Raw genomic sequence first — 540,498 nt, 5'->3', positions numbered from 1 at the left:
ACTTACACTAGTCCTTTAAACCATACAAGATGCTGAGTGCACTTTCATACCGCGTATCTGTTCAATATCAGTGACGTATTTGACACGTGTATCTTGTGGGCGACTTTTGTTCTGCACCGTCCATAGGTATGGTATAAGAGTAATGAAAAGAGAAGACTGTAGTTTATATGGTAAGTGCCTAAACTGCAGGCAACTGGGTATAAGCATATGGTCTGGGACTACCGACCACCCCCTCCCTGTCTTGTGCACCACCATCATCAACCCTTAAAGCAATTAGACATGAAAGGAGTTTTCTTTGGAAGGCAGGGGTTCTCACGACCCCCCGGCCGTATTTATTAAAACATGAAAACAAATTAAAAATTGTTGAAATAAACATTATTTACACAAGCATTATTATGCAAAATTCTGACATTAGATTTACAAGCAATGTAGACAGGTATCAAAGGGCTAACCTTAACAAATGTCTAATACAGCGTGTTTCCTAACCGAATCTAACATCCCATGTATGAATTTTGCATACCTAGCATTTTTGGGCCTACGGCAAGGTCGCTCACCGGTGTCAGATCCTTATTACCCAGCTACACCCTCGCCCATGCGCAGAGGGCCTGTTTACTGGGAGAGTACTTCCCCCCCTCCCGGTTACACCGTTACTCCATGAACTCCATTAATCAAAAGGGGGGGTCCTTTCACTCTGCGCCATTTAATGACGTCATAGTGTACGTGCGGGGTGGCTAACCAGCCCAAAGAAAGCGTGACTCCCTCCCCCGCACCCATGCAACCAAGCGGATATCCCGCCCCTGGGGTTCTAGGAGAGACCATTGGCCCCTCCCCCTGGGCGACTCCATTCTAGAATGGTGACGCCCCCTAAAGACCTTAAATTGACTGCTCACCGATCATGACCTTACCGCCTAACCAAGGACTACAATAAATACGACAATTATGGCACCTGTGAACGGGAAAAAAGCCTAAGGAAAAAACAAGTACACCAAACTTTAATGCACACAAGATTGCACGTTCAATACTACAGCCTGTAAACGGGAAAAAGACCTAAGGATAGAATTCACACCAACAATATTTACAATGAAAAATTGCACCATAATCGGTAAGGCCAACCAACACACAAACCAAGATTCAGCTTCAGGGGCTGGTGGGTGGGAAAATTATTCAGCCCCTTGGTGAGGGCACGGAGCGGGCCTGGAGAGCGGGAGGTAAGAGGAAGCCTCCCGCGCTCTCCCGGCCTTTTAACACTGCTGGGGGCATGGAGGCAGACCAGTTCCCACTGGTTTGCCCCCCCAGGCTCCTCCCCTTTGACCCGGCAGCAATCCGATTGCTTCCTAGTCAAACGCGGGAGCCGGCACCAATTAGTGGTGGGGCGCGCCTGCCGCGTCATCAAGACGCGGCAAAGGGGCACGCCCCACCGCCGAGGATGCAGGGGAAGGGGAGGCCGGTACCTCGCCATACGTACAAGGGGGATGAGCGGCCCCCCCTTTCCTTATGGTCTGGGACTACCGACCACCCCCTCCCTGTCTTCTGCACCACCATCATCAACCCTTAAAGCAATTAGACATGCAAGGAGTTTTCTTTGGAAGGCAGGGGGTCTCACGACCTCCGGCCGTATTTATTAAAACATGAAAACAAATTAAAAATTGTTGAAATAAACATTATTTATACAAGCATTATAATGCAAAATTATGACATTAGATTTACAAGCAATGTAGACAGGTATCAAAGGGCTAACCTTAACAAATGTCTAATACAGAGTGTTTCCTAACCGAATCTAACATCCTACGTATGAATTTTGCATACCTAGCATTTTTGGGCCTATGGCAAGGTCGCTAACTGGTGTCAGATCCTTATTACCCAGCTACGCCCTCACGTATGAGTGCGCATGCGCAGAGGTCCCGTTTACGGGAAGAGTACTCCCCCCCCCTCCCGGTTACCCCGTACGCTCCATGAACTCCATTAATCAAAAGGGGGGCCCTTTCACTCTGCGCCCTTTGATGACGTCATAGTGTACGTGCGGGTTGGCTAACCAGCCCAAAGAAAGCGTGACTCCCTCCCCGCACCCATGCAACCAAGCGGATATCCCACCCCTGGAGTTCTAGGAGAGACCATTGGCCCCTGCCCCTGGGAGACCCCATTCTAGAATGGTGACGCCCCCTAAGGACCTTAAATTGACTGCTCACCGATCATGACCTTACCACCACAGGCCAGCATAGTTGACCGACTATCTGGCCCCCCAAACCTCCTACTCTGAAAGGTCATGACTACCTAGAAAAACCTCCCAGCCATGCCAAAATATTCTTTATCAGTAATGTGTTGCCTGCCCCAGTCAGGTGGACCCGATCCTGTAAGTAGAAATGTTCCCCCCAGATGCACCCATGTGGAATATTCTGCATTTGAGATGATCAAAATAACTTCTCTATCTTATTGTTGATCCTCTTTACTGAGTGATTCAATACCATGACAGAGTCCCCACCCCTCCATTGCAGCCTAGGAATCATCTAAGACCACACTATGGTGCAGCCTGGGCGTAATTTTGCTAGCCATCCCGCTACAGAGATTATCTCTTCCATCAGGACCCTCCTGCCCAGTTTTACCAAATCGTTGCCACCCACGTGCAAGATAACCACTGGGGGCGGTGGTGTGTGTCTGTCGTGCTATTCTGTAAAGAACACCCTAAACTGGCTGAGGCAAAGCCCCCCCTCCCATGGAAGAAAACCTTCCTGTTCCGCCCTCTGTCTAAAGTCGCCTGAAAAGAAAACAGGTTTAGCGCGCTTAACGTACGAGTGACCAACCACCCATACCACTTGTGTCTCCTTCCTGTGTTCTTGAGTCCACCGTGATGAAGATGCTTGCTGTTGATGACCCGGTGATAGTTTCCATCCTGCGTGACAGGCCCGAGACACTGAAATACAAACAAACCACACAACAGGTGTCAGCATAACTTACTTGTTACCTCACAACACGTGCAGCCGCACATAACGTTTATAACAGTTGGAAGACCATCTCCCAATCCTCTTTACCCTGTTAGCATGCAACCCTCTCGCAGTTGCTTCGGTGGCCGCTCCTATCCTGAATGAATGCGTCCCAAAAACCTTAGGATTTAGACCCGCCTTGCCAATTGCCAACACTCTTTGGAACTGAAACCTGGTCAATGGGGTACAGTCTGCATGCATTAACAATGCTCCCTCTGCTGCGCCTACTCGTCGCTCGATAAAGGACTCTACATGGAACACTGGGCAGCAAGGATTGGTCCTAGCCCGGTGAAGTACCAAACTATCCCTGCGGGCCTCCTGATCTGTTTTTGATTTAAGGATTGTAATCAACAGCGTATTGGCCACTATCTTTGTGTGTTCGAACCGGAGACCCCCTAGCATGTCCAGCTTGCTGCTAGCCACCAATTTGCTTACCCGTAATGCCCCATAAAAGGCCAATGAAAAGGCGGCTCTGAATAATAGTACCTCCCCTGAGGAGCTACAAATGTCAGACAAGGCATCCAATAATGCTGCAAGCCGCTCAAAACCTATTGGTTGTCTGGAATCAGTGGTAGTTGCTTGCAGGGGCCGCCACCCTCTCAGTGCCTTCCGTACTATGAAACTGTTTGTGGGATCTTTGGCCCGTTTTAGCTGCGCAAAGAAAGAAACGGCCACCTTGTGTCTGCTAGCTGTCGCTGTTGAGCGCCCTTCTTTATGTAATGTGTCCATGTACTGGGTAAAATTCCCCTACTGATCCCACTTCTCCGCCCAGCCCTGTCCCAAAAAGAAACAATAAGACATAAACGCCCCTTCGTAAGCTGTCCTGTTCCTGGGGGCTAGGCTAGCTGCCACGAGGTTCTGTAGCTGGGGGCACCAATTTGCCAGAGTGTTGTTGGGAAGTATGCCAGTGTTGCCTCTGCAGATGGTAGATGTTCCCTGAATACCTTAAATGGAGAGAGTGTGTCAGCTACGTTATTGAGAACCCCTGGGACATGTTTGGCCCTAAGCTGTACATTCAACTTCATGCATATCAGCACAATCTCCTTCAGGAGGCGGAGTATAAACTTACACCGTGCCGATTGATACATTCAACTACGGTCATGTTATCAGACCAGAAGATCACAGATTGATTACACAAAAGTTCAGGCCAAACTGTTAAGGCAACCCATATTGGAAATAGCTCCAAAAAGCCGATGTGTGTTGTCAAGCCGCTTTCTTCCCACCAAGCCGGCCACTGTTGTGCAACCCACTTGTTTCCAAGTATGGCGCCAAACCCCACACTGCCTGCAGCGTCAGTCCATAGACCTAACTCAGCCGACGTAGTGGGGGGACCGCACAACACCACTCTGCCATTGAAATCCTCCAGGAATGCCATCCATATACGCATGTCCTGACGAACCTCGGCCGACAATCTAGTGTGATTGTGTTTTTCCCGCTGGCCCGTCATGGCCTGTGAGATTGAGCAGGAAAAAGGGCGTGCCATGTGTATTACTCTTAGTGCAAAATTCAGCTGACCCACAGTCTGTTGTAGCTGCTGTAGCGTCACTTTCTCTTTTACTAAACATTGTTGTAGAGCTGCTCTGAATTTCCTGATTTTTTCTGCGGGTAACTTGAAACAACCTTCTACTGAGTCCAATTATATGCCTAAAAATCCCAAGGATGTTACTGGCCCCACTGTTTTTCCAGGTGCTAGCGGGACCCCAAAAGCCCGCATGAGCACGCAAAATTCCTGCAATGCCCACGCACACTCCTGTGAGCCCGCTGAGCCCAGAAAAAGAAAGTCGTCCAGGTAATGCATGACATGATGGTGTCCTGTTGTATTCTTAAAAACACATTCCAGAAAGGAACTGAATGTCTCAAAGTATGCACATGAAACAGAGCAACCCATGGGCATACACATATCGATATAGAATTTGCCCTCAAATGAAAAACCTAACAAATACTGATCTAAGGGATGCACTGCAGCAGCCGAAAAGCAGATTCAATGTCTGATTTAGCCATCAGGGCCCCAGGCCCAAGAGACCTCAACATACCCACTGCCTGATCAAAGGACGCATACTTAACACTACAAATGTCTTCGTTGATAGCGTAATTTAATGATGCGCCCCAGGCGCTGAAAGGTTGTGGATGATTCTGTACTCGCCCTTTTCTTTCTTTGGGACCACCCCAAGGGGTGAGCAAACAAAATTAGGTACAGGAATGTCAGTGAAGGGACCCGCTATCATACCGAGGCGCAGCTCTTTCTCTATTTTTGTTGCCACTACTACTGGGTTGTGCCTAACTGACAGTTGATTCCTACATTCTGGCGTCCCGGTATAACCCACCGCTGGGATCCTAAAGCCATGTGAGAAACCTTCCTGCAGCATCCTCTCAGAGGCATGGTCTGGGTTCCTGTTCAGCCAAGGAATCATAGCCATAACGTCAATGGGTGAATGAGCAATCTGCCGGCCTCCCCCCCCTAGTCCTGTTTCCTTCTTCCCCTGTTTCCAGAGGCGTTACCTTTTGAGCGGCATGTTGTTTCTGGGTGGGAAGGATGTCCACATATGTAACATGCGTGCTTGAACTTACAAGTGCCCGCTGTCCTTTTGCATGTACGTTTGTTAAATCCCAACCCACCCCTTTTTGCTCCCCACTGCCTCTGGCCTTAACGGCCGCGTCACCCCCATGTACTGGCCGAAAGGGCTGCTGGGGTTAGGAGGGATAGCCTTTGTTCCAGTTTGGCCCTCACTCAGTGTTTGCCCGCCTGAAAACTGGCCGTACCATGAGATAGAATCGACTCTATCCTAGGATAATGATTGGTCAAACTCTTTTGCTTTCCTGAAGGCCATGTCATACTCCTTCCACCCATCCCCTCCATGCTTGTCACTGAAAGTTGTAATTCTACTCTGGTAACATGCCATTTCTGCCTGCAAATTCGGGGAACGCTCGGCTGTGATCGCCATAAACACAGAAAAGGCTCTAATCCAATTAATCAGTGTTTCCTCTACCCTGAATTTTGCTAGTTGGGCCCGCCATTCGCTAGGAAACATCCGGTCCTTCTGCGACTTAGCATACTCCATCTCCCTGTTATCAACTAGCAATGAAAACATATTAACATATTTGCTGGCCCAAATCAACTCCATCACTCCTTGTGTAACATGCTGGGCCAGGTTTTCCCTCCTGGAGGGTATTGTACCTTCCCCTAGTACAGGTAATGCCACCTCCTTACCACTTTCAGTGACTCGCGTTGGTTCAACACTCTTATCTTTTCCAGCGTCGCTACCCGAACCTGTTGCTTGAGGAGAAATCGGTGTGCTTGGCACCCCCCCGCCACCCCTGGCCATCATGATCTTAGCTACCATTTTCTGTGCCTCTGCGGAGGGATCTTCCCCAGCCTCCCTGGCACCCACCGAGGAAGGTAACTTCCCCCTAATCCCCAGCCAGGGGAGTACTGCTGCTATCTGTGCTGCCAGCTCAGGGGGCACCTGACCAACCCCCGGAGGTGCCCTAACTGGGGTGGGTGATCCCAGGTCGCGTACCGGAGTAGGAGCCGGGTTCACCACTGGCACCATTGGAATTACCACTGGGACCACCAAGGGCGCTATGTTTGGGGCTGGCAGTGGTGTGGCCAGAGCCGGTGTTACAGGTAAACTTATCGGGGTTAGTGGAGTAGGTATGGGTGCTACCGGTGGTGTGGAACCTCCGTCAGGGACCATCCCAGGTGACCCCCCTACTACTCGTGGCTTGGGGCCCCAACCATTACCCCTCTTGGCTATGCCCCGCCTAGGCAAAGCATCCAACTCCCCCCTGGGCTGCGGGGGAACTATAACTCGCTTGGGTCTCCCTGATGGCCCTGCCTGCTCATCAAACCCCTGTCTGAGCTCTGCCACATTCTTCCCCAACTGATCCACTTTCCCCAGTCTCCTGTCCATAGTTGACATCTTGCGCATCATGCCCTGCAGCATAAGCTTCATGCGGGAACGTTTAGCGCCACGACCACTAGACATTCCCCTTTTCTTTGCGACAGGTAAAGCACCCAACTTAGATCCCACACATATGCGCACGATGTGCTCTTGTACCTGTACAAAGTTGGAGGCACACAGGCTGGCCGTAAGCACCACGCAACTGTGACTTCGCCACACCAGCTAGCCTGAGTGTTTAGGCGAGCACACTCAAGCCCGGAGGCCTGACAGAAGCAGTGAAATGCAGGCCTGCCTGTGTCCTCGGATAGCGTTGTCCACCGCACCACTCTCCGTCAGCTCAGTCTGCAGTGCTCCCACTGAAGTTCTACGATGAAAAGATGATCAGCATATAGTACTGCCACTGAACTCTCCAATCTTACAACTTTATCCACGTCCCTTTTTCATGCGAATCAATGCCACAACGTCAGCCTGAGAACACATGCAAGACTCGTGCTTGTTACCAAGTTCACTTAGCCAGTTCCATCCAGCACCCTCCCTTTCCTTAGAAACAGTGCCACCAACAACCAGCGTAATCCCACATCAACTGGCACTCAGGCTGTTCCTATTAACAGATACCTATGCACTGTATTGTTCACATTAGCCTTGATCCTCTCTCAGATAAGAAGCAGTCACTATGGTTCGCCTACAATATTGCATAATTTTCCATTTAACACTGTCTGCAATAAGTGGCAGCAACTACGGTTCGCATAGCACGGCGTAAAATAGCACCCCAAAAATCTCTAATGATACCAAAATGATCCCTTTATCATCCTATGTACTAACCATGCACGGCCCTGCTTCGCTTTCCAACAACCCAGCTCTGCCCGTCCAGTTCACGGCCCACGCTCCTCCTTCAAAGCGGACCCTGTCTCCTGAAACCAGTGAATCCACGATAACCTCAGTGTTGGCGAATGAAAATTGCCCCCACAGTGCGCCACTCGTGTCAGGTCACGTGCCCCTTCTTACCGATTAATAAAGCGGATCCAGAACTCGAGCTTCGAGAGGGAAACTTAACCGCCGGCCTGAATCGTCCAACTCCGCTCGTGAAAGCTGATGTTGTGCTGCCGGCTCCCGCTCCCTTCGCTGATTGCTCTGTCCCCAGCATGCAATTGCGTGGTTACGGACTGTTGCTACTGTGCGATCCTGCAATACAAAAGGCAAAAAATGATTCAGCCCCTTGGTGGGGGCATGGAGCGGGCCTGGAGAGCCCCGGGGCAAGGTGGAGCCTCCCACTCTCTCCCGGCCTTTTAACACTGCTGGAGGCATGGGGGCAGACCAGTTCCCACTGGTTCGCCACCCCGGGCTTCTCCCCTTTGACCCGGAAGCAATCCAATTGCTTCCGGGTCAAACGCGGGAGCCGGCACCAATCGGGGATGGGGCGCGCCTTTGCCGCGTCATCAAGACGCGGCAAAGGGGCACACCCCACCGCCGAGGATGCAGGGGAAGGGGAGGCCGGTGCCCGGCCATACGTGCGAGGGGGGCGAGCGACCCCCCCTTTCCTTTTGAGCACGAAATCCCGCCAGGGTGTAATGGAACGAGTACCAGTGTGTTGAAGCATAGCAGGAGTTACTTTAAACATTATGCTAAAAATCTGAGATTCTAAATGCGACTAAACAACCAAGTAATAATTATTGGTATAAGGGCAGGATCTCTTATGCCCTGGAGACTGCTCGCGATTATAAGTACTGCTGTACATGTATGTTTAAATCTGAAGTCAGTTCAGTTCAGTTCAAATTTCTTTATTCGGCACTCAGAAAGATACCATAAAAGTACATATTAAATTTTGTTTAAAAAATATTTAAAAAACACATTAAAATAATTTTAAAAAGAGAGCTTAAGGACATTACATTCATATCAAGGAATTTCTAATAATAGTTTCTGGTTACGGGGCATTACAGTTATTTGCTTCTCTTGTGTTCCTTAGCCTCATCGCCACCTTAATAAAACTTATTGTGCAAAGCAATGTATATGGATCCGAGGTTTCTTGTAAAAACAGTAAAGCTGCTTTTGCCTGTCTGATTTTGGCTCTTCTAAGGATCCCTACTAGAAATTTTCGTCTGGGGGCTGAATAAAAAGAACATAACAAAACAAAGTGAAGGGTATCCTACGGAGACCTACTGTCGCAACCGCAGGTACCCTTCGACTCCACTAGTAGAGTAAATCCAGAGGGGACTGAGAGTAGGTGATGTAACATATTCAGTCTGAAACAGGTCATATAAAATCTATCTTGTGCATTGTACATCACGGCAAGGTACGGTTCCATTCCATAAGACTTTTTTAACAGGCTGTACACATGAACTGTAGTTTTATGTTTTTCTGTAACAGCCCTAATCGTGGATCTCCATTCACCATATAGTTTTTTAACCAACGACTTATTCTGGGCATTTAGGGTTTCTGGTGCGGTAAAAAAGTTTTTGCAGCTGATTGCCTCCAGGGAGTCTTTTATGTACTTTATCCAGGGGATATGGCCCCCTCTGTCCCGGTTCAGGCAGTCTTTGATAATTTGCCTGCTAAGGCCAGCCTCTGAGTTGGTCCAAATTTTAATCCAGGGTAAAAGCGGCCTGATCTTTATTCGGTCTTCAATATAGGGCTCTCCCAGTTCTTCATGTGTGATGTAGGATGGAGTACTTTGTGGCACTTTCAATAGCCTTTTAAAGAACTTGTTTTCCTCCACCTGAATCTGGTGCGAATGCTTGTTTATAAAACCCCACACTTCTGACCCATAGGCTGCTTTAGCACAGCATATGGACCTATACAGGTTAAGTACTTATTCCGGCGACCATCTGCCCAGTCTTCTTCCATAGCCCATTATGGCCCCTGTTGATGCCACCAGTTTTGCTGCGTGTTTTTCCAGCAGAGATCTGAAGTCTAATTGTTCATCAAAAAGGACGCCTAAATACGAAAAGGACTGGACCTGGCCTATTTTATAAGAACCTATCTTATATACAAATTTCTTTTTTGCACTTGCTCCAACTGTCATCACGTAGGATTTTTTCCAGATTGGCTGACAGGTCAAGTGTGGCCATAAAGTTGACAAATCCATCAATCAGCTTCTGGAGGCCCCCGCGGTGTTCTAGCTAACAACACCGCGTCGTCCGCATAAAGTAGGACAGGCACTGGGCGATCACCTATTTGGGGAGAATCCACTCTCAGTTTGGATAGCTCTTTGTCCAAGTTATTGATATACAGAGAGAATAAAAAAGGCGCTAAAATGCAGCCTTGCCGCACTCCACTTGTACATGAGAATGGTTCCGTCTTACTTCCACCTTGGTTGTATCGGACCGTTGCTGATGTGTTCCTGTGTAAGGCCTTCAGGGTGTCGACTAGCTCTTGTTCCACCCCCAAGCTTATCTTCAATGACCACAGTTTTTCTTACGCCAGCGAAGGCCGCTGAGAGGTCCATAAACCCTAGATGAATTGCCCCCTTACTGGCGATGGTGTACTTAGCCGTCAAAAGGTATAAGTTCAGGCACTGATCGGTAGTTGATCTTCCCTCCCTGAACCCATATTGTACATCTGTGAGTATTTGGTTGTCCTCTGCCCAATCATGGAGGCGGTTTAGGATAGCACGACCCAACACCTTCGCCGGCACATCAATAAGGGATATAGGACGATAGCATTGCGGGTCATCCCGATTCCCTTTTTTGTAGATTGGAGCAATTGTCGCTGAGGACCAAGAGCGGGGCAACCCTGCCACAGTTGCCTCGTTCAAGACCCTCGTGAGAATGGGAGCCCACAAAGCTATATTACTCAGATAGAGATCAGGGGGTATACCGTCAGGTCCTGGTGCTTTATTTTTAGTTAACCCTAGGATCAATTTTACTTCTGCCAGGGAAAAATCTAGTTGTGCAGGCAGATTTGACCTCTGTCCTTCATCATGAGTTATATGCCCTGTATGATTATACAGGCTCTGGAAATGGTTATGCCATTGTTCTGGTAAGATGGTGTTCAGTATTTGTGGTCCACTAGGGTCCTGAAAGCATGGTTTATTTATGACTTTCCAGAACCCAGCCATGTCTCCCCTTTCTGCCGCCTCCCTTAAGTCCTCCCAAGCTTGTGTTTGAAGGTTTTCCTTACGGGATTTCAGGGCCTTTTTATATTTCAGTCTAAAATTAGCTATTCTCGAGTTATCCCTAGGGCGCTGTTTAAGGCTGTGTTTAAGATCTTTATGTGCCTTAATACAGTCTTGATCAAACCAACGGGATGTGGTGTCTATTTTACCTCTTTTTGGGGTCTTTAATAGGCCATCTACCAAACGTGCTATTTCTTCAAATGCACTGACCACCACCACTCCCTCATTTCTTTGATCAACGCATGTGTTTGTGGCATTTCGCCCTGCTGTTACGAGGCTCCTATAGAATTTATCACTATCTATCTTAGCCCACCTGAGCCTCCTCCCCTGGTCTACCGCCTTTTCTATTACATCTGCACTACTTGATTGTTTCTTGCAGTCTAGGCATTTTAGTGTTACAACCAGGGGGTTATGGTCACTAAAGATGCTGGTCTTGATTGCCATGCTACCAATCCAATCTTTAAGTGCAGTGGACACCATAATAAAATCTATATATGAATGGCAGCCTCTGCCCTTAAAAGTTGGGTTGGGTTCCCCACTGTTGCCCAGTTCTATCAAATCCATTGTATGCACCAAATTATGCTTTTTCATGACTTTATCAATTTCCCACCCATCTGCATAGTGAATAAAGTGTGGTCCTTTTACCACAGTGCACCGTGACCAGTCCTTGTTTAATGGTCTCAAATTCTCACATAGGTGACAATTGAAAATCTCCTGTAAGGATGACGCGCGAGGAACCTGTTACTTTATTTAATGTAAAATGCACGTCTAGGCGGGAATCCAGTTCTTTTATTACGCTTCCCCTGCTGGTTGTACCCACGGCATTATACCAATTTACTACTGTGATGTTGGTCCCTTTAGTGTGAGAACCTATCGCCTGCATATTTTTTGAGTCCCAGTTATAATTAGACCATACCCCTTGTATGCGGAGGTCTAGATATATTAATAGTCCTCCAGTTGCTCTCCCTGATACGGATCTTACAGCAGGGAATGAAAAACATTTAAACCCTCTATGGCATACTGATTAGGATCAACCACCCAGGATTCCTGCAGGCATATAATTTGGAATTCAGTAATATACTGTCTCCACTCCTGACAATTAAATGTGGTTGCTAAGCCTGCTATATTCCAGGATATAATTCTGAGACCATCCTGAATGACTGTTATATTTGCTCCATCCACTAATGAACATGTTTTCCCCTCCTTCCCAACTATTATGTTGTCAATTGGTGCAATTGTGTCTTGTGCATTTGGGCTTTGTAGCTCCGTGACATTCTTCTTACTGGCCCCCATTCTACTACTTTCTTCTGGGATGGTAGATATAGTGTTTCCCTTCTGTGAGAGCCCTTCCCCGAGTGGTCCCCCATCAGGTTGTAGTTTACAGTTTGTATCGGAGATGAGTCAGTCCACCTCATACAGTACACAGAACCTATTCCAGTGAGCATACAGTGAAGTAGTTGGGACATATGGAGGAATGCCCTGCCAGGAAGCCTGCCATTGTTGCATTCTATTCAGGGCACCATAATGACGGTAAGCCCTACTTGGATGAGTCCTGTTTGTATGTAGTGGTCTTTGGGGTGTGATAGGGTAGAAATACGATAGGTACAGCGGATGTATTTGAGTGTTAGTATTACTCGTCTGGGCATTACATATGTAATTCACTGCAGCAGTATCCCTGAAATTTATTGTAATGATGTCTCCTGCTATCGTTTTAACTCCTTTCCCAATCCATTCCCCTCTTCTGACGGCTAATATTTCCCCAGAAATATTTGGGGGTAACGATCTATTCACCCTTAACCACTGCACACATTTGTTTTTTAGCTCAAAATGGTTTTCTCTTTTCCCTTCTTTCAGAGGAGGAACCCCTGTTAATACTACAACAAAGGGTAGAGCTTCAGGGGAAGGTTAATTGTGTGGAAACGAGCTGTTTTCTCCTGTATGCTTTTAGGCAGGGTATTTTTGGGCAAGTTATTTGTCTCCTTCGGGTTATGATCTATATTTCCGTTAGCGGCTCTAAGATTTCCCTCTCCCTGATTAGCCTGTGTATGGAGGGTAGTGGCGGTTGAGCCAGCTGGTATGGGAGCTCTAGTATTTTTTGAGGTGGTAGTTTGTATCCCCATCTTGGTATTTTTTATTGGGGGATTGGCTGCGGGTACTACCTTGTCCTTATGTGTGTTATTTACTATTGCCCCTTCCTGGCCAACGTGGACTAAAGATACCGGTGAAGCAACCGGCTTTGAAGTACCTACACCCCTGTTGTTTATTATAGAGGTTAGTCTGTCGATCTTAGACATCAGGGGTTTTATGTGAGGAATAATAGATTCTTCCAGTCCTGCCTTTAAATCGGCTACCATGTTTGCCACCCAACAGGGTATGCCTGGTGTAATATTGGGGACTGGTGTCAGTAGATTGTGATTTACCGTCTGATTTTTCCCTTTCCTTATGTTGTTTACTAGAGTATCTTTTGTACTTCTCAGGCCTATGTTGCTTCGTCTCGCCTTTTCTGGAGCGAGGAAGTGATTTGAATCTGTCGGAATGTCCTTGACAGCTCTGGGAGTCTCTGTGGATGCCTGTGCGCAGGGAAGCTCCGCATAAGAGGACGTTAAGCAAAAGCTTATGTCTGGAGCGTCTGTTGCAACCACTGAAAGATCATCTCCTAGATCTTGGATGGTTATGGTCGGTGGTAATGAGAGCCTTCTTTCAGTGTTAACTATGGCCGTGGCTACTGCCCCTATGGTTTGTTGCAACATTTTGTCTATTGCTGTCAATGTAGGGAGGGGCTGTAGTGGATCAGCCTTTTGTCTGGTGTTTGATCGTAGCGTGGGCATCCTGGTGTTTTTAGCCACCTTCCTCATTTTTATGTAGATGGTGCTTGAACAGTTTAAGGGATATTTTCCCCACCAAACAAAAAGAAAAACTGGAAGGTGTCTTTTCTGACAGAAAAATAATCCTGATACAATGTTATAAGCGTACTAAACAAATACCTTTAGTAGGGGTGTTCCCCTCACTGCTGTCCGTTAAACGGTGCTTAGGGGGGTGGCCCAGCCCAGCCTCCTCTGGCCACAGAGGGCCCGCCCTTTGCCCGGGCTTAGCCCGGCTAGTCCCGCGCGCGTCCCGCGACGCGGAGGAAGCAACGATGATTTTGGCGCCTCCGGGCGCGGCAGTGGGCGTGGGTAGGCGGGACTGAGTCACCAGCAATTCTGGGAAGCTACAGACACAGTCACCACACGCCGGCAGTGCGATAACAAGCAGCGTCTGAGGGGTCTCAAGGAGTCTCAAGTGCTGCAGGGCTCCTACCGCTCAGCCTCGGTAAGATGCAGACAGCAAAGAGCTCCCGCTCCACCAAGGGAGCAACGATGATTTTGGCGCCTCCGGGCGCAGCAGTGGGCGTGGGTAGGCGGGACCGAGTCACCAGCAATTCTGGGAACTGTAGTCACCCCGCTCTGCGGCCGCTTGATGGAGACTGGCGGCGGCGGGGGGGAGCTACAGACACAGTCACCACGCGCCGGCAGCGCGATAACAAGCAGCGTCTGAGGGGTCTCAAGGAGTCTCAAGTGCGGCAGGGCTCCTACCGCTCAGCCTCGGTAAGATGCAGACAGCAAAGGGCTCCCAAGACGCGGCAAAGGGGCACACCCCACCGCCGAGGATGCAGGGGAAGGGGAGGCCGGTGCCCAGCCATACGTGCGAGGGGGGCGAGCGACCCCCCCTTTCCTTTTGAGCACGAAAGCCCGCCAGGGTGTAATGGAACGAGTACCAGTGTGTTGAAGCATAGCAGGAGTTACTTTAAACATTATGCTAAAAATCTGAGATTCTAAATGCGACTAAACAACCAAGTAATAATTATTGGTATAAGGGCAGGATCTCTTATGCCCTGGAGACTGCTCGTGATTATAAGTTCTGCTGTACATGTATGTTTAAATCTGAAGTTAAATACAAGCAACAAAAAACTAAAGGAGCCCTGACTCACTGCATTGTGGATTATACATAAATGGTGAAAAATGAATGTAAACGCAACTCCCTTGCTGAAACGTCTTAACCCCGAAGAATGGAAGCGAAGTGCAGGATGAAGGTGTATTCTCCTTTAAGGAGCTGCTATTTCGAATCTGGCCTCTGATAGGCAGTACAACACCATTTGTAAGGATTAGGGTTTAGGGTGGGGGGACCGACGGGTATGGGTAGTGTGCTCCTGCACGTTTACTTTACTGTAAGTGAGGTTCCTCCTCGGCCCCCAGTTCTGTCAGACTGTGGCTCCAAGATTCCAGGATCTCACAGATGTTCATAAACTTTAAACTGAAAGGGGAGGGGGAGGGAGGCGGAAGGGTGGCGGCCCCTCTGCTTCACAGGAGCTATTGCGCCCTGCTTTACGTCCCTTCATGAATGCTGCTCTGTACTTGACTATTCCACAGCCCGGGTGTCGTTTAAAATGCTCATGCTTTTAATTATTACAACTTAAGTCCTCACGTTTCACGTCACCTGTGTTCAAGCAGCCTGACCGTGTTCTTAGGTGTCACTTCTGTATTCTTATCTCAGTAAGTGCCCGCGTGCGGCCATCTAACATTACACACGGACACTATTCCAGTCATCAGATCTTACCGTATTACCCTGCTCGGGTGGAAGGGGGGCGCCCCAGGCTTCTAAACTCGCCTCCCTGCTCTGTATATCTTCAATGCTGTCTGTGCGCCCCGCCCTAGCTAATAACCTTTCCTGCTGCTCAAACCTGTACTGAATCGCTAATGTAAACAAGGTCAGTGACTTCATTTTCAGAAAAAAGGGGTGATTGACTTAGTGTTCTTCCACATGCTGATAGACAAAAGGCCGATACTACCTGCCTCTTCCACCCTGCCATTGTTCGGGCTTGGAAACACACATCCGACCTCGATTCCCACGAGGGAGGGCAACTATTATCAATCTAGATGGGCATCCGGATGGCTTGCAAGACAACCTGCACCTGCAGGGTGAGTCTTCCTGGCTTTTACTCTTCTCACGGTGTAGTGCACAGTCAATCAACACAAAAGGGAAGGCTAGCAAGCAAATAGTAAACGGAAGAGGTGCGAGCCCTAAAACATTCATGTAGGTAGCCTATTTGTGTCAAGCTTCAGTGAAACACTAACATTTTACACGCTGGGAAATTCTTCTAATAGCTTCCTGGTGACACAGAGACATACATGGACGCTAAAGTTGACAACTAACCAAAAACTATTCTTCGCAAATTTCTACATCTTCCTATGATTCAAAATATCGATAAATACGTGCCACTCCAGAGTACTGTCCTAGAATCTGTTATCAGGTTTGAACGGAAACAGAAAAGGGACTGTCTGAGATAATCTTCCTGCAATACATATATTGCCCGTAAATATGCTCCTTCTCACATCTAACTTTATACTACTTCTGCTCATAAAATAACATCATTAGGGCACAACAGGGCCCTTTTTAGGTCGAGCATTCTAGACCTCTTGTATATACTTTAGTATATACTTATATATGTATGTACTTTGTGGGCTCTGGAGATCAGCCCTAGGACTTGTCTGCTTCCGCTTAGGGACTTTCTTTTCTGTTCAACTGCCTCTATTTAACTATCTTGATAGAAAACGACCAGTAAAGGTCAGTAAAATACCTGAATTGCTTTCTACTGAGAGACTTTCTTTTTTACATTTTTCTGGCAACTCCCTCTAATTCACTTTCTTGATAGAAAACGACCAGCAGAGGTCAGTAAAATACCAGAATCACTTTACCATGACGTATATTTCAGGCCATAGACATTGTCTTCCACGAGCACCCGTAGACAATAATATTTTTCAAATCTTGTATTTTCAGTGATATGACCATTGGAGGCCCTAATTTTATATTAAGAACAGTGCTTTGAACTATACCATTTCCCGCTGAAAGGCAATATTTCTCTCCATGTGTTCCCATACCTGGTGTCTCACGCAGTTTGGTGCTTACTTTACCTCCATGTTGAAGAACAGTAGATGTTTCAGCATCCAGGCTAATGTGCTGCATAGCTAAATACATATAAGGTCCCAAAGGCGAGACCGGTTGCATTGCAAATGCTTGTTCTGGCTTGCGACCAGCAGTTTTGAGCTAATTTTTTACCATGACAATTGAGTTGAGGCCACTATGCGGACTTTGTCTCATTGTGTTGAATATATACAAGAATACTTACATTTGACAGACAGATATCTACATTTAATAGCAAGATATGCAGTGTCATATCATTCAAGTTAAAGGTTTGTAACAACATTTGGGTTATCTGCATGTGAAAAGTAAAGGGACTTAAGCGACCAGTCAGCGTAAAAATTGGTCCTCTATAATAGTGAGTGTGACCAGGACATTTACAGGGATCTTTGAGCCCTTACTCTATTACTTGCCACAGGGAGTAGCTGAGCAACTGTGTACATATTATAAGGTCTACGATCAAACACTGGCATCATACAGGTGTTCTGAGAGTCATATTCTGGTCTTGACAAAGATGGTTTAATTGGAATATTAGCATAGAAACGCATCAATGCTTTGGTACATAATCCGTGTAGTGGCTGAACCTACAGGTATAGTATTTACAACTTATCAGGGTCCAGGTCCAAGGTGTTTTTAACACAGATGTGTGTTTTTTATGACCAATTGTACTGTCTCTTTTTGTGTACTCTCTGTGTTTTTATTATTTGTTTCCTGATGAGTTGTTTATAGATGCATTGGTAACTTCTTCTCAGCCACGACTAACTAGTACTTAGTCAAATCTATGTATGAATTTGAAACTCACGTAATTTCTATGTGAAATTATTTTTATCTTTTTTTTAACAGTCAATCCTTCTTGATATGTTTTTAATGTATTTAATAAAAGATAGATACATTTTCTACTTCTTGTGTTCTGGTTTTGTGTTTGCAACTAGACACCCTTGCATTAAGCTGACGTGGGAATAAGTGGTTTGGGGACTCTCTGTGAGTGGTAAATTTAATTTAGCAGACCAAAGGAAGCCTTGTTTTTAATTGGTGATTTGAACCCCATTCCTTTGGTTACAAGGGGTCTCTCTCTGTTTATCTTGATTAGTTTGAATGATGCATAGAGGCGTAACCAAATAACTGATCAGCTTGCACCTAAATCGAATTATCTAGGTCATTCAGAACAGTGAATAATGCTATGAATTGTTATGCCACATTTTCATGTAGAACGCCACTTCAGCCCGGTGGAGACTTTGGACACCAAGTACCAGCACTCTAAGCAACATGGAGCGTGCTCCTGGTATGCCCTGCGCCAGGAAGATGATTTAAAGCCACACTTGACTATCACAGCGCAGGACGCAACTGTAGCCCGGGTGGGGCTTTGGACACTAAGTAGCAGCACTCTTAAGCTGCAGAAAGGCCGCTCCAGTCACGCTCAGTGCTAGAAAGGCTCTCTTAAGTCCTGCATCACTCCTACATACATGCCAATAGACCTGATTCAGATGTGAGAATCCCAATTTATGAAGCTAAAATAGGTTTCATTCTTGCTGTCTCCCACCTGAAATTGCCTCGTCTTCAATGGAAGTCAATTGGAGAAATACATTATCTCAACTACTTTTTTTAGAATCTCCCACTTTCCTCTTCCAAAATGTTGGCATGTATGCTTCTGAAATGTGGGATGCAGGCATTTCCAGATGGGGCCCAGGATCCTTATCACATGAAATAATTATGTTTTTTTTTTTAACGCCTTAGGGGATACATTGTGCCATTTAGACCTGTGCCCTTGATCAGTTGGCATTAACCTGTCCCTGCATAGATGAGGAGTTAGGTTAGCTTCCTTTTTCTGCGTCCAAATTAGGGAATTGTGTTATTACTAACTATAGAATTATAAGTCCGAAGCTGATGATAGGTGAATCCCCGAAACCGGTCCTAGGATGATTGTTTGAAGTCCAGGGAGAACATGGGCTGGCAGTTCGGGCTGGCAGTTCGGGCTGGATTGTTCCACAGGGTCAAAACTGATTTGCATATGGCTGGTTTCAAACTGGAATGGCATGGTGAGCAAAGCACAATTGATGTAGGCCCATATCTCTGTACTGGGGTGAATGTATGACATTATTCTACAATCTGTCCATCAATTGTTCTTTTTTGCACTTTTAGAAAGTGGGCATTTTCTTGCTTAATCATTCTGTGCCTCTGCCTGTCTGTAGAATCCCCATCTGGGTTAGGATGACAATAGGAATCTTGTGCATTGACTCTAGAAAGGTACACAAAGAGAGGTAAGGTGTGCCTTGCATATCCTAATCGGCCATCGCCAGGCTGCCTAGCAGTAAGGAACCAATGGATCACCTCCCTTGCCAGCAAGAAATCGATGCATAGTAAGGAACTGACATATCACTTTGCATTCCCTCGACACAGTCACACCAAGGGAGCTGAGGTGTGCCTTGCACATCCTGATGGGCCATCACCAGGGCCTTCCTGAGCTAGAGTAGTGGAGTTGTCACTGCTACTTAATAGGACAGTGTCTGTCTTCCCACAAAGTTGTAGCCCCCCACCCATGTAGTGTGTCTTGCGCCAGGCCAGGAAAAGGCAGAGTCTTGTGCACTTTAAAGACTTCCCTTTGATGTTTGCCTTCTTCAAAGGTAGAATGGGGTATAAGTACTGGACCTCTAATGTGGGTCCGGTTGCACAAGATGAATCCATGTGTACTGTGTTGAACTGCTCAAAATATCTGCGTTTTATTGTATGGACAAGCCAATACTTCCCGCACAGCGGAGCATGTACATTATATGATGGCCCACTGTATGATGTCTATCTGATTGGAATTGTTTTGTTGTTTAATAAAAATACTTTAAAAAAAAGTATTGGACCTCTGACACCCAGAATCAGAGCACTTCTGGTCTGAGGACATTTTGCCAGGAAGAAGAGATGGATGACGTAGGAAGAACTGACATACTGCCTGTTGCTACGTGTGCTGGCCTGCTGCTTGCTTCTTCTGTCCTGGTAGTTAAAGGACTGGGCTTTCCTTACTGTATCCTGCTGCCAAGGTTCTCCAAGGACTTGAGTGTGCTTGCCTCCTGTTAAGAAGTCTCAGGGCCATCAAAGACTTCACCTACCAGTGCCGGGTCTCTTCTGCTGCAAGTCCTGACTTGCCCAGTGGTGCCAAATCCAGTTCCTGGGCCTTTGGAAGTAGAATCTGGTGAACTGAAGGGAGAAAATCCACGGGTCGACTCCCAGCAGCTGTTTATATCGACGCATCTGCTGTAGTGTTTGCAGAGCCCAACGTTGATGAAGTAAGGTTTTCCTATTTTCAATTGAGCGTACCACTCTCTCTTGGTCCTCCGATGGATCTTGCCTTGTGCCAAGAAGGGTTGGATATAAGGGAGCCATCAGTAATGCAATGAGGACCAGGAATTGGATAGCTGAACTACAAACTTGAAATTAAGCTCATATAAATTACTCCTAATACAATGCTAAAAAGGTAACGAATTACCACAGCAAGCCCAAATCGCCTGAAGAAACGTAAGCGTGCCAAAGTCATACACATAATAGCTCAGTTAAGGCAATACAGAATAACAACATTCAAATTTGATGCTCAGTAATCTCTCTATTAGGATCATTTTCGATCATTGATTAACGGGATTAAAAATACACATTCATTTGGATCGAAATTATTAAGATAGCTGAGATGATATGGAGATATTTAGTATAATTTATCAAGAGTTAAGTACATTTTAATGCATCAACACATTTCCAGAGTCAAAGTAAATATACCAAGGCTCAGGAGTTCAGGAAGGGACATGGAATATGCCAGTTCAAGCAGTATCCCAGAAAGGAAGAGACCACCAGACACATATGCATATGAATCAGTTTGTAAAGGAAGCCAGGTGACTCTGCATCAGGCAAGTCAAAGATGCAATGGAAGTTCCCCAAATCTCTGTCAGCAATAGTGAGGGAATAACTGGCAATTCGTCCAACACTCGCAGTGTATCCACCAATTCATCAGCTAGTCAGTTTTGTACAGTGGTTTCTGAATGAAGTCTGAATGAATGCTGCTTTTAAAGGTGGTTGGCATACGAGAGGTCCATTAGAAGTAGGTGTGTAACACCTCCAGGTCCAGCCCTTGCTATGTAGGAGCTTTTAGATCCTTTGGAATTCTCCTGATGGTAGTAATTTATTAAAAATTGATCTGGCCTTTATGACTGTAGAAGTAGATTCATGAATGTTCTTGAAAATATGTGAAAGGAGCACACATCAGCAAAGATCTGGCAATGCTGATAGACATAATTCGCTTATTTGTTGGTTCAATGAGCATAGTTTCGGATCTATGTTGAGTTGGCTTTGGATCAGTTGATATAATTATTTTGTTAGCTTCCATTTCCTTTAGGAAGTAGGTCTCACGATCTTTGGCTTTTTGAACCAAGTGTTCTGAAATTGAATTGTAGAGTTTTGATGAGTGATTAATAGCTAGGAAGTAGTCTGGTTGTTGAAATTTGGTGAATATTGTGAAACTGTCAAACGAGTTGATGGCATCTACCATTTATTGATACTATTGAAGTTGATTGTCTTTTTTAATGGTTGCCACTTCAATTCTCTATTGTCGATATCATGTTTTTTTCCATCTTGGTTAAGTGATTTTTCCCAGCTTCCATTTGAGCCTTCTGATTTTCTTTTTTTGCGTTTTTATGTTTGGATTGAACCAACCCACTTTCTGTTACGCATAGTTTTGTCTTGAGGCTCTAGCGGGTGTTATTATATCTAAGATCTAGGTGAGCCACTAGTTGTTAATTGGTTGGCAGAAACAAATGGGTTCAGTGAGAGTGTAGCTTAGCATTTTCCCTGAAATGTGATAATACTGAAAGTCAAAGTCTTCCATGAGCTGTCAATGGAGCTGGAATGTGGCACTGTTAGTGGTGGTGGCAATTTGAAATTAAATAAGATGAAGTGGTAGTCATTCCATGCAAGACGTTGCATTTCTTTGATTGAGATAGGGCATTAAGAATATGTCTTGTGCATCAAGGTAATTAAGTAGGCTTGCAGTCTTGTGAATATCTTATTTGTCACACCAGATGTTGAGGTCACCAAGGATGCACAGATTAGGCTGGTTAAATGTGATGCGTTATTCTACAAAGCCACAATGCATCTTCCTTCTATGCCTACAGTGGTGTTGATGTTTTGCAAAATCCCAATTAGTTACTCAAGGCTAGCTATCTAAATAAATGTTTGTGCCTTCACCCTGTGACTGTGTGCTGTATTATCTCTGCTACTGTGCTGATATTGGTTGAGCCAATATAACTATATCTTAAGAAGAGGGATGACACCTTACTGGTACAGCCAGTTATAATACAGATGTGTCCTATGCTGCAACCCGGGCTTCTCATCATTAGTGTCCTCCTGAATGTTGCAGGGGAGCATGAGGACTTTCTGATACTATTAGGACCGACCCCCTTGTGTGTCTCATTCTGCCCAGCTTAGTCCAATTGCCTGCTGACAGGGGTATACTATAACCTTGTCAGTCTCTGTCCTCTAATATTTTATGTGTTTCAACATGCAGAACTGCTAATGTGTGGAGGCGAACAGCAGATTTAAAGGAAGGAGATAGTGAAAGTTGCAATGGTGAACAGCGAAGTAGTCGAAACTCACAGTCTGATTGCATTTCATCATTTTTTATGGTAGTTATTAGTGAGTCTTTGTACACCACAGTATGGCCTCCTTTGCTCTTTTTGTTAGGTGTATTCGTATACGTTGTTAAGATTCCATTGGGGATGGCTTCATATGATATGCCTCAAACATTGTGTCCCATCCACATTTGTGTGCTAAAGAGGATGGCTGGCCTGAAATACTTTAGCATGCCTAGCAGGTAGAATTGGTTTTTCATTAAGGCCCTAAAAATGATTAAGATGCATTACAACAGCTTTTGTGGCTGACCAGAAGGTCATTTTTTTCATATCTGATTATTTGTTATTGTGATAGTTGAACTGGGTGTATGGGCTGTGGGGGCTTAGTGGATGGATTGTGATTCTGGGGCTTTGACCTTTTATGAGCATAGTGATATGAAGGCCTCTCTACCAGTAAGATTTAGTATTTTTGTAGCATGTCTTTGTGATGCTCATGCTGACCCTCAAATGTTTGCTCAACATTACAGAAGCTCATGCGGTAGATGTTCCAGCAGCGCATCCCATCATTATATAGTTTTCTGTTCTGTCTGCTGGTTGGCAGTTGGAGCATTTGACTTTCCCAACCTTGTCCTATGAAGTGTTGGCTGGTCCATGGTATATTGGTGACTCCAGTGCCTGTTCTTGTCAGGACTTTTAATGGGATGTGTAGGTACTCTTTTGGGTACTTTTCTTTTCAGAAATGTGTAGTAGATAAAGTTGGGATTTGAAAGGGTAACGTGGGAGAAGGATGCATAGTAAGAGTCCAAGGCTTGTTCTTAGAGAAGATGGGGAGTTAAGAAACAGAATCATAATAGAGCATTGATGGTGAAGGGGAATGGTAGAGTTTTTGAATGATAGTGTGAGATACCTTAATGCAGTAAGAGGTTTGGAATGGTTTATGTAGTGGTTGGTGCCCATTATGGCAAGGGGTGTGTATTAGAGTCAAAAGTGCAAAATTGTTAGTACAGCGATTGTTGTGAATTTAATGTACAATTGAAGCAACAGCTTCTGAAGAAGTGAATAAGAAATAAGGCTGAAATGGAGTGATAGGGAGTGGGGCGAGGTAGTGGGCTTTTGTTAAAGTGGGTAAAGGAAAAGTGAGTTTGAGTAGTTAATATGAAATCTGGTAATGGAGGGATTTTGGGAAAGTTCAGGATGATGGAATGCAATAAAGGTATTTAGGGGAATGCTGAAGAGAGGGACTGTGATAAAGGGCAACAAGAATAGAACAGCATCATAAACATTACTTTTTGCTTGTGTATTTGAGTAGCACAATTTTCTAATGGTAAATATTCTTTCAGATGAGTGTGCAATAAGTCTGATTAAACAGATTAATTAGTACTTGACTTATTTAGTTCAGATTTTATGCCTACACTGGTTTGAATAATAAGGGTTGATTCACAAAGGTAAACTTACACTTTTGTGTAATTTTAATATTTTTTTTCACAAAATATGAGTTTAACACATGAAAAGATAGGCTTCTCCTATTGTTTTATGTGCAGAGTTCCCCGCCCAAACTGAAGAGTCTCCACAGTCGTAAAATTAATACTAGTAAAATTAAACTCGTAGTTTCTGAATCCCAAAAAAATAGTAAACTTACACAAAAGTATAAGTTCATCTTTGTGAATCAGGCCCTAAGTCTGTTTCTCCTGTTCCTGTTGCATATACCAGATAATTGTAATGCTCAAGTATAATACTATGAGCAGATGAAATAGTAAGGATGAGTAATGTGGGCAGTCACAGAACAATCCTGGGCAGACACATTTTTAATTATAGAATAGCCCCCGAATCTCCAAGGAAAGTCACTATTGCCCAGATGCATCAACCTTTTTAGGAAGTGCAAACGGTGCGATTCGCAAAAATCGGCCTTTTGCACTTCCTAAATTGGTTTCTGGGATGCATCAAGCATTTTTTGAAAATCGCTTTTTTTTGCGAGTTCCAAAAATGCGATTGCATTTAAGGATTCGCAAATTTGCGATTCCTTAAATGCAATGCATCATCCTCAAAACATTTGCGATTTTACAAATTGCAAATGCAAATTACCACGAAGTTGAACTTCGTGGTAATTTGCAAAAATGTTTAAAAACGCATAAAAATGCATTTTTTAAACGTGTACGTTACAGACACACATGTCCTTAGGACATGTGTGTATGTAACTCACATGTAAAAGTGCATTTCATGGGTGCAGGGGGGGGGTCCTTTGGACCCCCCTCTCCACCCTTGAAAGGCTTTGTTGCATTCCGATTCCAAATTGCGAATTCGCAATTCCCATTCATTCCTATGGGCATTTCAGCCCATAGGAATGAATGGGAATTGCGAATTCGCTATTTGGAACTCGCAATTTTATTGGAATTCGGTAAAAATCGCGATTTTTACCGAATCTCAATAAAATAGCGAAATTAATGATGCATTGCCATTTGCGATTCCTTATTTGCGATTCCTTATTTTTCGCAAATAAGGAATCGCAAATGACAAAGTTGATGCATCTAGGGGTATGAGCGGTGCACATTGTAGGCTAGTGATTGACTGTTAGAGTAATATTCTGATGAAGTGAAAGAAACTGAGTAGCATCAGATAACCAGGCATGTGGTAAGCATGCAGATAAGGCTGGCTTCACCATTCATGCCTTGTGTTTGTGCAATTGTGTTTGTGTTTAACTATTCGCGAGTGTGTGTGAGTGCGCGTGGTCACATGCAGAGTAAGGCTGCAACAGCAATGAACTAGCAGATATTCCATCACGATTTCAAGTTTCAAATATTGGCTTTCCATTATAATATGTCCAGAATATTAACTACTGTAATACCTTGAAGTTATGTATATGTATTACCTACTGGCGGTCGCCAGTAGGTAGTTATAGTTACAACCGGGTTTCCATAGGAAAACATTTTTTTGATTTGCTCATAACTTTGGCGTTGTTTTACTAATCTTTATGAAAATTTCCAATAAGTTGCACATTTTAGGTCAGCTCCTATCTTGAAAGTTCAGGGGTGAATCATCAACCGGGAGCTGAGAAAAAAGGGGGATCTCAAAACGCGTTTTCCCCATGTTCATTTCCATAGGAAATTTTGCAACGAGCTACAGCGCGCACTGCTGAATTACCCCAAATTTGGCAGAAAGGTAGAGCTTTGTTCAGAAAGCGACCTTTTTTTAAATGGTGTAAATCCGTTCAGTAGTTTTTGAGAAATTTAAAAAATAAGAGTCAGAAAATCAATTTCCCATAGGAAACTTTGTGCAAGGCTACAGCTGAAACTACTGAACGGAATGACCCCAAACTTGGCACAAAGGTAGTGCATGCATGAGTCAGAAAGCGACCTTTTTATTAAATGGTGTAAATCCGTTCAGTAGTTGCTGAGAAATTAGAAAAGTAAAAGTTTCAATATCTGGGCGGAGCCTAAGTCCCATGCACAAGCTTCACTGTGATTGGCTGCCAACACTCCAAACCAGGAAGTTTTGGCAGACATCTTGTGGCTCGGTAGAAGCGAGTCGCTGGAAAACAGAGAAAAAAAGGCAGAAAACAAGAGAAGGGGGCAGAGTAGAAACACCCTGACCCCCTAGGTCTGGTCAAGGGGTCTCAGAAGGGCCCTCAGGGCCCCAAAATTAAAAAATAAAAACAAATTGGCATACTTCGCGCTGGAGTCGTGGGTTCCCGTGCTTTATTTTAATGAGGCCCCTGGGTGGGTAGGTCCTGGGGGCATTTCTTAAAAAATATTAGCGGGGCCTCGCGGGGGCTGCGGGTGCCCACTGGGGTCCCTGCTGTCTCGGGGCTTCACTCATGTTGGGAGGGAGTTGCACGCCCCCACTCCTAGAGCTCTCCATCTGCTTATAACTTTGGCGTCATTTGATGATTCTTTATGAAATTTTCCAAAAAGTTTCTCTTTTTTGATCAGCTCCTATCTTGAAAGTTTGGGTTGATTGATCAAGGGGAGGCTGAGAAAAAGGGGGGGGGTGAAAACGTGTTTTCTCAATGGATTCTCCATAGGAAAGTTTAGACAAGGCTACATATAAAACTGCTGAACGGAATTACGCCAAATATGGCAGGGAGAAAGGTCTTGGTCCAGAAAGCGCAGTTTTGGTGAAATGGTGTCAACCCGTTCAGTAGTTTTTGAGATATTAAAGGGAAATATATACATATATATGTGGTCAGTACCTTACTCCCAAGCACAAGCTTGCCTCTGATTGGCTGCTAACTCTTCAAAGCAGGAAGTGTCCTCTGATTGGCTTCTAACACTTAAATACCAGGAAGTGTTAGAAGCCATTTTGTGCCTCCCATCGAGTGAAAATATAAAAGAAAGGTTAATATAGCGTAGCTCTGTGTAATGATGATTTGGACGCAGTAAAGGTTTAAGATTTATCAGCAATAAAGGAGAAACAGGTGAGCGCCAGGCAGCACGACTTCAACTCCAGGACACTAGTAGGAGGATAACCCTTTCACGCTCTGTGTGACCAACATCACCACTTATGAGATATGCCTTTAGAAGCCAGTACGTCGACTCGCAGCTGTCTACCTTTGCGAGCTAGTACGCTGCTGTGCCTGAACCTCTCTGAGCTATTATGCTGCTGTACCTTTGGGAGCGGACGGATCATAGTTCTGCCTCTGTGAGTCAAGCGGACAGGCCACAGTTGTCCCTCTGCGAGCCTGGGTACGAACTGTTCATAAGTCTCACTATATGAGCATTGAAAAGCCATTTTGTGATTCAGTCCGTCAGCTGGCATCTGTCCGCTGCATTTTTGAAAACATACTGGAGCTCTGTCTGTGAGAGATATCCCTTTCAGGCTGCCTCTTCCCACATCGATTTAGAAAAGGGGGTGGTGATGAACAGAGTGTCTGAGTTAAGCAGACCACTCTTACCCAGTCCAAAGATCAGGGCTTCCCACATCGGAAGGTAACGCACCCTCTTCCCACATCACCAGCATATTGTCAATAACCTTCTTGGGCCCGCAAGTCTCCCTCTGCAAACCACGGGTGGGCTCGTAGCTCTTCCGTTGCAACTTCTTGGGCCCGTACTTTTATGAGCCAGCCCGCCGGCTTGCAGGTCTCTGAGAAGAGATGCAATGGAGGCAATGATGATGCAGGTCGGACACCCAACACTACTCCGACATCCCCCAGCAGCAGCTGCTTGTCCGCCATCCCCGCTCACCCCCCAAAAACAAATGTGACAGAAACATTTTTAAATGTGGAGCCTAACAAATTGGCTGGTGTTGCAGTTTTAATAAAAAAGATGCTTGTGAGGTTGGACAAATAAGAATCTTAGTCAAGTATGAATTTACATATAAAACGTTTTATTAAAACAAAACAACAACAAATAACACTGTTTGTGTAAAATATTTTATTAAAAGAAAACAACAACAAATAAAACTATGTACAGCCATGGCGTGTCATCCCTCGACAATTCGTGAATCACAGCCTGCAAGACAAAAAGAAAAATAAGATGGTGCGTTATGCGTCCAGCAAAGGAGAGAGAAAAAGAGGAAGACTGAGATACAAGGAAGATAGAAAGAGAGAAACAGTGTGAGAGAGAGAAAGAGTGAGAGAGAGAGGAAGAGATAGAGCGAAAGAGAAAGAGAGAGAGGAAGACAGAAAGAAAGAGTAAGTCAGAGAAAGAGAGAAAAAGTGAGAGAGAGAAAGAGAGAGATACAAAGAAGAGAGAAAGAGAGAAACGTTGTAGGAGAGAAGAGAGAGAGCGAAAGAGAGAGAGAGGAAGAGAGAGAGAGAGAAAGAGAGGAAGAAAGAGAGAAAGAGTGAGAGAGAGGATGAGAGAAAGAGTGAAACAGTGTGAGAGAGAGGAAGAGTGAGAGGGAGAGAGGGGGAGAAAGAGTGAGAGAGAGGAAGGGAGTGAGAGGGAGGAAGAGAGAAAGATTAAGAAAGAAAGAAAGAAAGAAAGAAAGAGTGAGATACAAGGAAGAGAGAAAGAAACAATGTGAGAGAGAGGAAGACAGAGAGAGAGAGAGAGGAAGTGGGAGAAAGAAAGAATGAGAGGAAGAGACAGAGCAACAGAGAAAGTGTGCGAGAGAGAGAAAGGAAGAGATGGAGGGGGTGTTGACAGTGGAGAAAATCTTCGCAGCTCACCTTTCTGCCACCGATGTGTGCCCAACCACGTGCCGGGACATTCTGCACCCTCAAGTTTAGTTATCTGAAAGATAGTATAGAATTAGTAATTGCAGATTATATACAACTGCACATGCGTAATTCTCTGTTTCGGCTTTGTGCACCCATGCTGCTGCATCCCATCCACTTCCACTGCCCAGAGGTGTCTAACAGCCGCTGCACACCCAGGGCCATATTATCAAAAAGCGGCACAACGATCCAGCTTCTGTGTCATCTGCGTATTATCCAAAAATCCATCTCCATTGACCAGGGGCTTCCTCTGCAATATATAATTGTCCTGATGATGGTCTGATAGACAAGTGCAAGAAAGACCGAAACGTCGATTCTGTCATCATCTCCAAAGCATTTTACTTCTTCATGAGTAACTTTTGTACATTGTTGAACTCAGTTATTCTTTCCAATTTTTAGGAGCTGATGACCTGTCATGAACTGATTATCTGATTTGTCCATAGATCTGTTCATGATAATTATTGCTTACATCGAATTGTTTGCTGTATCCCCTTAATTTTCCTTGACTGAACTAATACAAATATATTTTCATATAAATAGGATTCTCCGTGTGCTTCTCCAATTACTTTGTTTTTCTGATTTTTCATTCATTGTTAAGTACTTTGACATTGATTGTGGTTATCCTATGTATACATTTGAGGTAGATTGTTGACAACTAACCTCCAATATTTACTCGTAAAAACAACTGAAGTATTCGATAAACAAAATCCCTTGTAGCTATCCTCTACCCTATATTGTTCACTGCCCAAGCCTACAAGGGTCTATTGGGTTACCCAAAATTCTTTGCTAGCAGTAAGGTAGGGGCACCAGATGTGAAATAATACAGAGAAGATTCTATCATAAAGGGTGCGTGAGTTGTGATGCACTGAGGTAGGGGCATCAGAAGCATTCAGCGTGTGCAGAACCAGTGATGATACGTGGTCCGGGCAGGCCGCACTGGGAGCAATGTCTCTTGCCTAGTGGACTGCATCATCTGTAATCGTGACTCAAACAAAAGATGAAACCCATGAAATACATTGTCGAAACATGTAGGATTCCGGCACGATATTGTTAGAAATTAGCATTTAAAATACCATAGAAATCACTCCACTCTTGGCTCCGGCGATGCTTTTCTCTTGCTTGATCCTGGTTGTGTGGTTTCCATATCTTTTTGTGTCGGTCCTTGTAGGTATCTGCCCAGCTCTCTAGGATCTTTGAAGACATGCATTCTTCCCTTGTTGGTAATCTTGAATTTCGTGGCGACAACAAATGAGAACAAGATATTTTCTTTTCTTAGTTTGTTTCTCCGGGCCTGGAACCCCTTTCTTATGTCCACTGTAGTTTTTGAGTAGTCCTGAGTGAGTATTATCTTGTGACCGTTCCACTGCATGTTTTGATTTTTCCTTGCCACTCCAAAGATATCTTCTGTGTGTTGTGAGTGCAATGGTTTGCAAATAATTGCGTTCTATTTGATGCTTTGAAGGCTGGGACCCTGTATGCCTTGTCTAGCTCAAAAGGTTGGTCCAGTGTGACGTTAGTGAGTTTGGGGATCAGCTCCTTGATGAGGGCCATGCAGGACCCTGTTTTGTTTTCCTCTCCCTCAGGGACACCCAGGATTCTTATATGACCCCTTCTGCTGAGATCATCCAGCTCCGCCGTCTGTCTCAGTAGTGTTGCAGAGGTCCTTGTCAGGGCATCTATGGCCTTGTTAGTATGTTGGTCTCCATCCTTTAAGTCGCTAACTCTCTGCTCCATCACTGACAGCCTGTTGTTTGCCGCGTGGATGTCAGCCCTGACTGCCGCAAGCTCTAGTTGTATTGCATCCGTGGTCTGTTTTGTTGATTTGGCTAGGTCGTGTACATCGGCTAGTTTTGCTAGGATCATGTCAAGTTTGTAGGTCATATATGCTCTTTGCTTGATGGGTGAGTCCGTGAGGGAGTCCCCCCTGTTCTTTTTCTGCTGCTGTTGGATTTTCCCCTCATTCCCGGCCATAGTCGGCAGACCTCTCTTCGCTTGTATTAGTATAAATCTTCTGTCCTCCTTCTGCGCAGTGGGACGATTCTTTTGCCCCTTGGATGTCATGGCTTGTGCTTCTTTGTTGATCCCGAGCAGATCCTCTCGAAACGAAGCTTTAGTTATATGCTTTGTATATGTTGTTTGCTCCTCTTTTACATATGGTCCCTACTGGTTCTTTTTCCCTTCTTGCTGGTCACGTTGCTTTTGTGCTGACCTAGTTGACTTTGTAGATGCCACCTTTCTTACTCGGCTTTGCTTAGAGCATGGTTGAATGCCCCAGGTTTGTAGGGGGCCTGACTCTTGTGTGCTTTTAGGCTTTCGGGTTTGATTCTGCTGGGTGCCCAAAATTCTTCGCTCTGCGCCCTTGAGGGTGCTTCTGCATTTAGCGCTTGCTTTTAAAGTTCACTGCACCTTTGTTTCTGTTTTTGCCGTTGTTTATGTTGTGTGGTACGTTGGAGCACTTGATGTTACCACGGGCTATGTCCAAGCTAACACACTTCCTCTGACCGCCCTTGTTATGCTGCTTTTGGTTTTGTGCTGAAAAAACAAACCAATGGCCAATACTGGAGTTGTTTCAAACTAATCTAGTAATGACCTTTATGAATCAAGCATAACGGTCCGTTTGGCGTCACTAGTTAAATTTGTATTTTCTTCACTAGTTGAGCATTGCAATTTTAAATCATGTCAAAGATACTATATGCATGTACAAACAATTATAAAGTTAGACATATCAAACGGGCAATTTTATACATATTTACAATTTATACACATCCTACCAACAACATTCATACTTCACTAAGACAACTATACATAAACAAAACAATGAGGCCCGCTGTCAACAAAAGTCTTAAGTGATGGAGCCTATAAATGGTATTATTTTCTTGGTTCAAACTATTTACATATATATATATTGAACACTAATTCCTATTTTAAAGACAAACATGGAACTTGTAAATATTCGAGGTTGACAAAGAGTCCAGTCAAGTCAGTTCAGGTCGACGCGTTTCAAACCCCTGATGGCGGGGTTCTCATCAGGACCAACATTTTCTACAACAAAGACCAAACACATATTAAAAAATCAGCTCAGACTATTTCAGATCTATATGTAAATGCCACCAGTCGGCAATACCACCATACCCTGTAAATACGAACAGTGGCCCAGTTCGTTTTGGGTAGAAAACTTTCAATATCCGTGGTCACACTAGACAAAAAGAACCACAACATAACATAAACCACAATGTGACATAGTTTATAATGTGAGTCTGTTTTTGAAATTTAATAGGGCAATGATGCACTCACCTCCATAGTCGATAGAGGCAAAATACCTATTAAAACATAAATAAACGGTGTATCAGGGATTTTGAAAAGCCGGAAGTCAGAGACAGTGAAGCCATAAGGGATTGGATAATTGCAAAATTCCTACCGGGCTCTGTGGGGCTGCAAAATTGTGAGCCCGTGTGTTTTCTTATTTGGCTGCGTGTGAAATAAACCTGGAAAGGGGGAAACGAGTTGTGAGCTGCTAAAAAGCAAACGAGCGATGTGGGATGAAATGCTGTTGAAGGGGGATTCTTACCTTCATTACGTTCGCCGGTCGCGTAAAATAGGAATTAGTGTTCAATATATATAGTTGTAAATAGTTTGAACCAAGAAAATAATACCATTTATAGGCTCCATCACTTAAGACTTTTGTTGGCAATGGGCCTCATTGTTTTGTTTATGTATAGTTGTGTGAGTGAAGTATGAATGTTGTTGGTAGGATGTGTATAAATTGTAAATATGTATAAAATTGCCGGTTTGATATGTCTAACTTTATAATTGTTTGTACATGCATATAGTATCTTTGACATGATTTAAAATTGCAATGCTCAACTAGTGAAGAAAATAAAAATGTAACTAGTGACACAAAACGGACCGTTATGCTTGATTCATGAAGGTCATTACTAGATTAGTTTGAAACCACTCCAGTATTGGCCATTGTTTTGTTTTTTCAGTTGTATTTGGATTAGCCTTACTGGACACAGCCAGGACCCAGTGTTGTTTTTTGGTTTTGTGCTGGCACTCAGGATCGCTGACAGCAAAGACTGCACTCGGGCCTTCGCACCTCGTACCACATGCGGGGGTGGCTTCCGCTTTAATTAGCATGAACAGCGCTGAACCCCCGCATCACTGCTTTATTTGCTTTTGTCTGCCCGCCCGCACTACCTCAAGCGCTCCTTTTTGTTTTGTTCCTTGTTGTGACTCACCCCTTTTCTTAAAATGGCGGCCCCCAGCGGTGTATGTGGTTGCGGTTTTGGTTTCGTTCCAGCGCTGGGTGGTTCGTGTTGTGCTGCCGCTCGCGACTCTCAGGAGTTCAGGGAGGGTTACGCGGGTTTTACTGTGCAGGCGGCGTTGGGCTGCAGGTCTGTTTTTCTTTAATACCGTTTCTCCCTTTTTGCCAGATTGCTTTACCTGCTCTTCTTTGTTTGGTGCTGCTTCCCCTTTCCTAAGATGGCAGCCCCCTGTCCTAGTTGCGGTTTTGCTTTCCTTTCTTCATTGCGGGGTACCCTCCTCGACTCCGTGGGTGTAACGGGGGGGGCGGCAGCGGGGGTAGCGATTATTGAACTGACCTTGTTTGCCAAAGTTTCTTGCGTGGCCAGTGCACTCAGTTTCTTGCTGTGATAAAGTCGGCTGACTTTGCGTTCAGTGGGCTGGCGCCATGTTTGGATTGCAGAGTTCTGAGCCAGGGGCAGATTTCGGTGTTTTTCTCCTCACTTCCTTAGCGAGCCGCGTCTCTTCATTGCTAATCCTCTTCTCTACAGATTTTGCTTGTTAGGACGGTAGTTTTTCTGTGTCCCTGGTTGCTGATTGCGCGCTTTATTACTTGGCTCTCTCAGGGAGATGCGGAGCTCCGGATTCAGGTAAGCTGCCACATTGCCGTCCAAGCCACCAAGCCTACAGGTGGGGCGCAGGAGACAAAGCCTCAACCAGGACAGCAACCACATCTACCTCAGTTCAAAAACCCACCTCAGCCCTAAACGAATACAACAAAGCTACCTCAAGACAATGCGTCAGGACACATTAGAAATCTTCCCGCTCGCAAGACATTGTAGGGTGTGCTCACAAGGACAAGCAGTATGCCACAAGACGAAGAGAACGAGAGACTATAATCTGTTTACTTGTGTATCCTTTTGCTTTCATTTGCAGTTAGCGATAGGACCACGGGGGGCTTATTAAGGAGGGGGAGAGAAATTGGGGGGAGCACTATGCAAGACTAGAAAAGTACATAGTAACTGTGAAACCAGTTGATTGTGTTACAAAAATAGTAAATAGGAGAATCCTATGAGTTTCCGACCAGTATACAAACATAATATTGTCAGGGAGGGCAGAATGAGGATATTGCCGTCGCACGTCCAGCGTGCAAAGTATTGGGATGGGGAGGGAAGGGGGAATGAGGGTTGGGAGGGAGGGAGGGGGAGTTCCGTGGCCGTCTGTCTTGTTCATCTAGTTTGTCTTGTCTGCACTATCTGTCTCACTTATCTACTATAACACATTCCATTCTCTCTACCCCTATCTACACCCTGCTAGCTTCATGCCCGCATAAAAGCAGGAACACTGGGAAAAGGTCTGACTGAGGTGAGACAGGTCAGAACCAACATGATGAAACATAGGGAGAGCCCACTGCTTCCACAGAAAACACTAGCAAAACAAAAGGGCAAGAGCAAAACACCCCAGAGGGGGGAGAGGGAGAGGAACCACAACGCGCACACACTATAAGTTATGACACAGATTAACAGTTCCTCTCTGTTAGCAAATCTGAAGATAGTCTCCCTCTATGTGAAGGGCCTCAACCACCCAGTCAAAAGGAAAAAGATCCTAGGCTACCTAGCTAAGACCAAAGGGGATGTCATATTGTTGCAAGAAACCAAGCTATCCCTTGAGGACGCAGCAAGAGTCAGGGCAAGATGGATAGGACAGGTAGCCTGCGCACCGGCGATAGGGAAGAAATGAGGAGTGATCACGCGGATAAATAAAAACTCATGGATAACCATTGAAGACCAATAACACGATGACGCAGGGAGGCTACTAATAACGCAACTGAAAAGAGGGGTGAATCCATCCAGGTAGTGAACATATACGCCCCAAACACAGATGACACCGCATACTGGGAGGGAGTCTCGAGGAGACTGGAAGCAAGTCCCCAAAACAACATGATGGTGCTGGCAGGTGACTTTAACTTAGCACTAGACTACACCCTGGATAGACAATCGCAGGCCCACGCCCTCCCTCCAGCCTCACACAACATTCTAAAGAACATGTGCAACAGATTTAACCTGAAGGACCCATGGCGACTACAACACCCGACACCAGAGATTACACCTTTTACTCCAACCCGCATAACTCCTACAGTAGAATAGACTAAATCCTAATCTCAGGCTCACACACCCACTTAATAGAACACTTGGAAATAGCAGCTAGAACAATCTCAGATCACCAATGCATCAGCTTACAACTGGCGGGGAGACACGACGAGAACCTCACCCGCAGGTGGAGGTTTAACAATGAAGTTATGGCAAACCAAGAAGACAAGATCAGAATAGAGCAAGCCATTAACGACTATATTAGACATAACGACATGCCAGGCATGGACCCCAAGACTCTGTGGGATGCGCTTAAAGAGACAGTCAGAGGGACACTAATAGATATCAAGGCCAAACGGAATAAGAAAGCTAAGATACACCTAGACCAACTAGAAAAAGATATAAAAAACCTAGAGGCAAACCACATCAAAGACACAAGGAATTCTAACGCCCTAAAAGAGCTGACGAAAAAAAAATACGAATACAACGAAATCCTGAGTGAAAGGGCTGGGCTGTGGATAAACAAATACAAAGAGATTAACCTATGCAAGGCCAACAAGGCAGGGAAAATCTTAGCGTCGTACCTGAAATACAAACAAAGACAACACATCATCTCATCCATCACTGACTCACATAACAACACACACACTCAGCACAAGGACATCATACGTACGTTCTGTGAGTTCTACCAGGAATTCTACAAAAGGGATGAAACAGTAGACCAGGACAGTTGCACCGGATACCTGGACAGACGAAACCTTCCTAAAATAACAAACTAACAAACTAGGAAGCACTGACACTAGGACAGGAGATAAGTGCAGCTGAAATTGAGATGGCTATTAAGTTTCTTAAAGACAACAAGGCACCGGGCCCAGACGGAAACACAGCCCCCTTCTATAAAAGTTTTCGAACACACCTACTCCCAATTATGAAAAAGGTTTTCAACCACTGCAAGGGGGTGGGAGCAGTGTCAAAGTCCATGACGGAAGCAAATATAATAGTTATCCCTAAAGAAGGTAAGGACACACAACGGCCCCAAAACTACAGTCCCATCTCACTCATCAACATAGACTGCAAAATCTATGCCAAGATCCTAGCTATAAGGCTCAACACAGTACTCCCTCAACTGATAAGCAATTCACAAGTAGGATTCTTAAGGATACGTATGTCACATGATAACACAAGATTCCTGTGCCATGTTCTCGAACAGTCCTCCAAATCTGACAAACTAGCTGTGGCAATCACACTAGACGCAGAAAAAGCATTTGACAGAGTGTCCTGGCACTTCCTAGAACAGTGCATGCGAGCGTACAATCTGGGAGATAAGTATACGCGGAAAGTGATGGCACTGTACGCCACCCCAGTGCGAAGATAGCTAACAACGGGGCAGTCTCAGAACAATTTACCCTTCAGCGAGGGACAAGGCAGGGATGTCCCCTTTCCCCCACGCTGTTTTTACTGCCCTTGGAACCGCTGATCAGAGATATTGTAGCCAATAGAGAAATTAGGGAGGTCTCCATCAACGAGGCCACAGCCAAACTAACAGCTTATACGGACGACATTCTCATAGTCACAGAGAACCCCAAGTCCTCTATCACTGCCCTCATGGAAACCATTGATAAATACTCAACCCATTCCGGCTATAAACTAAACAGAGACAAATCGGAATGTATGCCACTGAACATCCACACCACCAGAGAGGTACTAGACAACTCAGGACTAGCCTGGCAACCCAGGTTCATCAAGTATCTAGGGATTCAATTCAGCAAAAAGCTCAAAACCGCACCAGACCAAAATGAGAAACTAACCCTAGAAAAGATAAAAAAGCTCCTGGAGTCCTGGTCACCCAAATTCATAACATGGTGGGGGAGGATAGACACAATTAAGATGATGATCACCCCGGTGATCAACTCCCTGGTGGGAATTCTTCCACTTCCACTCACAGACGAATTCCACTAAAAAACAGACAAGATGATTAACAAGTTCCTATGGCAAGACAAGAAGCCGAGGATAAGCCTGAAAAAATTAAGACGGAATAAGAAACTAGGTGGTCTAAACTTGGCAGATTTCAGAACATTCCAGACTGCCATTATAGCGAGACAGGGAGTCTACTGGATCCTGCCCAACCAGGTTTACACGCCAGTCTGGCTTATGATTGAGAAAGCCATACTCAACAATCTCGAGCCAATAACACTCCTCACCGCACACAGACACAAAACTATCGCCCTATATTTAAAAACACTAGATATGCCCTGCTTAAGGTAGACCAAAAACTGGAATACAGCATTACAAATTCTAACTGTGAATCTCTGTGGGCAAACTCAAAGATAAACTGTAGGGGAAAACCCCTAGCCATAGACTCATGGAAAAGATTAGGGATCTCATACCCAGCCCAGCTGGAAGAAGGGGGAAGCCCCTACACCTTCAACATGCTAAAAAATGACATAACGTACCAGATATAGAACTCGACAACTTCCTAAAAATCAGAACAGCCCTAACCAAATCAAAAATAACAAGACACAAACCCTCAATTATCCAGTATAAGAAGAATCTGAACAAAGTGGGCCACCAGGTGTCCCATATATACAAATTACTCTGCCCCAGCTCCTCCAAGCTCAACAAGAAGACAACCAGTTACTGGGAATCACATCTAGACATCGCACTCAGCGAGTAAGAAAGACACACTCTCTGGTTGTCCCCATTGAAAAATATGATCTCCCCGGTGTTAACTCAGACAAAATTCTGGCTTCTGCGGAAGACCTACTTGACCCCGGTTCGCTTATCGGCCCTGGGTCTGAGGGAAAACGACCGCTGCTGGAATTGTGACAGAGACCAGGGGGACCTGGCACACCTCATCTTCCACTGCAAAAAGGTGAAAAAAAATTGGAAAAAAATAGTCACCTTCATAAACAAAGCCTTAGGGTGCACACTTAAAGAAGAGTTTGCCTCACTCACCACCGCATTTATAACATCTGACCTTGACACGCAACATGACTGCACTGCTGATGACGTCACATATTACATCATTCATGACTTCGATTTAGGTTTATAACTGTATTTGATAGTGTTCTATTGATCTTTGTCAGCATGTATATCTATAGGTAAGTGTTTAGATGTAGGTGTAGATGTAGGAATCACTGAATGAGTTTTTAGAAACTTGTATTGGTGTGTCAATGGTTTCAAATATGGTACTCCATATTTTATAATAAGTGTTGAAAGGTTATGCTAGTGTATGATGAGGTGTATCAGATTGTCACATGGATGATGTCATCAGTGATGTCATCAGTGATGTCACTGACCATGTCATGAATGATGTAATATGTGACATCATCAGAAGTGGATTGCGGGCGTGTGAGTTATAGTTAGTACAACTAACTATAACGGAGGAATTTCAATGGTTTTGTATGAGTGAAATGTCCAGCTAACTATAACCCCTCTGAAACCTATGGTTTTTTCAGTGAATTTCTAGGGTTTTTTAAATGTTAATTCCTAACTATAACATGCCTGAAACCAATGTTTTTTTTGTGAATTTCAAAGGTTTTTTAAATACTAATTCCTAACTATAACATGTCTAAAACCTATGGTTTTTTCAGTGAATTTCAAAGGTTTTTTAAATGCTGATTCCTAACTATAACATGTCTGAAACTTATGTTTTTTTCAGTGAATTTCAAAGGTTTTTTAAATGCCAAATTTTAAATATAATACATTTTATATTTGCTTTTTGGTACTGATTTTCTAATTTTTTTTAACAATTTATTTTTACATATTTTATTTTTTAATTACATTATATATTTTTAATATAAATGGAAAAAAATGTTTTTTTAAATATTGAAACTGTTTTTTATTTGTTTTATAATTAAAAAAAATGTATTATATTATTTACTTTATTTTAATTTTATTTTTTTCCAATTTTTTTTTGTAGTCGCACACCAAAAGCATACCTTTCTCGATCACTGCACGGAACATAGCTGCCATTTTAGGATTGTTGTCTAGGATCCACATAGGATGTGCGATGGGTGCGTATTTTCCTGCGGGATTGATAAGCGATCGGTACGCGACTCCAGGATCATACGCGACACATACGTATTACTTTACGTGACGCTCGATCGATTGCGCGTGACGTCATATACATGATCGACGCAGTGGGTGCGCGATTCCGCGATTTTTTTTTATATCTAAAATGATAAATATATGTATTTAATATACATATTAGGTCCAGACATTATCTAAGATAATCATAAAATAATATACTTTTACTTTTAATAAACATATTAGTTTTAAATGCAATTTTGTGAAGTCACTTTGGGTGCGGGCTACGTGTGCGCACGGTGCGCGGACCCCATGTGACCTGAAAAAAAAGATTTGATTGGTTCATAACATTTCCTATTTTAACTATTGAAGGACCCCACCCATTTCAATCATTCTTCTTAGACCTTCTTTGGAGGAACATCTGAGAGCTCAGAAGAACCTTTTATGCTCATTGCACACCTGCTATTGCTTTCCATTCTGAAGCAATGGCTTCTGGACAGCAGCAACAATCAGAATCTGAACACTCATCTGATGATGGATTTGTTCCAGAACCTCCACGCCCTGAGAGGTATTGTTTGGAAAAAAAGTTTGTTTCCTGAAGGACAGAAAAAAGTCAATGCGACTAAAGTAACCTGTTTGATCTGCAAAAAAGTCCTGTCAAGAGGTTACCCCACCAAAAAGTACTCTTGCGGGACATAACTAGCATTCTACACTCAGTGCTTGGACTAGTCACCACTTACATGTTCGCCTCTACTTTTGTCGCCTGCTGACCTTTGGGTTGCCTGGGATCCTACTCGTTCGCAACCAAGCCACTCTCTGCTTCAATTAGGTCCGTCCTTCACTGGCTGACGCTCCCACTTAAGGGCATGCGCCCACATTGAGATCTGCGCCACCTGAGCTACATTCCACCCTAATTTCTTGGACGCCAGTATCGTTTGCCCCAAAGACGGCCCCCTGGGCGGATTGCGCTATTTTAAGGCTCCCTGATTTTCCATCCTTTCATCCTGTGGACTGGGCAGACGGACACTCTGGTTCTGTCTTGCTACTATCCTGGACTCTGCCCTGTAGCTGCTGCTGCTTCCTGAATTGGATGAAGGGCATCCTCTAGGTGTACAGTTGGCAGTCATCTTCCATCCTTTGTCCCTCTGTGGTGGTGGTGCCATTGGTGCCGACTCATTCCGCATCTTTTGCGGTGCCTTCCGCGATGGGAAAGAAAGATCCCAAACAAAGTAAATTGGCATTTGAAAAATCCACCGCTCCGGCTTTGGATGCTCCTCCTGTCATGTCTGGCGCAGCTTCGGGCCTTGAGGCCCCTGGAGATCCTGCCTCCCTTGCATCCTCCATGTTGGCTGAGATGAGGGCCGGTTTCAAGGCGCTAGATAGCCTTTTTGATGACCTAGATAAGAAGCTGGCTGACATGGGCACCAAAATTCAAATGCACGACCGTCGCCTGGATTTTGTAGAGGCGAGAGTTTCCAACATTGAAGATAGTGCCTCAACATCGCTGAAAAGACTGGAGCGGGTAGAGAAGCTTCTTAAGCCAGTTGCTATCAAAAACGAGGACTTGGAATCGCGTAGCCGCCGCAATAACGTTTGCATACTTGGCATTCCGGAGACAACGTCTACCGGACGGATGGACACCTTTGTGGAGCAACTACTGGCAGACCTATTTGGCAGGGAGAATTTCGCACAGAGATTTCTTGTTGAACGCACTCACAGATCCTTGGGCCCGTGTCCTCACCCAGGCCTCTCCCCTAGACCCATCATAGCAAGGCTCCTGAACTTCAGGGACAGAGATACTGCTTTGAGATCAGCCCGCAACATGGGAGATGTCCAATGGCAGGGCAACAAATTGACCTTCTTGCCTGACTTTACCATTGTGGAGGTGAGGCGGAAGTTCCAGGGGGTCAAGGCGACCCTGAGGAATTTAGGGCTAATATATGGAATGTTGTATCCGGCGAGGCTGAGGGTTGACATTGATGGAAGACCGCGCATTTTTGATTCTCCTACGGAGGCTAAGGAATTCTGTCACAACTACAAAAAGAATTCTTCCGGATCCCCAGCTCCGCCTGCCCGGTCTCCTCCTCCGCAAGATGGCCCGCAGGACAGCGTTAAACTCTTCTCCCAACACGGGACTGGCTGACGGGTTCGCTATTCGATTTACTTATTGATGGTGCATTTGTCACATTTCATCGGTTTTGTTTGATTGGCTCCTAAACATTTACCTATGTATCCTTTAATTGCCCGGTCGGCATGGCGTTGCCAGGCCCTATGGTGTATACCACTATGTCTTTGGTTGCTTTGTTCTTGCAGCTTATTGCTGTTGTTGGATTTTTAATCTGTATCCTTGATTTACTGTACAAATGTTTTGTATTACTAGACTGGGATTGCCACTGGTGGGGTTCTCAGAGGCTGGGTGTGGTGGGGGTTAGTTCTTATGTTCAGTCCTTATGGTTTTTGCATAGTATGCATTGTGGCACTAGTGGGCAGTGAATCACGCTCACATCTTCTACAGCTAACACAAAAATATACTTTTCATGGTTAGTTTAGGACAGCAGCCCGGTCCTTTCGGGCTTTCTTTAATGTCATGGAATGTCAGGGGTTTAAATAACATCAGAAAACATAGAGAGGTATTGAATTATATTTCCAGACACCACATAGACATAGTGTTTCTCCAGGAAACACACCTTACTGGAAAGGATCACACCACTCTGGCTTTAAATTGGTCTCATAGGTATTTCTCTAACTTTAGCCGCTACGCTAGAGGAGTGGCAATTTTAATACATAAACGCATCCCGTTTGCGTTATATAAAACCATTGTGGATCCTGAGGGACGCATATTAATCGTTTCAGGGTCACTGATGGGACACAGGGTTTCGTTGGTTGGAATTTACGGCCCTAATACTGACTCCCCGTCCTTCTTAGAAGACCTCCAGGTCAAACTCTTGTCGTTTGACCCTGGGCTTTTAATTTGGGGGGGGGGGATTTTAATTTGCTTTTGGATCCGACCAAGGATAGCACCTCTCTCTCACCTGATACCAAACCCCGTTCCCAACAACCCCTCAGAGACATATGCACGCACTTCTCCTTAGTTGATGTCGAAAGACACTTACACTCCCCCCTCCCAGACTTCACACATTATTCGGGGTATCATGGTACGTGGACCAGAATTGATTATTGGTTGGTTTCCCCGGATGTGGCTGGGTGGCTGGACCATGTACTTACCCGTCCCCGTACCCTGTCGATCACTCTCCTGTCATTCCCTGGCTGAACATCCCTAAACCGGGTGGCTATGAGCGGCAATGGCGTTTCCCCGGGAGCGCGTTGCTGGACCAAGTTTTTTGCGAGGAGTTGAGAGTTGCAATCGAGGATTATTTTGAACTCAATACTGGGTTGGTGGATTCCTGGTCTGTCCTTTGGGAGGGGTTTAAGGCCTACATCAGGGGGGTGTGTATCTCCAAGCGCGCCGGGGTACTCCAGGATCTTTGCTCGACTCTAGACCGGGTGGAGAATGAGATTGCCGCGTTGGATCGTGATCTGATTACATCGTCCTCTGCTGAGGGGGAGTCAAAATGCCTATCGCTGCTGCTTGAGTTTAGAGAAGCGGCAGAACGCGAAATGCTTTTCCTTACTAAACAACACTCTGCGCAGCGTTATGGCGAAGGTGAGAGGCCTGAGAGAATTTATGCACATACCTTACGCCCCCCACGCGACTATGCATATATGACCACAATTACTGGATCGCAGGATACCTTGCTGTACACCTCCACTGACATCCGTGATCAATTCCTAGACCAATGTAAAACACTGTACAACTCCAGACTGGGTGGAAGCCTGCAGGAACAGGGAGAATATTGATCTGAAATAGCAATGGTCTACCTTGAAAGATATATGCAGGATTTCCTTGCTGTCTCTATCTCACAAGATAGCATTATTGAAGCCATTGACGCACTTCGTGGCTCCTCAGCTCCGGGACTGGACGGCTTCTCAGCCGATTTTTACAAGGAGTACAAACATATTCTGGTCCCCAGATTGATTGAGGTTTATGCGGTATCCCTTGAGATGGGCACGCTCCCACCTACGTTTAGAGAAGTGGTAATTCTTCTTCTTCCCAAGCCTGGAAAAGACCCTGTTCTCTGTAGTTCCTACAGGCCACTATCGCTTTTAAACTCCGACTATAAAATTTTGGCTAAAGTCATCGCCATACGACTGTCGTTACTGATGTAATCCATTATTGCTCCAGGGCAATCAGGTTGTGTCCCGCATAGGTCCACCTCACTCAATCTGTGTACCCTGTTTGCCATGCTGCATAGATGCCACCCTGACACACGGGTGGCCGCCGTCTTGTTGGATGCTTAAAAAGCGTTTGAATTATTCAATTATGAGACGCATGGGTATGCCGGAATGTTTTGTCTCTACTGTGGCGCTGTTATACACTAGGCCCACTGCCAGACTACGCTTAAATGGCACTCTCTCTGAGCCCTTCGCACTATCGTGCGGCACCAGGCAGGGCTGCCCGCTTTCCCCGTTATTACTCATATAAGCTATGGACCCTTTAGTCGGTCATTTCCAAGAAAAGCACTTACACCGCGGACTTCAGTTCCGCACAGGCCTTTCCTGGTTTCGCCTTATGCAGACGATACTGTGCTGCACGTTCAGAACGCTCGGCCAACCTGGAACCTCTGATTCTTGAAATCATTAGATTTGGTAAATTCTCCAGTCTCTACATTAATTGGCATAAGTCGATCATCTTCCCTCTTAATGCTGGCACTGCTGTCTGGCCTTGTGCGTTTCCACTAACATGGTGCAGCGACGCAGTGAAATATCTTGGGGTCTTTATTCATCTGGATACTGACACCGTGGTTAGATTGAACTATGGCAGGGCTGTTGGGGATCTGGATTCGCAGATTTTAAAATGGCAGTGCCTATGGCCGGTAGAGTGGCAATCATTAAAATGATCGTCCTTACTCGCTTTTTATATTTGTTTAACAACATCCCAATCCCCTCATCAACACTTTTTTTAAACAGTTGCAGTAGTTGTTGTTGTGCCTAGTCTGGGCTGACAAGACTCCTCGGGTCCGCTGGCAGGCGATGGTGCTTCCGTACGAGAGAGGGGGGTTTGGAGTCCCTGATTTCTGTTTATATTATTTAATAGCACAGTGCTGTTATGCTCACGTCTGGTTTCATCCCGATGCTTGAATCTTGTACTCTAAATCAGAGGCCGACCTTGTACTCCCTCGTCCACTTTCCACTGTCTTACCTACGGGTTTCCCCCGGGACCCCCATAATATTCAAACAGTTTCCACCACTTGCTGGGCATGGGATGGGCTGTGCAGGTTGCTTGGTCTGGAGCGACTTTATTCTCCATCTTTACCCCTCTCTAATCCCTCTTGGCTTACAATCACAGGAGAAGTTCTGGTCCAGCGCATATTGAGGAAGTTTGGTATACAAATGGTTGGGGATCTATTTCCCGACGGTCATGTGTTTTCTGTGTCTGAGGAAGCCCGCTTTTCTGATTGCTCTTTTGTGGACACTTTTGTGCTAAAACGCATACATTCCATGCTCCGTGCAACATTTCCTTCATTTTCAATGGCACCGGAGCCTACTTGGTGTCTAAGCTATACAAATAATGGGGCGCCCTCAGACCGATATCTGATTCCAGGGTGAGAGAAGCTTGGGAAGCTGACGTGGGCGGACCTATCACTGATGATCAATGGGAGTGGTGTTGTAGAGCCACTAAAGAAGTTTCTCTAAATAGCAGACACAAATTGCTCCACTTTACATTTCTTCGCAGAATGTATCTTACACCCGCCCGCTCCCACAGGAAAGACCATACTAGACCTCATCACTGTCCTAAATGTTTAGCCCCCTTTGCGGACTTTGCACACTTAGCTTGGACCTGCCCTAAGATACATCAATACTGGACCTCGATAAATCTTAAGTTAGGAGAAATCCTTGCTATGCAGCTGCAGCCTATTCTAGAGATTGCATTGTTAGGGTATATTGCTAACTTCCCCAAAAAGATCAGGAAAATGGCGGCCCTTGGCTTCCTATTAGCTAAGTGCAAAATTGCATTGTTATGGGGAAGCAAGAGGGTTCCCACCTCTCAGGCATGGCTCCGTAGTCTCGCTTATTGCAACACAAACAGTGAGGAGTACTCCACCCTGGTCCCCAGTTCTTCCCGTCCTACAGATATTTAGGGGCCATATAGTACTTACAAAGCTGGAAAACGAGCGGTGCAGGTGTCTCCACTGGCTAGCGGAATTGTGCCCACAGGTGTTGGTTAAATCTCTGTGTGTTGGAGGGGCTGGACGTTTGTATTTTTGTGTATATCCTGCTGGAGCGAATGTGTTTTCATCATGACGGCCTGTTATTTATGTCGATTGGTGTCTCTCATTATTCCCACTGTATTGTACATTCTCATGATCTTGGACATTCCTGCATGATGTTGTACCCTTGACAATGCCATATTATACCTCTTTCATTGTAATATTGCATATAACTCTGTTTTGTGATCAACCTATTGTACATGATTATTTGTCCATATTGTTGTGGACTGCGCCATGGTGGCCACTCTTTTTTGTTCTTTCGCAAAACTGGGAAAAATAAAAGTAAAAATAAAAAACACACACACACAGCAACACCTATAGAATGCCCCTTCAACGCAAAGTGGTGTGTATGATGAGGCTATATTTACCTGGAAAAGAAAAGATACACAAAGTGCCTTTTCCTCTCCTTGTATATATGAAAGAGTGTCTTGCGCCATCACTATGTTACAAAAAGTGACATATTGTTGGCACAGGATGCTTCTAAATTTGCCCCATAAGTGCTTAGGTATTGGCAGACTGTTACAATAAGAACATATTGCTAATTCATTGTTTGAAAAAGGGTATGAGAGTGACAGGAGGTAAGCACAGATAAATATATCTCCAAAGATGCTCAAAGAAGAAATATTGAAATGATTCCACTTCTTCAATAGGTACAATGGGAAATGTTATGAACAATCAAATCTTTTTTTTTCAGGTTACATGGTATCCTATGACAGAGTGATTTAAAAACTACATATGTATAAACTAGGTATTTTGAACGACTGTATTATTACTTTGTAGCTTTAAATTGACTTGTACTGGGGTTAGTGGCTAGGTCAATCCTTAACTATATGACTAATAAGTAGAGTAATTTCAGTAGTGCAAACAGAGACCAACATAAATTTATAAGTACTTCGGTTTTCACAAAGTTATAGGACATGTTTATAGAGTGGTGAAGGGAAGGGATGGGGCCTGATGTGACATGTGCAAACACTCTCTGTGATGTGTTTTAAGTTGAGGAATTTGGGGGCCCATTAGGATGACGGGGTACAAAGTCCCATCGTACAAAGTGACTGCCCGCCATAAGGGTGGGGGTCCTGTGCCTGCAATTAGGATGCGCCGGCCACAGTGGTGGGCGCATCCAGCATTCCTGATATTGTGGAGGGTGGTGCACTGAGCACCGCCCGCCACAATGCCAGGAAGGCATGCTGTGCACATTCATGCACAACATGGCAGGCACCGCGTGGTGCCTGCCATTTTGTGCATGGAACTGCTCCGGGGTACCATAGGTACCCCCCATGTGCACCCCCCACCACCCGGAGTCCCTGGGGGCCCGCATCGGGCCCCCAAAGCAGACTCTGCCCGCCATCCTAATGGGGCCCTTAGTCTCTTTTAATCCTGAAAGTCCCTGGGTCCTACTAGCCCACCATGTCTCTCTATTGAACACCATACAGCTGCGTTCCAGAGTGGTGGTCCGAAGCCATGTCCCATTTTATACCTCTCTGCAATGCAACCTTCAGGCACTTTCTGCACATATCTGGTGGGTTAGTTGGCCCCCAGTGACACTCAGTATTCAAGGTAACTTTATCCCGTAACTTAAAAGACCCACAGAGCATCTTTCCACACAAATCTACTCCGTCCATCCCCCCTTTCTTCACCAGTGTGCAAACACAGCCCATTGTGCATATTAATACTTAGTTAATCTTACCTTCACAGTAATAGAAATAAAAAACGCTATACATTTTTTTCAGTTGTTTTTTATACTTTAAGTTTCTGAAAATTTCATATTTTAGAATTCAGATCTGTGAAAGACAAGAAAAAATACAGTTATAATATATTCAAATTCAAAAGACTTTATTCGGTTATATCATATAAATAACCATAATAGGTCATAAAATCACAGCATATAAAACCTTCAGAATCATTACACAATTGACTCAAATAAAAATAAAAACAAACAGATAAGCGTCAATGGCTCAATACAAGTAACAAGAATTAAATTATTATAGAATTTTGAGTATAAATAATATATATTATTATATTTTTTACAACACAGCATAATTTTAACATTTTATAAATTATGTTCTTTGCCTTTTTTGCTGTTCTCAGAATGTATTGAATTTCACTAGAAACAGTGAATCACCGCACACCTAATCGGCCCCCTATGTATGAACATTCCACAAAAACTACATCCTCAATAACAAACCATATAATACAAATAGCACATGTGTAAAATGCTTCCTTCTAAGAAAAATTTCTTACTTGAATATGAAAGAACTCAAATATTAATACAATGAACAATTATTTTTAATGTTCATACACTGTAAATAATGCTCTTTAAAAATAAATGCTGAAAGAATGTGCAAGAAAAAGTCCTTAATTAACATATATATTTTTCATCTAGGCCAAATAGTATTCTTGAAATTCTTTATATTGAAATTGTCCAATAGTAATCGTATTAAAGCATATTAATAAATTCCTCAGAGGCCGAATTATGTTCCTAAAACTTTGGCTTTAAAAATATTAGGTAGGAATTAGGTAATTCGCTAGGCAAACGTTGTTTAAAAACCAACTAAGCATCATTACAATATGTCCATCCTTTATCAAATTTTAAATAGGCAGTGTAATGACTAGATGTTGTAGAAGGACCATCTTGGAAAATTATTGCTACTGCTCCAAAAGTTCTTCGTGATTTTGATAGTTGACTTGCTACAAAATCTTTCATTAAAGTTTCCAATCAGCTGTACAACGTTGCATCATTAAAATCATATATTGTCCATGTCTTTCAATAAATAATGTTGATAACATTTCTGATTTGCATTGGCTACACTCCATGTTCTGATTTGCTGCTTTAACTAGTTTGTTGAAAGACACTGATTTACAGTCTGGTAATGTCAAATATATAAATATTTCAGTGTCTATGTTAGTGCTACATGAAAATATACACTTTTCACATTGATGTTCCCATTTATAACAAAGGCCAAAAAGATTTTCAATTTCTATGCCTTCACTTTCCAATACGGTAAGCATACACATTAGAAATTCCTGAGCGTCTTGTTGGATATTCTGTGTAAATTGTGCAGAACTGGAACATATAACATTGGGCTAACATTGAAGTCCCAGTTCCTCGGGGTGTCGGGCACCTGCTTCGGCATCCTTAGGATGCTGCGGAGGTTCCTCCCCCTGCTGTCTGAGGAACACAGGAAACTGACAGTGCAGGCTCTGATCGGGTCCAGGTTGGATTACTCTAACATTCTCTACCTGGGCCTGCCAGAATACTTGCTGCAGCGGCTCCAGGTAGTGCAGAACGCTGCCGCGAGAGCAATCTTTGGACTAAATAGACGGGCCAGTGCATCGGGCCTGTTGAAAACCTTGCATTGGCTCCCTGTCCGGAAACGGATCGCCTTCAAGGCTCTGACTCTGGCATATAAAGCTCTCCACGCGGTGGGAGCAAAGTATCTTCAGAAGAGACTGGTTTTCTATCAGCCAACCCGTTCTTTGAGGTCGGAATCCTTGTTTTTGGCGGCTGTCCCGCGTGTGAAGAGAGCTCGCCAGGGAGGCCGCTCTTTTGGATTACTGGCGCCACAGTTGTGGAACTCTCTGCCGGTCACTCTGCGGGGAGCTACCAACCTACTGGCTTTTAGAAAAGGCCTTAAAACCTGGCTGTTCACCCAGTAGCCTATTTTTTTTTTCTGGTATATATTTGTCTGGCATTTCTGTCCTTTCTTTTAACGATGTTATGTTATTGTGTTGCAGCCTCCTTTTCCAAAAAAGCGCCGGGACACTCTTTTTGAGTAGCCGTGCGCTATACAAAAGAATAAATAACATAACATAACATATCAAGAAGATTACGAATATCAGAAACACTTTGCATTTTACTTTTAGCAGTTCTCAATTTTTCATAAACAGAATGCAACAAGGAACAAAATCTTTTTTCCTGATTCTCCAGAATTTGCTGTTGCAAACTTTTAAGAAAAAAAACATCCAACCAGGCCCTAGCTATACCTAATCTATACACTGCCATAGCTACAAACATAAATTTCCGCTGGGAGGTGTCGACATCTGGACTGATCCCTAATAGTATCCAGATTGGTGCAAGTGTTATTTGAATGCCTATTGATCTATCAAAAAATAACTCTATATCTCTAATAAAAACATGCAGTTGAGGACAGGTAGCAAAGATATGTACAATATCTGCTTCTGGAAAATTACACCGCGGACAGCAAATCCCAGAGGTACCACCCCATTTTGCTATCCTAGCTGGGGTAAAATATAGAGAATATAGTGTTTTGTAGAGCTGTGCCTGCAAAGGGGCTGAACAGAGAATTGTACGACCCAAGTCTAATGACTCCTAATACCAGTGTGTTTCAACACTCAATTTCTCAGCCCATTTAGTACTGTATTTACCTATGTCATCTGGTTTCCCTGCTGCTAAGCTTGCATAGAAACTAGGGATCGTACAGTCACCCCCTTTCCCTATTTTGTCCAGGATTTCGTTACTGCCAAACCCTGCAGGCCCTCCCTGTTTCGTATTCAAAAAGCTCCTAACCTGTAGGTGTTTAAAAAAACTCCTAATGTTTATACTGTATTTATTTATTAATTCTGTGAACTGTACCACCCCATCCGAGTCCATAATATCACCAATCTGTATTATCCCTTTATCAGCCCAGTATGCCATAGTTGAATCCGCGAAGACTACCTCTGGGAAGGATCTATTTCTATACAACATCGTATATCTATTATATCTACATAGACCAATTTTTTTCAAAAAGGCAGTCCAGATCTTGATAGCAGCACTAACCGTCTTGAACCACGTCCTCTTATAATATACAAAATCCGTGCAATTTAGAAAACAGTTTTCCACCTCTACCCCAAAAACAGCTGCATACACCACTGTGGAATTATTAGTAACCTTTTGATCTAGACCACCGCCTCCAATCAAACCCTGCATATATTGTAAAGCCGCCGCCCAATAGTGAAGTAGTGTGGCTCACTGGTTAGAGGCGGCAGACCCGAGAGCAGAGGACGGCCCGGGACCAGGGTTCGATTCCCGGCGCGGCAGGTTTCTGGACCAGGGTCAGCGGACTCGATAATTCTCTCGCCTCGGTGCCCACTCTGATCAGCGATCACACTCTGCAACTCTGGGCATTAGCTTGCCTCATCTTCACTAACGGCCCCACCAGACCGCTGGGGATGCCTGGTCTCACCCTGGAGATACCCATTAAGGGACCATCTCTCAGGGAAGCCAGGAAGGGTTTCGCAGCGGTTGAAGCGCCTTGGGACCCTACGGGTAAGTAGTGCGCTATATAAATGCCAATACATTTACATTTACATTACATATAACCTAAAATCCGGGGCACACCACCAACCTCTATCTCTGGGGAGGGAGATAAACCTATTTGCCCTCTGTGTTTTGCCGTGAGCCCAGATAAATCTATTCAGAATTGCCTCTAATGCATTAAACCACCTAGCCTCAAAATATAAAGGAATAGCTCTAAAAAAATTAAGAAATTGAGGCAAAACCAACATCTTAATGACATTGGTGCACCCCACAATGGATAGATATAGATTATTCATTCTCTCTAGGTCTACCCTTACTCTAGCCATTAGAGGAGCCATATTATTCTCCACCACCTTATCCAGATCTGCCAAGATCTCAACCCCCAAATACACTGCAGAACTAGTGACCCGTGTGTCACTGCCGCATGTGTGGGTATTTTTCACTATCTGGGTCTTAGTTCTATTAAGTCTGTATCCTGAGACCTGCCCGAAATGCTGAGCTTCGGCTTCCACCTCCCTGATAGCTATAGTCGGGTTGGATGGTAAAATAGCCACATCGTCCACATAAGCCAGTGTTTTTACCTCCCTGCCATTTATCCTTAGTGGTGGGATATCAGGATTAGCTTCAAGGTTACGCAGCAATAGGTTCAGATATAGTGAGAACAGCAGGGGAGAGGAAGGACAGCCTTATCTAGTCCCCCTGAAGATCTTGACCGCCGTTGAATACCCCCTATTAACCCTGATCCTAGCTGTTGGCTCTTTAGACAAGGTCTGGATAGCCTTTATGTAGCCTTCCCCTATACCACACCACCTCATTGCTGTCCACAGATAATCCCAGGAGACCCTATCAAATGCCTTCTCTGCGTCTAAGAACAAGGCTGCCATAGGGTCTCCTGGGACTCCTGCCGCATCAAACATTGTGACTACCTGTCTGACATGCTGAGTAGTACCTTTGCCAGGAATAAAACCATGCTGTGATGAGCTTACCGAGCTCTTGATGATTCTAGCTAGCCTTTTCGCTAAGATTTTAGAGAAAATGTTTGCGTTGGCATTCATTAATGTAATTGGCCTATATGACCCCGGTGCCAACGGGGTTTCCCTTTATTTAATATTACTATGATTTCCCCCCCCATGAATTAGGAATCGATTCCCCCTGCTGGGCCTGCTTCATGATGTTAAATATATCCGAAACCAACACTCCTAGAAATACTTTATAAAATTCTACCGGGATCTGATCCGGGCCAGCAGCCTTACCCGAAGGGAGGCTGCCCAGAGCTGAGAAGAGTTCCTCTAGCTGAATTGGTAAATCTAGAGTAACCTTCTCTTCCTCGGGCAAGCTCGGGGGTTGGATGTCTCTAAGGTACCTCGCTGTATCTAATGACCCCTTTTCACTATCTGGAGTATATAGGTCTGTAAAGAATTGCCTAAACACTTCTCTCACCTTATCTGGTTCAGAAACAGAATTGCTCTGCCCATCAGTGATCTCCTTAATGTCAGATGAGGCTAGTCTTTGTCTAGTACGGATGGCTAATATATGGCCCACTCTCTCACTTAGCTCATATGCAGTTTCCTTCTTAGTAAGATAATTCTCCGCGGCTTTCTTGGCGATACATTCTAAAGCTTCTGCTTTACGCGGCACAATTTTAAGTAAGTGTTGCTCCAACGGGAGTTGCTGCTGGATATCTAAGGTTAACTTTAACCGCCTTAAGCAGACTTTTACTCAATTCCTCTGCCCTTGCTTTTTCCCTCTTCTGCTTATGCAATGCAAAACTCAGTGTCTCTCCCCTGATTCCAGCTTTAAAAGCAACCCATGCCATCCCTGGGGATGATGCCCTTCTATCTTAATCCATACCTCCATATATTTAAAGTATGCCTCATCCTTCAATAATGCTCTCTCAAAGGTCCACTGCGTATCCCGTCTTTGTGCCTGACCTAGTTTAATCGTTAAGACCAATGTGCTATGGTCTGAAATAACCTGAGGCTGTCTTTCGATCTGGGAGCCAGGAACCAGAGAGCTGGATATTAAGAAGTAATCCAACCTGACCATAACTTTGTAGGGAGCCGAAAAGAATGTGATACCATCTATATATGGGTGTATCTTAATCCATGGATCTACCAAGGAATTATGCTGTACCATGTCAGACAGTGCTCTATACGTTTTCTTCTTCTTCCCTGAGTAGTGCCCCCCTACTTGTGTAAATTAACTAGCGAGGTCATGAATATTAAAGTCATTGCAACAGACGATTGGCTCAGGCCACTGAGCCAGCTCTGTGTCTAATAATTGATAAATATCGGGTCATCCTCCGTAGAGCTATAGATTGTAGCCAGCATGAGCTTCTCTCCTCTATAAGTTATTTCCAACAGCACCCACTTACCCCACTGATCTTCCTTCTTCCTATTAACGACCACGTCCCTGCTTCTACCCAACACTGCTACTCCTCTGGTTCTTGACCCCTGCTTGGTGTTTGCCTATAGTGAGAACCCCAGCTGCTCCAAGAGGTACCCCTTCGCCCCCTCTATGTGCGTTTCTTGTAAGCAGACCAGGTCTAAACAAAGTAATTTAAGAAGTGCAGCAACTCTAACTCTATTGTTCACATCATTGAGCCCACAGATGTTAATTGACGCCATTCTGCATGTCATTAAAATACATCAAATGTCTTGCCTTCGAGTAGGAACGACTCATTAAACATAACAAAATGAAAAAAAAAGGCAATTATACTGTATTGTGTGTACTGTGAAAGCTGTGAAAACTGTGAGCGCTCCCCCTTCCCGACCCCCCCATTCAACCCCCTTCCCCCCCACTGTAACTCCCCCCTACCCCCCTACCCCCCCTACGGGCAAATAGGTCATGCATGACCTATGTGTGATGGCTGTTGAGTGCAGTAGTCGCAGCCCCCCTCCTCCCGTTAACGCTCCAGTAATCTTCATTCTCCTGATCTCGCTTAGAGTATAACAAGCCAGATACCATACATCTGAACCATACTCTAGTTATCCACCCCTCTTCTCGGTCAACTCATTAATGTACTGCTGTGCCACCAACTCAGAGGTAAACATCCTGACTTCCCGCTCACAATAATCTTGAGCCTTGCTGGATAAAGTAGATATGCCTCGTGTCCCAAGTTTTGTGTGGGTGAAATCAACTGTCTAAGCCTCCACCTCCTCTCCACTGTGGCATGGCAAAAATCTGGACGCGTGAAGAAGGTAACCCATTCAAATGTACGTCTTGCCTCTGGTCTCACCTTGTCCATGATGTCCGGCCTAGCCAAGAAGTTACCAATATATACCAGGATTGCTCAGGGTTTTGAGTCTCGTGCAGCCCCATAGTTCTGCCTCTGGACCAGCGGAAATTGGTGCGCCCTCTGAACTTTGCTCTCCCAGTTCCAATATGTGACATCTGGAAATGCCCCCTTTAATAGCTTCATTACATATGCCCTTGTGTCCTGGCCTTCCAGTCCCTCTGCCACCCCTAGAAGCCTTATATTGTTTCGCCGCTGACGATTTTCAAAATCTTCAAGCTTCCATTGTATATCAGCGAACATTTTCTCTTGCACATCTTTAAATTCCTGCCACCGGCTAGCATCATCTTCTAGCCTACCAGTCCGTTCTTCCACATTGGAAACCCTATCTGCCATCTGTTCATAAAGCTTGTTCATTTTCCTCATGGAGCTCTGCATTTTTTTTGCCGTCAGTTTGGCTCACCGACTCTCTGATAGAGCCTCAGATTGCATCTGCTTTAGGGTCGTATATACCAGGTCCAATGAAGTGGCTTGAGGCGAACTCCCCCTTTCTCCCCCTCCGTTTGCAGGTCCCCGTCAGCTTCCTCGTGGTATAGAAGAGAGGTTGCCAAATAGTCCCAGCATAATTTCGTATTTTAGCTTTGTGTTGGTGGGGTATTTGAGGGGTTTGATTTAGGTTTAGATTTTTTACGTATTTTCTGGAGGTTCTTATGACCTGGCGGGGATTTCTGAACCGACGACTTTGCTGCAGATTCAGAGTCCGTGCTTATAGACAGGCTCTCATCTCCCTCCTCACTTGAGAGATAAGAGTCAGAGTCTTCATTTAAAGAAAAAAAACAGTCACCTTCAGGAGTTCCAGGGACCCCCCTCTGTCAACAACTGGGGTATTTCTGTAATTCCCCTCCTCCAAAACGGTCTCGCCAGTTACCCCTTTTATCAACTGATCATTACCCACTGAATGTGGTTCTTTCAAGGGATCACCAATTACACCCTCCGAGTGATTTGCCTGAATTTTATAACTGCTCAGTGCGATACCAGCCCCCTTACTTGATTTTTGCTGCCCGAAGCCTTGAGGGTTTTCAGCCACCACAGTCCCGTAGTTCTCCACCATCGGAGCCTCCGTTGCTTGAGCTGGCGTCCCGGCAGTTTGCTTGTTCTGCCCCCTGCTCCTGCCGCGATTGTTGCCCGGCAACCGTTTTCCCGGCATCTCCAGCTGGCGATGCCTCGTGACCTGTCAGAGCCTCCGGGGGTGTCAGAGAAAACGATTCTTTCAATGTTGGTTGGCCTAGTGCTGGATCGCCGGGGGCTTGGACATTCTCGCTGTCTGCTTAGCTGAGGCACTGACGTTAGCGCTGTCCTTGCCGATGTCCCTGATATTTTCCTTCATGTTGTGCTGCTCACCCGCGCTGCCTCCGCCGCCATTGCCACGAGACTCCGGTAACTTTCAAAGATTTCTTCTCTGCTGGGCAGAAGTCCGCGATGCTGCAGCTGCTGGAACGTCCTTGTCTCCGCTCGGTGGTGGTGGGCGCTTCGGAGGGCCCGCATCTTTCAGCTGCCTAACGCCCTTCGGTGCCATCGGTCTGCTGTTTCTGGGGTGATGAAGCCTCCAAAGGGGAAAATGCTGAAGCCGTTCCCTGAATGCTACGTTAATTTTGCGCAGCCAGTAAAACAGACCGGACTCATGGACGAGGTAAGAGGGTACGATTAATCCAATCATTCCGTTTACAACATCTCAGAGGTCAGGTTTATCTCTTGGGAGGAGAGTGAGCTTGCTGTGACTATCCTCTGCAATCAGTCAGTGGCCATCTTGCCTTCCTGATGCAGGATATTGATTTTTCTAATGAATCTAATTTTGTTTTCAATTTTTCTGTCAAAACAATAGTGATTCCTTCATGCTCTATTTTATCAACGGCTTCCATTTGTATTATCTCTTAATTTTCTAGCTTCAAAAGTTGTTAATTGAATATAGAACACTTGCGCAGTGTTGACATTAAGCAGATTATAGATTTTTCAAAGTAACCCTAGAGAGGTCGGACCTGATCTGAAAGGTAAACCCTTTGCCAGCCAAGGATTTTTGCTTTAAGGCCAAATTGAGGATATGTTCTTTCAGTGAGTAGGTATGGAAATTTACGAGAATCTTTCTAGGTCTAGACCTTTGGGGATTCCTTCTGAAGGGATCCCTGTGTATACGCTGGATATCAGTAGCCAATTCCTCAGTAGATTGGTCCAAACATAATGCCTCCTTCAAAAGTGAAATTACAAATTGTTTGATGTCTGAGCCATCATTCTCCTTCGGAATATTGAGGATACGTAAGTTACTACGTCTGGCATTGTTCTCCAACGTTTCCATCCTCTCTGCCAAGGCAAGATCCTCTTTCCTAAGCTTAATAATATCCTCTTTAGCTTGGTCTAGGTGTATAGACAGACCTGCTACCGTTTCTTCCAAAGCCCCCATTCTCGCAGTGAGGCCATCAATGTTATTATCCAGGTTCTCACAAAAGTTTCTGATCTCCATCTGATTTGCCATGGACTCCTCAAAACCCTTTTTAATGTCCATAGATAAAGAAGCAAACATTAGTTGTAGAGAAGCGGCCGTAATGCTTGTGTTAGTATCTTCTGTAGTGAAGCAGGGAGGTATAATCATATCTCCCTGTTGTGCAGCCCCTCACATACTCTGCAGCTCCTTTTTCCCCCTGTCTGCGCCCACTTCAGCCCCAGTAGACGCAGGGGCAGCAATAGCAGAAATAACAGTGATAGCAGAGATAGCAGTGATAGCAGTAGGGGCTTCACCATCAGCCCTACTAAGCTATTCCATCAATGGGGGTGGCTGTGAAGCTGACTGTAAGTGAGCCATTTCTAATGCCAAGTCCAAGGGTGATATACTGCCTTCAACAGCCTCTGTATCTCTGACATGCGATAATTCCATTAGACAGGGCAATGGAAAATCAGGTAGCTGTGGGGAGAGTATCTCCGAATCAGATGAAATAGATGAAGAACTTGGGGGACCCAATACAGGTACAAATGTAACAGATGTACCAGATACAGCACGGTCCTCTGAAAGATATAATATTTGTGGCACAACTTTAAAATACGACCACAATGATGGTGTAATTTTTGACCCAAGATTAAGCACTGTTTTCAGATTCTTAGCAGCCTTACACCCTTTAGTACCTTTGGAGCGGTTTGCCTTAACTTCTTTGCACAGATACGAAGAGGTCTTCTTTTTTACAGGACAAGAATCAGGGTTCAGGTTAACACATACAGAGTCTGCTTTACAGATCCGACCAACACCCCGGGCTGCTCCGATATTACCAGCACCTCTGCCCTCTTTCTTTTCATACCCGTGCTTACCTTTCTGCCGTGGTTGGGGTGTTGCAGATGGTAAAATAAGAATTTCTGAGTCAGCACCCTTACTACCCTGCGTTGAAGCCCCCTCTGACAAAGCCTCCTCTACCGCCACTGCCACTTCCGTAGATGCCTGAGATCCAGTGGAGCTACAGGAGTCGTGCAGGAGACTTCGAAGTCTTCTGCCTCTCCTAAGCTCCAGGGCGGCCAAAGACCAAAGCCGTAGACCCGACGGGGCCGTTGGCTGTGCCAAAAATTTCACAGAGATTCCACTGCCTCTGGCTGCGAGCGCTTGGATGAGGCTGCAATCTCCTGAACACCCTGAAAGCACATAGAGAGAGAAAACAGACGTCTTCGGGAGAAGAGAAAAAACATGGTGAGTTGCTACAAATATCAACACGGGTTTTGTTCATCGAATGCCCTCTCTTTTAGAAGTAGCCTTCTTAATTCAAGGAGCTCCTACATCCCTTTAGCATTCTGCAGTCACCCTGAAAACGTCGGGAAACTAGAGAAGAGCCTTTAGCAGGAGCTCAGGCTCGGAGCACAGCGGCAGCTCAGCAGGCTGCCGCCATGTTTCCCCCATCCATCACCTTTATTCCAATCATTTAGTTTACAACATCTCAGAGGTCAGGTTTCTCTCTTGGGAGGAGAGTGAGCTTGCTGCGACAATCCTCCTGCAATCAGTCAGCGGCCATCTTGCCTTCCTGATGCCGGATATTGATTTTTCTAATGAATCTAATTTTGTTTTCAATTTTTCTGTCAAAATAATAGTGATTCCTTCATGCTCTATTTTATCAATGGCTTCCATTTGTATTATTTCTTCATTTTCTAGCTTCAAAATATATATAGAACACTCGCACAGTGTTGGCATTAAGCAGATTATACATTTATTGTCTGCAATTTTCATATATATTTTCTCAGGAAACAAATTGGAAAGTAATCGAGTCTGCAAAGCTTGTTTGCCATGTTCTGTCAGTACTCCAATTCTTATATCTTGAAGAATAGCTCCATAATCAACATATTTTGCCTGTCGCATATTTGTAATGAGTTCTTTGTATTCAAAATATGACCAGATATGAACGTTTCCAACACTACCCAAAGACTTTCTGGTGTCTTCATGCACAAGTGTTTTAAATACTGGTTGTCCTTTTACGGAAGTAAGTTGCAGTAGATCCCAAAAACTATGACGTTTTCCTCCAAATAAGACATTGTACTCTGTTTTAAGAATTTGCTGCATTCTTAAATGCACAAAAGTAAGCATTACATTTGGGACCATGCTTACCTCATCAATAATCAGAAGTTTCATTTTCTTTAGCACTCTAGAAACTTCATAACAAGCTTCTCAAGATAGCTTGTGATATTCCAATTTGTTTTCATGCTCCACAGGTAGCATAAGTAAACAATGCAATGTAATTTCTTTAATGTTGTGTGCTGCCAACCCAGTTGGAGCAGTTACATCACAAGACACATGTGAGTCCGTTTTTTTCTGCAGATAACTGGTGATTACTTCAATTAAAACATTTTTCCTGTTCCAGCTTGTTCACTCACATACATTCGGGTCGGTTGAAATGATGTGCATGTGCATTCTTTATTTTCATGAAGAAATCCATGATCAATCTGTTGTCTCACTTGCTAATATATTTCTTTCTGTTCAACATTTAGTTGTTCTTCCAAGTTGGCCAAGTCCATAATATCTTCTTGAGCTAGATGCATTGCTGTTTCCACCTCATTCATGGCGATTACTGCTTCATTTTCAACAATTGGTTGTCCTAGTGGATCTTGACTCAGTGGAGCAGAACTTTGACTGTCTTGAGAACTGTCTCTAGCAATTTCAGCAGCAATAGTAGCTACTTGATCAATTTCATCGTTCAACATTTTCACATAATTCGCAAAAACAGTACATTCTATGGTATCTTTACAGGCATTGAAGGAATCTTCATAGCTCTGAAAATCTTCAAGTAATTCCAATTCTGAACACCACGGTTAGAACAGTTACAAAAGTGCTAAATAGTAAAATTCCCTTTTATCAGGAGTGTCGCAACTCAGTTTCCTGTGATTAGTTAAATTTCCTTTACTTTGTTTAACCAAACATCCTTCGGAACCAATCACTGCATATTTCCATCATTGATATTTTCTGTAGTATTCCATTTAAAAGTGTAGTTTTGCAGCACTTCATAGAGACTTATGTTCTCAAGATGATGACTTCTATTTGGATAATATGTGTCCAACATATTTGTTTTAAAAATATCTGTACTTTCCGGATCTTTTTCTCCTAAATATTTGATTTCTTGTACATATTTAAGTACTTGATTTCTCATTGCAGCAAGACCTAGACTCACCCAAATGATTCTTCAAGATCTGGAGTATAAATTTGCAGATGATAGCCGATCTGAGCATTCATACTCTCCAATTTCTCGATGGGATAACATCTTTAAACTGAAATTGTATCATTTCCTACTTAGACTCTTCTTGTGAGAAATCTCTTCCCCCATTTCTTTCAATTCCGTCTTTTATGATTTTGTAATGTAGGATGTTACATACCGAGCGACAGCAATGGAATTATCTGCTACGTACTGAATATCCATGTTAGCATTCCACATAGAGAGAATAACCGGATTGTAATAATTTATGTATTTTGATTCTTCACATCTTCTCAAATTCTAGGTATTGTTTGGAGACTTTCTAGTGATGGTATGTCTCATAGCTGACATAAAACTGTTTACTCTTCCTTTGGATACTACAAAACATGGAAATCCAAAACGACATTTGGTATAAAACTTTTTCTTAGACTTGTACTTTTGTCTACAGTATTTTCCACATCGATGGCTTTGGAATCAAAAGACTTGTTGTCTTAAGTTGTTTTCTACTGTGCTTTTGGATATGGCACATTTGGCATATTCTTCAATGAAAGACAAAACAGTATCATCGGAATCAGTTCCGAATTTGGGGGCATCCTTGATCCATATCAGCATATGTATATGAGGAGCACCTCGAGCTTGATACTCCTTTCCCCAAAAGAAATCCACAACTTCTCCAAGAGGAGGATTCTTTTTATTGCAGATAAAATACATCAAAGCTTCAAATCTATGATTGAAATACCTGCATACATAAACAGGATCCAAAGAGCACAATTCTCCAGGTGTCCTGTATTCAATATTTTTTATATTCGAATTTGCCTCTTGAAGAAATTCAAGTAAATAATCCCAAGCGTATTCAGCACAGTTTAGGGTAAGGAACCACGTAGGAGTTCCTAAGTTCCTTAGCATTCATTTAAGTTCTCCATGACGACGGTACCAATACTCATTAGTGCCACCCTGACATGCCATCAGATTAATCAGCTGAGATTCTAAATGATAATCTTTCTGATGTACTTTATCCATAAATTCCTTTGCAGAAACATTTTGAAAATGTACTCTTGTTTTTAATATGTGATTGACTGCATATGAAAGTCCAGTCAAGTCACTCTCAAACAAAAGATGAAATATATGTGGGATATATTGTCGAAATCTTGGATCTTCTGCATACAGTCTTGTTGTCCGATATTAAGATGCAGGAATCTACATAGGTCGTTCATCATATTGTCCACCTTTTCCTGTTGGAAACAATTGCGGAAAACAACAAGTTTCCAAGCTTTTTTCCCATACACTCATGGGACTTCCCTTTGCTTTTTTCATTTGGAATAACTCAATAGTTGTCACGATCACGCATTGGTTCAAACTGCAATTCCCAGCAATGCGGGAGTCAGAAATACTACTCCCATGCTCCTCCGCAATTCGCACGCAACTTCGCGAGAGGAAGCATAAAGAGGAAGCCATGCCCGAGCTCGGTGTCGGAAATTCCAGCCTGTCCAGTTCTGCCTTATACTTCTAAAGGATCCTTTCTTGGTGCGGTAAGGGTGCTCTGCACCAGGAGCATTTGCCGCTTGTGCCCTGATTTCCTGGTTTGGTGTTTTGGCAAGGTTTGCCAAGCACGCTGTTTTTGTATTTACTTTCGGTGGCCTATTCTCCATTTGGGAACTTGACCCGGTCGGTATTGCTGGCCGACGGAGAAGTGGATGTTTTGAGATCCACAGTTGCTCCTTCTTTTCTTTTGTTTGTTATGTTTAGAAAAGGTTTCTTACCTTTTCTGATGCCCGGGGTTAAAGGAGCAGTGAATTGCAAAGAACAATCCTAGTTTATTTCGAAGTGCTCCTCACTAATTCTCGAATACCTTTCAGTATAAGATTCATTATACTACCACAGATTCTATTGCCACGAGTGTTGCTAACTACGGGGCAATTCAGTTGCATAGACCTTATTCTTATTTCTTGAAAAAAAGTGTGGACAGAGAAGTGTGTATAGGATGTGTGGTGTTGTAATCACAATGTCTCTGGCTCCCTTTATTAACAGGGGTTCCACATGAGTGGTAGTGGTCTACACTCTATCCCTGTGACCTGATAAAGGAATGAGTCATGGGTATGTTCGATACTTCATTATAGTACCATTGCTTTCCCTTCTATGAACCTAAATGTGGTGTTGTTGTATGTTCATGTTTGTTTTGTATTTAAGCAGCTACACCCCTATACAATCCTCAACACTGCCAAACATATCTGCCTCTCCACTGATTCGTATTTTACTTTTCAGGTATTTAGAGTAAATGATATACATAGCACAAATTCAGGAATTGTTGGTAGAAACTAGAGTATTAAGGTATTCATCTTGTACCCTCTCTTTGTGTCTTTCAGATCTCCCTCCCTGCTGTTCCCTTCCTTTCCTTCCCCCCAACATACCCTTCTTCCCCCACTTGATCCTTCCAATGTACTGTGCCATCACGGCAATCCAGACATTGGTTAGATCTAGAGGTGGACCATAATACATCAAACCGATCCTGAGGACAGCCCGTATAACAGAATTCCCGACCCAAGAATTTTGTCCTCCCGGTCGTGTTGAACAGTTATGGCCACTTTAGATGATGTTATATCTGTATTGGCCAACCTTCAGGTGGAATTGGCTGCTTTTAGGCAAGAGACAGCGGATCTAAGAGCTAGGATAGATGGTCTCCAACGTAAACCGTTTGATGTTGGTGCATCGGCTCCCTCCACTTCGGTGGTAGTGGAGATGCCTGTGTCTATTCCTTTAGCCTCACCAGAACGTTTTCATGGGGACACTGGCATGGTTCAGGTGTTCTTGACCCAAGTAGCGCTCCTTTTCTTTTGCAAACCTAAATCATTCCCTACCAACCAAGCCAAAGTGGCTTTTCTGATTTCTTATTTAGCAGGTAATGCAGCACAATGGGCAGTGCCTTTAGTTAATCGCAATGATCCTCTTATACATGATTGGGAAGCCTTTCAAACTGAGTTTCTGAGAGTGTTTGACAGAAGGGCTGACTCTTACACAGCGGACCGTGAATGGCTGGAGTTGCGTCAGGGTAGCAAAGATTAGGCTGTCTATTTGAACGCTTTTAGAAGGTTAGTGGCTGAAACCAATTGGCCCGAATGTAAACAAGCCTCTCTGTTTTACCAAGGATTGAGGGATGAGCTTAAGGACTCATTACAAAGAACCCAGGGGTCTAAAACGGAGGATTCCAAGAAAACTCAAGAAAATGGTCTAGCGAGCCTACCTACGTGCCTCAAAAACCAAAAGACAAAGTAGTCAAATAATCAAAGCAGAACATGTAACACAGAACACAGGACCAACAGTGAAAGTGAGTGAAACCCATAAGTGTCTCTTGGATTCCCATCAAACTCTTTTAATGATCAATTTTATCACTTGGTTATCCAACAGGGAGGCTGTGTCTCTAGATCATTGAGACGAAATGCCCTTCCCATAGGCAGAGTTGGGTTCCGACCCTCAGTCACTCCTAGGCCATGTGATCAAGATGGGGATGGGACTAAGTGCAGTGCAAAAAAATCATAAGTGGTGAATTAAAATAGGATACAGGGTCAAAAAGGAAGGAATTTTTATTTAGGCTTGCCCTTTTCCTAATTAAAAACAAGAACAGTGCAAAAAATGCGGTTTGGAACAAATAACCGCTTGTGGGCCAACATGTTTCAGCCTTCAGGGATAGTGGCCCCAGGCTTTCTTCAGGGCCTCTGTTCTAAATATTAATGCTACTGCAAGTGCTATCTTAGACAAAACTGTAACTAACTCAAAATACTTTCAAAGGATATATTCAACCGGAACTTGATTACTGTTCCTCCGTGTCAAATGGTGTGTCTTTCATCTAGAATAAACATAACAAACAACACATGCTGGACACCATGTTCTGATTGGAGCGTCCTACTCTAAGTGCATAAATTTACAATCAACAAAAAATCTGAGAACTGTTCACTCACCCAGATTGACCGGGGACTGGACCTCACCTCTCCTGGACCAGGCTCAGGGATATATGAGGCCCCGCTCTGTGGAGGTAAGGAATCATGAGCCCAATACAAGCAGAAGGACTCTATTCGCTTCTTCTCTGTCTTGTAACTTACTAAGCTCACATGTCGTTTCCCTACTTCCAAGTATACCCATTATCCTTGCTTACAGCGCCAAAACCGGCTCAACTCTCAATAGGGAAACCCCAATGGCTACTGATTCAGAAGGGACTCAATTAGTGTATTAGAAATCTTTTTTATACTCTTCTATGCCATTATTAAATATGAAGCTGTGTGAATATGAAAAAGAAGCTTCAAAAACTACGAAAAGCCCAGGGAAGTCCGTTACATAACAAAACGCCACCCTTACCTGTCCGTCGTTGACTCTGGCGGATCCTGAGTCAGGGGGAGGCAACGAACGGTTCAGGGAGGGCTTATTTGTAGGTGGCTCACTAGTCTCTGAGGCCAATCATTGGACTGGTCTGTTCGTCTTGAATGGACTATAAGAATATTCAAAAATATATTATTCCATTGTTTAAAGAACGCCAAGATAGCTTAGAAAACTTCTTTTAGACATCGGTGGCTCCGTTATGAAACGGAGCAGTCTGTAGACAATCATGATCCTTCTTGCGTAGTCTCGCGTGATTTCCGGACTACAAGATGACATCATATGTTGAGAACAAGTAGTTCCCCGTGTACAAGGTAAAGATACTGATGTCCGTAGTACACACTTACTCACACAATGATTAGTATTTTAAAAATACACAAGCAAAACTAAACTCATGTCCTTGATGGTAACGATCATATATAAAATATCATCGCTTATTTAAATGCATGCGTTTGAAAGGCTGTGAATCAACTTTATACAGGCTTAACAGACAGAGAAACAGGCAAAATAAAGCAAAACCTTCAACTGACTTTATTGAAGGTTGGAAAGATTACAAGTTCGCAGAAGGGCTCTAATACCCAGTGTCACTGTGCGTCTATCGAAGGACGTAAGAACTCACAGAAAATAATTTTCACACTAGTGAGTTCAACTAAACGGACTTGTTTCAAATCAGGATAGAAGGGACAGGCTATGATAAAGAATAACTTTAAAGTATATATGGCGCCAAAGTACAAGTGTCTGTGCTTCAGGAAACAAATTTTTGAACAGGAGTACAGTCAAAAAACTGTAGAGTAATGTACACATGGGAGCGTAATCCTTTTGGAGTTGTTAACCAAATAGCCGACCTGTCTGCCCTCGCCCTGAACTTAAGAAGGGGGGATGTAATACTTTTAGCAGAATCCAAGGGGCAACAGATGTTATAATTGGCGGTCATACACGAAAGGCATCTAACTCTCTCTCAGCATATCTATAGTACATTAATTCACTACATCTTTTCCCTGTATTTCGAGGACTATATCTCTGAACCAGTGTCTAGCAATGTCCCAGACTGGTCCATGGTATTTCATCATTAAGCCCACGACTGTCAGTGGATAATTTATATATCCACTTTTGTTCTTTAGTGAATAAAAATTTGGATGCATCACCAACATAGGAAGGGATATATGGCTTTTCCAAGACCGTCCACTTAAAGTCTGATTCATTATGGTTATGATCCAGAAAGTGTTTAGTCAGTTTAGAGACATTCTTTTTACATCTGAAGGAGATCTTGTGTTGAGAGTTGACAGCCAGTTGACAGCCAATTAGCATGCAGCTCGTGATCGGGAGGGTGCGCGCAGGGTGCGCATACGGTGCGCGGATCCACTGCAGCCATAGATATATATGTTATTTTAATTTTGATTTTCTCAGCAACTACTGAACGGATTTACACCATTTACCAAAAGGCACGAGTCTGAACCAAGAGCTACCTCTTTGCCAAATTTGGTATAATTCCGTTCAGCAGTTCGGGCTGCAGCTGCGACTAAAGGTTCCTATGGGAAATTGCATGGGGAAAACACATTTTTGGACCCCCATTTTTCTCAACCATGCTTGATGAATCACCCTGAGACTTTCAGTATAGGAGCGGACTGGAGCAGGCCATACGTTTTGAAATTTTCGCGAAGATTCGTCAACTAGCGCCAAAGTTATTCCAGATAGAATTTTGCGGATTTCCTATGGATAATAGGTCCTAACTATAACTACCTACTGGCGACCGCGAGTAGGTAATATCTTGTAGGTACATATATATGTATTTAATAATACTATTTTGTCAGTGCATCCTGTCAGCATGTTATACCAAGGCTTTACTTTGCTTAACCCCTTCAGTGCTGCGCAAATTCCGCTGCGGTGCTGAAGGTTCTAAAGAACCTATGGACTCATGACGGAACGGTTCCGTCATGAGCACAGGCCAACCGACGCTCATGACGGAACCGTTCCGTCATGAGCACCGAAGGGGTTAAAACTAAAATGCTTGAAAAGGTGTAATTTTTTAAGCATTCTTTGTCACCCCGTCTTTAGAGACGATTACACTCTATTAAAAAAAATACCCTGCAATAGTGTCAATCCTGTGCTGTGGGAACAAAGGCAAACCCTCAGGCAAGGAAATGCCCAAGATATACAAAACACAATAGTCATGACAGGGGAAGCAGCAGATCAGTGTCGCCCGAACATCAGCTTCAAGTACAAGTTTTCCCGACTCTGTCGTCACAACAGTCTAAAACTATGTTTACTGTTCTGAGGTTAGGGTACGTTAAATATTTAATGAAAGAGGCCTTCTAGGACAGCCATAAACAACAGAAGTATCAGTACGATCACACACAATCAGTTTTGCCACACCTGTGAAGAACACTAATTAATATATTGAACTTACTGTGGATATTGTTTTCTGAAATTTTATCGGAGTTTGGATACCCAAGAAACATTCCTAGATTTGTTCCAGCATTTTAGCTGGTGTTTCTTTAGGTATAAATTCTGTACTTTGGGCTAAGGATTATTTCTGAATGTATTGCTCAATGCACACCCAAAAGACACTGTTTTCCTAAGGGCTCAGTACAGAAGCCAGCAGCTCTCTAACGTGTTACAGAGGAACAAAAGCCCCAGTTCCTTTTGTAATAGAACTCATCATATTACAGACAGCACATTAGAAGTGTAATACAATACTAATGCACCAGTTGCCATGTTCACCTTTTCTTCTTGAGGTTTTCCCATACATAGATAAGCAGATTTCGTTTAGAAATTAGTCAACCTGTAGTTATCTATTATTTGCTAATAATGCATAATAAATAAAAAACATTACCGAAAATGGAATAACTTATTAGCACATGTTAATTTATTGATAACAGAAGACACATAAGATTACATGCAAGGTACTAGAAAAAGCGCGTGCTGAATCTTTTATATTCCATACTTAAACAAAATACTCCATGATAAAAATAAAAGTATGGTTTTTCTAAGTGCTGGAAAGGCCACCGGGAGAATGACTCAAGACTTAGGGCCTCAGGCGTGTTTGGTGACTTGACAATATCATATGACCTGGGAAGGGCAGCATAGAAACAAGGGCATCTTTCCACTTGTGCGTGCATTGCCCCCCCCTTATCAGCTTCAGACCAGAGTATCTAAGAGCGCGCTGCATGAAGTGAAGACGTTACAAGGTAAGAGGGCATTTTAGGGTTTATGGGCAGAGGCAAAAACACAAGATCTTTTACGAAATCAACTGTATTTGTGCATATTTTTAATTCAAACTAATCCTGAAAAATAATTGAACTAAGTTAAATTGTCTCGAAGTGTTGTGTAATTTAGAATGTATTCGTAACTTACAGAAACGCAGTTTTACTTTTGTCAAAAACTGAATGGAAGCAGTGCTGGAATGCAGGGGGACCAAACCAATCCGGCCGCTGTCGTTCAGCCAGATCTGGGATCCGCCTGGTCCCCGTGAAATATGCTGAATTGATCCCGGTCTAATTTGTCAACAACATCTACACACAATCCAGCAGTGCCCACACTTTGTGTCCTTTCTGTTCGGAGAAGTAACGTGCAGGCGGCGAGGCATTTTTTCATGTATTTACTCTATCAGCTGGGATCAAAACAAAGGGCAAATTTAAATGGGCATCAGCCCTCCTTTTGTTTGAGTATGATGCTAGCTTGGGAGCCATCTAGAGCCTAACGCCTAGAGGCCAATGCACTGGGCAAACAAAGGCACACAGCCACAGGTTGTTATTATTTCACATGCACTTAAGAGAAACTATGATTTGGAGGAAGGTTATTGACTTTATGCAACCCTTATGTGTTAGAGATATGCATGTACTGTAAGAATGCCACATGTATCGGTATGTACGAGTACTTACGCGAATAGCAATTTAAAGAGCACTTGCTATTTTTTTATGTAATACTTTTATAGCACAACTTCAACTGAAGGGTGCTAGTGCTTTTCATCTCATGCACACGTTATACATTGACAATAATTCGTACAAGTGTGTAAATCAATGTACAGGATGTTACATTAGACAAAGAGGATTTCAAGGTGTAGGAATCGCACATTATCTTTACTAGTAGGAATTATATACGAAGATTTTATGGCTGGTAGAAAGTCAGGCTTTAAAACGTGACGCAGTGCTTGTTGTCTTTATTACTACCCAAAGAAACACTTTTTAGCACCCTAAAATAACGGAATGAGGAAAAAACAATAAGGTTGCTTTTTGCATGCAGGGCATTGATGCTGGTTCATAGCTCACGGCCATATATTAGAAGATTACAATTTAGGAACTTCAAGTAATAATAGGATCTCTGTGCCAAAAGCCTTGATACACGTACCCATCTACATGACATTATAATCTGTCATCTGCATGTCACAGGATGTGCTTTGCAGGAGACACATTAACCCTCTATGCAAACAAAACACAGTTCTCTCCATCTTTAACCATCAGGCCATTATTATTCTTTCGCAAGCTTTACTGGGCACACAAAGGCAATTGTTAAATTTGGCAGATTTTAATCATCAACCTAAAAACATTCATGTCCTCATCACCACTACCATGACGATGATGCCATCAGTGAACCAAGAGAAAAAATGTATTTTGTCCCCTATATGTTACCTAGGCTGTTCCTATAGATGGAGTAACATTATAAATCTTGCTTTTGGGCATCACGCACCCTGATCGCATGTATTCCAAGGTGCTCTCATGTAAAGATGAAGGAAAGGGAGACACAGTGAGAAAAGTAAATGCTAGGATCACACAATGTGGTCAAGTGGAAGTCGGGATTGATGCAATCCAGACGCAATATGGTTATCTAACTCTTTTTCCATTTTAGATCACATCTTAATGCCTTGCATTTAATTCTTTGAGGGGCTAAGTATTGCACTGTATTAAGGACAACAAGGCTATGTATGTTTCATAGGGACTGGTGGTGGTAGTGTTTGGGTAGAAGAAAACCAAAGCCCGCATCTTCGGTCAGCACATTGAGGCCATTTGCTCCACATACCTGAAAGGCTTTAATCATTGCCATCTGTCCTTGAAGTAATCGATTCACCAACTCCACACCATCTAACTATTCATTCATCAAGCTAGGCATCTATCCATTCAATGGTGCGACAAGGTTGGAAAATGACAAATGTGTTTTAGTACGCACCCGTTTGCATTTTTTCAAACATTTCTGAAGGGGAGGACCCCAGCCCCAAACCCTCCTTGCAGTGGTCAGGCTCACTCGCTGCACTTGCTCGCAACATGCAGTATGGGAGATGGTCAGACAACATTTGCCAGGGTTGCTTTTGGTTCTCAGTCCGATCCTGGATCTGTTTGAGATATTTAGATTGCTGTCAGTGAGGACATGTTGGGTTCCGATTATTTAAAAAAGGTATGAGTTATGTAAAATACAATCACAATCGTTGTTCAACTGTAAACACCATTTACTGTGTGTATTATAACATTGAGGTGAAGGTAAAGTTATGTATGTGTGCATTAGTTTGAGACATAATTGGAAAGATCTGATAAATTACAATCCCTTGGCTGCCATTCTAACTCTAGCTGTGGGTACCCCTTTATAACTTCTCTAAAAGCATATCTATGAACTAGAAGGCATGTTTTTTTTGTGTGTGTACTTATGTGCTTTCATGGATGTACAAACAGTGCTATGCCATTGCAGTGAATAACTTCTTCTCATGGAACAATTTGAATCATATGTCCCTTGTAATGCGAACCCCTCGTTAATTTTGCTGTGGCCAGAATCCCATCTTTGTTCCTCAGAATTGTTTACAGAAAACCTAACTGAAGGTGAATACCTATAACTGCAGATTCCTCATCTTAGAGCACTCCCCAAGTGCCAGACTGGATCCTGAAACATTTCTTAACATTGCTCTGGCGTGTCGCTATGTGGTGCCGTTTGGCTCTGCATTAGCTTCATTCCCACCCAGAGGTGATGGAGCAGAGCCACATATAAGCACAAAACCTGCACATCAGTTCCTTTCTTTCCTTGCATTCCAATGAGGATCTTGAGCTACCTCCCAGTTTCGTTGGCCTTCAGATGACTTCTAAAAATGGGTTTCAATGTGCTAGTGTTCTAGGTAACAACGTCCCCACCGAAAACTACAGGCTTCATACCATGCCGCAACTGTAGTAAACAGACGTTGATCACAGGCCCGCACAAGGTGTGTCTCAGGTGTCTGGGATTAGACCACAACTCAAAGTCATGCAACAAATGTGCCCTCATGCACCCGAAGGTGATTTAGGACCAGTAGCAGAGTTGTATGTCGTGGGATACACATTTTCGGTGAATAGGCAGACTCTGATCTGGAGCACAAAAGTAGAGTCCCTGTGCACTACTTGAGTCCTTTGACCTCTGTCAAGCAGTTTCCACACCAATTCAAAAAGTTCACAGGCTGTTCCAGTGGGCTGGTTTATAGGCACAGACAGCCGTCCCCAATCTTTTCAAAGCCATGGATGTGGGTCTTGCAGGCAACGTGCAGGCTAAAATGGGCATCAGAGCTCCCATTCCTCTTCTACAGCTGAAACAGCCACCAAACCAATTTAACTAGGCCTTAGAGATGCATACCCATCCAATGGGGCAAGGATTCATTTCTTCCCAGAGTTGTGATCATTACGTATCATTCAACATCGCTGTGCCCTGCTGTTTCCTTTTGCCCCAACAAATATTCCCCCCACTAGAGAGTGAATTTCAGAGGATTCCTGTACATTCTGCTGCAGGAAGTGCGTCTGTTACTCACCAAGGGCACTATCAAGTGGATACTGTACTCAGAAAAAAGAGAGGTCTTTTACTCTCCCTATTTCTTTGTGCAAAAGAAAGTCAGGGCTTCAGGCCTATTTTGAACCTTCAGTGCCCACATGTCTTCTGGCTGAAGAACAAGTTCAAAATGCTCATGCTGGCCCATAGCCTGTCTTTCCTGGACCAAGACAACTGCATGATGTCATTTGACCTGCAGGACGCATATTTGTATATACCCATCCTGCGGTCTTACAGACATTATCTGTGGTTCTGTGGTTCAAAGTAGGCAGGAACATTTTCAGCCTGCTAGGCTCCCCTTTGCCCTCACCAGTGCCTCTCGGGAGCTCACTAAAGTGATGACATTGATCACTGCCCGCCTTCGGAGGTAGGAGAAACCAGTTTTCCCTTATCTTGATGACTGGGTGTTGAAGGCCACAGTAATTTGTAGACCACCTCCAGATGATGGCATTCATCTGCGATTACAGGAGTTCATTATCAATGAGCTGAAGTCACAACTGACTCCTTTGCAACAGATTATTACTTGTGTGCCACATTCCCTTTTCTTCATTAAAACCTTAAATTGTTATCATTATATTGACCTGAAATGTAGAAAAGTTGAAATTTTTTAATGTACACTAGCTTTCTGCTGTATGAATTAAGATGAATGAATTAGTTTACATGGGGCCTTCTTTTTTAATGAAATGAATTTTCTAATATCATTATCATTAAAAAGTATGTCTATTTTGTAAAAATATCCAGATATAGTTGGTTCTCCTTTCACTAATGTTGATATGTTATCAGTTGTTGAAATCATAATAATGTTTATAATATTCTTGCCTTAAGTCTGTACACTAGATTCCATCGTGGGGGGTTCCATTCATTGGCGCAATCCTGGACATAGGGCAGTTCAGGTCCTTGCCACACCACAATGAATCTAGGACAATCATACTCTGATCATAATGTTTGAGCCTCAATTCTGGATCTTAGTGAGAGGAGTGCTGAGGCTTATTGGATTCTTCGCCTCCTGCATCCTCCTTGTGAGCAACACAAGGTGGCATATGCGGGCTCTGCAGTGGATTCTGAGGTTCCAATGGGCTCAGCATCAAGGTAATCTGATCTGTAGTGGTGGCTGCTCAAATGCACATGGTTCAATCGCAGGCCACTCTCCCATCCCCATTCCTCTTTCTCTCCCCGTCTGGGTGACGGATGGATTCTCGCTGCATTGGGAAGGTCATCTGGGCAAGGTGGAGTCAGAGGACTCTGGTTTCCGACAGAAGCCAGGCTTCATGTCAGTTGTTTGGAGTTGCAGGTCAATAGTCTGATTCTGAAGGCCTTCCTGCCATCCATGAAGGGGAAACTGGTGCAGGTTCTCATGGACAACACCTCTGCCTAATGATACTGCAACATGCTAAATGGAGAGGGATCCTGTGCCAGGAGGGTCTGTGCATCTGGAGTAGTTAGGAGCTCCAGGGCATTTCCCTGATAGCAGAATACCTTGCAGGATCCCTGAAGGCCAGAGCATACGGGTTGAGCAGGAGGCATCTGGCAGATCACAAGTGGTGTCTTCATCCTTAGGTAGCACGAGGCATCTTGCAATAGTGGGGAGAACCCTGCCTAGATTACCACTGCTGTCAAGAACGCAGAGTGCAAAGGCTTTGCATGTTGGAGTTTTCATAAGAACCATTGCCAGGAGATGAGTCCTGGCTGGAAGGGAATACAGGACTCCTGTACTCATTCACGTCCCTACCTCTCTGTCTTCAAGTTCTAAAAAAGATCAAGAATGACTGGGCCATTGTCCTCCTGGGGTACCCAGAACTTCTGGTCATGAGCCTCTGTCCTCCAATCAGGCTTCCATTTCAGCAACAGAGCAGGGTCCTCCTTCTGAATCTGCATCATTGAAACCTATATGCATGGAGATTGACTGTTAGCAACTGTTAGCAACTGACTGCATTTGATCCGCCAGCTGACGTGGCCCCTGTCATTCTTGCAGCCAGGTGTCCTTTCACCTAATCCGTTTATGTTGGTTGTTGGCAAAACATTGTGGTCTGGTGTGGCACTAGTGATACTGATCCTTTACAAGCACAAGTATGAGACATTCTTTTGTTTGCTTTATTTTTGACTCAGCAAGGCAGTGCAGTGGGCACTATTAAAGGCTTCCGTTAGCAGACGCCAAACCAAAATGGTTGGTTTGGTTTGCTCCGAATGACCCAGTCACTTAGCAAGAAAAGCATTGTGGTCCAGGTTTTTCAGTGGACAGCACTGAACATGCCAAGACCTTTAAGACAACAATAACCAAGGGAAACATGAAACTAAAAGCTGCAGCATGCCTTTACCGTTGACTGAAAACTGTTGACTAAAGAAATTCTCATGAAATGAGGCCAGGATTATTTACAGTTTTTGCCATGCTAGCCACTCAGGAGTTGCACAAAATTGACAGTATAATAAGAGCAAGAAAGAAGGTGTGATGGTACTGCTCTCTAGCTAAACAACAGACATTCTACTCTGTTAGGCTGAAGAGCAGAGGCACGGTGAGTGAATTATTCCTAGGTAATTGGGAGGAGATGGCTGTTCTTGGAAGATGTCATTGACAGCTTAGGTGTAGGAGGCGTGGCTAGAATGGAAACTGGATCTTTCCTCTATTCCTAAGGGGAAAAGAACATAGAGTGTGATTGTCAAATTTCCAGTAATGGTTATTGTGGTATGAGCTCTAACAGCATGTACTATCTGCAAACATTTCAAATTAATTGATACAGAATTTTACATACAATGTGCAGCTTCTGAGATAATCTCACTTGGCCAATGTTTGATTTTCATGTTGTACCAACTTTTAACTACTAGCTTGTACATTCTTTCTCATGCCTAGTTTTCAACCAACGAAGGAACTACCTATATAAATAAATGTATACTGTGCTTGAAATTTAAATGAGATCTGAATGCGATTTAGACTCCATGTGTGTTCTAGTTTATTTTATTATACTAGGAGGGTTCCAAATACCACAATGCACTGTGGGCTGGAACACGCTTACACATAAAATCTGTCAATCAACCTCACCTAACAGCTTTTACATCATTAATACTCTGGCCAGTCTGCTCATTTGAGCTCCACATGTAAGCGTTCTATTCTGCAATTTGGCGCACAAGATAAATGTGTTTGTATGACTTTTCAAGGTGTTATCATATCAGTTAATGTTGTTTTATTTCTGAGTGAAATGTTACGACTAATTTACAATCTTCTCTTTTAAAATCTTTTCCTTCAGATATTTACCTATAGATTTGAGCAGTAGTGCTAGATTTTTAAAGCATTATAACATAGCATTAGAGCCCCCCAAAGCAGGCTCTATCGGTCATTAAAGGCCCACTCCCTTGTTAATGGCTTGAGACGAAGACCTTTAAGGGAGCAGGCCGTCATGGCTAGTAGAGGCCACTACGGAGGGATCTAAGGCTATTAGAACATTCCACCCCTAGAGGGCAGAATGTTCTAATTTGTAAAACAAAGGCCTCACGGAGCCCAAGTGGGACTGAAATTCCCTCGGCTCTGTAAGGCTCTGTTTACAGCAATAGTTGTGAACAAACATTGGAACTCTGGACCTCCGGGCTTCTACCTGCTATTAGAAGCCCGGGGCACTCCAGTGTTTTCAATGGAGTTCCCAACGTTCCAATGTTCAAACCCTGCAATCCATGTTGTAATAAACTTCAAAACTTATACTATAATGTTTTCAGTGCACTGTGTGGCATCTACGAGATTGATAATTCAGGTATCTGAGCAGGAATGATTGTTTTACCAGGAGTGATGCAAATACACCTTAGTGTCATTAATTTCTAAAAAGAATGCAGATCCACATTAGTCTTGTTTACTGAATGACATTACAATTCCCCAGTGTTTTGTGAATTATTTATGTGTATGTGTGTGTTCTGTTGTGCAATAATATTTCTGTGCCAGCCAGTGTTAAAGCTCCCTGTAATTTCATTATTGAAACATTAGCACTGGAGTTGAAGTGAAGAAAAATTTTAGTTAATGAGAGAAAGTTATATTTAGGAGCTAAGGAGCTAAAGAGACAAGCATTAGAAATGCAATTGGGCTCGGATTTATTTGAGTTTGAGCTAATGGCATTGTAAATGCCAATGTCTTTTCGCCATGTGTTATGGAGTGTGTGCATGTGGTGTGTAGTGGAATTATGTGGGTTGGATTGTAATTTTACCAATGGTGGCATGCTGTGTTTTATATGAATATGTTTAAAAGTAAAGTGTACCATACTGCGATTGCTTGGTGGAAAAGTGCACTGCCGGCTGGAGCTGTGTGTGCCTGGTGGAAGGGTGCACTGACGGCTGGTGGGTGTGTGCTTGGTAAAAGCATGCACAGATGGCTGATGGTTGTTGGTGTTTGTGCATGGTAAAAGCATTCATTGACGGCTGGGGTGTGTTGTTCTGTGTGTTGTTTTCTGTGTACTGGTGAGTGTGTGGCGGTGAGTCTGTGGGGGTGAGCCTGGGGAGTGAGTGTGGTGGTGAGTGTGTTGTGTTGAGTTGTGGAATTTGACTAAAAAAGGCTCCCTTTTCCCCTGGTGTCCCATCATGCACCCTATCCACCCTGACATCGACCAGGCAAGCCGATCCTCCTACTTCAAGCACAAATCCCGTTGTACCCCCTCTTGCCTGCTCTCTTTCTCATAAAACTGACACATGCAAAGAATAATGACCAGCTACTATGTAACCTACGGATTTCCGTCCCGTTCAATATTTTCCTTTAGACCAGAATGGAGTCAGTCAGATGGTTGACTCGGAAAACCCCCCCTCCCTAACTCTGTCACCGAACGAGCAGCTCTCGCTCATCAATGATTTTCTAGTTTACGAGGACAGCCACGGGTTGGGTTAACAACCATGGCAAAACATAATCAAGCACACGAGACAGCCACGAAGAATAGTTTACTACAGCCCATTCTCCTTCTTCCCAGCTGCACACACATACCATTGTGAGACATCACCGCCTTTGTGTACGAAGTAAAGAACACACAATGCCTCGTCCTCTTTACCTTTCTGACAGAAATGACCCTGTGACAATGCCTTGATTCTCTGTCCTCCGATACTAGCAACTCTGTAACTTGTCACCACAATCGCCCCGATGCAATATGTTTGTCTATGTGTAAATGCTATTCAGGTTATTCTTTAAACGAGAACAAGTATGCTATGTCTTCTGTATGACTACATCATGAAATGATTGAATCAAGTTTAAGGGAAACTCCTTCTTTCTGATTGTACTTGTATTGTATAAAAGTGCTGATATGTTTCAAGCAATGTAGACTACTCCTGAACCCGCTTGGTGAAGGAGCTCTCCCTTAACTCGAGTTCTGGAATAAAACCCTTTCAACTCGAAGACCACGGACTCTGCTCCTCATTTTTTGCATTACCATTTTCTTGGGTAATTATAGAAATTCCGAACGGCGTAAATAATTAGTTTTTTTATTTACCACATTAATTGGCGCCTGAACAGGGATGCTCCCTCTTCCCTACGCGCCGGCGATGTAAGTCGGGTCCTTGTCCCTTCCATACTTTCGACGGGCTTCAAGTGCACAACAGCGGGGTGTTCCCGCTAACTCCTTCGAGACGAGGAGGAGGCAGACTGCGACTGATCATCCACACGAGTCGGTGAAGAAGATAGCGGAGCGTCCCAACCCAGAGCCCGACCAGTGAGAGCGCCGAGTCCGAGGTCTTTGGAGCCCCGAATTCCTGCGCAAGCGTCAAGAGTCCGATGACCAGGTCTTCAAGTTTTGCTTCTTGGTGAGTACCACTGGGATAGTATAAAGACGGGTTCCATTTTTTGGAAAACGGTAAAGACGAGTCTCATTCGTGAGACCCGGTAAGGTTGCACTATACTCTAGTGTATAAAGTGTTTGTTTTGTTTTTGTATATTCCAAGTCTTTTTAAAACCGTAATTTGTTGAGTTTAAGAATGCCTCTGTTTTCCAAATTACGTACAATAGGCACCAAAAGGAATCTGTTAGAGAAACCAGTTAAAGTCCCGCCTAGAGATACACCTGGATATTTCATGTATAACAAACATGGATTGAGTGCCATATTATTTCTAGACCTTTGGGTAGACTATACCGAGAAATTAGAAATGGCGTATAAGTGGCCTGCCACAGGTACATGGGAGGAAGAGTTATGGAAAAGAAAGGCGAGGCCCTCACAGACAGAAGCCATTGAGTTATGGCGTAAGGAAGCACATAGGAGGGCCAAGAAAGAACTAGGGAAAGTCGAGAAAAGTAAGAGAATGTCAGAGCAGGCTAAAGAAAAGCAATTACAGGAAGAAGGTGAGAAAGTCCTAGCTGAACAGGTAGAGAGAGAGAAAAACGCTCTTGTTTCCGGTATTCATCCCGTTTTGTCTGAAGGAATTGTAGTAGAACACTCCAAGTCCCCAGTGAAAGTAATTCCCACTGCTCCCAAAAATTTCCTCCCTGCCTATCTGTCCGAACCACCCCCCGCTTATGTAAACATGCCTAGAACACGCCCGTCTACACGTGCTCCTGAACTAGTAGCCGGCGGTTCCACCTCTGATTTAGGAGTGTCCGGGAACGGGGCTGAGGATAAAGACGATGTCCCGCCTCTTGAGTGTCCTTACGACCCCGAACCCGGTAATGGCCCAATGGCCACGATATCAGAGAGATTAAGACTAGCCGTGGGTCAACTCCAAAAGGTCCCTGATATAACGAAGCATTTGGATAGAGTTTACGAATTCATACGGACAGGTGAAGGTCCGGATACTCTGGTCCAGGTCATGAAAAACAGAAAAGTCCCCATCAGAGGACTGCTCCTGCGGTTCATCATAAATTGTCTGATCCGGGAACTAGACCCGGGTAATGGAAGCGTAGACTCTGAGTTAATAGACCTTAGTGATCAGATACACAGAGGAGCACATGATCTGGGACATCAGATCGACAAAATAACTAAAAGACTGGTTAAGAAAATTGTCACTATTCACTCTGAGAAAGTCACACAGGAGGACGACTCAGAGGAAGATGAGGGTCCGACACTAGATAGAATGAACTTCCTGGGTGTAGCGCGACATTGTCCTGGCCCCAAGTGGCGAACCCCGCGAGTGTCCCAGAAAATTAAAAGGTTAGATCCTTCTTCGGAAGATCTTTTTCAGTCCACAGAAAGAGCCCTAGATGAATGGATGGACAATGAGCCTCCCCTTACACAGCAAGAAAAAGAATTGGCCCGGTCTGCCACCCATTGGATATCACAGCATCGGGTATATGGCCCAGATATAATAGCGCAAATGTTTCTGGCTCTCCCCCGAGCCGAACAACGACTAGCAGGTATTTATATGGTCCAACACCTGGCTACCTTACACGAGAATAACTTCCACCGACCAGACAAACTATACAAATTGTTACAGGAAGTAGTGACAGATAGATGGAGGTCTCGGGGACCGGAATTGATCAACACCATTCTGGATCTGCGCCTCCGTTTCCTCCAACTTACTTTAGCCTCATCAGATCATGAACCTTACAGTATAGGCCAATATCCTTTACGAGAAGTCCACCCCATACCCCAGCCAGATGGTACACTGCAACGAATACATGTGTATACTCCCCTAACCAAGTTAGAGATAATGGAAATGAAAAAGATGGTGCCCTCTCACGAAAAAGATCCCGGAGGATTCCATAGAGAGTTGAAAGACATTCTCCAAATGGGTAGTTTTACATATCCAGATATAATAATACTCCTTAAAGTAATTCTACCTACAGGCATATTTGACAAATTGAAGGAAAAGGATTGGGAGGTGGGTGGTAAAAAGATCACGTGGACTGCCCTAGAACAAGAAGAGACAGACAGAAAACCAGGTGAAGGTCTAGGTGAGTGCGTAAGAGAACTGCCCAGTCTCCTCATACAGGTCTTGCCTCTGTTATTGATTCCCTCTGGGTATAAAATCAAACATTTAGATAGAGACATTAAAACTGGAGGGGGTCTTGCTATTATACATAAAGATTGCATAAAAGCGACTATTAGTGAACAACATATGCACCCACAGCTAGAAACAATGATTTTTAAACTTACACTTACTAACCACATCACCTGGAAAGGTGCTCTGGTCTATCGACCCCCAGGACCCAACCCTAAATTTGCACTTACTTTGCAGGAAATTTTAGCCCCTCACATTAAATCCAAAGAGGACTTTCTTCTTTTGGGTGATTTTAATATACATGTAGACTTACCCACACTTTCCGAATCCACTGACCTTTCTAACTTAGGTCTAGAATTACAAAACCAAGGTCCCACTCATAGAGGAGGACATATGCTGGATTTACTTTTCTCTAATTGTGCCAAAGTCATCTGCTCCCCAGCAAAAGAAATGTCATGGACAGACCACTCAATGTTAGAATTTTTATTAGTAACTCCACTAAGTACTGCAAAGAGTGTCTCTCTTCCCCCCATCTGGCGACGACAATGGCACAAAGTCACTGTTAATAAAATCCAGGAATTCTGGAAAGATCCGGAAATTTTGGCAACAGACACAGCCGATACGGCTTTAGCTAAACTTAACATTTCTATTAAGCAAGCCATCGACATTGTAGCCCCCTTAAAAAAGCATAAACAGTATCCTGTGTCCAAACAAGATAGCTGGTATACCTACGAATTGAGAGCAGAAAAGCAAAACTGTAGGCGAGCTGAGAAAGCTTGGAGGAAAAGGAAAACCGAGAGTAGCAGAGCAGTTTTCTTAGGCGCTCAATCAAAGTACTACAAGAACATTAAACTTGCCAGAAAACAGCACATAACGCTACAGATATCACAAGCAGGCAATTGCTCTAAGGAGCTTTTTAATATCCTGCAGAATTTTATTAAACCGACCGCATGTGAGAGCTCAGAGGACTTCTCACAAGATCTATGTGATGAAGTTTCGACATTTTTTGAGGATAAAATAAATAACATCTATGAAAAAATAGTAGCAGCCAACAGCGCTATAAATAAAACTACCAATGGTCATCCTCTGACCCCGGCAATAAACAACAATAAAATACTTCTATCATCCTTTCCTCCAATTACTAATACAGAGCTCCTCTCCCTTTGCAGCCAAATTAAATCAGGGTCGCCAAGTGACCTTATTCCCGCCAAGATGATTGGCCCCATGATCTCCCTCCTGGGACCTCCCATATTAGATATGGTGAACATCTCACTAACAAAAGGTCAGGTTCCAGCAGACTGGAAAAAGGCGGTGGTGAACCCGATTAGAAAAAAGGCATCTTCCCCATGGACAGACCTCTCCAATTTACGACCTATCTCCCTCCTACCCTACCTGGGCAAGGTTACGGAGAGGCACGTGAACACCTATCTTTCTCAACATCTTGAGGCGACGGACGGCCTGGACTATTCGCAATCAGGGTTCAGGCCAAACCACAGCACAGAATCAGCCCTTCAGACGGTGACCAACAACATCAAAATGGCACTGGATGATGGCAGCTCAATGATTCTGGTGCTGTTGGACCTTTCCGCCGCTTTTGATACGGTGTCTCACACGGTGCTCCTCAACCGCTTAGGCGAGGTGGGTGTAGAGGGAGAGGCTCTGGCATGGATGAAGAGCTTTTTGACTGGTCGTTATCAAGAAGTTAGGCTGGGCTCCCACAAATCCACTCTCAGGGAGCTCAATAAGGGAGTGCCACAAGGCTCGTGCTTGAGTCCTACACTCTTTAATGTGTATGTGGCCCCCTTAGCCAACTTAGCAAGATCTTTCAGCTTCACCCCGGTGTCGTATGCCGACGACACCCAACTCCTTTTTCCCTTCAAAAACCTTACACCTGCAATAAAAAGATCTTTTGCAGATGGGATGAGAGCCATTGCAGAGTGGATGTCATCAAACTGTCTGCAGTGTAATGTAGGGAAGACGGAGGTCATGTGTTTTGGGCAAGCGGCGACACACTGGGCATCCGACTGGTGGCCCTTAGAGCTGGGCCCTGTCCCTATTCCCAAGAGTACAGTCAGGAATTTGGGAGTGCTTTTTGATCAGCAACTTACTTTCAAAGGCCACGTTAATCAAGTTGCTGGAACCTGCTTTCGGGCTATTGGTATGTTAAGACGTGTCTTCCCCTACATACCGGACCATCACAGAAAAACGCTTGTACAGGCTCTTGTCATCAGCAGGGTTGATTACTGCAATGGTTTGCTCCTTGGAGCTAACGAGGAGCAACTCAGTAAACTACAGGTAATCCAAAATACAGCTGCAAGGATTATCCTGAATGCCCCTCCAAGGACACCCTCATGTCCCCTGCTGATGAGACTCCACTGGCTTCCAGTGAGGAAACGAGTCCAGTTTAAAACTCTATGTACTATCCATAAGAGTATGATACGGGAGGGCCCAAAATACATGACCAAAATCTTCCAGCCCTACACTCCAGGGCGCCTTTTGCGCTCCAGTCATCAGCAGTTACTGCAAGTACCCAGAGTAAAAAAGACCAGACAAGGCGGCCGTGCACTAGCCCATGCTGGACCAATACTCTGGAATTCTCTGCCCCCGGAATTAAGATCTCTCTCTAGTCACCTGACTTTCCGGAAAATTTTAAAAACCTATCTGTACCCTAGCAAATAATGCCCTGTAGCTTTCTACCTTCAGTTTGGACACACAATTGAAATCAGAACTCTCTTTGCTGCAGCAATAGCGCGGAGATACCCCTTCGGGGGTCTAGTCTGGCGCTTTATAAGAATATAAAATAAAAATAAATTGACAACGAAAAAGGAAGATTGGGATGCCATTTCTGCCTGTAAACAAAAGCCAGACGAGGACACAGGTGATTATTACACCAGATTAGAGAAATGTTTCTCTATAAATAGTGGACTCGCACATAGTAGCGAGGCATATCCTCATCTTTTTGTGTCCAAATTGGTGGACAACGCCTTACCCCCCATCAGAAATAGAGTGTTGAAAATTGAGAGTACCTGGCAAGCAAATAGTCCTTCACAAATGTTGCAGATGTTACAGTACCACCACAACAGAATAAGGGAAGAACAGGAACAGGAAAAGAAAAGAGTAAAAGACACAAAAATGAAGGTACTGGTTGCACAGACGGCACCAGTAAATGCGGGCCCCAAAGGTAATGTGGGGGCCAATAAAAGTACTTGCAACTACTGCAAGCAGCAGGGCCATTTTGTGAAAGAATGCCCAGTTCTGAAACATAACATAGCGACAGGAAAGACGAAAGAACGCCCACACACTCCTAGACCAGGTAACACTCAGCAGCCCCAAACCATTACGCCGCCACAGGTTCAAACGCCCGCTACTGCTGCCACACAGATGTACCAGTACGCACTGTCAGATTACCCCGAGTTTGAACCATGTGCATGAGACAGCCTTGAGAGAGAAAGTGACTTGCCTCTTATTCCAGTTCCAGTAGATCAGAAAGGTCCATATGTACAAGCTCACTTACTGGGACAAGACAGAAAATTCCTCATAGACACGGGGGTGAGTAGGACTACCATAAGTCATAAGGAAGTCCCAGAGGTTCCGCTCTCTGGCTCACATATATATCTCTGGGCTTTTCAGGAAAACCGATCATAAGCAAAGTATCTGAACAAGTCTTTTTCGGAGTAGGCCCTCTGACATGTACTACTGATTTGGTCCTTACAGAAACGTGCCCAGAGAATTTACTAGGAATCAAGACGCTCAAAGAACTAGGAGCAGTAATATGCTGTTCACAGGAAGGAGTAAAATTGTTCCTACGAGATTTCAAAGGACATTTCACAGTCAAAGAATTCGACCCCAGACTAAATGACATCCCACAACATTTGTGGGCAAAAAGCTCGACTGATGTCGGATACATGGACATCACCCCACATCAAGTCATGCTCAAGGAGGGTGTAGTCCTACCTCGTATACGACAATATAAGATTCCACCCGAGGCTGAAAAAGCCTTACTAAAAATAATCCAAGAACTCATAGAACATGGAGTGGTGATAGAGACGGATTCAAATGTTTGCAATTCTCCAGTTCTTCCAGTCCTCAAAAGGACTGACCCTCAGGCACCCCCGGTCTACCGACTGGTGGTTGATCTCCGTGAACTGAACAAATGTGTGATCCCACAATATCCAGTGGTCCCAGATATTTCCTCACTATTGACTGCCATAGACCCCGAAGCTGCATTTTTCACAGTCATTGACTTGAAGAATGCGTTTTTCAGCATTCCTATACACCCCGACAGTCAATATCTTTTTGGATTCAGTTTAAAGGGACGAAGTTTCAGGTTCACTAGAGCTCCCCAAGGCTATACAGAAAGTCCAAGCATCTACAGCCAAGCACTAAAAAGACAACTTGATAGTATCAATATGCCCGACAACACAGCGTTGATACAGTATGTAGATGACATCCTCGTCACTGCAAGGACAGAACCAGAATGTGAAAAAGCATCTCTCACAGTTCTACATTTCCTGACAGACAAAGGTCACAAGGTGTCTCCCTTAAAAGTACTGTTCTGCGCACAGCAAGTGGCTTACTTAGGACATTTGCTGTCCAAAGAGGGTAGGCAACTAACACAAGAACGAATCCAACTGATTTCGACAATTTCACAGCCAAAGTCACAGAAAGAAGTCCGTGCATTCATTGGTCTCACTTCATATTGCAGACAATGGATCCCTCAGTATGCCCACATAGTCAAGCCACTCATACAGTTAACCACAGTGGAAGCAGCCACTCATACAACTCTCCCTTGGACATCAGAACACTCCAGAGCATTTGAAGCTCTGAGACTAGCTCTGTGTCAAGCACCAGTTTTGGCCACCCCGAACTACAGCAAGCATTTTACCCTGTTCGTGACAGAACGTGACGGAACAGCACTATCCGTCCTCACACAAGACCAAGCAGGAAGAAATAGACCTTGTGCTTACTTTTCTAGCACATTGGACCCCGTAGCACAAGCTTTGCCTGCATGTCTGAAATCCGTTGCGGCTACAGCCCTGGCCATAAGACAAAGCAATTCAATAGTGTTAGGACATCCCCTGATAGTACAAGTGCCACATGCCGTGGAAGTCCTCCTGAACAGAACACAGACACAACACCTGACTGTAGCAAGACTGACAGGATACGAACTAACGCTCTTTCAGCCACACATAGAGATCAGACGATGCAACGTATTGAATCCCGCTACCCTTTTGCCCTCAAGCTCAGATGACACGACGCAACATGACTGTGTGGAGATGATCGATGTAGTGACAAAACCAAGACAGGACCTAACAGATATTGCACTCCCAGATCCTGATGTAACACTTTATGTGGATGGGTCATGCATGAGGACAAGTGCTGGAGAGTTAGTGGCAGCCTATGCAGTAACAACGGACTGTAAAGTTATAGAGACCCAAAGAATTGACATCCTGTCAGCCCAAGCAGCAGAGCTCATCGCTCTGACACAGGCCTGCATATGGGCAAAACAATTGAAAGTGAACATCTATACCGATTCCCAATACGCATTCGATGTAGTTCACAATTTCGGAGTGTTATGGCGAGAAAGAGGTTTCCTTACCTCACATGGGGCCAAAATACAGCATGGTCCCCTGATTCAAGCCCTACTAGATGCCATACACCTACCTACAGCCATAGCTATTCTGAAGTGCAAAGCACATACCAAAGCTACAGACACCATATCTAAAGGAAATGACTTAGCAGACCAGACTGCTAAACTGACAGCCCAGAATCCAGTGAATACATCAGACTCCCAGTTACCCACACAGACTGCCACTATGATAGTGAGGGACCCCTTGAAAGATGTGCTAGACATACAGACACATGCCACCACAGATGAAATAAAGAAATGGACTGAACAAGGAGGGGTCCAGACTGATCAGGGTTGGATGACCAAAGCCAGAACAGTGTGGTTTCTCCCTGACTCCATGGTACAAGTCATAATTGACACGGTCCATAGCCCCGCCCACCTAGGCGAGAAAGGTATGCTGGATAGTTTACGGAACATCTGGTTTAACAAACACCTAAGAGCTGCAGCCAAACAAAAAGTAAAAACTTGCATGATATGTTGCCAATTTAATCCTGGTAAAGGTGTATCAGTAGAACAAGGTGGATTCCAGCCTCCTGATCATCCTTTCGAAGTCCTCCAAATGGATTATATCCAGATGGACAGATGCAGAGGGTACAAATATGTGCTAGTGGTAGTGTGTCATTAGAGAAAGAACAAACGTCCGGGTTCGTAGGACAGGATGTTGTCTTTTGGTGTGGAACCAATGGGTATCACTTTTGTGAACTAGGGTGTTTTTTACCCTGGGGAAGGCAAAATATATACACACTTATTTGGACAAGTTCAATATACATTGAAAAAAGTTCTCCTAAATAAAACTGTTTTTGTTTAAAATAATTTTGGGAAAGTTGCACATACGTGGGTTTAGTAAAATAGGCCTGGAACAGTGATAATGTCATGGGCTATTAATTCAGATATATGAAATCAAACTAGTATATTCACTTGTTAAGTGCAGACACATATGGGAAATTTTTTAGATTAAAAGCATATCAACACAAACGTTTGGTCACAATATATAAATTTTATTACACATTGCACAATATGAAAACACATTAAAAACATTTATCCATAAATATGATCATCACAATGTTAAAAATCACAGAATCAAAAGGTCGACGCGGCGTTTCGGCTTTTTTCTAGTATGCCTTCATCAGGACTGATTCTAGACAATTAAAATCATAAAACACAAAGTTACCAAACGAGTAAAATACATAAAATACATTTTTTGCGTGAGCACTCTTCCATCTTAACCCCCTTAATTTAGGATAATCAGTTTTTTTCTCTAATTTACACACATATATTCAGTACGTTCCATTGAGCATTGTTTCTTTTGTGCAATTCCCCAACAGTGCAATTGACAGATTTTTTATACTACTCTCTCTTTTTGCCTTCCCCTTGGACCTGTGTACCCTTATATTAGGGACCCCCAGTGATTCCGCTACCAAAAAAGAAGTACCTCCCATGAATCAGGTGCGTACCTTGTTGATCCAAATGGATTTGTTATCCATGTGGTTTGAACTTTTTAGTTCTACCAGGAGTCCTTTATGATGATATGGACCTTGGTGCTTTGCTTAACGATTATTCGCAAGGTTGCTCTGTCTCTTAAATAAAGACATACAGATACTTAATAAGTACTGTGTTTGATCATTTTCTGACACATGCTTGAATTATTTATAATGAAAAACCTTTTTCATACCGAAGTCGTGGGTGAGTTAAATTTCCACTCCTTCAACTTTTGCTTGTATGCCCAGTGGTAAGAGATTTAATTCCCTCTTTTAATCTGCCTGTGGGTATAAAGGTACAGATGTATATATCCCTTTTTTTTTTTTTTTTTTTTTTTTTTTTACCAAACACAAGTGTTTCTATATCATTGCTTATCTGTAAGTGGACACATACCTTGATGGGGCTCTATCTTTGCCGTGTCTTTTACTGCCAGGAGGAGCCACCGTTCTGTGTATTAGGTGCTGTGCTCCCTGTGGGGTTAGTATTGGTATTAATAAATATATTACTTTATATTCTACTTGCTCTCCCTTTAAGTTGTTGTACATTTCCTTCTATTGCCACTCACCGTGGGAGCTGGAGGGTTGATTTTGAACCACAACCTCTTTCAATTAGGTAAAGGTAAGTTTCGCTGACATCTTCTTCTGTCATTAGTTGATATCTGTGGGAATTATATTTTCAGCATTAGAATCTTATTTGCTAAAAGTGTTCTATTCCTTAAACTCTAAATTTTAAAAGGATTCTAAGCCTTTTTGCTGCTCAGGCTTTTACTCTAAGTTCAGGCATTTTTCACTTTGTGAATTTAGACCTTTAATGTTATGTCCTATCGCTGGGTCTAATCTTAAAATTTTATTTGAGCATTAAGTCTCTAGAGCACTATTCGCGCCTCTTACCAGTATGTTAGCAGTCGGCCTCCCTGCTCCTTCCTTTCTGGCAGTTCCTCCCTGTGTTCACCGCACGGCGTTCTGTTGAAATGAACAGACCGGGTAATGCGGTAACTTAAATAGTGGTTCTTAATTGATTTGGCGCCCAAAACTTGTCGTTTTGATTGGATGGTTTTCATTGGCAAACCTTCACTTTCTAAGTGAACGCGGTGACTATGGCGACCGCGTTGACGGGAGCGTGGACGCGTTGCCATGGTAACGTTTGTTGCTTCGGCGTTTACGTTGCCATGCTAACGTTGTTGCTTCGGCGGCGTATAAATTTCCCCGCAGTTCATTTACTCCACGGGCCTTGTATATATAAAGGGCATTTTTATAAATAGAGCGTGATCATTACAAGAGCGCCTATGTTACGTTTTCGAATTGCATGATTTTTTGTTTTATATTTAGTCGGCGGATTATTATTTTTGGTAGCACTCTCTCCATTGGCTGTCTACGTATTCTGAGGCCATCTGCTATTGGTTAAAATTGCAACCGGACGCATGTTACTTGCTGTATTGCCGCGTTGCTCTGGAGATGATGAAACTACATTTTAAAAGCGCCCCAAATCACCGTCTCACGTGACGCTTTTCTTTGTTATAGACAAGCCTACCTGATGTTACTATAAACACTTACCTTGGGATTGGGATTTGCAAAGCGGGAGACATCATTTTTTGGTCACCCACTATAGGGCTGAAACCCGCTATGTGGCACCTGGTTAAAGTGACCGAATTTAAACACATTATTCATTTTAGATGACAGGATTACTTTGTACATTGTTTATGAGGGGCTTTGTAAAACGAATACCGCTTATTGTTATCTTGTGTACTGGATTAATCTTGGAAACGGATACATTAAGATCTGGGAGATACTTAATTAAATAAGTTGTGCTCTTAGTTCAGAATTATTTTCTCCCAATCCTCTCTCGAGTTCAGACCACATCTTACACTATTAAAAGAAGACATGTAAAATTGCTCCCTCCTTTTCCTCTTATTATCCAGGTTTCCTCCTCTTTTGGTTCCTGTGATTTTCTCTAATCCGCACCATTTGAGGTCCTCAATTTGGTGCCCTGCGTCCCTCCAGTGTTCGGTGAGGGGTGCCCCTAATTTGTTTGTCCTTATGGCTGACCTATGCTCATTCAAGCGTAGTCTAACTTCTCTGGACGTTTCCCCTATGTAGGATTTCTGGCAAGGACATTGGATCAAATATATGATATTTTTTGTCCTACAGTTCATGAAGCTTTTTATATTCACTGATCTATCATTAACTGTCACTGTTTTGCCTTTGATAATACTCGTGCAGTTACCACACCCTGAGCAGGGGAATGTTCCTGTTGGCATAGGGGTATCATCAATGGTGCGCTGACTGTTTGTGCTCCTTTCTCTATACGTATGTACCAGGCAATTCCTGATGGTTTTGTTTCTTCTATATGAGAAAATAGGCCTGGGAATCGGAATCTGGGTCTTGTCTTTTATTAAGTGCCAGTTCCTGTTTATGATGTTTTTTACTCTATGGCTCACTTGTGAAAAATTAGTAACAAACATGATGGGATCTTGGGGATCTTGGGTCTTTTCTTTGGGTAGAAACAGATTGTCCCTATTAAAATATTTGGCCCTCTTGTACGCATGTCTGATCATTTTTTGGGGGTAACCCCTATCTAGGAACTTCTCCTTAAGGTTAGCTGCGTGTTTTTCATAATCCCTCATTGACGTGCAATTCCTTTTGAGCCTCAAGAATTGGCCAAAAGGGATGTTATTTTTCTGTGAGGCAGGATGATTGCTTTGGAAATGCAACATTGTGTTTCTATCCGTGGGTTTTGTGTACAATTCCACAGTTAGGTGGCCGTCAGTGTGTTTTATTATAATGTCCAAAAACTCTACATATTCTTTATTAATATGTGAGGTGAACGTCAGATTGGGATCTCCAAGGTTTAACCAACGGAGAAATTCATCCAGTGTTTCTTCCTCTCCTGTCCAGATGAAGAAAATATCGTCTATGTACCTTCCCCATTCTGAGATATTCTCATAGAAGGGGGCAACAGGATTGTGGATATGTGTGTCCTCAAATCTAGAGACGTACAGACATGCCAGACTGGGGGCACAGGTGGCCCCCATGCTGGTCCCCTTGATTTGCCTGAAAAGGTTATCTTGAAAGAGAAATATGTTGTTCTTTAAGATTAATGTGATACATTCCAAGATGAAAAATTGGTGATGTTCAGTTAAATCTTGTTGGGTACCTAAAATTTCTTCCATAATCTCAATGGTGCTATCCTGCGGAATGTTCGTATATAGCACTTCTATATCCAAAGTCACTAGTACCTGTGTGTCTGGATTAAACGTAAGGCCCTCGATTTTCTGGATCATATGAGTGGTGTCCTTGATGTATGCTCTCTGTTTTTGGACTATAGGCTGTAGGAATACTTCAACATACTTACTTAAAGGTTCTGTAAGGGACCCTATGCATGAGACTATGGGCCTCATCGGTGGATCTTTTAGGTCTTTGTGGACCTTGGGGAGGCCATAAAGAGCTGGAATTAGAGGATCTGAATTCATCATAAATCTAAACTCATCATCACATATTATAGTGTCCTCTTTGGCCTGTCTAAGCATCCTTCCTATTTCTTCTAGTGGTAGTGTGTACACTGACACAATGGACTGAAGCATACCCTGTCCCAGACTATGGTGCCCAGACAACCGCTAAGCAATTAGTGAGAGAATTCTTCCCCAGGTACGGGTTACCAAGGGTCATTTATTTGGACAATGGACAGCCTTTCTCCTCCAAATTAATGGAGGCTGTTTCTCTTTTATTGGGATATTCCTGGAGATTCCATTGTGTCCGACACCCTCAGGCAGCTGGCCTAGTCGAGCGGCACAACCAGACTTTGAAAACAAAACTAGCCAAAGTATGTGCAGAAAAAGGGATAGACTGGGTCACTGCCCTCCCGGTCGCTCTCTTTTATATGCGAATGGTGGCACATTCCCGGACGGGACTGTCCCCTTTCGAAATAACATTCGGGAGACCTCCTAACATCTGGGGTGTCCCTTCTCCTAGAAAACTGACTGACATTGATTCTAATATGTTGACAGATTACCTGGCTTCCTTGATGTCTGCACTCCAATCTTGTCGTTCACAGGTTACAGCAGCATTTCCAGACCACACCACGCCTGGAGAACACAACATCAGGCCCGGCGACTGGATTTTGGTCCGAAATTTCGATCGTGCCAGCCCCCTGGAGAAGAGATGGACAGCTCCTAAGCTGGTCCTCCTGACCATGAGGACCGCCGTCAAAGTAGAAGGACGCAAAGGATGGCTCCACGCTAGCCACTGTCGGAAATTTTTTGGACCTACACCCACAGACACTGCCCTGTCCAGCGGCTATAAACGCCCCGGAGATACTTTCACCACTTCCAGAACTCACTCCTCAACAGGAATACAGATTGCGGCTGCGATCTCACCAAAAACAGACTAAAGACATTGCACCTGATCATAACGCACAGGTGGCTGGGAGATGTTTTGATCTCGTGTCCAGAGACATCTTGATATTAAATCCATAGACATCATGAGGAGAAATGACGCGGTGCGTCAATGGAAAAAGACTAATTATGTAAAATTACTGCATAGCAGGTTCTCGATCTTTCTATTTACAATGTTACTTGTTTGCTGTGTAGCAGCCTGTCTGGGATGGATCTTATGTACAGTTTTCCCTCCGCATTCTTCCACACTTGTAAAGAATACCACTATGCATTCCCATGTTGATCTTCCCCCACACCTCGAGGACAGAAGGAAGGAATTTATAAATAATACATTCATTTCCACCCTCCATAAACACCAGCTCATAGTCAACAAGACCAACTGTTGGTTTGTGCCACATTCCGTGCATAAGGGAATGCCCTTTTTCTCCCTCCCATTTGGTTATTCAGGATCCGCCTATGCCTTAGCCATGATATTCTCTGCCTCAGTCAGAAACATTCCCCCGACCAAATTGAAAAACGAAAGTAATTGGAACGAGGTAAAGACCAAAATAGTAAGGGCTGTTTCCAAAATGGTTGATCTCACTGTGACCTGGGGGAGGGCTGAAGACCATGAAAACATTAGTTACTCTCAGTTCCATGACATTGCTTCCTTCAGGGAAATGTTTTCCGTCGATCAAAGACGGACAGATCAAGGAGGTTGGGTAGTACCGCAAAACGGCCGGTTTTGCATAAGGGGGAAAGGAAAAGGGGAAGTAATGGGGAACAGCGAGTGTGATAGGACATACACACTGCCTGCTCCCGATTTTCCGACCATAGTAACTGCCCCAAACACCTATTTCATTTGTGGACCCCATGCGCGCACTTGGTTGCCTCAAGGCTGGTCTGGAAAATGCTACCTCGCATTCCTTTTACCACCGACTTACACAGCCCCTGCCAATTACCACCTAATTGACCCTCTGACCCAAGTTAGAAGACAACGAAGGGGGGTCATAGATGCGGAAGATACTGCAGGACAAGAAGCTGGAGACTTTTTTAAAGGTTTTCTCCCTTTCTGGGGACCTATGGCAAATAGTCGCCACATCCGGCAACTAACTCGTGTAGTTCAGGCCGCCATAGATGAAACAGTTGGCGCCTTAAATAACATTACAGCTGAGGTCGCTGCAGATAGACTCATGACACTGCAGCACCGTATAGTTTTGGATGTCCTGTTAGCCGACCGTTGTGGTGTGTGTAAGGTAATAGGGTCCAGTTGTTTATTTATTCCAGACAACGCCCCATCAGTTTATTCTGCTATATCCCGCCTCCATGTACTATCCGATAAATTGGATATGGACACTGGCACATGGTCCCTGACCGGTTGGTTGTGGGACCTCCTGTCCACCTGGGGGTGGAAGGCACTGACAGTCCTGGGCCTCGTTTTTGCCACTATCTTCACCTGTTGCCTCTGTGTCCAGTGTGGCCCCGCCCTTTGCGGACTGTGTGCCACTTCCTGTACTCCTCGTCCACGAAACAGAGGAAAGAAAAATGAAATGATCATGTTACAGGAGCAAGTATACAACCTGATGAATATAGAAATTGATTAAGAATTTCTGTAATAGGGTTTCTATGGGACAAGGAGGGAATGTGGAATTTGACTAAAAAAGGCTCCCTTGTCCCCTGGCGTCCCATCATGCACCCTATCCACCCTGACATCGACCAGGCAAGCCGATCCTCCTACTTCAAGCACAAATCCCGTTGTACCCCCTCTTGCCTGCTCTCTTTCTCATAAAACTGACACATGCAAAGAATAATGACCAGCTACCAAGTAACCTACGGATTTTCGTCCCGTTCCATATTTTCCTTTAGACCAGAACGGAGTCAGTCAGATGGTTGACTCGGAAAACCCCCCCTCCCTAACTCTGTCACCGAACGAGCAGCTCTGGCTCATCAATGATTTTCTAGTTTACGAGGACAGCCACGGGTTGGGTTAACAACCAAGGGAAAACATAATCAAGCACACGAGACAGCCACGAAGAAGAATAGTTTACTACAGCCCATTCTCCTTCTTCCCAGCTGCACACACATACCATTGTGAGACATCACCGCCTTTGTGTACGAAGTAAAGAACGCACAATGCCTCGTCCTCTTTACCTTTCTGACAGAAATGACCCTGTGACAATGCCTCGATTCTCTGTCCTCAGATACTAGCAACTCTGTAACGTGTCACCACAATCGCCCCGATGCAATATGTTTGTCTATGTGTAAATGCTATTCAGGTTATTCTTTAAACGAGAACAAGTATGCTATGTCTTCTGTATGACTACATCATGAAATGATTGAATCAAGTCTAAGGGAAACTCCTTCTTTCTGATTGTACTCGTATTGTATAAAAGTGCTGATATGTTTCAAGCAAAGTAGACTACTCCTGAACCCGCTTGGTGAAGGAGCTCTCCATAAACTCGAGTTCTGGAATAAAACCCTTTCAACTCGAAGACCACGGACTCTGCTCCTCATTTTTTGCATTACCATTTTCTTGGGTAATTATAGAAATTCCGAATGGCGTAAATATTTAGTTTTTTTATTTACCACAGAGTGGTGACGATTGTGTGGTGTTGAGAGACTGAGGTGTGTGGTTTCTGTGTGCGTTATGTGTGTGTGGTGTGTGTGTGGTGTATGGGTCTATGGTGTGTGTGTGTGGTATGTGTGTGTGGTGTATGTGTGTGTGGTGTTTTATGCACAATCACACACTGCCCCTACACATTCACACACTGCTCACCCGCACACTCCCAATGTCACCCTGCATAGTCACACACTGTTTATTCTGCACCTGCACTCCCGCCACTCTGCACTCACCGCCACTCTGCACTCACCGCCACTCTGCACTCACCGCCACTCTGCAGTCACCGCCACTCTGCACTCACCGCCACTCTGCACTCACCGCCACTCTGCACTCACCGCCACTCTGCACTCACTGACAATCTGCAGTCACCACCACTCTGCACTCACCACCACTCTGCACTCACCGCCACTCTGCACTCACCGCCACTCTGCACTCACCGCCACTCTGCAGTCACCGCCACTCTGCAGGCACCACCACTCTGCACTCACCGCCACTCTGCAGTCACCGTCACTCTGCAGTCATCGCCACTCTGAAGTCACCGCCACTCTGCACTCACCGCCACTCTGCACTCACCGCCACTCTGCACTCACCGCCACTCTGCAGTCACGCCACTCTGCACTCACTGCCACTCTGCACTCACCGCCACTCTGCAGTCACCGCCACTCTGCAGTCACCGCCACTCTGCAGTCACCGCCACTCTGCAGTCACCGCCACTCTGCACTCACCGCCACTCTGCACTCACCGCCACTCTGCAGTCACTGCCACTCTGCACTCACCGCCACTCTGCACTCACCGCCACTCTGCAGTCACCACCACTCTGCAGTCACCGCCACTCTGCACTCACCGCCACTCTGCACTCACTGCCACTCTGCACTCACCGCCACTCTGCAGTCACCGCCACTCTGCAGTCACCGCCACTCCGCAGTCACCGCAACTCTGCACTCACCGCCACTCTGCACTCACCGCCACTCTGCACTCACCGCCACTCAGATTTCATATTGCCGAATTGTTAATAAGAATGTGAATGTGAACTAATAATAATGATAAGGTATAAAACGCATAGTCAAGCAAACACATTGGCACCAAGGGCATGCTAATACCTCACGAACACAACTAGAAAAGTTTACTTTCAGGAAATTGTGCTACGAGGCCAACGGAGGAGTTGGTTGTGTTACACAAAAGTACCAAGGACATCTGGTTTGTTAACATTAGCAGAGCCGAGAGCGCACCATGGCATAATATTAATCGCTAACAGTCATCTCTTTTTTAACTAAAACACGCGAACGCACCCGAGCTTCTCATTGCTTGAAATTCGTAATGTAGACGCGCGCCTGACAAACGCACTGCTCAATGGTGAACGCGCGCACACCATCTGTAATGCATTACACGGGCACCCTGACAGCTCCTAATTAAAAGTAATGGACTGCAGTGCGCGAAACCGCACAGAATATGCCAAAAATGGCGGACGAAAAATAAATAGCCCTATCGCATCCCGACTATTAAAAACACACCACCGCGACGACCAATCACCATTCAGATAATAAAGAAACGCACTGAAAATGCACGAGCAAAGAAAAATGTATCCAGCACGAACGCGAAACCCGCTACAATACGGCTCGCAGCTCCTCCCCACTTCGTGGTGACGTCGCTGAGCCCGTAAAAAGGAGTGAAGGCCACAGCTGTAGTCTTGATACAAGAGACCCATAAAATGCCTTTATACAGGTGGATCCTGAGTAGCCCTTGCCTTTTTAGCAGTGCACATTGCCTTTCCCAGGCTTACCCTGAGAGAGGTCCCATGTTCAAGGAATCATTAAAATGTCTTCCAGTGAACCACACTTCCTTCCTCAGTATGAGTGCAGCAGGTTGAACCTTGGACAACGAGCTAACTAGTGCCAAAGTGGACCTCCAGGAATCCATATTTTGTAGTAATGGAGTTTTTTTCTATTTCCGATTGCGACAAACTCCAGTCAAAAAGGACTGAAAGAAAACGAAGGTGGTGATTGGGAATAGTCAAAGATATACAATTTATATTAATTAATGTAGACGGGAATAGTTTTCGTATCAATATGTAGCAAAGTCACATTTAAGTATTCCCTAAACTCAAATGGGAAGATGTGTGAAAGATTCTCAACATGCATTCCTGAAATGTGTGTGGTAGTAAATGGTGGGGTAGGAGTAGTTTACTACTAATGTTCTTTATTTTAAGGATGGGCTGTCTAATTTGTATACCAAGTCACAATGTGTTGTTTTCATAATGAAATAAGTCATAACCTTCCATTCCGCCGAGGATGAACCTAAAATTAGGCCATCATTAAAAGTGGATTCTTAAAACTACAGACTGGTACAGTGAGCCCCCGTTGCCCTTCGGTAATACAGATCCCTGGTAACTCCATAGCCCTGTTGTTTTTCTTCTAGACATTTTGACGGCTGAAAGGTGTTCAATCAAGGGAGGAAATATAAATAATCTGGGAAATCCAAATTTCCTAGTAATTCCTCATTTCCAGGAGGTGACATATTAAACCCAGTAACTCTGTCGCCAACCAGAGTTACCAATGTCCCAGTTAAAAGGGTTTTGTTGCTTAATAACACAATGAGGCATATTCTCAAAGAGCTATCGCCGAGTTAACGGCACTTTATCGCAGCCAAAGTCACAATAAAGTTATCACCCCATTCACAAGCTGGTGCTACCAGTCCATAGCACCAGTATACCTGTGATAGCAGCCGCAAAAAACATTGCCACAGACGACCCCGGCAACTATCGCTAATGAGATGCACAGTAGATGTTCCCGTGCAAAAATCAGCAACAACACCACTCCGCAACATTCTCAACGACCAGCTAGATCAGCGATAAGAACACAAACCATGCGATAAGGCACGTTAGCAGCAAGAAACTAACACCTCCTGTGACCTGGTGCAAAGTCGGACCACAGCCTGCACCACAAAAGGGAGCCCAGCCCAGAGCCACACCCGGAGGGCAACAGATGCCATGGAGCCACTGATCATGCAACTCGGAGCCCCAACAGGACCACAACACCCACCGGCACCCTCCCCAGGACCCCCCCAAAACCCCCCGCCCAGGCACAGACATCCAACATCAACTACACAGAATCATGTACCAAAAAGTCCACCTGATGTCGCACAATCACATCTGGTGACATGCATGTGTCGTCACAAAAATGAGCATCACACATTCGCCTTCAAATCAACAAATGAAACTTTATTCAAATAAACACAGAACAGAAAAGAAGACACATGGCGGCTCCCCTCGTGATAATCCGTAGGTCACAGCCTGCAAGACAAAAATCATGATGAGCAGGTGTATCCTGCGCACATCAAGGGACAGAGGGAGAGCGAAGGAGAGAGGGAGACACAGAGAGAGAGAAAGAGAGGGAGAGAGTGATAGATGGAAAGAGAGGGGGCGAGAGTGATAGATTGACAGAGAGGGGGAGAGAGTGATAGATGGACAGAGAGGGGGAGAGAGTGATAGACAGACAGAGCAGGGGAGAGAGTGATAGACGGACAGAGCAGGGGAGAGATTGATAGACAGACAGAGAGGGGGAGAAAGTGATAGACAGACAAAGAGGGGGAGAGAGTGATAGAAGGACAGAAAGGGAGATACAGTGATAGACGGACAGAGTGGAGGAGAGAGTGATAGACGAGCATGGGAGAGAGTGATAGACGGACAGAGAGTGGGAAAAAGACACTAAGAAAAGAAGAGAGGGACATGTAGAGAGAGTGCCAACACTGTGCACCCAGGCCACACTACTCACCTGGTGCCACCGGCGTGTCTTAAACCACATGCCGGTATGTAGTGCAGTTCACCAGGTCCCACATCTGAAACATCTGTCATCTGAAACAGAGTCCAGATACATGAATGGCAAAGTACATACAATTGCACATGACATCATCACCTGTCAGCCCCTGTGCACCCAGGCAGTTGCACCCCAGCCCCTCCCACCGCCCAGCGGAGCATGCCCGCCCCAATGCATCCAGGAAGCTGCACCCCAGCTCCTCCCGCCACCCAGCATTGCATGCCCGCCCCTGCGCACCCTGGCAGCTGCACCCCAGCCCCTGCTGCCGCCCAGCAGTACATGCCCGCCCCTGTGCACCCAGGCCTCTCTGCTCACCTTCCGCCACCGGCATGCAGAAAAGAGGGCCGTCCATGTGCCGGTGCAAGCACCAAGCCCGGGGCCCACAGACAGGGCACCCTCAACATCATGCATCCCCGCTCCCCAGGCCACCAGGTCTGCCATTTCGTGCTGGGTCTTGATTTCTCCATGGCAGAGGACATACTAGTGCACAGGGCATCATCCCAGGCTACACACCCGCTCAGCCCTTGAGGTGCCACTAACTCTGACCAGTGAGGCCGTGCCACATGGCGGTAGGCCCCCGCTGTCTGATGGCTCATGCCTACACTGCGGTCCAGCAGGGCACATAAAACCGGAGCTGTCTAGACCGCCGGGACGGTGCATCATCGCAGGCTGCACACCCGCTCAGCACTTATGGTGCCCCTACCTCAGTGCACCGAAAGTCACCGTCCCGTGGCGGTGTGCCTGTGCCAGCTGCAGTGCATCCGGTGCCACCAAGTCTGTGCCCTAAAAGTCATGGACCCTCTATGATTGGGTATTGTGGTGCGGACACCATCATGTCACCTCCGGGCTCGCGGAATGTGATGTCATAGGCCCCTGAGCCCCCATGCCCACATGCACACCACACGGATACACCCCGAGAGAGGTCGGAAATGGCATCAAGCACGTGCGCCCGGTCCTTTTTATTGCCCGGGTTACATGTCCTGTGATGCATGTGCTGGATGGATGTGGTGTGGGTGTATACAAGCCGTGAGGGAGTGACTATGGCATGCTGACAACTAGACCTGTGACCAGAAGATCATTACAGGGAAGTCCTGGCACATATAGCATTGTCGCCCCCCCCCCCCTGTGAGCGTAAGCGTAGTGGGCTGGACTGGCGTATGCCAGTCCAGCGTAAGGGTTTGTACAAAGACCCCGAGGCTCTGGGAGTGGTACCGTACGGGGCTGGACATGGATGTAACTAATGCGTGTGTCGCTGTTGTGGTGTCGGCGCCACCCGGACAACATTCGGCAATGTGTCACCCTGTGACCCAAGTCCAACGACATGAGCCACATGGACATAAGAGGAATTCACTGACCCTACATTCATCTATGCTACCACACATTACAGACCATAGAAACTAAACATCTGTGTGATTCAGAATGTTTAATGCACATTCAGTGGAGTGTTGCATCTGGAGCAGTACAGGGCCTGGACACCACACATGACGATGTCACCCCGTGGAGGGCCAGCCAGAGTCCTTTAGAGAATGACAAGTCCAAAGGAAGGGGAAGAGTACAGTCCGTAATCTGATTGCTGTGTCATTGGCGATCAAACAGAATATGGCAGTTCATGTTGGGGTCCAAGATGAGTGTCGCAGGGTGCATTGGGGGATGATGCGGAGGACAGTACCAAGCTGAAACCGGCCAAATGGCGGAGATGAATGCTACTGCGTCCTTCTTACTACGAAGGAGGTGTCATCCGCATCTTCATTCTCTGCTGTTCTATGTGCCTCATGTGTGGGTGGAGGTGTTCTGTCTCCTGCACTGTGTGGCGGTGACACCTCAGGGGCCGGGGGTGGAATGCCAGCCGCACTGTGTGGCACTGACACTTCAGGGGGCGGAGATGTGGATGTAGTGGTAGCAGCAGCATGCATCAGCGCCAGGCCTTGTGGAAGCAATGCCATGAGGATGGTTTTGAGGTCATTGAGGAACCCAGCAACCACTTGCTCCATGGTCTCCATTAACCTCTGCATGTGTCCCAACTCCCGGGTGACATTGTTAGAGCCAGTCTGTCTGGACAGTTGTTCTAACCTCTGAGTCAGGGCTCCAGCAATGTCAGCCATGGTCCATTGGAGAGCATGGAGCGGACTGTGGGTGTCTGTTAGGCACCATTAGTGGTCCCTGATGGGACTTAGACACCCACGTATGGCATCTAGTTTGTCTGCCATGCTGTCGAAGCCCACCGCACCTGTTCAGCCAGCTGCTCCTGGCACCCCAACACACGGTGTTGGAAGGCCATGTGTTCTTTGTGGGGGTCCTGGGAGGCAGCCGTGGTGGTGGGTGCTACCTGCTGTGTGGTCTGTGCAGGGGTGGGGTATCCTTGATGCAGCTGGGCTGCCCTGCTCCTGGAGGTGTGTGTTGCGGAGGCTGTCAATAAACTCTTGGAGGGCGTCGGAGTCGAAGCTGTGGTGGTCCTCTTCGTCCTCAGAGAAGAGAGGATCGGGCTGCTCTGCAGGAGGTGTTGATTCTCCCTCTGCAATGTGAAGGAGAGATGCAGTTTAACAATGGGTTCACATGTATGTTATAGCACTGTCCATGTTTACATACAGACTGAATGACTGTGTACATCGTGGCTGTTTGGGAGGAGCTGCCTATTTGAGGGGTGACAGTGGACAGCTCTGACTTTGCTGCCCCTTCTCTATTCCATGTGATGTGCCTTTGGCTTCTGTGCTTATGCAGTGCTGAGATGTTGCATACTTGGGTACATTGGTCTCTTGGTGGGAGCTGGGGCATGGTAGGTCCGCAGGTGTGCTCTACTCAGTTGTACATGTGTGCCATTGTGCCCATCTCGCCCCGTCCCCCCAGTCCCTGGTCGTTACTCACCCTGGTGCTGTTGGGTCCGGTCATGTTGAGCAGTGTCCGGTCCCCGAACTCCTGCCACCGTCTCCCCACTGATGACTGTGGACACCATTTCCTCCATATCATCCAGCTCCTCCTGTGGCGCTGGACTCCCACCTCCAGTCTGCATTGCTGCCTTCAGGTTGTTGGCGAGTTTCTGCTTGGTTTTGTGCTTGACATCATTCCAGCGCCTCTTGACCACTTCCTTGTCCTCTTCAGCACTCCCACTGCATTCACTTTGTCCACGATTGACTGCCATAGTCCATTTTTGGTTGCCAATGACACAGTGGAGGTGACAAACAGTTGTTGATGGTGTTCGACCACCTCCATTCTCAGGATCCTGTTTTACTGCGGACTGAAGTGCTTCTTCCTACTCTTCTTCTCATTGACCTTCCCTGACCCGAGGTCCTAGGCAGGTCCTCCGGGGGGGGCTCCGTTCTTGCTCTGGCACCATCCACTGTGCTTCGCAGTTGTTTGGCATTTGCTTGTCTGTTTTTTCTACTTTTATGGTGATTTTTCCCGCCTGACGTGTGTGAATTGCAGGCCTGTAGCGGGTTTTCGCTGATTTTTGTGCACGATTGGCCCCATCACAAGATTTTTTGCGTTTACCTTTCGCATTTTTGTGGCGTGGTGTTGGTTTTAACGTGGACATTTGATGCCTTATCTGGTGATTATCGCGCGGGGCCGCCGTGTTGAGAATGCTTCGTTATCAAGGCGTAATTTCCCGACGATAGACTGCGATGTTGGAAGTTGCATTAGGTTACTTTTGCAAAGGTTATCACACGTTCTTGAGAATATGGCTCTCTGTGTAGATTCTGCAGTAAAGTTTTTGACTGTTTTGCAGTAGAAAATAAGATAGTTGGAGCCAAAAAACAGGTAAAGTGGGGACAGTCTTCTCTCCAGTGGCGTAACAAAACTCAAGGGGCTCCCCTACAAAGTACATGGATAGCCCCCCTTCCGGCTCACTCAGAGCTCTCTCTCGCCTGTTAGTACCTCACAGTATAAACTGGTAGAGGCTCTCTACACCTCTACTTCTGAAGCTGGTTGCATTTATATAATTTGGCACTAAAATATATAAGTATAAGGAGCGCTACAAATGCAATGTGGCGAAGACATGCAGGGTTTTCTGGACATGAGCATTTGTATCAATAACGAAAGCAAATCCGATTTGCACTGTTTTTATGTGCCTATTAATCATCAAAGCAACCTGCTCTAGGTGTAGTTTAATTCCCAGCTAGTGAGAATTGCCACTGCTAAATACAAACAGGAAAATGGCAAAGCAAAAAAAATCTGTATCTGTTATCCCACATTATTCGTGTCTAATTTCTACCACTAAGGTGCTGATCAGGTGCCATAAACACTCCGGAGACCTGGCACAATATTATTTGTTCCAGGATATTTTTGCATTAACTCTGATCTGGAAATTGTTGATAGGCGTGCCCACTATTTGATGTGGAACACAATACAAAAAGGCAACAGGGAACAGTAATGAAAAACAGCTTATGTATTATTTAGATGTGTTATTCACTGGAGACTAACAAAATAATGAACAAACAATTGTGATAAGGTGATCCCACTAGTTTACAGAAAAAGGAGAGGCGATGAGGTGATGAAATAATACATTATAGGAATGAGGACATCCACTGAGAGCCCGTTAACATACACTAACAGGCGGCATGAAATTAAAGAAACTCGAGGCACCCACCTTAGTGCACAATAACAAAGGAGTGCTCGATTACAAAAAAGAGCTTGTTGTTAGGAGAGCGAAGAAGCCCCATTTCATTTTGAACGGTTTCTTTAATAACAGTAACTATCTACTGTGAGAAATTGGGCTGTTGGTTGACTAGGGTGTGAGCCCTAGTCAGACAACAGCCACAATCCCTAGCAGAGTGAACCAAAATGCTTCATAAGAATCGGGACTCTTGGCATGGATTTGAGAAGGTAAAACTTCATCTGGCTTAATCTGGTGACTGTAGCCAACCTGTGCTCTATCACGGTCGGTCGGAATGTGTGACTTGGACTGGTCCAGCATGGCCATAGTCAACGTTTTGTATTTTTTGATGCTATTTTCACTAAAATCTTTAATGTTTCATACCTCCAGTTAAACTGATTGGATTTTTCTTGTCTTGGTGTCAAATACATTTTAAAAATGTACTCTATTTTTCTAAATTGGGAGTGTTCTTGTGTTTCTCTTTCACTTTATTACTGTTTGTATGCTGCATAAATACTTAAAACAGTGCATCTAAGTTAAGCCTGATTGGTTTTGTGGCAAGCTATATAGGGTTAAGCACAGGTTAACTTTTGTAGTTGTCCTTGACAAGGTGAGTGGTTGTTGCTTGACAAGTATTTTGACTCCACTCAATCAAAAACCCAATTTCATATACTCCTTTTCGTCACACAATTTTTCCAAAACTCTCATCTTTATACTCCCTTTACCCACTCAAAATGTGTTCTTTTTTCTCCCCTTATCTCACTCCTACAACAGCTCCATTTAATACTGTAAGTTCTGTCCACGATTCTTCTGCCTCATGGGTCTATCAAAAATTCACTGAACTGTATGTTCATTTGAAACCAAACGTTGGCACTGCCAATAAGTTTTACTTTATGTGCTGCAGATGCAGGCAGAGGCATACCACTCACCTGGGCAGTACCTTTTTCCTCCGTGTACTGGGAATAAGAACAAGGACCAACAACAAGCACCTGTCTTCTCTGGTATGATGGAACATGGGCAGAACCAAGAATGCATGAAAACGGGAATTAAGCATGTGAGAGGGCATGTAGGGCTGAATGAGAGAGTGGACACACTTAGGACAAGAGCCAACAAGTGCCCCATGCACCATGCATAGTCATAAACAAAATCTGTTTATTAAGTGGTAACCTGCGGAGGATTTCCAACTGCGATTTAGCAGAAGTGCACTGAGGTAAATTAAAAACCAAAGATGGCAGCTGTATTTTGCACAGCTTGAATGCAACATATGAAATATTTAGGTAAGTCTAGCAAGACTGCATTTCAATAACCCAAACCTTCTCCCTACATCTTAGGGGCACCAATGAATTCCCCTTACGCTCTTCAAAGGGAGTAAATTGTACCAGAGAGCTTTTTGACGTGTGGGTAGAAGGTCAGATCAGCATTGATAGTCACAGCAACATTTTCGTCATAATAGCAGGGTCTGGGGTAGACCAAAAGCCACTGAATACTGAATGGAGGTTGAGTTCGAAGGATGACGCCCTAGAACCAACAACTCTGTTTTATCTGCGTTCAACTTCAGGTTTTTGGTCCTCAAACATGCCACTGAAGCTAGACAGGCAAAGGTTTAAGGACAAAATCACAGTTTCTACTACTTTGTACTATCAGAATTAAATAGCAACAGCGTTGAAAAATAAACCGGTAACTCAAAGGGAATGATCTAAAACAACCAAAGGGGTTACATAAAGGATACTGAACTCTACAAAGTGCACAATACTTCTTAATAAATCAATGCACAGTTTTATGTCATTTAAAAGAAAAGTTAAGTAAATTCAAACACAACTGCAAATAAAATTACATTATAAATGGACACAATGAAAAGGAGATCTCTCAAGCATCACCTGAACTAGAAATCTGTCAGTAGGTCTCAGTGTTAAACAATGTGGTGTTCATGAAGGAGTTTACAACAGGAAGTTCTACCTATTGCAATTGTCACAGAGTTCTCAGTTCACAATTTTTTGCATTCACAGTGCAAACCCCCTTCCTAGCGCACTTGTCAAAATAGTTCACAGTATTACATTTTGCTACCAGTGTCCTGAAGCAGAACAGTCCAAGGCTGACCCAGGAAGGAGTTGTGGGCTAGCAACTCAGACAAATAACGCACAATAAATACATTTCCAACAATTGCCTTTTCTATAAAAAATAAAAAGTTATTTAATGCACATACAACTAACTACTATACTCAAAATGATAATATTTAAATTTTTTCAGGTTGAATTCCAAATTGCAAGTACTCCTTTAGGGGCCTCATAGGTCAACTAGGGTGCACATCACATCCCCTAAATAATTATCACACAGGCAAATAACCTGGTACATCTAGTCTGTTACCATTATCTGTATGGTACCAACTGACAATTTGTGCTTCAGCACGCTCTAATCCTAAAAACAAGCAATAGTCTTATATGGGACTACTTGAAATCATGAGACTTTCCACAATCAAAAAGTTTAAGTCTACTGTCTCTGTCAAGTCTTTTGCTGTGTAAATAAAGGAGGCCTACAGCATTTGTCACATTTAATGATCAATAAAGCAACCTTATGCCTTTACATGAACTTAAACATGGCCATGTGGTCTCTACCTAAACTATACATTAACATGAATATTAATTCTCATTCTGGAAACAACATGCGTTCACGATGTCCACACCTGAAAAGGGATGAATATGCACTTATCCTTTCCTATTGTATTTGTCACAGAGTTGACAATGTAAAACCCATTCCTAATTTGTTAGTCAAATAGCTCAAAATACAGTCTCTTCCTCTGCTGTCTGTCATGAAGTTCACAATGTAAACCCCCTTTCTATTGCATGTGGGAGACTTCACAATGTAAAAGCCCTTCCTATTGTATTTGTCAGAAGGTTCACAATGTAAACCCCCTTCTCTTTATGTTTGGCTAGAGGTTTATAACGTAAAATTCTGTCTTGTGTATTTGTCATAGAATTCACAATGTTTCATAAAAACCAGATCAGACTTGTGACATCTGACAAAACGTTTCCCAATGAACCAATCAGACTTATAGTCTTTATCATTGGTTGGTCACCATTCTAAACTCAGATCTTTCGTAGTGAGCAAACTGTGCAATATAAGCAATCTTTCTCAGCAGAAGCACACAATTTCTACACATTTAAATCCAGAAAGACACGTGGGCAGAGCCAAAGTCCCTCTCTCAGCAGTACTTCCTCTATCTCTTTTTCCAAGAAGTTGCTTTATTTTGGTGCTTTTTTAAGGTTTATATAGCGTAAACTTGTCTCACGGGGAGAGTAAAGGCCTTATTTCGAGTTTGGCGGACTAGATACTCCAACACATGTGACGGATATCCTGTTCGCTGTATTGCAGGTGACGTGGGCTATACTGCACTTGTAATATAGCAGACAAGACATTGAGAGAGCGCAATTTGAATAAAACGTATATCCGAGCCATATTTACAAGCATATCGTATAAACGTAGGAATGAAATATATACTGTAACGTGAAGTTAACACCTATAGCATATAATTAACCGATGTAATCAAAGTAATATAGGAAATATAACTGTATTTACTCTTGAACATGCATTAGATTTAGAAGGCCCGTATACGTAGTGGGCTAATGTAGAAATGTGTAGAAATGCTTATGAACTGAAGAACGTGCAAGGTAGAATTCATGTACGTGTGTAACTTTAAATGGGGAAACGGCGAGAGATGTAACATGGAGAAATGTGCAGAGAGCATACATAACGGTGTAACGAATGAAAATATAAAGTTATATTCTATATAATTTGTATTCTATGTAGAATGTATTCACTTAAGCAAACGATTTACTAAATGCGATTATATATAAATGTGTGTTAAAGGTTATACTGTGTAGAAAGCTTCTTGTAGGAATGTTAGAAGGGTTTAGGTCATATGTGATTTTAACCTAACTGACCAAGAGTTCGCAGGAGTGTAGTCCGCTGTATGTAATTTAGTGGACTCACAGGAGTCGTGAATAGCCTTGATCTGAATGTGCGAGACAAGAGTCAAAGGTCTTGCTAGATTTAAGGTGACAATGCTGGACGAAGTTTATGGCCTAAACGTGATAAGAGACGCTTGGAATTTGAGTCTTGTTTAGAAACGACCGTTCACAGGACCAACTAAGGTTACGAATACAGCCGTAAAGAACTAAAGGTCTGTTGAGGTGATAGACTTTGCTCCGAAAGTGTCAAATGAAATGTCGAATGAAGTCACCAGCAAGAAGACGAAGATGGCGTCTAAGGAGAAGGGTCAACTTAACGGACGACGCGAAGAGATGAAGCCATGGAAAGAGCAAAGAATGAGATCATGGGGAAAGTACGTGGTGGGCGTCAAAGGGGCGTTCCACCCATACTGTGATTGTGTATTTTAGGGACAGCACCCCGGGGAGAAGATAGCGAAGGCGAAGAGCTCAGAGCACAGATGGTTTGATAGCAAGTGAGGAGCGAGCGCTGAGAGAGATCAGAGCGCAAGAGAGCAGTAGGCCGAGGACCCTTAGAGAGCGGATGGGTAGGCAGAGAGGGTACTGCTTCTCGACATAAGTTACCATTAGGGGTTAAGAGAGTTTGAACTTCTTTGGAAGTCAAACTGCTGACACCTTTTTAGGTAAGGAACTTGCGAAGTAGGGATGTCACATAGTACAGAGTAGGGACAGAATTAACTTGTCTATTTTTTTTGTAGATGACGCAACAGGACCACATTGTATCTATGCTTTAATCTGCAGATTTGAAACAGAATTGGAACGGATTTGGAATTTATTTTAACTGTATTCTTTTTGTATACTTATTGAAACTTATCCTGAGAGGATTGTATATGCACTTAATTCTGATTTTATATAAAACTTTTAAAACTTCATCAGTTGTAAGTGGTCCTTCAGAGTTGCGTCAGTTTATGGGGTTTATCTAACCTATGCGGGGTTTGTCTTTTACTCAATGACAGAAAATAACCGATCCAAATTTGACGAATGAGATAAGTTATCAAATTGATCATAAAGGGTATTAAAATCTCATTCCCCGCAACATCCAGCAAGTTTGGGACAGATTATCCCACCCACTAAACTCTAAATACGGCTTTAAGTGATGTTCTTTCCAAATCTGGGATTGTAACCTAGGTTCCAATTTCCATGGACGGCAGCTCCACCTTCTAGGCCACATCTGTGCTCCATCAATCCACTTCTACATCCCCTCCCCATGATATTATTTTTTTAAGACAGTTGGGAGCAACACACAAAAAGTCACCCAACTATTACTATATACTTCCCCTAACAAAAGTCTAGACCTATTAGTTTTGCCATTTCCTTTTTTAGAAAAGCGGATCCTATTGGCTTTGCCAATGTTTGTTCTATTTTTTCCTGCTGACTACTGCCTTTTAGGTAAAGCCTTCGTTGTGTCAATAAAATAATTGGCCTACCAGCAGAATATATTGAAGTGAGTGAATACATTATGGGCAGTGTATAATTTGAGCAGATGGCATTCGGTGCTCGGCACCAGCATTTAATTCTTAGCACCTACTCTAGTGACACTGTACCACATGGTGGCGCTCTCTGTCGAATTTTGAAATGAGCACAACAACTGTGTTCAATAAGTTAATATACATTATAAATGAATAATACCTGCCGCTCAGGCTATTACTATAGCTTTGGGTGACCTTGTACAGTCTGAATTGCCACACATTTAGGAGTGCAGTGGTTGATATTTGTGTTGGTACTATCACTGGAAGGGGCAGTGGGTGGTGTAGGCTGCAGTGGCTTCCTCAGGAGGGTCCAGGCACCTACTTTTGGACAAATTATGCCCTGATTATTTCACAGACAGATGTTTAATGTGAAACCACGGCAACAGTGCGCATACATTTGGTATTAGCACCAACACCGAATCCCAAATGAAACATGTTTGGCATGTGTCTATCTGCTTTGATAAAGTATACATTGTTATGGGAACGTATTGCATTGAGCGAGGAAATCTAAAATAAAAGAACATCGTAGTTCCCAATTTGTGAATGAACCACGGCCACACAACTTTGTGTTGAGATTTCATCAAGCACCACTATAATTAGCCTGTATGACTGTAGCCTATGCTAATTTAGTACAAATTGTACTCATATTCACTAATCATGGAATGATGAAAAGCTGAGCTAGCCCTGTTAGGTTTCTAATATGTGTATGAGTGCAGTCACCACATAAGCACAATACCTAATTGCTATGCCAATGTTTGTTGCATAATCAGGTCACACATACTGCATCTAAAGTGCACTACAGGACCATGAACACATTTTATTTCTATTGATGCACCAAGGACTAAGAGCCTGATTCACAGTTGTATTGTAACTGAAAATCCTTTGGCTTGATTCGCTAATTTATAGTGTAACAAAGCCCAGAAGCAGAGTTGCTGCACTGCGTTGGGCTAGGAAGAGAGCGCAGGGTAGTCTCATACTAAGATATGGTATGGTTGCTCTTTTTCCCATCGATACTTAGTATACGTTGGAACTGGAATGGTACCCTTCCAGTACAAAATACTATGACTAGACATACTCTAAAACTTCCCCACATTATAAGAGTGTTGTAAAGTGCAGCACACATGCAGGAAATGTTAGGAGAAATAAAACCAGTTCTCTGAGGAGAAATAAAAATAGTTCTCTTTGTTAGCACCAGTCGCGGCTGGCATGGCTTGCAAGTAGCGGGGCGGAAGCGGGTGTGGGGGAGCGGGAGTCGTGCGGGGTGGAGGGATCGGAAATAAAAAAAATTAAAAATCTCACCTCGAGGCCTGCAGGAACAGGTACAGACAGACAGGCTCCCTCCCCTAAGCCAATCACAAAGCTGCAATGCAACATTGTGATTGGTCTGAGCGCCGTGACACAGTGCTCAGCCAGGGGCTGGAGGGGTGACCATGTTCTCCATGCAGGCTGTAATACAGCCTGCATGGAGAACAGGGAAGTGCGCATGACTAGTTGGGGGGGCCGAGAGGGTTGACCAAACAGTCTTTGTGCACTTACAAGTGGGCAAACCACTACTCCCCTACTCAGAGAGCAGAGCAGCCCCGCCCACCTGCCCGCCACACAGCAGCAGGACAATAAACATAAAATGACAATAACTCCAAGTTATTGTCATTTTATGTTTCTCATAACGGCGGAGCACCCCTGGTTAGCACAAGCCTAGAGGAGGCATTAATTTGTGATGCGAAGTCCTTCCTATCACAGTTAGTAGATAGGGCTTCACATCACAACCCCTGAGGGGTTTCTTGGGAATTAGCATGTACCTCCTACGAATGAGTATTGCACTCAAATTAGCACAAATCAGTATTTGAGTTATTTTTAAGGCTACTTTCTAGCACAAAAACAAGTTTTGCACAGGAAAGTAAATATTAAAACAACACTTTATGCAAGTTTGCATCACTTTTGCAGTTCACCCTTGCTCCAAAAAAAACAATATGGACAAATATGATTGAGAGTTTGTAGTTCATGAGAAAACACATCTTGTTTACCAAATTGGAGAATTGAAGAAATTCCTGTTATAGCTCTCAAATGAGCCCAACTACTTTGTCAACACTTTCACCCATTTCTAGCCACTTTTTTGGCTTTGTGCTGGCACAAAAATTGTTGATATATCTATTCCTTTAGATTATTGTAGGAAGTGCAAGATCTGGTGATAAATTCACAAGATCATTGGGAAGAAATTGTCAGATTCTCTTCCAGGTTTGCATTTTCTATGCAAACTGAAAGATTTTCCTTAACAACCCAACTCAAAATCAGGCACTAAGGGCCCGATGTAGGTAATTCCTATTTACCTACTCTTAAATACCGAATCATACCGATTCGATATTTAAGAGTAGGTAAATAGGAAGGGGGCAGATGTAGGTAATTCTTATTTTAGAATTACTGAATCTGTAAGATTCGGTATTTACCGATTCGGTAAATACCGAATCGGTATTTCCTTTTGATTCCTATGGGTCTTGAAGCCCATAGGAATCAATGGGAAATACCGATTTGGTATTTACCGAATCGGTAAATACCGAATCCTGCAAGGGTGAACGGAGTGTCACTTTGACACCCTGTAGCACCCCAATTCCAGGCTTGTGTGCCATGTGGCACACATACATGCCCTAAGGGCATGTCTGTGTTTCACATGGCACAGGTGTACATGCACAGATGTGCATGTACACCTGAATTTGGTATTTTAACACTCAATTGTGGCCTAGATGTAGGTAATAGCAAATTACCGAATGGTAAATACCAAATTTTACCGAAACTGTAAATATACCGATTCTGTAAATAAAATGCCCCCTACATACCAAATCCCAAATACCGGTCGGTAACGGCCGAAATCGCCGTTACCGGCCGGTAATTGGCGACCTACATCTGGCCCTGTATTGGGTGATAAAATACCGAATTCTGAAGGCCTGTAGCACTGTAAACAGTGCTACCTACATCTGGGATTTATCGAATCGGTAACATTACCGATTCGGTAGTTTACAGAATCGGTAAATATACCGATTCGGTAAATTTACCGATTCTGTAAAATAATGGCCCCTACATCTTAATCACCAAATACCGGTCGGTTACCGGTCGGTAACGTCCGAATTCGGCCGTTACCGACCGGTATTTGGTGACCTACATCGGGCCCTAAGTCTTTGCAGTGTAGATGAACATCAATGTTAGCTCATTCAGCTGCCATTCTGGGACCTGATAGTCTCTGCTGGGGTTTATAGAAGGCTGAATACTTATTTCACTTACATCTTTGCTTGAGTCTAGTGGTTTGTGGGCACCGCAGGGCGGATTGCGAGCCCGAGGAGCAGGGAGCGAAAAGTGGTGTGGGAAGTCTGGAGCCCAGGCAACTAAGCAGAGTTTAAACCACGCAGGTCATCAACAAATGCCTGCAGCCAGATACCTGGAGTGGAGAGTGCCGAACTGGAGGGTGAAGTTAATGGGGCAGGCATAGGCAGTCTGTTGCCATTTTTAGTGGCGAGGGCCTTCGTGGAAGGTGCCTTAGAAGGTGGGAGGGTCCAGAGGTGCTCAAGCTACAGGTGTTAGCACCGAACGATTGGCAAAAATCAGGTATTAAACCAAACACCCCCAACTTACTGTTTGCACCCTCAAAATCCTGATGGGCCTTGACAGGGCGGATAGACCGTTGCCACTGTGTTGTGAACGGAGCAAGTATAAAAAGCCCAGGTCACACAGATATATATAAAAATCATCAACTATCAGGAGAAGTTGAAGATGTTTCCAAAGCCTTTATTTTATCAATTAAGGGGTTAGTACGGTTTTTCATCTTTATTCCAGTTAGTTCAAATTACAGAAATCGAGAAAAATGTAATTAGTGACAAATCAAATCAAACAGAGTGTTTCATAAAGGAATTTTGTCACTAAACTAGCCTATTAGAGAACCCATGCTATGGGTTCTATTAGAGAACCCATAGCATTGATCAAGAAAAGGCAGTATGAAGGAGGGTTATGTCACTGTCAGCAGTAGTTTCCTGCAACGAGAAGCAAGGGAGAGACAATATGGCGTCAGTGTGAGCAGACTGGTCGGAGGACGCTCTGTGAGCCCGGACCTGGTTGGATCTGAGTCGAGATTTTACTGCATCCCAATGGGGGAGTGTGGCCTCTAGAGCTCCTAATACCTTGCATAGCCGCTTTTGTGACCACCTTTCCTCCTTGCTCTATCTCGTTTTGCTCGAGTGCTCGTGAAGAGAAGAGAGGAGAGAGGGGGGAGAGGAGAGGAGTTTCCCCCGCAGTGTGGCCAGCGCAGGGGAGCCAAGCAGGGGAGCTTGGCGGTTCGCTTGGTGGTTCGTTTGGCTGTGATGCTATTTACGGCGGCTGTCTAGTACGATTGTGGTGGAGCAGAAATTTCTTTCTTGTGACACTAACCTGGATTGGCACTTGTCTCTCTGCCTGTCTCTGCCACCCCGTTGGGGGCATCGGCTGAACCTGTGGGGAAGCGGTGTTGTGGTGCAGATACTAGCAGTGACGTGCGGCACAGCATACTCGCGCAATCTGGTTTTGCACCGCTCCTCGGCTTTCCTGGCTTCCTTTGCTGGTTTCCTGTTTTCCATGTTTCCATCACTACCTGGCCTCCGGTGATGACGGCATCTTTGGCAGATGTCCAAGCGATCCGCAAGCACGATTAGCCGCTGAGACGTTGAGACGCTGGCGGTGGGAGGAAGAAACCCAGGTATTGACTCTCCACGGCCGCCTTTGCTAAATAGTAGCTAAACATTAAATATTATGAAAACAAGGAACTGGGGTAACTAGGATAATAAGGTTGACATTGATTAACGATTGTCTGCCGGTTGACTGCTGGTTACCGAATGCACTGAAAACATTGTTTGAGTTGCTCTGTTTGAATTGAGCTATTTTATTGCTTCGGTCGGGAGGAAAGAAAGAAGAGCAAGAAGTTCAGAGAATTGCAGGAATTACTAATGGAGCGTGGGTTATCATCGCTATCATCGTTAAGTATTAATAACTGCTATTAACTGCTAAGCTACAGTCTAAGGAGGTAGCAGGAGATTGCTGGGCATAACATAGGCGCAACCTGATAGGAGTGAAAGGGAGAAAGAAAGGATTTTTTTTTTGATTGAGCCACGCTGGAGGGGGGTGGATATACCCCAGCAATTTCTGTGCAAGAGACTCCTGCAATAGAGACGATCCCTCAGAGTCTGAATAGCGCTCACTTAGAGAGAGTTAGTAATAGAGGGGAAGAGAGGTGGAATTGGGGACAAAGCAGGCCAGCTAGTAACCCAGCAAGTATAGAGACCGGAGGGCCCCTTGACATTTTTAACAGCCCCAAAGCTCTCAAAAATCTGAAAAAACTCAAACCCACTAGAAACATTGAACCTCGTATAGCCTGTACTACCTACCATGACAGTACTGGTTACCTGCTTACGTTTCTCCTGCTCCTAAATTAAAATCGAGTGTTAAAAATTTGTTCCACGCAACCATGAAGGCGAAAAGGTGGGTCTTGAAAATACAAGTCAAAGCAGGTATACATCTACATCTACAGCTGGCCCATACTTGACCCCTAGAGAGCGACCTACACAAAATGGCCACAGTAACGGGAGTAGAGGGGCCAACTGGAAGGCCGGTTACGACAACTATGCCCTGCAAAATAGCTGACCGACCTCACGACTCCCCTGATTCCCCTGCAGATATGGAGCAAGAGAAAGATCAAGATAACAATATAGATATAGATATTGACCAGCTCGGAGAGAGGGATCAAAGGGATCAAAGCCACTTGAATACTCAAGTTGAACAAGAAATTGCAGGGAACGCTACAGTGGAACAAACTACAAATAAACCCCCTAAGGCAGCGAAGGAAACTAACCGAAGGCCAGAAACTAGAGCAAATAAAGCCAAAGAGGGTAATCTGAGTGAAGGTAAAAATGACATAAGTTGCACTGAAAGGTTTTCGGCAAAGGAATCCAATAAAACTAAGGGGGGTAAGAAAACAGACAAAACCCAGTAACAGAAGATGGAAAGAGAATCTGACAAGGTAAAGGAGAGAGCAAAACGAAAAAATAAAAACCAGGAAAAAAATAAGGGGTGCGATGATGAGATGGACAAAGATAGTGAGAACTTGCTGGAGAAAAAAGCAAGGAAACTACAGACGATAAAAAACTTGAAAGCAACTGCTAAGGGCGCTGGGCAGCAATTAGAATCTCAGCCAAGGATCTCAAATATATTTAGCCCTATCGCTAAAGATAATCAAGAGAAAATAAATCAGCAGTATCGCTTTCCGTCGATTCCAGAAGACAAAAGGAATCAGAATGATCGGCAAGATCTACAAAGACAAAGTATGGGTTATACTTCCGATACAAACACTGTTCAAAAAATTGCAGGAGTTGGCACTGATTTAGCGAAGGAAATAATGCTGGAAAAGTCCTGCGCACAATTAAATACTCTTACAGGGAGAGAATCTCCGCCCCCACCATTAATTCAAAATTCGAGGACTAATCATCTCTCATCTGATACACAGAAATCATCCCCAAAAAGGGAGCTGCCTTTGGAATCCGTAACATCAAGTGGAGAATTTGGCTCAGATATCTACGAGACAGGTGTGTCTATTTCTAGCGTAACAAGCAGCTCAAACGAGGAGGATGAAAAAGAGGAGGAAGGAGAGGATGTCGAAGTTGTTGAGAGGAGCGCAGCATACCAATTATCAACAACAATTGTGGAGGCCTCGAACACTACAGTATTGGGAGTGCCTCGGGCATTCATCCAAGATGTCCACCCCAAAGAAGAGGGGAAAAAAAAAGATGACTGGGGAAAAAGAAGAATAAGACATAGAAGGCACTGTCAATCAACTGGCGAAGAGACCACAGACCCCGGAGGCAACTTAGAGCATGGCAAACATAGGAATAGCCGATCAAGAGAACCAAGAGAACAACAACGTCATCGTGAGCAGCAAAAAAGCTGTCCACTGCCAAAGGAAAAGGGTTCCGATATGATAAACACAAGGGAGCCCTCCTTCAGCAAAGTCTTATATTCAATCAAGCATTTCCACAAAGACGTTAAGAAGGACAGCAAGAGGAATCATGATGCTATCCAGGAACTCCGAGGAGTGGTGGAAAAAGTTGACCAAGCATGTTCGGAAATATCCAACAGAATGGCCTCTGTAGAGTCTCGCACTGAAAACTTAGAATCAGACTTTAGCAAACTTTAGAAACAAGGGGCAGAACATGATGGAGTAATCAAGGACCTGATGCAAAAAGTCGAAGACTTGGAGAACAGAGGCAGGAGGAATAATCTGCGTTTCCTAGGCATTCCCGAAGGTGTTGAGGGGGATGACCCGAAGGATATATGGTCAACTTGGTAAAGGCAGCCTTTCCTGAGCTTGAAGGTTGGGATATGAACACAGAACTTCAACGTGCACATCGTTTCCTCTTGTCACTCCCGAAACGCAGCCAGAAACCAGCGCAGTATCCTAGAGCAATGCTGGTTTATATAGGGAACTTTAGACTAAGAGAAGCCATCTATGACATTGCAAGGCCCTCAAGGAAGAAGGAATTCAAGGACTTTTCTTTTTTTGTGCGCCCACATTTTGCTCATATGACTGTAGAAGGTCGATGGAGGATGAGGCAGTTGATTACTCCTTTCGAGCAAAAGGGTGCAAAGATATTTCTCCAAAACCCAGCAAGACTAAAAATAATCTATAAAGGTGCCACTAAAACCTTTAGTAGTGAAGTGCAGGCAGAAGCTTATCTGAACGAAATCGGGGGAAATAATCATCAGGACGCCGGTAAACAGTAAAAGTCCTGAAAACACTTTTCTAAAGAAGAAATAGACAGCAACAACTTAAAATGCAGGACATAATTTTCACATGTCAGTAAAATAAGTACATATTGACTAGAATTCTTATTGCAAGTCAGAGGCTCTATTTACATTGTAAGGCAGAGATTTTGTTCTTAAGCGATGCAGGGAATACATTTATATGATTCCGGGCCACAGGGCCTCTCTGACACGGACTGCCCTAACTGACAACCACACCTGGGAACTTGTACCCAGGGTGTCTCTTTGGGGAGGGGGAGGTGGGAGGGGGGAGCACAGTGAGGGTAGGGCACGGGGTGTGGGTAAGGAGGGGACAGTAGGGGTGGGATGGGAAGGGAGGGGGAAGGGCAGAAATGTTGCACAAGGATTCGATGTTTGGAAATCGGCACTACAAGCTTGGGTAGGGAAAAGAACACAGGATATACAGCAAAGTACAGATAAAATAGATGACTATCAGCTTGGGGATGTAAGCAACAAAGCTATATGGCATGTAGAATAGCCTCAATAAATGTATGTGGGCTCAATGAACAAATAAAGAGGTTTAAGGTAGCAGCACTACTCAGAACATTGCACGTTGATTTGGTTTGTTTGCAAGAGACCCATATAGAGGGCACCAATGCCCACCTATTGGGCCAACTAGGGTTCGAAGTTATGGCAAAATCAAATCAAGGGACCAAAACTAGAGGGGTGGCTGTGCTGGGCAGGAGTAGGGATACAATTATAAGAAGGAAGAAAGAAGATCAATGGGGTAGGTGGGTGCTGACCGAGATAGCCTTTAAGGGGGAGATATTCACCTTAGCTACAATATACGGATCTACAGAGGACGACCCAGATGTATTCCAGTATCTGGATGGGGAATTAGCACAATGGCCTGAGCCAATTGTATGTTGTGGCGATTTCAATCTGCATGACCCAACCAGTTCATTCTTGCAGCTAGGCTCACAATATCGAGGCAGGAAAAGGAAGGTGTATAGGGCACTGTATGATATGGCGACCCACAACTCATTGGAAGATCCCTGGATAAAATGGCACCCAAACTTAGATGGTAGCACTTTCTTCTCATCACCTCACCAGGTGCTGGTCAGACTTGATTACTTTTTAATCTCAAATAGATTAATCGGCGAATCAAAAATTGAAAAACAACCCCGAATTATATCCGATCACAGCCCATTGGTTTTGACAATAAAATTAGGGAACTTTAATAAAAAAGAGGTGGGATGGACTTTTGAAAGGTCGCTGCTGCAAGATAACATATATAGGGAGTATATGACAAAATGGATCAAGGATTTCTGGGATATAAATAGAGGGACAGCACCCCCAGGGATAGTTTGGGATGCTTTTAAGGCTGCTGTTAGAGGGGAGACGTTAAGCTTTGTATTGTCCGCACAAAAAAAAGAGAAACAGAAGACGGAAGAAATACGGCTAAATCTACTAAAGGCTGAAGAAGAACTAGTAGTAGCTATTCAACAACAGGTCGCGATAGAACAAAATATACTTAAACTAATATCGCTGAGAACAGATGCTCTGGAAGGGGTTGCCCAAAAAATGGTTGAGAAATATATGGCGAATAGGGAGAACGCACATGAGCTCAGTGAAAGGGTGGGACATATCTTAGCCGTGCGGACCAGGAAGAGAGTAGCAACAGCAGACGTTAAAGAAATAGCCGATACACAAGGAAACTTGCTAACAGAGTCAGGACAGATAAGGGAGGTTTTTAAACAGTTTTACACAGATCTCTACTCCTTAGACATTACAGTAAGTACGGAAGAGGTAGAAACATATCTGAGCGAGGTGCCTCCCTCTGTACTCTCCACAATGGAAAAGGAGGAGTTAGATGCTGGACTCCGGGTAGAGGAACTAGTTACTGCTCTTGGCAGTTTGCCCTCTGGGAAGGCAGCAGGGCCGGACCAGATCCCGGTGGAATTCTTTAAAACTTTTCAAACAGCGATTATAGGGGACATGTTTAACATCATGGCAATGGCACAAAAGGGTGAATCCGTCTCGGAGTCCTGGGGTGCAGCCAATATAATCGTAATACCAAAAAAAGGTAAATCAATAACCGAACCAGGTTCATACCGCCCAATTACCCTGTTGAATGCTGACGTCAAGGTTTACTCAAAGATGTTAGCTAAAAGATTAGCAGGGTTGATCGAGGGATTAGTCCGTCCTTCCCAGCATGGGTTCATCCCAGGTAAAGAAACCACACAGCATGTTAGGCAGGTTATTACCATGTTTGATGCAGCAGGTACCCTAGGAGACCCCATGGCAGCGCTGTTTCTAGATGCAGAGAAAGCATTTGATAGGGTCTCCTGGGGATACCTATGGTCAGCCATGAGGTGAAATGGAATCGGGGAGGGTTTCATTAAGGCCATACAGACCTTGTATATCAATCCAATGGCTAAGATTAGGGTCAATAGGGGATACTCTGCAGCAGTCAAGATATGTAGAGGGACCAGACAGGGTTGTCCATCATCCCCCCTGTTGTTTGCGCTATACCTGGATCCCTATCTGCGCAGGCTGGAACAGAATCCACAGATTGTTTCGATGAATATAAACGGCTGTGCAATAAAAACTCTTGCGTATGCGGATGACGTCGCTATTTTGACACCTAACCCCTCCACTGCCATTAGGGAAATCGAGGCAGAGGCGGAACGCTTTGGTCAAATCTCTGGATATAAATTGAACAAACCCAAGACACGGATCGTTGAAAATAGCTATTCAGGGTGTAATGACGCTAGGGTAGTTGGTTCAGCCATGTACTTGGGGGTGGCTATATCATCAAACCTGGATAGGGTGGTAGAGATAAACATGGCTCCTCTGATGACAAGAGTAAAGATAGATCTAATAAGGATGAATAATTTACACCTTTCACTGATGGGTTGCACTAACGTCATTAAGATGTTGATTCTCCCCAAATTTCTTTACTTTTTTAGATCGATTCCTTTATTCATTGAGAATAGTTGGTTTAATACATTAGAGACATTATGCAACAGATTAATCTGGGCCCATGGAAAGACGTGTAGTGCATATAAATATATGACGCTCCCAAGAGAAAGGGGGGGTGGGGTGCACCGGACTTCAGGTTATACTATATGGCAGCTGCTCTACAGTACATGCAGGGGTTAATAGGAGGAAATGGCCTGGATGAAAGAGTTAATAACCTGTCTACGAAAGTGTATGCAACGGTCCTAGGGACAGATGCGGGAAACTGCTTTTTAAACTGTATTGATTATGGCTACTTTAAAAGAACAAGGTTCAAGATGGTCTCAACTGCTGTTAAGATATGGACTGCCTTTTTGAAAAGAAGTAAAATTGGGAGTATAACAGATACACTAGACTCTTTAGAAACAGGTCGTTTCCTCATGCAATCTTTGCAGATGAAGCAATGTTTGAATGGACAAACAGTGGGATTACCCAGATCGGGGACTTATTTGATATAGAGGGGATCGTACAGTTCGCAGATTTAAGAACTAAATATGGTATTAACAATAGAGATTTTTTCAAGTATCTCCAGGTTAGGAGTTTTTTTAATGATAAAGCAGGGGGGGTCTGTGGGAGTAGGTAGGAATGAGATACTGGAAAAAATTAGACTTTTGGGGGATCGCACCATCAGGTCTTTCTATGCCTGTTTGATTAAAGGGAAAACTGATGACTTAGGAAAGGTGGGCAATAAATGGGCGGAAAAACTTAACGTGGACACTGGGTGGTTTAAAAAATCATTGGACCTGGGCCGTATTATACTGTGCTCATCCCACATGCAGTCACAACACTACAAAACTATGTATTCACTGTATCATACCCCTGCCAAGATAGCCAAATGGGGAGGGAGCACGGGTATAAATTGTCCCCGATGCAACGCTAGTGAAGCAGATAGTATCCACATTTTCGCTAAATGCCCTCAATTACACACGCTAATAAGGGACATCGACGGTTTTCTAGATAGATCCCTGGGGATTCAAATCAATCTTAGCCCAGCTAGAATAATCTTAGGTTTGGGATTGGAAGGGGCTGACACACATCAGGAATTTATGTTTGTGGCAATGTCAGTATATAGATTGACCCTAGCAAGGGCTTGGCTTGACAAAAACCCACCGACACTGCAAACCTGGCTGGCTAATCTCTTGAATGCGTATAATATGGAGAAGAATATCTATGCACGAAAAGGGAAAAGGGGAAGGACATTAGGCCTAAGAATATGGCAACCCATAAGTATTTGGAAGGAAGGAATTGGGTCTCAGGTAGACCCAAGAAGGGCTTAAGCTTTAACAGTGGTTAACTAAGAAAGTTATAAACACTGTTTGTGGAAATGTGTAACGAAAAGCTTGTATATCTTGTAAAAATAGTTTATTTAGCTATGAAGCATGAAGTATTGATGCTGGAAAATTCTATAATGTATAAAGTGTGTGCAACATGGAAAAAATAAATATAATAAAAAAAAAATTTTTTTTTAAAAAAAGAGAAGCAAGGAATGGGGTTTAGGGTGGTGTCTTCAACATCCGCTGCTTCTCCTCCCAATTCCCACAGAAAATATTCACACTGGTACATAGTAAATTCAATGTTGCAAATATGGAAACATAGAGGAAAGTTCTCATGAACCTTCTTACCTACGTTATTAGCTGCTTTCAATGTCCCAATGTGAATATAAAGTGCTAAAAAGTTTAATTAAACAAATCTCGACAATGTCCTGGTTAAGCATACATAAAATGTACCTAAATTATTCTTCATTCTGACAGTCTATTCATTATAAATCCAAAGCAAAATTAGTTGTGAAGGCAGGAGGATCTAATGTGGCGTGATGTAGCAAAAGAACATAATCTCGAAGTCAGCACATTCTCTAGTAGGATGCTGGTGCTAGGCAACATATTCTAAATAAATGTCTAATGAGCTGTGTGCAAGAGTCCAAAGTGAAAAAAAAATAGTTTGGGCCTAGTTACAGACTCACGTTAGAAATGATAGCTTACTACATTTCCTTTTCTTTCACTTTATTTGTTCTTATATGTTTAAAGCAAGCACATTACCCCTCCGTGTGATTTGCTTATGAATACTTTTAGCAGAGTTTAAATGCATTCTAAAGAAATTCTTACACGTTTAACCCATTTACAGATGTGGTAAATACATTTACCTAGACATTTTTCCGTATAATTATCATTACAAGACAGCTCATTCAAATGAGAGGCAGAGTCCGTGGTATCTGAGTCATACGGGCTTTAATGGCATTATCCTTAAGGATGGAGCATCATGTTCCGTCACCTCTAAGGTTCAGGAAGGGACAGTCAACATTTTATTAACATTACACATTATATATAGTAAAACCTTACAATTGAATCCAATACAGTAGGCGTAACAGGTGAAAAGAGTGAGATAAGAACACATGTGCGTAAGAGGAGGCGTGAAAAAGAGGCGTACACATGGGCGTGCACTGTTCATGTCAGAGAAACGTCACAAGAATCGTCACATGTGGGTGGATGCATAAGGAAAAGTTGCAGAATCAGCAGAAACCTATGACCGGCATGCGCACGCAACTAGCATGACGTGTAACTGGGGGCTTTGACTTTAGCACTAGTGGATGAGACTGGTGTCTGGAGTGTCAGGGCAACCTGTACCTATAACATATCTAGTATCTTATGTTTGGAGGATGTAGTGTCTGAAGTAAAAGGTCTCTCGGGCAGGAGCCATCCCCTACTGAAAGCTAGTGCGTGCATACGTGTCTGGGTGCAACGTGCGGAGCAATGGGCCTACCATGGTAACGGAGCCAGTAAATCACTTGCAAGGAGGACAGAAAAAGGCCGGGACCTTTACTCTGCAGCCGGGAATATGTTTAACTATTTCACTAGACTGGAATGTGTTTTCGAGGAGGCTGAACTGATAACTTGAAGGCAAAACATGAACTTGGCAGGCAGTCCAGGCCGAGCCGGGCACCGCTGCGCTGGCAGGAAGTAAGGCAGAGGTCAGGGATGCATCTCCATGCTGCAGCTTTCAGAAGCAGAGACAGAAGTGGTTCGAAGTCAGAAATCAGGGCCTAGCTCGGCAGAGCCAGGAAAACCAAAAAGTGTACCATGTAAAGACGTTGGCATGGCATGTTTAGAAACTGAATTATCGATCCATTCAAGGTGGATCTGGTAGAGGACATGTTAACGTTGGACGCAAATGTATTTACGTCGTCATATTCGGTCATGGAGGGAAATTACATGTACTTTAAGCACGTACATGGAAACGTTGGGGTACACGTTAGGGGACATACTTGACCATAAAAATGTCAATTACCTCATTCCCTCCTTGTCCCCTACGTTCCCTTCAGGATATATCTATTTTCATGAGACCATCTATCTGTTCATATAACATCATCTGCTCATCTTTTCTCAGACGGGAACTGGAACGTGAACTTGGATGTGGAATGCAAGCTGTGGCACACAAGCCGCAAATCGCTGGCCCACACTGTAGGCACAGACAACAACTGAATACTATGAGCAGTGCGATTCCTAGGAATGACAATAACTTCCATTCCCAGGCTGATATTACACTCCAGAGCCAACTGGACCAAGTCCAGGAGCCTGGGTTCTGGTGTAGCTGATGAGCTATTTCATGAAGCCTGGTTATTGCTTTGTATACTGATGGTGCATTATTAGGAATAAACACACAACAACTGGATCCGATGACTCTACAAGCCCCGCCCCTATCAACCAGGATGACGTCAAGGACAAGGCGGTTCTGAAGAACAACAAGTCTCATAGCAGACTGCTCTTCTGTTAAGTTACCTAGGGCAGAAGTAGTCTCATTCACTACGGCTTCAAGGATTCTGGTCAATTTGCGTATAAGTTTACTATTTGAGACAGTGCCTAAATAAGGGAAGAATCCCTTATTGAAGTCTGTGTATTGTTCCCATGTAGTTTCAGTCTGATCGACTATTGAGAGACCTCTCCTTTGTCTAACGTGAATAAGGCGGGAATTCCTGTGATAATCAGATGGGGCCAGAAAAACAGGTGGCAATAGAAACGCAATAAAACAAGTACCATCCCAGTCTGGAGGTAAACGTATATAAGCTGTCTGACCACAAATAAAATATGAATGTCGAGAAGCTTTGAAAGTAGACTTGCCTTTATCACTGAATTCGACAACAGTATCACAATCACTGTGTCCTAGATGCACTGAACCACTCTTTCTGACGCATAATACACCTTTTACTGGTAAGACTGATATTGATGGCAAGCCTGTATTAGTCTCGGACCGAACATTCAGAATCATGAGGTTAAGTGAAAAATTACCTAATCCATACACTTCGTTTTCAAGATCGGTCCCTGTCATTTGTGGAAGACCTTCCTCGTCTGGGAAACATGCTTTGTTCATAACTGTGTTCAGGTTACCCCATATCCAATTGCCCTGGGAAACTCTGGATTCAGTGTCTAAAGAGGAAATCAAACTAAACCATGCACCACAGGAACCATTATGCGTAAACGGATAAGGAAAGAGGGGCAGAGCTCCCTTGTAGTTCTGATAGGGAGGGAGTCGGCCACATATCCAACAATTAGTGGCATTGCTGGTCTGGTGAGAATGGTGTAACATACGGATGAACGTATTGTTGCGCATCGCTAAACGATAGGAAAGTTCATGTGGGGGCAGTTCACTAATCGTGTGCTCTGCAGTGTCATTAGAAAAAGAATGTGCAATAGGAAAGAACATATGTAACATCCAACTCGTGCAGACTATCGTAAGACTCAGGAAAAACATAATAATTAACGTTAGAACACAATGACTTTGAAGATTTTTACAATACTTCTGTTTCTTGATCTCCTGTCTATCTCTCTCACTAGTGGGGTCTATCTTATACATGTCAGGAACCTGTCTAACCGCTTCACCCAGGATGGGACTTACACAATTAAACTGTCTGACTTACTAGACCTCAATTTTGTACGATACTCCTCTTGGGGAGTTTTCTCTAGCAGGGGAAGTTTAGTATCTGTCTCTGGAAGTGGGCAGTCCTTAAAGGGAGAGTCTGGCAACAGTCCGTTAATTTTTTTAACATGGCTCGAATGCAGCCATCCTTTCCTCCCCTCTACTTTAACTGCAGTCCTTGTAGATAACAAAACCAATTTCGGCTGCTTCCATCTGGGTTCCAGCTGACTCTTCCGATCGAAGTTCCTCACGAGGATCAGATCTCCTGGGCGGACTTCATGTGGCTTTACTTGGGTGTTGTCCGGAAAGGCAGCCGCGACCTGTGAACGACAAGATTGTAGTGCAGACATCAATGCAGTCAAGTAATCTGTCAGCATACAACTGTCAACATCTGTGATTTTACGGGGCATAGGCGTCCCCCACATATTAGGAGGCCTACCAAAGACCACCTCATACGGGGATATCCCTGTCCTGGAATGAGCTACCATTCGCATGTAAAAGAGTGCAACTGGCAAGGCAACTATCCAATCTACACCTTTCTCGGCACATATTTTGGCTAAACGTGTTTTCAGGGTCTGATTATGTCTCTCAACGAGACCTGCGGCTTCAGGATGTCGGACACAATGGAACTTCCACTGGTAACCTAACAGGAGTGACACCTGCTTCATAAGCTCGGACGAGAATGGCTGTCCATTATCAGAGTACACGACACGGGGCAAACCGTACCGCGGGAAGAACTCACGTACCAGCTGTTTGGCAGTGGTTACAGCAGTGTAATCAGGAACTGGATATGCTTCTGTCCATCGGGAAAGAGCACATACGACTACGAGGACATACTTAAATCCTCGACATCTGTCCATCTGGATATAATCCATCTGGAGAACTTCAAAAGGATGGTCAGGAGGATGAAATCCACCCTGTTCCACGGGGACACCTTTTCCTGGATTGAACTGACAACAGATCATGCAAGTACGCACTTTCTGTTTTGCGGCTGCTCGTAAATGTTTGTTGTACCGAAGATTCTGTAAACTGTCTAACATGGCTTTTTCTCCTAAGTGTGCTGGACTATGTGCTGTGTTAATTATAACTAGAACCATAGAGTCGGGGAGGAACCATGAGGCCCTTCCCTTCGTCATCCATCCCTGATCTGTTCGGATCCCTCCTTGTTCAGTCCATTTCTTGATTTCGTCTGGAGTGGCATGTGTCTGTATGTCGAGTACATCTAGAAGGGGATCCTTAACTGTCAGGCAATGTGTCAGTGTAATCGAGTTAGTCTTTGTCATGTTAGTCGGAATATCTATCTGAGCTGTGAGTTTGGCTGTACGATCTGCCAGGCCGTTACCCTGGGAAATAGAGTCGGTGACTTTAGTATGTGCTTTACATTTCATAATGGCTATGGCTGTCGGCAAGTGTATTGCTTCCAACAGAGCTTGAATGAGGGGACCATGCTGGATCTTGGTACCGTGAGAAGTTAAGAAACCTCTCTCTTTCCAAAGAACTCCGAAGTCGTGAACGACTCCGAATGCATACTGTGAGTCTGTGTATATGTTAACTCTCTTGTTCTTGGCTAGTATACATGCTTGAGTCAGAGCAATGAGCTCTGCAGCTTGAGCAGATAGTGTGTCAATACGGTGTGTTTCTATGACTTCAGTTTCAGTGGTCACTGCATAGGCGGCCACTAATTCTCCTGCACTTGTTCTCATACATGAACCATCCACATAAAGTGTCAGGTCTGGATCGGTCAATGCAATATCTGTCAAGTCTTGTTGGGGCTTCGTCACTGTATTAATGACTTCTACACAGTCGTGTGGTGCTGGATCGGCTGTACTCGAGGGTAACAATGTGGCAGGATTGAGTATGTTTCAGCGTCTGATTTCTATGTGTGGCTGGAACAGTGTCAATTCATAACCTGTCAGTCGTGCTATGGTCAAGTGTTGAGTCTGTGTACGGTTCAGAAGAACTTCTACGGAATGTGGAACCTGTACTGTCAAAGGATGTCCTAACACTATTGAGTCGCTTTGTCTGATAGCTAGAGCTGTTGCTGCAACTGATTTCAAGCACGCAGGCAGAGCCTGGGCTACTGGATCCAATGTACTAGAAAAATAAGCACAAGGCTTGTCGTGTCCTGCTTGATCTTGTGTGAGAACGGACAACGCTGTGCCATCGCGTTCAGTGACAAAAAGTGTAAAAGGTTTGCTATAACATGGTGTCGCTAAAACTGGTGCTTGACATAAGGCTTTCTTCAAGTCATTAAAAGCTTGTGCTGGTTCCTGAGTCCAAGGGAGGACAGTCGAAGTCGCTGCCTCCTGTGTTGTCAATTGTATGAGTGGCTTGACTAGAAATGCATACTGGGGAATCCATTGTCTGCAGTACGAAGTGAGGCCAATAAAAGCCCTTACTTCCTTTTGTGTCCTGGGTTGTGGCAGATGTGCAATTAACTGAATACGGTCTGGTGTCAACTGTCTACCCCTCTTGGACAGCAAGTGCCCAAGGTATACCACTTGCTGGGCACAGAAATGGAGTTTCGAAGGGGATACTTTGTGCCCCTTTTCGGCCAGAAAATACAAGACTGTCAGTGACGCGCGCTCGCAGTCACGTTCGGTCCGTGCTGTGATCAGTAGATCATCAACATACTGTAGTAGAGCAGTGTCAGTAGGCATGTGAATACTGTCTAGTTGTCTTTTTAATGCTTGGCTGTAAATACTCGGACTTTCCGTGAACCCTTGAGGTGCACGTGCAAATTTAAAGCTTCGGCCATTTAAACAGAATCCGAATAGGTATTGGCTATCGGGATGAATGGGGACGCTGAAGAAGGTGTTCTTGAGATCAATTACAGTAAAGAACGCTGCTTCGGAATCAATGGCAGTCAATAGTGATGAAATATCTGGGACCACTGGATACTGTGGTACTATGCATTTATTAAGTTCACGAAGATCGATCACCAGTCGATAGACTGGAGGTGCATTTGGGTCAGTTCCTTTAAGAATCGGAATAATAGGAGAATTACATACATTGGAGTCGGTTTCTACAACTACTCCTTGGGTAATGAGCTCGTCAATAATTTTCAGTAAGGCTGCTACAGCCTCAGGGGGCAATTTGCATTGTCGGATTCGGGGCAGTACAACACCTTGCTTGAGTGTAACACGATAAGGAGTAATGTGCATACAACCTACATCAGTTGGACCTTGCGCCCATAAATGTTGTGGAACATCTTTCAATCTGACATCAAAATCTCTCAAAACATAATGGCCCTTGAAATCACGAAGGAATATTCTCACTCCTTCTGGGGAACAACATATAACAGCTCCTAGAGCTTTCAGGGTTTTAATACCAAGTAAGTTTTCAGGACACAATTTTGTAAGCAATAAATCTGTAGTACGGGACAATGGACCAACTGCAAGGGGAACTGGCTGTGATACTTCGTTAACAATAGGCTTTCCTGAAAATCCAAGGGAAACATTCTGTGAGCCTGAGAGGGGTGCCCCTGGGACCTCGTCATGACTGATGGTAGTTCTGCTCGCCCCCGTGTCAATCAAAAATTTTCTGTCTTTCCCTAATACCTGACTATGTACATAGGGACCATCTTGATCTACAGGAACCTCGATAAGGGGCAAGCCAACCTCCCTCTCTAGGCTGTTTCAGGTGTACTGCTGATAATCTGGATAATCGGATTGTGCATACTGGTACATTTGCTGTGTGACGTGTTGTGTCGCGGCAATGGGTTGTGGTTGCGGTACCGCTACTGTCTGTTGCTGTACATTCTGTGGAGGTTGCGTGTTCTGTTGAACATGTTCTGTTCTAGGCGGACGTGGTCTTTCTTTCGTTTTGCCTGTAGCAATATTGTGTCTGAGAATGGCACATTCACTTATAAAATGACCTGGCTGCTTGCAATAATTGCAATTCCCTTTAACAGGACCTGCGGAATGACTAGTCTGTGTGTTCTGCGCATTACCCCTCTTCTGACCATCTGTTGGAACAGACTGGGCAACTAGTACTTTCATTTTTGTGTCTTTCATACGTCTCTGTTCATGATCGTGTTCCTCTCTGATTCTGTTCTGGTGATACTGTAACATCTGTAACATTTGGGAAGGCGTATTAGCTTGCCATGTACTTTCGACTTTCAATACTCTGTTTTTAACCTGTGGTAAGGAATTCTTGACTAGTTTGGTCACAAAAAGATGTGGGAATGACTCGCTACTTGTTTTCAGGCCACTATTAATAATAAAACATTTCTCGAATCTTGAATAAAAATCACTAGTGTCTTCGTCTTGTTTCTGTTTGCAGGCTGAGATCGCATCCCAGTCTTCCTTTTTAACTGTCAATAATCTAGGCAAAACCTGTACTAACAATCCTGGCAATGCTTTAGTTTTGTCCCCAAGACCTAAACCTGGGGTACGTGTCTTTTCTTCGTCTTCTAATTCAGTCCAAACAATCTTTTTATCCCCCACCTCCCATTCCTTTTCTTTCAGTTTTTTGTAAATCCCTGCTGGCAATAATACTTTTAACATTTTAAGAATGTCAGAATACGTGTAATCGCCCATAAGCAACATGTCTTTTAATTCACGGTGGAAACCTGCAGGATCTTTATCGTGACAAGGTACAATTTTCTTAATTTCCAGTAATTCCATTTTAGTCAAAGGAGTGTATACGAATACGCGTTCAAGCGTATCATCTGGCTTTCTGATTGGATGTACTTCTCGTAAGGGGTTCTGTCTATCTAGGTGATATGGCTGTCTTACTGGGGGTGGAACGGAAACAAAACGTGGATTCAGGAAAGTTCTGTATTTGTGACGTTGTTCTAGAATGATATCAATTAAATCGGTACCTAGGCCTCTCCATCTTCTCAGGAGTAAGTCTTGCAATAAATTATACAATGGGCCTGGATCAGATTGCTGATTTTCATACAGAGTAATGAGATGTTGGGTCATGTATATACCAGCTAGTCGCTGTTCTTCTGGAGTAAGACTCAAAAACGTTTGCACTACTAAATCATCTTTATATATACTGTCATCCCCGGCCCATTGGACTGCTGACCGGGCTAGTACCTGATCACGTAAGGTAGTGAGTTCATGATAACCTATTCTTTCTTTCAGTATTTTATCAGTGACTTGGAATATATGTTCAAGAGAACATTGCTCTGGTATCGGGGAAAGGAAACGTTTCTTGTTTTCTAAACGAATGGGTCTGTCAAAAGGTCTGTCAAAAGAATACTGTTTAGGGAGTTTCACTCTACCTACGTACGCTATTTTATCCTCAATCTCTACTGGAGTCTCTGCTTCTTCCTCCTCCTCCGAGGATTCATTCTTGTCTGACTCGGCTTCCCTTTCAGCCCTCTGTCTGGTATGTATTGCTACTATTTCTTTACGGATTTTTCTGGACATGGCATCTATACAATTCTGTTTATCATGTTTACATTCTGCAATATTTTGACTCCATTTTGTCAGTACATTCATCTCTTCCTTAACAACACCTGTCTGATCTTGTTCCCTTATCAAACAATTAATCAAGAATCGTAATAGTAAACCTTGTGTCTCAACTTTCTGATATGCCATGGCCTCACGAATACATTCTGGCCTCTCCCCCGTTCTAATAAAATGATATATGTTGTCTAGATGTTCTTGCATTTCTGGTAATGACATCAGATAATCTGTAACACGTCGTAGACGCAACGAGGCTAACATCATGTCTCCTGTCTTGCCAGGTACTGGATCATATCTACAATCCGTAAGATACTGTTTAAGTTTTTCATGGGGCATCGCTTTCGGAGTACGCTGTGTCGCTAATTCTCTCATTGTCATTCGGTGTAACTGTGGCGGAGTGTGAGGGTAGCCTGCTACGGCACCTCCTGAAGCAGAACCATGAGCATGACCTGACGTCATGGCGGGAGGGAAAAGTACATGTAACGGGGACTGACTCTGGGTTGCATCTGTCGCAAAAGGATTGTGAGGACCAATAGCAGGGGGACCAGTAGCAGCAGCAACAGAAGGGGAAGTGACAGCAGGTGCAGGAAGTGAATCTTGGCGTGGAGGGGTCGTGGCTTGATCTACCGGAACATGCTGCGGTACATTATTAACAGGTTGTACGGGTGCATTTGTATATGCGGGGGCTACGTCATCTAAATAGGAAGAAAGGAAAATGTCTGCTGCGGTCTTTTTGTGACGTACTTTAGTCGGAACCAATGGAGGTGGCAGGTTACGGGGTACTTCCGGGGTTGCCTTAGGCAGGCCCTCGGCCAGGACTGGATACATGCCTGAAATGAGTGCATTACTTTGGCGGTCTAATTGTTCTGATCTGACCTGTTCTCCTACTTCTAGTAGCTCGTTTTCTCTGGCTTTTTCGGATTCTTCCCTACTTCTCTCGGCTTTTCTGATTGCTTTTTCTGTTCTTCTATGTGATTCTTTACGCCACAATTCTATGGCATCTTTCTGCGATTGTCTGGCTTTCTTTTTCCATAACGCTTCTTCTACTCTCATGATGCATTCGGCATCCCATGTCCCTGAGACAGGCCATCTAAACTTCTCTTCCAGATTCTTGGTGTAGTCCACCCATAAGTCTAAATACAACACAGCATCTAAGCCATGTTTGTGGTACATAAAATATCCTGGAGTGTCCCTAGGCGGGACAGGAACTGCTTCTTCAAGTATCCCTTTCCTAGTACCTATCTGACGTAATTTTGAAAACAACTGCATTTCTGGAATGATTCGGACGCGAACACAATAAACACAATAAATAAACAGTAAACAATCATTCATACCACAACATCAAATCACATTAAAACTTGTCGGGCTGAAATAACCTGGAACACAGAAAACACAGAAAAACTCTCGAGATAAAACTGAATAACTAGATGCACTGCTAAACAGTACAGACCGGTCTCATAAGAGACACGTCGGACCGTATCCACCTAAGTGAACACGTCAGGACCAGAATTGTGTACCCAACTCTGTCTTTACCGAGCACAAATTAATGAACCCGTCTAGATGCGTTCCCAACAACGGTACTCACCGGGAAGCAAGAAACTGAAGGCCTCGGAAACTGGACTGGACTCTGGACTGGACTGGACTGCTACGACATCGGACTGGCACGCATCACGCTACCACGCATGCGCTTCGGAACAGGTGGGCCTCCGGACACCTCGGACCTTGCTCTCTCGACTAGGGCTCTGGTCGGGATCCTCCGCATTCCTCACCGCCTCGTCTGGACGCCGGACCGCAGTCTCCGTCTCCCTCGTGGACCCGAGGGAAGATAGCGGGAAACCCCGCAAACGTGCACGGTTTCCGTCGGGGATGTAGAAGGGGTCGAAAGCCGCGTGACTTCACCGGCGAGTGGGGAAGGGGGGAGTCCCTGTTCGGGCGCCAAATTATGTGGTAAATAAATTTACCTAGACATTTTTCCGTATAATTATCATTACAAGACAGCTCATTCAAATGAGAGGCAGAGTCCGTGGTATCTGAGTCATACGGGCTTTAATGGCATTATCCTTAAGGATGGAGCATCATGTTCCGTCACCTCTAAGGTTCAGGAAGGGACAGTCAACGTTTTATTAACATTACACATTATATATAGTAAAACCTTACAATTGAATCCAATACAGTAGGCGTAACAGGTGAAAAGAGTGAGATAAGAACACATGTGCGTAAGAGGAGGCGTGAAAAAGAGGCGTACACATGGGCGTGCACTGTTCATGTCAGAGAAACGTCACAAGAATCGTCACATGTGGGCGGATGCATAAGGAAAAGTTGCAGAATCAGCAGAAACCTATGACCGGCATGCGCGCGCAACTAGCATGACGTGTAACTGGGGGCTTTGACTTTAGCACTAGTGGAGGAGACTGGTGTCTGGAGTGTCAGGGCAACCTGTACCTATAACATATCTAGTATCTTATGTTTGGAGGATGTAGTGTCTGAAGTAAAAGGTCTCTCGGGCAGGGGCCATCCCCTACTGAAAGCTAGTGCGTGCATACGTGTATGGGTGCAACGTGCGGAGCAATGGGCCTACCATGGTAACGGAGCCAGTAAATCACTTGCAAGGAGGACAGAAAAAGGCCGGGCCCTTTACTCTGCAGCCGGGAATATGTTTAACTATTTCACTAGACTGGAATGTGTTTTCGAGGAGGCTGAACTGATAACTTGAAGGCAAAACATGAACTTGGCAGGCAGTCCAGGCCGAGCCGGGCACCGCTGCGCTGGCAGGAAGTAAGGCAGAGGTCAGGGATGCATCTCCATGCTGCAGCTTTCAGAAGCAGAGACAGAAGTGGTTTGAAGTCAGAAATCAGGGCCTAGCTCGGCAGAGCCAGGAAAACCAAAAAGTGTACCATGTAAAGACGTTGGCATGGCATGTTTAGAAACTGAATTATCGATCCATTCAAGGTGGATCTGGTAGAGGACATGTTAACGTTGGACGCAAACGTATTTGCGTCGTCATATTCGGTCATGGAGGGAAATTACATCTACTTTAAGCCCGTACATGGAAACGTTGGGGTACACGTTAGGGGACATACTCGACCATAAAAATTTCAATTACCTCACAGAGGTGCCAATTCTGCCTTGGTGCGGCGGGTTTAATGAGTGGGCGGCCGCGTCGGCCAACAGACGTGCGCAGCACTACGAAGGTAGCGCGCCCAATGGCCGTTGGCAGACAGAATCATGCAGAGGGTTAAAGCAGTCACATTTTCTTACCTGTTATTTTTTTCTATGCATAATTATTTCAGCAAAGTTTTAAATACATTCTAAGGTGAAATTCTAATATGGTATGCAAGTCGATATTTGATTTTAAAATGCATTTCTCACACAGGTGCGGGACGTTTTGCCATCACCTATGATACTCTGCCCCTTAGACATGCTAGCCCCTCGCTGCAGCCCCTTCTCAGCCCGTGCCAGTGGTTGAGTTTCTCTGTCTCACCTGCATCAACAGCGGAGGCTCCCGGTGAATTGATGTAGGAGGCTTTAAGCCTGGGCAGGGGCTGGTTTGGTGTGCGATGGGGAGCTGGGCAGGTTTGGTGTATGGTGGGGGATGAAGGGAGTAGGCATGGCCTTGGGTCTGATTTCTTGAAGTTAGTGGGCACATCTCGCAGATAACCTTCAGTGCAGCTTGGTGGAATCCCCCATACTTTTCTCCAAAATCGTGGCAGATAACGCTGAGCAAAAGAGGACGTTTTAGAGGTATTGAAGAGTTGGAATTAGTCATCAAAGTTCCACTGATATTATCCATGGGGGGCCCCATTATCGTAGATCGGAGTACCACGCGAAACCCAATACTAAGAGAGTATCTATAGGAGTCAGGAAGGGCAGTAGAGCTTCGGGGTTAGGAGCAATCGGCAGCCTAGCGAGTGGGAACAGGCTGAACCAGTTTATAGTATTACAATCTTGACCCAGGTCTAATAATAAGAATCGTACAAATTGTCTTGGTGGGGGCGTGTCTTCAAGATACTCCATCTGACAAGACAGCTTCTTTGTAACCTCCATTTCTTAACGTATAGCAGTGAGTGGTGGATAAATGATGACCAGAAAGCTTCAGTATGGAAGGATGATTGATGCTAGGGCTTGTAAGAAAACAAGGTTGAATCCACTGAGAAATAAAACTCTTCAAATTAATGCTTCGAAAGGCTTCAACTCAAATCTTGCTTTTTTTCCAAAAAATTGGAGGGGGCTCAACAGTATACCCGTCCAGTGTTGGCCCAATAAGCTGTGGAGATATTAAGCGGTAAAGGGGAGGAAATAAGTCCTCTCATAAGATCTAAGGCAGGTAATGCCACAGGAATAGAGACTCTTTCCGAAAACATTCAAGTGGTGGCACAAGTGGAGGGAGAGCTGAATGTCCCGCATCCGGATTTGACCCCACCAGATATCGAGATTGAAGCTGTAAATACATCTGGTCTACGGCACAGCATAGAGAAATTACCTCAAAACCCTCCTCCGTGGCACAAACGTAAAGGCTGAAACGTCTTTGTAGTAACCCAATGGAGAATTCTTCTATAGCATCGCCAATATCTAGAACCCCTGAACTTAATCTGGATGCATCGGGTAAATTGCCTGGGGAGTATGCTAAATACTCAGAGTCCATGCATTGTTTAGAGACTTCAATCCTCAATTTTGTCACTAATGGCGAAATCAGCTTGAGTCCTGATCCTGGAGAAATGTTTTTTTCAATTTGTGGGGGGGATTCCACTATTGGTGCATTGAACAAGTCTGACATAGGAAAAAAATCTAATATTTTTTTTTTAAATGTCTAACATTTGACTTAAGGCAAATGGCTCCAAATACACTGGGATCAAATCCCAAAAACCCTTTTTAACTTTTCTCATTTACTCTTACACATGGTTGTAATTCACATATGCATGTCGTGAACTGTCGATATAACTCTGCAGTACTCATTAAAACTGATGAATTTTTCTTGTTCTCCTATTCCTATGTTTGAGTGTGTCTACCTGTGCAAATCTACACTAAAATAAATTTTTTGGGTGCACTCTCCCACAGTTACCACTAAACTTACGACAAGTAATTGCAAGTGTAATGCATATGTTCAGGCATGTGTCAGAAATGTACTGAAATGTACTTGTGAATATCCACAAATGTTCAGCTACTCTTCTAATATTCTCCTGGGAGAACCAACTGACCAAAAGTCAAAATTATAGCCCTCATGAATCTTAATCATTCCAGAGGTGAGAATAATGGGGTCACGATATTTTGGAAACTATCTTGTGGGAATCTGATTTACTTAGCTGATTTGTGCATGCTTTTGCTTTTCCCCAGTATTCAACATAAAGACATCAGTTTCTTGCAGCAGGTAAAATCTCCGGGTGGAGTACCATGGAGCCGTGGATTTCTCACTGTGCTCAACTGCTAAAATGAGTACTAACTCAGAGAAACCAAGATCGTAATTGCCAGTGCACTTAATGCATGATTCTTAAGGCAGCATTTACAGTCCCACTTGTTGTTTCCCCGTAACCTCACTCCATAAAGTTACAAATGCCCCAGGTACCACTAACTCTGAGTGCAGAGGTCACAGGTAGGCTACAGGTGACTTCGTAATTTTATGTATTGATAACTTTTAACGGTTTTATACGTTGAAACCGAATAAAGTTGATTGATTGATTTATTGATTGATTGATTGACTTCCTAATGAGGTCCTTATTGAGTATCTTCAAACAACAAACTAATGATTATTAGTAGGACGGTTTCATTATCTACAGTACTATTTAAAAAAAACTTTGGAATTCCTTATGTTTATTTTTTCATGATATTGGAGTTTTACAGGAAGCATGTTCCAAAAAGATACATACCCTCTTCAAAATTAAGCTTAAATCTAGGGTAGGCTGGGGAAAGAATACCAAGTGGCAGCAATCCCTGTCAAGAATAGCAACATGACGTAGTGATTTAATTGCTCACTGACAAAATGCTCACTGCTAACTCGTGGTGTGACCTGATGGTTATGACTTTCAATCAAGGCAATGCCAACTCCTTCCGAGATTGGTAAATTGAGTGACCTTGCAGAGGGTAATATCTTTTGCACCTGATATCTACAGCGCTCAGAAATAGCTGACGTATAGAGTGCTACATGAAAGGCAAGTTATTATGATCTAAAAAGGATTTCACTGAGGCTCCTCCACTAATGCCCCCTATGCTGCAGTGAAATGGAAATAAGCTATATGACACAATGTAAAACCTTTCAAGGCATAGAAAGTCTGTATTTTTATCTGCTTGACATACCTAATTCTGAAGTCACAATAACGTTGCCATGTTTAGTGTTGTACAATTGCTGCTGAAATGGAGCTGATGGAACAAGTGACCAGTCCTGGGAAACAAATAAAGATAGTCCCCATTGTCTAGTATTTTTGGAAGAATTGACAACAGCCTCCCTGGAATTGATATGCAGAGTTTCTTGTTACTTGTTCCCATTCAATGGATAGTCCCATTTTTATGCTCCTGACACACTAGGGGCCATATTTACCATTGTTTCACGCAACGTAGCATGAGATGCAAATTTGCTGTGCTGCGTTGAGTGAAATAGAGAGAACAGACCAGCCATATCTATCAAGAAATGCCGTACTTATACTCCCTCCAAGTGCTGGGACACAGTGTGCTGCCTATCGCCAACGCAAACACACTAGCACCATGCTGCAAGGGTGCCTGTGTTACAGGCATGATTGTTTTAGTGCACAAAGGTGTAATTTCCTCTTTCTATGTGTTTCAGAATGCATCACACATAGAAAGAGAAAGTAACAAGGTGAAACAAAGATATTTCTCCTCTCTACACCTTTCTTAATCTGTAGTAGACATTAGTTAATGGCGCAATCCCAGGTTTACTATTCTGCGGGTGGATGCAATGGAATGCCCATGCTCGACCCATGAAACGCTTACCTTTACGAAATGTAACGCACTACAGTGAAAGCCTTTGCACTGCGGTACATTTCTTTACAAAGTCACTCAAAGAGGCACAAAGCGCCCCTTGCACAGCTTTGTAACTCTTATTGAAGCCTTTGCATTGTTCTTGTGTCACCTTGTGCAACACAGAAGGCAACACAAAAGCTTAGTAAATCTGGGCCTAGATTTACATTGTGAATTTTTGAGGCTGTCTGTGTTTCCGTTTTTGATCAAGGGTCATATCAAACGATGGGATAAGTTAACCCCTATAGGCAAACCATTTGATCTTGAATAAATAAAAAGCAGATAAAGCGGCCTGCTTTTCAGAAGAGTGTCCTGGCACTAGTTCTCAAAAAGAAAGCTACTAATCTGAAAGACTGGATTTACACGCTGAACACCCAAGGCTTTAACTGTTTGCAAAATTGGTTGTGATCAGTAAATTTTGATTGCATCCGGCAGAGAATCCTAGCATTTGACAGACAGATAAGAGGATGAGTGGCTGCCAATCATAGCTTTTTTGAACTTACAGAAAACTTAGAGGTGACTACCTTTGGCTAAAGAGTAACCAGCTTCTCAACAGGGACTGGACCTGTGGCACAATAGGCTCTATCACAAAAAAGAAAAGTGCCGCAAACACATCATTTTGCCACAGAAACCCTGTTGCAGCGCTCTGAGAAGAGACTCACACACTACAGTGGGGAGACCTAAGAAGAGATGGTCTGCCATTTTCAGCCTTTGTTACATAGCCCAAGAGCCCCAGGTGCAGAGAATTCCGACGATGCAACCTTGATGTTATTAATGCCTGAATTTCCATCTTGCAGGCATCTGAAGGAAGAAAGGGACAATTTTTTAAAGACATTTTTAATGAAAAAAACAGACAGACACAGTTTCAGAAATCTGTGCAGTAAATGATAAGTAGTTGTTGATTAAGACTTCCAAATTGAGCGCACAACCCATTGGAACTGAAGCCTCCTCTCAGCCTGGGTAACCACCAAGGACTGTCCGTAACAGCAAACTAAACCCTCTAAACCTTTCAATTGGCTGGGCTAAAACACTTATGTCATAGTCCTACAGAGTCCTTCAGAAGCCAAAAGGGTCAGTCATAGCTAACTCACATGACACTACATCATTCCCTGTATATATTAATCATTTTTAAATGTTTAAAAGTATATACAGTCACAACTCTTTGATGTGTATTCATGGTGCTCTGATTACTTGTCCTGATCAAGTCTTTAGAAACTGGGAACTAGCTGTAGAAGTGTCTATGATCTGCTTAAATGCAGGAGCAACAGCAGTCAGGGAGTCTTCACTTGTCCTTTTGGAACCAGTCTCTCTGGTGACATCAATACCTCATGAACATTGAGCCACATGTCACAAATGTGTTGAGTCTTGCGTAATGGACTTCCCAAGACGTTTGGGCAGTCACATGTGTCCTTTGGTGGTCACGGCATGGAATGGCTGAGCATTAAAGGGCGCATCAGGCTTTTGTTTTCTCAACTGACGAACAAGCACTTGATCTCTGTTAGAACTGGGGGTCTCTAGTTGGCAGAGGTAGGTACCACTTTCCAAATAGGGACCCTTGCATCTAGTCAGGGTAAGGAGGAAACACTCTTTAGATAACCTCTTCTCACCCCCTTGGTAGCTTGGCACAAGCAGTCAGACTTATCCAACAGCAATGTGTAAAGTATTTGTACCAACACTCACAGTAACACTGTGAAAACACCACAAACTGGCTCCACAACAGTTTAGAAAAATAAAAGTATTCAATCTAAACTACACAAGACCAAACATCCAACATACACATTTCAAGAATATGGTTGCGAAAGAGTTATTAAGGGTGCGATAAAATAATCCACAGTTGCGTGAAAAGTTCACAGTTGCGTCACATTTTGCCAACAGTACCTTTTAAAAGCGACAAAGTTCCAAAGCAGAAGCTGGTGCAGTGGAAAACAAGTGATGCGTTGCTCCTGTGACTCTGGGGAGGCCATGCGACAACCCCGCTGCAGCAGCGGGCGTGTTGCTACGAATCGGTCTGTATGGGGAGGATGGCGGACTTGTATGTATTCCAGTGCGTAGGTACCGCAGGAAGTTCTCTCACAAAGGCACGATGCAATGATCTTTGGTGTTGCGACGATCTCCGGGGCGACGATGCGCGGACCAGCGGTGATCTCTCTCTTCCAGCTCCTCGATGCGATGGCTTCTGTGACGACACTCGCAGCGACGTGATGTGGTCCGCAAGCAAGCGGTGCGGCGATCTCACCCAGTGACGGCAGGCTCTGCGACGACACTTGCAGCGATGGTAATCTTCCCGCACCCTAGTGGTGCGTACCTCAAACGAAGGATGCCACGGCTCTGGCAGCGGCAACAGGCGCTTTGACGATCTCGGCCTTCGTAGCTGTGGGAATTTCCTCGCACTGTTGGGGATGCGCTCCGCAAGCGAGCGATGTGACTAAACTTGCAGAAATGCTTTAAAAACTTGGTTTCCAGCTTCCCAACACAGGTGCAACTTCTAGAGGCACCACACATGGGCCACGCACTCCAGGAAGGACAGAACTCTCTCAGTAGATTTCAGGGAAGCTGGGGGTGAAGTCCTTTGAGCCACCTCTTCTCAGGCCCTTGGAGATTCCTTCAAGACAGGGGACATAGCACAAAGCAAAGTCCTTTCCCTCTCCTTGGCAGCAAAGCAACAGCAGGTCAGTCCAGCAGAGCAACAGCAGGACAGTCTTCCTTCTTTAGTTTCAGCTTTCTCCTTGGCAGAGGTTCCTTCTTGATTCCAGGATGATCTAATTTTCTGTTGTCAGGGGTCCTGTACTTATACCCCTAAAAGTCTTTGTTCTCTTTGTGCAAGTGGGCCCTGAGCCCGGTCTGAACCAGTTCTGGGTGTTCCTTGAGAACTTTGTTTTCCTGGCTTCTCCTTTCCTTTCAGAGTGAGGGGCAGAGTCGTCAGCCGCCCAGCAAGAGGAGGAGCCAGCATTGTGGAAGGCAGGCACAGCCCTAATTTGGCCCTGGTGCTAGCTCCACCCACCACTCAAGTTGCAAATGCAGTCATTCAGTCCAGGGCTGACCCAGCTAGCCTCCTGGGGGCTACCCAGCCTCTGTCACTCCCAAACCAGGCAGTTAATTCACAAACAGGCCAAGGCACACAGAAAGGTCAGACAAGAGAACAGCAACTTTGTAAAAGTGTTGCTCTCAAACACAGGAGTTAAAAAACAGATTTCCTAAAAGATGTGTTATTAAATTCTGAGTTCAGGGATATCAGACGTTTATGTCCTACCTTGCTCCTATGGGAAGATATGCTGGTAGCCACTGTAGCCAGCATCCCCCATGATAGCCTATTGGACAAGATAGCCTTACAATAGTGAAAAACTAAAATGGCTGTAATTCACTACCAGAGTATGTCACCTGCACAAGTACATGCTCTACCTTTCACATGCACTGCACCCTGCCTAGGGGGGTACCCTGGGCCTTCCATAGGGGTGACTAATGTGCACAGAAAGGGAAGGGTGAGGCCTGGTCAGTGGGGACACTGACCACGAGGACATGGCAGTTCACAGACTGCACACAGGCACTGCGATGGCAGGCCTAAGACACCATTTAAGGGCTACTCATGTGGGTGTCACAATCAGTGCTGCAGGCCCACTAGTATCATTCGTCATCACCAGCCCTGGCACACCCAGTGCACTTTACTAGGGACTTCTTGGTGATACAAATATGTCAATTATGTGTATCCAATCCCAATAACAATTTACACAGGGAGCACTTACACTCTGATACTGATCAGCAGTGGCAGAGTGTCCAAAGCATCTAAACCAGCAGAAACAAAATCCAGCATAGCATCAAAAATACAGGCGGTAGAGGCAAAAAGATAGGGGGAAACCACGCCAAGGATGCCAGGTCTAACAATCTCCCTTAGTGAAAACAATGCCTTTTGCTTGTTGTTGCTTGTCTGCATAGACCTTCATTGCCATTTTACAAACCAAGTATTTGGTATGTATTTTTTCCTCTATACTTGTACTTCTGTTGGTCCATTGAGGTACCTGTGGTTGAGTGAGGTGTGGAACAGTAAGCTTGCAATGTAAAATTCAACACAGTTTTATGGGTGAGCTTTTCAACATAGCACACTAAACAGCTTTCTTTGATGTACTCATGAAAAGTTACACAAGGTCATTGGGCTGTGGGCATAGTGGCACACCTCTATGGCCTTACTGATGCTACCCATTAGATGATTTAGAAAGTCTCTGAACTCTCAACTGTGGTCTAATTTCAGACTTTAAAATTGCACAAACACCCCTTGTCTTAAAGATGCCGTCTAATCTATCAATGACTCTTTCTTGAGTGATAGACGAAATATTTTTCATCAACGGAAAACTAAAGTATTTCTCAACAACCACCATCAAGTGGTGTCAATTGTCAAGATGACTGAAGAAGTCAATGGGAATTCTTTCTCATTCATGCTTCAGCCATTCTGAAATGTTCTAGGTGTGTTGAACAGTTTTCAATTATAGGTGGTTGCATAGGTGACAGGCCTTTAACTCTCTTTCGACTCGCATCAAGATGAAGAAATCATCCAAGCTATTTTTGTGCCAACTATTTCACAATTTCCTTCGTGGACTACTTCAATTATCTTTTGTCGTAAGCTTTCCGGAAAGACAATTCTCAAACCTCTCAGGAAAATGCCATCACAAGTACAGACAGTTCATCTTTAACATTTTTAAACTTCTAATAATAATAATAAATTAAATGCATTGGTAATTATGAAATGATCATGTTTGTTAAGATATATTTTAAGTGTGTGTGTGATTAGTTTGTAGCAGAGCAGGGTGGGAAGGTAATTAAGTTATAATTAATTACTAATACTACTTATTAATTATTCATTTTAATTTATTTATTCATACTTTTGTAAACATATTTTTGTGTAATGTTTTCATTGTGCATTGTTGTGTAGGGAGTAAAATACAGTGGGAAGATATATAAGAAATAATACATTAAAAATAATGTATTAATTTATTACAAATTATTTTATTTATTACTTAATATGCTAATTGTGTTATACTTTTTTAAATTTCAATTACTTTTTAATTGTTGGGTGTGATGTGGGTGGGAATAAAGTGTGGTATTTTAATTACATTAATAATATTTGTTTGAGTTGATAATAATGATTACAAATTGTAATAATAATGTAATTTGTTTAATTGTTAAAATTTAGACATTTAATTTTTATATTTAGAATGTTATATTTTTGGTTATTTTAAAGAGTTGTTAAAATATGTTATTTCTTTGAAGTGAACTACTCCCTCTCTACTGTTGTGCAGACTGGAGTGGGAATTGTAAATTTTACCCCTCCGGAGCCAAACGCTTTCCCTACTGTTGCATAGATAGAGTGGAAATAGTATATTTTAGCAAACACAATAAGGTGATGGACAGAGCACTGAAAAGTTTCAGACACTCACCACCATATAACTATCAGATCTGGGTTAAATCCATCATTGTTCTTTTGCTCACTTCTCCACCCCAGTTCAGACCCAGCTATATGCAAATCAGTCTTGAACCTGTTCCTCTTTGGAACAATCCATCCAGAACTTCCAAGTCAGGTAATGCCGGGACCGGAAACAAATATTCTGAGACTGATTTTGGGGTAACACCCCATATCAGCCAGCCTAGATTAAACACAGTGGCAAAGTGAGCAAGGGATCCACGTCTGTGCATACCTTCCATCTTAAGGTGAACAAGCAAACACAAGAAGCGGATGGATGGAGTGCTGAAACTTTTCAGACACTCACCGCAGCCACCTTGAGATCTGAGGGTGAATGTCTGTTTGATACTGTCTGCTGTCCATTAAAACCAGCCGCATCCGTAACTGTAAGGCCCTGTGAGGTGCTGGCCCCAGGGTCATCTTGGACAATCTGTGCAACCTCATTCTTGGTCTCCATTGGAGACCTTCACTTTCATGGAGACCTCTGGCATTGTTCTGAGCCACTACCAAGCAACTTTCATGGTGTACCACTTCATGTATTGGACAGCTCAGAGAGCATAACCACGTGCTTCTTCTTGGGTCTCTTCGCTTGCCGCTGAGGTCAGAGAGCTCTTCATATTGAGGCTCTGGTAAGTGACACTACAGTATGCGTTATTATCAATTTTCCCTCAGCTCACGCTTTTATTTATTCTACTTGTCCTTGATTATGGCAGTCTTCAACGCTTCTTTTCTGTATCTGTTTGCATCCACCTTCATCATTATCACTCCACGTGATGTACAGCTTTACGCTGGGTATTTGTGTGGTACCTCTCTTTACAGCCTTACTAGCTTGTTCTTGGCCAATGATTTGTAAACTTCTCAATGAGACTTTTCTTATCTTCAAATGCTTTACACTGGATTGAGTTGTGCTTTGACTCCACATATGCCAAATGTTGATTCTGAACTTTGACTCAGGCACACATTGCCTGCACAAGCAGTTTGCTGGAACTACGACAAACTCTCTGGTATAGCACTGTCGATCTTCACATTACTTACCCCATATCTGATGCCAGTTGTAGGTTCCTCCCCAGCCTAGGTACCTGCCAAAGACTACCCCACACACGGACCTTGGTATTACACATCTTTATTCGTCTGCTTTAAAACCACAAAATTAACATTCTAAACCTGCATTGAATTAACTAGGTTCACAGGACAGATAGTTGCAGACCTGCTAATCCTGGGTCTGTAAACTCCAGACTGCTCTGGGCAACTCACAAAAAGACTGTTAGCGCCACAAGAGCCCAAGTCCACCAATGAAACATGGACCAGACTCTAAGTTTGTTGGTTTCAAATGTCACACAACATCATCCTTTTTTTTCTAAATCCTATTTTTTCAGAGGAAGAGACAAGCAGAAGTGTTTCATAATTCACGTTCTTTCTCTTACCTTCACTGGTACGCACGGAAATACTTTTTAACAAGCCTGATACCAGACCTAATAAAATTGCATTCTATTTGGTTTCCCAGGCTTTTTTATCAAGAACTTTCCTCACTAACAATCTCTTTTTCATCACTACATCACTACTGTATTAACCAGTGGTTCACCTCCGGGTGGAGGAAGCACACAAATTAACCCAATGATGATGCTGTCACATAGCTAAAAACCAAAGAAAGGCAGAGAATTGAGATATACTGCCATTCGAGCCTTAGTACGTGAATGAGGGTTTTTTATCAGTACCGGAACGAACAATAACAAAACCCTGGTTACTCAGGACAAGTGATCCTTCCCCACTTTGATTTTTTGATAATGAACAAGGAATCTGAAAGAATCACAAATTCTTCCTTCTCCCTCTTTTGACTCAATTCCTTAATTTGGTAACATCAGCCCTTATTTATGACTCTACATTTCATAGTAGCACCTAATGTCTATTTTAACAATTTATTTTTTTATTCTAATGCATCTAGGCCATTTTTACTGTTTGGGTGACCTGGAATTGCACAAACTGAAACATTTGTAGGAGTGTGATGTTTAGTACCTAGCATTTATACTGGTAGTAGCGCAATGGCATGTCTAGTTTGCAGTGCAAGCTGCATTGGTCTTTTGAGGAATACTTACACTTATTTACAAATTACACACTGAAGCCACAGGGGTAGTTGCCTCTCTGGGTCAGACAATCAACATATACACTGGCTCAGACTGGAGTTGAGATCCTGCTCTTCTGTGCGTGTACTGTCCAAAGTGCATTCATTTAACGTAATATGTATCCGAGGTAGAACCTTCAGATGGCACAGCTCAAAAACAGTAAACAGGGTTTGCTTCTTTCTCTTTCCATACTGACCTGCCTAAAATCCATGCACTAGCCAGTTAAATAAATGTACTTTGGACAGTCGAGGTGTATAAAAACATACGTTTCATCCTACCTTGAGCCAGTGAAACTGCTCATGATAAAACTCCCTATATATCCATGTTGTCTGCAGTACGTACATTTACTCAGATTTTTCGTGTTGATGTATGTGCTGCAATGGAGTTCCAAAAGTCGTATAATTCAGCCCCATAAGTTTTAGCTACTGTGCATCTCAGTAAAACGTGTGGGTAGGGGTCTTTAATAGTTATTCACATGATTCTGGCTGAATAGAAAACATTTCAGAGTATAACATTGTGCCAAAATCCTTCACCTTTCTAAAATAGGCTTACATATAAAAGAAATATTAATGCACAGTCTAGATTGGTGACAAATTATATTAAAACGGCGCAAAGGGAAAATGAAATCCAAAATCAGAAACAATTGCGGCTTGTCTGTCCTACACCCGTTTTATGCATACGTAATGCTACTTGGATACTATAACGGTCCGCCTGTGCCCAATAAACACTCGGACACGTAGTTACATTTTTGGACTTTATTTCCCAAGTGCCGGGAATGCAACTTTTCGCTCGCTCTTTCTGCGGCATACAAAATGGCCGCCTTACGCTCCCGGTGTGCCTCGGGCGCACGCACAAACAACTAGAGGGCATCACCACATATCTCCCCCTCTTTGGCATTACACAAAACATATATGAAAACAATGCAAGTTTGATGGAGTAGTCCTTAGGGTTCCAATAAATGTCAAAGGGTATAAGTACTAAACAGTCTTACTTGATTTCCATGTCATAGTCCTCAAATCTCTTTGGCATCTTAATTAGCCTGCCCAACCTGGTACGTGCTCTCCCCGGGCTGCCTTCTGTTCGTGGGTCACAGACTAGTGGCCCTGCTCCTACCTTCACCTTTACTCGCTGCCCTCTCACCATTCCTTTGGTACCAGGACTACGAGGCATGGGTTGGTTGGTAGATACCCCACCTTCACAATCCTCCGGAGTGTACAGTTCTCCGTTATCCCGAGCGGGATTGGTGGTTTCTTGCAGGTTCTCTCCAGCGCCTGTGCCGTTTCCGGTTCCTCACTTCCCTCCAGGGTGGGTGATCTCCAAACTTCTGGGTCTTCCCACTTCATGACTCTGCTGCACCTTGCCATCCTATCTTGCGACCATACCTTTCCGTCTCTCAGTAAGACCGATCTGGTATAAGGCTCCACAACTTGCAGAGGAGGGCTAAATTTGCTGTCTCCCTTCTTTTTCAACACTGCCTGTTTCACTCTTACCCACTCGCCCTTTTCTAAGGGCACTTCCTTGACATTACAACGTTTGTTGTAGTATTCAGAGTATAAGGCTTGTGCCCTGTCCATGTTGCGACGCACAACTGCCGGAGACCATTTGCTTTGGATGATCAGTTGTTTCCACGCCAGATTGTCCTTCGTGAAGGGGTCTCGTCCTCTGAGTATTTTGAACAGGCAATAACCAGTGTTGGCTGGGGTGATGCAATATGCCCATAGCATTCGTTGTAGTTCCTTCTCCGTAGCTTGTCCTGCACTTATTGCTGCTTGCACCGAGCCCATAATTACCCTGTTGAACCTCTCTGCTAGTCCGTTTCCCGCCGGATGGTACACAGGAGTGTGTTTGAGTTCTATTCCGTTACAGTCCATGAATGCATTCCATTTAGCTGAAATCAACTGCGGTCCATTGTCACAGGTAATTACCTTTGGGATCCCTTCTCTCAGGAATGTGGAGGTGAGGAATGAAAGTACTGCTTCTGTGTCAGCCACTTCACATATGTCCGCTTCTGGCCGCTTGGTGTACCTGTCCAACAAGACAATCGCGTATTTGGGAACCCCGTTTGTGTCCAGTATGGGGCCCAAGATGTCCACGGAAAGCATTTCCCATGGACTGGAGGAGCAGGTGAACCTTCCTAGTGGCGGGCGTAGTAGGACTTGTGCCTTGTCTGCCCGGCAGCAACTTTCGCACATCCTGACATGTTTTTCTACTTGGTTATCCATGGCCGGCCACCAGTACGCTTGCTTCGCCCTGGCTTTTGTCTTTATTATCCCGAGATGCCCTTCGTGTAGGATGGCCAGGAGATGATCTACCAAGGGTTGTGGGGGTACCACTTTGTCCCCTCTGAGTAGAAATACTGGATTGTCCCTGATGGCTAACTCTTCCCTGACTTCCCAGAACTTCCTCAACTGGCTGTCTAGGTGCTTCTTGTCTGGCCACCCTTGCGTCACATAGGTCTTTACTGTTTTCAGAGTTTCATCATTGTTGTACACTTCCTCCCATTCCTGAATACTAATCACTCCTTCTGAGTGCCACCATGTAGTCTTTCACTCTGAGGGTTCCTGCTCTGCTGCAGGATCCATTGCGGCCGCTTGGCTCAAGAAATCAGCCACTTTGTTTTTCGCCCCAGGAATATACTCCACTTCGTAGACATAATCGACTAGTCTCAGGGTCATCTTTGCTATGCGGGGGGTCGCGGGTGCATGCCCGCTAGAGGTCAGGACTCTCACCAGCGGCTTGTGGTCCGTGCGGAGTAGGAAACTAGAACGCCACAAGAACTGCCAGACTGCAGCCAACATTTCCTTTTCAATCACGCTAAATTTCTCCTCGTTGGGTGCTAAGGACCTTGAGGCAAAGCTGTTTGTGGTGACTTCTCCTTCCTGGGATCTCTGCATTAACATCGCTTCTAGCCCCTTGTCACTTGCATCAGTGGTCAGTATGGATAGGGCCGCTTGGTCAAATCCTTTAAGGGGGATGGCAGCAAAGATGTCCTGTTTTAGAAGATCAAATTCTGTTTGCTCCTCGTTTGCCCATTTGAAAGTGTTCTTTTCCTTCAGGAGTTGTGTCAGGTGGGACGAATTTGCTGTAAAACTCTGCCATGCCTAAGAATGAGCGGACATCTTCCTTCTTCTTTGGTGTCGGCGCTTCTTTGATAGCTGTCACGTTGGCACTTTTCGGTTCTATCCCCTTTTCGCTGATCTCGTGGCCTAAGTATCTCACGGATCTGACTCCAAATTTGCATTTCTCCCATTGAGTCTATTTTGTGCAAGTATGGTCAAAACCGTATGTAGTTTGACATCATGGTCACTTTTTGACTTGCCTATGACGAGAATGTTGTCCTGGAAGTATTGCACACCCTCTACCTTTTGAAATAATCTGTTCATGAGTTTTGGGAATACTGCGGTGGCGGGTGCTAACCCAAACAGCATCCTAAGGAATTTGTAACAGCCGAAAGGTGTGATGAACGACGTTAGGTGATTGCATGAAGGGTGCAGGGCGATTTGATGGTACGCTGAGGTGAGGTCCACCGTGGAGAACCACTTTACTCACTTTGTTTTGGCTAGCATTTCGTTTATCCGGGGTAGCAGGAAATTGTCTACCATGATGTTCCTGTTGAGTTCCCTCAAATCCACACACAAGCGTACTATCCCTTTGGGTTTCTGTACGACCACTAACGGAGCGAGCCATTCCGCACTTTCAATGGCTTCTATGACTCTGTTTTTTTCCAGGCATTGGAGCTCTTCCTGCAATGCTTCCCTGCTCCTGAAGGGAATATTGCAAACCTTGTGGCTCACTGGTTGCGCTCCCGCCTTAAGGCATATTTTGTGTGTGAATTTCGTCATCTGCCAGATCGTCCCTTTGAAGAACTATTCTTTCTTCCACGCGTCTTCTTTGTACGCCTGTACTGTATTCGTCATCAACACTTGGGTGATCCCTCCTGGGTTGAGCTCGATCCCTAGGGCTCCTTGATCCATCCATCCTAGGACCGAAGGCCCATTCTCTGCGACGTAGTTTTACTTCTGCTGTTCTTCCCTTGAACTCAAACCTCAGTGAACGTGACCGGGTGTATGTCTGTTGGGAGTAAGTCCGTGCCCGCTCTAGGTTTGAAGTCTCTCTCCCATACGGTTCGCTGGATTATGGTATACGTGGGAGCCCAAATTTGCCACCATGTTGACCTGTACTCCCCCGATTTCAATTTGTAACGCTGGCTTCCTGGATCTGGTGCAGTTCACTCCGAGAACTTGGTCGTCTATGCACAAGACTCCATCCTCTTCATCTTCTCCTTCTAGTGTTTCTTCATCTCCGTCCAACTCCTGGGCAACATACTTCACTTCCGTCCTCCTGTGCTTGCGCCTGCACACCTTTTTAAAGTGCCCCATTATTCCGCAGAAGGAGCATTTTGCTCTCAACGCCGGGCATCCTTTGACGTTCCTTGCATGTGATTGGCTACCGCATTTGTAGCAGTTGTTTCTGCTTTCTCCCTTCGGTCTTTGGGTCCTCGTGGGTCTCTGGGGGTATTTCTTCTGATAACTTGTGTTTGGCGGTGTTGGCTGCTGGGTCAATTCATCTCTGTTCTTGTCTGTTACTTTGCACACTGACGTTTTGTTGACGCTCTCCCTTTTAGCTGCTTCTGCACACCTCTTTGACTGTTCCGCCTTCTTTACGAGTGCCACAACTTCTTTGAGAGGACGTCTCCATTTACCCACAGCTTCTCTTGAATCGCTGTATTGGCGGTGTGCATTATGATCTGATCCCTGATGAGTTCATCATGCAGTGTGCCAAATTTACATGTCGCAGCTAACTTCTGCAGCGCCGCTATATATTCATCTATCCATACTCCGCTGCCTTATTTCCTTTTAAAGAAATTGCATCTGTCTATTGCTATGCACACTCCTGGGCGGTAATGGGAGTCCAGGTCCTCCAGCACGAGTTGGAACTCATCTGTGTCGTTTAGGAGTCTGGTCTTCTTTACTAAGTTGTCGTACACTCTGATGCCCTCTGGACCTAGCAGTTGTGCAGTTTTATTTTCTTCCTCCTCGAACTGGAGAATTCACCTTCTCCCTCTTCTTCTAGAGCGGACAAGTAGTTAAGGAAGTACCGCTTCCAGTCTTCCCACGGCATTGCCAGCTCTCCCTGCCTGCGTGTGTGCAGGGCTCCCTTCCCTGTCACGGGATGCAACTTGGAGCTTCAGCGCTGTGCTCTTTAGGGGTAGAGATTGGTCGCTGTGATCCTCCCCTGGTGAACCCCAAGGTGTGCTTTTGTGTCCCTGGGTGCCTAGTTGCATCTTGCTTACTCACTGCGATAGGGGTCTCTGCTTCGGCGGTGTATTGACCCCGTGTAGGTCTCCAGAGGCGTGACTGCTGACCTGTGCCTGGCTCCTATTTTCTATTGTCCTCAGGCTTCAGGGTGTCCCCATGGTGTCTCTGACATTGTTTAGTTGCAGGCACTTCCCCTGTTTCCTCAGTTGCTGCAGGCGCCCCCGTTGAGGAAAGTCACCGCTGTTGTAATGCGCTCGGGGACGCTGGAAAGTGCCCCCCTGCCTCGTGGTGCAGGTCGCTCCTCTGCCGCGCTCGGGTGAGATTTTTTTATTTTTTTTGTTAATATTTCGGTGGGTTCTTGGTGCGTGCCACTCAGAAGGCGTTCGCGGTGTCCCACAGCCTCGTTGCCAGTTTATAACGATCCGCCTGTGCCCAATAAACACACAAACACGTTGTAGTTATATTTTTGGACTTTATTTCCCGAGCGCAGGGAATGCGACTTTTCGCTCGCTCTTTCTTCGGCATACAAAATGGCCGCCTTACGCTCCCGGCGTGCCTCGGGCGCACGCACAAACAACTAGAGCGCATCACCCCAGATACTAACAGTAGAAGTCTGGCTCCATCTGCTGGGCAGAATGATAATTGTTTTTCCTGACACCCAACGTAGTTCTAAACAGCTGGACATTTACCAAACTCATCATGTCTTTTTACAATCCAGTTTCAGACCGGACTAGGGAACCTAACGCAGCCCCGCAAAATTGTTCAAACTGCCACGCTCTAGCTCTCTCTTTCCATCCATCCATCCATCATCTCTCTCCTCTTTCTCACTGATCTCTCCTTTTCATTCCTCTCTAACCCTTTCCCTTCCTCTCTTACACCCATGTGCTTGCGAAAATGAATCTCGGGCAATGGAGAAAGGGACAGAGGCACTAGTAGCCACAATTTGCATGTAAAACAGGGCTTCACTGACCTGAGCCCATTGGGGAACTGCCCGATGCAACAAAAGACCAGTACGGTCATGTGTGCATGGTGCAACAAGAAATGACAAAATCAACAATTCTGGGGGTTTTCTAAGTGAAAGTGTTTATTCATAATTGGAGAGGGTGAAGTTGTGTGCATGGCTGCGTTAGAGAATGAGAGAATGGGTCAATGGTTGGACTGAAGATTGATTATGTGAGAGAGTAAGTGCATAGCAGAATGGATAAATGGGTAAGTTAGTGTGTGGATGCATATCTGGATGATTGGATCAGTGCATAGATGGGCCAAAGGTTTAACAGTAGTACAAACGGGCAGGGATGAACACAGGATGGCCAAAGAATAGTATTAATTCAGAGCGTGTTCATCGATGACAGAAACAACAGTCCCAAGCAGGGTTCAATTGGGGTTAAAAATTGGCCTGGGCACGCTAAAAAGTGGCCCACATTTGCATATTGCTTTTCCGCAAACCGCTGACTTGCCGAAATTTTATAAAAGGTGGGAGGGTTAAAAAAAATACACAGATCAGTTTACACTGGTGAAACACACCTGGAAACAAGTGAGGCCACTTTCGCTCAGGCCCCCTGCTAATAATGCATATATTAATGGGCCGGCCCAGCAAGAGAAAGGGAGTGAGACCTCTGCTGTTGATAAATGGACGATTATCTACCTCCATAAAGGCCACACAAGCACCCACTGGGCCGCTGGCAGCATCTAACAAAGCAGGAACCACCGAGATTGCCCCCACCCTCCCACAGGCTGCTCAAAAAAAGCAGTTTAATCGAGTGCTAGCGTTACCAATCTGACGCTGCCTGTTGGGCACTTTTTAGGTCGAACATTCTAGAACTCTTTTATATACTTTAGTCTATATTTATATGTTAGTATATACTTATTTCTGTATGTAGTTTGTGGGCTCTGGAGATCAGCCCTAGGACTTGTTCTTCTTCTGTTTAGGGACTTTTATTTCTGTACAACTGCCTCTATTTAACTGTCTTAATAAAAAAGGATCAGTAGAGGTCAGTAAAATACCAGAACTACTTTCTGCTGAGGGACTTTCTTTTCTTAAATATTTCTGGCAACTGCCTCTATTTAACTTTCTTAAGAGAAAACGACCAGCAGAGGTCAGTAAAATACCACAATCACTTTAGCGTTCTCTAGATTCTAATCCATAGAAATTGTCTATGGAGCACCCTTAGACAATAATGTTTTTTCAAATCTTTTATTTTCAGTGATATGACCACCGAAAGCCCTGATTTTATATTAAAACAGAGCTATGGACTACACCATTTCCTACTAAAAGACAATATTTCTCTTAGTGTGTTCCCATACCTGGTGTGTCATGCACTTTGGTGCTTACATTCCACCATGTTAAAGAACAGTAGATGTTTCAGCACCCAGGCTAATGTGCTGCATAGCTAAGTACATATAAGGTCCCAAAGGCGAGACCGGTTGCATTGCAAATGCTTGTTAGAAATAAGGACTAGTTGGCAGAGATATGCACCCTGTCGAAGTAGGGACCACAACTCTAGTCAGGGTTGGCTAGATACACACTCAGAGCTAACCTATGCTCACCCTCTGGTAGCTTAGCACAGAGCAGTCAGCCCTATCTAAAGAGGCAATGTAAAGTATTTGTGCAACACACACAAACACACACATCCAGTAAAAAATGAGAACGCCATAAAAATACTCCACACAGGTCTAGAAAAATATGTTATCATTTTTTAAGTTTGATTTATTGAGAAATAAAGGGAAAAGGAAGGGAAGGGGAAGGAAAGAGAAGAATTACAATAATAATTTATAATAATAAAAATAAAAAGAGAGCAAAATGACAAAATCCAATGAGTAAAAGTCAAGATATGATTTTTTAAAGAATAGAAAGAGTTCTAACGCTTAGAAGCAATAAGCGCCAATGGGGTATTATCTGGTTGTATTGGACTGGGGCAAAGTCAAGCAGAGGAGCAATGCATCGATCTTCTCCATACAGTGGTGTTTATAGGTTGGTTCCAATGTGGTGATTCCTGACAATGTGGCGGTTTTGAGTACGATGCAGCAATTTTACTCCTGCAACAGGGTTGATGCGCCATTTCTGCTCCAAGCAGACTGGAGATGCATTGGTTTCTCTGGTGCAAGTATCTGGGTCCACTTCCAGTGAACCAGGCACAGGAGCAAGGGTAGATACCTCGATATTCCTGAACCTCAAGCAATCAGAGCAATGCCAGCAAGTCCTTGGAGATCACTTCAGTTGCAAAGTAGAGCCCAGCTCTCCTGCAGGCACACAGAGCAGTAAGAGCAGAGTAATGTCCACTTTCTAAAAGTGGAGTTTCTAAAATACTAATATTAAATCCAACTTTTCCAGCAAAGCGGATTTATCATTACCACTTTAAAGATATGAAACATGATACAGTTACTCCTTTCTAATCAGGAATTACACGTTAAAAGTGTATTAAGGAATTCCCCCTGTTAACCTATGAGAGGAGTATGCATAACTGTAGCGAAAAACAAAGTAGGTGTTTTTCACTACAAGGACCTGCGAAACTTAAAAGTACATGTCCTACCTTTTCCTTACCCAGCACTTTGCTCAATGGGCTACTTAGGTACTACCTTAGGCGTGATGTATGTGTGATGAAAGGGGAGTTCAAGGCTTGGCAAAGGGTGTTAAGTTTCAAGGCAAAGTGGCAGTGACACTGCACACACAGGCTCTGCGGTGGCAGGCCTGGGAAATGTTTAGAAGGCTACTTGTGTGGTTGGCACAAGTAGGTGCTGCTTTTCCACTAGTAGCAGTTATATTACAGGCCTTTGGTCTATGCTATACCACTTTACAAGCGACTTACAAATAAGTGTAATATGCCAATTGTGTATACATCAATGTTACCATGTTAAGGGAAGAGGCACATGCATTTTAGCACTAGTTCGCCGTGGAGAAGTGTTCGACCAACAAAAAGAATTAGCAAAAAGAGGAGGTAAGCAGGCAAAAAGTTTAGGTAAGGCCGCCCTAATGCTGACAGGTCAAACAGCACTATATCCAAACTTATAAGAAAAATGTAATTGTGGGTGTGGAAAATGGTACACTGTCAAAGGCTACAATAGCACCCTTCCATTGATTTGCAATATTCGTGCAGACATCATGCAAAAATAGAAGTAGGTACCTTTCCAATATTAATGCTTGTGTTGTTTATGTGAACAATACACAGCTTATGAATGTTTTATTTTAAAAATGTATAATATTAATGTAAGAATGTACTTTAAAATAATTAGAACCTGATTTAAGAGTTTGGTGCATGGGTTATTCCGTCACAGATGTGACGGAAACCCCCCGCAGTATTACAAGTGCCATAAGAGTTAATGGACTTGTATTGATGCAGACCTTTGTGTCACCTTTGTGACAGAGTACTGTTGTGTCACATGTAATTCCACGAGCATATTCTCGTGCAATTCCACATGTACTTTTCCCCTAGCTACCGGGGTATTCTAGATTGTAAGGACTGCAGTGCAGGGAGCCGGTGTAGCAGAGAAGGTGTTGTGCTGTTTCTTCCGTTACTTTGGTGTTTCCAGCAATAAACTATTCAACTTAAAATGATTGGATTGTCATTACTTAACAAGTACCCTACCTGTTAAACTTCAAATTAGGTCCTTAGCGTACACAAAGAATGAATATAAATGTCAGTAGGTAGGCAGCAGTAACACTATGACGTTTGGAATCTGCCAGGCAGATGGGAAGTAGATTCACGGCTCTGCAAAGCCATAAGGGATCATTTTAGTTTCTCTTTTTTCATCCTGTGTTGGGGCTCCAGCAGTGGCTAGTGTGTGCAGCCTTTCTTGCATGTGTCCGGGTGTAAATTGCAACCACTTGTGTGGTGGCCTCCTACCGAGCCCAAAGTAAAAGGGGCACAGAAGGCACAACAGAATTCAAGTGAACAGCGAGGGAACAAAGTAGCATCAGACTCGAGGCGCACCTTAACATGTGCATCTCTCTATATGCGGAAGAATACTGCTAGTCTACTGATGGAATCGCTTTATACCAGTGAAGAAACAAAACCCCATTTGTCATGACTGACAACATCAGTCATCAGTTGGTGAATGGTGCTAATCAACATGAGAACAGTACTTAAAACAACCTAAGGCAGTGGGAGAAGGGGGTAACTTGTGTACATCTCTTTATCAATTGTGCTAGGTCTTTGATGTAAACCTGGCTCTAACCAGACCTGCATTGGATCATTTTATTATTTTGAAAAAATGCTTTGTTGGAAAGTTGAATAAAAAAATGTATTCAGATGTCTCTGACTTTGACTTTGTCTAAATAGACACATCATATGTTCAATTTATGATCGCGATGTACATATGTACAACTTGCTAAAGTGCACATATTTCTGATAAGTGTTGATATTCTAGTCACAATAATTGTATATATATATATATATATATATATATATATATATATATATATATATATATATATATATATATATATATATATATGAGAGAAAACAATCCTGCTTCAATGAAGAAGAGGCACGTACACGAGGCATGCATGGATCAGGCTTCTTTATTGATGTTTGGGTCTCCCACGACCCTGCAGTAAAAGAGAGACGCGTTTCGCCTGCGCAGCAGGCTTTGTCAATCTAATTGGCGCCATAACATTATAGGTATATATAGAGAGAGAGCCCTCCTCCCTCCTTCAGGTATACATAGACATAAAGGATAGACTGCATGGTTGCCATTATAAACAGAAGACATACTGGCCTTCAACATATGCATACCTTGCAAAGTGCACGACATTCAAAATAACTGCATATTGCACTACAGGCAAATAATGTCCACAATAAAACATGAACGAATTCATAACATATGAGCCAAAAAACAATTATATACAAGAGTCTGTTTAGCCTGAAAGTCATGAGGGCATGCCGAGGAGTTGTCAAAGTGAAACACCATACTGGCGCCAAATGCTCTCAAAATGAGTTGCCTTCCAGATAAAAAATCTACTGTGTACAGAAAGATTTAGAAACTGCGTGAATATATATATATATATATATATATATATATATATATATATATATATATATATATATATATATATATATATATACTCATAATTTAGCTTTGATTTAAAGTGCAAATGTTTACAAGTGATTTCTAATAATTGTGGAAAGAGCAGAAGTATTGATTATTTGTGGTGAGGGGGTGAAAACGGGGATTACAGGTCCATCACTTTATTGGACCACTTGCAAAAATATTTGCTAGACAGCTTTTAGACAAACCTTTGGGATGACTGATTGAGACAAAGATCCTATCACCTTACCAAGCTTTTTCGGTCTGCTTTGATTTGTTGGAAGTATTTTGGGCTAAAAATAGCCACTGTATCTGCTATTCATTGACCTCAGAGCTGCATTTGACCTTGTCCCTAGGAATAAACTTTGGGGCTCCCTCAAGGCAATGGGCATACCAGCATAGATATATTAGATACTATGATGAGGCTTCACAAACATAACTCTGCCCAAGCTAACAGACTTCCTCGCTGTCATACGAGGTGAGGGACAGGAGTATGTCCTGATTGTAACATTATTTTCCTTATAAATAGAGCTATTGAATTTTTAAATAACTGAGTTCATTATGGTCCTATGTTGGACAGATACCTCGTTCCTGCGCGTTTATTTGCCTATGGTACTCTTATTATATCTCATATCCCAATGGGTTTACATTTTGTGACTTGAGGGGCCTAGAGACCAATATAAACAAATTTACCTTAATGACTCTGAGACCTCAAAAGTCTTTTAGAAGAGGTATGAGTAGAGTTAAGCTGGGTACTGCCAACAAGTTAAAATACTTGAAGATTATAGGTGATAATTATCTTTAGTGTCAACAGCAATTAGTAAAATGATTAGAGCCCCAACCACCAAATGTGGGTTTCTGATGATGAAGGTATTTAGAGCATAGACAGATACTGCTGCTCTCAAAAGAGCAGAAATCTGTAAGGGGGTTAACGCAATAAATCTGTCTAGGAGGGAGTCTTTTATTTTAGATCAATACTGCATTTACCACAAAGTTCTCCCACTACACCCCTCTATTCTGATTTTGGTTTGAAGAAAACATGGGGCCTAGTAGTCCTCTGACTTTAATGTATTGAGTAATATTGTGATCTACCCCTGAGTTATCCTGGTATAGAGAAGATCTGAAGAGACTTTAAGAATAGATAAGGGTCATACCCTTCCATGGCTATTTCATGTTAAATCATGGATAGAGATTTTGGGGTTTCAAACCGTTTGGCTCAACCCATTAAAGTAGTGACCAGAAACCTAGTCAGTGTAAGCTAGGTACACACTAAAAGAGAGGCTGTTCTCATCCTGTGGTAGCTTGGCACAGAGCAGGCATGCTTATCTAAAGAGGCATTATGTAAAGTATTTGTGCAACACACTCACACAGCAATACAATTAAAACACTACAAAAAATACTCCACACAGGGTTATTCACGATGGAGGACAAGACTCACGCAGGTCCCACTGACAAAGTACCTTCAATGGAGTAAGCATTGATGCTGAAGACTCAATGTGAAAAGCACAGGAGGCAATGCATCGTCGTCGATCCCCTGGATGCACATGATGTGTTGGTCCCAATCCACGCAGTCGGACATGGCTTCGATGTCAAACCCTTTTAAGATGCAGGCACTGCATCATCATCGAAATTTGCAGTTGGGTCCCGTGTCGTTCTCTAGCCGTGCAGGAATGTCCCCAAATCAGCTTGATGTTGAATGGCACTGTGTCAGATCAAATCAGTGCAAAGTGGTCACAGCATTGATTTTTAAGCAAAACAGCTGCAGAACCGCCTTCTAAGGTCCAGGGCTGGATTAGTACCTCGGGCAGGATAGGACTCACAGTTGGCAGAGTCCATCAGTAGTAGCAGGGTTATACAAACTCTTTGATGGCCCTGAGACTTCATAAATAGGGGGCAACAAGTTCTTGGAGTCACTCTGGGTTCAAGTGAGATGGGTCCAGTCATTGTCCTCAGCAGGGCAGAGATCAACAGGTGGAAGGGAAGCTCAGCAGAAAGAAGTTCCTTCAGATCAGCAGTCACCCAAAGTGGCAATCCTTGTAGCACAGCAGTCTTTCCTCCTGGCAGAGTTCTTAACAGGTCCAGTAGTGTACTGTCTTGATAGAGTAAGAGCCCTAGTAGTTATGCTCAAATGTGCCTTTGAAGTGGGAGATGACTTTAAAGCAGACCCTTGAAGTGCACATGTCTCCTTTCACCCAATCCCTGTCTGCTAGGCTATCTGCAGGGGGTAATCAGCCCTTTGTGTGGGACACAGGGAACTGCCTATTAAGGTGTAAGTGCTAGCCCCCCTCCTACCCCCTACACAGGGAGAGCTAGCAGAATGTAGATGCGTTGAGATGAGTTCTCTGTTACACCCACCCTTCCTGTGTTTGTGACTATCTAGAGGGAATGCAGAAAGTTTGTCTGTCACCAATTCCCGACGTGCACAAGGCGCAGTAAGAACAGTGCAGTAAGAACAGAGAAATGCTCACTTTCTAAAAGTGAAAGGCATAACTGGGGTTAGGCCCAAAAGATTTGAGTCAGGCAGGGCCATATAATTTGAACAAAACAAGGGGGAACCTGACATCTTCTCAACTTTGAGGCTGACTCTTTATAGTAATGGTCAAACACCAATTAATTTGGCTTGATCTGGTTACTAATTTAACCTAGTCATTCATTCATATTTTGTACTTTTTTCACAAATAATTCAAATGTTTGAAAAGAATAACACTAATTCCTTCCAAAGACATACACAATAACAATTAACAAATTCATGTAATATCAATATTCATAAACAAACATTAAACATGAGACATCACTACATAAAACAAATGGCTGACATATCCTTGCACTATTTCTTATTTATCAACAAGAACCTGGAGGCTGCCAAATATTCTGTCTATCCTTAATAAAACACAGGGAACAGTAAATACAAACAGAGGGTAATAGTTTTCCTTTCATTTCCCTCAACTTGAATTGATTATGTGATTCAAAGTTCCCCGGTGTCTCTAAATGCCAACGCATTTCGAGTCCCAGGCAAGGAGTACTGGGGCTCTCATCAGGGCTTCCATTTTGTTAAATGGGAGGTGGTACAGGCCTCTTCTTGATTGGGGGAGCCCCTTCATCTTCAAGGTGGAGGGGACTGAGATGTGTGCTTCACTGTGCTTCCTCCACCTGAGCGGTGGGGTTGGCAAAGGTGGACACACCACTTTTCCTGCCTACGTGTTTCCACCGATTCTCCGACCCAAAGTGGGGGACAGATTCAGTGGGGACCAATTGCTGATAGCTGCAAAAGGCTGGCGGTAGCTAACAGAGTCGGGATTCCTTTGAAGCTTCTCCTTCATGGACCCTGTCCATCCTAGGGGAGGAGCATGCCACCCCTGCCCAGGATGGGCTTTGTTTCAGGACCCAGAGAGTAGAGGCTCTCTACCAGGGGTCCAGAAATATGTCTGGTGGTTGCAGATGGCTGGCAGCCAATCAGGTGCAACACCAGGTCCGACTGTTTTTCAGGGGGCATCTCTAAGATGCCCTCTGAGTGCATTTTACATCAATCCCACACTGGCATTTGCGTGGGTTTAAAGTACTGAGACGTTTGTTATCAAACGTCCCAGTTTTCAGTAGGGCCATTCTGGGGCTGTGGAGTTCATAATGACAAATTCACAGCCCCCATATTAAAAATGGCTTCACTCCACCTGCAAAGCCTGTGAATGGCACACACACTGTAGAGGCATAGTGCTCATTCAGATATGCCCTTACAAAGGTATATGATGCACCTTGCCTTCAGGCCTGTAAGGCCTGCTAAACTGGTAACTTACCCATGCCTCCGGCAGTGTTGGGGTGCCATTTTGACTCTTCAATTTAGTCTGCACCAGAACATGCAGCCTGCAGTGGCAGTATGGGTGTTCAGGTGAGGGGTCCCTGAGGGTGACATAATACATGATGCAGCCCTCAGAGGCCCTCTGTTTTCACAAGGCCCTTGGTACCAGGGGTATCGTTTACAAGGGGCGTACAGATGGCTCAGAGGTATGCCAATTGTGGAGACAAAGGTTTTGGGAAAGAACACAGGCCCTGGGAATCTAATTGCCAGGGACCCAGGGCATACTCAGTCAAGGAGGCATCAGGTATCTGGCAAATTGTTAGGGGGTTATATTGCAAAACAGGGCACTTTCCTAGACTGGGTATATGGTATACCACTTAACAAGGGAATTACCAGAACAGCAAATATGCCAATCAGGTATATTCCAATGTCATCATGTTTAGTGAAGAGTACATACACATTAGCACTAGTGCTCTGAAACCTAACGCCAACAAAAAGAATCAGCAAAACGTGGAGGCAAAAGGAAAAAACTCTGGAATTAGACCTCGAGACAGGGCTAACACTGCAATTTCCAAGATTGTCTGACCTTTTTCAATTACTATATATTTCCTTTTTGGCATCCTTGTACCTTTCACCATAAACATGGAGCACCATTTGATTCCAGAATGCATCTAGAATCCTTCACAGCTTTGATAGCCATTGCATCTAGATTCCAGATCCAAATATTTCCCCTCACAAAACATTCCACTCTACCAAACCACTCACTGAGTCTATGCTTATAAGCCAAAAAGATTATTGCAACATCATGCTAAATGGTCTCAGTAAACATTGATGTCCTTTTTGTAATATGTATACAATACAATTTCCCACATCACCAAACCACCCCCACACCACTTGACAGGCAGGCTACTTATCTGCTTATTTGCAGACAGGTGAGGCTTCTTACTTCTGATTTGAATATGAACCATGGTCTGTCTCTGCCCTGTATAGCTGACAATTATTCTTCTACTGTTATTCTACTTTATCTCCACATGAACCTAACCTCTACCTTGCCTCTGAGGCAAAGGGCTCAAGTGTCGATCCCTATGTCCACTCTCTCCATCTAGTCAGACCCAAGCAATATACTGCTTTCCTGGTTGAATCCTTTTCTTGCTCCTGAGGTTTAACCCAAAACCTGAATAAATGTGAGGCCAACTCATGGCCATATGGTAGTCATCTTTCATAACCTACAAGAGGGATTTAGGTTTAAATGCTCCTCTTCCAGGCATTCTATGGTTAAGGTATATTGTCCTGTCCACCACCTTATAATATGTCACCCAAAAACTGCAGTACTGTTATATGCATCATTACCTGGTTACAATGTAAAGTGTTTCCATTTTGAAATGCTAATCTCTGAAAACAAATACACATTTGAAATACATGCCTACTCATTAACCTGAAGTATCGTATTTGGAAACGTGCGCCCAAAGTGCATCGCAGGAATCCCCGACATCTACAATTTGCACAACTTTTTACTCATGTTTTAGCAAACCTGTATGTGAAAAAGACAGGGCTAAAGGTTTTCTTTGTGAACAAGACCCTTTGAGGCAGTAACTTTGTGTTGATACATAAAACCATCATATAAAGAACTTGGTGAAGTGATAATGTCCAATCCGAAGTTAAAATGTATCTAAATTGAACGTATCAAGAGAATCGAGAACATGGGCAAATGAGTGGACATTTTATGTGTAGGGGGTCTTCCTGACACTTAGTACGAACACCATTTTCGTCACTGTTCCACCCCGCCGTGCCAAATAACTCTCAGAATACGAGTATGTTGTCCAAGGCATAGCCTCTTTATTCGCACCAAACCAGGTAAATCACCTCAAACCAACATGAGGGTAACAGTATCCAACTTGGACATATATAAAATTATTCCCAACATCACACTTTAGCGGCACCAACATGTCAAAGGCAGTAAGGAAATTAGGCACGAAATTACACTTGAACTTGGCCGGCACTTTAACTTGGCTGTACACTTGAACTTAGCCGTACATTTGAACTTGGCCGTACACTTATTTATTATATATTTATTTGAATGGTTGTATATAGTGCTGGCTAAACCCGGGGGTATCAGAGTGCTTTACATGAACATAGGCAAACGAAGAAAAACTGTTGAACAGGATACCAAATAAAGCAAGCGAATACATCACATTATAAAAATAAGCACAGTGAGGAGTACGGGTAAAAAACGTGCTATTTCAAACAATGTAGAGGAAAAGAAACATAAACATAATATTCATGGGTGTAGAAAGTCAGTGTCTGAGAAGGGAGGAATGTTATGAGCAGTGGTTGAGTGCAAAGATGGTAAGGAAAGAAACTGACAAAATCGAAGCAGGGGGACGAAGAAAGCTCAGTCCATATGGGGATTAAGGCCCCCAAGTGGAGAAGGTGGAGTTTGAGATCTTTTTTAAATTTGACGAAGGTGGGTTGCAGTGCAGGTCCAGTGGGAGGGAATTCCAGATGCTCAGAGCATTCCCAGAGAAGGAGCGAGATTCGGTGGATTTCTTTTTTAGAAGTGGGGGGACTAGGAGGAGCAAATTGGAGCTTTTCATCAGTCTGGTGCAGCCGGCCTTTTTGAATTTGTTTGTTAAGTTTAGCAGGGTTTGTTGGTGAAGGTCTTTGTGCATGATGCAGGCGGTCTTGTAGAAATGTCTTCCTTCAATAGGGAACTATTTAAGGGCTTTCAGGGCTGGGGAGATGTGGCCAAATATTTTACAATCCATGATGAGCCTGGCTGCCAGGTTGAGAACTGCTCTAAGTGGGTCCAGGTGAACTTTGGGGGTTCCTGTTAGGATAGCGTTGCCATAGTCTTATCGAGAGAGGACTAAAGATTGGACAACTGATTTGAAGTTGTCAGAGGGAATGAAGGGCTTGATTTTTTTGAGGTGACGGAGAGTGTATAGATCTCCTTGGGTGAGTTGTTTATGTGGTCTTTAAGGTCAAGCTTTTGATCAAGCGTGAAAACTAGGGATTTCGCCGAATCAGATAGGGAGAGTACAGTTGAGGGCATTCAGGTCAGTGATCCAGCTTTGGAAGGGGAGTCGATTGTTTTTAGGTGAGAAGAGAATAATTTCAGTTGTTTTAAGGTTTAATTTAAGATGATTAGCATAGAACCAGGATTGGATCTTATTCAAGGTATTGATTAAGTGGAGAATTTCAGAGTGTGATTTATTTGTGTAATAGATTTGGGTGTCGTCGGCATAAAGGTGGTAGTTGATTCCCACTTGTTTCAGGATGAGGGTGAGGTGTTCCATAAAGATGTTGAAGAGGGAGGAGGAAAGGATAGAGCCTTGAGGTACGCCCAAGGACACAGTCATCGGGTTAGAGAGGCAGGATTTTATTTTGATTTGTTGTGTTCTGTGTTGGTGGAAAGAAGTGAACCATTTGAGGACCACACCCTTAAAGCGAGATTGAAGCGAGTTAAGTAAGGAGGCATGATTGACTGTGTCAAATGATGCCGAGAGGTCAAGGAGAATGTGAAGGCACGCTTCAAAATTGTTAAAGGATTTGTGGATGTTGTCAACAATGTTCAGCATTGCGGTTTCCGTTCTGCAGATTTTCCTAAAGCCAGAATGAAGGGAGTCAAGTAGGTTAAAATTACTTATGTGATTGTTCATTTGGAACAAAGCACAATTTTCCAGGGCTTTAGAAAGAAGTGGGAGGTTAGAGATTGGTCGGGGTTTGTTAGGATCGTTAGGGTCTGCAGTGATGTTTTTAGGAATGGGTGTGGTTTGTCCAAGTTGGAGGGAGTTGGGGACACATACAGAGGTGAGGGAGGTATTAATGATCTTGGTTCAATAGGGGGTGATGATATGGTTGAGGTTGTGAACTAGGGACGAAGGTAGAGGTTCTTTGGTATGGGAAGATGTTTTAAGTTTGGCTATAATAGTATAGACTTCGAGCTCAGTCATGGGGCGGAAGTTGTGCCAGGAGGCGTTATTTTTTAGTTGTAGGGTAGGAGGTATAGAAGCGGGTGAGGTTTGAATGGGTAGGTGGTTGGAAGAATGAGATGGAAGGGGTGTTGCAACCCAAGAGGTAGTGTAGAAGACAGTGTTGCAGGTAAATTGGGGGTGAGCGGGTCCTGGGTTTGAAGGAAGGATTGATCAATTTTAGCAATTTTTTCCGAGAAGAAGCTGGCAATTTCCTCACATCTCGAGATTGACGCCTACATCTCTAGGGGGGAGCGAAGATGTTTGTTTTCTAACAATGTTAAAAAGTTCTCTAGGCCTGTTTTTGGCCCTATCAAGTTGAGCACAGAAAAAGGATGCCTTATTATTCCTATAGGTGGATCTAGCAGTTCTGAGGAGGGCAAGGTGAGAGGGAGAAGGGTGTTGTCTCCAAGTTCTTTCTGCCAGTCTAAGCTGACGTCTTTCGTTATTCAGTTCGGGATTGAACCATGATTTGGATTGGATTTTTCTTTGTTGTTTAAGTTTAAGGGGGGCAACTTGGTCTAGGACCTCTTATTGAAATGGTTAGTGAGCTTGGTAGCATTTTGAGAGTGTAGGGTGAGATGAGGTTGAGTAGTTTATCCTCAATTACACCTGACCGTACACTTGAACTTGGCCGTCTCGGCCCACCAAGCACCCACTCTGCTGCATACATTGTGCCAGCTGGCCCCAACGCGCTTCAGTAAACAGTTGCACTACTTGAAATCCAGGGCATCGCATAGTGCACCGGCCCACCAGGGGTTCCTGCACAAAGGCAGCCTCCCCAAGGTTCTACTGAGTCCATAGGTTGCGGGTTAGGGTAGTAGCTTGCAGAACCACCAGCAGGTCAGTCCCCCCTCTCCTTCTACCCTCTGCACACATCATTCCTACCCCCTCCTGGGGTCCATCCAGATGCTGAACCTCCATTGTTGTGCGTCCCCCTTTGTTGTTAACTGTCAGTGCTCCGTCGCAGGGTGAGAAGCTCCTTGGCGCACTCGCCCTCCCCCCTGCCACTGACTGTGCTCCCCAATAGCCCCCAGTATAGTCTGGATACAGAGCTCCTGCCCTTTTACCGACCTACGCACCTCAGCCTGATGGAACCGCTCCCTTTTCCTTAGCTGGAGCACATTGTGCCGGACTGTGCCCACTGTGAAACCTGCTAAGATTCTTTTGATTGAATGGTTGTAGCTTCTTTACAGATTCGTTCATGGCCTTAACCAGTACCCCCCAGCCCATACCGCCTGTGGTATCACTTCCGACCACAATAGTGAGGTTATCTGTAAGTATTGTCCAAACCTAGACATGGCTGCCAACAAGGCCTCCCTTACCCCTTGCCTGCCTAGCCATGGTGGGAAAAACCCTGCAGCCCCCTTTGCTTCCACCGGATGGGACCCTTGGAATTGCTGCTTCCTTCTGTGAATGAAGGAATGCCCCCACCAACATACGTGTACTAGGCTGCGTACCTCAACTGGGGTGCCCCGTCGACCGTCCAACTGCAATTTTGGGAGGCGGATTACCCCATACATCCCTATTTACCGCTAGAAATTTCCATGCCTATTCCTGTCTTGGGTGTGCCTGACACCCATCACAGAAACCAAGGAGCCAATCTAAGGGATGATAGCCCTTACTATCGGCCCTCCTTCATAGTGTCTCCACCTTGGGTAAACAGATCTGTATGCATTCAGCATCACCTTTGCAAGGAAAGTCTCAATTTGCCTTGCATGAAGACAATGTAAACTGTACATACTCAAGGGATCGGACCAACACAAGAGATGCTCAGAAACAATTAAGTAAGGAATAGGGAAGTGAGATGAAAGATATAGCCAACCTCAGGCGCCGGCGGAGTACCCATGGCCCACTCTCTGTTACTTGTGTTGCACCATCCGTTCTTACTAATGACTGCCGACACTTAAAAGGAAAATCAAAACTCTGCATATAAATATTTGGCAATTAAGTAACACTACCCCAATGTTGAGTGATTTCTTAGCAATTCCCCACATTGCTTGTGGATTATGACACAAATAAATCTCTACTCGTTATTGGGATGAGCTTTTAAAATGCATTTCCTTTCCAAGGCCCACTCCATGTTAATTGCGTTGTACACCATCAGTCCTCCATAAAGGCTGCTGACCCTTACAAGGAAAAGAGAAACTCTGCATATGAATACTTGGCAATTAAGTAAAGTGACCCTAAAATTGATTGATTTCTTAGCAATTCCCCACATTGCCTGTGGATCATGCCACAAACAAATCTCTACACTTTATTGGGGTGTTCCTTAAGCAGGCAAGCTCCTTAGAGCAAAGCCAGGAATCCTCCTGGGTGCTAATGTGCTCAAGCACAGTAGCATAACAGAACATATAGCCATAGATTGCAACATCCCTACTAGCACTCTGGGGTATTGTACTGCATCGGGGTGCGTCGGTACCCCCTGGGGAGGTGACCTAGTCATAGGCTTCCCATCTTGCGATACTGTGTCAGAATGCTGAAACAATGAATGCAGTTGCAATGCCCAGCACCTTTCTAGAAGTCCCCGGGCCAACTGCGGAAAATTGGACACAGTGGGTAAAATGTTTTGAGAAACATTTTGAGGCAATTGATGGAACTGAATACAATCCTACAAGAAAGCAGGCAATGATGTACAATTGTTTGGGGGCAGAAGGAAAGAGGTTATTCAACCACATAACTCCAATTGAAAAGGAGAAAGGAGATGAAGAATGGGATGTATTTAAGGAAGCCCAATTGAGAATGAAATACTGTTTTGATACCACAATGAGTGTGATAATGGAGAGATATAACTTCTACTATAGGTACCAAGCACCAGGTGAGGCGATTGAGTCTCACCTCGCAACATTAAGAATATTAGCTACAACATGTGCATTCAAAGATGCAGACGAGATTACATGGGATCAGGTGGTGATGCGTACCACGTGCATGAAGGCGCAAGAGAAGTTATTATGCCACAAGAATCCTAACCGAAAAAGTGGTATCTACTATCAAAAGCATGGAGAATCAGACAAAGGTGCTAAATTGCTGAGTAAACCAGACAACCAACAAGTGAGCATCAATCTTGTGTGGAAGGAGAAGGAGTCCGCATCCAATAGACCACGCAAGAATTTCACTTGGCCTAAAACCCCCACTACTTATGTTGGAAAGCCGAACTGTTATCGTTTGAGGGTCCAATGCGCATGTAGCAACTAGTAAAGAGTGTCCTGCGAGGGGAAGGATCTGTCAAGGACGCAGAAAAATGGGACATTTCCTTAAGGTTTACAGAACTTCGCATTCTAAAAGATTTACATGGTAAATGAGTCAAAGTCTGAAGACTCAGATGACAGTGAACTACTGGAGACCTTGGTGCTGCTGGTCGCCATTATCAACGGTGAAGATGCGCGAACCCAGCCCAGGTGTGATGTTGGTGTGAATGATGAAGATGTTGATTCGTTGGTGGATACTGGGTCAAGAATTAAAATTCTGTCTAAGGACATGTTATGTTATGTTACGAACTTTTGTATTGCGCACAGCTGCCCCAGCTAAGGGGCGTCCTGGCGCATGGCAAGTAGAAAGCAACACCTACAGAGAACATAACAGAAAAGGAAACAAAGGCAACTTATTCAAACAGAAAAGTTTTTAAAGCTTTACGAAAAGCTAAAAGATCGGCGAGCAACCGCATCTCAACAGGAAGAGAATTCCAAAGCTCGGCCGTTCTAACCCGGAAAGAGCGGCCGCCGACCCGACACAGCCTGTATCGGGGAATCACCGTAAGAGCTTGACCCAAAGATCTCAGGGACCGGGTAGGCACATACCAAGCCAAAAGGTTCACAAGAATTTGAGGACTTCCACCCCTCAGAATCTTGAACACCAGACACAGCACTTTGAACTGGATTCTTGCCCTGATGGGAAGCCAGTGCAGAGATCTCAAAGTGCCAGAGACGGAACAGGTTCGAGGTAAGCCAACAATGGCTCTCGCGAGGGGAGGAGCCAAGATGGCGGCGGAGACGGACGTGTAATCGCCCGGCTCCCCGAGCCTGCTCCGCTAATAATCTATCCTGACTACTATCCTGCCACAGAGTTGCCGCGAAGGGACGAGGGAGGCGCGCTGTCGCTGGTGGCGTTTCTCCGGTGTCCTTACCTGCCAGATTGCTGGTTGTAACGGCGTGTTTCCCCGACGACCGGTGCCGAGCCCTGGATCAGTGCCCCGGGTCGATGTGCCCAGCTGGAGACGGCCGTAGCTCCTTGGATCCCGCCGACGGGTGGTGTGCCGGCTGTTCCCCGCTACGATTCATCGCCAGTCAAGGTGCCCATACCGCTCCCTCCTGAGGAAGCGCTAATCGACCGGCTGTGGGTTTTCATCGCTTCTTCCCCCCAGAGCGGCGCTGAGGTGAGCCGCGCTGCTTTGTACTTGTTGGGCGGAAATGGCCGCTGCAGCTCGCCATTGCTTCGTGCCTGGACGGGTCTCCACGACGGGACCTGCATGATTCATTGTACGCTAATAAGGGGAGCTCAGGACTTGTATGTGATCACACCCCAGCTGCCTATCGTGGGATCCACCCGTACGAGCAGATACCCCTTTGTTTGTGGTCAATATGGCGGTCTTCTCCTCTGCATCACGGATGGGCTCCGTCTCTGCCCCTGAAGGTGTCGCCCTCCATGGCTTCGAGTGGCGGTCGGGATACTTTGCTGAACTCCGCACTGCCGATTCACTAGATCGCCCGCCTATAATCACCCATGCCTCCATCCTCGCAGCGCTAGCCGATTTACGGGCAGACTGGCAGGATCGTTACTGTGCGCTTGGCGCGAAGCTGGAAGCAGCCACTCTCGGGTCGGAGAGTGCCTCGCCAGCTGGCCCCCCTTGTGGCATCGACCGAGTCTCTCCTGACATCGAAATGGGGACATTGTTGCCGCGTAACTATCAGCTGGAGCAACATTCTGAGACTGAATTCTCTGCAGGACTGCCGCCAGCCCATGTCGTGGAAGCTACATTGTTTCCTATCCTGCCTCAGCTTTCATTGTCGGACAAAGAACCCTTATCCTCGTTTGTGGCTCAGCTGGCGATGCAACTATGTTTCTACACTGCCCAGGCTGGAGATGATGTGGGTTTAAGTCATTGTTTTATGCTGCATTGGGTGGACTTGGGTGCAGCACTCTTCTGGATCAGTGCCATTGTTTGTGTCTGGATGTGTTCAATTTGTGCAGGGGGACCTTCTCCTTGTCGAGGGCGGCCATCTTACCCCTTTGTTCTATCTGGGGCGGTGTGTTATCTGGGGCCATATTTGGGGGGACGCTTGAAATCTGGCCAGGGTTAGGAGTGACCTTCTTCGTGTGAACTGTGCTTGAGGGACGGGTGGGGGCCGGGACGGGACACTTCCTCGACACGTGACGCAGCGATTTCTGATGTCTCTCCCTGCTTTCTTTTATGTATGGACGCTCTGATTTTGGTATTGTGGGTAGTGGAGAGATTTAATGGCCGGGGAGTTCGGGTGACTTAGAATTTGGCCCTCCTCCAGTATTAGGGAATTCTTTTTCTATTTCTCCCTTTCCTTTCTCTATATTTCGGGTTCTTTAGTGGGCGACAGACACACTGCCGGGGGGGGTAGGCCGTAGCCTCCGCATTGATGTAGGGTGGGGGGGGGGTTTAATTTCATATAGTTCATTTCTATGGGCCTTTTTTCTATTTTCTGCGCTTTTCTTTACCTATTTCTGTCCTGGGTCCGAGGGAAGGGTTAGTGGGAGTGGGTGGCGCTGTGCATGGCGTGTACTTGCCAGTTTACGTTCTTGCTGTTTTGCCTTGATCCGCCATGTTGTCTTAGATGCCAGCTTATACGGTTGATTCCATACTATGCTGTTGCCTGCTCATGCTGTGAAGTAATGATACGGACTCAGTACTCCTAGATCTCTATTCTTCACTGTTTATATTTTACACGTACAAAAAACTTTAAAAATTAACCTTCACAGCTCCTGTTTTCCTGGTGGCACGTAATCGTTTGCAGAGTTATTCCATGATTGTTGCTATCCGTCCTGGTGCCGCTGGGAATCTGTATTGTTTGCTCATGTGCTAAAAGTATCGTGGCCGGCCTGCCGGTTGTGGGCCCGTATTTGTTAATTTTTCATGCACAATAAAGGTTTACAAAAATTTAAAAAAAAAAAAAAAACAATGGCTCTCGCCGCAGCATTCTGAACGCGTTGGAGGCGGGTTACCTCCGCCACATTAGCCCCTACCAGAAGCGAACTGGCATAATCCAGGCGAGATAGCACTGTAGCCTGGACTATCAGCTGCCTGGTGTGATGGTCAAAGAACTTCAAGACGGGGCGCAACGACCGTAGTATGCCAAAGCAACAGACCGCGGTTCTCTTCGTGTGGCCCACAAAACTGAGGGAGGGATCCATCCATACTCCAAGGTTCTTTAATTCTGTGACCGGAATGGGGGCCGGCCCCAGCTCCACAGGCCACCATCTGTCCCCCCAGAGTTCCGCCCTCCTGCCGACGATCATGATCTCCGTTTTCTTTGCGTTGAGCTGGAGACAGTTGTTCTTCATCCAGCTCGCCACCGCCCTGAGTCCACTCTGAAACCTGGGGGCATCCCGGTCCGCATCCCCTCTGATCGTAACCGCTAGCTGAGTGTCGTCGGCATATGAGACCATGGTCATGCCCCATTGCTTGACGACCTCAGCCAACGGTCTCACGTAGAGATTAAACAGCGTGGAACTCAGCGAGGAGCCTTGCGGCACCCCCTGTTTCAGAGGATGGAATTGGGACTGGAACGGTGGGATGGCAACGCTAAAGAAACGATAGTCTAGGAAGGACCGGAACCACTGGAGGGCCAGACCACTCAGACCAATCTCCTCCAGGCGATGCAATAGGATGGGATGTGAGACAGTATCAAACGCGGCGCTCAGATCTAATACAACAAGCGCCGCTGTCTGCCCCGCATCCATCACCATGCGAAGATGTTCAGCCATGGAGAGAAGGGCGGTCTCCGTGCTGTACCCAGCACAGAACCCATTCTGGGTGGGATCCAAGATGTTAGCCTGGATGAGGTGGGCCGAAAGAACCTTGTTGACATGGGCTTCCAACACTTTGGTCGGCCACGGGAGCAAGGAGATAGGCCGATAATTTTCAGGTTTCTCTGGATCCAGGGAGGGCTTCTTTAAGATGGGAGAAACCACCGCCCGCTTCCAGCTAGCGGGTACCGTGCCTGACTCCAACGAGATATTAATCAAGGAGTGTACCACGGACCGGCCCAGGAACGCCTGATCTCTGAAAAGAGTCGGTCTAAGCGGATCGGCGGGGGACCCTGATTTGACCTGCTGAGCCAGGAGGTCAAACCCCTCAGATGTCAATGGGGGCAGCACGAGCAAAGAGGTACCTCCATAGATGTTAATCGGAGACTCAACTGGAGGCCCGGTGTGAGGGAACGTCTTATAGATGTTTTGGACCTTCTCCAGAAAAAACAAAGCAAGAGCTTCACAGTGAGTGGTCGAACCAGTCGTCGGGGCACAGGCTCGCTTTGCTAGAAGATCTTTCATCACTTTAAAGATGGTTTTGGAGGGGTTCGAGCTGTTGCCGAATTCAGCAGCGTAGTAGGCTGCCCGCGCTCGGCAAACAGCCCGATGGTAAGTTTTGACGGAGGCGAGATAAATAGCTTTTTTCCCGTTATCGTACGCCTTCCGCCAAGCCCTCTCCGCTCGCCGACAACTACCCTTGAGTGTACGTAAGGCGCCATCGTACCACGGACTTGAGTCTCTGGAGCTGATCTTACGAGCGGTGATAGGAATAAGGGCGTCAAGCGCCTTGGAGATCCAGGAGCAGAACCTATCGTAGCCTGAATCAACAGCTACCAAAGGTTCTAAAGGCTCCGCGGCGAGGACACGATGTAAGTCCTCTAGCCGTAATTTACTCCAATGCCGTCTCGCGACCAACTTAGCAGGGGGAGTAGTAATCATTCCCGGCAAGGGGGTACAGATGGCAACCAAAGAGTGATCCGACCAGCCAAGGGGTGTAACGGCCGTGACAGAAGCGTCTGCCAAGTTAGTAAAAAACTGGTCTAACGTATGGCTACCTGTATGAATAGGCTGCCGAACCAATTGCACAAGCCGAAGGGCCTCCAAGTCAGCAAGAAGACCGCTAACCGTTGAGATGTTGAGATTATCAAAGTGTAAGTTGAGGTCTCCCAAGATGGAAAAATTGGGGCAGCCTACCGCGAGAGAACTGACCACGTCGGGGAAGGCAGCTCTAAATGCCCCATCGCTACCAGGGGGGCGATAGACCACCATCCCTGAGAGTGAGAAATGTGGGGTGACCAAAATCTTGAACACCGCACTTTCACATCCCGCAATAGTCAGCTCCGACCAGTTACAAGTGAAACTGGAACGCATGGCAAGAGCGATGCCCCCTCCCTTAGTAGATCGATTCAGGGTAAAGACCGAAAAGTCAGAGGGGAATGCCATATTGATGATCGCCGCATCGTCGTCCTTCAGCCATGTCTCTGTAATGGCCACGATGTCCGGGGCCTCCTGCTGTATCAGGTCGAACACGTCCTGATAATGCTGCACCAGAGACCTAGCATTAAGACTAAAGATGCGAAGGGCATGCTCAGGGCGATTGCTGCAAAGTGCAGCCGTTGAATTTTTCTGAACGATCGAGGTTGGAGAATCAAAAGTCCAACTGCCGCACTCACAATGATACGGGCCGACCAGAGGGTGTACAGGAGGATGGCTGCAACTTACAGTCGAGCGTCCTATGTCCCGCAGAGTTTCGCTAGAGTACACAAACATGGCAGGGAGAGCCGCGACCACCACAGAAAAACAACGGGTGATCCACTGAGCCCTGCGCGCCCGGCGCGTTCTCGGCGCGGACGGGCGCAGACGGGCAGGACTCAGGCACGACTCCGGCTAAGCGACGGCGTCCCACTGCGCGTTCCCGCTGCGCGGGAAAGGACGACTTTAAATAGGCGCGTCGAATGGCACCACGAGCGAAGAGACGCTCCAAAATGGCGCCCGTGTAACAAGCTACCCAGCCCAAGGCAAGATGGCGCCCACCGATCCAACCCCGGGACCCGGACCCGCCAAACAGCGGTGCTTTAACCTTTTAAATGCAGGTAAGAGGGCGAGGGGCTATGCCCAGATGCAAACGCCTAAAAGCAGGGGATAATACAAATAATGCCAAATAAAATGAGAAACAGGTAATTAAAAAATGCAGCGCGGCCGCAGCGCGACCTGCAGGAAGCCAAATCCTTGACAAAATGGCAAAGTCAAAGTCCGCCTTAAATAGGCGCGTCGAATGGCACCACGAGCGAAGAGACGCTCCAAAATGGCGCCCTTGTAACAAGCTACCCAGCCCAAGGCAAGATGGCGCCCACCAATCCAACCCCGGGACCCGGACCCACCAAACAGCGGTGCTTTAACCTTTTAAATGCAGGTAAGAGGGCGAGGGGCTATGCCCAGATGCAAACGCCTAAAAGCAGGGGATAATACAAATAATGCCAAATAAAATGAGAAACAGGTAATTAAAAAATGCAGCGCGGCCGCAGCGCGACCTGCAGGAAGCCAAATCCTTGACAAAATGGCAAAGTCAAAGTCCGCCTTAAATAGGCGCGTCGAATGGCACCACGAGTGAAGAGACGCTCCAAAATAGCGCCCGTGTAACAAGCTACCCAGCCCAAGGCAAGATGGCGCCCACCCCCGGGACCTGGACCCGCCAAACAGCGGTGCTTTAACCTTTTAAATGCAGGTAAGAGGGCGAGGGGCTATGCCCAGATGCAAACGCCTAAAAGCAGGGGATAATACAAATAATGCCAAATAAAATGAGAAACAGGTAATTAAAAAATGCAGCGCGGCCGCAGCGCGACCTGCAGGAAGCCAAATCCTTGACAAAATGGCAAAGTCAAAGTCCGCCTTAAATAGGCGCGTCGAATGGCACCACGAGTGAAGAGATGCTCCAAAATGGCGCCCGTGTAACAAGCTACCCAGCCCAAGGCAAGATGGCGCCCACCGATCCAACCCCGGGACCCGGACCCGCCAAACAGCGGTGCTTTAACCTTTTAAATGCAGGTAAGAGGGCGAGGGGCTATGCCCAGATGCAAACGCCTAAAAGCAGGGGATAATACAAATAATGCCAAATAAAATGAGAAACAGGTAATTAAAAAATGCAGCGCGCCCGCAGCGCGACCTGCAGGAAGCCAAATCCTTGACAAAATGGCAAAGTCAAAGTCCGCCTTAAATAGGCGCGTCGAATGGCACCACGAGCGAAGAGATGCTCCAAAATGGCGCCCGTGTAACAAGCTACCCAGCCCAAGGCAAGATGGCGCCCACCAATCCAACCCCGGGACCCGGACCCGCCAAACAGCGGTGCTTTAACCTTTTAAATGCAGGTAAGAGGGCGAGGGGCTATGCCCAGATGCAAACGCCTAAAAGCAGGGGATAATACAAATAATGCCAAATAAAATGAGAAACAGGTAATTAAAAAATGCAGCGCGGCTGCAGCGCGACCTGCAGGAAGCCAAATCCTTGACAAAATGGCAAAGTCAAAGTCCGCCTTAAATAGGCGCGTCGAATGGCACCACGAGCGAAGAGACGCTCCAAAATGGCGCCCGTGTAACAAGCTACCCAGCCCAAGGCAAGATGGCGCCCACCGATCCAACCCCGGGACCCGGACCCGCCAAACAGCGGTGCTTTAACCTTTTAAATGCAGGTAAGAGGGCGAGGGGCTGTGCCCAGATGCAAACGCCTAAAAGCAGGGGATAAAACAAATAATGCCAAATAAAATGAGAAACAGGTAATTAAAAAATGCAGCGCGGCCGCAGCGCGACCTGCAGGAAGCCAAATCCTTGACAAAATGGCAAAGTCAAAGTCCGCCTTAAATAGGCGCGTCGAATGGCACCACGAGCGAAGAGACGCTCCAAAATGGCGCCCGTGTAACAAGCTACCCAGCCCAAGGCAAGATGGCGCCCACCAATCCAACCCCGGGACCCGGACCCGCCAAACAGCGGTGCTTTAACCTTTTAAATGCAGGTAAGAGGGCGAGGGGCTATGCGAGGGGCTATGCCCAGATGCAAACGCCTAAAAGCAGGGGATAATACAAATAATGCCAAATAAAATGAGAAACAAGTAATTAAAAAATGCACCGCAGTGCGACCTGCAGGAAGCCAAATCCTTGAGCGGTCCGTATAGCGGTCTTCGCTCTCCTATGGAGGCCTAATAAAGGTCCCTAGGATAAGAAGGACTCGCATGGGAGGTAGATCTTTTCGCTACCTGGTGGCGAAGAGCTGGAATGCCTTACCTCTGGACCTTCGCCTGGAGCCATCTGAACCCGGCTTCAGGAAGAAGTTAAAAACACACCTCTATACACGGTAACCTAGCAGACCCTGCTGCCCAGCTTGCATGAGTTCTTCTGTCTTAGCGCGGGGACACGCCATCTGAGCGTAACCAGGCGCTTTATAAAACTCCCTTAATTTAATAATAAGACACAGTTGTAATCTAGCAGAATTATTACAGGTGCATTTGGGGGCTACAAGATACAATTGGAAGGGGTCTTCAAGGCGGATATGTCGTTTAAGGGAAAGAACACCTCCACAAGGGTCTTTGTAGTGGATTAAAATGTGAACATTCTGGTTTGGCTGGAACAACAAAAACTTTAAATGATGATTAACGCTTGTCAACCACTATATGTATTCAGAATTCAAGAGGATGACTTGGAGGCCATTCTCAAGGAATTTGAGGGGGTGTTCAATGAACGATTGGGATGCCTAAAGAACTTTGAACATAAGATTATCCTGAAGAGTAAAGCATACCCAGTAAAATTGAAAGTCAGGAATATACCCTTATCTGCCCGCGCCGAAGTCAAGACAATCCTGGAGAATTGGTACAAGGATGATATTATTTAGCCAATGAATGCATCTGAGTGGTTGTCACACATGGTTATCATGAGAAAAAGGAACGGAAAGATCCGTTTGTGCATTGACTTTCGCGAACTGAACCGCCATGTGGTAGCTGATTGCCAAACTCTGACTTTGATTAACAAAATGATAATGACTTTAGGTCAAGCGAAGATTTTCACAACATTAGACTTCAGCACCACCTACCATCAAATAGAATTGCAAGATGAATCAAAGAAATATACTGCGTTCATCACACCAGAAGGAGCGTTCGATTCTGCAGGTTGCGCTTTGGGTTGTGTTCGGCATCAGCTGTATTTTAACACACAATGAACCAGTTGTTCAACGGCATGGAATGAGTCAGATTGTTCCTGGATGATGTTCTGATTTACAGCAAGACAGAAGAGGAACACCTGATCATCCTGAGGAAAGTATTTCAGAGGATTCAGGACAGTGGTCTCACATTGCAAAAAGACAAGTGCAGATTCCTAAAAGAAACTGTTGAGTACTTGGGAGATCTCACCAATGGAAATGGTGTACGACCCAAACCGTCCTTGTTTTCAGCAATTTCCTGTTCACCAAATCCAAAAAAATAAGGAAGAACTTGCGTCTTTTTTAAGAATGAGTGAATTCCGTTCCAAATTCATACAACATTATGCAGCAAGGGTTGAACTACTTCGGAAAATGCTAAAAAGAGATGCAAAATTCATTTGGGATGAAGAATGTGAATGAAGCATGAAGACCATTAAGATGAAACTTGAGCAAGCACCGTCCCTCCAGTCATTTGACGAGAAGTTGAAAAGTACTGTGACTACAGATGATAGCCAAATCGGGTTGGGGGCTGGGCTTAGCCAAATGACTGAGAACGGGGAGAAAATCATCGCATTTGCATCCAGGAAGTTAAGGGGCCCAGAGACAAAGTACTCAGTAATTGAGCGTGAATTGTTGACTTGTGTTTGGGTTGTCACAAAGTTTAAAAGTTTCCTGTAGGCAAGGAATTCACCATCCGTACTGACCACAAACTGTTGGTCAGTATACTTAAGGGAAAGGGTTCCAGCCAGCATTCGCCAAGAATTGCGAAGTTTGCATGCAAATTGCAGAGCATCAAGTTGGGATGGAATACATTCCCAGCCGAGTGAATATATCGGCAGATTACTTGTCACGTGCCCCATGTGAAGATGATTCTAAATGCAAAATGGATGAAGAAGATGATGTACTTGTTACATGCTTATTTGAAGGTCATGAATCCAATGGTACCATTACTAAATCAGAATGGTTAGAAGCTATGAAAGATGACACAGTGTTGGAAGTACTTTAAAAGTATTTGATCAAAGGTTGGCCACGTGAAAGGGCACTTGACGAAGCACTCAGACCTTACTGGAAAATTAAGGATGATATTGGTGTTGTCGAAGATGTCATTCTCCGGGTTGGAACTTTAATAGCGCCAATGCCCATGAGAAGCAGGTTGTTGGCTTTAGCCCACGAAGGGCATGTTAGAATGACAGGAACCAAACGGAGGTTGAGGGAAAGGTACTGGTGGCCCTCCATGGATCGTGACACTGATGTGTTTGTTACTCACTGCTCAATTTGCAATGAAGCTGGCAAAACTTTGACAACACACCATTGCCCCATGACCTCCGCTGAACTACCAGAAGGTCCATGGATCAAAGTCGGCATCGACTTCATAGATCCCATGAATGCTTTAAGTCTAGAATTACATTATGCCACAGTGTTGATTGATTATTTTAGCAAGTGGGCGGAAGTCAAATTTATGTCTCAACTTAACACACGTGAGGTAATTGACTTCTTGAAGGAATTGTTTTGCAGGGAAGGTTTTCCCCATCAGCTTGTCTTCGAAAACGGAGTGCAGCTTGTGTCCTCTGAGTTAGTCTCATTCTTTAAAACAAAAAAAATATAGCATGTGAAATCCTCTTTATATCACCCACAAGGCAATGGCCAAGTGGAACTGGCCAACTGCCTGATTAAAGAAACCATCCAAATGGCCTAGAAATCACATATTCCTGCTGAGGCAGCACTACGCACTAGGTTGTGGCCGTACAGTAACACCCCCCACAGTACCACTAGTGGAACTCCATTTGAACTCATCAGGGGTAGGGCAGCGATCACACGTTTGCAACCACACTGGTCATTGGCTTGGAAAAAATGGGAAAATGAGAACCACAAAGAGAGTGAGAGCAGGATCAGAAGTCTTGTGGATGAGCACCAGAAGTGCATGCGCACAAATTATGACACAAGGAATGCTGTACTAAAGATGTCCGTGAAGGAAGCTGATGTGCTGAGAGTGAAGTATCCCAGGAAGGGAGTCAACATGAGCAAGTATAGTGAACCTAGGTGTGGTCAAAACAAAGGGTACTGCCGTTCTTCTTGACAATGGTCAATGGTGGAATGGTTCAAAGGTTGCCAGAAGCAGGATCCCTGAGCCTGTGAGCAGGTCTAGTGGATTTCAGAATGATGGTCTGGTGTCCTCTGCTGAGTCGTGCATGGGTGGAACATGTGGGAATAACACTAATCCTGTGTCTATTGACGATATTCCCAGAATATCTCTTCCTGGTGTGGCTACTGGTCCTGTTGATAACATTCATGATAGGAGAACAATTGTTCCGCCCATAAGATTTAAGGATTTTGCAATGTATTAGCTCATCTTAGGGAAAGCAAAAAATGTTTCCTTTGCTTATTTTAGAATTATGTATTCCAAAGTTTTTTTTGAAAAACAGGAGAAGTTGTAACATGATGTGACTTCTCACCCTGTCTTGTCCCTTCCCTGTTCACGTCCTACCTGCGGTGTCTGTGCTCGTGACCCCGGCGCGTGTTTAGAACGTTCAGATTTAGCGAGTTGAAGCTGTTACTCTAACGGGCATTCCATTTCATACCATGAATAAAATTAGTTGCTTCCTTCACCTTCTCCGGTCGCCTTGTCATTACACTGCTTCCCTCAAAACCACAAAAAGGAACCGCTGCTGCCTCCACTCATCGAACCTTCTGCCGTAACATCAAAATACCGATACTTTATAGGATTATGGTCGGTACCGGAGGTGTGTACTATTAAGTTATACTTGCCAGTAGATTGACCTGGATATGTATCTGCAAACTAAATAGATATAAAGTGAGCGTGTAACACGCTGTGCATGTGCTGGCATGATACCAACCGATACCAGAGGTGGCCCAGGAGCCTTACACCCGGTCTTCTGCTCTTGATGGTTGGTCTTCGTAGACGTTACCAACAAACCAACTATGAATCTTTTAGAAACAAACTTGCTCCGGGAGCAGCCATTACCGCCACCCCCGCATACGCCCCTACCGGGCAACGTTAACCATAACCCTTAAAACCTGTGCTCGCGCCTCGAGCCCCATGGAAATTGTTTAAAGTTTACCGCTCCCGCCAGGGATCGAACCAACACTGTCAGTATTACATTATTGCTGGCCAACGAGTAAAGCTGATCTCTTACCAAGCATTATTCTGAATAAAGCTAATATTCTTTAGAAGCTACGCCCGGGTCCCACCAACCTACCGCGCAACATGCCACCAGGCGCACGCGCCACCGGGCGCCAACAGGAATGTCTACGATGTGCCCTTGCAGCTTGCCCGAGGTCGAAGGGGACAAAGAGGCTGACACCCCGGGGCGCCAGCTTAAATATCCTCCCAGATTTTTACCTGCGCACCCCAATGACGTCATGACCTCTTCCTTCTTCCATCCCACTTCTTGACCTCGGATGAGGCTCAGTCCCGTGGTGCTACTAAGGGCGCCACTTCCCTAGGGGCGGGGTGCGCCTGGTCAGTACTGTGACCTCCAATATGTGATAATGTCAACAAATCCAAAAGCAAGGGTATTACTTTACCAAAGAGGGAAACGCATTGTGGTTGTGAATACACTGTCAAAAACCATGCTGCTGTTGCAGGGTGGCAAACGCAGCGGCCTCCGCGGGCAGTTAAAGATCTAGCTATGCCACTGAAACAGAGCAGGGTAATGCTGCATGAATTCATGGTCTAAAATCTGCATTCACAACATTGGCAAACCACCTTGCAAGTAAGGATGCTCAGCATTCAGAAGCTTTTTTCTAAGATCTTTAGGCCCTCATTTCCAGTGCCCTGGTTATTGGAGTTCCATTTATTGCACTTAATAACGTCTAACTCCACTGAGTCAGAATTTATGGGGTGCATGCAATAAATACCACCCAAATATGATTTTGGGGGCAATAACATGCAGATTTTGGAGCTTATCGAACCAAAATGTGCAAGCTATGCTAATACTAGTGGCATAAAAATTGCTCCTGTAGTCCCGGCGGTGTGGGAGGCCCGAGCTCCAAGGTTGCCACTGTCCATGGCCGGCGCGTCCCTGGTCTGAGAACTTCTGACTGAGTCCAGGGCGTGAGGGGCCACCTCCATGTAATTTGCAGGGGGGGGGGGCTCAAGTTTCGTTACACCTCTGGCTAATACTTGACATTTTTGCCGAACAAATAGCAGGTTTGACCTGTCGAGAGTTATTACAAAAGTCATAATTCAGATTTGTCTCACACTTAGCCTGGCTGATGGTAGAAAGACATCCTCTGTCATATCAAACTGTGTGAGAGACACTGAAAGAGGCACAGTTTGGCAATTCTCACTAAGGACTACACACACTGAACCTATGTATCTGTAAGAACACCCCGACATGCTTTAACAACTCATTGAAATGCCTTAAGCTCCAGTGCATATGTTTCTTTTTAACAATTTGGCTGAGGATAAAATATCAACAAATGCTTTGAAGTATTGATTTTGTTTACAGAAACATTCAATTATTAATTGTATGGCTTGTTTTCAAATGTTTGTGGTTTAAAGATATGCTGGAAACTCTGGGGTCTTTTGGACCGATTAATTAGCGAATCGTCTAGCAGACAAATCTTACAGCCAGATTCATCAAGCTGAATTGCGCTCGCAAAGGGCCAGATTCTGAGAATCTGGCCCTTTGCGAGTGCAATTTTTGCATTTGGGATTCATCATCCCAAATACAAAAATCGCTATTTGCGAAATCGCATATTTGCGAGGAATTGGATTTAAGGAATCTCTATTAGAGATTCCTTAAATGCAATTCATTAACCAATTTGAAATTGCGAATTCGCAATATTTGGTCGCTATTTACCACGAAGTCTGACTTCGTGGTAAATAGCGAAAAAATAGAAAAAAGCACTTTAGTGCATTTTTCTCTGTTGCAGGTTACACACACACATGTCCTTTGGACATCTGTGTGTGCAACACCTGTGTAAATTTGCATTTATGGGGTGCTACAGGGTGTCCTTTGGACACCCCTGGCACCCTTGAAATCGCTATCTTATTTGCGATTAGCTAATTGCTAATCGCAAATAAGGAATACTCCCCATTCATTCCTATGGGCCTTTAGGCCCATAGGAATATTGAATTTTGAATTTTGTCCTGCATTATCTAAACAAATATTACAGAGGCCTGATCTGTCAGCAATCCCTGAGGGCCTGATGGAGCGGAGGTTTGGTCAACTTCACTGTAGTATACCGGTTTAGAATTCCTGTGGTTTTGGAAGACTAAAATGTGATGGAACCTCTCAATCTATACCGAGTAGTCAGAGATGGAGTTAGAAACCTCGAGGTAGTTGTAGGATTCGTTTTGGTGGTGCATCTCCCTGTGGGTGGCCTGTTTTGCTTAACTGCCTTAAATTATAGAACAATAACAATGATTGAAACTAATGATGTGCTGTGTTTTCAAGAAAGCAATGAATAACAACTATAGAAACATAAGGTACAGTTTTAAAAAAAGGTGCTATTGTAAAGAAGGTATCTTTATGATGTTACGAGCTATACCATACTTTTCAGGTGTAGAGGTAAATGCTGTTTGAAAGTTTGCAACCAAAAATATGTGCAAAATCAGGTATTGTGCTCTTTCACTGTTTAACTATAACAAGAAAACAGTGGTTCCTGTGGAATAGTAAATATCTGTATATATATTTATCAGATGCGCAATCGCGATATGAGGGTTATACTGATGTCAAAGAGAGAGGACCAGAAACACCAATGGTTTTATAACACATAAGTATGTATTATTCACACAGTATAGAAAGTTTTGTACAGAAAAATTCATTTGTGCAAGGTGTCCCAAGTGTAATATGAACCTAACAGTTTAGGGACTTAATGTGACAGTATTTACAAGGTTTCACAATTTTGTCTAATTGGAAGCGACCATATCTGAAATTTTTACAAAATGTACAGCAACTGTATATAGTAATAAGTGCTGTGTGACTGGTTCACTTTCATCAGTAGTGTCGACGGCATTTCGACCCTCTCAGAATATGGGGTCTCATCAGGACCTATGATAGTAGGGACATCTGAGAAAAGAGCAACAAGAAGTGTAAAGTAAGGTATTGGACCTAGTGCCAACCCAGTCATTAAGGATCATGTTGGACAAAGTCAAAATTAACTGAATTGCAAATTGCCTAGCTCTGGTGATGTGTGCCAACCGTGAGTGAAGTAAAAGAAGAAAGATACTCACAGGGAGACCCAGACTGGTTCTAGTGGAGTGCAGAGAAAGAAAGTAAAGTGCAAGGTTAGAGAAAGTGTTATTTTTTTTAACGTGAAGGTACATGTAGCGATTAGGGGGTACACTTACCCATGTTGAGGGTGTGAGCCAGCGATCACGATGTAATAGGAAGAAGAAATGGTAGGTCAGGATGAATGACGGAACTCTGAGGAAAGGAGGGATCTGTATGAGAGTGTGGAAAGACTAACATGATGACTGGCAACTGGGTGAATAGTCAGGGTGAAATCACTTGATAGTGATACATGAAGATTAAGCTGGCCAAGGTGTGGCCGGGTGTCCACTTTGCTGGAAAAATCCCTGAAAGTAAAAGGAATCCAACCGTTAGCAACCACGGAGGTCCTTGTGTGTCTATTGTGTATGTATCTGCATTTCCGGACCTGCCTCTTACCTCAGATTGACGTTCCCAAAGCACAAAGGATGGATGCGCGCTCGCAGCAGCTGCCTCTGTCTGCTGGCAGTCTGTGTCATGCTCGACGTGCACATGGGCTTTAGTAGTCCCGTGAGGAGCAGAACCGGAGGCGTGTGCAGGCATCTAAAGGATTGCCGTGATTCGGAGTGATCCGGTTATCGGTGTCAATAGTAGGAAGGGAAAACAGACACAGCTGTGTGTCACGGAATAGAAAGAAAGAGGAGTAGAAGTGAAGTAGAAGCGGTTGGCAAAAAGACGTGGTGTGAGTTTTGGGAACGATTAGCAGGTGAGAAAAATTGGAGACGTGCAATACATACATGTGAAGAGATGTAAACTAATGATAGAAGATCCTTGAAGATGAGCACAGGTCTCTTTCATTTTTTCACACATGAGGACACACAGTACTTTTATACTTGGTAGCTATACTTGGTTAGTATACAGATTAAAAGTGGTACATAAGTGACAAAGTGCGCCTCCATATGAAGGTTAATATTATCAGGTAATGTGTGCCTTGTTCCCAGAGATATTCTAAGTGTTTTGTAAATTGATTTTGGAACACAGCACTCATTGTATTTGATCTGGAATGGATGTTTTAGACACATGAAGTATAGGTTTTTATGATGAATTGCCTTTTTCGTGTGTTTGTTTGAGATTCATTTTCATTATGATTGTACCCTTTTCTACATGATTTATTATAAGAAAATACATCTTTTTGATTATACAATATTCCCGTGTTCATTCTTCTTCTTTCTTTTGATTTAACCAATTGTTGCATGACTGTTGAACTGCTCCAAATCATTACATTATTGGTTCAAGATTGTGTATAACTGAACTGTATCAACTCGCTAAACTTACGTCAAATATAATCATCTAAGTAAAAACCATTGCTGGCACACATTACCTGATAATATTAACTTTGCCCAAGCCTACAAGGGTATATTGGGTTTCCCACCTCACCTTTTCATCCATACGAATGTAGCAGTGGCAAAAACACGTGTGCACATAATCGGCAATATGCGACGTCCATAGTGCATGATGAAAATTCTAGCACAGTATCCAATCACAAGGACAGCTGACATACATAGTATGGTGGAAAGTGTGCGACACAGCGGAAAGCAGTATGGGGTTTAAACATGCTTAATAAGAAGATTATACACATCATTAAGTAATGTGGTGGGACATATGATGTTGTGTGGTAGTCATGGATTTCTAGAGATTCAATGTTGCGACAAATCCACGCTACTCCTCAGCTGAGTTGAGTCCTTTGTTAATGGAGTCAATTCTGTCTACCCCCTCTCTCGGGAACTCTTGCGATGTTAATAACTTGCCAACTGATCTCATCTGCTGTGTGCTGTTTCTCATTGAAATGTGAGATGAACAGAGCATTCGCAACTGATCGTCAAATGCGACTGTGATGTTGCCCGATGCGGGCCTTGACAAGTTGTTGAGTTTGTCCAATGTATGGTAGTCCGCAAGGACACCAGATGCAGTACACAACGTTACATGTTTTACAATTTGAGAAAAACTCAAGAGTGTGGGTATAATTGCAGTGTCTAAAGAAGTTGGTATTTTCAGTTTAGGGGCAGACTACACAATTTCCACATTTGTGATGGCCTTTCACATCTGGTAGACCCCATGTAGATTCGAGAGTGTTACACTTCCTTTTCGTTATTACAGTGGAGTCTTGTAGGCAAACATGGGAACCTCCATCGCAGGGTCAATGCTTCTGATTATGTTCCAATTCTTAGTGATAAGATTGAAAATGTTGTTGGTATGTACCCCAAAGGTGGTGACACAAACTATTCTGTTGAGTGGTGCGTTTGCTCTAGTAGTAAGAATTTCCTCCCTAGGACAGTACCAGGCCCGTTTCATAGATTTTTTGACAATTCTGTTGGGGTAGCCTCTGGATACTAGTTTCCCTATGAGGATTTCCTCCCGCATGTAGTCCTCCTTGTGAGAGCAGCTCCTGCGCATTCGCAAGAACTGCCCAAAGGGTAAGCCATCTCCAAGTGCCCGAGGGTGATGGCTTTTATAGGCCAATAGCGTGTTTCTTTCAGTCGGTTTCCTGTGGAGTGAATTATATAGTTTGCCCTCTGCGTGTTGGATGTTGAGGTCTAAAAATGCTATGGTGGATTTGTGTAAGGTGGCAGTAAAAGTTAGATGTGTCTGGATGTTGTTGAAATACACTACAATGTCATAAAATCCTTCTCATTCCCGCTCAAGATTAGGAAGATGTCGTCTATATATCTATGCAAACATTTGATGCAAGAGCATTAGTGATTCGTTTTACTAAGGGCATATGTACGTTCTATGTAGTCGGTGTAATGTTCGTTAGATTTGGTGCGAAAACTGCTCCCATGCTGGTGCCGGAGCATTGTTGGTAATATTGGCCTCCTGACACAAAATCGTTGGTTTGTAACGCAACTCGTAGTAATAAGATTATGAAGGAAGTGGGTCTTGGTCTGGTTTCTAGTAGCTGCTCTATGACAAGGATACTCTCATTCTGGTGGATATTTGTGTACATGGACGATATGTCAAGTGTGGCTAACCAATTGGTGTTTAAATTGTAGGGTAAGCCATCCACCATGTTGATCATGTGCATGGTGTCTCTGACGGAACTCCCTTGGATGGGAACAAACTCCTTAATGAAGGCACATAAATTTGCAAGAGACGAAACAGACTATAACAGCGGGCACATTTTCACATTCGCGCAAAAATATAGTAATGAGAAACCCAAAAAATTCAATGCAAAGGATAATGTTGACATCATTTACCCTGAAGCGACTGGTGGTGTACTTGTCCAGAATGATGAAATCTCCAGCATTGATACAGTCTCATTAACAAGCGAATCCAGCATTGAAGGGTTAGTAAGACAATCGCCAGCAACCATTCTTAATTTAGTAGAGGAATTGAATTTTTTAGTGGAAGAACGACCTCGCAGCTTGAGACCGAGGCAACAAAACAGGCCAAAAATACCAGAAAAAACAAACGAAGAAAAGAAAGGAGACAAAGATACAAGCAAAGGACAAAGCAAAAGGAAGAAAAACACGTGTCAGCGGAAGAAGTAGATTCGGATAAATCTATTATCAACCTTTCTACGGTGGAGTTATCAGTGGCGGAAAAACAACTTTTGTCACTGGGTTTGAATTTTTGTCCTGGCCAACCTTTTAATTATGCCTCAATCAGAATTGATATATTTCGCTTTGTCAGGAAGTTAAAATTGAAAAAATACTTTTTACTGAAAAAAGACAAAGAAAGAAATAACGGAGAATACAGTGCAAGTTTTGGGGAACAGAATCCCACCTTAACGGCTGCAGATATCCCAGAGCTTTTAGATATTCATGATTTAAATACCAGTGAAATTTCTGATCCTGACATTGATGAATCTACTCAGTCAAGACTGAAAAGAATCGATCTACTACAGAAAGGGGCTGGGATCAGTCCCTTCAAGAAAAAATCGCACTTCATTCCCGTGATGCCGTAAGACGCGGTGGATAACTTTCACGACTGTGTGGTTGCAGATATTAAAAAATTGTACTTGCAGGTAAAAACGAAAAATGCTAAAAAAAAAGAAACATATACAACATAAAAAGCGGGCATATGCTAACCTGATGAAAATACTTGGAGATAACAAAGAGATTATAATTACAAAATATCTGATAAGGGTGGTAACCTGGTAATATGGCCTAAGGAAGATTATATCAGAGAGGCCAGGAGAAAATTGAAGGACTCTGCATGTTATGAGAAAACAAGTCATAAGGACTACATGAAGGCCACTGATATGTTGAAAAAACAGCTTATGCAATGTCTCAGGGAAGGACTTATCTCCCAAGATGAATTCAGATGTATGAACAATGAAAGTACGGTACTGCCAATATTATACTTGATACCCAAAGTTCATAAAGCTGTTTTTCCTATTCCAGGTAGACCCATTATTTCCGCCATTCGTAGTGTGGCGGAATAGGTTGGTCAGTATATTGATTTCTTCCTGCAAGATTGGGTCAAAATGTTACCTAGCTATGTTAAAGACCCTGGGGACTTTTTATCCAAAACAAAGAACATACCATGGTCTGATGAAATGCTATTAATATCATTAGATATAGAATCGCTTTACACCAGTATGGATCAGTGAAGCAGTGAAGTACTTTTTAGAACAAAGACCCAGCGAATTATATCAACACAATAAAGCCATTGTCAGCCTAATCGATTGGTGTCTGCACAATAATTATTTCCTGTTTGGCAAGGAGCTGTTTAGACAGCTCAGAGGAGTGGCGATGGGAGCCTGTTTCTCCCCCAGTTACGCGTGCTTGCACGTGGGCTGGTTGGATTAACAGGTATTGAAAAAAGAACACAGGGCTTATGTTGACAACAACATAGTGTGCTTCCTTAGGTACATTGACAATATTTTTATTGCATGGAAAGGAAGTAAAGAGGAAGCACTAAAATTCATTGATGCTATCAATATCAACAATTTGAATCTCCACTTTACATCCCATGTGAACAAAACTATGATAGAATTCCTTGACGTCAAATTGTACATAAAAGATAAAAGAGTTGAAAGTACTCTATTTAGGAAGCCAACCGCTGGTAATGTCACACTCCATGCGACCAGTTCCCATCCTCGACATCTTATTGCCAGTATCCCCTACGGGGAGCTACTACGCTTAAAAAGAATCTGCAGTGTAGATAGTGACTTTGTAAACTGCGCAAACGAGCTAGTACAAAGATTAAAAGTCCGTGGGTATACTGCCAAGATGTTAAATGATGCCTTGTCTAAAGCTAAAACAAGATCTAGAGACAGCCTTTTGCCAAATACAATAGGAAATGAAGCACAGCCTCTTGCACTTAATGCTCCTATTACTGACACTCATGACAATTTAGGTCCTAGACTTATCACAGCCTATAGTGAGAATGAACGGAAGATCAGATCCATTATGAACAAAAACTGGGCTATTGTATTTACTGACCCGGTTTTGCGTACCAGCTTACCGTTGAGTCCCACTTTACATTTAGCAGAGCTAGGAATATGGGTTCTATTCTGGACCAACCAAGTCCTGAAATTAGAACCAATTCTATTTGGTTAAAACCCACTCCTGGCTTTCGCAAGTGTTCTTCTTGCAGAGCATGTAAATTTGGAGTGAACAAAAGCGAATATTACACGCCTTTTAGTACCACTGCAAGTAAAATAGTGGAAAGTTTTAATTGGAAAACCGAATTTGTGGTGTATCTCCTCACGTGTTCCTGCGGCTTGAATTACATCGGAAGCACAAAGCTGCAGGTGCACCTGAGGATCTTACAGCATCTTCGAGCAATCCTTCACAGTGACCCCACCTATCGGGTGGCTCATCACTTCAAACAAGTCCATACAATAATGTGAATTGTTTGCAGTACTTTGTTGTGGCCTCTGTACCTAAACAACGCAGAGGCGGCAACAGAGAACTATTACTAAGACAACTTGAGACCAGGTGTATACTTGAATTTGACAGTAAATGTCCTAACGGTTTGAATAACTCGGAGAACATGTATACCTTTTTCTAGTTGGTGATCTTGTTGGATTTGTTTAAGGATTTTGCTCAAATAAAACTAAATTCCAATAGTGGACCTGTTTTATCACTCTAGTAGGATTTGATGACTGGACTAACCTTAACAACTAATGTACTGTTGTAAAGTTTGGAAAATAAGCATTCCATAGGAGCCTAATTTCTCTATTGCCCTCCTTTCTCAATGATTTGATGATTTGTGGTTCGCATTCAAAGGGAATTTTAAATATAATTCCTCGTCAGCATGTTATTTAATAGTTTCAAATGTTGTCATGCTGTTGTTTTAAATATACACAATACCATTGCACCATGTTTTTAGTGTGAATGAATTGTTTTTTATACTATATAATGTAATTAATGTGAAATTTATAAATGTAGTGTTTTATCTACTTGTATTTATCTATTCATATTGTTTCATACTAAAACATGTTATTTATTTCTCTAAATGTTAGAGATCTTATTATCACTGTTTTGCAGATATTATAAATTGCTGCTACTCCTTGCTTTTTGCACATCCATTATAAATGTTTGGTATTTCACTATATAGTGTTCAAAGTGTATAGAAATAGAATCTCTGCGGATGTATCCAGGTATATGCAACCCTTGTAAAGCTGTTGTTTGTGCAGTTGTTTATATTAATTTAGACATTTAAGTGGCATAAATATTATGGGTGCACAAACCAAATTGTATTTCGAATTTCCATGGATTTAACCAGGAATATTTAGCTTGTGGAAAGCTGGTGTTTTACGGGTGCACAAACCTAAATGGTATATGCAGTTTATAGGTCAGAATATGACTTTTTGATCTATAACATATAGGCGAAGTCTGCCTTTTATTTTTATTTTTGTGAACATGTGATTATATCATGTGACTTTGGGCGGAGTTGGAGCAGCATTCAAAAATGGCTAATTCTCTCACAGTCTTTGTGTGATCAAGGGCAGTTGCCAGCCCGAACACGTCATCTGCCATGGTGGTTTGGATGTGAAGGTGAAATAAAACATCTTGCCTGATTATAGTGGTCCGTCTCTCCTTCTTCGCCGCTATGAGTGGAATTAGTAGGAGCTGCTGTCGTGTTGAGATATATATAGATAGATAGATAGGTAGATAGATAGATAGATAGATAGATAGATAGATAGATAGATAGATAGATAGATAGATAGATAGATAGATAGATAGATAGATAGATAGATAGATACATAGATAGATAGAGATATAGATATGCTTTCACTATTTAAAGCAGTTCTCCATGTGAAAAAAACAGTGTATTATTCCTATGAAACTGCATCAAAGCCCTGCAAAATGGCCACTTGCTGACATCATGTTTCTACCCTCAGATGAATTCGCCTCTGTGCTGGATATTGCTGCTAATGCTGCCTCTCCATGTTTGTGCTTATGCGAATGGAAAGGTGCAGGCTGCTTGCAGTTCGATGACGCCAGAGCATGGAGTGACAGCTCAGACATCACCTGCCCCTTTCAATATAACCGTAAACCAAACCGTATACACACCCGGTGACAAAATCATAGGTAAGACTAAGGTGGCGCTTGGCAATTTCCATATACAATTGTTATTTCCCTTTGTTCCCTGCATCCTTTGCCCACCAACTTGAAACTCTTTTGATGGCTTGTGGTGTTAAATAAAACAGCAGAAATTAATGTATTTCACATTGTCTTTAAAACATTGAGGGCTCGACTTACGAACGTTATTAGCTAGCTGGCTCAGGACAGATTAATGACTTGAAGAAGGTGTAGCCCAAGCATGGAATGTAGCATCATACTTACTAAGGTGTATGAGCAGGCCTTACGAACGTGCTCATGGAAATTCCATGTAAATATGGTGAACACTTACTCAAGTACACTTTTCTGTATTAAAAAAACACATAGTACCCCCACACGTGGAAGAAATAACACTTCAGCGAACATATTTCAAAGAACCCGAAATTGTATACCTAAAGTTAAATTAAAAATGTGTCAGTTTTCTTGGACGTTCATACCATGTAAATGTACGATTTATAGAAAAATAGGCAGTGTGTCTTTTTCATGGACACCTTCCATTTATTCCTGTTTATTCTGGCAGTGGTAATTGATGACTAGGTAGTAATATTAGGTCAATACCTGTAGGAATTAATATTGGCCAAATTTCAAGTGTTTCCACAGATCAGACTCTGTTTTAGGAAATAAATAGGTATAATTTTGAAATGGAACGATGTGCGTGTTTCACTTCCTGTAATTGATATTGATGGGGTAAACACAAATATCGTCATTTTTCTCCCTCCGTTCTTCTGAATCTGCTCAAGGGCCTTATTTGGAGTTTTGGCGGATGGGATATTTCGTCACAGATGCGACAGACGTTTTCATCACCGTATTTGGAGTGCATTATATCCCTGGACAAATGTAACAAGGCGGCCATGATGCCGTCACGTTTGTGATGATGTAACTCGTCTCCCAAACTCTTACTCAATAATATAGGAAACAATGGTTCCTAAAGGAAGAAGTGTCGCCTCAGTTTCCACAGAAACCTAGTGAACAACCATTTTACTTAATTACTCAACATTTGGAATCTAATGAAGACAGAATCATTTAACTCTGTTAATGAATTTGAAGAGAGGTGTTCCCAAATGATGCACCTGCACATTTAAAGTGAAGTAAGTGAGTAAGAGTGCGCTAGCGCTATACATAAATAGTGACTTTGGACGATGGATAAACTCTAGCATAGAGTTGCAGTCTCATGAATTTCATAAACAGTACAGTACACTACTATAGTGTCAAAGTTCCGAGTCCTTGAGGTTATTTGCACAGGGTATAGCACTAGCGCACTTCTAACTCACTTACTTCCCTTTCACTGAGTCGTCGGTTGCGTTGTTTGGAAGCACCTATCCAATTTTAATGTATATGTTGACAGAGTTTATGTCAATTAACAAGGTAAATTCAAAGTACAGCAATATGTGCTTGCCTCTAATAAAATACACAAGAAGAAATGACCCCGAATGTTATTGGTGAATTTCAGTATATGTACAAGCTTTATGGTAAAAGAAGACTAGCTAAAACAACTGTTTAGAGTGATCAACTGCACTGGTCTACCACTTAACACATAGCTTGCTGGGGTAAGACTAAGTGAAGTTTTTACCACTTTGTCTACTAAAAAATCTTTCATGAGTAAAACAGTATCTCGACGGGTACTTCACTCAGACTATAAGTAGGGCTTCTTAAAATATTTTATTACATATTTTATTACAGTATTTTTTAACAATTTCTCGGTATACTTTTTCATTTTTAAAATGTGGTTATATAACTCTCAACATTTTAAGGAGGGATTATACTTACACTGGAATACTTAATTCTTGCTGGTTTAAAAGATGTAAAAATATCTGAGTTATAGAGCTCTCCAGATGCTGGGAATTTACCGATCTACCAAGGCAAATCCCCCTGCTGTGAGGGCTTGATTGGTAGATCTCTTCCACATCTTCCTCCGGCTATGTGATACTGTTCTAGATTGCTCCTCCTTTTTACTTAAACAGTGGAGCAGCTTCCCTGCTTTATCACCCATGTCATTAAAGCTGCTTTTTGAGGCCAGGCAAGCCTACTGTACCTCCGTTAGACACGGCGGTATAGATTTATGCTTAGCAGTGTTAATTTCATAACTGATGCCAACTGTTTTTCCTTATATACTACTCCTCTAATGCAAGGATTTGGTTTCTACTTACTGCAGCATCTCCTTCTTGCCCTTTTTATATTTTAAACATTGCCTAACCTGAATAATCGGCTTTAATGTCCTAGATAAATCTACTATTCCAACACTAGTTTAAAAATACCCCTTGATCTCTATTTGGAGAGATTTCTTTTCTATTGGAAGAAGCCTTTCCTCAGCCACCAGACAATTAGTCCCCACAGACAGGGCCACCTTGGAGTCCGACTATCAAATCTCACATTCACTGGGACATTATCAGAAAATCTACTTGCATAATTATATTAATTCTTGATCTTTCAGGGGTGTCAGGATATATAGTCAAGCCACTGAATGAACCCATCAGAACCAGAAATTAAAATATACGCCTTCTCCCGCCATGTTGCCTCTACCACACATCACAGAGGATGTAGGCCTCAATGAAGGTGGCCACATTGCTTTGTGCATGTACATTTGTACCCTTCTGTGAGTATCTATCTACACATTTGTACATTAACCCATTGAAGATCCACCAAATTCGGACTTGACCTACTGGGCATCCAGCAAGGTCGCACCTTAAGGAAGTAAAAAGTCTACGGATAACTATAGTGGAAAGTAGTGGGGCAAATTAGCATGACTCATAAACTGTCCTAGTCATCATTAGGAATCTACTCAACCTATCCACCTGCATTATCTGATAGTCATAGCACAATTAGCGCCTTGAGACCCTCCGGGTAAGTAGTGCGCTATATAAATGCCTGTGATTGATTGATTGATTGTTTGTCTTCTGAAAAGTATTGCCACTCCTTTCCTGAGCAAATACTGCATGTACAACGCTACCAAAGCTGTAGTAACCCAGAAAACCACATTTTCCTTGCCAGGATGGTCTCCCGAAGCATAAGCGTAGCCGGCTCATTTCTTTTGTTTGGCCTTCCGGACCTTGTTAAGAAGCTCACTGACATTCCAGGAGCAGAGATATAAGCCTCTGGTGGTGAAAATGTCATGCATGATGTACTGCATCTTAAACTTAAACCATCAACAAAGCAACTAAACAACTTCTCCTCACACTTCTTACCATGAAGGATCAGTCAAAGAACTTCTGAGAAGCGTACTCAAATCTTTAACCCTCAAATTCTAGTTGGTTCGAAACTCCACCCACTGCACTGGTGATCTCAATTTTAGCCCCAAAACATAATCCCATACACTAAAAAGATGACTCTTATCAGCATAAAGAATGTTGGGCCAGATGTACGAGTGTGCTATTCACAAAGTGGTTTGGAAAATAACGATTCAGAGTGGGTCTCAGAACAACCTGCCTAATCAATAATCATTAAGCAAGTAACAAATTGTGACTCCTTTTGATTGGCTACCTTCACTGGGATGGTGGCCTTCAATGGACACCAGACCACCATCAATGTAAATGTATTTTAAAATGGAAAATTATGTTTGTTCAAGTAGCCCAAGATTTGAAAAGAAAACATGTCTGCATTAAAAAATATTTCATTTTGAAAAACTTCGGTGAGATTAGCAGTGGTCCCCAGGAGCACTGCATATTACCTGTGTAGTTACCACAACAATTAACGTATCCAAACCGCAAACCAATGATACATAGAATACTGACTCAGAGTTCGGAAGGGACACCCACACCACACCCCTTGCAAATTGCAAATCGGTATCCATTTCTAATCCAATTTAAAAATTCGGAAAAACTCTGGTTTGGAAAATCGGAAGACTTGCAACTGTTAAAAACGTTAGTACATCTGGCTCTCATAGAAGTCAGTTTTTGTGATATGAGCGTTGCACTTTATTTTTACACATTGTGTGAACAGCCTTGACTTTTAGGCCTCAAGTGTATTTGTCTTTTAATTAACTGGCTATAGTATACCCATTGACGTTATCAATTATTTTCAATGGAATTCTGTTGCTTACAATAATAATGTTTTGTCATAATGATATTGCCTCAATACCTCTGGTGGTCCTCCATCATCACAGATGTTTTTCCTCCAAATGCTCTTTTTATTTCAGTGAAAATTGTCATGAGCAGCCTTCCCATTGAAGGATTTCTACTGCAAGCCCGCACAGCTTCAAATGACAAGACCCCACTAGGATCTTTTGAGTTCACGGGGGAGAACATGCAGACGCTCAACTGCACGACAGCGGTAAGCCAAGATGCCTCAGAACTCTGTGTCTTTAGCATGGATGTCAGTTGTGGGTGTCGAGGCTTAACAGTAGCCATTCCTGGCTTGCCCTGAGACCCCTTGTGCTGCCTTTGCTATCCCTGGTCTCGGTGTCATGAAAAAAGCCAAGGGAACAGGAAGTAAAGAGGGCTCACCCTAACTGTTCTATAAGCTTTCAGGAGCAAAATGGGAAGCTGGGAGTGGGACAATGGGCCAACCATTTGAGGTCATTAGGGTTCGAAGGGTGATACACCATGCCTGGCATTTTGATGTGCCATCATCTAGTGTATATATAAAAAAGATGAAATGACGAATTTAACATACAAATGAAAGGTAATAAGTGGACAGCAAAGAGGGAAGGGAAGAAAGAGAGATAAGTCATGAATGGTATTCCAGTTCCTCCACTGTTTATAGCTGCAGGCTCACTGCGAGCACAGGGGCATATTTATGACGACATGGTGCAGCATGGCGCTGCAAGCATTAGCTGTGACACGTCTTTTTAAAAAAGCAGGGATGCGCTGCATTTACAAGAATATGGTGCACTCCTGTGTTTTCCTTTGCAACGGCGCTAGCTCCAGCGCAGGCACCCTTGCACCATAGTGCAAGGGTGCCTGCATTGCATGGACGATTAGGTTTGTGCAGGAAGGGACACCTTCCTGCACAAGCAATCATTAATGGAGTTTTGCTCCTTCTATATGTGTCACAGAATGCAGCACATTTAGAAAGAGCAAACAACGAGGAGAAATAAAAGTAATTTCCTTGTTGAGCCACTCTAACACCTCCTTTTGAAAGGAGCTTGTTTTGTCGCAGCCTCAGAATTACAGATCATTGTAACTGTGGGTCAGTGTCAGAAAGCAATGGTATTGCCTGGAAACGCCAGCAGCAGCACCCATTGTACGCCCTTTTGCCGCAGAAAACTGCTAAAAGGAGGGCCATATTTACAATGTGGCATTAAGCCACACAAAGTGGCTTAGCACTACCTTGTAAATATGGAGCAGGGCGTTGCGGCACCGGAGCATCGAAAAAGTGATGCTAGGGTGTAGCAATGCCCTTGTAAATATGCCGCACATACTTCAATTTGTTAAACTAATGTTTTTAAGTCATATCATTTCCCACAGTACCAGCAGTACCAATAGGTCATATTTTTCAATTATGGCATTCTCTGTAAAAGATGTTCGAAAGCAGAGAGCACCACTGTTTTTGCTGCAAAAGTAGACGTTGCTATTGTAAAAACCGAGAGCGGCCTTATGGCATTAAAATGCCATTCTTGTGCAGAAGGCCCAGAGGCAGATCCTATGTTTTTTCCCCATCCATGGACTGTGTTTTATCTCTCTGCACTCCTCTGTGCCTTCTTAAACCTTTTGTCCAGTGTTCTGCTGCTTTTAAAACTAGTTAGGTGTACCAATAATACCTCTAATAATATAAATAACATGTATTCAGGAGACACTTTCTTGTGGTTCCAATTTGGGACTTAAAAGCAACATATCATAGCGTGGATTGATCTTCTGGGGAGCCCATGCAGAAAACGAACCCATTAAACTTAACATGAATGCAATGTGTTGAAGATCTTCAGGCAACGGAGTGCCCTTTCCGCCATCTTGAAGGTCTGCTTGCCTCATTTAGAGTCGGCGGACCTCCTTCAGTTTGTCAGTGTCCGAACCTACTACATCGTCTCCACTGACATACACCTCCAACAGCCCGATGAAGTAAGGGCTGTCCGAGATTTTGACATTTGTGTGTCCGCCCAATTTAAAGTGGGCAAACAAATGGCATGTTTTGACTTTCTCTTTCTGCCATCCAAAACCTGGCAGTGAGTGAAAGTAAAAACATTTCAATGACACCTACACCATGGGAGAAATATCTCCTGGCGAGAGGGTTATTACTTTTTTTGGTATTTTCAAACAGAAAACACCACTTTGGGATTCTCTTTTGGAAAATAACAAAGAAATTAAAAGAGTGCCAAATGGCTCAGTCATGTTGATGAAGTCATACGGCACAAATCGATAGTGCCCACACCGCCATCGCTCGCTCCACTTGTACCCAATACATTCACAACCAAGAAGACTCATGAGACATAATTGTGGGAAAACGGTGATGCAGGTTTATTTGCATACAAATAGCAGATAGGTGGGTCATCTTACAGGCGATCCAAGACGGCAGCCCCTCGCTGACCCGCCTGCCTAATTAGCCAATTTGCACGGTAAGTCGATGCTCTTGACGGTGCAATACTTTTAATAGTTCTCGTTTACTCCCGCCCCCCCTGTCGGGGCGGAGCGATGAGGCACACCCCCGGTCGGTTTAGGCCCCCCGACCGCCCGAAGGACTAACGGGGCGCCGACGTTGTTTCCTGGAACCCCCTCGGCTCCAGGTTCTTGGCTCGGGCACCCCTACTGTGCCAGGCAGAGGTATTGCTGTCTCCTTCTGCCGCAGAGGTACCCTTACTGTCCATCTGCTTCCAGATCGCCCTGTGACTCCGCCTGCAACACAAAACAGACCATTAATTGTTCACACCAACCCGCTGCTCTGCCGCTGGGTCTGGGCCAGGGCGGGAACAGCGCAGAGTAGTCCCGATGAAACGCGGCGGCAAAGAGGAAGTACAGCACCAGGTTGGCCTAGATAAAGGCCCTAGGACCGCCCACCACCTTACAGATCGCCCTGCATTGGCCACCCCCAAGGGGGCGGCACCCTGACTGTCGCGCTGCTGACGTTATGTTCGCGAGGCATGTGTCACTAAGACGCTGTCTCGCGTTATCTCCCCTTCGGGTCGCGCGGCCAGCGGCATAGTGCCCACACCGCCATCGCTCGCTCCACTTGTACCCAATACATTCACAACCAAGAAGACTCATGAGACATAATTGTGGGAAAACGGTGATGCAGGTTTATTTGCATACAAATAGCAGATAGGTGGGTCATCTTACAGGCGATCCAAGACGGCAGCCCCTCGCTGACCCGCCTGCCTAATTAGCCAATTTGCACGGTAAGTCGATGCTCTTGACGGTGCAATACTTTTAATAGTTCTCGTTTACTCCCGCCCCCCCTGTCGGGGCGGAGCGATGAGGCACACCCCCGGTCGGTTTAGGCCCCCCGACCGCCCGAAGGACTAACGGGGCGCCGACGTTGTTTCCTGGAACCCCCTCGGCTCCAGGTTCTTGGCTCGGGCACCCCTACTGTGCCAGGCAGAGGTATTGCTGTCTCCTTCTGCCGCAGAGGTACCCTTACTGTCCATCTGCTTCCAGATCGCCCTGTACTCCGCCACAGCTCTGGAGGAGGCCCCCGTCGATGACAGAGCCCCCCCACCCACTTAGCTACTTCATTTCGCTCTCTTTCGCTCCACTTATACTTCCGAGAGGGACATGTTCACCCCAACCCCGACAGGTGTACCCAACCTAAGGGCATTCTTACAGGCCTCTCAATTCCCTGTGGAACCTTTGCCACGGTATCTCGCCTCCAATTCTACTTTGTTACACTTGTAGCCTGCCCCTTGTAAGTCCCTTCTGAATGCACTGGTATTTGTTCACCCAATGGCGTTTCTTATCCCCGCACATCACATTCAGGATCTTCTTCCAGATGCACCCATCACCTTGGACCCACCCATGCCGTTGTGACCCTTAATTCCCCTTATACAGCTGCTAGAGCCTGATAGTGACCATTGCATTTGGGTGATTGAATTAGTCTCTCAGCCTACTAAGCCTTTGGGTAAACCTCTCTCATAGTTCCCATTCACCACACAGGATGACGTGCTTGTTAACCCTGCATCGCATAATAATTTTTTATTGTGGGCCAGGACAGGGGGCTGTGCCGCCTGCTAAGCACTTGGCAAGAGTGCATTAAAGTAATTTAGAAACTTAAATGACACCAAACACAAAAAATTTTAAACAGCAGTAAAATTAAATTGATCACTGCGACCTTCATACCACTGCTATGTGGTCTTCTGCCCCTTCAAACACAGCATTATGGTGTGAATTCAAATACTCTCACAGAGTTTCTGGTGCTACTAGTCTCCTATACATATACTGTGTCTCCCCAGCCGCCCTTTAGCTGTGGTGCCGCCTAGAGGTAGGGAAAATCCAAGTTCTCGCTTATTGTTAAGTTTTCTACAGAGACACCAGCTAGATACGCGATTTATACTAATACTGCTGCTTGGGTAACAGCCTCTCCCTCTGTAACTCTTGTGCACTCTTATTAAGGAAACCTTTAAAGGGAAGTTTCTACAGTTCATCCAAAGTCCACCTCTATTGAGTTAGGTTTATTCAAAGAAAAGTCCTTCCCCCAGTGGTAGGTCTCTGAACTGTCTGCTCCCAGTGACTTTAACATGTTGTTGTGTTGTTGTGTGTCTCTAGCTTTTCACATGGTGGTGGTGTTTCAAAAATACTGCATTGTGTTTGATACCTGGCACAAAAGTTAGATAAATCAGGGGGATTTGTTTGTATCCCGAATATGTTTGCCTGTTGATCAGACCAAATGCTAATCGTGTTATCCCCATGTAAAGCGCTCAGATACCCTCGAGGGTCAGGTTCGCGCTATACAAAACTTTCCAAATAAATAAAATAAAATGTCATCCCATATAATCTCACATAGGAATGTGGAGCCTTCACAGTGGAGCTGGTTCACGTGGTGACTCATCAGCACCAAGAGAAACACCTTGGCAGAAGGTGGCGATAGTGAGCCATTGCAGTTGTTCATCAGCCTTGTCGGAAATGTATTGCTTCCTTGATGAAACCTGCTCATGGGCTGTTTCGACTGGCGTCCTAATGACAGTTCTAATTTGCCATAATTACAGTTCTGCCTGAGCCTGACCTGCTACATAACGTACCAATCACCGTGCCTCGATGTCACCTACTACACACTCTGCCATGTATGTCCCACCAGCTTACTCCTCATGGATGCATTCTCAATGTATACATAAACTCGTGCTTACAGTGGCATTGGACCCGGACAACTCAGGGCAATATATACCTTAAGGAGGAGCGAAGATGGTCACACTGGGCACCACCAATTCTAAAGCTGGTCCTGATGTGTTCCTCACACCCTACCTACGGCAATCTCTGAGACCACCAAGCTGTGGTTGTTACTTTAGGTAATAATTAAATTGAAACCACCCCTACCTGAAAATCATGTCTGGTCCCCCACGCTGTGCGGTCCAATACTTTCCTAAATTAGAGGCTGCAATTGCCGGTGAATTTCCTCTCTGGACACACGTTTTGTGCGTACATACGCAGGAGCGGCTACACATTCAAGCATTATACTTGAGAATAGAGCTACACTTTCATCTGACAGGGAAGGGGTTGTTAGAAATTAAATCTGGTAAGAAAGTTACCATAGCCCATAACTTACAATATTTACCCCACCTGATCTGAAGTGCCTTCCATTGAAAGAGGTGCCCTGTCATGTGCTTGGAGCGTACCGCACCGACATGGCATGTACATATGGGTAAAATCTTCATTCACCAAACAGATCGCAACCTTTGCTATCACTATGCCATAGCAGTACCTCATTGTAATGAATCATTACTTACCTCTGCAAGTGTCCTGCAGAGTATTCGTGCAATAACGCGTGCACCCGGTATAAGTTAGCGGCACCGCTGTGCCGGTAAGCGTCTTGTACTGAGCAACCGTGGGCACCTAGGAATTGTTATCAGCGCATACACCTTGTATAGTGCCCGCTCACTTCACCTAATCCTAGCCCCCTGATCTCAGTTCGCCCTTTCCCCTCCTGTTCGCGCCCGGCGCAGTCACGTGATTCCCTGCGTTCTCTAAAGGCGCTCGCATATTTATTTATAGCTGGCATCTGAGTCCGTTCTACTGTCAGTGAAATCAGTGACCTCGTACATGCCAGGGTCCCTTTGATTGGACGAGGAGTCGGGGTTTCAGAGGGAAAGCTCAGACAGCTCTAATGGTTACATGGCTGGCTTAGCCTTGAACTTCTGATGAACCTATGCCGGCGCGTGCTCATCGGAGCAGGAGAAACTGGGAAGAGATGGCCTTTAAAAGATCTAGACGTGGCGGGATATATAACCTACCGTAAGCCTAAACCGCGCTCGGGTCAGAACGCGCCTGCTACAGTATGGGTGACTGTTGTCCTAAATACTTTTAAAGCAGGCGCCAAGCTGTTTCCCGCTCGATTCTGCTCAGGAAAATTACTGATGCACGCATTAGTCAACAGGGGGTTGCGCACATTATCAACAGACTTAGTAATGACCATCGCTCATGAACGCATTACTTCACACTTAAGCCCTCGCTCTGCGGTGTGCAGCAATCCTCACTCACGCCGTACCAAGAGATAGGCTGGGTATTCAGGTGAGCACAAACTATATTCAAACGGTAAAGCGCCTCGCCATAGTTGGGAAGTCAATGACTTAGAATTGCTGGGGATTACGTGCGCCCTTGGTTGGGCCGCCTTCAGTTGGCTAATCGTGCTCCACATTTCGCGCGCGCGATCCGAGCCCCAGAACTACAATTCCCTGACCGCACAGCACTCGCGATCTCATGTGCCTGGAAGGTCGGCGTTATCAAACCCAGCACGTTGGGACACGCCGCCCTCCCAGCACAGTGCCAACTCAAGCTTGTGAGTTTCGCTCGTGTGCACGGCTGTCCGCTAGCTGATGACCATGTCGCATTTGTAACTAAGTTGGAAGAAGTGGGTTATCAACATGCAACTTCTCTGTTTAGAGTTTTGCTGTGCGTAAAGGAAAACAGCTTACGTTTCAGAAAGCACCGATCCGTAAACCGAAAGAGCTGAACGCCGAAGCAGCCAAAACCTATTCCTCGCCTACATCGCGTACTATGAAGAAGGTGGCTTCTATGAAAACATCCCCGTGCAACGAGGAAACCACGGATGAGAGATCTAAACACGTCTTACTGCCTGCTTCCTGCATATCTGAGGACTACGGCAGAGACAGCCTGTCTAGTTCCATTGCGACCTATTTACAGAAGCGTAGCGCCCCAGAAGGGGACACTTGCACAAATGTGATACGGGCTTCTGAATTCCTCATTAAAAGAATAACCCGTTCTCTGAATTTAGAGCTCTCCAAATTGAAAGGACAGGACACGCGTCTACCTCACATCCGCTCAGAAACACACACGCTCAACGTCGACCTCTTGCTTTCCTCCCCCTCCCGAGTCTTGCTAGGGGTACGTGCCCAATCCCGGCAGCATCGACCGCAGAGATCCGAACTAGCACTGTGTGATCTCGGCCACTGCTATGTGATTAGTTGTGTAGCTTAAGCCAATTACTCGATTAGAACAAACCTGTCAAATCCCAAATGGATGCCAGATCTAGAAACCATTTATCTTGTGTATCTCAAGACGAAGCCGTCTACAATGGAGCTAATTCTCGGCCAAAGAAGATATGCTTCAAGAATAACGCTTGGTCTACTATTGAAACTCTTCTTACCGTTAACACTGAATATCAACAATTCAGATAACATTCTGCATGCATTAAGTTTCCATGAAATAACTTGTATGACGGATACATTCTCTTAAGTCATGAACTAGACCTGAAGGTATCAGGGCACTGTAATTGAGCCTTATCGGGCACGGAGAAATTAATCACGTAATGCTGCGCGTCCCTACCGAGACTCGAACCCGGATCCCCAGCTCCGCGGTCGACCGCCCTAACTGTTAGGCCACATTCTCTCCCCGAAAACCAACCACAATTTCAACACCACTTATTGGTGCTGTCTTCCTTATGGAATTTTGCATTACAAGGTGGATCACACATTTACAGAACTCTGCAGAGTTATGTCGGCATAACAAGCATTTTGCCTGGGCCGCTTGCGCTCGTATGCTGCAGAAATGACCATATGGACAACCCGGGAATGACGGCGCGCATGTTCCCATTTGAACTCGAGCTCCAGACTTCTATCCCCGAGAGCGCGAGGAGGCACTGACCCTTGAAATCCATTTACAACGGCAATAAAGATCTTCTGTCTTTCATTGCCCTTCTGTTTTGAGCCGCTTTCACTCCCGTCGAGGCAGACTCCTCACAACAGAGCAGTGGCGAATAAGTATTTACAAGGCACCGAGCGGAACGACATAGGAGTTACCACAAACCAGGGCGGTAGTTGAAAGACCGAGCCGAGGGCCTGGTATTTGCAAGGCCCAGAACAAGGGCCGGAATGGCAGTCCAGGTTTTGGCGCCAACCACCGGTTACCCTGCTGGACGAATTTCTTTAAGTGGGTGCGACCAGTCTAATTAACCCAATCGCAGCGAGATTGCCCGAGGTGGGGTATTCCCACCGAGATTACCCAGGCAGGCACTCTAGCACGCTCCCAGTACTTTCTCTGCAGTATTAGTTCCCTCAACCGATTAATGCCATGGGCACTTCATGAGTCAATCAAGAAGAATGAATGGTGCAATATTTCATATTTGTTAAATACACATAGGCGTCATTCGTCCGGCAGTTCAAATCTCGACTCAGGTGCAAGCAGTAATCTGTACCCACATTAGGACTGCTACTCCGGTGCAAACAATGCCGCTGGCCGACAGACATCTCCGCGGAAAATGCACGAACACTGCCACACCGTCGAGCATTTATAACATTGATTTTGCCAAAAGGCCAGCCCGCCCTCCGGCCTGCCCACGCCGAGCACCGCGACTGACCGCACACCCGTTGGCTCGATCGTAAACCCACTAGCACCCAAACAGGCCCTTCCGTGAGTAACCCATCACGGCCAGTACTAGAGAGCAAGCACGGAACTCATGAAACGAATCCAAGAGCATGCCGTCGCAAAAACTCAAATGCCACAACAACTCCCCAATGGCAAGCCGACGACACACTACCCCATGTCCCACAAGCAAACAAGAACGGCGCCCAACCCAGCCGAGGCTCATGACCTCGCAATGAGAAGGGCATGGTAGCAGTATCTGCAATGCTCATGACCCATGCCTGTCCTACTCGTAGAAGCCTAATCTGTGAATGTGCTCATACCTTCCATGAAAGCGAAGGTGAGTGCCAGAGACGTCACCCAATGGCCGTCCTCTGTAGTTATACTTATAACACTGTTTGCGACTCGATTATCAATGCGAGTCGGGCAGGTCACATGGCAGGCAGCTACAGGTCACACGGTAGACAAATAAACTGTCGCTGCACGCACAATGAAATCGTCCCAAATTCTGCTTTAAACACTTGCGCCGGAGTTCCAATCAACAGAAATCTCCTCGACGCAAAGGAAAGACTGTCCCAAGGGCTCAAGGACGGGGGATGCCGCCATTCGTGCCTTAGGGACACTGCTAAAGGTCCTCGGACTTTCTACCCTTCTTCCTTGACTGTGGCATGAGAGCCACCCCCTGCCACCCACACCGCACCCCCTCCTGAGCGCGGGCCCATTAACCTTTGCAGCGGGTGCTCGCCTATGCCCAGATGCTGCCCTCCCACCCTGGCAGGGGAGACAGGCAAATGAGCAGTGTGAGAGGGTGATCAGGCGAGAGCACATGGATTACACGCCGGGGACAGTTGCCATGGAGCCCCGTTACCACCGAAACGGTGGTGTCGCTGAAACGCGAGGACCGTGGCATTAAAACTGGAGGGCTGGGAGATAAAACTGCGTGTGAGGAGGCGGGAATTAGTCGATTTGCTGGTGACAGAGGCACCGTAGACGCAGGCGGTGGAGTGATATCCGGAACTGCAAGGCAGACCAAGGAGGGACGGACAAGTGCTTCATATACATAAAACCTTTACCCCCAGAATGCATCTCGGCGGCAACAGCGAAAATAACGTAAAACAATTTGCGTAGCTGTACAAATGCTATACGCGTTATTATTTCAGAATCTTTATGGATACCGCTGAGATGGGGAATGCTAAGTATCTGCCGTAACTCGCGGTTCGCGCGGCTTTCCTGAACTGACACCCGACACGAAAGCCCATTGCTTAGACCCTTTTGCTTGCCCGCCCCAACGGGCCAAGACCCCGCGCCATTGTGCCGTGGACACTCGGAGACAAAGGCAACTAACCTACGTCTGGACGCAACGTCGTCAGAGCTTATGACCCCTAACTCGGGTTGACCTCCGGACCTCTACTCTACCCGCTTGCCCGATAGTTGAACATCCCTCAACTACCCGATCCCACGCTCTATGTGGTGCGCCCGCCCGCACATACAACTAGCGGGGCCACCTCCCCCTCCCCCGTGGTATCACCACTGGGGCCACGTGCAACCTGGTCATACCCAGGGACATGGCCGGGGGGGAGGCAGGAGAGCGGCACATACCTTCCTTTGCAGGAGAAACAAGGCTCGATGACCCGACGTGAAAACAGGACAGAGGCGGGCTCGACGACACGACGTGAAAACAGCGCAGAGTAGTCCCGATGAAACGCGGCGGCAAAGAGGAAGTACAGCACCAGGTTGGCCTAGATAAAGGCCCTAGGACCGCCCACCACCTTACAGATCGCCCTGCATTGGCCACCCCCAAGGGGGCGGCACCCTGACTGTCGCGCTGCTGACGTTATGTTCGCGAGGCATGTGTCACTAAGACGCTGTCTCGCGTTATCTCCCCTTCGGGTCGCGCGGCCAGCGGCAATGCATTGACAGGAACCATTGTGACGGCGGAACTGCACTGTAAATCAGGCCCTGTTTCTATTATGTTGGTGATAATGGAAGATCGTACACGGGAGTATGTTATTGGACAGGCAATCACCTTGATTTGTCTCAATCTGTCAGTTGGTTTTGACACAGTCGATCAAACGATTCTTTCAGACCATATCGGGGTGTATGGCCTTAAACTACAGACTCTGGCTTGGCTGCAATCTTTTTTAACACGTCATCCAAAGGCAGTATAGAGTGTCACAGGGATCTTCCTTATCTTCAAATCTTTTTCATATATACGTCCAGTGGGCAGCTAAAGAACGTGTTGTAAAGGATGTAAACTACACATGTGTGCAGATGACTCACAGATCTCGGGTGCCCCATCGTCCTGTGGGTTCTTGTGAAGGACGGCTGACGGAGTGAAGAAAAGCATCCCTTACCTTCTGCAGGCGGGTTACTTGCTCATTTCCACGGAGGTTCGCATTTCCAGGCACAGAGGCACAGCAGCACTTTCTCCTCTCCCCCACACCTCGCCGCACCCGCTCCGCGGGTGCCGCATCGTCCTGTGGGTTCTTGTGAAGGACGGCTGACGGAGTGAAGACTCAGGCGGTACCGGGCGAGAGGCACTAGCAGGGCTGCGAGCGTGCGGGGACTCCAACTGCCAGGAGTCCCTGCAAGACCGACGACCAGCTTCCGGTCCGCTCTCCCTGCTGGCCCGCCCCCCGCCCATCACGCCCCCTATATCATTCTCATAGTCTCCCGCAGCGCGGGACGCAGCCCGGGGCTAAGACCGGGCAAAGAGCGGGCCGTTTGAGGCCGTTAGAGGGTGGTAGAGACTGGACTGGGCCTCACCACTTGGTTCTACCGCTCTCCCCTACTGGCACCACCTTGCTGATTACCTTGTTTATTCACTATGTCAACCCGAGAGTTCAGAGACAGAGCGGCCAAGACCAAATTGAAAAACGGCACTTTAGATGATTTTATTATCAGGACCCACACAGCGATTGACACGGAGATCGCTAAAATGCAGCACAGGGTGTCTATCGAACTAGATGCTGCAAGAAGACTGTCACAGGAGCTAACTGCTGCCAAAAAATCCTCCCTAGGGCCCATTGCTTGGGCCAAAACACCTGACCGCCCACCTGGGCCCGCCCCTACCTTGATTGTTACACACGTAGACATCCACCAGCCACAAACAGGTATTACACCTACATCGCAGGGGGGGTCTCCATCAAAATCTACCTACTCCTCACAATCCCAACCGGGCGAAATTGCTGGGCAGGAGAAGGAGGCTGAGGTGGGCCTATCGGCAACAGTGCCAATCTGCAAAACCACGCCAGCAAAAGGAGGCAATCCTCTTTCTCCACAAAACGGGCCACATAATAAGAGGAAGCGCAAAAATATTTCGGCATATTCAAGAAAAAAGGCCAAGATAGCGAAGGCTCAGCTACAAACTAAGGCACCATCTCAGGCTCCCCTAGATCCCATCCCAGTGACTACTACTCACTCTTCTGAAACAAGACTAGAAGACATTCCCCTACAATCGGTAGTCATTCACGAAAACGATGACCTCACAATAGAAAGTGACACCACCGGGGTCCCGCTTTGCACCATAAAAGGGAAGGATGTCGAGTTTTTAACAATTGTGTGGGAAACACTTAAAAAATTGCTCTCCCCCCTTGAAGTGAGACTTTCAAACATTGAAACTCAGCTCCTGGAAACCGAAAAAAGCATCTTGAATTTGGCAACCATTACTATGCAGAATAAAAAACCAACTTGCCTGCATGGAACTTCTACCCCCACAGTACCATCTGATGCTATAATTCCACTTGTTGCTATCCCGCTGGCTCCCGCGAAGGTTAAGCCCACGGGAACTACTAATGCCACCCCACTCCCTCTTGCTACTACATCCACAGCTGTCACCTCTACTGCTAGTCCAAAGGCCAAACCGATCCCAAAACCACGGCACAAGGCAAATACTCACGTCCCAACTAACAGGGCAACGACGATCACCAACCAATCGGTGGCTGATAATTTACCACCAACCTCATCAGCCACGGCAGGACAACTGGTACCATCCACGATAGATCAGTCAAACTCGAGGCATAATGGCCCTAACCCTAATCATTTCAAAACCCAGAGAGCCAACACTAACAATACACGTCTCAGGGGCTATGTTGACCTTCCCCCTGAAGTAAGATCCTACGTTGTAGTGCTGACAGGGGTTACAGAATTGACTTATAACCAGCAGGAAGACTTTGCTTCATTAAAGAACAAAGTGATCCACTGGCTCAATGTCAATAGGCCAATACCCAACCACCTAAGGAGCAAAATCCTCATGGTGCGTAGGGTTCCCTGGGTAGGCACCACACACAAGTCCGTTAGTGGCGACTGTGTGATTGTCTCCTTTGAGGACCCTAATACTGCACATGCCATTCACTCCTGGAATAACTACAGCACAAACTCACCAATAGCATCCAGACCCCTCACCTACTTTTATCCACCCCACTCCTATCCGAATTTGGGAGGGAACTGGAGAAGGATCCCGGAGAGGAATGGTACCTGGGGAGGGCCACTCAACCACTGGGCGAACACACATGGTGGTTGGAACGGGGCACCGACTTCTAATAGATACGGGTGCCTCGAGGAAGTGGATTGACACCCACACCTGCCTACCACCGTAGCCTCAGCTCCCGTCTCAACAAGCTGCCCGATCCACCCCATGGGTCAATCAGCTCTCACCACATTAAACCCACATCCGGGCCGTTTAATTTCTCCTCCAGCACAAAACCAGTTGGAGGACTATAACTTTACAGAAGGGCTAAGTAGGCACGATGTCACATCATCAAAGCCACCTAAAACTAAACTCTCAAATTAGATATGAATGGCAAGGATAGCCCTCCTACTTTGTCCTGCCCAAAACCAAAGATGGTCCCATCAGGTACATCTCTCCCTATCCAACAAGGCGTATCTACCCTACGCGAATGTTCTCTGCCATTTGCTGCCACTAATACACCGGAGGCTCCAGGAGTAATTTCTATTCTCTCTTGGAATGTAGCCGGGCTAGCTAACAAAGCAGACTCACCCGAATGGGGGGAACTCACTGAAGGGTATGATATATGCCTTTTTCAAGAGACGTGGGCCAGAGAAAAACATTCTCGACCGGGTTTTGCCACCTTTGAGACTCAAGCAAAATGGGGAGGAAAGGGCCGTCCATCAGGGGGCCTTTTGATCTGGGTTGGGTCCCATCTGGGCTGCAGGGCCACGCACTTGGAAACCAATTCACTGGATTTCCAGTGCGTATCCCTAGAATGGCCAAGTGGAGGAAAGTTGACACTGATCAACATATATTCAAGACCGGTGGGGATAGCAGCCACCTCGGGAACAGTTGAGGACCTAGCTTTGTTTCTTGACTCGCTCCCCCCCTGCTCCCCACTTATTGTAGGTGGTGACTTTAATCATCAGTACGAACCTCTCCCGGATCACCTGGCGGGCATATCCAGTGAAGAGGACGAACTATGGAACATCCCTACCCTGACCGGCCCACCGGCCAGGGCCTGGACTCCACTTGCAATCCAAATAACGTCCCTCAGGCTCAGTCATTCACTGAGGGCCTGCAACGGCCGAATAAAAGGGGATATCCCGCCAAAATATACCTACAACAGATCGGGCCATGAGTCACGTATTGACTATATCATGGTCTCAGTCAGGGATTGGGGGAAAGTGAAAGATTTCGGTGTAATCCCCAGATTCGACAGTGACCACAACCTGCTTTCACTAAAATTCGAGCTACAGGGGCCACAAACAGTCAAGATAGACGAAAATCCCGCACATCAGGCGGACCTTGTATTATCCAGCAATAGACGTAGAATTAAATGGGCAAAATTGCTGGAAAACCCAAGCAACATCGGAAGACTGTATGCGTTAGTAGTACCCGCCCTAGAAAAGGTCGAGCACTGCAAGTACCAACCAGTTAACGATCTAGAATCTCCTCCCCCAGGTAATTCCAAGGCACCTAATCCTCCCCTACATAAGCCCGCACAACTGAATGAGCTTGATACTATCCACTCTGAGTTGTGCACCAATCTCGCAGAGGTGCTGAACCCGGTGGCCAGGCCAAAGAAGCCCAAGCAGAAAAGAGTCACCTGGTTCAGCGCTGCCTGCAGGATAGCAAAAGCTGCACTATTGGAATCACTTAAAGCACGAGATAATCCAAGTGAAATCAGGGAAAATCGTTTAGCTTACAAATCAACCCTCCGTGCTGCCAAAGTAGATTGGGACGAGGGGAACTGGACCAAAATGACAGCTGCCCTTGCATTTCGAGATGCCCGGACTTTCTGGCAAATCGTCAAGCACGGCTCAGCTGAACCACTTGCAGCAGTGGAGGCCAACATAGCACCCTCAGTCTGAGAGGAACACTTTAAAAATCTTTATAAAATACATAGTAGCGACCAGCTGATGACCCTACCTGAAGATGTATTGCACTCACCCACCGAAAGCGTAACCCCCATGGATGGATTCAGTGTGGAGGAGGTCACCATGGCAATCACGGCCTTGGCTTCCGGAAAGGCGCCGGGCCTTGATAGGTTGCCAGGTGACCTCTATAAACACGAACCCAAGATATGGGCTCCTTATCTCAGGGTGTTATTCAACTCGATCCTGAACGGCATGCCAATCCCCCCGACATGGCCGGAGGCAGAGATAGTCCCAATCTTTAAGAAGGGATCACCTCTGCTACCGGCCAACTACAGGCCAATAAGCCTGATTGACGTGTCGCAAAAACTCTTTGCAAGGCTGCTGCTAAACCACCTGCTTGAGTGGATTAGGGATTGCAATATCCTGAGTCCCTTTCAAGCAGGATTCAGGGAGAAGGTCTCTACCATAGACCAGGTCTTTCGGCTTGTCCTCATTTATTGGAAAACGGTGCAGTTGGAGGGTGGCAGCCTCTATACTGTATTCGTGGACCTGAGGGCGGCGTTTGACCTGGTCCCCCGGACCAAGCTGTGGGAGGTCCTGGCCAAATTGGGGGTTCCTGAGGGCTTGTTGAAAATGATAATTCGCCTTCACAGCGCCAATTTTGCACAGGTGAGATGTGGCAGGATGGGTGTACTGTCCGAGAGGCTTCCCGTTGGCAGGGGGGTAAGACAGGGTTGTGTGCTTGCACCGACCCTGTTTTGCCTCTATGTCAACGGGGTTATCTCTCACCTGGAGGGGGTACCCAACTCTGATGCTCCAAAATTGGCTGCTGAAAGGGTGCCGGCCATTATGTTTGCCGACGACACCCTGCTGTTATCTAAGTCGGCAATGGGTATCCAGTGCATCCTCGATGGCTTTGCGGACTTCTGCGAGGGCCATGGTTTAGAAATCAACACTACCAAAACTAAATTCATGGTCTTCAATCCCCCAAAGAAATTCCACTCCAGCCCCAGCATTGCTCACAACAGGCTCGAGAGGGTGAAAACCTTTGAATACTTGGGTATTATGCTAAATGATAAACTATCCTGGAACATGCACCTGGAGAAAGCTCTACTTAAACTGACCCAACATTCGGGGGGCATCATGAACCTTCTGGTAACAATAAATCTTCAATCAGGCCCATTGGTCCCCCAATGCAGATTTACAAAACACAGGCTAAGGGGGCCGTCATGTACGGGTCTGAACTTTGGGGCCATGTAGGAACACCAGATCTTCTGAAAGTGGAGAATAAATTCATCCGAATGCTTGTAGGACTACCTCCTAGCACACCCCTTGTCCCCCTCAGGATGGATCTGGGCCTGCGTCCGTTAGACGACGATTTGGCTTTCCGCCCGTTGGCTTATTGGCGTAGACTGTGGGCAACCCCAGAACTGGCCAGTTACAGACAGGGACTACAGGAGGTCCTTGCTATGCCGGACGCTGGAAAAATCAAATGGCTCAAATTTATCAAACTGGAACTGGAGGGTTTGGGTCTTTCTAAATTGTGGTCTGATCCCTTGGCCACTTGCCAACTTATTCCTACAAAAGGAACTAGCCAAGGCTTACTACGATAGCAAATCATCGTTGCTTTTCAATCAACTAAAACCTGGGTCACTGACAGACTCCTTCATGTCCTTCAAGGCCACTTACAACTTTGAATCAACTCTTGACAAAGTCTACCCTTCTATACTTAGGAAATTATACCTGCAGTGGAGACATGGGTCCCTCCCTATCCGATCATTTACAAGCAAATGGAGCAATGATGTAACCAGTACTTGCCCAGCATGCAGAACCTCCGATGAGTCTGAACTTCACATTCTCTTCTTCTGTCCCGCCTATCGAGAAATCCGCAAACAATGGATTGTCCCTTTATGCAGAAACTTGGGATTTGTGAACTGTCTGGCCGCTTTTAGAGTCCTGAAAACCAACCTGACTGACTACATTGTGTTTGCAGTGGCCAAATATTTAGGTGCTATCTGGATTATCAGAAGGAAATGCCTCAGGGCTGGAAACTGACCCTTCTGTATCCAGGACACGGTAGTGCAATATGGGACTGTGCCAAAGCCAGATTTTATATTTTATATTTTACATTACATTGCACAATTTTTATAAAACAACAGTTTTAAAATGTATGTTTTAAACGTCTTTTATGGTAAAAAATGTTACCGAAATAAAGATACTTGATACCGGAATGCATTGACAGGAACCATTGTGACGGCGGAACTGCACTGTAAATCAAGCCCTGTTTCTATTATGTTGGTGATAATGGAAGATCGTACACGGGAGTATGTTATTGGACAGGCAATCACCTTGATTTGTCTCAATCTGTCAGTTGGTTTTGACACAGTCCATCAAACGATTCTTTCAGACCATATCGGGGTGTATGGCCTTAAACTGAAGACTCTGGCTTGGCTGCAATCTTTTTTAACACGTCATCCAAAGGCAGTATAGAGTGTCACAGGGATCTTCCTTATCTTCAAATCTTTTTCATATATACGTCCAGTGGGCAGCTAAAGAACTTGTTGTAAAGGATGTAAACTACACATGTGTGCAGATGACTCACAGATCTCGGTGAGCCTTGACAATCACTCTCCTTCCCAAATTGCATTTAAAAATATAATGTAATACATAGGTGATTGGATGGGCCTGAACTTTTTAAAACCTAATGCAGAAAAAACCCAGGTGCTTATTTTTAATAATAAGCTTGGCATTTTGACAAATATGTACTGGCCAGCAGAGCTGGGAGTATTACCTACCCCCAAAGCTGCTCTTAAGAGTGTGGGAGTGATCATTAATGGAAACTTTTTGAACTGTCACAAATTTCTTCAGTAATCTTGTATTTTTCTACGTAAACAGATTAAGACACTTTGAGTCGATGGCAAGAGATTGAGGGATCTTTCCTTTTGGCTCTTGAAATACTGATAAGTGAAGATGAAGGTGTATGAAGACTCACATTGATATGGATATGCTTTGAGATACACCGAGGTGTCTAAAAGTGATGGGCTCATGGAGTAAGAGATAATTCGATGACATTAGCCTTGTGCTTCTGTTTTCCTGAGGCTGCCATTTCGCCAGTGAGGGAGAAGACCACAGAAATTCCTAAGGAGGAAGCCTATAGGACAAGTGACTACATGAAACTAACTGTGTTTATACTTACCTACTGTGGTTATCATAGACGTGTGATCTACTACAGCTAATTGGTGTGGCCTTGTATTTCTTGTCCTGTAACAATATGTGAAATTGTGGTGCCTGTAGACAGGAATGTGAGCCCTGATCAAGCAGCAACCACAATCCTAGTCTGGCTAAGGCACAAGCAAACCCTAAATTAACCTGTGCTCAACCCCCTGGTAGCTTGACACTGGGCAGTCAGGCCTAACTCAGAGGCAATGTGTCACAAAATTTGCATTACTAGTAGTCATAGGTTTACAGATCGAGGTAGACAAAATGGGCAAACATCGGTGGTACGTGAGCGAAACATAAGCTGGCATGATTATCAGTAGCTGGCACAGTTTTTGAGGTAGAAACAGTACATGAAACAAAATGTATAAAGACTTTGGGATCAGTAGCTGATACATTTTTGAGGGAGATGCAACACATATATATATATATATATATATATATATATATATATATATATATATATATATATATATATATATATAAATACTATTTAGCAGTGCATAGTGCAGGTGGAGGGTTACATGGGGAAAAAGTAGACCTATATAAGGCCAAAAATCTATGGTCCACGGTGAGTAGTCAAATGGAAGGATACATTCTAGAGGTAGACCCAGCCTACAGATATACATATTGTTTTAACAATACATATTTAGAAGAACATATTGGGGAGGACATGCAGACACTATGGCAAATTTCAGGCGAAGTATGAGAAGGCATGACTGTTAATAGCTGATACATTTTTGAGGTAGATAAGTAACATACATATATAAATAGAGTCATTTAGCAGAGCATAGATACATTTACATGGTGTTACATGGGGTATAGGTGAGCATGCATAGGGCCAAATAAGAATAATGGATGGACAAGATAGCTCAGGGGCACAAAGGGGTGAGCCCTATTGGAGGCGTGGGAGAGTGGGGCATAAGAGTTTTTCCCAAGATTATGGTGCTGGTCTCAATCATAGCTTAGTGGGTGACATATGGGGCCAGCTTTAGGGGGTGGCTTTAGATATTTGATGAGGAGAAGGAGTTTCAATTTCAACTTGAAGTGGGGAAAGGATTGATAGTCACGTACGTCTTGAAGCTGAGCATTCCAGATTCTGGGGCATTTGCAGAGAAAGGGCAGGATCAGGATTTTTCTTTCGTAAATTTTGGTGGGATCAGGAGAAGGCTGTTTGAACTTCGAAGCGGTCTCTTTGGCCTGGCTTTAGATAGTTTATTTAAGAGTTAGAGTGGCTTATCCGTGTGTCGAGCCTTGTGAGTTATGCAAGCAGTTTTTAATAAAGCTCTTGCCTCTAATGGAAGTCATCTGAGCTCCTTAAGAGTGGGTGTAATGTGGCCCTGGTGCCATTCTCCTGATAGTAACCTGGCTGCCGCGTGTAGTGTTGCTTTCACTGGGGCTAGGTATGCTTTTGTTGTGTCTGTGAACATAGCATTGTAGCAGTCCAACTTGGGGAGGACGAGGGCATGCACCACATTCCTTAAATCATCACTGGGTATGAAGGGCCGACAAGATGGGCCATTCTGGCAGGATGACTGGGGAGGGGCTGTTCCAAGCTTACTTTTCAAAGGGTGTTGTCTTCCGCACACACAAAGAAAACTGGCATCAGGCCTGCCCTGTCTTTTGCACCCCTAGACATATTGGAGCCTTGACAGAGGAAGAACCAAAATGTGGGGGTAGGACAGGGAGTTTCCCCCATACAAAGGCTGGCACCAGGTATAAATATTGGACCTCCAGAGCTACTCATCATAACACTCCTTGAATTGTGGAAGTTAAAGAACAAGGACTGCCCTGCTGCCACAGAATTGCCCTGCTGCTTGAAAGACTGCCTTTCTGTTGGAAAAGGAAGGCTGGACCTGCTTGCCTTAATCCCAGGCTAACCAAAGTGACTCCAGGGGGCGAGGCCACACAGGCGACTAAGATGGCCGCCTGCGCCTGAAGCTCCGCCGGCCGGGCACTGCTTTTACCTGATTTCACCGATGCAGACGGCCCGTTGCATCGTGGACGCCCTCCACCTAGACTCGGGAGATTACGTGGAGTTGATCGGCACCAGGGGTGTGCATGGCCGATGAGTGGATCGGCCCTGTACGAGGTACTGCACAGTTGGGATACTTGCTCGGAGCTGGAGGCCTGGCCCGGAGCGGAGCTGTGATGTGGAGTGCTGCAGCCATATTGTAATGTAATGTATGTGTCTTGTAAATGTAATGTATGTGTCTTGTAAAGCGCACTGCTGCCCTCGGGCGTCATGGCGCTGTACACCGCTGGGGAACCCGTCCTGGCTATCCCTGTGAGATGTAATAGAAGAAGAGAACTACCCTGCCAGGGAATGATTATATGGTCCCTTCAGCGGGATCCAAGGGATGAAGGGGGGGGGTGACAAAAATTAATGCTTCGGAGCCAATGATATATCAGACACAATCAGAATCAATAGTGAAAAGGTAGAAAAAAAAATGTATTATTATTTTTCTGGAGATGACAATTCATAAATAGAGTCCATGAGGCAACATTCTAAAGCATATATACACACACAGGAGATAGGTTTTCCTCCTAGGGCTGAATAAGTATTGTCATTAAAAAGTTCATACAAAAAATACGAATTTATAGACGTCCACACACTCCCACAGTCATTCACTAAGCATACACTTCTCACTTTCTCTCACAATTTAGAATAATACAATCATAACCGTACAAACATAGAGGGACCTGGGGGCCTGCAACATCACAATCAATAGTTGCTGGGGTAAAAAGACCAACATGGAGGCAGTTAGAGATGGGGTACAGTAAATGATGATACACTGAAGGCCATCCATGTAGATCATGCCAACGCGCGTTTCAATGCAAGGCCGATTTAGGCTGCATCTTCATCAGGGCATTGGAGACCAGGGAGGGGGACAAACATACATTTTTCTCATAGGAGAGGTTTTATCATCATAAACTCTTCAGCAATTCAAAAGATGTTCCCGCAGCGAGGGATTTCTCACGGCTCTATCTGGGTGAAAGCCAAGCGAGCTTCCGGATTTAAACAAGTCCTAATGAAAAATTGGAGATCGGGCACATCTTTTTCTGGTTTCCTTCACCGGCAGCACATCTCATTTAGAAAAGACTCTGGGGGTGAAAAAACCGTGTGTTGATTATTTAAACGTTCTGTGAATGATCACTGTAGGTCTAATCTGGCAAGGTCAGGATCGAGGAGGCCAGGTAGGAAAAATCATGTCATCAATAAATACCCAGCGGCCGCCGGGTTCGGCTTCCCGAGCCGCGATCGGGCTATAGGGTAGAGCCCTTCAAAGATCCTCCAGGCAATCAGGGGATAAGGGGGTCCGAATTCGAGGATCAGAATACAGGGGAGAGCAGTGACGGATCGCAGGGTCGGCGTCCTCTCACGTCGGCGGCAGGACTGGGACCCTGTGAGATGGTCCCTACTGGGTGACTCCAAGGTGAAACCAGGCATCCCCGGCGAATGCGGCAAGATAATGCCCAGAGTTGCCGAGTGTGATCCCTGGTTAGAGTAGGCACCGAGGTGAGAATTATTGAGTCCGCTGACCCTGGTCCACGACAGTGCCGCGTCGGGAATTGTACCCTGGTCCCGGGCCGTTCTCTGCTTCCGGGTCTGCCGCCTCTAACCAGTGAGCCACACCACTCCCATTGTTAGGTGAGTGGTGACCCCTGTAGTTTGCCCGGTGCCGGAGTAGGCCCTCCCGCTCCTCCCGATACTGTGGTGACCCGCCCCCTCTGCTGTTGCGGTGCAGTATTGGTCCTGTGAGCGTGGCGGCTGCAGGGCTGTGTCTGCCTCACGGTTGCGTTTGTGCTGGGCCGTGGGCACTGTTAGGCGGCTGGGGTTGTGGCGGGTTAGTGAGGGGAAGCCGCCGGCTTCTGTCTTGAGGGCCGCAAGGCGCTGGGCTGACTCGGTGTGCCTGCTCCCTCCTCCCACATCTGGCCCTAGAGTGAACACTAGTAGAAGCCCTAAGACTATGGCAGTTTTCAACAAAACCCCTGCCTATGGACTTTGTCTACACTGGTGCTCACAAGCTCGGGCCATACATATAGACTTCCTCTTGTGACAGAAAGATCTCGCTCTTTGCTCCTTGGTCGCTGCTGTGATGCCACGCTGCTGGGGTCCTCTTGGTGCTGGTCATGCTCTCTCCTGAGGAGTCTGGGCTGGATGGACTGAGGGGTGCATGGAGCGGCTGTGCTGGCGCTTGCATATTGGACCGGTGCCATGCTGTTCAGTGCTTCTGTGGGGCAAGCTACGTTCCCGTGAGATGCTGCACACTCCCCTTGCCTGGCATCTTCTCTGTCCGCTGTCCGACATGGGGCTTCCTGGTGCCACTTCTGTATGTCTGTGCCCCTAGTCATCTGCGTGTTGAGAACAATTGACTGTTTAGGCATAAAGCACCCCGGCACTCTGGGCAGTCCTGCTGATATAGATCCTGCTGCTAAATACCACACAGTCATAAGCCCGTGTGAGGTTCGGTTTGCCCGCTTGCTGTCTGGGGGGGGGCGACCATCCACTGCTGCCAGCCTCGTGTAACCATGAAACGGAAGGATCCTAAACAGCGGACTCTTCAGTGCGACAAGGTCCCTGATGCCACTTCTAGCAACCAGGCAGAGTCGGCTGAGGGAACACAGGGTGAGGATGATGTTGAAGATTCTGCCTCACTCACTGCGGCTATGCTCCGTGAGATGCGGGCTGGCTTCAAGGCCCTTGATGGTAGATTTGATGCGTTGGATCAGCGTCTGGCGGACATGGGTACGAAGGTTCAAGTTCATGACCGTCGGCTCGACGTGGTGGAGGCTAGAGTCTCAGACATAGAAGATGGAGCAACGCAATCTCAGAAACGGCTAGAAAGAGTGGAACGAATTCTGAAAGAAGTTGCGATAAAGAACGAAGATTTAGAATCCCGCAGCCGACGGAACAATCTACGCATTATTGCCGTGCCTGAAACTACAGCCACGGGTCGGATGGATATATTTGTGGAGCAACTACTATCGGATCTCTTTGGGTGGAGCGGGCACACAGGTCATTGGGTCCCCGCCCCAGGCCTGGGCAGGATCTGAGGGCCATCATCAACAGGCTTATGAACTTCAGGGACAGAGATGCCACACTTCGATCGGCCCGCGAGAGGGGTGAGGTCCAATGGCAGGGGAGCAAACTCTCTTTTTTCCCAGACTTCACTGTTATAGTTCAAGATGCACGTCGCAAATTTAACGGAGTGAAAGCTTCGTTGAAGAACTAGGGCCTGAGATATGGTATGCTCTATCCAGCCAGATTAAAGGTAGATGTAGACAGCAGGTCACGCATCTTTGATACCCCGACCGAGGCACAGGAGTTTTGCCAAGAATACAAGAAGAATAACAATGGAGCGGCGGCGGCTTCAAGTGTCACATCCCCCCGCACAGCGGATCTGAGGCCAGTATGGAACTCTTTTCCAATCCTGGGACTGGTTGATCCATTTAGTGTATTTGAGGGCGCTGTTATGTAATTACCATAGAGAAAACTTCTCCCATTCGATATTACAGTATTCAGTTTTACCCGGCCGGTGTGGCGTTGCTGCGCCTCATGGTGAACACCGAGGTTTGTTTATTTAAAATGTTAAGTTTACGGTGTATGTTTGAGATAACTGTATTACGATGCTTGTTGGACTTGCACTGTCAGTTGGAATGTGGGGAAGGGATCCGCCTCGCCAGGGACAGGGCACAGCTGGGTGGTGGGAGGTGGGGGGGACATTTGCAGTTTTTTCACAGGTTATTGGAACTTTTTACACAAGGTACTGGTACATGGCATTGGGTTAGCTTTGCTGAGGTCGTGTTTGTTGTAATACCAACCATATGGCACACTTAGGCTGGCAGCCCGGTCCTTCCGGGCTCTCACTGATGTCTTGAAATATCAGGGGGTTGAATAACACACGCAAAAGAAGACAGGTTCTTAATTATGCTGCTAGACATAACAAAGATATACTCTGCATACAGGAGACTCACTTGTCCAACTCAGACGCTCCACCCATGGCTGCCAGCTGGGGATCCCACAGATACTTCTCCAACTGCAGTAGTTATGTGAGAGGGGTGACAATATTCATCCATAAGAGGGTTCCTTTCTCTCTGTACAAGGTAGTGACCGATAAAGAAGGCCGCTTGCTGATAGTAGTTGGCTCTTTGATGGGACATAATGTGGCTTTGGTGGGCATATAGGGTCCGAATGTTGACTCGCCTGAATTCTATCACGCCCTACAGGTGCGCCTTTTAGCGCTGAATCCTTGTTTATTGATATTGGGGGGTGATTTTAATTTGTTGATGGGACCCGTCAGAGATAGTACCTCCTCCGCACCAGACTCCAAGTGCCGTTCACACAGGGGGTTACAGGACATCTGTCAACACTTTTCACTGGTGGACATTGAATGCGTGCATCACCCACACCATGCATCCTATACACATTATTCTGGGTTCCACAACACCTGGACCAGAATAGACTACTGGTTGGTCTCGCCAGGAGTGGCTGATTGGCTCAGTGAGTTGGAGACACTGCCACGAATACTTTCAGATCACTCACCGGTCCTGCTACGACTTAACATTCCGAGACCCGGGGGGTTATGAAAGGCAATGGAGCTTCCCTGGGAGGTCACTTCAGGATCTGGTGTTTCTTGAGGAAATCAGGGAAGCCATTGAGATATACTTTAAAATAAATACAGGGTCGGTGGATACCTGGGCGGTGCTGTGGGAAGGTTTTAAGGCCTATATTAGGGGGGTGTGCATAGCGAAGAGTCCGGGGTCCTGAGGGCCTTGCGATCCACTTTGAACGGCATTGAGCAAGAAATTGCAGCCTTAGACTTGGAATTAACAGAGAGGTGATCAGAGGCCGGCGAGACTCGGCGATTGGCCTTGATGTTGGAGTTTCGGGAGACTGCTGAACGGGAACTATTGTTCCTCGGTAAGCAACACATTGCCAGAAGGTATGGAGAGGGGGAACGACCGGGTTAGATTTTGGCGCACAAACTTCACCCTCCACGTGACAGGGCCTATATTACTGAAATCAAGGACCCGAGTGACCGGGTGTTCCATTCCACCACGGATATCTGTGACACCTTCCTTACACATTTAAAAAATCTATACACCTCTAGAATTGATTGGGACCTCAGTGAACAAGGAGAGTACCTAGCTGAAATCGCTTTGGTTTATCTTGAAAGGCATATGCAGGACTTCCTTGCTCTTTCCATATCTACGGATAGCGTATTGGAGGCGATAGATGCACTAAAAGGTTCATCGACACCCGGCCTAGACGGGTTTTCGGCTGATTTTTACAAAGCTTATAAGGATTTACTGGTGCCGCAGTTAATAGAGGTGTATGAGGAGGCTCTCTAATCTGGTATCCTCCCTCCAACTTTCAGGGAGGCTGTTATTATCCTTCTCCCTAAGCCTGGTAAAGACCCTGCACTTTACGGCTCCTATCGGCCACTGTCCCTGCTTAATCTCGATTACAAAATACTGGCCAAAGTTATCGCCATCCGTTTATCTTTATTGATGGAATATATCATTGCTCCTGCACAATCTGGCTTTGCCCCTATTGGTCCAGTTTGCTCAATTTGCGTACCTTATTCACAGTATTACATAGGATCGACCCAATACGCCCGCTGCCGCAGTGCTTCTTTACGCTGAAAAGGCGTTTGATTCTCTTGAATGGCCTTTTTTTATTTCTGTGATGCGCCGCATGGGTATGCCGGAGTGTTTCGTCTCTACAGTTTTGCTGCTATATACTGTACATGTAGCTGGATTGCGGCTGAATGGTACTATCTCCCAGCCATTTCGTCTATCAAGTGGCACCCGTCAGTGTTGTCCCCTGTCCCCATTGCTTTTTATATTAGCGATGGACCCGCTGGTTCGACATTTCCTGGAGAAACATTTACATTGTGGGCTGCAGTTTCGTACCGGCCCTCTATTGGTATCTCAGTATGCTGACAACACTATTTTATATGTTCGGCAACCACAAACTAACTTGGATCCCCCTTATAAGGGAAATTATTCGATTTGGCAGGTTTTCGGGTCTGAGTGTTAACTGGCACAAGTCTGTGATTTTTCCTTTAACGGCCATCACAGTTGCATGGGAAGGTGAGTTTCCACTGGAATGGTGCAGCGATGCTGTTAGGTATCTCGGGGTATATGTACACTTAGATACAGGCAGCATCATTAGAATAAACTATGGTCGTGCAATTAGCTCACTCGAATCGCAGGTCGAGAGATGGGTTCGACTGCCTTTGTCAATGGCGGGTAGAGAGGCCATGATTAAAATGGTGGTACTCTCGAGATTCTTATATGTGTTTAACAGCATCCCCATCCCTCTCACCCAGGCCTTTTTTTTGCAGCTGCAGCAACTTTTATTACGGCTTGTTTGGGGTGGTAGGAGACCACAGGTAAGCTGGCAGACCTTGACACTACCGTATGAGCGGGGCGGGTTTGGGGTTCCGGATATGTACCTATACTATCTCACGGCGCAGTGCTGTTATTCCTATCATTGGTACCACCCGGACGCAAGTGTCCCATATTTGAAACCGGAGGCGGATCTGGTGCTACCGCAGAATTTATCCTCAGTGTTGCCTAAAGGGATCCTGAGGGATCCACAGGATATTCAGACGGTATACACCACATGCTGGGCATGGGAGAAGCTACGTAGACTCCTGGGTTTGGACCTATTGTATTCCCCGGCATTGCCTCTTCCGAATCCCACGTTGCTCCCAATAACTGGTGAAATTCTAGTGCAGCGCACATTGGCTAGGTTTCAAATTCACACGGTGGGTGATCTGTTCCCTGATAACCATATTTTCTCGGTCTCAGAGGAGACGCAATTCCAAGATTGCTCCTTTATGGATGGTTTTGTGCTGCTCCGCATGCTTTCCATGTTATGGGCTACCTTTCCTTCTTTTCCGATGGCGCCCGACCAGGCTGCTCCTCTGACGTTTGTTATAGAGAGCCAAACTGGTGCTCATTCATTTTCCAAACTGTGCAAACAATGTACGATGGAGCGCCCCTCCTCTGATGTTAAGGTTTGTTCTGCATGGGAGCAAGACTTGGGGCACCCTATAACAGAGGACCAATGGGAGCACTGCTGCAGGGTGACGAGAGAGGTGTCCATGAATAGTAGACATAAATTGCTGCATTTCAAGTTTCTCCGCAGGATGTATCACACCCCGGCTTAGTCCCACAAGATTGATTCAACTAGGTCTCACCATTGCCAGAAAGGTTCAGCACCACAAGCCAACTTTGCTCACCTTTCATGGACTTGTTCTAAGTTGCAGCGATACTGGGTACTGATACATGAAACTTTGAGCGCCATGCTTGCTATGACATTGGTTCCTATACTGGAAATTGCATTATAGGGATACATAGTAAATTTTCCCAAAAAAGTCAGGCAATTTACAGCTCTGGGGTTCCTGTTGCCTAAGCGAGAGGTGGCGCTACTGTGGGGTAGTTGTAGGGTTCCTACATTTCGGGCATGGCTTCGCAGCGTAGCGTTTTGTAACAAAAACTGCGAGGAATATGCTACTCTAGTGTCCAGTTCCTCACGACCGGTGGATATATGGGGTCCATACAGAGCATATATTGCCAAAAAACGTAGGGAGACTGACATGCAGGTCTCAAATGGAATTGTCCCCGAAGGATTAGGTTAGGGCTGGATGTATCAAACTGTTCTTGTACACTATGCTTGTTTTTTTTTTTTTAGTTGGGGGTTGGTGCCGCCATATTGAAGTGCGAGGGTTGGTTGGGGTTGGCTGGACTGTGATAGTTACAGACAGTGACCCACGGAAGGGGTGAGGGCAGAACTTGGTTTTCATTCTTGTTCAAATGCCTACTGTTGCCATAGTTATAACATGTGATATATGTTGCATACCACTGAGATATGATGACACAATTGCTATGTACCACTGTGACCATTACGTATTGCTAATTATGTGCAAAACTGAAAAAAAAGATTAAAAAAATAAAATAAAAAAAGTGACTCCAAGGGTCAGTTGACTGACTTATCATGTGAGCTACAGAGACCCAAAAAGCTTCAGAGGCCTCCCTGCAGTTGACTAGCTTACCTTCTGCAACTGGACCTGCCCGAGTCCTGCTGGCCTCATTAGGAGTGAGCCCCTGATCGCCAAGAGGTGCCTCCCCAGGTCCTGGAGCCATGCCTGGCATCAGGATGTACTCCTGAAGTAAAAGTGAAAATCCTGTGGTTTGGGCTTCTTGTGACATCAAACTGGTTGGTTCACATGTAAACACTACCGCCCCCAACAACCCCCAATGCGAAGTTCCACACAGTGTCATATTAACAATATTGGGAGGGCCTCAGGAAATACATATGCAGGGGTCCCCTGTGCTGAATAATATAGAAATATATTGTGCATTTCCTGCAAATTCAATTCCACGCAATGCTAAACTATACTGAATTCTGTATTACACTTTCAGTAACTGGATAACACAAAAATATCATAAATGTGTCTTGCCTGGGACCACAAAAATCCTTTAGATGACACTGGGGGGATAGAGGCAGAATAAGAGGTGCAGGCAGGAAAAGAAAGAGAGTGTGGTTAAGATAGTAAAACAGACATAATAGACAAAGGTAAAATTAACAAAATGTTCACTTTTCCTGGGAGGCCCTTAGAAGGTGGATGTCCTCTGCAATTGCCCACTTTGCCCATGCCTTAAAATCTCTCTAATGCCAGCCGACTATGTCAGCCAACGCAAAGCTGAAGCAACAACCATATGACACACTTGATCGGCCCTTCGCTCTATGGCGACAACCATCCACAACACCCAACCTGCCCTTTGCGCTACAGGGATGACCATCTGCAATGCTCAGCCTCCTCGGCGTGGACTCCTCTAATGCAAACAAACTCTTCTTGTCAGACTTTGAAGGCAAATCTTCAGTGGGATTAACCTGGCCCTGTATCTGACCAGTATGATCAGATTACCATGAGTGGCACTTTGTGCTTTTAGGAGTTCTGTTTTTACATAAAACCTTAAGATTGAACATCTCTGGTTCTACTTATCAACTTTTTTTCTGCTTCCAATTCATTAGTAAAAATGTAGTCTATTTTTCTAAATCAGTTTGGGATTTTTCTTGTATTATGCGTTTACTTTATTAAGACCTGACCGATTTTGTGCCAAGCTACCAGAGGATTGAGCATAGGTTAGCTTAGTGACTTTTGTGGTTCACCCTGACGAGCACTGTGGTAGTTGCCTGAGATGGGCTTCCACCCCCCTCAACCAACCACCCAATTTGTTACAAATCCATTCCCCAATCTCTTCTCATCTTAAATTCTTCACTAGCTCCTAGTGGCCAAAAGTACACTGGATTCAGCATTGTTCTTTTACTGAATCAACCCAATATACCTTTAGGAATGTCTCAGGTGCTTCACCTCCTTTCAAACCACTCTATTCTAGTAATTCCCTTCTCCTTAAATCCACTTACTCCCTCCACCGCCATATCAAGTAAAGATCTCTTTCTTTCCGCGTCGCAAAACATTGGAAGCAGCTTCCTCTCAACATTCCTTCTATCACCAATCACTAATCACCTCCTTTTTTATCATTTTCTTGAAACATCAGTCATGGATTCATTGTCTAACTCCAGATATACAAAAATACTATAAATTGATGAGTCAATTTCTTTCATTCAGGTTAGGGGCTAAGAAATTTGGAACCTGAATGCAGGAGCGTCACGAACCACTCCTAGAAACCCTCCGCCCCAACTTTAGCAGGTTGAGCGGGAGTGGGTGTCTGTAATAAATAAAATGGGACTAATTTCTCAGTAACACCAAAGTTGTTTATTCTTGGGAGGCAGTGCAGACACCCAACCGGCATGGCAAGGCAAACCGACAACTACCAACTGTCACTACACAGAACCTAGAGCACGGGGCATGGAACACAAATGATGTCCCATGCTACGAGCCCGGCAGCAGGAGGCAAGCTGTCCCATGAAAACTATATAACATAACACACCTCCTTTCCATCCATAGAAATGGTTAAAGTCAAGATAAAATAATATTAAAGAAAACTTAACATGCAATATTATACAATGAAATGATGCAAAACACCTCATGTCACAACAACATGAAGTATAAAACAATACGTTTGAATAATAAATTAAAAATAAAAAAATAGCAGAAAGGTTAAACCCAAATACAGGCAACGATGGGGAGCCAACTATAGTTCAACACAATTGATGCTGTGCTCCACATAATACTTCACTCGTTTCCTTAATGATCTAATCACATATATAGTGTTTCAAATATTCTGGCATCCTGCGTTTCCTAAACAATCGTCCCTTTTCAGTGCCATCCCTTGAAGAAAACCCAACAGTAACAGTGGTATGATCCATCTCCCTATTTTTGTCGTTGGTCCCTCGCCCGCACCCATGAGCGTGGGATTCTGCAACAACTTTAGTTGTCTTTGGTACAAAGCCACCCTCCAAAGATTCCAGGTTTGTCCATTCTGTAGCTTAACCTAACTTCCACCTACCGATCGCACCTGAAAAGGACCCCTGAATTTGTTGAAGCCTTTATTAACACACCAGATTTGACTTTCACCAAATCACCAGGTTGAATATTCCTGTTCCCAAACATATTGTTGTTATTAGGTACGCAATTAAAAAGATTAGCATAATTTTTAAGCAACCAGGTGGGAACCATTTTGCTGCCAGCTTGCCTCTCCCTCACCAATTCAAAAGGGGTTTATCCATACCTTGATGCTCAGTAGTGCGGTATGTCCATTACATTTCTTTGACTTCACGTTGTACAGGTATGTTAGAAGTTAATACCAATTGCATAGTGCCTTTCACCAATCTGGTGACCCTCTTACAAAGACCATTACCTTGTGGATTGTAAAGTGATGTACACATGTGCTTCAAACCAATCCTGTCAAAATATTCCACCATATCTTTTGACGTAAGTTGTGTGCCATTATCCCTAAGAAGCATGACTGGGATACCATCCCTTCTGAACACCTCACTTAACACACTGATGGTGGATTCTGAAGTGATATTTCTCAGGAACACCACCTCCCCCCACCTTGATGCAGAATCAAACAAAGCACTGTAAGCATTTCACTGTCATACAAGTCATTGAACGAACCGATAAAGTCCATACACACTTTCTGCCAAACCCCTTCTGCACCAATGACATGTTGAGATGGAACCTGTCTATCCAAACCAACTCATAACCTCTTTTCAGATTCCTTACAACTGCGCAAATTCTCCTCCTGCTCCTTCACCTGACCGTCCCTCCCAGGCCACTAAAATCTTTCTTTTAATTGTCTTCCCATTAGGGTTTGACCTAGATGTCCCTCATGGGCTAAGCCAATCACTCTATTTCTCACAGTTTCACGTGGTATAAACCTCTCACCCCTCAGTATAACAACAGTACCCCGGGTGGAAATCTCATCCTGCAACTGAATAAAAGGTCTGAGGCCTGGGGACACAATGGTTTCCCTTGACACCCCTTCCCTGACCAATCCCATGACTCCAGAAATGATATTATCTTTGCCCATCTCTTCCACCCAATCCTCTCTGGTAGTGTCCTTGTCCAAATCCTCAGTGAGATTGTCAAGACTAGCCACCACTTCTTCAGTAATTAAATCAGATGATAGGGCTTTGGTATCAGGTAGCCTAGACAGGCAATCCGCCACACTGTTACACCATCGAAGTACATGTTCCACCTTACGCATGAAATCCTGTATCCTAAAAGCCAGACGTGCAAGTCTCCAAGAACAGTTTTTTGTGCTAGCAGGACCCAAAACCTTCAAGAGTAGTTAATGGTCTGTTGGTAACGTAAAGACAATATCCCATGTAAATGTAAATCTGTATTTCTAAAGCGTGAACTTCTCACCCTTACGGGTCTCAAGGCGCTTGGGGCCATTGTGGAAATTAAGTGAGCTATTGCCCAGAGTCACATGGTACTGAGCTGAGATGCCTCCGGAGCCGGGGATCAAACCGTGATCTCTGTGCTCCAAAGTCAGCTGCCCTGGCTGCAGTACTACACCATAAAAACACTCAAAAATGTCTGATGGACACGCAGATGCTAATGCCTCATGTTCAATAACCAAGTCATTTCTCTCGGTCTAAGTCAAAGACCATGAAGCAAAAGCCATAGTTGTTTCTTGTCCAGCATGTTTCTGTGCTAATACTGCACCAATGTCCACAAAGCTGGCATCCACCATCAAAATAGTGGGTAAGCCCGGAGTAAAAGGTGCTAAAATGTCAGCGATTACAATGTTCTCTTTGATCAAATTAAAAACCTTATGTTGCTCACCACCCCATGTAAACTTCTTGCTTTTCCTCATTCACTCTCTTAAAGGTTCCACCTTGTGTGCAAAATCTTGAACAAATTTGGCATAGTATTCCACGATATCCATGAATGACCTCAATTTGTCTCTGTCATCAGGTACTTTTACATTGACTATGTCACTAACTAGATCATGCTTAGGTTGTATGCCTTCTTTTGTGATGTGATACCCCAAATAATCAACTTCGTCACCAGCAAAGACACATTTATCTTTTAGCAATGTCAAACCAGCACCTCTCAAACAACATAGTACTCGTTACAAGATGGTGTTACGATCTTTGACATTCTGCCTATATATCAACATGTCGTCTGGAAAGAGCACCACTTGATCAATATCCTTCAAGATTTCCATTATAATATATTGAAACGCGCCAGCTGCTGAGCATGGGCCAAAAGGAAGTCTGTTATATTGGTAGGTGCCATCTGTTGTAATGAACAAAGTATACTTTTTTGAATACGGATGAAGTTTAGTTTGATGATACGCATTGCGTAAATCTAGCTTAGAATACACTCTACCACCAGCCAACATCAAGATGATCTCATTAATGTTTGGAAGAGGAAAACTATCCATGATGACACTCTTGTTTAGGCTCCTCAAGTCCACTCAAAAGCACAGCGAGCCATCCTGTTTTTGAGGGATGACCACTGGCGACAACCACTCAGCAGCCTCCACAGTTTCAATAATCTTCTCATCCAGCATCTGCTTGATTATATCTTTAACTTGGGTTCTGGTAGCCATGGTAACTCTTCTGGCAACATGTCTAATGTGTATGGAATCCTTTTTCAGCCTTATTTTGTGTAGGAACCCAACAGCGTCTCCCAAAACAGTATCAAATACCTCTGCATGGAGTTGTGAAATATTTTGGACCTCAATATCATCTATACACATAACCTGTTGGTCTGCCCTTGGTCTCCTGATGTTAAGATCGTACTGGTGAACCTACCCTAAAATAGAAGGACCTTCCGGGGAAACATAAACCTTTGGTCGACTTTTCAGCAAATCCGATTTCTGCTTCCGTGTAACCCAGAACACCAATACTAGCTCCTTGATATCCCTTCAAGATCACATCAGATGGAATTAATTTAACACTTTTCCACACAGAATCACATAATGATTTAGAAACAATGGTATATAGTGATCACCATTGATCTAAAAATTAGCTTTGGGGCAAATCATGTTCCTGCCCAAATCACAGGAGGAATTCTCTTTTCCCTTGAATACCATCAATCTGACCTCACTGTCGTCCTTCTCCTCCACCACTGCTACCTTTTTCCCTGCAGCCTTGCACATGCAGGCATAGTGCCCCTTTTTCTGCTTATGGCACTCCTTGTCTATAGCAAAACAATTTGTGAGTCAGCCAAATGGAAAGTACTACCACATGCATGACGTGTACGATTAGACCCTTTTTGCCAAAGAGACATGGTGCTCTTACCGGTGTTTGGTTTACCACTAGTAGTACTCCTCCTATTAGGCTTGCTACGCACCACATTCACCTCCTCAAAATTAGTTTGCAGAGTGGCTACCTCTATCCTTTATCTTGTTGAATGGTCTCCATCTCCCTCATACATTTTTCTGACTTCTACAACATTTGCAATCATAATGGCTTCTTTTAGAGTGGGATTACTAGCCACCCACAACCTCTCTTGAGCTTTCTTTGAGTAGCACTGAACAATTAATTGATCTCTCATCATGTCATCTTGCATAGGACCAAATTGACACTTGGTGGATAACTCCCTCAATCTTGACAGAAAAATCGTTAATAGATTCATTAACTTTTTGTGTGTAGAATCTCTGTCTGCGCATAACAATATTCTCTTGCTTTGCAAATTCGTGCGTAACTTAATAATAGCATCTTTTTACACATCCTCTATCTCCTTCCCTGAAGCTGGGAGATATTTAAAAATATGTTGTCCCTCTTTCCCTAACGCTCTTTCCCTAACGCACCTTGCAAAGGGTCTTTTTTCTGCACAGCTGAAAAGTTTGTGCCATTTAATGCCACCAAGTAGTTTTCAAAACAATCACACCAATCTTCCCATTCCGTGGATGGTTCCCCAGCTGGCATGAGAAAAGGTGGTGGTGCAGTGACAGTATTTGCAATATTCATGGTGAAAGCAGAATGAGCCCACTAAAACTTGACCGGTCACCGGTAAAACACCTTTGACAGTGAAGGAAAAGTAAAGTATCAGACTCATTACAGGACCACAGCAGAAAATGTTAATTAACCTACTGAAATTGTTGTAACATGTGGCATAGGTTTATATTTAGATAAAACTCTAGTGACAAAAGGTGTGTGTGCCACGGCTAATGCACGCAGTTAAATAAATGTACCCCAATAAATTGTACAGCAAGGTGTGCATGTCACCGTGATTATCAGACAGGCAGATCTTTAATGACAATACCAAAAGGATGTGCATGTCACCGTACGTTTTAACATTGACACACGCAATTAAGAGAGTGTGCGTGTCACTGTTAGGATAAATTGGTGGTACTTAAGTTTGAAGTGACACACTGTTGCCTCTTTTAAGTTAGGAAAACACAGTGTGCGTGTCACTGCCACAGTAATTTACAGCAACACGCTGTAGCCCTTTATTAAATAGAGATTACAGTGTGCACGTCACTGCTGTGATTAACTTTAAATGATCCCATCACTTTCAGTTGAATCCGTACGGGTAACACGCCGTGAAGTGACAGCTGTAAACATGAGTGACACGCTGTTGCTGTTTACTAATTAGGGATTATGATGTGTGTCACCGCTGCAGTTAACTTTAAATAAGCCAATGCTTCTAACTGTATTCATACTGGTAACACGCTGTTGCCCCTTTAAATTATGCTGGGGCCGGTGTGCGTGTCACCGCTGATATCAATAAAGTTGTACCTTAGACAGCCTCCAATTAACACGCAGCTTAGTCCTTCACCAATTAATGCGCTACTGAGGCATCGTTAGTCCGCCCACTCCTCTCCGGACTGCAATTACATAGGTGAAATGACGCCCAGCTAGACCAGGAGATCGTTGTTGCAGGTGGGTGGACCAATCTTTAATATATCACACGGCAATGCGATACATCCCTCAAAAGTAGAAAGTTAACATACCTCGGCCCAGCAAGGTTTGGAAAGTTACTGCAGGTGGTAATGAAGCCCGAATACATCTCTGGCGTTCATGATGGATGACACAGCGTGTAGCAGCACTGCATAGGTTTGTCGGGGTGTCCGCTTCGCTGCCTTCTGTCACAGCCTGGCACTGTCCCTTCTCCCAAATTGTTAACAAAATGTAATAGGTAAAACGGGGGCAATTTCTTAGTAACACCAAAGTAGTTTATTCTTTGTAGGCAGCGCAGACACCCAACTGGCATGGCCAGGCAATCCAACAACTGCAAACTGTCGCTACACAGAACCTAGAGCACAGGGCATAGAAAACGAACAATGGCACATGCCATGAGCCCGGCAACCGGGGCCCGGCAGCCCCATGAAAACCATATAACATAACAGGGTCTTTGGCAGTTCTGTGTAACTCAAAGCAATTAAATGCCATTCGTACATGCCACAGTAAGAGAATAGCATAATGGAGCTGTGAGCTGGAGGCTGAGGGGAACGAAAGGGAGAGACCACAGAAGAAAAGGAGGTAGGAAGACGGGGATGGAGAGATGGGTGGATTGTGAGAAGGATGTAATAAACATGTACGAATAGAAGGATGAATGGAGAAAAGTATGAAAGATAGATTGGTGGATGGAGAGAAGGGTGGATGGAGAGATGAATGAATTGATAAGTGGAGAGTAGATTGGATGGATGGACGGATGGATGGTGAATGGGACACACAGATGGATAAATGGCGACAAAGTTAGGGGGAATGATCGACGAGGAGGATGGATATGGAGAAGGATGGGTGGATGTAGGGGTAGAAGGATGGAGATATGGATGGGTGAAAAGAAAGATGGATGGTGGTTGAATGGATGGAGAGGATAGTAAAAGACAAATAGAATAATGGATGGATTGAGAGAATCAGGTTGGTGGGAAAATGGGTGGGGAGAAGGAAGGATAACCAGTTGGGTGGAAAGTTGAAAAACTGAAAGAAAAATCAAGAGATGGTAAGAAGAAAAAATAAAGATGGCATCCCTCCTTTCTCCAAAAAAGTGCTCGGCTCAATCGCATCACTCAGTCACTCAGTACTAATTTGGATTTGGTTTAAAGAGGGAGGGGTTATTTTGCTGCCTACTTACTCCCTATTTGTTTTGAACGTTTTAACTTCATCCTTTTTTAAACTGTCCTCTTCATTTAATTTAATTACCACTGTATCATCAATGTCTGTATTAGCGAGGTGCTCTACAATGTGCACCCGCAGTCTCCTTTGAATAACCTCGAACAAATTTTGATCCAGCACACAAATTTCTTTTTCAATTATACAATAGTGACCATAGCTTATCAATCACAGTAGTGAAACATTCAAAAGCAGAATCAGGGATGTTGATTTGAAGTTCAATCTTTATTTAATCTTCATAAAAGCCAACGCGTTTCGTCCTCCACAGACTTCTTCAGGGCTACAAACAATACATATACATACAGTCAATTATTCTATATACAATATATACACTATTATACAATTTCAAAACAATGTTATATCTAAACACTTTTTTTTAAAGAAATATTGATTCTTGTGCACAAATGGAATTTTTAGGGCCTTTAGAGTCATTGGCTCTAAAGGCCCTAAAATGTCAATTTTTCACTTTTACTAGCAACCTTTTATTAGATGTGGTATTGTAACAGAGAAAGGAAGCAGAATCAGTACAATGATATAATAGAGGATAACTCTCTGACAAACATGTTTGTTAAAATGATATTACTTTTAATGTAAAAATGTGCACAAGAATCAATATTTCTTTTTAAAAAGAAAAAAAAAGTGTTTCGATATAAAATTGTTTTTAAATTGTATAATAGTGTATATATTGTATATATAATAATTGACTGTATGTATATGCATTATTTGTAGCCCTGAAGAAGTCAGTGGAGGACGAAACGCGTTGGCTACAGTGCTTTATGAAGATTAAATAGAGATTGAACTTCAAAACAACATCACTGATTCTGCTTTTGATTGTTTCACTACTGTGATTGATAAGCTATGGTCACTATTGTATAATTGAAAAAGAAATGTGTGTGCTGGATCAAAATTTATTCAAATTAAAAGTTTGGACAATTTGTTGTCCTGGGAGATTTAGGGCATATAGAATCTCCGATTCGTGGCACCAACAAAATTAAATAAGGCAGCACTTAGGATAGGTGCAATTGTGCTTAGACCCCTTTCCCCAGTTCTTTTGTTCATAATCCTTTGAATTACCTGTTGTGGAAGACCAAGGAATGTGGGACTGTAACTTGTTACACACAAGTCATCTCACAAAATCAAAGTGGCTTCTTCAGCACACTGCCGTTTCGTCCAAGCACAAATCCCCACATTGCCCTATTAATCTCCTGGCCACAGGAAATGATGCACTTTGTAAAATGTATTCGGGGTATTTCTACATGGTTTCATGAGAGCATTATTTTTCAGGCTTGAATGCCTAATAAAAGTGAATGTGAATTGTTTGTTTAAAATTCTCATCGCAACCATGTTACTTTTACAGAATTCTGCCGTAAGTCACACATCCGATGCAGAGAAAGCAGGAGTTGAAGTAATTTGGAATGCTCCAAGTAAAAGTGCTGGCGATATCAAAATGAGGTAATTCCATCTTCCATAGTGGATTTGTAAGATCTGTTAGGTTGTTTACTAATCCTCTCATTAATCCTCTCTGTTAATGCTGACAACAAAGCAGATTTTCATAGGCATTAGTAAAGGAATGTCCTGATTATTTCTAAAGACATATTTGTCATACCAGTTTGGTGGGGGGAAAGTTGGAGGTAGGGCAGTGTTGTATTCACATTTATTCATGTCACATGCTTCTGCCAGCGTGTGACAGTAACTGCCTTGGCTCTCCTGCGCAAGAGCATCCTTTGTGTCAACCCCTCCCATTGGCTCCCTCAACATTCCAACCCTACCTCTCCTCTCCCCTCGCTCACAACTATCATAATTATTTCTAAGCTTAACTGAAGCGTACTCCCTATGGGGCTGTAATGAATAAAGCTTAGAACCAAATTACTGCGTACTCTTCATTTCCACAAGTGGCGACGAGCGGAGTTCTCCTCTACAGCCCCACTGCGATGTGTTCCTGGTCTCCACCACCTCATAGGTTAAACATCACCTGCTGCTGTTCGAAGAATCTGGCCGCGAATCTGGCGGAGTCTTCCTTTGGTGCCAGAGTTCCTTTGGCCCTGCCCGTTCCTGTCTCCAGTGCTGCTGAGTTCACAGTTCGCAGTTCGGGCTGGACTGTTCCCATGAGGTACAGGGCCAGACTGATTTGCATATGGGCATGTCTGAACTGGGGTGGCAGAGTGGGCTAAAGAACGGTGATGGATTAAACCCAGATCTGTTGACTGGGTGTGAGTGTTTGATTTGTTCAGATGCTATGTCCATCACCACCCCCTTTTGTACAGCTTTGTTCGCCATAAGTTGGCAGGGTATGCTCAGACGTGAGTCCCTTGCTTACTTTGCCACTGGATTCAAGAAAGCCGGGCTGAAGACGGCTGAAATGCCAGAAACCGGTCCACGGAAGCTTGTTTCCGGTCCAGGGAAGGCATGGCTTGGCAGTTCGGGCTGGACAGTTCCCATGAGGCACAGGGTCAGACTGATTTGCATATGGCCATGTCTGAACTGGGGTGGCAGAGTGGGCTAAAGAAAAGTGATGGATTAAACCCAGATCTGTTGACTGGGTGTGAGTGTTTGATTGGTTCAGATGCTCCGTCCATCACTACCCCCTTTGGACCGCTTTGTTCGCCAGAAGTTGGCAGGGTGTGCTCAGACGTGAGTCCCTTGCTCACTTTGCCACTGGATTCAAGCAAGCCGGGCTGAAGACGGCTGACATGCCAGAAACCGGTCTTCGGAAGCTTTTTCCTGGTCCAGGGAAGGCATGGCTTGGCAGTTCGGGCTGGACTGTTCAATTGAGGCACAGTGTCAGACTGATTTGCATACGGCCATGTCTGAACTGGGGTAGCAGAGTGGGCTAAAGAACAGTGATGGATTAAACCCAGATCTGTTGACTGGGTGTGAGTGTTTGATTGGTTCAGATGCTCCGTCCATCACCACCCCCTTTTGTACTGCTGAGTTCACAGATAGAGCATCTGTATATGCAGTGAGATCTGCGCTTTTCATGTGCGCGAAGTGTATCAGCTGCCTTGCGGTGAGATCAGCGGTTTCATGTGCGCTGAGAATCCGTGGGGTTCTGTGCTCGCCACCTGCTGTTTCCGCATGCCACTGAGCAGTTAACAGCTGCTGCTTCCAGCTGACGTTTCGCTTGACAGGTTCCTGTCAGAGACTCTCCCGCCTCCTCTCGGCATCCACTTTCTCCTCACAAAGCGTGTGACGTCATTGAGATGCATAGCGCCATCTTGTCCTCAGGAATTTCATTGAAACGCTGCTTGATTGTGCATCTCCTACTCAGCGATGCACATGCTATACGACTTATCTGTACATTAATTCATACTGTGACACGTGCACTTTTCATCTACACCTTGTGATTCCTTTGGCATCCCAACGTACACAGAGTACACTGTTCCTGTGCATTTCTGCAGTGCTTTTCTTCTCATCAGTCCTGATCAGCTTTTCAGTCAGTTCATGTACATTTCTGCAGTGCGTCTCTTTTCATCAGTGACATGCACACTTTCGACAATTGTAACCAAGGCAAACATTTATAATTCCACAGTGCGTCTTATTAACTTTCACAATTCAAAATCAATTCTTCTGTGGCACTTTTACATTTCAAGATTCCTGTGTGCCCTCTGTTACAACTGTGCATATCACTAACGGTGGCGCGCACACCTTAGTCAGCAGCCACCTTCTACTTGCTCATACTACATCTTATTGATCGCTTACAATGTGTGCTTTGAGTTACTTGAACCTTTCACAACCTCAAGCTTTCCTTCTACTCAAAGGTGAACCATGCATGCCATGGAAAGAGTGGAAGGAATATTTCTGCAACTATATAGAAACGGTGGAAGACGATGATTTCACTCCTGTGAAGAAAAAGAAAGTACTATAGTATTCTTTGGGTCCAGGTTGTGTAAAAACGTACAATAGAATTGAGACAAAAGTAAGGGCGGGTGACGATGTGTTTTAGCATGCCTTAGATGACTTGGATGCACATTTTTCACCCATTGTATGTGACCGCTATACATTTTCAAGAAGGAAACAGGGCAAAGACGAGAGCATGGATGAATATGTTTCCGCCTTGAATAACTTAGCCTTAACATGCAGATTTGGGCAATTACAATAAGAATTCATATGTGACCAGATAATTATGCACGCTAGCAACCCCAACATCCAAGACAAACTGTGGGTAAATGGCGAGTCTCCTCTAAAAGAAGTGACTGGCAGATGTGCCAAAGCTATTCTTGACGAACCCAATGTTGTGAAGGTTGTCAATACATCCAATGCTAACAATTTGAAATGCAAAAAAAGTGCCCGACAGAATACTTGGTCAAAAAGTCCCCCAGACTCAGCAAGATGTCAGTCAAAAAGTACAATAAGGACACTGAACGTAGATGCTATCGATGTGGGTCTTCCTCCCATTTTGCAGACTTCAAAAATTGCCCGGGCAAATCTCAAAGGTGCACGTCTTGTGGATTAATAGGGCATTTCGCCAAAGTATGCAACAGAAAATCCTTGCGACGGAGCAAACCTGTGAAACACATCCAAGATGAAGATGACTCCAAATCGGAAGACTCGGACAGCTCTAAGTCTGACGACATCAGTTACATGTTCTCAATTGAGTATGACATTCTAGAACTAGCTCCCACCAAAATCAAAAAATGTGTGAGATAAGATTAGGTGGCGTGCCTTTGAACATAATGGCTGACTCTGGCTCTCCATTCACCATTGTCAACGAAAATGGATGGACGAAGCAATGTGTGGATAAAATTGGTGCTTCACTCAAGAAGTCCAACGTAATTGCTAGGAGTTACACAGGTGATAATATCGAATTTTTAGGAACTCGTGAACTAGAATTCGAATTCAAGAACAGGAAGGCGTTCTGCAAACACTTTGTGGCAAAAAAAGGTCCTTCTGTCCTTGGTTGGTGCGATAAGGCCGACCTAGGGATCATTCTCAATCCCAATAGTGATGACCCTGACATGTCCATTGATGACACATGCAAAAGTTCCCTTCATAAGGACTACGCTGAAGTGTTCTCTGGCAAAGTTGGTTTTCTCAACAGTTTCCAACATAAAATAGAGCTTAAAGACTCTACCAAGCCTTGAATACACAAAGTTAGACATCTACCTGTCTTTGTCAGAAATGATGTCCAAATAGAACTTAACAGACTGGTCAACGAGGGCATTATTGAAAAGGTAGAATCCGCAGAGTGGGTTTCTCCCCTGGTGGTCGTCAAACGCCCCAACATAAAAATTAGACTCTGTATTGATCTCAGCGACTTAAATAAGAATATAATTGTTGATCAGTACCCTTTTCCTCGTATTTGTGAAATGTTTAATACTACTAAAGACATGCATGTATTTTCAAATATTGATTTAAAATCTGTGTACCACCAAGTACCTTTACATAAGGGTAGGAGAAAATACACTACATTCATTATGCTATTCGGCTGTTATCACTTTACGAGAGTACCATTTGGACTGGCCTCGGCCTCAGCACTTTCCAAAGAGTTATGTCATCCATCTTTGAGGGAATTGCTGGAGTGACGTTCTTCCTAGATGATACCTTGGTCATGGGCAGCAGCCAAATGGAACATGACACACAACTCAAGCAAGTTCTAGAAAATCTGAATAAAAACATGGTTTAACAGTTGAATTAGACAAATGCAAGTTTTCTCAAACAAAAGTTGTGTACCTGGGTCACATGATTAGTCATGAGGGTATCAAACCAAAGCAAGGTTTAGTTGATGCCCTTCTCAAAGCTCCATGTCCCTCTAGAAAAGAGGATGTTAGGGTTTTTCTTGGATTAACCAAATACTACTCCAAGTTCATTCGTAACTTCTCTGAGAAGACGTACAATTTAAGGCAATTACTCAAGAACAAAAGTAAATTTGAGTGGTCTACCGATTGCCAGAACACCTTCTGTTCCATCAAAAAGGAAATCAGTGATGCACCTTTTGCCAAAGCTTTTGACCCCAAAGCGGAAATTATCGTAACAACCGATGCCAGCAACAAGGGACTCGGAGCGATACTAGCTCAGAAGGACGCTGAAGACAAGGAATGGGTCGTAGCATTTGCATCAAGATCCCTCACCTCAGCTGAAGAAAGGTACTCAGTGATTGAACGCGAGATGCTTGCATGTTCCTGGGCTCTTAATTATTTCAGAGCCTACATTTTAGGATTCAACATACGCCTGCGTACTGATCACACACCTTCGATCAAGATCCTCTTGGCATCCGAGCTGCAGAATGCCTCCCCCAGCAAGATGTCAGTCAAACTGCTGGGCTTCAACTATACAGTCGAATACTGGCCTGGAGTCAGGAGCAAGGTAGCTGATTTCCTAAGCAGGTTACCTCTACCCTACGAGGAAGTCATGAACGAGCAAGATGATGCTGAGAAAGTAGCTTTACTATTTGACTTAGATCTTGATGAAATCTCGTCAGAGGAATGGACACATGTCAAGAGACCCCACCCTACTTACAGTGTGCAAATATACCAATGGTTCCTGGCCTGAGAAAGTTTCCTGATGGAAATGCCAAAGTCTATTGGGAAATAAGAAATTAACTTAGTCTGGAAAATCGGGTGTTGTACAGAATAGGTAAAGCCATAGCCCAGTTCACACTCAGAAACAAAATACTCAACTAATGCCATATAGGTCATTTAGGTATCTCAAAAACCAAAGTCAGATGCAACTATTGGTGGCCCGGAATCGATAAGCAGGTAGAAATCCTAATCAGAGATTACGTGGACTGCAATTACTCAGACAAGAGTCTGAAAATTTCCAGAGTTCCTCTGTCTCCCATCAACCCACCCACATTGCCATGGGAAAGGATTGGCTTGGATATCACTGGACCCATTGAAGGTCATGATGGAGTTATCAAGTATATAGTGGTTGTCATTGATCATTTTTCAAAATGGCCTGTAATTAAGATTGTATCATGTACCAACAGTTCTTCACTCATTTCATTTCTTGACAAGCTATTTCTGAGTGAGGGATTACCCAAATTCTTGCTCACCGATAACGGCCCTCAGTTCTCCTCTGAAGCATTTAAATCTTTAGAAAGAAATTATATTACTCACCTCACCACCTCACTCTACCATCCAGAAGGTAATGGCCTCGTTGAACGATTCAATCGAGTATTTAAAGGACACATACAACTATCCCGGAATGCCAATCTCAACTGGGAAGAAGAAATCTTCAAACACATATGGGCATTTAGGATCTCCCCACGTGCCAGCACCAATTTGGCACCCTTTGTCCTGATGAGAAGCAGACAACCCTTGAGCAAAGACTTAGGCTGGATGCCAGCCTCCAAACAAATCAAATGGTCACCTGAAACCATCAGGAACAGCATAGAAAAAGCACAGACGGGCTACAAAGACTGGTATGACTCCAGACATGGTGTCAAAGAACATTCCTTCAAGATTGGTGACTTAGTCAAAGTTCACCTTGAAAGAAAACTAGGAAGGGAGAAAGTAGATTCACCGCCCCCCTGAACATCAGCAAACTAAACAACAATGCTGCTAGACTCAGCAATGGAAAAGTTTGACACATGAACAGATTGCCCAAATGTCATTCCACTAGGAGTGAGCTCAACCATTATCAGTCCTATAGTGCCACCAGAGATGGGTCAGGTTTGTGCCAATCGAACAGTACAGGTAAAGATCTGTGGGTTGATTACGGTGAACCTGAGGATGCCCACCATTCCATGCCATGTAGCAATAGGGGGTGTTCCACTAGTGAAGATGTACAAAATGTATTTATTTATTTTTAGATTTATAATGCGCATGGCTGCCCCAGCAACGAGGCGTCCCAGTGCAACCAGAAACCATGGGACAGAAGAACCAAGGGGAGCAGGGTAACGAATTAGACGGCCGATATAGGGAAAAGCCAGGTCTTTAAGGCTTTGCGAAAGGCCAGATGATTCATAGTGTTTCTCATAAAGAGCGGAAGCGAATTCCAAAGCTTCGCCGCCAGGAAACAAAAGGAGCAACCTCCGGCCCTCGCTTTCCATACTCGCGGAACACGAGCCAGCGTGAGATCGGCGGAGCGCAATAAACGCCCCGGCTCTTAGGGCGCCAGCAGATGAAGTAGCCCTGCTGGGGCCTGATGTGTCAAAATCTTATGAGAAAAACACAACACCTTACTCAATGCGCTTTTCAACCGGCAGCCAATGGAGTTTGGGGAGTACAGGACCTAGGCAGTGCCACCAAGAGCCGGGCCACCGCGTTCTGAACCCTCTGCAATCGCTTGATACTTGCCTTGTTAGCCCCAAGTACAGAGAATTACTATAATCCATTCTGGACAAGATAGAGGCCTGTACAATGGTCTGGCGCACCTTGGGAGGAAAAAACCCAGCAGCGGTCTAAGACCTCGCAACAGCCCAAAACAAACCCTGGCCACAGCTTTTGTTTGTTTATCGAAGGTCAGACCATTATCCAACCAAACACCTAAGTTCTTGACAGCCTCCTTGGGCAGTGGGGCAGGTTTTAAACGATCCGGCCAGCACTGCTCAGACCAAAGCTCCCGGTCCTTGCCGAACAACAGGATCTCCGCCTTGCTGGCATTTAACTGCAAACATTTTGCTGCCATCCAGTCGGAGATGGCCAGGAGATCATCTTTAAACTTCCCCAAGCTGGTGTTGCATTTCTTAGAGAAAGCAATCACTACATGGGTATCCTCTGCATACGATACCAGGGAAAGCCCCCTGCCCCTTGCCACCTCCGCCAGGGGTCTAACATACAGATTGAACAAGAGCGGACTTAGGATCGAGCCCTGTGGCACCCCCCGATGGAGGACAAACTCCTGTGAGTTAAATGGAGGAACTGAAACCTGGAAAGACCTATTTTCCAGAAAGGACCGAACCCAGGCCAAAGCCAAGTCCCCAATTTCAACTTCCAGGAGGCGTTTCAGGAGTATGTCATGGGAAACGGTGTCAAACGTGGCACTTAAGTCCAAAAGGACCAGTGCCGTGTGGTACTGAAAATTCTGGACCCGTGTTATATACATCGTCGTATCATGACGATTTTGGTGTCAGCAGACCGCAAATGACGAGTGTAGTGTGTCTAAGCGTTTTCGCATGAATCGATCTAAGAGAACACTCTATATTTACGAATTTAGTTTGAACCCTCGAGTTCCATTTTGTGAATGCCAGCCATTTTGTGATTGCCCTCACACAGGCCAAATGACTAAGGCCGAAACGAGTCTAAAGGACACGTACACCTTTGCTGACTCCTGTAGCGATTGTGGTGCCCGGGGGTCGAGGAATGATTCTACTATCGAGATCTAGGAGATGGTATGCCTGCGGGGATGTGTGTAGAAGGAGTCGAGCGAACTACAGTGACCAGCATCCTAAGGGGCAAGCAGGAAGTGCCACGAGACCAAAGGCATATTAGCCCCTCCCATCTGCTAGGACGGTGCTTGTCAATGTGATTCCCAAGTCGATCGGAGTGGCGGATGGTGTTCCCCGCCGGATCCCAGCGAGAAGAAAGAAGTTTCCTGGCGAAAAACCCGTGATTCCCCCTGCGCTTGGCTGATGACTGAGCTCTGTGGCTAAGTACTTTTGAAACGAAAGTGGGCTCACTTTCGTTTTCTTCCTTCGTGTTCATTCGTTTCTAGTCAGTTAGCTTAGAGAGGTTCTGGGACATAACTTTTGTTTTGTACTTTATGATCAGTGAGCGTTCTGCTGGAAGACGCGCTGCGCTGATAATCTGTGCTTGATCTCCCCAAGAGAAGGATTCTGGGAGATGTAGTCCCAAGTTGTTTTTGTTTTTGATTCAAGGACACTATTGCCATTGAGATACAGAGACCTTTTTCCTGTGGAGTTTGTTTAGCTGTTTCTTGTCTTCACTTCGTGGCAAAACTCTGAAGGCGGTTTGTGCTTTTAAACAAACCGCGACAATTTCCTTTCTTTGCGATTATTGCCTGCTGCAGTCCTGAACATTTGGCAGAACTCTTATTGATCAAGCAGGATTGCTTGGGGGCTTTTCTTACAAGGCCTGGGTTGTGCATGATTCTGGTAAGTGAGGTGCCTAGGTATTGTTTAGGATACGACCCGAGACACCTGAACTATAGTATTAATGGTGTTCATTACTTTTCCCTAAATAGATGGGCCCTTCCATGCTGTCTTCCGCATCTTGGTGACCAGACTCCCGGGGGAACCCAAAGAATCATCGCTACCCATTTATTATTTTATCCACTTCCCCTTTCCCGGCTAGGTACGAGGGCACACAGTGTGTTTTGTTTCCACTGTGGGTTTCGTGGTTGGCTGGGGGAAGAGAGCTTAGCATCCGAAGTCGTTTCTGCCGGACACCCTGTATAAGGTTAGTGGCGTGTGTAAGCCTGCGCTGCTGCCTGTCCCTGACAGATTGACAAGCCCAAGTTTACACACCGGCCCGAACGATGAATGTTGAGGCTGTCTTGAATTCCCTGGTGGAAGGCATGGCCGCTTTGCAACAGGAAGTAGCCACTTCTAGAGCCGAAAACCAGACCCTGTACAAAGAAGTTGGTACCTTAAGAAGGGAAGTCGCAGGACTAGTCCAAAAAGGAGCGGGAGGAAGTCCTTATATTAAACCAGCTACATTACCTCCCCCTGGTGCAAAAAAATCTGTGGAAGCAGAAGGGGGTGGGTTCTCTGTACCCCCTCAATTAGCCACCTCTGGTGCCTCATCGGCTGAAGCTGCTCATACTGTACATGTGGTACAGACCGTAGGCGTTCCGTTAGCTTCCCCTGAACGTTTTTATGGGGACCCCCGTAAATTTGAAACATTCCTGAATCAGTGCAGGTTACATTTTTTATGTAAACCCGGGGTTTTCCAAGATGATTCGGCGAAGACCGCCTTTATGATGTCTTATATGGGGGGTAATGCTGCCAGTTGGAATATCCCATTGCTGGAGAAGAATGACCCAGTGTTGCACGATTTTTCTGCTTTTTGTGTTGAGTTGCGCAAGCTTTTTGATCGTAAATCCCATATGCTGACCTTGGATAGAGAACTACTCACCATACGTCAAGGTTCTCAGGACTTATTGTCTTATATCACATCATTCAACCGGTTGGTGGTAGAGACTGATTGGCCCTCTGCAAAACGCATCTCTTTGTTTTATCAAGGCCTTCGTGGAGAACTAAAGGACGTCCTTGCACAGGTGGTACAGTTGCCCGATACCTGTGAAGAGTTCATCGATTTAACAGTACAATTGGATCACCGGCTCCTAGAGAGAAGAGGGGATAGATCAAGAGGAGACTCTCGCCCTTTCTACCCTCGCTTTAGGGGTCCTACGGAAGACCGTGCTAAACCCTCCGAAGGCCCTGAACCCATGCAGATCGGTGGTATCCGTGGTCCACTGACACTGGAAGAGAAGGAGAAAAGACGTCGTTTGAAGCAATGTCTTTATTGCGGAAAAGGGGGCCACTTCATAAAGGACTGTAGAGCCAGGAATACGCTCCCAGCCAGAAACCCCGTTTCAAAGGTGCAAGCCCTAGTAGAGTCCGATCAACCGACGGAAAACTGAAGAACCCAAACCAGGAAGAGGTCTCTGTCTTGGGTTGTTTGCCGCAAATGATCTCCCCCTGTCTTGCGAATACCTTGCATCCTGCAGTGGCGCATATGAACCTCCAAATCATCCTCTGGGTCACCCCTCAGAAATCATTAAATATTGACGCCTTAGTGGATTCAGGGGCCACCGGAAACTGTCTCCCATCAACCCACCCACATTGCCATGGGAAAGGATTGGCTTGGATATCACTGGACCCATTGAAGGTCATGATGGAGTTATCAAGTATATCCTGGTTGTCATTGATCATTTTTCAAAATGGCCTGTAATTAAGATTGTATCATGTACTAACAGTTCTTCACTCATTTCATTTCTTGACAAGCTATTTCTGAGTGAGGGATTACCCAAATTCTTGCTCACCGATAACGGCCCTCAGTTCTCCTCTGAAGCATTTAAATCTTTAGAAAGAAATTATATTACTCACCTCACCACCTCACTCTACCATCCAGAAGGTAATGGCCTCGTTGAACGATTCAATCGAGTATTTAAAGGACACATACAACTATCCCGGAATGCCAATCTCAACTGGGAAGAAGAAATCTTCAAACACATATGGGCATTTAGGATCTCCCCACGTGCCAGCACCAATTTGGCACCCTTTGTCCTGATGAGAAGCAGACAACCCTTGAGCAAAGACTTAGGCTGGATGCCAGCCTCCAAACAAATCAAAAGGTCACCTGAAACCATCAGGGACAGCATAGAAAAAGCACAGACGGGCTACAAAGACTGGTATGACTCCAGACATGGTGTCAAAGAACATTCCTTCAAGATTGGTGACTTAGTCAAAGTTCACCTTGAAAGAAAACTAGGAAGGGAGAAAGTAGATTCACAGCCCCCCTGAACATCAGCAAACTAAACAACAATGCTGCTAGACTCAGCAATGGAAAAGTTTGACACATGAACAGATTGCCCAAATGTCATTCCACTAGGAGTGAGCTCAACCATTATCAGTCCTATAGTGCCACCAGAGATGGGTCAGGTTTGTGCCAATCGAACAGTACAGGTAAAGATCTGTGGGTTGATTACGGTGAACCTGAGGATGCCCACCATTCCATGCCATGTAGCAATAGGGGGTGTTCCACTAGTGAAGATGTACAAAATGTATTTATTTATTTTTAGATTTATAATGCGCATGGCTGCCCCAGCAACGAGGCGTCCCAGTGCAACCAGAAACCATGGGACAGAAGAACCAAGGGGAGCAGGGTAACGAATTAGACGGCCGATATAGGGAAAAGCCAGGTCTTTAAGGCTTTGCGAAAGGCCAGATGATTCATAGTGTTTCTCATAAAGAGCGGAAGCGAATTCCAAAGCTTCGCCGCCAGGAAACAAAAGGAGCAACCTCCGGCCCTCGCTTTCCATACTCGCGGAACACGAGCCAGCGTGAGATCGGCGGAGCGCAATAAACGCCCCGGCTCTTAGGGCGCCAGCAGATGAAGTAGCCCTGCTGGGGCCTGATGTGTCAAAATCTTATGAGAAAAACACAACACCTTACTCAATGCGCTTTTCAACCGGCAGCCAATGGAGTTTGGGGAGTACAGGACCTAGGCAGTGCCACCAAGAGCCGGGCCGCCGCGTTCTGAACCCTCTGCAATCGCTTGATACTTGCCTTGTTAGCCCCAAGTACAGAGAATTACTATAATCCATTCTGGACAAGATAGAGGCCTGTACAATGGTCTGGCGCACCTTGGGAGGAAAAAACCCAGCAGCGGTCTAAGACCTCGCAACAGCCCAAAACAAACCCTGGCCACAGCTTTTGTTTGTTTATCGAAGGTCAGACCATTATCCAACCAAACACCTAAGTTCTTGACAGCCTCCTTGGGCAGTGGGGCAGGTTTTAAACGATCCGGCCAGCACTGCTCAGACCAAAGCTCCCGGTCCTTGCCGAACAACAGGATCTCCGCCTTGCTGGCATTTAACTGCAAACATTTTGCTGCCATCCAGTCGGAGATGGCCAGGAGATCATCTTTAAACTTCCCCAAGCTGGTGTTGCATTTCTTAGAGAAAGCAATCACTACCTGGGTATCCTCTGCATACGATACCAGGGAAAGCCCCCTGCCCCTTGCCACCTCCGCCAGGGGTCTAACATACAGATTGAACAAGAGCGGACTTAGGATCGAGCCCTGTGGCACCCCCCGATGGAGGACAAACTCCTGTGAGTTAAATGGAGGAACTGAAACCTGGAAAGACCTATTTTCCAGAAAGGACCGAACCCAGGCCAAAGCCAAGTCCCCAATTTCAACTTCCAGGAGGCGTTTCAGGAGTATGTCATGGGAAACGGTGTCAAACGTGGCACTTAAGTCCAAAAGGACCAGTGCCGTGTGGTACTGAAAATTCTGGACCCGTGTTATATACATCGTCGTATCATGACGATTTTGGTGTCAGCAGACCGCAAATGACGAGTGTAGTGTGTCTAAGCGTTTTCGCATGAATCGATCTAAGAGAACACTCTATATTTACGAATTTAGTTTGAACCCTCGAGTTCCATTTTGTGAATGCCAGCCATTTTGTGATTGCCCTCACACAGGCCAAATGACTAAGGCCGAAACGAGTCTAAAGGACACGTACACCTTTGCTGACTCCTGTAGCGATTGTGGTGCCCGGGGGTCGAGGAATGATTCTACTATCGAGATCTAGGAGATGGTATGCCTGCGGGGATGTGTGTAGAAGGAGTCGAGCGAACTACAGTGACCAGCATCCTAAGGGGCAAGCAGGAAGTGCCACGAGACCAAAGGCATATTAGCCCCTCCCATCTGCTAGGACGGTGCTTGTCAATGTGATTCCCAAGTCGATCGGAGTGGCGGATGGTGTTCCCCGCCGGATCCCAGCGAGAAGAAAGAAGTTTCCTGGCGAAAAACCCGTGATTCCCCCTGCGCTTGGCTGATGACTGAGCTCTGTGGCTAAGTACTTTTGAAACGAAAGTGGGCTCACTTTCGTTTTCTTCCTTCGTGTTCATTCGTCTCTAGTCAGTTAGCTTAGAGAGGTTCTGGGACATAACTTTTGTTTTGTACTTTATGATCAGTGAGCGTTCTGCTGGAAGACGCGCTGCGCTGATAATCTGTGCTTGATCTCCCCAAGAGAAGGATTCTGGGAGATGTAGTCCCAAGTTGTTTTTGTTTTTGATTCAAGGACACTATTGCCATTGAGATACAGAGACCTTTTTCCTGTGGAGTTTGTTTAGCTGTTTCTTGTCTTCACTTCGTGGCAAAACTCTGAAGGCGGTTTGTGCTTTTAAACAAACCGCGACAATTTCCTTTCTTTGCGATTATTGCCTGCTGCAGTCCTGAACATTTGGCAGAACTCTTATTGATCAAGCAGGATTGCTTGGGGGCTTTTCTTACAAGGCCTGGGTTGTGCATGATTCTGGTAAGTGAGGTGCCTAGGTATTGTTTAGGATACGACCCGAGACACCTGAACTATAGTATTAATGGTGTTCATTACTTTTCCCTAATTAGATGGGCCCTTCCATGCTGTCTTCCGCATCTTGGTGACCAGACTCCCGGGGGAACCCAAAGAATCATCGCTACCCATTTATTATTTTATCCACTTCCCCTTTCCCGGCTAGGTACGAGGGCACACAGTGTGTTTTGTTTCCACTGTGGGTTTCGTGGTTGGCTGGGGGAAGAGAGCTTAGCATCCGAAGTCGTTTCTGCCGGACACCCTGTATAAGGTTAGTGGCGTGTGTAAGCCTGCGCTGCTGCCTGTCCCTGACAGATTGACAAGCCCAAGTTTACACACCGGCCCGAACGATGAATGTTGAGGCTGTCTTGAATTCCCTGGTGGAAGGCATGGCCGCTTTGCAACAGGAAGTAGCCACTTCTAGAGCCGAAAACCAGACCCTGTACAAAGAAGTTGGTACCTTAAGAAGGGAAGTCGCAGGACTAGTCCAAAAAGGAGCGGGAGGAAGTCCTTATATTAAACCAGCTACATTACCTCCCCCTGGTGCAAAAAAATCTGTGGAAGCAGAAGGGGGTGGGTTCTCTGTACCCCCTCAATTAGCCACCTCTGGTGCCTCATCGGCTGAAGCTGCTCATACTGTACATGTGGTACAGACCGTAGGCGTTCCGTTAGCTTCCCCTGAACGTTTTTATGGGGACCCCCGTAAATTTGAAACATTCCTGAATCAGTGCAGGTTACATTTTTTATGTAAACCCGGGGTTTTCCAAGATGATTCGGCGAAGACCGCCTTTATGATGTCTTATATGGGGGGTAATGCTGCCAGTTGGAATATCCCATTGCTGGAGAAGAATGACCCAGTGTTGCACGATTTTTCTGCTTTTTGTGTTGAGTTGCGCAAGCTTTTTGATCGTAAATCCCATATGCTGACCTTGGATAGAGAACTACTCACCATACGTCAAGGTTCTCAGGACTTATTGTCTTATATCACATCATTCAACCGGTTGGTGGTAGAGACTGATTGGCCCTCTGCAAAACGCATCTCTTTGTTTTATCAAGGCCTTCGTGGAGAACTAAAGGACGTCCTTGCACAGGTGGTACAGTTGCCCGATACCTGTGAAGAGTTCATCGATTTAACAGTACAATTGGATCACCGGCTCCTAGAGAGAAGAGGGGATAGATCAAGAGGAGACTCTCGCCCTTTCTACCCTCGCTTTAGGGGTCCTACGGAAGACCGTGCTAAACCCTCTGAAGGCCCTGAACCCATGCAGATCGGTGGTATCCGTGGTCCACTGACACTGGAAGAGAAGGAGAAAAGACGTCGTTTGAAGCAATGTCTTTATTGCGGAAAAGGGGGCCACTTCATAAAGGACTGTAGAGCCAGGAATACGCTCCCAGCCAGAAACCCCGTTTCAAAGGTGCAAGCCCTAGTAGAGTCCGATCAACCGACGGAAAACTGAAGAACCCAAACCAGGAAGAGGTCTCTGTCTTGGGTTGTTTGCCGCAAATGATCTCCCCCTGTCTTGCGAATACCTTGCATCCTGCAGTGGCGCATATGAACCTCCAAATCATCCTCTGGGTCACCCCTCAGAAATCATTAAATATTGACGCCTTAGTGGATTCAGGGGCCACCGGAAACTACATTGATCAGGAATACGCCCTGAAAATAGGGATTGCTTGTGAGAAAAAAGAAAAACCGGAGTTGGTGAAAGCTGTGGATGGTACGGTCTTATCATCGGGTCCTGTGGCCTATCACACCTGTCCTATGCTCATGCAAACTGGAAAAGATCATCAGGAGTATATCCAGTTTGATCTCATTGATGCACCCCAATTCCGGCTCATCTTGGGGATGCCCTGGTTAACTCTCCATGATCCAAAGGTATGTTGGGCAGCGCGCACTATCACCTTGTCGTCTGCATACTGTCAGGAGCATTGTACTCAGGTTTCTGCTGTTCCCTGCATTCCAGAACTCTCGTCTTCTCTCTGTCTGGCGGCTTCATGCTCCCCCGAAAAATACTGTTGTGCCACCATACTTCCCTCGGAGTATCAGGCGTTCTCCCCTGTGTTTGATAAACAACAGGCTACTCATTTGCCTCCACACAGGGCATACGACTGCAGAATCGATCTCATACCAGGAGCCGATATTCCCTGTAGCAGGGTCTATGCCATGACCGAGAAAGAGACAGAATATTTGAAAACGTACATAGAAGAGAACCTCGCATCGGGATTCATCAGGCATTCTACATCTCCTGCCTCATCCCCTATGTTTTTCATTCCGAAGAAGGACTGCGCAGAACTAAGACCCTGTATTGACTATAGAGCCATTAACCGAGTGACCATCAAAAACCGGTACCCTCTCCCCTTAATACCGTTGCTCATGGACCAGCTCAAAGGAGCCAAATACTTCACTAAACTCGATCTTCGTGGAGCATATCATTTGGTGCGTGTCAAAAGAGGGGATGAGTGGAAGACGGCGTTTCGAACGAAGCTGGGCCTGTTCGAATACAGGGTAATGCCCTTTGGGTTATGCAACGCCCCCGCTGCATTTCAGTTTTTTATGGATGAGGTTCTGCGGGGATGCCTGGAAACCTACTGCATCGTGTACATCGACGACATCCTGGTGTATTCCTCCACTCTTTCGGAACATGTCGGACATGTGAAGTCCGTGCTGGACCGTTTACAACGAAACTCTCTATACGCCAAGTTGGAGAAATGCTTATTCCACGTCCAGGAAGTGTCTTTCCTTGGGTATGTCATTAACGAGAAGGGTTTTCAAATGGATTCGAACAAAGTGGAAGCGATACTCACATGGACTACACCGAAGACTGTGAAAGCTGTGCAAAGCTTTCTCGGCTTTGCAAACTACTATCGTAGGTTTATCAAGGATTTTTCCAAAATCATTCATCCAATTTCTTGTTTGTTACGGAAAAATATGCCTTTTGTATGGAGTAAAGAGGCTGATACATCATTTCAATACCTGAAGAAGCAGTTTACTCAAGCTCCCATTCTTCGTCACCCTGACCCGCAATTGCCATTCATATTAGAGACCGACGCTTCACAATATGCTGTGGGAGGAGTGCTTTCCCAAAGACACCCTAGTACAGGCCAAGTGCATCCTGTTGCCTTCTTCTCCAAGAAGCTCACGCCCTGCGAGGTGAATTATGCCATAACGGATAAGGAACTCTTGGCCATCAAAAGGGCATGTGAGGAATGGCGTCACTATCTACTAGGAGCGGTCCATACTGTGGAGATCTACACGGATCACCGAAATTTGTTATTCTTGAAGACAGCGAAGGCCCTCACTCCCCGACAATTACGGTGGTCTCTTTTCTTTTCCGACTACGATTTCATAATCAAATACAAACCTGGAACCCAAAATGGGAAGGCAGACGCTCTATCACGTTTGGAGGATGGCGAACAGAGAAAGACCGAAGAGGTAGAAACACCTTTGATCCTTCAGGAGACAACTGCCAGTGTAAGGGCTGTAGCTCTCCTGTCATCAGACAACTTTCTTGAAGACGTGAAAATAGCCCTTGCAGATATGAACATACCTGAGTGGATACAAGAAGATCCGGAACATCGCACTATAAAGGATGATCTCGCCTATCAGGATACTGCGTTATTCATTCCCACTGAAGCCCTACGGCAACAAGTATTGATTTGGTCTCATGATTCGGTCCTGGGAGGTCATATGGGAATGTACAAGACTATTGCCATCGTGGAACGTTCCTTCTGGTGGCCCCAGCTAAGAGAAGAAGTCCGGTCTTATGTGAGGAATTGTGCCATTTGTACGCAAGGAAAATCTGTGCATGCTCGCCCGGTGGGTCTACTGAGACCTTTGCCCATACCTCCACAACCTTGGCATACTCTCTCCATGGATTTTATCGTTGAGATGCCCCCGTGTAATGGAATGACAGTGATATTGGTTGTCGTCGATCACTTGACGAAAATGGGCCATTTCATACCTCTGAAGGAGGTACCCACGTCAGTGGAATTGGCAGAAGTGTTCCTTCAACATATCGTCAGGGCTCATGGTCTTCCTTGTGTATTGATCACCGACAGGGGTTCTCAGTTCACTTCCCGGTTCTGGAAGGCGTTATGTACAACCTTGAACATTGATGCCCGTCTATCCTCCAGCTACCACCCGCAGACGGATGGCAAGACGGAACGCCTGAACCAAACCCTGGAGCAATATCTTCGTTGTTTCTCGTTGCGGAATGATATGGAATGGACTGTGTTACTCTGGATGGCCGAATTCGCATATAATAATGCTGTGCACTCAACACTGGGTTGTTCACCATTTTTTTGCCTCCATGGGTATCATCCGAACATACTCCCCTTTGAGTGGCCTGTCTATTCCCCTGTTCCTAGCATCCACGAACACCACGCACATCTGAGAGCGGTGTTGTTGGATGCGCGTAACAGCCTGGCCGATGCCCAGTCCGCGCAGAAACACTTCGCAGATAGGAAAAGGAGGGCTGAACCATCGTATGGAGTGGGTGACAAGGTGTGGCTCTCCACCAAGAATCTCCACATTAAGGGGCATACTAAATTGACACCTAAATATGTAGGTCCCTACAGTATAGTGGAAGTGATTAACCCTGTTGCTGTGAAACTGCTGCTCCCGGTGGGTTGGAAGATCCATCCTGTGTTCCACGTTTCCCTCCTAGTTCCTTGCCCTCCCACGATGAGAGTCCCGGTAACTCCGCTCCCGATTGATGTGGACGGTCAGGAGGAGTTTGAGGTGCAGGCCATTCTAGATTCCCGTATGATGCGGGGCAGACTCCAGTACTTGGTGGAGTGGAAAGGGTTTGGCCCTGAGGACCGATCTTGGGAACCTCTGAGGAATCTGCACTGTCCAGAGCTAGTTGACCGGTTCCATGCCCTGCATCCGGGTAAGCCGGGTCGACCGCCGAGTCGGCAGTCCTCGAGAGGGGGTTCTGTAGCGATTGTGGTGCCCGGGGGTCGAGGAATGATTCTACTATCGAGATCTAGGAGATGGTATGCCTGCGGGGATGTGTGTAGAAGGAGTCGAGCGAACTACAGTGACCAGCATCCTAAGGGGCAAGCAGGAAGTGCCACGAGACCAAAGGCATATTAGCCCCTCCCATCTGCTAGGACGGTGCTTGTCAATGTGATTCCCAAGTCGATCGGAGTGGCGGATGGTGTTCCCCGCCGGATCCCAGCGAGAAGAAAGAAGTTTCCTGGCGAAAAACCCGTGATTCCCCCTGCGCTTGGCTGATGACTGAGCTCTGTGGCTAAGTACTTTTGAAACGAAAGTGGGCTCACTTTCGTTTTCTTCCTTCGTGTTCATTCGTCTCTAGTCAGTTAGCTTAGAGAGGTTCTGGGACATAACTTTTGTTTTGTACTTTATGATCAGTGAGCGTTCTGCTGGAAGACGCGCTGCGCTGATAATCTGTGCTTGATCTCCCCAAGAGAAGGATTCTGGGAGATGTAGTCCCAAGTTGTTTTTGTTTTTGATTCAAGGACACTATTGCCATTGAGAGACAGAGACCTTTTTCCTGTGGAGTTTGTTTAGCTGTTTCTTGTCTTCACTTCGTGGCAAAACTCTGAAGGCGGTTTGTGCTTTTAAACAAACCGCGACAATTTCCTTTCTTTGCGATTATTGCCTGCTGCAGTCCTGAACATTTGGCAGAACTCTTATTGATCAAGCAGGATTGCTTGGGGGCTTTTCTTACAAGGCCTGGGTTGTGCATGATTCTGGTAAGTGAGGTGCCTAGGTATTGTTTAGGATACGACCCGAGACACCTGAACTATAGTATTAATGGTGTTCATTACTTTTCCCTAATTAGATGGGCCCTTCCATGCTGTCTTCCGCATCTTGGTGACCAGACTCCCGGGGGAACCCAAAGAATCATCGCTACCCATTTATTATTTTATCCACTTCCCCTTTCCCGGCTAGGTACGAGGGCACACAGTGTGTTTTGTTTCCACTGTGGGTTTCGTGGTTGGCTGGGGGAAGAGAGCTTAGCATCCGAAGTCGTTTCTGCCGGACACCCTGTATAAGGTTAGTGGCGTGTGTAAGCCTGCGCTGCTGCCTGTCCCTGACAACTCCTCTGTGACCTGGGTAAGCTGCCTCAACTGCCTGAAGCCAAACCTGTTCGGCCAGTTCCTTTCCCAGTGGCTGAATGAGATTAGTATCAAAGCACTACATGTCATAAACCTTTCATCGCACACAAACCATGCTTAATCTTACACACACCTGTCCCTGTTTCTTTCTTTATGACTTGCTTTACGAGGAGGAGGTGACCGTTTTTATTGGGGGTCCGTCGATATCTGATGAGAAAACTAGGCCTTGTCGGGTAATTGATTGTGGGCTGGACAAACTGAAATGTGGGCTTGTCATCATGACTCTGCTTTTTCTTTGTAGTGAAAATATGTGAATGGTCAACTGTATAATAAGGAATGTTTGCCTAAAGCATAATATTTTGTATAAAAGAGAAGGCTGGCTTTGTAAGTTTGAGCAGTCTCCTGAGAATATACACCGTGTTGTACTTCTAGGATATCTGTTACTGGCTGCTGCCAATAAATACGATCTTTGACTTCACCAAGAAGACTCTGTGTTTCTGAAGTCTGAAACAGGAAGAAGTCTAAGTCTTTGGGTGTGTTCCCTGGCACCGCTGGGTTCTTAAAAACCCGGTACTTCAGTCGCCGAGTCCCCAACATCCATGCTGCCGCGAATAGCCTCCGACACAACTAGTAGCGCAGACTCAGTGCTATGCCTCGATCGGAAACCATGCTGTGACAGGTCAAAAATGGCATTCTGCTCAATAAAATTAGCAAGAGTAGAATTCACGTGGGATTCTACTAGCTTAGCCAGAAAGGGGAGTTGAGAAATTGGCCGGTAGTTGCCAGGTTCCCCCGGGTCCAGAGAGGATTTTTTTAGTAATGGAATAACTTTTGCATGTTTCCAAGCCCGAGGGACTGTGGCTGACCTAAGCGACAAATTAGCCAGTTCGAAGCACTCAGGAGAAATCAGATGGTGAACCAGGTGGAAAAAGGTAGGGGACAGGGCATCCGCTGGAGAACCTGATTTAATTTTTAAATACAGCGCTTCAAAATCCCCAGGTGTCAGAAGCGGGAATGATAGCAAACTGTTACCCTCCCTGTTCTCCGCTTTTTCTGATATCTCCCCCTCCAAATGAGGAGCCATCGCTGGTAGACCCATATAAATTTGGTCGACTTTATTAACAAAGTGCAATGCAAGTGCTTCACATTGATGGTTAGAGGCAATGGGTGAGACACTGGCCACCCCTGCATTCTTCATACCTTTGAGCAGGGAGAAGATAGTCCTTGCGGGGTTTGAACTGGCTAGGATTTTATTGGCCACAAACTCCGCCCGTGCTCTCTGAATACCTTTGTGATATTGTTTAATGGCCACACAATATTCTAATTTAGCAGACACATCATAACAGCGTCGCCAGGCACGCTCTAGCCGCTTGCAGCCCTTCTTTGCTTGTAAGAGTGACTCGTAAAATCACACTCCGCCATTCATTACTGACTCCACAGAGTTCGCACATCGGACCAGTTTGAGGATATCAACTTGCGCGCTCCTCAGCTTGATCGGAGTGGCAATGGTGATTCACATTCTGGTCCAGATGTCGCATTTGACAGTCAGGGCCTTAGGGGCAGGTATGGTAGGACCAATAGCGATCCGCATTCAGACACTGAGGTTGTGTAAGACCACCACTGTCCCAGAGGAAGGTTTGGCAGAAATATCAACAGACCCAAACGTTTTGATGACTTTGTTTGTGAAAAATTGTTAAACATACAAGAGAGGAAGATGTGTTGTATTCACATGTATTCATGTCACGCGCTTCTGCCAGCGTGTGACAGTAACTGCCTTGGCTCTCCTGCGCGAGAGCATCCTTTGTGTCAACCGCTTCCCATTGGCTCCCTCAACATTCCAACCCTACCTCTCCACTCCCCTCGCTCCCAACTGTCATAATTCTTTCTGAGCCGAACTGAAGCGTACTCCCTATGGGGCTGTAATGAATAAAGCTTAGAACCCATTTACTGTGTACTCTTCATTTCCACAGGCAGACTTGTTAGATAGGGCTACTGGGCCTAACCATGGTGGTTACAATTGTTTGCGACTGGTGTTCTTGGACCTGTTCTTCTTTTGGTCTGAAACCTGAGCCAAGTGCAACTATTTCCACACTTAACTGTCATGGTATCGAGGGTGAGTAGTCACTGGCTTCTCAGGGAAGTAGAGTGGAGGGCACAAGCTCAGAACCCAACAATCATCAATCAGACACAATGACCTGTCCAGTCCAGTAGTTTTCTGTTAGGAAAAGACAGAACTTTTAATCACACAGCAAATACTACACAGTCCAACTTAGTATACAAGCCAGTGATCCTGATTGTGATTCTCCCTTGTGGTGATATACCCACGTTGTTCCATCAAACTAGTCTCCCCCCCAGGTGTTCCCTAGATGGCTGGTCATCCCCCTCACCTCTAGTAGTTAGGGCAGTAGCATAAATCAGGATTAGTGCAGTCTCAAATATCCCTGCAAGTCAAAGTGCCCACAATTTTTGTTTTTTAGTCTGTAATCACTGGCGGTGTATTGGGTAATAGAATGGCCATTTACTCATCCTTCAGAACAGATCTGTATGCCTCTTAGGGTCACAGTGAGGAAAGACAACTTTTGAGACTGTCAATTAGGCCATGCACGGCCTGCATCCCTGCAGGGGCAGTTGCATGCCTCAACTATGCAGAGCAGGGGCCCCGGCGCCAGAGCACAAGGTGGGCTGTTGCAGCTCTGGAGGACCATGGGATGAGGTCAGTCTTCACTGAGACATCCAGCTACTGCACTGCCCTGCTCTCATTGGGCCCTACTAGTCAATTCAGCTGATGCAACCCCGGTTTGGTTGACCCAGGTACTTTGAGCCCGGATAGAGCAGATATCGTAAACATGGCAGGTGCAGCAACAACTAGGCTGTAAAGGGAGTTGCAGGCCCATATGATCCAATCCAATGTCATCCACACTGCAGATGGAGCCCAATCGATCTGGTATAGGCAGTGTCAGCTTTGATCCGGCCAATGTCATCCACACCACAAATGCAGCTCATACCATACTGATACAGGTACAATGAGTAAAGCAGTTCTCATGCAAACCAGTCTTGAAAGAGCAGGGGAATTCTTAGCAGCCCGTACCATTTCTAGCTTGCTCTCAGGTAATCAGCTTCCTTCAACTGTTTCTCAGTCCTTGAGACTCACTAGGCTTTTGCTCCTGGACAGTTTTCTATCCTTCAAGGCCAGACAGCAGGCAGAAGGAACCTAAACACCTAGACATTCCCTCTTCTCTTCCAGCTAAAGCTTCAAACTTCAAATGAGGTTTCCTCGCCTCTGGGAGACTTACTGTCAGGCAGACACCAGACTCCGGTCACTTATCAATCCTTTGAGTATTCCACAGAACACTCCCTTGTTTGGTCATGAAGGACTTCGAACTGGAACAAAGTAGGGTGCTTTGGTTCACACTTTTTTACACATTTGCTAGACAGGAGATGCCAAAGTTCACAACCAATTTGGGGTTGTTCTGTTTACCTTGTCAGGATACTTCTCAGAAACAATTGTTGCTTAGAGTGCTGCTTCTCACAGCAGGTAACACTGAGGCTGTCTTCACCTTGGAGAACCCAAAACACAGGCATAATGAAGTATGTGGTTTCTTCACATAGTATCATCAGCCTCTTCGATACAGTAATTGGGATGGATGAAATGAAGGGTCTAACCTAGAAACATCCTTACCTCGAAAAACCAAAACTACAGTCCTACCACTCTCTTTTACCTTCAATCAGATGGCAGTACTAAGGAAGAACTAATAAGCAACCCCTCACAAAGTCCTCATGGAATTTCTAAATGTTGCCTTGCCTTCACCCTCCTCACTTCAAAGTCTGGATCTCCACCCTCCCATCACAGGAATGGCAGCTATATACTGCCACTGTCTGGAAAGCAGCCCTCATCCTCCACCTTGTGTCATTCCAAGCAAAGAGTATCCAAAATAGAACCAATTTGCCTCCATACTCATTCACACACAGAACCATACTATTTCATATGATCTTCCTGGGACATTTCAACCACCAGTGGGAAGACTTGATGGGGCTGTCAATAGCCTTAAATCCTTCCTGTTAGACCTCAACCTAACCCAAATTTGCGACAGCCCACGCACACTACAGGAGCTATCTTACATTTAGTCCTTGGTAAGCTCAATTCCATCCACCTGGAATCTATCGCCCCATGTGACTGGACAGATCACCGCTGCATCACCTTCCTCATCTCGGATTCTGCAAGAGTTAATAGAGTCCAGCCTAAGAACCCCAGATACTGGAAAAGATGTCTACGAAACATCAACTCGCATGATATGACTGCTATCTGCGATAACATCTTGTCCCCTCCTGTGGACATGTATGATGTCGATGACCTTACGGCCCACTATAACCACTCCATGACAAGTGTTTTAGACTCAACGGTGGCGCTACAGCTAAAAAGATTGTCCTCCGAAGTCTCCATACCTTGGTACAATGATAGTCTTAATACTGACAGACAGAATCTGAGACTAGCAGAAAGACTGTGGAGACCCTCTCCCTTCCTTGAACCTCTCAACCAGCTGAGATCATTAAATGTAAATGTAAATGTGGCGTATTTGTATAGCACGAACAGTGACCCAGAGGCATCCCGGCGCTTGTACTCCTACCACAAGGGAACCCCTCCTGGCTTTTCCTTGTGGGGTGTCCACTCCTGGGCATCCCATGGTGAAACCAGGCATCCCTTGTTTATCAGGGGGCCTTTGTGGAGACTAAGCAAGCTATTGCCCAGAGTTGCAGCGTGGGACCCATGCTTAGAATCGGCACTGAGGCGAGAATATCCGGTCAGAGGAATTTAAGCCCGAAACCCGCTGAGGCAGGAATCGAACCCTGGTCCCTGGCCAGCGTTCTGCATCAAGGTCTGCCGCTCTAAGCATTGAGCCACACTTCTCCACTTAAGAATCATCTTTACCAAACACATCAGATGCTCAAAAGCTACCTTTTTCAGAAACCAATTAGCGCAAGCAAAAAAAGGCCCCAAAAAACATTTTGAGCTCATTAGGCGTCAAGCAAACAGTCAACCTAACCTTTTCTCAGTGGGCCGAGGTCCACAGCTGAACTGCAAAGACTTTGCTGTTTTTTCATCAGATAAGACTGCTAGGACCGAAGCTGAACTACGGTCAGCCTTGGAACATCTGTTGATCACCACGCCTAACACCCTCCTTCCTCCCAGGTCAGATATCGTCCTGCCTGTTCAGCTTTGCCCTCCCAAAAACAACGCATCTTGAAGCATATTCAAAACCTTGGATGAAAGCACTATATGCAATACGCTGGCTACTCTAAAACCATTTAATCAGAACCTCCATACTCCCACTCTGGACTAAGATTAGCAATGCTTCTCTTCTGCAACGTGTTGTTCTGGACTGACGAACATCTGGGCAAGTTACCCCTATTCTAAAGAATCATTCTGCAGATCCCGCGGACCTACACAACTTCCGCCCAATTTCTAACATCCCCACATTCGCAAAGCTCCTGGAGAAATGTGAGCACATCAAACTGTGTAACCACATTGATCAATTCCAACTCTTGGACCAATTTCAATCCGGTTTCCACCAGGGTCATAGCACAGAATCCACTCTCACTCACACTGTAGATGATGCGCTAGGATTGCTTGATCAAAGCGATCCTCCTCGACCTTTTGTCAGCGGTTGCTACTGTTAAACATGATTTGACCTCTTGGAGCACAGGATGGGGCTTTCTGGGCTTGTAATAAACTGGTTCTCCTTTTTTCTCCACAATAGAACTCAAAGCTTCAAGGTAAACCAGTCCTTATCTCATCCATCTCCGGTCACACTGGGGGTTCCACAGGGATCGGCGCTCTCACCCACTCTCTTCAACCTGTTCATGGAGCCTTTAACAGAAATTCTGAACTTATCCAGCATTCACTATCACATGTATACAGATGATACCCAACTGTACCTGAAGATCTCCTCCCATTAGGACACCAGGTCCCTCAACTCAGTTTTACTGAAAACACAAAGCTGATTGGCACATACCACCAGAGGTTAAACGCTCTTAAAACGGAATTCCAGCCAGCCAAGCAATCTCCAGCCATAGAACAATGGATGAATCTGCTAACAGCTCTTGATTGTATGTCACACATCCTTGATTCCACAATCTCTTTGGGAGTAATGCTAGACAAGAGTCTGAACATGCAGAAGCACATTAGTACAATCACCAAAGGAGCGAACTTCAAACTCAGCATCTGAAGGAAAATATAACCTTTTCTCCCTTCACATGACTTAAAGGTTGCGGTGCAAGCCTTAGTGATCTCAAAGCTGGATTATGGTAGTGCAACCCTTTGCAGCCTTCCAAGATTGGAGACAGCTATTCTCAGGGCTGCCCTCAATTCTGCTGCACGGCTCTTAACAGGCGCTTGAAGATACAATCATATCTCGCCAGATCTGATATCCCTGAACTGGCTCCCATATGAAGCTCAGATAAAACAAAAAATTGCTTGTATGGTACATAAAGCCATTCATCAACTGGAGCTCTTGGTTTGTTGTGAGAGCCTCCAGAAGTGCCAGCACTTTACTGCTCAAACCACAAAAATAAATTTTTAAAAAACTACAATTGAGCCTTCTAAGGTATTGCCCATAGGATATGGAACTCCTTGCCCCCTGAAGCCAAGTTGAATCCCTCTATTGTTCTTTTCAAAAAGGAAGTTAAATTGTTACTGATAAAAAGATTTTTTCCACAGAAAGGGAGCATCCAAGGAGCTAGAGGAGACACCCTCACTGGTTTGAGTTTTTGAACTCTGTTTTGTAGACCTGTTGGTCCTTTGTGACCTCTGCTTCTTCCGTTTGAAAATGTTATACTGTATTGTGCCATGACACTCCTATGGCCTTGTTCGCTACATTGTGAATCCCTCCACTGCCTTTTCAAATGATACAAATGAAGAATCCTCTGTCTTAGAGTGCTAGCTTCCAAGGCTCCCTAAAGCGCCCAACTCTACAACAATGTTCACTTTGTATTTTGTTTGGTTATTCTGTTTTTACCTCTTGTTGTATCCTTCTTGACATATAAACTGTAAAGCGCTCTGATACTCTCAGTGGTCATGTTCGCGCTATAGAAAACTTTTTTAAAATAAATATGTGCTACACACACATTCACGCACATGCACACACACACACATATACAAACCCACACACACACACCTAACAGAGGCCAAACTACTTAGTGAAGCAGACAAACAGATTTGCTCACAACATCGAACTTTAAAAACATGGTAAACTACCACTACCATTTAATGCCCATTACAAGGAAAGTAGTCTTCTGTCCACTATGAGAGAACCCTTGGTGCACCCCTCCAGGTCACATAGCAGGTCCAGGATCGTGCATAGTCCGGGTCAGGCCTAGGACGAAAAAAAGTCAAAATACCACTTACACATGCAGGTCCCTGTCTTACCAGATGCCCCTCCCAAATATGACTACCAGGATATGTAATCCACCACTAGAGAAATCTGATTGTCAGATTGGCAAAAACAGTGGGAAAGTCCATCTACATTCCCATGATTAATTTGCCCTTTGAGACCCACGGTTAAATCTAGGTCTTGTATTAAGATAGAACAAACAATCTAGTATTTTCTCATTCATTGCCATGAACTGCTTGAATGGGTTGTGATCAGTTGGGACCATCTCCTAAAAGCCCACATTGTGGCAAACTATGGCAAAGCATTATTTCTCAATGATCCAGTCCTGTTCTAGGGGAAGCATTCTGTACAAAGAATGGCTGACTATAGCTAAAGCTCCTTCGGTACTAGCATATTGCACAGTGGTCTTTTTAGGTTCTTAAATGCCTCTGGTATTCTGCAGACCAAATCACCTTTTGGGGGTTTCTTGAATGGTAGTGTTCAAAAAGTTGCAACTATATCCCCATAGCTGTCCATAAAGTACGTGAAGCAACTAGTGTGTCAGAAAAAGGCTCTCATTATGTCAGGGTGTGGGGACCAATCACTATAACAGATATTTCTATTTCCCACCTGCTGTAAATAATAAAATATTTAAACATTTGGTATTCCTTCCATACTCAAATTGGCATCCATTAACAGAAGAGAACTCACAGCATTTGTAATCTAACTGGGCTATATGCACTTGAAAATGACACCCCTCTGGCCCCGGACAAACGACATTGTAGAGAGATTTGTGGCTACACTTAAGAAGTTGTTGCAAATGGCCAGAGCCACCAATCCGTCATCATAAAATATGTCCTGGCAGACCTTTAGAGATTACAGAGACACCCCTCACAGCACCACTAGCAGGTTGCCCGTAGAGGTGGCATTTGGGATACAGCTAAGGTCTTAATTCCTGCAACATTCTACATCTTGAATGGAATTCTTTGAATCCATTTGAAAGATCCCTTTCCACTATTCAATCTTAGAACTGGTGCCATAGCTCCCTTCATCCCCAACTTGAGTTTTGTAGCATCCATTACTTCCTTCTTGGGAGGATTGTGAATGCAAGGCATATGAATGGTTCCATTTCCTAGTGGTATCGATGTTAATTCTATCTGATATCCCTTCCTTATGACATCAAACAACCTGGAGCTTCATCAAGTTGAAAGTCCAAACTCCCACATGCCATTAGTGTGTTGTGTGTAGATTTAGATACCCGTATACAGGTTTCCCAAGTCATGCCCTTATATAGGCACAATTCTCATTGCCCTTATTTGGACATAGAAATCCAACCCTTATTTAGGCATTACCAATGCAAACCAAATACAGGCATGGTCACCTACATTTGTTTATCCACGTCACAACGAGTTCTTGAAAAACCAGACTCTTGAGCCTTTAGGACTTCCCCTGCTTGGATTAGTGGTTTCTCCAAGAACTCATTTATTATGCATGAACATCTATTCCTTAGGGGTTCATTCATGAAGTTCCGCTGCCCTACTTTTACATCAATACTGGCATTCCTAAACACCTTCAAGGTATAAATATACCTTCACTTGCAATGGCAAACCACAGCTCGGCTGCACAGCTCGACACAGCTCACCACAACAAGTTTGGAAGGAATTCGAGTCCCCGCCTGGCACACTGACCAGACGCTGTCATCCTCCTTGCAGAGAACCCAGCTCCAGTGTTTCTTACTCCCTTCGTTGGGTGTTAGTGACCCGGAATGAGATTCCAGCCTCTCTCATTCTAAGTTATGGAGCAGACTAGAACCTAGAGGGACTTCTGGCAAATACTAACTGTAGCTAAACTAGACTATAGAAAAACAGCATCTACTTCTTACCTCGTACTACACTTAGGTTAGGTACACTGGGGTAGAACTATTTAGAAGCACCAGATGAGTATACACATTTTAGCCTGTGCTATTTATGTATGTATTTTATGAATATATGTCATAGCCACAAACCATGCTATTGCAGTATTATTTTAACTTACTACTAACGCTGTACATAGTATACTTCGCATTCTGTCTTACGATTGTAGCAGTTCATATCTCTTGCACAAGAAATAAGACTGTTCAATAAACCCTTTTTATTGAAACGCCAGTCTACCTATTTCTGTGTAACTCTGTAGAAACGAAGCATGCACGATTGACTGAGTGAAAATGTTATCTATTGTTTCCACGATTCTGAGAACTGTTCCGATTCTAAGGGAAACAAAGTTGTCATGACTAATCCCTTCTTGTTCATTCAAGAAGTTTATAGTGACCTCTGAGCTAGCTGGCACACACTAGTAATTAAGTTTAATGTACTTGTTAGAGACATACTGACCTCAGTCCTATGTCAAACTGTATATTATTCCAATGCGCTGAGTCTATAAGAGGTATAGGAACTACACTACAAGTGGTCATCTTCAGCATAGTCAGGAATGCTGATTCCTTGTTGGTGAAGGAGACTTTTTATTCTGGCCTCTCTGAGAATTAAACCTTTTCCTGCTTTGCCTTTTTGAGAAGCTGTACTTTTAGACAATCTTTGTGATGGTAGCCAAAACTAAAACTTTTATGATTGACAAAAGTAGCTAGAGATTGTAAAGGATTGATGAAAAGATGAAGAATGTTTATTTTTTTTAAAGAGACATTGGTGTTTGTCCTAAGAGTCAGTCCCAAACTTCTTTGTGCTGTCAAAGGGTATACACAGAGGTTCAGAATTCTGGACAGAATCCATATACCACTCTCTCAGATATAGGTTCCTTTTTTCCTATATAGTGACTCCTTCTGATAGAACTGCTGTACGGAAAATGTTAAAAGTGATGTCAATGCTAATTATATTTGTTTTGAGGTAGCTTCAGCTAGTCCCTGAGCATTCAGCTATCTCCTGAGCTGCCATATGAAGATATGTAATCTGAAATTAAAGATCAAAAAATGTAGCCTCTGTAGTTTCCTGCTCCCTTTGCCAAATATGTCCCTGCATAAGGCGTTTCAAGTGAAGAATCAGCCTTCTTATCCATTTGATCTTTTAGAATACTTTCCTCAACCATTGAAGTTCTTCCAACCATACTCGCTGCAAATGATTCCAATGGAACAAATTTGGAAAATTTCTTACCCAGTTCGTCTAAGGGATATAATTTTGTCATGAATCTGGGGACATTTATTTTATCCAGGTCTTTCCAATCTTTTAAGATGACATGAAAATTATTAGGGAGAACTATAGCCAAAGCATGTTGAAATTGCCTATATGTACATAAAAGGGATGAAACACGCTGGTTGGGTTTGTTTTAAGTGTAATGGAATTGGATACTTAATAAAAAAAGAACTTTATGGAAAAAGACACCAACGTCTGGAAATTGAAAAACAAAATATGGAAAGTAATTAAAAACAAAAGAGTAAATATAGATAAATGCAATTTGAATTGGAAAGTTCAATGTGAACAAGGAAATTAGGTTGCCCTCCTAATATTGTGAAAACATTTACCATAGAATGTTTGACACATGTGGTAGAAGGTTCCAAAATTTAAATGAAAGAATGGCAATATTTGTGCTGCCTGAGGATAAAGGTTTGCATAACTAAACCTGCTGGCTTGTATGCTTTTCAAAAAAGGTAGATCTGAAAATACATAATTTTTCATAATGTTATCATTCTGTTTCCACAAGGAAGGCATTCGTTTCCAAATGTATTTTACTTTGATATTCATGCTGTTCGCTGGATGATTGGGAAGGAAAGTGATTGGTGACATAGAAAAGTACATATTTGTAGGGCTAAGCCACAATTATGACTTCAAGAATGTGTCAATTAAGTAAATCAGAAACACCCAAAAAATGCCGAGCCCGCTTCTCTTTAAAGATACAATTTTTGGAAAACAAATTTAAAAACTCATATGACAAGGCACAGTCATTTCACAGAACAGATAGATAGATAGATAGATAGATAGATAGATAGATAGATAGATAGATAGATAGATAGATAGATAGATAGATAGGTAGATAGAGAGATAGATAGATAGATAGATAGATAGATAGATAGATAGATAGATAGATAGATAGATAGATAGATAGATAGATAGATAGATAGATAGATAGATAGATAGATAGATAGATAGATAGATAGATTATTTTATAGATAGAATCACTGACGTAGTGATTTATGATATGCAAAACGCACTTCACCTGCCGTGTGTATTTCTTGCTTGATTACCTTTTTCCAATACCGTTGGCAAAAGTGTAATTTGTGAATGATTGGTAATGTGACTTATGAGCCATGTTGTGTGCCTTGCATACCACAACTTGTGAATTTGAGTGGATTTATGTGTTTGATGTAGAACCATATCTCCGTCATATCCATGCTTCTTCGGTAAACTATTATTTTACAATACACTTTGTTCCCAACCCCCTGTGCTCAAGGCCTTTGGCAATGAACTGAAAGGATTGACCACAGGCCCTGCACCCAACCCACTGTCGGTGGTCAACCTCAGCTGCATACACTCTTTAGCCATGCACAGCGGGGTTTATCCACATGCCCTTTGCTGCAGCCTAGCTCTGCACCCAATATGCTGCAGCCACCATCCAATGCTACGCACAAATCCAGCTGCACACACCCTTTATCTCTCTCACTCACTGTCAGTGTTTTATCAGTCTACCTCGTTCTTCCTCGATCTCTGCCCAACACCACCTCTATTTATTTTTTTTAAAACTTTGTGCAATCAGACACAATTCACTAGTTTCACAAAATGGCAGGCAAATTCACCACTTAAAATGTCAGTTTGCTCGATCACACTTTGACTTGAGAAAAAAACACTATTTTCTGCATTCTGTTACAAGTGTGGTACTCGAGTTTTCCATGCCTCTGGATTACCCCCAGCACTCCCCCATTGCATTTTAAATGTTTTTCCAAGCACTAAAGTTGTGGATAGGAACAGATTTGGGATTTTATTGAAAGCTGAAAAAAATTCTACAGAGCTTTTCCCCATCTAGCCACATTTGTCAAAATATTCAAACATGATTGTCAGGAGTTGCAAATCATCGAATCACAATTTTAAATGGCAGAGATATGCAAGTTTTAACCCTTTCAAGCTCACTCAATAACCTTTTAAAATTATTTTATCTCAGGTCCTGCTGAAGAGATTTTCACCAATCCAATATGAGTGGCGCCAAGTCCTCCCGACACAATAGGTCCGCAAAAACGCAGCGGTGCAATTCTCGTGGCTTAGGGCACAGGAAGTCGGGATGTCCCGCCGCCACTCATAGGACGGCAACGCTTGCCAGTTGATGTTTTATTTATTGCAGCACTCTCTGCACTTCGTACTGTTATTGACCCATGAGGGATTTTATTAAAATGAACTTTGCGGGCAACAGTGCCACCAACTGTGGTTTGGTTTAATTCAAGTATTGGACTGCTTATACCAATATGTAATTATGCATACGCCCAGGGTGGTGGGAGATCTTGCTCATGTAGGCAGGACTTCCTTTATTAATAGCAGGTGTTCCATACACAAGCTACTGGGTCTTATTTGCGATGGCTTGTGAACAAGGATTGACTTCTGAAACGTGTTAAGCCAAGCAGAAAAGGATGGAATTCATTGTTGGTATTATGACCATGGACATGCGCCCTCAGCCGACATATCCATTTGGCCTCCCTCTGTCTTAGGACTAATTTTCTGTCACCTCCTCTGGTCCCTGCCTTGACATGGTCAATTCCATGAAACCAAAAGTTCGAATCATTTGGGTGTACTTTTCTGTAATGCTCTGCTGTAGGATGCCTAGTATCACCATTTAAAATTGACCTTTGGTGTTCTTGTCTCCTCAATTTCAGACAGCGCATCGTGCTGCCTACATAGATCGTGCCACATGTACATCCCATTACATATACTACAAACATGGTGTTGCAATTGATAAACTGTCAAATGCTGTATTGTTGTGTGGTATTAAACCCCAATTCTTTTATTTTGTTCTTGCCATATGGGCAAACATTGCATGAATTACATACAAAAAAATCCCCCCACTTTGGGTGGTAGCCACTTGTCCAGCATTCTATCTGAGGTCACGTAACTGGGGCAGAGTTTGTCTCTCAGTGTGAACCCTCTTCTGTAGGTTATAGAAGGATTCCTTGTAAGTGAATCCTTAAGACTCGGAATGTTGTTTAATAGGTACCAGTTCTTTCTCAAAATTCTAAAGATTTTATCACTGTAGAAGGCATATTTGGTTATGAACATTAGCTTGCTATCATGTTCCGCCCTCTTTCCCACACATTGATTCTTCATGAGTGTTGCATCTCTGTCTACCTGTTGTATCCTGGTCTCAGCATTGTTCAAAACCTTCAATCCATACCCCCTTCTAAGGAATTGTTTTCTTGTATCAGAAATGTTTGCTTGGAAATTATCATCCTCACTGCAATTACGTTGCACACGTGCCATTTCCCCAAACTGGATGTTTTTAATCACAGACCGCGCATGCGCAATTGATACATCTAAGACCCGATTGCATGCTGTGTCTTTGCAAAATAAGGTGCTATGTTTCACCTCATTTTTAACATAAAAATGAAGGTGCAGAAAATCAATCATCCCTTTGGGATGATTCATAGTTAGTCTGATATTGTATGGGTTGTTGTTAAGGAAGGAAAAATATTCTGAAAGGGCTTCCTCCGGGCATGACCTCAGGCAAATGATATCATCGATATACCTCCCTCAGAAGACTATATATTGAGTCCAGGGGGAGGCACATTTACCCCATGCTTGCTCCCTCTCATACCAACCCAGGAAACGGCAAGCATTAGAGGTAGTGAACCTGGAACCCATGGCAGTACCCACATCTGATGGTACTACAGACCATCATGGAGGAAAAAGTTTTTAGTTAGTATCAATTGCATTATATCCAAAATCATGTTATTATGCTCAAAGCGGTCTGCACCCTACATATCAAGGATCGTACGTGCCACCAAGAGCCCAAATTCATTCTGAATGCTTGTATAAAGGCAGACCACATCAAAGGAAACAAAACACAAATCCTCAGGCCATTTAAGATTTTTAAACTTCATCAATATATCCTTGCTGTCCCTTATATAGGATGGAAGATCGAGTACATGTTTGTGGAGGTGGAGGTGCCCAAATTCTGACAACTTTTCAGTCGGAGACCCCACCCCCAAGATGATCGGTCGACTTGGAAGAGAGGGGCCCTTTGGCAGTATATGTATATATATATATATATATATATATATATATATATATATATATATATATATATATATATATATATATATATATATATATATATATATGTATGTATATATATATATATATATATATATATATATATATATATATATATACATATATATAAATATATATATATATATGTGTATATATATATATATATTATTCTGAATCACTTAGCAGATATACTTCCCTCCATTCACTCAATTTAAAATTAATAAGAGTAGTTAGTTCACTTGTGGGATTAGCCCTCAACAGTAGTATATAACAGTGTGTATCACTAAGTTGAGGGTTGATCTCCTCCATGTAGTCTTTTCTGTTCATTACACCCTCATTGCTGCCCTTATCGACTTCTTTGATTACAATGGGCCGAATCACAAAAGTAATCTGAGACAAAATCCTAACTTTACGACTCCGTGGTAAAGTTAGGATTTTGTCTCAGTTAAACTTAAAATTTGGTCTTAAAATTAAGTTTTGGTGTTAAGTTTAACTTAAACCAAAACTTACGTTTAACTGAGACAAAATCCTACCTTTACAACTCCTAAATGCCCTTTTTGAATAGAGAAAGTTAGGATTTAGTCTAAGATTACTTTTCTGAATGTAATCATCTTTTTGCAGTCTAGTCAATGCCTGTCTTCCCTGAGATGACAAATTGGAGCATGGCTGTCTTTTTCAGATTTTCTAGGGGTTTTCAAGCTTATATAAATCCTCTGCTACTTTATTGTGGAATAAAACAATATTAAGATGGTACGAAGCTGTTGGCACAAACTTAGATTTGGGCTGTAGTCCACTATCTGCATTGAGTTCCTCCACAATGTTTCAATCTTGTAACAGTGATCATACATCCATATCCTCATTATCTTCAATTGAAAGAAGGCACTGAATGTTCAGAATATCTGCAATTGTTTGAGACAAAGGGGTAGGTACCTCACTAGGCATATTAACCTTTGAGACTCCATCATGAAATAAATCTTTTAATTTGAAGGACCTTACAAATTTTGAACATCCATTATGTCACCACTTTGTTTAGTCCATCAACTGTGGTTTTTGCATTTGTCACCCCGAGTGGGATGGGTATGCTCAGACCGGAGTCCCATGCTCTCCACACCAGTGGAGTCAAGCTATCCTGGCTGTAGACGGCTGATAACCAGAAACCGGTCCTAGGATGCTTGATTTCGGTCCAGGAAATACATGGCTTGGCAGTTCGGGCTGGACTGTTACCATGAGGCACAGGGTCAAGGCTGATTTGCATATGGCCATGTCTGAACTAGGGTGGTGTGGAGTGCAAAAACCCGATGGATTTAGGCCCAGATCTCTGTACTGGGGTGAATGTATGAAATTGTTCTGCATTCTGTCCATCAACTGTGGTTTTTGCATTTGTCACCACTTTGTTTAGGACAGAAACCAGGGCCTTGCATATCAAACTTTTCTCATCCTTATCCAATTCTCTGTCAGAAAGATTAATAATCTCCAAATCCCTACATTCGTTACTCCTGGAAATTGTACCAAAAGGATCTTTAGCATTAGTTGGCGACGGTATTAGTTTTTGTAGCGAGTTGTCATACCCTCCTTGTCCGTTGGTCCACCCCTTAGATTTCCATTTGTCCCTCCTCCCCCTCTCCTGGCTTTTGGGGTTCCCTTTTTCGTTGCTTATCCACAATTTCCCCAGTTCCTATTGGAAAGATGATGTACCATCCCCCAAAGGGTTCTCCCTCGTGATGTTGCTGGAAGCAACACTATTCTGTGAGGAGAAGGAGATACTACTAGCCAAGCGAGGGTCATCACTCTACTATCTGACTCTTTTCTTATCTTCTAAACTGTGAACTCTAAACCAAGCACACAAAGCACTCGACAACACTGGACCAGCGTACCTGAACAGAAGACTCAGCTTCTACAACCCCACCCACCAGCTACGTTCCGCCTACCTCGACCTCGCCACAGTCCCCCGCATCCAAAGAGCAACCTCCGGAGGCAGATCATTCTCCCACCTCGCCGCCAGAACATGGAACACCCTCCCCACCCACCTACGACAGACCAAGGACCTGCTGACCTTTAAAAGACTCAAGACCTGGTTTTTCGAGTAGTAGCAGCATTCCCCCCCCCAGCGCCTTGAGACCCTCACGGGTAAGTAGTGCGCTTTACAAATGATATGATTGATTGATTGAACTGTGTCAAATTTCTTGGTGAAGGTGTAAATACGCCCCTCTCTATAGTCCAGATCATCCACTTAATTTTTCTCATTTTCTTATCATTCAGATATTGTTGGTGGTTCTCAGTCACTTTTTTAAGTATATCATAGTTTTTTTCAACCAAATCCTTGGCCTCAATAGCGTCAATCTCTCTTTCTACAACCTCAATTTCTGGCAATAATTTTGCCCCCTTTTCTTTGGCATTTTTAATGAGGATCTGCATCATAACATGTGATGCACCTACAAGATTGTTTTCCCAATCCTTCAGTAATTAGTCACTCAAATGCTCAAAAGTGGGGAATATTAAACTAGGTAGTCCCCTGGTAATTTTCTCATCGTCAATATATTGCTGCAATGTCAACCCATCCCACCACCGGGCCAATTCCTGGTTTTTTAAACGTTCTAACCCCATAAACAATGACCGCGACCCCATATTGCCTGGTGCGCCTTGCACTTGTGGTGGCACGGTGATACTCCTACTGAACAGATCTTGTGCCAGCTCCTCTCTCCCACCATTAAATCGTGACATTTTTATGAATTCAAATAACAAATACACGTGCAACCAAGTCCAGTATTATTAGAATAAATAAGCAAAGCCTGGCGACAGACAATCTAGGCTGCCCCTCACGTGTTGAGCATTGACAGGAAAATTGTCCCGTGCACAAATCCACCGGCCTTTGCTGCTGGTTCGTGTCCCTGTAGAACAGATTCCGAGTTTGTTGTATGTGGTGGTGCATCAGTATGGGAAGTCCAATCTCATAAATTTTTGGAAAAAAATCCTTAATTCATAACTCTTCAAATTTCAAAACATATGATCCAGCCAAACAGTTTTGTTCCAAAACACTCCTGGAACTTCGTTAATGGCTGAAACCAATCACATTGAACACATAAACATCTATAAAATGCTACCACACTACATACATGACATTGTGAACAAAACCACATTTATAATCCAAAATACAAACATAGATTTATAAATCAGCAAATCAATCAAAGAAAAAAATACATATTCAAACACAAGTAATTACATAGGAAGGCACAAAGGACAGAACATACAATATAAGTGAAAATATACATTCAAAAAACCAGACAAAACAAACTGTGGCACGAAATGGAAGCAAGTGCCAGAGGATTTGTGCAGGGGACAATTTTACTGTCAATGCTCAACACGTGAGTTGCAGCCTAGATAGTCCATTGCTGCGCTTTGCTTATTTGTTCTAAAAGTTGGGAAAAGACCACCCTGAGAATGGCAGGTCTAACAGTGGCGATCTTCCTACTGGAATTTTAAGGAAATTTCACAAAGTAAAGTTTTCTAAAAAAGTAAAAATACTTCACATAATATATTCATGTTAATTACTTTTAAGAATGTAATATTTTACTTAAGTTACTAAAATAAAAAATACAGAACAAAAACCTATCAAAATAAATGGTTATTAAATATTAAAATAATTTGAATAATAGTTAAATAAATGTATACACATAATTTTCACACATTTTGTTTTGAAAACATACCCATCCACTCTAACATTTGTTATTTTGTTTTATTGTTTAGTAAAACTATAATGTTCAGTAAAATTGGTTAAAATGATTAATATAATTAGTTTATGTACTTTTATATTTGTTAAATACGTTAAATGTTCAAGGCAACTTTTTCATGGAGTATATATTACATTTGAAAAAATATAATTAGAAAATATGTATACGTCATTTTTATTACTAAAATATATTTAAATATAACATTCTATCCAAAATATATATCTTTATATGTTTATATAAAATTTTTAATGTAGAATTTCTTTCTTTAATTACCTTAACACAAATTACTTGGATTACTCTCAAATTCCTACCTCAACTAGTTTCTTTGGGAGTAACACTGATTGGCCATGTGTGTTACTTGACCTACTCCAAGGCGAGGATCAGTTACATTTATATCTGTTTTGACACTCTTAGGGTTGCAGTATATTTAAAATCAAATTTGTAAATTGGAATGTTCTTACACTTTTGTTGGTGTATGTTCTCTAATAAAATGTCCTTTCCTAATCACTGCTTTATTTTCCTTTAACCCCACCAATTTTTAGTAATTATTTCCCATTTTTTTTCATCACTCCCCGGGTCCCTCCAACATCAACTAGAAAGTAGTATATTTATGTTTGTGGATAACTCTGCCCCTGTAGCAGAGAACTCTTAACAGAAAAGATAGAGGAGGCAGGGGTGGGGATCTCCACCTGTAGCTATGTGAATTGCATGTTGTAGTAAGTAAGTAGCACAGCTGTAATATTAGTTTATGCATTTTAAAATGCAGTCTATGAATCAAGCCAATAGAATACAAAAGTAAAAAGTGCAGTAGGTTATTCAGGATGGGATGAGGACTCATAGTTTGAGATACAAAATGCTAAACATCATCACAATATATGCATCTAGGGCATGAAAAATGTAAACACATATTATACTGTATAATTGCTCCCAGCTTGGGTTCCTCGGATACTATTCCCTGAAAGCTGATAACCCAGTGTCACTGAAATATGTTTGTCAAAAATGTGCATCCACAATTTAAGTGTGTTATCTCTACAGGGTATAATGTTTAAAAAAGGGGGTAAACACCTGCACACCGATTATCAACAATTGAAATATTGTTAAAAAAACAATTAAAAGGCTGTGTCCAAGATGGCAGAGTAGGACGTGCCTGCTTGCCGCTCCGTTCCAAAGTCTGGGCCCGCTGACCCAGCTATGGATTGCGCACTAAGAAGTGCTTAGAAACGCTGACCACCTTCCTCCGACGGTACTGGCCAAAAAGGGTAGTGGGGTGCCAAACTGAGTTCTTGCCCGAGAACGGCAGGCGGGCCGAGCAGGTCTGAGCCCGCTGTTGCAGGGGCCTGTAGTGAGAGGCTTAATGGCCCGACGGCTTTACGCGGGTGCCGTGATAGTCAGGCTGAGTCACTGCCAACATAGGAGGACAGCTCGAGATCCAGAAGCACAGCACCGAGGAGACGCCGCAGAGAGATTGTACGAGCTGCTGAAGTGCACGGAGGCTGCACGGCCCAGAGTGGGCAGGCTCCACTATCCCCAGTGACAAAGGCCCAAGAGTGGATAAGGAGAGCTTTGCGGAGGGGTGAAGTGAGGCGCTCCCGTCCTGGGGGCTTTTTTCCTCACGCATGAGAGTCGCATCTCCAGTGAGGGTGACTGCACAGCTATCCGTGGCCTCTCTGAGAGGTAGACAGCTCCCCTCCCTTCCTCCCCTCATCACGGCCCAGGGCACATTTCTGCATGGCATGACCTGAAGCAGCAGCGAGATACTGGGTCTTGCAGAGAGGTGCAGGGGCAAGGCGGAGTTCCTGTGGCGAAGCTCAAAACACCACCCAGCTGAAGTTTATAGTCCCCTGCCTGGAGAGGAGAAAGGCCTAGTGACTTCGGTATGCCCCAAATCGACCCAAGCTGGAGAAGAGCCCCAGAGGAGAAGTCCCAGCATGCCCTCTGGGCAGGAAGGTTGGTGCCACCGAAGGAGAGGGGGAATAGAGTGGAGTAGCCTCATTTACTGGCCTTTGACTGCAGCTGGTGTCAGTTTCAACCAGGCCTTCAAAACCAAACCCATAGCCTAAGGTCTAGAAATCAAAAGGGGGTGCAGAGTGAGGGATATTGACCCCCCCCCCCCCTCACTGAGGTCCCTAGACCCGAGGTGCAGGTGAATCACCCCCTAAAGCCAGCATTCGAACCACCCACTTGGCAGATTGAGCTAGGAGGCCTGCATTACGGACTGTGAGGGGGCTGGTGCAGGCCTGGGGACCCAGAAGCCTGGATTGAATTCACAGGAAGGAGGCCTTGGCACAAGGGTCCCAGAAGCCTGACACGACCACTTTGAAGGAATAGGCAGCTGCTGATGGGCTGCATGAGAGGGGCAGGAGTCAGAAGCAAGAATGTGGGACACGAGTGGCCCTGGAAGCGAACAGGACGGAGAACTCTTCACCAAGGCCTGACAGGCTCTGAGCAAACTCTGTGGAGGCAGTGCCTAAACTGTACAAGCAGATGGCACGATTCAACTGCGATGGCGTCCTATAAAACTAAGAAAGCACGCTCTGTTAAGGACCTTCTTATTAAACCTGGCACCGGAGGCCCGGAAGCGGTCCCGTCTGCGTCTGGAGATCCCGCAGACACAGAGATAGGGGGTACGGAAGCCCCAGTTACACACGCCTTCCTGGAAACCATATTCACCTCCCTGAAAGATGATCTCAATACCATGAAGAAGGAGCTAGCCTAGGAGATCCAGGAGATTAGAAGAGATCTGGACTCGATGGGCGACACAGTTGATACTCTGGAGACACAGACTACAATACAGGACGAGGATATCAATCAGCTCCAACAAGAGGTCCTACGCCTACAAGACCAGCAGCTGGATCTCCATGCACATGTGGAGGACCTCTAAAACCGCTTCAGATGTAATACCATTCAAATTAGAGCAGTTCCTCAGGAAAATGGAGTGGACAGACATTGAATCCTATGTGGAGGAACTCTTTCGCTTCTTTCTGGGATCCCCGCTGGAACAACGTATCAAACTGGACAGAACGCACAGAGTAGGCCCGAAGAGAACAGCAACGGCTCCCCCACCAGACATTCTCATGTGTGTCCATGACTTTCAGCTCAAAGAGCAGATCCTCAGAGAGGCCCAAGATAAACACCCTGTCAAGTTCCGGGCTGCCAGGCCTCACCTCTACCAGGACTTAGCATCCTCCAATTTTCCAAAAGAGGAGGGAGTTTAGACCAATCACAGCTCACCTGCATTCCAAAAAGATCCCCTACTCCTGGGGCCATCCCTTCTGAATAGATTTTAATTGGAACTGTAAATTGCACCAAATCCACTCACTGCAGGAGGCCAGGCATCTGCTGAGCTTAGCTGAGGATGGTCTGAAAGCTTCAACACAGGAAGAAACCAAGAGGAGATCCCGGGTTCAAAGACATGGAGAAAGGCTGGCCACAATCCGACTCGTCTTCGCCTGGACGCAGAAACTATTGCCAAAGAGAGATAAGCGGTCATTGCCTTCCTCAAAGTAGACTCCGCCAACGCAGACTGAGTGCTGCCTGATCCTATTAGCGGGGAAGGAACAGGCGTTATGAAGACCCTCACTATGTAACTTCCCGCCTCCCAAAACTGGGGCTCAAGTGGAACCGGAAGGCGGAATGGGTTATGCTGACATCTCACGCCTATCCATTGGGTTTATTACCAGGACTACTACATTGTTCAGCAGTTCATGTTCAATTTTAATTAGAATGTTATGGAGTACATTAGTTCTCCTCACATATACTCCTTCTAGCCCTAAGAGGCTCTTTCACTGTTAGGTTACTCTCACAAAGCACTCGTAATTGAGGCAGGCCATTGTCTGTCCTATACGCCTTCTGGTAGGTATAGCAAACTTACAAAATCACCCCTATGACTGTAGCCCTTAAGATTATCTTGGTTAATGTAAAGGGCCTTAACAGCATAATTAAACGGCGGGCCATCCTGTCATTTTTGGAAAACACGGATGCGCACAACTGCCTTCTCTAAGAGACATATATACTGTCCAGGGACACCCATAGATTACAAGCCAGGGCATTCCCTCTACAATTCTTTTCAGCCCATACCTCTAAAACAGCAGGGGTGGTCATTTTAGTCTTCTTTAAGTGTCAAGGTAAAGTAGGCCCCAAACAAGCCGAAATCAGGGGTATGCTACTGGTGCATACATTCACATTAGGCCTGCATACCTTCACTGTCGGCACAGTATAAGCTCCAGACTATGGACAAGAAGGCTTCCTCTAGGAGGCCGTGATGGACAGATCCAAATCCCCGGATAGGGGGAGATCTTAATCTAGCTTTCGATAATGACTTGAACTGATCATGACAGTGTCACGGACAGACTGGGGCTCTCACTATGAAGGGAAAGCGGCTCCTGACTGAGACAGGACTGACGGACTTATGGAGGTCCCACCACCTGACGGCTAGGGAGTACACTTTCTATTCGCACCCTATGCTAGAATCGGCTGCATATTAACTACCAATACTGTGACTCAACAGACACAACAGGTCAAGATACTCCCCTGCATCTTGACAGATCACTCGGCAGTGTGCATGTCACTGACCCTTCCTGGTCCTTGATGTGCTCGCTGCTTCTGGCGACTCAAAGAAACGATGCTCGAGCGTTCCACAGAAGTCCAGCGGATCACTAAGGCTGTAGTGGATTATCTGGAAATAAACAACATGCCAGATACCCCTATTCGTTTTTTTCCAGGCCGCCAGTGCTACAACAATACCAAGCGTCTCCTACACATTATAGACAAATCTGAACGCGTTGAGCCAAACGCATGATTCTCTCTTTGGATGCTGAGAAGGCGTTTGATAGGGTGCGCTGGCCCTAGCTTAAACCAACCATGGGTCATATTTATCAAATGGGTACTAGGGAGTTACACCAATCCTACTGCCTCTGGGTGAATGGCCTTCCCTATCCAGCAAGGAACAAGACAGGGCCCACTCTAATCACTCTTTCTCTATTCCTCTATATCGAGCCTATGGCCCAAAGAGTGTGTGATGATCCTTTAATATCTGGGGTGAGGTTCAGGGGATGAACATAAAATTTGCCTATATGGTGATGATGTAGTCGCCACCTTGGAAAAGGCCTTAAGATTCCCTGCCAGCCCTGATGACCGAGCTAGAACGCTTTACACAAGCATCGCCATTTAAAGTCAATGCCCATAAGTCACAAGCGCTCAATCTAACCCTTACCCCAGGCACAATGGAGGCACTTAGGTGTGCTCACTCCCTTCAGTGGGCTCGAGAAACTATCCCCTACAACTTACAGCCAGCATACACCGCACCACTTCACTGACAATACAACCTAAGATAATATTTCTATTACAGACTCTTCCGATAGCTTCCCCTCCAGGAGTGCTGCACTCGTCGCAGCGGGATCTGGAGCGCTTTATTTGGCGAGACCAACATCCCAGACTACATAGAGATCTGTGCCATAGGGTGGTTTAGAAATCCCAAACTTTCAAGATTATTATTGGGCGGTGCAGCTGAGACCCCTTGTGGAGTGGTCACGTCCAGAATCTGAGAAGCACTGGCTAATTCATGGACAGAGCTTTAGCTAGACAACCCCTATGGGGCATTCCCTTTCTCACAAAAGCAGCCAGGCCTCACACCTATACTTATCAAAGTTACATATGCGACACCATCAGCAGGGCCGGTCCTAGGCCTTCTGAGGCCCTGGGCGAAATGGAAGATGTGAGGCCCCTCTAATTGCATATTGGGTCGCAAGAAGTGACATCACAGAAAGTGACTTCGCAGGACAATCACAGAAAGACCTGACAGTGATATTTAATTTGCCAAAACAAAACTGGCCTATATAGTCTGATTTACAAAGGATATTCGCAGAACAGCTGGGCTGCTGAATCCCACAGTGTCTAGTTAGCACAGCACACTCTGCACATTGCCATGTGGGAATTGAGATTTCTGTACCAGCACTCAGTCATAAAACAGAGAAAAATACCAATGCAGTGACCTCTTTTCCTATGCAGCAAAAAAAGCCTAAAAAACCTAATATCTGCTGCAAACATGTCAGTGTAGTTGAAAATCCCAAATAATCCGAAACAGTGCCTAAAAGGCCTCTAAAGTACATATCACAGGACAAGCAAAGAAAGCCTGATTGGGAAAGTAGCACAATGAAATTGAAACTGAAGTAAAGTTGTGAAAAATATATAATAAAAACGAGGAAGAGTGAGTATATAATTTGTCATTTTTAGGCATCATTAATAGGTACATTTGACATTTTTGCCTAATTCCCATATGACTCCCGACTCCACCCTGCTCCTCACATATGGCGTGCATGCTGCGTCACACTGCAGAGCGGGGGCTGGCCAAAATCATGTCCAGGGCCGTCATTGGTAGCGCTTTCGCGCGCTACCAGATTGACGGCCCTGGGACCCACTGTCACCCACATCATTAAAGCAAGGCCTGCCGCCCGTCACCACCACCAGTAAGCTAGGTGGTGGGGTGCGTTCGTGTGCAGTAATGGACTAGTTCCCTGCCTTCCTTACTGTCTGTGCCGGGCCGGCGGCGGGGCCCCCTGAGTGCGAGGCCCTGGGCAGCTACCCATGCCGCCCATGCCTAGGACCGGCCCTGACCATCAGCTTGGGGCAGGGTTGCCACTTTTGAGGCCTCACTACATTCCCGCCTCCAATCATGCCTATGGTCCAAAATCCTGATTTCACACCAGGACTCAATGTGACGGCAATTGCACAATGGACAAAAGAGGATTGCCGGTCCATAGGTCACTTCTTCGACGTGGCGGGGCCCTTGTCTTTCACTGATTTTTGCACACAACAGAATTTTACAGAGACTGAATGCTTCCAATATCATCAGATCAGACCCTGGGTTATGCAACCGGAGGTACGTGGGGGCGTAGAGAGGAACCTTACGCCATTTGAAAAGCGGTTAGTGACGAAACACACAGACTCGCGTTTGATAAAGGAACTTTACAGGTTCCTTGGATGCAACCCTGGAACAGACAAATCCCCTAGACAGCTGAGATGGGAAGGGGAACTCAGCAGGACGGTTTCGCAGAAAGAATAAACGGATATCTATTTTAGGGCCCGCCACACAGCATGCAGCTTTGCTAATATAGAGACCGCAACAAAAATAGCAACATATTGGTATCTCACGCATCTGTGTCTCCACAGAGACTACCCAACATGAAGCCCCCAATGCTGGAGAGCGTGTGGCTCGCTGAGTACCCTGAACCGTCTGCTGTGGGAATGCCCTAAAATCTCAAACTATTGGAAGCAGGTATTAGATGAGATTGATACCCACTTTGACACTCAGATACCACACTTTCCTATTAACACTCTCTTTGGTCTTCCCCATCCTCTTACCTTTCCACTCAGAACACAGAGGGGTAGACAGATAGCATTAGCACTCAGGGCAGCCCTAAAAAATATTCCATCCCACTGGGGAACGACTACTTGGTCTACGTATCATGGATGGCTCCATAGGTTGTGGCATAATCACGGGATGGAGAGAATCTCCTTTTCACTCTTCAACCCAGGGGCCTCATTCCTGGATCTTTGTAAACCCTCTTGGCGCTGCTAACCTCGGAGTTCAATTAATTAACTTGCCCGAGATATCTGAGACTGTTGCACCTAACTGATCCACCTCAACCTGCACCACCAGATGATACGATGCACCAAAGGACACAGGCTACTTAGAGACAGAACACCTATGACAGTGGAGTGCGCCCAGGGGCTCCTCTTGTAAAGCTCCTAGCCTCAAAAGGAGGCGGGGGCAGGGAGTGTTTGGGAGGGGGTTTTCGTTTCATGTTCTATGTTTTTTCTTTATTCGAGCTGTCCCGTATGTTGCGTGTTTATTCTGAAACAAATAATAAAGAAATGTAAACATAAAAAAACAATTAATACATTTTAAAAGAGATTAGCAAGCAGCTGCAGACATTGGGCACATTATAAAAGAAAACACTTCCTCCAGACTTTTGACATTACAACAAAGAGTGAGGGTTCACAATAACCTTGTTCTAGGGGAAGGAGCGATCTAAAAGAGGGTCGAGCACTGAATTGAAGTTCCCTCCCAGGAGCCACGGGACCCCTCCCAGGGTGCAAGCATGCACGTGAGGTGGTGTAGGAAGGCCGGCTGGTCTGTATTCGGGCATATATGGAGCCTATGATGTTAGACTGTCCATTTAATCGACCTTTCACAAGGACATATCGGCCATCTGGGTCTGCCTTTACTTCTTCTGCTACAAAAGGGGTGCCAGCCCTGACCCATATTAGCGAACCCCTGGCTTGAGTGGAGTAATTAGCGCTGGACGCCTGCCCTCGCCAGCGTCTGCGGAGCATCGAGGCCTCTAACTGGTTACTGTGCATCTCTTGCAGCAGCAGTGCTATGTTGGTGGCCCTTCGCTGCAAGTACGAGTATATGGACCACTGTCGAGCTGGGGTGTGAATGGCTCTCACATTCCATGTGCTTAAATGAACAACATATGTGATTGCTGATATATTTTAAAGTTTATAATTCACCCGGAAAAAGATTTATAAAAACACGTATGCTAGTATCAATGTTCAAAAGTGCTCTAATTCAATGGATACATTACTGAAAGAAGGTTGTGTATATTTGGGAGAGTGTGTTTACCAGGGATAATCACTACTTCTCAACTGGGGAATAAGGTGGTGCCATTGGGTTTAAGTGTAAAGCATGGGATTTCTGATAGAAACGGAAACATGTATTGTAAGTAGTAGGGAGACAGAGGGGCTGGAGATGGTTCGGATATAGAGGTTAGCATCTCAAATTTCAGCTTTCAGGATACCTTATAGTTGATTGTACAAGCAATTGTACACCGTCTTAAACAAGCATTTGCAATGCAATCGTCTCACCTTTGGGACCTAATATGTATTTAGCTATGCAGCACATTAGCATGAGTGTTGAAACATCTACTGTTCTTTAAAATGGAGGGAAAGTAAGCACCAAACTGCATGACACGCCAGGTATGGGAACACATGGAGAGAAATATTGCCTTTCAGCTGGAAGTGGTGTAGTCCAAAGCTGTTTTAAATATAAAATCAAGCTTCGGTGGTCATATCACCGAAAATACAAGATTTGAAAAAAATATCATTGTCTACAGGTGCTCGTGGAAGACAATTTCTATAGACTAAAAACTAGAGAATGCTAAAATGATTCTGGTATTTTACTGACCTCTGCTGCTCGTTTTCTAACAAGAAAGTCAAATAGAGGCAGTTGCCAGTAAAATTAAAAAAATAAACTGTCTCACCAGAAAGCAATTCTGGTATTTGACTGACCTCTGCTGGTCATTTTCTATCAAGAAAGTTAAATAGAGGCAGTTGAACAGAAAAAAAGTCCCTACGCGGAAGCAGACAAGTCCTAGGGCTGATCTGCATAGCCCACAAAGTACATACACATATAGGTATATACTAAAGAATATTAGTATATACTGAAGTATATACAAGAGATCCCGAATGCTCGACCTGAAAATGCAAATTGTAGCAGGGGATACAGATACAGAAACTAGAGAATGTAGAGCCTCGCTGGGCACTTCTGACATGGAATCAAATCCATTATAACCCACATCATGTGTAGCAGGCAAATTAGTTGTTTAATTTCTCTTGTGAATAGTAGCACTACCCTTGAGTGGCATTCAAGCATCGAAGTTCTTGTGGTCAGTACATGTTAGTTTACCTCTGCTGCTGTCTGATGGATGTCCATTTGGGTAACACCTTTGCATGTTTTCGTTTTGGTATTGTCACCAGCTAAGAGAATCTTAAGAAAGCCTGCTAAAATGAAAATTATACGATCTTGAAAACCTACTTGTTTTACTAACAGTTTCAAAATGAGAGCATAGTGTTCTGACTCAACTGAATGTAATATGATGGTTGCAGTCTTCTAGCTTCTGGTGTAGCAGTCCCACCCTGACATCCCTTTAATATGATGGTGATGTAGAAATACTTCCATATACTTAGGGATCGATTTTGTATCTGAAACCACCACTATTTACTTTGTTTCAGATGTCAATGTGGCCTTCCTGTGAGGTATGTATGTGTGCATTTATCTGCTATTTTTATATGGTGAACGCAGGCAAAATGCAGTGGAGAGCAGTCCATGGTCAAGGACAAGCAGACAGTCAATGAGGACAACGAGTAAGAAGAGATGGAGCTGGCTTGAGTTTGGTTAATGATTTGGCGAGAGGTTAAAGATTTATACAATTTGAGCTAGGGTACCTTTCAAAGGGATTTGTCAGAATTCGTATAATCAAGGGAACATTGATGCTGATTACATGACTGATTAAATACAGAGTTACAATCTGAAATGAGTGTTGTGCATCTTCTACAGCAAAAGGAATCTTAGGCCCACTTTCTGCTGTTTCTGATCGTGTAATATTAATTGTCTCTAAAGCTTTGACAAGGCAGTTTTGTTCCGAGGCAACCAAGGCATAAGAAAGTTGGTAGAGAACCACACCACGCACCCCACCCTGGATGGACCACCACTGCGTCCATTTCACCTTCAACACCACAGTTGTGTGCCGAGTGATTCCTTAAGGCCAATTTGCGAATTTTTTTGGCTTCTTACATTGCATTTAAGGAATCGCAAAATTTGCAATTCCTTAAATGCAATCGCAAAATAAGGAATCGCAAATTTTGCGATTCCTTATTTTGCAAGCAGATTTCCTTGATACATACCATTAGGCCAAATAGCATTCGCTGAAATTCTGCGAATTTCGGCGTTTGCAAAGTCAATTTGGCTTGATACATATGGCCCATAGTAATGTCGTTCATACGAAAGTGGAGTGGGTGTTGTGTGTCGATTTGGATACCGTATATAGATTTCCCGATGTATGCCCTAATATAGGTACAATTCACATTGCCCATATTTAGGCATAGAAATCCAGCCCTTATTTAGGCATTGTTCATGCTAACCAAACACAGGCATGGTCAACTACATCCGTTCATCTTCGTCACAACCCGTTCTTGGAAAACCAGACTCTTAAGCATATAGGGCTTCCCCTTGCTTGGATATTGATTTCTCCGAGAACTCATTTATTATGCATGAACATCTTTTCCTTAGGGGTTAATTCATGACGTTCTTATGCCTGACTTGTACATCAATACTGACATTCCTAAAGACCTTTAAGGGTTAAATATACCTTCACTTGCCATGGCAAATCACGGTTTGGCTGCCTATTTGCACGATGCGGCTCGCCACAGCAAGTTCGGAGGGAAGTCAAGTCCCCGCCTGACGCATCCTCCTCGCCGAGAATCCAGCTCCAGTTTTCTGACTGCCCTTAGGGGGTGTTAGAGATCGAGTCCCAGAAAGAGATTCCAACCTCTCTCATTCTAAGGTATGGAGCCGACTAGAACCTAGAGAAACATTTGGCAACTCTTGGCAAAACTAAACTTTAGCTAAACTAGACTATAGCTAAACAACACCTTCTTCATACCTCGTATTAGACTTAGGTTAGGTACACTGGGGTAGGATTATTTTAGAAGCACCAGATGAGTATTTTAGCCTGTGTTATTTATGTATGTATTTTTATGAATATATGTCATAGATACACACCATGTTCTTGCAGTATTATTTTATCTTACTGCTAATGCTGTACATATTATACTTCGCATTCTGTCTTACGATTGTAGCAGTTCATATCTCTTGCATGAGAAATAAGACTGTTCAATAAACCCTTTTATTGAAACGCCTGTCTCTGTATTTCTGTGCAACTCTGTAGAAACGAAGCATGCATGATTGATTGAGTGAAACGGTTATCTATTGTTTCCACGATTCTGAGATTGTTCCGATTCTAAGGGGAAACAAAGTTGTCATGTTTATGCGGTTGTCAGAGTCTAATCCCTTCTTGTTCATTCGAGAAGTTTCTAGTGACCTCTGAGTTATCTGGCACACACAAGTAATTAAGTTTAATGTACTCAATAGAGACATACTGACCTCAGCCCTATGTCAAAACTTCAGTGTATATTATCCAATGCGCAGAGCCTATCAGGGATATAGGAACTACACTGCATGGTGCCCAACAGTTTGGTAAGGCACTAATTTAAAGCTAGATACTGAAGTAACTAAGTTGTGCTTTTTTCAGATACCCTTTACTCGTAATACTCCATAAGACGTCTTGAGTGGGTGAGGGATAATATCCACCATAGCTGAGTAGGACAAAAATCCTATGTATTAGCTGTTCGGTTTGTTCAAAGTTGAAGGATACAGTGTTTCAAAATATTGTGCACCTTATCTTTGTTACCTTGAAACTTGCTCTGCATTTTTGATTAAACAATGTCGGATAGAGACAATACCCAAACCGGTGGAGCTGCAGGCGACAACGCCGTACCAGCTTTTAACTTTACAGGTTTTAAAGAAACCGATGAGAATGCTATAACCATTACTATTAATTTAAGGAGAGACATCACTCTAAAACGTATAAGACATGGTCAAACACCAAGAGGTGGTAGATCAGTTTTTGTGATAGAGGCACATTAATCTCACCAGACAGAGGTATTCTACTCATGGATAGTATTCCCTGAATCAAATCCAGTAACTAGAATGTTTCACTTCTACAAAGAAGATGATTCACCAGAGGAATATATTACCTTCGAGGTTATTGAAATTCCACTCACATACCAGGAGCATGAGCTCTGGTTTAAAGGCGCCCTAAAACATTTAAATCAATTACCAGGCTCAGACCACTAGGTAGACCTGGAGTAACATGGCTTGTTTTAGCAGGTTTAGCAGGTTACACACCTCATCCTGAATCGAAGACATGACAGCCGTAGAATTACTTGCTCAACTCAAAGAGTTAATCAAAATCTACAGACAGTTAGTCCAATATGTCATCCGGACTCTCACGGTCCAACCTCAAACAGTTATTCCAAAACAAACCTCTCACCGGGGGAATACACTGAAAACCACTCCACAGACTTTACACACAGTCATTGGTAAATTCCGTTCTGGATAGCTCAAAAAATGTATCAAATAGAAGCAGTATTTCCTGATACTAGCCCTTATGATAACGACAGAATCTTAACGATCTGCTTGCCAATGGGGTTCACACCACATCTGGAAGACTGCACCTCTTGGGGTACAGTCTTTGCTGCTATCTATAGTAAAACGCATGGTGTTTCGTCTATGGCGGTAATACCTGATGTCCTGAAACAGATTCAAAATGAATACGGGGCAGAGCCTGCTCTGAATTTGGGTATGAAATTACTGAAAACTTTCGACCAGGTCTCAGCAATAATATGATCTAATATTAAAGGAGAACCAGAATCAGTGGCGATCCGCCAGAAATTAAGGAAATTTGATGTAACAGAATAACAACAAGCACTAGCCAGAATAATTGAAAAATCCTATGAAGAATTAAGCAGAGACAGTTTGGGTGGGAGACCAGTTAAACCATAAGTGTCTGAGAGTTCGAAAAAAGACTCAGTTAAACACACTCCTACATCTTCAAAGAAGAAGTGGGAACATAGCAAACAACCTTCCAAAGAGAAGCGTTCTCATTCCCGAGGTAGGTCTCCTTAAAAGGAGCCCTCTGAAAGGAGGTACAACCTTAGGAACAGGGATAATTTGACCTGACAGGTATCAAGATACTGATAGACATTACTCTTGTACCTTTCAGATATCGTCACAGACAGCCGAAAGAAGAAGACGGTCAGACAACAAAGAAGCACGCGTGAAGTACAAAGACGACCAACACGTACAGAAACACAAATCAAAACCTCAATTTTCCAAGAAAAAGGTAGCAGGTCTTAGGATCAGACATGCTGAGAATTCTGAGAACACAACTCAGGAACAGAGAATGGGCTCAGACAATGTTGGACAGCGCAGCAGAAGTAACAATAGGTCACTAGAACCTGAAGGGACTTCTGGAGACAGTGGACTTGAATAAAGACATTGAAGTTGAAACTGCAGAATCCAGGGTTAGTTCGCGACATAGGTTATATAAAATAACACTCTGGATGGATGGAAACATACAGAGAAAAGTGAAAGCACTCTTTTGGGAGCGACTTTCGAAGGGTTATGATATACTTCTAGCAGATCAGGACTGGCCACCAGAGTTTGTCAGGGAGTGCTCACATGGCGAACACATCATTATGCCAACCTTCTCCAACCATGTTCTAGTAAATTTAAGATATACTTATGCCAGGAAATGGGCAGTCGCCCAAGCCCCAGCATTATATAAAAATCAAGTAGGAGAGGGTGAGGACTAACCTCACCATAAAATCCAGTTAAAAAATCAACCAACTGAACAAAGGCAGTACCCAGTAAAGCAAGAAGCTAAAAAACAAGTCAGGGAGATTTTAGATCAAGTTGAATACCAAGGGGTGATTGAAACATGCACCTCATCAATGAACAATCCTTTGCTTCCTGTCTCCAAACCAGACAATCAGAAATGAAATTCACTTCTAGAGAAATAATCCTGACAGCAGTTCAAACCACTGTAGCAAAAGAGAGAGCCTTAGCACAGGGGAAACGCATCATGGTCATAACTCCTGTACCAGCTTTAGAGGCAGTTACAAAAGCGAGCATTCCAAATGCAAAAGCTTTATATCCGAGATGGAGACAATGGGTTAATTCTCTTGCTGAATACGTTTGAATACGTTTTTGATCCTTATTTAAAAACACAAATATTCCTGCAATAGTGGGGGGGCGGAGCTTGCCAGCGTCAATGGCGGACGCATAAGCGAGAGGCTCCTCGCCATCACCCAAGTAATATCCTGATATCGATCCCTTTCTGACTTAGCCAGACAGTAACGGCACCGGGAGGCATATTCGGAACATCCGCTGCCGCTCCGCCGAAGATTGCAGCTTGCGGAGCCTCCTCACACCGACGGTAACAAGTGGCCCCTCCTGACGCCAGACTGGGCCGCGATCCCCGGCCTCTCCTGTGTCGCGACCCGCCGTACGTCACTCTGCCTGCGGCTGGAGGTGGGACTGGTGCTCGCGGGACCGCAGTGGAGCGGGGGAGACTCGCCGGAGCCGCGCCTTGATACCGGCGCTGTGCACATCTGAAGGTGGTCGCCGCGGGCTGTGGACGGTGGGTCCGGTGCTTCTGGAGGGCAGAGCACGGGGCCCGGGGGACCGACCTCGGGAGTCCCGACTGGAGAGGACCTTTGCCTCGGAGAGGGGCTGAGCCCCCCCCCCTGGTGACCGGGGGACAACGAGCGGGCAAGGTGGTGTGCAGATAAGCGGTTTTGGGCTGAGAGCGCCCCGGAGGTACGTCCTGACTACAGGTGTCCCCCCAGCTACCTGACCCGAGGCGGAGTGGAGGACGGGCGCCCCGGGATTGAACGGCGACCTGACTGGACACGTGGCGTGGGAGTCGCTTTGTGGGAGTGGAGCAGAGAACCCAGGATCTACATCTGGTGGGCGAGTGTACGTTGTAGAGTCCGGTTAGGGTCACGGGGGGAGTGGTTCGTTCTGCCCCCCCTCCCTCCTTGGCCTTGGGTGCTGCTGTCGGATTGCGGGCCCCGGCGGGGGGGCGCCTGCCAGCGAAGTGACCCAGTACATGTAGAAGAGGCCCCGAGAGTTGAGTGTTACACTGCATTAGGTCTCTGCGACCTTTGGGAGGTGTGCGGACGGATTGCGGCGCCCCAGGATAGGTACCGCCTGTGGAGATCTTGAGGGACAGGTATCCCCAGCCCCCGCATGCCATCATGGGCAAAGAGGACAGGACACAGCCTAAAATATCGTTTGAGCAGAGGCGGCAGATAAAGAGCCGGAGCCACGTGCGGAGGCGACATCAACGCGTGCTGGCGAACAGGGGGGCGCGCTGTGTGCGGAGATTAAAGACATGCTGACCACCATGGAAAAAGGGCTGCAGGAAGGTATGACGGCGATCGGCTCCAAAATTGATGCACTCTCATATTGTATGGACCGAATGTCCGAGAGGATAGACAAACATGCGGAAAGGTTGGACATGTCGGAGAGGCGATTAACTGAGGCCGAGGAAGCGCAATCTGAATGGGACAAAGACCGCAGACAATTTAGCAGACTGCTCCAGGTCATCCAGGACAAATCCGAAGATTTGGAAGCGCGCTCGAGGCGCTCGAACATTCGCATTACAGGTGTGGCTGAAACAACGCAAACTGGCAAGATGGAGTTATTTGTCGAAAAGTTGCTTGTCACCCTCCTGGGGGAAGGCGTATTCTCCCCGATGTTTATAGTTGAACGTGCACATCGAACGCTTGGCCCGCGCCCACGCCCGGGGGCCAACCCCAGGCCGATAATTGCGAAACTGCTAAATTACAGAGACAGAGACTCGGCACTGAGAGCGGCGCGGGAGAAGGGGAAGCTACAGCACGAGGGCATGGACATATCACTGTACCGCAAAGGTACAAGAGGAGAGAAGGCAGTTCGCCCCGTACAAAAAACAGCTTAGGGACCTTGGGTTGGACTACGCCATGTTGTACCCGGCGAAGCTTCGCATTAATAGACAGGGGCACTCTCACTTCTTCACGGACCCTAAAGAACTACAGAAATCATTAAAGGTGTGGGCTAGAGAACAAAGGAGCAGTTCGAGCGCCAGTGCTGAGGAGGCGTAGCACAGCAACGACCTCGACGAACAGGACTAGGTGGACAGTACAACCAATGGGGGGTCAGTGTCGGAATTCATCGGACATGTGGGAGGCGATGCTGGTCACTGTTCTTAAGCCAGGAAAACCTCCCACCAACTGCGGTTCATACAGACCACTGTCTCTGTTAAATGTTGATGCAAAACTCTATGCCAAGGTTCTGGCCGCGTGCTTGGCGATGGTTGCCCCAGAACTGGTAGCCCCAGAACAGGCCGGATTTATTCCCGCCCGCAATCTCACTTATAATATTCGTACGGTGATGGGGATTATACAGCACACACGGCAGGACACCAAGGCGATAGCGGTGTTCCTGGACATGGAGAAGGCATTTGATTCTGTAGAGTGGCCATTCATGAGGAAAGTACTTAGGAAACTTGGCCTTGGAGAACCGTTCCTACAACTGCTGGGTGCGCTATATTACTCCCCCCAGAGCGAGGGTCCGGTTGGGCAATAGGGTATCAGAGCCGTTCGACATCAGTAGAGGTACTAGACAGGGTTGCCCTCTTTCGCCTCTGCTGTATGCACTGTATGCACTGGTGGCAGAACCACTGGCCTGTGCGATCAGAGAATACCAACGTATAAGATTGGGATATCTACCTACGCTGATGACACACTACTTTATGTCAGAGACCCGGTTAATAATTTATCCTCAGTCCTCAGAGAAGTGGTGCACTTTGGTGCGTTGTCAGAGCTTAAAGTGAATTGGTCGAAATCAGTGGCGTTTCCGCTCACCCCTGTCACGGAGCCCTTCGAGATGGAGTACCCCCTGCAGTGGTCTGCAGAACCGGTCCGGTATCTGGGCATTGTGCTCCACACTGACCCCGAAGTGATGGTCAGGGAAAACTACGGAGTTGCGTACAGCAAACTAGCTGACAACGTGGAGATTTGGTGCAAACTACCACTATCCCTAATGGGTTGGATTGCACTTATGAAAATGGTGGTGCTCCCGCGCTTCCTATTCCTATTTAATAACATCCCGATAGTGTTGTCCAAGGCCTTTTTTAGCACATTAACCAAACTCCTTATCCGCCTGGCATGGGGCGGCAAACAGCCCAGGGTGAAGTGGGAGGTACTGATGCTCCCATATGAGCAAGGGGGTCTAGGCGCCCCTGATATGGGAAGGTACTACAGAATTGCGCAGGCAACGCACCTCCACACCTGGATTCACGGGAATACTGATATCCCGCACGTGATCTTGGAACGATTGTTTGCAGACCCTACCCCTCTCCCGGCAACGATATGCAGCCCTATGGATCGCAGAGTAGGGACACTAGACTCTATTATGACCACTAACCACGCATGGCACTCACTACTGCGGATGCAGGATAAAGTATTATTATATTCCCCACACATGCCAATACACTGGGCGACATGGCTCCCCACTTCAGTGGAAACTGGGGTCTACAGTGCCCTTCGCCAGCTAGGAGTTAACAATATGGGTGACCTATTTGAACAAGGGAGAGTTCAGACATGGGAGCAAATCAAAAGAGGAGGGATACAACCCACGATGCTGCAGCAGGTCCAATTCCACAGGGTCCGCAGCGCATTCCTGGAACTGTTGGGGCCGGACCTGGAGGAGCCGCCGGAGGTTCCGGAGCTGACGTATGTTATTGACACGGCGGCACCCCAAAAACTCATAACGAAACTCTATAAAATGGGCCACGATCACACTGCACTGCGGTACACCAAGGCACGCTTAGCTTGGCAAAACGACTTAAACACACACATAGACGATAGCATGTGGTCATACTGCTGTGCGAACTCTAGGAGAATATCCCTTAACGGAAGGCACCGCCTGGTACACTTTAAATACTTGCAGCGTGTTTACCATACGCCGGAGAGGCTGCACAGGTATGGCCTACGCGAAACCCCCGAATGCGAGAGATGTCATGCCCCAGTGGCAGACTTTCTGCATATGGCCTGGGCTTGCCCGGGAGTACAGAAATTCTGGCACTTGATTTTCACTGAATTGAGCAATATAGCTGACTTAGAACTGCAGTTAGACCCGGTCTTGCCCTGCTTGGATTCTCGAAAGGGGTGCCGGCGGCAGTCCGCAGGCTGGTAGACATGGGCATGCTTCTGGCTAAAAGAGTGGTGGCAATGTGCTGGATGAGGGGCCCCTTGCCAACCATGAAAAGGTGGTCCAGTGATATGTTGTTCTGCAATACGCAATCAGAGGCGTATGGCGAGCTGCTCCCACCCAGGAGTAGGCCCAAGAACTTCTGGGGGCTGTACCAAACCTATATGACATCCAAGGAACAGGTGGAGGAGGCCCCGGCGCAGGCGAGTGACGGGCAGTCAGAGTTGGACGATATAGAGCCATAGGCAGCGCAGGCCTGGTGGGGTGGGGTGGAGGACCAAGCTCGGATCTGAGGCATGGGGGGAGGCCTTGGGGACATCCCCTCGTCTACAGGGGATCAGACTGGGGCGCCATCAGGGGGGGTAGCATTGAGAAGCGGTCGGGGGCCGGGCATTTCCATGAGCAGGTTTGGGAAACCATACTCCAGAGCTAGGTACATCACACAGGTCCGCGGGACGGCCACGTAGCCTGAGCACCGGTAGGAGTATTGGGGGGTAGGAGTGGGAGTGTTGTTGTTTTCTTCTTTGAGGGAGGAGGGGGGTCGGTAAAGTTACAATAAAAAGTTAAAATACAATGATGTCGGACACTGAAGATATGATGGTTAGGTGGCCACTGTCGGTGGCACTCATTTGCGTATGTAACATGTACCCTATTTGTCTTTTCGTTATGTACTTTACAGAACAGTTTGTAAATGATGCCGGCCTGAGAAGGGTTGTAGGCGTACAGCTTTGTATACCTTCCATCCTGCTAATAAATAAATAAATTTAAAGAAATTAAAAAAAAAAAAAGTCCATAATTCAAAGAAATACATTTCCTTGAGGCCAAATTGTATTTTTGCAGTCATTTTCATGTAAATTGTCCAATGATAATCCTATAAAATGGTAACAATAAATTCCTCAAAGACTGAAAATAAAATAAAAAATAAAAATATACATATTCCTGCAATAAGAACATGAATGTCCTCTGCCTATTGAAATTCTACCTCTTGACCAGGATGAATGAATAATTTATACTGATGATCTGCATAATCCGCTACGGAGTTTAAGCAAGCTTTTAGTGCTGCATGCGCAATCGTTAAAGGTTGTATGCGCGATGGCAAATTCAGACCTATGGTCACAAAAACGCAATCACTAGGAAAGTGTACAGCTTAGCGAGCTGAACTACAAGCATTCATAATGGCACTTGAAAATACGGATCGCAAATTTCCCACACTCATAGTGTGCGATTCCTTTTACTGTGTTCAATCATATAATGAATATTTACAGAATTGGCTTCAAAATGGTTTCAAAGATGCAAAAGGTGGCACAATCAAGCACAAAACGCTTTGGGGAGAAGTTGTTCAGTTGCGAAACAGACTAGAAAACACTCACGTGATACATGCGCTGAGTCATCAACGTGATGGCGTTCACGTTGAAGGGAATTCATTGGCTGATGAAGCCGCGAAGGGGGCCGTGCAAACAGATTCCGTAGCTGTTCAAAAACAAAAATAGACAGTGAAATAATACTGGCCATCACTGCTTCAAGCAAAGGCAGCGGTGCAGCGTTATCTAAAGGTTTTCCACTCAAATACTCTTATGTAACTGATATAAACAATGTTCCGTTTGCTCGAATCCCTGGAGTGGGGCATAGGTTAATTCCAAACATGGAACATAGATTAGGACTAATCCTAGCAGTACATGAAGGGCTCGCCTCTGCTCATGCAGGTGTTTCCGCCACAGTATTGTTATAAAAACAGAGGTACTTGTGTCCAGGTATTAGGAAACAGACCATGAACTATGTTTTGGATTGTGAAATGTGTCAGAAGATGAAAGTCTCTACTGTGAAACTTCCTAAGCAGATGCCCCTGTTAATCTCAGATAAACCATTAGCGTGTGTTTACCTATACCACTGCGGTCCCTTACAAAGGGATGGTAATTACAAATATGTCATGGTCGCAGTGGATTCGTGTTCAAGGTTCCTTTGGATGTGGCATCAGCGCTCATCTGACACTCAAACTGTTACAAAATATTTGTGAGTCTTTATTGGCATATACACAATAGGCACATTACACTCTGACCGGGGTCCTGTGTTTATCTCTCGAGCGTACAAAGAAGCCATGACCAGTTTGGGCGTTGAATTGCTGTATTCTCCTCCATTCTCCATAAAGCAGTCTATAACAGCTAGGGTATTATGTTTGGGTGATGGGTGGGTCAAACATTTTTATGGGGTTCAACATGCATTAAACAATTAGCCAAGAAGTTCTCTAGGGGGTGTCACTACATATGAGGTCCTATTTGGGACAAGAATGTTGGTTCCGGATCTTGATTGTCATGGAACAGTGGTGGAAAATAAGAAATTTGATATCAAAGATCTTTTGGCTGTTTTACAGGACTTAAATGAACTAAGATCGAAAGAAAGGAACGTGTTCCTGAAGCCAACCACCACTGGGGAAAAACCAGCCGTCCCAACAAGGCCTGTCTTGCTGGGATGGCTGGTTGCTTGGAGATCTAGTCAGAGAAAAGATCGCGGACAAGAAGGAATTTGGGCCATCTTACAGACATCCAGTACCTCTCCTAGCAATCTACGGATCAAGAACAGTACTACTGCCACCCCTTGCTGGTAAAAAGTATAAAAAGATTTGTGTCCATTAACCTGATCAAACCACACTTTGTGGCTGATTCTAACAGTAGGCCACGTGGACTCCGCCAATGTAGCAGACACACTCCTCTAGCTACAATCCAAGACGTTCACACTGAGAGACTCATCACCTTTGAAGATTCTGCAGTGATAAATGAAGGACTAAGCAACAAAGCTATGGAACTTGTTCCTCTTGAGACCCAAATAACAGTTCGTCCTGATACCCCTGTCTACAATGAAGTAACAAGTGATCAAGTGGTTCCAGTGATTTCAACAACTCAGGATGCAATTCCAACCATTGACAGAACTGCCTCTGGCTATTTCATTAACTTTGATATGTGTTCTGAGGATCCCAGCGAAGCTGAAACGATGCCAGCAAAAAGAACTTTCAAAGAACAAGCAACTGACTTTTTTCATCTATTGAAAAAGACTTATCTGGTTTCACCATGGATTGAACTATGGATTGTTTTGGGAATATTTTTCTTTCTACTTTGGTTAGCTCTGGTAATAAGTCTGGGTATGCTGATAAATGGAAGACACATTCAAATGGACACAGCAAGTAAAATAGTGAACTTACTTCTCCGGCCACACAAATCATCTCATTGTGAAACAAGAGACTTAGCAGCAGTGAACATCAGAGCCGTTCCTATACAGGATGGTATAGTTTGGAACAAAACAGAATATGACATTTTTGGCCCGTCTGAGCTTTTAAAGACTCCACACTTATTTAAAGTTTCATTAAGTGACTTTATTACCTTTAGTACCATTTCTGATGATTGGGACTTCGAGACTGTTAATAACATGATGTCTGATCTAGAAATGTCGGCAGTATTCACAGATCATGAATATTTAGAGGGTTCATCAGACTATGAACAAATGTATTGTTAAAACCATTATGGTCATCAGTTGTTGCACAAATCTGCAATGCCTAGAAATGTATGTATGTATAACCAATGCGAACATTGTCCTACACCTAGAAAGGGTAGTTCAAAAACATTTGCTATGAAGTTTCCATATTTTTCAGGGTTCAATGTATCCAATGCAGAAACATTTTACTATAGAAATGTGAACAAAACAGGAATGAAAAGTATGTTAACCAATACAAAACAGATTTATTCTGCAGCCTTTATTGCCCAACTGTCTAGACAGGGATTCGATTTCTGGAAAGACAACATTGAGACAAAAACTGTTTAGGGTACAAAAGATTGTCATGTACAGGGGGTAGAAGCTTTGTTTAGAGCCTGTATCATCCCTGAGCAAATTATGTTTTTGAATGACACTGTCCAACAAATGTCTTGCCTTGGGTTAGCCAAGATCAAAGCAATGAACACACCGACCGTACTAGTACCTGCAAGTAACAACACTACACGGGGGGAGGTCGACGTACATAATATTTTGCATCACAACAGATCAGATCCAGATTGGAACAAATGGTTCCTCTGGCCAATAGGCACAAACAACTGTCAATTTCGATTCCTGAACAAAACGCAGGGTTTCACTATCAATAGGCCAGACCAACGATAAGTTCAAAGACAGCATTCAGGGGTAATAACAACATACAGTTTAGGGAAGCTATGCCTTGATTGGCTACAGAAAGCTACACTACAGGATGTAAAATAACACTTATCTTTACTTAATGGCGGCGCAGACCTTAGGGAATTCTTGCTAGGACCAATAAAACCACGTCAAAAATGTTTCATATATGCCGGTGTCTATGCTGCATATAACAAAATATGGAATATCACCCAAGCAGAGACTGCATAACGAATACGAGAAATTGATCGTATTAACTTGGAGAAATCTCTCTCTGTAGTAGACAAAGGGTTAACAACTCCGTCGTCCAGGATATATTTATTGGACAGCATTGTGTCTTCTGCCATGGACATCATGAAACAAGACTTGGTCATGTTGCAACATGGTCAGTCTCAGTTACGTTCTATCATGCTATTAGGCTGGACGCTACAAAACTTGCGTGCAGGCTATGTGCCTTGGCGTTTAATCAACACTAAGTCACTGTTTTCAGAATTCAATCATACTGATAAACAAATCAAACTGGCAAAAAGGAGAGCAGACTATATGGTGCTGAGCATTGAAAAACTGGAAAAATGACCATTCACAGTGGCAGAGAAACCAGCTACTGAGTGGCTCATACATGGTAAAATGACTCTGCCTGTTACAATTTTCCATTTTCAGAATTGCCTAAAACACATACCAGCAGGCAAATATGAAAGATTGGGTAAAGAATACATCAACACATCCTGGGATTTACCATACACACACAGATGTTGGAGTGGGGTGTGTGAGGTGTTTCTTAGCGGTACAAACTGTGAAAACACACTACGCGGTTCTCTCCTTTTTCAGGGTATTAATATACACGGGCCTGCGATGCTTCCACTACCAACTTATCCTGTCACCTGCAAGGCTCACCAGCTGCAGTGATTAATCCAATGTTTAGAAAACTTTCAAATGGAAGTTACCTCATGTTGAATGATCACAGCTGCTGTGGCATGTTGCCAGGTATCCCATTTCTAGTGACTGTTACATCCAGGGTCACTTGCTGTATGCAAGTATTGGTTCCACAAACCAAGACAGCCAGGGAGTCGCCTTCATGGCCTTCACTGAACATCGCTTCTATACAAATTGATACTCTAAGCAGAATGAAAGCGATTCTTTTGCAACAAACAGTGCCACTGACCTCGGCCAGAGAAACCTATGATCTACAAGTCGCAAGGACCGCTACCGAGATACATGCCCTTTTGAATACAAACTGTCCTATACATTTCTCAGAAATGTTAGGTCGTATCTTAAACTTGTCTGATACGAGAGGTATTGTTCCTGTCATTAAGACTGTGCGTTCAGGACTGTTAGCACCTTTTCAAGCAGTCGTCAGAATATTTCCAAACTTCGTGCACTCTGTGTTTGGCGGACTGGCGCTCCTTTTAGCACTTGTTGCAGGGATCCTATTTTTGCTCTTACTGCTACAATCTGGCAAGCCAAATCACCACCGACACACAATTCACCATGTAGAGAGCTCTGCTGGGATTGAAGTGTCGTGAGTGCATCGTCCAAATTTTGGGTTTCCTGCATCTACGAGAATTAAATACCACATGGTTTCTGTCATTCAGACCAATCTGGTAAGATTGCATCTTACCTGTTCTAACCTGCATGCTTTGGAGTGAAGAATGCGTGCTAGACAGTTGTCTAACACTCCCATCAGTGATGCTTACGAATGTGGATACTCTGCTGGGCCCTGTAACGGCCCATGCTCTGTGTTGTCCCCAGCGGCTACCAATCCTGATGACGGCATTCATTGGGATCTCACAGACGCAAATTGCAACTGCTGAGGTACGAGCGGAAAGAACAGGCATGCAGGTAACATCCGATACAAACATTGCTGATTCGACCAATGCTGAAGGCGATAGTTTACATCTTTGTGCGGTTAATCTTCTAAACGAGGTATTCCATATTTCACCTACAACGGTAAACAACTTTTTGCCTACAAAAATAGAAGATTTAATGTTTTCTCCAAGCCCTTACACTGACTTTTGATTTGGCACACAGTGTACTGAGAAACTCTGAATTTGGCCTTCATCCTTTCAGAACAAGGGACCAACGTTGGAACTTTTTTCCTATGATTAATTTTTTTATATCAAATTTGTATTTTTCATCATAAGATCAAAGACCTCTACGACAACTTCAGCGAACCAGCCCCTGACACCAGCCCCCTACCCATAATCACCGACAAGCCTACCATCACTTCTTTGGATCCCGCTTCCATCGAACTCATCACCACAACCATGAAGAAAACCCACTCTTGAGCACCTACAGACCACTGACCACAGCACATATTCCACAGAGCCACCGCCGCCATCGTACCCGAACTGGGTTGAGCCATCAACACCTCCCTCACATCCGGCATATGCCCAGACGATTGGAAAAAGGCTGAGGTAAAATCCCTCCTCAAGAAACCCACAGCAGACCCCACAGACCTGAAAAAATACTGACCCATCTCTCTCCTCCCCTTCGCGGCCAAAGTCAACAAGAGACTAGTAAACCCCCAGCCGACCCCTTTGTCGAAAATAACTCCATCCTGGACGCCTCCCAATCTGGATTCCCCAGAAACCACAGCACCGAGACCGCCCTCCTAGCCGCCACTGATGATATCCGCATGCTACTGGACCAGGGACACACGGCGGCCCTCATCCTACTAGACCTCTCCGCGGCTTTTGACACCGTTTCACACCGCACTCTCACAGTCAAACTTCACACTTCAGCCGCCCTCGACTGGATCCAATCCTCCCTTGCCAGTCGGACGCAGAGGATCAGACTCCCTCCCTTCCTCTCAGAACCCACTCACATCTTCTGCAGAGTCCCACGGGGATCATCTCTCAGCCCTACGCTCTTCTACATGGCCCCCCTCGCCATCATCGTCAGACAACATGGACTCAGCATCGTATCCTATGCCGACGACACTCAGCTCATCCTCTCCGTCACAAAGAATCCAGAAGACACCAGACACTGCTTCCAGGAAGGAATGAAGAATGTAGCAGCCCGGATGAGGGACAGCTGTCTGAAGCTTAGCTCTGAGAAGTCCTCGGACCCTGCTCCACCGCCTGGGACAACTCCTGGTGGCCGATCGCCCTCGGGACACCTCCCACCCCCACTGCCCACGCCCGTAACCTCGGCCTCATCCTCGACTCCTCCCTCTGCATGAACTGCCAGGTCAATGCCGTCGCCTCCCCCAGTTTTAACTGCCTCCACATCCTCTGTAAGACCTTCAAATGGATCCCCTTTAACTGCAAAAGGACCGTCACGCACGCACTCATAACCAGCACACTTGACTACGGCAACTCCCTCTATGCTGGAATCTACAAAACTCTCCTACACAGACTCCAAACCATCCAGAACGCCGCAGCCAGACTCATACTCGGAACTCCACGGCAGGAGCACATGACCCAACACCGACGCGGCCTACACTGGCTCCCCATCGAGAAAAGAGTCACTTTCAAGCTCCTCACCCCCGCCTACAAAGTCCTCCACATTATCGGACCCAAATACCTTAACAAGAGAGTCTCCTTCCATGCACCCAAGAAAACCTGCGCTCTGCTGACCTCGCCCTGGCAGAGGTCCCCCGCATCCACAGAAACAAGACCAGAGGAAGAGCCTTCCCATACATCGCAGCAAAGACCTGGAACGAGCTCCAGGTGAACATCAGATGCTCCCCAACCCCCCAAGCACCTTGAGACCCTCACGGGTGAGTAGCTCGCTATATAAATCCCCTGATTGATTGATTGATTTATTGACATTCAAATATTATATTTGCGTCCATAAAACTTATTGTGGATACTAGTTGGGACGGCTGAAAAGAGTCAAATGACCAAAGATGTTTCATGCAGTGTAGATAACATAAGGATCAACTTTATCCAAATGTTTCCCAAAATAGTTAACAACTGAATTCTTAACATTTATAGAACTGTGAGCTTGTAACTCTAATTGACTCTGAGCACCATATGCTGGCTTTATGTAGCTTTTAGGACTATTAAATATGCCTGCTTCTATTATAGATGGATGAGGATCATGTATGTTAGTTTTAAAAGCAATTGTCCTGTGTCTTCATATACATTTAGCTACAGAGGTAATGCAATCACAGCTCATGAACGACATCCCAGTAGAGTAAGGGGATCTGAATTTTCAAGAGAATAAGTCCGGGCTATCAGTTAATATAATGTTGGGGACCAAATTAGTCGGAATGAAGGAGGAAGGGGAAAAGTATTGCAATCGTTTGAAAAAAATAACAAGGAAAAAAGGAACAACCAAAACTCACCTCTCCCACTTGAAAACAGACCTCATCACCTCCTCCTTCCAGTGTCTAAGCATAGACCAGGTAAATTAGTATTATACAGGCAGAACTGAAAGCCTGGGAACCTTCAGTAGGATCAAAGATCTAAGATCTCCTGTGCATAAAGTCCGATCAGGGTGCCACTTGACGTCTTTTCAAAGGGCGCTGTGATGAAGGGATGGGGAAGAAAGGCTGGGGGAGTGAAATATATAAATTGGTTGTTATAAATAGGATTTGGTAAAACTATGAGTCTGAGTTGATATGTAATAGGGTTTTGAAAGAATTTGAAGCGTGTTTGTGCATTCAAAAAATTAATCTAATTAATCTAATGTACAGAAAAAGCTACATGTACAAAAACCATGAAGAGGATCTTTTAAACATTAAAAAGAAATATTTTTAATTCGTTCCAGGGCAACAGTTGTGGCAAATAAGACAATATTTTGGACGAATGTTGTGGGACCAAAGCTCACTTATCAGTCATCTGTTGCATCAGGAATATTGGTACGTATGCTCCATTATCCATTTCAAACGTTTTAAGTAGGCAAGTTAACTATACTGATGACAGTGTGATTTGCATTATATTGAGGAGTATCAGACCCAGGTGTACCATAATGTAACTTGCCAACCCTAAAGCAATATTTAAGCATGTCATGTATATTGTATTCACATTTCGTAACAAGCAGAAGCATTTTCAGAACGTTCTACTTTCCCATGTATACGTGTGAGTAGCTTATCGAGTTGAGGATGTTCCTTTGCATTTTGGTACTTGAAGTCCTGAATCCATAATGGGATAAATTGGACTCCAAGTAACTGCACAAGAAACAAAAACCTGGCCTGGATGAGATACTAGTGTGCGGACCTGGAACATTTAATATCCACTCTCAGCTATATGTAAATGAGCACACCAGTTTGATGAAGAACAAGTGCATAATTATATTCAACTCATATACTTCTATTGTAGAAAAGATCATGAGGCCCCAAGAACAACAAGAAGTGAAGTAATCAAGCCAAGGATTCAAATTTGATCTTATTTTTCACATCACAAGAAAAACTGGCAAATTATATTTTTTCTCAGAATGTACACATTTTGCACATTGCATACTGTATTATCTCTTGAAAACAATGCTTGTTGGTCATAACTACTTGTATTGGGACTGAGCAATTCCCCCCCTGGATGCAGAATAACCTGCTCAAACTAAGTATTGATAAAACCGAAGTCATGATCTTAGGCAAAAGACCTGAGCTTTGGAGGCCGCAGCATAGCCCCCCCCCCTATTCCGAGTTCTTCCTGTGCCTGTGAGTAGTGTTAAGAACTTGGGATTCATTGTGGATGAATCTCTATCTGTGAAACAATAAGTGTCCAAGGAGACATCTACCTGCTGTGCAGCCTTGAAGTGGTTAAAAAAACGATTGTATCGTTAATTCCCCTCCCAGTACAGAGAACGGTGATTCAAGCTCTTGTGATTTCAAAATTAGAATACGGTAACGTACTGTATCCAAGAGCTGATAAATCAACCGTCTATAGACTGCAAATGGTGTACAACACAGAAGCAAGGCTTCTATATCGCCTACCCATGTTCGCTTCATCGCAGGGATTCTGTGTGACTTACACTGGTTGACGGTGTTGAACCAGGTTAAGTTCAAAGCACTGTGTTATATGTTCACGGTCAAATCTGGTTTGGCCCCTAAATGTTTGAAGGATCTGGTTTAGTTACATTATCCCGCCTGCCCCTTGCGTTATGCTCGATAGATCGGATTTTTGGTTCCGATAACCCAATGGGCCCCTATGAAAGGCCGGGCTTTTTCCTATCTTGGGCCAACATTATGGAATTCCCTGCCGGCTTCTCTGAGAGATGCAACATCTCTTCTCACATTCTGCAAGGGTCTTAAGACCTGGCTGTTCTAATCGAGCTTTCTGTGTCTCGCCTCTTTTCTCCCTACCCTCGCCTGGCACCGGGAAACCCCTCGGCGTAGCTGTGCATATTACAAATTTTGAAATAATAGTAATAATATTGTTTTGTATATATGTTGCCCCCGGTCACCTCCTTTCTCTCTCTAGATGTTACATGGGGGGCTGATTCTGGTCACTGCAGGGAAGGTCTATCGCAATTTACCTGGACTGGTTTTATCTGCTCTCTTTATGACCTTAGAAGTCTAGGCTATGAGGTGATGCCATACAGTGAAAAATCAGAAGAAAAAGTACATGACTCTAGTACAGATAAATTGGACTGAATTAGGCTAGTCAAGCCATTTTGTAGATTTGATGGCCTTGTCCTGAATTTGTATTAGGCCAGAGAACAAAAGACACGATCACTTTTGTTGTATGGTGGTATCAAACTACCAAGATATAAAAATTGTGGACACCAAGTTATTAGGTTGCCCACTCGCAGGTGGGTTTGAGCTATTTATTCACTGACAGCAGGACAAGAGGAATGCATGCACACAGCACCAGGCCACTAATTCAAACGCCCATCACATCCGCCACCTTCACTCGACCCATTCCAGAACCTCTCCCCCTTAACATTTAACACAAGTCTGCAAATTCTACTATGCCAACTAACAGAGGGCATCAAGAGGATTCTTCCAGCAAGGACAAGGTCAATTTTGAACAAATTCCATGTGGAATGCTTGTCAAACAAAGCGCACAATCCACATTTCATGTTTGTATTGAGGTAACAGAGGGAGCTACGAGTGATTCTTGGAATGAAATAATAAATCAGGCTCATATTAGTCATGACCTCAACCATGAGGAAATAACTAGGATCAAAATGGTCAGTGTAGAGAAGGAAAGATACCAGCAGAAAAGTAGAGAGGACTGCATGGATATGGTAGTTCAGGAATGCGAGGGAGAGGAGTAGTGATGGAAAATGAAGGAATAAAATGAAAGAAAAAGAGAAGAGGGAAGGAAACAATTGAGGACGGGGTAGGGAAAAACAATATAATTAAATAGGGCAAGATTTGGGAGGGAAAGGGTGTTGGGAGCAAGGCAAAGCAATGATATAGCCCAATGTCTCTAAATTTTTTATCAGGCTTTCTTAGAATTAATTTTAGGTCTGACATGAGACAAACTCTTCCAGAGCCCAGTTCAACCTTCACACATATTGGAACACATGGTGAGGGAGAGATGTGAGTAGGTAAAGAAATGAGAACGGTAAAACGAAAGGAGGGGAGGAAATGAGAAATGGTCCACTCATGAAGAGAGTGAAGGGAAGAATGGTTTAAGCACAAATATGGAAAAAAAGAAGCAAAGTATAGATGGGATGTGGAAAAAGGAGAGGTTAGAGGTAGAAAGAGGATAAAAGTGAACAGATATATTTTGGGTGCGAAGGTGAGAAAACAGAGAGACGATGTAAGGAATAGAGTCTTATGCTATGAAAGAGAAAGGCCAAAGTCTTGATGTAATTGTTCACTTTGACCTAATAAGGTCCAAACAATCTGACCTTCAACGGTAATATGTTGTCTTTTGTTTTTTGTTTTTTTTCCTCATACGCCAGTAAAGATATTTTCGGTATTGATTATGCAGAGAATCTTTATGGAAGCTCTTTTTTCAGACACCCAGTATACGTCTCACGGTACCACCATGTCAACAGTCAGCTCAGTCTCCCATTTTACCAGACCCTTGGACTGATCTTAGGGTGGTTCATTCCGCAAAAAGGCATAATCATTGGACATAGTTGATTCATAGTCCATCGAGCCAGTTAATACAGGGAATCCAAAAATGCTTCCTTCTCTTCCATACCACTTTATCTAAACTAAGAGTATGCCTGATTGCCCTAATCCAATCTAAATATGTTGGTACATTAGTGCTCACCCACAATTTACATATTTCCCTATGGGCTGGGATAATTAAATAAAGAAATAACTTATTACTGTCTTGAGGTACTTCCTCATAATTGGAGGGAATTCCAAAAAAAACTTGTTGCGTACTAACCTGTATTTCATACCCGAAAAGGGCTTTCATACCTTCTTGTACTTCAAACCAAAATTTTATAAGTGCGGGACAGGTCATAAACATATGGAGGTCATCTGCTTTTTCCAAATAGCACTTTGGACAGCAAGGAGTAGGCCCCTTTGAAAATTTGGCAATCCTAGCCGGGGACCAGTATACCCTATGGAGAGAAAACAAGTGATTCCTCTTCAAATTGGCAGGTGAGACCGTAAGGTGTAGTAAATCAAAGGATACTTGCCATAGATTCTGCAAGTCGACATCCAAGACTTGGTCCCTCCATAGTTGTTCCGGGAGGCTGAACTCTCCATCTTCTCCCTCGAGTATTGTCCAATAACGCACTGATGTTTTAAGGATTCTTGTTTTCTTCAATAGGAGTTCATCCAAAATAGATTTAGCACCTTTATCCTCTGTAACAGCCTGGTCCCAGCTTTTGATTTCTAAGTACTTGAATTTAGATAAGTTTTTATCTGTAAGAACAGAGGTGTCTTCCCAACTCAAAAGATTCCCTTCAGGCAATAGCTGGCCCCATAATCTGATATTTGCGCTCTGCAGAGCTATAGATAATAGATCTTTGGTCCATTCTGGAGAGCCAGGGGAGTCCCAAATTCACGCTATAGCAGCATAATATGGAATGTTCAGCATTTTCCTTACTCTGCTTGATAGCATGTTTTGAAACATAACGTCTGTTTCTGACCCCCCTAAAGTATCAAATAGGCTTATTCCAGCTTTCAATAATAGAGTCCAGGCATACACTCTCAAATCTGGTGCGCACAGTCCACCCTTGCCTTTTTTCCTACAAAGCTTTTTCCAAGAAATTCTTATGCCTTTTGAGGCCCAGATAAAAGATTTCCATTTGGCTTGTATCTTAGTTAGTCTGGCTTCTTTAAAAGCGAGTGGGATATTCTGAAGTATATATATTATTTTGGGTAGCAACATCATTTTTACTATATTGATCCTACCGATTAGAGTCAAAGGCAGAAATGACCAGTTTTTTAGGGTTTCCGCCATTTCTTTATCGATCTTTTCAAGATTTTTTTCTGTAAGTTGATTTATGTCCTGTGTAATTTGAATTCCCAGATATCTGATTTGATTTTTCAAGATTGGAATGTGATTAGCCTGGGTTATATTCCAACACATACATTCTGATTTAGCTTGATTAATCAGATATTCATAAACTTGACCAAATTGCTCTGCAGCTTTATATATGAGGGGAATTGATTTGATAGGGTCAGTAGTGTATAACATCAAATCGTCCGCATATAGGGCGACTTTTTTCAGCCAGTTTTTCTATTTAAAGGGTAGAATATCTTGGTCTTGTCTGATCTTTTCTGCAAATGATTCCATATATAGATCAAATAGCAAGGGTGATAACGGGCACCCTTGTCTTGTCCCTCTTTGGAATGAATGTTAATATGTTGTCTGCATGAAATCAATGACTTACTCTTGGTAGATTGGCGTAAGCATTGAGACCATCGTTGCATGAAGTACATGTGGTATGAAAGCAACAACAAGCCAAACAACAACACTGGTGAAAACTATGAAACGCAAACTGTCCAAACAAAGTTAGGCAAAAAAGACAAAAGTTTCATAAGGAGATCTTCAAAAAGAAGAACATCCATTATCTTATTATAAATGAATAAAAAAAAAAACATTAAAACAATCTTCCTGTGTTGTCCAAAGAAAAATGAAAAACTGAAAAAAGATAAAGTTTCCTGTATGCAGTTGACATGAGCATTTTATGTTGATGACACCTGAGTGTCTGTGGTCAGATACCACAGTTGATGGCAATTCCTTTGAAAGATTTTGCCTTCAGACTTAAACACTTTTTAGGAGAAAAATATTTACAATTTCACAGTCCTAGCGGTCAATATTGAAATGATGCCTTCTTGAAGTAAGTCTAAGTTTTTATTTCGACCCACAACACATTTCTTCACCTACCAGCCCATGTCCCCAACTGTTTCTGACAACAGGAAAGGTGCATAACATCCTGCACAAAAGGTTGCAAGCACAAAAGACAGAACAGGCAATGGCAATCATGAGATGGTGCACAAGAGGACATCCACAGTTACATAAGACAGGGTTGGACTTGGGACAAAAAATAGGACCGGCACCGTAATGAAAGTGGTCTCTATTAGCAGAACAGATAGTTAAAAAAGTGGCCCACATTTGCAAATTAGTCCAGTTTTGAATTTGTAAAGACACAAGTATTTTGCAAAGTATGGGAGACTGCATGCATTTGTGTTTGTGCAGGTAATGTGTGTTTAATATCAGAGAAATAAACGGGAAAAAATTGCCCACCTGGCCGCTGACTGTGAAGTATCCAAAAGATTTATAATGGACCTAACTGCGGTCCAATTAATGCAATGGGTCACAGGCTCTACTCACAAGCAAAGCCCTCTACTGGACCCAATATTCTTCAACATACACTAAATGACCTCAGGGAACCCAACAGAAATCGTAGGGTCAGACCAAAAACAACTGGCCCACAAAGTGATCTGTGAAGCCAGCCCATCGAGCACTGCCCGATTCCCCTATAGACCAGTCCAACCCTGACAGAAGATATAACACAGGTTACCCTATAGACCAGTCTGACCCTGACAGAAGATATTAACCATACAAACATTGAGATTAAATTACAGCAAGAAATATAAGCATCAAATTACCAACCAAGTAAGCAGATAAAAATAACATTCCTAAAAATACAGCCTTTACTCTGAATACACGATAAACGCTTCATCAAATATATGTTATGACAAAAAGTAATATTTATTCATGCTCCGTTCTCCATTCTGGTCTTTTCCTTTTGTCCTCAGATTTCCGTGTACATTCTTCAGCTAAACCACGTGTGATTTCCAAACTGCTGTCACCTCCTTGACTGAATACCATCAGCAGCACGAAAGGCACACGTTCCCAACATTCCATTATTTTTCTAATTCCAAGCAAATTGTAGTTTTTGGGTACTTGCTCAATATGTTCTTCCGTCCCAAACTTCAATTCTCCCTTTTGTGCCTCACAGGGAAATTTAACCAAAACATGTTCCCCAACTTTCAAATCATGGTTCTTGACATAATGACTTTGTCCTGCCTAGCTTTGGTCTTAAACTACTTCACCTTGACACTTTTCTTAGTTTTTATTCTCACATTCATGGCACCAAATATGAGATATTTCTGAGCCACCAAACTGGCTCAAACAACTAAGCCTCTTGCACCTCCCAGATAGCCTCAAACAGCTGAACATCCCCAATAGTGTGAGGCATGCATCTTTATCCCCACAGTGACTCACTTACATTTTCCACCACTGATAACCCTTTTGCAGCTGCTAGCCTGAAACAATCCGCACTATCATAGTTGGTCTCTCAACCAACCCATTACCTTGGTGAAGATCCAGTTTGAAAACGCTGTGCTCAAGACCCATCTTCCTCAATTTTCTGCATCTTGTTACACAAAAATTGCATGCCATTATTTGACAGTTAACCTTGGAGAGACCATCCCTAGGTATTTTTTGTCCATGAAAAAATCAATAACTTCCAGATACTTTAAAACAGTCAATCAACACTACTGTAAACCATACTTCCTGTGGTAAAACAATAAATGCCCTGAGAAAATCATTTCCAACGTCTTTTCATATTAGTCCAGGCAATTCGAAAGTTATTGCTGGCTCATTTATTTCCTTTAAATTCTGGTGTGATCACCCCTGAACCTTAAACCTTACATTTTTTATTGGGATTTCGTTTTCAATTTTCATGGTTACTGTCACGTGACTAACACGAAATTTCATATGCTTGTTACACACTCACTTGTAAGTAGAGGCTATGGTGAAGTGAGTGAGTGGTGAACATGCATGTTGATTGCTCTGCTGTAGCCTTGGAGTGTCGTGTTATATTGTGTTGCAGCTGCGCAAAGGGACTGTCCTTCCTAAAATATGTCCGGCCATTGGAACTGACGGTGCAAACAACAAACTGGGATCGGAACCCAGGACAGATAGATTATGGCAAGGTGAGATGTTACCTGAAGAAATATTTTACTTTTGTTTTGCATTTGGGGGCGGGGGTTGTACTATGGCTCTTGCAGGACTAGGTGTGTTGCAGGGGTCTCTGTCCCAATGGGAGTGCTGAGTGATCGCGCATCCGCCTGGTGCATAGGAACATCTGTATCGTCATGGGTGCCTTGGGAGGTCTAAAACTGTGTGCCTCGGCTCGGGCCTCATCTGCGGTTGACACTGATGGAAGTTGTTGGGCGCTAGTCTTTGTTGATGGATATGGTGTAGTAGCGCGGCCCACTCTGCGGATATGCCTCGCCTGCACACTCCCCGAACATCCTCGTGTCTAATCACGTCCTCTTCTGCCAAACCCCATTTGTTTACTGCTCCTATCCAGGCTCCCAACAGGGGCATTTCCTGGGCTCGCCAGTACATTGTGATCCCTCTCTTCACCAGCAAAAGGGCTAAGGAGCAAATCATGTTTGAACTTTGAGGTGCTTCCATCTGCTAAACACCCCATTCACACTGGCTTCCCAGATGTTAATGTCAGTAAGCCAGTTATTTCTCGCAGTGTTTCATGCATTGTACTCCAGTAGGGTTGTATCGTGGGGCAGTGCCAGAACATGTTTTGGAATGTTGCATCGGGGTCTGACACCGTGGGCATAGGAATTGTATTTTAGGGTAAAAACGCTGAAGCTGCGTAGAGGTGAGATATGCACGGTGTAAAGAAAATTGTATGTTATTAAACACGCTTTTCAGGGCATTTTCTTTGGGTATTATAAGGCTTGTTCCCATTCTTTGTCATGTAGTGGGCGCCACACATACTCCTCCCACCTCCGTCGCAGTGGGATAAGTGTAGTGGCTGTGAGGTCTTGTGTAGCTTTATAGAGCCAAGTGACTAGGTGGCGTCCTTTGTCCATGTGGACAATTTTGTTGAGTATGGGGTGTGTTGTGGGTTCCGCCTCAAAAAGGTCCCAGAGTTGGCGGTAGTTTAGGACAATCTGTCTGTAGAGCAGGAATTGTCCCCATGAGAAATCATTCTCCTCCGCTAACTGGTCAATTGGGAGTAGCTGGCCTCCTGCAAACAGAGACCCCACCTCAAGGAGTGAGTTGTTTATCCAGGTAGGCATCACCTGGGTTGAGTAGTATCCTATGTCTCGGGGTAAGCCGGCCAGGGACACAAGGGGGTGTATAGTTCAGTTCTGCCCGACATGCAGTGAAGATATAGTATGCATGCGTGCACCACAGCCACCTGTAAGGGATATGTCGACATTGGGCGGGTGTTAAACCCAATAATCTTATCCATCAGTGGCCACCAATATGTTTCACTAGGCCTTATCTTATTAAAGATCGTTCCTAGGTGACCAATGTGGGCAGTGTGTCATGTTGAATAACATAATCACAGGTAGGTTCCCAACTGTATTTACTAAAAAAGTAGAAGACAATGCAACCACCGTAGGTCAGCTGAAGAGGCAAACGTCAACTACCACCCATAGAATCATCACTTTATATTTTACGTATGGAACCTCGCTACCTACAGTAATCAACCTATACTTAACAAGGAGAATAGCTTACGATAGGTATCATACATGTAACAGAACATTACGTTATCTCCTTTTTAAACTAGAGACATACCTATCAAAAAAATAACAATAACAAAAAGTTATAAAACATAATAAATATTGAAAAACATTCTTAAAAGAAAATATCAACAGTTAGAAAGGAATACATCTCAACTTCTAAATTGGTTATTTAATTCTAGGACATTTACGAATTGTGAACACTTTTGACTGGTGTTTTCAGTGATGTTTTCTCTTGCATTGAGAACTAAGTCTATGTAAAGCCCTCACATATGTATCAGCACTTTCACCCTGTGCTTGAACTCTCTTAAAATGTTTGTGTCTCAAAACCATTAGACTAAGTTGAATGTCAAATAGATGTTCTAATTTCTTTATAACATCTTGAATTCGTCTAATTTTTCTCCATCAGCCAACACTAGGTCTGAGAAATGTTTCCAACTCTCCCTTCCTTCACATCCCAAGAAATGAAGCAATATTTGTTTTTCTTTCAGGTCTAAATCTAGAGGCCCTAATAGCACCCAAATTCATTTGAAACACATCGTACCATTGTTTCCACCATTGTTTCCACTGTACAGCAGTCACTCCATGTGTTTCACGAAATGGTGAAGGTGGATTAACAGAATGCACAATATCATAGAATGGCTACTTTTTTTTTACAAAATCAAGTAAAGAGAGGCTTTTTCTCTAATACAATGAGCAATCGCTGAAGCTAAATGATTCAAAAATGTTGGTGTATGTATCCCCGATGTAAAAACCTGTGACAGACCGACAATATGAATTGGTGTCACTGTGTAGAATCTTCCAGACACTTGGCTACTAACACAACCCTGTGTGCAGCACTGTAGTACTGTTGCACCAACTTTAGATCAGCATTAGCCCACCATGAAATGAATGTTGCCAAAAAGTGATTTGATCCAGACTGATGTAAGTTAAGTAATTTTTATCCCACACGAAATGAAACTGCAGTAAAGTAATTTGGTTTCTCCTAATAATTTATACCATGGAAACTGAAGAAAAGCAGCAAGACTGAAGCAGTGACTTCACAGGAACACAGCTCATCTGCAAAGTTATGTTAAGGTGCATTACATAATTGCAGGTAGTTGCCAACTGTATTTATTACACAAGTAAAAGATAATGAAGCTCCGCATTTCAGGTCACCTGTTGAGACAAACACCAACTGCCAATCCAGAGAACCATCACCTTACATTCTTTGTATGAAACATCAGTACTTCACAGCAATCAGCCTATACTGAACATAGGGAATTACTTAGGGTACATACCATTCATATCACAGAACATAACACGGTATCCTATGACTAACCTCTGGAACTGGAGAGTAGCAACAATTTATTTTTACTCTTCAGTATGCCATTCCTAGTGGTAGATCAGATGAAATATTAGCAACGTACTCTAACTCACCCACTAGACAGTGTTCTCTCGGGCAGCCAGACACATGTAATCGCATTACATTATATGTCCGTTTCTAACTATTTCCTCCTTCTTTTCTTCCTCTGATGCAAACCTTTTTTCATCCACCTCAACCATGAAACCAAACAATTCCAAGTCATACCTAGTCAATATCCTGATCAATTCTTCCTCTTGAAGAAGCGCAACCTTGACAGATAGTCAGCTTTTTGACTCACATCACAAATATGACTTTTCATAAAATCATACTCCAAAGTTGAATTGTTGACCTAGTCAAAAAAGCTGTAGACTTTTTGGAATGCACATTGATACCACTCGAGATGTAAATGAACGGTTTGTGACAAGTTTTTAAATTAATTTTCTTCCGCAAATGTAAGATCAAAAAGTGTTACTGCCAAAGGGCAAGCAAGCATCTGCGTCTGGATGACTGGATGTTATTTCTCCAGTCATTTAAGAGTGTGACAGTTATTCAATACTGTTCCCTCATTATAATTTTTCTGTCTCAGCACATCTCTCACACCACATTCACTAGTATCTACCCTAATGTAAACTACTTCCCTGGTACAAATGGTTGCAAAATTGGTAACCCAAGCAACATTTTTTTTAAGTCCCGTAAAAGTTCCACTCTGTTTAATCTCCTAATTAACTTTTCCATCCTTCTTTAACTATCCTCGAAGTGGTTCTGAAGCATCAGCAAGATTAGGGCCAAACCAAGCATAATATTCACAGGGGCTTAAGGAAGATTACTGTTTGGTTGATAAGCTTTTATCATTGTTTAAACTGACCTTCAATGTGGTTTAATCACCATTATTGAATTCACATGCCCTTCTATCACTTCATTCTTTCCAAACTCACACTTGTCCAATCTTCTCCACTATATCTAAAACTCTTTGAATGCTCATGATGAGTTTCTCAGCTCTCACTAAAACAAGTATAACACTAGAAATGATGGAGGCCTGCTTACAGACACTCCCAGTTCACCAGACACTAGGGGACCCCCCTCAACGAGCGGCCCATCAGGACAGCTTAGGTTCCCTACATGGTGTTACCCTAAAGAACCACGCAAGCCCTGAGACTGGGTTTCGGGCACCTTGAGACACGCAGCCCCACACTCACTCCTTCTCCAGTGAGACAGGACATAAGTCCCTACACCCTTCTCACTACACTGGAACCTAGCTGGGCTACACTGAACCAGTTCCACCACTCTGGGTTGGAAGACACCTGAGCCACTCCCCACAGGGTCATTCCCCAATGCCTCTCCAGACCCTCTGGAATCCACCAAAAGGTCTGCCTCCAATGTGAGCTCCCTGCGGTCAGAGAACTCACTCTCCAACAGGTGTTGGTATAGCTCTGGAAAACAAGGACTTACAATATGCTCTTCCACAATTGGATCATACAGCCCCCTCAGGGGTTAACCAAACTATCCTTCACCTCATCATCCAGTGCCTCGCATGCATACTCCACACCACTCTCCTGAGATTGGCAAGTCAGTATCTGACTGTCTCTGTCATCCAACCCACACTCTTCTGGGCGGTCTTCACACTCACATACCAGGACTTCAACCTTGGGGGAAGCCCTCTCCCTGCACCTCTCATCTAAAGTCAGTAGAGTGTTCCTCCCACTGCTAGGACCATGAACCCCTGTGCCAGTTACCCTATTCTCCTCAGGGACGCTGCGCACTACTGGAGCTAACTCATGCCCTTGAACCTCCTGGTGTATGTTAACCCCCTCAGTCAAGTCAGACGCCACATCTATGGGTGTATGTACTGCTCCCTCAGTACTACATACCTCAATTTTGCTGCCACCATCTGATCTGGACCTCCAACTCATCAAAACTCACGTTCTGAGCTGACCAAAGGTCTTCTCCTCGGGCTAAGACCCTCTGGACCTCATCAAGCTCTCTCAGCTCTTCGTCAATTTCTCTCATCCTCATAATCCAGAAGCCAGTTTTCTTTTACTGTTTCTCCCACACTTTCAGGGAATTTCTCCTTCTCAGACCCCACTGGGAGTGTTGCCTTCCAGCTGGGTAGCACATACTGAAATAGGGATGTCTCTAGATCATCCCTGGACTTCCTCTTCACAGGCCGCCCCTTTCCTTGCAAAACACACGTAGCTCCTTCGTTGTGTAGACAAACATGTGCCAGAAGTCGAGTTCCATTTTGCAACAACTAACCAGAGCCATAGTATCAAAAATACTTTCAGGAGGACACCATAAAACAGAAAAAACAGTATGTGGTTGCGTTTGGTCTGCACTCACTAGTAGTGTTCACCAATCACTGTACATGAGTCACAAATGCAAGTCCAGAATCCTCACCGCTGACCACCAATGTTAGATTTGGGCTTCTCTAGTTGGCACAGGTAGGTGCTTGTGACAAATAGGGACCCTTGCCTCTAGTTAGGGTAAGGGGGTACACTCCTAAAATAACCCCTGCTCACCCCCTTGGTAGCTTGGCACGAGCAGATAGTCTTATCTCAGAGGCAGTGTGTAAAGCATTTGTGACCACACACAGTAACCCAATGACAACACTACAGATGGACTCCACACAGTTGTATATTAAAAATAAGTATTCTTTATATAGATTTAACACAAGACCACAAACGACAAAAATCCACAATACTATATTTAAGATGGTAGTTTTTGCTTAGTTCAGTTCAGTTCTTAAGATGCAACACTTTAAGTCAATGTACCTAACGATGCGTGACGCTTCCACAACAAAAGTGTTGCAGCGATAGAAATGAAGCAAAGTTCAGGTGCAAAGAAATAAAGACGTGAAGATCTTCAAGATGCGGCACACTTCACCGATGATGCGAGAAGTCACGGTTTGATGCGTTGACTGCAGCAGCGACACCCTTGTTCAGCAATGCTACGGCAACAGCCTCGGCTGCGGCAGTCTTCTCCAACGTTTGCAAAATGCTTCCACGCAATGTGGCAACTACAGCGGCGACATCCAAGATGCGACGGCAGCAGCTTCGACGGCGGCACACTTCTCCGTGGATGCTAGGTGCTTTTCTTGATGCGGTGCAGTGCAACAGCTACAGCAGCGACATCCACGATGCGAAGGCAGCTGCAGCGACACACTTCTTCCTCATTGCGAGACGCTTCTCTCGATGCGGTGCAATGCGACAACTACAGCGGCAACATCCAAGATGCCATTGCAGCAGCAGCGATGGCGACACGCTTCCTCTTTGGTTCGAGACGCTTCTCTTGATGCAGTGCAATGCGTCAGCTACAGCGGTGACACCCTCCTTCGGAGTTGTGATGGCAGCGGTTGCGACGGCGACACGCTTCTTCCTCTTGAGTCGTGCTTCCAGCTCCTTGCGACACGAAGTCTCTCAGAAGGCCCAAAAACAGCAGCAGGCACTTCCAAAGAACTCTGGGGAGCTGGGATCTGAAGTCTGTTGTCCCTGAGACTTCAGCAGGAGGCAAGCTCTGTTCCAGCCCTTGGAGATCCTTCACAAGTTGAGAATAAAGCACACACAGTTCTTTCTCCTTTCTGTGGCAGTCAGGCAACCACTGCAGGCCAATCCCCAAGCAGCACCTCAGCTTAGGGATAGTCTTTCCTCAATTTCTTCTGGTTCCACTCCTCAGCAAAGGTTTCTTCTTGTTTGTCCAAAAGTGATCTAAATTCTCGGGATCAGGGTCCCAATACTTCTACCACAATATCCTTTATCCTCTGAGGGCAGAGGGGCCTTTGCCCAGTCCAAACCAGTTATGGAGCACTCTGTTTACATGACTCCTTCTTTTCTTTCACAGTGCAGGGCAGAAACATCAGACGCCCCACAGGAGGTGGAGCCAGCTTTGTGGAGGAAAGGCACAGCCCTGGAGCACTCTGTTGACATGATTCCTTCTCTCCTTTCTCAGTGCAGGGCATTGACATAAGACGCACCACAGGGGGTGGAGACAGCACTGTGGGGGGGTGGGGCAGGCACAGTCCAGGTGCAACTACTCCCTCCCATCTAGATGCAGATCCCTCTATTCACCACTGGCTCATTCTATTCACGCTGACTCATTCTGTCTCCTGGAACCCCCCAGTCCTGCCACTCAAACTCCAGACAAGGAATACACAACCTAGCAGAGCAGGCTTTGGATAGTTAGACTAGAAAATACCTACTTTCTAACAGTGGTATTTTGAAACACAGACTGTTAAAACCAAATTCACTATAAGATGTATTTTATCGTTCTGAGTTCAGGCATACTAAACTCGAATGTCTACCATGTTCCCTGAGTCAGTTAGGATTATGAGATGTAATAATCGAACTGGCCATTCTGGCCTATGGAGAACAGGTAGCCTTGCAATAGTGAAAAACAAAAATTGCTGTAATGTACTATTAGGACATGCCACACACAGCAGGGCCTATCCTACCTCTTACTTACAATGCACCCTGCCCTTGAGCCTACCACAGGGGTGTCTGATGTGAAGAAAATGGAAGGTTTAGCGACTGGCAAGTGGGTGCACTGTCCCAGTCAGCATGACAGTACCAGACTGCACACAGGCTCTGCAATGACAGACCTTAGATACACATTTACAGGCTGCTTCTGTGGGTGGCATAACCAGTGCTGCAAACCCACTAGCAGTATTTGGTTTACAAGCCCTGGGCACACTCAGTGCACTGTACTAGGGTCTGACAAGTAAACCAGCCAATCATGGAATCATTAATTCATACATTAATTTACAATATGGAGAGCATATGCACTTTTGCACTGATCAGCAGTAGTGAAGTGCCCAGAGTCATAAAATCAACAAAAACAGGTCAGACAAAATAGAGGAGGAAGGCAAAAAGTTCAGGGATGACCCTGCAAAAAGGGCCAAGTCCAACAACATGGATATGAAATTATATGTGAAGATACTGGCTAATCGACTCGCACCTTTACTCTAGGGGATTGTGGGCCCCAAACAGGCCGGATTTTTTCCTGGGCCACACTTTAGCATACAATCTTCTGACATTATTTGGGGTGATTCAGATATTAGACCCAAGTCTGTTGCGTTTTTTATTGATGCTGAAAATGCATACGCGGAGACGGAGCGGAGTTGGAGATGTGTTTCTTCAACTGGTGAATGTTCTCTATATGCAATTGACTGCCTGGTTTCGGGTCAACGGTGCGATTTCTGAGCCCATTGCTATTACCAGGGGCACCTGCTAGGGGTGTCCTCTGTCACTGTTATTGTATGCATTGGTGGCAGAGCTGTTGGCGTGTGCGATTTGGAAGTACTATGCACACAGGAGCTTTAGGTTCCCTCATTACAATTTAATTATTTCTGCATTTGTAAATGACACAGTACTCTATGTTCGTGACCCGGAGCATAATCTGACCTCGGTGCTTCAAGAGGTAGTCTCTCTGGGGGTATTCTGTGCTTTGGCTATATTGGGACAAATCACTCATCTTCCCGCTTGCCTCCGCTATGACGCCAATACGCCTTGAATACCCTTTACAATGGACAACGGACTCAGTGTGCTACTTGGGGGTTCAGATACATACAGACACAGGAGTGGGTCTACAACTTTGGGAGGGCATTACAAAAACTCCCTGTAGCAATAGAACAATTATCACTCGTGAGGCGAGTGGTCATTTTGAAAATGGTGGTGCTCCCCTGATTTCTTTTCCTGTTTACGAATATACCAATACTTCTACCTAGATGAATGCTTGATACTCTGATAATGCTTATGACTCACCTGTCTAGGGCAGGGAAACAGCCACAAGTGCACTGGGGCACTTTAACCTTGTTCTATGATGTAACAGGGCTAAGCGCCCTGATATCAAAGTCTACTATAGGGCAGCCCAGGTTTGGTTTGTGCATTACTGGACACACAGGCCACACGATCTTCCATATTATGGTTAGAAAGAGACGCTGTGGTCCCGTTTATACTCCCCCAGGTCCTCTTTGGGAGCTCTTTGGGAGCTCAACAACAGCTTCTGCCAAAATCTGCTGGAGCGAGAGGAAGGGTCGCAGCTATACTTGCCCTATATACTCCTTCCATCATGCCTATGGTTCCCCTTAGGACAAGAAAAGGGAGATGCGCAAGCATTGCTGGAATTAGGTATTAAAATAATGGGTGATTTCTTTAATGAGGGCGTTATGCGCAGATGGGATCAGGTGCAGGACAGGAGAGACAGTCCACTGTGTTACTGTGATTTCATTATTTTAGGGCCTGACAAGCACTGAAGGCACTACTGGGAGATGATATCTTGGAGCCGCCAGAGGTGTTAGCGTTGTCTTACGTATTGTAAATGTCTATACCCCTTCATATAGGTTCAAGATGGGCGTAGTCCCATGCTCCTGAAGGCGAGGCTGGAATGGCAAAGTGAGCAGGGGATCAATATCACAGATCAATAATGGCAGTACTGCTGTTCCTTTGTGAAGACTGTTTCACTAAACAGTAGGCAAAGACTTATTCACTAGAAATATATTAATAGAGTAATAATCCACATTTGTAAAGCGCACAATCACCCATAAGGGTCTCTAGGCGCTGGGGGCCGTCGGGAAGATTAAGCAAGCTATTGCCCAGAGTCACATAGTGCTGGGCTAATTTGCCGCCAGTGATCGAACCGTGATCAAGGAATGGCTTAGTGATATGCCATACTGCAGTAAGCAATCTGACACCTACAGGGAACTTCTACCTAAGTGTTACCCTCCGAAGGATATATGGGGACCCTACAAGACCTACTTACCAGCCCATGGTGCAGACGAGCAGGCTGAGAGTATGTCTGGTAGTGGGGTAGGGGAAGACCTGATTCTACGGGGTACCTCAGACAGTGATTTTGTCTTAGGCTGAAGGCTTTGGTGGGCATCGTCAGTTCACCCATCACATGTTTATGGAGTGTAATGCAGACTGCCAGAAGTGTCTGATGGGAATTAAATCCTTATAATGATGTCTATGTTTTGGGCTTGGTGGGGCCATGAGAATGATATGGAATACACGCCCTGAGGTGGTTTGCTGCAACAACATTTAATACTTGTACATTTACATAATGATTTTATCTTTTCAACGCACTCTGCACATAGGACTTCCCTGTGTACTAAACCACTGCAATGTAGGCTGTTACTTGCTATATACTTTTTGAAAATCTAAAGTAAAGATAAAAAAAAACAATTCAAAAGGTAGTACAACTATGCACACAGTTTAGTACATTACTTGCTTCAGCCTAACCCAGCAAAGTCGGCGCGCAGGGGCCAGCATCGCTGCTGGCATGTATGTATAGGTCACACTGGTGGTACACAATACTTAATTCTGTGATGTTGTTTTTGTTGCTGATCGTAACAAACCCATCTGAACCTCATATATTAGCAGTTTTTTTCCCCTACATATACGGGCTCCACTATGTCAGATCACTGCTGAGCTAATAATCCGTCCATCCCAACCAGCTCCTACCTCTTTGCTTCGCTACCTTCTTGAGCCTTCTCCTCTTTGGCCTACCACACAGCCAAATACTGCAATCGGACAGTTGGAAGGATGGACGTAAATTTGAGTTTTTGATTGCACATGGATGTGTCAGCCAGGCCCCGAACATGAAAGCAACCAGTGCGGAGGGGGTTTATAGGTCTTGCAGTCGAGAAGGCGCCTAACGTGCAAAATGTATATACATTGTAACATTTGACACACCAAAAACTCCACAAAGTAAAAAAAAATAGCTAACAGTAATTCTGGGCCTACACTTTGCAGAAAGAGCAGCACAGGCCACCAAGACTGAAAGGATCCCTGCAAAATCCACTGTCATAACTCCCGGTGCTGCTTTAAAAAGAATGAATATATGAATGGCAGTGGCGCCGAAAATAAGAAGGCCGGAGACTGTAGTCTCTGCATTCTTGGCACTGATCTTGCCACACCTGAGCCCAGGGGTTGGGAAGGCAGTGCCACGGGTAGCAAGGGTAAACTAGAGGTCCCAACAGCGACCCCAGGAGACCCCTATCTGAAGTCATGTCTAGAAGCCATAAATCTCGTTTCGAATAAGCTCATGGAGCAAAGAAAGTAACCTTGACCCACTATTATTGTCAGTCCTTATGCCATTTGCGCCCTTACCTGTCCTGACAAAACAAATCCATCTTAATCCCAGAAATGTGACCCTGAAATCAGACAGGAAAAAACAAATTTTGTTTTCACAATCCCGGAATTTATCTAATTCATTTCAAAATAAAGATTGGGAGCATCTACGCCTAGCAAATTTTAACAACCAGGCTGTGCATGATAGCTCTGAGATACACACCTTTGAAATACAACTGAAAACACCATCCAGATTATATCACACGAATAAGGAAGCCAACAATAGTGTACTTAGACCGTACCATCTTGAGTGGATCGAAAGTGAATGTCTTCAGCTTCAACAACCGATCACAATTGTACTGAAAAACAGATGTGCTAACCTGGATTGGGGACACAATCTTCAAAAAATGAAAAAAACTAGAACCACATAATTAGGTTAAAAAAAACAATTCTTCATAAGGCATCAATGGCAATACATACATCTTTATAAGAAAAGAATAGCGAAAACTTTGTGGGACTTAGTAAAGTAGAGTTGTAATGGCCCAGCCAAAAACTTAGACTCAAACCACAATCTAGAACATTGACTGCAGCCCTTTTCCGCACTGTGCTTTCAGACCAGATGGAGGCATGGCCAATGACTCAAAGAACGTCTAATCCTTCTCCAAAGAGTTCTACTGCAACTAACTTACCGTCATGGCAGACAGAGCCCAAAGCATATAATGACGAGGAGGTCTATGAAGCATACACTCTCAAAACTTCAAAGGGTCCTGCACTAGTCAGAGTTCCCTCAGACATCTACCGGGATAATCATGTATACTGGACACTGCCAAAAATTCTCCCGCCAGTTATCGGCCAATTTTTCTATTGAAGCTAGAAACATTTCAATTCAATTCAATTCAAAAGTGCTTTATTCGAGTATTACTCATAAAAGCAGACAAACAAACACATAATAAAAATACAATTAAATTACAAGATCGAATATGACTTAAGCACAATACACATTAAAAAGACAATTAGAATTACATTTCATCCTGTTATATACAATCCAAGGTGCAAAGTTCATATGGTAAAAAGACAGATTAAAAAAAAGCAATCCAGTATCACTGTTAAAAATCAATGTAATTTTTAAAATTGTTCATCAGATAAGACACCTCGCATGGGAACAGAGAATAGATAATCTAGCAGTCTCTGTTCAACTAAGCAGAGAGTAGTTACCCTACTAGCAATCTCTGCCTAATTACCCACGCCCACCCCAGATACTTTGCAGTCGCTATTATAATCCAGTTTAAGGAGGTAGTTTTTACAATGCGTAGAGCTACCATGCTACTTTTAGTACCCAGGTTTCTGCACATGGGAGCCAACCAAACACGTCTGGGAGCAGAATATGCATAACAGGAGAACAAAAAGTGACCCAACGTTTCCTTTCCTTCCCCACAAACTGGGCAAATAGCTGGACCTCCATCTCTCCATTTTGATGTTAAGTTACGTATTGAATTGAATTGAAAACTACTGTGAACAACGTGTCCTTTACACCTTGGCCCAGGTACACCAATGTTGTGCTAAGAGCAGAACGTGGCATGACAAAACTTCAAGATCATACTGCACTGCAACCAGCTGTGTATTGGGTCTGTTTATGCTCCAATCCTGACCTTAAAATGTATTTGAAATCTCTTCAGGATCTCCGTGGGTCAGCAAATTACAACTTACTATCTTGGTTTAGGCATGGCCGAAAAATACTTATCAACATAGGATGTCAAGACCAATGGAAAAATCCAGAATTTATGATTAAAGGCAGTAGTCAGTAAATGAAGAGTCAATACTGGGCCTTTATTAAGAGAAGAGATCCAGCCAAAAGAAGACAATTGTTGATACAATACTTGGAAATAAAAAATGGAATTTCATAAGAACCCTATCTCAATCACATCTTTGTGGAAGAAAAAGGTCAATGTATTTGAATTTCAAAACAGGATCTCTTCCTGTCCTTGCCTATACCAAAGTCAGACTCATGGATTCCCCTGGCGCTGACTTGTGGCACTGTTCTGTTGGTGACGCTGTAACAACTATGCCCTTTAAGATCCTGTCTGAAAGATTGCTCCATGTGAGGAGGACATATCTGTGGCCACATTTCGTAAGTTTTACCATCATACACTGTGAGGAAGCACTGTCTCTTTCATATGTCAAATGCATAAGCTTACCTGTAGCTGCTTTTATACATGCATATTGGAAGTCAAAAAGATTAATAAAACATGTTTAAAAATGAGGATCGACTAAAGACAACTAGTAGTTTGCTTGCACTTTTGACCATTGACTGTAAGCACTAATTGCACTTTAAAAACTGTATCCAGATGTAGCAATAACAGATTGATGGATAATAATTTTAGAGTTATCCTAAGGAGTGGTGACCCCAGCTGCTGCTACAGCTCTTGTTCCTCAACACTACATACTGCAAGGATGTTCTGCTACCTTCTTCACCGATCTGATCTAAAAGTTCCCCTTCTATTTCCAGCTGATAACAAGTTTGCAGTACGGAAGTTACAAATGTTATAAGAGCATACCCAAAAAGGGGCACTGATTAAAGAGAAATAGTAGTTCAAAGAACACACCTTCAGCCATTGAGTCAAGGCAACAATTGAACATTTGCATACTGTTCCTTGATTTGAGATATTGCTGCTAATGTTCAGTAATTTGAATCTGATGTTGATGTATCATGTGTTTTTATATAGCTTTTTTAAGCTGACATAAATATTGATTGAGCACTGTAGTGTTATAGCACATCAATTGGGTCTCCATCTCACCAGTTACTAGCTATAAATGGTCCATATATAAAATCATATTTCTATTAGTTGTGTTCATTACAAATACTATGTTGTTGATACTTGTAATTCTTCTTCAACAATTACTTTGCTGTACCCACTTCTTGTTGAGAATGTTGAACTGTGGAATGGAAATTTTCTTGTAGCCAGAATGCCTCTGATTCTGAAGTGCATTCTCAGCAGCTTATAATTTCAGAATCAGAACTCCATAGATAAGTTAATTAATTTGCTAGGCCTCAGAGAATGTATTTGTAGTAAATAACTTACAAGCAATGTGAATTCAGAATCTAACTTATGATTATGGGCCTGGTTGACAAATATGAATTTTGTCTGTAAACATATATTAACAACCATAAATGGCAGGGGCGTGGCTTGAGCGCCGATGGTGGAGGTCGCCTGAGCGCTCGGCTCCGCGATCGAGCCGCCATTAATCCTGATTCCCGGGCGACACGGGCACCCCGACCCCCAGATCGTTGAGCGCTGTGGGTACTGAACCGGGGGGTGACTTTGGAGACCTGCAGCGAGGCCCGATCGAGGTGAACGAGAACCCACGGGGCGAGCGGAGCGGAGCTCAAGATGGCGCCCGCTCCGTCTCCATGGTCCTGAAGCGGCCCGCGGGCCTAGGAGGACCGGTGACTCCGGCGACACCTTCTTCTTCCTTCCCCCTCTGGAGGAACGACGCCAGTGCCGACTGCCTGAGTGACTGGAGACACCTGTGAACTTTCCAAGCGGTGCCCATCGAGACCGCAGCTCGGCCGAGCCCTGACTACGCCACGAAGCTGCGAAGGGAAGGGGGAGCGGCCGGACACGCCGTCCTGCTCGAAACGACACAGACCTATGCCATATTGGTCCTTGGAATCGGCAGCGTGTGGGCCCACTTGCACCACACTGGGAGAGTTTTGAGCCCAGCCCGGGAACTGGGGGACAGCGAGAGTGGCTGGACGGAGCACGGCCTAGTCACAGAATCCACATAGGCCAAACCTGGTGGTCGACAAGGCCTGCAGTTGGTGACGAAGGCGACGGTGCCTCGAGGAGATCGAAGACCCCGGCTGTGCACTACTGCCTGATAGTGACCCTTCTCCCCCCCCATACCGCCCTTTTGCTTCCAGCAGAGAGGCTGCTGGCCTTCGCCCGGCCCATTGCCTCCGCGGCCTGGCAGGGGAAAGGTTTGTTGGGTGCCCACGCCATGTGGCATCTACGACGGACGCCATTGCTGCCTGATCCCGGCGACCTCGCAGAGCCTGCGAATTCCCACTGAAACTATCACTGACTTCCAACACTCTCAGCGGTCGGATAAGCCCGCATGGGAGAGCACCCAGCTCTGTGCAACTGGTTTACGAGTAGTTGAGATATCTCCTGCCACCACACCGGGGACCGACCTGCGGTCCGCATCGGCACGGGTCCTTCGATGGCAACCAAAGGCAATCTGATTGACCCTCCCTTGACTGGGCGAGCACCGGGTACACCACTGGAGACCGCGGCCGCCATGGTGAAGCCGAAGAGTACTAAGGGTGGCACTCAGGCCGCCTCGGATGTGGAGGCGCCTGATAAAGACGATCGTTTGGATCCGGAGAGGTCGGGGAGCCCACACCTCCAACAACAACTCGACAGGATCCTGGCGGCGATCACTGATACACGGTCGGCCCTCCAACAAGACATTGCCCAGGTCGCGATGAGCCTGGGCTTGCTCAGGGCGGACCACGGTAAGCTCTCGGACAGAGTTAAGGAAGTGGAGAGCTCGGTGGGAATCTTAGAACCTGCGCAAAAAACTTTAGCCGCCACCATGAAGGACGCTCTGACCCGCATAGATGCTCTGGAAAGAAGGGCGGAAGACGCAGAAGGGCGAAATAGAAGGAATAACATCCGTGTGGTGGGCCTACCGGAAAAAATCGAAGGTGGTGACATGGTGGCCTATTTGGAGGACTGGCTCAGGACTGTGGTGGCACCCGAGGGACTTTCCTCCTTTTACACTCTGGAACGGGCGCACAGGGTGCCGTCCAGGCCGCCGCAACTGGGCCGACCCCCACGCCCGGTGGTGGCGCGGCTACTACATTTCCGCGACAGAGACTTGCTTCTCAATGCCGCCAGAAAAAATGGGCCGTACCATGTGGCAAACAGTCAGGTGAACATTTTTCCAGACTACACCTATGAGACCCAGTGGTAGCGAGCCTCCTTCTTAGCGATCAAACGAGAACTGAGGAGTGAGAGCATCCAGTATTCTTTGCTATTCCCAGCAAGGCTCCGCATCATCCTGGATGGCACGAACAAATTCTTCGATACCCCGGAGGACGCATGCAGTTGGCTTGAACTTTACAGAGCTGGCAAGGATGGTCCTGGGTCCTCCTACTCGACTACCTCGCAGGTAGGCCTACAGCGGAGGTCTAAAAGGATCCGGAATCGCCGAGGCAGACTTGGCCGACCCTCGGCAGTGGAGACTACAGCGGAATGGCGGGGGGTGTTGGAGATGGTATCCAGTATGTCAGGCTCCCAAGGTGGACCCATAATTGAAGACTCGGAGCCCGGCGGAGGTGGGGGCCACACGGACACGGAGGACTCTGAGACTGATAGTGTGAACCTCCCTGTGATAACCCCAGAGACAGCGGAGGGCCTTCTCGATGGACAGGGGTGATTTCGGGTGAGCCGGTTTCAACGGAGGGGAGAGGCGGTGGGAGGGGGGGTGAATCTCTGTGGGAACTGTTGGATGACTGGATGTGAGGTGGGTTGGGGTCAAACCCATTTTCAGCCTTCATAACTTAGGGCTCGATCGCACTTCGGTAGCTTCGAGGTGCGGACACCCCCTATCGACGCTCGGCCCCCACTTTGCCCTTAAGGCTCACCTGCGGTGGCTACCGTCAGGTTAGTTTTTTTTTTTGTGGGTGCAGTTTGGATGGGAACTAGATGGTACTATTTGGGACCTGTTCTGGGGAGGGTGGGGGGGGGGGAGTGTTCGGGGGTTGTTTTGTGTTGTTGTTGGGGGGAAGACACGCCATCGGTGCGGGGCTTACACTGTGCTTAACTGTACTTGAGCATTGTTGGGGGAGACTTGATGAGATACCATGGGACAATGGCTGATCTAACAACCTTGAAGTGCATTACCTGGAATGTACGCGGTCTGCATTCCATGTCCAGGCGACATAAGGTCCGCGCTTACCTGGTGCGTAGAGGCGTACAGATTGCGCTGCTATAAGAGACACATCTTACGAAGACAGAGGGATTGGCGTTGCAGCGTAGGTGGAGAGGGCAGTTATACAACACCACATACTCAGCTTATGCTAGGGGCGCGCTGATCTGGGTGCGGGCCGGGGTTCCCCTGCAGGTAACTAAACACACTGTGGATCCGGAGGGGAGGTTTGTGGCCATAGCCGGCAAACTGGGGGGGAAAGGATCTGAACATTTGCAGCATTTATGTGCCTAACGTGGACCAGCTGGCCTTTTTGGCTGCGCTGTCGGGCTCTCTGGCCCACTATCTATCGGGACCTCTTTTGCTCGGGCGAGACTTCAACTCGGTGGTGGACATTGATCTCGACAGATCTCACCCTCCCCTTCCGGACTCACCAACCCACCGGGTAGCCAAGGGTAGACTGGAATGGCAGACTAAGTGGGGACTGACGGACATTTGGCGAGCCCAGCACCCACATGCCCGAGACTACTCCCATTTCTTCGGCAGGCACGAACTGCATGTGCGGTTGGATGGGTTGTTGGGGTCGGCGGAACTAGTGTCCACGGCCGTGAGGTCTGAGTATCTAGCGAGTACCATCTCTGACCACAATCCTCTACTGGCCGACTTTAGGTGGCTCCCGGGTACCCCCTGCGTTCCAACTTGGAGGCGACGCCCCGAGATGTTGGAAGATCTGGTGTTCCGGAGTGAACTGGAAGACACTCTAGAGGACCTTGCTAAAGCTGATCGGAAACTCCGCGAGATGGAGCTCCTCCGTCCCGGCCGCCAGGAGCATCAACAACAGACTGCGGCGGCGAAGGAAGCAGTGGCTGTTGAAGTTGAACGGCTACGTAGTTTCGACTACAAGGCTTATCTGACCAGGTCGCTTGCTGAGGGTGATAAATCAGGAGCGCTCCTGGCTTGGCTGGCTAACCGTACGAGGCGCTCCTCTCTCACGGTGGCTATGCGGGATGCGGAGGGCATAGAGGTTTATACCCAATGCGAGATCCTTAGTTGTTTTCTGAGCTACTATGAAGAATTGTACTGAAGTAGGATGTCACCGGACACTACCCCCATTGATGACTTCTTATAGGATTTACCTATCCCTGCTCTGGAGCCTGAACAGGCGAATGACTTGGGGAGATCCGCAGCGCCATAAAAAAGATATCTCAAAACAAGACCCCAGGCCTGGACGGACTTCCAGTGGAGTTCTACTCCACCTACGTTGACCTCCTGGCCCCGCGGCATTTGATAGTCTACAGGGAGGCGAAGCGTCTGGGGTGCATTCCAGGTTCGATGCGTGAAGCCCTGGTGGTCCCCCTGCTCAAACCCGATAAGGAGGGCAACGACCCGGCGTCTTACAGGCCGCTCTCGATGCTTACGGTCGATTATAAGATATTGAGCAGCATTCTGGCCTCGAGATTGCTGGGTCACATGGGCTCCCTAGTGAATAAAGACCAGGCGGGATTCATCCCCAACCGTAATACTACGATGAACATCCGTTGCTTGCTCCGTCTGTTGGAGGAGGACCACGGCGAGGCCCCCCATCCCATGATCCTCTCAATTGACCTGGAGAAGGCGTTTGACAGCTTAGAGTGGGAATACCTCCGTAGAATGCTTGGTTGCTTTGACCTGGGGGAAGGGTTCCTGCGATGGACCGCGGTGCTACACACCTCGGCGATGGCTAGAGTACGATCAGGCCCGCTGATTTCCCAACAATACCCGGTGGAGCGAGGCACGAGGCAGGGCTGCTCATTGTCCCGGCTGCTCTTTGCGCTCGCGGTGGAACCCCTGGCGCTGTTGATTCGGAACGGGGCCTATTACAGAGGATTGCGGACCTTGTCGGGGCAGCAGTATATTTCCCTCTATGCTGACGACCTGTTGCTTTTCCTAGAGGATGCTGGAGAAGCCTTGGCCGGGGCCGACGCAGTACTCACTGCTTTCGGTGAGATGTCGGGCCTCAGGGTGAATTGGGCGAAAACTTGCCTGTTCCCGGTTCGCGAGGGAGAGCCCCAACCCGACACTCCTAGGGCGATCAGATGGGTGCCTAGCTGCCTTAAATATCTGGGGGTGTACATCTATCACAGCCCTGCTGACATCCTGGAGGGCAACATTTCCCGATGCGTCCGGGCGTTAAAGGGTAGCATGGCCTTCTGGGCCACCCTGCCGCTATCGGTGGCAGGACGTATTGCACTGCTGAAGATGGTGGCGCTTCCTCGGCTACTATATTACTTCAGGACGCTTCCGGTCTGGATCCCACCAGCCGTCTTCCGGAACTTGAGCTCTCTGCTCGTGGCGTTCCTTTGGGGATCGGGCCGCCGCAGAGTTGCACTTAAGACCCTAATGAGACCTAAAGCGGAGGGGGGTTGGCGGTACCCGACTTTGAAACATATTACTTGGCCGCCCAACTACAGACCTACACTCAGGAGATAGCACGGGAGTTTCGAGGCCCGGAGGAGGAGCGGGGGCTGGGCATACCCAGACACGTTCTATCCTATATTGCACTGCAACAGAGGCTGGCTCTGAGGGACCTCACACAGGAGGAACGCACTATACGATTGTGCTGGAACCGGGTGCAACGCAAGTCGGGAATGAAACACCCCTATGCCCCAGAAATCCCACTTGGGATGCTCACTGCATTGCCGCATGGTGGCGATTGGTCAGAACTACGGGTTTGGGAGGACGCGGGAATACAGATCATAGGTGACCTTTATGAGGATGGAGTGCTGTTGCCTTTCCAGGCGATTCTAGACCGCTTTGACATCCCCCGGGGTGACTTCTTGCTTCATGCGGCGGTCACAAGGGCACTCCAAGCACACTGGCAGAATGGTTTTGAGGAACCACAGACGTCAGCGGCGTGTCAATATGTCATGATGGCGGCGGGAACGGTCAAAGCTGTAACGTGCTTATACTCCAGGATGATCAACTAGCGGCTACCCCCATTGGACACACTCAGGACCCGGTGGGAGGCAGACATGGGGAGGGACATCCCGGAGACACGTGGGGCCAGTTGATGCGCCGGGCCTGGAAGAGCACGCGTAACGCTCAGTTCCAATTCGTCCACTTTTACATACTGCACCGCGCCTACCTGACCCCGGAGAAGATACAAAAATACTTTGCCTCGGACACGGCGGCCTGCCCTAGATGCCGGACGCTTGGGGCTGACCTTATTCACATGTTATGGTCCTGCTCCGCTTTGTCCTCATATTGGACGCTGGTAGGGGACACCCTTAACAGGGTTACTGAACGGTCCCTACAGTTTGACGCTGCGGTGGGGATCTTGCACTGGTTTCCGCATACCCCCAAAAACAAAGTTACCAGTAAATTTATTGACATGGGGCTACTCCTGGCGAAACGGGAAATAACTAGACACTGGAGGGCACGGGTTGGTCTAACGGGCACTAAATGGCGCAATGAATTTCTTAAATGGGCTGAGGGCGAGAGCACCCTGAGATATCAGTTGGCGAGGCGGCAGCAGAATGAAAATGCGCTAGAATCAGCACAGGCGTGGGAGGCATTGGTGCAGGCCCTGCGCGATCACAACACACCCAGTGACACCGATAGTGATGATGATGGGCAGCCTACGTCCCCGTAGAGCAATAATGACACGCTATTCCCGTCAGGAAGAGTAATGTCTCCTACCACACGCTCTTTGCACATCTACCAGGTCACCGATGGCAGGGGTGGGAGTGGGGAGGGGGACAGAGGGAGGAGGGAACATCATAAGCTTCCTACTGCACTGATGGCTTATTGCACTAAAGGTTGGGAACTTAGTCCTCTGGGTGTGTTTTTTTTAGTTGGAGGAGGGGGAGGGAATTTTTCATTTTTTTTTTTAGAAAAGCAGAAGTGAACCTTTCATTTATGAATGGTCATTACTTGAAGGCCGCTGGGCCCGCATGCATCGATTCAACATAAATGCCGCCCGACCTCTGGGTTGTGGGCTAAATGGGCGTGTATTAGTGTTAGTCCATCGCCGGTGTTTCCATCACCGATCGCCTTATAGTGGACCAAAGTGTAATTTTAACTAATTCCTGCAATAAAAATATATTTACAAAAAAAAAACAACCATAAATGGCACAATTTATGCCTACTAGTTATTCACAACAGGATACTTAGTAGATACCTAGCAGATGTAAATCCATTTACTCCTGCATAATTGCATGCTACAACAGTGTAAAATTATGTAGGGGTAACTTCCAGGCAAGTAGTGGATAATGTGGCACTCAGGTGTATCTGGATGCTGTGGATACCAAGAACGGGGAGGGCAGAAGAACAAGCAACTCACACTCCCCCATCTGCAGTCGTTTGACATGCAGTTTTTAACGATATGTATGGTTAACTCAACAGTGTTCATTTTACCAACCTTGGAAAGGTGAAAGGCAAAGGGGCATGCCACAATGTGGAACAAAAGTACTCATAGTAGGAGTTCCGAGTTTAGGCAAGACAGCAAAGGTAATAGGACAGGCAGAAAAAATATTGGTTTCAACAAGGCACAGCAGAAAATGCAAAGAGGGCTTGAGGTTTCCATGCCCCTGCTATATGAGTAGACTGGTCTTGATTCCTCAACAATGCCAGCACATCACAGGTGATGACTCCTCTGTAAGTACAGGTTTGGCCACAGTGGGTTTGATTCACCACAGTATTTATGAGTACAGGAATTAGTACTACAGAAGAATTACTTTAAATACTCTTATGTGCCTTTGTGAATCGATCCTTAAATATCCAACTCCCAATTGGTAAAAGTGCAGTGATGGCACAGTGCTTTCTATTTGCACAAACTGCATATGAATATTCCCTAAATGTTTGGGGTCATAAAGTCTCACAAGTGAACTACAGGAGTACTACTTTACACGCTCTGAAATGCGTTTGGGAATGACCCAATATGTAGAATGTTGAGTTTCTTCAGGGGCCTGCAGGTACGTAGTTGCAGCCTTATATTCACTGTCTAATCTGAACTGTGGCTTACTATTTTTTAAAGGTAGATCCTGCATTTTTCTGGCGTGCTCTCACCACTATATATTTCAAGCTCCTCCCCTCCAGCAACAGTGGTGCCTACAGATTATTGTCAGTCTAACTGCCTGTTTGTGTGGAAATAGGTTTATTAAGTAGTGTGGTTTTGCGTCCTCGCCATGTAACACAGCCACAATTTCATATCAGGTCCAGTCAGGTTAATTTGTAAACTTTTAGATCAACCCTGGAAAAGCTTTGATTCAGATCAGTAAGACTTCATCAAAAGAACAAGTGTAAAGCTTTGAGAAATACCAAAACATTTCAGTAAGAAAAAAATGCAACACAATAAAACTTTGACACGAATTTATAAAAATAGGTTGTACTATATCTTTAAATAGAGATTTTAATGACAATACTACAGTGGAGGGTTCAGCGGTATGAACTGTACAATAAATCGCATCTGTTCACTTAGAGCAATAAATCCCTGTAATCTATTGTGACTAGCGATTTAAGGATAGCTACACCATGTAAGTTGAAACTAGCTAAAGGGTACCCTTGTGGCAACCAGCACCAACTGGAGCCAGTCACAGGGACCAATAAAACAGTTACTTCATAAGGAACCAATCTCCTGTCCAATTCTGAACTCTATGGGTGAACTGCCATAGGAATCAATGGATCGGTCTTGGTGCGAGGGATACAGGCTGTTGAAGATGATCAAGAATGCTAAGGATGCTGAGCCGGTGTCCGTGGTCTTCTTGTAGCCACACCTCAGTGCATGAACTTAGTGGGGGTAACTTTGGCCTCATGCACTAAATGGCGCAATGAATTTCTTAAATGGGCTGAGGGCGAGAGCACCCTGAGATATCAGTTGGCGAGGCGGCAGCAGAATGAAAATGCGCTAGAATCAGCACAGGCGTGGGAGGCATTGGTGCAGGCCCTGCGCGATCACAACACACCCAGTGACACCGATAGTGATGATGATGGGCAGCCTACGTCCCCGTAGAGCAATAATGACACGCTATTCCCGTCAGGAAGAGTAATGTCTCCTACCACACGCTCTTTGCACATCTACCAGGTCACCGATGGCGGGGGTGGGAGTGGGGAGGGGGACAGAGGGAGGAGGGAACATCATAAGCTTCCTACTGCACTGATGGCTTATTGCACTAAAGGTTGGGAACTTAGTCCTCTGGGTGTGTTTTTTTTAGTTGGAGGAGGGGGAGGGAATTTTTCATTTTTTTTTTTAGAAAAGCAGAAGTGAACCTTTCATTTATGAATGGTCATTACTTGAAGGCCGCTGGGCCCGCATGCATCGATTCAACATAAATGCCGCCCGACCTCTGGGTTGTGGGCTAAATGGGCGTGTATTAGTGTTAGTCCATCGCCGGTGTTTCCATCACCGATCGCCTTATAGTGGACCAAAGTGTAATTTTAACTAATTCCTGCAATAAAAATATATTTACAAAAAAAAAACAACCATAAATGGCACAATTTATGCCTACTAGTTATTCACAACAGGATACTTAGTAGATACCTAGCAGATGTAAATCCATTTACTCCTGCATAATTGCATGCTACAACAGTGTAAAATTATGTAGGGGTAACTTCCAGGCAAGTAGTGGATAATGTGGCACTCAGGTGTATCTGGATGCTGTGGATACCAAGAACGGGGAGGGCAGAAGAACAAGCAACTCACACTCCCCCATCTGCAGTCGTTTGACATGCAGTTTTTAACGATATGTATGGTTAACTCAACAGTGTTCATTTTACCAACCTTGGAAAGGTGAAAGGCAAAGGGGCATGCCACAATGTGGAACAAAAGTACTCATAGTAGGAGTTCCGAGTTTAGGCAAGACAGCAAAGGTAATAGGACAGGCAGAAAAAATATTGGTTTCAACAAGGCACAGCAGAAAATGCAAAGAGGGCTTGAGGTTTCCATGCCCCTGCTATATGAGTAGACTGGTCTTGATTCCTCAACAATGCCAGCACATCACAGGTGATGACTCCTCTGTAAGTACAGGTTTGGCCACAGTGGGTTTGATTCACCACAGTATTTATGAGTACAGGAATTAGTACTACAGAAGAATTACTTTAAATACTCTTATGTGCCTTTGTGAATCGATCCTTAAATATCCAACTCCCAATTGGTAAAAGTGCAGTGATGGCACAGTGCTTTCTATTTGCACAAACTGCATATGAATATTCCCTAAATGTTTGGGGTCATAAAGTCTCACAAGTGAACTACAGGAGTACTACTTTACACGCTCTGAAATGCGTTTGGGAATGACCCAATATGTAGAATGTTGAGTTTCTTCAGGGGCCTGCAGGTACGTAGTTGCAGCCTTATATTCACTGTCTAATCTGAACTGTGGCTTACTATTTTTTAAAGGTAGATCCTGCATTTTTCTGGCGTGCTCTCACCACTATATATTTCAAGCTCCTCCCCTCCAGCAACAGTGGTGCCTACAGATTATTGTCAGTCTAACTGCCTGTTTGTGTGGAAATAGGTTTATTAAGTAGTGTGGTTTTGCGTCCTCGCCATGTAACACAGCCACAATTTCATATCAGGTCCAGTCAGGTTAATTTGTAAACTTTTAGATCAACCCTGGAAAAGCTTTGATTCAGATCAGTAAGACTTCATCAAAAGAACAAGTGTAAAGCTTTGAGAAATACCAAAACATTTCAGTAAGAAAAAAATGCAACACAATAAAACTTTGACACGAATTTATAAAAATAGGTTGTACTATATCTTTAAATAGAGATTTTAATGACAATACTACAGTGGAGGGTTCAGCGGTATGAACTGTACAATAAATCGCATCTGTTCACTTAGAGCAATAAATCCCTGTAATCTATTGTGACTAGCGATTTAAGGATAGCTACACCATGTAAGTTGAAACTAGCTAAAGGGTACCCTTGTGGCAACCAGCACCAACTGGAGCCAGTCACAGGGACCAATAAAACAGTTACTTCATAAGGAACCAATCTCCTGTCCAATTCTGAACTCTATGGGTGAACTGCCATAGGAATCAATGGATCGGTCTTGGTGCGAGGGATACAGGCTGTTGAAGATGATCAAGAATGCTAAGGATGCTGAGCCGGTGTCCGTGGTCTTCTTGTAGCCACACCTCAGTGCATGAACTTAGTGGGGGTAACTTTGGCCTCATGCCTCTATGTCCCTCGAAGTCTGAGTGCAGTTCACCCAAAAGCCAGTTGCCTCTGGTCTACTGGCCTCTGGTTACAAGGATACGAGCGGTAACTTCTGTGCTGGGTAACGAAACTTCACTCTGATGACTCTCCCTGGTCCAGCAGACTTGGGTGCAGTTTTTGAGATTCTCACAGGCTGAACCTCAATGTCGAACAGCAGCAGGCGATCTTGGCTACTAAATTCTCCAAAGGTAATCCTCTCAGTTTTGAACCTAAATAAGTGGTCGCTTTCACTCTTGAAGTCTATTGTCCTGATGATGACCCTTAAAGCAATTTTGGGTTGAAACCCCATCAACGCCTCTATCAGGGCCTAAATCAGAGATGATATTGTTGTTTGATTGTGTACTGTGTTAATTGTTGTATGTATATTTTTCTCTGCCACTGTTTTTTGATTTCACACATGGCAATGTTTTTTTAGTGCATAGTATGAGTGTAATTGTTTGACCATCCTTTCTTTTCCATTAAATTCATTTATATAATCACTTATGTACATGGTTATCTGTGAAATTATGTTAATATAAGGTTTTTTGTTTTTTTCCCCTCCCCTTTTTGCCCTTTTATACACAGTTTTCTTATTCAATTTAATTTTCATCTAGTTGTTTAGTATGTTAACGTAGCTCAAGAACCATTGTTTGGAAAATAGCTATAGTTACCCCTGGTTCTTGCTCTAGGGTCGCCCTTGTGGTCAGTACATCGGTAAAGTTGCTATAGGGCATTGCATAGGGAGAACATGTCTTTGAATCTCCACGTTTTTCTCAGCCTCCACTTGACAGATCACCCCTACACGTTCCAGGATGGAGTTGAGGTGGAAGAACTATTTTAGCAAAGTTTTGTCAAGATTTGTGAAGCGATACCAAAGTTACGAGCAAACAAAAACATATTTATATGCATACACTATAAAATATGCTTTATACATTTACATCACAGATGATATTAAATTATGTTTTGAAATTATGGATTTTTTATGATGTTTTCCAGTGTAAAAGTTCTTTTGGGATTATTCTCAGAAAACATCTATATATTCTGATTTTCTCCAAAAACATTGTACCTGGAAAAAATTCTTGTCTCCATCAGTAGGTACCAAGGGCCTTGTTTAGAGTTTGGAAGGCATGGTACTCCTCCACAAATGTGGTGCAATACGCTGCCTGCCAAATTCTTGCTTCACCCACTTTGTTTAGAGTTGAGGGATCCACCATGTTTCCACTGGTGGAGCCTCATTTGGCTATAGCTGCAAAAAATCATTGACTGAAGGACTTTGGCTCATGTCAGATCATTAGCCATATTAAGAACGGATGTTATAGCATTTGTTTTTTGTTTTTCAGCATCACTACAGTTAGTGTAGAGGTCCCATACAGCACATGGGATCAATGATCCCAACTCAATAGGCGAAAATTCCAGGCGTGTCTGGGACATTATTTTTGTTTTTCAGAAAATAAACTCCCACTTCGAGGGTTTGTTTTTGAAAAGCAAATATTTTGCCTTCAGAGCTCTGAATATGGTGGGATGTAGTCCACCAGGGTAGCAGAGAACATTTGTCCGCTGCCCTGACAGAAAGGAGCACAGCCCACCAATGCCTAAAGAATCAAATATTTTCTTCTGGCATCCATGTAGAACATAGAATATTTCTCGACAAAATAAGTATTTAATGCATTTTTATCAGAATAAGTAGCATACATATAGTGTTTTTCTGGAAAACAAGAATCTACACTTTGCTTAAAAAACATCCTTTTTCATTTATGTGGGAACAACACTTCAAATCTTCACTGTTTTTGTAAGTAAATATATCTTGTTAAACATATAATATCATGTAACGTAGACTCCTCATTCTTGCAAAAATATGCTGGTGAAATTAATGTTTTGCTTTTCCTTAGTGTAAAGTGTCCAAAATCTATTTGAACCATATTTTTAGAAACCAGTCAAAATTCGTCTGAATTGATATTGCTTGATTCTGAATGTGGTCATTTTGAAATATGAAATGTAGAGATCTGCTGAAATGTCTTAGATTTAGATTCACAAAAAAATGTAACCTTAATGACTTTGTCTCTTTTTTTTCAGGGTCCTACACTTGGTACTCATATATTTTGCAAAATATTGGTGATAGCTGTTTCCAAAATACGATTTGCTGAAATGTAGAGTGTTTGCTAAAGTAAAAAGCAGAAGACAATGTAATACTATTATTAACAGTACATTGATAGTATGAATAATGTGTTTTTTTCTCTAACATATTCATTCAGGCTTTCATTGTTGACTAGATTGAAATTTGTATATTGTGTTATATTTACATCTAGTCAGTTTTGAACGAGTCTGTTAGGGGGTTTGTAAAATACACTTACAAAGCCAAGAATTTGCTTTTCTAGTTTTAAAAATGTGTCTATTAGCAGAGGCATTATTGAGCTGTTAAGTTGTAAAAATTCATATTATGTTTCTTTCCTATCCTATTCTGCAAGTCTTTTCAAACATCCTTCACAACTATAGGTATTAAATACAATATATTTGCTCTGGCATATCTTGACATTAACCATGAAGGAACACAAGTTGCATGTTTTTCATCGGCAACTTTAAACTGACAAACATGAAAAACTAAGAAAGGATCTTGGGTTTTTCCCAGTTTAGGTATGCTTCCTTTACCCATACAACATGATCCAACAAAGAGAAAGACATTGTAGAAGTTGCAGTATTGTTGAAAGTATTTTATCACTCTTTGCTACAAATATTTTTCTTGGAATTGAGCTCGCTTAGGGCACTTTCTATCTTGGTATTTTTTTTCACTTTACTGATCAGAAACGTAAGCCAGAAATTCCTAAACAGGGAACAACAGTTATATTATCTGTTTTGCATATTTGGTGGGGCACCCTAAACTTGTGAGTCATTTATTTGATGCATCTATGAGCTCTATGTAATGAGCATGAATACAATGTAGCTGATACATCAGTGTTACAATTCATAACTTTGTAACAGATGAAATATGTCTTCACTTCACAAACTTAACTTCTCTGGTAAATCATGAAACACTGCTGATAGAACCAAGGGATATTTATTGCCCACATAATGCATACTTAAAAAAAAACAGTCACAGAAATACAATTTCTTACGTATTATGTATGAGGAAAAATACACATTCATGATTATTTATCTTGTATCTCAAAGTAAAATGTGTGTGTCTGTTATATAGTGCCAGAATGGCATTCTGGGCACTCCCTAGTTTCAAGGTGATTGAGTTCTAAAATAGATTTAGAATTGGTATCATATCCCCACAACCTTGGGGATTAACATCCAACAGCGGTTATCTTTTATGTCAATACAATGTGCACCATTTCGATAAATGCTCTTGTTGAATTTCTTTAAACATATAAGGAGTTTTTGATGTTTTCAACACACATGTTTCATGTCCCATTGGATGAAAATAAAGAAAGAAACTTTTCTTTTGTGTAATTTTCTTTTGTTGTATCACTTTTTAAATTGCTTTGTAGGTGATATAATAGGATTGGTACCAAATTATTTTTTTAAATAGTTTGTATATAAAGTTAATGAACACAAATACATTTATGCATCTGGTATAGTCGCTTTTCTATATAAATATTAAATACATTAGACCATTTTGCATAGTAGAATAAATTCCCCTAAGTAATTGTAACTAAGCAAGACAGTCTGTCTGTCAGTCAGATTGTTATTTTTTTTGCATGTCCAACCTGCATTTACTTTGTTCACCAATGCTGAAAATTCCTTAGAACACATTTTGTCATGATCTTGCTTTAGTAACTCTGGTAAGATTTGCTGAAGAGTATAGTGGAAGACAGCATATAAGAAGTCAAGCAATCTTCATATCTAAAAATAGAATATGACTCACCTATTGAGCCTCCAACTTCTGTCGACATTACCATCTATTTCCTGATTAAAGCCCTTTCGGGAGGGAGTAAGAGCATGCCTCACAGGATTTGTACAGACAACCATTGATCTAAATACTAAGATGGTCAGACTGTGAATATGCAGCAAGGAGAGAAACTCCCTAGCAAATATTTGAAATGATTCCTAATTCTGGCTTGAAGATGGCAAGAAGAAATGTGGCATTGCCACGTTGGGGGGTGGGGGCGGGGGGGGGGGGTGTACACATTGCCAGTATTGAAAGATTGGAAAAGAGATCTGGATTGGTGTAGCATGGCTGAAAATTGTGAATATGGGGTCGGAAGGTATCCATAGAAATTGAGATGATCTGTGGGGGTGAGAATCATTTAAGCCCTGGAATTAAGGGATATAGCTAAACAAAATGGAGTACATTTCAAACTCATATACGTTATGTTTTAACTGAAGACCAATACAAATGTTTCAAAACATTATCATCTATTACACATACCACCACCACCTGTTTCTGTGAAATGAGCCAGCTAATTTGTGTCCTGATATCGTGGAACATAAACATTACACAGACAAGAGGAAAGCTTAAGGTTGACAAACATTGAAACAAATTGGGATTCACAGGTGTGGCATGCCATGAGACCCAAACTTAGGAAACAAGCACAAAGAAGACACAACGTTGGAAGACCCTGAGAGGTGCCGAAAGAAAGGGCTAGTTGAATCTTTGTGTCAGATTCAAATGATCTGACATGATGTGTACATTTCTCACAGAAATTCAAGGTTACTACGATTACGCACCATGTATCGCTCAGAGAGTTCTATGGAGAAACCCAGGAAGGTCTCCAGACAACTAAAAACCAGCATCACCCCACATACAGCACAGTGTAGGTATTACTGAGAATGTGAGAAAGGATGAGAGTGAGAATAAAAAATAGAGAATGAGAGAGATAGAAAGCTGAGAAGAAAAGAGATCAAGAAAGAGATTGTGCAGTAAGCCTTTTTTTTTAAACACACTTTATTGATTTTTTGGTTGTCAAGCTTTGCGCAATCTTGAATACAGTTGGTCCATAGTTGGATTAGAAGAGCATTTTCTCATAAATGGTTGAATACCAACAAGTTATAGCTAGTATGTGTTTGTTATCTATCAGAATTTAACAATTTGGTCAGACTTCGTTGTCATTCCATTAGTGCTGGCTTAATATATCTAGAAATAATTTCAAAGTGATGACTGAGCAATCCAATCCCTCCCTCCCCCACCCTCTGTTCTGGCTTACCCCCCCCCCTCCCCCGTTTGTGATACTGATGTGTGGTTCTACCTCGGTTGCCTTGATACATCATATAGGGACCCGTGTTTAGTATGGTACGGTGTGGTGCCTTGGGCTTAACCTAGATGGGACTGTACTGTGCAGTGTCAGGCGGAGGGGCCTCTCTTATGTGCTGTGTGTTATGAGGTGGGGGTGGGGTCAGTGGCTTTGAATGCTTCAAGTATGTGGTCCCAAACAACAGTTGTGAATGTATCCTGTGGTGCTTATGGATTGAGCCCAGTCCCCTGACGTTCCAGGTTACTATGTTATACATGCCCAGGATGGGCTTGTGGTTTTTTGTGTGTTTCCTAGACAGACTTAGGTAGTGAGGTTGGTTGTCTGTGTTTTGTGGTGGGAGGTAAGCTAGTATTCCCAAAAACCCTTGTAACAATCAATACTAGGTCCAGCTCCGGAACTATGCTGGTCCATACTAAGAACACAACTGTGTTAACATTTAGCAAAGAATGGTATTCTTTCGCAATGAGGGGGATGTCTCTTGTGCCTTGCATGATGCAGTAGGCAATGTGTTAGTCCCTGAATGTCCCGACCATGTTCATTTGCTTGGGGTTTTCTGAACCTGGGGGTATGTGTGCGCCGCTGGCGGTGGTTACTTCCTCTGCTGTGATTGTAGACAGTTCAAACAAGAGGGGGTGCACCGACCACGATGCCTTGTCAGCCTAGGAAGTCATTTGCTGTTTGGGGGTCACAGTGCGGAACAAGGCAATACTGTTCTCGGAGTCTGAGTGCATAATGTGTCCTTCTGACAATTTCGACGTGGTGGGGGGATTACAGTCCCTGAATGTGGCCGCTGCAGTGAGCGCCGATTGTCTACCTTTAAGGGCCTGCTCTGGTGTGGGGTTCTTCGTGTGGGATTTTCAGTCCGTTCGGGTACGTCGTGTTCATCTTCCTATCGCACTTTTCAGACTCAGGTGTGTGCTTTGCAATGAATTTTCAGACATTGTAGGAGAAATATGACTTCCAGCCATTCATCTGCCTCTTGTGGGCTGTCATGAATGACCTTCAGGCAGGCGGGGAACGGCAGGGCTTACTTTAGGTCCAGGACTCTGAGTTTATTTTTGGTTGCTTGGTACGAGGATCTTCTGCATTGACCTAGGATTGTATAGTCCGGATATAGCGAGATCCATTGATTCTTGTAATGAATTGGAGACCTTTCCCTGGCCACCTGTAGTAGGGTGTCTCAGTCCCTGTAGTTTAGTATACGGGTGATCATGGGGCGTGGCGGGGCACCCGCCACCAGCCTCCCAGTGGGGATCCTTCAGGCCCTTTCTATACAGAAGAGGTCAGATAGGCCCTCTGGGGCCATGTGCTCATGAAGCCACTGTTCTATGAATTGGTCAGATAGCCCCTCCGGGGCCATGTGCTTATGAAGCCACTGTTCCATGAATCTGGTGGCGTTGGGGCCTTCACAGCATTTCGGAAGGCCGATGATGCCCACATTGTTCCTTCTTGTTCATCCTTCAGCGTCTTCGACCTTGTCCTGGAGACCGAACACTTGTCGCTTCAACTGTGCTGTTTGTTTCTATGTTCCTTATCTTGTGGTAACATTTCTGACAAGACTAGTTTGTTGGCCTTTACTGTAGTTGATAATTTGTCATGGTCCACTTTTAGGAGGGTAAAGCCAGTGCTCAGTGAGCCTATTTGTTGTTCTATTGCTTTTTGTGAGTCTCTGACCTTTTGCAGGATCAGGTCCTGCTTATCCAGAGCTGACTCCATATTTGTGGGTGGGATACAGCTTAGTGGAGGGGTTTGGGTGGTGTTGTCCGTATCGCCCAGCTGCTGCATGTTCATTGTGGTTGCATCTGGAAGCTTTCCTTTTGGGCGTCCCATGGTGCTATACTAGCCGATCGGGTAATGAGCAGGCTCGGGTAGATTTTAGGGGTAGCTGTACCTTCTCATGTGTGGGGACCCAGGTTTGGCATATGTGCTAGCCAGGTCTCGGTTGAGGTCCTTGTTACTTCGGCAGTGCTGGGGATCGAGGCGTCGGGCACGCCCACCAAGTTTATCTTTCCTTCTAGCGTATGCGGTGGAGGGGTAACTGTGAGATTAACATGTAGGCTTGTCTTCTCTGATGCAATGGAGTGCAGCTCCGGTCCACGGTCACATTGCAGGACCAGGGCCCATGGAGTGTTCATATATCAGTTCTCCGCATATCTCATTCTACCTGCATGCGGCACACTGCCAATATAGTTGAGGGTTCTGGGTGCGTTGACCTTAACGTGTTCTAAGGCAGGGCAATGATTGTCATTGTATATGCGGCAGAGTCCGCTGCCTCACGCCTGCCAGTGTCCTATGTGGGTGAGGTGCTCTTCCACCCAGCCAAGATTTGGTCCAGCCATGGGGTCGGAGTGTTGTGCCGGTTCGCTGCTGGCTAAGTATGCCAGCTGTACTTCCTGTCTGCTGTGCTCTGGAGGCACCACTCTGGTTTGGACAGTAGGCCACGGAGTGGGGCTAGGTGCCCGTAGTCAGCCCCAATCTGGGCCCTGCCTCAGCCTGGGCTGTGGGACTCGGGGATATGTTCACTGGCAGGGCACTCTGTCAGTGACTCTCCGTTCAAGCGGGCTCACTGCACTTCAGCAACAGATATAATCAAAGAGAGGAGCAGGAGCCTAGGGTGTACTCAATAGATCAGGAGATGGGATTCTGCAGTGATGTCAGGACATAGGGGAAAAGATGGAGCAGGACTGGAGAAGAGTGACTGGAGAAAGGGAGCTACTGAAGGAATGACCAGAGCAAGTGAGAGCGAAGGGAGGACTTTATCAGAGGAGCAATCAGCAGAACTAATTGAGGGAACAAAGGTCCGCAGGAAGGTTGGACTAAAGGTAGCACCAAGAATGACTACAAGAAGGTAGGGCGGTAGAGGAGCAGGATCAGACTAAAGAGTTTTGGAACGAGCACCAAGCAGGTCCGAACCCCGACAAAGAAGACATGCCTGATAAAAGGGAGCCATTGGAGAGGAGGTGAAGACATGGTAAGGCATGCCAAACAGCTACTACTAGCTCATCAAATGGATCTCATGTTCTCTATAGATAGAGGACAAGCTGATCAAAAGACTTATAAATCACCTCCAAGGGCCAAGCTAAGAAAGCCAAACCCTGGACCGATGACACCATTACATTAACTCACTTTCTATATCTACTGTGAACTGTGAAACCCTAATCCATTCCTCTCACTGTGACAGAAACCAAATACCTCACTGATCACTAATTTAATTCTTTGACAATCATCATGGATGTCATAACCCCTAAACAACTAAAAAGAATCCCATCCAAACAGTCCAACCCCTGGTTCAACAGTGATCCTAACAAAGAATGGTGTCGCCTCAGGCTTTCTGAAAGAGCACAGAGACACACACCCTTCTTGGCCAACCCCTCACCCCTGTGTCATAAATGCTGCGTCTACAATAGACACATTAGGAACTCCAAAGCAGCATTCTTTCAAAATCAACTAGACACAGCAAATAATATATCTAAGAAACTGTGCGAAATAATCAGAAATCAATCCACCTGCAAAAAGCGATCCTGCTTCCTCAAACAACAATGTATCCCAAACTATGAAACTTTTGACTCTTTTTTGCAGAAAAAACGTTGTCAACAACTACATCCAGACCACACTCAATTGTCTACTCTCCCAACCCCTCCAAATCCCCTCCCCACAATGGACCAGGCATCCCACCCGTATAACCACCTCTTTTCTCCCTAAAATGATGCCTCCTGATCTAGTTTCATAACCCTTGATAAGATGGGCACTCTAAAACTTCTGACATCCTTGAAATATTCTAACCACTTCATTGATCCCCTCCCCTCTAAACTCCTAAATGTGTCCATTCATCTCCTACTCCCACTGTGTACTAAGATAATCAATGCCTCTCTCTCCCAAGACTCCCTACGCGACTGCCTCAAAACTGGTCAGGTTACTGCTATCCTTAAAATAAAAACCTCCGATCTGTCTGACCCTAACAACTTCTGACCCATCTCCAATATCCCTACTCTGGCCAAACACCTAGAAAAATCTGCGCACTTACAGCTCCTCAATCACATTGTACAATTCCAACTCCTCAGCCATTGCCAATCTGGCCTCCGATCAAGTCGCAGCACTGAAACGGCCATAGTCCTTATCGACGATGCTCTACGCTCACTTGACCAGAATGAATCTTGCCTCTTGATCCCACTGGATCTGGCAGCAGCCTTTCATACCATCAAGAATGCTACCCTGTTTGACAGTCTAGAACAGAGGTTGGGCCTGCTTCCTAATAATCAGACTTTATCTGAGCTGGTCCCACTATCGCTGGGCATTCCCCTAGGCTGTATACTCTCCCTGACATTGTTCAACCTCTACACGGAGCCCCTAAGCAATATTCTCAATTGCTTCCGCATTTCCTAACCACTTCAACACCCAACTCTACATGAGAATAAACTCAGCTGAGGACATCTTCACCCTCAATAACACTGTAATATTAACACAACTATGGCTGCATGCTTACTGATCACGCCACCCACCTCCACCTCTAATGTCAAAGAATGGATGCCCCATTTCTCTGCCTTAACTTGCACTCCACACATCATCAACTCCGACAAATCTCTAAGTATCACACTAGACAAAAACCTCTACATGCACAAACACATTAGCTCCATCTCTAGAGGAGCCAACCATCAATGGCATATCTTTAAAACCTAAAGCCATTGCTCCCCACAGATGACCTCATAACTGCAACTAAGGCACTTGTGGTTACCAAATTGGACTATGGCAGCGCTACCCTTGTGGGCCTCCTGAAAACCTCACTTGCTCCTCCTAAGGCAACTCCTAATTCAGCAGTTAGGCTCATCACAGCATCTAAAATAAATAATCACCCCTGACAGGCAAGCTCTGAATTGGCTGCCACTTGAGGCCAGAATACATATAAAAAATGCTTGCATGACCCACAAAGCATTGCACCACAACACTCCTTCCTACCTGTCCCAGAAACTGACCCTTTTAGGTGGGAACAGATCCTCCAGAAATACGAGCTCCATACTGCTCAAGCCACAAAAAGTGAAGAAAAAGAAAACCTACTGCCATTCCTTCTCAGGAATACCTCCTTGTTAGACCTGACATCATTGGCTTGAGTCTCTCCTCCATTTTTTCTGTTTGCCTCCTATGTTTACGATGTTTTTGCTGGTATATCGCTCTGGGCACTGTGCCACTGCTGATCAGTGCAACGGTGCAAGTGCTCCCTATGTTAAATTACTATATTGATTGAATTCCATGTTTGGCTTATTTGGTTTACTGTCAGTACCCCGTATTGTGCCACCCACACGAGCAGCCTAGTAAAAGTATGTCTACGGGTCTGTCATTGCGAGACCTATGTGCAGTCTCGTACTGTCACGCGGGCTACGCAAGTATGCCTACTTGCCAGCCCTCCAAACCTTCCCTTAACTTCATGTTAGTCACCCCTATGGTAGGCCCAAGGGCAGGGTGCATTGTACGTATAAGGTAGGACAAGCCTGACGAGGTTGGCCTGTCCTAATAGTGAACTACCGCCATGTTCGTACTTCACTATCGTAAGGTCGCCTGCCCACCTTTAGTTAGGATGGGCCGCCGGGATTATTAATGGTATGATCCTAGCTGGCTCGGGGAGCATGGTGCAATGTCGAGTTTGGTATCCCTGAACTCGGGGTTTGATTACGCATCCGTTTGGGTGGATGGTTTTTGGAATCTGGGTTTGAAAATAGCACTTTTAGAAAGTGACTATTTTCTTGTCTAACTATTTCTGGTTTCTGCTGGTTTGGTGTGTGTATGACAGGAGCTGGGTGGCTCCAGAGTTCTGAATGAGTCAGTGTGGGGTGAGTGGTGCATTTGCACTGAGAGTAGGGGGAGAGTAGTTCTTGACAGCCGGCCCTGCCCGATACAATGCCGGCTCCACCTCCTGCCGAGCGACGGATAGCTCTGCTCCTGCCAGTGACAATACTGGCTCCACCTCCTGCTGGGCGTCTGAGGACCCAGCCCTGCACCGTGAATCGGCCAGGTGTCACCACCTGGCTACACCCACCACAGACCCGGAATGAGGGGGAGTTCCCCTGCATGGACAAAGGGATCAAAGCCGAAAAGGGGTATAAGAGAAGGACCCCTGAACCAAGACTTTAGATCAATTCTGACAAGGAACCCTGAACCAAGGACAAGAAGCCTGCTGATCCAAGGACTTGCCTACCCCTTCTGCCAGTGTGCTGTTTGCTGGGGGGAATCCTGCAGTTGCTTCTTTATTTTTGCCGAGGAACCAGGAGAGAGGAACTGAGTGTGTACTCTCAAGCTTTGCCAAGGAAATCTCCAAGGGCTGGAAGAGTGCCAGCCTCCTGTTGAAGTCACAGGGCTAAAGGACTTCACCGTTGCTGTAAGTGCTTGTCGCTGGAACCTGAGAATCCAGCACCTCTGAAAGAATCCAGCAATCTCGACGCCGACGGACGACGCCGAATCCAGCTCGACATCGTGAGTAACGGCTCCAGTGTCCCGCTTCCTCGACGCCGGCCGCCGGGCCCGATCGACACCAGTAGCGACGCCAGTGAGTAGTGAGTTTGGCTCCAGCTCCACGTGACCTATTGTCTGCACCACCGCTGATCGCATCGACTTCGAGCCCTCTCGACGCCGTGAGCGCTGCTCACTCTTGCAACATCATCATCGACATCGACGACTACTGAGGCCTGATCGACACTGAAGACGCGACGCCGGATTGCTCAACGCCGCTGATTATCGTGTGCTTCATTTTCCCAAAGTACTGTGTTGTTGGGGGTCCGTGTGACTCCGGGCTCGACGTAGCGCTCCTCGCGGTCGACGCCGAACCTTTGGATTAAACTTTGCCTCGACGTCGGGTGACTCCCGTGTGGGTCACATTGTTGCCAAGAACTGTGATCTAAAGAAGAAGAGTTGCTTTTGTTACTAAAGACTTTTTGTGCTAAGAAGAAACTACGGTTGAACTATTATTTTTCCTTCCAAGAGTATTTATTAAGATTGTGGTATATTTTTGTCATTATTTGGTCTTGTGCTAAGCCTTATATAAAACATTCGTATTTTTATAATACTACTGTGTCGTGTCCATTTGTAGTGTATTCACTTTATTACTGTATGTGGTCGTAAATGCTTAACGCACTGCCTCTGAGATAAGCCTATCTGCTTTGTCAAGCTACCGAGGGGGTGAGCAGGGGTTATCTAAGTGTGTGATCTCCTTGCCCTGACTAGAGGAAGTGAGTCCCTATTTGTCAGAAGTGTATACCTCTGCCAAGTAGAGACCGCCGAGTCTAACATTGGTGGGTCAGCGGTGAGGATTTGAACTTTGCGTTTACGACCCATGTGCAGTGATTAGTGAAAGCAGACCATAGCGCAGCCACAATCTATTTTTGGTAGGATATTCTATTTTTGTTCTCCGCTTTTATGAAGCTTGATTTTTTGAACACTGCCAGTTTTGACCATGAGCGATGCCGGAACCACTACTCCTGTTGCTTTGGAGGAGTTTGATAGAGCGAAGATCAACGACTACAGGTTACAGGAGCTGAAATCCTTTTGCAAGCAGTTTAAGGTTCCTACCCCAGGCATCTCCAAGAAAGGGGAATATCTGAAAGCATTGCAGGCCTGGTTAGCGACCAGAGATCCCACTGATCCGGTGGTAGAAGGGGAGGAGGAGGTGCCAGTGAGTGGGCCCGTGTCTCCTCCCGGTAGCAGTGTTTCCTCCAAAGGTCCTTCTCCCGAAGAAAGAGAAGAAAGGGCGAAGGAACGAGCCTACAACATGGAAATGGCAAAACTTAAGATAAATGGGCAGTTGGAGTTAGAAAATGCAAGAGGTAGGAGAGAAGCTGATCTGGAGATCAAAAGATTGGAGTTTGAAAGAGAAAAGTTAGCTTTAGAGCATGACACAAGGTTGAGGGAGATAGAGCTCCAAGCTAAGAGTTTAGAATCTAATCCCTCTGGTGGCAGCATCCCATCTGTGCCTGCAGAAAGTAGGTTTTATTTTCCCAAAGATTATCATAAGAATGAAGATATTGGCCAATGGTTTAAAGCGTATGAGTTAGCATTGATGGCCCACCGGGTCCCTGAGAAGGATTGGGGAGCGGGGTTGTGGGGTCGCTTTGTGAATGAGGGGAGAGATACCCTGTTAGATATTCCTATGGAGGATAGGATGTCGTATACTCATATGAAGGATGCTTTAATGTTGAGGCATGGCCTAACCCCAGAGAAGTACAGACAAGCTTTTAGAGAATGTAAGAAATTGCCTGGTACGACGTGGGTTGAGTATGTGTCATATTTTTGCAGAGCCATGGATGGTTGGGTAAAGGGCAGCAAAGTGGAAAGTTACGAAGCTCTTTATGATTTGTTTGCTTGGGAGCACTTGTCGAATAACTGTTTTCCAGAGCTGCGCCAGCACCTTATTGATAGCAAGATATCTAACCCTAGAAAACTTGCTGAGGAGGCGAACCGCTGGGTCAGTACCAGGGTCCACAAGGGTCCAGTGGGAGACTCAGCCAAAGGTGGGCAGGGTCCCCAGCAGAAGAGGGGGGGGGACAAGGGCAAACAGAAGGAGTCCCAGAAAGGGCCCCAAAGTAATCCCCAAGGGAACCAAGGGAAAGGTTCCCAGCCTCCCCCGGTGAAGAAACTCGGAGCCCCGACAGGTAAACCTGTTCATAGGGGCCCCATGACCTGCTATGTCTGTAAGCAGGTGGGACATCGTTTTTACGACCCCCAGTGTCCCATGAGGGACTTGAATGCACCACCACATGCACCCCCCGTCAGTTGGCGAGTATAGCCCTGGGAGGAGAGGAGATGGTTGCCCATGGTGGGAGGGGTCCCGCAGAAATGTCCCTGGTCTCGCTAGGAGTTATGGAAATGGTCCCGCCACCCCCGCTGCCTAGTAACACTAATAAATATAGGCAGTGGGTGACCATTAATGGAGGCTCTCAGAGACACCGGAGCAAGTGTGACAGCTGTCAAGTGTCACTTGGTGTCCAGAGAGCAGGTGGTTCCCCACGCATTCTACCCCATGATAGCTGCCGACAACTCCCAGAAAGAGTGTGAGGTAGCTCAAGTTTCCTTTGAATGGGGGGGAGTTTCAGGTACTCTTCAGGTTGCTGTGAGGCCCGCCATGCCTGTTGATTGTCTCCTGGGCAATGATTTGGAAGACTCCCCTTGGGCTAAGGTGGAGCGAGCATCGCATTTGAAAATGTTGGGTGTGCCAGAGTGGGTATGTGCGACCTCCTAATATCTGGATCTCCCTCCCCACTGACATCAGATGTAACCCATCCACATCCTACTTCAAGAAAGAAGTAAAACAATTCCTATCAAACAAAATTCCTCTCTCACTGAAGACTTGGCCTCCCGGTTTGACCCGATTTGCCATTTTGTCCGCTACCTCCCATCACTCACATGCCTGGATCTTGGACTTGTTTCGCTTCATCCGCCTTGTTATTCTATGCTCGGGGAGAACTGTGCCTCTAGTCTCCCCACCCTGCATTCCCCCTCCTTAACTACCTCAGTACTTTTATGAACACTGATAGTCGTACTCTTCTTTGATTTACTGTCGATTTGTACAGCTATTTTCACTTTTATGTAACTCCAGTACCACTGCTTTTCTGCCCACATATCCTACCATTCATGGTGTACTATATATTTTTTTATTACTATTTACTTTTCTCAATATACCTTGTGTTGCTAATATTGCTCTTACTTCGTTAAGCACCAAGTTGCCTTGAACATCAGTACTAAAATGCAACATGCCTTTACTTCGTCAGGCAAATCTATGCATTTACTCTCCTTCCCTGGCAACTCCCTATCATATCTACCTCAGATCTCTCTCCACTCATGTATCCTACTGTCTTTCAAATTCTTTTACACAATTGTCACTTTACGCATCCCCGGTGTGTACTGCTATTTTGTTCCATGTCTCACTGCACAGAATTTGCATTTTGCCATTACTAGCTATATTCCTATGTACCCTTTATGTACCTCATGCTATTATTTTTGTGCTTATTTTAACCTTTACTAGATAGATAGATAGATAGATAGATAGATAGATAGATAGATAGATAGATAGATAGATAGATAGATAGATAGATAGATAGATAGATAGATAGATAGATGCAACCTTTATGTACCTCATGTTATTATAGTAAGTGTTCTGATACCTTCGGTTCTAGTTTGCGCTATAGAATACTCTCAAATAAATAAATCCGAGAAGGCTTGAGGTTAACTAGCCTTCCATTTGATTGGTTACGATGAATAATTCAAGGAGGGGGATCAGAAACAGAGTAGGAGCAGAGGATGTATCAGACGGACCAGCAGAAGGAAGCAAGATGGAGGCATGATAAATCAGTCCTGAATAAACTTCACTGGCTTCCTGCTATACAGAGCCGAAATCAAGATGTCTACCTTGATGCTGGTAGAACCGAGGCACAAGAAATCAGGAAAACTTATGAAAAAAAAAGAAAAGGGGGCAGGGTAGAAATACCCTGACCCCGCCCCCAGGCCTGTTCAGGGGGTCCCACAAGAACCCCAGGGCCAAAATTAGAATAAAAAAAATGTAAAAACATTGCAGGATGCGCGGAGGATCCGCAGATCCGGCTGTGAAACAAAACAAAGCGCGGGCTCCCGCGCTTCGTTAATATTTAGCCCCGAGTGGGCCGAATCCCGGGGGTAATATTTGCATTGTAATGGGGGACCAAAGGGGCCCCTCAGTCCCGGGGACCGCCACCCCCGGGGCGTTTAAAACATATTTGGGGGGGCTCACAGCCCCACCAGCCCGGGACCGCCACCCCCAGGGCTTATGAATTAAATGTGTGGGGGGCTCAAAGGCCCTCCCAAGCCCCGGGGACTGCCAGACCCGGGGATTATCTAAAATATCTGCGGGGGCTCATGCCCCCCGCATCCCAGGGGACCACCACCCCCTGGGCTTGTTTTTTTGTTGTTTTTTTAAACCTGTGGGGGGGCTTGAACCCCCCCATACGCCCCAGGGACCACCACCTCCCCAGGGTTCTGAATATTAAAATTGGGGGGTCCTTGATGGACCCCCAAACCCCGGGGACCACCATCCCTCTGGGCTTTGTTAATGGTGGGAGGGGGGGCGCGCGGCCCGCCCTCCTGGAGCCCTGTCATGGCCCTGGGGACCACCACCCCCCAGGGCCAGCTCCTGCAGTGTCCCGGGGTGCCCACCCCAAGGATACTGCAGTTTGCTATAGTAGGGTGGGAGCCTTGCGGCTCCTGCCCTAGCAAACTCTGTTTTGGTATTTAGAAGAGAAAGCAGGAAACCTGCTCTCTCTTCCAAATACCAAAGCAGATTGCTTTTCCACACGGGGAGCTGCATCTTAACAGCTCCCCTTGTAGAAAATCAATGCCGGCTCCCGCAGGAGGCGGGGAGCTGGCGGCACCGTGTGGGGATTGGGGACCCCCCCACGGTCCCCAACGGATAAGGCCAGCCCCGGAGGATGGGGTCCCTGGGTCCATAAGTGGCCCGGGAGGGGGGCCACGCGGCCCTCCTCGACCATTATGCATTTATATATATATATATATATTTTTAAAAGATAGGCCGGCCCCGGGGGATGGGGTCCCCGGGGTCGATTATGACCTCAGGAGGGGGGCCACGTGGCCCCCTTCCAAATTAAAAATATATATATATTTATAGGGGTCAGACCCTGGGGGATGGGGTCCCCAGGGCCAATACATTAGGAAAAGAAGGGGGCCCACACAGCCCCCTTTCTTAATTTTTGTTTTTGTTTTAAAAAGACTGGTATCGCGCCTGAGGCTCCGCCCCCTCCTTGCAGGACTCTGCAAACGCGCCCCCTGGCGCGTTTGAAGATGGGGAACTAATTCCCCTTGAATACTGGGGGTCCCTGGGGGCCAACTAGCCCATCAGGAACATCCAGTATGCGCCAGGGAACTGCGTTGCAGAGAGGTGTTCTGAGGCCACGCCCATTTTACACCTCTCTGCAACGCAGGTCTGTGGTGCTTAATGGAGGTACCTGGTGGGCTAGTTGCACCCCAGGGACCCTCAGGATACAAGGGGAGTTAATCCCCCAACTTAAAACGTGCCACGGGGCACGTTTGCATAGTGGTGAAGGGAGGGGGCGGGGCCTGAGGTGACATGTGTGCAAACATGCCCTGTGGCGCTTTTTAAATGGGAAATTAATTAATCTTCAATCCTGAGGGTCCCTGGGGGCCAACTAGCCCACTAGGTACCTCCAGTAAGCGCCACGAAGCTGTGTTGCAGAGTGTTGTAAAAAGGCGCGTGGCCTCTGAACACCTCTCTGCAACACAGCTCTCTGGCCCATACTGGAGGTACCTGGTGGGCCAGTTGGCCCCCAGGGACCTTCAGGATTGAAGATGAATTAATTCCCCAAATTAAAAAGCGGCACAGGGCGTGTTTGCAGACATGTCAACTCAGGCCCTGCCCCCTTCCTTCACCATTGTGCAAACGTGCCCCCCTGGCGAGTTGCAAGTAGAGGAATTAATTCCCCTTCAATCCTGAGGACCCCTGGGGGCCAACTATCCCACCAGGTGCTACCAGTAAGTGACACTGTGCTGCGTGGCAGACAGGTGGTCCAGGCCGTGCCCCTTTTTACACCTCTCTGCAACGGGGCTTACTGGAGGTACCTAGTGGGCTAGTTTGACCCTAGGGGCCCTCAGGATTCAAGGTGACTTAATCTCCCAACTTAAAATGGCCACAGGGCGCTTTTACACAATGGTGAAGGGAGGGGACGGAGCCTGAGGTGACATGGGCAGATCACCTTGTGGCGCGTTTTAGGTTGGGAAAAGAATTCCCCTTCAATCCTGAGGGCCCCTGGGGGCTAACAAGCCCACCAGGTGCTTCCAGTAAGCGCCTAAGTACTGTGTTGCAGAGAGGTGGTCCAGGCCGTGCTCCTTTTTACACCTCTCTGCAACGCAGCTCTGTGGCGCTTACTGGAGGTACCTACTGGGCTAGTTGGACCTTAGGGACCCTCAGGATTCAAAGGGACTTAATCTCCCAACTTAAAATGGCCACAGGGCACTTTTACATAGTGGTGAAGGGAGGGGATGGGGCCTGAGGTGACGTGTGAAAACACGCACTGTGGCGCATTTTAATTTGAGGAATTAATTCCTCTTCAATCCTGAGGGTCCCTGGGGGCCAATTAGCCCACCATGTGCGTCCAGTAAGCACCACTGCGCTGCGTTGCAGAGAGGTTGTCAGGCCGTGCCGCTTTTTACACATCTCTGCAATGCAGCTCTGTGGCGCTTACTGGAGGTACCTAGTGGGCTAGTTGGACCCTAGGGACCCGTAGGTTTCAAGGGGACTTAATCTCCCAACTTAAAACCGGCCACAGGGCGTTTTTACACAGTGGTGAAGGGAGGGGACCGGGCCTATGTGACGTGTGCAAACACGCCCTGTGGCGTGTTTTAAATTGGGGAATTAATTCCCCTTCAATCCTGAGGACCCCTGGGGGCCAACTTGCCCACCAGGTGCTTCCAGTAAGCGACACTGCGCTGCGTTGCAGATAGGTGGTCCAGGGCGTACCCCTTTTTACACCACTCTGCAACGGCGCTTACTCGAGATACCAAGTGGGCTAGTTTGACCCTAGAGACCCTCAGGATTCAAGGGTACTTAATCTCCCAACTTAAAACGGCCATAGGGCGTGTTTACACAGTGGGGAAGGGAAGGTATGGGGCCTGAGGTGACGCGTGCAGATCACCCTGTGGCGCGTTTTAAGTTGGGGAAATAATTCCCCTTCAATTCTGAGGGCCCCTGGGGGCTAACTAGCCCACCAGGTGCTTCCAGTAAGCGCCACTGAGAGGTGGTCCAGGCCGTGCTCCTTTTTACATCTCTCTGCAGCGCAGCTCTGTGGCGCTTACTGGAGGTACCTAGTGGGCTAATTGAACCTTAAGGACCCTCAGGATTCATGGGGACTTAATCTCCCAACTTAAAATGGCCATAGGGCGTTTTTACACAGTGGTAAAGGGAGGGGACCGGGCTTGATGTGAGGTGTGCAAACACGCCCTGTGGCGCGTTTTAAGTTGGGGAATCCCATTCAATCCTGAGGGCTCCTGGGAGCCAACTAGCCCACCGGGTGCTTCCAGTAAGCACCACAGAGCTGCATTGCAGAGAGGTGGTCCAAGGCCATGCCCCATTTAACGCCTCTCTGCAGTGCAACTCTGTGGCACTTACTGGACATACCTGGTGGGTTTGTTGGCCCCCAGGGACCCTTCGGATTCAAGGGGACTTTATCCCCCAACTTAAAACACCCACAGGGCGTGATTGAACACATATCACCTCAGGGCCCCCCTCCCTTCACCAGTGTGCAAACACACCCCATGGAGCGTTTTAAGAGGTAGTTTGAATCCCCCTGCCCTATTATGTACTAGGGGCTTATAGAGGAGCCCATGCTAATCACAGGGGTACCTCAACGCATAGTGTTCCCTAGTGTACGTAGGTGTTTTCACTGTATTCTAAGTGTCTTTTAGCATACTACTGGCTCTAGGCCTGGTTAGTCAGAGTCAGTTAACACCAGTACCCGTCTGAAAAAGTTGTGGGCACAGAATGATTTTGTAACAAGGCCTCTATCTGCTTTCTGTTGGTTCTTTCTGAACGTCTTGCTTCTTCCTGCACTTTTCTTCATCTTTGAGGACTTCTGTTGCTTCTTTCTGCATTTATTTTGCTTCTTTCTGTGCGTTCTTTCTTCTTTCTTCACATGTCCTACCTCTGTAGGCATAGTTGAAAACTAGCATTTAAAAAACCTTAGAAATTCACTTAAAAAACCATAGGTTTCAGGCAAGTTATAGTTAGGAATTAGCATTTAAAAAACCCTTGAAATTCACTGAAAAAAACCAATGGTTTCAGGCACATTATAGTTAGAAAATAGCATTTAAAAAACCTTAGACATTCACAGAAAAACCATAGGTTTCAGGGACGTTATAGTTCGTTGGACATTTCACTCGTACAAAACCATAGCAATTCCCCCGTTATAGTTAGTTCACCTAACTATAACTCGCGCGCCTGCAATGCACTGCTGATGACGTCACATATTACATCACTCATGACATGGTCAGTGACATCACTCATGACATCACTGATGACATTTCAAATGACATCACTGATGACATCATCCTTGTGATAGAGTGGCAGACTCCTCTCACCCTAATATAACCTTTGATACACACACTCAAAAATAGAAACTAACATTTTCAAAACAATGGTCATACCAAAACCAGTTACAATACACCGATTCAGTAATTCCAAGATCTACACACATATCCACTCATTCAGCAACAGTCCCATACAGTCACTCATACATGTACTCACTCATCATATGCACTCATACACCTATATATCCTGTTATACACCACCACTCATCCATAGAGTTACTCACACACATAATCACACATGCGAATAAAGTATCAAACATCCATTTACTTGCATAGACAGTTATACACACACCACCACACTTACTTCCACATAAACTTACACCTACTCACTCTCTTAAACAATCACTAATAGAAAGGCATACTTATTTATACAGAAACTCTTCCAATCTCTCACTCTCACACATACTCACTTATATACACCAATACTCACATATACTAGTTTAAAACATATATAGTTACTCATAAAGACACTATTGAGACAGTCATTCACTCACTAACACACCCATACACACACTCATCCACCCCTACAGTCTTGTACACATACAAACAGTGAGTCACTCATTCATGCATTTATGTGCTAAGTAATAACCCCCACCAGACCATACAGACACTCAGACACTCATACTGATACTCAAAGAAACTACTAATAATCCATATAGACACTCATGTAGCTACTCACCAACCCATGCAACCACTTATACACAAAGTGAGAGACTGATACAGATATGTACATATTAAAACATTACTTGCTAACAAATCTATTCACTAAGATGCACTTAATCACTCATTTATACAATCAATTTTACAAAAAAATCATGCATTTAGACACTTATATACCCATTTATTCTTCCATCGACCTTGAGATATACATATATAAAATATATTTAATTTTCAGAAAAACACACATTCACTGGATGATGTCATCAGTGATGTCATTTGAGATATCGTCAGTGAAGTCATGGGTGATGCCACTGACCATGTCATGAGTGATGTAATATATGACGTCATCAGCATGCATTGCGGGCGCGCTAGTTATAGTTAGCGGAACTAGCTATAACGGGGGAATTTCTATGGTTTTGAACGCGTGAAATGTCCAACTAACTATAAAACCCCTGAAACCTATGTTTTTTCAGTGAATATGTATATACATATATACAACAATGTATATAAAACAAAGCAGACTATGTAAAAGAAGCTGATCGACAACTTAATGATCAAACCAACTACAAATTACTGCTGACGAACCCAAGTTTCAATATGATGCAAACGTTGCATAAGAAAATCAATGAATGGCATGATAAGGGCTTATTAAGTAAGGAAGAAAAAGACTACCTGACAGTACTATACCCCATAACACCTACAATGTATTTCTTACCAAAGATCCATAAGACTTTGCACAATCCGCCTGCTAGACTGATAATCTCGAGTTGTGGATCTTTATGTGAAAACGTTGCATCGTATGTTGATTACTTCTTGGCACCTATTGTTCCCTCTCTAAGTTCATTTATCAAAGACACCGGGGATTTTCTCTGAAACATACTGAACACCCATTGGCACAAGGAATACTGGTTGGCAACAATAGATGTTATATCTTTATATATATCTATACAACATGATGCTGGACTTCAAGCAATAAAATACTTCTTACAACAACATCCAATCTCAGAAATTAGACACACAAACATCTTGATCGAGATGATAACATTCTGCCTAACCAACAACATTTTCCTTTTCAACAAGAATCTCTACACCCAAGTTTGTGGATGTGCAATGAGGGTCTCATTTTCCCCAAGCTATGCCAATCTCACCATGGGATGGTGGGAGAAAAACATAGCTTGGGAGAAATATATGAACAATACACCACAGACGTGGTGTTATGGTTGAGATTTATCGACGATCTCTTCGTCCTCTGGAAAGGTCCAAAGCAAAAACTGGTTGAATACATTGATGCTCTGAATCAAAATGAAGTAGGTTTGAAATTCACCTATAATATTCAGAAACAAGAAATAGACATTCTAGACACCAAAGTCTATATAAAGAACAACAAGTTTGAAACAACAGTCTTCAGAAAAAAGACCTCTACCAACAGTGTCCTTTTTGATACTAGCTTTCATCCTACTTCGCTAAAGCGAAGCATCCCGTACGGAGAGTTTCTCCGAATGAGACAAAACTGTTCCGAAGATCAGGAAATTGAGAAAAAATTCGCAGAAACAAAAGATCGCTTTACTGCCCGTGGATACAAACATTCAGACATCATACATGGAGAACAAAGAGCGAGAAAGAAAACAAGAACAGAAACACTTATACCAAAACCTAGAGAGAGTCAATTGGATGATGAGAAACCACGAATGATTCTTACGTATTCAAAAGAAAGCTTTAAGATAAGACATATCTTGACCAAATATTGGAGTGTGCTTATGAAATTGGAACAATAATAGGAGAAAGGCCCCTAATCACCTTCTGAAAAGCACCCGCAATACAAGATACTGTGGTCAACAGCCACTTTCGGATAATCAAACCTTTGACATAGCTAGAAAAGAGACAGTTGGGATTTACTAAATGTCCAACATGCAAGGCATGTAAAATTGGCAAAAATCTCAAAAGCTTGACAGATCCTAAAGGACGCAAATTTGAAATTAAAGACAAAATCACGTGCGAATCACAATTCGTTGTATACCAACTACAATGCTTCTGTGGGAAAAAATATATTGGATCAACAACGTATGCTCTTAAAAAGCGAATATTAGAGCACATTCGCTCAATAAAAAATGATGACTTCAGCTATGCGATAGCTAAACACTTGAAAACACACCCTGGAAAGTCTTGGAAGGATATCACATATTCGGGCATAGCTGTGATTAATGAAGATGAGCGAGGCGGAGATCGAATTACAAAGTTACGACGTCTCGAATCTAAATTGATAATCAGATTCAAAACAAAGACCCCTATGGGTTTGAATGGGGATGATGAGATGTACGTGCACCTGTAAAATTGCACTAATGGACCTTATAACAGACTGGAGAAAAGCGATTATCAAGGACATATGATCTATTGTTGTATTAATCATGACAAATCTTAAATCTAACCAAGTATAAGATGCAGTATTCTTAGTAATTTCCTGCACAGTATGAGAAATTGTGTAAAGCAAGCAGAATGGTTTTAAAATAATAATATTTTTTATTTATCAAAATGCCAAGGGTTTGCTAGCAAATTTGCTCATTGGGTAAAGTTTAAATAAGGCACTCAGCCACAAACATAATTAATGGACATCATGCAAAAGTGTAACACTGTCCATCGTTTCAAACTGTTTTTTACATACTATATGTGAAAACAGCGTACATTTGGTGATATGTCATTAATGGCTACCCTAACTTAAATGCAAAGAAAAACCTTGCAGACTCAAAGCATGATGATAATTGTTGAGAAATAATTCAAAACTGAAATTGCCTACTATTCCCACAATGCACCGTAACTTGCCATGTGGGTTTTTCAGTATAAATATGCAAAACAAACAAAGGACTACTGTTTGTATAACGTGATCAGGGACGGGTTTAGTCCGAAACGCGTAGGTGGGAGAAACCTACAGAAAAATAAAGCACAATAACCAACTTAGAAGTGGTGCGCGGCGTCTTCTTTGATGAGGAAACTTGATCTAAAATATATATATATATATATATATATATATATATATATATATATATATATATACATATATATATCCGAGATAAAAGGGGGGTCCCAAAACGTCTTTTCTCCATGTTAATTTCCATAGGGCGGTCGAACTCACTTTTAGCCCGAACGGCTGAATGGATTTGCACCAAACTTGGCAAAATTGTATGGACTGGTAGTCCGATGTGCCTTTGCTATGTCTCAAGATATGTGCTGATAAGATATATATGTAAAATAGAGCTTGAGAGAGAAAATGTTTTTTAATAAATGTATATATATTTATTTATTTATATATTTATAATAATTAAATCTAGGAGATACAGAAAATATCCCTTAGATGCTCTATGGTATTTATACCGAGATTAATTGTACTGTATTGCGAATTTTGCACATGAATATATGTAAATTTTGCTTAGATTTGTACATATTTTAATTGAAGGTATCTTTGTGGTGTTTATACCGAGATAACAATTTGCGTCAATTGCACATAAATATATGCGGATTTGCACAAGAAAATAAGAAACGCTTGTATTTAACAGTATAATGCAATAATGTACATACAAGTGAATTACAGTCTGCTATTGAGCCGGAATATGCTGAATATGTTAAGATTGTAGCGTCATTTGCACAGTTTTTTTTAAATAAGAGCACTGTCACTTTAAAATTGCATCACAAAAAAGAAAGAAAACATTTTTAATGTTGGTATATAAGAAACCAGGTGACCATCTACTGTGTCATGTGATCAAGGTACGGCAGTACCGAAACGCGTAATGGCCGACTGAGTAACAGCTCAATAAACCAACAAAACTTTTAAACTTACCTGGGTCTGTGCTCCACGTTTCTTTTCGAGAGGAGAGAGCGCCTGCATCCTGCTTGTGGAGTGGAGTGGCAGAGATATATATATATATATATTACCTCCTGGCTGTCGCCAGTAGGTATATATAGTTCGGATTTTTTCCCTATGGGATTTTTGAAAATTCTATGTCTAATAACTTTGGCATTTCTGGACGGAATCGGCTGAAATTTTCAGGAAAATGGCACATTTTGTTTCTGAGCAGCCCTTGAAAATTTGGGGGGGGTTTTGTCAAGGGGGGGCCGAGAAAAAAGGGGGGTCCCAAAACGCGTTTTTAACATTGAGTTTTCCATAGGGCGGTTGGCCTCACTTTTAGCTCGAACGGCTGAATGGATTTGCACGAAACTTGGCAAAATTGTAGGGACTGTTAGCCCGATGTGCCTTTGCTAGGTCTCAATATATGTGCTCCAGTGGATTTTGAGAAATTAACGTTCAAAACAAGATATATATCTGTAACAGCGCTCCGGGCTGCGCTCCGGTCCGCTTACTTTTCGCGAAACGGAACTTTGCGATGCGAAGCTGATTGGCTTTCCGGTGTCTGTCAACATTCTAAACAGTCTGGAGCGGCCGCCATCTTATCTCTCGGTAGGATCGAGAGAGAAGAAGAGGTGAAAAACGAAGGGGGAATTTAATGAAAGGGGGCAAGGTAGACCCTTCTTGACCCCCTAGGAATGATGTTGGGGTTATTAAAGGGTCCCGTGGGGAAAATAAAAAAAAATTGATTTTTCACGGTAGAAGCGCTTCTCGGGCCGCGAACTGGGCCGCAAACTGGTAGCGAAACGGGAATTCGCCATTTTGTGTTTCGTTTTAATTAAATTACTAGGTATAAGGGGGTGCGGGAGACGTATCCTGATCCTTTATGTTTTCTGAGGGTGGCTGAGGAGGCTCATATATGTTGATATATGTCTTCCAGCGGCTGTGCGTGCGCCATCTTATCTCTCGGTAGGATCGAGAGAGAAGAAGAGGTGAAAAACGAAGGGGGAATTTAATGAAAGGGGGCAAGGTAGACCCCTCTTGACTCCCTAGGAATGATGTTGGGGTTATTAAAGGGTCCCGTGGGGAAAATAAAAAAAAATTGATTTTTCACGGTAGAAGTGCTTCTCGGGCCGCGAACTGGGCCGCAAACTGGTAGCGAAACGGGAATTCGCCATTTTGTGTTTCGTTTTAATTAAATTACTAGGTATAAGGGGGTGCGGGAGACGTATCCTGATCCCTTATGTTTTCTGAGGGTGGCTGAGGAGGCTCATATATGTTGATACATGTCTTCCAGCGGCTGTGGGTGAGCGTTTTTTTTTTTTTGCTGCGTGACGTCTGTTAACGTTCGATTCGATGGAAATCAGGAAGTGTTGACCGCCAATTTGTCACTGCGATAAAATATTTTGTTATAAATTAATCCTTATTGATAAACATTGTCTGCGCCATCTTGCCTTTTTTCCAATGCCACAATTTTGTCGTGCACGGCAGCCATTTTAGATGCCTTGACCAGACCCACTCTCTGCACACCGTCGATTCTCAGCACGGCTCCCCACCCTCGCAAGCATCTCCCCCACGCACTGGTCACCCCCGCTCTCTCTCTCATGCATGGGCCATAAACTTCCCCCCATCTGCGCTGCTCTTCCCTGAGAATCACACCCTGTGCCCGCCCGACACCTCCCTTTCACCCTATTCACTACCGCACCCTCTGACACTCCTCTTCCTCTGTGTCCGATTGTCCAGGCCGGTCCCAGGCTATCACCTAGCCCTGCGGATGTAGTTTATGGCCCCAGCTGTAGAGAATCCAGACATGCCAACCCTCCCGATTCAGGCGTGAGACTACCGATTTCAGTGCTAGTCTCCCGCCTCCCGATTCCTGCAAGCAAAAACCCGATTCCTCGGGGGTTTCAGCTGACAGGGCTTGGTATTGTGTTACGTGCTAATTCTTCCAGGAAACGTCAGAGGGCCGATGCAGGGGCTCTAGAAGGGGTGATAAACCATTTAAGCCTCATTAACAAGCGCATGGTCTTTTAAAGATCTGTGAAGTACTCGGGGCGGCGGTGTGTGTGTGCCCTCTTTCAGGAGCGGGCGGGGGGGGGGGGCACTGCCAGCAACTTGCCAGGCCAGGCAGTGTTCAACACTTGCATCACCCTTTCTCTGCCTGCTATTGCGCTCCATGCTTCGGAAAGGTAAGAAAAAGAACGTGCATTTGAGTTTGAAATGTCCGATCCTGTAGCAGCTCACTTCCAAAGCCCACACATGACAATAACCCGATTCAAGGCCCCATTCACCCGATTTTTTAAAAATATATAGTACTCCAACAAAGTAGGATTATAAAACTTTATTAACTTATAAATATATCGAACGCAACAAAAACTGTAAATACATTTAAACATTTTTTGGCAAAAAGAAGCAACAATGGTCAGTAGCTGTCTTTTGTGCGAATAGTCCCAAGGCAGCACAACGTGCTGAGTTCTGGACGGCACCCAGGTGATGTTACCTGGGTGCCGCACTGGTTTTTGGTTTCCTACAATGCAGCTCAGAAAAACAGCGTGGGGCGTCCCGGGTGGTGCGGGGGGAGGCCTCGTCAGTAGCGGTCTGTTGTGCGAATAGTCCCAAGGCAGCAGAACGCGCTGAGATGTGGATGGCACCCAGGTGATGTCCAGTAACTTGCCGCACTGGTTTTGGTATCCTACAATGCTGCTCCGAAAAACGGCGTGGGGCGCCCCGGGGGGGGGGCATGGGCGAGGCGGCGTGAACGGGCCTCCCCAGGTGGAGGCTCGTCTGCTGTACTGGGGCGCCCCTTTACCGTTTCAGTTGGCATTCCGCCCGCTTTTGCTACACTGTGCCTCATCCTCCATTCAGCTGTTTAACGCCCGCTCTTGCGGCTACAGCGTCTCGCTCACCATGTAGTTGAGTTGCGCCCACTCTTGCGGTGCAGCGATAGGCGGCTGCCATTGGATTCTTAAAATGGCGGACGGCTCTTCGGATTTGGGCCTGGTCCACTAAAATGGCCCTGGGACACCTTGGAACTCGGACGCTTGCCTGCTAGGGCTTGGGCTCCATTCTCGAAAGCGTCCCCTCAGCCGTGAAGATTCTACAAAAGTCTTGGGGGCCCTCGACTCCTGCAGGCTTCCGGTGGGGAGCGGCTGCCATGATTGCTCGCGGAATGACCACGACGGAGCCACGAGATGGTGGTGCTCTCATGCTGACGCCAGCTTCAGTCTGAATCATCCAGAAACAAGGTGGGGTTTTCATCGTTTGGGAAAAAAAAATGTTCTAAACCAATGAAAAGTGTTATTTTTAGGTCATATGACCAAGCCTTCCATCATTAGGAAACCAAAAGTAAAATGAACCAATGAAAAGTTTTATAAACAAGTCACATGACCTGTTATGCGGCATAGGGCTACAAAAAGCGTAGAAAATCCGTTGGCACGTGAGGCGGCGTCAGTAGCGGACCGATGTGCCAATAGGCCGAAGGCAGCACAACGCGCCGAGATCCGGATGGCACCGAGTTGGTGTCCAGCAAGTTGCTGCACTGGTGTAGCTATCCTACAATGCTGCGCCGAAAGTCGTCGTGGGGCGCCCCGTTGGCCTGTAAGGTCGCATCAGTCAGTGGGGGCTGTGCGTCTCCCCCAAGATGGAGGCTCCTCGGCTGCAGTGCGGCGCCCCTTATCTTTTCACTCGCCGTCCAACTGAGTTGCGTCCGCACTTGCGGCTACAGTAGGCCGAAGGCAGCACAGCGCGCCGAGATCCGGATGGCACCGAGGTGGTGTCCAGCAAGTTGCCGCACTGGTATGGCCATCCTACAATGCTGCGCCGAAAGACGGCGTGTCCAGCTGAGTTCCGGTCACTCTTGCGGTACAGTGACTCGAACGCGCCGAGATCCGGATGGCACTGAGGTGGTGTCCAGCAAATTGCCGCACTGGTGTGGCCATCCTACAATGCTGCGCCGAAAGACGGCGTGTCCAGCTGAGTTCCGGTCACTCTTGCGGTACAGTGACTCGAACGCGCCGAGATCCGGATGGCACCGAGGTGGTGTCCAGCAAGTTGCCGCACTGGTGTGGCCATCCTACAATGCTGCGCCGAAAGTCGGCGTGGGGTGCCCCGTTGGCTTATGAGGTGATGTCAGTAGTGGACCGATGTGTGAATAGGTCGGAACCAGCACAAGGCGCCAAGATCCGGATGGCAAGTCCTGGATGTTGAGTGCCATAGTTGAGAGTTCTGAGCAGTGCTTGTAAGACTGTCTGAAGCTTATTTGCACCTGCTGCAGCTTCACTATTGCCCTGGTGTGGCCAAAGATCGCCCATGACATAGGCGGCCGGCTCCCGAGGTCCGGCGGAACTTTTTTCCTTTTCCTTTCTGCATCTTGTCCCACAATCCGTTTGACCTGAAGACACGAACAGGTCCCTGAATGTGTGCAGGGGGACGTTATTGATTGAATCAAAATGGCGGCTTCACACAAAGCTGACTCAAGCATTGCTGTTGATGCTATACAGACAAAAATTGGTTTTCAGTTTGTACATTCTTCAGGATTTTTTTTTCCATCCAAGGCTGATTGAGAGTTTGTAGAAAAATGGCTTCAGATTTTCAACATACTACTCTTCAACATTCTTCCTAAATGTAACAATGTGAGACTCACTAGGAGAACGGCTGTTTATCTTTCCTTTCAAAATGCTGCCAACAATATTTTCTGAATGGAAGACACCATCTTGTAGCATAAAGGGCCGAAAGGGGTTCTGGTCTGGCCGATTGTTGGTGGAGACATTTTGACTATATCTTGGACCTGCCCGGCCTCGCCCAAAATGGCGCCGGTATAAATGGGACTCGTAACTCCTTGTTGTGTACTGGTTGAACAACCTTGATATCACGAGATATGAATGCAGTTTTGATGCTCATGGCGGGCGGGGACGAGAATTGATTGAATATTTCGACATCCCTATTGATATTAAGTTCTGATGTGTTATTGATTACTGTACTATTGAAAGTTCGAATTAACGTCACCCATGGTACTTGCCCGCAAATGTATATCTAGATAATTTTTTTGTAAGTGGCTTTGTCGTATTTTAATTACAAAATGTACGTCCACCGATTCCGCAACTGTTAGACACCTTAGTTCTTGCAACCTAATGGCCCGCTCGTTACGTTCCTCTACAGTGTAAATGTCTCCTCATCATATACGATTTCAGTTTGCTCCGTGGCCGGCCCACGTGGTTATAGGCCCGTATTTGTATACTGACATTTTCACAATAAAGGTTTTTAAAACAAAACATGGTAGTAGTATTTACATTGGTAAAGTTTTTACTTTTAGTCACTGTTTTCGAATCAGTAAAAGGCAAGTGAAATAAAGCAGTCCAATTACATGACGGATAAAAGGTATAATACGTAGGAACGCAGTAAAGATAAATGGTCAAGGGCAGTTGTGTTTTCCACTCCTGCAACATAAAGTGATCGATAAGAATCTGATAATCAGGCGTATCGGCGAGTAAGACAGCAGGCCGAGCCTCTTTTACTCAACGGCTCCGTCATGGGACGAAGAAACGCCCTTTTTCTCGAAAAAGGAATATATTTTACTTGCAGGACAGTTGTAAATTTTCCGGGAAAGTACATTAGCCTGGAACATTATAACATATATGTTTTTTAAAAAAAATGTTCGAAATCAATAAAAAGCGTATTTTTTAGGTCATATGACCAAGCTTTTCATTATTAAAATAACAAAAGTAAAATGAACCAATAAAAAGTTTTATTAACAAGTCACATGACCTGTTATGCTTACGTGACGCACTGCGCGCCCCGGATCACTTCCGGGTGCGCTAACGCGGCGTGTCATATAACGCATTACGCGACAACGTAGGTCAAGAATATAGTCAAAATGTCTCCACCAACCAGCGTTCGGAACACAACCCCTTTCAGCAGTCCAAAAAGTTCTGTTAATTGACAACAGAGGGGACAGGCAACAAGAACCATTAGTCAAAGAGGGGAGGGCAAGTTCTTCTCTACCGGGTCATGTTGGGGCGCTACCGGAACTGATCGAATTGGTAGTCTACAGTGTTTCTGGATGTTTCAGACTGAAGCTGGCGTCAGCATGAGAGCACCACCATCTCGTAGCTCCGTCGTGGCCATTCCATGAGCAAACATGGCAGCCGCTCCCCACCAGAAGCCTGCGGGAGTCGGGGGCCCCCAAGACTTTTGTAGAATCTTCACGGCTGAGGGGACGCTTTCGAGAATGGGACCCAAGCCCTATCAGGGAAGCGTCCGAGTTCCAAGGTGTCCCAGGGCCATTTTAGTGGACCACGCCCAAATCTGAAGAGCCGGCCGCCATTTTGAGAGTCCTGTGGCAGTCGCCTATCGTTGCATCGCAAGAGCGGGAGCAACTCAACTACATGGTGAGCGAGACGCTGTAGTCGCAAGAGCGGGCGGTAAACAGCTGAATGGCGGAAGAGGCACAGTGTAGCAAAAGCGGGCGGAATGGCAACTAAAACGGTAAAGGGGCGCCCCACTACAGCGTGTCTTCAGGTCAAACGGATTGTGGGACAAGGTCCAGAATAGAAGAGTCATCAAAAGGCAAAAAGTTCCGCCGGACCCCGGGAGCCGGCCGCCTATGTCGGGGGCGATCTCAGGCTACACCAGTGCTATAAGACTTGGGGAGGGGGTCGGAGCCAAGCGTCTTCTCCGAGTCCGTGCCATCACACCGCCCCTCGGGGGCCTCCGTCAAGCGGTTTAGGGAGGTACCATATCACATTGTTTTCAAATGCAGTCAGGTCCACAAACGACCCTCACTTACTTTGAGAATAGTGAAGCTGCAGTAGGTGGAAATAAGCTTCAGACAGTGTTACAAGCGCTGCTCAGAACTCTGAACTATGGCACCCAACATCCAGAACTTATGCCATTTGAGAATGGCAGTGACATCGAAGCAACTCAGGGACCAAAACCATTAACGTACTTTCACGTATGAAAATCTTACTTGGGGAGGGGGCAGGAGCGAAGCGCCCCCTCCCAGTCCGCGCCACCACACCGTATGTTGAAAATCTGAAGCCATCGTTCTACAAACTCAACCAACCTTGGATGGAAAAATCTAGAAAAATTTACAAACTGAAAACCAGTTTTGGTCTGCATAGCATCAGTAGCAACGCTTGCTATCAGAGTGCATGAGTTTCATGCTCGATCGATTGAGCTAGCCGGATCGGGCAACAAAAAGTATAAAATAGTTATGTAAATAGTTATTTAATAAAATGTTTTACCCTGTTACTTTGCTGGTGTGTTGTATATATTTTTAATATTTGCATAGGGTTTGTCGTTATTTTGGGCGGGGTGGGTGACGGAGCCGAGCTGTCTTGCAGCCCTCATGGTGTGGAGCTCAGTTCATCTCACTATTTTCGTATTTCTCATGAAGGGTTGTTCCTAATATTTCTATTTTAGCGAGGTCAAAAAGAGATCCAATTAGTGGCCTACTGATTTTGCTTGATTCCTTTTTTTTTTATACGATTTTTCACTATCTGAAAAGACTAAACAGAGTATTGCGACTTTGTGCTTGTTTGTAAATAGAGAATCAACCAAAGAGAATCAATTGTAAAACAGTAAATGCTTGGATAACAATCAATCAAATGGAGAGACAAGCAGGCACGACGGATTACAACGGGGGTAAAGGCCTGCGTTAACTACCCTTCACTATCTGCAAATAGAGAGTACTACTAAGAGAAAAGAGGGGAGGGGGGGGCAGCGTTCAAAGCACATCAGCGTGCATAAACACGAAAAAGTTTTTACCTATCACGTACTTGACATGTGACAGCTTTTGATATTTGCTATTAAAAAACCATTGAAATTCACAGAAAAAACCATAGGTTTTAGGCCATATATAGTTAGGAATTTGCATCTACAAAACCTTGAAAATTCACTGAAAAAACCATAGGTTATAGACCATATATAGTTAGGAATTAGCATTTACAAAACCTTGAAAATTCGCTGAAAAAACCATAGGTTATAGACCATATATAGTTAGGGATTAGCATTTACAAAACCTTATTTTACTCGCACAAAACCATTGAAATTCCATATATAGTTAGTTGCACTAACTATATATCGCGCACCCGCAATCCACTGCTGATGATGTCACATATTACATCATTCATGACATGGTCAGTGACATCACTGATGACATCACTGATGACATCTCAAATGACATCACTGATGACATCTCAAATGACATCACTGATGACATCACTGATGACATCTCATTTGACATTACTGATCACATCACTGATGATATCATTCATGTGATAATACGATGAACCTCTTCAGACTCTAATATAACCTTAGATACAATCAGTGTAAACAGACACTCACAGACTGTCACTCATCCATGGAGTTACTCACACACCTAGTCAGTCATGCAAAGAATCAATCACACCTCTATTTCCTCAACTATACAGTTATACAAACTTTACTTATTCAAACATATACTAACACATATTTACTCTCTTATACAATCCCTGATACAAGTTCACAATGATCCATACAGCCACTCACACATTCACTGGCTCTTATGCACAGTTATTTATATATGTCAACTCTCACATGTACTGTGTTTTACATATGTACTTACTTTGACATGTAGCACTGAGATATCCATTCACTCACCAATACACTCATGCACACAGTCAACCGCCCATACAGCTGTTTCCACATGCACTTTTGAAACCATACATCTAGTGAATCAACTGCTCACACATCTATGCACAGAGTCATACACCTCCCAGCCACCCACACACACACTCAGTCTCCCATACAAATACTTGGGCAACCAATCAATAACCCATATAGTTACTCATATAGCTACTTATCAACACATGCAACAGTTTACAGAACAACAGACATAATGATGCACAAATTAAGACAGTTTAGTCACTAACCCATGCACTCAGTGAGACACATTTAATCACTCACTCATACAGTCAGTCAGGCACCTACTAAATCCTTCATCCAGACACTTATACATCCACTCATTCTTCAATATGTAAGACATATTTTAACTTTACAGAAACATACAGTCACTGGATGTTGTCATCAGTGATGTCATCAGTGATGTCATTTGAGATGTCATCAGTGATGTCATCAGTGATGTCACTGACCATGTCATGAATGATGTAATATGTGACATCATCAGCAGTGGATTGCGGGTGCGCGATATATACTTAGTGCAACTAACTATATATGGAATTTCAATGGTTTTGTGCGAGTAAAATAAGGTTTTGTAAATGCTAATCCCTAACTATATATGGTCTATAACCTATGGTTTTTTCAGTGAATATATATATATATATATTACCTACTGGTGGGGGCCGAGATAAAAGGGGGGTCCCAAAACGTCTTTTCTCCATGTTAATTTCCATAGGGCGGTCGAACTCACTTTTAAGCCCGAACGGCTGAATGGATTTGCACCAAACTTGGCAAAATTGTAGGGACTGGTAGCCCGATGTGCCTTTGCTATGTCTCAAGATATGTGCTCCGGTGGTTTTTGAGTAATTTAGGTTAAAAAAATATATATATCTATAGGCGCGCCCCGGGACGCGCACCGGGGAGCGCACCGGCCGCGCTACGCGACTTTCGCACGGAAAGCTGATTGGCTCTCGGGTGTCTGTAAACATTCGAAACAGTCCGGAGCGACCACCATCCTGTGTCTCGGTAGGATCGAGACACAAGAGGTGGCAAAAACAAAAAGGGAAATGACCATAAGGGGGCAGGGTAGACCCCCCTGACCCCCTAGGTTTGATGTGGGGGCTATAAGAGGGCCCCGCGGGGCAAAAAAATAATACTTTTTTTTCCGATTTGCGCGGGGGGAGCGCCCGGTACGCGCACCGAAGAGCGGACCGGGTAGCGTAGCATGGGGAAAACACAGTTTATTCACTGCGTCACCTCTGCGACCCTTTCTTGCGTCAATACGCCCCTTTTGCATACATTACACCTGACGTAGGTATAATGTGGCGCTGGGGCTTACAAAGTGACGCATCTACCTAGATGCGTCACTTTGTAAATATGACTGAATAAGGTGCCTTTTTTAAAGCACTGGTGCGTCTCAAAAAGTGATGCATCGGTGGCGTTAAAGTGACGAATGGCCTCATAAATGAGGCCTTCAGTCTTCTAGTCATGCGTCATATTAAATATATGACGTATTATGTTATGCATTGCTGGAGTGTGTCACAAAAATGATGCAACTCCAGCAATGCATCCTTTCACATGGGGCCAGGCCCCATGTGAAAGGGCCTGCATCAGTCTTACGCCTGCTGTGAAACAGGCGTAAGATTTGGACGCAACACCGTCATAAAAGTGACGCAGTGATATCTCATAGATTTCACTGCATCACCTCCACGACCCTTTCTTGCGTCAATACGTGCCTTTTGCATACATTACACCTGACGTAGGTATAATGTGGTGCAGGGGCTTACAAAGTGACGCATCTACCTAGATGTGTCACTTTGTAAATATGACTGAATAAGGTGCATTTTTTACAGCAATGGTGTGTCACAAAAAGTGACGCACCGGTGGTGTTAAAGTGACGCAGATTTCACTGCGTCACCTCTACGACCCTTTCTTGCGTCAATACGTCCCTTTTGCATACATACAGATACGTCAGTATTTCAGACGTATCTGTAAGCGCAAAAGTGATGCATTGCTGGAGTGTGTCACAAAAATGATGCAACTCCAGCAATGCATCTTTTCTTACCCTTCCACACCCCCGTTCCTTTTCAACATTTTCTTTGAATATCCACATTCCCCATGTTCACTCTCCTTCTCCTTACTTTCCTTCCCAACACTCACCTTCTTTCATTCCCCCTACTTCACTTCCTTTCTCCTCTCATACCTTTCTGTTCTTTCTTACTCATTTTCCTTTCCATTTTCAATGCACTCCACTTCACTTACTCTTTTTCATTTTTTTAAGAATATAGCTCTTTGATGAGAATTGGACGTAGTTCTGAAAATAACTTTTTTTTCTTATTTTTTCTTTTTTTAGAACAGAAACAAAAACAACAGGGAATGTAAACTGCTCAACAGGAGCAAAAAAAAAAAAAAAAAATTAGGGCTGTGAACGGCAGCGATGGTTCTCCAATGCTCGAACCATGAGCAGGACACTTTGCTCCCCAAAGGTAAGTAGTTGATCGCAGTATCTGCATTTCAGGACACCTTTGTTGAATGCAGGCTGAATGTTTGGAACCAGCTCCTGCGATCGCCCCCTCACAGAAGTAGTTGCTCCTCTGGTGGATGTAGAGGCCCCATCACTGGGAACCTCTTGTGCCAGAGCCCTGACACTTTCCCGGGCAAAATTCTGGGGGTGCTTCCTCTCCACATGGCGAAGCATTGTGGAGTTCCCAAAAGAATATTTTTTTTTTGGGTCACCCCGTGACAGAACTGTATGGCAGATCCTGCACTCCACTTTTGAAGCATTCACCTTTTTCTGGTCATCTGGTATGGAAAAAAAATTCCAGATGAAATTCTCTTTCACCTTTGGCTGAGGAGGCTCTTCATCGATGAATTCAGGCTCATCTTCACTGCTGGATGGTCTGGCACCCATGATTAACCAAGCAAGATCGAAGAGAAAAAAGGCAGGTCTTTCAGTCACAAAAGTGAAAGAAGAAGTGAAGGAAATGGGTGGGGATTTCATTCTTTGTAAAAAAAAACTTTTAGCAACCAATGAAAAGTGTTATTTTAAGGTCACATGACTTGACGCGCTGACGCTGCGCGCACCGGAGCGCTTCCGGGGGCGCATACGCGGCGCATACGCGGCGTGAACGTAGGCGCTTCCGGGGGCACTTACGTGGCGCGCCGAAGTGACGTTTTGATAGTTTCATGGAAATGCAAAATTATTTTCATTTCCTTATTCAAAAAAACTGCTTTTATATGTATGGTACTAAATGTCTTGCGTTATTATTTACTTTTCATTCATAATTTTTTTACAAGAACGCAAGTAGCGCTCTGGGTGCGCTCTCCGGGAGGCTTAATGGTGCGCGGACCCAGAGCGCTCCAAGAAAAACTAGTAAAAAAAAAATATATATATATATATATATTATTATTAAAAAAAATAATACTAATTCATACTCACACAAAACAACATATTAAAAAAATCGTAGGTTACAAACTCGATATAGAAAGGAATTAGCATTTAAAAAACCTATGAAATTCACTGAAAAATCCATAGGTTTCACACCAGTTACAGTTAGGAATTAGCATTTAAAAAACCTATTAAATTCACTGAAAAAACCTAGGTTTCACACCAGTTATAGTTAACTGGAAATTTTACTGACATAAAACCATTGAAATTCCACGTTATAGTTAGTTGGACTCACTATAACTTGCGCACCTGCAGTGCACTGCTGATGACGTCACATATTACATCACTCATGACATGGTCAGTGACATCACTCATGACATCACTGATGACACCATCCTTGTGACAGAGTGACAGACCTCCTTTTAGTGTAATGTAGCCCTTGAAACACATATTCAAAAATAGAAACTTACATTTTCAAAAAAATGGAGATACCCATACCAGTTACAACAACCAATTCAGTAATTCCACCATCTAAATACTCATTACTCATTCACCAACACTTCTATATAGTCACTCATACATATACTCACTCATCATATGTAGTGATACACCCATACATCCTGTTACACACTGACAGTCATCCAAAAGTTACTCACACATGCAAATAAAGTATTGAACATCCATTTATTTGCATATATAACTTTACACACACTACCACCTTACTTCTAAGGAAACTTACACATACTTCCTCTCTTAAACAATCACTTATAGAAACACATACTTATTTAAACAGGAACTCTTACAATCTCTCACTCTCACATATACTGACTTATATACATCAATACTCACATATACTAGATTAAAACATATCTTGGTACTGATAAAGACACTAGTGAGACAGCCATTCACTCACTAACACACACACATATACACTCATCCACCCATACAGTCCGGCACATATGCTGTTGGTTCCCTTCTTCAAAGGCATAGTTCACCAAACACACAGCGTTTTAACCACACCCTTTATTAAAAAAATACTGCCTTCTGATAGGCTGTTGAAAATGAACAGGTGATCCATAGTCCCTCACAGGATTCTATGCCTTTGAAGAAGGGAACCAACCCGAAACGTGTCAGGCTGCTCCTGCCTTGCGCCTGATTTACTAGAGATTCGCTGCAGCTCGTGTGCTCCCTCGCCTGTGGGTGACTTTGGAGCTTCATATATATATATATATATATATATATATATATATATATATATATATATATATATATATATATATATATATATATATATATATATACATACTTTCTTTGGAGAAGGTATTCGTGGCATAAAACTGCACTGCTAGCCAGCGACGTGCAACGGAAGCCCCTGCACGCAAACTGGCCCGGTCATCACTGGCGTTGTTCTGTTTCGGCAGAATCTTCCTTTAGTCCGAGGTATCGGAAGGACCAGGCCCACCACTGCATTCAAGAGGAACAGAAGCGGTGCAACGTTGCATTGGGCGAGGCGCACTGCCGCATTTACCCCTGTGGAAGTTTACCTGTCTGTGGCGGTTGTGCAGGTGGGGACGCAAGGAGCTTCAACATTGTGGAAAGGCAGTGCGGGACATCGGGGGACAGCTGGTTGCAGACCCTGCCCTACACGCACACTGGCGACAGTCCTGGCAAGAACCAATGCATGCTGGGACATGTAGTTTGTTTCACCCCCGTTACATTGAAGTAGGTGACACTGATCTCCGCTTGTGGGTGGAGCCAACTAGAACTATTTGAGTTGGGGCAGAACTGTTGGGCGGCAAATCTCACCTGTCAAACCTGGGGCGCTGAAGAGGCCACACTGCCGAAATGCATACGCCCACGCTCATCTGTTTAAACCTCAATAAAGAGACTCCGTTGTATTCCCCTACTGTGGCTTCTGACTTTCTTTGGAGAATGTATTTGTGGCATAAAACTGCACTGCTAGCCAGCGACGTGCAACAGAAGCCCCTGCACGCAAACTGGCCTGGTCATCACTGGCGTTGTTCTGTTTCGGCGGAATCTTCCTTAAGTCCGAGGTATCGGAAGGACCAGGCCCACCACTGCATTCAGGAGTAACAGAAGCGGTGCAACTTTGCATTGGGCGAGGCGTACTGCCGCATTTACCCCCATGGAAGTTTACCTGTCTGTGGCGGTTGTGCAGGTGGGGACGCAAGGAGCTTCAACATTGTGGAAAGGTAGTGTGGGACATCGGGTGAAAGCTGGTTGCAAACCCTTCCCTACACGCACACTGGCGACAGTACTGGCAAGAACCACTGCATGCTGGGACATGTAGTTTGTTTCACCCCGTTACATTGAAGTAGGTAACACTGATCTCCGCTTGTGGGTGGAGTCAACTAGAACTATTTGAGCTGGGGCAAATCTCACATGTCACACCTGGGGCGCTGAAGAGGCCACACGGCCGAAATGCATACGCCCACGCTCATCTGTTTAAACCTCAATAAAGAGACTCCGTTGTACTCCGTTGTATTCCCCTACTGTGGCTACTGACTTTCTTTGGAGAAGGTATTCGTGGCATATATATATATATATTGGAGAAGGTATTCGTGACATATATATATTGATATTGATATTGATATTGAAATGTATTTGTAGAGCGCTCGTTCGCCCGGAGGCTTCATGGCGCTATAGACAGGGACACAACGCATCAAACAGAGGAAGCATAGAGGAGCTCAACAGAATGCTTGGGAAAAGAGCCATGTTTTGAGGGAGTGTCTGAAGCTGAGAATGTTTCCACACGTTTTAAGGTGAAGAGGAAGGGAGTTCCAGAAGGCGGCCGCAAGATGGTCAAAGCAGCAACCTCCAAGACGCTTCCTTTTGTAAGTAGGGACAGTCAGAAGATGTTTATGCATAGAGCGAAGATTCCTGGAAGGGTCATATTTTTTGAACAAGTCTCTGATGAATAGGGGACCAGATTGGTGTAAGGACTTAAATAAAATACATCCGGTCTTAAAAGCCACCCGTTGCTCAACAGGCAACCAGTGTAGGTTTTTTAGGCCCGCTCTAACAGACTGCCTCTTAGGTAGATTAAGAATAAGTCTGGCTGCCTGATTCTGAATCAACTGGAGGCGTTTTAACTCGCCGGCTTGGAGCCCAAGGTAAAGACTATTGGAAAAATCCAGTCTAGACAGGACCAGGGAGATGACAATCTGTGTGAGCGCCTCCAGAGAGAAGAAACGAGCGATTTTCTTAATTTTCTTCAGCTGAAATAAACTGGAGGACACCACTGCGCTGACCTGCCTTTTCAGAGAAAGATCTTCGCTAAGAAAAATTCCAAGGCTCTTAACTGAGAGCGATTTAGATGGTGGGGCTCCCATGCTGGCTGGCCCAAAGCCAGGGTTCCAGCTGAGTACACTCTGCCCAGGCAAGACCAGCTCAGTCTTGCCTGGGTTGAGCTTCAGGTGACTGCAGCTCATCCAGCTCAGGATGTGAGACATGGTGTTTTGAAACACTACCACTGAGTCCTCGGTGTTTAAAGGAAAGATGAGCTGCAAGTCATCTGCGTAGTTGAGGATGGTGACTCTGGTGTTCCTAAGGGAGTACAGCAGGGGGCGTAGATATAAATTAAAAAGTAGCGGTGACAAGGAAGAACCCTGAGGGACTCCGCAGGTGGTAGGAATAGTGGGGGCCGTAAAGGAGCCCAATCTCACGGATTGGGTGCGGCCAGTAATAAATGAGCGAATCCAGCTCAACGCAGGACCCCTGAGACCAGCCTGTTCGACACGGTTGACCAAGATGGTATAGTCAACCGTGTTGAATGCCGCTGATAGATCTAATAACACCAGAGCCTGGTGGATCCCCTCGTCGGCATTCCGCCTCAGAGTGTTCTGAACTGAGACGATGACTGCTTCAGTAGAATGAAGAGGGCGGAAGCCAGCCTGGTTAGGCGCAAGGTACTGTGATTCTTCCAAAAATTGGGACATGCTGTCACAAACATGGGCCTCCAATATTTTGGCACAGTACGGCAGCAAAGAAATGGGCCTGTAATTGAGGGGATCCGATGGATTAGCCCCTACTTTTTTCAACAAAGGGATGAGAAGAGCTTTCTTAAAACTGGCAGGGACCAAACCCTGTGAGAGGGATCCATTCATCATGGAAAGCATGTTCTCGGGGATAGCGGCTCCCACTTCCCGCAGGATGTAATGAGGGCAGATGTCATCAGGGGAACCAGATTTAACTTTGAGGAGGAGTTTAGATAAACAGACAGCGTCAATGGGGGGGAAAGATTCCAGGGTAGAAGGATTGTAGTAGGTGTCAACCGGGGAAGAAGGGGGTGAGGTGGTGAGAATACTTTGCTTTATGGTGCAAATCTTATTGAAAAAGAAGGTATTTAGTGTGTTGCAGAGATCCTGGGTGGGAGCCACAGCTAGGGAAGTTCTGTCACTGCCACTAAGACTCTCCACAATGTTGAATAAGTCTCTGGATTTATTGCGTGATTGAAGAATTTGCTCGGAGAAATAGTCAGTTTTGTGCTTCTGTAAGAGTTTCTGGTACTCCTTTCGTGCCCTACAATAGTTAGCCTTGTCGGATTCTGAGTACGCCAACCGCCACTTACGCTCCTTCTGATGAACTTTCAGCTTTAGAGCTTTAAGATGAGGTGTAAACCACCTATGAGCGTCATGGGTACGGGAGCGGGGAAAGTTGGAACAGGGAGCGTGAGCATTAGCAGCCTGAAGTAGCCAACTGGAAAAGGCTTCTTCGTTCCCCTCAATATCCTGATCAAATAGGGGGAGGGATGAAGTTAAGGAGTCAATGAAGGCAGGGAGGTCAGCGTGCTTCCAGAGTCTGACTTTCCCTCCTTGCTGAGGCGGCTGTTTCCTGTTCTCAGTGATGGTAATAGAGAAATCAATCAGAAAATGGTCCGACCAGATGCATGGGGTGATAGAGTTGACAGTAAGAGGGATATCCTGCGACCAAATCTGGTCGAGACTGTGTCCTTTTTTGTGGGTGGGGAGGTGTATCTGCTGGATGAGATTCATGTCCGAAAGAGTTTCCTTCAGAGCGGCTGCCTGCCCAACCAGCTCAGCAGAGTCCAGCCAAAGGTTAAAGTCACCCAACAGCACAATTTTCCTATGACTAATTATCAAAGGGGCCAAGGATTCTGCTAAAGATGCAGCGAATGTAGGCATGCTTAGTGGAGGGCGATAAATGAGGACCATAAGTAAGGATCCACTATTATATATATATATGCCACGAATACCTTCTCCAAAGAAAGTCAGTAGCCACAGTAGGGGAATACAACGGAGTCTCTTTATTGAGGTTTAAACAGATGAGCGTGGGCGTATGCATTTCGGCCGTGTGGCCTCTTCAGCGCCCCAGGTGTGACATGTGAGATTTGCCCCAGCTCAAATAGTTCTAGTTGACTCCACCCACAAGCGGAGATCAGTGTTACCTACTTCAATGTAACGGGGTGAAACAAACTACATGTCCCAGCATGCAGTGGTTCTTGCCAGGACTGTCGCCAGTGTGCGTGTAGGGAAGGGTTTGCAACCAGCTTTCACCCGATGTCCCACACTACCTTTCCACAATGTTGAAGCTCCTTGCGTCCCCACCTGCACAACCGCCACAGACAGGTAAACTTCCATGGGGGTAAATGCGGCAGTACGTATATATATATATATATATATATATATATATATATATATATAGATAGATATAGATATATATATAGATATATATATATATATATATTCACTGAAAAAAACCATAGGTTTCACGTATGTTATAGTTAGGAGGTTCAGGGGTGTTATAGTTAGCTGGACTTTTCACGCATACAAAACCATTGAAATTCCTCCATTATAGTTAGTTGTACTAACTGTAACTCGGGCACCCGCAATCCACTGCTGATGATGTCACATATTACATCATTCATGACATGGTCAGTGACATCACTGATGACATCACATCTCAAATGACATCACTGATAACATCAATGATGACATCATCCAGTGAATGTGGTTTGCTTCCATAATTAAAGAAGTATTATATATATAGGAATCTGCATTGAAGGCTGAGTGAATGTATAAGTGACTGGATGGAGAATTTAGTAGCACTTTAATTGACTGTCTAAGTCCCTAATTTGAAGTGTCTCACTAAATATAAGGAATAGTGATTTAACTGTGTGAATATCTGTATCACTCTGTCTCTGGTTGTGTAAACTATTGCATATGTTGATTACTAGCTATGTGAAACTTTATTTTAGTTATTAATTAGTTACATGAGTATTTGTATGGCATAGTAAATGTGTGTGTGGTTGGGTGGGAGGTGTGTGTGACTCTTCAAAGATGTGCAAATAGTTGATTTAGTAGATATATGAGGTTAAGACTGTGTGTGGAAACAGTTGTTTGGGTGAGTGAGTCTCTTTATGGGTGTGTTGACGATTAAATACATTTCTCAATGATACATATCCAAGAGAGTGGAAATATAAACGTAGTGTCTGTCACAGTTGTTCTACATAAATAAGTATACATAACAGTCAGATAATGCCTGAGTGACTGTATGGAAAACTGTATACTTGTAATACTGATTTTATAACACACTAAGTATGAGTTAGTATCTATATGAATAAATAAAGTGGTGTTCGTAAGAGGGTGTAGCCGAGTAAATGTAAGTACAATGAATTATTTGCATAAGTGAGTAGGATGACTATATAAATCAATAAAATGTGTGCTGGTGGGTAATGTCAATATAAGTCTATAAGCATATTTAATAGTGTTATATTGATCTTTGTCAGCATGTATGAGTAAAAGTATATGTAAGTGTTTAGATGTGTGTGTAGATTTACAAAGCAATGAGTGGGTTTTTAGAAAGTTATGTTGGTGTGTCATTCTTTTAAAAATGGTACTCTATATTTTTTAGTGAGTGATGAAAAGTTATACTAGTGTATGATCAGGTGTAGCAGATTGTCACGTGGATGATTTCATCAGTGATGTCATTTGAGATGTCATCAGTGATGTCACTGACCATGTCATGAATGATGTAATATGTGACATCATCAGCAGTGGATTGCGGGCGCGCGAGTTACAGTTACTACAACTAACTATACCATCAGAATTTCAATTGTTTTGTATAAATAAAAAGTCCAGCTAACTATAACACCCCTGAAACCTATGTTTTTTTCAGTGAATTTCTAAGGTTTTTTAACCCTTTCGATGCTCATGACGAGCTCAGCTCGTCATGATGCACAGTTGAGCTGTGCTGATGACGAGCTGAGCTCGTCATAAATAAAGTAATAAAGCAATTTCCAGCACAGGGGGGGAAAACGCCTAGCAGCCAAGGTGTTACATGCTAATTCCTAACTATAACATACTTGAAACCTACGGTTTTTCAGTGAATTTCAAAGGTTTTTTAAATGCTAATTTCTTATTATCATGTTCATTAAGCATATCTTTTTTTCTACTTTTTTTAATTATCATCCCATTCTCAACCTAGTAAAAAAATGCAAATATCACCACTCTTCAGTTGATTCCTTCCGCCAACAAAATCACCACATACAGAACTACATCTAACGTTAATGATATACAAACTAGGCATTCCCGTAGAAAAAAAACACAAAAACAACACTTTCCATATTTTCAACAACCTGCCAAATCTGTAATGCTACCTAAAAAAACAGGCGATAGCTCCACTTACCACTAACAAACTAACATCAACATTTAACTGGTGTAAGGAGAATGACTATGTACTATGTAATTTACATCAAACTTACACCGATATTTAAAGACGAATATGTGATAGAGGTACTAATTATGCACCTCCGACACCCAACAAAATCACAACACCCAGCGACACTACCACTACTACCACCCATCCTGACCCCTCTCCCCCTACTACCTCTGCTACCTCAGAGGCAGCACAAAACAGGACAACAAACCTTTCCAACCATATTATCTCAGACACTGGGGGATATCTCGGTCATGTAGCTGTGTTGTCCCCCCCACTTGAAGCAGAAGCGGAGTGGGCTGGTCCAACGTACGCAACTCCAGAATAAGAATATAAATACATAGGCTACGCCTTGGGCGTGGTTAACTCGTGCGAAGACAAAAGACTCTGCCACAGCAAAGGTCCTCACCCTGCCACTTGGCTACCGCCATGAGCACGTGCCTCCTCAATACAGGCCCATTGCGAACTCATCGCCACAGCACCGCAGACTTATGTCTGTATCGACTACTACCTTCGATCTACACTGCAGACTGCAGGGTTCACAACTTGAATTCAGCTTTGGATCTACACTACGGACTGTGTTTGAATCAAGCCTTGCTTTATTTAATGCAGAGACAAGTGTACTATATGTCCTCAGATTTTGTTAAAGGATGTGACAAAAAGCATTCCTCGATGTCTGTGCTAACTACTGCATTCGACCTACACTGCGGACAGCAGTGTTCACAACTTGAATTCAGTTTTGGATCTACACTATGGACAACATTGAATTTTGCCTTGCTTTATTTAATGCAGAGACAATTGTACGATATGTCTTCAGATTTTTTTAAAGGATGTGACAAAAAGCATTCCTCAATGTCTGTGCTGAATACTGCATTCAATCTACATTGTGAGGGCTCACGATACAGGTGGAATGGTGATTGCACATGACGCATTCCAGTAGGCAAGAGACATTGTTCCAGTGCAACCCGCCCGAACCATGAATCATTGCAGGGTGCACACACGCTGAGTTCTTCAGGTACCACTGACTCACTGCACCACAAGTCATCTCCATGTGGCCTTATTAAGACAGAATTCAGTAGGCAAAAGAAATTGCTCCCAGTGCGGCCTGCCCGGACCTCGCATCATCGCAGGTTACGTACACGCTCAGTGCCAAAGGTACTACTAACTCAGTGCACCATAAATCATCCACACGTGGCCGTATTCAGGCAGAATTCAATAGACAAAAGATATTGCTACCAGTGCAGCCTGGCCATAGCACGCATCATCGCAGGCTCCACAGAACCTTGTAGCTTCAGGTACTACTAACTCATTGCACCACTTATCATTGCTGGTTGCAGACACGTTAAATTACCAATACTGTGCAGCTCTACTCAATGCCACGAAGCCGTGGGCTCTTGCTAACCGCTGCCTACACTGCGGTCATCAGAGCTCACAATTAAATAGACTCTTGATTCATTATTTGCAGAGTGCAGTACCAAACTAAGTATAACGTCCCTCAAACCTACACAATATCCCTTTAGTATCCTTCCTTCAAGAACTTCTTTTATATCACTTATAGGTTTTGTTCAATAACAAAATTCACCCTGCAAGTCCAAAGGAACACTGAATGGCAGTCTACACTGTAGACGGCACAGGTCACAATTTGCACTATAATTTCCCTGAAACCTACATATTTCGACAATGTATTCCATATATGTTTGTCTTTTATTTGAATCATGATTACAGATGATGCAGTCCAGTCGGCAACAGACAATGCTTCCAGTGCAGCCCGTTTGGTCCGCGCATCATCGCAGGGTAAGCTGAGCACCAGACGTACCACTAACTTAGTACACCATAAATAATCACCACTTGGCCTTATTAAGGCAAAATTCAGTAGGCAAAATACATTGTTACCAGTGCGGCCTGCCTAGACCACGCCTCATCACAGTATTCACACAAACCGCCCCTACCTCAGTGCACCACAACTCATTAACTCTTTACGATAGAATCTTCTGTGTATTATTTTACATGTAGTGCTTCTACCTTTGTACAGCAGAAGTCATAAACCGTTTATGATGGAATATCTGTGTATGATATGATGATTACTATTGTACTTGTTACCAACAGCAAAGTAATAAAATGGAGTCGAGCGCATGTGCCCGTACACACTTCAACTATATATCTGTGTCTGTGTATTCATTATGTTTGTAAAATGCTGCCCCTGGGCCCTACCACATTATATTGTGCTGTAAACAGCGTATGCAACTATCTTACCTCTGTTAGTAACAAGATCTTCGGTTATATAACTTTCTCTTGCTCATTCTAGAAATACGAATGTAGAAGCTGGATCATTACAGTACTGCCAGCAAAGTGTATAGTAAATTTATAATGAACCAACTACATAACACCATCACCCAGCCGCTCACCGATATCTGTAACTCCATCTTCAAAACTGGTGTCTACCCTGAGATTTGGAAAAAGGCTATTGTCAAACCTCTGCTCAAGAAGCCTTCCCTAGACCCCACCGTTACGGCCAACTATAGGCCTATTGCTTGCCTTCCCTTCCCGGCTAAAATCGTAGAAGCCATTATGAACCAACAGCTGTCAGAGTTTATTGAGCAAAATGGACTCTTGGATGACACTCAGTTCGGGTTCCGGAAAGGACACGGAACCGAGACAGCGCTGATAAAGGCCTCCGATGAAATCAGACATATTATGGACTCGGGAGGAGCGGCAGTGCTTATTTTGTTGGACCTATCGGCGGCCTTTGACACGGTCGACCATGTCATCTTGGTCGACCGTGTCGCAGCCCTTGGGATTAACCATCTGGCAAAAGAACTCATAGTTTCTTTCTTAGCTGACCGTAAGCAGGCAGTCAAACTGGGTAATCATTACTCACCGACGTCTGAACTGCCTTGCGGGGTCCCTCAAGGATCCTCGTTAAGTCCGACGCTTTTCAACATTTATGTCGCGGACTTGGCGAGGGTCATCAAATCTTATGGGATGCGTTTAACCACCTACGCAGATGACACCCAGCTTGTGCTGGCGGTGCATAAGAACGGCCCAGTGGTAGCAGCTAAGCTTCAGGAGGGGTTACTGGACATACAATCATGGATGCACAGGAACTGTTTGAAGCTTAATGCGGAGAAAACGGAGGTGATGACCTTTGGTAATATCTCTCCAGAGTGGTCCCCGACATGGTGGCCCAGTCAGATGGGCCCTCCTCCGGTTCCAGCCGCCAAGGTTAGGAATTTAGGAGTGATTTTTGATAGCAAGTTATCCTTTGGATATCATGTTAACAAGGTGGTCTCTGCGGCGTTCTTCATGCTGAAAAAGATAAAAAAACTTCTGCCGTATTTACCAGCATCAGCAGGAAAAACACTGATTACTACCTTAGTGTTTTCCAAGCTTGATTATGGAAATGCTCTCTTTTTCAACACGCATAAATGCATCCTGAACAAGCTTCAATCTGTCCAAAATATGGCAGCACGGATACTGCTCAACATACCCAGACGCCACTCCACTTCGGCAGCCATACGTCAGCTCCATTGGCTAAGAGTGGAGAGCAGGATCAAATTCAAAGCTTTGTGCATTGCCTATAAGGCCATCCATCAGACTGGACCGAAGTTCCTAAAGGAGGCATTTCAGGTGTACATTCCTAAAAAGAACCTACGATCAGCAGCAAGCTATCAACTGCCTGTACCCCGCACAAGAACGGCAACATGGGGTGACAGACGATTTTTGGTAGCAACTCCAATATTGTGGAACTCACTCCCCTTAGACATTAAAACTGCGCCAACCCTGATTAGCTTCCGCAAGGCTCTGAAGACCTGGCTCTTCAATCAATAATATTATTAATATTAACCATCTGGCAAAAAGAGCTTATAGCCTCTTTCTTATAATATCGTGTCCTGACCTCTGTATCTTGGAGTATCTCATTGCGCCTAGACACCTCAGGGTAGTAGTGCGCATTAAAAATTCCATAAATAAATAAATAAATAAATTGCTCTAGTTTTTTTTGTAGCATATTTATATCGCGCGAAGTTGACCCAAAACTATTTCAGCGGTTTACATGAGCACCGTATTTACACTACATTTTCAGGCACGCGTAGATTACGTGATTTGTCTACAAAAACAGGATGTGGACGCGACTCTGAGGCTCGAACACTCATTTCCAGCACCAAGTTTGACAGTATACCCGAATGACCACATAAGTATATATATAAGCTGCCCTTCAAGTGCCAAAAACTGCAACCTAAAGCTTTCATAGCCCTGTATTGCTACAGCTACAACACTCCACTGAATGTACAACAAACATCCAAATTCACAGAAATGTGTCATGTCCACCATCTGTTATGTGTGAAACTATGGATGAATATAGGGTCAGTGATACCCCGTACCTTCCATGTTGTGGGACTTCACAGATATAGTGACACATTTGCGTTTAAGATCCGGATGACAGCATAACTACAACACGAACACCCGAATCACTTGATTCTCAAAGGAGTCACGCCCATAGCTCCGGAGTCATTGTTCACAACTTCGCACGAATGGCATACGTCAGGCCTGCCCACTCCGGTTACGCTTACAGGAGACCACAACAATGCTACATGGCCCAGATTTTCATTCTAGTGATCTTCTAGTTACAGGTCTAGTTCTCAGAACGGTACACACACTTTTTAATGGCTGGTATACGCCCAACCAAATCCATCCAGCACAGGCGTCACAAGACATGTGACCCTACCAATAAAAAAGACCACGCGCACGTGCTCTACGACATTTTAGAGTAGCTCCCATCGCAAGAGCTGTGAAGGCCTGGTTCATATGCCTCATGTAGGCCCGAACCACCGAGCACGGGCCCACCACTACGTGCGTGGCCTCTTTGGTCACTGAGCTAGTGGTACCGGAAGGACTGAGTCGTGCAGCATCGGTTGCTTCCCACGCTCCCTGGACACTGGGTATCGTAGCGCTTGACTAGCAATTGCTTCCATCAGTTTGTGCTCTGCATTATCGTAGCGCTATTTAGCTTTACTTTTAGCCCACATTGCGCGAGTGATTTTTATTCTTGTAGCACGAGTTAATATTAAAATTGCCTGCTGCGCTATTCACATTGTTGGTTCTGCCTGCTACTAAGATAATCTGTGCCTCTGCCCACATTTCAGAATTAATTCCCTGCTTGTGCCGATCTCGTCGTGTTTGTGTTTTGATTTGCGGCCATTTTGTTGTTGTGCCTGCCAGCCCGCCCCTCCACCCCGATCACACCTCACTGCAGCCCCTCCCTCGCTCCGCCCCCTCCTCTTTCCATTTATGACTGATGGACCTACGTGCAGCGTCCTCGCGCTGCGGCCGCGCCAAAGGTGCGCCAAAGGTAAGCCCGTCTACGCCCATCCGCGCCTGGACCACGACCAGTGCCAGACCCCCTGATCCCCGCAAACCGCACTCTGGCCGCATCAAGTATGATGCAGCCACCCTCCTAGCCCTTAACCCCGGACGTACTCCCCAATGCTTTGAAGCTGCCCCAGGACGTACTCATGGGCCCTTCGCATGCCATTCCTGCAAATTCACCAGCGTCAAGACCCCTACCACAACCACTAACCCCAAACACAGGTCCGACTCTAACCACCTGAAGTGCATCCTGTTGAACACCCGCTCGGTCCACAGACACGCCACCGAACTCTGGGATCTACTTGACGTTATATCGCCAGACGTCGCCTTCCTCACTAAAACATGGATGAATGCATCATCAACACCCGACATCGCCATAGCCATCCCGGACAATTACAAGATCATCCGTAAAGACCGCCCCGTCCAAACAGGAGCAGGCATCGCCATCGTCCATAAAAACACCGTCAAAATCACAACCAGCTCCGACGCTAACCTTTCCACCGCAGAACACCTCCACTTCCAGGTCCACACTGACCCCAGAACCACACTCAGAGGCACCCTCATCTACAGGCCTCCAGGAACACGTAAACAATTCAGCGAGGACATCACTGACTTCATCAGTCCACATGCCCTCGCCTCCGAGAACTACATCCTACTAGGAGACCTCAACTTCCACATGGAAAAGAATAACGACAGCAACACCACCACCCTACTGGATAACCTAGCCAATCTCAGACTCAAACAACTAGTCGACACCCCCACCCACACAGCCGGACATACGCTAGACCCAATCTTTACTTCCAGCAAACACATCTCCTTCGATCGCACCACAGCTCTCCATTGGACGGACCACAGTTGTGTTCACTTCAGCTACAAAACCACCTCGACCCACAACCCCCCACAACCTATTCCCGGAAGAAAATGGAACAAAATCACCACCAACCAACTCCTCACATCGCTCAACCAAAACCCACCCGCCCTCTCATCTGACCCTAACCAAGCTGCCATCAAATTTAAACAATGGATCACTCACAGCGCTGACGAATTAGCACCCTTGAAAAACCATCACACCAAACAAGACAGCATAAAGGCCCCCTGGTTCAACGATGACCTTAAAAAATCCAAGAAACTTGTCCGTACTCTCGAGAAAACATGGAGAAAAAACCCAACCACCGACAACATGACCACCTTCAAGGCAGCCACCCGCAAACACCACCAGCTGATTCGATCCACCAAGAAATCAGCTTTCAAGAATCGACTCGACAACAATGCCCATAACAGCAAGGAACTATTCAATATTGTCAAAGAATTTACCAACCCCACCGCAGCCTCAAACGACATCACCCCCTCCCAAGACCTCTGCGATTCATTATCCTCCTTCTTCTACAACAAAATTGCCGACATACATAACAGCTTCGAAAACAATACCAACGAACAATCCTACCCACCCCCCTCAGAACCTATACCGCCCTCCAACAATCTCAATGCCTGGAACCCAATCACCACCGAAGACACCATCCGCCTTATGAATTGCATCCACCGACCCATGTCCCCACCACATCTTCAACAAAGCAGACTCCATCATCGCACCCCACCTCCGTGATGTCATCAACTGTTCCTTCAACTCTGCTACCTTCCCAGAAAGCTGGAAACATGCCGAAGTCAGCGCCCTCCTGAAGAAACCCACAGCAGACCCCTCTGAACTCAAAAACTACCGCCCAATATATCTCCTCCCTTTCCCGGAAAAAGTCATCGAGAAAGCCGTCAATAGCCAACTCGCCGCCTTCCTCGAAGCCAACAACTCCCTCGATCCCTCACAGAACGGCTTTCGAGCCAAACACAGCACCGAAACCGCCCTCATCGCAGCCACAGACGACATCCGAACACTACTGGACAACGGAGAAACAGTGGCCCTCATTCTACTCGACCTCTCCGCCGCCTTTGACACAGTCTGTCCTAGCACCCTCATACAACGCCTCAACAATATCGGAATACAAGGAAAAGCGTTGGACTGGATCGTCTCCTTCCTCGCCGGAAGAACCCAAAGAGTACGACTTCCCCCATTCAAATCAGAGGCTACCGAAGTCATTTGCGGTGTACCACAAGGATCATCACTCAGTCCCACCCTCTTCAACGTTTACATGAGTCCACTCGCATCCATCGCGCGTCAACACAACCTTAACATCATCTCCTACGCTGACGACACCCAGCTGATCCTTTCCCTCACCAAAGACCCTAACTCTGCCAAAACCAATCTTCACGAAGGTATGAAAGAAGTTGCCGAATGGATGAAAACCAGCCGCCTAAAACTTAACTCAGACAAAACGGAGGTGCTCATCCTAGGATCATCCCCCTCTGCCTGGGACGACTCATGGTGGCCTTCGGCTCTGGGCACAGCACCCACACCCACAGATCACGCACGCAATATGGGCTTCATCCTAGATTCCTCACTCTCGATGACCAGACAAGTCAACGCCGTCTCATCCTCCTGCTTCAACGTACTTCGTATGCTCAAAAAAATCTTCCGTTGGATCCCCTCCGAGACAAGAAAAACTGTCACCCACGCACTAGTCACGAGTCGACTGGACTACGGAAACACCCTCTACGCCGGAATTACAGCCAAATTACTGAAAAAACTCCAACGTATCCAAATCGCATCAGCGAGACTCATTTTGGACATCCCTCGCCAAAATCACATTACCGACCACCTGAAAGACCTCCACTGGCTCCCGGTCAACAAGAGAATAACATTCCGTCTCCTCACCTACGCACACAAGGCCCTCTACAAGCTAGGGCCCGAATGCCTCAACTCTCGACTATCCTTCTACACACCCACCCGCCAATTAAGATCCTCCGATCAAGGCCTCGCCGCAATTCCGGGCATCCAAAGATCCACCATGGGAGGTAGATCCTTCTCCTACTTGGCTGCCAAGACCTGGAACTCACTCCCCACCCATCTCCGCCTTACACAGAACCACATCTCCTTCAGAAAAGAACTTAAAACCTGTCTATTCGATAAATAATGAACCCCGTCCCCAAGCGCCTTGAGACCCTCTGGGTGAGTAGTGCGCTATATAAATTCTTGAACTTGAACTTGAACTTCAACAACCTGCGATGATGATGGGTGCACGAGTATGTCCTTAGCCATAGTGATATCAAGACTCAGCACCAAATGTGAGACTTCTTGGTGGCAGAGTGGTACTGCATGATGTAGAAGGTGCCCTGTCCACAAAAAGGTGAGCAGTGAGGCCTGGGTGTGCACCAAAGGGAGTAGATGCGATACAGCAGACTGGATACAAAAAGGCGACACAGCAAATTAGGCGTACACAGTCCTACATACCCTATCTTATTGCATTTGTATTTTTTTTTCATTAGCAGGAAAGTTTTTATAGTCGGTCAAATGTCCGTCGCTCCCACATGCGTAGCGAAGTAGATGAGTATTTATTTTTTTATACTCTGTACCCTTAAATTTACCATCTTATTCTGACAACTTTTCCTTTCTCAATTCATTTAGGACTCCCGCCTCCGTTGCTGTGCGCAGTACAGCTCCTGCCTTCGTTGTAGTGCACAGCACTGCTCACGCGCGAGACATTTTCTATGTGAAAAAACGGGGATATGAACCTAACCTACGAATCGCACATGCTCATGCGTGTCTGTTTCCTTCTGTGCTAAACCATTAGCCTTTGTGTGCAACTTATTCTAAAAGACTGCACGCAATTGGCCACAGGCGGGCGCATTGCTCTGTCCATGGCCTATAGGTATCTTTTACGTGCTTGCTGCGTGTAATAGACTCAAATAGCACATGAGGTTTCAATTATCGTGCCCAGACACGGGAGTGATGATTGAAACCACGTGTATGGCTGCGCACCATTTGTTTTCTATAACCGGATGGAAAACATTACTACTCTACTAAATGTTCATAAATCGAAGCCCATTAAACAAGTTGGAACCGTACAAATGGTTGTATTTTTAATGGGGGATGGAAGGTATGTGAAAGGGCGATGTTATTCTACTCCACATTAAGATAGTGGTAATTACCAATCATAACATCTTTCTTCTACTATCTTTTAGATGTGGAGCTTCAGGGTACACTATGTCCCGGCACGTGGTGGAAGACACACCGGTGACAGAAAGGTGAGCTGCGGATATTCTTTTCAGAGTCACTCTCTCACTCTCTTTCTTCCTCTCGACTTTGATGAACAAATGACGCACAGTCTTATCTTCCTTTGTATCTAACAGGTTGTGTTTCACAAATTGGCGCCCCCCCCCCCCAACACCTCCAAAGCTCAACATTTGAGGAATCTGCGATGATGCGTGGCCATTGTAACAATGCCTAAGGAGGTTGCTTCGAGACGTGGTGGACCTTCTTTGAAACACGCCGGTGGTACAAGGTGAGCAGAGAAGCTTCTTTCTGAAGCAACGAGAAGTCACCTCTGGGCAGGGAGAGTGGATAGTGTACAGCAACTTCAGTGTGCAGGAATGTACAATCACCTCCGGGCAGTGGGAGTAGATAGGTTGCAACAGTCTGGGTGCGCAGGACCGGGCACTCACCTCCAGACACTGGGAGTGGATGGGGTGCAGCAGTCTGGGTGCACAGTAATGAGAACTCACCGCTATCAGTGGGAGTGCATGGGGTATAGTACCCTGGGAGGAAAGGAGCACACAGACACCTCTTTGCAGTGGGAGTTGATGTAATACAGTAGCCTGGGTGTGCAAAGGTGTAACGCAGAAATTTACATGTGCAGTTGTATGTACTCTGCAATTACTAATTGTATACTATCTTTCAGATCACTAAACTTGAGGGTGCACTATAACCGGGCACGCGGTGGGGCACACACCGGTGGCAAAAAGGTGAGCTGCGAAGATTTTCTCCAGTATCAATACTACCTCTCCTGCTCCATCTATTACTTTCTCTCTCTTATACTTTCAATGTCTTTCTTTCTCTCTTCCTCTCTCTTTCTAATTTTTTCATTTTCTCTCTTCCTCTCTTCACTCTTTCTCTCTCTCACACTATTTCTCTTTCTTTTTTCAAGTTATGAACCCTGCTGTCCACAGTGCAGATTACTAAATCAAGGCTGAATTTAACACTGTCTGCAGTAAAGATCCAAAGCAGAATTCAAGTTGTGATCTCTGCTAAATGCAGTGTTTGCAAAAGGTAAGCAGAGTGGCCTAGGTGCACAAGGCCTTCAAATAAACGCAGTGCGAACAAACGATATTGTTCTGCATAATGACGTGATCTCTCACCTCATTCTGTTTCATCTCTGAATCATTTTAAAGACCTGCTGGACCATACTGTAGATCTGATCCAGCTGGCACTTCCCTACAGACACCTCTTCAGCGCGGACCTACGAGAGGGGAGGCACATTGCACACTTGCGAATAAGCAATATTGCTAAGTTTTATGTTAATTTGTGATCTTTGACCTTATTCAGTCTCATCTCTGTCTCATTTTAAATACCATCTATACCATAAGATAGGCCTAAGCCTACGAGCAGTGCTGCCCTACAGACTCTGTTGAGGGAGATTCTGCGGTAAGGGTGGGGTGCACTACCCTGAGTGTGCATGTGAGAAAAAACGATCTTGCCTTCCGGAATGATGTAATCTCTCACCTCATTCAATCACATCGATCTAATTTTAAGGACCTACTGGACTCTACTACAGACCTCAGCCAGCAGCAAGCGCTGCTCTACAGACACATGACGTTAGCTTTTAGGACACTTTAGTTACTTCCTTACTGAGTGTACATGCACACAGGCTCTCGCCACTGCATTACACGTAAACATTAAGCTTTTAGCATACGCTCTATTCCTATGTATATAAACATTAGCATGATATATTATTATTTAACCTTGTGTTTTCTTGTGCATTCCAACTCCTCTTTGAACCGCGATTATTACTAACGATTGATCGTACTTCAAAAACGAAGGATGCACTCAACTCCTATTTTCTATCAAGCTTAAAATAAACATCAAAATTAGCACTCTGGGTGCACAGGTGCATACAAGCGAATTTCCAGTAAGTAATAATGTAGGACTATATTATCAAATAACGGCAATCTCTGGCTTCATGTATTTAATTTTAAGGTCTTCTTAAACCACACTCTATCTCGCAGATCTCTGCGTCCTAGACAAACGAGTGATTAACAGTAAACACTTAAGACTGAGTGCAATAAGCCGACACTCTATCTCCTCCTGCCTCTCTACGTTTAACTCTCCCTCCCCTTCTCACTTCCACCCACTACCCTCCCTTCCATTTTCACTATGTTCCTTTAATTCAAACTAACTTCTTTTTACCTCTTCGACATAGCACACATACTTATGTTTCATTTTTGTTTTGCAGGTTACCTACACTGCTGCCACTGGAGTCCATCCCACGTTTCGTTTATTATACTGTTCTGTTAAAGTTACATTTCTATTTATTTATTTCTATTTTAATAAAGGATAATTAAAAAAGTAACTGAGTGTTTAGGTCTTCTTTTTATGACATCATTTGAATATTATTTACTGTGATAATCATCTACTATAGAAGATTTTAAAGTCAATACTATTTAACATTATAGTACACCTACAAAAAATAATGTAAGTAACTCTTAGGCACATGAATCCTGAGTAATCATACAAGTACAAGAGTTCTATGAGTGTATCACTTTATAAAACCATAGGTACTGCCCGTGTGATTACAAAACAAATACGGCACTGCCTAGCACCACCGAGGCTTCAGAGACTGCCGAGGCCCACCCTGCATATTAAAATAAAGATGCTGAATATGACAATCCCCAGACTTAAGCTGCCTCAAACTCCTCGAACAATTAGTAAATAATTCTCGGGAAGGTGGCCGTCTCCTAGACTACAAAATGTCTCTGTACCCTTCCACACCCAATTCACATGTGACAATAACACAGTACTCGGGGGCATATTTACAAGGAAGCCATTAACATTATACCCCTTAATTTGTAAAAGAATAACTGACGGGGCTCAAAGTTTTACTAAGAAAAGAATGTTGTTTATAACTAGAAATGTAATACTGGGGCTAACTCTTTACCAGCTCTTCTACCTTTTCAATAGGAGGCTGTAGCTGCGATTAACGGTTCCTATGGAAAATTTTGAAAAGTCAAGCACACTTGCTGTTTGGATTAGCAAAATTGCGTGCTGAACTTGTGACCTTTGTGCTCAATTGAATGTATTTACCCAAAGTCCTCTACATGACAGAGGAGAAAGCAAACAGAGACAACATAACACTGTGTACATTAGGAGCAAAAGAAGTACACAACTCAAGAGAGGGCGCGAGCAATAGCCACTGGCCCCATGTAGAATTAGCCTACTCTGTACTCAACAATGGGCAAATCTTTATCGATCTCAACAATGGGCAAATCTTTATTGATCTCAATCAGAAACTGCTGCTTCACGTTTCACAGTGTGCACTTCACTAAATATTTTGTGGCTATTTAAATGGGAGACGGGATTGTCCACATTCCAAAATTTAGGGGCATATTTACAAGGACGGCGTTAAAATTATCACTGCTTTAGAGGCAGAAAACTGCCGCTAAAACGGGGATAATGGTCTTGATAATCCTTTGTTGTCTTACCGGGAGATTTTTTCCACACTGTTGTTTGCTATTGCAGGGTGTGAGCCGAAGCTCCCGCCCTGCCATAGCAAACTTGGTTTGGATTTTGAAAGAGAGAACAGGGAAACCTGCTCTCTCTTTCAAAATGCAAAGCAGATTGATTTTCCCCATGGGGAGCTGCATATTAGCAGGCTCCTATGTGGAAAAGTAATGGCGGCTTCAGAAGGATGCAGGGAGCTGGCTGGGACCATAGAAGAGCTAGAAGAGGTAGAGGTAGAAGAGCTGGTAAAGAGTTAGCCCCAGTATTACCCTTCCTCTCAGAAACCTGGATGAACGCCTCCTCAGCCCCCGACATCACCATAGCCATCCCGGAGGGCTACAAGATCACCCGGAGGGACAGCATCAACCAAACCGGAGGAGGCATCGCCATCGTCCACAGAAACACCATCCGCATCACGACCAACTCCGACGACACCCTCACCGCCGCCGAGCACCTCCACTTCCAGATACACACCGACCCCAAGACCACCCTCAGAGGCACTCTCATCTACAGACCCCCGGGACCACGCACACAATTCAGCGAAGCGATCGCAGACTTCGTCAGTCCGCACGCCCTCACCTCCTCAGACTACATCCTCATAGGGGACCTCAACTTCTACCTGGAGAACAACAAGGACTGCAACACCGCCGCCCTGCTGGACAACCTCACCAACCTCGGACTCAAACAACTGGTGAACACCCCCACCCACTACGCCGGCCACACGCTTGACCCCGTCTTCTCCTCCAGCAAGCACATCTCCTTCAGCCACTCCACCGGACTACACTGGACAGACCACAGCTGCGTCCACTTCAACTTCAGGAGAACGACGACCCACCACCACCCGCAACAGATTCCCCGCAGAAGCTGGAGCAAGATCACCGCCGACCAGCTCGCCACCACCCTCAGCCAGAACCACCCCACCAACACGACGGACCCCGACGAAGCAGCCCGCAACCTCACACAGTGGATCACCATCTGCGCCGACAAACTCGCACCACTGAAGAATCCTCCCAGCAGACCTGGCAGCAGGAAAGCCTCGAGGTTTACCAACGACCTCAAAAACTCCAAGAAAACCTGCCGCACCCTCGAGAAAGCCTGGTGCCACGACCAAACAGCAGAACACCTGACAGCCCTCAAGAATGCCACCCGCAAACACCACCAGCTGATCCGCACCACCAAGAAGACAGCATTCAAAGAACGACTGGACAACAACACCCACAACAGCAAGGAACTCTTCAGCATCGTTAAAGAGCTCTCCAACCCCAGCGCCTGCAACAATGACATCACACTCTCGCAAGACCTTTGCGACTCTCTCGCCTCGTTCTTCCACTGCAAGATCGCCGACATACACAACAGCTTCGGCGCACTGACCACGCACCCAACCACCGAACTAGCACCCCCCACAACCAACCCCTGCACCTGGACCCCTGTCAGCACCGAAGACACCACCCACCTGATGAACACCATCCACTCCGGCTCCCCTACCGACCCATGCCCACACCACGTCTTCAACAAAGCCGACTCCATCATCGCACCCCATCTCCAAATCATCATCAACAGCTCCTTCGCCTCCGCCACCTTCCCGGAGAGTTGGAAACACGCCAAACTGAGCACCCTCCTGAAGAAACCCACCGCGGACCCCATGGACCTCAAGAACTTCCGCCCATCTCGCTCCTCCCCTTTCCAGCCAAAGTCATAGAGAAGACCGTCAACAGACAACTCTCCGCCTTCCTCAAGACCAAGAGATCCCTCGACTCCTCACAGTCCGGATTCCGAGCAAACCACAACACTGAGACCGCCCTCATCACAGCCACCGACGACATTAGGTCCCTGCTCGACAACGGGGAAACTGCTGCCCTCATCCTCCTGGACCTCTCAGCAGCCTTCGACACCATATTCCACTGCACCCTGATACAGCGCCTCAGCAACACTGGAATTCAAGGAGCGGCACTGGATTGGATCATCTCGTTCCTTGCCGGAAGAACCCAGAGAGTTCGTCTCCCCCCGTTCCGATCCGCGGCCACCGAAGTCATCTGCGGCGTACCGCAAGGATCCTCACTCAGCCCCACCCTCTTCAACATCTACATGAGCCCTCTCGCAGCCATCGCTCGCCAACACAACCTCATCATCATCATCCTACGCCGATGACACCCAGCTGATCCTCTCCCTCACCAACGACCCCGCCACCGCCAAAGCCAACCTCAAGTAAGGAATGAAAGACGTTGCAGAATGGATGAAGATCAGCCGCCTGAAACTGAACTCAGACAAGATGGAAGTCCTCATCCTAGGACCATCTCCCTCTGCCGGGGACAACTCCTGGTGGCCCCCTGCCCTGGGCATCGCACCCAAACCAACGGACCACGCACACAACCTGGGTTTCATCCTGGACTCCTCCCTCACGATGACCAAGCAAGTGAATGCTGTCTCGTCATCCTGCTTCAACACCCTGCACATGCTCCGAAAGATCTTCCGGTGGATCCCCACCGAAACCAGGAAGACGGTCACCCAGGCCCTCGTCACCAGCCATCTGGACTACGGGAACACCCTCTACGCTGGAACCACAGCCAAACTCCAGAAAAGACTCCAGCACATTCAGAACGCCTCACCACGACTCATCCTGGACATCCCCCACCGCAGCCACATCTCTGCCCACCTGATTAACCTGCACTGGCTCCCCGTCAACAAGAGGATCACGTTCAGACTCCTCACCCACGCACACAAGGCTCTCTAAGACACGGGCCCGAAGTACCTCAACAGCTGCCTCACTTTCTACACACCCACCTGCCAGCTCCGATCCACCAGCCTCGCCCTCGCCTCCGTCCCACGTTTTTGGAAATCCACCGTTGGCGGAAGATCCTTCTCCTACCTGGCAGCCAAGACATGGAACTCCCTTCCCACTCACCTACGGCTGACACTGGACCATCTCGCCTTCAGGAAACAACTCAAGACCTGGCTGTTCGAGCAGTAGCGACCCCAACCTCAGCGCCTTGAGACCCTTATGGGTGAGTAGCGCGCTATACAAAGTTTGTGACTGATTGATTCATTGATAGAGACATTGGGGCTCCCCCCATGGTCTCCAACATTGTATATACACCCATGGGATGGGATCCCGGCAAAGAATTAAAATTAGTAGTAGGTGACACATTTTTTTACAGTAAGATTAGGAGTCTATAATGGGCATATTTGCAAGAACAGTGTTAAAATGTTCAGCTGTAAACCTGGGCTTCTATTGGAATTCTCAGGAATTCTCAAGAGCCTATTATGAAACCCATTATCGCCGATTTAGCGGCACTTTCCTGATGCTAAAGCGACGATAATTTTAACGCTGTCCTTGTAAATATGCCCCCAATATCGCGAGAAATACAGTGATAATTCATGTTCGCAAGTGAAAAGCTTATTAATATAAGACTGTGGACTTAACATATCAATCCACCTCGCATATTAAACATGCTTAAGTCTACTTCTGAGCAGATGTTAGGATCCGGCATAAACCGCAATTAGCGAGAGTTTTGCTATCGCTCCTCAAGTCCAGGGCCACCTTGTAAATACACTGCTATTGTCTTACCTCCCACTTCCATGTTCTATTGTCATAGGAACACCTACCTTGCCTCCGGGAACGCCTACATTGCAACTCATTCGAGATGCGAGGCGAGCCGTTAGCAAACCGACTGCTTACATGCATTAATGCATCTTAGCGTCGCCTAGTAAACAGGGCAATATAATTTTCCCCCTTGCCCTTGTTAACCCGTTTAGCGCGGCACAATATCCACCATGGTGTGGGCGTTCTATTGTGCTGGCGGGGCCGCGTCGGCCAACGGATGTGTGCATCACTACCGAGGTAGTGCTCGCGATGGCCGTAGCCAACGGCAGCAGCTAAACGGTTAATATACCCTCAAGTCCCCCTACCAAGTATTTTACTGGGGGAGTACCTTTGAGCCCCCCCACCCATTTATTTTGTAGCACTGAGGGATGGCGTTCCCCGGGCCACGGGCCCCATTGGACCCCCATCAAATTTATTATTTTAGACCCCGGGATTTAGCCCCCCCGGTAGCTTCGTTTTTCTTTTTTTACAGCGGATCCATGCACCCTGCGCACATTTCTCTGTTTTAAAAAAAAAAATGATTATGGGCCCTGGGGGTCCTTGTGGGACCCCCTAAGCAGGTCTAGAGAGTCAAGATATTTCTAACCGTTCCCCTTTATACGTTTCGAACACTAGTTCCACTGATTTCTAGACCCTTGCTTCTACCGAGGCACACAATGGCTGCCAACACTTCACGGTTTTGAATGTTGACAACCACTTGCCAGCCAATTAGCATTCAGCGTGTGATCGGGACGGTACGCTTAGGGTGCGCTCATTGATATATATGTACTTTTAATTGTGATTTTCTCAGGAACTACTGAACGGGTTTACACAATTTAAGCAAAAGGCACGAGTTTGAACCAAGGACTACCTCTTTGCCAAATTTGGTGTAATTCCATACAGCAGTTCGGGCTGTAGCCACGATGAACGGTTCCTCTGGAAAATTGCATGGGGAAAACACGTTTTGAGACCCCCTTTTTTCTCAGCCCCCGCTTCATAAATCACCCCAAGACTTTCAGGATAGGAGCAGACCAGAGCGCCCCACTAGTTTTTAAAATTTCGCAAAGATTCGTCAACTGGCGCCAAAGTTATTCCAAATAGAATGTTGCGGATTTCCTATGGAAAATAGGTCCTAACTATAACTACCTACTGCCAACCGCCAGTAGGTAATATAGAGGCCTATGGTCAGGTGACCAAGGCCTCTGGGAGGCCGAAACGTTATGCTGCTGGTTGTTGCAGAATAAAATTCAACTCACGGAAAATCTTTGGGTCTGCTGTTTTCTTAAGGCGGCGTTGCTGCAGGATACTTCGCCGTGCCTTGCTGAGAACCCGTGTGGATATATATATATATACATATATATATATATATATATATATATATATATATATATATATATATATATACACTTCCTCGCTCGTTTCCTGCACTCGAACGCCGTTCTCCAAATCGAAGGGTGCGTCGTCTACGGATTTTGCAGGCAAATCTAATTTCATTACACCACTCCTTTACAACAAGGAAGATGATGCCATGTGCGATCCAAATATTTTATTTTGTAAGACCGCCATCGGACGTGTTTCGGCTGATCCTAGCCTTGCTCACCAAAGGGGAGGCACGATTTCCGGCAATCTTCTAACCATCGTCAGTTTCAATCTTAGAACTACAAGTGCATGAACATAGACAAAAGACCCGTTGTTTTTGTAAAATTTCGGCACATTTCCTCATCGAATCCCGCATCCTGCATAACTTTAAATGACTTGTTTGGCGTCACCATACAATAAATAATTTACACATCTGCTACCAAATATGAACAGGTGGAACATGGCTAAAATAGAACCAAACTCTGTTTTCGTTTGAGGAGATCATCATAAAGCATAACATTAACAATAATCATTCCTTTTCTCGCTTTTCCCTCACATTACAATTTTGTGTAGGATATATATTCCTTAATAGCGAAAATTCTTAAACATTTATATTCCTAAAAATCTGTTTATTCATCCCTCTGTTCAGTTTTTTAAAATTGCGTACTTTGCACAAAAACCTTTAATGTTTACATCTCCTCTTAGAGTGACTATGAATTCATGTATTTGCATCTCACTGCCATGAAATGAATAATGAAACACCTTTGACCTCCTGAGGCGGAAGCCGGGAGAGACGCATTGCTAATTTTAAAACTTTGAGTGTAATTTGTTGTGATTTTAAAACAATACTTACCTTCACTCTCCCCTGGGCACCCCCGCGCCGCGATTTCGAACGCTGCCGCGGGATACTTTCTCTTGTTGCCGCCATTCCCTAGGACACACAGGACACGCCCATTACCAGCAGGCCACGCCCCCTGTTCAGGGTATTTAAAGCGCGCTGAGCAATAGCGCGAACAGAACACCTTTGACCTCCTGAGGCGGAAGCCGGGAGAGACGCATTGCTAATTTTAAAACTTTGAGTGTAATTTGTTGTGATTTTAAAACAATACTTACCTTCACTCTCCCCTGGGCACCCCCGTGCAGCGGTTTCGAACGCTGCCGCAGGATACTTTCTCTTGTTGCCGCCATTCCCCGGGACACACAGGCCACGCCCACTACCAGCAGGCCACGCCCCCCTGTTCAGGGTATTTAAAGCACGCTGAGCAATAGCGCGAACAGAACACATTCGACCTCCTGAGGCGGAAGCCGGGTGAGATGCATTGCTAATTTTAAAACTTTGAGTGTAATTTGTTGTGATTTTAAAACAATACTTACCTTCACTCTCCCCTGGGCACCCCCGCGCAGCGGTTTCGAATGCTGCCGCGGGATACTTTCTCTTGTTGCCGCCATTCCCCGAGACACACAGGCCACGCCCATTACCAGCAGGCCACGCCCCCCTGTTCAGGGTATTTAAAGCGCACTGAGCAATAGCGCGAACAGAACACCTTTGAACTCCTGAGGTGGAAGCCGGGAGAGACGCATGGCTAATTTTAAAACTTTGAGTGTAATTTGTTGTGATTTTAAAACAATACTTACCTTCACTCTCCCCTGGGCACCCCCGCGCAGCAGTTTCGAACGCTGCCGCAGGATACTTTCTCTTGTTGCCGCCATTCCCCGGGACACACAGGCCACGCCCACTACCAGCAGGCCACGCCCCCTTGTTCAGGGTATTTAAAGCGCGCTGAGCAATAGCGCGAACAGAACACCTTTGACCTCCTGAGGCGGAAGCCGGGAGAGACGCATTGCTAATTTTAAAACTTTGAGTGTAATTTTTTGTGATTTTAAAACAATACTTACCTTCACTCTCCCCTGGGCACCCCCGCGCAGCGGTTTCGAACGCTGCCGCGGGATATTTTCTCTTGTTGCCGCCATTCCCTGGGAAACACAGGCCACGCCCACTACCAGCAGGCCACGCCCCCCCTGTTCAGGGTATTTAAAGCGCGCTGAGCAATAGCGCGAACAGAACACCTTTGACCTCCTGAGGCGGAAGCCGGGAGAGACGCATTGCTAATTTTAAAACTTTGAGTGTAATTTGTTGTGATTTTAAAACAATACTTACCTTCACTCTCCCCTGGGCACCCCCGCGCAGCGGTTTCGAACGCTGCCGCGGGATACTTTCTCTTGTTGCCGCCATTCCCCAGGACACACAGGCCACGCCCGCTACCAGCAGGCCATGCTCCCTCCCTACGTCCTATTTAACATGTGCATCTACCGGACGCGCAGCGGACTAGCGCAGCGGGCACGCCGTTTGCGCGCCAAAGGCGCCCCTAAGGCAAGCCCGTCTGCGCCCGTCCGCGACCAGACCGCGGCCGGGGCCAGGCATGCTGTCGGTGAGGGTGCTTATAAGGGTAGGATCGTGTGGTCGCGGCAAGACCTTTGGGCTCTCAACACCGCGGCTGACTGCTGCGCTCATAGGACAGACCTATGGACTACCACCCTCCCTCAGGCATGTGGGGCTTGCGGGATATCATTGGGAGCGATGGACGATGTGAGGGTTGAGTGGTATTCTAAACCCAAGCCACCGATTAGCAAAGGTCTCAGAGCTGGCCTTCTGAATTGTAGATCTCTAGCCAAGCATGCAGATGACATCTGGCTGCTACTGGAAGGTCATTAGTGGGATGCTCTGTTTCTAACAGAAACTTGGCTCAATGAGGACAATATGACCGCCATCGCGCTGGCAGTACCCTCAGGGTATAAAATGTGTTTTTCTAACTGGACAGGCGTTAGAAGAGGTGGGGGTGTGGCTGTTATATTTAAAGAGCAGCTTACACTAACATCCTCCGCCCCTACCCTGATTCAGGGACTAGAGGGGCTACACTTCTGCTTTCAGGTGGGACCTCAGCTATCCCTAGCAGGATTAGTTATATACCGCCCTCCTGGCGGGAGGATCCCAATTTGACAACTCTGATGGCTACTATCGTTCAGAGCTCCCTCCTTTATCCTCAATTCCTCGTTGTCGGGGATTTTAACATCCATATGGATAAGGAGGTCTGCGTCCCTGCAGAGATATTGAGGTCCACATTAAATGCAGCCAATCTGAGACTTATCAACGATGGCCCCACGCACAGAGCGGGCCATACGCTTGGTTTAATTTTCTCCAATATTAACAATGTGGCGGCAGAGGCGCCATTACCGTTAGTCTGGTCAGACCATTCACTTATTCCATTTAAACTAAATATAGCGGCTGACAGACCTGCGACAAGCAAGTGCTCCTTTGTGAAGAGACAATGGAAGAAGCTAGTCCCTGCTACTATGGGCCCAGTTCTGGCTCAGAATATACCTACTCTTACCTCGAATGTCAACACAGATGCACAGCTGTTTAATGACTGGATCGGGAATATGGTGTCATCCATTGCACCGGCAAAACGCGCAATAGCCAAGCGGGATTCCCCTTCCGCTCCCTGGTTCTCACAGGACCTCAGAGTAGAGAAGGCAGCGTGTAAGAGGCTGGAGAGGCTTTGGAGGGTAAACTACGGGCCACTAGAAAAAGCCCGATATAAGGAAGCATCCAAAAAACTGCAGAAGGCCGTTAGAAAGGCAAAAAAACAGTTCTATGCAGAATCAATTCAGCAGGCAGAACACTCGAGTAAAGAAAACTTCAAGGTGGTAGATCTTGTTTTCAAACCCAGGTGTATTGAGAGGGAGGTTCCCCCGTCAACCACTCTGTGCGATGGCATTTCAGATTTCTTTGACTATAAAATTAAGCGAGTCTATGAGTCCTTCGGGCCGGAGAATAAAACGGTGAAATGGATCTGGTTGTCAAAGTGGTGGATGGTGAAACTTTGGCACAATTCCAGCCGATAGCTCTGAGCGTGGTTATGCAGGAACTAAGTCGCTGTAAGTCAGGGTCACCTGGCGACCCCTGTCCACCTAAACTCTGGAGCACCATAGCTGATTTTGTGGCTCCCACAATACAGCAGATTTGGAATATGTCCATCTCCTCCGGGGTGTTCCCGAAGATATGGAAACATGCCACTCTCCTCCCGCTAAAGAAAAAACCAAATGGGGATCCCAAGGACCTTAGCAATCTTCGTCCGATTTCTCTGTTGGCAGCGCCGGGCAAAATGTTTGAGAAAGTAATCCAGCGCCAGTTCAAGTAAATTCATTGAAGAAAATAGGATATTGCATGAGACGCAATCCGGCTTTAGATCCGGCTTCAGCACTGAGACAGCACTAATTGAGGTGGCAGAGTCAGTGAGGTGGTCGATGGATTCAGGAAACTCAGCGATGCTGGTGCTCCTGGATCTGTCGGCCGCTTTTGATACGGTCGACCACGCTAGGCTGTTGATGCGACTGGCTGAGGTAGGCATCCAGGACCAGGCACTGGGGTGGATACAGTCGTATCTGACTCCGAGAACACAGAAGGTGGCGCTGGGGACCGTTTCTTCAACACCCAAGGTCCTCACTGTGGCGTCCCTCAGGGGTCGGCACTCAGCCCACTATTATTTATTATCTACTTGGCTCCACTTTTTACGTTGATTGCCAATTGGGGGGTCAAGGCAATCTCATATGCCGACGACACCCAACTGGTGTTTCCGTATTCGGAGGTGTCGGAGGCGTCCTTTTCAAGTTTCAAGGGCTGTCTCCAAGATGTTGCATGCTGGATGAACACAAACAATTTAAAACTCAATGCAAACCAGACGGAAGTGATCTTTTTTGGCAAAGGCCCCCCTCCACCCTCAGAGCTTTGGTGGCCGGCGGAGATGGGACAGGCCCCTTTGCCTAGCCAAACGGCAAAAAATCTGGGGGTGCGGTGGGATGACAGTTTGTCCTTTGCCTCGCACGTCCAGCAAGTAGTTGGTTGCTGTCTGTGTGAGCTGAGGAATCTCCATAAGATTCTGCGACTTCTACCAGAGGGCTGCCAAAAAACAGTAATCCATGCCACAGTGACATCTAGGCTGGATTACGCAAACGGCCTCTATCTGGGCTTACCAAAGTACCTAATTCAGCGGTTGCAACTGGTCCAAAATGCGGCTGCGAGACTGTTAATGCGGATCCCTTTCAAGCATTCGGTCTCTCCGCACCTTCTTTCACTTCACTGGTTACCAGTAGCCAGCAGAATCAAATTTAAGGCACTCACGCTGGCCTTTAGATCTCTGTATGGCACCTGCCCAAATTATCTGAAAACTCGGCTGCCGAGATACACCCAGGCCCGCTCTCTCCGCTCCAACTGCCGCCTTCATCTTGTAGTTCCACGAGTAAAAAAGACTCGGTTGGGAGGACGAACTTTCTCGGCCAATGTGGCGGCACTCTGGAACACCCTGCCCCCAACGCTTCAGCAGGCTCTGCTTTAAGCGGATGTTGAAGACCTGGCTTTTCACCCACCGCGCTAGGCGCTAAAACTCTAGTCCTCATGGTCAAACCTGTTCTTTTAGCGCCGGGACACCTCCTTGTGAGGTAGCTGTTCGCGCTTTATAAAATGCTGTATTATTATTAATATTATTATTATTACAGATACAAACAAGAGTAAAAAATGGCAGACGGTTGTTGCCCTATCTGTATATATGATGAGGGTCAGCAGTCTAGTGTGTATCAAATAGTAGAAATAAATAAAGGGATCTAATTGCACTTGTTCACTTTAAATAGATGATCTAGACAGCAGGACTTTGTGGTCTAGTTGAAGACGGCGAGAAGAAACGCATAGACCTTCCATGCTCTACACAATGGTGTATCAATAAATCACTTTTTTGGTAAAGTACCTGTGGATATCCACTCCTTGGTGCTGTGGAACTCTTGCCATGTGGAGGTGTGGAGCTTGCTGAAAGAAAAAAAAATATATATATATACGCACATATATATATACACACACACACGTACATAGATATATTCAGTAAAAAAACAAAGGTTAAATGGACGCTATAGTTAGGTGAAAATGATAGTTAAAACACAATGTGATTTTAAATTAACAAAACTAGTAAAATTGACAAGTTATAGTCACCTGAAGTAACTATAACTCATGCCCTAGAGTATCTTTAACGCTGGGTTGCTCCCACCCAGAGGGAGCAGAAGCCAAGACTTCTGCTGCAGAGCGGACAAACCCATTGGAGCTGGCTTCTGCTGCGAGTAGATGGGTACAGGCAGTGGAGTTGGCAGGGAAAGTCATGTGCTTTTGGCCTCCAATATTTATATATTTTGTGGATGGTGCAGATGTGATCAGGACACACACCTTAAAAAAGAATTTAAAAACCCACTCCTGTGCTGCCCCTTTTAAAAGTAAATGTAGGCTGTGGGTGCCCTGGCGAAACTAGACACCCAAGTAATTATAAGAACAAAACAGAAGCAGACTCAACTCTTCATTATTTAAGCAGCACAGCTGCTAATAAAATATTTACTGCTCCCTTCCAGGAGCACTCCATTTTGCCCTGCATGGGCTTTTCTATATAAAATGTGTTTGTTGTAATGCCCCCGGAAGGGGCAGGGGAGCCACCTGCAATTTTAAAAGTGTAATGAGGGAAGATTTTGCCAGAAGCACAGCAGCATCCCCAGTAATATATTTTTTTTAAACAGTAAGGGGCTCATTAGGATGATGGGCGGACTTTGTCCGCCCGCCATCCTGTCGGAATTCGGGACTGCCCCTCATTATGCGGGGGTCCCGTGGGGAGTATTAGGATGTGCCCGTCACAGTGGTGGGCACATCCTGCATTAATAGCATTGTGGCGGGTGAAGCTCTCTGCACCACCCGCCACAATGCTATTAATGCACAAATACATTTGCATAAACAAAGCGGAAGGCACCGCGCGGTGCTTGACGCTTTGTTTATGCAAATAAAGGGGGGTACCACAGGTACACCCCCATGTGCAACCCCCACCCCTCCTTCACTCTGGGGGCCCGCAGGGGGCCCCCAGAATTAAGACTGCATGCCTTTCTGTGGCGGCTTTGCCGCCACGGAAAGGCATTAGTAATAAGGCATCCTAATATGGCAGGCGGTGTCTGCCAGACACCGCCACCATAGAAACACCTTTCCGCTCCGGTCGCCTTGCGACCGGGACGGAAAAGCGGCGGACGGTCTTTCCATCCACCGCGGTCCCCCTGCCATTCTAATATGGCTGGCTGAATTCTGGTGAGGATGTCGGGCGGATTGGCTCCGCCAGGCCGGCGGTGGCTACCGCCAGCCTGGCGGGGGCAATCCGCCCGACATCCTAATGGGCCCCTAAGTCTCTGGAGTTATTGACTGCAGGACCCTTGGAGATATATATATTTTATTTTAAACAGTCCGAGCTGGAGGTGTATGCTCTCTAGCTGGAGTATGTGGATCCACTGTGGTTGGTTGTATAGGTGCATTTTTAAAGAAAAACACAATTACACTTTCATGATTCTTTGGCACAAGAGTAGTTCATTTTGAAATTTTTATCATGCAATTCTCTGTGTGTGTTTACAAGAATTATTTTGGAATACGGTTGTTGATAAATAATTGTGGTGACTTTTTGCAAAAGCTAATAGGTCTGCTTTATACTGGTTTATTTATTTATTTTTGAGTTTTTTATAGTGCTAGCTAGACCCGAGGGTATCAGAGTGCTTTACATGTTAAGTGAGTACGTTTACAAGAAGCACATGAGAATGTGTGGGTCAAGCAGTCAGAGAGATAAATACAAGACAATAAAGTTTTATGGTAGTCAAAGTAGAAACAAAGGAATATAGCAATATAGCATTTAAGGTAATGGCTCTGGAAACAGATTCAAGTGCTTAAAGACTCAGGCAATCTCCAAGGGGGATCCTGTCAATGAGGGTTAGATTTTAGGGGAACATAGATCATTAAGTGCTTGTTGTGTGTTGTTGGCATGTAATTGATGTTTGATCCCAGCTTGTTTCAGAATAACTGTGAGGGGTTCCATAACAAAATGAAAAAGGGATGGGTGGAGGATAGAACCTTGAGGTACTCCTTGTGGTACTGGTGCAAGCTTTGAGCAACAACTGCTGGTTTTTATTATTTGTGAAAAGTGTTGCAGATAGGACATTAACCATCTCAGGACTTTGCCATTAAATCCCATGTCGGTTTTGGGTGTCCCATGTAAAGCTGGATGATAAACTGTATCAAATGCCACAGATCGCTCAAGTAGGATGAAGAGGCATGAGTCACCTTTGTCTAAGAATTTAAGGATGTCATCTGTTATATTGAGGATAGTAGTGTTACAGCCTTTCCTGAATACTGATCGGAAGGTGTTGTCGAGGTTGGATTCCTCTAGGTGTTAGTTGAATTATAGTAGGACACATTTCTCCAATGTTTTGGCAAGGAAAGGAAGGTAGCTGATGGGTCTGAGGTTGTTGAGGCAAATGGGATCTGGCCTAAGTTTTTGATGATGGGTGTGATTTGACCTTATTGGAGGGAGTCAGTGATGTGTCCTGATACAAGAGATGTATTGATGATTTTGGTCTAAAATGGGTAGATGATATGGTTGAGGTTTTGTACTAAGGTTAAGTGGAGGAGTCAGTAATGTGGAATGTTAGCTTCAAGTTCACAATTATTTTGAAGACTTCTCCTTCTGTCATAGATTTGATGTCTGTCCATCTAGCTTTGTTTTTCAGTTGTAGGAGATCATTTTTGTCTATATTTTTCCCTGGGTGATTCCCCACCTTAGTTACATCTTGGTCAGAAAGTTTCTGTGGTCACCTGTGTATCAGGGGAGCAAGTGGGCTGGGGTGGCAGATTAATGTTAAGGATAAGAGATCATCCAATTTATGCAGCTTTGTCAGCGAAGTAGTTGGCTAATTTTTTCACAGCGTTTGTTGATGCTGTTGCTTCATATTGGGAGGTAAGGGTAGTTTGTTGTTTAATTATGCTGAAGAGCTCCCTTGGTCTGTTTTTTGCATGTTCATGCTGAATATTAAAGAAAGGGGCCTTTTCCCTGAAGATGTGTTTCTTATGGGAGGGACACTAGGATCTTAGGAGTGAGAGGTGTGCGAGTGAGGGGTTCTGTCTCCATACCCTTTTGGTGTGGCTTAGTTGTCTCCCATTATTGTTAAGGTCTGAGTTGAACCAGGATCTAGATTGGATTTTTCTAGATTTTTTTAGTTTGAGCGGTGCCACATGGTCAAGCACATCTGTCATCCCTGGGCTATAGTGGGAGGTGAAGTCATCTATGGTGTGAAGGAGAGATTTAAAATGTAGTTGGGTGCTGATCTTGGACTTTCGTTCCCTTATTGGAATTTGCTTAATGTTCATTTCCCAGTCCATGGGTTTGTTGGATAGGGATTGGGTAGGACATGGGGTGAGTCTTGAGATTGAATACTATTAGGTGGTGATCCAAAAAGTTTATGGGCATGATGGAATGAAAAGAGACAAATGCACTCGTAGTAATTATTGCTTCTGGAGTCCAGCCTTGATTGTGGTTCTGTTTGTTACAGAGTTGCTCAAGCTCATTTATTTCAAGAAGGTGTATTAGGTATCGGACGGTGGTGTCTTCTGAGACATTCCAGTGTAGGTTAAAGTTGCCTAGGACCACGTCATTGGTGTCAGTTAAGGAGAAATGTGTTATTAGGTCAGTTAATTCTTCAGTGAGGAGAGTGCAATCACCAGGTGGATGCTAGATGGTGTAGTGTTTGGTGGGAGTGGAGCCTTTAGCTTTGCTTTCTACTCCACGATATTCTAAGGTTGAGTAGTCACTGGTCGCTAGAGGGTTAAGCTGGGTTTCTTCTTTGTGGATGATTGCTAGCCCACCGCCTATTTGTCCTGGTCTGTCGTTTAATGATGGAATAGACAAGAGGAGTGAGCAAGTCTAGTATGGGAGTTTAATGTTTGTTAAGCCAGGTTTCCATTAGGAATGCAATGTCAGTTCCTTCAGTAAGAACAGTTTCGGCTATTTCTGTTACCTGTTTCCCTGCTGATCTGCAGTTAAGGAGCATGCAGTTTAGGGAGAAAATACTTTTTTTTTGTAGGGTGTAGTGTTGGGATGGTGGTGAAATGAGCCGGAAGTCTGGGCAATATATAAGGTTGAGAGTTTCTATTTGTGCTAATGATTATTGGGATGGTGGATGGAAGCTTGAGGTCTCATTATGGAGTTTTAGTGCTTCATGATTTGTTGAGTGATTCCATTTCCATAGAGGATAGGGTGTTGAAAGCTCGGTAGGGTCTGTGGACCAGGTAGCTCAAGGGAATGAGCTCTGACTGGTTTGTTGGCTGTCTCTTTGAGATCCTATTTGGGGAGTCAATTTCTCTATTTTCGGGATGTAATTGAGTGTTAAGTTGGTCTCGAACGCTTGTTCCTTTTTTACGTAAGGCAGGACTTTGGCTAGAGAATCAAATTGTGTTCTGTTCTGTTATAACTAATTCTTAAATGGGTGGAAAGGTTGTGGGCCCCATAGGCTAAAGAAGGTGAGGGCCCTTGAACGGAGGGGTGAGGGATGTCATTAAGGTATGAAATATGTAGGGGTTGAATGGGTTGGATGGGGTCAATAGTGGGAGTATGGGACGTGATGGAAGGGGATTTAGTGGTGTGCGATCTTGAATTGGGACTAGCACTATCATGCCCAATGTGAGCACAAAGGGATTGTGTTCCGGTGCAGGTATTTGTTAGGGTGGGTGTAGTGGGTATTAGGCTAGGGCTTTTTTGACTAAGGCGTGAGTCAGGGGTGGTAGCATTGGTGCATGGTGTGGAGGTGAACACAGGTAGAAAATAGGGAGGTGGGTGGAGGATAGGACCAGTAGTGTTGATCAAAGATGGTGAGGAGATGTTCTGCCGCTTAAATTACTATGCTCCCCATTCTGAAGATAGATATGTAGATCTCCCCTCTGAAGGTTCGGGAGGGAGTAATGGTGAGTTTAGATCCATACGGAATTTTGCAACTTGCAGATGGACGATATGTCTCCATTTTGCCAGGCGTATTATGTAGAAAATGAAGTAATTTTTCCTGTTGCCATTGCTCATGCTGTAGTAGGTATTGGCTATTAGTTTTTCTGGTATATGTTTGAGGAGGTTGTATTTGAATTTATTTTTAGCATTATTTTAGAGATTTTGGGGAAAAGTTATGCTCCATGAGTTGGGCTGTATCTCTCTAGTGCGGTGTCATGGGGGTGAGAGAAGGGGTGGGGCATCATGGCTGTTCCTTGCAATTGAGTCTCAGCCGATAAGTGGGGGGGCATAGTATATTATACATAAATGACCGTGTTAAGGTTCAGTGTACCGGAGGTCGCGGATAAGGAGGTCAAGAGCAAAACAGTGGATGATTGTCGAGCTGGTAGTTCATGTCTGGGTAGACATATTCATTTCCATTATCCATCCCAGATTATATTTGTAGTGGGGTAGGATGAAGTGGTATGAATTACAGCTGCTTGTTGGGAGTGTTGTAATCAGGAAGTGATTGGGGTAGCTTGCCAGTATGAAAGAGTAAAACATTCCACCAGGGGAGACCAAACAGTTGACCCTTGCAGACCCATGTGGCCCCAAATTAGTTACACTGTTATTATTGTAAAGAGGGAACCTACACAATAAGATTGGGTGAATATGATAAAAGAAATACAGTAATTCACTAAAAAAACAAAGGTTAAAGTGACAATAGTGTTAGGTATGATAATAAGATCTTACTTTACGTTAACAGAAACACTAGAAAATCACTGAGCAAAACCAAAGTTAAAGTGACATTATAGTTAGGGAAAGTAGCAAGGTTTTAGCTTACATTTTATATGTTAAGGTTGATATGCTGATATCTTACTAATTCCAGTAGGCCTTCCTTTTATATTTTGGTGTGCTAACTCTTTGAGAAAGCCAGTAGGTCTGTGACACGTTACATTAAAAAAAGTAAGGCGTACAAAGCAGGATTGCTGAGAGGTCTTCGGAGGCTACGCCCCCTTTCTCTACCACTCTGCAAATGAATCTGTTGGTGCACTGATGGTTGGGGATGAAGTGTCCTTGGCTCCATAGGGTTGTTAGGGGCAAACAAGCCCTCCAGTAAGTCCAAAACAGTGGGATTGCTGAGAGGGCTTCAGAGGCCATGCCCCCTTTCTCTACCACTCTGCAAATGAATCTGTTGGTGCACTGATGGTTGGGGATGAAGTGTCCTTGGCTCCATAGGGTTGTTAGGGGCAGACAAGCCCTCCAGTAAGTCCAAAACAGTGGGATTGCTGAGAGGGCTTCAGAGGCTATGCCCCCTTTCTCTACCACTCTGCAAATGAATCTGTTGGTGCACTGATGGTTGGGTGTGAAGTGTCCTTGGCTCCATAGGTTTGTTAGGGGCAGACAAGCCCTCCAGTAAGTCCAAAACAGTGGGATTGCTGAGAGGGCTTCAGAGGCCATGCCCCCTGTTAGAACCGGCTGTCTCTAGTTGGCAGAGGTATGCACTTCTGACAAATAGGGACACACCTTTTCTAGTCAGGGCAAGGGGATCACACACTTAGATAACCCCTGCTCACCCCCTTGGTAGCTTGGCAAAGCAGACAGGCTTATCTCAGAGGCAGTGCGTTAAGCATTTATAACCACATACAGTAATAAAGTGAATACACTACAAATGGACACGACACAGTAGTATTATAAAAATAAGGATTTTTATATAAGGCTTAGCACAAGACCAAATAACGACAAAAATATACCACAATCTTAATAAATACTCTTGGAAGGAAAATAAATAGTTCAAGTTTAGTTTCTTCTTAGCACAAAGTATTTAGTATCAAAAGCAACTCTTCTTCTTTAAAACACAGTTCTTGGCAACAATGTAACCCACACGGGAGTCACACGATGTCGAGGCAAAGTTAATCCAAAGGGTTCGGCGTCGACTGCGAGGAGCGCTACGTCGAGCCCGGAGTCGCACAGACCCCCACAACACAGTACCTTGGAAAAGCGAAGCACACGATGATCAGCGGCGTCGAGATGTCCAGCGTCGCATCTTCGGCGTCGATCCGGCCTCGGAGTCTGGGCGACCTGCAGCGGCGTCGACAGATGTCAGGCAGGGGCAGCGTTCACGAGGCGAAGCAGGATACGGCGTCGATGTCGATGATGATGTTGCAAGAGTGAGCAGCGCTCACGGCGTCGAGAGGGCACGAAGTCGATGCGATCAGCAGCGGTGCAGAACCGAGGTCACTTGAAGCTGGAGCCGAACTCACTACTCACTGGTGTTGCTGCTGGCGTCGATCGGGCCCGGCGGCCGGCGGCGAGGAAGCGGGATACTGGAGCCGTTACTCACGATGTCGAGCTGGATTCGGCGACGTCCGTCGGCGTCGAGATTGCTGGTTTCTTTCAGAGGTGCTGGATTCTCAAGTTCCAGCAACAAGCACTTTTAGCAGATGAAGTCCTTTAGCCCTGTGACTTCAACAGGAGGCTGGCACTCTTCCAGCCCTTGGAGATTTTCTTTAGCAAAGCTTGAGAGTACACACTCAGTTCCTCTCTCCTGGTTCCTTGGCAAAAATAAAGAAGCACGGCAGGATTTCCCCAAACAAACAGCACACTGGCAGAAGGGGTAGGCGAGTCCTTGGATCAGCAGGCTTCTTGTCCTTGGTTCAGGTTTCCTTGTCAGAAGTGATCTAAATTCTTGGTTCAGGGGTCCTTCTCTTATACCCCTTTTTGGCTTTGATCCCTTTGTCCATGCAGGGGAATTTCCCCACATCCTGGGTCTGTTGTGGGTGTAGCCAGGCAGAGGCACCTGGCCAATTCACTAAGCAGGGCTGGGTCCTCAGACGCCCAGCAGGAGGTGGAGCCAGCATTGTCACTGGCAGGAGCAGAGCTATCGGCCTCCTGGTAGGAGGTGGGGCCAGGATCGTCCATGGCAGGCACAGAGTCATCAGTTGCCTGGCAGGAGGTGGAGCCAGCATTGTATCAGGCAGGGCAGGCTATCAGGAACTACTCTCCCCCTACTCTCAATGCAAATGTCCCACTCATCCCACACTGACTCGTCCAGACCTCTGGAGCCACCCAGCTCCTGTCATACACACACCAAACCAGCAGAAACCAGAAATAGTTAGACAAGAAAATAGCCACTTTCTAAAAGGGCTATTTTCAAACCCAGAGTCCAAAAACCATCCACACAAACGGATGCGTAATTAAACCCCGAGTTCAGGGATACCAAACTCGACATTGCACCATGCTCCCCGAGCCAGCTAGGATTATAGCATTAATAATCCTGGCAGCCCATTCTAACTAATGGAGAGCAGGTTACCTCGCAATAGTGAAAAACAAATATGGCTGTAATTCACTATTAGGACATGCCAACTTGGTCAGGCCTGTCCTACCTTATACTTACAATGCACCCTGCCCGTGGGCCTACCATAGGGGTGACTAACATGAAGTTAAGGGAAGGTTTGGGGAATGGCAAGTAGGTGTACCTGCGCAGTCAGCGTGACAGTACTAGACTGCACGTAGGTCTAGCAATGGCAGACCTTCAGACATACTTTTACTAGGCTGCTCTTGTGGGTGGCACAACATGTGCTGCAAGCCCACGAGCAGCATTTGTATTTACAAGCCCTGGCACTCCTGGTGCACTAGACTAGGGACTGACAGTAAACCAAATAAGCCAAACATGGAATTCAATCAATACAGTAATTTTACATAGGGAGCACTTGCACTGTGGCACTGATTAGCAGTGGCACAGTGCCCAAAGCGATATACCAGCAAAAACATCGTAAACAGAGGAGGCAACAGAAAGAAAATGGAGGAGAGACTCAAGCCAATGATGTCAGGTCTAACACCCCCTTTTTATACCACTCTGCAAAAGCACCTCCTGGTGCACTGCTGGTTGGGGGATGAAATCCACTTTACTCCTGAGAGTCTTTAGGGGCCAACTACCCCACCTTTTCCCTTCAGTGTGTCACACACATCTGGATTGCTAAGAGGTTGTTGGAGGCCAAGGCCTCTTTCTCCTCCACTCTGCAAATGCGCAACCTGGTGCACTACTGGTTGGGGAAAGATGTCCACTTTAGTCTTGAGGCCCTCTGGACCCCAGGAGGCATAATTCCCCAAATGCCAGTGTGTATGATGGCATGTTTGCATAGTGTTGGTGAACAGGGCGGGGCCTCTGGTGACTTGCCGAAGTTTATTTAATTAATTTTTTTAAGGGTGGGGGCTCCGTGGTCCTCTCTCCTGGGCCGATTTTAGCCCTGGGTATCACAGCCCCTAGCCAGGCCTTTTCTTTTTTATATATAAATTATAGGGGGCTGATTTTGGCCCTGGAGACCTCAACCCCAGGGCCCGGCCTTTTTATATATTACATTTTATTTAATATTGGGAGGGGGCGCATGGCCTCCCTCCCGGGCTGCTTTTGGCCTTGGGGACCTGATCTCCCGGGGCCTACCCCTTTTTTAAAACTTTTTTTTTAAAAAGGGTGGGGGCTCAGATAAAAAAAAAAAAAATTACAGTAAAAGCAGAGTGGTAGCGAGGACCCCTCCCAGAAACTTTTTAAGTAATGAAAGGGGGGCATGTGGCCCCACACCATTCTCGATTTTGGCCCTGGGGACCACATCCCCCAGGACCCAGCCTGTAGTGTGGGTACCCACTTCCACCGATGCAGACCACAGCAAAGCTGCCGGCTCCCACATCTTGACAGCATTTCTTTTAAACACAGGAAGCTGCTCCCTGAATTTAAAAGCTAAATGTGCTCTGCTTTGAGCAAACAAGAGCAAAATGCCGGAGCACCGCCATGGCAAACAGCAATTTTCCGGGTGTGGGCACCCTGGGACATTGCAGGGGCCAGCCCTGGAGGGGTCTGAGGGGCCATCTATGGCTTCAGCGAGGGGGCCTCATGCTTCAAATTTGCCCCTTGGATGTAGTGGTCCCTGGAGATGCAGGGGGGTTGCAAGGCCCCTGCATTCAATTAAACTTATGCCCTGCTGAGGTGGCATTCCCCGAGGCTGCAAGAAGTCTGCGCGGCCCCCTGTATTAAATTTCTCATTAAAACCCTGGGGATGTGGCAGCTCCGGGGCTGAAGAGGGTAGTCTGCACTGCCCTCCTGCTTTATTTAATGAGTATGCCCCAGGGAGTTGGCGGTTCCTGAGGCTATGGGGGTTTGAGAGGTCCCCCCATCTTAAAGAACAAAACAAGCCCGGGGGTTTGGTGGCCGCCTGGGCAGTGGGGGAGGCCTGTAGAGGCCTCCCTTGCTAATATAAGCCTTAGGAGGGGGCCCAATGCTGCCCCTCCTATTCCAGCCCCCAAAGTCCCCAGGAGCTGGGCCAACCAGGGGCCAAATAAATTAAAAGACCAGGAGACTGTGTTCTTTTTTAAATGTTAGAAAATTTGCAGATCTGCCGGTTGATTTTTCTGAGTTTTTTTTATTGATGCGTGCGATCTCTAGGAGATTGCTGTACCACGTGTAGGGCATCAGGGTGTCCCTTTATGCCTCTTTTCTTTTTTTAATCTTCTTTTGTGGGACTCAGCTTCAAGCCAATCCAATGTTAGTAGGATCAGTGATTCCACTGTGAGGACTCCCCTTCCCAGAGTCTATATTTTTCAATGTAAATATCGCTGAAACTACTCAACGGATTTACACCAAATCACAAATAGCACACTTTCTGGACCAACACCTAGCTTTCTGTCAAATGTGCTGTAATTGGTTCAGTGGTTCGAGCTGTAGTCGTGTTCAAAAAATGAAAAATCCCTCCAGACATAACAAGCCGAAAATGCATTTTGGAATCCCCTTTTTCCTCAGCCCCCACATGCGGAATCACCCTGAAACGTTCAACACAGCAGCTCAACCAAAAAGAAGACGTTTTGTAAAAATTTTGTGAATATTCATCATGCGGAGCCAAAGTTATTGGCAAAACAAAAAACAAACAAGAAACATTTATGCTATGGAAACTTTTGTCCTAAGGGTCTGTACTGGGCTCAAAGATGCAGCACTGACGTCTCGTGATAACAGGTGAGTAAATTGGAATTCGTAGTTCGGCTGATTTTAGAGGAATATTTTGCTCAATAGTGAAGGAAGGGGGCAGGGCCTGAGGTGACATGTGTGCAAACACGCCCTGTGGTGCGTTTTAAGTTGGGGAATTAATTCCTCTTCAATCCTGAGGTCCCCTGTGGGCCAACTAGCCCACCAGGTACCTCCAGTATGCGCCAGGGAACTGCGCTGCAGAGAGGTGTTCAGAGGCCACGCCCCCTTTTTACAACACTCTGCAACGCAGCTCCGTGGCACTTACTAGAGGTACCTGTTGGGCTAGTTGGTCCCTAGGGGACCTCTGGATTGAAGAGGAATTAATTCCCCAATTTAAAGCGCGCCACAGGGCGCGTTTGCACACCTACACCTCAAGCCCTGCTCCCTACCCTCACCACTGTGCAAACGCACCCCTTAGCTCGTTCTAAGTTGGGGGATTAAGTCTCCTTGCATACTGGGGGTCCCTGGGGGCCAACTAGCCCACCAGGAACCTCCAGTATGCGCCAGGGGGCTGCGTTGCAGAGAGGTGTAAAAAGGGGCGCAGCCTCATTACACCTCTCTGGCGTGTTTTCAGAGGGGAACTAAATCCCCTTGTATACTGGGGGTCCCTGGGGGCCAACTAGCCCACCAGAAACCTCCAGTATGCGCCAGGGGGCTGCGTTGCAGAGAGGTGTAAAAAAGGGCGTGGTCTCATTACACCTCTCTACAACGCAGCCCCCTGGTGCATTCCCAAAGGGGGAACTAAATCCCCTTGAACATTGGGGGTCCCTGGGGGCCTACTAGCCCACCAGGAACCTCCAGTATGCGCCAGGATGCTGCTTTGCAGAGAGGTGTAATGAGGCCTTGCCCCTTTTTACACCCCTCTGCAATGCAGCCCCCTGACGCATACTGGAGGTTCCTGGTGGGCTACTTGGCCCCCAGGGACCCCCAGTATTCAATGGGAATTACTTCCCCCTCTGCAAACACGCCAGGGGGCCCGTTTGCAGAGTGGTGCAGGGAGGGTCGTGGCCTCCTCCCCGATCCCATTTTATTTTTTTGTTGTTTGTTTTTAAGAAGGGGGACTGTCCCCCTTCTTAAAAACAACCGAATGGGATTCTAGAACAATTTTTGGCTTATTATCAGAAGTTATATACTTCTGAGACTATTGCTAATGACCAAGGTATACAACATTATTTTCAGAACATACACTTGCCAAAATTAAAAGAAGAAGATACAGTTATTATGGGTAACGATATTAGCTATGATGAAATAATATTGGCAATATCTGCGCTCTCTTCGGGAAAAGCTACTGGGGAGGACTCGATTCCTCTGGAGTTCTATAAAGTTTTTAAGGAGCACCTAGTTAAACCATTTAAGGATTTAACACAATATATTGGTCAAAATTGAGTGGCACCAGAATCTTGGATTCTGACACAAATAGTCTTTTTAAAGAAAGACAAATCTCGTACTGAGTGTGGCTCCTATAGGCCCATTTCACTTATTAATTCAGATGCCAAAATTTTTGGCAAAATCTTAGCTACTCGATTAGCACCAGCAATGACCGAGCTTGTATCAGTCCACCAACATATTTTTATTCAAGTTAGAGAAACTACGTCTCATATAAATACTGTCATTATTGCTTTCGATCTCGCCGAAAAAAGAGGGATCCATCTGGGCATGTTGCTTTTAGACGCACAAAAGGCCTTTGATCGGGTGGATTGGAAGTTTTTATGGGTAGTATTGGAGAGGGCGGGTGTAGGGGGAAGATTTAAACAATGGGTTCAAGCTCTATATGGTAACCCTCGAGCTAAACTAATGTATCTAGGAACACAATCGGAATTTTTTTAAATATTTCGGGGTACTCGACAAGGTTGCCCACTTTCTCCCCTTTTATTTTCACTTTATATCGAACCATTTATTTTTCGTTACAAGCTAATCCTCAAATCATTCCATTAAGGCAAGGCATAAACACATTAAAGGTAACAGCCTATGCAGATGACTTAGCTATATTTTCATCCGAACCAGTAAGTGCAATGTTAGAAATAGAAAAAGAAGCAGATAGATTGGGAGCTGTAGCCGGATATAAGCTAAATGCACACAAAACACAGGGGTTGGTAAATTTTAACACCGGGGATAGTCTAAGTGGGGTATGTACTGTAGCTGTTTATCTGGGGGTCAGAATAACATCGCAGGTTAGCCAAATAATTTCACTAAACTATGAACTATTGATTAAAGAAACAGCCATCCAGTTAAAAAAATGGGACAAACTCCCGATTGGTATCATTGGCCACGCTAACATAATTAAAATGAAGATACTGCCAAGATTTTTATATCTCTTTAGATCTATTCCTTTACGTGTTCCTAATAGCTTTTTTAAAAGGTTGGATGGTCTCTTTAGCATCTTTCTATGGGGTTATTGGTACTTTTGGTCTTCTTTCACAGCTTGTTTCCAGAGCTTATTCCTTTCTTCTCGTTCCACCTTTTTCCATCAACTGCTATTGGCAGAAAACAGAAAACAGCAAGTTGTATATTTACAAAACCACTGATCTTAATTACTCTAAGCGGGTAAACTTCAAGACCTTGCGGGATACTATCTCTAAATGGATAGCTATCTTTAACAGCCGTGACCAATCTTACTATCACGATAAACTCCCATTGTGGGGGAATCCAATGTTCCCGGAGATTTTTCATGATAATGTTTTACGACAAAGGGCGGATTTGGGGATTTTGTCACTTGGGGATTTATTTGATCATGGTGGGTTTGTCTCATTTGAGAAACTACAAACATTGTTTAACTGACCAGGCCACATGTTAAATATTTGCAAATCAAGAGCTTCCTGGTGACGCATTTAAAATTGACCAATATTGCTGAGGCAGATATATGGGACCTATTATATCAAGACAGCGACAAATTTAAGATTAGTCGCATGTACAAGATTCTTACTAGTAATAGAAAGGGGGATGTTAATAAATTAGCTCATAAGTGGAGCACAATACTTGGAGAGGAGGTCTCGGTAAACGATATAGAGCACAGCTTATATATAGTAAAGAAATCTGTACATGCCACTAACTTACAAATGCAGCAGTTTCGCACTATCTGCAGCCTGTATTACACACCAGAGAAAATAGCTAAATGGGCTCCTGTTGGTTCACCCAGCACATGTACGAAATGTCCCAAATGCGATCTTCATGCTGCAAATTTGATACATATGTTTTTGGAGTGTCCTAAATTGAAAGATCTTTGGCAACAGATAGGCAAAGTTTGCTCTCAGAAATTAGGGATTGATTTTTCTCCAACCACAAGGGATATTATGCTAGTACCTCATATGTTTAGTCATCAACAAAATCGGCTATTATTGATCTTGTGTGTGGTAGCTAGATGGGTCATCGCTAGAGTTTGGATTAGCATATACCCTCCTAATATTAGTGATTGGTGGATGTTGTTGAAGGAGGTATATTCAGTGGAACACATATTGGCAAATTCTAGGGGCTTACAAGCCAAGAACAAACTTAACTCTATTTGGGGACTTATATCTGAATGTTTTTGATTAGTGATTCAGTATAAATACTTATGTATCTATTGTCTCTTGTATTACTTTATTCTTTATATAATTTTTGCGTTCCTATGTCATTTCTTTTTCCTTATATTATTTTTACAAGAAATATGTACTCCTGCCTATTATTGGATTGAATCATTGAAAGATTGTTTGTTATTTGCTGACTTGTTGAATAATAAAGATATTGGACGTGAACTTGGACGTGAGCATACCCATGACATCGAACGCTGTGCGCTGGCGGTCGCGGAGTGCGGCGCGGCCGGAGAGTGCTGTACGGCCAGGGTGTGCTGTGAGACCAGAGGGGCATACCCCCTGTAGCCCTCTTGGGTTGCTTGAGCAGAGAAGTGAGGAACGGAAAGCGGCAGGTTAAATCCTTACCCCCAACCCCGCGCCCCCTGTATGGGTGAAGCCTGTGACACACGGAAAAGATCCTAAGTGCCCCCGGTCGGGGCTGGAGAAAAACCTGAGTTCAGGAGACTGAGAAGGGCGTGAGCAGAGGCTAATTGCGACCCAGGGGGACGTGTAAGGGTAATAAGTCTGAAACCAGAACCATTGGAATTCTCCTGGATATACCATCCTAGGGGGAAAGACGGAAAAGACTTCCAGAGAAGGAAAAGAAGGAGGAGAATTTCATTAACTGTCAGCAAGGCAGGCGGGTGGTCAGTGCACAACAGAGGTAAGTGAGCCACAGTGTGGAGGAGTGCGAAAGAGTGTATGCCTCAAGTTAAAACAAACTAATATTTATGGGTGATTATTTATACACACTGTAAAGTAAGAAGAAAAGGAAGCTAGTAGGGATAAAGTAAATAATCCCCCCGGTATTTCCCATAAAAGGGTATGGCCCCCAATTTAAGACAGAAAGCACGGAAGGATGTGCAAGAAAACAGCCTGGAGATGAGCAAAATACTAGTAGGATCCAGATCAAGGGAAGAGAGCCAAGAGAGTCTGATGTCTCAAGAGGACATTTCCGTGGGGAGACGCAAGAAAGGGAAATGTAAAAAAGGATCTAAAAAGGCCCCGTATGCAAAAAAGGGGCGCACTATAATCCCTCCTAAAAAAAAGACCACCGAGTCCCCTAACCCTGTAAAGGTTTTCCTAGGTAAACACTATAAGGTCCAGATTCCAACGGCTATCAATGTGGACTCGGAAGAGGAGGATGACCCCGAGGCAACAAATAAAGAATTAGATGTTGTGCCTCAAGTGGATCAAAACCGGAGAGAAACATCAGGCAAAGTACTGGAAGATGATCCGGAAGATGAGCTGGAGATCCCCCTGTTAACAAATTTATCACTTCATAGTCAGAATTCAAATCTGCTGTTACCTCGGCTCTCGTCATCCCCAAAACTGTTCTCTTTACAAACTGTGGGGAACGAAGAGCATATAAGAAGAGACAGCTTAGAGACAAGTTTCGTGTGGAGGCCAAACCCCAACCAAGAACAATCAAGTGAAGAAAGGAGAAATATGTTAAATACGCAGTACTCTGGAAAAAACGGAAACCAAACAAACCCCAAGAGAAACAGTCATCAGGATCCAGATCTCTCAGCTGCCCCCACCACATCAATGATGGACCTTCTACTAATGCTACAAAAAACCCTGCAAGGGATCCTTGAAGTTTCACTGTTGAATAATGGGGTCTTGAATGCCCAAAAACAATACCTAAAGAAAATAGAGTATGAGCTGACTGGAATTAAAGGACAAATGCCTACCAGTAGGAACTCCCCAAGTGATTGAACAAAGCTTGAGAAGCGAGCCAGTAGAGCCCCCAGATAATTTGTATATATCTAGGTGCCCAATGGTGGTAAGAAGGAGATGTAACCATGTAAGAGCTTATACCAAAGGTAGGGTAGGCAAAAAGCAGGCCAGACAGGTAGAGCCAAAGGGAAAGATCAAGAGAAAGGAAACCGGAGGTACACTAAATGTAATGGCTCCGTCCTTTGCACAGACCAGGCCCTCGGAAATGGAAGTGGTAAGGAAGGCCCCAAACACACAAAAAAAGAGGCAGTCTGGCAACGACCCAAAAGAGATAGTACAAAAGAATAAACCTACAAGCCAGAGAATTACCACCCCACTGAAAAGCCGAAGGCAGATCCTCCCGAGATATCGGAACCTGGAAGATATATCCCAGTCAAACGAGATAGAAATGGGTGCAACAGGGAAGAAAGGTCCAAGACAGATAACCATAGCACCCCTAGTGAAGGGAGATGATCAGGGGAACAATAAATGGGTCTTCCTAGAGTCAGCTGAAGAAGGCCAAAGGGATAAGAAGTCAAGAAAAATAAAACCCCTAAATAGATCACAAACTGTGACGATCTTCTCTAGATGTTTAAGCCTGAGGAGGATCGGTACAAAAGATCTAAGTCAGGTGGGCTTCATCGATATGCCAGGCAGGGATATAACAAAAGTATGGTTATATTCAGACTTGGCAAAGAGTGCAATTCTGAGGGCAGCCAGTGAGATCCTTAAAGAGGGAGTAAAGGTGTTGACTGAAAAAGACTTAAGGGGTAATGTGTTTCCAGGAAGGGACTTCCTAAATTGCCACGCAGGTCTAAGGAAGAGACAGGTGAGATTACACCAGAAGACTTAACCTCCTGAGGTGGAAGCCGGGAGCGATACTCTGCACTTACTATTTTAAAACCTATTTTGAGAGTCACTTAATTAACTGTTTGCTTTTAAATCGCACTGTGAACTTTTTTGGAAGCGTGAGTGTGTTGATTGAAGAACCTTACCATCCTCCATCACAGCCTCTTGCCACGCAGCAGATCTTAACACTGCCGAGGCAACTCAGCTAAACAATTCTTGCCGCCATTTCCCGCCGCACCCCAGGACCACGCCCTTTCTCGAGGCCACGCCCCCTTGACTACTAAAGACGCGATTTTACAGCGTCTTGCAGAAGACTTAACCTCCTGAGGCGGAAGCCGGGAGCGATACTCTGAACTTACTATTTTAAAACCTATTTTGAGAGTCACTTAATTAACTGTTTGCTTTTAAATCGCACTGTGAACTTTGCTGGAAGCGTGAGTGTGTTGATTGAAGAACCTTACCATCCTCCATCACAGCCTCTTGCCACGCAGCGGATCTTAACGCTGCCGAGGCAACTCAGCTAAACAATTCTTGCAGCCATTTCCCGCCGCACCCCAGGGCCACGCCCCTTTCTCGAGGCCACGCCCCCTTGACTACTAAAGACGCGATTTTACAGCGTCTTGCAGAAGACTTAACCTCCTGAGGCGGAAGCCGGGAGCGATACTCTGCACTTACTATTTTAAAACCTATTTAGAGAGTCACTTAATTAACTGTTTGCTTTTAAATCGCACTGTGAACTTTGTTGGAAGCGTGAGTGTGTTGATTGAAGAACCTTACCATCCTCCATCACAGCCTCTTGCCACGCAGCGGATCTTAAGGCTGCCGAGGCAACTCAGCTAAACAATTCTTGCCGCCATTTCCCGCCGCACCCCAGGGCCACGCCCCTTTCTCGAGGCCACGCCCCCTTGACTACTAAAGACGCGATTTTACAGCATCTTGCAGAAGACTTAACCTCCTGAGGCGGAAGCCGGGAGCGATACTCTGCACTTACTATTTTAAAACCTATTTTGAGAGTCACTTAATTAACTGTTTGCTTTTAAATCGCACTGTGAACTTTGTTGGGAGTGTGAGTGTGTTGATTGAAGAACCTTACCATCCTCCATCACAGCCTCTTGCCACGCAGCGGATCTTAACGCTGCCGAGGCAACTCAGCTAAACAATTCTTGCCGCCATTTCCCGCCGCACCCCAGGGCCACGCCCCTTTCTCGAGGCCACGCCCCCTTGACTACTAAAGACGCGATTTTACAGTGTCTTGCAGAAGACTTAACCTCCTGAGGCGGAAGCCGGGAGCGATACTCTGCACTTACTATTTTAAAACCTATTTTGAGAGTCACTTAATTAACTGTTTGCTTTTAAATCGCACTGTGAACTTTGTTGGAAGCGTGAGTGTGTTGATTGAAGAACCTTACCATCCTCCATCACAGCCTCTTGCCACGCAGCGGATCTTAACGCTGCCGAGGCAACCCAGCTAAACAATTCTTGCCGCCATTTCCCGCCGCACCCCAGGGCCACGCCCCTTTCTCGAGGCCACGCCCCTTCCGCCTCAACACCTACACAAACATAAATTATGTGTATCTTTCGGTCGCGCAGCGGACGAGCGCAGCGGGCGCGACGTTTGCGCGCCGAAGGCGCCCCTAAGGCAAGCCCGTCTGCGCCCGCTCGCGCCAGCTCCGTGCCTAGGGCCAGCTATGCTGCCACTCCCCAACCCGCGCAGAGACTCACATGGACCAGGACACAGCTTCTGGATATTGGTAAGAAATCCTGCACCCTGTCCAATAGATGCAATTTCCCTCCCCCAACGCAATATAAATGTCTCAATTGCCAATTCAATCTGCGCCCCACTGGACTTGCCCTCAGGCCTGCACAACCAGACATCCGTCTCCCATCAAAAACCACTCTATGGGATTGGTGAATTGCCGTTCCTTACCCGGTCACACCAGTGACATCTGGTTACTACTTTCTTCCACCTCCTGGGATGCTCTATTTCTAATGGAGACCTGGATTAAAGACTCCTCCAACCCCGATATATCTCTCGCCGTACCCCCCGACTACCACTTCACTGGCATATGCCGCGAAGGCCCCAAAACAGGTGGGGGAATCGCAGTAATCCTAAAGAACCATCTGAACATCACGTCCAGGAAAATGTTGAATATTAAGCCCATAGAGGCACTTTACTTCTCGATCACAGACTCTACATCAGCCATTATCTCTGGGATTTTGGTATACAATCCCCCGAACACCCCCCAAACAGCCATCTTTGACCTGCTGGCAATCAACGCTGATCTCTCTATCAAACACCCCCACTTTGTGGTACTGGGAAATTTCAACGTCCACGTTGATATAAGCAGCTGCAACCGCGCCAGCCACTTCCTACAATCAATGGAAAACTTAAACCTGACACAAAAAGTTAAGGGCCCCACTCATACAGCAGGTCATACCCTTGACCTCATCTTTTGTAACCACGAAAAATTGACAATCCTTCAAAGTCTGCCTCTGACATGGTCAGACCATTTCTTAATCCCATTTGTGATTCACTCAACTCAAATTGCCAATAAAGAGGCTGCCATCAGAACTCAAGGAAGGAAATGGCACAAAATATCATGTTCTACCTTAGAACAACACTACCATAACAACATAAACCCGTGCCCTGACGACCTTAATGTAGCGGTTCACACATTTAACAATGATCTTACTGCGGCCATTGAGAAACTAGCCCCGCTACAAGCCTTCACCTCCCGCAGACAAAAACCGTCAGCTCCATGGTTTACTCAGGAACTTAGAGAACATAGAAGCAAATGTAAAAAAAATGGAACGAATATGGCGACAGGCCTATGACTCAGAAGCCAAAGCGCTCTACAAATCAACTCTTAAAGAATTTCGGATACTTAAACGTAACTCAATGAGAACCCATTTCGCAGCATCTATTACAAAGGCAAAAAACTCTTCCAAAGCCCTTTTTAACATCGTGAAAGATTTTACCAAGCCCAATGCTATGTCCACCTCTGTCCCCCCTTCCGAAGAACTGAGTGAAAACCTATCAGACTTCTTCGGAAAAAAAATTCTAACATTGCGGAAAATATCCTTCAGAACGCCACCACTATTACAGAGGAACCTAACATCTTCAGTAAGCATGCATTCTCTGCGTTCAATCCTCTCACGAAGGAACATGCCCTGAATCTGCTAGTAAAATGTAAATCTGGCTCTCCTTTAGATCCAGTCCCGGCATCTATCATGAACGAAATTGCCCCTCTTATTATTGACCCCCTTCTCGAAATTTGGAACTCTTCCCTACATTCAGGTATAGTCCCTTCCGCCTGGAAACACGCCATGCTTATACCAATTCAAAAAAAAGCTGGCATTGACCCTGCCTGCCTTAGCAACTACAGGCCAATTTCACTCCTACCCAAGCCCGCTAAGGTTCTTGAAAAAGTAGTCCAGGAGCAACTATCCCATTACCTCGAATCCAACCTCTTGTTTCATGATAGTCAATCTGGATTCAGACCGGACTTTAGTACAGAGTCAGCTCTTCTTGAGGTCTCGGAGTCAATTCGAGAATGCAGGGATAGGGGAGAGGAGGCCATGCTGGTTCTCCTCGACCTATCCGCTGCATTCGACACCATCTCCCACGACACTCTCCTATCCCGCTTACAAGAGGTCGGAATAAGCGGAATTCCCCTCACCTGGATTAAATCCTTCCTTACCAACAGATTCCAACAGGTGATGCTGGGCTCCTTCCTCTCCGCCCAGAAACCTCTGATCTGGGGCGTGCCGCAAGGTTCTGCTTTCAGCCCACTCTTATTCAATGTCTACTTAAAACCCCTGGCCAAAGTAATTGAACTTTGGGGCATCAAAGCAACCTTCTACGCCGACGACACCCAATTGGTGTTCTCCTTCAATGACCACTCCGAAAAATCTTTCCACAAATTTCGCCAATGCATGATGAACATTGCCTCCTGGATGTCAGCTAACAACTTAAAACTGAATACGGACAAGACCGAGGTCCTATTCTTTAATCAAAAATCACCAATCCCCTCCACCCTTTGGTGGCCAACTGAATTGGACCCTCCCCCTGAACCTGTTCATACAGCCCGTAACCTTGGCGTCCAATTCGACACTGCTCTCTCCAATAAGACGCAAATTAATAAAGTTACTTTAGCGTGCTTTGGCAAATTACGCATGATAAAAAAAATTATTCCTTACTTACCATCCGACTCCCGAAAAACAGTTGTCCACTCTCTCATCACATCTCACTTGGATTACGCAAATAGCCTATATGCATGTGCCCCGGCTTATCTCATTAACCAACTTCAGAGAGTACAGAACGCAGCGGCCAGGTTGATTTGCAACATCCCATTTCGCCACTCTATCACCCCACATCTGATCAAGCTTCACTGGCTACCAGTAAGACGCCGCATCCAATTCAAAGCCCTCATCCTGGCCTTCAGAGCGAATAATGATCGAGGTCCTCTTTACCTGCGCCACAGAATCAAACACTCACAAGCCTCCCGGAACCTCAGATCCAACCACCTCTGCCTTATGACCTGCCCCTGCTTTCGCCTGGCCTGGCCCGTACGGGTGGAAGAGGCTTTGCAGTGACCCCTGTTACAGCGCTTGTGTGCGCTGGCGGGAAACTCACCAGGTGTAGACCCTTTGCTCCAACTATATAAGGAGCAGCTATGGCTCACATCATTTGCAACACGACGTCGCCACGGGTGTTCTTCCGGGTCGAGGGCTGTGGATGGGTGCCGGCCGATATATTAAGAACGGTGAGTACTTTAGCCTGCCAACTGCTAGTGGACTATTGCCATCATACTAGACTCCCTTTGTCCCATAGATCAGACTGGGGATAGAGCTTTTTTGCCTTGTTAGAGTGACAATATTTCAAAATATCCTTTGGTCATGTCCACTTGGGATGCCCTTTTCAGTATAAAACATTCTCTAATAGTGGACTCAACATGCCAAATCCAGCTGGGGGCACATGTATCCTGGACTACATACCTAAGACAATAGAAATTAGGAATTACATTTTCAATAGGTTGACTAATATATAGATTTCTCTAGTATAATAATTTTAAGAAACCTGGGAAAGTAGACTCATAGAGTTCAGGAGCTATCATTTACTGATACCTACTATCTTTAAAATCTTTCTTCTAACAGGCCTACTGGGACACAGTGCCCACTCCCTCTCCCAATGGACGAATAGGACCCCCAGTCCCAAACCAGTTCTTTCTCAGACTCAGGTAACTGTTTTTTGGGGAACTTTACTCAATCTCTTGCAGGTGTTCTTTGACACTGTTAATTGTATGTATAGCATTTGCACCTTCCCAGAACATTTTTTAATTTGCTCTTCGTGCTCATTTATCCTCTCTTCCCTCAGCAAACGTACTGAGTTCCCTGTATGAGCAAGGTGATATGATCACTTACATCACCTATATATTTTATAGATACTGCTTCATCTGTCAACCAAGAAAAGCTTATAGTAAGTTGAATTTGTTTTCTTTGAACAGATATAGGGATAGGGAGTGATTTATCTCCAGCAGGGATATTATAATTAAACTAATAATAATCTTTTGCCTATTGGAAGGTCGTCTAATACGCTGACACTATATGGTGAGGTCTATAATTCATGTCATCCCCCTTTTTCGCACTCTAGCCTAGAAACCTAATTAAATACTCAGCCTCGGAGCAATATAATAGAGAACAGGATCACACAAGCCTGGAAGGTTACCCCAGGACCACGCTGCTTCACAAGTTTACTCCCACATGCGACGTCCAACCAATTCATAAGGTAATAGTGCTTTGACTATGGGACATTTGCTGCAGTTGAAATGTTGTGACTTACCTTGCTTGGTCCCCCTATGTACAACATATCACCCATTTGGGGCCAGCCTTCTCTCTTCATAATATTATGCTACTTTTGGGTTCTTTTCTCCACTTGGGCTGGCTGATTTCATTTGCTCATTTCCATTTATATACAGAAATCATTCTTACTAAATTTATTCTGGCCTCCCTGGTCCGCATTCCACTTCCCACTGTTCCACGGTTAATTACATGGGTTGAAGGCTAGGCATACACGTTTGCCTCCCCATGTTGCAATCTGCAAGATGTATAAAGATTTTCCGATAATATAAACTTGTAATGCATTTTATCATACTCCAATTGGGATTATTGTAGGGATTTACAGGTTATCCTGAATCTCCGATCTACACTAGGATTGTTAATAATGCAGATAAACTTAGGCCATCCGGCATTTTGCCATAAAAACGATTGATAAAGGACCAAAAGCCCCAGTACCAAATCATGTATGAGCTTCATGTTCTTGTCAGAAATGTCTTATGTTTCTTTTAAAATTGGTCTTGTAAATGTTAAATGTTATTTTAACTGTAAGTCAAAAATACTCTTTTGTACATTAAGATTGATTGTATGTGTATGTCTTTTTTACCGACAGCCCTGAAGAAGTCCCATGTTGGGACGAAACGCGTCGGCTGTTTGTGCTTTTATACTGATTGAAAAATAAAGATTGAAAGAAGAACTCTAAATATCTCTGAGGAATTTTCTTCTGATGGTTACTTTAATATCGTTTATACCAACTGATTCATTTTTTGTGGTGCACCTTTGCTGTTGTTTGTTAGGCTTTGCAGTGACCACCTCCAAACTATGGAATCAACTGCCCATTGAATTAAGATTCTTGACATCGGAACCTCTCTTCCGAAAAAAACTTGTGACCTGGCTCTTCTCCCTTATCTAAAAATTTTTCCAATCGCAGCATTCTCCCTCTCCCCCTTGTAGAGGGTACATCTTCAGCACCGGGACACCTCCGTTGGAGGTAGATGGGCGCTCTACAAACTTCTAAATAAATAAATAATAAATAAAGAGGAAGCAGGTAATCAACTGAGGATAATGATAAATAATACTGTAAAAGAGGATTGGGGGGGGCAACTGGAGTCAATACAGTTATGTAGGAGACTCAATTGAGTGTGATATGGATGGAAGTGGGGCAGCAGGGGGATTAAGCGAGATAAAATAGGAGAGGGGGGTGCCGTCTACCCTAAGTCTCTTAACGTGGTATGTAAACGGGCTAGGCAATGATCTAAAAAGGGAACAAATAAAGAACGGAGTAAACAAAGTAGCAATTGCCTGCCTACAAGAGACTTGGGCATGCGGCGAAACCCCCATCTTCGAGGGCTATTATCAGCTAAATCGACCAGCAACGAGAAAAAGGTTTGGCCGCCCCTCGGGGGGAATAATGACTCTTATCTCAACAAAAATTTTAAGAAATGTGTTGTTGTTAGAAGTAAAGTGTAAATGGTTATTGGTGTGCAGGATAAACCACATCTCCCAAGATATGAAATATGGAAAGCTAATCGTCATAAATGTATATATACAGTGGGACAATGTAGGTGACTATGTAAGAGAGTTGGGAAACTTCAAACAGGACGTAGAGGATATCTTTGAAAGATATTCCTCAGATATAGTATTAATTTTAGGGGATTTTAACCATAAGTTAAACCCAGTGAAGACCGATCGTTGGTACACAGAATTATTAGACACATATGGAATAAGTCACGCTAATTTTCCACCATGTGACCCCTCAAAGCTGGATTGGGAATTGGTCAATTACTTGGGGGAAAAGGGACTCTTTTGACTAAATGGCAGGTTTAAAACAGACTGCCCTGCAAAGAAGACCTTTAAAAAAGGATTACAAAACTCCCCAATTGACTATGTTTTTATGCCAGCTTGGAATTTCCCCTTAGTGCAGGACTTTAAGGTTCTTCACGGTGAGGTTAGTGACCATAACTTGCTCACCGTGGAATTAAAATGAGGAAGGGTGGAACCAAGGGAAAAGGTGATTCACCAAGAATTGGAGTATCCAAAAAGGGCAACAACTAGAGTAACCGAAGAATATGTGGAAAAGTTAAAAGTGTTTCAACAAAAAACAGAACGAGTAAACTTAGAAAAGTTAGATCTAAAATGGTACATGAAGAAAATTGCCCAATCAGTCCAATGTCTAAGGATAGAATTAAAAAAGACTAAAAGTAAAAGTTTAATAAACCGTGCCAGCCGTCTGAAATGGTTTTCAATGGACTGCCAAATAAAAAAAAGGGAGATAAGGGCAGAAGCCAGAAAACAAAAGAAAGAATTCAACCAATAGAGGGAAAAATATATTATTTCTCTAAAAGTAGAGTTTAAAAAGATGGTCCTCGACGCAAAAAGGGAGTATAAAGAGAGATGCTGGGGAGAGCTGCTAGAATCAATTAAAAATAGGAATTTGAGACAGTATTGGAAGTTGATAAAAGCAGCATCGTCTCCCCCAGCTGGAGACTCGATTTGTGTCATAAGTGAGGCAGCCTGGGATAAATACACAAGGGAATTGTATGAAGCTAGATTTGTCTCAGGAGCAAGAGTGCCACCAAGTTGGCAGGAAATCTCAAATGAATTTAAATTAGACTTTGCAGAAGATAATGTGGCAGAAATAATTAAGAAACTGAACTTAACTAGAGCGGCAGGGCCGGATAATCTCCCAGCCATAATTCTTAAATCCCAAACAAATTGGTGGGCAAAGTTTTTCTCTCACCTTTTCCAACTAATCCTAATCAAAGGAAAAAATGCCAACAAATTGGAAGGGGGCTATAATCAGACCTATCTATCCATAAAAAGGGTAACCCAGGGGAACCGCAAAACTATAGGTTGATAAACCTCCTGGACATAGGGGAAAAGGTCTTCTCAAAACTAGTCTTAAACAGACTGAACGACTGAGTTGAGGAGAACTCAATAATACTGATTGAACAGGGAGGATTTAGAGCAGGACATTCAACGATAGATCAAAGCTTCTCCCTATGGGCAATGCCAAGGAAGTCGACGGAGCAGAACGGAAAACTCTGCTGCTGCTTCATGGACTTCTGAGCCGCATTTGACTCGGTGGATAGGGACTGTCTCTGGGAAATATTAATAAAGAAAAATATACCAAGAGACTTGCTGACGGTACTAAAAGAACTGCACCGGGAAAACTGGGCTCAAGTGATCAGGGACACTGAGGGGTCACTGACGCCGAAAATTCCTATCGGAAATGACCTAAGGCAAGGCTGCGTACTGGCCCCCCAGTTATTCTCCATCTTCCTATCAGACTTACCCAAATGCCTTGAGGTGAAGGGTAGCGCCAGCCCAAGGATGGATGGCAAAAAGGTGCTGTGTCTGCTATATGCAGATGATCTAGTAATAGTGGATCAAACAGAAATCGGCATTCAAAGGAAATTAAATTCTTTTAATTAATATTGTAAAAAGTTATTTTTAAAGGTAAATCTTGACAAGACAAAAATGTTATGCTTTGGGAAAAAAGCGACTAAGTTTAATTGGTTTTTAGGGGATCTTAAATTAGAACCTGTAAATGAATATCGATATCTAGGGGTGTGGTTCGACAAAAAATTAAATTGGCAAACACACCTTGAAGCCCAAAAAGCGAAGTCACAAACCTCAATTGCTGGGTTGAAAATGTTTAACCGGGATTATGGGGACAAGTTGCATCGACCACTATTGAAAGCCTTTAATGCGATGATTCCACCACAAGTCCTCTATGGAGCAGAGATCCTTTATTTGAGTGGTAAGGGAGTCTGGGACTTAGAGGAAGGAAAATGCATGAAAAAGCTCTTGTCCCTTCCCCAATCGGGAATGGTGCAAGCCATAAGAACGGAGCTAGGGACAACTGCTTGGGGGTCCAGGCACAATGCGCAGTAATTAGATTTTGGAATCGCCTTGGAAACGATCAAAAAGTTGCACAGTGGTGCCGAAATGAAATTCAACAAAGTGACCTAAATTGGGCAAAAATGTGTAGGAAGAGAATGTTACTAGCCTGCGGAAATATAAAAGTGGATATATCCCGGGACCTACTAACAATAGAGTGCTCAAAACATGAACTAAGATCCAATGGCCAAGCTGTTACAAGAAGCATGGACAGGGAATATCTTGGAAAGAAAATATCAGTGGATTTCATGATGAAAGCATGGGGAAAGGAATCCTGGTTCCCTTATTTGGATCTGTTGCCTAACCCGTGGTATAGACAAGAGATCCTAAGATTACGCATTGGGATTAACCCTTGGATACCAAACAAAGAATCCAAAACCAAAATACTGGACCCAAATGGGCACTGTAAATGCGGGTTGGGTACAAAAGGGGATACTGTGCACTTTTTGTTAGACTGTATAAATATTTTAGAACAGCGTAAACTTTGGCTGCGTCCAATATTTATAAAATATGATATAAGAAATAAGAGACAAGCACTTGAGCTAATTACCGATCTTCCAAGCATTGATATTGCAATTGCACTTGGGAAATTTATAAAGGTTGTACAGAGTCTTACAATAAGTTAGGATAGGTTTTAATGTTTTAGATAGAAGCATGTCTAGAGAAAACCGGTTTTATGAATTTAATTAGGACAAAAATTATTGAAGTAACTGTTAATATGTGCACCCCTCTCCAAATGTCATAGGACGGGGAGAATTCCATTTACACCCTTCTTTTAAGAAATGGGATTTTAACGAGAGTTTTGTTGAAATGTTGTCAATAGATAATATTTTTAATGCATATAGTTCTGGGTGTTGTATATTGGTTTAATGATTACGATCTAAATAAACTTGCCCCTGAAACTGAAAACTGAAAAAACACTAATATGAATATTATATTTTTTATGAATATTCTTTTTTTAATGAAAAAAAACATTCAAAAAATCTTGTTTTATTAGTAATTTTTATAGAAGTGTTTTTAAAAACTAAATATAGATATTTATGTTTTTACACCTATTGCACTTTCCATTGCTTAATATGCACAATATACAGGGCTCTGTACTGTTCAACAAAGCTTCTATATTACTGCTATAAATAATGAAAACACATGTTTTTATAAGTCCATCAATCAAAACAATACTAAAAATCAGATCACTTACAACAGAGGTGTCAATTAGATTGAGCAGTAAATATAGTAGGTAATGGTTAGATATACAAATCTGTGACATTTAATGCCAGTAAATTAATTAACTGTATCCACTAATAATTTTGCGAATCTTATATCACGGCTATATAATGTGTTATACATAACTTGCCACTGCAGAAAATGAGAGAGTTAGTACATAATTAGTAAAAGGCATTTAGGCTTTTATTAATGTTGATGTATGCAATCTGGGGTGATATGACACAATCATGGTGATTGACAATGCATTTATGCAGTCAGAATATACTTATATGAGACATCAAAGGTGCAAATGTTATCAACAATAGTTGTGCTGCACAGAATGAAGAAAATGTCCTATGTCGCTTTAAGAATGCAATTCGACTTATAACATAATCAAATAGCAATACCGGCTGGTAAAATACAATATTGCTTCTAATGTGTTTTTAGCAATCATAAACCAGTTTTTACAGATGTGCATATGCATTTATTTATTTAATTATTTAAAGGCAAAACTTTTACACTTGGCACTTTAGAAGTATGTCTTTTATGTCTATGTGGGGTCACGTGACACTAAGGGTGGTATTTAAAAATAAGGCAAGCAAACATGCAACTATGTGATCAAGGCTGACGAAATGCGTTGTGACTAGTTCGTTGTGAAAAATGAACACCTTTTGCCAACCTGAAGTGGAGTTCGTGCTGGTGCTTCATCGCTGAGAGGAAGTTGAAGGCAGCAAACTGGTTGTCATATATATATATATACTAGCAGCCCGTCCCGACCTTGTCCGGGAGCAGCAGGCTTCCCCGCCGCCCGCCCACCCCCACATTATCCAGCAGCCCGTGCCCCCGCCCGGCCCGTCCCTCGCCTGCCCCAACCTCCGCCTGCCTCGACATGGGTCCCCTTACCTCAGCCGCCGCTCCTCCCGCCTGTCCGCTGCTGATATACTGCTTTAAATATGTCTGTTCTTCTTTGCAGAGGTGTACAGCTGACCAATCCGTTCTACAGAGTGTACATTGGCAGGGAAAGCTTACATCATAGTTAATCTTTTTGGCCTTGAGGTGTGTTAATGATTGCTGTTTCACCATAAAAACACGGGATCATTCTCTTTTCTCCTGCAGCCCGAGCCCCCGCCCAGCCCGTCCCCGCCTGCCCCGACATGGGTCCCCTTACCTCAGCCGTCGCTCCTCCAGCCGTCCACTGCTCGCACCGCCGCTGGTCTGTCCGCTGCTCCTCACGTCACCGCTCCTCCCCGCGCCATGTCCGCCACTCCTCGTCGCGCTCCTGGCGCCGCTCCTCCCCGTGCTCCTGACGTGATCACGCACGTCGCGGCCGGCGCTACTTCGGAGGGACTACTTTTTTTTCACTGTAAATTTTTTAAAGAACGTTTATTTTTTACATTTATATAGCCTATAACCATCTACACACCCTGACGATTCCAACGGTGTATCGGGTGTGTGGATTGGCGCTGTGGTTCCCGAGTTTACCCGCCTCAAAGGCTGAAAGTTCTTCCTTTATTATAGTAGTATAGACTCCCTCCCCCAGGGCCTGACCCACAAATATTTTTTATTTATTTTAATGGGTAGGGGGCCGTGTGAACCCCCTCCCGTGGCTAATTCCAGGTCCTGGGGACCCCATCCCCTGGGGCATAGCCAATTTTTCTTTTTTATTTTAAATGGAGGGAGGCTGCGTAGCCCCCATCCTCAGGGCCCTTCAAGGCCCCGGGGACCCCATCCCCCGGGGTGGGCCATTTTCTTTTGCCTATTTTTTTTACTTTTAACAGGGAGGGGGGCTGCGTGGCCCACCTCCCGGGCCACTGGTAGCCCCGGGGATCCCATCCCCCGGTGCTGGCCCTCACTGCTGGGGACCGTGGGGGGGGGTCCCAATCCCCCACAGTCCTGCCGGCTCCCCGCCTCCTGCGGGAGCCGGCATTGCTTTTCCATATGGGGAGCAGCTAACATGCTGCTCCCCATATGGAAAAGCATTCTGCTTTGCTTCATTGAAGCAAGAGCAGGTTTCCCTACTCTCGCTTCAATGAAGCAAAGCAGTTTGCAATGGCAGGGTGGCAGCCGCGAGGCTCCCGCCCTACCATTTGGACACTGCAGGAGCCGGCCCTGGGGGGTGGTGGTCGGTCCCAAGGGCCTCTACAAGGCTCCAGGAGGGGGGCCGCATGGCTCCCCTCACACATTTGTTTCAAGCCCCGGGGGGGGGTTGGGGGGCCTGAGAGCCCGCCACCCAATTCTAAGAAGCCCTGGGGGGGTCTGAAAGCCCCCCCACCCAATTGTAAAAAGCACCCGCATACGTATTTTTGAAGCCCAGGGAGGTGGCAGTCCCTCATTATAATTGAGCACATTTCCCCCAGGACTTGGCCCCCTGGGGGCTAATTAGCACTTATGCGGGCTTAGTTTTTTTTCCGCGGGATTCGCGTACCCTACGCGCATCCCGCGATTTTTTAAAAAAACAATAATTTTTTTGGGCAGGAAGACCTTCCTGCACATAAACAATCTTCTCCTCAACACAGGGGAAACGCAGGGCTGCACCACATTCTAGTAAATATGGTGTAGCCCTGCGTTTCTAAAGTGACAAAGTGTGTCATTAGCCTTCTTGGCTTAACTACACGCATTGCCTCTTTACTGTAAATATGCCCCTGAGTGCCAGAAGCTCTGCTCAGAAGCCCACTGTTGCCGCTGTTACATCAGCGCCTAAATACCAAAGCTGCGTAGTCTGGAATCCACCTCATGCCTCTTTAATCTACTATCAGACACTCCCTGCTCCTTTATCTTACTCCAGCAAGTTCCTGCTTTCCTTCTTTCTGACAGTTTTTCATGCTTCTCTTGGTCCTTCTTTCCCCTTTGTTTGTTTTCCTCTCTATTGCTCTGTGGAAATGTCCAATGAAGAAACATAAGTGTCGGTCCTCAAAAATCCATTGCCTTAAATTACGGAAGGATAATGGCAAATATTCCTAAAGCTAACTTATGTTCAAATATTGCCAAAATATAATGAAGCAAAAAAACTTTCACAGCAGGAATTCATTGTTACACAGCGGTTTCATGTTACCCTATAGTGCCCAAGTTACAAGGAAGAAAGGATCACAGACCATAGGTTATAAATAGAGATAATATGGCAGACAGTGACCAAACTATGTGGCAGGGTTGACTAAATTATACTGCACAAAAAAGCTAATTATGCAGTGCAATATCTCACATTTTTTGATAATATTACTTCTTTTTTTTCCATTTTTGTGCATGGTAATATTGTCTGGGCATATACCTTATTAGTACAGATTTACCACCTAAATACACTAACAAACAATTGAAAGATGGCCAGTCAATCTTTGTGAAGGGCTTTCCACTTTGCGGGAGCACATTTTGCCCCTTTTAAGTAAGATTTAATCCGTTTTTTGTTCAAATCTACAGATTATGTAGCAGATGGTGGATAATGTGGCAAATGCAGCACATCCCTCATTATGCGAAACACACCACAACCGCACAATCATGTAATCCAAAGGTGAAAACAATTACATGATAAGAAGCAATAAGAGGTCATATGAAGAACATGGTAAACAACATCTTTACATTTAAGGATCAATTACAGGGAAGAGCACTTCTAGCATAGGATTCACTGACAAAATATCACAGGTCACAATATCGACCTACAAAAATATTGCAGCAAAAATATCGAAGTCAAGAATATCGACGTCCTATCTACATTATGGTAGGTACAAAAATATTGAGAAAAAAATATTGATGTCAAAAATATCCTTGTTAAAAATATTGTTTTTTATTTAAGTAAAAAAAATGTAAAATAAAGTAAATAATACATATAATTAAAAGAAACATAGTTAGAAATATTTTAAAATGCTTAAACATTATAAGTAATATATAAAATTTAGAAATACATTAAACATATACACATAATATATAAACATTTAATACATATATTTAAAACTAATGAAAAAAACATTTTAAAAATTGTCAAACATACATATAAAATACATATTATAATAGATAACATTAAAAAAGATTGATATTATTTACAACTATATTTTTGCTAACGATATTATGTACTTAGATATTACTCACTTCGATATAAAAAAAATCGATATTACTTACCTTAAAGTCGCTATTCTGGGTAATGATATTCTTGACTTCAATATTCTGTCCCTACGATAATAAAAACTCGATATTAGTGTAGGTCGATATTAAAAATTCAATATTTTGACTGTGCACCCTAACATAGATTGATACAATCAAACTTCACCAAAAAACTGCTTCTTGAAAGAATGAAGATTCTTCAGAAGAGCTTGCAGCAATACGCCAAAACTGGCATGAATTAAAATTATTTGGAGGCTGATTAAACATTGTTACTGCAAATATGAAATGAAGAAATCTCTCCTTCGTGTGACTCTGGTGTATCCCAAATTTGCAAAAAAGCAAGTATGAGAGACCAAATCAGAGGTAGGAAATGAAGCTCTCCTTTATACGACATAAAGCAACAATTATACATATATTTGGTTATTGTTTTGGCCACCTTAAACACTCAATAAATCAGCTCCTTTGCAAATAATTTTAGAGTCTCAAGCATTATGACATTAGCATTTTGGTGCTTGCTTTCCCTTCCCAATAAGGCCTTGTGTTGCAATATTATCTTGTAGAAATTAGTAGCTAGTCAGCTACTTGGTAGCGGTCTACCAAGTAGCTGACTAGCATAAAGCAACAATTATAAATATATTTGGTTATTGTTTTGGCCACCTTAAACACTCAATAAATCAGCTCCTTTGCAAAGAATTTTAGAGTCTCAAGCATTATGACATTAACATTTTGGTGCTTGCTTTCCCTTCCCAATAAGGACTTGTGTTGCACTATTATCTTGTAGAAATTAGTAGCTAGTCAGCTACTTGGTAGCGGTCTACCAAGTAGCTGACTAGCTAAAGTTAACGTTCTTCTTACCATAACCTTATTTACAACGAATAAAATGTGACATCCCTAATAACATGAACCATTTGTCATTACTGTAATTCAATATTCAAATGTATACCCGCTGCGGAACAGATGTTCAGTTCCGCAGCAGGAATACATTAAACTCCAGATATCTGGACTGCATTAAGAGACCCCTGATGAAGGGCCTTCTATGACCCGAAAGGCATTGGGTTGTGAAATGATTATTGCTCATACTGCATGATACATAATGAAGATTTTGGAAACATATGAATTAACAGCATTATTGAATTAAAAGTAATGACAAATGGATCATGATTCATAATTCATTGGAAGGATTATTTGAAATCACCTGAATATTAGGAGGAAAAAGTTAAGTATGCCCGTCTGCTGGGCAGCGGTTTAACCAAACCGAGCACTTTTGTTAAGTTGATTCCTGTAGCACTTTCAGACATGCGCTAACGATGAGGACGCACATTGAATAAATTCATTTTAAGAGAAGTGGACAATAAGGGGCCCATTATGATGTCGGGCGGATTGCCCCTGCCAGGCTGGCGGTAGCCACCGCCGGCCTGGCGGGGCAATCCGCCGGATGTCATCTCCAGAATTCCCCTCCGCCATATTAGAATGGCGGGGTGACCGCGCCGGACGGAAAGACCGTCTGCCGCTTTTCCGCCCCGATCACCTTGAGGCGGGGGAGGAAAATGTTTAATATGGTGGCGGTGTCTATGAGACACCGCCAGCCATATTAGGATGCCCTTCCTGACTGAAAGGCATGCGGAGACTCCCTCCGGAGGCCTGTTGTGGGCCCCCTGGGAGTCCGGGGGTGGGGGGTGCACATGGGGGTACTTATGGTACCCCCCCGCATTTCAAAGTGCAACATGGCAGGCACCGTGCGGTGCCTGTCATGGTGTGCTTTGAAATGCAGAATGTGCATTTTTACCATTGCGGCGGGCGGCGCTTTCTGCACTGCCAGCCGCAATGGTAAAAATACAGGATGCGCCTGCCTGTGTGGCGGGCGCATCCTAATGGTCAAGGCGGGACCGCCGCTCTTATGGCAGGCGGTCCCGTTCTGCACGAGGATGGCGGGCGGGCAAAGTCCGCCCGCCATCTTAATGGGGGCCAAAGTGTGAAAATTTGAGTGCACCAAGGTATTACTTTTCACTGATCACTAATAGCATGACATCTTTAAGAGGCCAGAAATAAGGGGTTACTCTTTCATAAAGCTAACTATACGACCATACATCTTTATTGAGGCAGCAAAAAAGGCAATTTATCATGAATATTTGGAGGGGTAACAACCTGAAGGGCAGAGCAGTGAGCACATACACTGATGTGATCCGTACATCGCAAGCATGAGGCATGTGGTGTAGTTGCAAACTTTGGAAAAGGTAAAACTTGCCCCTGAATAGGCAACAACCTATCTTCCGAAAAGCATTTATTTATTTATTTAAAGAGTTGTACGAAGTGCGAAAATGACCCATGCATATCAGAGCGCTGAATACCAGATCCCTTTTCATGACATTAATCAAAAGCTTTAATGGTGATTTCAACCCATAGCAAACAAAATTGTGCAACATAAGAAAAACAAACACAACAGGATCACATGATCTCATCCGTATCTCAATAAGGTGGCATGAATGAATGTGCTTGTTGAAATAATTGAGTCTGTAATAGGAAAGTGCCCAATGTGCTCTGTGGAGCCTTAAACAAGGACATTAGTCAAGAATTCTGTTAAGTAAAATCGTTTTCACCTCTTTCTTGAAGGTAGATGACAATAGTGTAGCGTTTTGCCCAGCCTGGGTACCCGCCAATGACTACACTACACACAGAGCTTAGTATTACTCGTCTTTATTCTACTGCGTGTAACTGTAAACCCAACATTGTAAAAAAAGCTTTCATGGCTTTTCGCTCTGACACCTATGTCACAGCTCTACGGAGTCCTTTAGAAGCCAAAAGGGTTCTGTCATAAAACATTGCAAGTCACTACATCTCTCCCTCTGTTAAATAAAAAAAAACAGCTTTTTTTACAAAGTAGTGTACATATATATACAATTACAGCTCTTCAGTCAACCTTCTTGCCACTTTAATTATTCAATCTGATCTGGTTACTGGAAGCTGGGAGCTGTCATCTTCACTGTCAGAGATTTTTAAAGACGGTGAAGTAGTAACATCAGTCACTGAGTTTTCAGGTTCAGTCTTTCCTTCACCATCTCAATCAGAAGACCAACAAATCGAATGCCGAAAGTGAGAAGAGTGTCTGGTAACAGACTTTCCAGGACGGTGGGCAGTCACCATATGTCCCTTGGTGAACACTACGTTAAAAGGTTCAGCATCATATTGAGTATCAGATTTCTTTCTTCGCATTTGTCAGGCAATCACTAGATCTCCTGACTTAAACTCAATGTTCTTTGCATGTCATCTCTAACCTGCCAAGTCCTTCATAAGAATTATATTCTCATTTTCTTCTCTTTTGTTGGTCAATTGAGGTAACTTGGTTATCATTTCTCTCCCAAACATCAGTCGCAGGGTCTTTACCTGTCTTCGAGTGAGGTGTTGAACGATAGACTTGTAGGGTGGGATTCATTACAATTTTTAAACTGAGCCTCCCAAGAGTTACATGCTGTACCGCTTTTTTTAGCGTACTCCTAAAATGGTCAACGAGTCAGTTGGCCTGTGGCCACAAAGGTGTACTCTTCTGATGCTTTATTTTCAGACGCTCCAAAATTCCCTGAATTCTTGACGGTTAAATGATAGGTCGTTATCAGACTTCAAAATGGTTGGAAAGCCCCCTGTCACAAAGATGCAGTCTAGGCTCTTAATGGCGCACTCATGAGTTGTGGGTGAGAGATCCTCTATCAAGTGTACCAACATGTATAGAAAGGTTTGTAAGATACCTGCAATCTTCTTCGAGTTCCAAATGATGATAACCTTTATTTAAATCAGGACAACAGAAGACCTGTGTACCGCTTAATTGTGTTATCATGTCAGCAATATGTAGACCTGGATGTCATACTCATTCAATTGCCTTGTTTGCTTGACGCATATCAACGCTTATGCATACAGCTCCTTCACTATCCTCTTTGGGCACTATCATTATGTGAGAAACCAATGGTGTTAGACCAGTTGAATGCTCAATAATGTCATGCGTAAGTACTGATTCAAGATATTTTTCAACAGCTTCTTGTAAATGAAAAGCAACTTGTCTATGTGTAAGAGCAGCAGGACAGACATGTTCATTAATATGCAATGTTACTTACATAGTCTTAAGCCTTCCCAAACCATGAAACAATGAAAGAAATTGACTTACTATGTCATAGAGAGCTGTAATTCACAGAACTTTGTCCCATATTAGCAGCAGCACTGAAACTGAGCACACAGGCACTTGACACTGTATCAGGTGTGCCCATGCAGCTAAGAGTAGTGGGGTGGGAAAGCGGGGGGGGGGATTCAACATATGACGACGAGGGAAACTTAAATAAAAAAAGAAAACCATGGTTTTCTTTTTTTTAATTTAAGTTTCCCCTTTATGTCGAATACTCGCCACACCCCTGTCTTACAGCTCTTACCTGCACTGGCCCTGCCTGCACTTTACCTTGAAGTACATGCTTGCATCTTCATTTTCTTGTGTTTCAGTGTGGCTACACATGAAACTTGAATTTTTATGGACATTGATGAAGCCCAGGTGCACACTTTGGGTTTTAATGGCATAAGTCAGGGAGATAATTCATCCTATTTCTCGCCTCAGGTATTACGTTTATCGATGCACCACTGTCAATTGACTGACATTTTTCCTCACATCCAGCCAGACCGACTCGGGGCTGTTCTTTGAGGTAAACGTCCACATGGCACAACCATATTCCTTACTTTCACTTGATAGTGAGGCAGACGAACGGTTAGACAATGATTTAGATGATAAGCAACTTTGTTCAATGTCAATTTGCCTAAATTGATGTTTCAGCTTGGCCTTGTGGGTGTGACTCGAATTTTGCTTCTGGAATGTTCTGGCGGACATTTTGGGGTCCAATATGATGTCGGGCTGATTGCCCCCGCCCTGGCGGTAGCCACCGCCGGCCTGGCGGGGGCAATCCGCCCGACATCCTCTCTAGAATTCCCCCCCCCCGCCATATTAGAATGGCGGGGGGACCGCGGCAGACGGAACGACCGTCCGCCGCTTTTCTGCCCCGGTCGCCTTGCGGCCGGGGCGGAAAATGTTTAATATGGTGGCGGTATCTATTAGACACTGTCAGCCATATTAGCATGGGCTTTCAGACATGCCTTTCTGTGGCGGCAATGCCGCCACGGAAAGGCATGCGGTCTTCACTCTGGGGGCCCCCTTCGGGCCCCCAGAGTGAAGGAGGGGTGGGGGTTGCTGTGTACCTGTGGTACCCCCCTTCATTTGCATAAACAAAGCAGCAGGCACCGCGCGGTGCCTGCCGCTTTGTTTATGCAAATGCTGAAATGCATTTTTAGCATTGTGGCAGGCAGCCCGCCACAATGCTAAAAATGCAGGATGAGCCCGCCACATCCTAATACCCCCGCGGGACCCCCGCCCTTATGGTGGGTGGTCCCAATCCCCGCTAGGATGACGGGCGGACAAAGTCAGCCCGTCATCCTAATAGGCCCCTTTGTCTTTGTGCCGTGAGGCACCTACTTTTTCCTTCACTTTACAAACATTCACAAAAGGGTTCTCTTTGCTACAGGCTTTACAAATTTGCTCAAAGGCAGGGCATTTACTTTCATGTGGAAACGTAAATCCACATCTAAAACATAACTTTTTTTGTGAAGACATCACTTTGTGTCCTTCAGTCTTTTGCTTTGGCTTACTTTTTATACTCATGGCTGATTCACTTTTGGCACCTCCGGCCTTCATGTCAGCAGTTTGTCTTTCAGCATGCACCTCAGCTCTAACGTATACAGTACATATCAAAAGGTTTCAATATGTTACAATTTCTACCATGCTCAATGGTACTCATTTCATTGCCATTAGAAGAATACAAGATCTATTTAGCGCTTCTGTTCAGAAGAACCTTAACATATTGATTTTATACAGTACTTCATAAGCACTTTCACCAAATTCAAATACTGTAGCTAACAGGTGTCACTACTACTCAATTTGATGATACAAAATTTACCCACCTCAGAAGGATGTGATCCTGATTCCCAGGATTCCAACTTGTGATCTGCATATCACTGAATATATCCATGATGAACATACAACTCACTAAGCCATTCAATTTTCTAAATACATACTTATGCCGTGCGCATTGCATGCAAGCCATTCCAGACAGGGCATGACCCAATCAGCTTTCTTACCAGAATTGGATGGGAAAATCCTTAGGTTACACCTGTATGTCTGCAACAAATTTGTAAGACATGTTACTGAATAACAAATAATGTATTCTGAGTGACATGAATGTTTGGCATTAAAATTGATTTCATTGCACCCTACAGACCTAAGTTTGGTTAAGACTGGCCAATCTAGCCCAAAATTAGGCCTGACTTTATCTTGAATTCCAATATGACTGTGTTCTCATTTCTTCTCTCTTTGAACACCGCAATATTTGCACTACTGAAATGCTGTGTGATGCCATGTTTTTCTTTGTAACCTCCGCAGGAAACCTTCCCTCCAAATGTAACTGATCAAGGTTCTTCCTGGCTGTCGCTCATCAAGCCAATTCATTTCATAAGTCTGCCTTTGTTTTGTGAGTAACTAGATTTATATTATCACATTTGTTAACATTAGTTCAAGATGGGACTAATAATTCATTTAGGATATGGCTTTAGGATGGTGTTAAGTTTTGTTGCATTTTATTCTGTGCTGTGATTTATTGAGCCTATGTAACATTTTGCTTGCCTCATGCTGACTGTACAATCTTTGTTGTGTATTTTCCTGAAAGGAGGGCTCATTTTGGAAGTGAGACATGGGCTGCTTGCCCTGACACATAGAGAGCAGTCCTATGCCAGTCTGTCTCATGCTTACGGTTTAGAATAGTTTTTATGTTTTCTCTGAGGCTTGACTTATTGTCAGACCTCCTGCTACATTTGACTGAGCTTAATGCTAATTCCCTATATATGATTTCATATGAGTTTTGTCTGATTTTGAACATAACCATATTTTGCTTTCTGTAATAAACCTTCATGGTTTCTCACTTATACCTTGTCTCAAGAAGGCTTAATTAATTGATTATGCTATTTAATTTGCTGACAATGTAATCTACTTAGGGGCACATTTCCTCATATGTTCTTGAGGATAACACTGCTCCTGCACAGGTGCTTTATCTTTTGATTACCTAATAAGATAACGTCAACAAATGCATGTACCAATTAGTTGCCTGTGAGCTGCAGATTGTATTCACAGAGCTCTACAGCAGGCACATTAACCACATAAGATAATTTATCAGTATGCGAAGAGGAGACCCGCAGAATGCATAGAACAATTTCCAGTGGGTGACTTAACCCACTGCAGTAAGTTATAAATGCATACCTAGCCATTTAGTTAGCTAGCTGGGTTAATGTTCCTAGTTTTGAAATATGTAGTTCAAGTTCTCTCTGGCCACCGTCCCCTGTAGCTACGAGACAAGAATGGGAGGAAAATCCATCTCCTACCTCGCAGTCAAAGTCTTGAATGACCTCCCCCTCCACCTAAGGCACTCTCCAGCATTGCCCCAGTTTAGGAAGGACCTCGAGACCTGGCTCTTTGGATGACCCCAGCCCTCAATGGAGCTGCTTTCCCCCACAGGACCTTGAGACCCTCACGGGTGAGTAGTTGCGCTTTAACAACACTGATTGATTGACTTAATAGTTTGATCAAATGAACAACACTGAATTGGGCAATAATACTACTATTACAAGGCTGGTTAACTACAATAATACTGTACAACTTTCTTGCAAAAAACGCAGATACATAAGTGTGATTGAATGAACGCTGTGAAGCAAGTGACTGATGGATCAGTGAATCAAGCAGTGGTGTGTGCCCTTTATGAATAAACATAAGTGCAAAATGTGTTTAGAACGCATGTGGTGGGTGTAACCAGCATGTTGTTCTCACTTTAAGAGTGATTGCTTGGAGGGCCATAGATGGGAAATGGTTCATTGATGATGGAAACTGATTGTAAATACTTGGTCTGATCATCTTTCTGCACTCCTCTTTAAGAATAAAACTGACCATGCAGTGGATACACTTATTTCTTTCGGCCAAAGTATTTCAATGAAAGGTTCAGACAGGACCCACACATGTCAGAGGAGAGGGCACCCATCGAAACTTTAACAGGGTCAGAGTTATACAACAGTGACACTTACTCACAAAGAAGGGTACGAGAACGATGATATGGTCTTGGGTCACTGGCCTAGTGTGGGGCTGGATGGGTTGTTGGTATTTGTTTTGTCTCCAGGACATATTTTCTTGTCAATAGTTATGCAATCTGCATGTAGCTACCTAAATCTATTATTATTAATACTATTATTACCATCATATTTTGTATTATTACTATCATATTTATTTGGGTAAAGGCCCTTATTAAGGGTATATGTGTGTCCTAAAAAAATAACCTGCTGCTGTTGTCTTTTCAATTATGCTCTCAATATGAGGTTACATAAAATTAACAGACACAACTCTGATCCTTCTAGATGTCTGAAAAGTGACCCACGGACCCTTTGCAATTGTGATTTCTGGGGTAAATGACAGTCATTGATTGACTTGGGTATTGAGTGAGTTTTCATGTCCCAAAAATGTATTCAAATTACTTCAAACTAAGACCATCGACCCTGTGAAGGCTGGGAGGAGGCAAAGGAGTCAAATTGTGATATCTATGCAAATTTATTGAGCATGAAGATTCATTTTTGGACCTGCTATATATCAGCGGCCTTGTCTCCTACAGTAAAGTTTGATCCCATTTCAAGGCTTCATGCACCAGAACTTTGCATTATATTCTAGCCCAAGGCTTGTCCAGCAGAAACAACTGTATTTGAATTTGAGAGACATGCTAAGGACTTCTCCCTGACATTTGTCCTCAGTGCTCTTGGCATAAGGGATTGACCTCTACTATGTGTGGCAAAGGAGCAACCCATTAATTTTTCCCACTACGGAATAGATGACATATCCACTTGGAGGTAGAAGGGTTTTTCGCCGATCCTTCCAATCCAATTAGCTGTACCCTCTCTTCTTGCCCCCATTCATATAAAAGTCCTACTTTGGACCAAATTTGTCCCTGTCTGATCTCACAGTATCTCCATGTGCTTGATCTGACCATCATCTCTTTAAATTGGTACTCACAGATTTCTCCCCCCATAAAACCCTGCCCAACTCTGACTTAAGTTCCTTCTGTAATACTTTGTCATTAACCACACCCAAGTATAATAATAATACTGACCAATTTGGAAAGGCAATATCTGACTGGCTTACTAAAAACCAGCCAGATGTAAATTAAAACAAACTAGGCATCATAAAACCTTTGGATGGTTCGCCAATGACCTAAAACTTGCTAAGGCAGATCTACGTTGCTAAATCGGTTTTTTTCACAAATAAAATACTGCACTCTATTAATAAATCAATTGAGATATTTGACATAATCTCAGAACTCTCTAACCTAGAAAGGATCACTCGTCCCATTACCCGTTCCAAGTCGCTATGAGATGCGCTCAATGCCTATTTCATGGATAAAATTAAGACCATAAAACAAGCATTCCTACCAGTTCTCTAACTAATATGAACACCCCTGACAATATGAATAGGATCACATTATGTTCCTTTCCATTAATCAGTAAGGTAGCCTTCAAGGACCTACTAATTAAACAAAACCTGGCTCTCCTAAGGACCCCTGCCCCCCAAAATCCAAACTTCCTCTCTCTCGGTCATCTCAGATCCGGTCTTAGTCTTCCTTATCCTATCCCTCAACTCAGGGAAAGTAGCTAGTTCTTTAAAGGAAGCAAAAGTAGTCCCCCTTCAGAAAAAACAAGGTAAAGACCCTCTCTCCTTGAAAATCTACCGCGCAATCTTGCTCCTGCCTTACCTAGAAAAAATACTAGAGGTACATGTAGCATACGACCTCTGCACCTGTTTAGAAAACTCAAAATTTTTAGACCCATATCATGCCGGCTTACGCCCAGCTCACTCGATGGAAACAGTTGTCCTCTCTGTGTTGGACGATATGCGATTGGTATGTGATAGCGGTCATACTCAGGTGCTCTTCCTTCTTGATCTCTCTTCAGCCTTCAACGTGGTGGACCATTTCATCCTGGTGGCCCGTGTTGAGGCACTGGACTAAAAGATTCAGCACTCCACTGGATCACATCATACTTGAAAGACCGTCCCCAGTCGGTCCAGTTAACTACATTTTTCTCTTCCCATGTCCACCTTGATTGTGGAGTCCTCCATGGACCTTTCTTATCACCCCCATCTATTTAACATCTATATGAGCCCCCTGGTTCACAATCTCAAAATAAATAATTGTGTCATCTACAAGTCTTCTGATAACATGCAGTTACTATTTTAGGCTTGATAACACCCATGAATCCAAGGCACAGTTTCAATTCTCCATGCTGTACTTCCACGAATGGAGGACAAGCAACCACTTGGAACTTAATGCGGATAAAATCAAGTTTGTTATCAGCAAAAATAAAGTTGATTACTGGAGTGACTCACTTTGCCCTCCTCAAGGATTGATTATGCCAACTGTCTCAATGCTTGACTACCTAAACGCCTTGTTAAAAGGCTCCAAATCGTTCAGAACCTGGCATTGCATCTTATCTATAAACAACCTAAGCTATATCACATTACTACACTCATGAAAAATCTCCATTTGCTGTCAGAACAAAGAATGATTTTTAAAGTAGGATGCATCACTTTAAAATTCTTCTATAATAAATGCCTTTCTTTTATCACCTCCTGACTTAATACATACACCCCTATGCGCTCATTACAGTCTTTCCACTAATAGTATCCCATCCCCCTATTACATCTGTTCCCAATTCAGTGCCATGCGACTGTTCTGGTGACCATGTGCTTTACAAAACTCATTATCCTTACATAACATATACCCACATGGTGCAACGTGGGCAGATATGTCTCCCATTTCTGCCTTTGGGAGATAAGAAGTCTTGCAACTAGTTTATCTCCGGCTGAAAAGAACTGCCATGAAGAGACAACTGCACCCACACATAACCTGCCTCCCTTGTCAACTACTGATTAAATGTTACTGAATGTTCCCAAATATGTCTTTAAATCCACAGCTCAGACATTGTGGTGGCAGCTATAGAGGACTCCAATGGCTCCAAAGGTAGTCTATACATGTGAGAGGTGGTCACAACAAAAATCCTCTCACATTTCCACAATGTACAGATGACATGCTGCACATGCCCCATGCAGTGCTCTAATGGAGCTTCACTGGGGATTGTCAACCATGCGCTCCATGTTCAATCTGCCCCAGGATATACGGAGGAGAGTCTATGTTCAGCCTCATTCAGGCTTCTGATGGGGGCAAAGATGGTACACGTTTAAGCTGTCAATCACAACAGCTTCCACTTATTCCTTCTCACAGTGTGCTCATGAGGTGCAGAGGTAGGATTCTTGGGGCTAAGAGGTGTGACATTTGGATTTGTGGACCTCGGAGGTGCAGCGCTCGGAGTTCAAGCAGAGAAGGACCACCCACCATGTATCAAAGTAACTTGTGAGTATCTACACGCTTGCGTGTCTACAGGCATGCAGATATGTGCATGTTCGTAGCTGTGAGTTTATGCACTGGATGTGCCAGTGGCAGTGCTCGCTAGCCTTGCTACAGAAAATCTAGAATCTAGCAGGCCACTCGTGGGTTGGAGGGGGTGGTAGACCCCCACCCCCTTCCTTCCTTTAGAAATAAAAGGGAAACTGAAGTAAAGTTGTATGTGCTTAGTAAATATAGCAGCATTCTTGGCCACATTTCACATGTATGATTGATTGTCCCACAAGTTGTCTTACTAAATGTACATAATTGTAGCATTGTTCTGGTCTAAGTGAGTGTGGGTGTGTGAGATAGATTTACATTTTTTTGCATATTTCTGTCACTTCTATTTAACAATAATCCCTGCCATTTCTTTCAATTCTAGTTAAACTAGATTAGCCACAGTTTTTTTAGTAACTTACAAATCTTAGCAAAATGCCATGCATTCGCCCAGCCTAAACTTGATTTAAGCAGACTTATTTCAAATCTGTTCTAGGATAGATTGAGTCTTGGTAAAAGACAGAGAGAAATGGTAGCGCTTGAATTACATACTTGAGCTTTTTACTCATCAGAAACAATTGCCAACTATGACCTTGTCCTGTTGATTTCTGGAATACATTAAACAAGGATGTTGTATGACTTCTAAACAGTGGCATAAAACAAAACGATGGGGCCCTCATGCAGAATGTGATGAGGAGTCCCTAAGTCTCCCATAGCTCACAAATATTCATTGATTTTGGGCTAGGGGCTCTTGAAGGTCTAAGCATCCCCCTGAAGAAAGCCCCCCCTCCCACCCCCACCCTCTGCTTCAGGGACTGCAGGTGTCTGGCTTGTGTGACGCGAGTCTCAACTATTGTTGATAGGGTTTTTACCTTTGCTTGGAGTGGTAAGAGCATGGAGAAGTGTGCTTCATAATAAACATTTTGTTAGTTGCTTGGCAAAGACGTAGAATTTCTCGAGCATCAGCTGCTCCTTTGTAAACTGCTTGATGGCCCTACAGTTTAAAATACCTTACAATTTAAAATAGATATTTTTAACTACTGCACAAAATCATGGAACTATTTAATTGATTTAATTAAATTTTGACGACTTGTTGAAATCAACTGATAAACTGTTTTGTGTTATCCTAATAAAAACTGTTAGGCATTTGTGTGTGTTTACATTTTAAATGAAATGTAACATTTTAATACACCCAAATTATAATCCCAGGATTCCCACATGACCAACATCAAGTGGTCCAGAATAAATCGCTGTCTCTCGCTCTTTCTATCTCTCTAGTTGTCAGTTCATTCATTATTCACTCAGGATGAGAGCACCGAATACCAGTTTCGACCAAAAAAGCACAAAGCATTGGCATAGTACGTGCGTTCCCCAGTGGGGCTGTGGAATAAGAGAATTGTGTTCATCTTCGTACTGTGCTTTACTTGGTGCACAAATCTGGGACCGTGAAATGGGCATGCAGTGGGCTGATTATGTGAAAATAAAGAACACAATTAACGAAATACAATAATAGAGAGTCCAAAATAATGTAAGGAAAATGATGAAGAAACAAGTGACACATACAAATCACCACTCAGCTCCATACAGACTCTTTGTTACTCTATGGGCATGAGGTGTTTGTTCATAGAAGAGTCAGCCAGTCACTCAATAAGAATAGGACCTCGATGCAAATGCTTCTGGGACACATGTCTGCTTTGGAAGATAGAGTGGAGGATGCTGAAGGATGATCACGACGCAACAACATACGAGTAATTGGACTGCCAGAGGGAACTGAAGAGCACGCCGCTGTGAAGTACACCAAGAACTGGGTGCGAGAATAGATGCCTCAAACAGAGCTGTCCGCACAATTTGTTGTTGAGCGTGCCCACTGGGTGCCATTACGGAGACCGCCACCAGGGGCCAGCCCCAGACCGTTCCTGCTCTATCTACTTAATTATAGGGAACACAACACTTTATTCCGAGAAGTGTGCCGATGGCAGGAGATTAAATTATACAACACAGGTTTAAAACACTGACACACCTTCCTGGCTGCTAAACGGAGCCCATGTGACCTGAACATACGTTACTCACTGCTCTTTCCTGCACGCCTTAGACTGGTGAAGAATGACGGACAATGGAAGTTCTCCCTTTTTTGATTCCCCGGAAGATGCATAACATTGGATGGAATCAGCGGGTCACACGACAGCCGCTACGAGGCCCACCTCAGCAGAAAAAGCTTTTGCTGCAGTGAGAAAACGCAACTGTGGAAAGCGGGACAGGCTACTTGGGCAGCCGGTGGCAGTGTCTATCTTTGAACAAATTATATCAGAGCAGAGGAGCATCCTATGCATGACGGCAAAGCTACACGCAGAGACCCAGATGATAATGAAGAAAAAATCCACTAGCGAGGAAGACTCCATAGTTGGGCACACGTCGGAGTCTGGCACACCAACACCACCAGAGGTTCCACCACAAACAGCCGACCACATCATATGACCTAGCAAGACAGCCTACCACATGTACCCCTAAGTCATAGATAACTTATGCATCCTGCAACACAGTGCCCATCAGTAACAACCTCAGGGATCTCCCCCTAAGACAAAATTAACCATATGATAATCGTAGGGAGGGTTGAGGCGGAAACACACATTGAAATTGTATAACTGCCTGGGAGAACATGCACTTTAGTAGGCAAAACACATGTGCAGACAAATGGGCATGAGGAAATTGGAGACCTAGCCCCCCATCCTCCATAGCATATGTTCACCAGGCCTACCACGTGTGGAGGTGCGCACTTGTTGCGAAAGGTTGACATATTAGTTTGGTAGGATCCCTGCTACTTATCTGCTCTGTCATTGTTATACGTTATGTTTTAATGGTTGTTGCTATAACCACACTGTTACTGAGAAATGCTGCGCTACACTTTGCGATCACCCCCAACACACAACACATGTAGGTGTACAAGTTGCTACCGCACAGAAAGGCATAGTAGTGCGAGACACCACCGCAATGACAATGTCCCACAAAACATAATAACGTGGAAAGTGAGTGGCGTGCACATGCCTACGCACCGCTATTCCATCTACTCCTCCCTAAATTGTAGATCTACCCACGTTGCTCTTCAACAGGAAACCCACTTGACTACCCTAGAGGCTGAATGCCTGCGACACCGCTAGCACGTACAGGTATTTGCTGCTGGTGACTCATCCTATGCTCGAGAGGTGCTAATCTGGGTGCGGGCAGGGACCCCCTTTGCAGCAGAAGAGGTAAAAACAGACTCAAAATGGAAGATATGTGTTAATAAAAAACCCCGCTGAATGGGCTAGAGTTTATATTGGGAGTAGTGTATGCCCCCAACGTGGAGCAAGCATCATTCCTCTGTTCCCTCTCAGTTGTCTTAGCAGGATGGAGCGGTCTCCCATGGCTGATATGCAGAGATTATAACACTGTTATTGATACAACACTAGACCACTCCTTCCCTCCGTTGTCTAGCACACATTCCCTGACTAACGCCCGAGCACTGAGAGACTGGCTGAGGCACTGGTTGCTGGTAGGTCTATGGTGCACACAGAACTCTAGCACACTAATATACTCCTACTACTCAGCACCACATTGACTCCATGTATGCATCAACCGGATAGTGGGCACACCAGCATTACACTCAATAATCGACCATATACAATATTTTGGTTGCACGAACACTGATCACAATCCACTGCTCCTACGACTGAAGTGGGGGCCACCTCTACCAGTGATACCCACATGACACCTTCAACCGTCGGTTTTGGAGGGCACATTATTTCAAGAAGCGGTGGGATCTGCCACAGCTGAATACTTTGAACATAATGAGGGGTCTGTAGGGAACAAACTAACGGAATAGTCGGCATTTAAAGTAGCCATCAGGGGTAAATGTTTGGCCATTAACTGGAATATCCGCAAGCACCTATATGAGGCAGTGGGGATGGTGGAGAGAGAACTCATGCACTTGAGTGAACGGGGTGGCCCATCGGGATAACGTGACACACCTCGAAGTGAAATGTGGCAGACCTATTGGAACGCCTTTGGTGTTTAAAGTACGCAACGCACTCTGCAAGAGTGCACAAGCATTTGGACTGTGCGGGCCACCTCTTGCCATGGCACATATGGCAAGACCAGGTGTCACACTTCCATACACGCCCTTAGAGATGAGGTTGGTCATCTGCTCTGCATAGAAGCTGAAATATATGCAGAATTGACCCGCTTCTATAGGATCCTGTATACATCAAGAACTGCATACAGTGATACACAGCTTACTGCCCTTCTTTCCCATATCACACTCCCGGTGCTGGAACAGGCAAAGTGGCTAGAACTGGAGGAGTCCATCTCCCCCATGGAGATCAAGGCGGCGATAAGGGCCTTAGCCACAGGCAAAACTCCAGGCACTAACGGCCTCCCCTCTGACTTTTACAAAGCATATGCTCATACAGTAACACCGTGCCTACAGCTGCTATACAATGCAGCACCTGACACTGGCTCCCTTCCTCTTTCGATGCAGAGGAGCTACTTGTCTGCCTGCCTAAACCTGACAAAGACCCGACCGAGCCTGGCTCATATCATCCGTTGGCCCTACTAAGCACAGTCTACAAAATCCTGGCTACGGTGTTAGCTGGCCGTCTGGCCCCACTGATGCCAAACACTGGTGATTCCAGATCAGAATGGCTTTGTCCCATCATGCAACACGCCTCTGAATATGTGCGCTTCTTCAGGGTTTCCACTTACTCCCTCCAGCAATGGCCACACTCGGGTTGCCTGGTCTTAGACGTGGAGAAGGCCTTTGATTCTACGGAATGGCACTACCTTTTTGCGGTCTTAACCAAATATGGATTTGTAGGCCAATAGCTCCGGTAGGTCTGACTATTATACACACACCAAACAGCGAGAGTGAAGACTGGCTATTACATCTCTTAACCCATACCGAACTTCTTGCTGCACCCAGCAGGGATGCCCCCTATCCTCACTGTTATTTTCCCTGGCAGTGGAGCTACTAGTGGCAGTACTTAGAGAACATGGCATAGAATGGGGAATCCCCCGGGGAGGAAGCATACACACAGTGTCCCTATACACGGACGATATTTTGGTTTACCTTAAAGACGTGCGCTCCCTCCCGCCTACTCTAACCCACACACTCACAACATTTGTAGTCCTAGCTGGGCTGTGGGTCACTGGAGCAAATTCTGTCTATACCCTTTTAGCCATGGACACTCAGACCCGGCACTCCACATTGATGATGAACACATTAGCTGGCATCCGGACACCTTCCACTACATAGGAAACCATATTTACCACCAACAGGAGGACCTCCTGGAGGGTAACCTAGGGAGAGCGGCCACTGCCTATAGCTTGCATATGTTCTTCTGGTGCACACTCCTCTTGTAAGTTGTGGGCTGGATATCTCTGTTGAAGATGGTGATACTTCCTAGGCTGCTGTATTATTTTACAAACCTTCCCACCTATGTTGCGCCATCTCATTTCAGGAGATTTGAATGTGTGATGAGAGAGTTCATCTGGAATGAATCCTGATGTTGAGTAACCCTCACAAAACTATACCTCCCAACAGATAAAGTTGGTCTAGCGGTTCCTAATATGGAACAATACTACCTATCATCGCAACTACAATGAGTAGCGAAGTGGATAGCAGGGTCGCAGCTGTGTGACACCACCACGGAGGACCCACCCTGGTCCCTGGCAGGCGTCCTACGTACATTGCACCTATGGTGCCAGGAGCAAAGAGCCTGAACAACTGTTTCCTAAGGTTGTGCACAAAGTTTATAATAGAAACTTATACATTACACGCACAGCAAACCAGTAAGCCCTGGCACTGCCAATACAGGGTATGCCTTGTAGAGGTGGCGCAGTGACTGCTACAGAGTTGATGTCCTGGCTGACCGCTGGAGTACAGACGCTGGGAGATCTTTACCAGGAAGGGGCACTGCCACCATACGTGGAGTTGGCTGACCTGAACGACATTCTTCCTGGCCAGTTTTTACAATATCACTCTCTCCATGCAGCCCTCAGAGACAAATGAGGCGACATGAACACGGAACAGCCCACGCACCTAACCATACAATACTTACACGTTTATTAAGAACTTAGGCATCAAACATCTGCAGTGGGCTTTGTACTCTCGAACTTCTAATTGCTGGTTAAAACATGTCCACTCATTTTTGAAGGAAGGGGTACAAACCGCTTTATAGTCTGGCCTGCAGGTTGATAAATTTCTTAGGAAAAAAGTATGGAGTTACCACAGTACTCCATACAGTACTACTGGTATCCCTCCATTCACATTATTATGCACTCAATAACCTGAATGCAAATGGTGTCCTGATTGGGTAAAGGAGTTTTCCCATGATATTAAGGTAAAGGCAGACTCGGGGAATATGGGAAGCAAAGTGGCTTAGAAACATAAAGCAATTACGAAATACTTTAGTGACAAAAACAATACCAAGGTGATTGAGTATTTGTTTGGAGACTGGGCTAACATTGAAAACCCAATAGGTCAGGAAGGGAGAGTCAAAATGTACCCTACCTGTCAAGGAAATCAAAGTGTCTAAAGGTGCCATCCTTTATAAAGAGAAAGGATGGTGAAGCAGGGGGGGTCAGGTGAAAAAATTCTCAGGAACAAGCTTCAACAAGCATTAGAAATGCAATAGGTCTCGCAGCATTAGAGTTAGTGCTTTTAGAATTGTTTATGGGTTTTTTTTTAAATCTTTAGCATGAGGTTGAGGGTGAGTGAGGGTGAGGGGTTGAGGGTGAGTGAGGGTGAGGCTGAGGGGTTGAGGGTGAGGGTGAGTGAGGGTGAGTGAGGGGTTGAGGGTGAGTGAGGGTGAGTGAGGGGTTGAGGGTGAGGGGTTGAGGGTGAGTGAGGGTGAGGGGTTGAGGGTGGGTGAGGGGTTGAGGGTGAGTGAGGGTGAGGGGTTGAGGGTGAGTGAGGGTGAGGGTGAGTGAGGGTGAGTGAGGGTGAGGGGTTGAGGGTGAGGGTGAGGGTGAGTGAGGGTGAGGGTGAGTGAGGGTGAGTGAGGGTGAGTGAGGGTGAGGGTGAGTGAGGGTGAGTGAGGGTGAGTGAGGGTGAGGGTGAGTGAGGGTGGGTGAGTGTGAGTGAGGGTGAGTGGGGGTGAGTGTGGGTGAGTGTGGGTGAGGGATTGAGGGTGAGGGGTTGAGGGTGAGGGGTTGAGGGTGAGTGAGGGTGAGGGGTTGAGGGTGAGTGAGGGTGAGGGGTTGAGGGTGAGTGAGGGTGAGGGAGGGTGAGGGGTTGAGGGTGAGGGGTTGAGGGTGAGGGGGGGTGAGTGAGGGTGAGGGGTTGAGGGTAAAGGTGAGTGAGGGTGAGGGTGAGTGAGGGTGGGTGAGTGTGAGTGAGGGTGAGTGTGGGTGAGTGAGGGTGAGGGATTGAGGGTGAGGGGTTGAGGGTGGGTGAGGGGTTGAGGGTGAGTGAGGGTGAGTGAGGGTGAGGGGTTGAGGGTGAGGGGTTGAGGGTGAGTGGGGGTGAGTGAGGGTGAGGGGTTGAGGGTGAGTGAGGGTGAGGGGTTGAGGGTGGGTGAGGGTGAGTGAGGGTGAGGGTGAGTGAGGGTGAGGGTGAGTGAAGGTGGGTGAGGGGTTGAGGGTGATTGAGGGTGAGGCGTTGAGGGTGAGTGAGGGTGAGGGTTTTTTTTTAAATCTTTAGCATGAGGTTGAGGGTGAGTGAGGGTGAGGGGTTGAGGGTGAGTGAGGGTGAGGCTGAGGGGTTGAGGGTGAGGGTGAGTGAGGGTGAGTGAGGGGTTGAGGGTGAGGGGTTGAGGGTGAGTGAGGGTGAGGGGTTGAGGGTGGGTGAGGGGTTGAGGGTGAGTGAGGGTGAGGGGTTGAGGGTGAGTGAGGGTGAGGGTGAGTGAGGGTGAGTGAGGGTGAGGGGTTGAGGGTGAGGGTGAGGGTGAGTGAGGGTGAGGGTGAGTGAGGGTGAGTGAGGGTGAGTGAGGGTGAGGGTGAGTGAGGGTGAGTGAGGGTGAGTGAGGGTGAGGGTGAGTGAGGGTGGGTGAGTGTGAGTGAGGGTGAGTGGGGGTGAGTGTGGGTGAGTGTGGGTGAGGGATTGAGGGTGAGGGGTTGAGGGTGAGGGGTTGAGGGTGAGTGAGGGTGAGGGGTTGAGGGTGAGTGAGGGTGAGGGGTTGAGGGTGAGTGAGGGTGAGGGAGGGTGAGGGGTTGAGGGTGAGGGGTTGAGGGTGAGGGGGGGTGAGTGAGGGTGAGGGGTTGAGGGTAAAGGTGAGTGAGGGTGAGGGTGAGTGAGGGTGGGTGAGTGTGAGTGAGGGTGAGTGTGGGTGAGTGAGGGTGAGGGATTGAGGGTGAGGGGTTGAGGGTGGGTGAGGGGTTGAGGGTGAGTGAGGGTGAGTGAGGGTGAGGGGTTGAGGGTGAGGGGTTGAGGGTGAGTGGGGGTGAGTGAGGGTGAGGGGTTGAGGGTGAGTGAGGGTGAGGGGTTGAGGGTGAGTGAGGATGAGGGGTTGAGGGTGGGTGAGGGTGAGTGAGGGTGAGGGTGAGTGAGGGTGAGGGTGAGTGAAGGTGGGTGAGGGGTTGAGGGTGATTGAGGGTGAGGCGTTGAGGGTGAGTGAGGGTGAGGGGTTGAGGGTGAGTGAAGAATTACAATACAATACAATACAATATACCAAGCCAGCTTCTCACACTAACTTTGAGGAATGTTTACAGTCTATAAAATACACAGAGTGAAGATAATGTATTCCAAATACTCTAAATCTGCTGTTCTCTAAACTATTAATGTATGATTTTGCCCTTTGACATCCATATTGGATTATTTGTTACTTCTTTTCTTCTTTGCTTCTAGAGAAAAATCGGTAAAGAAGGAATTTTATAATGTTTTCCTTTGTATCTTTAACTAAATATAAACCTCTTGCCACGTTAAAAAAAAATATTTTTATTGGAGCAATAATGTAAGGTAGTGGCCTACGTAAAATAGAACAGCACAGCTTAGCTATACATCATGCTCAGCACATTAACTCAGAAAGGGTTACTCGGGTGCAGCACACAAATATGGCCTAAAGCACGAGTTTTGCAAATGGATAAAACAATGCCCCTCAACTCCCACTAAGCAACCCCCATCCAGCAGCCAAATAGCATCATATTAGTACCCAAGCTACCTCCTGCCACGTTAATGAGGGTCCTTCGTATTGTTAATTATGCGGTGGCAATGCTGTCATGGAGTAGCACGAATGGCCATGTAAACATGTGTATTAAATAAAAAACCGTGGCTTTATGATCATGACAACACCTGGCACTGGAAATAGATAGCCATTAGGCCTATATTCCTAAGAACGAATATTTGAATGACTCATGCACTCTGACGAACGGCTATTACAAAACAGGTCATGCAATGGAAATCGTTGCATAAGAATGCACTTCACCTCTCTGTACCCATCGACACCAGGTTCACTTTCAGAGCAACTTATCTAGCAGGGCTTGTCGTGCTTGGAAGTAAAGGTGGGCAAGAAAAGCAGGTCTCGCGGCTGGCTCGGGCCCGATGTCTAGCTCTGGCTCAGCCATTTTCTCATGGGAACTGACGAGCCAAAATAGCGCCAATCCAAGCATTCCAGGCGCCGAACGTTCCATCCCTATTGCCTTTAAGGAAACAAAATACTTTAGACGCAGGACAGATAAGCACAAGACAAAAACGTTCTTGTTTTGCTGTGTATGGTTTCATTGGTATTGCGTTTACTACCCCCGACGACTCGGCTAGAACCGAATTAAGCGACACGTTGCGTTAAAGCTGATAATCTAATGTTACCGAAAACAAATATGAAAACTGTTACTGTTATCGTCTAGATCAATAAAGAGTCATAGGAGCTTGCCGTCGTAATGGAGGAGTGGGAGGATGTATCACCACGCCAGGTTTGCGTTTCTAAAAATAAAGGTGAATAAAACAAACCCAAATAGGTTGTAGATTGTTATTCGGTATATAATTAATTAAAACAGAATGGGGTTTACTAACGGGCGAGAAACGCTTCCTTACCGGAGAAAAAGATATTCCGTTCTATGTATGACAACCTCCGGGAGCCGCATAAAGGATGAGTGATGGCGTTCCGCAGCCGTTGGCAATACGAAATGACCCAATGTGCCGCCATCTGTCTCTTTCTATAAGGGCCAATCGTTATGGTTAAAGCAATGCTGAGGTAGCTAGAACGCCGCCCCTAGGGGGGATATCCCTTTAACAGGCGATAGTGAGGACCAAATAGTAAATGAAAACGCCTAGTAAACACGCCTGTTAGATGACGTATTGATGATATGGAAACGCCTCTAGAAACAAAGTAATTCATGTAAACCTAAAAAACCGGGAGGCGGTAACGAAATAAACTGATGCACTGGCGTGCACCGCAAGTCGTGCCACAACTGCGCCCCAGTGTGATGCCCACTAAGCCGCATGGTTGAAAAATGATAACAAGAGGCAGGAGAGAAAGAAAACAAGACGGACGGACGGAAGAGAGGGGAGGGGGGAGGAGAAATGCGACACGGAGGGAAGGGGAGGGGGCGGAGCGGGTTAAATTAGACAAACAAAAAACAAGCCTTTCACCGTAACACGGCGGGCAGGGGAGGGGGCGGGCAGGGGAGGGGGCGGAGAGGGGAGAGGTGCCACACGGCAGGCAGGCAGGGGAGGAGAGTAGGAGGAGGAGGGGGGAGGAGAGTAGGGGAGGCACGGCCTAGCGGCAGGCAGGCAGGGGAGGAGAGGAGGAGGGGGGAGGAGAGTAGGGGAGGCACGGCCTAGCGGCCGTGCAATCAAGTAGTGAGGGGGCGGAGCTGGGGGAGGCTGTGAGAGAGAGTAGGCAAGGCAGGCGGCTGGGGGCATGTGCACGCGCATTTAAGCTCAATGCGCATGCGCATTGAGCTTAAATTTCTCGTGCACTGCAAGGAATCGCCACGATTCCTTGCAGTGTGGATAAAGAGCGGATAAGTGCCAATACTCTCGCCTTGCTCGATGCGCATGCGCATCGACAGGCGAGACCTAAAAATGACAACTGCTAAAACCAAAGGTATTTGCTGAGAGTTATGTGGAAGTTCCTCAGCAAGAAGGTGCTCATGGTTCCGCACTTGATACTTCTTGTGATGCTGGTGGTACCAGTTCATCCCCTGATGTACTTTAATGTTCTGATGGTACCAATTCTGACATGTCTTCCAAAGATGAAAGTTTTCTCTCTAGTTCTAGAGTGGAGATCTTGACCACATCACCTAGTGAATCAAATCCTTCTTTGTCAAGGGTTTCCCACAGATATTCTTGAAATGCATCCTTTCCTCTAAAATTTAAAGATTATTATTTGATGTGATTCTGTTATTAATTTATTTTGTTATATTTTTATTGCTGTTGTTCTTTTGTATCATGTGTTTAACTTTTAGGTTTTATTTTGTAAGGCGAAGGATGATTTTGTGATGAACAAGTTGTCCTTCCTCAATGTTAAGGAAAACTTGTTAATGCTTTGTGCTTTTTCACGGGGCACCGAAAGCGTATTTTCAATGTCTGGCTCGCATTCTGCTTCCTCTGTCCTGGGTTTTCTGTTTGAACAGTTTCTGTCAGACAGAGACACCGAGGATGCTTGAGGAGCAGTCGTGGGGTCTTTACACTCTCACAGATCTACAAATAAATTACGCAGTTTCCTCGCCTACCTGCTTAAGTGTCATTCTTTCCATTGCAATTGCCGATCTTTGCTGTCCAGTTAGCTGTAGCCTCCCTGCTATATCCACATGGTGCACAGTTGGCAGATACGTCTGCCATGTTGGCCTTTGGGACAGAAGTAGTTTTGTACTCCTTTACTTACTGCGGAACAGAACTGCCATGAGGACACCAGGAGGAGATCACGCCACCCTCATACAGGGTCAGATTGGGAAGGCAGGCCGTAGGGCATTGGGCGATGACCCACTGCCTGGGACTAATTGTGATCTCAATCCAACAAACAAACACCTGATTTGATTTGATTTGATTTGATTTGATTTGAATCCAACCCTGTACACTCATAGCCTGGCTCCCTCATCTACTACTGCCTGAATGTTGCTGCCTGTATGCAAATATTTCTTTACATCCACAGCTCAAACCTTGTGTTGGCAGCTGAAGAGGACTCCAATGGCTCCACAGGCAGTCTGTATGTGTGAAGGGTGGTCACAGCAAACATCCTTTCACATGGCCACAATGCACAAATGACATGCTGCACATGCCCCATGCAGTGCAGGCTTGCATCTAATGGTGCTTTGTGACGCTCTAGTGTTTCGAGGGTCTCGGCTGAGACCCGGAAGCACCACCACACTTTATAGCACCTTCTGGCCAGGCTTGGCCAGAAGGATATAAATAAAGGGAGGGAGGTCGCTCGGGGCCTCCGGTCCAACAGACTACCATCAGGGTGTTGTGTCATTCATTTATTACGCTGTACGTGCCCTATGTTGTTTGTCCCTCACTCCCTTACACTGGCGACAAGGGTGGGATTATTGTCCTGAAGAACCCAAGAACCGAAGGAAGAGTGAGGAGTCTCTACTGGCACCGCTTCACAGCGTGGCCGCCGGTACACACGTGGGCTTAGAAGAAGAAAGTGTTACCTGAGCCGGAGGAAGCTGCCGAGACTGCGGATGCCGGTAAGCAGCGTGAGGAAAGCTGCGTGAGGGACCAGCGTGTAGAAGGGGCCCCGAGACAGAAGCAAGCGGCAGACCGAGTACACCAAAGGCCCGGCGGAACAGCCGTGAGGTGTGCGCATGCGCAGTGGGTGCAAAGCCAGCCCCCGAGGTGTGAGACGTGCCTTATACACGACGCTGAGGCGGTGGCTCAGGGGAAAGCAAGGGGAAAGCGCCCCAAAGCTAAAAGAAGTCAGCAAGCAGCGAGGGAAAAAGAAAACGAAGGGGCTGAAGACCTGAGAAACAAGCACTAGCAAGTGCAAATGTGAAACTAAGAAAACGAAAGTGATTAAGCACTGGCACATGAGACAGCAGCAGCTACAGGGCATCCAAAGTGGGAAAGCAGTGAGGAGAAGGAGTACCAGGACACAAGGTGCAAACAACAGGCAGTCATCGGGTGAAAATCGAAGTGAGAAAGCACATCCAAAAAGCCACAGGAACAATGTTGGTCGTTCCCCCAGACAATGCAGTGCAAGGGGGACCGCAGCAGCAAGCAGCCCCAGCACAGGTGGCAGGACCGGCAGGACAGCAGGCTGGGGGCCCAATATTCCAGCAGTCACCACACTGGCAGATCAACCCTATACCGCCGTTCAGTGCACTGATTGACCCCGGAACAGCAGCACCAAGGTTGACGGTGTGGTTAAGCCGACTGAACAACTACTTCACTGCTTCAAGGGAAAAGGACAATGAAGTAAAAAGATCCCTGCTTTTGCATTTTGGCGGAGATGAGCTCTACAAATTGTTCACACATTTACCGAACACTGGGTTAGCGACGGACTATGATGCGGCAGTACAGTCGAGGCAGCGGGAAGGAGAAACGATGGACGCTTTCCATACCCGGTTGAGGGAGCTGATAATTACGTGTCCCGATGATGATCAAACAAAAGAAGTGACGGCGCAGTTAATTCAAGGCTGCAAGAACAAACATCTCCGGACACTAATACTGAGACAACCTCGAATAACACTTGATGAAATATTGATGTTAGCCAGGTCACATGAGCTGTCTGATGCACGTGCCACAGCGATGGAAGCTGCCATAAACCCAACAGCGGACACTGAGGTTACAATTAAAACGGAAAGAGTAGATGCGGTGCGGTACAGTGGACGAGGAGGACGAGGAAGATGGCCGACCAGAATGCAGCGCCGCACGCCATGCGGTTCCTGTGGGTATGAGGAACACAACCAAGATGGCTGCCCAGCACGTGGCAAAGCCTGCGCCAAATGCGGAAGACTAAATCATTTTGCCAGTGTCTGCAGGAGCGGTGCGAGAGGAAACGTTCGAGGACAAGGAGCTTCAGGTAGAAAAGTGCAGACGAAAGCAGTCAGACAGCTGGCCTTAGAGGAAGCCCAACAGGTGAAAGGAGCCAAGTCACAGTCCCGCTACCCACAATGGTTGGATAACTCGTCAACCGAGGATGAAGAAGAGTGCTACTATGTTCCGTTCGTAAACGAACTTAAGAGACGACGGAGACTGCAACCGAAATGTCAAATCCAAATCGACGGATCGACAGTCACTGGAGTAATAGATACAGGAGCCACGATCAACGTGATGGGAATTCAGCACTACAAGGCGTTGAAACCAAGGCCACAACTGGTGCCGTCGAAAGCTCGGATCCTAACATATGGAAGCAAGACACCACTACCGGTGCGAGGGAAGATGACTGTACGTGTGAGAGCAGAGGAACAGGAGCTAACGACCACTTTCCATGTAATCGACAAAGAGGCGGATTTGCTAATAGGGAGCTGCACGGCAGAGGACCTCAAGTTAATCTTCTTTGCAAATGCAGTGAAGGCACTACACACGGAGGAAATATTCCAAATGTTTCCATCACTATTCCAATGGTTAGGAACCATCAAACGGCCAACGGTCAAACTGCACATTGACCAAGCAATACAGCCCGTAGCACTAAGGCATCAGAGAATTCTGTTTCATCTTCGATCCGCAGTCGAACAGGAGCTGAGGAAACTAGAGAGCAAGGTGTAATAGAGAAGGTCACTGGCCCGACGCCATGGGTGTCACCGATGGTGATTGCGGGAAACCCCGACAACCAGGCCAAATACGCATATGCATTGATATGCGGATGCCCAACAGGGCGATCAAACGGGAGAGGCACCTCACGCCCACAGCGGACGATATATTAACAGATCTGAACGGAGCCCAGTGGTTCTCCAAACTAGATTTAAATGGGGGCTACCATCAGCTAAAACTAGCCGAGGAGAGTCGCTGCATCACAACATTTTCTACGCATTTAGGTCTAAGGAGATATAAGAGACTCAATTTTGGAATAACATCAGCTGCGGAAATCTTTCAGAATGCAATCAAGGAGATTCTGTCAGGGCTACCGGGAGTACTAAAGGTCAGTGACGACATACTGATGCACGCAAAGTCAAGTGAAGAACATCATAGAAGACTGAAAGCCACGCTTCGGAGGTTGTCAGAGTTTGGAATCACACTCCATAAAGAGAAATGTCAATTCTTCAAACAGTCCATAGAGTTCTTCGGGTACGTTTTTTACTCAGAAGGGGTCATGGTGGACTCCCGGAAATCATCGGCCATAAAGGGTGCTCCAGCCCCAACCACAGCATCGGAAGTGCGAAGTTTCATGGGCATGGCACAATACTGTGCTCGTTTCATCCCTCAGCTAGCCACCATAGCAGAACCACTGAGGAACCTGACGAAAAAGGAGAATCCATGGCAATGGTCTAAGGTGGAAGCCGAGGCATTCGAGAAGGTGAAGGCAGCGCTGCTAGACAGCACAACAATGGCGTATTTTGATACAGCGAGGCAGACGGAAATATTGGTGGACGCCAGCCCTGCAGGGTTGGGAGCGCTCCTAACGCAGGAAGCAGAACCAGGAGTGTGCGTTCCCCTAGCGTTTGCTAGCAAGGCTCTTACAGCAACGGAAGCCAGATATTCACAAATTGAGCGGGAGGCGTTAGCGGTGAAGTGGGCCTGCAATCATTTCCACCTATATATTACGGGTCATCCTTTTCGGATGGTCACGGATCATCAGCCACTAATACCGTTGTTTAGAGGGACAGCTCCGCACACCCCGCCTCGAATTGAGAGATGGGCCATCCAGGTCCAACACTATCAAATGGACCTCGTCTATAGACCAGGGGCGAAAAACCCAGCGGATTTCCTATCAAGACATGCCCCGGGTAAGGCCAGCACGGCGATAGATCAGGAAGCACGGAACGAAGAATTTGTATACATGATCTCTCAACTATCATGCCCCCAAGCGCTGGCAGCCGACGTCATCATAGCCCAGTATGACAACGATGCAGTAGCTACACGAGTAAAAGAAGCGATGGAAGCCGGATCATGGGAAGACTTCTTGCGCAATGTCAGTGGCTGGAATGAGGCAGACCGTACACCACGAGCTCAGCAAAGCCAGTAACGGATTGATACTGCGAGGCTCCAGAGTAGTCATTCCCGTCACTCTACAGGATCAGGCAACCTTGCTGGCCCATCAAGGTCATCAGGGAACAAGGAGGATGAAGGCTCGCATGAGGGAGAAAGTGTGGTTTCCCCACATGGAGGAGAAAATTGATGATGTAGTACGAAATTGCCGAGCGTGTCAACTCACCAGTCTGCCGGAGACTCCAGCACCCGTTATCACAGAAGACCCATCTCCATCACCCTGGACCTGGCTCAGCCTGGACTTTGGCAGTTTCCCAGATGGAAGGGTGACAATAGTGTTGATAGACAGTTATACCAAATACCCAGTAGTTGAGGTGTCACCATCCACGAGCTTTGCAAATGTACAGCCGATACTCAGCAAAGTCTTTGCGTTGTTCGGAATTCCCCAGCTGATCAAAACGGACAATGGACCACCATTTCAAGGTAGCGAATTTAAAGAGTTCCTACACAGCCTTGGGATTAAACATCATCGAGTCACGCCTCAGTGGCCTCAGGCTAATGGAGAGGCGGAAAGATTCATGAGGACAGTTAACAAGACCCTAAGGATAGCCATGGCTGAAGGGACAGACCCGGAAAAGGCACTCCAGTATTTCCTGAGGGAGTACAGAAGCACTCCCCATAGCACCACGCAAAGATCCCCCTGGTCGCTAATGTTTGCGGGACCACGACAAGACCTGCTTCCGATGGCTGAAGGTTGGGTGCCTGAACCATACGTGCCGGCGGCTACTCAAGAGCGGAGAAAGAAGAACAACGACCGGGCCAGCCAGAAAAGGCGAGCAAGGGAAAGAGAGCTAGGCCCGGGAGATGCTGTGCTGATACGGACACGCCGACCGGGAGGAAAATTCAGGACCCCATATGAACCAGAGCCATGGACCATCACAGCGATGAAAGGCACGGCTGTGACAGTCCAGAGAAATGGAGAAGAAGTAACTAGGAATGTGTCCTGGTTCAAACGCATTCCTTCTGAGCCTGACACCCGGGGACCTGACGTGAGGTCAAACCCCGAGGTTGTGATCCCGTCGGAAAGTGCCAGTGACCCCAACGCCGATGGTGAGCCTGATATCACTCCACAATCTCCGGCTGGAAGAGAACTGGAGCCTTTGACAGCTCGGGGTCAAGGTCGCCACAACCTCAGACCAAATCCCAGGCCAAGTCAGAGACTGGCAGATTTTGCATGTTGACTGTGAGCAAAGAAAGGTCCCGGACAAAATACCAACTTGGGAAGGGATGTGACGCTCTAGTGTTTCGAGGGTCTCGGATGAGACCCGGAAGCACCACCACACTTTGTAGCACCTTCTGGCCAGGCGTGGCCAGAAGGATATCAATAAAGGGACGGAGGTCGCTCGGGGCTTCCGGTCCAACAGACTACCATCAGGGTGCCGTGTCATTCTTTTATTACGCTGTACGTGCCCTATGTTGTTTGTCCCTCACTCCCTTACATGCTTCACTGTCAATTATGCGCTCTGTGTCCAGTTTGCCCAGGATATATGGATGGAGAGTCTGCGTTCAGCCCCATCGAGGCTACTGATGAGGGTGAAAACTCATGACGTGGCTAAGCTGTCAATCACGACAGCTTCCACTTATACCTTCTCAGGAGGTGGAGAGGTAGGATTCATGGGGCTAAGAGGTGCGACATTGGGATTTGTGAGGCTCGGAGGTGCAGGCCTCACGGCTCATGCGGAGAAGGACCACCCACCATGTCTCAAAGTAACTTGTCAGTATCTACACGCTTGCGTGTCTACAGGCGCGCAGATATGTGCGTGTTCGTAGCTGCGAGTTTATGCGGTGAATGTGTCGGTGGCAATGCTTGCTAACACTGCTGTGAAAAAATCTAGCAGTCCACACGTGGTTTGGAGGGGGTGGTAGACTAATAAATATAGCAGCCCTCTTGGCCTTGGCCACATTTCACATGTATGATTCATTGTCCCACAAGTTTTCAAGCTAAATATAGATAATTGTAGCATTTCTTGGCCTAAGTGTGTGTGGGTATGTAAAATAGAATTACATTTTTTGTATATTTCTGTCACTTTTGTTTTAACAATAATTTCTGACATTTCTTTCAATTTTAGTCGAAGTAGATTATCACCACAGTATTTTTTTTAGTAACTTACAAATCTTAGCAAAACGCCATGCATTCGTCCAGCCTACACTTGATGTGAGAAGACTTATTTCAAATCTGTTCTAGGACAGTTTGAGTCTTGCTAAAGGACAGCGAGAAATGGCAGCGCTTGTGTTACATGCTTGAGCTTTTTACTCTTCAGAAACAAGTACCAACTATGACCTTGTCCTGTTTATTTCTGGAGTACATGAAACAAGAATATTGTACGACTTCTAAACAGTCGCATAAAACAAAACGATGGGGCCCTCGTTCAGAATGTGATGAGGGGCCCCTACGTCTCCCATAGCTCACAAATATTAATTGATTTTGAGCTGGGGGCTCCTGAAGGTCTAAGCGTCCCTCACCCCTACCCTCCACCTCAGGGGCTGCAGTGCCTGGCCTGTGTGACGCCTGGAGTGGTAAGTGCATGGGGAAGTGTTGTTAGTTGCTTGGCAGAGAGGTAGAATTTCTCGAGGATCAGCTGCTCTTTTGTAAACTGCTCGATGGCCTTACAATTTAACATACGTACCTTACCATTTAAAATAGATCTTTTTAACTCGTCTGCACACAATAATGGGAGTATTTAATTGGTTTCATTCAATTTTGCACGCTTGTTGAAATCCACTGATAAACTGTGTTTTGATTATCTGTTATGCATTTGTGTGTGTTTACATTTTAAATGAAATTTAACATTTGCATACACCCAAATTACAATCCCAGGATTCCCACGCGACCAACATCAAGCGGTCCCGAAGAAATCGCTGTCTCTCTCCCTATTTTTTAGTTCATTCATTATTCACTCAGAATGAGAACACCGAATGCCAGTTTCGACCTGAAAAACACAAAGCCTTGGCATTGAAAGCGCGTGCCGCAGTGGGGCTGTAGTATAAGAGAACTGTATTCAACATCGTAATGTACTTCACGTGGTACACGAAACAGGGACCGTGAATGGGCACGCAGTGGGCGGATTATGTGAAAATAAAGAACACATTAAACGAAATACAATAACAGGGAGTCCCAAATTTTGAAAGGAAAATATATTTTTTAGGTAAAAATTATGAAAAAACAAGTGACAGAAAATTCACCATTCAGCTCCGTACACCCTTGCCCATTTAAAACAAGTGTTGAAAAGAGAATTTTAACAATTTACAAGACTCAGATGAAAATGTTTAAACACTGCAATACACAGAATTAGTCACTAGATGTCTCCCCAGTGTTAGGAAATAATGGAAAGGGAAGCGTTCAAAAAGTTGAACCTCAATCGGATGCGTTGTAAATTTAAACTTTTCATACCCCTTCTTTGCTGGCAAGGCAATCCTGGCTATGCACAGCCAGTGTTGGATTAGCCCTGGTGGCGCCTAGTGCGACAATCTTTTTTAGAGCCCCTCCTCCATGACTTCCTTCTCAGATTCCCTCTCCACCACCTGGCAAAAGCGCCCCTCATCTCTCCATAGCCCCTTTCCCACATACATTTAATTTGTTTTTATATATAAATATTTTTATTAGCATTTTCCCAAGACAAACAAGGTAAACATTACATGGGTACAATTTTCAGTATCTGATATTGTTTTGCAAGAGAGTAAGTAAATGCAGTATCTTCAAACATTTATAGAAAGATATTCATCAGGCATTTATATGCTTGCATCTATGCGATGGATTAATGTCCATACCCTTCTGTGGAGCGAAGCAATCAACAAACAGAGAAAAAATGACCCCCCCCCCCCCCCCCCCCCAATTACCCTCCCTGCCTCCCTCAAACCCCCTGGCCTGGCAGTGTAAGACTTTCCTTCTTCGTCAAGTGTATTGTTCTCTGATGTACCCTAAACTGTGGATTGTAAGTGTGTATCTGTCCATAGGTCTGACAAGCGGAGGCCTCGTAAGTATTTCGTTTGGGTGAGTTCGTGACATTCAGTGGATAATAGCGAAATGAACGGGTTCCAGATCTTGGAGAACGAATCTGGTGAGTTGTTCAAAGTGGGAGCTATGCGTTCCATCCCCAGAATGTACCAGATCCGATGCAGCCACCCTGTGTGGGTTGGGATGGTGGGGGATCCCCAATGTTTTAATATATTTTGCAGTGCTGCACTTAGTGCCAAACCCATCTTGTGCCCCCTCCTGCTCTTAAGAGGGAAGGTGATCGGGTTAGGGAGACCCAAGATCACATAGACTGGGAGTCATGGGATCTTTGTATCAAATAGTTTATCAGTTGTGTCAAGAATCAATGTCCAGTATGTCTTTAGCATTGGGCAGTCCCATAGAAAGTGTAGCAATGTTCCTTCTTGATCACAACCTCTCCAGCAGGCTGAGCTCTTATTAGAGTTGTATCTATGTATTCGCAGTGGAGTAAGGTACCAGTATGTTGCTATCTTCGTGGCTGTTTCTAAACTAGCTACATTATAGGCTGTATCTCTAGCTCTGTAATAGATCCCTTCCCAATCTTTTGATGTGAGATCGCCTCTCAGTTCTCTGTGCCATCGTTTCTGACTCGGTGTAAATTGTTTTGGTGAGTTCGGTCTAAGCATGTCATAAAGGTCGGAGATCAGGCCTTTATCCGATTGCCTGGTGATGAGCCACTTCTCATATTTGGTGAGACGACAGCTCCCTTGTACCCTCACGTCTGCCTGCAAAACCCAGTGTCATAGTTGTGAGTATCTGAACCGTTCGGCTTCCAGTATATTGAAATCGTTTTTAGGGCTCGTCCTATTAATCCCGCAAGGGATAATAGGACGAGAGTATAGTAGCCAAAATAAGCCGTCAAACCATCGGGCGGATTTCCAAGAGTGCATGTGCTCATGCACGAGCTTGCCATTTGCTTCCCAGATGCCTTGCATCAGGCAGCTCGGCGTCAGGCATTCACCCCAGCGCGCGCTAATTACATCTAATTAATCCCTGCTGTTTCACACTTCTTTCACGACCGCGAGGCTGTGCTTCAAAGGGATCCGCTCCCCCGCCCCTAAAAGCTTCGTAAACTAACAATGGACTGAAATGTGGCCCAGAGTAATTGCCAATGGTGAGATTAATACAAGCATTCCATCCATCAAGTTTTTGTGTGCTTTATCGAAACACCCTAAGTGGGACGGATATACCTAGACATGGGTCGCATGCTCAAGTGCTACCAGAGAACCAAACCATAACGGACTGATGAGGCGTGATAACCATGAAACCGGTCTTGTACACTTGTGTATGTATTGGACAACAAAGGACCTGCGATGGGCATGCCCTTTAGATTGTATATCTTGGAGACCGAATAGTTAAAGCAAGACTGTAAAATAAAATGTCTGTGAAAAATTATGATGAGTATCGAACCTGTGCAGAGCTGTGATTCACTCTTTATTATGTTATTTATTTGACACTGTAAATAAAGACGTTAAAAAAATGGCTGTATATCGCTACCTAAACAAGGCGAATGGGGCCGGTTCCCTTCCTGATGTTAGGCACATGGCACCCACGCCGCTGTACCATATGTTTTCATATTTTTATGATATAAAGACAGAAAACAAATTTGTAACTGCAGAGCCATGAGTTTTGTCCTGGAAGTACACTAATCTGCCTGCACGAGAGGGGAGCATCTGGAACACACAGCGCTGGCGCCGCCCATCTGTCGGCAGCGCCTTCTGATGCCACCACACACGGTGCTGCTTGAGCAGGTCGGTATTCAAGCTGCAAGGCGGCGGATCAGGGGCACGTCAATGTGAGACACTGCTGAACGAGACACTTAACCGATCTCTGCTGATCCCGAAGCAGCAAACAGCCATGCACAGCCGAATGATGGGAATCAAAGAACTGTAAAAAACAAGGGCAACCGGATTGAGGAAAAGCGACCATCCATAACAATGCTAGACGGTGCTGCACACATGCTGATAACGTAACATTCATTCACAGGTTGTGCAAGTAAACATGCATTGTGCCCTGGAAACCATCCCACAGATGGTGTGGAAAAGCCCCTTATGAAGCATTTTGAATTTCAAATAACTCAGCGAGCTATTAGTCGGATTTCATATTCAGACCTCTGTGGCATTTGCTAAGGCATGCATCGCGTAGTTCTGTTGTCTTATTTCTACACAGTAGACACATCTGCATACAAAAACAGTCGCCTCCAAATGGGGAAAGCGTTCGGTTCTCCACTTAATATCGCACAACAAGAACTGGAGAAGTCTCATTAAATTCAACCGGCTTCCAAGCAAGGCAAAGAAATCAAGGTAGGCACTTACCTGTGGGTATCGTCTTAGAGCAAACTGTCTATTGATGTGTCACCCTATTTTAGGTAACATTTTTTTTAAACACATCAATTACTTGTGAATGTGTGTGTGTGTTCACCTAAAAACACTCCTTCCATCCCCCCACTACATCCATCCATCCCCCCACTACATCCATCCATCCCCCCACTCCATCCATCCATCCCACTCCATCCATCCATCCATCCTACTCCATCCATCCCACTCCATCCATCCATCCCACTCCATCCATCCATCCCCACCACTCCATCCATCCATCCCCACCACTCCATCCATCCATCCCCCCACTACATCCATCCATCCATCTCACTCCATCCATCCCCCCACTCCATCCATCCATCCATCCACCCCCCCACTCCATTCATCCATCCCCCCACTCCATCCATCCATCCCCCCACTCCATCCGTCCATCCATCCCCCCACTCCATCCGTCCATCCATCCATCCATCCATCCCACTCCATCCATCCATCCCACTCCATCCATCCATCCCACTCCATTCATCCATCCATCCATCCCCCAAACTCCATCCATCCATCCATCCCCTCCATCCATTCATCCCCTCCATCCATCCATCCCCCCACTCCATCCATTCATCCCCACACTCCATCCATCCATCCATCCAACCCCCCACTCCATCCATCCATCCCCCCACTCCATCCATCCATCCATCCCACTCCATCCATCCATCGCCCCACTCCATCCATCCATCCTACTCCATCCATCCATCCGTCCCACTCCATCCATCCATCCCCCAACTCCATCCATCCATCCACCCCACTCCACCCATCCATCCATCCATCCATCCCACTCCATCCATCCATCTCCATCCATCCCACTCCATCCATCCATCCCCCCACTCCATCCATCCATCCATCCATCCCACTCCATCCATCCATCCCACTCCATCCATCCATCCCACTCCATCCATCTATCCCCCCACTCCATCCGTCCATCCCCCCCACTCCATCCATCCCCGCACTCCATCCATCCATCCATTCAACCGACTCCATCCATCCCTCCCCGCCCCACACTCCATCCCTCCCCCGCCCCACACTCCATCCCTCCCCGTCCCACACTCCATCCCTCTCCACACTCCATCCCTCCCCCGCCCCACACTCCATCCCTCCCCCAGCCCACACTCAATCCCTCGCCCACACTCCATCCCTCGCCCACACTCCATCCCTCGCCCACACTCCATCCCTCGCCCTCTTGCCCTGCCTCTATCTCTCACCCTACCTCTATCTCTCGCCCTCCCTCTATCTATCTTTCGCCCTCCCTCTATCTATCTATCGCCCTCACTATTCATCGCATTACCACAGCATCACTCAGGGGCACCACAACATCACTATGCTTTACCAGAGCATCACTGAACGCCACAGCATCACTCGTCCCCGCAACAACATCATTCAGAGCCACCACAGCATCAATCTGTGCAACCATTCAACAAAAACTGATTCAAATATGTTCTCTAAATGTTTCAAACTTTATTACAAATGGCACAAACAAATGTTAATATTTCACTTCTGTTCTTGTATTTTCATCACAATAAAATACACTAAACATAATCGTCCAAAAAGTTATTTGCAAAAGTTTAAGCTATTGCTATTATAAATTACAATAACTTTTATTTAAGTATTAAATATTGAAAAAAATACAACCCATTGTTATTATTAATATTAATACATCTAAGTCATGTAAATACAACACATATTGCATTACAAATGCTATAGGTGTCACGTTTGCAAAAGTTAACACTATTGGCGTTGTAAATGACAAAGTTATTAATTTCGCTATTTTCAAAACAAAAACATAAATAAAAAATTTGTCATTTACAATACTAATACCTCTAACTTTACTAATGCGAGCCCTATTGCATAGCAAATGCTTGTTTATTTGTGGGAACGGTATGATGCCTGTAGGGTCAAATAAATGACCCACTGAAGTGCATTCAGTGTTGTGCCGTACTTTAAAGGATACCGCCTACACGCCAGGCATGAAATTGCTATTGCTAAAAAGCGGGGTCATGGGGGAAGGGAATGTGGTGAGGCCACTAGACGTTGCGACGTCGTCCCAAGCCTCCATGATCGATTTGGTGATGGGAGAGCCGACTAGCCCTTTTGGGCGTTGGGGTTTCCTCAAGAAGGGGACTTTCCAGAGGGGTATTCCAGATAGCGTTCTGTACTGGAAGAGCCATTATTTCTCTGATTCAGATCTTGACCTTTCCACTAAGTATCGTAATTGTGTTGCCTTGTACTATGTGAGAAGGTCTGGTATCCCCAGGCCTTCCTGCTCTGGGCGCAGATACCCTAGCGCTTTGCCCATGTGTGGTTTTGTGCCAGACCAGACAAACTGATTGCTATCACGTTGCAGAGACGCAAGTACCCCCGGAGGAGGAGAGACTGGCAGAGTCTGGAAGAGGAACAGGGCTTTTGGCGGTAGAGACATTTTGACTGTGCTATTTGCCCCAGTAAGGAGAGAAAATGTTTATTCCAGGCAATTAAATCTTTTTTAGCCTGACGGGTCAATCTTTCATAATTCAGTTGAGGTGTCTGGTGGATTGTGGCAGCTATTTCGAGCCCTAAATAGGGAATGCAGTCTGCTACTTGTATGTTTTGCCATCCCGGAATTGGCATATTTGTAGTGTGTGTAGATGGGTTTAGGTTCAAGATCAGTGATTTGGTCGCATTCATGCGGAAGCCAGAGAGTCGGTCAAAGGCGTCCAACTCAGATATAAGGGCGGGTTACAACATCTTTGGGTCTACCAGTGCTTCTATCACATCATCTGCATAGAGGATAATGGGATGTGATTCTTCCCCAAATGGATTCCCCTTTATTATGGGGTTGTCTCAGACTCTTTGGGGCAATGGCTCGATGTATAGCGCAAAGAGCAATGGGGACAATGGGCCCCCCTGCCGGGTACTCCTCTGGATCGTAAATGGCAGGGAGGTGGTGCCATTGACCCTGATAGATGCCGTAGGTCCGTCATAGCAGCATCCAATCCACTCGCGGAACCTTTTCCCGAGCACGAATTTAGACATTGTGCGGCCGAGAAAGTTCCGGTCTACCCGGTCGAATGCTTTTTCAGCATCTATTGTTAATAAGCAGTGATATCAGGCGATACTAGCCACAAGCACGTTTGTCTTTGCCCGGTTTGGGCAAACTACAATGGAGTCCGCTAACATGGAGGGCAGCATGGTGTTGGTGCTCCCAAAGGAATTGAAGAGCCGGGTAAGGATCTGAGCTAAAATGTGACAGAATCTTTTGTAAAATAGGGCAGGGAAGCCATCTGGTCCCGGGGACTTAAGTAATTTGAGGCGAGAGATAGCCGTAATAACTTCTTCAATACGTATGGGGGCATCCAATGACGCAATTAGGGCCTCAGACAGCGTGGACATATTGATAGTTTTAGGTAAGTAACAATGTTGTGTGTAGGGGTGGGCTCACCTGTGTACAGTTTCTCATAAAAGTCTCTGAATGCGTGGGCAATGGTTTGGTCCCCAAAAATGTCCTCTCCTCTTGTTTGTCCCCCCGCAGTGAGGCAACCATTGTCCGTTCCCACTGAGTCCAAAGTCTGCTTGCAAGCATTCTTCCTGTGCAATCACCACCCATGTAATAGGCATGTTTTAGGCGAAGTGTAGTATATTCCACTTTATCCAAGTCTAATTTGGCAAGTTAGGCCCTTGCAGCTTTGAGCTGTCGCCATACCCTGGGGGCTGTAGTCCTGCTGTGTACTCTCTCTAGCTCCTGGACCTGCACAGCGAGTGTGGCTCTAATTTCTTTCCTGTCTTTATTCTCAGCTGCTGAGATGGCTATAAATTCCCCCCGAATAACTGATTTCATGGCTTCCCATAGTATGGCAGTTGTTACGTCTGTAGTGTCGTTGAGAAGGAAATAATCCTAAAGGCATTTAGAGATTTTCTGTTCCACGGTTTTGTTGTGTAGCAAGTGTTCTCTGAGCCTCCAACTTCCGGGAGGACGTGGGTCTATGGGGAGTGAGATGTGTAGTGTGATTGCTTCATGGTCAGAGAGAGCTGCTGGCTCTATACTCGAGTTCTGGACTTTTTGGTTCCGTCCAGAGGTGTCAGGGACAACACCCGAAGACCCCTGAGTTCTACCTGTCTCGGTGCACAAATAAACAGAAACACGGGCTTCTCGATGGTGGCGTCAAAGACCAAAGGTTTATTACTGCAGGGACACAGAACTCACAGAAACTACACACGGGCAGATTCTAGGAGCCTGTTCGATTTGTACAAAGTGGGTTGCTCCTTAAATACTACATTTTCAGCTTGGGGCAAATTCTTTACATGCTAGTACATTTCTAAACCTTCATGTCTTAAACAATAAATATTTAGCATTACACAAGAATCGTCAACAATATCTGATGTCAAAACATTACGAACGAGGGGTTCCCACTGTTCCATCATAATCCCATGTCAACTTTTCATTCAAGAGCCGGACCGCCTCATCGTAAATTTCGTTACCTCCCCCTAATAAAGGCCCAGAAGAAAAGGAGCAGAGCCAGGTGCAGAGGATAGAAAAGCGGGATAAGAGATGTTTGTGGGTCATAAATGGGCAAGGCTACCAGCTTCGGCCGTTTAATCATGATCAGGCCAACGAACACGAGAACCAGTAAAGCAGGACTGGCCTCAGGCTGGGGAGGCAGCTTCTGCCGAGTCATGCAGCCATGGCGTTTTCTGTCCTAAGGTGCACGTGTCACTAGCAAGGTGAATCGCCGGCTAAAGCTTACGTGTCCTTAAGTGAAAGAGGTCACTGCGTGTCCATTGACTATGTGAGGGCAAGAATACGAAATGGCTGCCGTGATCTAAGATGGATGCCATGGGTAAATCAGAAATGTGTTTATAACAGGAGTGCTCTTGCTCGTAGCATAGCGAAAACACCAGGATATGCTAAATGGATCATTTGCGGTTCACTGATACCAAAATTATGAGTTTACGACGACGTTGAAAACACGGGTTCAAATCGTCACGGAACCTCAGACCCTCCTTTTGCCCTTACATAGGCAATTACTCAGTCTATGTCAGAGTCTATCTCGATGTTCATTAGGTCAGTGACATGTTGTTGCATCATCATCCTTTCTCGTACCTTGTCTCCAAACACAGGTGGTTTTCTAAGACAGGTTGCAGCACAGAGGCTACACAGAGCGGGACCACATTGGATAATAAGGCAGCACGAGAACAGGAATACTAGGATAATACCAACAACCATCAGAACCTTCCATCCCCACGCTGATAGTAGAGTCCAAAGCCATTCCATTAAGGACCAGTTTCCCTTGTCTACGTGGATAGAGTCGGAAATCTTGTGTAGCTTAGAGATCGCTTCGTATACAGTCGGAGCATTATTTGGAATAAAAACACAGCAGCTCGATTGGATCATTCTGCATACCCCACCTCGATCTGCAAGTATTACGTCAAGAACCATACGATTCTGCAACGTCATGAGACGATCCGCCTGGAGCTCAGCTGTTAAGTTACTAAGGGCACCAGCAGTTTCTGTAATAGTAGATTCAACTACCCGTGTTAGCTGACGTAGATTTCTACTATTGGCCATAGGCCCCCAGAACGGAAGGAAACCTTTGAAGAAGTCTCCGGTTTCCTGACCAGCGGTATCTTCCTTGCTGAAAACACCTCTTGCTACTCTGGTCTTGTGATAATCTGGGGAAGCAGTGTATGTTGTAGGTAACAGTCGAGCAATATAGCATGAACCTGAAAAGTCAGCAGGCAGCCATGTATATGCTCTATCCTGACAGATGAAGTAGGTACCCCTAGCAGTTAAGAAGGCAGGGGAGGAGTTCGACGGATACACGTAAGTCTCAACACAGTCACTCCTCCCTAGCCGAGCTCTTGGATTTCTCCCATTTCCTTGCAAGCAGAATTGACCTCGGTGAGGTACGACCCAGACTGGAGTTGAGCTTTTACGCTTGCTTTCACTCAAGCTAATACTATACTCCGTAGAATTCCAACTCAGATAAACCCATAGTTCATCTCTAGGGACAGATGGGGAGTTATTGACGTCTTTAATCATGTCAGTTATTCCCTTTATCAAGGCTTTATTAACGGATGTATACTTAGCGGAACGTGGAGGACGCGGGGGATAGGTTTCGAGAGCATAGACAAATACAGTTTGGAAGGCCTGACATGATCCATTATAGCTAAAAGGCAAGACCAGATAGGGAATGCCTTTATCCATAGTGTGGGGTATCAAACCACATACCCAGCAGTCTGTTGTGTTAACTACCAGTTGGTGTTGATGCAAGAGCTGTACAAAAGTGTTATTAATGAATTCTGAGCGTCAAGCTTGCTCATGTTCAGGGATCGAGTGAAAAGAATGATAAGAAGCAACAGTAGAAGAAACAAGATCAAGGGGAGGCACTGTGGTTGTTACCGGTGTAAAAATTAAATGCACACCAAAGACGATTCCACCCACCAACGTTATTAAAACAATCAAAAACGTAATTGCACATTGCATCAGAAAACATTTGTTATGAAGAATCTTGTAAAGTCTATTTCTGCGAACATAAATTACATTCTCTCGGTGCAGCCCAGGAAGCTCCATCTTCTACAACCGCTCGCGACCACTGATGATGTGTACGTAGTTGAAAATGCCTCTATCAGGCCTGGGAGTTCCCAGAACTAACAGAAAGACCGACCTTGTGTCTGGCCTCCGCAGATTCAACTAGGCACACAGCCACGACCCTACGGCTACCCAGACGGCAAGGCAATTAAAACAACATAGAACAATACAAGATATTAGCAAACTTCCTGGCTGGCTGAAGGCAGCGTATCAAAATTCAAATATGTAAAATAGGCAGTTTCCTGCTTTATTTGTCCTTTGTGTGAGAACGTAAGTTGTATCTCAATTTTCCCGGAGCTGTTTGATCCGGAAACAGTCTATTTTCAGCAGGGGTTGCAATGTTCAAGTTCGCAGATGACAAATGTTCTTTTGATGCAGAGGACAAATGTTCGTAGTTCAAAGAAGCATTTTCAGAAGGGGAGTCAGAGTTCGGTGAATCAGTAATCAGTTCTGCATCGCTGAAAGGAATGTATCTAGGAACTGGTTCGGTTTCAGAAGCACCAATTCCTTTTTTCACCCAGTTGTCGTAAGGAAGTGGAAGGGGTACACGTTTTGCGTGCGTCGCATGGATCCAGTTCTTTCTGCCAGCCACACGTATAGCAGTCCTCGTCGCCAACAGGACCTGGAATGGTCCGACGAATTTGGGTTGGAGATTTCTCGTCCGTCCAAAGTTTCTGATGACCACTTGGTCACCGGACTTCAGCTGATGACCTGGACTCTCCGGTGGCTTTGGCAATGCATCGAAAACCTGTTGGTGAATAAGACTCAATTTAGCAGTCAAGTCGAAAAGGTAATCGATTAATATTGGATATTCCAGCTGCTTAAATTCTTTCGGTTTAGGTACCCCCCAAACATTCGCAGGTCGACCGAATACAATCTCGTAAGGGCTAAGCCCTACTCGAGAATGTACAGTCGCTCTTGTGGATAACAGAGCCAAAGGTAGTGCATCTGGCCAGGACAAACCCGTGGAGGCTTGTATCTTGGCCAGTTTCAGCTTGAGGGTGCCATTGTACCCTTCAACTAAACCAGCAGACTGGGGGTGATTCGCACTGTGAAACTTTTGCTTTATCCCTAAGCCTGCACACACACTCTGCATAACTTTCCCTACAAATTCACTTCCATTATCTGACCATACAATCCGTGGCGTGCCGAACCTGGGGAAGTATTCCTTGAAAGGATTTTGGCAGTGGACAAGGCAGTATTGTCCTTTAGTGGATATGCTTCGATCCACCTGGAAAAAGCACAGACCACCACTAGGACGCACTTAAGATTATTGCAACGATCCATGTGGATGAAGTCTAACTGAATCACTTCGAAGGGGCAAGAAGGAGGAGCGAAGTGACCAGCGGGTGTGGGGATTCCCTTGCCAGGATTATGCATCAGGCATATCATGCAATTTCTCACCACTCTTTCTGCACACTTACTAATTCCATCATTCTTCCAGACTGGAGCCAACATCTTACAAATCCCTTTAGAACTGATGTGCGCTGCTCCATGCGCCATCGTTACTACTGCAAGCACATACGCATCAGGCAACATCCAACGCTGCTGCTCCGACAAATCAATCCAACATCCATTCGAGTCCAATTTACCCGTATTCTCTTTCCATGCAAGCTTTTCCTCTTCAGTCGCCTATTCCTGAATTGCTTTCACACTTTCCACTGTATCCTCACACATTTCCGAGTCAGTAATCCATCTTGCAGACGTCGCAACATACATCCCACTCATCGTATTCCTAGCTGTCTGTTTAGCGGTCTCATCAGCAAAAGCATATACACGACCAACATCATCCGTGATTGCTCGATGAGCACTGCACTTCACAATCGCAACTTCAGTCGGCAAGGTTAGAGATTCCAACAAGTCATTAACTAGCTGACCATGTTGGATCTTAGTCCCATGGGACGTAATGAAACCTCTCTCTTTCCACAAACGGCCAAAACTATGGTCTACGCCGAACGCGTACTGACTATCTGTGAACACATTCACTCTCTTTCCCTTAGCTAAAACACACGCTCTAGTCTCCACAATCGTACTCAAAGTCGTTACCGCATAAGCAGCTGTCACATCACCATTCTCCAATTTAAAACAAGACCCATCAACATACAACGTGCCATCTGGATCTGGTAACGGAGTGTCTTTTAGATCAATCCGTCCTTTTGTCTCTTCCTCGGTTCTGAAACAACAGTCATGTGGTTCAGAATCACTCGACTCCTGACTAGTCGGCAACAATGTTGCTGGATTCAATACATTGCATCTTTTGATCTGAATATGACTCGCTAGCAGTGTCAGCTCATAGCCTGATAATCTAGCGCTGGTAAGGTGTTGCGTCTTGGTTCGGTTCATGAGTGTATCCACAGCATGAGGAACCATGACCACTAGCATGTTGTTCATGACCAAACCAGAAGATTGTCGGATGGACGCTGCAGCTGCTGCTGTAGCTCTCAAGCAACTAGGCAACGCTCTGGCTACCGGATCTAATGTTGATGAAAAATACGCACAAGGGCGTTGTTTCTCACCAAATCTTTGCGTCAGAACACTCAACGCGCAACCTTCTCTCTCGTGAACATAGAGCGTAAATGGTTTACTGTAATCGGGTGTACCCAATACAGGAGCTGAACACAATGCATTTCGTAACTCAGAAAAACTTTGCTGACATTCGGCAGACCATGGCACCGGACTCGGAACACCTTTCCCAGTCAAAGCCACCAATGGTTTTGCCAAAAGAGAAAAATTTGGGATCCATTGCCTACAGTATGAGGTAAAACCTAAAAAGGCACGTACTTCTCTCTGTGTGGTAGGAACATTCATCTGCGTAATTGCTTTTATTCTCTCTGGGGTCAACCTTCTTCCCTCCTTTGACAAGAGATGACCTAGGTAGGTCACTTCTTGACAACAGTATTGCATTTTGGAAGGTGACACCTTGTGATTTAAACTAGACAAATGATGCAATAGGGAAATTGTAGCTGCTTTGCAAGTTTCCTTGTCATCGGCAGCCACTAGAAGATCATCGACATACTGTACTAAAGCAGAACCAGGGGGAAGTACAAAGGAATCTAACTGACTTTTTAATGCCTGGCTGTAGATGGATGGGCTCTCACAATAGCCTTGTGGAGCACGTTTAAACCTAAAGCTTCGACCTCCTAGAGAGAAGCCGAAAATATCTCTGCTTTCCTCGCCTATCGGAATGCTGAAAAAGGCATTCTTCAAGTCGATAACTGAAAACCATGTGGCTGTAGCAGGAATCAACGTTAACAATGCAGTAATGTCTGGAACCACAGGAAACTGTGAGATCACAATGTTGTTAACCTCTCTAAGATCAATTACAAATCTATAGACTGGAGGCTTTGAAGGATCAGTGCGTTTCAAAATTGGCAGTACAGGACTGTTACAGACATTTCCTCTAGTTTCTTCTACTACGTCTTTCTTGATCAAATCTTGTACGATCAATAAAAGCGCACGTTCACCTTCACTAGAGATCTTGTATTGTGGGATTCGTGGAAATTTGACATTCGCTTTCAAAGTGACTACATATGGTGGAATTTCTAAAAGACCTACGTCGTTAGGACCAGTCGCCCAAAGAGAATCAGGGAGAGAACGCAGCTCTAGTGGGAGCGCATCCATTGACAAGTACATCGGAGAGATGATTCTCTTACCCAATGTAAGCTGTACTCCTGCCGGAGAACAGTACAATGTCGCGTACAGGCGTTTTAACAAGTCTAAACCAAGCAGATTTTCATTACAACCAGTCGTCAAAATCAAGGGTGCTTTCAATTGACAGGGTCCAACAGAAATAGACAAAGGACCAGATACGGGGTTGTGAACAGGGGCGCCTGAAAAACCTACAGAAACATTTGTTAAGCCAGACAAAGGTGCGCCAGGGAGTTTCGCATGTATGATAGAACTTTTTGCTGCACCAGTATCCAACAGAAACGGTTCGACTACACCTGATGTTGCTACTGCGACATAAGGCCCACTCTGATCTACTGGAACTGATACTACTCCCTCTCTTTGTCCAAGGCTGTCCTAGTACTCATTTTGCTGAAATTCCTCACTAACTTCACAGTAGTCTTCAACGTGATACTGTTGAGATCTAGTAGGTTGGGGAGACTGTCCATTTCGCTGATCAAAATAATTAGAAGGGCGATCATTCGTTTGTGGAGGCATAGCACCTCGTCCTCGACCTCTAGAATTTTGCGTAGAACCACCACGACCTCTCTGAGCTGCTGCAGCATTATTTTGTGCTAATACTGGACACTCATTCTTATAATGACTTTCCTTCTTGCAGTAAGCACACTGATTCCATTGATATTGCGGTCTCTGAGAACCATAATCTGTCCTCTGATATGGTCCTTGCTGTGTGTTAGCCTGATTCGTGCGAGGTGGATATGCTTGCTGCAAAAGAACTTTAGTTTTTAAATCTTTCGTTTTCTTATCTGACTTTTCCTTTTCTTCTTTATCCCTATTTTCATAATACTGAGCAGTTGCAAGTATTTGCGCAGTCGTAGAGACAGCCCACGCACTTTCAGAATCTTTCAATTTATTACTGAGCTCGGGTAACAGATTGTGCACAAATTTATCAACAAATAGTCTCTGTCCTCCTTCCGTGCTCATATCCTGACCACTGTGATCTACGAAAGTTTCTTCAAACCTTGTGAAAAAGTCGGAGACACTTTCGTCCTTCTTCTGCCTGCATGCGGACAACTTGTCCCAGTTAACGCGCAATGCTGGCATCAGAGTCTTCATTAAATCGATTATTCTTCCGGGTAAATCAGCAATTAGAGGTTCGGGTTTAGAACCACCTATTTGTTGACCATCTGCCGCTATTATAGCTGCCCAATCACCACTTAGGGCAACTGGATGATTTTCTTTACGAATTTTAGCCCAAATTGGTTGAGGTACTACATTGCCAAATAACATGTCAATGTCCGCTAAATTCATTACACAAGCTTCAACTGTTTGCGCTAACTCTTTGTAGTATCCGGCTGGATTCTTACGCGGATCTGGCAAGGCCTGTTTCACTGCTAACACTTCGGCTCGTTTCCACGGAATGTGTATCCATACTCTCTGGAATTGGGCCGGTGCGGCTGCAATACCATTCGGTATGTCAGCTTGCACAGCTTCGCGCCATATTGGAGGAACCTCCCTCATAGGATATTGACGACCTTGTTTCGTACCACGCTTTTCTAACTCTCTTGGTGAACGAAGGGAAGGATCGAATCTAAAATCTAAAATTAATTCCATTGCTTCTTTTATCTCCTGACCAACTATCATACCTGCAGCAAATTTCTGTTGAACTTGGATTAATTCATCCGGTACCTGTTCAGATTCGCTCTCTTCCCATTCTTCACGTAAAAGGGAACACATGACATCAAACACATAGCGTTGTGTCGGTTCCTTCCACTGCATAAATGTATCTAATACATCTCGCACACTATATCTTCCAACTTTCAAAATCCATATAAGGGCAGTGGAGTCTAATATTCCACGTTCTTCACTACTAGGAAGCTGACTACGTCTCTGAACGGAGTCAGAGACAGGACTCCTAATCAAAGTTTTGTAAAAGGGAGATAGAATGTTGGTGACAGAATCAGTGATTTTCCGACGAACAGAAAGCGGAGTCATATAGCTTGCAGAAGTTTGAAGAAGAGTAGTAGTCGGGACAGAAGAGACAGCGACCGTAGGGGTAGCAGGTAAAGTAGCTTGTGAAACAACAGGTATCAGCGGTACAGGCATAGGCAGAGGAGCTGGCAACCCTGGAAGAGGGGGTGCCGGAGGAACATTAACATTGACCACAGGAAGTACAGGAGCTTGATTCAGGGGAGCAGGAGCAGGTATACCAGGTTGTCCAGCAACCGGTAATTGAACATTCGGCAAGGGTGGAGCTGTAGCACCCTGTGCATACGGTGGGGGTGACCGTAACACGTAAGACAGCAGGGGATCCTTTTCGGGGTCCTCTATTATCTTAGCTGTACTCGATGGCAAGGCAGGATAGCACTTGTCTATCGCTAAATTACGCTCTCTATTGGCCACCTCCATCGCTTTCTCAGACTCGTTGAGTTGCAGCTGCTTGGCAGACTGTTCTAAAGTCAACTCTTGCTCTTTCTGTTCTTTCTTTAACTTCTTAATTTCTCTCTGTTTAGATTCTTTTCGCCAATAACGGAAAGAATCAAACATTGCCGGCCGGGCTTTCTTCTTAAACAGTTTCATTTCTAAATTATCAAGAATTTCAGGTTCAAAACTACCATGCAGTTGCCAACTAAGGACACCATCTTTCTGAGTGTATCGGATCCATACCTCGTTATAAGATATACGACCCACACCATGCTTACAATACAGATCATAAAGAGGAGTTCCAATCGGAGGAACCAGACATGAGTCCTCCAACCGGGAATCCCTGTTGCAACCAAAACACGACAACATACAATTTTTCCGACTTACCATTTTATAATCTGGAACACAGAACAGACACAAACACAAACAAAGGTGCGCGCTCGAACCAAGAACTTAGGCCTACCAAAGCGAACAAATGTATCGATACCCAAACTAAACCAAGAGATTATCGTAACTAGAACAACCAGTGATAATCTTACGAAACCAAACCAAACCAAGAACTAAAAGGATGATCCAAACAGGAACAAACCCTTACGAAGTAACCAAACAACTAGCAATCACTTAATACTTAACTGAGGCACTGAAGACGTCACCAAGGAGAAACCCGTCTACGTCTCGCCGTACTAAGGTCTGCACCTCGGGTCCAAGACAGGGCGACAGTCAAGGCAGCGGACCACTGCAGCCGTCCGAACGGGAACCCTCGTGGAAGAGAACGTCGGGCCACTTTTGCGATATGCCGGGATCGATGAAGTGGGGCGCCTCCCTCTGGAATCTTCACACAAAGCTTCTCGAACTCTTCAGGCTTTTGGACCGGTACCGAATGACGTCGCCCCACGGGGGCGCCAATTGGAGTTCTGGACTTTTTGGTTCCGTCCAGAGGTGTCAGGGACAACACCCGAAGACCCCTGAGTTCTACCTGTCTCGGTGCACAAATAAACAGAAACACGGGCTTCTCGATGGTGGCATCAAAGACCAAAGGTTTATTACTGCAGGGACACAGAAGTCACAGAAACTACACACGGGCAGATTCTAGGAGCCTGTTCGATTTGTACAAAGTGGGTTGCTCCTTAAATACTAAATTTTCAGCTTGGGGCAAATTCTTTACATGCTAGTACATTTCTAAACCTTCATGTCCTAAACAATAAATATTTGGCGTTACACAAGAATCGTCAACAATATCTGATGTCAAAACATTACGAACGAGGGGTTCCCACTGTTCCATCATAATCCCATGTCAACTTTTCATTCAAGAGCCGGACCGCCTCATCGTAAATTTCGTTACCTCCCCCTAATAAAGGCCCAGAAGAAAAGGAGCAGAGCCAGGTGCAGAGGATAGAAAAGCGGGATAAGAGATGTTTGTGGGTCGTAAATGGGCAAGGCTACCAGCTTCGGCCGTTTAATCATGATCAGGCCAACGAACACGAGAACCAGTATAGCAGGACTGGCCTCAGGCTGGGGAGGCAGCTTCTGCCGAGTCATGCAGCCATGGCGTTTTCTGTCCTAAGGTGCCCTTGTCACTAGCAAGGTGAATCGCCGGCTAAAGCTTACGTGTCCTTAAGTGAAAGAGGTCACTGCGTGTCCATTGACTATGTGAGGGCAAGAATACAAAATGGCTGCCGTGATCTAAGATGGATGCCATGGGTAAATCAGAAATGTGTTTATAACAGGAGTGCTCTTGCTCGTAGCATAGCGAAAACACCAGGATATGCTAAATGGATCATTTGCGGTTCACTGATACCAAAATTATGAGTTTACGACGATCTTGAAAACACGGGTTCAAATCGTCACGGAACCTCAATACTAGTCTTTTGTATGAGAGGGTAAAGTTCTGTTTACCCTAGAAAATAATCAAGACGGGCATAAGATCTATGTGAGTGAGAGGAAAATGTGTATTGCGTAGAGATGGGTTGCTGTGCTCTCCAGATATCAATTAGGCCCATTTCACTCCTCCAATTCTTCCCATCGGTAGATAGTTTCCCTTTGTGGGTGTAAGAGGATTGGGATCTATCTCTAGTGGAGCCCATGACCAAATTGAGGTCACCCCACACTAGGAGTAAGCAGTGTTGTGAGGCTAAGACATCAGTGAGGGCAGCTTTGAGAAATTGTTCCTGTCCCGTATTAGGTGCATAGAGAGTGACTATTACCAAATTTCGGGGACCAAAGAATATATTGTAGGCTAGCATTCTACCCTTAATCTCCGGAATTTTCTCCTTCACTTCTCCCCTGCAGCGATTGGATACGGGAATGGCCACACCTGCCTTCTTCTCTCCTGCAGTAGAGCAATACTGAAGGGGGAAGGCTTTGGATCTCATGCGATGAGAGTCATTAGCTAACAGATGGGTCTCCTGCAACAAGCAGATGTCTGCCTCTGTATGTTCCAGGAAAGACAGGATTGCCCGCCTTTTCATAGGATTATTGAGACCTTTTACATTTAGACTTACAACCTTTACCTCCTGTCTGTTCATGTCAACCATAGTGTATATGAGCTATTCTTGGCCTGCCGGAGCAAGCCCTTGTCTACACATGAAAAGGATGCGTAACAGTTCATCACAGCACTAAGTTTGTACACCATTACAATTGTAATGGCATACCAGTAACTCCGAAAGGTATTCCAGCAAGCATGTATGAACTGTCAGCCCCCCACCCTCCCTAACCCCAACTTAAAACCCCAAATTAACCCCATTGAAAAGTTCAGAAGAGGCAGATTAATCCGCGCCTCCTTGGTGAGAGTAGATTAAAGGGTGTAGTTCGCGGCGACCATCAGCGCCTCCACCCCCTGCCCCCCTGCCGCCTTCAGCCATGATGCAATGTCACTTATCTGAGGCCCAGTAAGGATCAGTCCGCATCCCTGAACCCAGTATTGGCAGACAACGAGTTCAGCACCGCTTGTCGCTCCTGGGCGATTGCTCCAATGTCCGGCTTGGATGTAGGGTAGGTGGTTCTCCGTCCACCTACTCGTTGCTACCACTCTCGTTGATGTTTGGGTGTGGTAGTTTCAGCTTGGTTAGGAGATTGGGTGCTGTCGATGTTCACGAATTTGCAAGCTTCTTGCAGGGATCTGATCTGCTGTAGTTTTCCGTTCAGTTTAAAAATTATTCGAAAAGGATGCCCCCGGGAGTATGGAATGTTGTGATATCGGAAATAGGTTATAACTGGTCGAAAGTCTCTCCGCTTTTGTAGAGCTATCAGAGCAAGGTCCTGAAACAGAGTGATGGGGTGACCCTTATGAATTAATGGTTGGGCAGCTCTTGCACTTTTTAAGATGAGCTCTTTGAGTTGGAAGTCCGGTAAGTAAGCCAATATATCCGGAGGCGGTGCTGGTGCTTTACGTGGCACACCCACGTGACTACTCTATTGATTTTTATGGGAAAATCTGAGTCTTCCTGTAGGATGTAGCGGAAGAGTTCTTGAAGATATTGGGTAATATCCGAGCCCTCCTTGTTCAAAGGCACACCCCGAACGCGAATGTTGTTTCTTCGAGAACGGTTCTCTAAGTCTTCCGTGTGGGATTGGAGATCTATGTGTTGTTCTCTGAGACGTAATACTTCTTGCTTTAAGTGTTCCACCTCTTCGTCTCTGGATTGCTCGTGTTCCTCTATCGTGGCAACTCTTTCTCCTACTGCATCGATATCTCGTCGAGCTTTTCTGATTTTGCTGGAGACTTCTTTTTTGAGTTTTTGAAAGGCTTCTCGAAGCGCGGAGAACAGTTGGGCTACGAAGGTGCGAATAGCTGGTTCCTCCAGGCTCCCTGCACCCGGTAAAACCCATCCATATATAATTTTGGGTAAGTGACTCGATAATGAAGCATGACACAAAAAATGTGTACTTTTTCTCAGCAGAGTTGTAGGACTGGATAGGGGCACCTGGTAAATGAGGGCACCTTACCCTTTTTTATTAGTATTTGTTGACTGGGAGATGATAAAGCTCCTTTTAGCATGCTTGTTTATGTATATGCAAATACATGCATCAAGAAAAATGTGCAAGGTGGAAAACAAATATTGCTATAGTATACCTTTAAATACCATTTCTTTCAGGCATCTTTGCATGACACGTTTGGTGCATACCAATATATATATATATATATATTACCTACTGGCGGTCGCCAGTAGGTAGTTATAGTTAGGATCTACTTTCCATAGGAAATCCGCAACATTCTATTGGGAATAACTTTGGCGCCGGTGGACGAATCTTTGCGAATTTCTCAAAGTTCGTGGCCCGCTCCGCTCCGCTCCGCTCCTTCCCTGAAAATGTGGGGGGGATTTGTCAAGCGGGGCCGAGATAAAAGGGGGGTCCCAAAACGTGTTTTCCCCATGTTAATTTCCATAGGGCGGTCAAACTCACTTTTAGCCCGAACGGCTGAATGGATTTGCACCAAACTTGGCAAAATTGTAGGGACTGGTAGCCCGATGTGCCTTTGCTATGTCTCAAGATATGTGCTCCTTTTTTTTTTTGAGTTTTATTATTTTATTGCAAGGAAATACAGCAGTACATAAGTAATAAAATAAGACAAAATCTTCATAAGGTACATAACGTATTGTAACATAAATATAAATATAAGTCAAGCAGCATAATAACTTAAATCCATTCGGCAATTGGTGCCCAAATTTTCTCCCCCAAAGCTCTTTTTTTAACCTCTTTAATTTGTATATAGCAGATTCAATATTATACATATACAATAATTTTTCACGCCACATAAAGAATGACGACGGGTCCGAACTAATCCATTCCTTAGTGATACAAGATCTAGCTGCAGCCATGCAAAGAAATAAAAAATAAGAAATTGGTCTTGGCCTAGTAACAGTATGATCAACGCCTAGCAACAACAGTTCCGCCGTTATCTTAATCTCACATTTGACAATAATAGATAAAAAAAATTCCATATGTTGAAACAACGTAGAAAGTTTAGGACAAAAAAAAACAGATGCAGTTCATCAGCTGCAAATAACCCACAGCGATTGCAGTTCGTACCTGTCGTCGTACTCCACTTAGCAACTTTACAAGGGGTATAATATAGATTATGAATACACATAAAATGTTGAGATTTCATCATCCCTGTTATTAAACAATCTGCAGCCATTTTAATCGAAAGCGAAATATCAACATCAGGTATACCTAGGTTATTAGGCCATTTTAGCTGACATTGTCCTAAATCATCCCCATATTCCTGAATTAAACTTGAATAAATAGCTCCTATACGGGGCTTTTTTTGCAAAAGTTCTAACAATGGGGTTTTACCTGGGGGAATTAAAGGATGGTTCTGTAGGAAACTTCGAAGTTGAAGAAATTTTAAAAAATCATTTCTTCCCACAGAAAATATGTTCATTAAATCCTGGAATGAAAGCATTTGGTCATTACTAAATAAATCTCCCAGATACCATATTCCTTTCTGTTGCCATCTATACATAGTTAGATCACAAAAAATTTCTGGTAGAAGGTCCTTTGATGTAAGGGGAGTATAAAAGATTAGTTTACATAGTTTCAAATGTTTTCGAACTTTTTGCCAGACTCCAAAAGCTGCCTTCAGTATCTTATATTTTGTTTTTTTATGATAACTAGGCTCTACAATCCTCAGAAAGCTACCCTTAGCTTTCTCGCCCATAATCATTTCGTAAATTGACGGAGTCTGATAATTCAACACTTCTACTCTATCTCCCAAAATTAAAGGGCTTATATATTGCAATGCGGCAGATAAATAATAGAAAAGAAAATAAGCAACATTCCACCCGCCACATTCATTACTCAGTATCATTTTCTTTGATGCTTTCCCATGACGTTTATAACCCCATAAAAAACGAAAAGTACTTCTTTCTAGGTTTTTAAAGCAGAGCGGTTGGAATTCTAATGGTATTGTACGATACAAATACAGTACTTTTGGTAAAATCATCATTTTTAAGATGTTAAGTCTGCCATAAAGTGATAAATGTAGGTGGTCTAGACGCTGTAATGAAGCATTATTTTGCGTTAATATGGGGTTTATATTGCGTTCTGGTATCTTCTCTATGGGCAGGGAGATCTTAATTCCTAGATATGTGACCTCTGGGATAGTGGAGATACTTGAGGGTGGAGTATCTCCTGAGCAAAGAATTTGAGTTTTCTCCAAGTTAAGTTTGTAACCAGAGAAAAGGCCAAATTGCTTAGCAATATCGTCAATCGCTGGTAGGGCTGTCTGAACATCAGTGGTGGTTATCACTATATCGTCAGCATAAGCTAAAACTAGATAATTAACATTGGCTAGATAAATTGGTTTGATTTTTTGTTCCAAAAAAAACGGTTAATTAAAGGATCCATATAAAAAGCAAAAAGTAAAGGGGAACAGAGACATCCTTGTCGGGTGCCCCTGGTAATTGAAAAAGGAGGGAAAGTTTGCCCATTAATTCGAATATACGCCTTAGGAGCAGTATACAAAGTTATTAAAGCTTTTATAATACCAGGGCCTAGTCCCTTCCTAGATAGAAGATCCCACAAGTAGCCCCAAGCAACCCGGTCAAAAGCTTTTTCAGCATCTAGAAATACAAGTCCTACATTAGACCGAGGTGCTTGGGACCAATCCAAAAACGATATCATTTGCCGAATATGGTCAGCAGTATCTCTAGCAGGAATAAAGCTGTGTTGATAAATAGAGACTAAGGGAGAAATAATGTTGGATAATCGTAAGGCTAGAATTTTGGATAAAATTTTACTGTCGGCATTTATGAGTGATATAGGACGAAAAGATGAGGGTAATAACGGGGGTTTGCCTTTTTTGAGAAACACAGTAATTATAGAATCGTGCCATGATTGAGGGGCACTGCCCTGTTGAGCTCTCAGACATAAGTCCATTAATTCTGGTTTTAAGATAGACCTAAACTGTTTAAAAAACTCTAGAGGGATAGCGTCAGGGCCCGCTGCTTTTCCTGATGCTAGCGACATTAGAGAGAGTTCAATTTCCTCCCAAGTAAATGGTAAATCTAATTTCTCCTTCTCCTCGCTAGATAGAGTGATATTCAAAGCTGATTCAGCAAACTGAGTAATCTGATCTGAGCATTCTAACCTAACATCCTCAGTATACAATTTAGAGTAAAAGTCACTAAATACTTTAAGAATGTCTTCTATTTTATTAACAGTCGTCCCTGTCAGGTTATTTATTTTATCAATACTGGCAAATGTCGCTTTCTGTTTAGCCCTCTTAGCCAAATGTTCACCAGCATTTTCTCCAACTTCGTAAACCTCTGTCCTAAAGGCAAAAATTTGTTGAGCAAACTTTGTAGCAAATCCCTGATGAATCTTGACTTTAAGAGTCATTAGTTCCTTTATAATGCTTTCAGTAGCTGATCCTTTATTACACGCCTGCATAAGCTGAATCTCTAGCGTTCTTAGATTTTTCATTTCTAATTCTTCTCGCATTCTAGCCTCCTTTTGTTTTCTTATTGAGTAGCTCAGTGTTTCTCCCCGGACCCCAAATTTAAAAGCATCCCACACTATTTCCGCAAATGCAGTGCCTCTGTTATGAGAAAAAAATTCCGGAATCCAGTTACTCATATGGTCAACATAAGATGAATCATACAGTAATTTGCGGTCAAAAGACCATGATCGGGGGGTGAAAGGAGTGGTTAATTCAAACTTAAAGTAATGGGATTATGATCTGAGATAATTTTTGGTAGCACCTCATATTCCACTTGAGTGAGCTCATTATATAAGCATTTGGATACGAAGAAGTAATCCAATCTAAAAAGTCTTTGATGCGGGGCAGAAAAGAAAGTATATCCACACATTCCTCCCCTTTTCTCATACCCTACATCTAACATTCTATAATCTTGAATTATCCCTTTAAGTGCCCCAAACACCTTCTTCTTCTTACCTTTATATGGAATACTGCCATAGATGTCAAATGTTTCTTCTAAATGTAGATTAAAATCTCCACATAATATGATATTAGATGACCATTGAGCTAACTCCACACTTAGATGATTAAGGGCAGTGGGGTCGTCCATTATAGATGCATATATTGAGCAAATAGTAATAATTAATCCTCCAAATTTAATTTCAGCAATAACCCATCGTCCTAATAAATCTTCTTTAACTTTTTTAGTTTCTCCCAATCCAGATCGCTTTAAAATTGCAACTCCTCTTACTGTAGAGCTCGGACGAGAGCACCCTACGACTTCCAATCCGAGATCTCTTAACCACCCTCTATTAGACCAAGCAATATGAGTCTCCTGTACGCAGACTATATCCAACAGCATAGATTTAAGCATCTGAGCCATTATACCCCTTTTTCTTTTATCATTTAAACCGCAAACATTAATGGAACATATCGTCAATTTAGCCATTATATTCTTTTAGTAATTTAGCACAGTTAAACATATAATAACAGAAATAACAGAAATTTCCAAGTTTCGACACCTGCCATAAATGGATCATGAGCTTAGAATGAAAACGTCTTTCAGCTGTATGTCCTTGCACCCCAAAACAAAAAGTTTTTTCCCACCCACAGCCCCCCAACTCATCCCCCCAACCCACCCTTTCCCCAACACCCCCCCACCAGAAGCGTAAGGGCTACTGCCCTCATTGATGGTAAGTGAGTATGGGCTGTTAGTTCCGCCCGAGCCAGACCGACCTGAAAAATAATATGCCACTGACACAAAGGAGAAAGGAAAAGATATAAAGATGAAGCACAGCTAGGAGGGCCACCCACTCAATCTAAGTATAATTGTTATCCTTAACCTTTATCCTATGGCTCATTATTACATGGTTTCTAGAAATTGTTGTTCCTTAATCTCTGATACAAAGTAGATAGTTCTCCCCTTATGCACAACCTTAAGCTTGGCTGGATTTCAAAGGAAGGCATGTCCCCCCTTAGATTGTATTGGTGCCATTAACTGTTTAAGTCTCCAGCGTTGTTGCACTGTTGCAGAGCAAAAATCTGGTTGAACAAAAAATTTGTGCCCCAGACCCTTTCTAGTTTTAGATAGCCTTGCCAAGTCATATAGAATCTCACGAAGTAGATAATTCTGCAAACTTATAAGAATAGCTCTTGGATTTTTGTTTCCCGCCTCCTGATCATGTTTTTGGTTGAAAGGAAAGCGGTGAGCTCTTATGACTTCTTTATCCCAATCCCATCCTTTGAGATCCTGAAAGGCATCTGAAAACATCTCTACAACAAACCGTCGAGCATCCTTTCCTTCTGCTTTTTCTGCCACTCCCAATATGCGTAGGTTGTTACGCCGAGCACGATTTTCCAAGTCGGTTAATTTCCAATCAACATCTTTTCTGGTACTATCGAGATCTTTAATTGAGGTTTTTTGTATAGTTAATTCATCCTCTATCGTGGATATACGGGTCTCAGTCTCCTGTACTCTCAGATTAGTGTCCGTACTGGACTTAGCCAACCGGCGAACAACATTCTGGAGTTTGCGCACAGCTCCTTGAGTGCGAAGCCCCTCTGCTTTGGTTTCCTCTCTATGAGTCATAATCATTCTGTACATTGAGGTCTGTAGCTTGTATATTGACTTCAGTGTAACCTCCTCATCTCCCTCCAATAACTCTGGAAATTCAGGATCAGTTTCTACATTCGTACCTGCCCCTTCCCATTGCGGTTGACTTATAGAACCTAGGTTTTCAGCTGTTTTGGCCTCTCTGATCCTACGGACAGTGTTTGGGGCTCCTTCATTCAATAAAAAGTCAGATCCGAGTAGATCTTCTTCTGAGACTTGATTACAGTCATCGGCCCAGTTTTCCACAGGCAGTTGACCCTCGCTAAGTAACTATTCATCAGGATCCCCTTCAGACGTTATCGACACATCAGACATGGAGAAAAATTGGCCCCCTGATTCAACGGAGTCTGCATCATGCTGTTCATTCGCCCTGGGCGAAATTCTGACTTCCTCAACTGCTTGACAAAGTTTGGATAATGCATCGTCACTCACTCCTGCTCTTGCTCCAGCTCCTTCCTCATCTGTTATCATTGCAAGGTTTACAGGAGATTTAGCTGAATGAATTGCGTCAGGGTTTTTAGGAGTGGCACCAGGTAGATCCTTAGAGGAAGTCTGCTCATTACTGCTATTTTTAGAAAGGTTAGCTATATATTTTTTTCTAAATAGTTCAGGTATTACGTGCTCTTTAGTAGTCTCATTTGCCGTTACTGTCATCGACGCTGCTGTCGGTTTTTCTGTAACTCCTATAACTCCTGGCGTAATATTTGCGGAGTTAGCTAAATTGGTAGCATTTTTTTGAGTGATGTCACTGACCATGTCATGAGTGATGTATTATGTGACGTCATCAGCAGTGCATTGCAGGCGCGCAAGTTATAGTGAGTCCAACTAACTATAACGTGGGAATTTCAATGGTTTTATGTCAGTAAAATTTCCAGCTAACTATAACTGGTGTGAAACCTATCGTTTTTTCAGTGAATTTAATAGGTTTTTTAAATGCTAATTCCTAACTATAACTGGTGTGAAACCTATGGTTTTTTCAGTGAATATATATATATATATATATATATATATATATATATATATATATATATATATATATATATATATATATATATATATATATATATATATCTTTTTTAAAGACTAATACTGAAAAATCAGTGTATAACCATTATGGGCAACATGCAAATACACAGGGTGATCAGTTCTTAAAGAAAGTTAAAAACATACACCTGCAGGTATATGTGCTTGCACTGGGGTTGGTGCATAGTTACGACAGGAATTCACAAGGGTTTACAGAAGAAGGATTGGAAACCACACTCCTCTCAAAGCTTTGATATTCCTATTTTCATACAAGCAAATATACACATGCATACATAGTTGAAAATATGCTGAGCTATTATAAAATCAATTGACTACATTCCCTGTTTCCCCTCATTCTGGAAAACGTTTCACTCCTGCTTTTGTCAGAAATAAACTTCCAAACTTTTCCAGTCTGGGAAGAGATTGGAAAAGTGCTTAATGCCTTCGGGAAGGAGACAGTGGCAGTGTCCCCGACCCGTTTTGCGTTCTGACCTTGGGCAGTAAGAAAAAGATAGCGCTCGTTTTTTTAAAACTTCTTTACTTTTATGTTGTAATTTGAGAAACTTGATTTGCGCCTTGTAAAATTGTGACTTTTTAAAATTCACTTTCCCCCTGCACCACACGCCTCACTGACTGTTGCTGGAGCCGCCTCCCTGCATCTCCTCGTAGGGGCACTTCCGGTCGCCCTGCAGGAAGAGCGGTTAGCGCTCTAGTGTTCTACTTCCTGAAGGCTACTTAGGCTGAGCAGGGGCTGCAGCGCGCTGCGGGAAGGAGACAGTGGCAGTGTCCCCGACCCGTTTTGCGTTCTGACCTTGGGCAGTAAGAAAAAGATAGCGCTCGTTTTTTTTAAACTTCTTTACTTTTATGTTGTAATTTGAGAAACTTGATTTGCGCCTTGTAAAATTGTGACTTTTTAAAATTCACTTTCCCCCTGCACCACACGCCTCACTGACTGTTGCTGGAGCCGCCTCCCTGCATCTCCTCGTAGGGGCACTTCCGGTCGCCCTGCAGGAAGAGCGGTTAGCGCTCTAGTGTTCTACTTCCTGGAGGCTACTTAGCCCTCGCAGCCCCTCGGGCGCGCAGCGATCGCGCGCAGCCCCGCCGAAGACCCGCCAAAGAGCTGCCCGTCTGCGCCCGTCCGCGCTAAGGCAGCGCCAAGCGCCAGTCTCCCTGGTCTTTTACTGTTATTAAACGGTAAGATGTGCTATTCCAAAGCTGAGTTGTTGGGTCCTCAGCACCCCACTTGCTCCTGCGCTAGACGCAACCCGGCCCATTTACGACATCCCCTATTACATCCCTCTCAACTCTGCTCCACTATAAAAACTAAACCCAAACCCCCCAAGACCCACACTTTCAGGATAGGTCATCTTAATGTTAGATCTATGCATAAACACCACTCCGAAATTGTTGACCTTCTAACTGACCACTCTCTCGATGCCCTGTTTATGACTGAGACGTGGCTTCTCGATGAAATGGACTCGGTCTGCAACCTGGCGACCCCCACGGGATATACCATTCACACAGTGAATAGGAGCACGAGAGGGGGGGGGTGGCGCTTATAATCAAATCCCATCTTGATTGCCAACTTAGCAAAGTGGATATTAAAGGCAGTGAAAGCGCGCGTTTCTCGATCAAAGCTAACTCACAGTTCTGCGCAACTGGCCTTTTGATCTACAGACCCCCTGGCGCAGACACTCCTTTCATTAATTCACTTTTACAGTTTCTGGACACCAACATTCTCAAAACAGCTAATTTTACGATCATAGGTGATCTCAATTTACTTTTTGACAGGGACTCCGAGCCCAAAATTGCCACCTTTCTTGCAGATCTTGCGGCTTTCCAACTTAATCAACTTGTGACTGGTCCCACCCATAGAGCGGGTCACCTTCTTGACCCCATTTTTTCCAACATCACAAGTTGTTCCGCAGGCCCGCCAATCCCTATGACCTGGACCAATCACCATCTAGTAACTCTGTCTATCCCTTGCAACTTGAGACCTGCAGTGGTGCCTACTCCATTAGTTCAGAAACGGCCATGGAGAAAACTTCGTCTTGAAGACCTACGCAATCTCCTGGTATTAAATCCCCCACCCCCAAGTGAAGATCTGGACGTAGGTTATCACCAGTTCTGCCTCTGGATCACCCAGGCTCTTGATACCTTGATCCCGGCCAGATGTACCAAGGTTCGCACCCATACAGCTAGCCCTTGGTATAATCTCGAACTAGCAACTTCGAAAAAGGAATGCAAAAAGGCAGAGAGGGGTTGGAGGAAAAACTACGATGCTAACCTCAAACAGGATTATGTCCTGCTCCAAAAAACCTACCATCGTAAGGTTTGCAGAACAAGGGCGGCATATTATGCCAATGAAATCAGTAACAGCTCTAATACCTCGAAAGCTGTATTTAAAATTCTGAAAGACCTTACTGCAAAAAAAAAACGTTAATACCACTATCATTTCTCCTGACCTCTGCAATAATATGGCTAATTTTTTCACCAATAAGATCAAGAAAATTTATGAACCCTTTCCTAAAGGCCCGCAGCCATTGGCTATCTCTGACCCTACCAGGCCCTCTCTCTCCTCCCTACCTACGCTCGAGCGAGAGAGTTTCTTAAAAATCTGCAACAAGATTAAATCTGGCTCCCCGGCAGACCCCCTAAAACCAGATACCTTTTGTGAAGCCCACGAATTTATCATTGAACACATTCGAGACATCATCAATCTGTCCCTTTCTACCGCCAAAGTTCCTCCCAAATGGAAGCAGGCTTGGGTTCCCCCCATCCTAAAAAAAACCACTTTAGACCCCTCGCTTCCTGAGAACTTCAGACCCATCTCCCTGCTTCCCTGGCCTGCCAAAATCATCGAGGCACAGTCAACAACATTCTGTCCGACTTCCTCCTCACCAACAACATCTTGGATGACTCCCAACACGGGTTTAGAGCCGGTCATAGCACCAAGACCGCCTTGCTCAGTGTTTCAGAGGATCTCCGTACCATCCTTGACACCGGCGGTACGGCAGCACTGGTCCTGTTGGACCTCAGTGCTGCCTTCGATACGGTGTCACACGAGGTCCTCTTGACGAGATTGGAGGAAATTGGAATCACAGGGACAGCCTTGGGATGGTTTAGAGACTTCCTCTCCAACAGGTCTTTCAGAGTCTCTACCCCCCCTTACATCTCTGAGGAACATACCATTGGACAGGGAGTGCCGCAAGGTTCTTCCCTGAGCCCCACCCTGTTCAATGTATATGTCCGCCCTCTGGGGGAGGTGGCTAGAAGAAACGGACTTGCACTGGTATCCTATGCAGATGATACCCAGTTGGTGGTGGCACTTAATGACAACAGTGGTCTGGAGGCTCATCACTTTAAACAGACACTCACTGACATCACCAACTGGATGACGGCGAATTTTCTTCAATTAAACGCCGGGAAAACGGAGATACTGCTCTTGGGGAAAAACACTTCGTCCTGGGATGACAACTGGTGGCCTGATGTCCTAGGCCCACCTCCTATGCCAAAGGAATGCGTCATAAATTTGGGAGTCTGGGTGGACTCTGCTCTAAAGTTCACTCACCACACTAAAAAATAGCTGCCACGTGCTTTGGCATCCTGCGTAACATCAGGCCCATTCTGAAGTTCTTTGACTGCCGCACTCGCCAATTAATTGTCCAGGCGACCATCCTTTCCAGACTGGACTATGCCAGCTCTCTTTTATTGGGGGCAAATCTAGCTGAAATCACTAGATTGCAGAGAGTTCAGAATGCGGCAGCCAGGGCTCTGGTAGGTCTCCCGCGCTTTTCTTCGGTATCTGGAGCCTTGGAAAAACTGCACTGGCTCCCGGTGGGCAAAAGGGTCCAGTTTAAGGCATTGTGCCTAGCTTTTAAAATCCTTAAAACCGCCTCTCCCCCAATGCTTCGCCCGCTTTTGTCAGAGTACATCCCTCGAAGATCGCTCCGCTCAGAGGGGCAGCATCTTGCGATCATCCCCCGCACCAGACTGGCCAGAGTGGGCGGCCGATCCTTCAGCTTCCTGGCTGCCAAGTTATGGAATAGTCTGCCCGAAGCTATCCGTGGGATTCAGGATCTCTTAGCCTTCAGAAAGGCTGTTAAAACTCATCTCTTTCAATAACTGTTCCATTTTCTGCGCCTCTATTTCTCTGTAAACTGTCTGTTCGCAGCGCCGGGACGCCCCTTGGCTGGGGCAGCCGTGCGCTATACAAATCACCATAACATTAACATTAACATTAACAGTTAGTATGAGGATGTGCAAAGGATCACCGTTTACGGAATGTTGGCAAAATCAAAGCCTTGGTAGAATCCAGATAGTCTTAAAATATAAACACTAATATAAACAGAGAGATTGTCAGCTCTGATATAATGAGAACGATGTCATAATGTGTTACCACGCTGCATGGCACGAAAAGGGACAGGCTATTTTTACTGGAAAAAATAGATCTCTGAAACAACTAGTTCTTATGACAAGTAGATATTTTAGAATAATATACACCAATGAATCGCATACTAACGGAAAAAGCAATTATATTCAAGGATAAGGGGAGGTTATATTGTGTAGCTCAAATTTCCATTCAAAGGAACAAAGCCATGAAAAAAATGGATGAATCGCTTTCCCATTAACCTTGCTATTCACTTCCCGTTTCTAATTTTTTTTTACAGAGAAAGGATGCGTGGGACCACAGTGTATATTTCATGTATTGTTCTAGCACTGTTCAGCATTGTTAAACATGCACTTCAATACAAGTACTGAAGTGGAGGTGGAAGGATACAAACAAAGAGCCAAAAGAAATATGTGAGAGATGAACACTCCACTGTGATAAGTTAAGAAGGGCCCGATTCACAGAACTAACTTAAGACAAAATCCTAAACTTACTACCATTTTGGTATTCACAGAAGGCATTTACTCATTTTGGTATTCACAGAAGGCACTTACTCATTTCGGTATTCAAAGAAGTTAGGACTCCTAACTTTAGGAGACCTAAATGCCTTCTGTGAATACCGAAAGTCTTAAAGTTAGGATTTTTCTCAGTTTAGTAGTAGTAGTAAAGTTAGGACTCCTAACTTTAGGACTCCCGAATGCCTTCTGTGAATACCAAAAGTCTTAAAGTTAGGCTTTTTCTCAGTTTGGCAGTAGTAAAGCTAGGAGTCCTAATTTCCTGTGAGTGAATGAGGATGTCATCACTTACGTTCAGTACGCCCGGTAGTCCCACTAGGATTTCCTTCACGGCATCTTGGAACACCTCGGCCGCCGAGGAGATTCCGAAATTGAGGTGCTTGTATCTTCTGAGTCCCAGGTGTGTACTGAACGTAGTAATGTACCGGCTCTCCATTGCCATTACCAGCTGGTGATAACTGGCGTTCAAGTCCAGCTTAGAGACCCGTTACGGTTGGCTACGATGTCGTCCATCGTCGGCGTGATGTGGCGCTCACGTTGAATAGCTCTATTCGGGAGGCCCATGTCTATGCAGAGTCTGATTTTCCCTGGTTGATGGTGTTTTTCAGCAATCACCATAGCGATACCCACGGCATAGGTCCAGGCACGTTCTCGATTACCCCTTGGTCTTCCAGCTTCTGCAGCTCCTGTTCCATCAGGAGTCGGAGGTGGAAGGGGATTCTTCTATGTCTCAGTGCTGTCAGCGCGACTGCCTTGTCAATATGCAGCTTGATGGGAGCCCTCTTTATCGGTCCTAGTCCTTTCAATAGGCATTCAAATTGACTTGAGTAATTCCCTTGTTTGGTCAACCTGCACCCTCCTCGGGAAAGTTACCAGCCCCAGGTCTTCTGCCGCATGGCTGCTCAACAAGGTGTCCGCCTCCTGGTTTATGACATGAATGTCTGCAGTGATTTTGCTGTCCTCGGACAGTATGGGATGGTCATTTTACCTCAGAGTGGCAAGGGTGTGTCATTAACATATGCAAAGATCTTCGTTTTGGAGGTTTTGAGTTCAGGTTTGGACCTCAGCTTGTTGTACTGCTGAATCCCCATGATGTTGACCGATGCGCCAGTGTTGATTACCACTCTTACTTCTGATCCAGCAATGTGCACTCTGCACATGGGCTGGGGCCTTTTACGCCTTTTGAGTACCAGAGTGAAAGAGACCAGGTATCTCTCTCCTTCTTCAACCTCTGATGAGGTGTCGGCGGCTTGGTAGGTGTTCCTCTCATTCTTTCTCCCTCCTTGGGAGGATGCTAGGGAGACACTTGATAGCTGTCGCACCAGCTTGCGCACTGGCTTTTCTTGTCTCCCATCCTTCCGCCATGTCTTTCTCCAACATACTGATGCGAAATGGTTTGAGATGCCGCAGTTGGTGCATGTCTTCCCTTGGGCTGGGCACGACTGGGGCGGGTGTTCTTCGTGCCCACAGTACCCACATTGGCCTTTTGACGTTTGAGGTGGGCGATCTCTTGGTCTATTCACTGTGTCGCATGTCTTGACGGCGTCGGCTCGTTCCACCTTGACAGAGGCGCCCTTCTCGGTCGTGCGTCTCAATGCAAGGTCCATTTCCTCGGCTCGAGCGGCTGATAGGTTGTGCGATCTTGCCATGACTAGTATATAATTCAAGGGGATGTTATGTTGCAGCAGTATGAGCCCCCGTAACACTTTGCTGCGTATGCCTTGGATTAACTGCGCTCTGATTTCTTCTGTTGCCCTTTCATCTCCAAGGTGCGTGCTGGCCAGCTCCCTCAGCCTCGCGTGAAACGTATCTATGGATTCACCTTCCCTTTGCCTGACTTGTCGCATTATGAACCGCTCGAAGTCAGGGTTCAATTGGGGGTCTAAGTGTGCGTTGAGTGCAGTCACAGCTGCGTCATAGTCAGTAGGGGCTCTGACGTTAGGGAGGTGCTTAAAGAACAAGTAGACTTCTTCTCCAGCATAGTGGAGCAACAGGGATCGCTTGACAGCTCCATCCGTTCTCTGTTGGCGATAAAGTAATTCTCTAGGAATAACCTTCCATCTGGGGGATGCTGTGGTAGGGTTGGCAGCCTCACTGAATTGGGGTAGTACGCCAGTGGGGTGTGTTGTGCCATCACCCGCAGCAGGGCTTGGTTCTCCTCTGCCTGTTCCCCATGTTGCTAGGAGTCGGTGTCCCTCTTTGGGCCTGATACAAAGGCCGCTAATTTGCGCGAACACGCTATGGCTGTGTGCACGTGGCTAGTCTTGGGGGCAAGGTACTCTTATCAGCCCGCTCGGATTGTCCTTCCGCCTGCTGCGTGGGTGGTCTGTTGCTTGGGCTGCGCAATCTGAGGCCTGGACTGCACATCCTGCGCTCTGGCAACTCACTGGCACTTCCAGGGTGTGGCTGTACGTTAATTCCAGCCCCCAGCATTGAGCTGACTGCAGGCCGTAAGGGAGGGATGCCTCCTGCCGCTATGTGTGAGCATCTCGCGGCACGTCTGCTGTCAGTCACGCCTCGTATGGGGAAGTCGCGGAGTCCTCACGTTCTGCGGACCAACAGGAGCGTGGCTTCGGCTCCGCTCCTCATCTCCAGTGTAGTGATTGGCGCGGTATGAACCCTGGCGCGCTGCGCATGCAAGCCGCGGCAGATGCGCTGGAAGAAATCACGCCCACGCTGGTTGTAGTCCAATGGTGGACTGACCCCTTGCTCCATCTTGGGCAGCCTATATAGATGGCACAGACGGTGATGGGTGGAATTCTTAATCCTCTATGTGTAAGGCTTGCATGTAAATGAAATATTACATGGGCTACATGTGAAAGCTAGTTGCCAGAACTCCTTTCAAAGGGTCACTGGGCAAACAGGAGTTATTGGGTCCAGCTGTAGGGGTTGGGGACTTTTACTCCGGATGTCCTGGGCCCAGCCTATTATGGGCTCTGAGCAACTGCTCTAAGTACCCTTTCAGAGGCTGACCCTCAGTGGCAATGGTCGAGCAGTCCATGCTTCTCGGGAAGCAGTTAGGTGTAAGGCGAGCACAGACTGGTAACACAATACACCAAGTAATCCCGATAAACAATTGTCCTGTCAATACTTGCTTTTATGTAAACAAAAGTACTTAGCTACTAACACAAAGTACAGTAGAACACACTGCAAGTAAATCTTAAAGCAGGCTCCCTAGCTTTACCCAGGTTAGTCCCTGTCCCACTTCTCTGTGGATGATGACTCCCCATTCGCAGGAGGCGACATCAAGCAAGGCTCTCACTAGTGAGTTCAAGTCTTAAAAGTTCTATGAGGGCTTTTAGCAAAAATCCACGTGTGCTCCATGCATGGGCACATCAGATCAACTTCCACCACAGACTGATGCCCAGTATTAGTATAACCCACTCTCGCTGGGTTGTCAGTAAGAGTCCATGTGTGGGCATTTCTGGCCAGATGGTGAAAAGAACTCTGTAATCGGGCGTGGGAGGTGTCAAAAGTACTTCTGATCAGACTGTGAGCTGACCTAGGGTGCTTGCCCTCTTCCTGGATGCCATTGGTCCAAACAGAGAAGGTTTTCTACAGCATGTATCCAGACGTCCATGTATTTCGAGGTAATCACACCCAAACTACAATGCACCATTAACACCACCTTCAAAACAGGCTCCTTCCCAGACGACTGGAAGTGCGCAGGAGTCAGACCCCTGCTCAAGAAGCCCACAGCTGACCCCACAGATCCTCAAGAACTATCGGCCCATCTCGCTCCTCCCCTTCACAGCCAAAGTTGCAGAGAAAACAGTCAACAGGAAACGGACACGATTCATTGAAGAGAACACTATTCACGACCCGTCCCAATCCAGATACGGAAGCAACCACAGCACAGAGACAGCCCTACTCGCCACCACAGAGGACATCTACACCCTCCTGAATCAAGGCCACTCCACAGCCCTCATCCTACTCGACCTATCAGCGGCCTTCGACACCGTCTCCCACCGTACACTAATTGCCAGACTACACAACGCAGGCTTACAAGGAACAGCCCTAGACTGGATCCGATCATTCCTCACCGGAAGAATCCAAAGGATCAGACTCACACCCTTCCTCTGCGACCACAAGAAAATCACCTGCGGAGTCCCACAGGGTTCATCCCTGAGCCCCACCCTCTTCAACATCTACATGGCCCCCCTCGCAGCCATCGTCCGACAACACAGCCTCAACATCGTATCCTACGCCGAAGACACCCAGCTCATCCTCTCCCTCACCAAAGACCCCACCACTGCCAAACTCAACTTCCAGAAAGGAATGCAAGACGTCGCAGTCTGGATGACCAACAGCTGTCTGAAGCTCAACGCTGAGAAGACAAAAGTCCTTGTCCACTGTACTACCCCTTCTGCATGGGACAGCACCTGGTGGCCAACCGCCCTCGGAAGCCCACCTAGCCCCTCAGACCATGCCAAGAACCTCGGCATTGTACTCGACTCATCACTCACAATGAACCGACAGGTCAACGCCATCACCTCCAGCTGCTTCAACACCCTCCGCATCCTCTGTAAAACTTTCAAGTGGATCCCCCCTGAGTCAAGGAAGACAGTCCCCCATGCAATCATCACCAGCAGACTGGACTATGGAAATGCACTCTACACCGGCATCAACAAGTCCCTACTCCGCAAACTCCAGACTATACAGAACACCGCCGCCAGACTCGTCCTTGACATCCCCTGACACGAACACCTCAGCCAACACCTACGAAGTTTCCACTGGCTCCCTGTGACTTTTAAAATCCTCTCTCACCATTACAAATGCCTACAAATGCCTACTCAACAACGGACCCAAATGCCTCAATGACAGAATCAACTTCCACGTACCCAAAAGAAACCTCTGATCTTCCAACCTCGCACTGGCTGAAACCCTGCGCATCCACAGAGACAGAGCAGGCGGAAGATCCTTCTCTCACATTGCAACAAGACCTGGAACGAGCTACCGGCAGACATCAGATGGGCCCCCTCCCTAAACACCTTTAGGAAGACCCTCAAGACCTGGTTCTTCGGCTAAACAGATCTGCGGATCCCCTCCTCCCCCCCCCCACCAGTGCCTTGAGACCCTCATGGGTGAGTAGCGCGCTTACAATTCCCTGATTGATTGATCGTATGTAATAATGAAAAAAAGAGGGAAATTGAAAAAAACTGTTGCCCAGGATCACACAGTTTGGTCAAGTGGGATAACCGGGGTTCATCCCAGGTCTTGTGGTTCCACATTGTTCGGTTCAGTTTTCCTACTAGTCTTACATGCTTCACTTCTCCTACACCCACTTTTTGCCCCCACCCCGGTGAAGAGTGCAGCCCTCGGTCCCACCAAAGATCAAACTTTCCAGCCCCTGTGAAAATGTTTGCCAGTACCTATGGACTATAGGTTCTCACCTGGTTGTCAGTCTCATGTGATATGTGCATTAAAAGGATCACAGAGGACTCCAGCTCTAGTTTTTAATTTGAAACTTACCAACCTGTTCAGCTTTCTTGTTTGCTAACAGCATCTTGGGGACATTCGGCAAGCTTGTCTGAGAATGCATTCTGCCCATTGCTTACCATTGGCTTGAGGTTTGTAAGTCATATTTGCTGACTTGTTTTGGGCTGTCCCGCTTGAGTCCGCCCCTTTCCTTGCCCAACCCCTATGTACTGTATTTTCCACCCAGTACTGAATTTCTGTAAACATGCCTTTAAATCTTTTTCTTGGTTAGTCCCATTGGCTGGCCATTCAAAGACAGAGGTCTTCACCATGTGACATCACTGCACTCTACACCACTTAACTCAAAACCAATGCACTGTACACCAGTCTACTCTGCACCACTGTACTTAACGCAACTTCACTCTAGTGTGATGCTCCAAGATACTCCACTCTGACGCTCTACTCCATTAAACTCTACTCTGTCACTATATGATACTACTCGACTCTACAATGCTGTGCGCAACGTCTATGCCACTCCATGCCACTTTACTCCACAACACTACTCCATGCCACTCCACTCTGACACTCGCATGCCACTGAACTCTACAGCTCTCTACTCCATTCTTTGCCAATTCACTCTCTTACACTATTCCACTCTGTCCCACTCCCCAACAATCTACTCAACTCTATGCATTACCCTCTGTACCACTCCCCAACACTCTACCCTATGTACTTCCACTCTACAACACAACTCCCTCCACAACACTCTACACCCTCTGCAGCACTTCATGCCACTCCATAACCCTCCACTTTGACACTCCGCTCTCTTTACCTCACTAAGGTTAAATGTGCTGAACAGCCACACTGGTGTACAACATGGCTAAAACATATTGGCAAAGCAATGGCTCTTGCATAGGTGAAACTTATTTGGCTTTGCCAATGCTTGTTACTATAGCCTTACCCCTCTCCTGGAGTAACCCCCTCATTACCTCCTTAGTGTTTGTGATGCCTGATATGAATACCCAGCTCAATGTTGCTCTTCTACAAAAAAATGTATTATAGTTATATTTTGTGCATGTCTCACACCTCCTCATCCATCCCATTGCTAGATGCTGAGGCCCACAACAAGATAAGAGCATCCATACACAACATTAGAACACCTTCTACACAGTACCATAACAAATACAACGCTCTGCCAATGGGATATGAAGCATTATGTAAATGCTACAATAGGACACAATGAGGCATATCAGTCTGTTGAGTGTCTATTTGTGTAGAAGTGAGAGTCAGTGTGTTGCCACGTATGACACAATAGTGTGTAGGCTTTTATATTGGTACAAAACACCTACCTTATGTATGGGTAGTTGTGAGTGTGTTTGTGTACCTCTGTAGAAAGTTTTTGTATCAACACATTTTCTTGTGCACCACAGCATTTTTGCATGGGTGTGTTAGAACCACTGAAATTCACCAGCTATAGCTATCTCATCTAACTATAACTTGTGCCCTAAGGTAACTATAACTCGCGGCCTGCCATGCACAGTTTTCTCATCAACAATTTCACTGTAAATGTTGCAAGGATATAATCAATGATATCATAGAGGATGTCATGAGTGATGTAATATGTGGGGTAATTAGCAGTGCATGGCAAGGTCACATATTATAGTTACCTTAGGACATTAGTTATAGTTACTTGAGATTACTGTAACTAGAGAATTTCAGTGTTGTTTTTTTAGTTAAAACGTAACATTGTTACTGAAATTCTCACTCAACTATAATGTTACTTTACTCTTTGTTTTTCCTTTGATTTTCTAGCGTTTTTTTAATGTAAAGTAATATTTTATTACTATACGTAAAGCCAACTCCACGACACGCATGTCCATTGTCCTGCAGCTAGGTGCTGCCTCCAACCCATTAATGCAGTCCCCTTCCCCAAACTTCTCCTAGCCCTGGGGGCCCCATCACCTGAGGCTTTTTATTTTAAGGAGAGGGAGTGCGTGGCCCCACTCCCCCAAGCCACTTTGGGCCCCAGCAACACTATCCCCTGGGGCCTTTTTTTAATCAAGGGAAGGGGGCGCAGGGAACCCATCCCCTGGATTTAAAACATATATATTAAGGGGAGAGGCTCACGACCTACTCAAAGATTTAAAAGGCCCTGTGGAGTCCATCTCCCGGGGCAAAATACCTTGATATTAGGGAATGGGGGCACGTGGCTCCCCCTCTCCGAGTTTTAATAGGTCCCAGGGACTCCATTCCCAAGGCTGAATTTCATTAATAAGGGGAGGGGGACCATGCATCACCCATCCCCCTCTACAGGTCTTTTTAGTTCCCATGTACACCATCCTCAAGGCTTCATTTTATTAATAAGGGGGACACAGGACCCCCCTCCCTTAGCCTATTGTTGCCCTGTGGATCCTATCCCCTGGGGCCTGTTCTAATTATAAATGGGTGCCTCAGTGTCAATTCAGGGCTCCCACAAAACAGCAAGTGGGGAGCTGCAAAGGAAGACCCAGGTTTGCCACATCCCAAGCAGGTTCCCTGCATGCTGCAGGAAATGACATTGCTCCTGCCCGGGGAAAGTTGCAATTTCATCATGGACCTGCCGGGTGGGAGCAATCTGCGTTTCCTTGCCCGCAAAGTCTGTTCCCACCTGGTGTGTGCATTAATAAAAGGTCCCACCATTAAGAGCAGATATGCCTTCCCTGCCCGTGCTCCTGCAGACAGGGAAGGAACGTCTGATCTCACCCGGCGGGAGCTTTAAGAATGCTCCCGCTGCGTAGGAGCAGACATATTTTTCTCTGCCCATGCTGATGCGGGAAAATACTGTGTCAGTCTGTGAGCCGGCCTCGGAAGATAGGGTACCCAGGACCTATTATGGGTCAGGGAGGGGGGCCCTTCCCCTTTTTTTTATCTTTCAGACTTAGGGGATGGGTTCGCCGGGCCTATAAGGGCTCGGGCAAAGGGGCGGTATGGCTCCTCTCTCCTTAATAAGCAAATACGATCCCAGGGATTGGGGTCCCTGGGGCCCTACCCTTTATTACGCACAACTGCCCTGTGGTGTGAGGTCCCAGGGGCCTAACAAAGGTTCGGAGGGGGGCCCATTACCTTCTCCTGAAAAGGAACATTGTGCACTGCCTCAGGTCCTGGCACAACCCGGGGAGCTTTAAGAGAAACCACAGATTTGCAAATCCTCTGCAAATTTGCTCCAACATGTAAAAAAACACATTTTGGGCCCCAGGCATGGTTCTTCTGGGTGGGGGGGGGGGAGGGTCCCACCATTAGACATAGGGTGTTAAGGTATCCTTACCCTGCCCCTTATATCTTTTTTAAACCTTTTTTTTAGGATTCAAGACTGAATCCTGATTCCTAAAATGACTGCTGGAACAACGTTGTTGATGTGGTGGCAGTTAATCAGATCTCTTCTTGAGATCTGTTGACCCCAGGGATCCTCCACAGTGTGATATCTACTATGTTTTTGATCATTAATTGCTCAAAAACTACTGAACGGATTTACACCAAATCACAAAGGCACTCTTTCTAGATCAAGATCTAGCTTTCACACAAATTTAGTGTAAATCCGTTCATCTGTTTGGGCTGTAGCGGTGTCTAAAATTCCTATGAATGGGGAGAAAGCATTGTGGGACCTCCCATTTTTTCCAGCCCCCGCTTGACAGGTCCCCCTGAAACTTTCCAGTTAGGAGTTGAGGTGAAAAAAATGGATCACTGAAATATTATCGACGGACAATATATCGACTTGCTAAAATATAATAGAAGAATTATCGACTACAATAATATCGAGTTTCTATACTTATTTAACAAAGTACAAAATTATCGAGTAAAATATATCGACTCTTTAAAATATCGAGGACATAAATATAGACCAACAATATATCGACTACAAATATATAGTTTTTCTACCAAATACACCTAACACTACAAAAATATCGACAGCAAAAATATTGACTACCATAATATCGTCTGTTGAAGATTATCGACTTAAGATTATACACATTTCATGTATGAAATACCATAGAAATCGTCTTAAAAATACATAACACAATCGTAAATACATATAACATATAATATACCATTATTTTTTGACATTCCTATTTATCAACATTTTCCCTACATTGTATGACATTCGTGCTATTATTTTATAATTATTTCTAACATTTTATGAAGACATTTTCACATTATTTTAACATATAAATCTATTTGCTTAAACAACTAACCTGCTTTAATGCAGAAATCTTCACATATCACCATTCCCACATCAACAAACACACCAATTAACTTAAAAAAATTCAAACTAGCCTATAAAATGCTTCATTTCTTCCTACACCCAATCAAATGAGAGAACACAAAATATACACACTATAAAAGGAATACATGTCTACTACCATTTGTTGCTGCTAACTCTATAGAAAGAAGAAGCCAACACTTTGAGGATCTTGTTCCTGAATAAACTACATAAGTAATCCAGATTGATACCAAAATATTCAAGTAAGTTACACTGATTTTTTTTAATACAGAAGTAGTAGGCTACAATTTTTCCTATATCTCCTAACTCTTTTACTTATTTTATTTCCTCTCCTTCTACATTTCTGATATAGACTACTCCTAAAAACATCTCTATACCTGCTCCTATTTGTTCACCAGAAATATCTGTTTGTAAGTATATCTAAATGTTCTGTAACACACCAACTGCAGTTCTTAAACACTATTTTATAATATCCATACGTTATTTCCTCTATCTTCTTAACAGATAGTCAGAGAACATCCTCATTCTACTCTACAAAATTCTAAGACTACACAAATTAAACATGTAAGTATATATGTAATTTTCATGAAAGGCCAAAAAATACAAAAGCTATTTTCTAAACACCATTTCTTGCATATTATATCTTCCTTACAGATCCTGTAAAGACATCCTACATCTACTATACCAAAAGCCAAGACTACACTTTGAAAAAATGTAAGTATATTTTTTATTTTCCTAAAAGGCCCTAAAAAGCTAAAGCTATGTTCTAAACACCATTTTATATTTATTATATGTTCTCTACAGATATTCAGAATACATCATACATCTACTTCACCTACAGCAAACAATACTACATTTTAACAAGTAAGTATTTGTATTTATTTTCTAAAATTCCCTACCATTATTAATGTTTTTACTAATAATTTATTATTGTTTATTCTATCTTCTCTACAGATCTAAACTTTACATCCTTCATCTACTCCACCAAATACAAACACTCAACAATTTAAACAAGTAAGTATTTCTAATGTTTTACTTAAAAATACTACTAAGCAAAAGATAAAACAGCTTTGTACTAGGAAATTCGCGTGTCATTTGTAAACATTTACTTATCATTTATATCTTTTCATACCAACAGGAAATAAAGAAGAACATACAAGATTATAATTGAAAACACAGTTTCTGCATTTTTGGAAACAAGTTTACTAACTGTAAGTATAAATGCAGAAATAAATATGTATGCACCCCAAACAGAAATATCTTTCTTTTAAATATGTTTCTTTCTACTCTTTCCTAGAACAAGTAAAACAAAACGACAGAAGGTGCAGAATTTGTAATGTCACAGAAAAATAAATTACTGTTATGTTATATGGGGTATGTTTATAATCAGGAAAGACAAAGTGGAAGAAAAGTATTCTGGAAATGTACCAAATATTACTCAAACAACTCCAATCAAGCAAATATCAGGGAAGGTGCTGGACACTGGCCAATTATAATTTACTATTCCAACTCCAGTCAGGAAAATATCAGAGAAGGTGCTGGACACTGGCCAATTATAATTTACTATTCCAACTCCAGTCAGGCAAATATCAGGGAAGGTGCTGGACACTGACCAATAATAATTTACTATTCCAACTCCTGTCAAGCTAATATAAGGGAAGGTGCTGGACACTGAGCAATTATAAATTACTATTCAAACTCCAGTCAAGCAAATATCAGGGAAAGTGCAGGACATAGGCCAAATATAATTTACTATTCCAACTCCAGTCAAGCTAATATCAGGGAAGGTGCTGGACACTGGCCAAGTATAAATTACTATTCCAACTCCAGTCAAGCAAATATCAAAAAAGGTGCTGGACACTGACCTATCCAATTTTACTATTCCTACTCCAGTAAATGTAATATAAATGAATATATTTTAAAAATAAATGTGTATAAAAGTAATATGTTTTATTTTTTTGCAATTTTCTTACAATGTATATATTTGTATCATTTTATTACATTACATGTCATCATTATTTTTCTAATAATAATATGTATATGAAAATGATATGAAATGTCATTATTAAATAATGTTTTTTTTAATTTATATACAATAAAATATAAAAATATATATTTTTTTATTTTATAAAATTAAGATATGTTGTAAATATTTGTTATATTTTAACCTAATATTTGATACTTTTAATAGTAATTGTGTGTTATTTTAATTTATTTTTATTTAATATTTGAAATTGCAAACAAATTTTTAATTTTTTAATTTTAAATTATTTTGTACTGAATTTTTTCCTTTCACTATATATTTTTTTTGTAATATTGTAAATATTGTTTATAAATTTTTATTTATGCAAATAAATATATTTATATATTATTTTGTAAATAATATTTTGCAATTTTTTTGTGCAAAATATTATATTTAATTTTTTAAAATTATAATTTGTATTTTTAAAATTTCTACTATATTTTTAAATTACTCCCCACCCTTATCCCCTATTAACCCAACATCCCGCTCCTAAACATTTACAAAAATATTTTTTTTATATATAATTATTATTTTATGATTATTTTGTAGTTTTTTGTGACTAAAATATTAATATTCACTACTATATTATATAGTTGTACTATATTTTTTTAAATTACTCCCCACCCTTATCCCCTATTAACCCAACATCCCGCTCCTAATAATTAACATACATTTCCATATTTTTTATTAATTATTTCTTTTCTTTTTTTTTAAAAAAAAATTCTATACATTGTCGATATTTTTTCCTATTGCAAATTAACGATATTATGTCTACTCGATATTTTTGACACAATATTTGTGTACTCGATATTTTTTTAACATTATATATTTCGATATTTTTTCTATCGATATTTTTGACTTCGATATTTAACTATACTCGATATTTTTGACACAATATTTTCTCCTATTGATATTCTGGATTCGATATTATGACTAGTTACCGAAAAAAATGTCTGGGAAAGTTTCACGAAGATTCATCAAACGCGAAAGATTTAAGCAAACCAAAAAAATGCATTTTCAATGGAAACACAATCCCAACTATAAAATACCCATGGCAACTGCCACTGGCTAATGCATAAATAAATACATACATGCAGATTTTAATATGCTGTTAATTACCATTGTGTAGGGAGGTGCCACGACTCCCAAAAGGCAAAGCCTCAAGTGAGTCCTTAGTGCCTTGCCACTCCCTCAACAGTGGTACAAAGTACCATATTATTCTCTGTACATCTGTTTTTGTGGTTTATGCCATGGTATTTCTTTCATGTGTACTTGTTTTAACAGGAATTTAGGAGTAAGAGGAATTTAAGCAAAGCTAGGATACAAGGGGTTAAAATTGTGCAGTATGGTAAAATCACATTTAATTAGGAGAGTTGATTCCTTGGCTAAAGTAATTGTTATATACAATCTGTGAGACAGTAAAAGTACTTTCCAATGTCAATTGTGCTGTACCATGGTAAACAACTCGAATTTGCCCTTTGCACTTTAATAAATAAGTGCATCTGTGTTTATTGGTATAGTTGTGTTACAGTTACAGCCATTTATTAATGATTTAGCAGATACATAGGTCTAAGTGTGTCTATATGGCTATAACTGCAATCCACAGAGTGGTTTGTCTATCTATTCCAAATGAAAAGAGAATTAAGATGATATATTGTAGTGGTACAAGTGCAGTTGAAGAGCCCTTGCCCCACTAGGGCGAACCTCTGCACACCAGGTAACTACAGCAAACAATATTCATATATTTCTGTTTATAAATATATCTATTTCCTATTTCTAAAGGAAATGCATTTTTGTTTTCTTAATTACTTTGGTGCTAGTTGACAAATCTTCACAAAACATTTTTTTTTAAGTTAACCCAGTTTGGTTCTGTCATGGAAATTTTCGTGCGGACCCATCAAGTGGGGGGGGGCAATCAAAAGGGGGCTCCCAACATGTTGATTTGCCATTTAAACTACCAAGTGAGAAAATATAAGTAGGAGAAACATTTTGCTATATACTAATATATTTGTTTATCTGGTGTATGTCTCCATGGTGGATGGCGAGAAGTCTTGTCACTTTTAGAAAAACAGGAAATAATGACTCTGTGGAAAATAAGGAATAAACTATTAAGAAGTGGTAATCTTTGTATTCTATAGGGGACATTTGTGATCATGCACAAACTCATGCTCTGTAGCAGCAGAAATGATCTTTGTTTAGAGAAGCAGGAAGATTGCCTTGTTCAGCCTTGAGTACCTGAGCAATCACAGCAGATCCCGGTGAAAAGATGTGGAACTGCATGAAGAACTCTGCACTTGAGCAGCACAAGCTAACTCTGACTGAGCTAGCCTTTGAGAACCCCTTTTAAAAAAAATGTATGCATGAGAAACTTTGCTGAGACTTATTTTCTAGCTGACCTCAAAACAAAAAACTGCCATACCAAAGACTCTTTGCCAGGCTAAAGTGGCTGAGGTGGTGCGGCTACACCAGGCTGCTCATCATAATTTGATGAAGATAAGTTGGTTGTTTTGTTTGTTTTCTAATTGCTGATATAGTTTGTTCATGTAGTTGTTGTAGTTGTGTAATGTTAAATAGTTTTTTGTAATAACAAAGTTTAACTTTACTTATGATTTGTTTGCTTAAGAGTGGTTATAGATTTGAATATTATTACAGTATTGTAATGTTGACTAAAACAGGCTGGTACATCTTCAGGGATGGCAGAAGTGTTCCAGCATGTATATATCTATACGTTACTATGCACATTTTTATGCTACAGTGAATTGTTAATGGAGAAGCCAATTATTTGAAAACCCAACTGTTATGACTTGTCATGCAACAGTGAGGTCTCACTAGAGAGATCAGTCCTTGTGCTTACTGTAGTATACAGACCTCTTATACAAGACAGAGGTTTTGGCACAGAGGCCAGTGTATCCTCATACTCTACAAGGCACTGCTGGTGGAGAGGTGATAGTGAAGAGGGCAGTTCTGGACTCTGGGTAGAGAAGTTTCAGCAGAGAAGTCTGTCCATGTGCACACCAGACCACGCCTCATTCACCCCATGGGGAGAGGTCTGAGGGAGAGGTGAGTGTGTCCCCACATTCAACTATCCACATCAATCAACCAAGATACTGCCCGGCTTTCTCCGCTCCTGATCGAGCGTACCTGAGGAGCGGAGCAAAGCAAGAAAAAAGCAAGTCGAGCAGGGCAGAAGAGCGCTTTGTGATCCAGTCGACGCGTGCAGGTCTTTCGCCCAGCCCCTGTGACACTTACATGATTTCCTTCTGGATTCCTCAGACGTGGTCAGCGTTCCCTCATTGGTTTTCTGCTGTCTTAATTTTCAGCGATTTCCTCCTGCATTTCTTCTTCTTGCCCGGCACCGCGAGGACCTTTATATTTCACCTGCAAAAACAAAAGAAATGATTAACCAGTAAAGTTTCCACGGTGCTAAAGACAGTACAATTTTGCTATATGCTAATATATTTCTTTTATGTACTTACCTGATGTATGTCTCCATGGTAGATGGCGATCCTGCTTTCTTGCTGACATTGATTGATGGCTGTAAGAAAAAGATAATTATATTTTAGTCTCCTGACTTTTAGGGGCTAATTTTTCATTGAAAGTAAGCCCTACACATTTTTGAGTCTTTTTTCGTAATATTTTATTTCCTCCTTCTCATTATCATTACCCATTAAGGGAGAATATGTTTTTGTTTTTTTCCCCTGATTTTAAAATGAATATGAAAATATTGGGCTTTATTTGGATTCCTTGCTGAACATCTTGCTATGTTAGTTATATTTAGATCATTAATTTTGTATATCCCACTGTTTACTTATGAATCCACTTAATGCTTCAATCTTCCTTATATAGGTGATATAACCGATTATACTCTCCAATATCATAGATACCTACATGAAAGAGGGACTGTACACTGGTAGATACTTCTAGTAGGATTACACTAATTGGTTGTAAAGTGTCCACACTAGTAACATATACCAGGTAATACCCATACCTTTATCTCCATTACAGGAACCACATAAAGACCACTCCACGAGACTATCCTTGCCTGAAGCAAGTCGGTGGTGTGTTTCCCTGTTTCTATCCTTGTTTTGTTCCCCTCTTCCCCCATGTCCATCTTGTTGGGTTTGACATTGTTGTGCCTGCACGGGTGGGTGTGAAAAGTTGGGAGCTTTCTGACCTTCCTTCACACCCCTGTGGAAAAAACAGGTGAGAATCACAGACACCGTTCTCAGCACAGAGGCTACTCAATTCCATCGCTTACTACCCACACCCTACTTTCCACAAATATTACTCTGGAAATATTCCTCAGATGACAGGGCATGGTCTCTATGGTTGCTATGCAAGACAGACTTTTCAGCATAGAGATAATTGTATCACACCTTACTTGTACATCTGTCATCCTGGGGGAAGCTGTGACCAGAGAGGTAAGCTAATTTTCGCAGCCTAAGTTCCACAACCATCATAGGTCACAGGAGAAGGTCCAGTCTCTCCCCACACTATACTACGGAGACCTATCATGCAAGAGGTATGTCTTCAAACAGGCCACGTCCTCCCCACAGCATACTATGCATACCTGTCAGCATTAGAAAATGTATGAGCAAAGACATTTTTTTTTCTCAACCCCTAATAGAGACACTCTCATTTAGGTAAGATGTGTTAGTGTACAGCTTCCTCAATTCCCACAGCACTGCATATTGCTGTTTGCTGTAGGGAGAGATGTCGGTACAGAGGCCATTGCTTGCCCCCACCATACTACACATCCATGTTGTTCTGGAGATAGTGTTAATGGAGGAGACAATGTTTCTCTACACACTAATGTACATGTCTGTCATGCTAGGGAGAGCCGTGACTGGACAGTGAAATCCATTTCCAGACCCTATTATATATGGTTATTTCCCTGGGAAGAGGACTTGAGGAGAGGCCAGTACTTGTTAAAGTTACTATACTATAGAATAGTAATGTCTTACATGTGAGGTGTGTACCTTCCCCACACTACTATGTATACTGCTGAGGCTGGAGAAATATGTGAGTAGAAAGGCAGTATCTCTACACACTAGTTACCTTCATACTAGGTCTCACTGGAGAGATATCTCCCCATACTATACAATACATAGTTGTGTGGCTGAGGAGAGGTGGGAGTGAGATCCCAGTGTCTCCTTACACCCTACTGTGCACTATTATACTGTGAAAAGGTTTCATTTGAGGATCTTTTTTCTCCATGTACCCTACTAATGGGGACAATAAAACATAGGTACTGTAATAACTGAAAGTGTAAATTCTTCCTCTCAAAAAAGTTTTATGATCTTGTGATATTCTCGCAGTATCATAAAAAAAGTAGCGATTCAACTTTGTCTAATATTTATAAATGAACTTAAAGCAAATAAATAAGTATCAATGTGTGCTAAATATCCATGTTAGTCTCATGCAGATAAATGTTTTTTGTTTTTTTCAAAAATTGAAGTGATTTATTTTTGGCCACAATTATGTAATTGATTGTATTTGATTAAACTAAACACAGTGTTACTATTTGGGTGTATATAAATGATACATACTACATAAGGATATAGTCAGTGTAAATGAAAAGTCCATTATAAAAAGTAAGATCTTGTGGGAGGCTCGAGAGAGTAAACCAGGAAGCACTGTCCCCATGGACTGCATTCAATGGATTGCCTCTCCTGCTCTCCTGAGAGCTGAAGAGAAGGGCAAAACAGTACAAACAACATCGATCATAAAACTATAAGGTAGCTCTGAAAAGAGCCATTTTTGTAAAGTTTTCAAGAAGTATACAAAAATGTTTGTGTTTTCTAGCATTTTTTATATTTTTTTATTTTAAAACATTTTTAAAAGGGTATGACAGGGGCGTGGCCGAGACAGCGATGTGAGCGGACGCATCCTGTGCGAGCTCCGTCGCCCCGCTGTGCAATAAGCCTGATTACGCGAAGTTCGGGGGGTTTTCCTGGGGACCCCCCCGTGTGCAGCAAGCCCTGTCTACATCGAACCCCCGGAGTGAGTCCTGGATGTGGGGGATCCCGCTGGGGGTAATTAAACAACAGGGGGTGGTAATGGACAGAGTTTCTGAATTAAGCAGAATACTCTCACCCAGTCAAGAGATCAGGGCTTAATCCAACACCGTTTTTTAGCTCACTGCACCATCCCAGCTCAGAACCTGGCTATATGCAAATTAGTCTGTCCCTGGCCCAGTGTATCATGGGAACAGGGCAAACCAAACTACCAAGCCAATTCTTTCACTGGGAAGGAAACAAGCTACCGGGGACCGGTTTCTGGCATTTCAGCCGTCTTCGGCCCGGCTTGCTTGAATCCTGATGGTGCAATGAGCTAGGGACTCACGTCTGAGCATACCCTTCCACGCTTATGGTGGACAAAATAATTAAACAACAGGGGGTGGTGATGGACAGAGTTTCTGAATTAAGCAGAATACTCTCACCCAGTCAAGAGATCAGGGCTTAATCCAACACCGTTTTTTAGCTCACTGCACCATCCCAGCTCAGAACCTGGCTATATGCAAATTAGTCTGTCCCTGGCCCAGTGTATCATGGGAACAGGGCAAACCAAACTACCAAGCCAATTCTTTCACTGGGAAGGAAACAAGCTACCGGGGACCGGTTTCTGGCATTTCAGCCGTCTTCGGCCCGGCTTGCTTGAATCCTGATGGTGCAATGAGCTAGGGACTCACGTCTGAGCATACCCTTCCACGCTTATGGTGGACAAAATAATTAAACAACAGGGGGTGGTGATGGACAGAGTTTCTGAATTAAGCAGAATACTCTCACCCAGTCAAGAGATCAGGGCTTAATCCAACACCGTTTTTTAGCTCACTGCACCATCCCAGCTCAGAACCTGGCTATATGCAAATTAGTCTGTCCCTGGCCCAGTGTATCATGGGAACAGGGCAAACCAAACTACCAAGCCAATTCTTTCACTGGGAAGGAAACAAGCTACCGGGGACCGGTTTCTGGCATTTCAGCCGTCTTCGGCCTGGCTTGCTTGAATCCTGATGGTGCAATGAGCTAGGGACTCACGTCTGAGCATACCCTTCCACGCTTATGGTGGACAAAATAATTAAACAACAGGGGGTGGTGATGGACAGAGTTTCTGAATTAAGCAGAATACTCTCACCCAGTCAAGAGATCAGGGCTTAATCCAACACCGTTTTTTAGCTCACTGCACCATCCCAGCTCAGAACCTGGCTATATGCAAATTAGTCTGTCCCTGGCCCAGTGTATCATGGGAACAGGGCAAACCAAACTACCAAGCCAATTCTTTCACTGGGAAGGAAGCAAGCTACCGGGGACCGGTTTCTGGCATTTCAGCCGTCTTCGGCCCGGCTTGCTTGAATCCTGATGGTGCAATGAGCTAGGGACTCACATCTGAGCATACCCTTCCACGCTTATGGTGGACAAAATAATTAAACAGGGGGTGGTGATGGACAGAGTTTCTGAATTAAGCAGAATACTCTCACCCAGTCAAGAGATCAGGGCTTAATCCAACACCGTTTTTTAGCTCACTGCACCATCCCAGCTCAGAACCTGGCTATATGCAAATTAGTCTGTCCCTGGCCCAGTGTATCATGGGAACAGGGCAAACCAAACTACCAAGCCAATTCTTTCACTGGGAAGGAAACAAGCTACCGGGGACCGGTTTCTGGCATTTCAGCCGTCTTCGGCCCGGCTTGCTTGAATCCTGATGGTGCAATGAGCTAGGGACTCACGTCTGAGCATACCCTTCCACGCTTATGGTGGACAAAATAATTAAACAACAGGGGGTGGTGATGGACAGAGTTTCTGAATTAAGCAGAATACTCTCACCCAGTCAAGAGATCAGGGCTTAATCCAACACCGTTTTTTAGCTCACTGCACCATCCCAGCTCAGAACCTGGCTATATGCAAATTAGTCTGTCCCTGGCCCAGTGTATCATGGGAACAGGGCAAACCAAACTACCAAACCAATTATTTCACTGGGAAGGAAACAAGCTACCGGGGACCGGTTTCTGGCATTTCAGCCGTCTTCGGCCCGGCTTGCTTGAATCCTGATGGTGCAATGAGCTAGGGACTCACGTCTGAGCATACCCTTCCACGCTTATGGTGGACAAAATAATTAAACAACAGGGGGTGGTGATGGACAGAGTTTCTGAATTAAGCAGAATACTCTCACCCAGTCAAGAGATCAGGGCTTAATCCAACACCGTTTTTTAGCTCACTGCACCATCCCAGCTCAGAACCTGGCTATATGCAAATTAGTCTGTCCCTGGCCCAGTGTATCATGGGAACAGGGCAAACCAAACTACCAAGCCAATTCTTTCACTGGGAAGGAAACAAGCTACCGGGGACCGGTTTCTGGCATTTCAGCCATCTTCGGCCCGGCTTGCTTGAATCCTGATGGTGCAATGAGCTAGGGACTCACGTCTGAGCATACCCTTCCACGCTTATGGTGGACAAAATAATTAAACAACAGGGGGTGGTGATGGACAGAGTTTCTGAATTAAGCAGAATACTCTCACCCAGTCAAGAGATCAGGGCTTAATCCAACACCGTTTTTTAGCTCACTGCACCATCCCAGCTCAGAACCTGGCTATATGCAAATTAGTCTGTCCCTGGCCCAGTGTATCATGGGAACAGGGCAAACCAAACTACCAAGCCAATTCTTTCACTGGGAAGGAAACAAGCTACCGGGGACCGGTTTCTGGCATTTCAGACGTCTTCGGCCCGGCTTGCTTGAATCCTGATGGTGCAATGAGCTAGGGACGCACGTCTGAGCATACCCTTCCACGCTTATGGTGGACAAAATAATTAAACAACAGGGGGTGGTGATGGACAGAGTTTCTGAATTAAGCAGAATACTCTCACCCAGTCAAGAGATCAGGGCTTAATCCAACGCCGTTTTTTAGCTCACTGCACCATCCCAGCTCAGAACATGGCTATATGCAAATTATTCTGTCCCTGGCCCAGTGTATCATGGGAACAGGGCAAACCAAACTACCAAGCCAATTCTTTCACTGGGAAGGAAACACGCTACCGGGGACCGGTTTCTGGCATTTCAGCCGTCTTCGGCCCGGCTTGCTTGAATCCTGATGGTGCAATGAGCTAGGGACTCACGTCTGAGCATACCCTTCCACGCTTATGGTGGACAAAATAATTAAACAACAGGGGGTGGTGATGGACAGAGTTTCTGAATTAAGCAGAATACTCTCACCCAGTCAAGAGATCAGGGCTTAATCCAACACCGTTTTTTAGCTCACTGCACCATCCCAGCTCAGAACCTGGCTATATGCAAATTAGTCTCTCCCTGGCCCAGTGTATCATGGGAACAGGGCAAACCAAACTACCAAACCAATTATTTCACTGGGAAGGAAACAAGCTACCGGGGACCGGTTTCTGGCATTTCAGCCGTCTTCGGCCCGGCTTGCTTGAATCCTGATGGTGCAATGAGCTAGGGACTCACGTCTGAGCATACCCTTCCACGCTTATGGTGGACAAAATAATTAAACAACAGGGGGTGGTGATGGACAGAGTTTCTGAATTAAGCAGAATACTCTCACCCAGTCAAGAGATCAGGGCTTAATCCAACACCGTTTTTTAGCTCACTGCACCATCCCAGCTCAGAACCTGGCTATATGCAAATTAGTCTGTCCCTGGCCCAGTGTATCATGGGAACAGGGCAAACCAAACTACCAAGCCAATTCTTTCACTGGGAAGGAAACAAGCTACCGGGGACCGGTTTCTGGCATTTCAGCCATCTTCGGCCCGGCTTGCTTGAATCCTGATGGTGCAATGAGCTAGGGACTCACGTCTGAGCATACCCTTCCACGCTTATGGTGGACAAAATAATTAAACAACAGGGGGTGGTGATGGACAGAGTTTCTGAATTAAGCAGAATACTCTCACCCAGTCAAGAGATCAGGGCTTAATCCAACACCGTTTTTTAGCTCACTGCACCATCCCAGCTCAGAACCTGGCTATATGCAAATTAGTCTGTCCCTGGCCCAGTGTATCATGGGAACAGGGCAAACCAAACTACCAAGCCAATTCTTTCACTGGGAAGGAAACAAGCTACCGGGGACCGGTTTCTGGCATTTCAGACGTTTTCGGCCCGGCTTGCTTGAATCCTGATGGTGCAATGAGCTAGGGACGCACGTCTGAGCATACCCTTCCACGCTTATGGTGGACAAAATAATTAAACAACAGGGGGTGGTGATGGACAGAGTTTCTGAATTAAGCAGAATACTCTCACCCAGTCAAGAGATCAGGGCTTAATCCAACGCCGTTTTTTAGCTCACTGCACCATCCCAGCTCAGAACATGGCTATATGCAAATTATTCTGTCCCTGGCCCAGTGTATCATGGGAACAGGGCAAACCAAACTACCAAGCCAATTCTTTCACTGGGAAGGAAACACGCTACCGGGGACCGGTTTCTGGCATTTCAGCCGTCTTCGGCCCGGCTTGCTTGAATCCTGATGGTGCAATGAGCTAGGGACTCACGTCTGAGCATACCCTTCCACGCTTATGGTGGACAAAATAATTAAACAACAGGGGGTGGTGATGGACAGAGTTTCTGAATTAAGCAGAATACTCTCACCCAGTCAAGAGATCAGGGCTTAATCCAACACCGTTTTTTAGCTCACTGCACCATCCCAGCTCAGAACCTGGCTATATGCAAATTAGTCTGTCCCTGGCCCAGTGTATCATGGGAACAGGGCAAACCAAACTACCAAGCCAATTCTTTCACTGGGAAGGAAACAAGCTACCGGGGACCGGTTTCTGGCATTTCAGCCGTCTTCGGCCCGGCTTGCTTGAATCCTGATGGTGCAATGAGCTAGGGACGCACGTCTGAGCATACCCTTCCACACTTATGGTGGACAAAATAATTAAACAACAGGGGGTGGTGATGGACAGAGTTTCTGAATTAAGCAGAGTACTCTCACCCAGTCAAGAGATCAGGGCTTAATCCAACACCGTTTTTTAGCTCACTGCTCCATCCCAGCTCAGAACCTGGCTATATGCAAATTAGTCTGTCCCTGGCCATCATGGGTATCATGGGAACCGGGCACCCGGAGCTCTGAGACCTCCACGGCCGACTCCTGGTCGCCATTTTGCTGACGGGTCCGCCGCCAAGACGCCCGGTCCTGCTCTTCCCGAGCGAGGCCGATCCTCGGCGTCTGACCAGTAACAGAGGTTGCCTGTGGACTGCCTGCGACAGACCCCCCCGGGGGACGGATTGCTGGCCGGGCGGAGTGAACGTGGCTGTCGGCGCCGAGCCTTCCCTGCCGGGAGGCACTGAAGACACCCGGGCGCTGCCGCCGGGAAAGGCCCCAGCTTCGGCGGAGTCTGGCGGCTGAGCCTGGAGAGACTGCCGGAGGACCCCCACCCTGCGAGACCCGACTCCGGATCCCTGGACCGCCACAAGACAACTCCGGTGAGCTGCCCTCCCTGAGCCTCCCTCCCCCATCTGCCGACGGCGGTGTCCCGCTGCGGGTGGGCCTCACAGCGGTGCCGACCGCCATCTTGTCCCCCCATCGGCCACCCGCGGAGACATACCCAGATGAGGTGGGGGGGACCCCGCCTGCCCACGCGGTCCCCTGCTCACGAGGTCCCCTGCCGCCATTGAGTGGACAGCCGAGAAGCGGCGAGACCGGTTGGGGCGCCCTCCCCCCTGCCTGTGAGGACTCTTGCCTCTACCCGCCATTTTCTGCCCTGCTGCTTGGCGCCATTGGCCCCGGGCCCTGACCTGCCTGGCTGCTGGGATCCTGGAGAGTAGCGGCTGCCGGGTGATGCGACGCTGAACCCGGACGGGCCGCCACAGCTGGGCGTTCCGACCTGAGGGGACTTGCGCTGACCCTGCCCTTGCCTGCACCACACTTCGGACGCCCGCACCTGCGGCCCTGTGCTGAACCCTCACCCTGCAGTGGTCGACTTCGCCCGGGGGCCACGAAGCCGGACTGAGCGCTTCTCCCCCCCCCCCCTGGAAGCAGACAAAGAGACTACCCGGCGGCGAGTGAGTACCCCTCCACCTCTACTAGCAGCTCGGTGGGGCCGGAGCACGGTTTCCCGCCATCATAGGCCTCTGGCAGTTGGGGGGCCCCTTGTGCGCCCACGGGGGTGCCCTCAACTTAACCGAAGGGGGCCACCATAGCGCCTCTGTCTGGGAGGGAAGCCCTTCACTACCGACAGCCTCGCGCTGAAGCACCCTCGCAACCCCAGGGGAAGCGGCCCACGCCCCACACACCGGACTAAGGGGACCCTCACTGGAGACTCTATTGGCGCGGACTGGGGGCCGCTGGAGACAGGCCACCCATCCTCACGTTGCTGTGCACCTGGAGCAGACGATGACCCGTGGCAGAGGGGGCAAGACGGACCCGCCGGTGGCGACGACCAAGGGCACGTCGGTGGCCACCATGTGGGGTAAAGCGGGCACGCCGCCTTCATCTGGAGGACCGCCGCGGCCGCCCGCCGACTCCCCCCCGGTGACCCAGGCTTTTATGTCCTCCTTCATGACTGAACTGAAGTCCGAAATTGGGTCCCTGAGATCGGAGGTCCACTCATGTGTCAAGGAGCTACGTAAGGAGGTCACTGACCTGGGCGATAGGGTTGATGGCCTTGAGAAAATAGTTGACACTCGCACTGAAGACCTGGAACAGCTATGGCAGAGGGTGGCGGCCCTAGAGGAACAGCACATCCAGCTCCAGGTCAAGCAGGAGGACCTTGAAAATAGGGGACGCCGCAAAAACATCCGGATACGGGGAGTGCCACTCGGAGAAGAGGGGACTGACGCCATGGCCTATGTGGCCCAACTCCTACACGAGGTGTGGGGCAACAACGATGCTTCCCCACCGCTCCTGGATCGTGCCCACCGTGTCTTTGGGGCAGGAAGCAAGGCGGGCCTCCTACCCGATATCGTTACCAGACTGCACTACTTTACGGAGAAGGAGGCCATCCTGAAGGCGGCGAGGGACAAACCGGACCTGCGCTACGGAGGACACAAGATCCAGGTCTTCCAAGATCTGGCCCCCAACACGCTCCACAGGAGGAAGGTCTTCCGCCCGATCACTGAGAGACTGCGGGCCCTCAACATTTCCTACCAGTGGGGACACCCCTTTGCCCTCATCTTTCGGTGGGAGGATAAGTGCAGGGCCATCCGGTCCTACCGCGAAGCGGCCCAACTACTTGGCATGCCAGAATCCCCGGAGCACAGCCCCTCCCGCTCTCACCGCCAGGAGAAGGCCCCCCCCCCCCGCCCGGATTGGTCCACGGTACGCCAACATCGCCGAACCCCGCCAGTGGATAGCTGCTCCACCTCTCAGGCCAAGCAGGACATTATAGCACACATTCGCTCCCTTGAGGGTGACCGCGAAGAGCAGGCCTCCCAGCTCCTCGCCTCTGAGACTGAAGGAGAAGACCGGCCCCCGACTCTTGATGACCATTGATTGGCAAAGACGTGGCCGGTACTGCTCCGGAGGTTGGAATCGTCCTACAGATATCCGGGGCCACCTTGTCACTAAAAGTGGACTTGCCCTGCCGCCGATGATGATGGGGACCCCATTCGTCTCTTGCGGGCCGCCTCCGCCCTCCCCCCATAGTGGGTCGGAGGGAGCAACCTGTGATGTCCCTCTTCTTCAGAGCCTGGACCCTTACTATTGAGCCTTACTGTCCCCTTGCCCCTTGGATAAGACCTATGTACCTTTGAGAGGTTTCGGCTCTCGCTGCCCCCGAACTTGCTCGAGACAGCGGGGCAGACGGGCAGCGGGACGATCAGGACTCTTACTTTCAGACAACCGCCCCCCCACTTTGTCCCGTAGGAAGTGACATTCCTGTGTTCATCCGAACCCTTGGGAAGAGGATGCCCGGTACCTGGGACACTGTAATGCGGCCCTGTTGGCCTGTTGTGGTTATATTCTCTCCTCATACTCTCTATTTTCCTACTCTCCCTCTTTTTCCTACTTTTTGCCTGCGCTGTCCTCTCTTCTGGCTCCTTCTCCATTCATGTAGTGCGGTGGCCTGGTGGACGCCGCGGGTGCTGGCGCAATGGGGGTGGGGGGAGGAGAGCACTGCCCTGTCTGCGGGGGGAGGTGAACAATGGGTGACAGAGCGGCCTCGACTCCCTTAGTGCGATGACGGCGAATATCCCCACTCCCCTAAAGGTCCTGTCACTTAATGTCAAAGGGCTTAATTCCCCCAATAAGCGGAATCAGGTATGGCGCTATCTTCTACACCACTCCCCCGATATCATCCTCCTCCAGGAGACGCACCTTATGCGGGGGGACACCAGGCGCATGGCGCACCCTAGATACCCCACGCAATTCTGGGCATCAGTTGAGACTAAAACGGCGGGGGTGGCTATCTTATGCAGGGCTGGCTTTAGACGGGGACCCACGAAACCCTACAAGAGTGCTGACGGGCGTTTCCTCCGGGCCACGGTACAGCTGGGGAGCACACAGTTCACCCTGGGTTGTGTATATGCACCCAACCAGTCGCAGGATAAATACCTCCAAGCGCTTCTGCGAGATCAGTTTAGGCCCGGTGACTCCCACACGATACTGGGTGGAGACTTCAACCTTGTATGGGATCCGGAGCTGGACCGTGCGGGGGCTTCATTTAATGGCGCGGGCGCAATGTCTTCTGCCCTTAGGGCGCAGATCGCGGACTTGGGATTCGTGGATGTGTGGCGCTACCACAACCCGGGAGCCCGGGACTATTCCTTTTACTCGCACTCTCACAGGACGTACTCCCGTATTGACTATCTCTTCACTTCCCTTGAGTTGACTCGAGATTCACTGAAGGCCACCATCTCCGATATCTCGCTGTCGGATCATGCGCATGTGGAACTTCTGCTACAAGATCCGCTGGCTCGCGCCCCTCGGGAGCGGATATGGACCCTCCCTCCGAGCATCCTTCGGGACCCGGAGGATGTTGCCAGCATCCGAGAAGCCATAGACTCGTACTTCGCCATTAATGATAACTCGGACACGCCCTTCCCGACAGTCTGGGATGCCTTTAAGGCCACCATTAGAGGCCACATTACCTCCCTGGCGGTAGCACGACGACGGGAGGCGTTTAAACTGGAAACCGACTTAGCAAGTGAGATCAAGCAGGCAGACACCCTGGACAGAGACTGTCCCTCGCAGGCGTCTAGGAGAACCCTCGCCAACCTTAGGGGGCAACTCCGAACGCTGCGCACCAACAAGGCGGAGCGCTCCCTGCTGGCACTTAAACAACGATACTACGAGGGTGGGGACAAGGTAGGGCGTCTCCTAGCAGGTAGACTGCGGGCACGAACGGCTAGAGCTCATATAGCCAATATACGACGGCAGGACGGCACCTGTGCCACCACTGAAAGAGCCAAGCAGGAGGCCTTCGTTGCTTATTATTCCTCCCTATATGCAGAGGAAGCTACAACGGCGGAGGCGCGAGAGGCCGTCCTTGCTGACTACGAAGGGGCCCGCTGCCACCGGCTTGTGCGGCTGAATTGGAAGAACCCCTGCAGGAGGAGGAGATCTCTGCGGCTATCAAAGACCTCCCCACCGGGAAAACACCGGGACCGGATGGCCTGCCACTGACCTTTTACCGCGTATTCCTGACCCAGCTTCGCCCGTACTTACTGCGGCTATACTGCTCCTTTTCCGACACCTCTGGCCCGTCCCCTGATATGGGTCTGGCGGAAATTGCCTTGATCCCTAAGCCTGGGAAGGATCCCAACCTGTGCGCTTCCTACCGCCCTATCGCCCTCCTGAATACTGATCTAAAGATATACACCAAAATACTGGCCAAACGGCTTGACCCGTATATGCCGGGACTAATAAATCCGGACCAGGTGGGGTTCATTCGGGATCGACAGGGGGCTGACAACGTGCGCAGGTTGGCACATCTAGTAGGGAAGGTGCGGCATTGGGACATCCCAGCTTGTCTTCTCTCGCTTGACGCGGAGAAGGCCTTCGATCGGGTCAACTGGACCTTCTTGAGGGAGGTTCTACAGAAAGTCGGTATCGGTCCCAAAATGATCGCTAGGATCATGGCCCCTTACCTTGGGCCGCAGGCCAGAATAAGGGTCAACGGCCAGCTGACACCACCGCTCCCGATTCACAAGGGCACGAGGCAGGGGTGCCCGCTTTCTCCACTCTTGTTCGCTCTCGCGGTGGAACCGCTGGCGGCGCTGATAAGGCGTGCTCCTAACATCCACGGAATACCCCACGGGGGACGTGACAACAAGGTGGCGCTGATCCTTACTCTTACACGCCCTCGCGACTCCCTCCCAGCGGTTCATGAGGTGCTTTGCCTGTATGAGAGGGCGTCCGGCCTTAAAATAAACCACAACAAATCCTGGGCGCTCAACCTCACCATGCCTGAGGAAGAGGTCCAGTTCCTGAACGGGGCTGTGCCTTATCAATGGACGGAGAGCCACATCAAGTACTTGGGCCTTGATTTGACGCCCCATTTAGACTCCTGGTCCTCGAAGAACTGGACGGAATGCCGCAGAGAAGTTCTGGCAGACCTACGGAAGTGGAAACCCTTGATGGTCTCGTGGCTGGGGCGCCTTAACGCGGTTAAAATGTCGATTCTCCCCAGAATTCTTTACGTCTTTCAGTGTTTGCCCACCCCGATCCCACTCCACTGCATTAGGAGTCTTCAGCGCGATCTCACGTCGTTCATTTGGGGTGAAAAACGCCCCCGATTCTCCCAGAAGGTTCTTATGGAACCGAGAGATAGAGGCGGCCTCGCCTGTCCGAACTTACTACACTACTACTGGGCAGCGCACCTCCGGTTCGTGGTGGAATGGGGTGCACGCGAAAGCGACAAGCACTGGTTCCACATGGACCGGGCAGTCACAGGGCGCACTATATGGGATCTACCCTGGTTGCCGCGAGTGGCGCGATCCAGGAGTGCGTACATGGCGGTCCCGACAAAAACGGTCCTGGATATCTGGGACAAGATAGCGGTGTCCAAAGGCCTCACTACGTTCCCGTGCCCGCACACCCCAATCGCTGGAAACCTGCACTTTCCTCCTGCCGCCCGGACTCTAGCATTTGAGAGCTGGACGCATGGAGACTGCAGGGTCATAGGGGACCTCTTCATTGGAGGCTCGCCCAAATCGTGGAAGGACTGTAGGGAGGAATTCAGACTACCCTCGACTGCTGGCCTGCAATACGCCCAGCTGCGCCATTGGACTATGGGCGACGACATGTACCGGGCGGCCACCAGGGCCTACACACCCTTTGAGAAACTAGCACGTTCCCTAGGGGGGCTAAAGAGGCTTATCTCTCAAATATATAACATACTGCAACATCCCACCTCGACACCTACACACCCCTATCAGAGGCAATGGCAGTCGGCAGCAGGCGTCGACATAGAGCCCTCCCAATGGAACAGGCTGTGGAACGATATCCCCAAAATCTACCGCAGCATCCCCCAGAGGGAAAATGCCTACAAGATGCTCACACAATGGTACTATACCCCGCTGAGACTTAGCAAAATGTTCCCTAACACCTCGCCGCTGTGCTGGAGATGTGGGTCTGCGACTGGTGACTTTGTGCATATCTGGTGGACGTGCCCCAATCTAGCTGTCTTCTGGAAGGAGGTACTAAGTCACATCAAAAGGGTGCTGGGCTTCCCCCTGCCTGAGGAGGTGTGCACGCTATTGCTAGGCATCCGACCCCCCGCGCTTAGGGCCCTCACGCGCAGCGACTGGATCCTCACGCTCCAAATGCTGGGCGCAGCTAAGCAACTCATCGCATTGTACTGGAAGCGGGCCGAAGCACCGCCGATAGATTCCTGGTTTGTGCGCCTTTGGCAGGTCCTAGCTATGGAAATGCTTACGGCGCGGATACAAGCGAGAGACGCACGTTTCAAAGCAGTGTGGGAACCCCTTGTGCGCCACCTATGCTCCATCAGCTACGCGCGCCACATGCCTCCTAGACTCCGTGCTCTACACCTCTTTGACGACGCCCTTATCCCAGCAGACCCCGTCAGACTTTGCCCTTGACTACCCTTTCCCCTGCAGGCGCTGTTGCGACCCCACACGTCCTCTCGCACTCTGCCCCCTGACCGGATTTACGATGCTACCGCTCTTTCTCCCTGCCCCCCTTTCATCTCTACCTAGCTACCCTCTGATTCTTTCTCCTTTCCTACTTGCCATCCTGGCCTTCGCCTCCCTATGGGGCAGTTGAGCCCTGTTGGGCCTTAAAATTCTGTGACACTACAGTTAGCTATTCTATGTGCGCCTCCCTCGCGTAGCAACATAGCACCCGCGCGAAGCAAACCTTTACGACCATCACCCTTAAGCCACGCGGCCGGCCCCCTTAGTGGGGTTGTAGGCAGGGCGCTGTGTTAACGCTTCTTCCCCACCCCAGTTGGTATACACCTATGAGTTCTCTTATGCGCGGCCGGCCTCAGCATGAGGTTGTAGGCTTATCGCTGTGTTCACAATAAAAACAGACTTGAACAAAAAAAAAGGGTATGACAAAAACTTACAACTTGAAGTGCAAAACAAACAGCAACAGCATCTCGTTAAAAACAAAAAGGAGAAAAACAAACAATTTTTTTTTAAAAAACTACTATTTAGGGGGGCACTTGTGCTCTTGGACAAGCTTCTGCTGGGCAGACCTGCTTGTCTCTGATGAAAAAAGATTGGCTTACACAAGCTGCAAACTAGCACATTATTGAAAAAAGGAGGGTTATTGTCCGCTTGTGCAATTAGAACCTGTGCAGGCACAGTATCTCCTGGAGCAAATGATGTTGAAGTTTCTGTTGAGTTCTCTAGCTGCACAGCATGAGCCAACTCTGCCCGTGCAAGCCTTTGCGGGTGCATAGATCTCAGGTGTCTGCACATACCTGTGGCACTCATACTATATTGTTTATTTCTGCTCCCCTTTGCTGCTAATTAGAATGTGATGAAGACATATTTGTGAGAAAAGGTAAACAGGAAAGGAGAGCATGCCAAATATATCTACTCCCACCAAAATCCAATAGTGAAATAAAGCAAAAAGGATGGAAACTTCTTCTCCGAAATAAAGGCACCCATATGAACAAATCACAACCCTCCTCCTTTACTACTGGCACTAGAGATACCACTCACCAAGGTGTTAAAAACAAGCATTATATGCAACACTAAGCCTATAGCATACACTTTACAGTTACCATAGATCACATTAAGAATCGACCACACATATATAGGAAACCCAAATTCACCACAATATGCAATCTCTGACAATTGTTGAGAGAAAACCAAAATATTGAATGCCAGTTAGAAAAAGTAGGCAACTACATACACCTTTAATCTATATTATACTGATGACACTCACTGAATTTATATTAAGAAATAAAGTTCATATCAGCAGAAAAGTGGTTACTGTACATTTATTTTTTCTCTATGGAGATTTTACTCTGTATCAAACTGTTTGCAGAGAGTAAACCTCTCATGATAAATATATCACAGAGTATTCAAAATATTTACTGAGAACATTGTGCACCCTATGCAACAGACGTAAAAAATAAACGCACTATTTGCTAAAAAAAAGAAAAAAATGGCACAATCTGATGGTGCTAAAGGACATACTACCTGCACTCTTCATACTTTATAGATAGCTGATTTTTATAGCATAACTAGGTCATGTATATACTTTTGTACCTAGTGCACACAGTATTCTGTGTTAAATATAAATTATCATGTGACAAGATTTTCTCTAATAACTCAAGGATCCCTACAAAAGTTAGCATCTACTACATAGAACCTTTCTTCCGTTGGAAACTTTTTCTGAACAGCCAAAAGGTTCTATGAAGCACAATGAATACAAGTCAACTCTCAGTTGCACACAGAGGTACTCTTGAATGAAAACTTTTATAACATCTTCAATACCTCTACAGAGGAGCTATAGTACATTAGGAGCACATGCATTTGGTAAACAGTTACATCCATTAGCTTGGACCCAAGCTGTACAAAATTTCATAGAAAAGGGGAATGTTAGTTACCCGCCACTATGTAAACTGTAAAAGAAACTTGCATACTCATTGTATGATTCCATCAGTGATGCCATCAATGATGTTATTTGAGCTGTCATCAGTGATGTCATAAATTATGTCATGGAATATGTCATGAGTGCTGTCATATGTGAAGTCATGAGCAGTGCATGGTGGGGGCGCAAGTTAAAGTTAGCAGTTAATTTCTGTGATTTATTTTTAGTTCAAAACATTAAAGTTGTCACTGAGAAATTCACCTAACTATAACGTTACTTTAACCTTTGTTTTTTTCAGTAACAAAATAAATATTTATTTACACTTCCCTGATATATACTTCTGATTTCCAATGTGAAGTCATGAGTGGTAAAGGCATATGCGTGTTAAAGGCATTTTGTGGTAAAGACTACATTGTAAAGGATGTTTCCTGATCATATCATGTGAAATATAATGAAGCTCTGATGGTTTTCTCTCATGATTTTCTCAGAGGTAATGGAAGGTTCACCAGAAGTTAAACTGAGAACACATTTTCTACAAGATCACACTATCTCGTCCAATATTTGAAAACAAATCAGATTTTCTGAGTGAAACAAGTATTTCCAAGAGCAGTAGTAGCCTACCGCTTCATTCCCCATTGTTCTACTGCAGCTTCACCAAAGTGTTCAAATGAGCAACTAGTGCGCAAACATTCTGTATTTATGTCAAACGTACGGCACACCTGAATGCCATCTTGATGGAATTAAAGGTGTAAAACTGAAAGCATTGGTGGTGCTATTGTACTCCCACCCGAATACCCAGGTTATGTTCAGTGGCGTCTTGTTCCCCAAGTTCCAGGTCCTCTTTGTCTTTGTTATTGAACTCCTGGTCCGTTTGATCCACTGTGATGCTTAGCTGCAACATTGGAATTGGGGTGAAACCATGGAGGATAGGATTGCATCATATGCAAATGATGGTCTCTTGTTCCTGGCGAAACCAGCAGGATCCAAACCCCAAACCCCTCCACTTCTATAAGGATGCCTCAGGGCTCCGGGTCAACAGGATTAAGTCACCACTCGTCCTTTTGTGAGGGGAAAATGTGTTGGTTGACTGGCAGCCTGACATCCCCACTCGCTGTCTCAGTTTTAAATATTTAGGGGTAGATATCTCTACTCTTCCAGACCTCACACATGCACTTAACCAAACCCCTTCTTGAAGGGGACTAGAACTAGTCTTCTGGGATGGCGAAATCTCCCACTTAATAATGTCCTAGCAAGGGTAGCATTGATAAAAAAGGATGATTCTACCCCATTTCCTTTATTTCGTGCAATCCTTTCCACTCCAAATTCTTAAAGCATGGTTCACAGAAGTTTCAACAGGGGTTGAAGGTCCAGGGGTCCCAGGTCTATATCTTGCTTCTTTAAAAATTCCAACAGCGAAGGAACCTTGCTCAAAGCTCTGGACCATAAAAGCTTCATAGAGTAATTGAGGTTAGGTGTGAGCATACGTTCCTTATTTTTAGATGGCTGGTTTATTCATATAGCACGGATGAATCCTTTTTATCTTTGTATTTTAGTGACAAACTCAATTACTGCATGATTTATTCATTCATCTTCTTAAAGAGTTCATTTCACTCTTTTTGTAGATTTTCAAGACTTTATTAATCAAAGGAAAAAGGACAGCTGACATGTGTTTCACCCTGTGTGGCGAGTAGCACCAGGCTTTCTCAAGGCTAGACAGTTTTATCACATCATTCTTAAACTTTTTTTCAACAATGAATGTCGCAGTACAGTTGATATGCATATAAATTATCTTAATAGCAGAGATCAGACAACAGCAAGGTCCTCCGGGTAATCCAGTATGAGGCAGTAGTCACAGAATTGTTCGGTCCTTTCTTTGGAGGGACAGTACCCCATGTATCTGTCAGGCCAAATGTTGCTATTTGGTATATGATGGTGGCATCTGAGCCGTAGACATCCGTTTATACTACTGGGCCACCCAATTATTAGCTGTAAATGACTGGCTCATGGGTAGATGGGACTACGAGGAGTACCAACTCGAACTCTCTGGCCTTGGTCTTGAGATGGGGTCATGCACCACTTGTATGGCTGTCCGATTCCTCGTGCTCCCTCGGAAGCCATCAAGGAGGTCTTTTGGCATGGAGACGTGGGCTAAAATTCACAGGCTAGGATGGACGCTCCACCTTGCAAACTGCCTTGTGGAGGGGGCGCAGGCTGGAGCAGGTGGTGCGTCTATAGGGATTTCACCAGTGTAACACCTTTAGAATCACTGTGTTGGGTGATGTGAGGTGAGGATCCCATATGTACTCCTTCACTGACCTCCAAGATCAGTTCCCTTCCTCCTGCATTCAGTTCCACAAGTATTTACAGCTAAGGCATTCCCTGGGCCTTTAGAGTGCCCTTATCTGTGCGAGGTACCATAGTTTAGCCCCCTTGATGCTTTTTTGTTGATAAGGAGGTTAGGCAGAGGGAGAATCTCCCAGTTATATCGAACCCTCATATGTAATGCCCCGGGGACACTAGACTTGCTAAGTCAGAATTGAGAGAGTTGGGCGGAAGAGTTGGAAGAGGTTGAACGAGGGGAAGCCTGCATGGCCCCCAGAGGGCTGGCGATATCAGCATGGCTTTATCTTGTCCAACTACATTATCTCCACCACACCTACATGATTAGTCAATGATTGGGACAGACTGGTCTCCTCTCTGACCGTAGATGTGATCGTTGTCACTCCTCAACCGTGGATTTCTACCACATGGTCCGGCTGTGTCCTGTGATTGACAGATATTGGACACAAATAGGTAACTCCATTTCAGTAGTTCTGGGTGTCTCTTTTGCATTGCCCCCGAAACTTGCTCTGTTGGGGATAATAAATGCCTCTGGAGATATTAGGGGAGACAAAGCTCTAGTCTAGTGGGATTGGTGACTGGTGGCAGAGACGTTGTGAGACCCTGGAAACAGCCAGGTCAGTCCACCATGAAAGTGTGGTGTTCAGGCATAAACTGTTGTGCTAATCAGGAAAAACTGGTATATGTGGCCCAGGAATGCCCGCAGAAATCCACTAAGATCTGGGGAAAATGGAGGGACTACTATGGACTATCAAGTTCTACACTGGGAATGATGTCTTGATGTATTATTTGGTAATTATGCTTGGGTGTGTTGGGGGTAGAAAGGTGCAAGGAAGTGGAGCAGTAATTCTGTTTTTGTTGAATTTTGATTTTCAGTTACTAAAACCAATACAATTTGTTTATTAAAAAAAACTTTCTATAGAAATGAACGAAATGAGGAGGTCTATTTGGTCATAGAAATAAGGGGTAGTACTCTACTAAGCTGAAGTGAGGACATATTTGTTATATGTTTTATACTTCATGGAACCACAGGTGTTTGCAGGTTTTTAGCTTGTGGGAAAAGCTTCATTCTGCTTAATGCTTGAGCTGGCGGCATCTTTGTGATTTGCCTCTCTATATTGACAAATAAACGTACCTGTTCAAACTCCTCTAAATCTCTGTGCAGTAGAAACACAACATGTTTTTGGCAAAGATTTGACAGTAGATCGAATCACAAACCCACAACGACCATGAGGATTTAGTGTTGTGTGTCGAGCAGCACTGTAACATTGCCACCCCGAATCTCAAGCATTCCTGGAGTATAGTAGAGGTTCTTTTGTGCTTCAAGCAAGCACTCTGGTAGTAGGGTGTTGACGCTGTAGGCCTGAGTAGCAGCCAGCCTAGTGCGCACAGCTATGTGTGTTCGATGTCTTCACAGGCTGTAGGGTGTATACATGCCTTACAACCAGACTGAGAGCACTAAGCAGCCCTGGCAATTCTATCAGACAGGCCTGGGGGGTCAGAGGGGGTCAGATGGTGGGTGAAGGTGCTAGTGTGAAGCCCAGCTGCATAATTACTGCTTTTGTTACTGGAGGCCGATATTGCAGCACTACACCCCCACCACTCCAAAACCGGCCCACACCCTTCAAACCTCCCCCCACCCCCTCCCCGGGAAATGCTCGATGCCCACAAAGGTCAGACCGGCCCTGTTTACAGAGAGCGTTACAAAGGCTTCATGTCACAGAAATAAAAAATATGAATTGTGCTACCAATAAAATACACCTTCCTCCTACCCACCTCCACAATAATGTTTGGTGATTAGAGCTGTTCAAGTTTGCTATGTCCCTGATAGGGACACATATTTCTAGTTGGGAGAGCTACGATTGAACCGCATCCTGGCTCTGTGTGTGGTTGGCCTCAAGACATTCTCTACAAGGTGACTAAACAGCGAGTGACCGTCTTTTCTTCAGCAAAGGAAAGAAAAAAGATGTGAAGTCTCACACACACCTATTAGCTCGCACCATACTGTGTGTCAATTTCAGATTTTTCTGTTGCACTGTGGATTTGTCTTCGGCACTGTTGATTCACTTAGTGGAAATTATAATGGTGATAGTCTCATCCATTATTTATTTCACATTGCTCTGTGAGTCTCCCTGATATTAGTTGACTATTTTCAGTCTGGGTGTCACAACACTGATGACAAGTGTTAGGAGTCCATCGTTCCACCTCTGAAGGATGCTGTACATGGATAAAATGCAGCATGGAAATAATGGCTAAAACTCATCCAAAATCCTTGTACGACTCCTGTCTGCTTCCTATTTCAATCATCTACGCATTGAAAAAACTATATTTGCTTCCTTGGGCTTCAGGTTCAATAATGCATTAGCACGTACTCAATAAGACACGGCATCCAGTGTGCATTGCTCTCTATCGGAGTAGTCCTGCTGTTCATAAGCACTGGATTCTGTCCTCAAGGACTTCTGAGAGCTGGGAAATATACACACCAGTGACTAGTCTTGAGTTGCCCAATAATGTGACTCCATCTTGGGCTTGCTGCTGCCTGGAACTGCTTAAAAACTGCCATTGGTAGAAGCTCCTTGTTCAAGTGAAGTTTGTTCTTCTGTGTACTGGACCTTTGTTGCCCATTTTCCAGTCCTGTTCCTGCCTTGCTTCAGCCAGAGCTTGCACCCTTTTCCTGTGCAGGACACAGGTTCTGGTTTGGTCTGCTGCAGATTTATCCCAACGCTTCATTACTTTTGCTTTATTCCCTTGTCAGCATTTTTTCTGTAGTCTTGTGTAGCCCCTGATCTGCTCCCTTTCTAGTTCTTCCCAGTTTTCCCGTTTGTTCCTGCTATTATTCCCCTTTACTTATTCACTTTGCTTTTTCCATCTCTTATTTTGCTGCTTGTTTATGTTCCCTTGCTCAGTGACTCTTTATTGTAGTCTCAAGTTCTCTTGAAGTTCCCGGCTGTTGCCATCTGTAGTTCCTAGAATCCTGGTCCCTGACTTGCCTGTGTGTTCTCCAGTTGTTTATTTAATGCCCTGATCCTGACTATTTGCTACAGCTCCTAGCTTCCTTTCTAGTGCTGGTAAGTGTGCTATTTGGTTTTCGCCAATGTATACATGTATTCCTTTGTACAGGGGTTGGTTCCTGGTTTCCAGGAGGCAATGCCTGCCCCCATCCTTTGCCTTGTGTTACACGTAGTCCTAAGTGCCTTAACTGTGACAGTGTGACATTTGTTATTTCCAAGGAATCACCACTGTGTCTCCTGCTAGACCCATAACGGCTTGTCTCAAGAATGTAAGTAGAATCCTCGTTTGTGCCGTAGCGCCCAGATAAAGAATCACTTCTGCTGCCTCTTTTCTATGGGGGGTTTGCAGTGTGACTATCTGTAAGAGTAATCTGCACACGGACATTGACATTACCTGGTGCAGTGGGAAGTTCTGAGTCGTATCTGTGTACAACCCTAGTGGTAATGCAGCGTGTTTGCCCATTATTGGTTCTGTTCCTTGTTTGTTCCCATTAAGGTTGCTTTGCCTTCTTTGTACTGTTCCTGTGCTTTACCCGGTTTGTGTCTGTTTTTTCCTGGTGTATGCCTTTGCCTGCTCTTCTGCGTTGGTACACTACTATCATAGGCAGATATGTCTTGGCCTTGAAGTATGCTCCTCCTAGAGACATTGACAGCGAGTTGTGATATTATTGCCTTGTCAGAGCATTTTCACAACATGTATGAAACACTCTTACCATCAAAAAGGTTTTTGGGTGTGACTCGCACAACATTTCTAGAAACCCCTGAGCAACTACACATTACAGGGGCAATTGGAGCTTCACACTTTAGACCAAAAAGACTACAATCCTTTATTACATTCATTGACTTTAGAAGGAATCGAAATCTTCAAACACTTTTCAGATTTGTATCTACAAAATGATGAAGAACTTGATGTATATTATGAAGTTGTAAACAAAACTAGAGGAGACATTTTATATCCAATCTATTTTGGTAGTGTTACTTAACAAATTCTTCATAAGAACCCAGAAATAAGGGGAAAGTGTTGCCTCGTTTTGTTATTGCATTACACAGACTTATCTCAGGGTGTCAGTTTCAGAATTGTATTGGCCAACTGGTTTGACACCAATTTATTAGCCACTGCCACAACAGTAGAATTCAGAGCAAGCTTCACACTAGTAGGATTGAATTCCTTCACTGGAAGAAATTATTAAAATGGCTACAAGCAGTGAATATTTCACAAGATTTTGTCAAGGAACAAAATGAAACTCATGGGGATGCAGAAGTGGTTGTACAAAAAACTGTGAACTGAGAGTTTAAAGATTACAGATCAACAGGCAAACAGTTTTTAAACAGTGCAATGTTTATTGTAGATGTGATAATGTTTGTCCCATTAAATGTGGCAAACCATGTGCAGCAAAAATATGACATGTAGAGAGGGTGACAACGTAGACGACTTCTCAAAAGTGTGTCAAAGTTTTAAGACTGGTTCTTCAAAAGTAGCTAGCATCATTCATGGCAAACCTATTGCTAAATTTACTCAGCAGGCACAACAAGACTTTCTACATATAGCTTCGGGAGTCACTAAAGTTGATCCTCATGAATTCATTGATCCTTATATTGATGTTGTTATGGGTGATAAACGTCTAACCATGCTTGTGGACTCTGGAGCTATACCTACTATGATCACTCATGACTATTGTGAAGTCTTAGGAAATGATGCAGCAGGATTACCAGCTTGGGTTACTCTAAAACACCATACTCACCTGGGCCCATAAACATGCATACATAAGCTGATAATCACCGCTGATGATCTGGACTTTATCTTTACCTTGTGATAAAAATGTACTTTTACATCAATTATTACCAAACTGTATCAGTTTAGTTCTCAATTTCCTCTGGTCAATAGATCAGGTTGTTAGCAGAATAGGTAGAAATGACATTTACTTTTATTTCTTTGAATGACCACAGATTTGAGAGAGTTTTAAAAACGTTATCTATACAATAATATTGTGAGTAAGATACCAATACATGTCAAACACCAACTCTAAGAAAAAATGATCAAAGTAAAACATCAAGACTTAGTCAAATTTTGTGACGTTGGTACCTAGGAATGGTGGAAAAGGAGAAACGGTACACGTTCGTACCACACAGAATTATATTTACCTAGAATAGTGTGAGGTCCAACCACTGGGCAAGGAGCTGGGAAAGGGACTCCCGAGTAGTCAGGAGCCAACAGGACAGGTGACCTCTTCTATGTGCAACACCAGCGTCGCACCCCTTTCTGGCACTACTCTCCTCGACTCTTCCACCTTCTGGATGGACAGATTCTTCTCCTTCAACGATATACTTAACACTTCTCTCTCTGCCGTCTACTGATTCAGTGATGGGTCGGTGACAAGTCTGACAAACGAACTGACTGAGCCTACCTTAGTTATACTAGTCTGAGTGCATGTACCACTTCCCAATGTTTCAATAATCGTGAATCCCCTACATCTGATTGGACAATGGGATGGGTCATCACACCATACTAATGTAAGAGCATTTCTTTTGGTTTATTGTTCTATATTTCTGCCCCTTAATTTCACTTTCCCATGCTTTCTTTTCCCAACCACATTTCATATTAATTCATTTACAATGTAGACAAATTTTGACTTCTTCTCCTTCCCCTCTCCGGGACAAGAGGTGGTGTTCCCAGGCGCTTCTCTGGTTAAAGTGTCCTTGGCTGGGTTTCAATGTCACACTGCGGAGTTTGACACAGTCCAGTGCACTTGCGCATAACCAGGCAAGATGGAGATTTCAGTCACCCTCCAGGCCCAAATACAAACTAAAAACAAAGTCAAAGAAAAACATGTTAGAATACGAAAATACATTAATGCACTTTATACCACTTATTCGTACTCTAATCCCTTTAAATTATTTTAACTATTGCATTAGCAGTTTAGTAAGACATGCAAGGTTTTAGTTTAAGCATAGCATGTGCATGATCATGTGAGGTTCAAGCAGCCATTTTAAATACTACTGCCAAGCTACAAAGATTTCTCACCAAAGCAAAAGACATCATACTACGTAGTTGCAGTAGACGCATGCACAGAAGATTCACGCGTTTTCGGCAGCCATATTAAGCCACTTGGATTACTTGTTAGTAAAACACATTGAAAAGCTTCCCCTAGTAAAATGAAGTGTAATGCAATTATTAATATTAACCAAATTGGTTGGTTATTTATTACATGATATTCAAGAGGATTGCATCTGAGCAAGTTTTTTACTTATGAAACTTTGCTCCACCAATCCCCTCTTTGATGGCATTCTATGCCATCACTAATTACTAAACCAGATGCCAATGTTACCAATTTCCCATTTCAATTTCTTCAAGTTGAATTGCTTCATATTTTCTTTTCTTTCCCTTTTCATTCACTCCATACCATTTTCTTTTTCTGCATTTGCACCAAACCATTATTGTTAAGACTAATAAAGTTATTCCCATTATTGGCATCAGTATTTGACCTAAAATACTTCTCCCTACATTAGAAAACCAGCTACCTATAGAGGAAATACTATTTGATAGTTTCTTCCATACACTGTCAACTTCCAGTGGTTTCAAGTCTTCTTCCAAATTTGTGATACCCAATTTCAACACTTTTATCAGGTTGTAGGTGCAACAATGTTGCGCCTTCAACATTTTACAGACTCCGCCCCCTCCTTTGCCAATAATATATCAAGAGCAAGTCGATTTTGCAAAACCATAGATCTTACTGCAACTAGTTTGGTATTGATCAATACAAATCATCCAGCAGTGTCAGTCGATAAGCGATCAACCATGAAGGTATCAATGCACTAAATATATCTCCTACAATTTCTGAAAAACTAGCCTGTAGAGAATACTATTCTGAAATAGCAACTCCCATATCAGTGGTCAGGCAGCTTAAAGTAAGCACTGTTCCCACATACATAATAGATGCCAGGAAATACTGGATCTGTTCCACCTTTTAGTCCCCATCCCCCTATTATCAGAAAATTGTGCTCACATTCACTGGAACCAATAAATATATTGTTATACTCTGTTTTTAAATTATGGAGACAGATTTTCCCTTTCTTCTCAAGGTCCAGGGACCTAGTAGTATGAGTCTTGCCACGTGCAATAAAGTCTTCTCTCTCAGTCCACTTAGGTATCTGAGGTTTCGGTTCAGAGCCCTTCTATGGAAATCCTGTCTCCTTTTCTCTACTAAATTAAGAAAATATATTTTCTTCTTCATGTAACTTACATGTTAGATTTTGCTTATGTGGTTCCGCTATATCTATTGTTTAGATTGTTAGAAAATGTTCACCCATGAATTGTGAAAATCTAGTGCTAAGGACAAGGTTCATGATTTTACGCAAAGGAACTTCAGGAAAAATCACATCTACGTTAGAATAATAATATTGTAACATTCTAGTTCTATAAAATAAACTTGCTAAAATACTACATGAAATACCATATGTCAATGGTAAATGATAATATGTCACGCCTTCTGCTACAGATGTCGGGAATTTCATACATACATACCAATCGCTAACTTCCATGGTTTCTAAATAGTGTACTAAAAGGTTAGCAAAAACATTTAAATCTGTATCATTTTTATTTACTCTTTGATGTAAATCTGTCTCATCTGATGTTTCTAATTCTACTCTGCCTTGCTTAACATTAGCTACCTTTCCTGTGCATTAGTGTCATTCTGTTTATTTGCAGTCATTAGATAGGGAATGGCTATAGTCAGTACTAACCACACTATAAGTACTAAAAAAAGGCTACATATACATATGCTACACATCTTTTTTATACAATTTCGTTTCGGTTTCCCAGCTGCTCTATCATCAGCCATTTTAGACTAAGAAGATTTTTTCCCCTCTTTTTTTAACTTTTGTACAGAATACAACCTGAGGAGTTATTTCTTCAAGTTGGTCTCTATTCTTCGTCAATTCGATCAGCATTTAGTTCTTCATCACAGTCTGCACTTATTTCCAGATTTTCAAAATCTTCAAGAAGTACACATGTCAATTCAGGACCATTGAATTTATTATTCAGTTTTTTCAATCGTGGACTTCTCCTTCATGGCTTCTCTGTTGATGGTACAGGGTGGCTGGTTACTTCATTTACTTGGTCGGGTTCATCACTTATTGTCTTAAGGCGATATTTCAGTCTCTTGATCATAAAAGGCCAAGTACCACCTTTTCTGATTCTTTTAGCTAGCACTGTGCTTTCAGTTTCTTCAAGAGCTCTTTTGTTTTTGTTGATTTGTGACACAGCTTCGTTATTTCCGTCTTCTGAATTCCTCTCTATCTGACCTTGTCCAGGGCTTATTACCTTAGCGGTTTCTGCCTGGATGTATTCTTCTTTTTTAATCTGACACTGTTCAGGATTTTGTTGGATTTGGCTTTGTTCTTCTTCTTCTTCCTGAACTTGTTTTTCTTTTCCTAACTGGTCCTGCTCAGGTCTTATAATTTCTTGATTTTCTTCTGCCTGGGCGTTTTCTCTAATGCCTATCTGTCCCTCCTCAGACTCGTGGATGTTGCTTTTATTTTCTTCTGTCTGAGTAAATTCTTCTTCTATTCAGGTCTCATCCTCACCCTCGTCCTGACTTTCTAATCGCGTTTTACTTCTTCTTCTCACAATAATTTCAGGTATATCCACTACTGGGATCCAGTCATCCGGACTAGTGCTAGGTTGTTCTTGTTCAGCTACTTCAGGATCTGTTAATCGTGATCCTTCATCTGTACAACCATCAGCCGCCTCAACTGCTTGAGTTTGTTGTGGATCTACTTCGTCAGGTGCTGGCACTCTCTTTTTATGGCTTGCATGAATCCAATTAGGCAAGCCTGCACATTTTACAGCTGTTGTTGTAACCAATATAACCTGATGTGGCTTTTCCCGCCTTGGGGCACAATTCTCGAGTGTGATTTTTCACAACTACCCAGTCACTGGGATTCAGATCATGTGCTTGGTTCGGCTGCTTGGCAACAGCGTCTTCCACAACCTAGTGAGAGATAGAACGCACTTGGTCAGCCAACTCTTTGCAATACTCCAGTACCAAATTATCAGATATATTCAACAGCTTGTGTCCTGGAATACATGCTTGCCTCATTGCCCTTCCCATGAGTATTTCATGGGGACTCAACCCTGTATTTTTGTCTGGGATACTTCTGAGTACCATCAGGACAAGAGGTAAAGCATCAGGCCACTCCAGTGGGGTGGATGCACACACCTTTCCCAGTCTTGACTTGATTGTGCTATTCATTTGCTCTACCACTTCAGAAACCTCTGGGCGGTATGCACAGTGCAGTTTTTGCTCAATTTTAAATGCTTCACAAATTAATCAAATTATTTAATTATCAAAATGAGACCCTCTGTCTGATTCAATAGTTACTCGGAAACCGAATCGGAGTTTGGCCACTGTAAAGCTGTCATTCTGTCTGGTGGGGTATGCTTCCACCCACTTTGTAAATAAACAAACCATGACAAGAACATATTTCAGTTCTCGACAAACAGGTAACTAGATGAAATTAATTTGAAGTCTTACAAATAGACCCTCTGCTTTCCCACTTCTTCCTGTGCTGGCTACAGTTTTCCTGCCTGGGTTCATTTGTTAACAAGTTAAGCACCTCTGGCAAAGACTCTCTGCGACATTCCTGAACCTTGCATTCAACCAATCTTGTCGGAATAGTCAAATCATAGCATCTCTGCCTATGTGAGTGTCTCCATGATACGTTCTAGCCATGGGTGCAAGCATACAGTCCGGCAACACTGGTATTCCATCTAGGTAAATCCACACACCCTCATCAGCCCTTCTCTGACAACCTATTTTCTCCGACTCCTCCTTTTCCTTCATGTCTGCTACTTCTTGTAAGTCTCCTACTTCTTCCCATGTTCCTACGCTCCCAAGTAGCATAAGTTGGCAGCTGATTCCACATGCCTCAATTTTCTTGTTTACTGCTATTCTGTATTTAGCACAATGTTGGGCCACTTGGTCAGCATAATGATTACCAGGTGTCACCTTATCAATTCCTGACTGGTGAGCAGCACACTTAACCACGGGCACTTCTTTTAGCAACTGAATTGCTTCAATTAATTCTTTTACAAAGTTTCTATTTTTTATAGGGGTTCCTAAAGAATTCATAAAATCCCTTTGCATCCAGAGCTGGCCAAAGTCACACACAACCCCGTAACCATACTGACTATCAGTGGAAATGGTCACTCTCCAATTTTCCCCAATTTTGCAAGCTTTAATTAAAGCTATCAATTCAGCTACTTGTGTAGACTTGACTCCTGGTAAATAGGATGCTTCGACTATTCCAGCCAATGTGCACAGAGGGTAAGCAGCACTCAATCCTCCTTCCTCATGGCGCATACACGAGCCATCTACAAACAGCTTATGTTCTGCATTCTTTAAGGGTTCTTCATGTATGACTGGACGAGGTTTGGTACTAAATTCAGTGATGTCGAGACATTCATGATCAACTTAATCTTTTACCTCATCATAATATGTATCTGGCAACAGGGTTTCTGGGTTTAAGACAGAACATCTGGCTATCAATAGATTCTCAGCCCCTAATAAGACTCACTCATATTTAGTCAGTCGACTCGGCGTAAGGTACTGAGTTTGTGTTCTTGTCAACAGAATTACAACTGAATGTGGGACACACACTTTTATAGGGTGTCCCATTACAATAGATTCACTTTGTTCCAGGCTCATGCACGTTGCAGCTACAGATTTTAGACACCCTGGAAATGCAGATGCCACTGGGCCCAATGTAACAGAAATATATGCCACAGGACATCGCATTAGGCCATGTCTCTGTGTTAGGGCTGAAAGTGCACAATTATCTCTCTCATCACAAAATAATACAAATTCCTTTGAATAATCTGGCATACCCAACGCAGGTGCTTCACACAGACAGTTTCACAATTTTACAAAAGATGTCATGCTTTCATCATCCCACACTACTGGATCTTTTGCACGTTTCCTAGTCATTTGTATCAAAGGCTTGGCCAGTACTGCAAATCCCACAATCCACTGCCTGCAATAACCTACAACTCCAAGAAACATCCTTATTTCTTTTTGGGTCTGTGATAATTGCATATATCTTATTATTTTTACTCTTTCTGAGGTCACTTTTCTGGCTGCTCTTTCTATTTGATGTCCCAAATATTTGACCGAATGTTGGCAAAATTGTAATTTTTCTGGTGACACTTTATGTCCACCTTCAGCCAGGTGATTTAGTAATGTGATTGAATCAATAACACAATCACTTTGAGCTTTTGATGTAACTAATAAGTCGTCAATGTATTGCACCAAAACTGATTGCCTGGCCAACACCAGAGATTCAAGAAATGTTTTCAAAATTTGGTTAAAAATGGAAGGACTTTCAGTGTACCATTTTGGAACACGATTCCAAATGTAAACATGCTCATCAAATTTGAACGAAAATATCAGGATGCAATGGAATGGAGAAAAAGGCATGGATGCTTGGCCTCACCTTGGAGGTGTCCAGTAAGGGGGCATCTCACAGGGAAAGCCAGGAAGGGTTCCACAGCGGTATACAGCGCCAAGATACCTTTCAGGTGATAATGCGCTTTACAAGTATACACACATTTACATTTACATTTACCCCTGTTTCAGAGCGTACACAATTGCGTAGCCAACTGCCTGGTCCCGATGAGCGGACAGTGTTGGATCACTTAGCGCGTAAATGGGTTACTTATCCTTTGATGTATAATTTTGAGTCTGTTATGGATGTTTTCCGTCAATGGGAAGCACCGACGCAGAGATATGTTTTTGGGACAATGTGTACTTTCCTGCTTGAAGAATGGGAAGATGGTGATTTGGGACAGACTCCGCCTGAGTTGTTCCGTGTACAGTCCGAGTTTGCGAAGGGAACTATAGTAGGTGTTGATGTTGAGAAAGCAGTTGCGACATTGTTGTCGTTTAGGAGTGAGTCTCCTTCTAGGCCGTTGTTTGAGCCTGATTCTTCAGTTGGGAGAAAGGAGCGACAATATCCGATGAGAGAGTTTCCCCCAGTTTGGAGAGCGGGAGATCCAAATGCTATTCCAGTTGTTCCGCCTCATTTTCAGCGTGTTTGGGTACATTTTCCATGGAAGCGAGTTGAAGTTTTGGCCCTTAAGCAGTCTTTGCCTGATCCACATAAAAATCCTGCAGGGTACTATAAGGAATTATTAGAGACTGCAGATTCATGTATTATGAATCTAGCCGACATAGACATGTTGTTTGGGAATGTTGTTCCACAGCCTATATGGGGAATGATTCGTCATACGGATCAAGCGCAAGAGTTAGGTGATACATGGGCTAATATTGGTGCCTCAGATGCTAGACAAGTTGGTGGTGCTAAACCAGAGGCTTTAGTTGCAGAACTCCCTGGTAGGATCGTTAATTACATGAAGACGCTAATGCCTGCCGTACGTGTCAATTGGGATAAGCTGTCTGCATGTAAGCAGAAGAAATACGAAAGTGTGTCTGACTTTTTCAGTAGGTTCGAAGAGACGTTTCTCGACCACAGTAGTCAGGACATGAGTATGGAAGGTGGTCAACGGTTGTTCGTTGACAAGTTCGTGCATAATGTGCTTCCCGAGTTGTGCAATAAGTTGAAGGATTCGGAGAGTGCGTGGGCTGTTTCGTCATCAGCGCAGATTCTGGCTACTGCACAGTACTACGAGAATAGAGATAAAGATGAGAAAGATAGAGCCGACAAGAAGACTAAAGAGTTAAAGACGAAGGTTCTTTTACAGCAAGCGTATCCGCCTCGTAATAATCAGCGCGATTATCAGCAGCCTCAGCAATATCAGAGAAACTCGCAAAGGTTCGAGACTTCTCAACAGTGTTTTCCTGTAAGCCCTAATCAATGTGCGTATTGTAAAGAAGAGGGTCATTTCAAGAATAGTTGTCCGGTTCTGTTACAGAGCACGAATGGTGCTTCTGGTGTGAGAGGTCCAGGTGTTCAGCAAGCTCCAAGAGGTAGAGGACATGGTGTGTTTCCTCAGAACGCGCGTTCCTTGCCTCCACAGAATTCAATGAATGGTTTTGATCAGCAGAATGGTGTATCTGGTAGGACGGCTCAGTACTATGCGGACGATTACTATGTCGAAGGTGAGAATATGGATGGTAATGATTGCTAGGACAGCCATAGACAAAGAGAGGGAGTTGTTTCAGTTCCAGTAGATCAGAGTGGACCTTATGTTAAGGTGATTACATCAGGTGTGTCAGAGCCTTTTCTGATGGATACTGGTGCTGCGTAGAGTTCTATTATGCACTCTAAACTCCCTGGCGCACCTTTGTCTGGGTTAACGAATGTTTCAGTAGGTTTTTCTGGCGCCCCGGTTACTAATCCGATTTCTAGTCTGTTGTCTATTTCTGTTGGACCTTGTGAATTCGAGGCACCCCTTATTCTGACGACAGGTTGTGGTAAGAACTTGTTGGGATTAGACTTGATGAAAAAATTGTATGCGATGCTACATTGTTCTCCTTCAGGAGTACAGCTTACATTAGGTAAGAGAGTGATCTCTCCGATGTATTTATCTAGAGATAGACTTCCAGCTGAATTGTCTTCTCTCCCTGATTCTCTTTGGGCTACTGGTCCTAATGATGTGGGTCTTTTGGAGATTCCGCCATACGTTGTGACGTTGAAAGCGAATGCTAGATTGCCACGTATTCCCCAATATCAGATTTCCAGTGATGGTGAAAGAGCACTTCTGGCGATTATCTATGATCTGATTGAGAAAGGAGTAATAGAAGAGACGAGAGGTAATGTGTGCAATAGTCCGGTTTTGCCTGTTCTGAAACGTACTGATTCTTCACAGCCTCCTGTATATAGGTTTGTGATTGATCTTCGCAAGGTGAATAAGATTGTAGTTCCGCAATTTCAAGTTGTACCTGATATCACCGCTTTACTGACTTTGATTCCGGCTTCAGCCATGTGGTTTTCAGTGATTGACTTGAAGAATGCTTTCTTCAGTATCCCGATTGCCGTGGAGAGTAGAGACATTTTTGGCTTCTCTTTAGGAGGCCGAAGTTGCTGGTTTAAGCGAGCTCCTCAAGGCTTTTGCGAGAGTCCATCGATCTATAGTCAGGCTTTGAAAACACAGCTTGATTCGATTGTTTTACCTGATGGTGCTGCCCTTATTCAGTATGTCGACGATTTTTAGTTGCTGCTGACAATGAAGAAATTTGTAAAGAGGCTACTTTGTCGTTGTTGCGTCATTTGTCTGATTTCCATCATAAGGTGTCTCTTTCGAAGTTGCAGTATTGTCGACAAGAAGTTACCTACTTAGGTCACCTCTTATCGAAGGAGGGATGAAGATTGACTCCAGAAAGAATTCAAGCGAATGCGAAAATGAGTGTGCCAACGACACAGAGAGAAGTGCGTGCTTTCCTTGGTATTACATTGTAATGTAGACAGTGGATCCCTAATTTTTCTCTGCTTGCGAAACCTTTGATAGCTCTTACTGTTAAGGATACTCCAAATCCTATTCCTTGGACTGACGAATGTCAGAAAAGCTTTTCAGAATTGCGCGATGCGTTGTGTTCGGCTCCTGTGTTGGGTACTCCCGAATTCAGTAAGCCTTTTACACTCTATGTCCACGAGAGAGAGGGATGTGCATTGTCAGTTTTGACACAACAGTTTGGCGATAAGCAACGTCCATGTGCTTATTTTTCATCGCCTTTGGATCCGGTAGCTAGAGCGTTGCCGAGTTGTTTGAGAGCTACAGCGGCAGCGGCTGTCTCTATTCGACAGTCGGCTGGCTTGGTGATGGATAATACATTGATTGTGATGGTTCCACATGCAGTGGATACCTTGTTGAATCGCACCAAGACACAGCACTTAACTAGTGCTCGGTTGTCAGGTTATGAATTGATACTCTTAGCGAGTCATGTGCATATAAAGAGATGCAATACGTTGAATCCAGCTACGTTGTTGCCGATTTCAGTTGAGACAGATGTTACTGAACAGCATGATTGCTTCCTTAGGACAGAGGAAGAAACGAAAGGGAGAATAGACCTTAGGGACACTCCTCTTCCAGAGTGTGATGGTACCTTATGGGTTGATTGTTCGTGCTTTAAGCTTCCGAATGGTGATACGACTGCGGCATATGCTGTTACGACTTTGCATACGATTGTTGAAGCTGCACATATCCCACATAATTCAGCACATGCAGCAGAGTTGATTGCATTGACAAGAGCGTGTGTGTTGTCAAAAGGGAAACGAGTGACTGTTTACACTGATAGCCAGTATGCGTTTGGTGTGGCTCATAGTTTTGGACTTTTGTGGAAAGAGCGTGGGTTCCTGACTTCGCATGGAACTAAGATTCAGCATGGTCAGTTGGTGAATTAACTTCTTGAGTCGCTCTTTTTGCTGTTGCAAGTTGCGATCGTGAAATGCAGTGTGCATAAGAAAATTACTGATGATGTTGGTCGTGGTAATGTGTTTGCAGACGAAGTTGCGACAGAAATGGCGAGAGATGTGATGAGTCGAATGTATGTTGTGGTCCGGCGAGATGGGTCCCGGATAGAAGTATGTGTGAAGATACGATAGAGAGCGTGAAGTCCATACAAGCTGAAGCTACAGAGAAAGAGTTGAATGAATGGAGAGAAAGTAAGGGTAAATTGGATCCGAATGGTTGTTGGATTGAGTTGTCAGAGCATCAGCGATGGTTGTTACCCGATGCGTATGTACTTCCAGTGGTTACGATGGCTCATGGAATGGCTCATATCAGTGTGAAAGGGATTTGCAAGTTGTTAGCTCCAGTATGGCAGAATGCAGGAATTCCTAAGTGTGCAGAGAACTTGGTTATGAATTGTATGGTTTGTCTGATGTATAATCCAGGTAAGGGAACTCCAACTCCAGCTGGTCATTTTGCACCTCCGACGTATCCGTTCGAAGCTTTGCAGCTAGATTTCATCCACATGGAGAGGTGCAACAACTTAAAGTATGTGCTTGTGGTTGTTTGCTCTTTTTCAAGATGGGTGGAAGCATACCCTTTGAAAGATAATACTGCCTTGTCCACAGCGAAAGCCCTTATTAAGGAATTTTTCCCTAGGTATGGATTGCCGAGAATGGTCTGGAGTGACAATGGGAGTGAATTTGTGGGTCAAGTGATGAAGAGAGTATGTGACGGTTTAGGAATTCGCCAAAAATTCCATGCTGCAGATCACCCACAATCAGCTGGTTTAGTTGAATGCAATAATGGCACCCTTAAGCTAAAACTAGCCAAGATTCATGCGAGCTCTGGTCTACAATGGCCTGATGCCTTGCCGCTAGCACTTCTGTCC

The 540,498-nt window shown here is 45.0% G+C and overlaps 1 protein-coding gene across 1 annotated transcript; it reads left to right on the top strand.

Moving 5' to 3' along the window:
• Positions 1–67,031: 67,031 nt before the first annotated feature.
• On the top strand, positions 67,032–331,082 carry LOC147747646 (ferric reductase 1-like). The gene is made up of 6 exons (XM_086936342.1): positions 67,032–67,140; positions 186,981–187,170; positions 191,333–191,466; positions 229,559–229,653; positions 295,067–295,157; positions 329,748–331,082. Exons 2-6 carry the CDS (start codon positions 186,981–186,983, stop codon positions 329,823–329,825), a joined length of 588 nt encoding a protein of 195 aa, XP_086792468.1. The 5' UTR covers positions 67,032–67,140; the 3' UTR covers positions 329,826–331,082.
• Positions 331,083–540,498: the final 209,416 nt, after the last annotated feature.

This window comes from Lissotriton vulgaris, chromosome 1_1 (assembly GCF_964263255.1).
Source record: "Lissotriton vulgaris chromosome 1_1, aLisVul1.2, whole genome shotgun sequence".
Classification (NCBI taxonomy): domain Eukaryota; kingdom Metazoa; phylum Chordata; class Amphibia; order Caudata; family Salamandridae; genus Lissotriton; species Lissotriton vulgaris.
Note: the sequence above shows the minus strand (reverse complement) of the source record. Positions and strands in the feature narration are given on the sequence as shown.

What these genes read in the sequence shown, in the direction of transcription:
- LOC147747646 (XM_086936342.1), top strand. Translation starts at nt 186,981, where the DNA reads ATGAATTCGCCTCTGTGCTGGATATTGCTGCTAATGCTGCCTCTCCAT. An exon ending in CGCTCAACTGCACGACAGCG is followed by an intron (nt 191,467 to 229,558) that starts GTAAGCCAAGAT and finishes TTACTTTTACAG; the next exon opens with AATTCTGCCGTAAGTCACAC. An exon ending in GCTGGCGATATCAAAATGAG is followed by an intron (nt 229,654 to 295,066) that starts GTAATTCCATCT and finishes AATTCGTTCCAG; the next exon opens with GGCAACAGTTGTGGCAAATA.